The sequence below is a fragment of the Myotis daubentonii genome, chromosome 1 (genome assembly GCF_963259705.1).
Source record: "Myotis daubentonii chromosome 1, mMyoDau2.1, whole genome shotgun sequence".
Taxonomy (NCBI): Eukaryota; Metazoa; Chordata; class Mammalia; order Chiroptera; family Vespertilionidae; genus Myotis; species Myotis daubentonii.
Window position 1 is genome coordinate 47685056 of NC_081840.1, and position 576716 is coordinate 48261771.

Consider the following 576716-nt stretch of genomic DNA (forward strand, 5'->3'; position numbering starts at 1 on the left):
GTTCTAATTAAGTCAAAAGAGAACAACATTACCCATTGGCTTAGAGATGCCAGGTCACCATTTTATGAGGAAACACAATCTGATTAGACCAGTGGCACATTCTCTGTTGTTATGGTGATTCTCTGACATCGCCCTCTTGCACATTATAAATTCCTCTCAATTTTCCTGAGTCTGGTTTCTCCCAAAGAAAGACTCTGGGCAGGCCACCTGCAGGCCCCCTCTACAGGAGGGAGGCAGCCCGGGCCTCCTGCAGGCCCTCTCTACAGGAGGGAGGGCAGCCAGGGCCACCTGCAGGCCCTCTCTACAGGAGGGAGGGAGGGCAGCCCGGGCCACCTGCAGGCCCTCTCTACAGGAGGAGGGCAGCCCGGGCCACCTGCAGGCCCCCTCTACAGGAGGGAGGGAGGGCAGCCCGGGCCACCTGCAGGCCCTCTCTACAGGAGGGAGGGCAGCCCGGGCCACCTGCAGGCCCTCTCTACAGGAGGGAGGCAGCCCGGGCCACCTGCAGGCCCTCTCTACAGGAGGGAGGGAGGGCAGCCCGGGCCACCTGCAGGCCCTCTCTACAGGAGGAGGGCAGCCCGGGCCACCTGCAGGCCCTCTCTACAGGAGGAGGGCAGCCCGGGCCACCTGCAGGCCCTCTCTACAGGAGGGAGGCAGCCCGGGCCACCTGCAGGCCCTCTCTACAGGAGGGAGGGCAGCCCGGGCCACCTGCAGGCCCTCTCTACAGGAGGGAGGGCAGCCCGGGCCACCTGCAGGCCCTCTCTACAGGAGGAGGGCAGCCCGGGCCACCTGCAGGCCCTCTCTACAGGAGGAAGGGCAGCCCGGGCCACCTGCAGGCCCCCTCTACAGGAGGGAGGCAGCCCGGGCCTCCTGCAGGCCCTCTCTACAGGAGGGAGGGCAGCCCGGGCCACCTGCAGGCCCTCTCTACAGGAGGGAGGGAGGGCAGCCCGGGCCACCTGCAGGCCCTCTCTACAGGAGGAGGGCAGCCCGGGCCACCTGCAGGCCCTCTCTACAGGAGGAGGGCAGCCCGGGCCACCTGCAGGCCCCCTCTACAGGAGGGAGGGAGGGCAGCCCGGGCCACCTGCAGGCCCTCTCTACAGGAGGGAGGGCAGCCCGGGCCACCTGCAGGCCCCCTCTACAGGAGGGAGGCAGCCCGGGCCTCCTGCAGGCCTCTCTACAGGAGGGAGGGCAGCCCGGGCCACCTGCAGGCCCTCTCTACAGGAGGGAGGGCAGCCCGGGCCACCTGCAGGCCCTCTCTACAGGAGGAGGGCAGCCCGGGCCACCTGCAGGCCCTCTCTACAGGAGGGAGGGAGGGCAGCCCGGGCCACCTGCAGGCCCCCTCTACAGGAGGGAGGGAGGGCAGCCCGGGCCACCTGCAGGCCCTCTCTACAGGAGGGAGGGCAGCCCGGGCCACCTGCAGGCCCCCTCTACAGGAGGGAGGCAGCCCGGGCCTCCTGCAGGCCCTCTCTACAGGAGGGAGGGCAGCCCGGGCCACCTGTAGGCCCTCTCTACAGGAGGAGGGCAGCCCGGGCCACCTGCAGGCCCTCTCTACAGGAGGGAGGGAGGGCAGCCCGGGCCACCTGCAGGCCCTCTCTACAGGAGGAGGGCAGCCCGGGCCACCTGCAGGCCCTCTCTACAGGAGGAGGGCAGCCCGGGCCACCTGCAGGCCCCCTCTACAGGAGGGAGGGAGGGCAGCCCTGGCCACCTGCAGGCCCTCTCTACAGGAGGGAGGGCAGCCCGGGCCACCTGCAGGCCCCCTCTACAGGAGGGAGGCAGCCCGGGCCTCCTGCAGGCCCTCTCTACAGGAGGGAGGGCAGCCCGGGCGACCTGCAGGCCCTCTCTACAGGAGGAGGGCAGCCCGGGCCACCTGCAGGCCCTCTCTACAGGAGGGAGGGAGGGCAGCCCGGGCCACCTGCAGGCCCTCTCTACAGGAGGAGGGCAGCCCGGGCCACCTGCAGGCCCCCTCTACAGGAGGGAGGGAGGGCAGCCCGGGCCTCCTGCAGGCCCTCTCTACAGGAGGAGGGCAGCCCAGGCCACCCGCAGGCCCTCTCTACAGGAGGGAGGGCAGCCCGGGCCACCTGCAGGCCCTCTCTACAGGAGGGAGGGAGGGCAGCCCGGGCCACCTGCAGGCCCTCTCTACAGGAGGAGGGCAGCCCGGGCCACCTGCAGGCCCTCTCTACAGGAGGGAGGGAGGGCAGCCCGGGCCACCTGCAGGCCCTCTCTACAGGAGGAGGGCAGCCCGGGCCACCTGCAGGCCCTCTCTACAGGAGGGAGGGAGGGCAGCCCGGGCCACCTGCAGGCCCTCTCTACAGGAGGGAGGCAGCCCGGGCCACCTGCAGGCCCTCTCTACAGGAGGGAGGGCAGCCCGGGCCACCTGCAGGCCCTCTCTACAGGAGGAGGGCAGCCCGGGCCACCTGCAGGCCCTCTCTACAGGAGGGAGGGCAGCCCGGGCCACCTGCAGGCCCTCTCTACAGGAGGAGGGCAGCCCGGGCCACCTGCAGGCCCTCTCTACAGGAGGGAGGCAGCCCGGGCCACCTGCAGGCCCTCTCTACAGGAGGGAGGGCAGCCCGGGCCACCTGCAGGCCCTCTCTACAGGAGGAGGGCAGCCCGGGCCACCTGCAGGCCCTCTCTACAGGAGGAAGGGCAGCCCGGGCCACCTGCAGGCCCCCTCTACAGGAGGGAGGCAGCCCGGGCCTCCTGCAGGCCCTCTCTACAGGAGGGAGGGCAGCCCGGGCCACCTGCAGGCCCTCTCTACAGGAGGGAGGGAGGGCAGCCCGGGCCACCTGCAGGCCCTCTCTACAGGAGGAGGGCAGCCCGGGCCACCTGCAGGCCCTCTCTACAGGAGGAGGGCAGCCCGGGCCACCTGCAGGCCCCCTCTACAGGAGGGAGGGAGGGCAGCCCGGGCCACCTGCAGGCCCTCTCTACAGGAGGGAGGGCAGCCCGGGCCACCTGCAGGCCCCCTCTACAGGAGGGAGGCAGCCCGGGCCTCCTGCAGGCCCTCTCTACAGGAGGGAGGGCAGCCCGGGCCACCTGCAGGCCCTCTCTACAGGAGGGAGGGAGGGCAGCCCGGGCCACCTGCAGGCCCCCTCTACAGGAGGGAGGGAGGGCAGCCCGGGCCACCTGCAGGCCCTCTCTACAGGAGGGAGGGCAGCCCGGGCCACCTGCAGGCCCCCTCTACAGGAGGGAGGCAGCCCGGGCCTCCTGCAGGCCCTCTCTACAGGAGGGAGGGCAGCCCGGGCCACCTGTAGGCCCTCTCTACAGGAGGAGGGCAGCCCGGGCCACCTGCAGGCCCTCTCTACAGGAGGGAGGGAGGGCAGCCCGGGCCACCTGCAGGCCCTCTCTACAGGAGGAGGGCAGCCCGGGCCACCTGCAGGCCCCCTCTACAGGAGGGAGGGAGGGCAGCCCGGGCCACCTGCAGGCCCTCTCTACAGGAGGGAGGGCAGCCCGGGCCACCTGCAGGCCCCCTCTACAGGAGGGAGGCAGCCCGGGCCTCCTGCAGGCCCTCTCTACAGGAGGGAGGGCAGCCCGGGCCACCTGTAGGCCCTCTCTACAGGAGGAGGGCAGCCCGGGCCACCTGCAGGCCCTCTCTACAGGAGGGAGGGAGGGCAGCCCGGGCCACCTGCAGGCCCTCTCTACAGGAGGAGGGCAGCCCGGGCCACCTGCAGGCCCTCTCTACAGGAGGAGGGCAGCCCGGGCCACCTGCAGGCCCCCTCTACAGGAGGGAGGGAGGGCAGCCCGGGCCACCTGCAGGCCCTCTCTACAGGAGGGAGGGCAGCCCGGGCCACCTGCAGGCCCTCTCTACAGGAGGAGGGCAGCCCGGGCCACCTGCAGGCCCTCTCTACAGGAGGGAGGGAGGGCAGCCCGGGCCACCTGCAGGCCCTCTCTACAGGAGGAGGGCAGCCCGGGCCACCTGCAGGCCCCCTCTACAGGAGGGAGGGAGGGCAGCCCGGGCCTCCTGCAGGCCCTCTCTACAGGAGGAGGGCAGCCCAGGCCACCCGCAGGCCCTCTCTACAGGAGGGAGGGCAGCCCGGGCCACCTGCAGGCCCTCTCTACAGGAGGGAGGGCAGCCCGGGCCACCTGCAGGCCCTCTCTACAGGAGGGAGGGAGGGCAGCCCGGGCCACCTGCAGGCCCCCTCTACAGGAGGGAGGGAGGGCAGCCCGGGCCACCTGCAGGCCCTCTCTACAGGAGGGAGGGCAGCCCGGGCCACCTGCAGGCCCCCTCTACAGGAGGGAGGCAGCCCGGGCCTCCTGCAGGCCCTCTCTACAGGAGGGAGGGCAGCCCGGGCCACCTGCAGGCCCCCTCTACAGGAGGAGGGCAGCCCGGGCCACCTGCAGGCCCTCTCTACAGGAGGGAGGGCAGCCCGGGCCACCTGCAGGCCCTCTCTACAGGAGGGAGGGCAGCCCGGGCCACCTGCAGGCCCTCTCTACAGGAGGAGGGCAGCCCGGGCCACCTGCAGGCCCTCTCTACAGGAGGGAGGGCAGCCCGGGCCACCTGCAGGCCCCCTCTACAGGAGGAGGGCAGCCCGGGCCACCTGCAGGCCCCCTCTACAGGAGGGAGGGCAGCTGCGATCTCTGGAGGCTGCATTGCTGGTGTGGGTGTCGGAGGCGAAGCTCACCTTTCTGGGCCGGGCCCATTGTTTGGAGAGGCACAGGGGCACTGTCCTTAGCTGTGCAACCTTCCAGTTAGGTAACACAAGTCTCCATCCACTTGTCCAGGGAGATGGCTTCTTTCAGAGAAAAATCACTGCATCTTCCTCTTTATGGTCTATTTCTTCCTCCAGAGTCAGCAAAGCTCCATGGAATTCAGCAGCACTCTTGGCCCTGCCTCTGTCACACACACCCACACCCACACCCACACAGAATTTACACACCCACCCACACCCACACACTCACACACACCCACACACAGACACACACCTACACACTCACACACACACAGATTCCTACACACCCACAGACTTACACACACACTCACACACAGAGGCACACCCACACACTCACACACACCCCTCCACAATCCTCCTGGTAACTACGGTGCTGGTACTCAAGGTGGAATTTCTCTCATGATAATCATTCTCCTCCGTCTCTCTTCCCTCTTCCTCCCATTCCCTTGAGACTTTCACACAGGGTCATTCCTTGAAAAGTTTATTTCTGGTGAATGAACAAAAACATTTATGTGACCAGATCCAGAGTGAAGACACAGGACAGGCAGCAGTGTAACGCTCCTGTCTGCGCCTGGATCTGCAGCTCAGTGAGAGCTGCTGGGTGGAACCCCGCCTCCGGGAAGCAGGGCACAGGAGGGCCCAGATCCAAACCTCGCATGCAGAACAGAAGTGGACTGCTTGCTTTTCTCGGCAGTCAACACAAGCTCTGCCACATGCCTGCTCCTAATGAGCATAAACATACGCGCCCAGCAGACGCTGAGACCAGCAGTTGTCTCAGGTACTTTAAACACGACACTGGACACCACGTGGGGGGAGACCCCTCCCCCGAGGCCGGCACTTGGAGGAGACTGTGGGGAGGTGCGGCCTGACCCCCAGCACAGCTGTCAGGGTCTGAGGGTCCCCGCACTCCACTCCGCTTAGCCCGAAGCGAACACTTCCCGCCAACGCCTTGGGTTCTGGGAGCGGCCACTGCCGAGGTCAGCAGAGGGGATGCTCCCTCCAGGAATCTGACCCCTGAACGTGCTGACAGTCTGGCTGGTCCCGGGCAGAACCCCCAGCAGCTCCGCAGAGCCCAGACTCAGAGCTGGGGACACTGGGGGTTCACCGAGGAGGCAGGCTCATTAGCAGGAGGCCCCCGCGAGAGGAGCCACGGCGTGCTCACCACGTCGCCCTGCTGCCTGGTGCCAGGTGAGGCTGTGGCCTTGGGACTGCTCTGGTGGCAGGGTTCACGCTGGGTGGTTACAATGTATTGATAAATCGGGAATGGCTTTGGTTGCCCATATACTCGCTGACTGGTAAAACCCTCAGAAAGCAAGCAGGGAAGGCCTACTGAAGCCTGAAGGGTTTTCCGTGATCACGCACACACCTCCCTCCTGCGTAGCCGGCCGCGGGCCCACGACGCCCGCCTGGAGGGCTGCCCAGGACTCTGGGTACCTGTGGGCACAGGTCCCGGGGCTGCACCAGCCTGCATGCCAGCACTTTAAACAAGGGCTGCTTGTTGCACTGAATATGGCTTTAGCATTCTCTTGAAAGGCAGAACCAACAAAACCAAACTCCCAAACCCCTGGGCGGTTCTGAAGTCCAGTTCAGGTTCCTCCTTGGACCTTCAGAGACAGCAATTTGTGGGCACAAAGACCAGCCCAAGGCTTCCAAGCCCGGAGTGAGCACCCCTCCCGGCCGCCTGCCCACACCGCCTCCCTTCACTCCGAGCTGCGTTTCTATGCTCCAGACCCAGGACCATTTTATCCCAAGACCACTCCTTTGTTAGATGCTTTGAAATGAAAACTCACACCCCAAATGCAATCACATCTACATTATTTCCCTTTAAAGGAGAACCAGAAACCCCCTCAATGCCTGGGGCACCTTTCAACCATTTCATGGAATGAGGGGACTGAGCCAGCAGGAGGCCATTCACGCATATACAGGAGGGCCAGGTGAAAGCAGTGCCACACAGGGGTCCTGGCAGATACTCATGACAGGAGGACGCTTGCATTGTCCTACAATAGACTGTGCTCATGCGCTCTGTGCCGCTGTAAAGGACAGGCCTCTCCCCTGGGCTGGTCTCTGAAGGTTTTTAATGACTGAGGCAGCGACAGAGAACTCCCTGCCCGTCACTGCCTGGCTCCTGGGATGCAGGATGTGACAGGGGACAGGTGGAGGGAAGGAGCAACTGCACAGCCTGGAAGAAAAGGGGTGAGGGTGGGCCATGGAGGGCCCCCCAAGTCTGTAATGTGAGGGCGTTAACACCGCTGGTCTGCGAGCCTTTGGGTCTGACCCTCACGGTCCCAGAAAGAACCCTGTGCCTGTCTGCAGTGTCCCGGGGGAGAAGCCCTTGTCCACAGGCCGGTGCTCATCTTGAGGTACGAGGGGCACAGCCAGGGTGGAGCTGAGGAGCCGCACTCGCCATGCTCACAAAGGGCCAGCGAGGGGTGTGAGCTTCCGGAGATGCCAGGCTCCCAGGTTCCCGCTAACGCCCTCTTCAGGGGGCGCCTCCACTCCACCTCCCTGCACACTCGCCCCACCTGCTTTTTATCAACACGATTTCCTCAGCTTTCTACCTGTCTGGAAAAGATTCTGTCATGTGCAGCACTGACACTCTTGCATAAATATGGGGAACTGTTAAGAGTTTGATTATGTTGTAAAACCACAACGTGGGCTCGCATCTGCTAAAGCCAGAGCTGCAGGTGACACCTCATGGGGACCAGAGCATCAGTGCTTTTCTGGAGCTGCACTGTGGACGCGAAGTGAGACGTGATACCACATCACTGCAGGGAAGGTATCAGCTTTGAAAACCACGTACCCGTAAGTCTTCCCTCCATAAATTCTTTCAAAGACACTTGCTACCTGGCATTAGGATCTGTCCCACAAACCACTTGGTGCACTGTCTTGGGTCAAGGCTCAGGCTAAAGGTCAATTCAAGATCTTAAAGTGCCCTTCCAAGGAGAGGGCTCCGAAAAAAGAGAGGGGCAACGACACAGTTCTGCAAGAGTGACATCTGGAAGGCGGACTCCGAAAATACAGCTGCACTGAGAAGATGCAAGGAGAACACAAGCGATCCTGTAAAAGGCTCACATTGATTTTAGGATGTGTCCAGGTTTTACGAATCGTAAGACATAGGGAAAATGCCCATCTCAGGAGGAAGGAGACAGACTTTTAGTAAACAGATGCCTTTCCATTCTGAATTCTGACCACTTCAGAGCAGAGGAGCTGATGTGGGACTTGGAAGACGGAGCCTCCAAGGAGTTGCTTTGTTTCAGCTGCACCCCCACCCTGAAGGCTTGCCAGGGGTGAACTGCCCGTCACCTGGGGGCTGTGGGTTTGTGTGAATGGACTTGTAGGAACTGAAACAGCCTCTGAGGAGTAAGGACCCACACATTTTATTACAGCCCCTGCTCGCCGAGCCCTGACAGCTACCCCACACCTCTGCCCTTTGGATTATGGAGGGGAAAAAAATAATTGTTTGATTTCCTGGGCCACAGAATATAAGACGGGGTCACGATTGTCCAGGGAGCTTACACACTGAGGCAAGAAGGCGTGCAAACGGGAGCAGGAACTCGTCACCCTGTGGGGGAGCCAGAAGGATGACCCCCATTGCCCTCCTGGAGTCCACACGGGCTTACGTTTCTGTCTTTTATTAACATGTTCAACTCCAACTCCCACTCTCTCCTGGGGGGGGAGAAGAGCAGCTGTGAATATCTATGGCATCCGCATTTCCTCAAGCCATGATTTTTTCCTATTAAGATTTCAACAGGCCCAGGAGCAGGCCCGGAGAAGGGCCGACAGAGAGCACAGGTGTCTGAGAACGACATAATACTGACTTCTCTTTTTTGGTAACAGTCCACGCAATGCACGGCCCTCTCTCCTGAGATTCGGCGAGGCTGGCGGGGAGCTGGCGGAGGAGCTGTGGGTGGGACACTGTACCGTGTGATATCACGATCATGCAGCTGGTGCCCAACTGGACAGATGTGAGGATGAGCACTCGGCTCTGGGCTGGCCCCGGGGGAGGCAGGCAGCTTCCAGGTAAGTTCCCCGCCTCCCAGGAACACTGTCTGTCCAGTTCCCTCAGAGGCGTCCACTGGGGGCTCGCCACCTTGGCCACGGCCTTAGCCTTCGTCCTCCCTCAGTTCGGTGGGTAAGAATTTATACTGCTGTTGGCGGATCTGGGCCAGTTTTTTCCTTGCTTCTTCCAGTTCTCGCTCCTTCTTCAACATTTCCTCCTGGGCAGCGATAATCTGGAAAGAAAGCAACAAGCTGGATGGATGTAAAACTTCCCAGGAGACTGCCCTGCCCTCCAGGGCCTGCCTCGTGAGCTCCCACAGCGCCTGCTGCACGGGACACAGCAGGGCACCGGGATTAAGTGCTGGCTCTGGAGACCAGCCTTGGGGCCACGGTTTGGGTTCTGAGACTGATGAGCCAGTTGACCCAAGAAAATAAGCTGACTTCTGGCCAGTAACTTCATAGCCAATGTCTGTGTCATCCCTACTATGTGTCGGGTTCTGGTGTAAGCATGCTAGGTGGAGTGTCCCATCATCTTCTTGGGAGCACTGTGAAGTGTGCCCCATTGGCCACCCCATTGTTCCAATGAGGAACCTAAAGCTGAGAGAGAGAGAGAGAGAGAGTCCACTTCCCACAGTGCCCCAGCTAGGGGTGCAGGGCCTGGCCCAGGTATTCCCGAAGCCGAAGCCAGAGCCTTGGGCACTAGATGGCTCTCATACATTTATTTCATGCTTCTACGGCATGATCTGAGAAATATTCGTAAACAGGTATTTAGTGAAAAAGGTAAGTTTGTGTGCAAGAAAGCCAACTAGATTTCTTTCCTGCGGGCCTTTTCAGAGCCTTCACTAGCCAACAACGATCGCTGTGATACTCCGAGAAGTGGGTAGAGAGTACAGCATTCCACACACTTATTGGATCAGAGACCCTTCTTCATAGAACTCCTCATGGAACTAGTGAGTCAGGAAACAGAGTCTGGTAAGGGTGAGTCGTGTGTTTCCAAATAGAGGCAGCGGTTCGGGAAGAGCTAAGGCAGGCATGGGAGTAACTTCAGTAACAGGGTCTCGGTGTCCCTGGTGCCGAGAAAACCAACCTCGTAGAGTAGATTTATGTCACACCCACTCTGAACTGCAAGCCTGATTTCCCGGTTTCCCCCTCCCTCCCAAGCCCGTGAACGCAACCTTGCCCAAGTCAGGCTACTCTCTGCTATCCCGTCGACTCTCATCAACTTTCTGGGAACGGGTCCATTCATTCTCTTTTGAGCCAAGTATCTTGAGTGGGTAGCAGCCCAAAATGCAGCCATCATTTTACTTACAGGATAATATTGCTATCCTCCAATTCCTCTTCTCCTTTTTTATAACAAAATCCCTGACTTTTAGCTAGGCATGCGACACTAAGGAGACTGCATTTCCCAGCCTCCTTTATGGCAAGGTTGGCCAAGTAACACTGCTGACCAATGACATGTGAGAGGAAGCCATGCAGGCAACTTCAGGGCCATGCGGCCCCTCCTTTACCTCTTCTTGCTGGCTGGAAAGCCTTGGACCAAGTGGCCAAGGACAACTTCTTAGGAAAGGTTCAGCAATAGGGAGATAAAGTCTGGGCTTATCAGTGGGTAAGAATGCAGACTGCTTATACCCAGACTGTCACACGGGAGAGATAAACCTCTATCTCGTTTAGGTCACTGTTATTTTGTGTCTCTGGTATAACACAGTGCCCATCGTGGGAGTAAACATTGTCTGGACTTAATCACAAACCTGAGCAATGCCCCCCACAAATTTTGTTTTCACTACAACATCGTCATCATCAGCTTTGCCAAATGCTGCCTTCTGGGCTGCACGGACAAGATTGTCTGAGGCTCTTTTCACAGCATTTCCTGCCGCCTGGAGAGGAAACAAAACACACATTGTATTATTAGGAACAGCCATTTGGATCAGGCAAGAACAGACATGAAGGTGCAGTTCATGAGACTATGAATCTATTTATCATCTAAACATAACACAGAGGTTCTCTCTAGTTAGGATCCATCTGTCAGTGTCTATTGGTCCATCCGTCCGTCCGTCCATCCATCCATCCATCCATCCATCCATCCATCCATCCACTGATTCTACCAACATTGGCACCAACCTAATCTTAGCTCATTCACAGATGAATGAGATCCAGTTTCTGGCCTCCAAGGAACACAGTTTGGAAGGGAAGTACAATTATGTAAATAAATGACGTAGCATTGTGATGTGTGTTAACAGAAGCCCTCAGGGCTGCCTCCTTGGTTTAGAAGCCCTGCCCTGTTCCATTTAGACATACTTGAGGACTTGGCACGGACATCACTTTCTCGGTCCACCTGGGTCTTGCCCACCCCAGTGCTCCGGGAGTGCCCTGTGCTGCCTTCTCTGTAGCCTTTACCACCTTGTGATTGCCTTTCTCCCTCATGGACAGGGAGTAACTTGAGGGCAGGGGCTGTGACTTGAATCTTTGCATCCCCAGCACCTGGCACAGTGGCTGCCCAGGGTTGGTGTTCACTGAATGATTTTTTTTGTCAAATGAAGGGCTATGAATTCACACTCTATCCCTGCATGAAAGGGCTGGAAGCCCCACAGTGATAAGGCCTTTATGATGTACTTGCAGAGGCAGAGCTGGGCTTTACGCCACCTGCTCGAGGATAAGCAACTGCTAGAGACAGGCGAAGGGGAGCTCTTCAGTGTGAGTCTAGACCTTCAGTGAGGGCTCCGGCCCTCACTGGCCTCACCTCATGCTCAGGGTGGCTTGCTCTTAATGCTGGGGGCTTGTCTTCTGCCACCAGAGGTTTGGGATGATCTTCTAATGGTGGTCAAGGCTTTTTTAAAGCTTCTGAAGTCCCGGCCCAGCCCCCTCAGAGTCAAAGATTTGTGTTTGGAGGTTAAACCTCAGAAACTCAAAAATCAGTTCTCATTCAAAATCAATGGGCTCATCTGGTTGGTGAGCTAATGTGACAAATAGGGACTATGAGGGCTTGCATGAGAGGGGAGTGCTTCAATTCATCTCTGACAAGCAGTCATCCTGTGCTTATTTTCAAAATAGCTTTATGAGGTCAGAACTCATTAGTCCACTTTTCTGATGTTGAAACTGAAGTAACTTGTCTAAGACCCTGTAGCTAGTAAGTTATAGAGCTGGGATATGAATAGGTCTGTCTATTCAGAAAATAGGTCTGTCTATTCAGACAACTTCTGGGTCATTGTGAGGAACCCACCCATGGCGTTGCAGCATCCGGTTAAATCAGCAACAGTGATGCTGTGCTAGATCTGTGTAAAGCTCGAGGCCTCACAAAAGCATGTTCACAGGCCAATGCAGGTATCTCCATTCCCATTTTACAGAAGAGGCAAACTAAGGCCTGAAAAGTTTTGAGTGATTTGTGTAAGATCATACCCTTAATGCATGGCAGAGGCAGGACTTGAACCCTGGTTTCTCTTAACTCAGAATGTTGTCCTCAAAAGCGTTTCCAAAACCCACAAATCACAATTTACAAACGTGCAGCTCCCCCCCCCCCCCCCCCCCCGCTGGGTTTATCCCAGGAGTCAGATGAAAGTGAGGGAGGAGGGTCAGAGAGACACTCGGGAGGACCAAACAACAGAAATGCACGTCAGGACTTCCAAAATAAAACGAGAGTTCTGAGCTTTAGTAGAACTGTTCAAATATTTCTGCCATTTATGAAATTGCTATGACTCATGTAAACATATTTTTAGAACATAAACAATCTGCATCATAACACATAATAAAAATCTAGAAAATTGGAAACAAAATGTCCAAAGTGTAGGGAAATTCTGGCATGACTGGTTGATGCAATATCATGCAATCATTAAAAATGAGGCTCATGAAGAATGGATCAGTTAGCTTTGCACAGAGAAATTATGAAGCCTTTGCTTCAAGGAAAAAGATATGTATGATAAAATGTTCAGTGAAAAAAAGCAGAATGCCTCTTGCCGTGATTACAACTAGACAAAACTATTTGGTATACAGATAAACACAGGAAGAGAAAAATGATAATCTCTGACAATGTTGAGGCTATGTGACTTTTTCACTCAAACATTTCTTTCATTGCATTTCCAAATACTCGGTAATGAAAACGATCAGGAAAACCTATGCCTTGGGAAGGACTTGGTTGTCACCTTCACAAGCATGTTCTCTGGGCTCTGGGAAACCTTACAACAGCCTTGGACAAACTCCTCTGTCCTCTCACTCCCTGCTTAGCAAATAGAGAAGGAGGACTCCCACTGAAACAGGCACCGTCTTAGTGGGAAAGATGCTAAAATAAAGATCTGGTGCCTGTGCCTAAGAAGCTGCCCGCCTTGTCAAAGACAGATGTAAAGATAAACGTAGTGGCCCAGGAAATCGGAACCATGAGTGGTCTGGCTGGGGCTCTGGCAGGACAGAGGCGGGGCTGGCTGCCTGAGGCCAGGAGGGAGGAAGGACTTCCCAGGAGAGGTGACCCTGGAGCAGAGTCATGAAGGACAAGTAGGCGTGCCCCAGGCTGGGTGGGTGGGGAGGAGGGTCCCAAGGCGTGAGACCAGAAGGCCCCCGTGGAGAATGTCAGTCTGGTGGGGCAGCGGGTGTAGGATGCATGGTCGCACGGGGTAGAAAATGAGAAGAGTGGCACAGAGTTGGCTGATGGAAGGCCTGGTGGGTCATGCCAAGGAAGTGAGACTGTCCCCTTTGGCGACACTTACCCGCTCCAACAGGAGTACTTTCCCACCAGCATCAGTGACCATTACCTGTAGCCGCCTCATGGCCTCTGAGTCCTGATCGGCCTTCACCTTGCAGGCCACAAGCAGCTGAGCCGTGGAAGCGGCGACTTGCTTGGCAGACGAGATGAGCTTTTCCTCACTGGCGTGTCCCTGAACAGAGGCGTTGGCCGCCTCACAGAGGCTGCTGGTCGCAGCTGCCACCATGCGGGCCTGGGGACAGTCAACATAGAAGTGAGCCAAGGCCCAAACCTCCCGCAGGGGCTCCAAAACCCAAGTGGGGAGGAAGGAGAAGGCGACTCACAGCAGAAATCAGCCCCTGCGACCACTGTCCGTCATCCGCGGCATTGGCGGGGATGGAGCCCACCTAGAGAGTGGAGGTGAGAAGTCTGCAATGAGAGCTGGAAGGCACAGGGTGACCCAAAGCCCCTCAGACCCCACACTGCCTGAAACCAGAGAGAAAAACACCCCAGACACGCGGTACCCCCAGGGACGCCCCCCATCAGCACCAGCATGAGAATGGAGCACCCTTTCCCACGTGGGCCACTGGCCACTGCGAGACTGCACCAGCATGGCCGGCGGGATTCCCCCTGGGCCACAGGGAGCCACTCTGAAATGCTCCAAATGGCCTGTTTGGTTTCCAGGTATTGAGTTTCTGGGAAAATGGCTCAGGAATGATAGATTGGGGCTGTCTTCACAGGCGCTTCTCTGCCGACCTTTCTCCATTTCAAGCATGGGAGCCCCTGAGGCCTCTTCTTTCAAGGGCCAAGGGAAACTTCAACTGCTCCTGATCACAGAACCCGAAGCCGTGCTGTGATTTTTCTGGCAGATGATGCAAAAATGGGTGGTACATTTTCTTTAGTACAATTAAGCGCAGACCCTTAAGGAAATACAGACCGTTTTGTGGGAGTGGGGTGTGGGGAGAGCATTAAGAGGCTGGAAGTAAGATGATCTCTGTTTCTATTTAGAAATTATGGCAACAAGTGAAATATTTTCTACTCAGAGGGAATATCTATGGGAGGAAATACCTTTACACTTGTGGGAGGTGAGTGGAGAGGTAACAGATGACTGTATTTGAATATGAAATTGAGGATCTGTCAGCAATTACAGGAATCACATCATGGCTTGGTGAATGTCAGGGGAACCCCAAAGTCCTGCATATAAGTTTACCCAAGTCCAGCTGAACCTCCTTTTCCAACTTGTTAAACACTTGGCCATCTAAGTCCCGCAGGGGACAGGGGCTCTGCCCCACTTGAGTTCGATTCTCTCCAGTGGTCGGCAAACTCATTAGTCAACAGCGCCAAATATCAACAGTACAACGATTGAAATTTCTTTTGAGAGCCAAATTTTTTAAACCTAAACTATATAGGTAGATACACTGTTATTAACTTAATTAGGGTACTCCTAAGGCTTAGGAAGAGCCACACTCAAGGGGCCAAAGAGCCGCATGTGGCTCGTGAGCCGCAGTTTGCCGACCACGGCTCTAGACTCTAGCAATGTGCCTGGCACACAGTTGGCCCTTTATCAAAAAAATGAAATTTTTAGGTAGGATATTCTCCTCAGTGACCCATTTTTGGTCTTTAATATTGATTAGTCAACAAGTACTTGGTAAGTAAGGTTAGCATTGTGCTACATCCATAGGGGATAAGTGAGAACCATAAAGGAACAGACTGCATGCCACTTAGGGAGACGTGCATACGTTAAAACTGAACAAAATACCACACAATGGTTTAGAAGGAAAAGTATGTAGTTTGAGACGAAGCCATGTCTAAGTTCACAAGAAACGTCCTGGAGGAAGAGGGACAGCCCCTGGTTGGCGTAACTTCCTGTCTGTGCTACACGCTCTGGGGTCAGGACACAGCCATAGCCGTCTCTCTGTACACTGACAGCAAAGACCTTTTAATATCGAACAGAGTGACTGACAGTTACGACGATCCACTTTCCCAGCCCTCACCCTGACAGGATTTCTGTGCTGCCTTTATAGGTGAGAGGCTCTCTGGGGACACAGTTTGGAGGGGTGCTTTCATGTTGTATGGGAGAAACAGGACACAGGGAGTGTTTGAAATCGGAAGACCTTCCCATAGCCAGGATTAGTCTAGTGTACTTAGTAGTGTACTTAGTAGTAATTCTTTGGATTATTGGGGGAAAAACACACGATGCTTTCCTGCTAATGCAGATGGAACCGGTGATGGAGATGCAGCAGATTGAAGACATCTCAGATTGGAAACAAGCCTGGCCTTCTGGCCAATGGGCTCAGGAAAACCCTACTGCAGAGTTGGACAGCATTCAGCTACACAGTGCTCAAAATGAATGGGGCCATTGGAGTTGTAAGATGGTATTATAAAGCCCTGACTGTGGTGCTTATAGAGCCGCCACCAGGAAAACATGACAGCTTACACCTTTAACCAGCCTCATGTACGGAGGGAATATACGTGTCTTGTTCAGGCCCTGATCGCTGCCCAGGGTGGGATGCTTTCCTTAACCAGAAGCAGGTGAGGGCCCAGAGCCAAGCCCAGGAGTCTGTTGACCAGGTCTAAGCAGAGTTTTCAGTCAGTTGGGGCAGACTGGCCATTCAGCGAGGGAAGGAACGGCTCTGGTTTCCTTGATCAAGCCCGAAGCATTCACCTCCTTCCCTCATAGGCCCTCACTATCTGAACGCCCTACCAGTCGGCCAGCAGGGTTTACCCACCTTTCCTTGGGCCACCAGCTCCCTCTGGGCTGCCGAGGCCGACTTGACCAGGGCACTTGTGGCAGCAGCAATGGATTTAGCAGCTTCCAAGATCTGTTCTTCAAAATCCAGGGTCTCATCCGCTTGCTATAACCAAAAGAAAACAGCATCACAGGCAATTCATATCCACAGAGGGTGCTTTCTGCCAAGCACTTACTGCTGGGTCACCTGGTGCTCCGACCGCCTATTGCTTTTTGTCAACAAACCACACCTAGGGTAGGAGGGCCTGAGCTGGGCAGCCACCCCTCCATCTGCGGCCTCCCCGGGCCCCTCTCTAACAGGTGAGCCCTGTCAGCACTGACGTTCCGCACAAATGTTAGATCAGAACATTCTAAGGCTGACAATTTTTCCAGGCCAGACTCTCTAGAGACATAAATTCACTGTGAATAAAAATATCTCGAGTGGTTCTATCGGCATCAATAACCAAAATCAAACTAATAATCAAAATCCAAAGAGTGGGTGGTGGCACATTCTCCCAGGGCTTAAGGCTCAAAAAATGGGTTGAAAAAAAGAAAGAAAGAAAGAAAGAAAGAAAGAAAGAAAGGAAGGAAGGAAGGAAGGAAGGAAGGAAGGAAGGAAGGAAGGAAGGAAGGAAGGAAGGAAGGAAGGAAAGAAGGAAGGAAGGAAGGAAGGAAGGAAGGAAGGAAGGAAGGAAGGAAGGAAGGAAGGAAGGAAGGAAGAAAGAAGATGGCTATCCATCGTGAAACACCTGATCTTTCTGGGGTAAAAACAAAAGCAAACCCGCATTTGCATTTTTGTGGCTGAGCCCGAGGAGAGTTACGTACCAACCAAAGATCACCCCGTGATGGCAAAGAAGCCCATCAGGTGGAGCTGTTCCGTGACCCGCCGGAGGCCCGGCTGCACCTGGGAGGAACACTGGCCACCACGGCGTAGGGCTGTCAGGCCATTAGGACTCTGCTGTAAATTTGCCACCACCATGCCATGCCCTGTGCAGCCAAAACCACCTGGGAAGTTGAAGTCAAGCTTCCGGGAAGTGGGGCAAATGTGAAGACCGGGGTCCTAGGCTTGGTGGGATGGAGCACCACCATTTGGAACAGTCAGACTAGCTGATGTTTAAGGTCAACCTCCAGCACTAATATTCTGCCAATATGGTTAAGTTTCCCCTTAGGCCCCAGAATGATAAAGACGTGGCTGGTCCCTGTTAGGTATTAAGAGATGGTCAGGTGTAACAATCCTTCCGTGTGTGTGTGTGTGTGTGTGTGTGTGTGTGTGTGTGTGGTAAAATACACGTGCCACATCATGTACCCTTTGGACTAATGTTACGTGTATGAGCCAGTGGCATTTACTAGTAGTACATTTGCAATGTGTATAATCTCAATATGGTTTTAAAAGTACCTACTAAGTGCCAAGGATTTTGTTAGGCACTCTCATATACATTAACTTGTTTTTCACCAAAGAACAGAGTTATCTATACCAGTGGTCACCCACCAGTGGTCTATAGACCACTGGTGGTCCGTGAGGTCCGAAAGGTTGGCGACTGCTGCTCTATACCATAGTTATCTGCATCCTTATATTTACGGTGGGAAAACTGAGGCTCAGGGAGGTAGAGAATTGGGCCCAAGGTCATGTGGCAGCTTGAAAAATCTAAACCCATCCTAAACCAAATCTCTCCACCTCCATAATGATGTGTCTTACTCGCCAAAGGCCACCCCAGGGCATTAGTGGGGAATAATTTCAGTTCAGAGGCTCGAAGTCGGCTGGCTAATGGTCCCATATGCGACATCAGACAGGGTGGGCACGTGGGTACAATTCTTTTTGGGTTCCCTATTCTTAATGGTCACTCCTTGAACCATGAGAGATGCCAATCTCATTTTCATTTTTACATATTATCAAGATAACATTTCAGTACACAGGGCGTGAATCTGAAGGACGGCGGCAGCAGGCGACAGGTTCTGAGACAGAAGCTGCACAGTCTTTCTTTTTTCTGACAGTCTTGCCCTAGGAGCATTCAGCACAGAAATGGGTTCAGTTCTAGGGGAACCATTTTGGATTTCTCATTATGGGGTGGGGGCAGGGGAACAGTAGTGGTAGAATATAACATTTGTTTACTGAAATACAAAAATGACTCATTATAAGATACTCTGGCCCTGGCCAGTGTTGCTCAGCAGTTAGGGCATCAGCCCATGCACTAAAGGGTCTTGGGTTCAATTCTCTTGGTCAAGGGCACGTACCTGGGTTATAGTTTTGATCCCAGGCCCTGGTCGGGACATGTGCAGGAGGCAACCATTCGATGTTTCTTTCTCTCTCTCTCTCTCTCTCTCTCTCTCCTCTGTCTCTCTCCCTCTCCCTCCCTCCTTTCTACTCTCTCTGAAAAGCAATGGAAAAAATATTCTTGGGTGACGATTAACAACAACAAAACAAAAAAACAAAAAAAGAGATACTACATGAAAGGTATTGCTATCCACAGGTCTCAGAGAGAGGACACTAGGCTCTGATACATGTACTCAATGACCTTGAAATAAGAGCTTTTTTGAAAATTCATTCTGCAAAAGAAAGTCATGCATATAACAGATTAAGGCACTGAGGAAATCACAGAATTTCTGAGCCTAAATTTTACAGATCAGAAAATAGAGGCCCATAGTAGGTCCCCAAAATTTCCTAGACTCTTGTCTCAGGCAACCTTGGCTACATCATACATTACAAAATTTAGTCCACTTTACAGGGTGGAGTGCCAGTCAGCAGATTTCTGATTTTTCAAATTTTAGGATTCACAAATAAGGAATTTCCTTAAAATGAAGTGCTAATTCTAAGCATGGATAGATCTGATAGAATCACCTCATTACAATGGGTTGGAAAGGCCTCTCCCATGTCTTCTGCTGCCCTGCAGGCCTTTTTTTTTTTTAAACACATGCTTGAAACAGACATTCAACTTTGCAATATTTTTGACACCCGCTGATTTTTCTTAGAATGGCAACTGCTGTAATGGACTTTGATGGATCTTTCTTTTTCTTTCTATAACACCTCTATGCTTTCAAATGGACACAGCAGAAAGCCTCATTTCTACGTGACATTTGCTCTGATTACCCCTTTGGCGGTTGAATGACCCTTTCACAGGGGTCGCCTAAGACCATCCTGCATATCAGATATTTACATTACGATTCATAACAGTAGCAACATTACAGTTATGAAGTAGCAATGAAAATAATTTTATGGTTGGGTCACAACATGAGGAACTGTATTTAAAGGGCCAGAAGGTTGAGAACCACTGGATTAGGATGAACTAGAGAGTTTCCCAAGAAAGGCTTCGTAAAGCTGACTGGGATGGCAATGGGGACGGAGGGCGAACATTTAGCTGCTGCCATTTGGGTGGAGTCCCATGATGAGACTGCCGCCTGCCTGCTGGGCCCACGCCTTTCTGCAATCCAGGTTTATCATGAACACGAACCACCACCCCACCTTCCCTGCCGCAAACAGACATCAACTCCTGCCACTTCCTCAGACCACCCAACCTCCAGCCTCAGAGAGCCGGGCTCTTCCACACGCCCCAGCCAGCGCTCCCCTCAGCCTCAGCTCCCACCAGCACAGAGGAGGGAACCTGGGAGAGGGGCGGGGAGGGCGGCCAGAGATGAGAGAAGGACACACATTGCTAACCACTGCAGAAAAGGAGAGAATTGGAATTGGCTTGGTCTTCAAAGGGCTTTCCTAAATAAAAGGATCACAATTAAAGTGCAGGATTTGTTAACAGAACTGGGGGGTTGGGGAGAATAAGAATGTCAAGGAGGAGCTGCCATAAGGGGACCTGAGGAAAGAATCTGGAGACTGGGAGGGCGGGTTCCTCTCACTGAGCCTCATCCTCTTCTGCTCACCAGAGAGCTCAGCTGGTGGGTCTCTTAGGATCCTCTTTAGCAAGAGATATTTCATTGATCTGACCAATGCTTCCCAAATCTGTCCCTCGGTTTACAAGACTGAGTGAAATCTTCACCCCTGACTCCTTCCTCCCAACAACTGGAGCCAGTAAGATTGTTAAAATCATCTTCTGAAGATGATAACTAATCCTATACATGCAGTTATTCATATTTCTTTAAAGCATCAAGCGAAGACAATGAGTTAAAGAAACATCTTCATTAATGGGCTAAGCGGACAGCTCTTGCAGAATCACCAGAGGACCTGGTTAAGGAGGCAGACTATGTATCAGTAGGTCGGGGAAGGGCCCCGGAACCTGCGTGTCTACTGGCGGTGTCTGGGCAACGCTGTGGGAAATGCTGGCCTGGGTTAAGCGAAAATAGAGACCAGTTAACTGAATCCTACCAGCCTGTGATCTCCTCCAGGGCACGTATCCCAAGCACAAAATGAGACAGAGAAACCTGTGTGATAAATAAACGCTTGGTGGAAGAATGTATTCACTCAAAACGGGTCTCCCGAGTTCTGGAGTCCAGCCAGAGGACGGTTCGCATGGTTGGAGAAGGAGAATGCACCGAGTGAGCATCCACATCAGTAACTGCCCGCTCCTGACTCCTGGGGGTGAAGGCACACACTTCGATGCACAGGCGCCTGCCCTGCTTAAGGCTGTGGGGTGTTAACTGGGCGCTCTGCTGCATCCTTCACCTGCCTTTCATAGTTGGGGACACGCAGTCATGCAAATACAGCGGAAACACAGTGGCACTTTCCGCATTTTACTAAGAGGCTCTCTTCATAAAACAGTGCTGGGCAAAATAACACCTGCAAACTAAGACTCTATTCTGCTTAAGGCAGGTGTCAGCTGCAGCCCGAGTACTGAATCTATTCTCTCATCCTTTGTACCATGTTCTTTCCCCTGCTCCCCTCCACTCGAAAAGGTATTGGCCAGGTCACCACAAGCTTTTTTTTTTTTTTAATCTTTATTATTAAAAGTGTTAAATATGTCCTGTTTTCCCTCCCATTGACTCCTTCTACTCCCTCTATCCCCACCCCAGGCCTTCACCACCCTATTGTCTGTGCCCATGGGTTATGCATATATATGCATACAAGGTCTTTGGTTGATCTCCTTCCCCACCCCATTCCCTCTGAGATTCGACAATCTGATCTTAACAACTGTCTTTCCTAAACTGTCTAGCAGGCTAGCCAAGTACGGCTTCTCCTCACCTTGGTGTTTTGGTAGCTTCGAGAATGGTTTGAGCAGCCTTTTGCTGATATTTTGTCCTGTTTGGCGATCTCATGCAGAGCTCCCCCTTTAAAAGGTTAGAGGCCTGGTAGGTAAGCTCCTTCTTGGGAAAGACCACGCGTTGGGCTAGCTCCCTTGCTGCCTGCTCCCCGCACTTGGAGAACTCTGAGAGTTTTACTCTGATTGGTCTAAAGTTTAGGGAGCTGGAGGCTCCACTGGGGTAGGAGAGGGGAAAGAAGGGCGGAAAGAGGACAGAAAATGGGAGGCCTTTCTTCATTTTTATAGTGTTTTGTGTTTTTTTGCCTTTCAAGGATTCTGAGAACACAGTCTTTGCAGCAATTCATGCACTTCCTCAATCCCCTTCCCTCCTACCTATCTGATAAGGGTTGTTATAAGTAAATTATTAATATACACGGAGCATAACCTACTCATAGTAAATGATCATTAACCTCTAGCAATTAATTTCATTATTATTTCTACTATTACATATGTTTTTGTGGTCTTAGAATTGTTTTATTCTGGAAGGAGACAAAGGCGGGGGATGGGGGACATCTGTAATACTGTCAACAATAAATAAAAATAAAATAAAAATTAATTTTTTTCAGACTTTGACCTAAGCTAGTCTGTTTTCCCTTTCAGAATGCTGTTATCCACTCATAATAACAGTTCTACTGGCTTTTTCTGATGAAAATGAAAAATAACTATAAATAAAAAAACACACAAATCAAAGATAAATGAAGTGTCGAGTGACACACGATACACGATACTGACGGTACTGCTTTAGGTTTTAGTTTCTGATCTGCACTTTCTGACCGTGACTTTGGGGACGTCGCCACCCTCCTCTGGTACTGATCAGTTTTCTGTGTGTAACTTGACAAGCAAGCTACAACTTGGTAACTTTAGCTTACACTTGCTGTGGTTCCAAAGTAAATCCCCCTTAGGAGGCACTGATTAAAATAAGCAGGGAAAACTCTTTCTCTTCCTTCCTCTCCACTGGCCTCCTCCACGGAGGAGCCCTGCCTCCTTCCTGCAGTATCTTTCCTCGCCCGCCCCCCCCGCAACTGCCCGCCCCCCCCAACTGCCCCCCTCCCCCGTCCTTCCTGGCGGGGTCCCTGGCACGTGCAGGGCAGAGGAAGAACGTTTCCTTTCTTTCCCTTCTCTTTGCGAATCACATCTGTGCACCCCCGCCCTCAATGAACTTGAGGTGAAGGAGCTGAAGTTACCCATAGGATATGGCCAAAGGGTCCCTGCCCCGATTCCTGCCTCCCTCCCTTTTCTCACAACTGGCCACAATACCAGATTATACCTTGTGGCACCGTCTTCCCAGTCAGGAATCATGCTCTGTTCTGTGTTACTGAAAGCCTTGCAGAATGCTTGCTATTAAAAACAAGGTCATATCATGTCAGAAACTAAAAAAAATTATTTGGATATATATATTTATAAGTATGAACATTCTGAACATGATTCAAATGTCCTTGAGGGAAAAAAGGAAGCCAATGCTAAGTAACCAACGCCAAGTAGTCCCGCAACGGGAGTGAGGCATTTCCCGCCAGTTGGAAGCTGAGTGGAAGAGGCAGCCACGTTTCTCCTTTGTTTGTAGTGAGTCTGGCTGCTAACATATTGCTTCTGGTGTGGAATCGAGAGGTGCCTTGGGGGTGACCTTAGCCTGTATCAAAAGACTCAACTGCATCAGAGCCAGATTAGCTTCCCTTTGGGAGGACCTGTGGGTGGGTTGTCTTTAGGACCACCACTCTGATCTGTAATAAAAGCATAACATGCTAATTAGACCGGATGTCCTTCCAGACGACCTTCCAAATGGAGCCGGGGCTGCCCAGGTCCTGGTTGCCTGCTGGTGGCCGGAAGGAAGCCCAGGTCCCGGGTGCCAGAGGGAAGCTGGGGCTGGCAGCCGGGGGAAGGAAGGCCTACTCTTGCACAAATTTCGTGCATCAGGCCTCTAGTAGGTCTAATAAAGGGAAAACCTCTTAGAATAGCTGGAACTGAGAAGAGCTCATATCTGGATGCAGCGCCTTGATCCCCCAGCACCCAAGGCTGGCCTGGTCTCAGTGAAAGCTCCAGGGAACCTGTCAGCAGACAGAGTGGGCAATGGAGAGAGAGCACTGACAAATGGTGATGCCTGTGACCTTGGAGGGGTCACCTATGCATCCGGATGTAGAATAAAGGCACATTCATGCCATATCCATTGGAAAAGTTTGCACCACTAGCATCTTGGGAGTAGTTTTCCCATAGTATCCATTGGTTTAGTTTTTTGTTTTTTTTTTAAGTGAAAAGTAATGCCACTGAAATGACTCTAAAATTGCTATTTCTGTTTGATGGATAAACTCTTAAGGATTTTGCCATGTACTCTCAGAAAAAGGGCACTTGAATGTCTAAGTAGGAAGCATGGATAAAGAAAAGGTAACAGAATTCTTTCCAAGATTAATCAGATACCTTTGTTACATCGTGAGCCCCTTGATCTGAATCCTCTGTGTATCCGAGGAGGGTCTGACAAGGACTCATGGTTCTACTGGCGGGGAGTCACCTGAGAACCTGTGCTGGCCGAGTTCCCCACCCACCATTGCTTTTCACACCCCATCCATCTCCTGGCCTGACCCAATCAGTGGCAGAGAAGCGCAGAGCCCATCGTTCAGCCACATAGAAATGACCGTATCTGCTCCTGTTTTCCTCTCTCATCATCTGGTTGCCTTTCCTACTCACTCAATTAATCAGTATAGCTGCTGGTCAATAGCAAAATTACCAAAAGAAACAAGAAAATTATATCAATGGTAACAAATAGGCTTTATCTTCAGGTCCTATTAAAATGGTCTTTTTCTTTATTCATTATAACTTGCTATCTCTTTTCCCTGACTCTTTGCCATTTTGGTCAAACAGCTTAAACTGCACTCAAAACCCTAAACGATGCCCCCTGGCTGGGTGAAGTTGGCATTGACTTGGGCAGCACCTTGAAAACCGCCTGAAAGAGCTCCTGCTGACACCCACTCATGGGTCCCTTCTCAGTGGGGAAGGACTCCAGGAGTGGGCTCTACATTTTAACTCGCAAAGCCCGGACCCCAACACTGCATGTCCTTCCCTGTGTCATCACTTCTCTGCTGCTGTCGCTACACCTTCACCGCAAGCCACCTGGAGATGGCTCCTAGACATGAGCCAAGACGCCTTCCTGCCCCACTGCTCACCCCCTGGCTCTCCACCTGGGAGGGTGTTGCACACAGACATACACCCGAGTGCTCCTTAAAGGAACACGTCTTTTCTCCTCCCCAAAGCTAAGCTATTAGCACGATAGTTCTCTTTCCAGGAAGCGGTGCTCAGAGCCTTTTGTTGAGAGAGCAGCACGCACTCACACATACTTCACGGGCTCCTCTGCGAGGAGGAGGTCAAAGTCAACCACAGAAGGGGGTTATGTGCCAGAAAAAATATTTCATAATCCTGAACTTCCTGTTGCACCCAATTAGGCGATGGAATTACTTTCTGATTGCCAGCTTAGTCTAAATATTATCAATTTCTACTGACAAGTCAACCTATAACAGGAAATTCAACAGACAGAGTGTAGTCCACACCACTTTATCCTTATCAGATGCGTTTAGCCCTCACCAGGGTTTGCACAAAGCCCAGTGACTCACCATGCAGACAGCTGGCATGGCTGGTTTGCTTTATCTATTTTGTTACTGCGGGTGGAAAGGAAGGCGCTCCAGAGAGTTCATTTGTGCTTGAATTTTTGCTGAAACCTTGATAATGAAAATTACTAATTCCTAAAGTGAAGACTGGGTTAAAAATGAACTAAAATGAGATATAAGCCTAGATGTGCTTGGAGGTTACAATCCTGACCTTTATTTCACGTCACAAACGGGGTGGAACCTTCCATTTTTCCAATGAGCTGGTCCCTTGAGGACTCATCACTGCACAAAACTAAGCTGCCCATGACACCTCAAGCTCTTAGGAAACATCAATAGTTATGGTTTGTTTCTATAATAAAATATAATCTAGCAACGCTGACACAGGTTTCCAATGCTACAAGAAGTGAAATATAACACAACGGAATGTAATGAGCGGTCCGTCTTCTAAGTCTACATGTGATTTTCACACTTTCTTCCCTGTTGCCTCATACACTGTTTTAGGAACCCCCGGAGACAGAGCAAGACACTGTAGGAATATGTTTGATATATAGTTGGATTAAATAACAACCTAATATATCAAACATATCACACAGAGGCCTGCAGAGAAGGCATCCAGGTCTGACTGAGCTGAGACTAGTAGGCAGAGTGCTGTGGCTACGGCTGCAGGGCGGTCCCCCCCCCCCCCTCCCTGCAGCTCCTTCACCTTCCTCGGAGCACAGTCTGTCTGCAAGGGTGGAATCGGCGCCATTACCGTATCGAAGGCACATGCACCAGAGCTCCCGACATCCTCATATCGCCTTATACCGTCTTCCCAAGCAAACGGTGGATTCAATCGTGCAAATGTGTTCCTGATTCATGTCTGGGAAATTCCAGGCAAAAAGAGATGCTTACATTTTAAGGGCCTGGAATGGGAATAAACCAGGAATCATCTTCATAAAGCACAGAGGATTCTCGTTTTAACACAGGCAACCTGAGAATATGGTGGGCAAAACCATTTAAGCAAAAACATTGCCCATCCCCAAAACTATTCCTCATGGCAGTGTAAACGCTGCCCAGTTAGGGAAGGAAAGCGTGCTTACTCCCTGCCCAGGGCCTGGGTGCTGGGTGTGGAGGTAAAGGGTCAGGGATGTCCTAGCAACTGCTTACTCACAGTATCCTAAGTTTTGTTCTTGAGACTATGAGAGGGGATGGAGAAAAGCAATCAATCTCAAAAGACAGGTTGATTTGGCTGTCAAAGTGGGAATTTTTTTTTTTAACTGGAAAATAAATTCCTTTATAAATGCAAAAAAGATATTTTATTTCATGTGGATATTACCACAAAGCAGACGGCACTCCTACACAGACACTAAAGCTGTGTGTGTTTTTAAATGATCTAACTGGCTTTATTGAATGATTCTAGTAAGTAGGAAGGTATTCTCACAAAAGCCAGGGTTTTTTCCAAACAGTTTTACAGAGAACATGAGCCATGTGGTGGGAGCTCTGGTCATGGGCAGAGGACACTCAGGTCATTCTAAAGCACTCCAGACATCCCCACCTCCCTTCCTAATAGGACGCTGGGAGCGACCTAAAGTAGGCAGCCCCGTAATGAAATGCAGGGACTCAAATCAACAGTTGGGTTACCTCCGACCTTAACCAAAGGATATCTTGGTTTTACACACACACACACACACACACACACACGGTAAACACAAAGGCTGAATGATCCCAAGTAGTGTGGGAAGTGCCTGCTTACCCACTTCAGTAGCCGTCACTAATTTAAGTGCTCTTATTTTTAAAACATAGATGCTCCCATCACCCCAATTCCGCCGCTCTTGTACATTCCCCACCTGTCTCTTTCATATGCAAGTGATATTTACAGAGTTGTAACCATACTGAGCATATATTCTGTATTCTGTTTCTTTTCTTTTTTTACTTTACATAATGCCATTAGCATCTTCCTTATGCTGCAGTTTTATCAGCCATTATTTTTAATAGCCGCATACGTTTCCTTCAAGGAGACGTTCAGGGCACATCTAACCGCCCAATGCTACAAACCAGGACACAAAGAACAACCCTCTCTCACACACAGAACGTTCCTCCCCTCTGGATTTCCTCCTCAGGACAGATTCCCAGAGGTGGGATTAATGGCTCAGAGAGTATGGGCAAACCAAAACCTCCCCGTGGGCCTGCACCAGCCCCTCTGACACTGGGTCGGCCCAGAGGGCTGGTATGGACTAGAACTGCCCCCCAGAGCCCACACACCCTCTTCCAGCGCAGCCACGGCCCTCTGATGCTGGTCAGGTAACCTGCCTGAGTCTGTGTTCGGGGAGCAGGGATGGTGACAGTGCTGCCTTGTGGACTTGTTGCCAGGACCAGGTGAGTTAATCCATGTTCAGTACCTAGAAGATTGCCTGGCACATGCTTGGCACCCAATCGATGTGAGCATTTTGTTTGCTTTCCTTTTTCTTGTTCTTTTTGCTAAGGCCATCAGCTCAGGGTTCTATGGAATAATTTTGACTTCAAGCATTTTCCTAGGAAGTAGTAGATACAAGTCCCAGAAGCCCATTTTCAGGGATGGTGATAAGTTACTGTCTTATTGTATGTTGGGCACTGTGTTCCTAAATGATCTAATTTGTTATAAAAATCCTATATTGTAGGAACTCTTAATAACTTTGTTTTTCAGATCAAGGGTCGTCAGGTAAATAAAGGGCCGGCAGAGGGCAACCCACGTTCAGGGACAGGCGAGAACTCAGCAGGACCCGGCCAAGGACAGAGGGAGTGGGATGGAACAGGAGCTCTTGGAATATGGTGACCTTAGTGTTAAATCAGCACCAGGCTCATCCTCAGGGAGAATGAGTGTCAGCTGACAGGACTTGAGCACTAGCAGACTGAAGCATGATTAGCTTGATTGACAAAGCTGAAACAAAGATATAGCCAGAAAACGGAGTGGCTCGTATAGGAGCCCACGCTTAGCTCTCAAGTTTGTTACAAAAAAACTCAAACTCAGACAACCCAAGACCCTCAGGTCAGAGGCCAGTGAAGAGAACCCTTATTACACGCACCCCCCCCCCCCCCCCCGCACACCACTACCACCAGACGCCAAAACCCTTACATTACATCTTAACGAGAAATTTTCTTAAATGCCTTTATCAAGTCTAGGGTCGCTATTAGGAGATCAGGTCTAAGAATTCCATGGTTTTAAGGACATTCCCCAGCTTAGGGGATTCACTCTATGTTCATGTGTATTTTACACACAGCACTGATCCAGGCACCGCTTTTGAGCAATTTGGTGTAGTCTAAGTGCCCAGATTCCATCTTTTGCTCTTACGAAAAATGCAGAATTTTAGGCATAACTAAACTGAGGGATCCAACGTTTTTTTGAGGGGATTTTAGATTTTATTTCCTAATGTATTTGGGTCCTTGGAAGGGAAGTGAGGTTGCAGGTACCAGAAAGGACTTGGTTGAATAGACCAAAAACAAAAAAAAGAGGCCTCCTCTGGTTCTATTATCGTCTCAGTGAAGATAGCCATGGGGGCTGGGGGCTGGTGGGAGGTTACAGCTTCTTCACAGGGCTGGGCTCTGCCCCTGGACAGCACTAGCTCACCATCCTTTTTACTTAATAATTGTCCTCCCTACCGCCCAAACTTAAAGCCTGCCTTTCCTTTAATTGCTGTTTCTCTTAACATAAACTATTGATCTTAAGTTCTAAACATTTATCTAGACGACAAGTATGGCTAGAGAAAACACACCATCCAATCACAGTCTCCAGTATATACTGAAAAAGGCGATTATTGGGTGCACTCTTGAGATTCACGTGGCCCGCTTTTAATTTTAAGAAAAGGAGAGTGAAAGGCATGGCAACCGGAAATTCAGAGGGTGACAACCTCACATTCAGTCATAGGACCTTCTTTAGGAAGCATCCAACACCTGCTTTACGTATAACGGAACTAAATCAAGACTGTAAATGCCCGATTCCGCCTCTGGATACCTCAAGGTATTTTTCTGGCTGGTTAACCTGAAAGTCTCACCCATGGGTTTTTCCTGTGCCCTGTTGAAAGATGCTGGGCAGGCAGAGCAGGTTTGCAGCTCGCTAGGCTAACCACTCAGAATAACGTGCAGCACTCCCAGCTTCATGACCTACTGGCATCAGACAAGCAGCCACACATGGACACTCACTTTTGGCTTTGCTCTTGGCTTCAGTTGCTCTAACTTCTTGGCAGCAGCCTCAATGGATGCTGCAGCCCCCAGTAATTCTGTTTCTGCAATGACGGTTGGGTCTTCTGGATCCACCCACTCTGTTCCTAAAATCAGTCCAAAGAGGGTCAGTCATGGCAGCCGCAGACCTCAGGGCTTTGGCTAAATTACAAACAATAGCTGGATTTTCATGCAGAGAAGTTCCCTGAGCCTACCAGCTGCACTGTCCTAAGGAAGCACCCCCGAGTTCTCAGAGATCAGCTGGGTGCAGAGGGATGTTTGCCTGATCCTGCTTTTCTCACTCAGTTGTGGGCACAGCCCTACCACAGGAGCAGTCTCATTAGTAACAGTTTCAAAATCAAGATCTCACGGACATGGCCAGCACGAACATGACTCTTACTTCTAACTCAGGGCCATGACTGTAAGCAGGCATCCTCAGGAGACTCCAGACTGGGCTGAGCACAAAGAGATTTACTCCGCTCTTCTCCTGGGCACTCACCTCAAATCAAACAAAGGGAAACTGGAGAGAAAACCTCTCCCTGGTGAGTTGATTGCTTCTATGGAACCGTGAAGGGGTCTGCCAACAAAATACCCAAATTGTACTGTTTTCTAAACATGAGGGGTATTATTTAAATAAGAATAAATATTCTGATAAATGAAAATAAGTGGCCAGACCCCCCTCCCCCTTTTTTTTGTTGGAGTCTTTAGGGTGTGGCCAGACCCTTAAAAGAGAAGTGGGCAGTTCTAGATGGATATGCCATTGAAGTAGAAGTCCTTAATATAAAGACTGGAGAAAAGATTTGCTGCAGGAGATATTACTTTTTAGATCTAACTCTGTTCCCGTCTGATTTTTTAAGGAAAAGCACTTCCCTGTATTCCTTCTGACTGCATACGCCGAGAAACGGCCTGTGTGGCTGTGTGTTTTCTCTGCTCAGTTCGCTATACTAGCTCTGCCATGGAGTGGTGCCCCAGAAAGGACACGAGAGGATGCCACCTACCTTTCATGGCTTCTGCTGCCTGAATGAGCTCAGTCACGGCACCAGCGACTCGCTTGGAGAGAGCTGCCAGCTGATGCTTGAGTTCCGGGGTTGGTTTCTGAAGAACCTGTGGGGAAGAAGAAGCCACATGCATGAGGAGGATGGCAACCTCTGTGGCAGGAAGCACCCTCACTGGTGGACACAGCTGGACATCCCGCTTTTAGGTTGTAACTCTGCCACCAAGTGACTTCAGAATTTTGGGGAAAATGAAAAGTTGGGAGCCAGGGGTTTCTCTAAAGTCCCTTCTGATATACTCCCTTAAGATTATATGGGAGACAAAAATACTTATTCGCCTTTTATTTATACTGTCATTGTCTTATATCTGTACTTTTACTTGTACATAAAATAAATACATGCACCTGAAAATTACCCAGTGCTACCTAAGCACACTCTGAGTGAACACAAAAGCCGGAGGCTATGGGTCAGCTGGTACTTGTGACAAAACAGCCAATGTGGAACCAGAAAGAGAAACGTATGACTCAGGTGGGATCTTGGAGACAAAATCGCCAAGAGAGCCACAGCAACCAACTGATCAGGAGGGTTGTCCCAAAGGAACAGTCCATTTCCAGCGTTTTCACTGCAAGCCTTGCTGGGAAGCCACGAAGACTTTCCCTCTTCTGAACTAGTTCACAGGTTTTAAAAATGTTTTGCTTTTTTGTGTTGCACCCTCCCCCCCCCCCCCCCCCCGCCACTGGTGTTATAAAAAGATATTGGAACTCCAACCCCAATCCAACTTAAAAGGCGTCCCAGCTGAAATCTTCCCCAATTCCTTCAAGGCGAGAACTAAGAAATGGGAGGAGAGCTCCTCACCAACCTCCACCGGGATTTACATGCTGACTTACACCATCTTGTTCCTTCCTAATTTCAAAATTCCTCTTCCAACATTCTTTTCTGCATCTCTTCCCTGCGTGCAGGGGTAATCTTGAGATTCAAGATTCAGAAATGTTTAGACATGTTGATGAAAAGCACAACTGCTGTCTCTCTAGACAATTCGGAGCCTCTGAGCAGGGGACGAAGTGTGGGCGTGGGGACTGGATAGACCTGTGTTTGAACCCGGCTTTGCCTGCTACTGGTTTGCGACACTGGGTGGATTACTAAACCCCTCAGAACACATTTTCTTATCTGTAACACTGAGGTAATGCTGCCCCTCAGGGCTGCCATAAAGTTCAAATGCAGTAACACAGGGGAAGTACCTTGCACAATGAGACCCCGTAGGAGTTCACTGAATGTTAATTCCCTTCTTGGGCCCCATTCCCTCTTTCACCCAGCCAGGAATCATACTCATTGTCAGGAGTCTGGAAAAGGTGCCTTTGGACCCTGGCCAAACCCTTTCATACCATAAAAGAAACATGATAAAAATCTGGGGCTGGGCGAGTTAATGGGGTTGTGTTTTGACCAGCTCAAACATACCAGCACATAGAAGACACTGCTTACATACTCAACCTGATTTGTCAAAGGTTTTAGAACAACACCTCACATGCCTCTATTCCCACCCTTCTTCCACTTATAATCTTTTAAATTTTATATTTGCTGCTGCACTATGATTTTAGCTATTCTGTTATTCTCATTCTCTCACCCTGGGATCGACACATATCACCATGAAGAAATTACGAACTCAGTACAGACTTGTGAAGAAGTGAACAGATGAATGGAGAAGTGAAAAAGACATCAACACACTGTTGGAATAATTCCTAATATGGTGGCTTCCTAGACCAGTTCCAAAACAACACTAGAACCATGGAGAGGTGGAGAGAAGGTGTAAGTGCTTTTTGCTTTCTAACACAGCCATGGGAAATCAATTTAGTTATATGTAGGTTCTGGAGTCAACATGCCTGTGTAACCTTGGTCCAATTACTTATCCTCTCTAAACTTTATTTACCAATGAAGTGATCATAACAGTTCTTTTGTTATTGAGTTGTGATAAGACTGTATAGAGACATATAATTTAATATATAATTCAGAACAAAAGATTCACACAGGATGAGAGTGAAGGGATGGAAAAAAATTTTCATGAAATGGGGAATGAAAAAAAACTGGGGTAGCAATACTCATATCTGACAAAAAGACTTCAAAATGAAGGCCATCACAAGAATCAATAAAGGTCACTACATAATACTAAAGGGATTGATCCAACCAGAGGATATAACCTGGTAAACATATATGCACCCGATATAGGAGCACTTAAAATAAAAAAAAAAAAAAATAAAAAAAAACTTCTAGAGGACTTTAAGGGAGAGACTGACAGCAATACAATGATAGTAGGGGACTTTAATACCCCGCTGACTTTACTAGATAGATCCTTTAGACAAAAAATCATCAAGGAAATAGTGAATTTAACTGACACACTAGATCAGATGTATTTAATTGACTTTTATAGAACATTTAACCCCAAAGCTGCAGAATATACCTTTTTCACATGGGTCATTTTCAAAGACAGACCACAAGTTAGGACACAAAACAAGTCTTCACAAGTTCAAGAAGATTGAAATGATATCAAGTATCTTCTCTGATCACAGTGGCATGAAATTAGAAATCAACTACAATATAAACACTCAAAAACATTCAAACACATAGAGGCTAAATAGCATGTTATTAAACAACTAGGGGCCCGGTGCACGAAATTCGTGCACTGGGTGTGTGTGGGGGGGAGTGTCCCTCAGCCCAGCCTGCCCCCTCTCACATACTGGGAGCCCTCAGGCGTTGACCCCCATCACCCTCCAATCGCAGGATCGGCCCCTTGCCCAGGCCTGACGCCTCTGGCTGAGGCGTCCGGCCCGGGCAGCGGGGACCCGCAGCTGCAGCGGCCCCACGATCGTGGGCTTCACTTTAGGCCCAGGCAAGGGACCTCTAGGTCCTGGGACTGCCAGCTTCGACTGTGCCCAGCTCCCATCGCTGGCTCCACCCCTACTTCCTGCTATCACTGGCCAGGGCGGCAAAGGCACCTGATTCTCCGATCATAGCTGGGGGGCAGGGCAAAGGCGGCCCCTAGGGCCGCCTTTGCCCTGCCTCCCAGCTCTTAGCTCCCCCCTGGGTTTCCGATCACTGTCAGTGGCAGGGGGCTTCTTCCTGCTTTCCCTTTCGCCTCCCTGCATTGTGCCTACATATGCAAATTAACCACCATCTTGTTGGCAGTTAACTGCCAATCTTAGTTGGCAGTTAATTTGCATATAGCCCTGATTAGCCAATGAAAAGGGTAGCTCGTACGCCAATTACCATTTTTCTCTTTTATTAGTGTTGATAAGTGGGTTACCAACGAGATCAAGAAAGAAATCAAAAGCTTCCTGGAAGCAAATGAAAATGAACACACAACAACCAAAAATCTATGGGACACTGTGAAAGCAATCTTGAGAGGGAAGTTCATAGCACTACAGGTCTACCTCAAAAAGCAAGAAAAATTATTAATAAAATAAGCTAGCTAACCCAATAACTTAAAAAATTAGAAAGAGAACAACAAGAGAAGCCCAGAGTAAGTAGAAGGAAGGAAATAAAAAAGATAAGAACAGAAATAAATGACAGAGGTTAAAAAAACAATACAAAGGATCAATGAAACCAAGAGCTGATTCTTTGAAAAGATAAATAAGATTGATGAACCTTTAGCTGGACTCATCAAGAAACAAAGAGAGAGGACCCAAATAAATAGAATCAGAAACTTTCTTGTCCTGTTCAGTGTGTGCTTATAAAAAAAACCTTTCGTTCTGAATAACTGTTTGGAGCTCCCTTCAGTTTGCTAGGTGGGATGCTGCTCCATTCATGAATTGTTCAATAAAGCCAATTAGATCTTCAAATTTACTTGGTTGAATTTTTGTTCTTTAACAATATAGAATGTTCTTAGCAACTTTATTTGTAATAATCAAAACCTACATACAACCCAAATGTCAAACCACATGTTTATAAATAAATTATGGCACATCCATATGATGGAATACTATCCTATATAATAAAGAGGTAATATGCAAATTGACCATCACTCCAACACACAAGATGGCCACCACAAGATGGCCAGCAGGGGAGGTTGAGGGCGACCAGGCCGGCAGGGGAGGGCAGTTAGGGGAGACCAGGCCTGCAGGGGAGGGCTGTTGGGGGGACCAGGCCTACAGGGGAGGGTAGTTGGGGACTACCAGGCCTGCAGGGGAGGACCGTTGGGGGCAACCAGGCTGTCAACGGAGGGCAGTTAGGGGTGACTGGGCTGGCAAGGGAGAGAAGTTAGGGGTGACCAGGCCAGCAGGGGAGGGCAACTGGGGGAAATCGGGCCGACAGGGGAGCAGTTAGGCGTCGATCAGGCTGGCAAGGGAGTGGTTAGGGGGTGATCAGGCTGGCAGGCAGAAGTGGTTAGAGGCAATCAGGCAGGCAGACAGGTGAGCAGTAGGGAGCCAGCAGTCCTGGATTGTGAGAGGGATGTCCAACTGCCCGTTTAGGCCCAATCCCAACGGCATCAGGCCTAAACGGCAGTCGGGTATCCCGCGAGGGGTCCCAGATTGGAGAGGGTGCAGGCTGGGTTGAGGGTCACCCCCCACCCCATGCATGAATTTTGTGCACTGGGCCTCTAGTTTATTCATAAAAGGCAACAATTTATTGATACACACAATATGGATGGAAAGGAAAATACTGATGCTGAGTGAAAGAGGCCAAAGAGGAGCACATGCTATATGATTCCATTTATTAGAAAGTCTAGAAAATGCAAATTTATAATAACAAAAGCAGATCAGTAGCTGCCTGGAAATTTTGAGTGGTGATGGATCTATTAATTATTTTGATTGTGTGGTGCTTTCACAGATGTATTTATATGTTGATACTAAAATTGTACTCTTTAAACATGTTCATTGCATATTAGTTATGCCTCAATAATGCTGGAAAAAAGTTAAGGGTGTGGTGGGGAGGTTGACATCACCTAAGTGGAGTGGTGAATGACTTCTGTCTTTAAAAGAGCCTTGATGGAGAAACAGAACCACTTCTGTGTATACTATGGCTCTCTAAGAAACAATCATATGATAAAGTACCCTACTGAAATAAGGCAGGAGGAAAGGAGTTCTATTTTTATTCTGCTATTAAACCAATATGATTTCTAATAGCAGGCAGGCAATGGACAGAACCAAATTAAAGTTCTGCTACTGGAAGCAAGGGTAATTTTAACCCTGTCAAGGATCTCATATTGTGGGTCTGCAGCAATATTGAACCGTGATTGCTGCAGAGGCAAAGTGGCTGCCTATTGACCTGCAGTGCAAACTTTATATGTGACACTGCTCAAATGGGCATGTCTGCTGCTTCATAAAGCCGCTCCCAGAGCAGCGAGGAGATGGGGCTGCCCAGATCAGATCCTATTATTGTTGATTGCTAACGGGATTCTCCAAAGAAAAGGATTCCCCAGGTAGGGGTTTTCAATTTGGAGCCTCAATTACAAAAGGATCCAGCTGGGTGTTTGGGTCTGAGAACCCTTTCAATAGCTTAAGGGCCCTTTTGTATATGTGTGTGTGTGTGTGTGTGTGTGTGTGTGTGTGTGTGTGTGTGTGAATCTCTAGTTTTTAATTGCCTTTTTATTCACCACCCTTAAATAGCTAATATAATCTTAGCATTCTTTACTTCTACCTTAAAGATAATTTCAACCAAAATGTGATGTATTCTCTAAACTGGCAATTTGGCTTTCATATCCTGGTTCTGTCCCTCAAAGTTCCCTCAGAAATAGATACTGGTTCCCCTGCTTGTGCATCTCCACTTTCCTCATTTCCTGTCGGGTCTCCATCAGCACTGGCCCCAGCAGTGCTGTGGCTCGAGGGCCTGTCAGTGAGGAACAACCTCCCTTGCTCTCAGCCTCATCTTTGCCTGTATTTCTTTGAAGTCTGGTTGGAGAAGGGGTAGGGGCTAATAATGTGAAATGCAAACTCACTTTAGCAGCAGCTCCAAGAAAACTACCACTATCCCCCGTTTAGGTGACAGAACATTGTCACGGGGCCTCTACAATTTTTGTTAGCAACTTGTATTTTCCTATGTTTGTGGTAATTCCCTGGAAATGGAGGCTGTTTTCTTCCTATATTTTTATTAGAAAAATACCCTTCAAAGAGTACGTCTAGCTTTTTAAACAGACAAAAATGAATACATGAGCGAATACGTGCATGATGACACTTTAGTCATGTTTCCTTGGAAGTCAGAACCATCAGCACGTGTCATCATTAAGAGGCAACAACATCCTTGCAAAAGATGAGATGATTTTTTTTAATGTTTCATACAAGTTTTAATGTCATTTAGCTTTTCTTCCTAGTAATGATTTCATTTTAGCACCAATTACCTTCACACCCTAAACCTCAACACAGCCATGGAGAAACAGGACATTTAAATTTCTATCATAATTACAGGTTGCAATGGCAATAATTGCATAGAAAGATGAAAAGAAACTTATGTGGCAGGTTTTTAACAGACACATCCACCACCCAGGTCTGCAACAGAAGATTTTAAGAATCCTGCTTCTCTGGGAGGAAGAATCCATAACAGAATATGAACCTATTGAATAATAATAGATCTGGTGGCCCAGAGTCATAGACCCCCCAATAATAATTCCAAATTCTTAGAAAACTACCAGATCTTTATCTGTTACTGTACAGATTGGTAGGACCTGGTGAAGCCCAAAAAATGGGCGTAGGAAGCAAAGTGGCAACCCCTGAGGATGATATTCAAAATCTTTGACCAGAAAGAATTTGCAATATAGCAACAACTTCCACAAGCCATTCCTAAGTCTTCTCTGCCCATCCTGATGGGTCTGCTTTCAAACATGCAAACAAAAGAGAGCTGAGTCTGGGGCAGACTTTACAGCTGCTTGGAAGCCCTCTTCGGTGGCGTTCCAGGTTCCATATGATAAACAGGGTCATCCAACCTGCTCTCGCTGCCCTCCTTGTAAATGGCTTATCCACTGAGATTATGGGTCAATAAAAGGCAGAGAATGGGATGGCAGGACACAGGCCTAACTGAGCATTTTGAAAGGACCCTGGAGCAAGAAGGGAAATGAAAATAAGCAGAGCCATTAGCTTTATGGCTCCAACAGCTCTAAGGCCAGAGAACCAAAATGACACCTTGGCCTGTCCAATTGCACTCCTTTAGGGGTCCATGATCAGACACTGGCCAAGAAATCAATGTCTCAATTGTAATAACCTGGGCACTGGAAAAGAGATTGTCCTCAAAGGCCCTATGCAAACTTTTCAACATCAACTCAAATGCTCCCATATCAACCCCCAGGGATTCCCCCATATGGGCTCTCCCAGAGTTAACGGGGCTCTGGTAAGCTAGTAACAATACAGCAGGTCCTCAAATAATGTTGTTTTGTTATAACCTTGATAAAAACAAATCAATTCCCAGCCAAGGACACTATCTGTGTGGAGTTTGCATGTTCTTCCCACGTCTGTGGGTTTCTCCTCCCACACCCCAGAGATGTGCACGTTAGGTGAACTGTGGCATCTACACTGTCCCAGTCTGAGTGTGGGTGGGTGTGAGTGACCCTAGAGTGGAAGGGCGTCTTGTCTGGGGTTGGTTCCCGCCTTGCACCTTGAGCTGCTGGGACAGGCTCTAGGCATCTGTGACCCTGAACTGGAATAAACAAGTTGGTAAAGAATTACCTGTTTTTATTAACGTTTCTTAAATGTATGTATAGCTCACATTTCTTTCAATGTTTAATATTAGAAGTGTTTTGGATCTTCATTTAGAAATGTAATGATGTTTCTGCAACTAGAAATATACTGTAGGAACTCAACTCTTGTTTATGTCACTTATCCTATGGTATGACTGGTTTCATTTTAAATCCTTTTGCTCAAAGTTGCAGTATCCAAGAGCCTACTGACGTTAAGTGAGGACTTTCCTAGGACAGCCAAGGGGAAACTAAAATTACTTGAGCTGTGCTTTCTCCTTTCAACCCCACCCTCACTGGACAACAAAATCCTCAGAGTAAAAAGGAAGTGTCCATAGTGGGGGCACCTCAGAAAGTTTAGAGAGAATTTTACCTCAATGAGTACAAATGACTCTGGGACCTTCCACTGAAAAACATTCCTGTTTTTGCTCTGTAACCCAGCACCAGTCAGTCAGTAGGGGGAGACCTCCTTTCTAAATTAAAAGGGCTAACATGTGTTGTTTCCAATAGAAACCTCCCTTTAGAATTTCCTGACCAGCCTGAACCTAGTCTTTTATGTTCCTTGGTGTCTCTTCTTGACATAGAAGAAGAAGAATTCCAACAAAGGTCCCCTAAGTTAATCAAAGTGGCTGAAAATCTAAGGACTACCTTTTTAAAAAAAATAATGTTTTTATTGATTTTTTTAGAGAGAGAGGAAGAGAGAGGGATAGAGAGATAAAAACATCGATAAGAGAGAAGCATCATCAATTGGAAGAATAGAGTGCAGAACCTACAGAGACTCTGGTAGACATAATTAAACCTCTCCCTAAATTATCTCAATATCCATTGAAGCCTGAGGCCATACAAGGCCTCACACACATAGAAGACCTAATTGCCGGGGGCTAACTGTTCTCTGTGCTGAGGACAGGATGGCGACTTGTCCAGGATTTGAGGGACCTGAGAGCTTTTAATAACATACAGATTCCTCGGTTCCCAGTTCTAACCCAAACACTGTTGTTGTCAAGTTCCTCCAGACTCAGCGGCTCACTGCTGCAGACCCCTGTGCAGCCTGCTTCGGCATCCCTGCGGACCTCACAGCCAACGTCTACTTGCCTTTACACGGAGTAAGTGACCGTGTACCTGGCAGTCATGCCTCAAGGGTACAGAGGCCCCTCTTATTTCTCCTAAGGATTTCCCCGAGATTTAAACATCCTCCAGGTCCGCAGGGCAATCGGCCTTTTTACAACGTGTAGATAACCTCTTGTTGAGCTCAGTTACCAAAGAGGTGTCCGTGGAAGATTCCATTTGTTTGCTGCAACAGTTCACTGAAAAGGACACGAAGCCTCTAAGGAAGCATTTCAATGATCTTTAGATAGTGCTCATTACCCAGGCCGTGATCTCAGTGCCGAAGGAACGCAGCTGTCTCCAAAAGGAATGAAGCTAAGCCAGGGATTTCCTAGACCCACAACTAAGCAACAGCTTCGTGGATTTCTAGGCTTAACTGGTGACTGCCGATGCCCTCACAGTGGCAAAGAAGCTGTTAGAAAAACGTGTTTCCCACTTAGGGTGTCCCTGCCACAATTTCCAATGATCTAGGCACCCACTTCCTTGGGCAAATCAGGTGAGCCTTGATGGAAAGACTTGTTCTCAGAATTATCACTGTCTTTATCACCCTCGGTCACCAGGCAAGGTAGAAAGAATTAATGGGGCCCCCAAATTTAAAATCTCTAAACTTGCTAAAGCTACTGGACTCCCCTTGCCTACTGTATTACCTTGGGTCTTGCTGAGTGTTCACAGTACCTCCTTTGGGAAATATAATCTCACTCCACACAAGACAGTCACCAGCAGACCCATGCCTATTGGTTTTCAACCTTCTGTTGATCCCTTGCTGTCTCACGCTAGTAGGACCAGCTGCCGTTAAGTTTCTAATGCTCCAACTTATCATCAATAGGTTAAAGACACCACCCAGATCCCATTTTAAAGGATCCTGTGGGTCACAGCCTAGAGCAGTGATGGCGAACCTATGACACGTGTGTCAGATTTGACACGCAAACTCATTTTTTTGGTTGATTTTTCTTTGTTAAATGGCATTTAAATATATAAAATAAATATCAAAAATATGTCTTTGTTTTACTATGGTTGCAAATATCAAAAAATTTCTATATGTGACACGGCACCAGAATTAAGTTAGGGTTTTTCAAAATGCTGACACGCCGAGCTCAAAAGGTTCACCATCACTGGCCTAGAGCCTGGTGACTGGGGATTCTAGACACATCATCAGAGGAGCCCTCGAGCCCCACTGAAGGGACCTTACCAAGTACATGCTCCTGCCCACTGATGCTGCTGAGCTGTAGAAGGCCCCAAGCTATGGGTCACAGCTAAGGAAGGCTCCACCTGACATTGCACAGACACTGCACACCTACGACTCACTTTAATGAGGAAGAGAAACAGCTGACATCAGTGCAGACTGCTTCCACCCAAGGCACGAGATCAAGACTGCGCACTTTAACCAAACATGAAACCCTTTCTTCTTGTCTCTTTCCTTCACCCCAACCTTGGCCTGGAGAGATGATGCCATCCATCACCGCCATCTCCCAGACCATTGCCACGGTGGGGGGTTACCTGTCAGACGTGGGACTTGTTATCAGAACTCCAATCTGGCCATGAACAGTGCACAGTGGAGGTGGCCAATGCCTGGCAGGACTTTGTCCTCAGTGGTGATCATTCTCCTCAATGGCTGGTGTATAACAGGCCATGCCTCTTAGGTTATCCAACTGTTCACAAACCCACACAGACAGTGTCCTGGGTCAAATCCCCCAAGTTTACACTGTCAAGTTAGAAAGGACCTACCATGATTCAGAATTCACTTCCTTTGGCAGGTCCCTACTTCCCTAGTTTGCAATAAATAAAAGTAAGGCTATAATCAGGACCCTCTCCTTCGCTCTGAAAACATTGCAGAATCCACCGCTAAAGCAACATTTGCCCAACAAAAATTCTTCCAGTCTCTGTCCGAAGTTGCTTTTAACAACAGAAGAGCCCTAGATTATCCTTTAGCTGCGCAAGGAGGTGTCTGTGCTGTGGCCAGCATGCACCCGGATTAATGCTTCTAGCGAAACTGAAACGCAGTTATGTAAGATCACAGAGCAAGCCACATGGCTTAAAAAGGTGACTCCCTCAACAAGATTTTTTTTTCACTATTTGATTTTGACTGGTTTGGGTCTTGGGGACTATGGCTCTAAAGTACATTCCAAATACTAGAAATTACCCTTTTTATGTTTATCACCATAATTTCTCTGGCACATTGTGTTCTCTCAAAAGCTCTAAACACATGTTTGCAGCCACTAACCACCAAGCAAATGATCTACTTAAGATTGGATTGTCAGGGAAGGAACAAAGGGAAGGACAGTCAAGTGAACCTGTTTTTTTCCCAGCTGCCGGTAAGGTGCTCAGTTCTTCCGAGGAAGCTAAGGCCCCGGCGCTGGGGTGAGGCCCTCTTCATCCTGCGACTAGCAAGCACCACTCCCGGCGGCGCTCACCCTCACTATGGCCTCTGTCTCAGAGCTCGCCTGCATCTACTCAGCCCTTACCCTGCACGACGATGAAGTGACGGTGACGGAGGATAAGATCAATGCCCTCATTAAAGCAGCTGGTGTAGATGATGAACCTTTCTGGCCAGGCTTGTTTGCAAAGGCTCTGGCCAGTGTCAACATTGGGTGTCTCATCTGCAGTGCAGGAGCTGGTGGCCCTACCCCTGCAGCTGGTGCTGTACCAGCAGGAGGTCCTGCCCCCTCCACCACTGCTGCCCCAGCTCAGGAGAAGAAAATGGAGGCAAAGAAATAAGAATCTGAGGAGTCTGATGATGACATGGGCTTTGGTCTTTTGACTAAACCTCTTTTGTAACACTTTCAACAAAAGCTGACCTTAACGGGGAAAAAAGGAGACATATGTAATACTCTTTGTAATATTTTAAGCAATAAAACAATTAAAAAATAAAAAAGCTGACCTGGGGGGGCGGGGGAGGCGCAGAGAGTGAACCTGTGAATGTCACAGGGATTAAGCAAAATCATGATGACCTATGACTATCACACCTGTGACTATCACACCTGTGACTATCACACCTGTGACTATCATACCTGTGACTATCACACCTGTGACTATCACACCTGTGACTATCACACCTGTGACTATCACACAGGGAATCTGAAAGCTTCCAGGACTGCAGAGCTGGAGCTGAGTGTGGTGCTACTGCCTTCAATTTGATCACATCTCCAAGTCAAGCTGAGAGTCTGATCAAAAGGGAGGGACTGTTACAGAGAAAACCCCAACAGGCCCAAATGGAGTCCCTGTGCTACAGCCATGACACCAAAGCAAGACTTAATATGGGATCTAATTGCAGTTTCAACCTTCTCCAGGAATGTAATCGCAATCAGTCTGGGATCCTCTGGTCAGGACCAAGGCGGTAATCTGTCATGTAGGACTTCGCATCTCCCTGAGAAGGCTGAGCACTCTGCCTGGAAAGGCCTTGGCCTTCCCCACCTCCCCTGTTCTATACACGCTCCTGGGGGAGGCAGGCACAGACGTGCACCTGATACACTTTCTGGTCTGGCCTTTAGGGCCTGGGAGGGGGTGGGGGGCAAGCCACCCTAGGAACTGGGAGTTGGTGCAAGCCCGAGGCTGCCAGCCACAGCCACCGCACCCTTGCCAGTGGATTTGTTTCAGCCTCTTAACCCGGATCCACCAAGGCACCCCAGGCAGGCGGAAGGTCACCAGAGGAAAGGAAATGTCGTTCTCAGCGTGGCCTAAGCCATTTGTCAAGGACCAGAGGAAGTCGTGAGAGGCTAGTAGGTCACCCACAGCCCTGGTGATGTCTTTCCTAAGTTGTGGTGGAGGCTGGTGTGGCTCTTTCAGGAGCCTTCTGTCCCCTCGTGGGATGGCCTGGGTCTTCCAAAGAGGACCTCCTGACACTGGTCCCCACCTGCTCTGTCCCTCACTCCGCCCACCCCCCTTCCATGCTGGTTTGCCCCTGTGGGGCAACGGGAGAGCCAGGCCCTTCTGGACTCTCCCTGCCGCTTCCCCCGCCTGCACTTGAACCTCAGTGCAGCCGCGGCCTGGCACTCAGAGCCTGAACAGTGCCCTCGGAGGGGTTTGCCCGAGGAAAGGATGGTCTGTGCCAGTGAGCTCTTCTCCAGCCCCGGCCCACGCCCCGACTCACCACCAGGACGTGCTCCAGAAGGTCCAGGTAGCTGAGGGTGCACTCCGTCCCATACCGCAAGGCTCTGGCGCGCACGTCCTCGCTGACATCGGGGTGGAAAGATGCTTGCTGGAGAGAGAAAGGAGCGTTGACATCTTAAAACAGAAAGAACCAGCTGGTGAGTGAACCGGAGGACCAGGTGGGGTCCCTGGCCCGGCAGTGTCCTATAGCCTGGACCCTGGATTCTGGAACTCCTGCTGCCTCACCTTGGTGACCTCTGGGAAACCTGTCCTGACCCCCTGGATAGTGGGTGGTCCATCTCCACAGCAGGCTCCCTCCAAGTCTGTGTCTTGACATTTTTAGTGCCCTGGAGCCAGACAAAAGCAAGTGAATCTGGTCCCTCTTATCTTCCTTTTTCCTTTCTCCCCCTCCCCACCCCACCTTTTATGAAATGTAAGAAATTCCCCAGACACTGAGAAGTTCAGGAAGGATTCATGATTAGGGCTTACAGCAGGAGATGTGTGGCCCCAGGGTCAGCTGTGTCTCCTTAGAGCCGTGAGAAGTCCTGCGACCCCTCCCTGGTCACAAGCTAATCGCCGCCAGGCCCTCTTGCTGTGACCTGACTACGCCGGGGTCACAGTGAGTCGCCCAACCAGGCCCTCTGGCTCCTGGGAACCTGCAGACAGCGAGCTCCCCAGGAGCCTCGGGCGCCTCGCATTATACAGGCCCAGATAAGCCAAGCAGGACGTATGGTGAATGAACACTTGGCGCTTTTTCCCGTGCCCTCGTGACCTGCGAGGTGAGTCATTCACAATATATCATTTCAGATGGCACACCCCCTCCAGGGTTGCTGGATCAGCTACAGAATGCCCAGCTGAATTTGAATTTCAGGTTAATAATGACAAAAATGTAATGTAGGTAGGGGACACCTTATTTTTAATTTGCTAAATCCAGCAACCCTACCCATTTAACGACCTTTCTTCCTTGCATGGCCTCACTCGGGAAAGAGCTTGAGAGGGCATACAAGAACACATAAAAAACTGTAAATAAGTCACAAATCAGGACAAATGGGAATCACACAGTAGGGCAGTGATGGCAAACCTATGACACGTGTGTCAGAGGTGACATGCAAACTCATTTTTTTGGTTGATTTTTCTTTGTTAAATGGCATTTAAATATATAAAATAAATATCAAAAATATAAATCTTTGTTTTACTATGGTTGCAAATATCAAAAACTTTCTATATGTGACATGGCACCAGGGTTAAGTTAGGGTTTTTCAAAATGCTGACATGCTGAGCTCAAAAGGTTCGCCATCACTGCATTAGGGTAGCAGGTCAAGATGGACGGGGTATAGTAACCGGACTCCACATTTCTTCCAGTCAAGCCCCCCTTCCTAGGATGGGGGTGGGGTGCTTGTGGAACACCCGTGGGCTCTCCCCATACCTGACAACCTGCCCCCACCCCCTGAGAGAAGCAGGGACAATTCAATGGCCAGCATCTGTCATTCATGAGTCTGGTTTTACTCATCTGAGACAAACTGGCCTCGGAGGTAGGAGCCATCGCATGCCCGTAACCACAGCTTAACCATATTACGAGCCACGCTCTTCACTGCCACTACATTGTATCATCCTCGTTCCCGTGTCTCCAGGTGTGAGGACAGAGCCCCGTGTCCGCTCTGGTGAGACACACTTGGGGAAGATGCAGACAGCGATGCTGCCTCGTGTCACCTCCAGCGGCTGATGTGCAAGGCCCTCATCCAGAGCCATATGGGAGCTAAGGCCGAGGTGCTCTTGTCCACTGCTGCCGGCTCTGTAACTTGGCAGGGCACTTTGGGAGAGCAACCTAGCAGTAATTAACATGTCCTATCATTTTACCCACCAAATTCTAACTTCTGGGAGTCTTGCCTAAGGAAATAATCCAAAACAGAGAAAAAACAGATATGCCCAAAGATGTTCCTCACAGTAAAGTTTATGATTAAAAAAAGAAAATGCAGACAACCTAAATATCTGATGATAGGGTAAAGATGGTATTCATTAACAGAGTACTTCGTGGTCGTTATAATGGCTCATAGAAACACAGAAGCAGCCATCTAATGTTAATTGTTAACAGTAGATACAAAATTGTATATAATGTAAACCCATGCCCATGGAAGTAAGATCAGAAAGCAGCAGACACTAGAATTAATTTAGGGCGTAGGAAAGTCTCCACCTAAGGAATTAGTGTCATCCTTCCTCTCTGATAAAACGGGCCAGTATATAACCTACTGCACTTCCATATCTACCCTGGATTCCCTGCTCAGCCTGGCCCGCTGCTTGGCACAAAGGTTCCTTCTCCATCCACCATTCAGCATCCCTCGTATTCTATATATTTCCCCATTGCATGCACCTCACTTCCTTTCTGCAAAGGGGTGGAAATGATGTAAATGTCAGCCTGCTAAATAAATCCTATCTCAGCAGGAGCCTCAGGGCTCAGCAGTGACGCTTGTCATCAAGCCTGGCTGTTATTTTGTCCTGAAAAGTGAGGATGGCCCGATCCAGGGAGGAGATGAGGCTGGGCCAATGAGTCTTTAAAACTTAACCTCCCCCGTTACCCCCCTGCAAGCAGAGGAATGTGTATGAAGAAAGAGACTTGAAAATCTGAGCTGCTTGCAGTTTACAGCTTGACCATTTCCTTCCAAACTTCCCCTTTTCATTGTGTGTCCGTAATGGAGACAAAGGGCCTGTAGCTGCTCAACCACAGTGACCCTGACTGCGCGCAGTGGCTGGGAGGCCACGGCAGCAGAGACAGACGGGCTGCGAGCTCAGAGACCTGGTTCCAGTCCTGGCTCTGAGAGTAAATAGCTGTGTGACCTCGGTCATGCCCCTCAGTCCCTCCAAGCCTGTTTCATCATCCATCAGATTAGGAAAATTCCCCTGGCTCTTCCCATCTGGGACCAAATGAGAATATGCAGGACAACCCTTCCAAAGCTACGAGGCGCCCTGCATGCACACCCGCGTGGCACCGGGGCCACACCTTGCTAGGCAAGTACTGTTCTCCGGTTGAGACTGGAACCCCTCTTGGAGTCATCTTCTGGAAGGCCGATCCATTAAGCACATCAAAATGACCAATACTCGTGGCCTCAGAAGAGAGTCTAAACTCCCTGGCCCAGAACACGAGGTCCCTCATGAATGTGGCCCTACTGACGTTGCCACCCACGGCCCCCGCCCTCCATCCCGCCCAGGAGAACAGTAAATTGTCTCCCACACGAGGCCCTTGCACACTACCTCCAACTCATCCTACCCCTTCTGAGGAACCATCAGGTGGACCTTGCACCGCTGCCCTCATGCCCCACGCTGCAGTAGCTGCAATAGCAAGTTTTCAACTTCTGTGGTCCACCCCCCTGCTCACCATTGCAGGGAGTTACCAAGCAATCACTGAGCAGATGTCAGAGTCCCTGGGGCAAGGCTGGTGCTCAATGGATGTAGGGGATAGAGAGCTCTCTCTTACAGCTCACTTCCTTAATAGAAAAATAGTAAAGCTCAGGTCATAAAGCTCAGGTCTCCTCGGCTCCCTTACAAAACACTGGCTCAGGGCAGCTGCCCTAGTTCTCTATCTGAAAACCAGAAGAGTTTCTCCTAAATGCCTGGCACAGAGAGCAAAAAGGCAGTTCCCCAATGTTCTGTTCTGTTCCTCTAATTCACTTCCTCCCTGATTAGGGCAGCGCCCCTCCTAGCACAGACTGGATGGCCTACGGAGGCAGGAAAGGGTGCAGGCAGATGAGGGAGGCAGCTTCCATTTGCAGGGCCTGGAACAAAAGGCCACTGTCCCCATTTACTGCGGTCAGAATGGCCTGCACCATACTCTCGTCTGTTAAGGCAGAACTGAGAGGAGAAGTGAGCGGCTAAGTCAGCAGGGCGACTCCCTTTGCACGCAGAACTAACTTAGAATCTTTTTCCCTCAGGCTGAAGTGCACACGCCTTCAGCATGCATTTCACTCCATACTTCAAGGTGCTGAGCTGCTCCTGTGTACAAACCCCGCCCCTCGCCTTCTCCAGACTAAACCAACAACTCAACCGTGACAGAGAACTGTCCATCCATCCATCCAGAGCAACACCAAGGCTTTTACCTTGCAAGCCATCAGCATATCTGACACGGCTTTCCGGCTCAGATTAGCCGTGGCGATCACATCCTCCTGTCTACACGAGTTCCCAGCTGCCACGGCTTTGGCTGTTGCCATGGTGATGCCTTTCGTCATCCTTATAGACTCTTCAGGTGATGATGTCTTTTCAGGTACTTCTTTTGACTGGAACACCTGGAAGTTAGAAATGGAAGAGGTGAAAAAAAATAAAAAAGGGAAGGACAAAAATAATTTATTCTTTTCCGACCAGGCTGCAGCTCAGAGTCTGAAAACTGAGCAGGCAACAGGAAGGAAGCGTCAAAAGGCAGGAAATGAGAAATTTAATTTGAGCATAGTAATATCATTCTTGCTTTCATGATTCTAGCGTGGATAAGCCTTGCACACCTATACTCGGCATTTAGGAGGACAATGAGGGCAGAGAGATATACCTACAGCATTAAGCCACATGTCTGTCTGCAAAAATGGAGACTCAATGTTTGAAACCATCCACCCCAGGGAAGGTGGGTCTGTGGCTGCTGCAGTCCCGATGCTGGTCCCGGGGCAGGGCTGGCCTGGATGCACCAATCTGGGCTCACCTCTCTCTCTTTAAAGGGGTGTGGGGCTGGGGGAAATGAAACATTCTGTTTCTTCTATTCTTGGCCTGTCTTACAAATATAACTGCATAATTGTGCGGAGGTGTTCATGTGGAGTGTGCCACAGTGACACTGTGAATTATTTAAACACACACACACACACACACACACACACACACACACACACCCTTCCAGAGGAGCTGGAATAAATTAACCATGGCAAGTGAATATACCACTTCAAAGTCCCACCTGTCAGTCAAGCCACCCGTCCATGCTTCCAGCCCATGGGTCTTGTCTTCCCACCAAGAGTGCCTAGTGCCCAGGCTGTGTGCTGAGTGTGCACCTGTCCCTGCCCATGAGGGCTCCCACACCAGTTGGGGCTGCCGTGTTCAGTCCTGGGCAGCCACGGTTCAGCAGGGAAGTCTTCCCTGAGGCAGAAAGGAGGGCCCAGCCATCATCCTTGCCACGGGCCAATCAGTGCCAAACATCACTTCCCCTAAAAATGGGCGGCTGCAACTAAGGCAGGACCCCAACCCCCAGGCCCACCCCTGAAGGCTGCGCTGGAATGAAGGCCACACTTACAGAGCCCTCCACAGGAACGTGGCCCTCCTGGCTCATGCTCTTTGGAACCTCCTGGGTCCACTTCAAATCTGGGTCCATTTGAAATCACACTGGGATACTTAGATTGACCGTGTGTCTATGATTTCCCAGGAAAGCTCCACCTTCCAAATTTTCTCCCATTGCCACTATTAGGCCCACTCACATCTGTCAGAACATGTGTCCAGACGTTGGTCGGAAAGCCCCAGCCCATGTGGGCAGGTAAGTTCCAGGTAGCGGTACTTAAGGACACCACCTGTATTCCTTAGCACAGCATTAACCAAGGTGGGTTCATTAGAGACAGGAGAAAAGAACACAGGCTCCGTCACCAAAGCCCAAGAGAACCACTCATTTCCACTGCTGACCCTCAAGGGCTGGTGGCCTTCACAGGTGACCTTCTAACGATGCAGGACAGCTGGCAGCAAAGGCCAGTCCCTCATCTCCACCACCAAAGAGAAGCTGAATCTGTAACAGACCTCCTGTTAGAAAGAACTCTCAGTCTGAAACACTCTCTTCCAGCATACTTCTGTTTCCAGGGATGAGGGCGAGTCAGTGTAGTCATCACGGAACCAAACAACCATAGATAGATAAAGGCATTCAGGTTCTTCTAATGGCAAATCTCAGACTCCAAAATCCACACATGAGCAAGAGTGAAGTGCTGCTGGTTGCGACGGGAATCCAGAAGGGCTGTGAGTGTGGCTACACTATTGTATAGACGATTAAAACTCCAACAGCTATACTGACTTTTCCCTTTGCCAGGAATCTTCTGTGATGCTTTGGTTTCATGCTGCAATTTTAGTGTCATGAAACCTGAACTGTCCTACCTGATACATTTCAATTGATTCCGTAATTACAATTATAAATTGATCCTAACCAAATTCTGGGGTGGACAGTTCCAGGTGGGATTTCGGGCAGGCAGGGGAGTGAGCCTCCTAGTTCAGGTGCTCCGGGTAGAACCCCTTTATCCTCACAATCTCAGAAAAGCCTGGGCTGGGGGCAGCTGTTGGACATGGTGCCCCAGGGAGGAGATGTTGGCTCCTCACCGTGAGCTCCTGCTTCATGTACTCGATCGTGGCCTCAAGCGCCCGGGTGCCCCGCGTGGCCTCGTCCTCCACCGCCTTCACAGTCTTGAGAAGGGAGGTGACATTGGTCACCATCACCTGCATGGGAAGAAAGGCCGAGAGGAAACAGTGCACTGAGGGTTCATCCCTACCCCTTCCGTTCCAGATCCGATGCCATGAGCAAAACCACCTTTCCTTAACACATTGCGTACCGCATAGAAATCTCTAAGACATACGCCAGGGACCGCACGCTTTCAGGCAAACTGCACGTTATTTAAATCATCATAATGCACTTTAGGTGTTGTTTTTCAATAATTATAACATTTTTATTTACAAAAACAAACAATTAAAGTTCCTAGTACTTTTTTAACGTATAGTTCTGCGGAAAACATTTTCCTCTATGAAGAGGGACCAAACAAAATTTACATAAGTATCTAGATTCGCTCCTTTTTCCATGGGCGTGAAAAACGAGAACACTGGTGAGCGGTCCTTAACAGATGGCGCGCGAAACACGAGAAAACTCCTGAGCGGTACGAAATGTGTTAAGCAAGAAAGGGGCTCAGATGTGCACCCTATGCTTCTCTCCCAGCACTCCTCCTGCATGCTCGCCCCCAGTTGGGGCTCCACTCTACCTTGGCGGCCCCCTTGAGCTGGTACATGGAGGGGTCATCGGCGGGCTTGCTGGCAGCTCCCTTGGTAGCACCAATGAGGTCTGAAAGGGCCTTGGCCACGTCTTTGATGGCGTTGATCAACACTACCTGAAAGAGCAGGAAGCCCAGGTGAGCACCCCAAGTAGTCACCTACTGGCTTCACCTAGAGCATCGGTTCTCAACCTGTGGGTCGCGACCCCTTTGGGGGTCGAACGACCCTTTCACAGGGGTCGCCTAAGACCATTCTGCATATCAGATATTTACTTTACGATTCATAACAGTAGCAACATTACAGTTATGAAGTAGCAACAAAAATAATTTTGTGGTTGGGTCACAACATGAGGAACTGTATTTAAAGGGCCAGAAGGTTGAGAACCATTGACCTAGAGCACATGCCCAAGGGCAGGCTGGGGCATCTGGGTCTCTAAGTCAGTGGCTCTCAAACCTGCAACTCACAGAATCCTGGGAGCTACCCCTGGGCATTCTGATGCAGGAGTCTGGAGGAAGATCCATTATCCAGACTCTGAAAAGCTCTCCGAGTTACTTGACATGTTTACACACCTCCTAGAGGACAGCTCTGTGGACACGCTGTCTACGGAAAGAATGAAGGTGGCTAAGCAGACACCTGAGAGGCAGCACCATTCACCTGTGCTCTGATTGGTGACCAAAAATGTTGAGGACAAAATGTGAGCCTCATAGCCTGGCCTGCAAGGCCTCCCTGCATCTTCAGCTTTGGTTCCTAGAATCTCTGACTCACTCAACATGCTACAGGCACATGGGTCTTTCCTCCCCACTGGAAGGCCCAACCCATCCCCCATTCAGGGCCTCCGCTCCTGCTGTTCTCTGTCTGGAACTGGCTCTTTTCATCCTCCTAGTCTCAGCTCAAATATCATGTCCTTAGAGACCTTCCTGGACCACCCAAACTGTATCCCGGCCACATTCACCTACACCCGCATCTACACTGCAACTCCATCAGCTTGCCCTGTTTTATTTACAGCGTTTATCGGCATGTGGAATTATTTTAGTATTCATTCTCTTAAACACTTCTGCCTTCTCCCCTGACTTGGATGTAAACTTGGATGTAAGATCCAGAGGGCCGGCCTGGACTCCTGCCTGTGAGTTTACACTCAGAACAGGGCCTGACACATTGGTGTGCACTCAGCACGTGCTCGTGGAATGAATGGATACACAGGCGTGTGCCCATAGAACACAGTATCTTCCCTCTTCTAATGGAACACGGCCTGTCTTTCAGTGTGCTGGACTTGGAACCTGAAGTGCCAGCCATACTCAGGGACACGTGACATCGGGCATTACATTAAACTCTTCTAGGTCCAGGTGCTACAATTTCACCTCCTACTTCCATAACAACAACTTCACTTTATTGAGGGCAGTGTTCCAGGGCTGAGCCAGGTAACATACACGTATCATCTCATTTAGTCCTCACCACTGCCATTTCAATTGGGAACTAAAATGCTTATGCCCACACTCCCAGGGCTTGGGAGTGGAAAGTGGGATTTGAACTCTGGTCAATGTGACCTCAAGGGCATGGTCTGTACCTCCAGACTATATTACGCTCTACAGCTCTGGCTCCTACAAATGAGATCAGCAACACCAGCCCTGCCCATCTCCCCGCACTGCTGTGAGGATGAGCTGGACAACATATGTGGAAACACGCATTAGAAATTGAGAGTCCCAGTCAGCTGCAAGCACAGGGACACCGCGATTTCACAGCCCTGTTCTCCACCCCGTGCCTTCTCACCCACAGGACACACGGAACTGTGGCCAACCTCTGAAAACAGGGCAAGTTGGGCTGTGATGGGGCTCGTGGGGAAGGGCTGATATGTGGGGACCTCACACTGATTCCTGAGACGGTAGCAGAGAGAGGCAGAGAGAGGAGGCTGAGGGACAGAAGCATCAGAGCTGCCACTATCCCACCTGTCCTGTCCCATCCCTGGTTGCTGGGGTCCAACCCCAGCGGGTCCAGGGGTTCCCCATAGGTGTAGACGGAGTCGGTGAAGAGGGAATGACACGGAGTCAGCGTTCAGTTGATCAGCAGCTTAGCCAGGATCTCTAGCCAGGATCTCCAGCCAAGTTCTGGTCTGGATCTCCAGCCAGGTTCTGTCCAGGTTCTCCAGCCAGGTTCAGTAGCCATGTTCCCTTGCTAGGTTCTCCAGCCAGGTTCTGTCTGAGATCTCCAGCCAGGTTCAGTCACCAGGTTCTAGTCAGGTTCTCTTGCCAATTTCTGTAGTCAGGTTCAGTCCAGGATCTTTTGCCATGTTCTCTCCAGTGAAGTTCTTCTGTCTGTAGGTTCTGTGTAGGTTCTGTCTGTAGGTTCTCTCTTCTAAGTCCTGTCTCCTGAGTTCTGTGTTCTAAGTTCTGTGTTCTTCTGTCTTCTGAATTCTGTCTGTTGTTGTCTTGTTGCATCTGTATTTATACCAGTTGATTCTAATCCTGTCAATTTCTATTACAAAGGTTAGGGCGTTTCTTATCTCCATTCCAGGGAGTAAAGATTATGTAGCTTAAGCATGATTGTTTGTAGTTAAATTGATTAACTACCCGCCTGGCACTTAGTTAAGGAGTTTCATCCCCTCCCTAACTTCAGGGGAAAATCCCTACCTGGGGATTCAACCTTTCTCGGAGAGGTGACCTTGGTTAAAACACATAGCGCCAAGAAGGTGAGCAAACATATTAAGAACCGTATGCCATATATGCCAGGTCCCTTGAAACAGCAAGGATGGACCGGCTCCCGGCACCTGGTCACTGGGCAACTGGCTGGCAAGTGGGGACATTTTCCTCTAGAGGTCTCATTAGAAATTGAAGCTTTAGGATATCTAGACCACTTGGGAGTTAAGACTAAGCAATTCAATACATTTCTCTATTCAAAGATTTAAACAGTTTCTGGCCAAGTCACTTCTCCTAAAGTTGAGCCAGGCTTGGAAAGCGTGAGTTCCCACCCCAAGGATGCAATCTCAAGCTTTTTCTTCCTCTAGGAGGTAGGAACAATACTGCAGGCAGGGATTTCTGTGAAGACTTCAAATTGCAAAGGGCAGCTCTGATGCTGTCAGAAGGAAATCCAGCAAAATGAATAAAGCGGCCACATTTGCAAGGTTCCCTCAGGGCGCCAGGCTGCATGGGAGCAGAGCTGGTGGCCTTGTGCTCATCAGAACAGTAATGACCCAGGCACAGAATGGCGGGGAGCTCTCTACCCATGTTGTCCAAATGGGCCAAAGAGACTGGTTTACTAGTCTACTGGTTTCATCAGTGAAAAGGGAAGTGTCTACATATGATGGTGCTGGGATAGAGAGAATGGAGGGAACGTAAGTTTTGCACTTGGCTGTTAGTTTAAAAACAGGTGAGCATACTATCAACAATGAAAAGTATATTAAAATAAATAAATATATAAAATAAAAATAAATATAAAAAACAAAAAACACAGGTGAACATATATTTGATGGATATCCACCATGTACTGGGAGCTGTGTTGGGAGCTTAGGTTTTAAAGATTAATACGCTATGATTACTGTTTTTGATAGCTGACAGTCTAGGCTGGGGACATAGGCAGATAATGGCAATGAAACTGCTAAATCATAGCAGAGTATAAGAGCACAGAGCCCTTCCCTACCCCTCCAGTTCTCTCTCCCACTTCAGAGCCAAATTTCTCAAGTAGGGTGTCTACAGGTGCTGGCTTCGTTTCTTAGCCTTGCATGGCTTCCCTGCCCTCCAGGTCACATGGGCCAGTGGCTAGTCTCAGACCTTCCCTTTTCCTGACTTCCTCAGCCATCACTGGGTTGGAACTCTCCCCACCCTTCACATCAGGCTCCCTGGCTCTCCTCCTAGCAGCTGTACCTGCTTCTCGATCTCCTTACTCATCTCTTTCTTAAATTGTGCATTCCTCAGGGCTCCGCCTGAAGCCCCCTTCTCCTATGCACACGTTCCCCCCTCTGGGGTCACAGTCACAGTCTGTGTGGCAACCACACCTGAATCCACATCCCTGTACCTGAGCAGGCTCATGCCCACACACTAGCGGTGCCTGCATGTCCCAAACGGAACTCACCTTCATCTCTGGCCCAAGCCAGCTCCCTCCAGGGAGCTCCGTACATGGAGCCACGCCCCACTCATTGATCTAGCCTGAATGTGGAGTCAGCCCTGCCCCTCATTCTCCCTTATCTCCAAATGCTCACTGCATTCAATTTTGTACCAAGCCCGGCTGAGTCTTCTGTACAGATTCCTCTCAAATCTGTTGGCTCGACCCCTCCAGTTGGTCCATGCCACAGTCCTGCCTGGACAAGGTCATCCTACCATCCCCAAACCACGGGCACCCTCACACACACACTGTTTACTTCCAAGTTCCCATTTTGCCTTTGGCTTCTTCTGAGGCCTGGTGTCAGTGTGTGTGGGATTACCAGGACCCCCTTCTCCCAGGCCCAACCGTACCTGGGTCTCGGGGTCATCAGAGCCCAGGCTGGCGGCCCCCAGCTTGACCACCTCGGCGAGCTGGGTGATGGTGGCTGCTGAGGACTGGGCTGCCTGGGCCAGCTTGTCTGGGGTGGACGCGGCCCCGGACACCAGCAGTTTGGTGTCTTCCACCAAGGCCTTGGCTGTCTTCAGAATGTTCTCCCTGGAAGGGGAGAGCAGATGGGAGGGGAGAGACAAGGGCCAAGCGCGGTTACTGACAGTGGGAGGAAAGGAAACCCTTCAGAGGGGCTTTTCGTGGAAGGGCTTTGAGGAGGAGGGTGATGTTCCCCTCCCTTATCAGAGGCGCTCATCTTCCATGCAGGGAGTCAGCTCTGTAGGCACAGAGTCGATTATTAGCAAAACTTCAATGAAAAATTCAGGCCCAACAGCTCTGCAGCTAAGTGAGAGGTCAGCTTCCTTCCTGAGGCCCCCCCTCTCCCTACACATATGTCATAGCTATGGGAACACAGGGACCAGGGACCCTCCCAGCACCTCAGAGCCAACAGGCTGGGTCCTGGAAGGGGAACCACTGGGACTCTCTCCCAGCCCAGCCCTGGGGCTGAGGAGAGAGGGAAAGGGCACTGGACACGGGGTGAGGATATGGGTGGTCTCCAGCAGCAATGGAGACCCTGGCACCGGCCTTTCGAGTGGGGCCTGAAGAGCCAGCCCAGGAGAGACTGGAGGCTCAGAGTCCCACACCCCAAACCATGGACGAGCTCACTGTCCTTGCCCCCACCCCGTGCTCCCAATCCTGCTGGGGCTGGTGAGCAGAAACAGGCCCACACTCAAGCGTGCAAGTGGAAGACCCGAAAGCTGCCCTCTGCAGAGCAGGCTGGGCTTGTGCTGAGAGGCAGAGCTGGAACACAACTCTGTGGGAACAGCTGGCAAAAGGGACTTACTTAGATTACTAAAGGCCTGGTGCATGAAAAATCATGCACCTGCGGGGGGGGGGGGGTCCCTCAGCCTGGCCTGTGCCCTCTCGCAGTCCAGGAGCCCTTGGAGGAGGTCCCATGGGGAGTGGGCCTAAGCCATCAGTCAGACATCCCTAGCGCTGCTGTGGAAGTGGGAGAGGCTCCCACCACCACCACTGAACTTGCAGCCATGAGCCCAGCTTGTGGCTGAGCCGAGCTCCCCCCGTGGGAGTGCACTGACCACCAGGGGGCAGCTCCTGCATTGAGCGTCTGCCCCCTGGTGGTCAGTGCGCATCATAGCGACTGGTTGTTCTCTGTCATTTAGCCGTTAGGGTCAATTTGCATAGTACCCTTTTATTATATAGGATGTGGTTCACTTTCCCCACTTGAACATCTTGTTGAAATCAAATCAGATGGCCACATTTCTAGCTGCTGGAAGCATCTCCACAGTCCAGCCCCACCCAGGAGCCCGCACCTGTGGTCTGCGAAGGTCTCATTGTTCTCTGCGTTCAGGGTCCCCGCAGTCGCAAACATGATGGTGGTGTCCAGGTCGGCGATGATCCCGGACACGGCAGTGGCAGCCGTGATACATGCCTGGGTCCCCTTGTTCCCAGCCTGGAGAGCTGACAGCACCAAGGACACCTGTGGGCAGGCAGGGACTATCAGGGGAAGCAGAGGAAACATAACCCAAATGTGCACAGGCTGAAAACACTGAATTCTTTCTCTGGGAGTCGATGCAGCTCCTGGGTTAACAGCACAGTTTGGGCTCAACACTTCAGTCTGAACACCTGCTTTGTTGCTAGCTGGTTACCTAACCTGGGGTAGGAGGGTTTACGTCTCTAAGTCTCAGTTTCCTCATCTGTAAAATGGAGCCATTACTTCTTGTCCATCAGGGTTGTTGGCAGGATTGAGTGCAGGAGAATGTATGTACAAAGTCTAATGTGGAACTTGGCACATGGTAAGCGTTCGGGAGAGGGCTGATGCTATGATGTAGTTATGATTGTTTCTGAACCCACAAGGAGGGACACAGGATTAGGCTCCTGTGAAAGGTGTGGCCATTTCTATCCCCTCTGATGAGGACTTCTGTAGATCAGCCCCCTCTACTAACAGTCATTGCTCCCTCCCTTGGCCGCTTCTTTTTGTTTATATTTTTCACACACCTTTACATATTCTTCATTTTTGGGTAAGAAGGGCACCTCTTGACTGAAAATCCTCCGGAGTGGAGCTCAGCGGTCACTGTGTTACCTCTGCCCCAACACTCCCGAGTCACCTGCCACCGAATCATAATCATTCCAGTGACCTGAGGGTCCAGCAAGTTGGCTAAGGTGTGCATTCCAGCGCCTTCTGTGTCAGGAACCCTGCCTTGCCACCTGCCATGCCCACTCCAGTAACACTCACTGTTCCCAGAGACACTCCTGTGATACAAACCTGACCCCACCGCACGCTGCGAACAATCCTCCCTGGCTGTGGGGAGGAGCTGAACAGGTTCAACTTCTCCAGGACTCCTACCGCACTCTTGGCAGCTCCTTACTTCAGCATCACAGCTCCTACCACACCAGCCAGCTCCTACTTCCCAACACCCTCGGCTTCTCCCGGCTCCCAGTGGTTCTGCCCTCTGTCTGCATCCCCCCTCTCCTCCTCTTCTCCAGCCACTGGTCTGCTCATCCTGCCTTCCCCACTGTCCTCTCCTGGAGAGATGGCTGGACCTCCTGAGGAGTCTACACACTCTGTCCGTGCCCTCAGGGTGGCCTGCGGACCACCGGTCATAAACAGTAGGAATGGGCCCATGGCAGAAGGTCCTCTGAGGCCAGGAGCTGCCATATTAATCCCTGAGCACACACACTCACCACCCCTGACCACGGCTGACCCAAAGGGGAGTCTGACATGTGTTGTGAATGCATTTTTAAAGCACGCCGACCAGGACAGGCAGTGACAACATCCGTGCGAGGCCCAGAGTCTGAACACTTTCCCCCTCCCATGTGGCTGAGGTCTCAGCAGAGGCCGGGGACAGTCTGGCAAGAGGGGCAGAGAGATCGCTTCCTGAGGACCCACCATGTCCCAAGACCAGCCCACAGACAACTACTTCCCAAGTTAAACTCCGCTGTGTCCCACCAGGAAAAGGTTAGTCAGGCTGGCACAGAGCTGGCCTGGGAAGGAGGGGTCCAATTTCTGGAATGAACTCCCAGAGGACAAAGGCTGAGGAAAGTAATCAGAGTCCGGGAGGGGCCTTCTCAGCCAGTGTGAAAATAAGGGTGAAAAAGTGTGTCCCACCCACTGCGAAAGGTGTGCAAGCCAGCGGGGGTTTATCAAGCATCTACTAGTCACTGTACTAGTCACTCAGGGACCAGGACAAAAAAGTGAACAAGGCAAGGTGCATGGCTGGGGCGAGTGACACAAACACATCTGAGATGTGTGAGAAAGACACGGAGGGAGGGGATGGGGAGAGCAGGAGATCAGAAGAGACAAGTAGACGGGCTGCTCTGAGCAAGCCTCTCTCTGCCTTTGATCCTTCCCAGGCATCCTCAGTCAGGGCCAGCTCAGGAAGCCGGCGCTGCCTGGCCAGGCTCAGGAACATCATACTCCTTGATGAGAACCCTCCCCACTCCTCCCCTCCCGTCCCCTCCCTCTCCTCCCTTCCCCCTGCTCCTGCTCCAAGGTCTTCTACTGGGAAACTTGGCAAGAGTAACTTCAACAACAAGGAAGGGCTTTCAAAGGAGGGAGAGTGCCTTCCTGAGCTGGGAGACTTGCTTCCTCGTCCTGTGGAGTCCAGGAGGCCTGGATGGTCCTGTGGGCTACGGGAGGCGGCCACATACAGAACAGCCTCTGTAGGGCAGCTTCCAGGTGAGGGGTCCCCCGCCCACCCCTCAAGTCCTGTTGCCAAGCTTCTAAACAGGGCAGAGCTCTGTGTCCTAAGAAGCTGAGTGCAGGAGCAGGAAAGCCAGCCGAGCTGGGGTGTTCAGCCTGCGCTCCTCGCAGCCTATGAAAGCGCTGCCCTGGAAAGGGTGACTCAGAAATAAGCCACGCAGCAGGTTAAGGACTGCGGGAGAACAAAGGAGACGCTGGGAGCAAGGGGCATGCAGAACCGGGAAACTTCCCGGGAGGGCAGCGCTAGAGGACAGCTCACACAGACGGCAGCTCGCCTTTATTAAGTGAACTGTGTGCCTGGCACTGTGCCAAGCCTTATACGCATACCATGGCGATTAATCTGCATGACCCCATGGGCCAGGAATGAATGGTACTCCTTTACCCTCATTTTACAGTGAGGCATTCGAGGCCTGGCAAGGTGGAGTTACTTAGCTGAGATCCTAGAACCCCATCCACCACCCTATGCGACTCGCTCTACAAACAGCTGCTGTCAGTCAGAAATGGCACGCAGGCTCCTGCTCTCCCGCCAGGTGCCATGCGGCTTCGGGCAGGCTTCACCCGCCCCCACATCACGTCTGGTTTGGAAATAAAGAGGTTACAGGAAAGGCACTAGAGGTCCCTCTCACTCAGCCCCGCAACGACGAGGGGCCTCCCTGAGAAGGAAGCAGAGGGGACAAGTGTCCGAGGGGTTGCAGGGAGGGGCTCCCGGGGCTGATCCTGGACTTTGCAACCATCTGTCCAGTCCGTCCGCAGCAGAGCCCTGCACGGTGGACGGCCGGGGCCCTGACCTTGGCGGGACAGTCCCTCTCACACACTCAGTTTCTTAAGGCCTGTGGATCACCCCCAGCTCCCGGAGGTACCCCATCCCTGGGGGACCTTGGGCTCGAGGGAAGATGCCCAGAGCTGACGGGGCTGGGTTGTTTGTGGCTTAGTCTCTTGCTCATGACCTTGGTCACAGCAGGTCGCTGTGGCTCTGTCTGACCCAGGGCCACTCCTTACCTTCTCGGTGACGGCACGGGCACACTCGATGAGCTCCCTCTTGGTGTAGCTGTCGGTGGGGCACACCTGGAGGGCCCCCGCCTTCTGCACCAGGAAGATGCAGCCGTGGCCCAGGTCCTGCACCCGAGTGCGAATCTGGAAGCCGATCTGTGGAGGCAGCAGGGGTGGGGAAGGGGAAGCGTGATGGACCCGGCCATCGAGGGCCTCTCTGCGTGGAAAATTTCTCCTGCGTCCTATGGGAGCCCGGCAAGGAAAATTCCACTGCTGCCTGGAGTCGGTGCTGGGGGGAGTATGGAATTTGGTTGACTTGGCTTCCCATTTTTAGAGACGGTGACATGCCCACAGCCCTCAGGAAGCAAGCCTGCACCTCATCCTCCCAGCATAATGCCTTCCCGGTGCTTGCTGCCTTTTCTGGTGCACTGCTTGTCTGTGTCCTGTGCCACCTGATAAGCATGTCAGTTAGATGAGCTCTGGGGGACAATTCATTCTGTGATTCCTTCCACAGGCATTTATTGCGCCCCTACTGTGTGCCAGCGCCTCTTCTAAGCAGGTCATGCATTTTACTTTCATTTATTCCTCACAACAGCACTGGGGGGTAATTAGAAGTTCAAAATGTAATGCTTTAAGAGTATTTTAAAGTGTTCAGATTCCTGTGAAATTGGTATGTTTACCAAGCAGGACTGCCCCTCCTCAGCTGTAGCCATGCTGAGAGCGACCATGTGGGGCCCAGGCTTCCTTTCTATCAGGCCAGGTTGGAGGTGGCCTTAAAAAGGTACATTTCTAGAGCTAATGGCTCAGCAGGCACGCATTCTTTTCATGACCCCTGGCTTGTGCGATTATCAAAGGCACTTTGCTTAAAAGACGCCAGAGGGGCTCTGCTATGAGTGAGCGCGGCCAGCTGTCTCTTTAAGGAGCAATAAATCCGCGGCCACCCCCCCCCCCCCCCCCCGGAGTTTGCACTCCTCTGGCTCTGTTTCCTGTCAATTGTCATTTGGGTTTGATCAATACAGCTGTCATAATAATCTGACCTCCAGCCCAGGTAAGCAACTAAAAACAAAACAAACTAAAACCTTCAGGCTTTAGTCAATAAGTGTTATAATCACAATAGCAAGCAGCTGTGGCCTATCCGCCTAGCATCTGTGATGGGGAGTTACTGAATAACCTCAGGTACTGGGGATAAGACCTGGGAGGTGCGGGCCCCCTGGATGCTGTCTCCCACTTTCATCCCAGGAGGCAGTTTAGGGGACTCTGAGGAGTGAAGCAGCTGCAAATGTCAGTTCTCCTATTATTGAAACACTTCCTGTTTTTAGGGAAAAGGGGAATTCCCTTAACCCCTTAAGGCTCAAAGAATGTTTGAATCCATTTAATGGGAAATTCCCCTCATCCAGAAAGTTGGGGTGTCTTCTATGGTACAAAGGGGGCTGCAAAAGCTTCCCAACCAGGCAGGGCTTCTGGCAGACCACCTCCACGTGGAATACGACAGGCGCGGCACCCAGGGGCACACAACCCAGCCGCTCTGAAGCACGCCTGGGCCAGTGCTGCAGCAAGGCCGCCCCGGAGGAGGGAGAGGCACTCTAACTCGGCCCTTGCAGGGGGACGCCATTGAAATACAGCTGTTTGCTGGGCATGCTCATTGCTTTAAGCACGAGGTCAAACTGAAGCAGGCGGATGCCAATCACGTTTTAAGCTTAACCTGGCTCTCAATGCTTGTTGGATCCGTATGGTTAAACCCTAAGTACTCAGGGGTCAGAGCGAACCCAAAGGCAAGAGCTCTGCTAGGATGACCACAGATCTCTCCATGAATGACAGGTGGTGCCAGGAAGTCAGCTGAGGGGCAAATGGAGGAAGCAGCATGGATGGAATCTCACAATAAAAAATGACCTCACCAGTTCCACCTCCCTTCGTCGACAGATGAAGAGACGGCGGCCAGAGAAGGGATTGCCTGGTCCAAGATCACACAGCGGGTCCCTGGGGAAGCAACCCAGTGTCCAGGCCTCCACCCAGCAGAGCGCCCTCTCCTCAGAGCAGCGCTTTCCTAACTGTGGTTCCCCCGCCTGGCAGCAGACTCCTGACTCCCCCATACAAGCTCTCATGAAACCTCCACATGTAAAATTAATAGAAGTCATTTACCATTAGTATACTCTTCGTCCTGAGTTAACATGTATACCCTGACTCAATAAAAAGTCAACAATGAGACCGAGTGAACCTGAAGCGTGGGGGTTAGGAAAGCCAGCTGCAGCCTCAGCCACCAAGGCACTCCTGCGTTTGGCTTTGGCTGCACAGTGTTGGGAAAACCCTGTTGTGTGAGCGAATAAAGCAAACAGGAGCAGTTTCCCGCAGTGTCCTGACCAGAGAGGGCAGGACAGAGTGGAGTCAGTCCGGGGTCTGCACAGACCACCTGGGTCCGGGTGCGGGGCTGGGGCCCGGGGTTACCATCTGGCCTGGAACACATTCAACAGTACGTGCAGCTTTTCCTGACAGTTTTAAAGTTGTTCAATTATGTTTAAAAAGTGAGACTGGCCCTAGCCGGTTTGGCTCAGTGGATAGAGAGTCAGCCTGTGGATCAAAGGGTCCCAGGTTCAATTCTGGTATAGGGCATGTACCTAGGTTGCAGGCTCCTCCCCAGTCTGGGGTTCTATTCAGGGCTCCTGCAGGAGGCAACCAATCCATGTGTTTCTCTCACATCTATATTTCTCTCTGTCTTTCCCTCTCTCTTCCACTCTCCCTAAGAATCAATGGAAAAATATCCTCGGGTGAGGAGTAACAATAACAACAACAAAGTGAGCCTGGTGCCAAATGTGCAGAGCTTCCAAAGCCCCTCCCTGGGTCAGGCTTCTGACAAATAAGGTGTGAAACTGGAATCCTGCTCCAGAGCAGAGCTGTTTATAGAAAATGGGGTATGGGGACAAGCACAGGCCTCTTAAAGCACCCCAAAATCACCCCCAAACGGGAAACCTATGGGCAGACATGGTCTGTGGTGGGAATACGTCCTCATGACACTCTCAGGCTCCCTGGGCCCCCTCTCAAAAGGCCATGCTATAAACACACACCCAAGGCCTAGCGCTCAGCCCCTTTCTTCGAGGTGACATCCTGCATGTAGCAAAGATCTTAAAACGTGACAGGGGAGGTGGCACAGTGGTCATCAGGGATGATATTCCAGTTAGAAAGCATCAGGGAAGAGCAGCACCAGGAGGCAAAGGGATGAGACTGAAATAAGGGAACAGTTGCAAAAGCCGTTGGGGTTCCTGGTCACCCCAGGGTAGGCCTGGGCCGTGGGGTTGGTGCCAGGTCACAGTTAGCGTGGGTGCCTGGAGGGCCCCTTGAGGTTTGGCCATGCAAACCTCCTGTACACCTGGCTGCACGATCCCATTTGGACGGCATGCAGGAGGGAGGCAGGATTATAAAGGACGGGTTGAAATCGGCTTCTCTCACTCACCTTCACAGGCTGAGGGCTGAATGTAACGAAGGGCTCTCAGGATCCCCACCCCAGCCCCACTCCTGCTCTAGGTGGACCCCGTGGGTACCAGAAAGGACCAGGGGCCTCGCTTCCAGCCCTGCCCTTCCCTGGCCACCAGACTCTCTGGGTGAGCCTGCTAACCCCCTGGGGCCTTGGTTCCCTCACCTGCGACCCAGGACAGAATCCGCCCTGCCCACTTCTCAGGGCTGATGGATGACCCAATGCAAACATCTCACAAAGCAGGAAGTGCCATGCGAATGTTCACTGTTGTGAAGAGGCAGCCTGGTGCAGGGGAAAGAGCAGAGGTTGCCCAACAAAGCCGGGTTCGAATCCTGACTTTTCCACATAGTTACTTCTTAACTGACTTGAAACGTCACTTATTCCCAAAAGTTGTTTAAAGTGGCTTTGACACTATGGAAGCTGTGTGATCTTGGACACTAACTAAGCTCTAAGCCTCAGTTTGCTCATCTGTGAAATGGGGAAGAACAAACGATGGCCTGGCATGCTGCAGGCGAGGGTACCAGGACAGGACAGCACAGCACCGGACTCCTCCTGTGGACGCAATCAACAACTCTCTCTCATTCTTTTCCATCGGCCACTTAGTGAAAGAGGACAACAGGACTAGCATATCCACAAAGCAATCATCTACTCTACCTCACTTCCACAAAACACTTTGTACGGCCGGAGGGACTACATTTTTAAGGCTGAATTCCAACAGATAAGGGCTTTAAATACTGTTTCTCAAAGCAACACTAAACTTCTCAGCATACGGGGTGAGCCAACTCACAAACAAAGAAATGTTGCTCAGAGACATTAAACTTGGGTTTTAAATTGGCAACTTTAGTAAAGCATGGCTTGAACCTCAAGGAAACCCTCAATTGCCTCCTTGACCAAATGGAAGTAAATGGAGAAGGTGGTCTCCTGGGGGTGCGCCCTCAGGGAACCAGAAGCCCGGCCTTCAGGAGTTTGGGGTCACATTTCAACCTGGAGGGAGTCTAAGAAAATACTAATCATCTTCTTTACGGCTTAAACTCAGATTTTTCTCAGGCTTTAAAAACAATCCCATCTGAAACTGGGTCACGTATACTGTCCCTTGGAGAGCCTGTGAAAGCTGAGACGCAGCCATGGATGGTGTCTGACAAACCTGACCGTTTCTCCTTCGGCAGAAGAGGAAGGAACAGGGAAAGGGTGTGTGCCACAGGAGCAGGGCAGCGCCGGCTCAGCTCTGACAGTGTGTCTGGGAATGGAAAGCTGAGCAAGTCCGGGAGCGGACACCCATCCCCGGGGACGAGAGGGCTTCGGTTCTCACCACAAGGCTCCGCAAACGTTCCTGAGGCTCCCCAGAGCTGTGGTCACCCAATCTCTTCCCCAGGTTACATGTAGGAGCTGCAGCTCACAGCACCTGCATTTCTTCCTTTCTTCTTCTTTTTCAAAGCGGAAACCAATCTTAAATTGCAAAGTTGTCTGAGGGGTTTAACTTTTCTGAAGGAAGACGTTTTCACAGCAATGTGAACAAATGTTTCAATTTTCCATGGAACAATCAGCAAGATAAAGCTCCCGCGTGATGTTCCGGGCAGCGCCGTGACTTTTCCTGTCATTGTCACATTCTGGAAAAGACCAGAGCGCTGACTTGGCACAGCAGCGGGCAGGGCTGCAGCGAGGGCAGCGGCTTATGTGCCCTGGAAATAAATATTTTCACATGCTGTGATGTGGGGGCCCTCTCGCGTATACAAATAATTCCACGGTCTTGGAATAAAACACTACGCTGCTTCAGGGATCTCCTAACCTTCTCGGTTTCCCCCCAAATATCTGTCTGGCGAATGCACACAAAGAATTCTCCTTTGCAAGCCACTGGAAATTTTATATTCTGTCTGCCCCTCCTCGCTCCAGGTCACACTGCTCGTGTCTGGAATGTAAAATACATCTCAAGATGTGACAGACAAAAGGGAGACTCTTAATGGAAACATCAGCTGCTATGAACGCAGGGCCCAGAACTAAAGTAACCAGTTGTGCTTCCAACGACACATTGTCTGTCCTGGCTGCTGTGGCATCACTGTATATTCTGCTTCCGCGGTCTGGGTTACAGTACAGCAACGTGCCTGTTTCACACATGGGGTGGGACTCGGATGTGGAAGGGCTCTAACGGATGCCTGGGTCTCCACTCACTAACTCAGGCCGGCCAGCGTTTAAACCAAGCAAGGCAGATCGTTGTCGATTCCATTTTTAAAGCTTTTCTTTTTTTCAAGCCAACCCTCCCTCGCAATCACAGTCTCCTTCAGTTTTAATCTCCCTGCGAAGCCAAACTACTTTCCTTGGTCCAACCAAATTCTTCCTCCCTGTAACATCAGCTTCCTTATACTTGCTTAAGAAATTCACAGTTACAAGTCAAATAAATCATGAGTCCAGATGATTGGTCTACTTTTTTTTTTTTTTAAATGATGGGCCCTTTTGTGAAGGGTCAACAGAATCCCAATGTGGGTCTCTCATAATTTTTCTTTCTTGGTAGTGACTTGACAGGCTCATTATGAAAGGATTATTCATGCTGCAGCCTAAATACTCAATCATTCTAAAAATCTCAAAATGCAGGCACTGTTAGAGACTCAGGTCATCCCATGCCAGATATATATGTAAGCAAGTACATATATATGACACTCCTACTTACATGCATTGTTACAACACACGTTAGAAGGGGATTTTTGCGTCGGGCCTTCATTTCTGTACTGTCTCTGGGAGCCTTTGTTAAGACATGCTTACTAGACCTGACTCCCAGGAGAAACAGCAGCACCGAGTAACAGGGGACACTGGCTGTCCTCGCCAGGAGAAGGGAAGACCGGGCACAGCCTTCTGCGTGGCCACCCGGCTCACGTAGGAATGTGGTGAAAGGGGTGTGCGCTCGATGAAGAGCTTGCAGAATTTCACGAAAAGTGGTTACTCCATCTTCCCAGGTCCCTGCAGTCCACTCCTTTATTTTGTAGTTCAGCCTGAGCTCTCATTCTCTAAGGAGCCACGTAGGCGCTGGAACGGAGCCCTTTCTGTTGCTAACACTGACACCCATGCAGCCAGGCACCCCAGAGCTCCCCGTGGGCCCCTGTGTGCTTCCCATGGCCCACTCCATTTCTCCGAGGCGTCGAAATGCCCTCTGGGACCAAGCTTTTGCCATTTATCTCTTTAAGGATTCAGGCATTCTGAGGCAAAGTCTGTGCTGGCCACAAAGGAAAGTGAGCATAGGGAAGGCAGGTAGATAATGAAGAGAAGTGTGCAGGAGGTATGGGGACAGGGGTCAGTTCTTGAAAGTCACCAGAAATATTTGGGCAAGACGTTGCCTTATCAAAGCAGGCTACTCAGCCCAACACTTCAGTGAGCCTTTGGAAAACATAAAAATAATTAAGAGAAATGTGCTAGGCAGGAGTAGGCAATAATAGGAAGATGGCAGCGGGTGTCTGCCCTTGGCATTGGGTGATGGGCCAGGGGCCAGGTAACCTGATGGAACACTGCAAAGCGAGTCCTTCTGTCGAAAGCCCACCTCCCCAGATGGCCCCAGTTCCCAGCCAGCTGGTCTCAGAAAGCACAGGGAGCCCTGAGCACAGCCTGGACGACTGGGCCTGAACCTGGGGGCTGGCAGCATGCAGCGGGTACTAGGCCTGGCTCTGGCTCTCAGGCTGGGGTCTTCTGGAATGGAGCTAAGCTGTGGAGGATCCCCTCACCCCCCGGAGTGGGCACCAGGGTGGGTTGGCTTAAAACAGGGGCTTAAGGTGGCAGACCTCCTCTGGTTCCGCCGTGGCTGCTGCCATCTGGCCCTGGAGAGCCAGGTGCCCATAGTCACTGGTCATTTGTGAAGCCAGTCCTCCCAACTCCTCCGGGTTAGTAACCGACTTAGTCATCTGGAAAAAGAAAACAAGCAAGACACAAAACACACACACAGAGAAAAGCATGAGAATCACGTGTTAATACCTCTGGTAGCCACAAGGTTTCATTCACTTTTCAGCGCTTGGCTTGCATTTGGGGCTGGACACTGGAGAGGGCAGGACAAGCGAAGCCCATGCTGCATCGCACACACAGGCCAGGGCCCTCTCAGGCCAGCAGGTCCCGGCCGGTGGGCCACATGCTAGGCGCAGGCCGTGCAGCGTGGAGTCCAGGCCCTCGGGGTCCATGCTGGGAGGTGGGAGTGGCAACTCAGCCAGCCCTGCCCTGTGGGTTGGTCACCAGAGGAGTTCCCCAGGAAAACCACAGGGTGCACAGTTCCTGTGCAGCGCACACCCCTGGCCACACCCTCTGCAGGGAGTTCGTCTGGTCTCCAGGAACCCAGCCGTGGGCCCCCCTCGGCACGGGAGGGCATGAGGACAGAGCTGCTAAGGACTTCTCGTGACTGAGAAGTGACGGACAAGGCAGATGCTTTGGAGGAAGACATTTATAGAGAATAATGCTTTGTAGTGAATTTGTGCCAAAGAAAGACAAGGTTTTGGCCCTGACTTGAGTTAGGGGATACTGCAGCCTAAGTGGTCAAGATCTACATTTTTATTATCAAGAGGTTCTGTGTCTTCCTCCTGTTCCATAGAAAAACTTACCTTAGCTTATCCTACCTAGCTAGCATGCTGGCCTCACGTTTTTCCTTCCTTTGACCAAATGCCTTGGTTCCCACAACAGCGGTTTTGGCCTGCCTCCCAGAAAGCTTCCCGCCCCTGGGTCAGGGGCTTCCCAGCTGCCCCAGCTCTTCTCTCGCTCTGGAGGGCCATGCTTTCTCATTTGAAGACCCTGATTTTAAGGGGCTTTTAACGGACTCCACATCCCCTGAGGCGGGACAGAACCTGCAACCATGTGTACCAGGAAAGGCCACAGCGTTTCCGGCCCAGGTGTGGGGTCCCCAGGAATGCACCCTGAACCCCAAGAAAGCGAGGCTGTACCAAGAGTTGCTTCACTGGAGCCCTGCCACACAGAGCACCGCGATTCTGGGGCGCCCCATTGCAGTGAAGCAGGACTTGCGCCAACTCAAGGCCCAGGCTAGTGATCCCAGGAGCGGCGATGCAGCCGAGGCCAGGCTCCTTAAGAACATGGACACCAAGGTCAGGACCGGCCGGCCGGCCAAGAAGCTAGCCCGGGAGATATTCCAGAAACTCCACGAGGCCACTCAAAATGTCCGCACCCTCTGCTGCGCTGTGTTCCCTAGGCATCGGCACCGTAGGCCTGCCTGATGTGACCTGCGACCTGCCCCCGAGCAGGGCCAGCTGGGCCCCGCTCCAGCCTTCCACAGTCACAGAGATGGGCACTGTTCCTCCCTCCCTCCCCAGCCCCAAACCTTTTAAATAACAACCAGCCTGGCACAATCCCAGCGTTTCTAAGAAGGAGCAGCAGCAGCCAGGGAAGCCTTCGTGGTCCAAGCTCAACCTCTAGTGGACACACGACTGCATGACAAAACCTCCAGACAGGCAGTGGGCCTGATGGGCAGGGGCCTCGCACGGCGCAGCCTGGTCCCGCCAGCTGGGAAGGCTGCTCGCGCTCTCAGCTCCGGCTCCTGTGCTAGCATCGGAGGCGGCTTTCAATATCTTATCCTGGGCCACCTGACCCTTCAAAAGTTGAGCAGAACTTTCTGACTAGTATTCCTATGAAATCTTTGAAGACACCATTTGTCATCTTTTGCTCAGCTTTTTAACATATCAAGTAGTATCCAACTGTTTCTCATTGCCATTTATATGTAAAGATCCATATAATACAATTATGATTGCATTTTAGCAAGAAAAAAGGTACATGCCTTCTATTATCAGGAAAAAAATATTTTTACACATAACCATTGTGTCTTATTTTGCCTGAAAGACAGGCAATCTTTTTATTCAAATATTGTAACTTTATTCATCAATCTATGTTCGAAGCCCACATGTCCTCTCTTACTATAATTTTAATCTATAAAAACACCTCAAGTCTTTTGTGAGGTGAAGAGGATTTTTTTTTTCTCATTTCCTCCTTGATTCTCATTTTCTCTCCTTCCTTTGCTCTCCGGTCCTCATGCCCAAGTTCTCAGCCATCTTTAACTTCCTCTTGCAGTGGACTGGGGCTTCTAGACCACAGGCAGCCACAGAGACCATGGGTAAAGGACAGAAGCTGGGGCCCAGGAGGAACTAGATACACACACTAATCTCTCCAACACAGACCCCGGAATTAAAGATCAGTGGTGGATAAAAGGGCAGTTCTTTTTCTTCTTACCATTTCCTGAGCTGTTACCGCAATGGCTTTAGAATATTTGACCACAGTCGTCTGGTAGTCGACGAATGTTCCCTTTGGCTCTGGAGGAGTGCCATCGTCCAGCTGGAGGAGAGGAAAGGAACCCAAAGGTCATCAGAGGCCAGTTGACATGTGGGCTGTGCTTACTGGAATGAGGAACTTTAAAGAGGAGAGGCCCTCAGAGTTCCTTTGGCCCAGAGTGAGCAGAATCCCGGAACTTTTGCAATGGGGACTTCAGTAGAGGTGCACGTAAGGCATTCGAGGAACACGGGCAAGGCGAGGCCCCAGCCCTGCCTGAGAGGAGTGGGAGGGCTTTCCAGAAGGATGTTTCAGCCAAGTCTTGCCACTGGGAGGCGTCTGCCACATACATGAAGTGGGGATGTGTCCCAAGGAGCAGGAAGAGAATCTGAGTATAACGGTGGGAAGGAGCTGGCCAATTGCAGGGAAGCACAGACTGACGGAAATGGGCTGGGAGAGGAGGCAGCACCTACATCAGAAAGGGTGTCTATACCCTGGAACACTCACGTCTGATCTAACTCAGGAAAGAAGACACTGGAAGCACCAGATATAATTTGTTACTTGTCTGACTCTAAGTGCAACAGGAATTGAGAGAAGGGTGAGATCACTGTGGGGTGGAAGGGTTAGAGAAGTAGAACAATGGCTCTGTTCCTTGAGGGGTTAGGGACATATTGGTTCAGAAGACTTATATTCAAGACCTGGTTCCAGGGCTTGTGAATGGGCCTAAAGCTTGTTGCTTAAACTCTTCGAGTCTCAGATCCTTCACTGGAAACTTCTAAGCATCAGCAGGTTGTAGTAAAGATCAGCTGAGATTATACCCAGTCAAGAGCTACATGAAGGAAGAGGAGTTGATGACGATGATAATGAAGAAGATAATAATGTCAAAGATGATTATGATGAAGAAAAAGGAAACCAACTTCACCAAAATCATTATCGTTACTATCACCATTGTTTGCTGAATGATACTGAACAGGTGAGGAGACAAGGTGAATATACTAGTAAATAAAGGAAGAGTAAGAACAGTGAACAGAGAGGGCTGTTGAGAGTGGTGGGAATGAAGCTAGATCTGCTTAATGAAGAACCTTGAAGTCATGAGAAAAATGGTGGCACTGGGGGTAGGCAATGACACAGCTGAGAAGATCGCTTTGGCAGTTCTGCCAGGTAACTTGTAGTCCGGGAAGAGATGAGGGGCCAAGAGGGCAATTAGAAAACTGTTAGATGGAGTCTTCAATAAGAGCTACACATGACTACCAGGCATAGGCCACAGAGTGAATCAAAGGAACCTATGGCTGTAGCCTATGTGTGATGGGTCTGCTCAGCCCAGGATCAATTTCCCCCAAACCATCAACACAGACTCCAGGCTAGCTAGCATTTTTTTTAGGTTTCTTTATCAGGGAGGTCAATGCTGCCAAATATCTCCATCACACCATGGGAGCCTTGAAGGTCAGATGAGAATTGAGTTGTGGACTCATACACTCAGTATAAACTGACTGGGTATCTTCTTCATGTCAGGCTATGTGTGAGAGCCTTCATATGAGGTGTGGCATAGCTGCATACACTCCAGAGGGTTGGAGCTAGAGGGCAACTTAGATACGGGGCCACCAAGATGAACCTTCTGCCAGTTTGAAGACAATGATAAAAGAGCAAAAGGATGAATTTAGTTGAAAGAACTTCGCTTTATTCTGAGATCATAGCTTTCCTACTTTTTAAAAATGTTAACATGATCTTTCTTTTATGAGATGATAGTGATGTAAATAGCAATATTTTTGTTTATTTTGTTTCTTTAGTTTTTTTTTTTTTCTTGGCCACCCCTCCTCCCAAAATACAACTCACCAAGCAAACAAAGAAAGAGTATTGGGTCACAAAATCCCAAAGGTTGAGAACTAATGTCACTGAATGGGGAAACCAAGGTTCAGAGAGCCTGAGTGATCTGTCCAAGGTCACCCATAAAGCTGCTTCCTTCCTGTTAACCTCCCAAGGCTTGGCTACAGAGAGAAGCTCCATAGCAGAAGCCTCAAGAGTGTCAAGAATGGCATCCAAGTTAGAATCAACTTTGGGTACATTCACATTTTCCTGCCAGTAACTGTCTTTGAGAATTATAGACAAGGATTCTGACAGTATATCAACATTTTAACCAAATAACTGAAACTCAGGAAATGCCAGATTCCTAATGCCTCGCTTTAGGGAGGAGCTCAAAGGACCTGAAGCGCCCCTTACCCCCAAGCCCCCAGCACAGGCAGGCTGGGGTGGGCTGAGCAAGGGGAGAATGGGGAAGAGGCACTGTATAGTCCACCTTGGGTGTCAGGTCTGAGTAGATGAGAAATTAGGGGTATTAATGAAACCCCAATTGTATACTTTACAAAACTGAGGTGGGTGGGGGAGGTGAAAACCTATGTTGCTGGCCTCTGTGAGCCACAGCATTCCCTATCAGGTACAGCAGACTTCTTTCCCAGCCCTCACACAAGAAGCTACCCCACTGACATCAGGTTGCACAGCGCAGCTTTCCATATTGAATCCACCCCAGCCTGCAGGGCTCAAAGGCTATCAAGAAAGGACTTCAGGAACCTGACTTCTACCCTCCAGGGATTTATGAAACTTCCCCATCATTACAGTGGCTCTGAAAAACACCTTCTCCTGAGTAGAAAAAGATTATCACTTGGATTTCTAATTTGTACTGAGAAAGCTTGAACGCCATCATTTAATACCCTTGGTGGACACATGGCTATTTTCAAAGCTCGGGTATTCTGATGTCCTGAAAACCAAACAAACCCACTGAGATTCATCCGAGGGCCTTGAAAAGGAGGGGGATTTCACTCTTTTCTGCCAAACTTTCTGTATCTGAAGCATGAGAAGCTCACAGCAGAAATTACTGGAGTGCTTTAACAAGGCAAAGCCTGGAGTCTTGCAAGGGAGCCCCAGCATCCCTGCCTGGCTTGTGACTTCATCCGTCTGATAATGACTGCATAATGTTGACGGGAATTATCCTAATTAGAGTTTCAGGCTATCATCTATTTATGGAGATATGAACCAACCCATCTTCTCTAAATTAGCAATTAAAGACTGCTTATTATCCTTAAAATCCACAAGAATGTATTCACAATCTGACAATGGACATTTCAAAACACAGGCGATGTCTAAAAGTCTTGGCTATTCTATCATAGGGTAGCAATTAGATGTTTATGAACAATAGTCAATTAAATGAATATCAAGCTGACATGACTAATGAGGATTCCTTGGGGGAAAGAGCAGGAGATACAGAGTTGAAGCTCTCTCCAGTCATATTTCCTTACTGACCCAACTCAACTGATGGGTCACTAGAAGAGAAATGATACTCATGGGTCCTTCTCTATCTACTTCCTGCAAGACTTCACGAAAGGCTTTTAGGCATATTACTTTAGTGGTTTCTGCAGCTGGCTAGATTTTAAAAATCTGGAGAGATTTAAAAATTACAAATAGAGATCCATAGCCTCCACCTCATAGAGATTCCAGCTGAGCAGGGCTGGGGAAGAGCCCAGGAATGTTCTGTCTAAAATGATCCCAGTGGTTCCAAAGTGGCCATTCCAAAGACCTGCACTTGGCAATCACTGCATTATTTCACTGGGAGTTTGTTCTCTACAACAACTGTATGAGGTAGACAAGGGAGGTGGATAATTATTTCCATTTTATAAGTGAAGTAACCAAGGATGCCTTCTGCACCTCCATTCCCCCCCCCCCCCCCCTGCCATGTAGAACTGGAAGGAAGGGTACAACTGGCTTACCAAAGTCATCAGTGAACAGTGAAGAATGAATACTATGCTGAACATATGATAAGGCACCTGTACACTAATCAGAACCCTCACGGAAAGAGAGACGGTGCTCCTTAGAGAAAAGCACCTGGGGACCAGGTCTGAGGGACACCTTGGAGACACTGGGGTCAGGGAGTGAGGGCGAGGGATGGGAGCCCTGGCCCACCTTGCTCATGGCCTCTGCAATGGCGTCGACCATGCCGCCCACCAGCCCCACTTCGCTGGCAGCTTCGTTCAGCGTCACCATGATGTCGTCCACAGCCTCCTTCATGAGCTGGGCGGCCTCTGTGATGGCATCGTGGGTGTGCTGCGCCTGAGGAGGGAAGGGGGAAAGAAAGTTGTGAATTGTCTCCTTTAGCAGAAGAATGGTGCTCGGTCTCTTAGAACCACTTCGCATCTTTTAAGAGTAACCATAAAAAGCAGAATACAAAACTACATCCCCGTTGTGGTGCACAGCAATGTGTCCTATCTTTTTCCTTTATCACATTACACATTGGTTGTCAAAATAAATGAAAGTCAGAAAAACCAACAGAAAAATATCTCTCTATAATCCCAAAGAAACATAAAACTGCAATATTAAGCAGTGCCTGTGACAGGACTAATTTTACATTACTATGTTCAGGGTGGGAGAGAATGCCACAGATCCCCAAATACAACTTGGCAGAGTGAATTTAAAAAAGCTAATATAAGAGAAAAATGTGTTCAATTCAAATACACTTCTATTCTAAGCTCCCCAGCACAGTATAATTCTCTTTTCACGGATGAAATCGCTTTATGGAAACGCAGGTCCATACAGGAGGCATCAATCTGTAGAAGACCTGACAGGTTTTGGAACTCTGTCACAAACTGCATCGCCATGAGGTGGGAGGGATGAATGAGGGAAGTTTTCCAGGGACAGACACTCTGCAGGCAGCACCCAGCGTGTTCATGAGTTTCCCTACATAGAACCTTGGAGATGCTTTGTAACTGCAGGTGTTTAACCTGTGTGTCAAAAACATAGTAGGAGCGAGATACATGAATGGAAGAAAGGATGAAACAATGATGGCTGCTGTGCTCTCTGAAATGGCAGCAAGATGATAGGGGCAAGAGCCAAGGTCCTGGCTCCACTGTTAACTAGCTAAGTGGTCCTGAGCCTGGCTCCTGAGGCACAGTGGGAATGATAACAACGCTATGCAGTTGAATTCTGATGAGATCATATGTTGCAGGCACCTTATAATTTCTAGACAGAGTGGTCTAGTTGGGGCCTGTGGCCATCACTGGGAAATCTGACCTAATGCAGGTGGTTAGTGTCAGAACTGTATTGCCCCCAAGCACTGCATGTTGTGGTTGTCCTGGCCCACTCAGGGGGAGGTGGCCCTATCAAAAGGTCCAAGAAATCACATCTTTACTTTGGTAGATGAGAAGGTAAACCAGTAAGAGACGGTAAACGACAACTCTTTTGAGTAACTTACATAAGAGGGAATTCCGAGGAGAGGGTATGATTGAAAAGCCATGGGAACCAAGAACATATTTCACATCTGCCAAGATCAGATCTGATCACATTCGGTATCCTTGAGGCAACTGTGTCAGACGTAAATGGTAATTATTGACCATCACTACTCAAATTGCTTTAGAAGATAATAATGAAAAATAACCTTGAGGAACAAAGATTCCTTCACTCTTTACCAGACTGGTGCTCACCTTTTCTATTTTTCAGGCCCTCTGTGGGGACAGGGAGGCAGTCTCTCTCTCTCTCTCAACTTATGTCCCCGTCCCCCTAGCATGGAGCCCTGGCTGCTGCCTGGCTGTCCTTCTCACAGGTCCACTCTCTCACGCTCTGTCTGCAGTGACTCATTCTGTTCACCGTATTCCCCCTCCCATCCATCCACATCCAGGCACCAGACTGCAGAGTGACTGAACCTCAGGTCATTCGAGCCTCAGCCACCATCTGGCTGCACTGGCAGGAAGGGCTCTTGCTGAGCTCCATGAATGTGCAGGCCCACCGGAGACAGTACTAAAATGGTGCCTTAAGCCATTGAATTTTAGGATGGCTTGTTTACAGCACTAGCTAACTGGTATGGCCCCTAGGAAGGGCTCCAGTTCACAGTTTCCAAAATTGCTCCCTACAGCTCCCCAGGGCCCAGCCTGAACGTGTTCCAACCCCAACTCTGATGTTGAACAGTCAAATATTTGGCTGGTCTTTGTTCCAGGTTCCTTGGAGGGAGCCTCCAAGCCCTCAGCACTTCCTGAGTGGTAGGAGGGTCTCTGCCATCCGTGGGGGGCTCCTTGATGGTGAACCTGGAGGAAGAGTCCCGGCCTGAGCAGAATTGATGGGGTGAGAGAGAAAGGGAGCCTCCCAGGCAGAGGCCACAGCCGGTGAAGGGCCCAGAGGTGAGAAGGAATGTGGGCTGTGACGATGAGGTGCAGCACCGTATGTAAAGCGCCTGGCACATGGCTCCTGCGCCTTCTGTCATCGCTCACCCACTCCAGCTGATCTCTCCAACTAGACCCACGTGTGCTTCTTGCAGACAGTTTACTTTGCTTCTCTTTGGAAGCACAGTGTTCACAGGAGGTGAAGGGCCTGGGGGGGTCACCAGGTGAAGCTAAGTAACTGATAGTTTTATATTCAGAGAAGTTTTACAAGGATAACCTTCACAGGCTGCTGGTGCAAAGCTCTCTGGAGAGGCTCATTTAAAGAGAAATGAAACCATCTGTTTTTAGCTGTGAGGTAGGCATGGTGGCCAGCGGAGGGTAGAGGCGTGGCTTAGGGGAAGTCAGATCAGGACTGGCCCTCCCTTCCCAGCCATGAGCCACCGACTGCACTCAGGCCGCAATGACATCCTCTAGCTCCTGCCTGGACCAAGAACACTGACAACATGCACGCAGATGCTGGCAAGATGCCAAGGGCTCTCGTGTCCTTTATACACACAGAGCCAACCTGTGGCCCAATGCAACTTTCGTACCAGTTTAAAATCTATGTTCTTATATCTGGGGTCAGATGTTTTACTATTTTACCGTGGGGAGCCAGGAACAATAAATGTCAAACCACATAACAGCAGCAATGGCGGGGACAGCATAGCATTCGGGGGGCCTCCCGACTGCTGTGCTCATCTCCTCTAACCCTCACTACCCCCTGGAAGGCACGACTCCATGGAATCCCTGCCAGGGAACACTGACAGTCACAGTCTGACAATGCAAGCTTATACCCTAGAGCTTAGAGACCTGGTGCATGACACCTGGAACTGACCAGCTGGCTATTTGCTGAACTTATATGTCACAGGTCAAAAGGAAGATGAGCATATGGCTAGATCAGATCAAACTTCTCAGGGCTACTGGAAAAATGAACTTTAATGGAAGGAATATGCCATCTCCAAGAGGGAGGTGGCAGCCTGTTCCTCCAAACAGGGGGCTTTTAAACAAGGCAAAGTCACCCAGGTGCACATGACCGAGGCAAGGGGCCTCTGGACCTGCTACCACTCCTCGAAGCTGGCTGGGCCGCCCTCCCTCAATGCCCTCCTCTGCATTTCAGCATCAACCTGGTCCGGGCTCTCTCCGGTCTACCTGCCACTGTGGGCTCCACACATGCCATGAACTTGTTGCCAGTTCACAGTTTCCAAATTTGCTCCCTAGAGCTCCCCAGGGCCCAGCCTGAATATGTGTTCCAACCCCAACTCTGATGTTGAACAGTAAAATGTTTGCCTGGTCTTTGTTCTAGTTTCTCAGAAGGAACCTCCAAGCCCTCAGCATTTCCTGAGTGGTAGGAGGGTCTCTGTCATTCGTGGTGGGCTCCTCAGATCACTCATTGCTTTAGGCCAGTGGTCGGCAAACTCATTAGTCAACAGAGTCAAATATCAACAGTACAACGATTGAAATTTCTTTTGCGAGCCAAATTTTTTAAACTTAAACTATATAGGTAGGTACATTGTTATTAACTTAATTAGGGTACTCCTAAGGCTTAGGAAGAGCCACACTCAAGGGGCCAAAGAGCCGCATGTGGCTCGTGAGCCGCAGTTTGCCGACCACGGCTTTAGGCTAACAAGGTGGCTCATTAAATGAAAGAGAATAATCCTAAGAAGAGGCCCCTAAGTAGTTTTAAGGTAAGGGCTGGCCATGCTGGAAAGATCAACCATGTGATTAGAGGGTTGGGACTCTCTCTGGGCAACATAATATTAGCCTGACCTCTATCTGACCTCTAGGGAGATGAGAGGACTAGAGATGGAGTCACTGATCATATGACTGAACTCAATCCACCAAGCCTATGGCATGAAATCCCAGTAGCAGCTATGGACGGTGAAGGTAGACTGAACTTCCCCAGTTGGTGATGCACATCAGTATGCTGTCAAGGTAACATCTGAGGACACGGGAGCTTCATGTGTGGGACCCTTCTGGCCCTCCTTCTCTCCTTTTGGCTGGTTTTCATCCTTTTTTAAGTGGAGCCATTTCCTGAGTTCCTATAAATCATCTTAGCAAATTATAGAATCTCCTGAGAACTCCTGCGTTTGTAGCCAGTGGGTCAGCGTGAGTGGCCCAGGAACCTGGAGCTGTGGCTCTGTCTGCATTGAGGTGAGTCTAGCAGGATCCTGAGCCCATAACCTGGGAAATCTGACCTAATGCCAGGTAGTTCCATCAGAATCACAGAGCATCCAGGCACTGGGTCCCCCAGGCAGTGGCCATGCTGCCCTGACTCTCCTGAGGGAGAGATGACCCTTCCAAAAGGCCTAAGAAATTGCACTGTTACTTAGGGAGGAAGTAGGTAAGAAGCCGGGAAGAGATAGTAGATCTTTGGAGGGACTGAATAAATGAAAGGGAAGATTCCTAAGAAGAAGCTGTGTGAGCCATAGGAACTGGCCCTGCCTGCAGAATCAAAAAGCCATGGGAATGCAGAAGAGTTCTTACATATGACATCTGACAGATGTGAAATATTCAGGTCACGATGGTTATCCTTGAGGCAATGGTGTCAGGATGACCAGCTCTCTCTCAGGGATGCAAAGAGGAAACTGGTCAGTCAGGGTGACTGCTGATTTCATGGCACAGAGACCGTAAAGCACAAATGTGCAGATCTCAACTTTGGGAGGACAAAAACAACCAGCAACTAGAACTGCCCAACAATGGATAGGCTGTGTATTTGCTGAGTGCTGGAGGCAGAGCTGCAGGGGCCCTTCAAGGAGGCTGTGGGAGGGAACCTGGGGGGTAGGCGTGAGCGCAGCGGGCTCTGTGGGGTGAGGTTACACAGCAATGCCTATAATCACATCAGGCTCTGGGGCAGCCACCTTTTTTTTTTTAAACATATAATGTGTCAGGCGCATTATCTCATGTAATCTCTACAACTACCCTAGAGAGACACGCATTATTAAATCCATTATTTAGATGAGGAAACAAAGAAATGAAGTAATTTGCTAGCAAGAGGCAGAGCTGGGATTTGAATCCAATTATGTCACAACCCAGAGCCAGTGCTATTTTTCACCAAATCCAAGCTACTGATAACTATTTAACCACATTTCCTCTGCCAAACAGAGACATGCATACACACATACATATAACATGTAACACAGACCTATACATACACACACATCACCTAACACATAGTAAATATTTGTCCACAGACTGGCTCCTGAGGTAATTACATCTATGCATCGAGCCTCTTAGGAAAGGGCCTAAAAGCCAACTTGAAGTGTCCCAGGCATCCTCTGTGACAAACCTGCCAGGGTTTGCAGACAAAGCACAGGTTGAATGACATCACCAAGGGGACAGACATAAACACCTCTCTTGCCTTTACTCATCTTAGCTCATCCTCCAATGCTTCAGGTCATTCACCGGAAAGTATTCTACACTGGCCCCAGCCACCATTTCTAAGCAGATGTCATTGTAAAGCTTACAGTGCTGACTGGAAATGCTCTCAAACGCAAGGTTCCCTGGTATAAATGGAATTCCATGAGTTCTGGACTTGCAGTCCAAGCAGATGTGCTAATAATCTTAAAGATCCAGAACACTCCTGGTGTGAATTATTCTGCTGAGAAGGAACTCTCTAGGCAGGAGTGGAGAGGCATGGTAGCAAACAGTCCTGGATAAAAGACAACCCAGAGCTGGGTCTTGAAGGTGAGTCCTGGTTCCTGCAGTTTGGGGAGGGTGTAAAGGGGGTTGGCCCGGCTCTGGGGCACCTACCACTCACTAACCCCCCCACAATCAAAAGGGTGTTCTTGTTGCACTAGCCCACGGCTTCAGCAACTGGACTTATTTTTTCAGAAGGCTCAGAACAACATGAGGGCAGTGGCTGACTCTTAATATTTTATTTTTCTTAAAAATATTTTTATGGCCGAAACCGGTTTGGCTCAGTGGATAGAGCGTCGGCCTTTGGACTGAAAGGTCCCAGGTTCGATTCCGGTCAAGGGCATGTACCTGGGTTGCGGGCACATCCCCAGTAGGAGATGTGCAGGAGGCAGCTGATCGATGTTTCTCTCTCATCGATGTTTCTACCTCTCTATCTCTCTCCCTTCCTCTCTGTGGAAAATCAATAAAAAAAAAATAAAAAAAAATATTTTTATGGATTTCAGAAAGGACGGGAGAGGGACAGAGAGAGATAGAAACATCAATGATGAGAGAGAATCATTGACCAGCTGCTTCCTGCACTCCTGCAACCCAGGCATGCACCCTGACTGGGAATTAAGTCATGACCTCCTGGTTCATAGGTTGACACTCAACCACAGAGCCACGCTGGCCAGCAAGACTCTTAATAACTTTAGCATTCCCAGAATTAGGTTCTTAATAGGTGCCGGATACATGAATGAAAAATTGAATAAAGACTAAGACATTATTCATGCGTCTACCAGGATGGTGTTCCTAAGCTACGGAGGGGCTGTGCCATTCATTCCCTGCTGCGCACCACGAAGCCCCACTCCTCAGTAAGGAGGAAGGCAGTCACAACACAGCCCTGTCTACCCTCCACCCAGTTGCCCACACTCTGCACGCTCCACTGTGCCAGACTGCACGCTATTTCCTAAGTCAGTGATGGCGAACATTTTGAGCTCGGCGTGTCAGCATTTTGAAAAACCCTAACTTAACTCTGGTGCAGTGTCACATATAGAAATTTTTTGATATTTGCAACCATAGTAAAACAAAGACTTATATTTTTGATATTTTATATATTTAAATGCCATTTAACAAAGAAAAATCAACCAAAAAAATGAGTTCGCGTGTCACCTCTGACATGCGTGTCATAGGTTCGCCATCACTGTCCTAAGCCATCGGAATTCTTCTATAACCCCATCCATGCCTTTGCATATGCTCCTCCCTCCTTTGAACACCCCCTCCCTCATGTGTGCTGGGGAATTTCCTTTTTTGAGACCAACCAGCCTCATGTCCCCACTTTCCTATAATGGTCCCTGACCTCTCTCTAATCTTTGCTTTGGGCAGAGCCGGCCTGTTATTCTCAGGGCACAGGCTCCGTCCTGACGCTGCCTCCACCCCTTGTGACCTCGGACACCTTACCTCAGGGCTCTCTGTCTCCCTTTCCATATGAATGGGAACCTTTCTACTTCATAGAACATTTATGAATAAATAAGATGAGGACATAAAGTATAATAGGTGACAGTTGGCATTCAATCACTGTTAGCTCTGATTACTATTTTACAAGTCTCTCTCTTTTTCAAAAATTTTATTTTTCTATTGATTCCAAAGAGAGGAAGGAAGGGAAAGAAGGGAGGAGGGAGAGAAGGAAAGAGAGAGAGGTTCCACTTGCAAATGAGTAAGGGAGATTTTCATATTACACTACTGCCCCTGAGGCAAAAGCAACACATGCCATGGGTGACCGCAAACCAGGGTTCGCACTGAACTTGAGTGCCAGGAACGGAAACAACATCCACTGGAAAACAACGAGCCTTGCTCTGTGGGAGCTGGTGTCAGCACTGAGCAGGCGCTGGCGGTATTACAGCTATTCCTGTAGGAACCACATCATATGTCTTTCTTTCCCAGGGACGCTGCCTACACACTTATAAATATGCATTAAACATGTATATTTCTTGTCTTAAAGAACCCCTGGAAGGCCAATGGAAGATTACTTCCCACCTCCGAGTGGGAAATCAAATGCCACCAACTAGGAACTGGAGGTGTTTTCCCCGGAGAGATGCAACACAGAGGAACACAGTGGCTTCTCAGTGGCCCGGAGTCCCTAGAACCCTGATCTGTACCTTGGGGTTCCCTCCACCTTCTTTGGCTGCGTACAGCATCTGCAGGGCAGACTCTGCGAGCGTCTTGGTCTGGTCCAGCACCGTCATCTGCTGCTGATGGTCCAGAATCTTGGAGGCGACACCAACCGCTGCTAAGATCAAGGGCTCAAAGTAGCTTGCCAGCTGTGTCACCTTTCAAGACAAAAGGGCCACAGATGCATCATGTAAATACATGTATCTCCTTTCGGGGCCCACCTGGTGGGGCGGGGGCTGGGACAGGGTAGGATGACTCACAGGGAGAGGAGAGCTGCTGAGCTTTAGGTTTTTTCTTTCTAGTATGCAATCCAGTATCATGAATTACAGTCACCATGTTATACTCAGATCCTCAGATCCGATTCATTCATTGCTCAATTTTATTTTTGAAAGCACTTGCTGATCACAGACCCTTGCTTGGGCTTTCCTTCCTCTGAGAGCTCACCGTCTCATCGCTCATCATGGCAGGAACGCTAGGAAATCCTTTCTGAGATCCAGAGCTGGGGGTGAGGATTTTACCAATTTTAATTTAAATTTCACACTGAGCAGGTACTGGCAGGTATTATAGGTATTCCTGTATTCACAAGCAAAAAAGCTCTGGAAAGAACCGAAGACCAAGAAGGAAGGGGCAGGGGAGCAGGGCATGAGAAAAGACCGAGAGGAAAGGCACACAGATGTTTTATAGGACCCCAATCCAACTGCCCTCTGCCCTGAGCATTTAGAACAAATTGTGGATTTGGGATAAAAGCAAAAATGATTTCACATGACCCTAGATGTTCTGTTTGTGATCAGCGGGAGGTTTTTGAAGGGATGTGCTTTTCCTTGTAGTTAGGGAGCTAACACCTTCTGTTCCTGAGAGACATGATAGGACAGGAAACCTCTCACCTGGGCCAGCACAGAAGTCAAAATAACAGAGAATTTTGAGTGCTTAGTACATGATGTTGATCCCCTCCAGTGGTCAGCAAACTGCGGCTCGTGAGCCACATGCGGTTCTTTGGCCCCTTGAGTGTGGCTCGCTGTCCACAAAATACCGACTTCTGCGCATGGGCCACGAAGTTTCAATTGCACTGTAAGTGCGCGCCCCCATGTGGTATTTTGTGGAAGAGCCACACTGAAGGGGCCAAAGAGCCGCAAGTGGCTCGCGAGCCGCTGTTTGCCCTAGGCCTAAGATGGCAGAGAAGGTTGAATGGTGCCTCCCCTACCCCCCAACCCCCACCCCCAGAGCAAAGAACCCTTGGAAAAGGGGTCTTTGTAGATAAACTTAAGGATCTTAAGATGAGATTTTCCTGGGTTACTCAAGTGGGCCCCAAGTCTGGTTAAAACTATCCTCATAAGAGACAATAAGGAAAGACAAATGGAAGGGCAGGGGACAGTGTGACCACAGAAGCAGAAGTGGCATGATGCAGTCAAGGAATGCCAGGGAATGCCAAGGGCCACCAGGAGCAGGAAGAGGCGAAGGACTGGCCTCGTTTGGACTTCTGGCGTTCAGAACCAGGTGGGTACCACTCTCAGTCCACGGCTCCTCTGGATCGATGGTCCCTGGGCTGCCTTTGTCCAGACTCCCTCTTAGAAAGTCAGGTGAGCCACAGATGCATCATGCAAATACCAAAGGGCCAAGAATAAAATGTGTAACTTAAGGGAGGCAAATAGATGATGCTTTTGATGCCAGCCACCAGCAAGGGAATCAATCTTCCTTACTAACATATCGGCCGAGACAAGGCTGTTGCCCTAGAAGTCTAAAAATATTTTCTGATGAAATTCCTGCTGGGATAAAATGTAACTGCTGCGTTCGGCTTCTCTGCCACGTGGTTTCCCCTCAGCTGCACACGGGTGGTGGCTCCCGCCTCAGGGCGGTCCCCCCACCTCACACACCCCTGCCCACAGATGGATGAGGCCCTCCCTTACTATCAGGGACCTCCACTGAGAAATAAGACTTGCCACGCTGGAAAAGGTAGAGACACTGACCATTTTAAATCTCAAAACCCTCTCTTTACAACACCAGCACCAAGCTTACTCAGCTCTTAAACGGTTCTGTAATTTAAAAAAAGCAAGAATATTGATTTCCTAAAATCGATACCCAGGGAGACGGTTCTGGCTCCTGGATTTCTGATGTGCGCGTCGATACCGACGGCTGCACTGATAAATGCGAGGAAGCCCGGAGATTGTTAAAAATCCAATTTCTGCCCTCTGTCTGCCGAGGCACGGGCTGCTCGACGAGCCAACTGCCCTTGAAGGATTTGCAAAATGAACTCCAAACAGGCCACGCGTGAGTCACCACTTACAACAACGCGGGTGGGGGGCCCTCAGGGGTGGCCACGAAGGAGGCCCGAGTTGTCCGGATTGAAGTGTGCACGTTTGCTCTGCTTTCTCAGGTGTGGAAACAGACACGGTGTTTGCGGCCACGGAGGAACCATGTGCCCCTAACACTCATGAGAATGAGGCCCGCCGGCCAGGGGCCAGAGGTTGGTGGCAGACACCAGGCCAGGAATGTCAGCTTTAGTTCTGGTGAATCTCAGCCAAGGCCAAGAGCCACGGGTGACTCTAAACGCCTCATGGGCTGAAAAGTCTGACCACAACCAGAATCATTTCCCTGCAGTTTTTGTCTCAACACCAGGTTAAAATACAGACCCCGAAGATGGCAGTTTTGGAGAAGATGCTGCCGAGAGGGAGGATGAGGGCTATTTCCTGCTGTTCAAGCCAGCATGGGCCCAGGCACAGTAGCTGGCACCAGGATTTGGGGAACAGAAACAAATCAATACTCTCCCCACCCCCACCCCCCTATGAGCATTCCCAGCAGGCTCCCCTGGGCGCGCGTTACCTTATGTCCGAGCTGAGCTGCTTCTCCCCGAGCCGCCGTGGCGATGGGATCGATAAGGTGCCCGATTTCCTGGACCACTGAGGTCAGCTGCTCCTGCAGGGCCTGAGAGGAGGGAGAGCTGTCAAGGTCACCCCACAAGGGTTCCTCCCATAGGCACGAATTTAGAAAGGCCTGTGTGAATGACAAGGGAGGCCACAAGAATGGACCTCGAAATGCCTGGGCGTGCCATCCAGCTGCTGCTCCACCTCCCCTTCCCAGGCGCCCTCAGCTCCTCTGGGCTAGGAACCCCCTCTCCAAGCGGCACCATGAGTGACAAAGGCAGGCCTGCGCAACACCGTTCCTACAGGCTTCTCACTCCCACCAGCCGCAGTGACAGCTGATGCCACTGGTGCCTTTACATTGGGTTATTCAGCATCATTACTGGAAATGTGGATGTGCCATGGCTTTCTCAGAAGAGAAGACAACTTTGTCCAAATGGAGAAAGCTAACAGTGCGGTCTGAGGGCCCACCCAGGTCGTTGTGTCCTCAGGGGGTAGGAGAGAGGAGGGTGACGTAAACATGACGCCACCTCTCTGAAGCAGGACGATTTCTCAAACGGCGCACTGTGCCAACGCCAGGGGAGATGCGCACCGAGCACACAGCTCAGGCTTTCAGGTCACTGAGTTTGGTGATGTGGACCCAGTAGCTGAAAATGGCACCCCCGAGGCATTTCTTCCCCGGTTTGAGAGAGGGTTGAATCTCTCCATCCCAAAGAATTGAACTCATGCTAGAAAGAGACAGGGTAAGCTATTCTAGGTGACGCTGGAGTGCGAGGGGGCGGGGATTCAAAGGTGGAGATCGTTAGCTGGCAGCGGGAGAGATCAGGTCCTTTTGCAGGAATCCTCACAGGAACTTTGCTTGACAGAGTCAGGGTTTAATCCATCATAGCACTGGATGGTTTGGGTTTGCACACACCAGCACGGAATGGGTGCAAATGGTGGCCAGGGAACCGTGTCCTGCTCCTCAGAAATGAGACTCAGTGCTTTCCCACTGAACATGCTGCAGGCGGGCTGGGAGCGCTGGGCAGAGTGCAGTCCATGAGGAGAGCAGCCTACCATGCAAACTCGAAAACAAAATCGTGGGGGGTGGGCCGGGGGAAGGAAAAGTGATGGAGGAGGGAGGAGAGAAAGCTCCAAATTTTCCAAGGTTTATTTCGCTAATTATTTATCTTCTCACTTATGTGACTTATGGTCAAGAGTGCAAGAATATTCCAGCAACGCTGTCTTGCTAAAGAAAACATGGTGTAAGTAGGAGCGCATGCAGCTAAAGGGGAGGATGTTCTTCCCAGGGAGGAAGATGGAGGATGTGCATGGGCGGGAAGGGAAAAGGGTGGGGCCCGAGGGACTGGTCACCTTTGTTTCTTGGTCAGGATGCTGGTTAAAGGGTGTGCTGAGCTGGTGATGATTCATGTAGCTGCACACTTATGATACTTTTCTGTATGCATATTCTACTTGAATGAACACATTAACAATACTTCTAACATTTTGCGCAGAATGAGAATGCTCATTCCTCCTTTCTTCCCTTGGAAATGGGGGTGGTGACGCGAAGCTGAGGTGAAACAGCCCTAGTAATAAAAATGAGCCACATCAGCTCTGGGCCCACTCCTTGGAGACAGGGGCCATAGAGCCTTGTTGATGAATTCAGAGTGGCAGTAAGAGAAACATCACTAATGAGACCATCTATATTTATTAAGCACCTTCTGAGCGCAGGCACATTCAACAAAGAGGAAGAAGTACTACTCAGAGGTCTTTGGACAGGTAATGGAAAAAAAAACTCAAAGGATCAAAGCAGGAAAATTCAATTCTCGACTTTAGAAAATTGGCAAGAAAAAGTAAAGTGGCTCTGAAATAATAACAGAATGTAAGAGGTCCTCAGGTATTAGATATCGGGTAACACAGGGAAGACTCTGTTATCTCTGAATGCACCGAATGTACAGGATTTAAAGTGCACTGATGAAATATGACGAGAGAAAAGTTCACAGTGTACTGCTCAGGTCTGCTCTGCTGATGTGTTACACTGAATACGATAACTCCACCTTACTGACATATTCTTACCTGACTTTAATTTTTCTTCAAACTTCAGGCCACCTTTGAACCCCCATTCTCCACTCAGCATTTGCCCTGCCCCATTCAAATACTCCCAGGTTGGTTCCACAGGGGAAGCTGGTTCAATGATGAAACTCCACCATCACAAACATGTTGGCGCTATTCTCCCATCCCCCAAAGCCTGATACTGAGATTCTTCAGCACTTCCAGAGGCTTCTGAGCCAGCCCCAGAGCCCCCATGTACCTCCACAGAGATGTCGTCCCTCGTGGCCAAACTCTGGCTGACCGCTGCCAGGGAGGCCTGCTCGATGTCCCGGATGCACCGGTTGATGCCATCGATGGAGTAGTCACACTCCCTCTGTCCAGGGGCCTTGTCCCTGGAAGGGACAGAGGAAATTAAACACCGGCTCCTTGGGGGGCAAGTCCCACAACCCACTCCTGCATTGGTGAGCCAGAGCCCCTCTCCATTCCCTGCCCCACTCAATCGCTTAATTTAAGGAGCCAAGCCCAGACACTTGCTTGGCAATGCCTTCCTGCACAGCCTGTGCATTTCTTAGTGTACCACCGGTGCTAACTCTGCTTATTTCTGGTGAGAAGGCTATGGTGCTGCCCTCCACCTCAGGCAGATGCCAGGTAACTGCAAATGAAACGATGTGGACTTGGATTATCTTTTCCCTGGCTTAAGCATAGACCCTTACTTAAAGAGAAAAATAAATCAGTACTATTTCCAGTGCAACCATATTATGCTCTCTACATTGCATACTATTCACAAAGTCCTGGGTTAGGGTAGAAATGAGAATATTTAGTGGACTTTTCTTTGCAAGGCATTAAGAGAATTAACTGTGGTCCTGAGCTTCAAAAGTAATTGAAAAACAAAATATAACTAACACAAGGGATGCATTCCATGATGTGAGATATTAACTTTGGTCCATTTTAGAAATGGTATATCTACTCAGGGGATATTTTTTCAGGCTCCTACTATCACCAAAGAGATCAGAGATGCCCAGAGTTACTGTGAGACCTAGAATATTCTTTTTGTCTTATTAGCAAAACAGTGGTGCTCTCTGCCTAAACTCTCAGGAACAGACAAATGAGGTATGGTGGTTAGAGCCATCAGGCTGGGGATGACCGTGGGAATGTTACCTAAATCCTTTCTGCCTCAATGATCTCCTTGGTAAAATGGAGACAATGGCAGTATTTACCTGACAAGGTTGTTGTGATAATCAAATGAGATAACATAGGTTAAATGCTTGGAACAGTATCTGGCATAAATTAGCTATTATAACTGTGACCAGTGCTACTACTGATCTCAAAGAAAGAAAGAAAAAGATGATCACATTAACCACCTTGCTATTAAATGCAAGTCCTGATAGGCTATTTCCTCCTGCTCTGTTCAGATGCAGGTCCCTAGTGATTTCTGGAGGCGAAACTAACCTGATAGATGTGATGAGACTCTTGATGGAGTCAGACACAGTGTGGGAATGTCCGGCTAGCACAGACCAGGTGGGTGGGTCTTTGGGGTTGATGGCCAGTGAGCGTGCAGTGCGGATGAGGTATGATGAGCTCTCCAGCATGGTCTTGGCTGAGACCAGGATCGGCTCCTGTGCCTGAGAGCCCTGGGACCAAACAGCAGAAGGGTCAAGAACAGGGTGTACAGAGTGAACAGTCCTGTTCTTTACCAATTCATCGTCTCTGCCCTTTGGAAGGAGACACAGAGGGTAGGGAACCAGGGAGGCTGGCTCACACAGGGCCTCGATGGTGAGAACTTGGGTCCACGTTTGCTCCTTGCATTTAATTTCTGAGGGTGACACGTACCAAGAATCAGCCCAAACCTATGCACAGAGATTGTTCCCAACATGTAGAGCCAAGGCATTATCTCTTAAGAGATGTGCAGACACTGAGTTCCGTTAACTCTGTGCATCATCAACAATAACAATGCCCTATGTGTTGACAGAGAGACACTTTGGAGTTCTTAACTGTTCGTGCTCACTTAGTGCCACACAAAACCAGCCGAAGATGCCGGCATCACCTTCACTGCAAAGACTCCCTACCTCGGAGCTGATCTGGGCGGGAATGCTGACAAACTCAGGGTTGGATGCGAATGCGGTCAGGTTCTCCACGGCTTCGATCAAGGGGGCGGTGGCAATGCGACACTTATTGCGGTTGTCTTCAGAGAAATCCCCGTCCAGGGCCTGATGGGAGGCAACACGGAGACTTTACCCCACTGAGAGGCACAGATTATTCCTGGGCCCCGGTACTCACCTCCCAGCGAAAGAAGGTGGCTTACAAGATGTGGGAATACAAGATGTTTGGTGAGCTCATGAGTAACAAATAAGAACTAATTAGGGAGATCGCTGCCATCCAGCAGAGGGGCTCAGTTAGCGATGATAAGAAATGAAGCTGAATGTGTGGCTCACAGGACAGCTGACCTCACAGAACATCACTTCCCACTCACACTCGGCAGAAATGGATTCAAATAACACCCTGCCCGTCACCCCCAGACCCTGCAGCTCAACCCCTTTCCTCCCCATTTTGGACACTATAACCCTTGGGTTCTTCCCCTCCATTCTCTCACCAAATTGATCTGTTCCCTCCCAAACTATAAAAATACTTTACATTGTGCAGCACTTTCAACCCTTTCTAAGTTTTACCTCAGTGTCCCTGACTGGCTGATGGAGGTAGGGCTTGCATAGCAGCCATTCTGAAATGAGCAAAACAGAATCCATTGGGAAGGAATAGATGAGAACTACCCTCAGCAATATGGACTCACAGATAATCTCATAAACATATTTAGTTAAAGAGGCCAGACACAAAAGGTACCTACTGTATGATTCCATTTGTGCAAAGTACAGTAACAGGTGAAGCTGATTTAGGGTGTGGGACCAGGAATGATTGAAGGCGCACCACCGAGACCCTGGGGGCTGGCCATGTCCTGTGTTTTAATCTGGCTGTAGTTACCCAGGTGTGCTCAGCATGAGAAAACTCACTGGGCTCTACACACATGATTTGTGCTTTCTGTCTATGTATCGTATGCTTCAGTAGCGTTTTCTTTTTTTTAAATTAGCAGCAGGTAACACAATGGTATTAAGTGGTCAGTGACATTGCTGATTAATGACCCAGGTGGATGAGAATCAGGAATGCAGCCTGTGGTCCAGGCCACACAAAAGGTTAACACTGGATTCAAGGCCCCGCAACCCAACTCCACCTGTTTACGAAAAAGACTGTTGGAACCAAGAGCCTGCGACCCAGCGAGAGCACCCCTGCCTCCCAGCGAACGGCTGCATCTGAGAAGGCACTTATGTTTGTAGGAGAACGTAAATTTTCTCATTAAACAACCAATTAAATTTTTAATTTAACTGTTATGAGCAATATGTAAACGCCAATTCAGACAATTAGTGAACAAAAAACCAGAGGCACCGGCATCAAGAAACCACGGGATTTGAGATGAGTGCATCTCTATTTTTCACGAAGGCAGGAGTAGGCAGGCACGATCAGCTTAAAGGCTAGTTCTGAATAACAACTACATTCTAACCCAGCCTTGGCAGCTTGGGACAATAATTACACATCCACATTTACAAGGAACTCATGAAACTTAATAATAGGAAGATAAACAACCTAATCAAAAAATGGGCAATGGACCTAGACAGACACTTTTCAAAAGAGGACATACAGAGGGCCGAAAGACATATGAAAACATGCTCAAAGTCACTAATTATACGAGAGATGCAAATCAAAATGACAATGCGGTATCACCTCACACCTGTCAGAATGGCTATCATCAACAAATCAACAAACAACAAGTGATGGAGAGGATGTGGAGAAAAAGGAACCCTTCTGCACTGCTGGTGGCAACGCAGACTGGTACAGCCACTGTGGAGAACAGTATGGAGCTTCCTCAAAAAACTAAAAATGGAACTCCCATTTGACCCCGTGATCCCACTTCTAGAAATATATCCCAAGAAGCCAGAAACACCAATCAGAAAGGATATATGCACCCATATGTTCATAGCAGCACAATTCACCATAGCTAAGATCTGGAAACAGCCTGAGTGCCCATCAGCAGAAGAGTGGATTAGAAAACTGTGGTACATCTACACAACGGAATACTATGCTGCAGTAAAAAAGAAGGAACTCTTGCCTTTTGCAACAGCTTGGATAGAACTGGAGAGCATTATGCTAAGTGAAATAAGCCAGTCAGAGAAAGATAAATACCACATGATCTCACTCATTTGTGGAATATAGAAAACAACATAGACTGATGAATAGGGACAGATCCAAAGACAGAGAAACAGCAATCAGACTATTAATCACCAGAGGGAAAGTAGGGGAGGGTGGGGGTAAGGGGGAGAGATCAACCAAAGGACTTGTATGCATGCATATAAGCCAAACCAATGGACATGGACAACAGGGGGATGAGAGCATGAGTGGGGGGGGGCAGGGAGGGTTTGTGAGGGGGGGGGGGGAATGAGGACATATTTGTAATTCCTTAACTAATAAAGAATTTAAAATTTTTTAAAAAAATAATTACACATCCACCAAGCTAACAGTTTCAGAGGAATTCCCGAGAACCTGGCTCATTTACCATCGTTGCTAAAACTGTGCATGGCTTGCCTCAGTTCAAGCCCCTCCCCACCAGACAAGCACTGATCTCTACCTTAACCGCCGACTCTGCCATTCTTTGGGACCCAGTGGACACCCGACAGGCCTGCTGCTTCTTGCTCACATATGTGGCCTCAGTTCTAACTGCCACTCATGAGCTCAATGAACACCGACTTGGCGCCTGTTAGCGCCACTGTGCCAGGCACTGGCAACGCAGAAGTGACCCTGGGGCTCTAATCTTGTTGCACTGACTCCTTGAGGTGAGGCTCCAGCAGGCTTCAGAGCAATTGGGAATACAGTGGGAGGCAGGGCGGGTGCCACATTGCAGGAGCCTGGCAGGAGTGGCCCTGGCACAGGAAAACCAGGGAAGCAGGAGGGTGGCGGGAGTGGACTTTAGTGTCAAAGGAACTTGGGTCCCAGCACCGCCTTTGGCCAATCACAACCCCTCCGGGTGGGATGGCATGGCTTCTAGCTGAACAGAAGATGACAGGCCTCCCCTTGTGCTGCTCACTCCTGCTTCTTACTTTCCCACACTCTTCCCACCCGCTGTGCAACCTTCCACAACCCTCTGGGCCTATTTGGAAGGCAGACATCTGATTGAGTCAACCCGTAGTTAAACTTGCTAAAAATGAAAAGATGATTACCTGAGGGAAATGCTGAGAAATGTTTTTAATTGTGCAGTTTCATAAACTGCACCAATAAGATGAAGGAAGAATTTTTTTTTTTTGAGCACGGACCCTAATGTCACATACCTATAATGTAGCACATTAGGACAAGACCTTGAATAACATGGAGTAGAACACCCGCTACGTCACCTGCTTTTTTTCATTTTTAAAAAGGAAAAGCTGTCCTATATAATAAAAGGCTAATATGCAAATCAACTGAACGGCGGAACGACCGGTCACTATTACGCACACTGGGAGCAGACAGGGAGCAGACACTCAATGCAGGAGCTGCCCCCGGTGGTCAGTGCGCTCCCACAGGGGGCACGCTGCTCAGCTACAAGCCAGGCTGATGGCTGGTGAGCGCAGCAGAGGTGGTGGGAGCCTCTCCTGCCTCCACGGCAGCGCTAAGGATATCCAACTACCAGCTTAGGCCTGCTCCCCACGAGGAACGGGCCTAAGCCAGCAGCTAGACATCCCCTGAGGGCTCCCAGACTGCGAGAGGGTGCAGGTCGGGCTGAGGGACACGCCCGAGTGCACGAATTTTGTGCACCAGGCCTCTAGTTTCATATAAAGGAAGCACTTGTCATCAGAAAGGATAGCTCACAAAGATACTATTTCACTGTGAATGCTGCTCCCACCGTGGGGATGGCTCAGCCACCTAAGGGAGCTGCATACTCAGGCCTGCCCACTGGAGAAACTGCAAGCAGGCACAGCAGCTTTCATGGAGACATTCCCTGTCACAAAAAGTCAGTGGACCAGCCTTAACAATGAAAGGGTGACTTCACTTTAGGCCGCATAGGGACAGGGTGCTCTCTGCCCCTGAACCAGCTCCTCTGGACGTTCTCACTTGGCAGAACCACTCAGGGAATTCGGAGAAATGATGTCGGCAGGTGTGCCAGGTCACAGATTCAAGGCTGTGGGAGTCGGGAGAAACCTTACAGATCATTTAACCCCAGCTCTCCAAAGTTCCAGATGATAAAACCAACACCCAGAAAGTGACATGCTAAGCCAAGGTCCTGCCTCAAACCAGAACCCATGACCCCTGGCTGCCTTCTCTCCTACTGACCCTCGACAAAGGCGATGAGAATAAGGAGTCAGAGAAGCCCTTTTTTTCCTCTTTTTCTGTAGACACCTACTATACCAATCTAAACAGAAGGATGACCAAAACAGCCGAGTCAAACTGATTAACGACAACTGGATCTGGTTGGTGTCTGTGGTACCTAGAAACACTTCATCACAAAACCCTGAGCTTCAACTCCACTGTGAGGGGCAAGGCCACACTCCAACTTCTCAGGAAAACAAAAGCTGTTGTTGCACAGTTTCTACTTGGCACCCAAACCCTAGCGACTGCACATTTAAAATAACATTCCATTCCACACATCCAATCCGAGAGAAAGGCAGGCAACATTGTATGTGAGGACCAGTAGAAAGACAGCAACCATAGCTAGGGGTCTGTATGCTTCTAACTTGCCCTGGCTGGAAGTGGGGCAAAGATAGTTACACTTGCTAAGTCATGCTCTGGCATTTTAAGGAATGCCATCCGTGGAGGGTTCAGATTCCTGGAAGCACACATTCTGCATGGGTGCTGATAACCTACTGAGAGGTGATCTGCTCCCTGCTCCCCAATGCTCTTCCCTTAGCTTCCCCTCCTTTTTTGGGGGTGGGGGGGACTGTAAGAGTGTGGCAGCTGGGATTTAGGCCTTGGCATATCCTCATGATTAAAAGAAGAAAAAAAAAAGCACCAGGGAGTATAAAACTAGTATAAAAGACAACTATGAGGGCAGCTGCCTTAAGCATTTAGGGAATTAGCTAGTCATTTTACTGTTTGACAGGATTCTTAACCAACCCTTAAAACAGGACTCTATTCAGTATATGGTATTAGTGAGCTACAGTGAAATGACCCTCTACCATTTTCCTATTAGTAAGTTAAAATAAAGTGTATGGTGCCCAGCAAACCCTGCCAGTCAACGGGAATGGAAAGACAAGCACATTTCGGCGAGTTGAGAGGCGAAGGTTCATTTCTGTTCCCTTGGCATTGCTACCGATCCCGGGGTGCTCCGGGGAGGTAAGGCCTTCCTCTTCTCCACAGGACATCACCCTGAGTCCCGTCTCTGATGTTCTGCACAGGCCTATCTTTCAGGCCGACACACAAGCGCATCTGCTGCAGGGAACTGCAAAGAGGGTTTGACACTGTGAGGAGAATCTGGAAAGAAGATGAGATCTTAACAGGGATAGGTAGGATTTAAAGCCAAGGAGGAGGCAGAGAAGAAAGGTTTCCAGGAATTTCTACACAATTGTTTCTTTCCTTATATTTTTATTTTTTTTACTTCCTTGATCCATCTATATATAGCCTGTTTTTTAATGATCAGAAAATGGCCAAGTTTAACTGAAATAAAATTACAAGCACCCTAGCCTGTTTAGCTCAGTGGCTAGAGTGTCGGCCTGTGGACTGAAGGGTAGCAGGTTTGATTCCGGTCAAGGGCATGTACCTCGGTTGCAGGCTCGATGCCCGGCTCCAGTCGGGGAGCATGTGCAGGAGGCAACCAATTGATGTGTCTCTCTCGCATTGATGTTTCTCTCTGTCTCTCTCACTCTTTCACTCTCTCTAAAAATCAATGGGAAAAAATATCCTAGGGTGAGGATTAACAACAACAACAAAGAAATAAGAATACAAGCAACCAAACCCAACCATGATGTCACTACTTTCAATTTTCTTGCTGTCTTTCCACCCCCACCCTCCCCCAAACTTGCACAATGCGCACTGTAGACACATCAAAGTATTTCTTCCCCGGGTAGTGAGACAACCAGCTTCTCCACAAAGAAGATGAGCACAACATCCCCAGGGTGAGAGCAGAAGAGAGAGTGGGAAGAGCAGGGGGTCTGGTTTGCTTACTGGCGGGGTCACCTTGGGGAAGTTACTTAGCCTCCCTGCTGCCACAGCGTCCTGTCTGTGAAATGGGAATAAGCACAGGGGGGCTGTGAGGACCGAATGAGTAATATACACAGAACACTTGGGACGGGCTTCACACGAGCTAAATGTTTAAAAATGTTGCTGAAACCGGTTTGGCTCAGTGGATAGAGCATCGGCCTGCGGACTGAAAGGTCCCAGGTTCGATTCCGGTCAAGGGCATGTACCTGGGTTGTGGGCACATCCCCAGTAGGAGATGTGCAGGAGGCAGCTGATCGATGTTTCTCCCTCATCGATGTTTCTAACTCTCTATCTCTCTCCCTTCCTCTCCGTAAAAAAATCAATAAAATATATTTTTAAAAAAATGTAAGCTGCATTAGTTTCTAATACCATGAACTATGATGGTAATTAAGGTGGGCCGCCACCAGGATCCTAGGGGCACTGGCTTTAATGTTTTCATTTTCAACCTTCATAATTGTCTTCAGATAGGCAGGTTTCTTGTTTTTGCTTGAAAGACTCCGTTTAAACAGCTAAGAAACTGCCGACTAGGGCACCTGCCCCGGCGCTGGCCCACAGGCGGCCAGCTGCTGCTAGGCTGTGTTCTTTTGCTTCTGCTTGGCTCAGCCTGTTGACTAATGTCTCCATATGAACACACTGGCTTTGTGTAGTGAAAGGGAAAAGAGGGGTCCAGTGCCCTACCCTCTGGAGGGAGATGGGGGGAAGCCCCATTACTCCAGGACCTGCCCAGCAACAAAGCAGACTCCTATCTCCAGGAGCGTGAACATCCTTACATAAAGAGTTAACCCTCCAATGCCTCTCCCTCCTGCACAACTTGGTTTACACAGAACTGGTAGCTGGCTTCCCACACAATCTCCTCTTTGCCTGGGGTCTACTGTCCAGGCCATGGCTGTTTCCCCACAGGGCCGGCTGCCTCCTGTCTGCTTGTCCCTGCTTAGGGCAGACTGGGTTTGTGGTCTTATCACCTACCTACAAATGCTACATTCCAGCCACTGCAATTGTCTCCTCACCATGCCCCTGCCCAACCTATCCATGGCCTTTCGCACAAACATGAACTTGGTCTGTTTCAAAACTCTGATGTCCCTTTTAAACATTTAATCAACAATAAAGAGTACATATCATAGGATAGAGTAAATTGATTTTTTTTTTAGATTAAAGTGATTTTCTCACAATTTCCCATTCCCGTCTCCCGCCACTTGCTCCAGATCTGTCACAATGGTGGGACCCTCCACCAGCCCCCTCAGAATGAACCCACAGGAGCACACAGTTTAAGTACACGCAGGGTGCTTGCTACCCAAACACAGTGCCAAGGGATGTCCCATAGCCAACGCTTCCAGATTTCTGCCCCAAAGCTTCTCACATACAGAATCTGGGAAGCTCCCAACTATCTGAAAGGTTAGGAGAGACCAAGGCTGTTGATTTTCCATGATGAATATCTCCACTTGTAAGGGACTCATCCTCAGAGACTTAAATCATGTGACCAAATTAGAAATTAAACTCCACTAGACCTACGTCTCAGGAGAGCAGAGCGTAAACCCTGTCCTCTCCCCTCTGCAGCAGGTGTTGCAGGGATTATGAGGCCCCAGTCCAGCCACCTACCTTGATGGTCTTCACCAGGTTGGCGGTGCTGTTGGCGACTTCCTTGGCTGACTGGACAAAGTGCCTCTTGGCCACTGGGTTGGCTGTCTTGGACGAGGCGATGCGGCAGGCGTTGCATAAGGCCGAGGTGTGCTTGGCGACAATCGTGGCGGCTGACAGAACCTAGAAAGCATGGAGCTGGGTTGGGGGCACCCCATGCCTCAGTGCAGAGGCTCCAGTTCAGGAGTCCACCTGGTCCCAAGCCCTGGATTCCTCTTCAACCTGCATATCCAGGGCCTGTGTAGACAACCCACGTGTCTAGCTCTGCCACCCCCAGTCAACCCAAGAAAGGAGAGGGCAAGAATTATTCAGCAAGAGAGAATAAATGAAGAAAAGGAAAGTGGGTGCTGATGTAGGGGTAGGAGTGGGCGGGGCTCCAGACAGTCTTCAAGGAGACGCAGTCAGCTGTCCTGTGGAACCCCCGGGGAGGAAGTGTTTGGCCCAGGGTCTACGCCAGCCCTGCCTAACAGACATAGAGCATGAACCCCATATGTCATTTCCGAGCAACCACGTTAAAATAAGTAGAGAAACAAGAGAAATTAATTTAAATAATATGTTTTATTAAACTTGAAATATCCAAAATATTTCATTTCACCATGTAATCAACTTGATAATATTGAGTTTTTACAGTCTTTTCTTATCATATCACGTCTTCAAAGTCCAGTGTGTATTTTATACCCACAGCCCATAAAACTAGACAAGCTACATTTCAAGTGCACCTCGTGGCTAGCACATTGCAGGGTCCAGGCCTAGATAAGCAAAACAGACATCAAGGTGCGATAGCTCCTGCCTCATGCAGGCACCTTATTAAGTGGTCTGTCTCAGGGATCCCCTGCCCCCCAACACATACCCCACAAAACACAACTGCTCTCCTGGAGCCACCTGATCTACTTTGCTGAGGCTGGTAGCACCCCTTTGCCCTTAACTGGACAGGTAAGGAAACTCAGGTGCACTGATGCCTTGCAAGCCCACTCTGAGGCCTACTTCAGGCCCAGGTCTTCCCTGTACCGCCTCCTTCACTTGGGTCCTTCTCCTGCCTCAAGAATGCTCTTCCAGGGTTCCGGATGAACATGCCACTCACAGGCTGCCTCTGATACCCCAGATTGGCCAGTTCTTGTTCCTTTCAGCACCTACTGCTTTAATGAGTTAATGGGAGCCCATGCCACTTAAGCATGGAATGTCACATCCTGTCTAGTCCTCAAATGTCTGTGGCTCCTTTATGGGCTGTGGATTATGATTATGACCCAACTTGGAGACCTGGCTCAGCACCACCATCTCTGTGATGTGACCCTCAGAAAATTCATCACACCTTCCTTGTGCGTTGCTGGCACTGTTATCATAGCCCAGTCACTGCATTTTCCAAACTTTATCCAACAGACTAAGCGCCAAGGGTAATGGGGATTGGATCAGACTCATGCTAACCCATGTTGAGCACAGTACAAGCCCTCAGCGGATGTCTCTGAGCTGAGTGGAATCATGAGACTCCTGATGAATCTCATGCTGGTTGCTTTTCCTCGACAGCCTTCCAGCATCCCACTTCAAAGCACCTACACATTTCCACTTTCACCTCGTTTTGTGACATTCCCCCGAGTCACTATCTACACTGCTGCACTGAGCTGGCTTTGCAAGCTCTGTAAGAACAGTATTCTTCGCTAATTCCTCCCACTCCCCCACAGCCCACCTACGAGAGCTTAAGGACTCACAGATCTCATACCCTCGCCCCGTGGTTACCTGTGACGGGCTGCTGCCAGGGTCCACCAGGTTCTGGCATGCCATCTGGATAGCCTGGTTAGCCCTGGCGAACTGGATGGGGTCCACGAGGCCCTGGTGGCCTGCCTGGCTGTTTGGATCAGAGATGCCAACAAGGTATGCAGCCTGGAAAGGGAGAGGAAAACCACAGCTCAGGCTCCGGGCTCCCAGGTGAGCCCATGGGGGACAGCCATCCTGTAATGTACCCGCAGCAGCCATGCTTAGGGGGCTCCTTAGTGCAAGTTTGTCAAGGTAATCAGAGTGGTCAGGCCTTAGGGATGGACAGGTGAGTGCCACCTTGGGAGTTTGCTGCAGGCTTCTGGGAACAAAGCCTCCTTGCTCCGAAGAAAGCCTCAAGAAGCTCCTCTGTTGGCCACAAACAAGGATGGACCCGGACTGACGGTTTCTGGCAGCCACCTTGGGACCATGAGGGAGGACACCCAGCCTCGGCCTAAAGCTGACCCTCCTGCTGGCAGATGGGAGAGGCAGGGAAAAGTGGGCGCAGGCTGATGGCATGGAGCTGCTGGGTCAGCCAAGCCTGGAGCATGCCCTTCAGGAGGGTTTCTTATCTCATTGCCTAACGCACCCTTATTTTTTTAGGCCACTATTTCCAATAGCAAATGAGAAGAATGAGTAATATGGCTCAGGGGGAAAAGGTAATATTTGGTCTCTAAGAGGACAAGAGGCTGGAGGAGAAGGTCTTTTCTTTAAGCCCTCTGGATGCATTAGACTAATAACAGGGAGAAAATGAATCTGTGAGCAGCAATTTTAAACTTAATTAATTTCCCCTGAGATGGGTGGGGTAGGATAAAGGTAGGCAATTTCATCCCCCAAACTAGGGATGGTTTTCTTTGGTTTAGTAAAATCATCTAGGCTCAAAGCAACTGCCAAATGATAAATCCTTTAAGGTAAATGCTGACATTTTGAAGCTTCAGTCACGTGAGCCCAATAATATGGGAAATGCCCAGTACAGTCGAAGAGCAAGGAACATGCCCAATGGCATCTCTGCATGACGGCATTTTTTTCTGCCTCTGATGCTAAAAGGATCATGACTAGGGTTTTTGCAATTCTAAAACCTCAGAGAGAATTTGAATTATGTAATGCCTATTCCACCCCCCCCCCCCCCAAAAAAAAACACAAAAACACACACACACAAAAACACAAACAACTCATCTGGAGCTCCCCTATGCCTTCCATGGGGATCTGGTCCTCCCCTAGTCTGCACAGGAAACAGGCTGCACTGCAGGGGAGGGGACCAACCAGTCCCTTACCTGAGCTGCCGCCTCTGTCAGTCCACAGAGAGCCTTGGAAGCAATCCCTACACACTCCCCAAAAGCAGGAAGGTCCCCGGTCTTGGCATTCTGCGAAATCCCTGCCATCGACTCGCCCAGAACCTGCAAAATAAATAACCAGCAATATTCTCTGACCAGCATTCTTCAAACCATGGGGTAAAGGGAACTACACTTGCAACTTTAACATTCAAGGATGCCTAATTTACAATATTGGCCATTATTTCCCTTTATTTGCATTAATAAAGGATTTAAGACAATTATGTTGTTTCTGTTCCATAAAGAGAATTGAATAATAAAAATATAAACCTTTCACCCAAAAGTTATCTACATCTCAAGAAGAAACAGTAAATATACTCGGATCAATAAGGTAAAATCTATACAGGGCATCCCACAGGGGAATGGTCTGGACTGAGAACTCTTAATTCCCAGAATACAAAAATCAGACACATCCATTGAGCTGTAGATGAAGTCACATCCAGAAAGCAGAAGACACACTCCTCCTTGTATTATCTTACTTATTTACAGTAAAATTTAAATGTCTTTATGACGCTTATATAATCTGAATACGAATAAGGTTTCCTAAATATTATATTTTCCCATATTTTGAACATCATTGGTATATTTTCTTCAGAGGTCTTTAAAATAGCAGCTAAAGGGGATTTTAGTATTCAGAATCCGACCCAGAGAGGTCAGGCACAAGGTCACAGAGAAGGTCATGGGCAGAGGCAGGGCACCTGCCCCTTGTCTGGTGTTCTGTCTTCTGTGGGCCTCCCCAGGCCCTCGAGGGCTGGCTCTACCTTCCAGGATAACAGATGTTGGAACAGAAGGCTGTTCAACACCACCCCTTGGAGAGGCACTGGGACTGCGAAGTCTAGAACGCAAGGCAGAGCTCTTCATTTGTCAATGAGCCGCCTGGGCTGGGTGAAAGAAAAAGAAACTCCCTAAAATTGTTTGGAGATAGAAAATAATCCAGCTTCCTTAAGGACTTGCAAAGCACAGAAGTTAGAGGGTATTTTCAGATACAGTATTTTCCTCTCCCTAACTCTGCATCCCTCTTTGGCTCTAAGTCCGGGAAAAATATGTATCCTCCCTTAGACAACCCATCCTTCCATAGAGAACGCTGGACAGGACAAACCCTAGTCTTCGCCCAGGGCAAAGCAGGCTCTCCTGACACCACCGACAGAGATGTCTCCCTGAGGCTCATGTAAAGTGAGGTAAGCAAGCAAAGCCAGACTGCTACTGCTCAGTATCCATTCATCTCACTCGCATTTCATTTTAACCAGATGCTGGCATTCTCAAAAGCATGGATATTAACATCATCAGTTTCTCAACCTTTTAAAAATTATTATTACTTCTAACATTTTCCCCATAACTGTCACCCACCTCAAATTAATTACTAAGAAATAAGATTTTGTTGAATAAGGTTAAAGTTGGGGGCAGGGCACAAACCGTTGTATTACCTTAGATTTTTCTACCCACATCCAAAAACCTCCCCCACAGTTTCACTCTCTTTGAGAATGGCTGCCATGGATGGATGGCAAGGAGAACACAGAAGAGGGGTCATATAAGCCAAGGTCACTGAAGGGCTTTCCCCAAGAGTTTAATCCCAGGTAAAGAAAATATATGATTCGATTCACAGTGAGACCCATCTGTGATATGGTGTAAGCAGTGGCTCTCAAAGTGTGGCTCCTGGACCTCATGGGCAGGACCTGGAAACTTGTCCAAAATGTACAATCTCAGCCCTACCTCTGATCTACTGAATCAGAAACTCAGGGGTGGGCACGCCTTGCATTCTGTGTTTAACAGGAAAGATCCCGAGATGAATCTGGTGCACGGTCATGTTTAGAGAAGCCCATGAGCCCAGGGCTACAGGAGAAGACTATGAGACGTGCAGCAATACAGAGCAGCTACGGGCAGATGCACTGGAAGCACGTCTGAGCTCCTCCCACACCGAGGAGGAATGTTAAGAGCACAGGCCGGCTTACCTTGGAGTTTTCCATCACACTCTCAATGCAGTCAAAGTAAGAGAGGTCACTAACAGGTTCATTAGGATTGTCCAACATCCCCTTGACAGTCTACAGAAGGAGAACACAACTTGAAAAGCACGCACGTGTTATAGAACAAGAAAAATTCAACCTAACATACCAGCAATCAACTTCCCTCCCTGCACAGGATTCTGGTCACGATCACTCATTGGCCCGGGTAATTGAAAGGAATTTATACCAACGTATCCATGACATCAGATTTCCAACTAAAAACACAATATTGAATGGAGGGGTGGGTGTGTGCGTGTGCGTCTCAGGTTATTATTGATGGAGAGGAGGATCTTATTTTCAATTTCAACAGAGAAGTACGGTATCTACAGGGCAGGAAGAATTTTTTCTTAAATAAATCTGTAAGTTAATGCAAGGCAATGTATTTATGGTAAATCAGTACAATTTCTTTGCTGGCTAACTCCAAGGAGTTTAAATTTTAAGAACACACTCATTTCTTCATGATTAGTGGAGCCTGCAGTTTTCAGTTCTGGAACCTTTTCATGGTAGGCCTGAAAGAAGGTAACTCCCCCCAGAGGCTCAGTGGGATGGTTTGCTTCTTTTTATTTACATTTGAACACTATAGGAAATGTCCCCTCTTGCTTAGGTCCCCACCAAGGAACTGCATATACGGATTGCCTCTTCTGTCTTTGTTTCCACTTCACTGAAAGTGATCCCTAGCTTTCAGGTTATAATGACCTTCGAAGCTGGAAAGTCTGGAGGTACAGCCATTCAACCTCCTCCCCGCTGAGAGAAAATGTGCACGAGGACCCAGCATCCTTTGGGCACAGCCAACAGAAAGACAGGGTCATTTAAGTTGCAAAAGGTTGCATGGCAGTCATGGCAGAAACTGCTGAGTTACTCAGTTAGAGATATGAGGGAAAGAGGGCGCATAATGGAGTTCATTTCATTGAAGAATCTCCTCTCACCCTTGTATAATCAAAATTGTTTTAGTAACAGCGATTCTGAAATAGTCATAATTTTGGCAACCAAGGATACCATTAAGACATCCATTTGCACCTAGGCCAAAAGAATTTAGATCAACAGCCTACATATTTATATTTGCAAACGTGAACAGACCGGAATTGAGAAATAATTCACCCAATGCAGGAAACACTCTCCACTGTTTTCAGAATGCCTCAGTCCCGTAGGAAGCCACTTTTCACTTCCAGCACTTCCGGCTGCTCACAATGGCCTATTGCCATCGTCAGACTGAGCCTCAATCAAACCCCCTACTGGCATGGGAGGTATTCCCACCAGGCCAGATCCATGTTAATCATCCAGAAAACTCAAGGTACATTGGGTACAACCAACCCATAACGACTGAGACATCTATTTGGCTGTTTCAGTAGAACCTATATTGATTAAGACTGCTCTATATACAAGTAGGCATACTGCTGGGCATAAACTAATTTTAAATTAGAAATAAACCATAAGTATGAATATAAATGGAAAAGCACTCACACTGTGTTCTACCCCATGGGCACCTTGGTCATATGGTAATGAGTACCACTTTTGGGTTTTGTTTTATGTGGTCCTTACACGTTACAAAATAAAATATATGGGGAAATCATTTTTACTCAGAAAGCATATCTATCTCAGCTTCTCTCAAATGCCTCAGAATAACTTCCCCCAAACTTTTCAGGTAGAGCTTGCTCACCTTCAACCTACACCCAATACCACAGGCCTCTTTCAGTTTGAAATAAAGAATCCTTTAACAAAATAACTCTCATCCCAGTGGAAAAAGGGGAAGCAGGGTTGGTAATCCCACCAAATCTAATCTTTCTTCATTCCTCCCACGTGGATGGAACTTTGGCCTTGATAGTCTCCCAGGAAGATAAAAGACAACACAGAGGAGAAGGAACTGACCCCATGGGCAGAGGACAGACAGACACACTCTTGGATGCTCAGGGGCCTGCCCGGGACCCACCTCGAGCTCCCGCAGGGCATTGTCACACTCCTTCTGGCCGGGCGCTTGCTGGGTGCACAGTGTGATGAGTTGATTGATGCTCTCTGTCACAGCTCTGTGCCAGAACAGAAAACGTGGGGTGCTTTTGTTTAAAAAAAAAATCAACAGTAACTTCTCCAAGGATACTTTGCAGGTTCATTAGAAATACAATGAATTCACTGTATAGCCTTGGGGACCCCAGTAGAGCTCTACTACAAGGCTTTAAACAACCAGAAAAAAAAACCACTCCCAGGAAAGACAGAAGGAGACCCCTTACCTTGCTTCCAATTATCCATTTGATTTACCTGTAAATGGTACTGAAAGTTCTCCTAAGGCAGTATGACCACCTTATAATATATTCATAAGAAAGAATTCACAACAATGTTGCAAATAGCAAAGAGATCATATTAACACTGATCATGAGGAGCCCCAAAAGAATAAGATTATCAGAACAAGGCTATTTTGGGTAGCCTTGGAGTAGTTTGGAATATCTTGTATATTTTTAGACACAGTGACATACAGTAGTAAACTCTATAATTTTTAAATCCCCATTTTCCATTAAATTCTATATAATTGACTAGTTCCTAAAGGCTATCTCAAAATTATTCTTTAAAATAGCAACTTTCTTTGTTAATACTAATACTTGTAAAATTGATTTTGCATGTGTTTCTATTCTTCTTAGAACTTAAAAGGCAGCCCAGATATTTTTTTTTTTCAAGGACTGGAATTTAAATTATTCCAGCACCATTGGTTTAAAAGGCTATCCTTTCTCCATTGAATTGGTTTTGCAATTTTGTTGACAATCAATTGGCTATATTTGTGTAGATCTACTTCTGGATTTTATTCTCTCCCACTGATCTATGTGTCTAACCCTTCGCCAATACCACACCACTTTGATTACTATAGCTTTATACTAATTCTTAAAACTGAATACCTTTGTGTTTAATAAATTAAAAAAAAAAAACAGAGCTGAGATCATTCCCTAAGGGGCTACTACGAGTAAGGAGCAGACACAGACTGAAACCCATGCCTATCTAACTCAAACTCTTTTCAGCAGGGTCATAACCAGTCCACACTTCTGGCAGGGCCTGAAACCTATTCATGGTTACTAACCACTGCAGCTAGCAGACAACTACAACAAAAACAAAATAGGGCACATATTGCTGTTAATTCTTAACACTGCCTAATATAAAAGATAGATCATTTTATTAGTTAAATTCACTTTGCAGCTTCCCACAGAATATCAAATTAGATGTAAATGACGTTGGAATGTACAGTGGTAATCAGCTTAATTACTTGATGAGGAGATATGCTTTGATTTTTAAAATTTAGCCAGGGTGAGGGGAAGAAGAAAATCACTCCTGAACTCAAGAAAGAACCCCCAACGCAGATTTTTGCCACACTAACTCTAATGGTTTATTTATTTGGGGGAAAGTGCTTAATTACGGTGTCACTGGGAAGTACTGTGAGCTCCATGGTGCAAAGCAAACCAAGGACCCCTGGGATGGCAGGGCAGTCCCCAGTTCCGACCGCTTGGAGGTGCACCCGTGAGCACCCACTAGAAGCGTCCCTCAGAGGGTCCCACACCACGTTCAGTGTGGCCGCCTTCAGATGCACTCAGTGGACAGGCTGATGATGCCAACAGGACAAAGGGAAGAGAGTGTCCTGAACTGTGAGGACCTGATCATTTGGAGAATATCACACAGCTTTCCATTTAACTTATTTCTTTCAGTGTTTCCTATTTATCTGCATTTTTTAAAAACCTACCTTTTACGTGAAGATTTTCCAATTAAAAACTAAGGATTTATAATCGATGAATCCAGAGAATAGATCACTGTTCATTGTCTTATTTTTAACTATTGTCTAGATGTAAAATTTTTTTCAAATAAAAATTTCGGAGTTAAAAACAACAACAAAACCCCAACAGACTGAGTTTGTGGTTAGAAAATCTATAAAAGTGCCTGCACAACACTGCAGTCTGAACGAGCCACTTGGGTAACAGTGATCCACGACCGAAGAGCATGATTTAAGTATCATTTATCCACATCACTCATTTTAGCCTCTGGATTACACAGCCAAATCGTCAACTAGGTGGCCCAGAGGCAAATGGTTATATAGATGTGACAATGAAAAATAATATTGTTATGTTTCAAACTACAGCAGTTATTTACAAGAGCAAAAGATTAGAGGCAACACAAATACACCATGATAAAGGATTGACTAAATAAATGTACTGTTCACAACAGAATCCTGGGTGCTCATTAAAAGTCATAATGTATAGGGTGGGGCAAAAATAGGTTTGCAGTTGTAGGCAAAACAGAGTTTATTTTGTATTATTATTTAATTATGTATTATTTTTCATATGAACAACTATAAACCTACTTTTGCCCCACACTGTATAATAGCGTAATCCTAATGCCATAAAAGAATATTCATGACACATAATTAAGTAAAGTAAAATTTACAAAACAGTATAAACAGTATGAGCCTACAACTGTAAATACATAAATACTAGAGGCCCAGTGCACAACATTCGTGCACTCGGGGGGTGGGGGTCCCCCAGCCTGGCCTGTGCCCTTTCACAGTACGGGAACCCCACAATCGATTGCTCCAATGAGGTAGGCCCCACCCACCCATCCGGGGCTCCTCGATGGATTGCCCCAAAGAGGTAGGCCGGAGCCATGGGCCTCGCCTCTGCGCCACGCATGCAGTGTCAAGCCCCCACCCACCCACATGCATCCGCTGCACACGCAGCCTCCTGGTATCGCTCGGTGGGCGTGAGGGTGTCACAGCATGAGGGCATGATGACCACATAGGTTTTTATTAATAGGATGTTTACAGTGATTTTATATTTTTAAAAAATATTTTTTTATTGATTTCAGAGAGGAAGGGAGAGGAAGAGAGAGATAGAAACATCAATAATGAGAGAGAATCATTGATTGGCTTCCTCGTGCACGCCCCCTACTGGGGATCGAGCCCGCAACCCCGGGCATGTGCTCTTGACTGGAATCAAACCTGGGAACCTTTGGTCCACAGGCCGATGCTCTATCCACTTAGCCAAACCAGCTAGGGGTTTACATTTTTATTTTAAAATTTCAGTAAATCTACTAAAAAGTTATGAATCAACCAACTTATATTATCAATAAAAATTTGGCCCAAATTAGCAGCATCTGTTCTATATAAATCCCCAAATGGCCTGAACTGTAGTTATTCTTTCCTATAATATTTAAAACTAGAGGCCTGGTGCACAAAAATTTGTGCACTGGCGGGGGAGCCAGGGAGGTGTCCCTCAGCCCGACCTGTGCCCTCTCACAGTCTGGGACCCCTCGGAAGATAACCACCTGCTGGCTTAGGCCTGCTCCCTGGGTGGCAGATGGCAGGCCCAGATCCCGTGCTGGGTCGCAGATGGCAGGCCCTCTGCCGCGCCGCCCCGCCCCGCTGCCCGCCGCACACAGCAGGCCCAGCAGGTGGTGGGGCAGGGCGCGGGGCGGGTGCATCGCAATCCACTGCACCCCACCCCGCCGGCCACCAGGCCGCGCACACGGACAGCAGGCCTGGCGGGCTGCAGGGTGGGGCAGGCGGATGGCGGAGGGGCGGGCGGATCGCACTGTGCTGCCCCGCCTACAGTATGCAAATTTAATGGCTATCTTTATTGGGTTAATTTGCATACTCTTCTGATTGGCTGATGGGCGTAGCAAAGGTATGGTCAATTAACATCTTTGTCTTTTATTAGTGTAGATGATCAAATCTATGCAACTTTATTTTTAAGAATATAAAAAAGTTAAATGACCGTAATTCCATCATCTATAGATAGAATTCTCTTGCGTTTTATTCTTTATCTAGGCATATCTAGCCAGTCTCAGTTTTTAAAAAATTGGGATCTACAACCTCAGAGGTTAAAAAGGGGCTTTCTGACATACAAATCATTTAGTGTTTAGAGATACTGAGTTGATTTACCTAAAGTTTGGGAGCTCTGGTGGGAAATTTTAGCTAGATATTGGAACTGGATTAGGAATGAGAAGAAAATCACCAATTTGCGCTTTTGATTGTGTAGTTAAGGCACTAAATATCCAATAAGAAGCTTGGAGGGAAAAAAGCAACATCAGACATTTCCCTCCCTCAAGGGATGAGGTGCTTAGGGAGGGAGTAAATAGCAAACCAAAATCCATCTGCAGTATTTCCAGCATCTTGCTATGCACAAGGCTCAGGACTTAAAAATTGCACAGTTGAACTGCTGTTTAATCCAATGATCCCACCTCCAGGAATATATGCTAAGAAACCTGAAATACCAATCAGAAAGAATATATGCACCTATATGTTCATAGCAGTGTTATTTAAAATAGGTAAGATCTGGAAACATCCCAAATGCCCATCAGCAGATGAGTAGATACAAAGGCTGTGGTACATCTACACAATGGAATACTATCCTATTAATAAAAGCCCATTTGGTCGTCATGCCCTCATGCTGTGATGCCTGCACGCTGCAACGAGCGATCACCAGGAGGCTGCATGAGCAGCGGGCGTGCGTGGGTGGGCAGGGGCTTGACACTGCGTGCGCGGAGGCAGGGCCCATGGCTCCACAGCAAAGCCTGGGGTCCTGAGGCACAGAGGAGGGACCCCCGTCTCCGACCTACCTCTTTGGGGCAATCCATTGAGGGGCTCCCACACTGTGAGAGGGCACAGGCCAGGCTGGGGGGATGCCCCCCCACCCAGTGCACGAATTTCATGCACAGAGCCTCTAATGCAGCTATAAAAAGGATGGATCTCTTACCCTTTGAGGCAACATAGAGACACACCTATGCCAAGTGAAATAAACCAGTCAGAGAAAGACAAATAACACGTGATCTCATTTATATGTGGAATCTAATTAACAAAATAAACTGACCAACCAAATAGATCAAAAGGCATGGAAGCATGGAACAGACTGATGTATCTCAGAAGGAAGGAGGGAGAGAGGGGCAGAAAGAGCTTAACCAAAGAACTTATATGTATATATGCATTCCCTGTGGTCACAGACAATAGTGTGGTGAAGGCCTGGGGTGGGGCAGAACCTGGGAGGAGGGGGCCATAGGGGGGAAAGGGGAAACATCTGTAAAAATCTCAACAATAAAGATAAAAAATAAATAAGACCAGGCATTTTAGGTCCAGGGGAAAAAAATGCAATTGAAGTCTGGTTGAAGAGGCAAGACAATGACTAGACAAGGCACAGAAAAGGCGCTGGGGGTACGACACCAGGCAGGCCACAATGGATCCTGAACCTCCGGGGGGCAAGATGCATGCCAGGCTCACAGGAAGCACGAAAGAAAAGTAATGAAGGCCTTCACCATGGGCACGGATTCCACATGGCAGGGAAGGCTCCACGTGGACTGGGGTCAGCCTGAGTGTGACCCTGATTTGGATAAAGGGAAGAGAACATTCTAGAGGAGACCAATAACCAGAAGGTCCAGATGAAGGGACTGGCTGTCTCTGGGCTGGGAAGGCAGTGGGGCTGAAAATGAGGGCCACAGTGACCCGATCCGTGCTGCTTACCTGCAAGTGCACCTATGCTCAGCACAGTGGGAGGCCGAGATGGCTCAGGCCCCTGGTATATGCCACCTGCCCAAACTCTAGCGGGGCCATCCCTGTCTTATCCGCAATGTGCGCCCAGCGCCTGCTCTATCCCGCATCCGGCATGTGGTACAAATGTGGGTAATGAATACAGCCCAACCTGGGAGAGCTTTACCAAGAGGCGGCTGCCTGACTCACCTGACCTCCTGGGAGCTTGGCTGGGAAACCACCCCGGGAGTAGGGCTTGCCAGCACGTGCCAAGAAGCCAGCAGGAATGTGCCAGCATCTTCTTGCAACAGTTCCGTCCTGACATAATCATTTCACATAATGATTTTTAAGTGCTAATCTGGCTATAAAACCATCAGGCTGGGAACTCCTGGTAGACTGCTGAAAGCCAGGACAACATAGGCAAAGAAAGCTTTTTTTACCTAAAGTCTTTCGAACCTTTCCTCAGTGTCACCACCAGGGGGCCTTCAGGTCCCCACAGAGCCAGGTCACCGCAACATTCCTTGGTGGTGGTGGTGATGGTGTGGGGGGTCTGTGTTTCCTTCCTTACCTGGCTTTCGAAAGGCCAGTTCTTACTCTCCCCTTCTTCCCACAATTTAAGAGAGTGAACAATACATTCTAAGCTGAAAACTGTAATTCTGAAATGACGCAAAAAACTGAAGAGAATGAAAAACATCTACGATCGGATACCTGGAAATGTTAACTGCCTTATCCTAAGGTTCTTTGTAGGAAAAAAAGAACATTCACGGGAGGGTTTTATACCAGAAACAGCTGCTCAGCACAGTACACATATCCCCCTCCCGCGCCAGCCCTGTGAGAGACTCACTGGAACTATCACAACACACAGCATAAGATGGAAGTGGGGAGACGTCAGGATATTTTTCCAGTCTCTAATGGCTCTAGCTATTGCTTGAAGCTAAAGTATATATTTGGGAATGAAGAAACTTGAGGATTTTCGGAGGCACTGCCCTGATATGTCTAATCTGCCCCCCAAAAAATAGCACTACAAGCCATGCGGGGACCAGAGCCAGGTTTTCACCATTAGTACATGGCATCGCATGTCCTGAGAACTGAGAAGACCTTCAGGATGATGTGCACACCCCCACTTTGCAGACGGGAAAGTTTAGGCAGGTGAGGGACCCGACGGTGTAACCTAATTAGTAAGCAATAAAGCCTGGACTGTAATTCGGTCCTCCTGACTCTGACAACTTAACAAACAGCCTTTGAGCTCCCCGGAGAGAAAGCCATAGAAAAACAAACGAGTGAACTCATAAGACCAAGTTTAACAATGTAGAATTGAAGCTATGCTTTTTCAAAACCAGCCATCTGCCCATTTTGAAAAGTTCCCAATTAGGCTTTAGATCCTAATTGTTTTGCATTTAATCTCTTCCTCCTGCCAGCTTTCCTGTGCATGTGAGGATGCCAAGTAACGTCAAGAAAACCTGCCCACACCACCACAGCAGCAGAAACGCCCTCCCTATTCGGGACAGGAGAGTGAGGTGAGGCGTTTCCTGGTGGTCATGACAGTTTCTCTGCACACTAGCCTTCACTCACTGGATACCGAACTCAGAGCCACAGGGGCCCTGGGGCAGGCACTGTATTGTATCACCCACTTCCTGGGTGGGAACAACAGGAAAGAAGAACAAGGACATCATCCAAAACGCAGATTCCTGTTGTAATGTACTTCCAAGAACTATTCACTCCCACGGCCACCCCGTTCACCTGAAACAAGAATCGCTCTGCATGGGGCAGGCTGAACATGTTTCCATCCATCTAACTAACATTGCTGCCAGGCGGACAGGCAAGTGCTCAAGAAATGAGGAATGGCTAGTTGAGTATCATTTTCTTTTCTTTTAAAAAAATATATTTTTCAGTATTTTCTGAGTTGTTTTTCAACAAGCATAGATTGCTTTCATAATCTGAAAAACATAACACTCTTTTTTAAAAAATTGACTTATAAATCATTGAGTGTCTTAAGTCTAAGCAAGGCCACTGGAAAAGGCTGGAGGAGAAGACAGGTTCCTGCAAACGGGAAAGCACATGAAAATGAGCCAGTTTACTGAAACCCTAGAGTTTCCGCCACTCTGGGCACCCCCTCTGACAGCACCAGGATGACACCAATCCTTTGCTCAGCAAAAGCAGCAGGATGCCAGCATGTCCGCAAACACTGACCCTGCTTATCAACACTTGAGAAGCCCATTTCATTCAGCTCTCACCTTGCAGCTGCAGCGAGGAGGTTTTTCGCATTGGGGGCTCCTGGGTCCACAGAGAGAGACTTGGCAGCTAACAGCAGCTTGCTGGATGCCATAGAGATATTCTTGAGGTTCCCGATCACCTGGATCTGGTCTTCTTTGGTCTGGAAGGTCAAGAGGGGCCAGAGTCACTAGGGATGCTCCATCTCTCCTAGCAAGCCGTCAGAGAGCTGGGAGTGGCGTCTTGGGATAGAAGCAAGGTATCTACATAGATTGAATTAAGCCCAATTAGTTTGCAGATGCCGAACTTGTTGGGACACTGACTGGTGTCTACGTTTCCCCAGACAGATACCCAGACCAAGAGTCGCAAAACAGGACAGAAATTCCTCCCCAAGTGGGTCAGCCAAGAGCTGTGCTATCTCACAAGTGGAGGCATTAGAGGGAGGGGGAGGGAGGGGGGAGCGAGCACGCGCACAGTGCACAGGCCAGGCCACAGGCCAGCGTCTTGCTCAACAATGCTGGAGTTGTCAAGGGGCCCGTCTGTCTCAGCCTGGCACAGGCGGCCAGCCCTGTCTCAACAATCAGAGCTGACTGTATCCCAGAAGTTCCTGACCCAGGAGAGGGCACATTTCTCACCCTCTGTAGATAACAGAGCAAGAAGCACCCTGGGTAGCTCTGTTAGAGAGATCGCAGGAGCTCGGGGGAAACAGCTCTGCAGGCTGACACCAGACCAGTCATGCTCCCTTGTTCTAAACCAGGAGTTTATCTGTTCATCTGGAGGAGGTGATTTTTAATCCTCTGACTCAGTATTAGATACTGTCCCTTTAGATGGGCCCGCCGAACCTCAACAACACGGCTTTTTACTCTATTACCGCACTCAAAGCACAGGATGTGGAGCTATACTAATCTCGGCTAAACATTTCCCCCCCTCCTCTTACCACCCTCCTTCCAAAAGATGTAAATAAAATGACGCATTTTGCTGGAGGTCCGTGAGAATCGTTAACCATCTCCAAGAATCACCTCACACAGAAGCTGATAGCATCTTGGGGATGCCACTCCGGTGAGATCACGGAGCTTCCTAAGCGGCAAAAAGAACGCAACAGGGTAGCCTGCGGACAGGTGCCCCGTTCCTATTTGCCCAATCGGACTCAAGGGTGGCCTGTCCATTGGAGTAGAGAGGTGAGCGTCAGTTCCAGACTGCCCCCCACCACACCCACACCCACACACCTGAGCCTGGCCCGCCATCTCAATGCCAGCATCGAGGAATTCATCGAAATCGTCACTGAACTTCCCGGAGGCCGCAGCCAGCTCCCCGCTCTGCCCCCGGGTCGCATGGACCACTTCCCCAGCAGACTGGTTCAGGTCGGCCGCTGCTTGGTTCAGTTCGCTCTGGGCTTCCTGGAACGGCTTCGTGCTTGGAGGTAACTGTGGGGAACAAAAGGCACAGCCCGTGAGAAGTTCCCTTTGCATGAGAGGGACAGAGGAAGGGACTGTGGACGAAGACAGATACTCCAGGGATGCATTTAAGTCACTGAGGCTGAAGGCTCTCTGCGGCCTGAGCTCATGTTAAATTTGGCCTTCAACATATATGCATTCATTCACCCATTTACATTTATTGAGTACCTATTCAGTGCTAGACACTGTGGTTCTAAAAACAGTAAGACAGCTCTCCTCAGGGGCTATGGTCTCCGAAATGGCACAGTCAGGACTCACACCTGGGCAATCTGCCTCCAGGACTCACTCTCTGAAGCACAGCTCTCTGTTGTCTCTCTTAGGCGGAATCTCTCAAACTTTTAGCTCTCCAGAACTAAAACACTGATGCCAGTAACCTCCCACTCCTATTCCTCCAGACTAACAGCCATCCGTTTTTATGAGTGGCCTTTGCTCATAATATAGCTTGGCTACAGAACAGAACCGTCACCAGCAGAACTATGACTGTACATGAAAAGTTGCAGCGAGAGAGAGGCTAGACTCTCGCTGTCACACCGCATGCACTGCTTGCACACCTGGCAAGTGCCAGGCACCAGACAGAAAAGAAACAAAGATAAACAGGCACAAGCCTCCCAGAAGGAGGCTCACAGAACAGAGAAGGGAACAGGTCCCAGGTGAAATCCCTCACACTACCTCTCCTTTAGTGAATCTTGGGACACATGTCCCTCCATTGCCTGATTGTCATCGTCCCAGATGGCCTGATAAGAAGTCAGATGATCACCTACTCCCCCCTTTCCTGTCTCACTGGGAAAGAGCAAATGGCATATGGGTGAACTTTAAAAGCTCCACCTGGAAACTTCACTGAGCAGAAAGCCAAACAAGGAAAAGGCAGACGGGCAGGAATAGCAGCCTCCGAAAGGAGAGGTTGGCTCTCAGAGGCCCCCTGGGGGAGAGAAGACCCCACTCACAGTGAGCTCCACTCCCAAGGCCCCTTCCCAACCCCAAACCTCTCACCGAGTCCACAAGTAGCTTCTTGCTGGACTCCCCGATGCTCTTCAAGGCCACGTCCACATCCTTCTGCCCGGGGAGGCAATTCACGCAGTTATTCAGGGAGTGCGAGACGGCCTTGGCCACCTGCGTACACAGGAGAAAAGCTCTGTAAGAAAGCGGCTTTCCGTACATTTTTGCACGTGTTGGGAATGAGCAGTGACAGTATGCAGAGCTGAAAAAAGATGGGGAAATGGTCCACCAGCATCTTCCTGACACTGTTTACCCTTAAATCTCCTCCTCTGGCGGCTCGCTGCGGTAAATATCCTGTCTTGGCAAAGGGTCTGACACACTGAGACAGTACACCCTGCCTTTCCCCAAAACCAGGCTAAGTCTTAACTCCGCGATTCAAACTACGAGCTTGCCAATATCATGTCAGGTGCTAAACAAAGATGTCTGATACCAAGAGAAACAGAAAGATCTCCCCTGTTGAGAGCCCTGCAGGGATCACAGAGGTGGAAGCAGGCCTGGAGTTCTCTGGATCACAGTTCATGGGGCTGTGGCTGATTCCTGCTCAGTGACCCTCTGAGTCATCAGCCCCAAGCCTCACTGCCCGAGGGCAGGTAGTCTGCTCCGAGCACTTCCAGACCCACCTGATGGTGCCCACAGGATGCCTTTCAAGGACGTGTGAGGGCTCCCCGTTTGTACTCTTTGGTATCCTCAGTTAAAGGACAAGATCTTAAGATGTAGGTTATGCCTGTCCCTTTAATCTAAACCATCTTCTTCCTAGTGTCTGGTGTAGAACTTCGCCCAGATGGTCTCTAGCCAACTAGGTGCATCAGGTAGTTGAAGACTCCTCCTAAGAGGCAGGAGAGAGTCAGAGTTTAAAACTCCGAGTGGTCAGAGCAAGTATACCCACCTTATCTCTCAGGCTAGGAAGCGGAATACCCTTGAGCATATGTAGGCCCAAAGGAAACAGGTTGTGTCCTGACTCCTAAAGCTCAAAGGGCAGATTTCAACAAAGTAAAGTCCCCCATACTCTCTGTTGGTACATTATGTTGGCTACTACGCAAGATTTGCTAAAGTAGGTATTAAAGCCTGGCTGGTGTGGCTCAGTGGTTGAGCGTCGACCTATGAATCAGGAAGTCAGGGTTTGATTCCTGGTCAGGGCACATGTCCAGGTTTCAGGCTCAATCCCCAGTAGGGGGTGTGCAGGAGGCAGACAATCAATGATTCTCTCTCATCACTGATGTTTCTCTCTCTCTCTCTCTCTCTCTCTCCCTTTCTCTCTTTGAAATCAATAAAAAAATACTATTGTTTTTTCCAAAAGGAAGTATTATGTAGGTAAGGGCAGCACTGTTATGGAAGGTCCTGGAAACACCCACTGAGGAAGTGTTCGCACCAGAAGAAGAATGCCCAGGAGGGAGCCTGCTGACACATCCACTTTAGTGATGACCACCATTCCAGGCCTCACCTGGGCCAGCCTCTGCTGACTCTCCGCATCTCCAGGAGCAATCAGGGCCTGCTTGGCTTCTTGGATGAGCATGGCCGAGCCCTCCATCACATCGCGAGCAGAATCTAACATGGCGTGTGCAGCTGCGGGGTCACTCGTCGATGCAGCCACTCCACGGGCAGCCTGGGCCAGTGTCTTCAGAGCTTGGGCCGTCTCTCTAGCTGCCACTCCTGTGGATAAAAACCATCTAAAGTCATACTTGGGAGTAAACCTCTAGACTGGAGCCTCCTAGAAAGAAGGGTGGTATACCTGAGCTCCAGATTCCTTATTATAAAATTTGAATTGCTCTGCTTCTCAAAGAAGTCGCCCACACCACTGGCTCTGGACCAATCCAAGAGAGACATTCTAAAAAATGCCATGCTGAAAACTATCTCCCTCTGGTTCCCCTCACCCCCACTGCCCCACTGCTCCTAGACCCAGAACACCAAGTGCATGGGATCACACACAGGAGACCCATTCAAACCCACCTTTCTTTTCGATTGTTTTGATTGGGGCATAAGCTTACCTATATATATAAAACCTTAATGTGCAAATAGACCAAACGGTGGAACAACTGAACAACCAGTTGCTATGACGTGCACTGACAACCAGGGGGTGTGCATGGAACATGGCGGGCGTCGGCAGCAGGTGGCAGAGTGCGGAACATGGTGGGTGTTGGCCGTGGTGGGATAGTGGAGCAGGTGAGAGGGGGTGCCAGACCAAGGTGGGGTGCCAGTTGCTGTCATTGGGGCAAGCCTCTGGTGTTTACTGAAAATTTTTTGCTGCCACACACTGCGGTCCTGCCCGGCGCTCGTACCTGCTGCTGGTGCTGGCCCTGTATGCACCCGCGGCCAGTGCCAGAGCCGCCGCTCACACCCGTTGCCAATGCCTGGTGCTGGTCCCAGCACTCAGCCCCGTCAGCAGGTGCGAGTGGTGGCTGCCGGCCTGGATCACTCCAAGGGCTTCTCCACCTACCCCTGCTCCTGAGGGGTGATCAGACAGCAGCCACCACTCACACTCACTAATGGCGCTGGCCCTGCTCACACCCGCTGCTGGTGCTGGCCCCAATTGCTCCATGCCATCAGTGGGTGTGAGTGGGCCCTGTCAGCATGTAGAAGTGGTGGTGGCGGGAGCGAGGCTGCCAGCAGACCTGGGACTGGGGCGGTGGCAGGAGGGGCAGAGCAGGGGTGTGGAGGGTGGGCCAGGACCCGCCCCTGTACCCACTGCAGCCTCGCAGTCCACAGTTCCTTTCAAGGTGCACGAATTTGTGCATTGGGTCCCTAGTATACAGTAAGTGAACAAGTCTCCATGGGCAGCTCAGTGACTTTCTACTTGCATATCCATCTACATATATCTGTCCTCCAGATGGAGACATAGAACATTCGCATCACTCGTGCCCTTTCCCAGTCAATGTCCTCTCACACTAGAGGTCATCACTATTCTAGTTTCTATCACTTTTGCCTGGTTTTACCTGTTCTTAAACTCCACGTTGATGGAACCACACAGCATGTATTCTTTTATATCTGGTTTCTTTCTCGGACCATAATGCTGTGAGTCACCCATGTTGTTACCCATAGCCGTTTATTCCGTTTTCTTGATGTGTAGTATTCCATTTACATGAATACATCAACATCTGTTTATGCATTATTCTGCTGATGGACATTTGGATTGTTTCCTGTTTGGGATACTATAAATAAAGCTACGAAGAAAGTTCTTGTACATGCATTTAGGTTGACATATGGAATCATTTTTTTTTCAAAATATAAATGTAGGAACATAATTGCTGGGTCACAGAGTAAGTGTAAATTTAGCTTTAGAAGTACTACAAAGCTTTTTTTTAGAATGTTTTTACCATGATGCACTCCACCAGCAATGTATGAGAATTCCAGTTGCTCTGCATCCTAGGTGAAACTTGCTATTGTCAGATTTTTTACTTTAGCCATTCTGGTGGGTGTGCAGGTGCCTCTCACTGAGGGTTAATTTTTATATCTCTAGTGAGTAATGATATTGAGCACTTTCTCACTTAATGGCCATTGGGATCTCCTCTTTTGTGAGAGGCCTGTTCACCTTTCAATTCACTCCTAAAGATGCTGGGATTTGGTGATAAACTATGAGTATAAACTGCTCCTTAAAAACTCTGGCTCCACCTCCTGCAGGTTGAACATGAGCCTTCCTACACGGCACCTAGTCCTTTGCAACCCAAGAAGAGGACGCAGACTGGAAATGCCAGAGCATGTGACAAAGGCACCTGAGAATTCCGAGAGCTACAGAAGAGCCGACCTTAGAGCTCATCTCTGAACGGTTTCATAGACGAGGCCCAGCACTTGTCCATGAACACACTTTTAGAGGCAGCACCAGAGCCAGACCTGAGGTCTTCTAACTTCTGGGCCAGACTCTCTGCACAGTGCTCTCTGAGATAGCGAACAACGAGGGATCTTGTTAAAGCATATAACATCGGCATGAAAAATACGCAAATCAATTTTTTCTAAAGGCTTTGGCTGGACGGTCTCTGGGGGCCACTGCGTGTGGCCTTTACCAGCCATTGCTTCGGCTGAATCGACAGACACGGCAGGTGGTCCTCTTCTTGCTGAGGATGATGAAGGCCCGTAACACAATGAAGAGTGCAAAAGGCCCAGCTCCAGAAAACAAGACAACTGTACAGCACTGCAGACTTGCTGACCTGTAAATGTTTAGTAAGCCACACAGCTGGGACATAACTCTACAACCTAAGCAAGGCAGGTTACAAAACCGCAGTCCACCGCTTCTCACACGGCACTTCCGTGTGCAACACGCAGAATCAAAGATTTTGAACAAAGTGCTTTCTGAGGCAGAGGAGAAGGCCAGGAGAGAAAACACGAAGATAATAAAGCGAAGGTGGCGGAGAGAAGCAAGCTGCGTAAAACAGCCATTCTACTTTTCGGTTAAGCTCGGGCCCAGGCCGGAAGGATTCTCTGTGCAGAAGGGCTGCAGAGGAGGTGTGGTTAAGACCTCACCTAGCTCTGGCTCTGCTGCTCGTTAGCTAGGCGGCCTAGACTGTTGCCTCAGTTTCCCACAAGTGTTAGGGGAAGCTGAGATCACAGCTCTGACTGTTGAAAATCATAGCCTGTGGCTTTTAGATCCCTCCTCTTTGTCGTATGAACTGAATCCATTTCTATTAGAGGTGTGTATGACTTTGGAAGAATAAAAACATTTATCATACACAATAAGGAAAGTCATGTTTATGCAAAAGTCATTTACTGAAACAAGACCATTTTTTTAAAAGGCAGAAACCAGAGGAACGGAGTTCTGCAAGCTGATGCTTGTCCGTCCACATGTTTTCTACCGAGGACTCAGCATGAAATCTCAGGGCACATCCCGGGTTCTCTTTGGAGGGATCAGGTTTCCCAGGAAGAGGAGGCCACACCATCAAAAGGATGGAACAAGGCCACCAGAGGCTGGGAGCCCAGGGAACATCTCGGGCTGTCCATGGTAGAGTTCACAGCAGCATCCTCAATGTAAGGAAGAGAATCGTCAGAGCTGGTCCTCAAGCAAACACCACCCTCCAAATGAGACTGCTCCACAGTCAGGCGCGCATTACCGTGCCAGAGCTGCCGTGGGAAACAGGAAAGCCGGCCACTGTTTCAAACCCACAGTCCTTTGAAGACACACATCACTTCCCCAGAATTCTTGCCTCCTGGGTCTTAAATTATATTCGGTAACAGAGTCTTAAGAAGCCACGTCCGTGATATAAAAGATAGTGGGATTTTTTTGTAGTTATTCTTGATCAGAATTCATGTAGATTGTGTGTAGACAGCATTAGACCACATAGCAAACTCACAAGGTTAAAACCAAGCGTGACAGAGTTTTCATCTGTCCCAAGGGATGTGGAAAGGCATCTGCCTATGGAATTGTATCCGGCTGATCAGAAATACATTTGGAATACTGCACTGGCCAAACAAACGCACGTCTGCGTTAGAGTCCAGCCCTGTGGCAGCTTCTGTAACTTCTGAGTCCCACACACCTTGACCGTGGACCAGGGAACTGAGGCCCAGAGCGAGGCTGCCATTCGCGCTCTCTCCTTGCTTCCCACCCATTCTTTAACTTTCCTGCCTTCAACAGGGAGAGCAGGGCCCTGCTTTTCCTAAAGCCAGTGGGTGTTCCTTAAGTCTCTCGTAGGTAACTGTCTGGGCAGCAACTACCTCTCTAGCTCTAGAGACATCCCTCTCTCTGAGTTTCCTCTCTCCAAGGCTGCAAGTTCTCATTTCTTTTGAAGGTTTCTATTGCTCGGCCTTCTTCAATATATTTGAGCTCCTCACGGTTCCATCTGATAAACTTTTCTCACCCTACCACTCCCCCCCCCAGGCAAATATATCTCCACCGTTTCAATCATTATAATTTTATTAAACATTAACACATCTTCATCTCTAGCCCAGCCTTTTCTACTGAGGTCCAGGGGCAAATATTAGCTGCCTAATGGGTACTTCTACTTGGATATGCTGCAGGCACTTCAAACGGAGAGCATTTAAAGTGAACCTGGCATCCAGCATGCCCGCCAATGGTCCCGCATTTCCATCGCAGCGATTCCAACATCTCCCCATTCACCTATCAGGCCGTGGTACAAGCTGTCCTTCCTTACTCCCATCCTGCCACGCCCAGCCAGTCACCAATGGTCAGGTCTCTCTTTAACCCGCCTCTTCGCCTTCACTACCATCCCCCATGCGGATGCCTTCTCACTGGTCTCCCTGCCTCCAACTTTGTTTCCCTCCAACTTATTTGCCCACAAGAGGAAGAGCAACTTCTCTAAAAGGCAATGTAAACTGTATCCGTGGGGGAAAACTTCAATGTTTTCACATGCTCTTAGGTTAGATTTCAAATGACTCAAATTGGCGTAGGAGGCCGTTAGGATCGCCCCCCCCCCCGCCTCCCCCCGCCTACCTTTCCAGCCTTATCCTCTCACGCCTCCCCTCCTTGCCTTTTGCTGGACCCTTTCTCAGTTCATTTGGTCAGCCTTCCTTTCTCTCTCACCTTTGGGACTTCATAGGTGCTGTTCCCACTGCCAAAATGAATGGAGCTACTTTTAGGTGGTTTTTCAGACACCAGCGAGACAGTCTGTCATCCTGAACGTTATCAGTGTCAGATGATGTAAGGTGTAAAGCAGTCTTTGCTCCATTAACAATGCATTTCATCATCCAGACAAAATCTGGCAAGGTTTCAGGAAAGTTTAGAAATTCTTGAAACTTAAACCTCTCCTATGCCCTATGCTCTTAAGAATTTATATATACTTTTCTTTCTCCTTGAATGCTTAATGAGCCCTAAACAATCCTTAAAACCCCAGGTGTCAATTCCACTCTGAAAATGTCCCTTACCCTCCCATTAACAGAACTGTACATTCTTTTCTTTGCAGGTACTATATTATGCTATGCCATAACTCTTACTGTGCTTATTTTCCAAGCAATAAATGCACATAGCTATTTTAAAAATGAAAGAGGGTTTTGCTTATAGTAATGGCCGAATAACTTATTGCAGATGAACCGTCTCTCAGAAAAACCACTAGAAACACTGGAAAAACATACGTACAAAAACATCTGTTTGAAGGCACTGTAAAGTCACCAAGGCATGAGCTTTACCTTGATGAGTAAACAAAGAATGAAAGCACAGAGAAGTGAGTGCAATGTTGCATTTGTCCTCAAGGCATTTTTAAATTTGTAAACTATTGTCCAGAAGCTGAGAAGCTGAGCAGAGCTTCCTGAAATCTCATGGGTCTGGGAAGATAAAGAAAGCACAGTTCTGAGCCCAAGAAACAGCGATGTCCTGGTAGACACCACAGATGTTTGGATGGGAGGCACAAAGGACTCCCCGCTAAAAGGAAAGCTGGAAATAGACTGCACTGTCTCCAATCAGTTCAGTCCCTCCTCACATTACGGTGATCTGCCCCTATCTTAACCACCTGCCGGGAGCAAGGAATAATCCTCTGTATGGAAAGAAACACAAGCTGGAGCCTCAAATTATCTCTACAGTGTAAATGCCAACGATTAGCAAGATAGATAGATAGATAGATAGATAGATAGATAGATAGATAGATAGATAGATAGATATAGATATATATCTCTATAAGCATTTAGATATATAGGTAAATAGATATGTAGATATATAGATATATATCTCACACCAGGAGGTAAAGACCAATGGCTGAAAACAAAGAGGAGAAAAAACCCAGACAATACAAACAGGTCCATACATGATTCTGGTATTGGAATTATTGGGACTGGACATTTAATAACTGCGATAAAGATGTTGAAGAAATTCGATGATAAGATAGAGAGTTCCAGCAGGGAAATGGAAACAATAAGAAAACAATCAAATGGCTCTAATAATACTGAAATATATGCTATTTAAAATAAAAAACTCCACAGAAGGGGATGAAAGCAGAACAGACACAACTAAAGAGAAGAATCATGAGCTGCAGATAAATCAAAAGAAAAAATCAAGAATGAAGCATAAAGAAGAAAAGGTGTATCCTGGCTAGGTGACTCAGTTGGAGCATTGTCCTGTACACCAAAAGCTTATAGGTTCAATTTTCAGTCAGAGCACCTGCCTAGGTTGTGGGTTCGATACCGGTCAGGGCACATATGGGAGGCAACCAATCAATGTTTCTCTCTCACATCAGTGTGTGTGTGTGTGTGTGTGTGTGTGTCCCTTCCTCCCTCTCTAAAATAAATAAAAAACGTATCGTCACAGGAGGATTAAAAAATAATAAGAAAAATTATGGAAAATATAGAAAAGAGCATAGGAGACACACCAAACAGTGAAAATGACTAACTTAAGTGGTAACTGAACTCTACAAAGAAGACAAAAAAGGGGGGGGGGAGGGGGAGAAGCAATATTTGAAGATACAATGGTTGAAAGTTAAAAAAAAAAAAAGCTTTGGTAAGACAACAAATCCCACTTTTAAGGAGTACTACAACCCAAAGCAGGATAAATATGCAAGAAAATTCCTCTGGGGACATTGCTTGAAAATCAAAGGCTGAGAAAATTCAAAAAGCAAGTAGAGGGGAAAAATAAAATCACATTACCTTTAGAAGAGTAAACTAACAGCTGACTTCACAAGAGAAATAAAGGAAGCCAGAGGACAATGGAATAACATCTTCAAAGGCTGGAAGAAAATAACTGCCAACCTAAAATTTTATAATAATTGAAATTATCCACCAAAATTAAAGGCTAAACAAAGGCATTTTTAGAAAAACAAAAACTGAAGGAATTGGTCACAGTAGACTAAGACTAAAGGGACTAATGAAAGAAGGTCTTCAGGTAGAATGGAAATAAGCCCAGGTGGAAGAACAGAGAGATATAGGAAAGAATGAAGAGCAATGGAGATAAACATGGGAGTGAATCAATCTATACCTACTGTAGGAAGCAATATTGAGACTGAATTGAGGAATTAAAATGTATGTGGAATTAAAACACACGGCAATGAATGAGTTGGAAAAAATGTAAATATAATTAAGTGTCCCAAGATTCTTGCACTGTCTGGAAAGAGGTAAACATGGTAAATTTATTAGACTTTAAAAAACTGTAATACTCAATGAATGTACAACTAACAAGTTAATCAAAAGGAGAGAAATAGAATTGAACAAATACATATAAATCTGAAAGAAAGCAAGAAAGGGGAGAAAAAGGAACCTAGAACAGCTAGGACATAAAGAAAATAGTAGGATGATAGAATCAAACTCCAATATGATCAGTAATTACAGTATATGTAAATAGATCAAATATCCCAATTGAGAAAAAAAGACTGTCACACAAAATAAGAACTTCTCCCTCCACCAAAGAGCAGCTACATGATACTGACAGGGTATACATTAAATATAAGCACTCAGAAAAGTTCAAAGGAAAAGGATGGGAAAGGATGCATCATGCACACTATAATGAAAACAAAAGCTTCTATGCAGAAAACTATATAACAGTACTGAGAGAAAGGAATATCTAAATAAATGGAAGAACATAACCCATTCACAGATTAGAAGACTGTGATAAAAAGTCAATAATTTGTCATTTACCCCAAACTGACTCATGTAACTTCAATTAAAAAAAACAACACAGGGTATTTGTGGGTGGGTGGGTAGAAACTGACAGGCTGATTCTAGAACTGATGTGGAACTATGAAGGGGCAAGAATAGTCAATACTAACTGAGGAAGAACAGTGTTGGAGGACTTACATTATTAGATATTAATGCTCAGTATATATAAAACTGTAGTAATTAGAAAAGTGTGATACTAAGAACAGGCAATTAAAGCAATGGAAAAGAAACAAAAGATCAGAGGCCGACTTGCACATATATGTGCTCATTTAATTTATAATGAAGGGCACTAAAGACTACTGGGTTTCAAAAAGTAGCGCTGGGTCAAATGCATAAACATGTGGGGGGAAAAACTAAAACAGGACCCTATTTGCACGTCTACAAAACTCAATTCCAGATTGACTACACTTCTAAATGTAAGAAGTAAAACAATAAAACTTCTAGACTGTAACAGAGGAGAATATCTTCATGATTTTGGAAAGGCACAATTTTAAGTACTAACTTAAAGGAAAAAGTACTAACCATAAAGGAAAAGAAGTGTAAACTGGACTATTTTAAAATTTAAATTTTGTTTTTCAGCAAACACCTTTATGAGAGTGAAAAGGTAAGCCAAGATACAAGAATGTACCTAAGCCACATGGAATTCATACAAACAAATAAGAAAAGGATAGAAAATTCAAATTTTTAAAAATGTACAAAAGACAGGAACAGGCACTTCACAAAAGAAGTTACCCAAATGGCCAATGAAAAGGTCCTCAGCTACACCGTTCCTCAGGGAAACACAAATTCAAACCACAATGTGCCGCTGCTCCACACTCAACAGAATGGCCATGGCTGACAACACCAAGTGGTGACAAGGCTACAGGACACCTGGGTCCTTCGTTACTGCTGGAAGGAGCGTAGCTGAATAGCTGCACAGTCCATGACCCAACAATGCCTCTGAGCTGCTGAAAAGGTTCCATTACTCGATTTGATGGTGGTTTGGGGGTGCATTATATTTGTGATAACTCATGAAGGTATACATTTAGGATGTATGCTCTCTTCTGCATGTATATTTACTTCAAGAGTAATGTATATCTCAAACAAACAAAAAACGTCAAGCAGTAGCACAGAATAACAAAAGCAACAATCCATACCCACTCCCCCTGATTCCTACTCCTAGAGCCACTCAGTTCTTTATGCTTTCTTCTGATTAATGTCATATTTTCAAGCAATGGGCTTACACTGAAACTCCTGTTTCCATTTCAGATAGCTATAGATGTCCTCCTGGGTCTACTTCTGACTACACGAACATTTCCTTTCTTTTACAACCTGGAGTTTTTCCTAAAGTGGGTCACTACACAATCTGTTCCTTACAGTGTACTCCTGCCGTCTCCAGTACTCAACCACCCCTCTCCCTGCAGACCTTGAGGCTTTTATTTATTTGGCTCTTTCAGTTATTACTGATCTATCTCCTTCCATCGTTAAAAATTTCATTGATATCTTATTTGTTGTAATCTCCTCTTTTATTCTCCTTGACCTTTTTGCCCCCCTTTTCTTTAGTGGGATTTCAAGAGTCATGCGCAGGTAGTCCCAGAAGTTTATAATTACTGTTTGCTTATAGTCTAATAGGGGTGTGATCCATTAATAGTTTTTTTTGGGGGGTCATATTTTATTAGGTTTTTGTGTGCAGAGCATTAAGCCAAGTAACAAGCATGTGGAAAGTGCTTGAAAACGGTGTTGAGCTGCTAAAAAAAAAAAAAAGTCAAGTTCACCGTAAAGTCAATGAATTCCCACCCGGCGGTCTGCCCCTGGCCTCATGGCATCGGGACGGGCGTGAGTCTCACCTGTGTAGTGCTCATTGCCTTGAGCAGCACAGGTCAGGAGCTGCGCCATGGAGGAGCCCACTGCTTTAGATGTACTTCCCAGGTCCTGAGCACATTTTTCCAGCTGCAAGAATATTCAAGCGGGGAGGGAACTTAGAAGAAAAAACATACCCAATGAAATCTTACCATAAAAATAATGCAGACCAAACTCAGGGCCTTAGCTCTTTCCCAACAAATGCACTAGTGGTGCAAAGAAGTGGGGTGATGGCGAGGGGACGGGGAGAGGACCCTGCTCCCCTGCTCCAAGCGCGAACTATGAGGGATTAGGTAAGTTACGAACTTCTTCAAGCCTCAGCTTCTTAAGATGGTAATCTAGCTCAGAAGGTTTGCAGAGAATTAATGTACATACTCAACAAATGGTAGCTATTAGTATTATGCCTTTAGAGCTAATTTAGAAAGTCTGCAACAAATCCTTAGTGAGAATTAATTATCCCTTGGCAGGAAATGGGCAGACATCCAGTGGTACCACCTTCCTGGCCTGTGGGACCATTAACATTGCTCAATTTGATCATTATACTTTGAGGAGCTCTAACCAGAAGGAAATGCAATAGAAATGGAGGTTTGGAGTGGCAAATGAGATTATGAAAATGGGCAAAGTGCTTGCTTCCCATGAACAGCATGTCATCTTGCTTTGTAAACGGAATAAATAATTCAGGGAACAAAGTCAGTGAAGGCCTGGGTCTGGGTAATTACTTGATTACTAGATGAGGACAATGTTCTGGAAGAGAACTTCTGGGTGTACTGCGAGGGTGCAGAGAGGCATCAGAGAATCGGTGCATTTCTAATCCTGCAGGTTTTGCAAGAGAGGCAGGCCCTTCAGATGAAAAATAGAGCCTGGTCCATTACAGCCAACAGTATAACACAGTACACACACTTTTTAAGGGCAAACAATTTCCTTAAAATTTACATGCTGTTTCTTACATACTAACTGACCAGTTATTTTATGTGAAGGCAGAATTCACGTCACGCAAGCCTCTCCTGGTCTCCCTGCACCACAGAAGTTTGCAAAGGGAAAGACCAGGACCACACTGCAAAACTGCTGGCCCACAGCCAAGCCTGACTTCATCAGCAGCTGGGTGACTTTAGTTAAGTGACTTAACCCAAGTTTCCTAGTCTTTACAATTAGGGGTAGCCTGATGTGACAAATATTTTCTGAGTGCTTCTTATGTTTGAGACATTGCTCTATGGCAGTGATGGCGAACCTTTTGAGCTCGGCGTGTCAGCATTTTGAAAAACCCTAACTTAACTCTGGTGCCGTGTCACATACAGAAATTTTTTGATATTTGCAACCAGAGTAAAACAAAGACTTATATTTTTGATATTTATTTTATATATTAAATGCCATTTAACAAAGAAAAATCAACCCAAAAAAATGAGTTCGCGTGTCACCTCTGACACGAGTGTCATAGGCTCGCCATCACTGCTCTATGGTAAAGTAGGTGTTCCTGAAGTCCCATATATTCTAAAAGTGTTAGTTCGCCCAAAGAGCAGCAGTAGTTTTAAGAGATCACTCCCAACATGAGCGACTACAAGCTTTAATTCAAACCTTTATTCTGCCAATAACTGGACAAAACAGTGAACACATCTACACCTGTCTTCTCAGCTGTTAAGATGGGGTTAACAAAACTTGCTCATTAAGGTTACTGTCAGGACAAATTTTATTTATGTGTGTATACGATGCTTAATAAATGGTGGCATTTTATTAGTGATGTTCAGTAGTGTGTAAAGGAGGTACATATAAATGAGGAGGATTGGTAAACTTTAACCAAGAAAACCCTGACATAAGCATCAGGAGGTAGCCTAACATAAAAACTGCTAGGTAAATTTTTTTTGTTCTGTTTTTTAAACATGATTGTTGGAAGTATCACTTGTACTTTTTTTTATAACCTCATTGCCACTCATTTCCTAGTAAAATGCCTGAGAGGAGAGGAGAGACGAGACTTTATAGCGAGTTGATGATACAAGCTGCATCTATTTTTTTAAATTACGTTTTCTTTTTATTGTTGTCATTATTATAGATGTCCCCCAACTCCTAGTTCCAAACCCAGCTAGTCAGCTGCACTGGCCTTCTTAGAAAAAGGCCACAGATGAGAACGCTGGCCTCCACACTGGCATGTGTCTTGTGCACGAAGGAGAGGGGTGAATCTAACACGCCGGGTCATGCCCAGCCAGACCCGAGAAGGGCGCTCACAGCACCAGCAGCAGGGCCCTCGGGCGATCCCTACCATAGCGCAGCTCTAAAGCAATGTGGCTGTTCTGAGGCTTTGCATTCAAAAAGTTTGACATTCGGGCACACCAACCCCAAAATGAAAACCGCTTCACACGATTAGAACAGAAGGCAGGCCCCAGCCCACCTTACCGTCTCGCCGGGAAGCGGCTTCAGCTGGCTGTCCGCGGCTGCCATCTTCGCGTCCTGCAGCTCGTTCTTCAGGGTCTGCACGGTGCTCAGAGCGGAGTCGATCTCCATAGGGCCGCAGGCTTCGTGGGCCTGTGACAGAGTTGGGAACATGCGTACACAGTTGGCTTGGAAAAAGTGTCCCCAGTATTTTGCAACATGTGACATGCCTTCTGGACGTCCCCCAGTGAATGTCCCACTCCAGCAATAGGAGGCAGGCAGGCAGCATTTCCCGAGAGGGCAAAGATCATCCCCGGTCAGAACCTTAGTCCTAACTTCCTCAGATAGTAAGTTACGTCTGTCTCACAAATGGATAGACTTCTAGTCTCCTTGAAGCTGTTTTTTCTGAAATGCATTTGCTTCTCAGACTAAGAGGACCCTTATTCACTGTGTCTGGGTTCGGGAGATAGGGCAACCAGCACTGTAGGTGTGCACAGAGAGGCTGGGAAGCACGTGGTGAGCACTTAAATGAAGGAAGGGAAGAAGAAATGAATGAATAAACCCAGGACTTGGGGCCAAAGCTTTATCAACCTCATTGATTCTCTTTATAAATTTCTAAATTATAAACCATTATCCTTTCATACCGAAGACTACGGAAGATTTTTTTCCCTTAGTAATTTGTTTTAAGAAAATTTTATTCTCTTGATCATTTAAAATATTGGTCTCTAAAGGTGTTGATCACCCCCATATACATATCTTAATCAATTATATGCATGTATAATTATGGAACAGTGTATTAAATACTGGTAAATCGTAATTTCTTTTCTTTTTAAATAGTTAACAACAGCAGCAATAAACACTAATTAATTTCTATGTGCCAGTATTCCACAGTGAAGAAACTGGGATAGAGAGATTCATTAACTTGCATAGGTCACAAAATTAGTCAACGGCAAGGCCAGAATTTGAACACAGGTAGTCTGACTCCGGAGTTGATATTCTTCACCCTTACACTAAGTAAAAAAAAAACACTTGAGCCCTGGCTGGTGTTTCTAAATGGACAGAGCATTGGCTCTCGCACAGCAGGGTTGCAGGTTCGATTCCTGGTCAAGGGCATGTACCTGAGCTGCAGGTTCGTTCCCCGGCCCCAGTCGGGGCCCATGCAGGAGGCAACCAATTGATGTGTCTATTACATGTTCCTCTCTCTCTCTTTCTCATCTCCCTCCCTCCCTTCCACTCTACCTAAAAAGGCAGTGGAAAATACCCTCAGTGAGGATTAACAAGGACAGAAATACTTGAAAGCTCTCAGTGTCTTCCTGCACTCAGTGGGCCGTCCTGCTTGAGCCCACGGGGAGGCTGACTGCTCCAGAGCCGGAGTTTGAGGTGTGCGTGTGTCTACGACTCACTGAAAAGCCTTTAAAGCTCAGATGTTCAGGTTCTCAGCCCAGATATTCTGATTCGGCTACGGAGGCCAGGCCCAGGATCCTGCATTCTAAGTGCCCCAGCTGGCCCTAGGACAGATGGTCTCTGGACCTCTCCTTGAGAAACACAGCTCAAAGTACTTGACTTGGATATAGTCTGAATCTCTGGGTATTTTCTTTGGTGATGCCGTGCACTGTTCGTATTAATTCAGCTCCTATCCTTCTTCCCTTGCTCCTGGACGCGGCTATCTGTTTCTACACAGGGATTGCTACAGTGGGGAGAAATGAATTCATGCCAGAACGTCTTGGTAATGCCACATCAAACAGTGTAGTAATGAGGCCTCTGGTAATTAATACGTTCCAGAGACAGAAACTCATTCATCCCTAATCCTGTTCAATTGAGGACCTTATTAAGGTGAATGCTTCCATTTAAGATGTGAAAAACTTTCAGAGCAAAAAGATAATATAAATGTTCTCCCCCCCCCCCCCCAGCCAAAACAACTACATTTGCTGCCTAAATTTGTTATTAAGTTCATAAGATGATGAGGGAGAGATATGATCGCTTTGGCCCACAATTTACCTAGCACCAAGAAACTGATAACTACCAGGCTCCCCTAAGACTCTGAAAACAGACTACTGTTTGTCAGGGTATGGGAGGAGGGGGAAGTGTGCAACCTAAAATAGTTTAACAAAGGTCATCTGTAGCCAGAAGGTGAACAATAACTCTAGGAGACTGTGGCTAAAAGTGGTAAAAGCCAATGTACACGGAGGGCATCTTTAATGGTCATGCAGATGCATGGACAAGAAATATGCCCAGCAGTGCTCAGGCCCTGGTAGCACCCGGGTTACACAAGCAGGAAGGAATTCAAAGCGCCATTCCCAACGAGCTAACCGCTGTGACAAGGGGCCCACTTGCCTTCTGCGAGGCAGTCCGCAGCTCCGCCAAGCTGGTGGCGAGATTCTTGGCGCACTGGCTCAGCTGCATGGCGGCAGCCTGGTCGCTCACTGTGGGCACTGCGGCTTTGGCGGAGGACACCATCTTGCTTCCAGGCTGTAGAGAGAGGGGCAGAACATAAGGCAGCTCCTGGAAAGTAAGGGAGTTGACCCCAACAGCAAGGCCACATCTCAGCCAGCACTTACTTTCCCTGAAACAAGGAATATTAGAACCATATATATCCCGCCCCGAAAATTCCCACCCCAAATCAGATACTCTAGGCCAGTGGTTCTCAACCTTCCTAATGCCATGACCCTTTAATACAGTTCCTCATGTTGTGACCCCCAACCATAAAATTATTTTTGTTGCTACTTCATAACTGTAATTTTGCTACTGTTATGAATCGTAATGTAAATATCTGATATGCAGGATGTATTTTCATTGTTACAAATTGAACATAATGAAAGCATAGTGATTAATCACAAAAACAATATGTAATTATATATGTGTTTTCCGATGGTCTTAGGCAACCCCTGTGAAAGGGTCGTTCGACCCCCCAAAAGGGGTCGCGGCCCACAGGTTGACAACCGCTGCTCTAGGCAGTACATTCTAGGAATGTAAAATAAATAAATAAATGGATGTGTCATTGGGGAAGGGGTAAAATTTGGATAGTGACTTGAAATTCTCATTTAAAACAAATTTCAAAGAGAATTTCTTATTAAATATGATCCTTTGTGTTTTTCAGGATAGCTCTTTAACTGAAATATATACAAAGATTATTTTTTAAAAATATAGGCAGACAGCCTGGGCAGTGTGGCTCTGTGGTTAAGTGTCGGCCCATGCACCAGGAAGTCACTGGTTCGATTCCCTGTCAGGGCATATGCCCAGTTTCGGGCTTGATCCTCAGTGAGGGGCGTGCAGGAGGCAGCTAATCAGTTTCTCTTTCTCTCTCTCTCTCTCTCTCTCTCTCTCTCTCTGCCCCTCTCCCTTTCTCTCTCAAATCAATAAAAACATATTTTTTTAAAAAGCTTTAGTCACAAAAATTATAAAATGTCTAAAAATATAGGCAGACAAAAATGAAACAAATAAAATGACCTATTTTATTTCTCACTACTCAGGATAACTTCATCATGCATGAAATGTCTGTGCTCATGTATATATATTTTCAATAAGATCACACATTTATTCTATTTTCAAACTTCTTGTTTTATATATTCAATTTTTTATTAATCCTCACCTGAGGATATTTTTTCCATTGATTTTTAGAGAGGGTGGAAGAGGGAAGTAAGGGGAAGGAGGAGAGAGAGAAACATTGATGTGAGAGACATTGATTGGCTGCCTCCTGCATGAGCCCCAACCAGGGCCTGGGATTGAACCTGTAACCCAGGTACGTGCCCTGGACCGGGTATTGAACCCGTGACCCTCTGGTGTGTAGGCCAATGCTCTAATCACTAAATAAGGCTGGCCAGGGCCATATTCTATCTTTTAAATAGCTAATAGTATTACATTGTATATATCTGTTAATATTTCTCAATCCTGTATTGTTGGGCATGTTTTCATTTTCCAATATAATAAACAACGGTATGATAAACACCTTTGTAGCTAACATTTTGTACATGGTCATAAGTTTTTGAATAAACTTTTAAAAGTAGAATTTCTGGAACAAAAAGTATACACACTTTTAAGGGTTTTTAATATACAGGCTATACATATGTCCTTATAAAGTTGTAACAAAGCTAATTGCCAAATCATGAATATTAATATTTAAAGAATTCATGCCCTGGCTGGGTGGCTTAGTTAGTTAGAACATCGTCCCATACACCAAAGATTGCAGGTTTGATTCCCGGTCAGGGCACATACCTAGGTTTTGGGTTAGATACCCAGTTAGGACATGTATAGGAGGCAACCGATCTATGTTTCTCTCTCTCTCTCTCTCTCTCTCTCTCTCTCTCTCTCTCTCTCTCTCTCTCTCTCTCCCTTCCTCTCTCTAAAATCAATAAACATATCCTTGGGTGAGGATTTTTAAAAAGTTACAAAACAAAGAAAAGAATTCATGAGAATTTAAGAAAAACCAGCATGACTATTCAAAAAACATGAATAATGTCACATAATAAAACAAATAACTGAAACATGAAAAATGTATAACATTTTGAAAAACAAGGAAATGCAAAATCAATCAATAAGAGCTTTACCAAGCAAACTGGCAGAAACATTTTTTTAAAATGCTTGATTCCCCAACTTGAAAAAGATGTATCAAAAGGTGTGCTCCACACACTGCTAATTGTAGATTTGGATTCATTCAGCCTTCTGGAAGGGCATATCACAGCATGCATGAAGAAAGTTTAAAATCTAAAAACTCTGACCTGCCAACTCCATTTCTATTTACTTCTAACTCTGCCTTAGTCTTGTAAAGATCTGATGGGTCAATGATAACAAAATCAAAAAGCAACAGAAAAAGGGAAAGGAAAAAGAAGGGCAGGACAGAGTGGACCCTGGAACACGCATACACTGTTCTGTCATAGTCTCTACAGTCCTGCCAGCAGCGGAGATGACACACCTCTAACCACCTGAACGAAAAGAGAAACACCTTCCTGTCTGAGCTACAATTCTCAATGTCCCAATAATAAAAACAAGCCGATGGCAATCCTATTTCTAGAAATTTACCCCAAGGAAATAATTGAAGGGGGGCAAAGGCCTGGAACACACATGAAGACTTTCATTCTATCCCTATCACAGGTTATCTATGATGGCAAATAATGGAAAACAACCTATTTGTTCAATGACAGGAAAACAGCTAAACATTGAGTATTGACGGATGATAGAATGTTATTCAAAATCATAAATGCTCATAATATACTTGTTAACATGAAAAACAGTCTATATGTGATGAATTTCAATTAAAAATATATACATACATATGCATGTCTGTGTATGTAGTCAAAATGAGAAGAATACATCATGCTTTTTATCTTCTATCTGCATGTGGGATCTATGACACTTGAAAAAATTAACCAAATGTATGTAACCACGAGTTCTATAACTATAGGTTCAACTAGACAGGGCCAAGGTAGAGAACGGCCTAATCACATGAACTCTTTATGGGATACAGGTAGACAGAAAGAGCTGAGAGATCTGAATACAAGAAGTATGTAAAAAGGGAGTTTTCCCACAACTTCATATTCTGGTTTCATTTAACTTTCCTTAAACTAAATCCACTCCTCACCCACAAAGACTGGCAGTACTTATTCATTCTACAGCTGCCATAGGAGACTGGCATGCCTTTGAAGAAGATGCACTCGCCATTCCTGGTCTCCTCGGCCATGAATAATAGCATTAGACATTCTGGAAACTAGAAAACCTAAAGCAATGCCCAGGACTAGGCTGTTAATCAAACCTGCAACTTATTCCATGCTTTCTCTCACAGGAGAGAAAGAAAGTGATTCTCCTGAGAAAAATGGATTACGTGCCATCTCCTGGGGCAATTCCCCTGCATATAAGCATTTTGCTTTGCCAAGCTGGATCTACCTCTCCTGAGACTGCAAACGTGAGGAGGAAGCCTTCAAGGTCTGCTACCTGCAAAGACTTCGCTGTGGCTGTGGAATTCCTTATTCCTCTCCTTAGGATAAAGGACACCTCCTGCCCAGTGGGGGTGGGGGGCTCTGAGTACAACCCAGGTGAATGCTCCCGTGTTACCTGGAGGAAGTTCTGGCTGGAGATGATGAGAGCCAGCTGGGCACTGAGGTCTTCTGCTTGGGCCTGGCTCCCTCTCACCCCCTGGACCAGCTGAGGGATGTGATCAGCCACCGCCTAGAGGAAGCAGGAAAATGAAAACTGAGCTGCCTAGCATGGTGAATTACCAAAACAAGGTGGACAAGGACCCAAGTGATCAATGTTTTTTGGATGTGCTGTCACTCCTGGGAGATGACTGTCCCAGACCTTGGATTTACACAGCATCGTTAGCCAGCTGGGTCCTTACCAACACTGAATCCTAACCCAGAAGCTCTGGGTACCCTTCCCCCACACAGGTTCTGTCTACCCCGCGGTCCCAAAGGTCCCCATGTGTTCAGCAGAAGACGATTCTACATAACGAGGCCTTAAAAGAATGCCCCAGTTCCAATGCACACTACCCTGGCTCACTAGGGTTGAAAACTTCAGAGAAACTATACGATTCACTGGTGGATAAACTCAGGTCATAGGGTCCCAGGAGCAGAAGACAGTGAGAGAAGCGCTGAACTATCAGCAGATTTCAGTGCTTCTATTTTTTATTTTTGGTGTGTGTGTACACATTTAGTTTTATTGTAACAAAGCAACTTGTACACTTTTAATGTTTAAAACTGAGCGTCATCTTTCCTTTCTAGTGAAACAAAAAGAAAATTTAAAAATAAACAGGAACAAAATTACAATAGAGAAACGTCAATTCTGAATCAGATCCTACAGGTTCTGCTGATTCTCCCATCGAGTGTCAGGGCTCAAGTCATTAGTAGAGAATTTTATTTTAAAAGTGTCATCTTAGACTGCAAGGATGGCCAATAAACATCACAATTAACATGCCAAAGGAGAAGCCAACTTGTCAAAATGCCCACTTAACCCACCCAAACATCTCAAACCCACCCTTTGATGACCTTCTATAACACCCCCCCCCCTTTTTTAAGTTTTTTTTTTCTTTTTTTAAACAAGAGAAAGTAGACAGATACATGTTGGTAAATGCTAACTGTCCACATTCACATAGAGACACAGTGTAATCTCTGAGCCCAGTATACAGAGAAAGGAGGAAAGAGCTAGAATTCTATGCACTACTACCCAGGGGCCCAGCCACCTCCAGCTCCCAGCAGAGCGAAGGGAGCAGAAGGGTTTTCTTTTTTCCCACAGAGCACGGTGGTGTTGATTCCATAAAATTTTTCTTGAGACAGGAAGGGATAGACATGAATTTAGAACAGAAAGGGGCAAAGACTCTTTCCCCACTTTATTCTGCTCAAGGCACACCCCCCCCAAATAAGGTGAGAGCCATAGTGTAAAGGAGAGAAAAGAGACCTCAAAAACAGGGCGACTGAGCACAAGAGGGGGAAAAAAAGAAAGAGAAGAAAAAATAAGACTGCAACTTGCTCCCAGGGACTGGAGAAAACTTAAAAAGGTTGGAATCCATCAGTGATCATTCGTCGTCTTCTTCATCTTCTTCTCCTTCCCCCTCATCATCATCTTCATCTTCTTCACCTTCATCCTCACCCTCTTCTTCATCAATATCTTCCAACCCTTCCTCTTCTTCATCATCACCGTCATCTTCTTCTCCTTCCCCTTCTTCATCAACCATGTCAGGCAGGAACCAAGCAGTACTGTAAGGGATTTGGCCAAATGCCATCTTTGATGGCTTCTCCTAAGTCATCTGCACCTGCATCAGAATGGTCAGTGAACCAGGTAAAGCGCTGTCTGGTTCCTCATGCTGTCTCCTCCTGCTGGCTTTATTCTGTGTTTGACTTGAACGTTTGGTCAAATCCTTTCCAGATTTCCATTTGATTTCAGTGGCCTTTGAAGATGGATCACCACTCTCACTCAGAGGAAACTCTTTGGAGAGAACTTTATTTTTGAAGTAAGGATTTTCATCAAAATAAAAATATATTCTGTAACCTGATTTAATCTCTTCAAATACTGTCACTTCAACTCTTGTCAAATAATGCAGCGCCTCTTTCATCCTCTTCCCCAAGCAGAGCAGATGCTTGTGAATGGTTGACAAAAATTGTTACCCCAAAATTTGGGATTTGGGCGATCAATTCTGACCTCTTCTGAAAAAATGGTTGGCGGAGTTTGTTATATTTCTGTTCTACTTTCAAAATCTCCTCACTGCCTTATTCATTAAGTCTATTTCATTTTGTACTTCATCAATACTTTCTATCGCTTCTTGCTACTAGTATTCTTTTTCTCTCTGTGGCACGTCCTGAGGGGTCAGCTTCTTCTCCGGCTTGGGGGCTGGAGGCAGTTTCGGTTTCTTCGTTTGAGGTGGGAGCAAGGACTGGCATTTGGGGCTCAGCGCTTCTATTTCTTACTTTGCAGGTAAACATCTGTCCTTCCGCTTTCCTGTCGCCATGGCTCCTCTTCCCCTGATCTAAGTAGCGCTCTCATTTCTCAAACTGGAAAACCCAACGCCCAGAGCAGAGGAGGGAGGAGCAGCAGCCCTGGGGTGAGACCGTCTCACACAGTGATATGCCTTTTACCCTGTGTCCCCACCTTTCCCTTTGTCCACACCCGTGGGACAACAAACAGGCCCTGAGGTCATGCACAGTGGCTCACTCCTGGGGAAGGGCCCAAGCGCATCCCACCCAGGTGACTCGCCTTCCTTCAGGTGCCTGCTCCAGAAGGATTAAAAAATGTCCCCATGAGACTTTTCTCGGGGCCTCTCCAGGACCTCTGGCTCGCCATTTGGTCCACTGTCCCCTCCCCGCTGACAAACAGCAATGCTCTTATTTCCTGAGGTGATACCCACAGGCCGAGGACATTCAGTCTCTTCCCAAAAAGTGGAGGAGGGGCTCACCCTGGAGTATTTCCCTGGACACAAGTAGCACGCGCTCCCTGAGAAGGGGAAATGCCATTTTCCACCCCTGCAGGCTGCTGGATCGAGGCCATCACAGCAAACAAACTCCGCTCCTGCAGGAGCCGGGCTCTCAGAAAAGCACCCGCTTTGGGTACATGGTCCGGCAGATGGGGCTAGTGCACCCTGAGGTTTTCCTACTAGAGCACACGGATCCTCGACGGGCCTGACCTCGGAGGACTCAGACTCAGGCTGCGAGGGCTTGGGCCCTGGGTGGTTCCCTTCGGAAGTAAAGCCATTTCTGAGGTAGAAGTGGCAACATCCCTTACAGGTGATGGTTTCAGAGAGGAGATTTGGAGAAAGGAGAGAGGGCAGTGAGCTCTCAGTCCCCAAGCACCATCACTATGCCTCCGCCAGCCCCCGCCGCTAACAGGAAGTTTCACGCTTCAGTCAGACACATTGTTTGCATGTGGGCGAGGGCTCCGAAATCAGATTTTGTGTCTGGCACCATTCAGGGGTCTCCTCGGAGAGTCAATGGCCTGGGCCCTCAGAGAAGGCAGCAGAGGTGTCACTGTGGCCCCTCTAGTAAGCGGCTTCCATGCGCCACCAAGGCCCAGGGGTCAGGAGAACTGACAGACAACAGCAGAAAGCACCAGAGCACCCCATCCTGGAGGCCCGACGGGATGAAATAAACCCTGGAGGTGCCATCCGTGCAAAGCACAAAATCAATTTCTAGGATGAGTGAGGCTAATGCGAAGGCCCACCCCTCCAAGGCGGAAAGGCACTCTGGAAATTCAACGCTCCATTACTATTTCGGGGTCCAAAAATGGCCCCTCCTTAATTCGGGCTCTCAAAAAAGAAAGAAAAGAATCCAAACAAAGGAAAGACAATGCTGGAAAAAACATAGTCTCCCCTCACACAGGCCATCCACTTAGACAAAAACCAGACGTGCGTGTGCGTGCGCGCGCGTGTGTGTGTGTGTGTGTGTGTGTGTGAACACCTGGAACAGGGGAGCCAGAGCAAACTGGATTAGGGGCCGGATGATCAGACGTAACTGCATTGCCAGGGCACTCAGTGTTCGAATGCTATCAGCGTTTTCTACAGCAGACCTGGCTCTCCGGCAGCCGAGACCTCACCTTGCAGCTCTGCACCAGCTGTTGCTGGGCCGCAGGGTTCTTGTTGGACACAGCTGCGTTCTGGGAGGCGGCGATGGTCTGCGTGGCCGCGGCGGCAGCCTGCTTGGCTGCAACCTGGGGAGGAGCGGGAGAGGAGGTGAGCCAGGGTTTGAATGTGCCAGCCCACACACACGCACATTTGTGTATGTCCCGTCACCGGATAGCTGCACACGTACGAAAGGGAACTCCAGGCAGGGACTCTGCCTTTTTAATACATCGATGACGCTGACCTAACGGTGCTGCTCTCTGCTTTTGGTTTACGTTCCCTGGGACAAGTGATAAAGGCAAGCACGCTTGAAAGCTCAAGGTGCACTGTTCACTGTCTTTCTCACAAAAACACCAGGGACAATTCCAAGGCCATGATGACAGATAAACAGCACCAGGTCTACATGCTTTAGGCGGGGAAATTCCTCCTCTGACAGCACAAGCTGCTCCCTTGGTCAAGCACAAACCTGGTGCTCATGGCTGTCCTCTGGCGGCCATGGGAAGCCTGGGTCCAGCAGACCCAGACTTCCGGCGAGCACTTGCCTGTGTGTGTAATCCACACTCTCCCTTCCTTCCAGGGACAAGCAGGCCAGTTCCCTTCCGGAACCCAGCGGACTACACACAGGGGATCAACACTAGGAAGGCAGGGCCTTCGCCTCCAACCTCGCAAATCTTAGTGTAAGAATCTCCCTGATGCATTTGTGAGAGAGATTAATTTTCTAGCAAAGTTTTTGCCCATTACTATTTTATTTCTTTTAGAATAAATAAGTGTTCTGGAAAAAAAAATGACATAAATATTTCTTATCACTCCCTCCCATACTGTTCTAACCAAGCCTGATCCCCATCTCTGGTCTTCCAAACTCCACATTTCCTACTGGCGGCCCTGAAGGAATCATTGACTCTAACAAAATAGATACATTTAGAGTTAATGATTCTTCCTGAGAGTGGACGTCCCTTAATGGAGAAAAATAAATTCCCGGGCCCTCCTGAAAAAAATTTTGGTTTTCTGAAACCATGAAGCAACTTTTCAGATTGTGCCAATGTGCCTAAACCATTGAATGTCAATGTATAATGTACCTAAACTAGCATTTCAAATAGTTCCCAGTACCTAAACCACTAAACTATGTCACTAACCACTAATTTGGATTTAGCTTCCTGTCCATGGGCTTTGTCTCATTAATCTGATTATTCCTTCAAATACCTCTTTGCCATGTAAAACGAGCATCAGCCTCTATACAGACCTCCAATCGGTTGACAATTTTTTTCTTTATAGCATTCTGGGCGGCGGCGTTGGTTGCCACCCGGAGACCTTCTGCAGCCTCTCTCAGCCTTTGCTGCTGGTCCTCATTCTCAGGGTTGGCTGCAGCTCCCTGGGAAAATGAAAATAAAGATTTCATGCTGCAGACACTGAATTCATGCCTTCAATTTTGCTCTTTCCTAGTAATGAGAGCCAAATGCTTCAAGCAATGTCTTTGTGATAAAGATGTTTCCTCGCAACAACAACAAAAATACCTACCAGGGGGTGTTTCTAAACTGCATCGCTAAACAGAAGAAATGCAATGGTGATAATAAACACATGAGGTCATAGCCTTGGTTGTCCATGTACATTAACCTGTGACCTGAAATCCATGGGTTAAAAGATGTTAAGGTAAATCTCCCCCTGCCCATATCTCTGAGACAATTTTATTTTAATGGGCATGACAGGCACGTGTCACGGCTGGAAGAGTCTCCTGTTCTGAAGCTCTGGTGCATGTGAATGGGCTGAGATTACAGCATAACACAGGGAGACCGAGGGGCAGGATGGGGGGAAGGGAGGGCAGGAATGCCATCCAAAATGCTGTAAGGAAACATCATTCATGAAGGACCATGTCTAGAGATGGCATTCCTAGAGAACCTGAGTTGGAAAGTATAGCAAAGTAGGACAGGTACCCAATGGTACTGAGCGAACTGTAACTGAATTAAAGGAAGAAACTGATGCCCCTACCCTGACAGGGAGAGAGGAATGCCGTGCACAGCCCATGGCCACGCTTCCCTCCTGTACCTCCATGGCCCTTTTACGTGTTGCTGCAGGTTAAAGTGTCCACTAGGACCCCAATCGGATTTTAATTAGATCCCAATAAAGCCAATGGAAAAAGAACGCTCAATAAGCAGGGACTTTGCTGTCGATGGCTGTCGGCACCACGCCCTGAAGACCTTCGTTCATGTGCTCCATGACCTTCTCCTTTCCCACGTGAACAAGGTTAAACACTCCAAAGCCATTGTAGGTTTTAAACAAACAAAAATGAACACTCAGCTGACCATTCTCTATCCTGAAGATTCCTTCCAAACCCTGACTTTCCATAACGCTCACTTGTCGGTGGAGCACGTCCCCTGCAATAGTACCTTTGCCGCTTCCACCATGCGAGCTGTGGAGTCCGCCAGGAGTTTTGCTGCTGCCAGGAGCTTCTTTGAATTCTCCATGTCGATCTCGGCTTCTGCATCTGACCTCATGGCGTTGACGAGGTCTGAGGTGGCCTGGGCCAGGACCCGCGCCTGGCGCACCATTTCACCTAGAGGGTGGGATTGAGGATAAGGTCTGTTTGTTTGCTTTCTAAAGCTTGGGGTGAAACTTCCGGAGTCAGTCTTGTCTCTACTCCACGGGTGAGAGGAATGGAGAGAAATAAGCCCCTGCGATTCTTAAGGATTACAGCCAAATTATACCCAAAACCAAAAATAGTCCCTGTGGCTATAGAACGATATGCCCAAAACACAGCCAAGTTCCACCTTTAACTCTGAGAAATAAAAATGACATAAACACCCAAAAAAGGAGCTCTTCGTAAAGAGAAGGCAGGGAACACAATCATGTGGATTTATTGTGTGCACTCACATTTACTGAATACTTATAAAGAAAATGCTGTTTACCTCATGTCAAGAACTGCTTACACAAAAGCTCCTATAACAAATCCTGGGAGTAAGTGCATAAAAAACAGTTTCAGATTCTGACCTAATGTGCACGCCACCTGACCCGGATAAGTAACGTCACCTCGTCTATGTCATTTGGCTCTCGCTAAGAGGAAGCACTGGCCGTTTCACGCCCAAATGCTACGCTTTGCCTTGGCTCAGTTTTCCTTACCCATTGTCCCTTTGCCTACCCTCTTCTTCTCAATACTTGTTTTGATCTTGTTACTGATAATTGTTTGATTTTACTGTACCTGTGATTTTACTGAAATCCATTTTAACTCCCTTTTGGAAGTGGGAGGAGTATAGAGTCAACATTAACCAAAGAACTTACATATATCGATGCATGACCCATGGACAGACAATAGTGTGGTGGAGGCCTGCGGAGGGGGTGGGAGCGGGGTGGAGGGAATCAGTGAGGGGAATTAAAGGAGACATGTAATACTTTCAACAATAAATATAAATTTAAAAATATTTTTAAAATCCAGATTACACACACAAATAAAAATAAATAAAACTATTGAAATGTAAGGGATTTCTTCCTCTTCCAAAGGTCTTTGGAGAAGAATGCTGACGTACTGTACTGTTAACGGTAAAAGCGCTTTCAGGAAAATCAAAATGTGCTAAATTCAAGATGTCTTGGATTTGGATCCTGGGACAATAATAAAAGGACATCACCAGAGGAAAAACTGGTGAAATCCAAGAGTTTAGTTAACAGTAATGCACCAGTGCTGAGATCCGGACTGACATACGTGCCCTAGGTGAGGGACAGGCTGAAAATGCAAGGAACTAGGAGGGCAGATGAGAACTCTGCATTACCTCTGCAGCTTCTCTGTAAACCTAAAAGTCTTCCGAAATAAAAGGTTTGTTAAAACAGACAAACAAAAGTAACAAAAAAAGTCCAAACATGTGGAGCAATGCTGGGCCGGTGAACAGTTTCCGGCTGGCGGGGGTGCGTAATTTCAGCAGGCTCCACACTGCAGGGCTGGCCCTGGGTGCCTGGTACTTGGCCCTGGGATGACTAAGGCAGAGAATATTGCTTCCTGGCCATTTAGAGGAGGCGTGGCTCAGGACACAGAAAAGCGCAAGGTAATTTTCTTTAAAAAATACTCGCTATAAAGTATTGCTCTGCGTTGATGCAGAAGCAGGAAAACAGACCTTTTACAAACAACTAGTAGGGTTAAAATTGTGGGATCTTTCTGGAGAGAAATTTCATAGACACATTTAAAATAAAATAAAAACGTATAGAGCTATAGGCCCAGCATTCCACTGATAGGAATTTACCCTACATATACTGCCCCCCCCACTCCCCCTCAAGTAAATCAAAATACTAAAAAGAAAGAGGGAGTTATACATGCACATATACATGACTAGGAAGAATAAAAACAAACTGGTAAATGGTCAGTTTTGGAGATTTAGATGGGACAGTGATGGGCTGGGTCTGATGGGAGACATACTTTTGAACGAATAGATGGAAAAGGTACATTGTACTGCATATTTTTAAATTTTCTGTATATAATGATGTTTGCCATCTTAAGAAAATTCCTTTGTGGATGGAAAGAGACTGCCCCTCCTGGGCTGGAGCATGCCTTTGCTATGCAAGCTACCCAGTCCTGAGCCACACCTCCTCTAACTGGCCAGCAAGCAATATTCTCTGCCTTAGTCATCCCAGGGCCAAGTACCAGGCAACCAGGGCCAGCCCTGCAGTGTGGAGCCTGCTGAAATTACTCACACCAGCCTACCTGAAACTGTTCACCTGCCTCGCATTGCCTTCCCCAGGAAACCCCAATAAAGGCCTTCACTGGAACTCTCCCCTCAATCCTGTCTTTTGCCGCCTGATGAACCCCTGACCTTGTGTGCACATGGTGACTTCCTCTCAGAGACCGGAGTATAGCAAACTTCTAGCAAGATTCATTCTTTTCTTTTCTTTTTTTTTTTTATCCTCACCCGAGAATATTTTTTTCGATTGATGTTTTAGGGAGAGGGGAAGGAGAGAGACATTGATTGGTTGCCTCCCACACACGTCCCGATCGGGGCTGGGAATTGAACCCACGATCCTTTGGTCTGCGGGCCAATGCTCTAACCACTGAGACAAACCAGCCAGGGCATAGCAAGATTCATTCTTGCTTCCTCCATCTCCAACTCGGACATTTGTAGAAAGGGGATTTACTGTGAATGTCAATAACTTTTTTAAAGCCCAGTTAACTGTAAATCTTTAGGTGTTGCTCCGGATGGGCACATTAGGAGACTTCTGTCCCTTTCCCAGGCTCAGAGAGGAAGGCTCTGATTGAGGGTGATGAGAACTTGCCCTTGCCAGGCACCCAGGCGGCCGTCACCTACCTTACTCTCCATCATCACTATCAGGGAACCCAGCTGACCCCACCCCTCCACCCCCCAGCCCAACCCCTCACCAGCATCGCCCATGGAGCTGAAGATGCTCTCGGTGACACACATGATGGTGTCGGTGGCCTGGTCGTAGCGGCCAATGGGCTCGCCTCGGCTGGCAAACTGTCGCACGTGCTGCAGGAGGTCGTGCAGGGCCTGGCTGACCACGCTGGCCGCTGCGCTGACTTGCTTCAGGAGCTCGCTGTCATCTGTGGCTGCCTGGCAGGCGCGGACGCAGTTCTCCACTGAGCGGTCCACAAGCTTCCCCGCTTCGATCAGCTGCTCCTGGCACACGGGGGAGCTGATGGTGGGGCTCACCACCTGCAGGGGGGCGAGAGCGGGTCTGGGCACTGTGGGTCCTCTTGGTCCCCCGTGTGCACTAGCTTTGCACCAAGTCCCTTCCTGCTCTGGGCCTCAGTTCCTTAATTACAGGACCAAGAATTAAACTAAACCATCACTGCAGTTTCTCATTTTGACTACTTCACTTTGCCTTTGTGATTTCAGATGCTGCTAATTTTCATCTTTGTTAGGGATCTATAACAATCTATACTACTGACTACTTTCAAAGTCACTTCCAGTATTTACCAACTATGCCTCCTCCTTCAAGAAACCTCTAAAATTGAGTCTTCTGAGCTAGGATAACAAGACAACCAAAAGAATTCTATTTCTTTTTCCAGAGGCACATGGAACTCTGCTTCCATGGCACTTTATCGAACAGGGGATTCTGTCAGTACCTGTGGATATGAGGAGCGGGACCATCCAGGACACCTCTGACAGATGCTACACATCCTCCCACAGCCTAGGAAAGGCCAGGCTGGGCCAAAGCACGGACCTGTCCTCTACGCTATGTCATCAAGTTGAGACACGGACACCTCCCACCTTCTCAGGCACCATCTCATCAGATGGTGGGGTGGAAAGGGTATTTGAGGTCAGGCCCGAGTTAAAAAACTCAATTCTGCCACCTACTGTTTCTGTGTAATAACATCTAAAGGCCTCAATTTCCTCTTCAGTGAATGGGTGATGGTGATTAACGAGGCTAAGCACAGAGTGTGTGCATTCTGACAACGACGACCTAAGGCCTCACCACCCTCACTCCAACACTGTGCAGAGTAGAAAGGGCCCCACAACTCCGCAGTGACTTCTGGGCCCATTTATCGTGCCGAACTGCACAGCGCAAGGACCTGTGTGTGCAGGTGTAAACAAGACGTGCTGACACGTCCAAACGGGAGACAGCAGAGGTGGCAGTTAGACACAGGACGGTACCTCTGCCGGGGGCCTTGAACAAAGAGCAAGTGATAAAAGCAGAATTGAGCAGTTTATGTAAAAATCCTGTCACATCACCTAAAAAAGACACCTGAAGCACTTAGTCTCGAACAATTTTAACAAATTTTGCCCCTGCTTCCCCTCAATGACTGGAGGCAGATAAGAGCAGGTGACACTTTGTAGCGAGGGCCGGGGGTGTGAGCCGGCTGACCTTGGCACAGGCCACCAGCTGGGAGGTGGAGAGGGCACACTGGGTGGCAGCGGCGATCACCCTGTTCTGCAGGACCGTGTCTTCGGCCACTTGGGCAACATTCTTTGCCTTTAGTACCAGCATAGCAGCAGCGTTGGCAACAGCTTTGGCCAAACTCATTAAAACGTCCTAAGAAAAAGAAATGAAAAAAACAAAACAAAACACGAGTCATTCATTTTGTTTTTCTAAAGACCCTTCAGGAAAATAAAATGTGGTGTCCACTTAACCATTTTATTAGAATTCCATTTGACTTCAGTACTTCAGAATAATACTTTTCCACTTATTTTTCTGAAATGTCAACTTATCTTTGGAGCTAGTTAATGAAGAAGACTCACATCCTAATAACATATTCTCCTATACATTCATTAAGTAGCACAAGTTTACATCTAAAAGAGGTTAATTTGAGGAAACGGTTTTTATTATAACCACTGATTATCGTCCATGCACTTATCCAATACTGAGAGTCACATCTCTTGAATGTGGTTGTATTGGTGGATCAAACGACGCTGAAATGCATCCAGACGCAACAAATACTATGTGCTGTGGGAAAAATAGAATTCATGGCCTCCAAGTCACCATGCCCCACTGTAACTTGAAAATTCATATTTTGGATTTCTACTTTGCACAAAAATCCAAGTGATCACCATGAATTCAGCGACAACATTGCCTCCAGAGGGCAACACTGGACATGCACAGACAACCCCTACTTCCAGAGCTAAGGGATGCTCTGCACATAAGTTATTCTCAGTGATCCCGAGCCTTCTGCAGAGGGATTAAATTATTATGAAAAGTGGGCAGGGAGTCTACATAAATAAACTAGCTACAAGCCACATAGCCAAAGCTATGACCTCACTGCGGATGCAAGGAGCTCGGAGCCTTTAAAGATCAGCTTATGCTTCAGCTCACCAAGAAGGCATTCTGCCTGCAGGACGGGAAATCCTTTGATTTCGGCCACCAGCTTTGTGACCGATCTCTGTGACCTGAAGACTAACCACCGCTACATTTAATTTACATCTTTGCTTTTAATATTGAAGGTAGTTTATTTGGTTTGGAAATGCCTTCCCAAACATAGGAGCCATTTTTATTTTGAACAAACGTGTGAAGACTCCCCCAGCGGAGATGTGGTCAGAAGTCTTTACTAATTCATCAGATGATAATGAAAAGCACCTTTGATTCTGAATGCAAAGGGCACCCACAACCTTTACAACAATATTTCTTATGAGAAGATAAATTGGAAAGTCTGTCCAAACTGCACAGTTTTACGTAGAGCAAAGGCCAATTAGAAACCACCAGGTAAGTGCGCTTTAAAATTGACAAAGCCAAGCAGTCTTACAGGAACAGTCCAGCCCAGTCTGTTTTAGGTCTCTGAAGTTTACTGACTGTCCAGGGAAAAACCAAAGCCTGTGATGCCACAAGTTGAAGATGCCTCTGGGATCTAGCTGGCAATTGTCTGCTGCAATTTTTAGAAATTGCTCCCAACACAGCCCAAAAGGTTACAGTTCGTGGACACCTATAGCTCAATGATCAGTGAAAACACACCCTGAATGTCACAAATTATTAACAAGATTTAGGCTAACAACTTTCCAAAGGGTCACAGTATTCATTCCCTCGTTATGAATCCATCTTCGCACACAGAGACAAGGTTTGGTCATGTAGACTCAGGATTATTCTAAAGGGCTTTGTTCGACTCATTTACAGAAACCCTGTTCCTAGTAATTTTGTCCAAAAAAGAAAAAAAAATACAGTTAGAAAAAGAATGTGATCCTACAGCAGGGGTGGGCAAACTTTTTGACTCGAGGGCCACAATGGGTTCTTAAACTGGACCGGAGGGCCGGAACAAAAGCATGGATGGAGTGTTTGTGTGAACTAATATAAATTCAAAGTAAACATCATTACATAAAAGGGTACGGTCTTTTTTTTTTTTTTTTTAGTTTTATTCATTTCAAACGGGCCGGATCCGACCCGCGGGCCGTAGTTTGCCCACGGCTGTCCTACAGCGATAGTTGCAGACAAGGCCTTTGTCGAACTTTTCAACAAGACCACTATTATGTCGTCCGTGTAAAATAAATCTTTGTTAAGTCTGGGAACATGTTGAGGACCCAAAGAAAAGCTCTGAGATCGGATCTCAAGAATCTGAAAACCAGAGTAAGAAATCCAGTGTCAGGAAGCCCCAGGGCTGCTCCTAATGAGCGGCTGCAGATCACCTCCCGGGGGCGGTGCTTACCCGGACGCCTTACAGAAACAAAGCGCTCCAGCCAGGCTTTCCTGGGAAGAGAGCCTCCACAGGCCCGGGTCCTGAACCTGAGCCTGAACCTGCTGCCTAGCTCGTCTGAACAGAAACAAACATTAGGAAGCAGTTTGCATTTATAGGTGATGAAAATGTCGAAGGAAAAAAAAGGCAGTCTTCAACACACAAGGATGCCTGAGATGTCTCAAGGAAGGACTGTGACTTCCCTCTCAACCTTCCCAAACACTTTGGGGAAACAGTATTTTTGAGGAAAGTACATTGGTCACTTCAAGATAATGAAGCCTAGAAAACCAAGCGTGGAATCTCGTATCCACACAGTTCCTCAGTAAGGGTCTGCCTAAGAAGCATTATCTGCTCTAATACAAAAAGCAAAGGGCTCTTTGGGATCTGAGTCAGGAGGAGTCAGGATGGGGACACAGTTAGCTTGGAGTTAGTGGGACATATGCCAGGAATGCTGGATTGTGGGTCTCACCCCCATCACGAGGTGAATGTTCGAGCACTGAGGTGTTACTGCAGGATATGAATGAGTCCCATGGCTCCAGCACCACAGGTGTGGATGAGGAGGAGAAACAATACATGTGTGGATGGAATTGCATGTTTCGTGAAATCACAAGATACACGGTCATGTCTTAGTGTAACACGCATCTTGTGTTGATGAGATTTGGTAGTGCTAAATAAAATGGCATGCAAAACTGCCACAGAGGAAGCTAGAAACTTAAATGCTAGAGTAAAGCTGAATGATCTTTTTATTCTCAATTCTGCCGAATTCCTCAACACTGAACTGGACATGAGATTTGGAGAAGGGCATCTTTCTAGAGGACTGCAACCATTTCATTAAAATGTACTGATACACAATTTGCAAAATTAAGATTTAAGAAGAGGAGAAATAGGAGTGGAGAAGCTCCTTCGAGCCTGAGGCTCCCAGCAGCAGGCCTCGGCACCTCATCTGTGGTGGCTGGCAATGGAGGCAGACAAGTTGAGATCCCATCTGAGCTGGCAGTACATCAAAGCAGCTGCAAACAGTGGCTACAGCTGTTTCCCAGAGAACAGAGAGCACATGCCCATGGTATTGAAAACGAAGGGTGACAAAAACCACTTCACCGCGTTTGTGGTTTTGGATGACACAGACTGACAATAGACACACCTCTACATATGAAGTAGAGCCTGTGCTCTGTGTGTGTGAGTGCGCAGCACACTCTGTCACTCTCATATGTGGACTCCAGGGTAATTCAATTAAAAACTGCTCCAGGCCCAGCCGGCATGGCTCAGTGGTTGAGCGTCCACCTATGAACCAGGAGGTCATGGCTCGATTCCCGGTCAGGGCACATGCCCAGATTGTGGGCTTGATCCCCAGTGTGGGGTGTGTAGGAGGCAGCCAATCAATGATTCTTTCTCATCATTGATATTTCTTTTTCTCTCTCCCTCTTCCTTCCTCTCTGAAATCAATAAAAAGATATTTTAAGAAAACAAAAACTGCCCTCAAATAGATAAAACAAGATTGGCCACGAGTTGATACTTGGGAAGGCTGGGTGGTAGATACAAGGGAGTTCATGATATGTCAGTATATTGACCAATGAGAACAGTTAAATAAGGGCTGTATAATGACGACTGTAAGTGAAATGAGTTTTCCAATTAAAAAAAATTAACACACAAACCTCTCACCCCCAAGATAATCGACCCCAATCTTATTCTTGACAGTTCAAGGAAGATTTGGTTTTACATTACATTTTCCCTGTTTGGGTCTACTCTTGACCATCACTTAGGCTCCTTTCCAAGACTTATGGGCTGCAAATATCTTACTTGGAATCGCTCATCAGTCTCATTCTCTCCGATCTGTCTCAGAAGATCCCCACTGGCCTGTCCAATGCTTCCAGCAGCCGTCAAAACCGTCTGTCGGGGCTATGAACAAAGAACACACATTGGTTGGAAGGAACATGCACTTCCTGTGCAGTACGACTGACAGGCAGTGCCGGAGGGAACCTGCAGGATTGGCAGTCCTGCACCTAAAGGAGAATCTCCGACTATCTGCCAGCCAGGAGACATGACATCCTGGCCAAATCTGTGCGAGGAGGTGCCCGAGGTCTCACAAACCAGTGGATGGGTTCGAAATGTTGAATGAAGGAGTCTTGCTCAGCTGGTAGGAAGGTGACTCACGCTTTATGGAATTTAGGGCACAAAACGTGTATCCCTTTTAAACGTGTATTTGTCACATCTGTTCATTTCTGAGTACCTTGGGGGCAGGGAGGGAGAAGGGAGGCTTCCTACTAAGAGCTCAACTAGTCCTGAATGCTGAACCATCGGTTCTGAACCCAGTTTAACAACTTGCAAACCCTACCGCTTTTTCACCTGCCCCATCAGGACGGAAGGAACAGCTCTGGAAGCAAGAGCCCCATCCCTGGAACTCAAAGGCTGCACCTGTCACAGCAGAACCCAAGAGACGGCTTGCCCCAAGAAGAGCTCACCTCTCCAGAAGTAGGCTGCACCGCTTTCAGCAAGTCCGACACTGCCCCGGCGAGGGTCCTTGCAGCTCTGAGCAAGTCCTCCCCGCTGCCCACCTCATCGTCCATGAGGGCCGCCAAGAGCTTCACGCCCTTGGACATCTCCGTCAGGTTGGAAGAAATGGTGGTGATTGCACACCCCACAGCTGTGTAGTCCGTGTCTGCCGGGTCACCTGGGACAGAGAAGGACCATCTCGGTCAAAGGAGGGTGGTGAAGAGGGAGGAGAGCCCAGTGGGGCAGGAGGTACGTGGCCAGGGGGCAGCAGCACCCTGAGGCCGCCTACAGTGCAATGCTGAGCACAAGCACCTTTGAAATTCCAAAGGAAGGCTGAGCATCTCATGGCCTTTTGCATTAGGCCACTGTCAGCAGCTTAGGGAGTCAACTCTGCCGCTGAAACGGTCAGGCTGCTCAGGGAAGCGAAGACATGCCCTGGCCCTCACTGGACAGTGCTGGGCGGGGAGTGATGCTACGGCAGAAGAGACAAGACAGGAGGCGCGCACGACGGATCTCGTCAGACGGTAAGCTCCCAGAAGGGAGAAACAGGCCTCCACGTACTTTGAAGTATGTCCAACACACTGATGAACAAGGAGAAGGGCGACGTAAATGCTTTTTAATGACGCTACATGATACAGACACAAAGGGATGGATAGTCTCCACATTTCTCCTGGGTCAGTGGGAGAAAAATGCCTGAAGCACACAGGCTGCCTAAAAATAGGCTGTCGTCTCATAATATGAAAATCTGTTTCAATCAAAGAACCTTTTTTAAAAACACACACACAAAAAAACCCCCACAACATACCACAAACCCCTCAGGGTCTTACCGGCAGTGAGGTTAACAACTGAAGCTGTTCCAGCTGTGATGGCATCGACCTGAGAGTGGATTTCATGTTTGGATTCGTCGACTTTATTCTGAACCCATACCCTAGACGCCTGCAAAACCAGACAAGCACATGACACAATCACTGCATGGAATTACCCAGGAAACCAGAGAAGTCGTGCCATAAAATGAGACCAGTGTTCTGGCTACGCTCTTACTGGGCCAACACCAACGAGACCCTGAAGTCACCTTAAACAATGTCTGTAACAGGCCTTTTGCTCCTGCATTGAGGCTAAACAGCATGTATATTTTCCACGTTTTTTACACATTTTTTTTTTTTAACTTTTAAGATCTTACAAAAATTCTATGTAGCTTTATTTAGGTGAAGTCAATAAAAATGAGAATAGTTGATGTCTCATGATAATACTGCATGTGAGCACCAGCAATTGTGGCTAATTTTTTCTTGTTTTTTAGAGAAAGTGTATAGAATTAGGGTGTCTCAGCTCATGAGTGTTCTCTGTCAATGTGGGGATTGTCTTCTGTTTACAACATGAATGCCACATGCATGTGGTTCCTTTCCTGGTAGGATTTTGTGGGGTGGATGGATCAAGACCCCTGTTCTAGATCCAGCTCTTCCACTAACAAGTGGTACAACCTTGGGCAAATTTTATCCAGCCTCTGAACCTCACATTTCTTACACTGTAGGAATTCAATGGTCTCTAACAGCCTTCCCAGCTCTTACAGTTTATGTTCATGGGAACCTACAGATCGCAAATTCTCTTTTCTGGCATTTCTGGACTTAGTCAAATGACCATTTACACTATTACTGGCAACCATACGGAAATAGACTGACGCTGATCTGCTCCCTAAAACATTCCAAAAATACTAATCTAGGTTCAGGATGTGCCTAGCACTACTAATATGTTTTGTATACTAATTCTTAGAAAATTGATGCAGAATGTTAAATCTCAGTATATTAAAATTCTACCTTACAGTTGTGCGGAGTTTGGGAGTCTGCCATATGTTTCACTCTGACATTCCCCAGAGCGAAAGTTTAATGATTTCTGGGAGACACAGCACTGAGACAAGCAGTACCCTGCGTGTATACAAGTACACAAATGAACAACAGGGCTTTGGGGCGAACTTGGAGCAGTTTGTCCTGGCTGGACAAGATGAGCTACAGACTGTATCTTGGTTCTGGCCCCTATGATGGCCCTGTCAGTCCTGAAACAGTGGATTTCAACCCTGGCTGCCCCGTAGAGTCACCTGGGAAGGTGGAAAAGCACTGCTACCCAGGGCCCACCCCCAGGGACACAGATTTGTTCGGCTTGAGCCTTAGGCTTTGGCCTTACAGCTCCTCAGGTGATTCTAATGTGCAAAGGAGGGCTGAGAAGAACTAAAATGTAGATTCTGATTCCGGAGGGGAAGGCCCACGATTTTGCACTCTCAGGAAACCCCAGGTGTTCCCAGTGCTGCTGGCCCCTGGAGATGATCTGCAAAGCCAGCGGCCCGGTGACTCCATGCAGCAGTAGCTACAGGATCGCAGCTAATTACCCCGCCCTGCTGAACAGCTCAGGCGTGGTGGTTCTCAAAGCACGGTCCCCAGAAAAGTGGCAACAGCATCACCAGAGACCTTGCTGGACATGCACAATCTCAGGCCCCGCCCCACACCTACTGAGTCAGAAGCAACCTGTTTGAACCAGCTCTACTAGCGGTTCTGCTGCGTGCTAAGGTTTGAAACCCACTTGTAATAACAAAAGCAGCTGATACTCATGAGCTCTCACGTGTGTTAGGTGCTGTATTAAGAACTCTGCACGTGATTAGATTATTGGGTCCTCATAACCGACCTACTTATGGATGACATATGGAGGCTTAGAGGAAGTTGCCAGATTCACGCAGCCACCGGGCAGTGGAGCTGGGGATCGAGCCCACACAATGTGACTCTAGGGCCCAAGCTGTGAGCCCTCGCCAGGTACTGCCAACAGCCGATAGCACCCTATGATTCTCTCCTCCTAGGAGAGTCAACGCCTCGTTATCTTGGAAAAGGCATGGTTTTCACTTCACCTGGCTGAGTCCAGAGTGCACAGCCCTGTGTCCTGCCTGGGCAGAGACACTGAATGAAACCACTTGCAATATTTACCATATCCTGGCCGAGAGGCGGCAGTGAGTCAAGCTCGCTGAGGTCGTCCTGGGCCTGCTGGACAGCATGCATGCTCGTGTTGATGGTCCCCATGAGGGCCTGCTGGGCCGAGGTCTACAGAGACAGATAAACACAAGGGGGTCATACCGTGGCTCCAGCCCTGACACAGCCCTCTACACAAAACAAGTTGAAATTGAACCCCTGCTCAAGACAAAGTGACCCAGGATACAATTCCAAACTGCCCAAACCACCTCTCATTGGAGAACTCAGCTGACAAGAAGGCTCAGAAAGTGTCCTTGTGAGGGAGCGAAGGGGATCCAGTCCTTGAGAACTGAATATAGAAGACCTCAGGCATGGGAAGCGTGTTTTACACCAGAACTCTTCCTGGTAAACAAGCAAGGATTCCAGCTCCACCTACAGCCAACATGCCTCTTCAGAGCTGAATTACTTCTGAGCTTTCAGTCTCTTCAGCTTTCAAACAGTTCTTGCCCAAAAGGATCCCTGAGCAAACCCGAGAGAGACACTGCAGCAGGGGGACCATCACAGTGGAAGGAACCAATGATCCACTGTGGGGAGTGGGTGGGTTCACTACAGACCGGGTCTACTCCTAAGACTCTCTGAAGGATATCTGGGCTAATTACTAGTAGCAGCTTGACACTGCTAAGGCAAGGAAGCAGGTTTCTACCAGTCACATGGAGAGGACACTGTTTCTCTTCTAGCCTCAGAGGACAACTGTGATCCTAGACAGGAAGGTACCAGCGCCACACAATTAAAAGGAAACATGCTGAGAGTTAGGCGTCAGGACTGCCCGGCTGAAGAGCCAGGATCCAGACAGGAGCTAGCAAGAGTGTGGGTGGCACACAGCCTAGCCCCATGCTGACGCCGCTCCCTGCACACCAGAGGCAGCACCCTGACGTGCAGGGTGAGTGCCCAGGGAGCCTCACCAGTGGGGGCATGTGGCCTCGGTGCATCTGCCCAACCATGACCTGCTGCTGCGGCGAGGGCATGCTGCCAACGTTGAAGGTCTCCGGCCCGCTGGAGCCCGAGCGCATCACGGCCGGCAGCGCCACGGAGCCGTGCTCCACCTTGCCCGTCCGGTTGAACTGCTGCTGCAGGATGGTGGACCTGTGGGGACAGGCAGTCACTGTGAGATGGATACTCATGTGCACTGTCATAGACACAACAAATGGCACGAATATTTGCTGCTTTATGCCGTGGAGGCCAACTGAAAAGAGGCACGCATAGACAGGACTGTGAACGAAGAGGCAGGCTAAAATGCTCCATTGAAGAACCCTGAGGTGAATGCTTTTTAAAATAGTAATATAAATAACCACTCCCAATGGAGTTAATAGGTTCACGGTATATGCAATCAGTTGTTCTTAAACACACACAGAGATAGTCCTATAACAAAGATGTTCCAGGGATAAGTGAGTTTTGTATACACTGACTTATTCAGCAAATCCTACTGAAATAGCATTCATTCAACAAATACCTACTGTGTGCCAGGTTCTATTCCAGGCATGGGAACATTTAACCTTAGCTTAAAGGGAGAAGTATGGAAATAAACTTAAAGAAATCTCCACAGCTTTGACCCCCTCCTGTAGGTCCAATGCCATTGGCCATGGAGGATGTATAATCACTCTTGGAGCCTTGATGATGGGGCACACTGGCACCTCTTCCAGATGCTTTCAGCTGTAGTCTGGGAAGACTCTTCAGGCATCCAGTAAGGCACAATATATCAGTCTTTCACTGCTTAATGTTTTCTTCAAATGAATGATGAGTGCAAAGGACTTGGAACATGTGAAGCTAAGAAGTCTGAGGATGGCATATCTGCCTCAGTAGCCCAGTGGACAAACCCGCAGGGGGAGTCTGGAGGAGTCTGTGTGCACGTGTGGGAGGGAGCAGGGTTGGTGAGCTCTTGCATTTAGGGCAGGGGCCTCTGTTCCAGAGTATTCAGACCATCATGGATCACTCCCCATTGTCCAGGACAAAGCTATGAGCCATGCTAGGACACCAAGCAGCAGGCATGCATGGAGAAACATCACTGTCTATGGAGGGAGTGACACGAGGGAGAGGGGTCTGCGGCTCCTGTAGGAGGTCAGCTGAAAGCTGGGATCCCACCAACGTCTAATGCAGGGAGAAGTGGAAGATCTAGCGATGCGACCACCTGGACCATTTTTCCTGTCTGCCTTGACCATCCCCCATCCTGATGCCCAGGGGTGGGGAAGGGGGCAGCACTCTGGGCTCAGACACTTGCTGAGCTCTTGCTAGGTGATGTGCAAGTGCAGCAGAGCCCTCTGCGGTGAATGCCGCACCCTGTCAGGAAGCACTAATTTCCACCTAATGGTCATTAACAATTCTGAGGACTTAAGGAGTTTTGCCAGAGGTAGCAAGTACAGTATTTGAAATGAGTCACATCAAGTTTGGTTCCAACCTGTGTACTGATGGGGAAAATGGGAAAACACCTTCAAGGTGATTATGAAGCAAACTGTGAGAAAGAGGTGCAGGGTGGTGATGATAGAGAAACAAGTACTATGACTAAATAAGTTCAAATGCTGGGCTCGCTCCAATTTTCTGTCACCGTACTAGAGGAAATATCACAAGATCTGAATGTGAGTACTGGCACTGCCACATGAAGGCACCGCAACTAACTTCCATGAGCTTCTGTTTCTGTATCTCTGAATGGCAGAGGACAACATGTGGGTACCTCTGCCATAGGGGGTTGTTGTTGGGGCCAAGTAAGATAGAATGTGGGACACACACTGTAAAGACAAAAAGGTTATTCCAGCCCTGACCGGTTTGGCTCTGTGGATAGAGCGTTGGTCTGCAGACTGAAGGGTCCCAGGTTCAATTCCGGTCAAGGGCATGTACCTTGGTTGCGGGCACATCCCCAGTGGGGGGTGTACGGGAGGCAGCTGATGGATGTTTCTCTCTCATCGATGTTTCTAACTCTCTATCCCTTTCCCTTCCTCTCTGTAAAAAATCAATAAAAATATGTTTTTTAAAAAAGTTATCCCAACACTCTATTTAACAAAAGGCGAGGGCGGGGGCGGGGGGGGGGGGGCAGGATGCGCTGCACAGGTTTCCATTCAATGGGGCTAAATTGAGATAATTCTGAATTTAATATGATGATGATGATGATGATGATGATGGCAACAGCAAACATTCATTCTGTGCCAGGCATTGTTTTATGTGCTTCATCAGCAAGTCAATCAGCAAAATAAAACTTATAAGGAGATATTATCATTATTCCCATTTTATAAATGAGATGGGGGGGAGCACAGAGAAAATTCATAATGTCCACAAACCCGCAAATGAAAAATACAGCCCCCAGATTTGAACCCCAAGTTTGGCTGCAGCATCCATGTTCTTACCCACTTCCCTCTGCAACATTACAATATGTGTACCAAGTGTGGCCCACAAACAGTAAGTGCTCCACTGGCTGGGTCCCTCCCCCCAAAGGAACAGGATCAAACAAAAGCTCGCTCTCCAGCCCTTTGATGAAAAGGATGCGGTTTATGAGGTTTACATCAGAAATGCAGACCAGGACTCCTGAATGTTCCCTGCTGCTGAAGATGGATTAAACACCTGTTCAGTGTCTCCCTGAAATCGTTAACCCCCAGCTCCCCAGACACCCTGAGCACTGACACTGACGATCTGAGACCACACTTCAACAAGCCAGACTCATTGAAATCATACATTATCTTCTCCTCCATGTGAAGAACTTCCGGGCAACAGGCTCAGAGGGCAGGAGGACCCCCGCCATGCAGTGGGAAGGCAGCTCTTCAGCGCTCTTAACGACACTTACTTTTTGGGGGAGACGGACTCTTCTAACATAGTTGACTCCTCATCACCCTCTAGTCCAAATCTATCTTTACTTTGTTTCTAGAGGTAAAACAAAACACAGAAACAAAAATCAGCAGGTCTTTACACAAGGACGTTTTATTTTTATTTTTTATTTTTTTAAAATATATTTTATTGCTTTTTCACAGAGAGGAAGGGAGAGAGACAGAAAGTTAGAAACATCGATGAGAGAGAAACATCGATCAGCTGCCTCCTGCACATCTCCCACCGGGGATGTGCCCACAACCCAGGTACATGCCCTTGACCGGAATCGAACCTGGGACCTTTCAGTCCGCAGGCCGACGCTCTATCCACTGAGCCAAACCGGTTTCGGCACAAGGACGTTTTAAAAGGTGTCACACAAGCAAAAGCGTGGAGGTTTATAGCAAATTCCTTAGATTGAATATTTAATAAGTTATGGGTGAACAAAGGCAATAAAAATAAATTATTTACTATGCAGAGATATATAATGTCTTCTGCATTTATTATTGCACAGACCTAATTTCATATAATTAAAATCAAGATGCAGATATTAATACTCTAGTAGAACTTGGTTCTTTGAATGGACTGTATCTAAAAGCTTTAGCAAACTTGTCTGTATACCACAATGTCATATAACCCTATTATATTTAGGGAATAAAAACAACATGAAAAATGCAAAAACATCTTCAGACCCTCAACCTGGGCTCCTACAGAGGCTGGAAAGTGTAATGTAACTACCTAGAGAGGAAGATGCTGAGGGGTTAGTTAGGTTCATTCATTAGCTAAGTGATGCACTACCACTAATTACCTGGCAGTCAATGATACAGATGATCGGCAGCAAAATCAGAAATTCTCATAGGATCTTTAGGTCAAAGACCACACACTCAAGCAATCTCAACATCATAGATTAAATTAGTGAATCAAGTACTTCAAATAAGGTGTGTGTGTGTGTGTGTGTGTGTGTGTGTGTGTGTTTTCCAGGTAGCCATATCATCTAAACCAGCGGTCGCCAACCTTTCGGACCTCATGGACCACCAGTGGTCTGTGGACCACCAGTTGGCGACCACTGATCTAAACAGAGTCTTAATAAAGAAACCTTGCTTTTCCAATTGGCATCCGTAGGAAATACCTTTTTGAGGATGATATCAATGTAGCCTGCAATCAGCTGGGATATTTGCTCTCCCTCGGTGGTTTGCACTGAGTAGTAACTTTCCTGATATTCCCCAAAATCCTGGAGGGGGAAAGCAGCATTAGGAGAAATATAATAAATCAGATATATCAACAGTTTTAAAGGTGAGAAGGTCCAGGTTCAAGATAGCATAGACTTAACATGTCCTTTGCTCTTCCCCTCTAAATACAACCAAACATCCAAAATCTTATTTGACAAACTTGGTAAAAGGGCTCTCAAAGCTCAAAAGGTGAACTAGCTGGGGGCCTCAGGCCTTGAGAAGCCACATCCACTGACTTCTTGTGTTTTATTTCATACTAGAGGCCAGGTGCATGAAATTCGTGCATGGGTAGGGTGCCTAGGCCTAGTCAGTGATCAGGGCTGATTGGGGCCTTCCGGCCATCGGCCAGGGCCTTCCTTCATTCTGTGCCACCCCCTGTTGGTCAGTGCACATCATAGCAAGCAATCGACTCTGGGTCTCCCAGTCGAACTCCCGAGGGGACACTTTGTATAATAGCCTTATCCTATCTAATAAAAGAGAAACATGGTAATTGGCATACGACCGCTACCCTTCCCATTGACTAATCAGGCCAATATGCAAATTAACTGCCAGCCAAGATGGCGGCCGGCAGCCAGGCAGCTTGAAACTAACATGAGGCTTGCTTGCTTCAGTGACGGAGGAAACCAACGTTCCCCGCCTGCCGCTGCAGGCCTCTGACCTGCAACTCTAAGCAACTATGTAACAAATATAGAAGCTAAACAAAACCCCAGAAACCCGCTTTAGTCTGCCGGGCTTCAGCCAGCAGGATCGCAACATTGTAAACAAAGGCCAAAAAACCACTTTCAGCAGCAGAGGCCTAAGAGCTGGAGCCAAGCCTCAAAGCTAAAGCTGTCCCAGAATGAAAAAAAAGAAAGAAAAAAAGGAGCGGTTGGGAGCTTCTGTCACCTGCCAGCCTGAAAACAGCCCTCAGCCCCTCACCCAGACTGGCCAGGCACCCCAGTGGGGACCCCCACCCTGATCCAGGACACCCTTCAGGGCAAACCAGCCAGCCCCACCCATGCACCAGGCCTCTATCCTATATAGTAAAAGGGTAATATACCTCCCAGCACCGGGATCAGGGGAGCCGTGAGGCCTCCCGGTGTGACAGGGGGCAGCGCCCAAACCCCCTGATCGCCCTGCGGCTCTGTGTGTGACAGGGTGCGGCGCCCCAACCCCCTGATCAGCCCTGCTCTGTGGGTGATAGAGGGCGGCGCCCCAACCCCCTGATGGGCCCTGCTTTGTGCATGACAGGGGGCAGCGCCCCAACCCCCTGATGGGCCCTGCTCTGTGCGTGACAGGGTACAGAGCCCCAACCCCCCTGATAGGCCTTGCTGTGTGTGTGACGGGGGCAGCGCCCCAACCCCCTGATTGGCCCTGCTCTGTGCATGACAGAGGGTGGGGCCGCAACCTCCCCATCGACCCTGCCTTGAGTGTGATGGGGGACGGTGCCCCAACCCCCCAATCGGCCCTACCCTGAGCGTGACTGAGGGTGGCATCACAACCTCTCGATCTGCCCTGCTCTGTGCATGACAGGGGGCGGCGCCCCAACTCCCCAATCGGCCCTGCTCTGAGCCTGACCAGGGGCTGCACCTAGGGATTGGACCTGCTCTCTGTCACCCGGGAGCAGGCCTAACCCAGCAGGTCGTTATCTCCTGAGGGGTCCCAGACTGCGAGAGGGCACAGGCCGGGCTGAGGGACCGACCTCCCCCCCACTCCCGAGTGCACAAATTTTTGAGCACTGGGCCTCTAGTATATATATATATATATATATATATAGAGAGAGAGAGAGAGAGAGAGAGAGATCCCTTTACTCCACGCTTGCGTGCTAGAGAGGCCCAACACTTGGAAATTCCAACGAGCAGATTTGAAAAGCCTGTTCTCTGTGGCAAAAGGAGCAGAAGAGGAAAGCCCAATAGAGACCTGGTTGGAGCTCCAACCCAGCCTGGGCTGGGTTCACCGGCAGCCGCAGAGCAATGAAAGCCCAGGCTGTCCCAGTCCCTGCTCCACAATCCAGGCAGGCAGGTGGTTTGATGTCCTGCAGCCGTGGCCAGAGTGAAACCCTGTGTCTCCCTGTCCTCCACCAGTGGCATAACAAGACTCAGGTCCAGTGGCTTCTGCCTCCCCGCAGAGGTCACCCAGCAGTAGCAGGTGGCCCAGGGAAGTGCCCTCCTCCCTCACAGACAGCAGCGAGTTCTGAGCAACAATCCCAGCAGTGTCAAAGGAACAAAGGAGTCCAGAATAGCACTGCACAGGTTCAGAAAATGAACTGTCAGTGCAACTAAAGCGCACAAAGATAGGCTTAGAACTAAATCTATATAAGGTGACTGATAAAATAGAAAATTTAAATCAGATCATGAGTCTTCTAATATATAACCAAAATGTCTAGGATTCAACTGAAAATCACTATATATATCAAGAACCAGGACAACTACAATATGAATAAGAAAAGAAAATCAATTGATGCCAATACTGAAGATGAATCAGATGTTGGAATTCTCTGATAGGGGTTTTAAAGTAGCCATAATAAAAAATGTTTCAATCAATTAGAAATTCTCCTGAAACAAGTGAAAATATTGGAAAGTTCCAAAACATAAATGTAAGTAATTAAACAGATGAAATGAAAATTATAGAACTGAAAAATGCAATAACCAAAATAAAATAGTGTAGAGATGAGAGAGGTCAGAATCAGTAAACTTGAATTTAGTCTATCAGAGCATTAGAGAGTAAATAGACAGAACAAGCAGAGCTTCAAGGATCTATGAGACAACAAACAGCAAAAGATCTAATATACATGTCATCATCAGAATCCCAGAAGGAGAGAACAGTGTAACAGTGTGAGACAAAAAAAAAAAAAAAGAGAGAGAGAGAAAGTATTTGAAGAAATGCTGGCTGAAAACATGCCCAAAATAAAGAAGCTAAGCAAACCCCAAACAGAACAACCCCTAAGAAATCCACACCAATAACTTTTTAGAAAAATAATTGATTTCAGTGAAACAGGAAGAACCTAGAAGAACCAACAGGAGAGCCTGGGCTAGGTGGTGTGGCTCACTGGGAAGTCAGAGAAAAGGGGGCCTTGGAGACAGGGTTAGGGGGTGAGCCTGGGGTGAGCTGCTGCTGCCCATTGTTCCCCTGGTTGCAAGTCTCCTGGGGACTCCTAGAGTTTAGGACACATGCCTGTCGGGGAAGGTGAGAGGAAGGGAATGGCGCAGGTGTGCACTCCAGGGGGACAGTGTGCCCACACCAAGAACTTTTGAAAACTAGGGACAAAGAAAAATGTTTAAAACAGCCATAGAAAAGTGACATATTATCGAGAAACAAACATACTATCTGCAAATGAACTTGAATGACAGAAAATTCTAATCTGAAACCCTGGAGGCCAGAAAGGAGTGGCATGACATTTTTCAAGTGCTAAAAAAACAAAAACAAAAAAAACACAACTGTACATTTCAAATCCTGTATCTGTAAAAATTACCTTTCATGAATAAAGGGGAAATAAGAACATTCTGAGATTTAAAAAAACAAAAACAAAACAACCCTAAGAGAATTTGTTGTTGGCTGACCTATCTTTAAAGAATGACTAAAGGAGGCTCTCCAAACATAAAGAAAATGGTAACAGAAGAAGGCTGGAAAGTTTTAAAAGGGGAAGAACAACAGGATGGATAAAAATAGAAATAAATGTAATTAACTATCCTTTACCTCATAAGTTTTTAAAGTCATAGTTTATGGTTGAAGCAAAAGTTATAACACCATCTCATCTGGTGTTCAATGCATTTAGAATATTTAAACAATAACACTTAAAAAGTGGGAAGTGTAGAGACCTAAATGGAAGGTTGGTTTTTACACTTTACTTGAAGTGGTAAAACAATGAAAGCAGTAGGCTGCAATTGATTTCATATGTATATGTTCACAACTAGGAAAATTATTAAGAACACCACACAGAGAGACATACTAAAAACATAAATAAATAAAAATGAAACTCTAAAAAATGTAACCCCCCAGGAAGGCAAGAAAAACAGAGGAAAAAGAAATAGAGGGGACAAACAAAACTTATAAAATGGTAGACTTAAGCCCTGACATAAAAAATTAGCTAAAAACTCAAATGGTCTAAACATACCAATTAAAAGAAAGACATTGAAAGGGTGGATTTAAAAAAATAAAAGAAACCACAACCCAACTCTATGCTCTTTATATGAAACACATTTCAAATATAACTCGACTACTAATAAAAGGATAGAAAAAATATGGCATGCAAACATTCATTTAAAATATGAGTGGCTATATTAATATAAGATAAAGACTTCAGAGCAAAAAAAATTTACTAGGAAGAAAATATGTAACAATAAGACAATTTCTCCGTTAAGAAGATAAAGAAATCTTAGATGTATAGAAACCAAACAATAGGGCTTCAAAATATATAAAGCAAAAACTAATAGAGATGAAAGGAGATATGGAAAAAGCCAGAGTTGCTGTTGGGAACTGACTGAATAACTAGACAGAACATTAACAAGGATACAGAAGACTGGAACAACACCATTAACCAACAGGATCTACCTGGCATTTATAGAATACTTCACTCAACAGCAGAATACACATTCTTTTCAATCACTCAGAGAACATTCTCCAAGAATGATCATATCCTAGGATATAAAACAAATCTTAAAATGCTAAGAAATAAAATTATACTTAATATGTTCTTTGGCTGTAATAAAGTCAAAGTAAAAATCAATAACAGACAATAGGAAAATCTCTATAAATACTTGGAAATTAAATTAAGGCTAGGAATAGGAAGGAAACAAATATTACATGTTACAAACATAAAACCAACCGTATACTTTAATAAAAACAATGAAAATTCATTGTTTTCTGCTTGAGGTAGTTACTGAGATTCATAACTATGTAAAACTTTGTTTTTAACAAAGCAATACTTGGACCTAGTTTAAAAAGACCAGTCTTGCTAAGAGGTATATGATAACACATAGCTGTCCTCTGCCCTACACATTCCTGCCTTCGCTTTCCAATCCCGACCCCCACCTCAGACAACCATTTCCCACCCTTTAAAGCAGTTTCTTCCACTATAAGTCCTCACTTAACATCATTGCTATGGGAAACAATGTATAACGAAACAAAATTTACCAAAGGCTAATTGATATAAACCAGAGTTAAGTTCCTAGGGAATCTCATCAACGATATAATGAAATGATGTTATTTGAGGATCTGCTGTATTTCTAAATAACATGTTTATATTAATTTCTTGATTTATCTATTTTAGAAATGATCCACAACTTCCTGCAATGGCAAATGAGAATGCAGTTCTCTAAGTATGAACATTCATTTTTAAGGGCCATGCAGGTACAGATGTTACTGATTATAGGAGGAAAGAAGGTACATTTTCTGAAGATTTCTTCTAACTGGCATGCGTCTATCAACCGATGACCAACTTATATAACTGATTACTCCCTCCAAGGCCACTTCCTTACACCTTTTTTTCTGATGGCCTATTATGAGCTCTTGCCTCAATGCCAGCTGATATTTCAAGTGTTCAGCAGAGCTGGAGAATAGTTGTGAAGAAACCGACAAATTTTAATGTTTTTTTTTTTTAAATTTCTCTTCTTACTCAACTTGCCCTACTAATTCTCACATGTAAGTATGACTATTAGTTAAGGCTACCCAGTTAGACTCCGCTAAAAGCAAATATTGAGGTTGGGAGCAGGAGTTCAGAGGTACGAAAGCTTACGACAAGCACACTGTTCATATTTTCCATGTGTCTCACACTGGGCATTTCATCACGACCATGTCATTTGATCCCAGCAACTCTGTGAAAACAGGTGTTGCTATCCCCATTTTACAGCTGAGGAAGTTCAGGCTCAGTGAGGACAGGTGACTTGAGAAAGGTCACAGAACTCAGAAATGACCAGCTGAGGTGGAATACTGCCCCAAAGTCTACGCTGCTTCCACTATACAGCATGCTCTCTTTCCAGGCAGGCTGGGAAAACACACCTCAGCAAGATGTCACGGTTCTTAGGAACTTCTACAACAATCAGAGATAAAGGGCGCCTTCGGATGGGCCTCAGAGCATTAGAGTTTCCTTTTAGGGTACGCTAGGGATGGCATCAGGGACACAGAAGACTGAGAAGCATCCTGTGAGTGGCTCTTCATAGAGACATTCTTACTTAAAGCACCACAGAGGAGGGGGTGGCCAAGGATACCCAGCTTTTATACATTTCCCTCAGTTCTGGACCAGTACCCATGCCCACCCCATGGTCTCCCACCATCTGTCCCTCTCCACACTGCCCGCGAAGGCCAGGGAAACCCAGTGGGCTTGTACTGTTTCTCCTGCCTCACCATATTACCCAAAGCCATGTGGGCCCCCTCGTTGCCCTCTGCCAGTCCCTACCAACGTGAAGCTCTTGGGCGAGGCTGCCCAGCGCTTGACCGTGGTGAGCGGCCACTCCTGCAGCACTTCCTTGGTCTTCTCATCCACGCGCATCACTGAGTCCTTGGTGATGCCCAGCAGGCGGGGTACCAGCTTGTTCTTGCCTTTCATCTTTTCCTGAAACAGGAGATACCAGGTCAGCGCTCTTCCTCTGAATACATCTGATTTTGCCAAATAATCAATGACATTGCAATGTTTTCCCTGTGGTCAACTTACATACACTGTGTTTCAAAATAGGCAGAACTACCGAGTCTTAAAAATCTTTACTGATTATTAGTTTTAATAATTGTTTAAGAAACAGTAATCATGCCTATTAAATTAATGGATACCTACCTGTCACTCACACCTGAACAAATTCGAGATCAGTTAATAACTTAGGAGAAACATACAGGTGAATATTTTTGTGATCAATGAGTGCGAAAGGACTCTATATCCCAAAATAAAATATATATATATATAAAGGAAATGATTAATAGTTTTAACTACAAAATATAATGGACTTCAATATATCTAAAAAAGAGACACAGAGGTAGGAGAAAAAGAAAGAAACCTCATCATAAGCAAAATGAAAAAGCAAATGACCGGGGAATAAATATTTACAACAAATACAAAGATAAAAAATTTCATATACATTGTATGTGAAAGGTTATCATAAATCAACAATAACTAGCAAAGAATATACACAGAAACTGTTTAGAACAATAATTAGGCAATAAGTAATCAACAATTGGATAAATGTTCATGTATATAAGATGGCAGATTTAAAAAAAAACAGAATTAAAGAAAATATAAAGGGGAAACACTGTTGAGGGAATTGAAAATGGCATAGCCTTTATAGAATAAATGTGTCAATAATAAATGAAAGCTTTAGAAATATTTCTACTTTTGACACATCTTGCTTTTAGAAACTTGTTAAAAAACAAATTATAAATGGATGTGAAGATTATACAGCAAGAAGGTTCATCTCGAGTTTACCATAGAGGAAATGAGAAATAACCAAATTTTCAATAAATAGGGGATTTGAAAAATTATTGCACAAATAACAGACTACTCTACAACTCATAAAATGCATATTATAGGAAAACAATTGGACAATACAGTTTTCACAATATATTATAAAATAAAAATCAACAGTTTGCACTGCATAATCCTAAAGGAAGTAAAATTTTAAGCATAAATTTTAATTTAAAACATTAAAAGAAAATTTAAAAAAGAAGATTTTATTATGTGATAAAATGGTGGCAACAATCATCTCAAGTTATTTGTATTATTTTCTTGTGCTTTTCCTTATTCCCAAATTTCACCCAATACACATCTTTTTGTTGTCAAGGAAAAACAAACAAACTTTTCCAATAATACTTGCTGAAATCTCATGATGACTACACCACGATTCCCTAAGAACACATATACAAATTAGCACCCACAAAGTGTGTATATATAAGTAGGTGTGAGTACAAGGGGACAGGCACTCAACACTGGGCAGGAGTGTGCTACATGTTAGCCTTTCCATTAATTTTCAAAGCATCCCTTAAATGTTGGCATCATCATCATCATCCCTGTTTTGAAATGAAGGGACCAGCAACTCGCCCAAGGCAGATAGCAGTGAGTGGGAAAGCCATGATTAGGACACAAATTTGACTAGCTCAAAAATACTTCTGATTTCAAAAGCAGGCTGTCTACCACAGTGTACTTCTTCTGGGGGAAGCAATTAGAAAAAAGCAAAAAATGCCCCCTCCTGGCCCCCAAGGGCAGTTCATAAATCATCAGGTGGCGAAGGTCCAGCACACCTCCAGCTTCCTCCCTGGAGGAAGAGAGGACAGCATCGGGAATCTGCGTGGGGGGGCCAAGGAGTGGAGTCTGCAGTGCAAGAACCTCCCAATCCTGATGAAAGCAAAGAAGAGTCAGACCCTGTGGAGAGACGCCAGTTCCACAAGAGGTGAAATCAGTGCCCGTGGAGGGTGCCCATCAGTCCAATTTGGCTTCAGGAGCCACACGGAGAGTTAGGTGGAGAGGCTCTGGGCAGCTGGTTTAGTCACACATGGAGGAATGAGATGGTCAAAGGGTACAAACTTGTAATTGTAAGAGGAATGAGTTCTGGGGATTTAATGTACACTACTGTGACTATAGTCAACAATACTGTATTATATACTTGAAAGCTGTAAAGAGAATAGATCTTAAATGTTCTCTACATAACAAAAATAAGATAATTATGTGAGGAGGACATAATCTCATTGTGGTAATAATTTTAAAATATATACATGTAACAATTCATCACATTGTACACCTTAAACTTCCACAATGTTCTATGTCAATTATATCTCAGAAAAGTTGGGAGAAAAAGATAGCTTCATCTGATAATTTTATATGAAGCCACTAAGGTGTGTGATAACATTCAGCACCTATTCATTATAAATATTTCTTTAAAATGCTGGAATACATATACTTTCTCAAAGAGTATTTCAATCCTATTATCAGTATTCTACTTGATAGAAAAATGCTAGAGAGAAATATATAAATATTGGGATATGAACAAGTTACCCTTTAAAATCTTACCCTTCAACATTATTTTGGAAGTTTCAGAAAATGCAGAAAGATTTTTTTTTTTAAATATATTTTATTGATTTTTTACAGAGAGGAAGGGAGAGAGATAGAGAGTTAGAAACATCGATGAGAGAGAAACATCGATCAGCTGCCTCCTGCACATCCTCTACTGGGGATGTGCCCGCAACCCAGGTACATGCCCTTGACCGGAATCGAACCTGGGACCCTTGAGTCTGCAGGCCGACGCTCTATCCACTGAGCCAAACCGGTTTCGGCAAGATTTTTTTTTTTTTATTCTAAGCATTAATTCAGGGAATGAAGGAACAAAATTATTTATTGCTATGATTGTTTATCTTATAACAAGATACCAGAATCATTTCTTTCTTTTTTAAAAATATATTTTATTGATTTTTTACAGAGAGGAAGGGAGAGAGATAGAGAGTTAGAAACATCGATGAGAGAGAAACATCGATCAGCTGCCTCCTGCACATCTCCTACTGGGGATGTGCCTGCAACCCAGGGACATGCCCTTGACCGGAATCGAACCCGTGACCTTTCAGTCCACAGGCCAACGCTCTATCCACTAAGCCAAACCGGTTTCGGCCAGAATCATTTCTTAACTATTTACTTTGAAATAATCACAGATTAACAGGATGCTGTGAAAGTAATACAGACAATAAAAAAAAAAAATCAGATATAATAAAGTGTGTGTGAGGATGTAGAAAAATTGGAGCCCTAATACACTGCTGGTGGTCCTTTAGAAAATAGTTTGGAAGTTCCTCAAATAATTAAACATGGTGATAACATACAATCCAGCAATTCCACTCTTAGGCATACATATCCAAGAGACTTCAAGGCATATGTCCACAGAAAAGGTTGTGCATGAATGTATATAGCAGTATTTAATCCATAGGTGGAGACCCAAATGTTTATCAGCTGATGAATGGATGAACAGTGTTATATTCACCTTAGCTCCTGGCAACCACCCATCTTATTCTCTGTTTCTATGATATCCGCTTTTTAAAATTTCACATATAAGTGAAATCATATAGCATTTGTCTGACTTATTTCACTTAGCATAATACCCTCCAGATCCACCCATGTCGTGGCAAATGGCAGGATTTCCTTCTTTTCTAAGGCAGAATAATATTACACATAATAATATTACACACAGTGGTAATTTTTGTTAGTGGTGTAATGATCAATTTAATTCTTCTGCATGTGAATGTTGTTTTCCCAACACCATTTATTGAAGAGACTATCTTTTCCCAATGTGTATTCTTGGCTCCGTTTGTCAAATATTATTGCTGTATATGCATGGGTTTATTGCAGGCTCTTGATTCTGTTTCACTGACTTATGTCTTGTTTTTATACCAGTGCCATACTGTTTTTATTACTATAGCTTTATAATATAACTAGAAGCCCGGTGCACAAAATTCATGCATTTGTGGAGGTCCCTCAGCCAGGCCTGTGCCCTCTTGCAGTCCGGAAGCCCTCAGGGGCAGTCAGACATCCTTAGCGCTGCTGCAGAGGCAGGAGAGGCTCCCACCACTGCTGCTGTGCTTGCCAGCCATGAGCCCAACTCAGGGCTTCTGGATGAGCAGCACTCCCCCTGTCGGAGCACACTGACCACCAGGGGGCAGCTCCTGCATTGAGCATCTGTCCCTGGTAGTGGTAGTCAGTGTGCGTCATAGTGACTGGTTGTTACACCATTTGGTCAATTTGCATATTAGCCTTTGATTATATAGGATTTGAAATGAAGCTGTGTGATGCCTCCTGTTTTCTTCTTTCTCAAGATTGCTTTGGCTATTTGGGATCTTTTGTGGTTCCATACAAATTTTAAGATTTTGTTTTCTGTGAAAAATGTCAATGGAATTCTGATAGGAGTTGCATTGAATCTGTAGATGGCTTTAGGTAATATGAACGTTTTTAACAATATTAACTCTTTTGATCCATGAACATGGGGTATCTTTCCATTCATTTGTATTTTCTTTAATTTCTTATACTTTTAGGTGTATAGATCTTTCACTTCCTTGGTTAAATTTCTTTCTAAGTATTTTTTTTTATTGCTTTTTGATGCTATTGTAAATGGGGGTTGTTTTCTTTATTTCTTTCTCCATGCATTCTGTATGATGTCATCTTATTTGCCTTATTTATCTAATTTATTAGGTTCATTATTTCATAACATTTAATTATTCCTGAATTCTCAGATGTACTACTTTTAAAAGCATGCAAACTATATGGTCAAGTAAACAATATTTATGAAAATCACTTTAAAAAATAAAATGTAACTAAATAGGACCATTGAGTAAAAAATTAAAGTTAGTAGCATTTTCACTTTTATTATGTGATGGAAAACAAAATTATTGAAAACTAAAATTTGAGTATCTAATATGTATATGAAAGTTGTCAGTACTGCCTACCTCCGTTGACCCTGACCTCACTACAAAGAGATGTAATTTGAAAAAAAGTGAGAGAAGGAAGGAAGGAAGAAGAAAATTCTATTCCTTTCTCATTTTTCCTTAAATACTTTTGTTACAGAAGAGTCTTCACTTGACTAAATCTTAAAGACCCTGTGATAACCAGATCTATGCTCTATCTCCAATTATCCGACTAGTCATGGACAGATTATTCTCAGGTGCTAAACTGCTTTTGGAGGAAAAAACTTTGTTCCTGTAATTTTCTGTTCAATTTCTTCTTCTTTCTTTTTTTATTAAATTTATTGGGGTGACATCCTATATAATAAAACCATAATATGCAAATCGAACAGCGGAACCACCATCCGTATCATGTGCACTGACCACCAGGGGGCATATGCTCAATGCAGGAGCTGCCCCCTGGTGGTCAGTGTGCTCCCACAGGGGGAGTGCCACTTAGTCAGAAGCCGGGCTCATGGGAGGCCAGTGCAGTGGTGGTGGCAGGAGCCTCTGGCGGGCAGTAAGGAGCAAGGGGTCCCGGAGTGTGAGAGCCCCAGACTATAACAGGGATGTCTGACTGCCAGCTTAGGCCTGATCCTGGCAGGCAGAGACCCCCTGAGGGATCCCAGACTGCGAGAGGGTGCCCCCCAAGTGCATGGATTTTGTGCACTGGGCCTCTAGTTGTTTAATAAAATTATAGAGGTTTAAGTGTACAACTCTATAATGCACTGTGTGTTCACCATCCAAAGTCAAATCTCTTTCTGTCACCATATATTTGACCTTACTTTATAACTACATGTAGTTTACTGTATCCTATTTATTTCCCTAAATTGGCTGACCTATATGCACAGCACTGAAACTGACTATGTGAAATCTGATGGAAAACAATGTAAATGTAAGAAATTAATTTCATATGTGAAAGAGTTAAAAAACCCCTCAAAATAGATGGAAAGTGATGCCAATATCAGTGGACATGCTGAAAATTTAATCTCTGTTCCCGTGATAGGGATTACATTTTAGAACTGATCTGTCACCTGTTGCCCTACAAAATAATGAATAAAAATGAGCTTGGTCTTAGAAACAAAGTGATTCACCCATATGCTTTTCATTTGCAAGGGCTGGATATTTTCTGGTGTAAAACTGAAAAAGAAAAGGACTAAAATAGAGTATGTGAGCTCAGGATGCACAAAGGAGAAATGAAGCTAACGGGAGGGCTTATCAGTCAACTTAAGAACATACCTACCAAAGGCCTCCCTCTGAAATTCACGGGTTGAGTTTAAAAGAACCACCTCTTTCCTTCTGTTAGGAAGACAAATCTGACGAGAACACATCTAAAGGTCACAGGAATCCCAGACCCATTTGCAAATATACATCTTAAGTTCCTTACAGACCACAGGAATTTGATTGGGTTTGCAGTGGTCAACGACCTTCACTTAGTCCAGGGCACTCTTGACAGTCTTAAGTGAAACATTCTCAGGGGAAAGTCATAATGAGCACAAGGAAACACCCCCCTGCAAGGACAGTGAGCCAAGCCCAGACACAGCTGCCAAAGGACCGTGGGCAGCGAGGCTCACTCAGCAGCCTCATGGTTCATCCACTTTATGTCTCTCCAACAGCTAAAGCTGGGTCATTATTGGCCAGATGCTACCTCCACAAATGCAAACCAACCTTAACAGCAAACACTCTAACAAAAGAAAAAGGTGTGACAAGAGCAAACACTCTCTCCACCACCCTGTCCAACTCACCTTCACCAGGAAAAAGGACACACCATACGTCCGGAGGGACCGGGCGAGTTTGACGTACTTGACCTTGGCTTCTATTTCACTCATCTCTCCATAGTTCTTGTGCTCCTGCGGAAGTGATAGTAGCAGGGACTAGTTATTGCAGCTCCACCAAGAGGTGGACTTGGTGAGAGGTAGTTACTAAATGTGGTGCATAGAGTGTGGCTACGACTGACCAATAAGCAACATTTGTGTAGTAGACCACTTCACGACACATGTTCCAACTCACCAAGAGTCAGAGTACATGGGAAATTCTAATGCAGTGCTTCTGAACTAGAATTTGAGCCAAAACCCCTACAGATTTCATAACTATAGGCACCAATGCACACATGTGCAAGATGGCAGGAACAAGCTCCATAATTACAATCCAATTTTCAAACAACCCCATGTATCAAAACCAACACTTTAAATGAGAGCCAGAAAAATGTCTTTGTCCAGGGAAGGTAGCATGCTAACATCCATCTACAACATACAGTATTCCAGAGAGCAGGTTACACAAATGGGTATACATCATCACTCTGGGAAACAATACTTGGTAAAAAAATAAATAAATAAGATGTATACATATGAAATTTACATTTCAACTTATATTTACATTTCAACATCAAAGAAGATTTTGATGTTTTGAATTTACTAGTGATTGTTTCATGGCAAAGTTGACGGCAGAGCTTTTCTTACTGGTTGCCTAGAATAAACAACTCTCTTTTAGAATAAACCTGAGTTTTAAAAAGGTACCACTTCCCAAATTCTAGCTTCAAAAACCAACCTCTGGACAAAGAAGCAACTTGTAGCTTCTTCCTTGGTGCATTTTTAATGGCAAATCACCTTGTTTGAAAGCTACCAAGATAATACCTTGTAAATTAAATGCATGCACATATTTTTTCTCAGAAGGGCTACGTAACCTTTAGCAAGAAGGTGGGGATTAAGATAATAAATCTGCCAGACGTAGAACTGTCAGCTCCTTTACTCTTGAGACACTCATCATTTAGTATATAAGCTGAGTACATGTCTGGGGTACAAATCTATCATGTATGGAGGCGCTTCTCATACTAATACATGAGGGTAGGGAGTGAGAAGAATGATAAATTCACATTCCCAGTACCTGAAATATTCTCTTTTCAGCTCCTCTCTGCTTGATGTATTCTTTGGGCAGGAATTCCTTTAGACTGAGAGAGAGGAAGGGGAAAAAGTACAGCATTTATGTTCTGTGATGAGAAGGAAAGAAAAGTCTTTTCGTAAAACTCACAGTGAAGTCACTAACTTTCCCAGTATTTTCTAATTATAATTAATAACAAACTGCCACATCCCACAATGCACTTAATAGGACACAGATATAAAACCAGACTGATAAAAAGGGTGAAGCTAACAAAGGTAAATGGAAAAGAGTTTCTAGGATATAATATAACTAGAGGCCTGATGTATGAAATTCGTGCAAGAGTAGGCCTTCCTTCCCCTGGCGGCTGGCACCAGCTTCCTTCTGGCACCTGGGACCCGGGCTTCCCTCCGGCCACCAGCACCCGGAACCTGGGCTTCCCTCACAGCCCCGGCTTCGTCCAGAAGGATGTCTGGTCTAATTAGCATGTTGTGCTTTTATTATTATAGACTAGAGGCCCAGTGCACAAATTTATGCATGGGTGAGGTCCAGCCAGCCTGGGCCCAATCGGGGCGGATTGGGGCTGGGCCTGTCGGGAGGAGGAGATGGCAGGACGTTGGCCGGCCGGCCCACCCTGATCGTGGGCCCATCAGGGCCAGGCCAGCTGGAGGAAGGAGCCTTGGGCAATTGGCTAGCAGGCCCCGCCCCCAATTGGGGTTGGGGGGCCAATTGGAGGCGGAGCTGGCCATGGGGAGGGGCTGTGGGTAGTGGGCCTGCTGGCCCTGCTCCCAAATGGGGTGGGGGGGGCACCAATCAGGGACAGTGGCCTTGGGGGGGGGGGGGGCGGGTCATGGATGGTTGGCCAACCAGCCCTGCCCCTGATTGGGGTGGGGGGGGCGATCTGGGGTGGGGCTGGGCAGGGGAGGGGCTGCAGGAGGTTGGCCAGATGGCCCCGCCCCCTATTGGGGTCAAGGATGCAATCAGGGATGAAGTGGCCAGGGGGAGTGGCTGCAGGAGGTTGGCCACCCAGCCCCACCCCCTATTGGGAATGGGAGTACGATCAGGGGCAGCCCAGCCAGGGGGAGGGGCTGTGGGACTATTGTGGTGGGGTGGGTTGATTGGGGCAGGGCTGGCTGGAGGGGAAGGGAGGGGGCATTTAGCCGGCTGGCCCCACTCCTGACCGGAGTGGAAGAGTCCAATCAGGGGCAAGCCAGCAGAGGGAAGGGGCCACAAGGTTGGCCAGCCGGCCCCACTCCCTGATCGGGTGGTTCGCTTGCCACAGTGGGTGTCATAGCAACCAGTCGTTATGGTTGTTATGGCTATTACAGTCACTGGCTTTTTATATATATAGACTAGAGGCTGGGTGCATGAAAATTAATGCACTGGAGGGGGGGTCCCTCAGCCTGGTCTGCCCCCTCTCACAGTCCGGGAGCCCTCAGGGGTGGCAGGTGACCTGGTGACCAGAGGAAGGCGATGCCCCCACCACACCTCTGCTGCTGCCACTGCCGGTAGCGCAAGCCTCCATCGGCCCTGGTTACCTGAGCCTTGGACGGCCCTGGGCAGCTGGGGGGCTGATGGCGAGTCCAGCCACACCAAGCACCTGTCGTGCCCCTCCCCCCCGGCTGGGCTGAAAGGACTGGGGGACTCTGGCGAGGCTGAGGGGACTGGGCACCGCCATCTTGTGGCTATGGGCAACGCCATCTTTTGTGATGGTGTAATGGTCAATTTGCATATTCCCTCTTTATTAGATAGAATAGTAAAGGGTACAAGAGTGTACAGTATGCTATTCTGTAAGACAGGGAGGACAGGATGTATTTTTCATTTTATATTGTTAATATGTATTTTTAAAACAATAGAAAGATATTCCCAGTACTAATAAAAATGATTCTCTATAGAAAGAATGGAAAAACAGGGAGAGGGGGACAAGGATAAAAAATAAACCTCTGTAAATATTCCTTATAGCATAGTTGTTGTTTTTTCACTTTAGAATCACATTAAATTGCAAAGAGGGGCAAAAAGCAACCTAAAAATCTAGAGCAAACTGAAACAAATCAACTTAGCAGTATATCAAGTTGACAGCATTACTACAGAGAAAAATGATTTCAGGTAACATTGAAAACAGTCTTTTCACTATGCATCCCTAGTGAGATATACTTAAAGATGAAACGAACCACAGTGACTTGTCAAACACTGACACCATTATTTTACAACACCCTCCCTCTTCTCTATATATATGCACACTCTATAAAAATTAGGATATTATATAACATGTTGTATACAATTAAGATAAAATGAGTAATTACCTTAGTTGTTAGTAACCTAGATTTTTAGCATAAAAGAAATAAAAATATAAAGCCAAAAAGTGTCCATGAAAACCCTGCAATCCTTCATTTGAATTGGAAATAAAATCTGGCATATCAGATTCATTTTCTTTTTCTGAAAAACATTTATTTTCTAGTTGTGTCCTCTTAGGAGGCTAAGAGCAAGGACAACCTGCTGGCAATAAACACCCCTAGCACCTTGGCTAGGTGGCCTTCAAATACCACTCCCCACTCAAAGAAACCAGAGATCCTCTGAGAAATGGCTGCTTCTAGCCCTGAGCCAGCAAATGTATCAAATGTTTCTGGAGAGGGTCAGGGCAGGGCCTGGTTCTGGCTATATTAAGATTTGAATAGTGATGATGCCTGTTCAATTTTCAAACTACCTATAGACAAAAGCCGTAAGTACATTTCCTGGAATTTCAGGGATCTAGGCCTGAGTACCAGCAGAACACTCTGGCCTTGTCAAGAGACCCCAAGTCAGTCAGCTGGAAGGACCTGAGAAATATCCAAGCAGCACCTGGGATGTGATGACTATCATGAAGCAGCTTTGTGGACAGAAATGAATGGCTGAGAGAACTGGAAGTCATCCATGTCAGGAAAGAGGAAGCTGAGTTCACAGAGAGGTAAGGTGACTTAGCGGGGGTCCCGGGACTTGTTAGTAGCAGGGAGCCTTTGACCTCCCAGACCCAGAGCAGGTCCACCTGAACACAGAGCTGTTGCAGGCCTTCCCCAGGAGGACACTTGCAAGGACAATGATGCAGTATCATGAGTAGGCCCAGGGCTGTGGGGCTCTGGACAGTAGCTCCTATACCATCAAAAAGGGAGACGCGGCTGAGGTTAACAAAAAGAGCCCCACGGGAAACTGTCAGGATGATGACTGTTACTAGAAGAACAACAGACAGTAGTGTCCAGTGGCCAGGCAGGGAAAGAATGTGCTGGGCATTTATGGCAAGAAAATTCTGTGCAAGAACAAGCTGCCCTTAATTGAAACTCTGCAAACTAACCCTCCCATTCATCAGTAGGTACTGAATCTCTCACGCTTTGGTAGGTACCGAAAACAACTTCCAGTTGCTTACACTAAATGTTGCAAGAGTCTTTTGGGGGGAGTTTATTGCGAGGCATTTTAAAATGTGAAGTGAGTGTGTGTGAGCATGTGTGGTGTGTATTTTCCCCGAGGAATTCAGCAGGAAGGTGGAAGGAGCAGCAGCCCGTCATCACCGCCTGCCAGGCGGCGGTACAGCAGGTCCCGCTCAGCAGTTTTCATTACCAAACCTGAGTTTGAAAGGCTCCTAAGCATCTGGGACATTCACACAAGTGAAATCTGCCAGCCTTCGCTGAGAAAACGGGTTAGATTGTCAAACCTGATTGGAAATTTTTCTCCTAATTAAGCAAGCTCTGGACAAGCGAAGCCCCTCCCACTGCCTCCTTAGGCATTCCCACCTCATAAGGGCAGCTGTTGAGAGGCAGTTGCTTAGACCAGGGGTTCTCAACCTGTGGGTCGCAACCCCTTTGGGGGTCGAACGATCCTTTCACAGGGGTCGCCTAAGACCATCGGAAAACACATATATAATTACATATTGTTTTTGTGATTAATCACTATGCTTTAATTATGTTCAATTTGTAACAATGAAATTGGGGGTCACCACAACATGAGGAACTGTATTAAAGGGTCGCAGCATTAGGAAGGTTGAGAACCACTGGTTTAGACCTTACACCTCCTTTAAACCCTACTGCCAGCCTTTTAGTATTGCCTTTTCTGGGTGTAATAATAACAGAGCCTCCACTCCACTAAGGTGGCAGACTGGTCAATGCTCCTCTTGCTCTCTAAGATGCCTGAATGTTGAAGGTTTGCAGTAAATAGATTCTGCTTTCATGAGCCCCCACTTCTGCTCTGGTCAAGTCCGCTGTAGTTGTTCTCCAATCTTGCTGCTGCTATGTATTATATGACTATATAATAACACAACATAGCCCATAAGCTGCTAAAATAGTACAAGAAGAGAGCTAATGAATGCTTCTTATAGTAAATATTTTTAAAAGTTATTAAATTGAATATAGGTGAGATAACTATAAAATCATGAAAACATTGTCTTCATTTTGCTTCACAAATGTATTTTTTTACTTCTCTTAATCCTCACCCGAGGACATGCTTAGAGAGTGTGCGTGTGTGGGGAGGGGGGGGGGCGGGGAGGGGAGGAGGGGGAGAGAGGTGAGAGAAAACATCATCGATCAGTTGCCTTCTGCACCCACCCAAACCAGGGATTGAACTTGCAACCCCAGGCATGTGGCCTGACTGAGAATTGAACTGGCAACCCTTTGGTGCACAGGTTGGTGCTCAACCAATTAAGCCACACCAGCCAGGCCATGATTGTCTTTAAATTCTCTCCTAGATTATGCCATTCATACAAGAAAGACAATGTAGAACTCCAATCAGGAGAATCCTCACAAAAAAGAAACTTGGATTCCGTACTTTAACTTTTTGGATTATCCAACCAACAGTCTAAATAATTCTGATAAAGGGTTTTCACTATTAAAAGCTGCCATTTACTGACAGTCAAACACTGTTTCAGGTGATTTACATGTACAAATAGATTAACTGAATTCTGACAAAGCCCTTGGAAAAAATATCCCACTTTATACAAGGAACAAAAGGCTCAGTGAAACTAAGCAATTTTCCCACAATCATAGCCAACAACTTAAGCCTGGTCTGTGGGCTCCAAAGACCAGGCTCTTAGCCACTCAACAGCCCAGTCCCTCCTAGTTACCTCTGAGTCAAAAGACTTATCATGTGATCAATATTTCAGAACCTTTAGACAAAGAGAAATAAAATCAGAGAAACACACAATCAATGCCCAAAAGCCACTGCATAAGGGACAAGGAATTTAATAAACACATTTGGGGGAGTGAGGTCTGGATTCAAATCTAGATGTTCACTGACACCTCATTTTCTCACATGTATAAAATTTAAGCTGCTTCTACAAGTAATTCCAAAAGAGGTGTCCTACAGATGTCCTCTGGTCCGGCAGTTAGAACATAAGCACAACATTAACTGCTTCTCACCTATCCTGGAGGTGACACCATGTACTTAGCTGCATGACCACAGGCACGTGACCACCTCCCTAAGCTGGTTTTATCACCTGAAAAGAAGACAGGATCCCTTCCTGGGAGTGTTATTATTTACATGAACCGAAAACCATGGCTGCCCCTCCTCCCTGAGGAGTGAGGACATCAGCACTCACACACACAGCCATGCAGTGTCTGCCCAGCACAAGGTGCAGAAAAGAAGAGGACGGAAGGCAGAGGGTGCCGCAGGGACAGCGTCACCCAAAGGACACTGGGACACCCAGGAGTCCTCAGACCAACCTTTATGTTGAATCACCAGATTTGCTATCACATAAGGTTCTCAAAATGTGGTCTCAGAACCGGCAGCACGCTGAATCAGAGGCTCTGGTGGTGAGGCCCAGCAGTGTGTGTTTTAATAAGCCCCCTAGACCAGCGGTCGCCAAGCGGTGGTCCACTGACCACTGGTGGTCCGTGAGGTCCAAAAGGTTGGCGACCGCTGCTCTAAACGATTCCAATGTGCAGTAAAGGTGGAGAACCACTAGCATGGTGTGCTGAAGGCTCTGATGATGAAATCAGACACTCTTGGGTTTGAACCCAGACTCAAAGATGAAAATGTCTGTGTGATTTACTAAATCCTGGCGGTTAACCGACATGATGACATAGGTGGAAGGAAACCTTGGTTGAGCTGGGAAACACTTAGGGTGGGAAGAAGAAGGAGAGAGAGAGGATGGCATGGGAGAAGCACAGGAAAGGGTTTGAGGCCCTATCTCAGTCCCACAGAACCAGTCCCAATGCCCTTTAGTGTAAGGCAGGGAATGTGCCTGGAGGTGCAGAGATAGCTCCGGGCTGGGTACATTCAGAGGTTCCTGGTTTGAAAGTTCTGGAATCTGAAAGCATTTTGGGAGGAAGGCACCATGCGTAGCAGGCTGCTGCTAGGAGGACCACCGAATGGTCACACCTCCCCAAACTGACAGAAGCTCTAGCTCACAGGATGGAAGCAAACAATAAAGAAACTAGTGGGTGAGGGACAGGAGGTAAGACGGAGACAGTGAAGAACAAAAGCGGAAATGCCTGCTTCCTGGTTGAGTATGAAGACAGAATTGGTAGTCAAATTATTCTGACAAAAACACATAGAAGACCAACTCCAAAGGAGAAATATGTGTTTGAACATATGCCAGGAGGAAAGCTGACTGAAGACCTCCTAGTGCAGTGGTTCTCAACCTCCCTAATGCCACGACCCTTTAATACAGTTCCTCACGTTGTGGTGACCCCCAACCATAAAATTATTTTCGTTGCTACTTCATAACTGTAATTTTGCTACTGTTATGAATCGTAATGTAAATATCTGATATGCAGGATGGTCTTAGGCGACCCCTGTGAAAGGGTCGTTCGACCCCCAAAGGGGTCGCGACCCACAGGTTGAGAATCGCTGTCCTAGTGTGTCAAAAACTTTGCTTATTGACAGTAAAATTATCTTGAGCTTGAGGAGAAATTTTCACAAGTCCACTCTGAATTCTTCCTCAACAGAGATTCGAAACCCTTGGTCGCTTTGCTTTCTCAGTAAAATACTTCTGCAGAACATGCACACAGAATGAGAGGCTATGGTAATCGAGGACGGCAGGCCTCCGCAGCCTGTGACCCACCTGCCTGCACCCGACCACTGGACCATTGACTCCTGTCTCTCAGAGCCATGGGGCCTCTTTGTCCGACCTCCAATGCCCATTAACTTTTCCTCTGCCACATGTTTGATATCCAACCTCAGTTGAATATAAGCTTTCATCAACTCACAAAGACTATCACAATGATCTTTTTTAAAGAAATGCTCAATGTAGAAACATTTTGAACCATAGAGAACAATATACACCTCATAATGTATATACCTATCACCAAGGACAAAAACATGTTAACATGTTATGATATTTGCTTTGTGATTGCTAACTCTCTCTCTGTTTTTAAAGAATTAGAGATTAAAAATTTAGCTGAATTCCCATACCATCCTTCTTTCTCCCCCTAATGGGAGTCACTTTCCTGAAGTTAGTTTCCCTGCATATTTTATGTTCCGACATCTCCTTGTATCTATAAACAATATCCTCTGTTTCTCTTTGTATTTTTAAATTCAACAGAGTCATATTCTGAAATGTCTTGTTTCTTCTGTAAAGTACTTTGGTGTTTTCATACATTTAAGCATGTGCCCACCTGCTGGGTTATAAACTCTATCCTTATTGAGATTGCATTCTGGGTCACTTATGAGGCTATTTTCCCATAACTTTATAAGTCAGTTGAATTTCCTCTTCTCTAAGGAATCTAATGCTATCCCTGGGTGATATTTTGCTTAGGTGATTTTTTCCCTTTTAATATCATTTTCTGGATATTAACTTGTTCTTTGTAGAGTACATTGCAAATATGCAAATTTCTTCTTCCAGTCTGGAGCTTCACTCTTAACTTCCAATATTTTAAATTTAACAAAGGTAGGTTTATCAACCCTTAGTACTTTTATACCACCTTACATCAATAATAGTGTTTTCATCACTATAGCTTTGTAAGAAATTGGGATAGTCCTCCACGTATCTTCAATCAGTGTTGGTCATTCACGAGCCTTGACTAGTCCATGTTAAGTTTTTAATAGTTGTATTGAGATATCCATATTTTCTGAAATAACCTGGGCCTAGTTTTTGTTTTGTGGGTTTTTTTTTTAATGCTATATTTTAACTGATAAAGCTATTTCAAGATTATAGATCTATCTGGACTTTCTAATTATCGATTTTATCTAGATTTTAAATTTTTTTGCTTCAAGTTTTCATTTTATTCTTTATAACTTTTAAAGATCTGCCCTGTTTTCATTACTAATAATGTTTATTTTTCGCTTTTTTCTTATTTTGTTGCTCTTGATCAACCTTACCGGATTTTCACATATTTTGTTAATTTATTCTAAGCAGCAACTTTTTTTGTTGATTCTGTGATTTGTACTTCATTCCTTTCTCTTGACTAAAACCTTTTCTTTCTTTTGATCTTGTTCTACTTATCACTCCTGAGGGAGGTTGTGTTCAATTATTCCAATAAAATTGTGTGTCAAAAATTCTCCTTGTAACACTGTCTGTTTTTCTTTCATGTACTTTAAGGTAATGTTAGGTGCATACGGGCTTATTATTAATATACCACCCTGGTGAATTAGTCCTTCTATCTTTATTTACTTTATTTAAAAATATATACTTTTATTGATTTTTAGAGAGAGAGGAGGAGAGAAAGAGAAACATCAATGTGAGAGTGGAACCTTAATCTGCTACAAACTGTTTCATGTTGCTATTTCATATGTTTATTTCACATGTTTATTTGCCAGACTGCAGTATCAAAGGCAGCAAAGAATTCGTATGTATCTCCTTCTACCTTCCCTATGTATGTATTCATATGTATCTCCTTCTACCTTCCCTATTTATGTATTCGTATGTACCTCCTTCTACCTTCCCTATGCCTGGCACAACACAACAATGAAGTCCTCCATGAGTTGAAGAGCACCACGTGGCATGCTTGCTGAAAGCACAGAAGAGCATGGGGGTGTGTGTTGTTATACGTCATGCTCCCACAGACTGTCCCTTTCTGGAATCCTGCAGGTGACGGAAGAAAACTGTCACGGAGATACAGCACATCAGACTGGATCTGGGAGAGTGGCTGTTTCGTGGCTTCCAGCTCTCACTGGTTCTGTGCCTTGCTTCTATCTCTCTTATGCCTATTTTCTCCATCTCTAGAACTGACAGGGGACATTAAATAATCCTTAAATCCATGAAAACTGAAAATCTTTCCATCTCTGATTTTCATTATTCTTAATAAACACCTTCACCAAGGTGGTATTGAGTCCAGAAATCATTAAAGGGCCTGAAGAAAGGTATGAAAGGCTCTCATACAGCTCCTCTATATTCCCAGGTTTCAATCTTTCCAGGCTCTTCCTTTGTTCCTCCAGCCCCAGAGGCGCTAGCTGCTTCCTGTAGTTGCAGACTCCTCGATGCCTTAGAGCCCCCTTCTTTCCTGTTTATTTACTGGTTATCAGCTTTGTACCAGGTTAACAATTCTTTCCATTCCATTTTCTCGGTTTAAATAATTAGTATGGTTTCTGTTTCCTGCCTAGATGCTAATTGAAAAAGGAAAATAATACCTACCTCATGGAGTTGTGGAGAAAAAAGAAGTCCATATGCTGTTGACTTTGAGCAAAAATGCTAAAGAAATTTTCAAAAATTAAAAGAAATGTACTCGCTAAATGTACCTCATCCAGACATTCTGTGGGTGAAATCTCAGCCTGGCTGTGTCTTCAACCTGGCTCTGTGACAAGTCCAACCTTCTCACTATTTTTCTGTTTTAAACTTTGAATTGTTCAAGCAGATGGGACATAGGAAAGCAAATGGGGAAAAATCTAAAGCCTGGCCAACATGGTCCAGACAGTCACCAGGGACAGCTCAGGCACATGGCCCCAAGAGGCTCCGACTATCCAACACGCAATCAGGGAAATGTGGTCTCGCTGCTTTGTTTTAATTACAAGGAGACAAACATCCTCGGGAACTTGTACCTGCACAGTATGCACAATAACGTACACAACGAAACATCTACATTGGGTGAAAATGCTTCATTACCTAGACTAGATTTGGTCTAATTAAAAAGTAAATCAAATTCATTTGGGAAAATATTTGCCACCAGGCATAATAAGCTTGTTTTAATTTGGAATCTTAGTAAGAAGACACATTCCACTAGAGGCATGAGCTTCATACTATAAACTCAGAAGTATGAAAACTGACTAAATACAATTGCTTAACTTTGGCTACCTTCAGAGTATTACGAGAAGGGACGTCTTTAATGGAGTGTCAGTATACCACATTCAATGTGCCCATAGGTCGCAGGGAGACACTGTGAGAGCAAACCAATACTCCAATTGTGCTTGTCATCCCCACACTAATAGTCAGCGGTACAAAACCATTCACTGTGATATAGCTGGCACAACCAGTGACACTCAGGGAAAAACCAAAGGACCTTGGAATCACATTTTAGAGTACTTTCCTAATTTTGCTGCATATTGGGAGACCAGTGACAGGGACAACTTTGAAAGTGGGATTCCCTTTGTAAATGATAGGGCCCAATGTAAGTAGTCAGAAGCCACTTGTAGAAAAGAACTCTATACAGCTGAACAGGCTGCTTCCTCTCTGTGACTCTTCTGCCACATACATCATATAAAATACATTGCTTTCTAAATTCACAAGGGGGCCCTGGGAATTAGCCATCCCAAAACTCTAGAGAAAAGGCATTAATGAAATGACTGGGGTAGCATCACCATTGTAGGCACCCAGTGAATGGCTTCATTTAAGATCACCTTCTCATCAGGGCCACACAGGCTACCAAAAATGGGCACACATCTTATTTAAAAATTTTATCTCAGACATCTCACATAGCAGAATTTTCACCAATACATCTTCTAGGGTAAGAGAAACAAAGGAAAACAATAAACAAATGGGGGCTACATCAAACTGAAAAGCTTCTGCACAGCAAAAGAAACCATCATCAAAATTAAAAGGGAACATACTGTATGGGAGAACGTATGTGGCAATGATACACCTGATAAGGGGTTAATTTCCAAAATATATAAAGAACTCATACAATTCAACAAAAGGAAACAATCCAATTAAAAAATGGGAGAAGGATCTGAGTAGACACTTCTCCAAAGAGGACATACAGATGGCCAATAGACATCAGAAAAAAATGCTCAATGTCACTAATAAGAATGGCTATCATGAACAAATGACAAGTGTTGGCGAGGATGTGGGAAAAAAGGGAACCCTAGTACACTGTTGGTGGGAATGCAAACTGGTGCACCCAGTGTGGAAAACAGTATGGAGTTTCCTCAAAAAATTGAAAATGGAACTGCCATTAGATCCAGCGATCCCACTTCTGATTGGTAAATCCCAAAACACAATCAGAAAGAATATATGCACCCCTATGTTCACAGCAGGATTGTTTATAATAGCTAAGATCTGGAAACAGCCCGAGTACCTGCCCATCAGATGATGGAATATAAAAGCAATGGTACAGTTACACAATAGATTACTATGCAGCTGTGGAAAAGAAGGATCTCTTACCCTTTGCAACACCATGAATGGACCTGGACATTATTATGCTAAGTGCAAGAAGCCAGAGAAGGACAAATTTCACATGATTCGACTTCTATGTGGAATCTAATGAACAAAATAAACTGATGAACAAAATAGGTCCAGAGGCATGGATGCATGCAACACAGTCACAGATCTCAGAGGGGATGGGGGTTGAGGGGAAGACTGAAAGAGATTAACCAAAGAACTTATATGCATATATGCACAGCCCCATGGACACAGACAATAATGTGGTGAAAGCCTGGGATGGGGTGGGGGCTGGGTGAAGGGGACATCTGTAATACTGTCAACCAGAAAAAATAAATTAAAAAGTAAAGAGATGGATATACAGAAAAATAATTATTTTTTCTCCATTGTCTCCTGTTCTTCATCAGTCACTCAAAGAAACAGAAACAAAAGATGGATGCCGTTTCCTCCAGGGCCTGATGAGTTCTTGGTGTTTATCCATGTCTGGGGCCACAATCCACAGTGTCTGAGGAGACTTCACAATCCACATGTATCTGAGGAGCCAGATGTGAGGCGAGAATGTGGGAATAGGAAACTTCTAAAAGATGGTGTACACGTGGTCTTTCATAAGGCGTCTGGGTGTCAGAACAGAGAGAAAGGCAAGCTTCCCGCGGCTGCTGCAGGAAGGAAGCCAGACGGACTGGGTACAAATGGGCCCTGAGGAACACTTGGCCATATGACTCGTTTGGTGAATGTAGAATAGAAGAAGTGACAGGACCTGCTCAAAGCCATTCTCAAGGTCACCATACAGTATATTGCAGGACAACATCACTTTGGAAAAGCTCCCTGGGACCCATTAACCCAAGGGAAGAGTTGTTTAGACCAAACAGCATGTTGGCCAGGCACTGTCTGCCACCAGGAGAAAAGCCATGTTTTCTTCTTACTATGTAGATAGGGCATATGCTGAACCCCATTACTTCCCACCAAGGTGAAAGTGGGGACAAGGCCAAATAAGCCTTTATGTTATCCTCTCGGCTCCCTACACTTGGACACAGTACAATGGATGACCTGCTCAGCACATCTCATGTTGGCACATCCTGCAAGAAATCTGGCCGCACTCCCCCCGCCCTGCCCCTGTCAGCATAGCATCAGGTCCCCACTCCCACAGTCTACAAGTTGCATTTTAGGTAACCTCATGATATTGATCACTCTCGGAAGTGATTTCATTTTGGTTCAGCCAAATGTTTCATCTGTCCTAGGAGGAAGTAGAAGAGAAATGGAAAAGGCGCGAGGGTGATGAAGGAAAGGAACTTTACCAGAGGAAGACACATACAAAGCCCTTGGAGAAGCCCAAATCAAAACAGGAGAGAAGATCACATCAGACAAACGGCAGCCAATGTGAGACTGGGCCTGTCCTCCTGAGTATTTCTAGAAAACCAATGCCCATGATCTATGAGACCAGGATAGATCTGTGGGGTTAGCTTTTTCTTCAATCTCCAAGCCAGAAAAAAACACCCCATCCTATATAATAAAAGGGTAATATGCAAATAGACTGAACGGCTGAACAACCAGAATGCCTGTGGCCCCTTGCCTCGCCTGCCCTGACCCCCAGCGGGCCCCCCCCCCACCCCGATCGGAGGCAGGGCAGCTGGCAAACCGCCCACAGCCCCTCGCCCCGGCTGGCCCTGCTCCAGATTACCCCCCACCCCAGCTGGCCGGCAAATGGCCCACATCAAGGCAGGCCAGCTGGACCCCACCAGTGCACAAATTTGTGCACCAGGCCTCTAGTCATTTTATAAAAGAACACCAAAGACCTGATGGGGGAAAAGAGTGGAGAAGTGTTTCACATCATCCTTTCAGAGCAACAAAGAATTTGCAAGATCGTGATAAAGAATGTGAAATTCTGTCCTTTATGCTCTGCGTTCTCATATAGGAATCTTAATAAAAAAGTTAAAAATGACAAAATTTGGCCCTACATGAAGAAGAAATTCTCTAATGGGCAGAGGTTTCAGAAGATGGAGGAAGTGAGTGACTGAACTCAGAGGAATGCTAAGACAGGCCAGACCAGATAGCTCGGTGGGGGGTTCCATATTCTATGGTCTAGATCAGCGGTCGGCAAACTCATTAGTCAACAGAGCCAAATATCAACAGTACAACGATTAAATTTCTTTTGAGAGCCAAATTTTTTAAACTTAAACTATATAGGTAGGTACATTGTTATTAACTTAATAAGGGTGCTCCTAAGCTGGCCTTTGCTAAAAACGTCCTCAATCTGATTGAGGTATGTTCGCTGAGGTCGACCCCTTCCAACTCTCCCATCCTCAACTTACGCATGAATCACGCGCCTCTCCCACACTGCGTCTCCTGTCGCCCAACCAACCGACACCCCCCACTTCTTCTAATGCCACTTCTTCAAAGTAGACTTGCCCAGGCCGAAAACCGACTTCTGCACATGGGCCACGAAGTTTTAATCGCACTGTACGTGCGCACCCGCACATGGTATTTTGTGGAAGAGCCACACTCAAGGGGCCAAAGAGCCGCATGTGGCTCGCGAGCTGCGGTTTGCCAACCACTGGTCTAGAGGAACTCACGGGCTGCCTGAACTGGGAGCAGGTAACCTTCAGTCATCCCAACACTGAATTTCCAGGCCACCTGCTTTCCCCAAGGTTGAGTTTGATCATACACTCAACTGAGTAAAAGCCAACAATCTCACAAATGACTGAAACTACGGTATGTATTTTACGTAGCTACCTCAAAAATAAATAATGATAAGAAAAAAGAAAACCAAAAGATCATTTACTCTAGGAATCCCGGTTTGTGTTTATGCTCCACATGAGGTCCAAATTGTATCTGGGCTTGAAATCCACCAAACTCACAGGCTTTCTCGAAGGAGACAGGGTGGGAGCCATTCAGGATATCATCCCGAGCCTGCAACACAAGAGGAAGCAAAAAGCATCAGGAGCTTGGGGGGACAACACATTCTGCCTGCTGACAGGTTCCTGCACCTGGACGCACCCACTCTGTGCAGCAAGGCATCCAGGACACGGTGGTGACGGCAGCACAGCAGGAGTAAGGCAATAAGAAAACAAGTCTTTGCCCCAAATTGCCTACAGATGGGCAGCCTCAGCAGTGCCCTGTATATGAAAACTAAAGCTTGAGTATATTCTAGGAAGGCAGAAGTGGGTCATGAACAATGGAAGCAAAGAGTAATCCTTGTGAAATGACCACCTCCATGGGGGGACGGGGGTGGGGGGGGGGGGTACAATATACTTTCTATAACCCTAAATCATAAAAGGAACAGAAAAATTACCTAGAGGTAAAAATCAACCCAAACCCCATCCCAAGATATAAAAGGAGGAATGAGGAGAGAGACAGTCAGACACAGGAACTCACTGCTGCAGATATTTAGGGGAAATGGTAAGCAAACGCACAGTCTTAGAATGAGGAACTCACTGTGTCTGAAGTTCTTCTCTCACTTCTTGACCCATCCCTGCTGTTACTATTTATTTTCTTCCTTTCTTTCTTTCTTTCCCTCTCAGATGGACATGCTAACCTACGCTCTGAGCCGTCTTATTGCCCTACCTTTCTTCCTTCCCTCCTTCCAGCCTCTTTCCTCCTAACTCTCCTTCCATACCTTTCTTCCATCCATTAATTAAAGGATCGGCAAACTTTTCCTGTAAAAGGGCAGATAGTCAGGTCAGGTGGGCGTCCTGTCTCTGTCAGAACTACTGAATTCTTCCCTGGAGCACGAGAGCAGCCACGGACAACACACAAACAATAATGCATGAGGGATTTACCAATGTGTAATGTTAACAAATGAGCTGTGTTTTAATAAAAGTTTATTTACATACACAGGGGACGCTGTGGCTCGACTTTTTCTGTGGGCACATATGTGGGGAGAGGGGAGGAGGAAAGGAAAGAATAAAAGAAGTGAGACTGGGGGACAGGTGGATGTTTTCCTTGAGCCAGAAGAAACCTTGGGGACGGTCTAGTGGGAAGCCCACATCTTACGCATTGGGGAACCACAACTCTGATAAGTTCAAGGACTTGTTTGAGCTTAAATAATTAGTTAATAGCCGAAACCGGTTTGGCTCAGTGGATAGAGCGTCAGCCTGCGGACTGAAAGGTCCCAGGTTCGATTCCGGTCAAGGGCATGTACCTGGGTTGCGGGCACATCCCCAATAGGAGATGTGCAGGAGGCAGCTGATCGATGTTTCTCTCTCATCGGTGTTTCTAACTCTCTCTATCTCTCTCCCTTCCTCTCTGTAAAACCTCAATAAAATATATTTTAAAAAAAAATTAGTTAATAGTAAAGCAAAAAAAGGTTATTGAGAGAATTTTGCTCAGTTAATGAGAAGCACTGATTTTCTGACCAATTTTTGCTTGTATTCTAAGGTGTTAGCTAAGCCAGTTTTAGTGCATTTGAAGTGGTGAGCTAGCTAAGGGCCTTGAAGCCAGGCAGAGAGAGATAGTAGCAGCCCCCAGGTCCCAGTCTGGGAGGCCACAGAAAGGCCCTCTTCTGGATGGCCAGCAGCTCATGTCAAACACCAGCCTGCACCACAACCAAACACGTGTGAGGAACCCAGGAGCCATGCCCCTGGAACGGCATGCATGCACATGATAGAAGCCAGAGCCAGCTCCCACGCAGCCCCAATCCCAGCCCCTGCCAGCACCTTCCTGAACCCTCACCAGCCTCCAGGTCTGAGAATCAGAGGGAGAGGTACCTGAACATAGAGCAGGTTCAGCTGCACCGGGTCTCTCGAGTCCACGTTCTGATCCGAGTAAAAGAACTTCCGTCTAAGCAGCAACGTTTCGTTTTCATCAACTCCTTGTTCTCTGAATGTCCGGCTGTGATCCAGCCAATTCACTGCAACACAGCACCACAGATAAAAGAGCCGTGTTTATTCTTCCTCTGGGTTTAGGGGATTTATCAAGACAGCAGCATAATACAGACCAGATTTCTATAATGCTGACATTCAGGTACAGTTACTTCTTACATTAGAGCTGTGTGTTCTAACTTTGCAAATAATTTCACATATGCCCTCATGTACCATATGACACAGTGAAAGGAAATGAGAGAACATTCCAAGCCATTCTGAAACTTAGTTAAAGCCCCACAATGAATTTATAATATGCCCCTTCCTTCTGGGGGTTAAAAGGAATAACGAAATCAATGCTTTATGCCAAGACAACCCAGTTAGCATTTTCCTTTAAGTCAGAGTGGATACTTCTGTCTCATCAGGTGAAATAATTTATAAGCTTTGAGCATAAGAATTACCTCCAACCCTAAATAGAAAAAAAGGAGGAAAATGAAAGTAGTTGGGGGGAGGGGACACTAAGGTAGCAGTGGGTGGAAGAACCCTGCCCATGGCCCAGCTTGAATCTCACTCAGTCAGAAAACGCACAGCTGATGTCAAGGTGCGTAGGCCTCTACTCTCCCCACAGCTCTCATTCCCACAGCCCTCCCGGGGCTCCACACGTACATTGTGAGTAAATATGTATTACAAGCCTCACTAGATTATACGCAACCTTAGCACGGGGAATGTGTTGGGTTGACCTCATTTCCCATAGTACCTAGGAGAGTATCATGCACATTATAAAAATCCTTGGGATTTGTCTATGAAGGTCTCCCTGGGAAAGAAGTATGCAACTGGAAATCAAATAAGGTAGAAAAAAAGCGAAAGGAGAAAGGGTCAGAGGAAATGAAAGTCCCACTGAGGATCAATAAACATAAAGACAATGACGACATCTTCCCAATGCAGCAGCAAGAGCAAGAACAATGGAAGAGAGAGGTTGAGAAGGTCTAAGTGGCCTGCACATGAAGTAAGATCCCCTGGCGGGGGGAGGTGTCAGGGAGCCAGTGCACACAGCACAGACCTTTTGGGGACACATGGAGTATACAAATGGCTTTTCCAAATATTAACAGTGTGGCCATACAAAATTATTTTCCTGTGGCAAAATTACATTACCGTTTTGTAACCCCCAAGGAAATAATGTATCCAGGCAGTTGTCATGAGTGGCTGTTAACATCACAAAAAAAGGAGACAACCAGATACAAGTTCCTGATGGGAAGTACAGCAGGTCCTTGAATAACGTCATTTTGCTATAATGTTGATGAGATGCTGTAGGAGCTGAAACCTTGTTTATATCAACTGGTCTATGGTAAAATTGGTTTCATTACATGTCATTTTGCTGAATGTCGCAGAGCCTATCGATGATGTTAAATGAGGACTTAATGTACACAACATCACATAGGAAGGAGACTGTATTTTTAAAAAATACACATACACATGAATCTAATCCAGCCTGCAGATCTCAGGAATTAAAGGGGATGGAAGAACATATTAAATGACACCATGGGTATGCAACCAACAAAATCCAGATTACATGAAACTCTATACAAGTAACAAGATGGTGTCTTGCCCCTAAAAATTTGAAGACGAAAAATTTAAAAGATGTAGGGAAGTTCTCGACACTAAAAGAGGCAAGCAGTGTATCATTCAACATAATTTGGATCACAGTTCAAACACTGTTGGAAAAAGAGATTTTAAAGACAATGGAGAAATGTAGACATGATTTGTCTATTTGATATTGAGAGATTACCTTTTTAGATGTGAAATGGCATTTCAGCTACTTTTTCTTAAGAGTCTCAATACGTTAGTGACACAGACCAAAATATTTACAGATGAAATAAAAAACAGAAAGAAAAAAAAAAACAAAAGACACAAACACCTGCCCGGGTCATACCGATGATGGGAGGGGCGGCGTGGCAAACCCATGTGCCTGCCTCCCCTCCCGCCCAGACACTTACAGTCGTCATCCGTGTGGAGCTTAGCCTTCAGCTTCTCCATTTTCCTCTCGTCTCGTAACAGCGTCCTGTCTTTTTTTAGCGTCCCCGTCCCTTCCTCTTTCTTTTCTTCGATTGTTTCTTGGATTAAAGAGTATTCTTCATAGTTTGTTATTCCTAAAAATATAAGTTGGGTTATATGATCAGAGGCTACACACCACAATCGCCCTTATCAGTGTGGGTCCTGTCCTACCCAAGGAGTCCCTGGTGGCAAAGGACAGAAAGGAGCGTTAGGCCAGGTGAGGGTCGGGACCACCCATGGAGCACGTATCAAATAACTCTGGCTAAATGAAGTATGTCCAGGTAGTTAAGTTACACTCATAATGTCAGGTTCCATTCTCCTGTCCTGTTTTTAAGAAACAAGGAGAGCCCTAACCGGGTTGGCTCAGTGGATAGAGCGCCGGCCTGTGGACTGAATGGTCCCAGGTTCGATTCCGACTAAGGGCATGTACCTTGGTTGTGAGCACATCCCCAGTAGGGGGTGTGCAGGAGGCAGCTGATCAACGTTTCTCTCTCATCAATGTTTCCAACTCTCTATCCCTCTCCCTTCCTCTCTGTGAAAAATCAATAAAATATATTTAAAAAAACAAGAAACAAGTAGAAATCATGCAGAACAAGGCAAGACAATGTCGAACAAGAAGGGGCTGAAGGAACTGGGCTTCCTTTGAATCCAGAGGAAACAAAGACAGGCCAGGCTACTTTCTTCAAATATGTGAAGGGCTCCATGTAGAAAGGAAACAGAGTTGTTCTCTGAGGAGATAAACAGAAGCTACGAGAAGAAAAGCTCTGTAACAACCAATTATATATAGGCTGTCCCCAGGAGTCTTTATAGAGATAATAGAATGCCCAACAGTGGTGAGAGACTGAATCATATGACTTCAGAAACATTATTTTCTACTAGAGGCCCAGTGCATGAATTCGTGCACCGGTGGGGTCCCCTGGCCTGGCCTGCAGGATTGGGCTGAAACCGGCTCTCCAACATTCCCAAAGGGGTCCCGGATTGTGAGAGGGCACAGGTCAGGCTGAGAGACCCCACCGGTGCACAATCGGGGCCAGGGAAGGACGCAGGAGGTTGGTCAGCCAAGGAGGGACCACGGGAGGGCTCCAGGGCATGTCTGGCCTGTTTGGCTCAGTCCTGATAGACCAGACACCAGCAGCAAGCTAACCTACTGGTTGGAGCATCTGCCCCATGGTGGTCAGTGCACACCATAGCAACTGACTGACCAGTCAACTGTCTGCTCCCTGGTGGTCAGTGTACATCATAGGGAGCAGTTGAGAGGCCTTAGCATATCATTAGCATATTATGCTTTGATTGGTTGAATGGCTGACCAGACAACCGGACACTTAGCATATTAGGTTTTTATTATCCAGGATTTTAAAATTCCTTATCTTTTTTGAATGTTTTTATTAATTTCAGGGAGGAAGGGTGAGGGAGAGAGAGAGAGATAGAAACATCAATGATGACAAAGAATCACCAATTGGCTGCCTTCTGCATTTCCCCTACTGGGGATTGAGCCTGAAACCCATGTGCCCTGACCTGGAATCGAACCATGACCTCCTGGTTCTTAGGTCAATGCTCAACCACTGAACCACACCAGCTAGGCAAAAATTCCTTTTTTTTTTTGAAAGGGAAATAAAAGCTCTCAATTTTGACTTAGTAGGAGAGTTCAAATGTTTATAGACCAGTTAGTGAGTTTGCAAATTGAGAGAATAATCAGACTCTCTTGGGAATGGCAGACATCAGTGCGTTAGGACACACTCGAGATGGTCTCTGCAACGAATGGGGGGGGGGGGGGGGGAGTAGAGGTGTGTGATTCACACAAAACAAAAACGGGAATCGAGGCAGGTGCATACTCACCTATCCTGCTGCAAATAGTCACCAGGAGCTCCCCAACCGTCTTGGAGTCGTCCACCATCACCGTCTTCACAGCCCCATCCAGCATCCGGATTTTCTGAGGCCTCTGTTTCTTTTTGTATTCCAAGATATCCTAGGACAAACCACACAAACAGGTCATACTGCATGTGGGACAAGATAATGGACGTGGACACTTTCTTTAAAAAATGAACTTTCCCAAGCACGCTCTGATTTCTTCCTTCAAAGTGTTCATATTTTCGCCACTAAAACGGAAATGCCCAGGCTAAATAATTGCTTTCATCAAGATTTCTTAAAAACCTGATGGTGCAACTATACCCAAAGAATACACTGATTAGCTCATAATTAGTGAAAACTAACCTCTGTAAAGTGGAAGCAGCATATGCCCTCCTGACAGGCTGGGGATGCTCTGCTCTAATGAGAATTAGCAGAGGAAAATTCCTACCTGCCTTTATAAAGACAGCAGTGGGTGTCTCCAAGTATCTCTTATTCAGTTATGAGCAATGTTTAATTTCCGTGTCATGGAGCCCATAAATAATACCCCCATAATTCTCCACAGTCGTGGTGTATCACAGTAGAACTGGTTTTCATTGTAATGCCAAAGCCAAATATGGGTAATACCTTTGCAAGTTATTTTTAAATAGAGACTTCTTTTTTTACCACACGTCTTAAAAATATTGGAGGGAAGTGTTAATTGGCAAACATACTTCACTCTTGTTTTATGGAATACTGACCAGTCAGATATGTGCATTTCATATACCAAAACCCAGCATCTCGAAGATTCAGCTAAACAGAATATTGAATATTTTTTACTCATTAGTTCTTTCCCCTTCCATACCACAACTATTTTTTGTTGCTACTTTTATGAATAGTTATTAAACTTACATCCAATATGAACTTTCTTTTACAAGAGTAAAACACCAATTAATATTCAATCCCTGGCTACCGTCAGTATTATATTTTTATTTTTCCTCTAATCCATCATTACTTTCTATCACCACTCACCAGGGAATACTTCCTACATACTCACAGGAAAATGCTGTGTCTTCTTTCATAACTACCAAATCCAACAAGGGCACTTAGAAACAGTTTTAAATACTAACCCCAAGTTGCTTTAATTACTCTGTGGATTTTCAAGAACTTGGACTGCTGATATTTTCTATCACTACCTGGACAGCCCTTATGAAGTACATTGCATCAAGACTACTAATAAGATGCCCTTGAATCAAAATCAATTGTTGGGTCTCTCCTTTTCTTTCAAGCATAATTATATTGGCTTCCATGGAAGGCTGAGGAAAAAGCGATGAAAAAAAGAAAAAGAAGATCAGCAGCGTACCCCATTTCGCAGCATGTAGTAGTCCAGTGTTCTGCCCGCTTCCAGCCAGATTCCTTTCCTGGGGTCTTCATCAGAGAGAAACAGCCCATAGTCAGACGCTGGAAGGTTAACAGAAAGAAAAATAGGAGACAAAGCAACGATGAAGCCATCACTGACACAGCCCGTCTGCTGACTGGGCTAGAACGCGAGTCTTCTCCTTCGACAGGGAAATGCTTCGTTTTGACACCACAAGCAGCCACTGGGACTAAAGCAGATGAGGAGGAATAAGAACTGAGCTGCAAAACCAACCCCCTCCGACAAGGTTGATGTTGCTGACCACCAGTGGGCAGTACTTAGGTTAGAACTGAGAAACTATCAAGGACAAAGCAGTCCAAATTTCCTTCTAACCGAATTTGGCTTTGTTCCTTATACTTGTTCTAAAAACCAGGCCAAGGACGTGTGAAGGATGACAGGACAGACAGGGAGAAATGCAGAAGTGACCATCAAAGCCCAGCGCCACTCGGGCACAGAAGGGCCCGGGGAACCATTGCACTTGGAATAGTCCCTCCGTCCCGCCAACGCGTGTGACGAAAGGTAAGAAGGGGCTCCCTGTGAAATGGAGCCTCTGCGCTCATGTCACCAAATTATGAATAAGGTTGGAAAATTAAAGTCCATGTTCTCCATAGAAATCCCCTAAAGTGACCCGGGAGTACAAAGGGTGGCAGAGGGAAGCAGTCGCATTTCCTGTCTAAGGACGTGTTTTTTTCTTAATGTGATTCCAGGAAACCCCAGAGACCCAGGGGAGTCGGAGCTCCTGCTGTTTCTCAGCAAAACAGCTTCAAGGTCTTCAAAGGTGTCTTCTTCCCGAGCTGCAAAGCAGCCCAGCCCAAGGGTAGGGCACCTGGAGGAAAACAGCAACTGCGAAGTGAAGACACCAGAAATGATTGAACTAGATCTAGAAGGAAGGCTGGGGAAGTAAGCAACTGTTATTTCTGGGTAATCTAGGAAAAACAGAGGCTTTGAATAATTTAAATGATGCTTTCTACCTAAAGGTCAGCAGTTTTGTAAGAAACAGATCTCTTGAAGGAGACCCATTCTACCTGTAATTATCCTTGTTGTGTTTGAGTTTTATGCTTCCAATTTTTAAGGTAAGTCTTATACCACTTTCAGACTAAAGGTCTATCAAACTGGGAGTAGTCCCAGTTTCTCAAGTGTCAGGCCAATAATCACTAAGTAAAGGAAGGAAATGTAGAGAGAAGATAAAGGGAAATGGAAAAACTGTATGAGCGGCTTTTGTTTAAATTCAGATGAATGGGGGTCAGTGATTTAACGAAACACTAAACAAAACATATAAAACAAATGCCCTTTTAAAAAACTGTTTCAGATAAAATTCATAAAGCCCCCCCGCCCCCTTAATAAAGGTTCGAGATAAAATGTATAAGCTCCTTTGAAGTACTGCATACATAAGGCGGCCCTGGTTCCTGCTGGCGGTTCCGGGCTTGTCAAGCTGCTGTATGGGAGGTCCTCATGCACCCGAAACAGGGCTCAGGATCTACAAAACCAGCAGCTACACTGGTACGTTAGAGGCCAATGAGATGGTGTGTCAGAGGGGCTTGCACACTGCCTAGCACGATGCTGATCTATGGGCCAAGAGGATGGCATCGCTCAGCGGCAGGTGTGGTCATTGTCATCAGAAGCCTCGCACAGGAAGCAAGCAGTGTCCAGGCGAGGAAGACATTTCATTGGAAACGTAGACACTGGTGGGCATGTTTACCATCCCGAGCCTCCGTTTCTTTCACTATAAGTGAAGATGACACAAACACGCTTCAAGAAACCAGTGAGTCACCCGCGGCTACCTTGGCCAGTTTGCGCCTCGGGCACCCGCTCCCGGATGAACCGACACGCGTCGTACACGGCGGTGGACGGCTCGAACTGCATGGTCTTCACCACGTTGCAGTGGCGAACACAGATCTTTAAGGACAGGGCCACCATCTTCATAGGTGATCCGAAGACTCTCACTTAGAATGTCTGGAAAACACAAAGAGACAAACCCTGATGCTCATGACGATTGTTCGTTTTGAGGGGGGAAAAAAAACACACTACCAGGGGTGGGCAAACTTTTTGACTCGAGGGCCACAATGGGTTCTTAAACTGGACCAGAGGGCCGGAACAAAAGCATGGATGGAGTGTTTGTGTGAACTAATATAAATTCAAAGTAAACATCATTACATAAAAGGGTACGGTCTTTTTTTTTTTTTTAGTTTTATTCATTTCAAACAGCCGGATCCGGCCCGCAGGCCGTAGTTTGCCCACGGCTGCACTAGACTCTGAATCAGCTTTAAAAATAAAATCACTAGACTGAATCAGCTTCAGGAGAATAAAATAGCTAACGAGAATGTTGTGAGTAAAAACACAAATTAAAAACTAGATTTTTTGAAAAACTTTAAAATAAGAGCAGCATAGAGTTTTGGGGTTGACAGTGTGGCCACTGGAGTCCCTTGAGAGGAAAGAACTCAGGAGTCACCAAGCCTCCTTCTCTCAGGCTGCTCCCTACTTGGGGTTTCACTGGGAGTGGCATTTCCCAGGTGACTGCCCCTCAGGTGAGAGGCAGAGAGCCTTGGGCATGCACCGCTGTCTCCTGAACATGCCCCTGGCGGCAGCCTCAGTGCTGGCTCCCTGCCCACCAGCTCCTGGGGACACAGGACGAAGCACCAATGCTGTCCCGAATGTTCCCGATGGCAAAAGAGTTCCACCAAACCAGGTCAGAAGACCTGGCTTCCAGGCCCAACCACATCCCCAGAGACTATAAATCTGAGCAAGGCATTTTGGCCACTCTGCCTCCATTCCCCCCAGAGAAGGTAGCTACAGTGGTATCAGCCCTGCATAATTCATGGAAGAACTGAATCCTGAGGGGAACACCAATGCCAGACTAATAAACAGCCATCACTAATGAGGCCAGAACGGCCCGTTTTAAACACCCAGCATAGCTAACAGCTGCACTCTTTTCAGGGGTCTCAAAGTGAAGAAAATGCCAATTCAATTATTTCATTTAGACAAACTATTGGGATATTTTGCTTCTCATCCAGTTCAATGGCTTTAGAAAACAAACAGGTTTAGGCTAGGTTTGAAATAATGCATAAATGATTTCTTTTCAAAATTTAAATCCAACGCGTTAGTGCATTTACTTTGAGTCAGTGGCTTCTGGTTTATGCTGGCTACCTGCTCTCTTCTGTGGCCAGAAACTTACCCGCCTCCCAAGCCAGCCTCTTCCCTGCACCTGAGAACCCAGCTGCCATCCTGGCCAGCAACACAGGCGCTTTATAGTTAGCAGCTATTAGAACTAGAGCGGGGTGAATAACCTAAGTCCATGGGAATTTTAAGCTCACACTATTTTGTCTTTTATTAGACAATCCTTGGGTAGTAAGCTGTACCCCAGAGCACCCTGTATGTCTCCTTCCCACTTAAGAATGCAAGTGCGCCTTAGCTGGTTTGGCTCAGTGGATAAAGCATCGGCCTGTGGACTGAAGGGTCCCGGGTCTAATTCTGGTCAAGGGCACATGCCTCAGTTGCAGGCTTGATCCCCAGTAGGGGGCGTGCAGCAGCCAATCAATGATTCTCTCTCATCATTGATGTTTCTATCTCTCTTTCCCTCTCCCTTCCTCTCTGAAACAAAATAAATATATATATATTTTAAAGAATGCAAATGCTAAGAAGCAGTGAGGTGGCCAACACACAGAGAGGACAACCGGCGAGACTAGAAAATGGATGCCTCTGGGGTCACTGCTTAGTAGGCTAGATTGATTGCCAGCTTCCTGGCAGCAGGTGACTAAAATCATTTGGATACAGAGGACATATTTAGACAGATACACTCGCATGAAGCAACAATTGAGGCCATCCGACTCTAAAGTCATTCTGACCTCTATTTACACTCAGTAAGTTCTGTCTGTGAAAATGTGACAATATTTATTACTTGAGAAATGTTAAGATATACTTCTCAACCAACAACAGCAGTGTTCAGTGGGAATCTGCCCCAAACTGAATTAATTACCACAGCCTGGGCAGTGACTGGATTGTGGACACAGCAGAGAAGTTCAAAATACCTTATGATTTTCCATCTATAAAATCAAGCACTTTTAAAGCCAAATATAGAAGGCTCTATCCAACGCTCTCTGTGCAGGCACATTTAACCAACCAACTCCCCAAGTTGGGAAAACAAAATTTAAACTCTAGAAACAGACAAATTTCCTGTAATGTAGATCACTCCATGGGATAATCTGTTGCCTGGGGCTGGTGACAATGTGGGGTTTCATGAACCACTGAGCTCTGTGAGCACAGAGGGCGGTAAGATTCAGTGGGGAAGGCCACAGACTTGATGTTGTCATGGATGCAACTGATGGGATGCACCAGAGAGGATGGGATGATTAGTGTCTCCCATGCCCTGGGAATGGGAAATAGTGTAAGTGTGCCTGCATGAAGGCTGCTCCTCCCAGGCTAATAATTAGGCTTTCTGAAGAGTAAATGAATGGTCCCTGCAGCCACGCAGGGAGATGGATTCAATCAAAGGGACAGACAGAGCCCGTGACGTGAAGCCACAGCAGGACAGTAAACACCGGCGCTCCGAGGAAGCAAAGACACACAGGGGAGCAGGGAGACGGGGCGAATGCAGAAGCGGAGAGCAGACGGAAGCAGCAAGGAGACTGCAGCAGAGAGGCTGGGAAACATGGGAGAGAAGCCAGAGAGTTGGGAAGCAAAAGGGAAAAGGAGAAACATAAAAAATACAACAGTGAAGGAAAATCTCTATCCCACACAACTGGAAAAGTGAAGAAGCCATTGACTGAGATGGGGGAAGCTGCCGGATGCACAGGTTTGGGGTGACAAGTCTCTGATGAGTTTGCCTGGGATTATTCAGTGGAAAGGTGGAGGAGAGTCAGATACAAAGCAAGGGACATAATAGGGAGGGCTACTGTATTTAAATCTTTGGGACTAGAAAGATCATCTAGAGCAGTGGTTCTCAACCTTCCTAATGCCACGACCCTTTAATACAGTTCCTCATGTTGTGGTGACCCCCAACCATAAAATTATTTTCGTTGCTACTTCATAACTGTAATGTTGCTACTGTTATGAATCGTAATGTAAATATCTGATATGCAGGATGTATTTTCATTGTTACAAATTGAACATAATTAAAGCATAGTGATTAATCACAAAACCAATATGTAATTATATATGTGTTTTCCGATGGTCTTAGGCGACCCCTGTGAAAGGGTCGTTTGACCCCCAAAGGGGTCGCCTAAGACCATCGGAAAACACATATATAATTACATATTGTTTTTGTGATTAATCACTATGCTTTAATTATGTTCAATTTGTAACAATGAAATTGGGGGTCACCACAACATGAGGAACTGTATTAAAGGGTCGTGGCATTAGGAAGGTTGAGAACCACTGAGTAAGAAAGAGATCCGAGGACCGAGTCCTGGAAAGACGTTCTAAAATCAGGACAAGGAGAAGGAAATGATAAGAAGGTAGTGGGTGAGGGAGGAGAGCGGAGAGAGGGTGGGGCCAGAAAAAGGTGCATGAGCAGGAGGGAGAGATCCACTGGGCTAAAGGCTGACACAGTTCAGGGAGGATGAGGACTGGGAGGATGAGGATTGGCAGCTTGGAGACCTCTGGCAGCCGTGGAGGGGTGTCACCAGGGCAGCAGGTTCAGGAAAGAGGTGAGGAGAGGGGCTGGCAGCACAGGAAAAGACTCACCTCCTGAGGAGCTGCTGGAAGGGGTGGGGGAACAGGTGGCAGCTCTGATTTATGCTTTTAAGGCTTTTATCCAGAAGTACACATCGCAGGGCTGCTGCCAACTCCACAGCCACACATTATCTATATAGACATGGTTTCCCCCAACTGTGGTCCCGGGGGGAGTCCCAGGACAGCGGAGTGCCCTTCCTGGAGGCAGGAGCCTCACCACATGACCTCTCTCCTGGGCCCTGTCCATGCTGCTGCCTGGCTCTGCGTGAGAGCAGAGGAGCAGGCAAGTCTTGGCTCAAGGACGGGGTACAGGACCAGGAGGCTAAGGTTCAGGTACAATGCCAGGCCCATGAAGCCTTGGGCCTCGGGGCCCCATCGCCTCTCTTCTTTCTGCTCCTCAGGGAGCGGGAAGCCACCGGCTCCCATGGAAGGAGCTGGCTCCCAGAAGACGCTCGGTGTTTGGCCAACTGTTTCCACGGGATCCCTTTGTCTCCACATCTTAACATTTCACCAGGGAATAGAAGCCTCTATCCTTAGTTCAGGGTAGATGCTCAACAGAACAAGGGACACCAGAGATTCATTACAAGGTTCATGTTCTCAACTTTTGTATTATCTCAAAAACAACTATTGAAAAAGCCATCATTACTACGTGGGAACACACAAAAACACCAGAAAACAAAGTCAGTCCCTCTAAAAGAGCTCTGCAGGGGTCGAAGACTTAAAGACTCCAATTTCTTTTTCTTTCTCTTGGCTCTCTGTTTTATTATGACTAAATGTTCCCAAGCACGAAACGAAAAAGACCAGCATTCTCCTTCATGAAGATGTCTAAGAAATGCAGATTGTGTACATGAAAAATTATTTCTAAACTACACAAGTGTGTACGAAGACAAGGTATTTTTGTTATTATCATGCAAGAGGATCACCCACACAAGAAAACCTCAGTGAGATCTGAAACCAAATGCACGGGGATTTAATCACCAGCCCACAGGGACCGTGGTACTGAGCTATGCCTAGCACCACTCACACCAAAACGGACATTTGCTGGAATTAAGTGTCCTGACTTTTGACAAAAAGAAAGCAGGATCAAAGCATATGGCAACCTAGAAATGTCAACTAAAGATGAGCATGTGTTTTCACCACTTGAGAGAAGTCTCACTACATCTCCACTAAAGCCCTGGGAAATGACACAGCTCAGACAACATGTCATGATAAAGCCTGGCGCTCCCACTCCGCTGTTGTATTTTCAGGGCAGCACAGCACGGGTACAGCAACTGGCCCTCACTTCCACCCTCTGTGTCCTCACCCCCTGCTAATCCCGGCCCTGCAGGCTGGGAGCATGAGAGTGCTGACCAGGGCGCCTTTTCTGGTTGGGCTGCGAGGGCTCAGAGCCAATGTGTGTACTGTTTCTTATATGTAGTTCTAGTCCAACCTGCCTCTCTTTTATGATTCTATCCTTGTTTTTGTTTTTTCTTTTGCCCCAATTGGAATGTATGCTATCTTATTAGACCTTAAGTCCTTTTGTTTGTTTTGCTAAAAGGCAGGGCATAGATGCGTAAAAGATGCATTACTTTCCTTTTTATAATCTCTTCCCACTCTGACCATTTTTGCCCCAATTGTGTGTGTGAAGGTCGCCTGGACCAACAAAAACCTTCTGTGCCATCCATTGTGGAAGATGAGCCAATGGAACCAGTGGTGAAACCCAGACATTCTCCTTCTAAAGTAAATACTTATCAGTCCCCGGGAGCTGTAAACAACCCAGTATGATGGCAGTAGTGCCCGCTGCCCAGCCTCACCCAGTCCACCCTGGGCCAAATGAGCCCAGCTCAGCCAAGGCCTCCTGTCTGAAAGGAATGCCCACTATTGGTCAAGAAGAGCAGCCACCCCTTGGATCTCTGCCCTGTCAGTGAGGGCCAGGAGGTGCTCCCACCCCACCGCTGTCTTACCAGTTGCCACGCTGAGCTGGTTACTTAACTACAATCTGCCTCCTCTATAAGATGGGAGACAATGATGGATGTACCCATAGGGAACTAGAGAATGAAGTAAGTCAATACAGGCAAAGGCGCATAGAAAGCCCAGGTCAGGGTTTGCTATTACGACGGTGAGTCACGGGGACTGGAGAAACTCTGGAAGCAGCACACTGTGGTCAGCTACCGCCTGAGCTGCAAACTTTCTTTTATTGTTAATTTTGCATCTGTTACAAGTAGATATTATAGGCATCAGGGAGCAAAGACAGAGAAGATTCCTGCCTTGATGGAGCTCACCCTCTAGTAACCCTCTTCATTATTCAAGTCATATGACATGCTTTTTCTAGATGCAGAAGTGTCTGAGGAGGAGCTGCGAGGCTGAGTGTTTGTGGAGCAGGCAACTCCTAGCTCCTAGGCTGTTCTCTCAGTCGGATTCCCTCAACCCAGGAACACAAAAGAAAGAAATCACGCGCTACACGGTAGAGCAGAGGTGTGTCAGTGGGCCCCTGGATCTCCAAGAGAATAAGAGCTGTGCACCATCCCTGTCCTCTCCCTCCAGCCAGGGACTGGATGCTGACCCACTGGAAACCGCTGCATCAAATGACAATGGCTGCACCTCACCCTCCTTTCCGCCTGCCCCTCTCAGCAGGTGAAACACAAGCCTATTTGATAACAGCATGCATCACATAACCGATGTCAGCACAAAACATGGGCCTATATAAAAACTATCATTCATCTGTGTTTACATCTCAGTCTCCTGCAAACAATTCTACTCTCTCAAAAAACTGCCCCTTCTCTACAGCCCTTTTCTGCTCCTGGGCAAGGGAAGAAGAGGAAGAGCTCATCCAACAAGTAAGAACCTATCATGACTGGGTCACAAGCAAAGGCCAGCATCTCACGTGCTCCCTGCCTTGCCCTCCTGGGCTGTCTGTGCTTAAGTGCCTTTCAGATAACATTCAGACTCCATATCCCAAGCCCACAGGCACACACGGGTACCTGTCTGTCACCAACTAGGAATGTAGGTCAGGTCAACCACTCACAGGGGTCAGGTGTCTTTAAGTCAAGGAGGGGCCAGGAAAAGAGAAGGCCCAGTGTCCCTCTTGGTCTCATCTCCAGTCTAGCTTTATCATTATTAAGGGGGCCAAAGCCTTCCTCAATAATCTTGTCTCCTTACTGGGCCTCTCACACCTCTTCCCAAGTACTGAGAGCCCCAAGGGCAGAGTCTGAGTGGAGAGACTCCCCTAGTCCCCACATCCCCAACTTGTGAGAGCTCTAGCTAACAAGCAGCTCGGGAGAAATAGTCCGTGAACACAGCTGATGTGCTTTTTCCTTGCGGCTAATTAGCTCACTTACAAAAACGCCAGCATGATCATGCTCCCCTTTGCAGACAGAGCGGGGAGACCAGAAAACCAGACAGAACATTCATGTAAGAATCTCTCTTTAGTTCCTCAGGGAGGTACAGGAGGCCAAGACAATCGTTTGACTTTGAATACTTCAACTAGAAATAAGACATTAAAAGGTCAGGCAGGAGACGGGTATAGGAGAAAAGATGAACCATCCACACATATGTGAACTTAGTGGCAGGCCAGGCAAGTCAATAAAAATTCCAACCAAGTGGTTGGCTCACAGGGCTGCTTTGCAAACTCCATATAAGCCCCATAATCCACAGGGCTACTGCTGAGTACTCTTGCCTGTTCCCAATACACCAGTAATAAGATATATACACAACACAGTCCTGAGATACATTTGCCATGAGAAGTCCATCTCCCGCACTGTCCTCTGAGAGCAAGGACTGTACCATTATAGCCATCTTTGGGTCTCGAGGCCCTAGCACAGTGCCCAGCACACAGATGATGCTTAATAAATGTTTGTGGGATGAACATGTATTCCATGGAAAGATTTTAACAGATATTTAAAAATTAGTCATTAGGAATTATTCACACTAACATCATAACTGAAAGATGAACAGATGGCAAACATCCAGCAAACCCAACTATTTCTACTCATCAAAAACCTGTTCTGTGGACCACAGAAGCTTAACCTCATGGCTTACATGATGTTCTTCAGTTTGTCAAATGAGAAACTCAAAAAAGAACCAAAGTCACATCAGTCACAAAGATTTGGAAGCTCCTGTGGACAGGAACCATGTGTATTGCTTAGTACCTGCTGAAGAGAAGGACTTAAAATGTATTTATTTAGTGCCTGGATGGAGGGCAAGTCAGCATTTCTACCTCCACTATGAGAACCAAGAAGCATGCTTACAACATAGAATACAGAATGATGTGAAAGGACCTGTGATATTGCTTTCCATTTTCAGATGAAGAAACTATAATTTTAAGATCAAAAGACCTTCTGAAGGTCCCACTGCTAGAAAACCACAAGCGGACCGTCCACATGGAAGAATGAACAGAGTTGGCCGTGCATGTGGTAAGGTTGGAGCAGACCAAGGATTCACTCCTGGCACTATCACCTAAAATTCCACCACAAAGATCTGCCCCCAGTTAAACCTCACTGCAAAAGCAGTGATTTGCATTTATCAGCTATCACAGTCTTAGGATGTCACGTTTCAGATTCTTTCAGACAACTTACTTGAGAGCTGCCTTTATTAAAGACAGAGGTCCAATAAATTCATGCATGGGTGTGGTCCCTAGGCCTGGCCGGCAATCGAAGCGTGAGTGTCTGGCATGGAAGGGCAGGTCCCAGCTGACCTCGGCCCTGGGCAGCACCTGGGCCTCCAGACCCCCCCCCCCGCCCCCCACGCTCCCTCCACCTGAGTCACGGCGCCCAAGTCCCACGCGGAGATGTGGTAAGAGCAGCTGGACGCAGCAGACCGGGGCACAGCGTGGGCCTCTGGGCCGCCCAACGGCACCACATGGAAGCCGGGCGGGCAGCACGCTCTCTCCCAGCCAACCTCGGCAGACCGGCTCCTGCATGAACCCATGGTGAGCCCGACCAGCCCCTGTGGTCCCGGCAGCTGCAGCCCTGCTCACCCAGAAGCCCATTGGGGCTGGCAGTGCCTCCACTGCCGCCTACTGCCAGTGCCTTGTCTCGGACGCCTGCCATGTTCCACACCAGCCCCTGGTGGTCAGCACATGCCATAGCCAGCGGTCAAACTTCCAGTCAAACTCCTAGTCAAGGGGACATTTTGCATATTTATTATATAGGATGATACCTAATGACCAGGAAATTCTGAGGAGGGAGGGGTATTTTATTGCAGACAAATCCAGGCCCCCGGCACTGTTGAGAAAGGGCAGTGAACAGAGATGAGCCCGAAGCAGACACCTATGTGTTCACAGCATTATCATTTTGCGTGGAGGTGATTTTTAATGCATACAGCATTTTGAAATGTATGGGCAATCAGGTTCAAGGCATAGCTCAAGGGTCAGGGGCCCCATCCACCCACTTATGCTGTAAGAACTCTCCATTTTTACAAAATGGATGTATTTTTAATCCCTGCTACAACTGCCTCTATTTCTGCCTGTGTGGCCTACATCTGTCTGAGATGCACCACCCCATTTTCTTCTCTGGTTCTTCCTAGCCACTCACTCTTCAAGCTCATCAGCATCAAGCTTTGTTTCTATAGATTAGTCTTTCAAACCACCCCAGCCAGCAGGCTCCCTCTCCCCTCCCAGGCTCTCTGAACACTCACATCTGTAACCCTCACTCCAACAGCAGCCCTCCAAGCTAACGCCTCAGCAGAACAAACAGGAGCTGCTGCCCCCAGTGTCCTCTCGGGACTGAAGAGTCCCATGTAACATCCACAGGTGTCTTTTCCCTTGATGTGCTCAACAGGTTACAAAGTAAATGGGTTTTTTTGTATCCCCATTTCACAGATAAAAACAGAGGATCTGGGCAGATAGGTGACTTCCTGGCCTGTGTGTAGAATATACTGTCATTTGCTGTCAGACCAGTAAAAAGGCTAAGCTGGGTTTCCAGGAACCCTCTGTTCACCTGGGGTTGACACAATGCTGATTAATCACTCAGATGTTTTAGTTCCCTGGAGTCTACCTATTTTCTTCCCCATTCAAGTTGAAGTCCTGCTATTTTCTTCCTCGTTCAAGTTGAAGAAGGAAGAAGCTCTAAATGAACTTTTATTTTAAATTCTTTTATAACCTAACTCAGTCAAATGATTTGAGGCTGTTGCAAAAACAGATATGATAGAAAATTAAAAGGTCAGGTCTAAGGGAAAACACACACACACACACACACAGAAGAAAAATAAAAGTGAAGGTCAAGACCAGGAGAATTGTGAATTATTTACCACTCATTTGGATAACTGAGAATAAACTCATCTCACTATTTATGTGTGTTTTAGTTTTTTTTTCTGACCCTTGGTAACAAGCCCATAAAATCCCAGGAAAGCAGATTCTCTAGCTACTGCTGATACTAATAACACAGGCTTTGTCACTAGGACACGCCCCACCGGGATGAGTACAAATAGACTAGTTTTTACTTGGGAAACTTAGAAAGCTTTGTTCTGCAATGATCTGGAAATAAATATTCAGGGTGTTCCAGACTGAACTCGGAAGAATGTATGAAAAGGACTTCTCGGGTCACCTTCTTCATGCGTGTGCTTAATTCAGTGTTAATATAGCAGCGCGGACATGGGTTGTGAGGTGACAAGGCAGACCGACTGTGCTTGGTTTCACTTCAGAAACAGAAGAAATCTCCCACTTCCCAGCTCCATTCTCTTCCACTGCAAGGTCTCCATCGCTCACCGATGACCAGTGGGAAAAAAGGCTGCAAACCCACAGTATCACACATCCCTCAAAAAGGCAATGGTGCATGTTTAAGCAATGATGAATTCTGAAGAAACAGGAAATATTAAAAACATATGCCTGCCACTTGCCTATGCTAATCCTTTCACCATAAATCAGAAGGGCATTTTTATTAGAACCCAGATCTAAAAATCTGGCACTTAAGTAGAGAACTGGAACAAACTAAGGAACGTAACCAAAATTTACATTTCTGAAAATTCAGAGTCCATCGGCCTATTATCATAGTACCAATCAGGCATTCACTCACAAAATTACATTTTCCAAAGGATCCTCATTTTCTGTGACTACTCATTTTGAGATCACCCTCATTTTCTATCTAAAAATTGCAATGTTTCAGTTACACTAAACATAGCCTGCAGTGTCCTCAATCTCAGACACAGAAGTCATCAAGTCCAGCTCTCCGCAGGACATGTAAATCTTTGCAGTAACTTTCCCATTCTCCTGAATGTACTAAGTCATAATACATATATTTTCTAAAATGTCTAAAATAACAATAGTAGCAAACACGTATAAGCGATTATGTGCCCGACACTGACTCAAGCCCTTTCTCTAAGTCAACTCATGGAGTCATCAACACAACCCCAGGCTAAGGAGTTCAGACTGCATCCAGGTAAGACAACCAGGACACAATGGATAGGTGGCCTGACAAAGGTCACTGAGCTGGGGACTCTGCCTCCTACTGTGTGCTGTTTAAAACAGGAAGAAACATGGGAAAAATATAGTGCTTGTGTTACGTGAGCAGTAAAATGGGTGAAATATGTATTGCTAACGTGTTTTTTTTAATTAACAATTGAACTTTCCCGTGATGCATGATTACATGCCATACACTGAACTATGCACTTCACTTAATGATTCACTGAGAGATGAGCCATTTAGATAATCAGGCATAAGAGTCTACGTCTCCTAAGTAACAGGCCTCACAGGAGGAAAGGGAGGCTTAACCCCAGGTCTGTCAGAATCCAAATTTCCATGTCTGGCCACACACCACCCAGAGAGAAGTTCTGCTAACGTTTTGACACATCTCCTACCAGTGTTTATGCATAATTTTAGGTAGCTGTTCTTAATTTCAGATTTTCTTAAGCTAGATTTCACTTTTTTAAAGGAACCATCAATATTTTTAAAGAGCAATCCAGAAGATATTAAGAAAATAAGAAAAATTGAAATCTGAAAGGACAGATGTCAGCAGTTTGATTTATGGGTTAGCTAATTGAATATGCATTAACAACCGGGGATGCCAATAATCAATCTAGATTTTATAGTTCAATCTACCCACAGAACAATCCTGCTAGCAAGGGCTCCGGCGGCGAGGGACCATATCAAAAGACGGAACTGACAAAGACGGGAATTGGGGAGAAAGCATCTGGCATGGGCAATAAACCAGATTTACAGAAAAGAGACAGAGGAAAGGTAAATGTTTAACATAAACTTTTAAACTATATCGTGAGCAGTGGAAATGACAGACAGACAGAAGAAAGGCTTGGGCTACCCTTTACTAAAAGAAAATCATGTGATATGCATGGTAGATATCAGTGCTCTGCTCTCTGTAAGCCCAAGTTTCTAGAACTGCTTAGTGGATAGAACCAGAATTACAAAAAGTTACTAACTATACTAAAGTGCCATGGAATTGAACCTTCTAACCAACTGAGATACCCAGCCAGGACTGGTTAGATATTTTCTTGCCCCAGAACAAATAATTATAATAAAAAAAATCCTTTCCTTTTTAATTGTCTCCTTCCCTTTGAAATACATGAATAAAATTTACTGAGAAAGAAAAAAGTCTCTTCCTTCTCTTTCCCTCCCACTGGTGAATCTCTCCATGAGCCTAAATGTCAAAAGAAAAAGGCATCTTCTCATGAAAACATAAATATTTATAGTTAGCATTACTCCATCACCCCTGAAATGTTAAACAGCTGTTTCTCCAGTCTCTTCTTTATTGATTTAGTTATGTGGTACATAATAATCAGAAAGCAAAACAAAAAAAGAGGATAATGGTAAACTCAAGTCACCAGGTCATGCATCGGATACATGCAGATCAAAACAAAACAAAAAAATCATTACATTTCTTTGTGCTATAGTCCCAGAAAGCAGTAACAGAAACAAGAGATCAATGTCAAAACAAACACAGCCTTGGACCACTGGAGAGTGGCTGCTCAAGCACCCTCTTCTGTGATCAGAGCCTCCAAGTCTGTGGAATTCCTCCTCTGAGATACATGCTCTTAGGCTAAGCTCCACTAGCCTGGAGTCGGAGGGAGACCGCGTGGCAGACAGCCGCGTCCCTTGGGACAGGCACAGCCCCTGACGGGGGAAAGGAGAACCGCGGGATTCCTGGCGCAGCCAGGGAAATTGAGAGCTGGGTTCTGTGATCAGGAGGACTGAGCCTAAAGGGGGCAGCCTGAAGAGCTGACCTGACCATGCAGTCCCGGTAAGAGAAGAAGCTTACAGAAACCAAGCCTTCCCCGTTTCCGCGGCCGGCATTTGTTTGTTTGTTTTCACTGAATCCTGTTCATGGGACATTTCGGATACAGACACTCACCTGTGCTGAAGAGAGGGAGAGTGTGCTGAGGAGTGGAATCTGGGGAGAGACTGGGGAAAGAGGGGGAGCCGGGAGAGGTGGTAGTGAATTGAGTGCTGAGACACCCCAGAGCCCGGGACTGGGGCAGCCACCCGCTCCTGAGAGGGAGTCTCCTCCCCCCAGCCCCCAGGCAAGGAGCACAGCCACACCCAGACTCCACCCTGAACGAGATCAAGGATTAAGATAACCTGATCAGTCCCTGGGAGTTAACAGGGTCTGGCCTATAGGGGGATTTTCAATCCCAGCAACAACATAGCGCCGGTAACTAACTATTACGCAGTCAGCTCTGGGCAGTGAACTTCCACTGGACAGAGAGGCCCTATAGCCTCAGAGGCCAACCCCAGAACACTGCCACCCAGAGGCTGACCCACAAACTGACTCTTTGCTAAACACAAAATAAGGCAGTCTGGGAAATAAATGCGGCATGCTTTAAAATAAGGACTGTGGTTTACAACACTCAGGAACAGTATATCGCAGGGAAACTCAACACTCTCCTGAATACCTGGAAGGTCTAAGGCGAGCCACACTGAAGAATAGAAGAAACGAAGGACCTTCACTACTGCAATTTTTTTTCTTTTTTCACTTTTTAACTAAGAAACCAATTTTTTTTTCATTCTTTTTTTTTCTGTTCTTTTTTTTTTCTTTTCTTTTTTCTTTTTTCTTTCTTTTCTTCTTTTTCCATCACCTGATTTTACCCTTTTAATTACTACCTTCTTATTTTTAACCAGTATTATTACTGCTACCATTTTACCATTTTTTAAAGTGCCATTTTATTTTTTCTTTATTTTATTTTGGGATTAGTGTTCACCATTCTATTTTCATCGTTATATTATTGGTTGTTTCTAGTTTGCATTCATATCCAGGGAGCTGTTGCTGGAATTTGTTGGGATTAATGGCTGTTCTATAGGAGTATTCTCCTCATATAAAAAATCTCTTCCCTCTTCCACTTCATTCTCTCTTTTCGCTCTTTTTTTTTTTTCTTTCTTTTCTTTTCTCGCTTTTATTTTCCCCCTTCCTTTTTCCCAATTTCATTTTTGCACTCCCTTTTTTTGGTCCCTACTTTTCTTTTCCTTTTTCTCTTTTATCTTTTTCACTTCCTTCTTCCTTGTCCCCTAATTCTCTTAATTCAGGTGGTCACCTTTAATTGGGGTTATTAATATCGTGAATATATTTGTGTATAGTGCCTGGTACGTGGTGCCTTGTTGTGTTGTATTTTGTGCCTTTAAATCAACGCAGCAGATCCAAGCAACAGCAACCTCCTGAGCACCTCATCCTCTGCTGAGGAACAGCAGCTGTACGTGAAACCTCGCCCCACCAGCCGGAAGAGCCACCACAGCTGTGAACAGCACCCACCAGAGGAGCTGCTGCCAACTGAAGAGCAGCTGCTACCGCAACCGCCCGAAGAGCAACCACAGACCAAGGAGTCACTGCCACCAAGGGAGCAACCACTGAACAACTCAACGTCTAGATATGTCATTGAGATCAAACATGGGTAGACAAAGAAACCCCCAAAGGAAAGAGAAGGAGGACTCTCCAGAAAAGCAGCTAAGTAATACAGAGGCATGCAACATGACAGATAAAGAATTCAGAATAAGGATCCTAGAGTGCATAAACCGGATGGAGGAAAAAATCGACAACCTCTGCAAGAAGCAAGAAGAAACAGATGAAAAAATCGATAACATATGGAAGAAGCTAGAAGAAACAGATGAAAAAATCGATAACATATGGAAGAAGCTAGAAGAAACAGATGAAAAAATCAACAACCTAAGTAAGACCCAAGAAGAAATGAAGAGTGATATAGCTGCAATGAAAAACTCCATTGAAAGTATCAACAGTAGACTAGGAGAAGCGGAGGACCGAATAAGTGAATTAGAAGACAAGGAAGCAAAACACACCCAAAATGTACTGCAATTGGAGAAAAAAATTAAAAGACAGGAGGAGAGCCTAAGGGAGCTTTGGGACAACATGAAACGAAACAACATACGAATAATAGGAGTACCAGAACAACAGAAAGATGAACAAGGATTAGAAAACCTACTCGAAGAAATAATATCAGAAAACTTTCCTGAGGTGGGGAAGAAAAAAGTCACACAAGCCCAGAGAGTCCCAAACAAGGTGAACCCGAAAAGACCCACACCAAGACACATCATAATCACCATGGCAAATGTTCAGGACAAAGAGAGAATCTTACAGGCTGCAAGAGAGAGACGGAAAGTTACATACAAGGGATCTCCCATTAGATTGTCAAATGACTTCTCAACAGAAACACATCAGGCCAGAAAAGAATGGACTGAAATTTACAAAGTGATGCAAAGCAAAGGACTGAATCCAAGAATACTCTATCCAGCAAGGCTATCATTCAAACTTGAAGGGGAAATAAGAAGCTTCACAGACAAAAAAAGACTAAGGGAGTTTGTCACCACCAAGCCAGCAATGCAAGGAATGCTAAAGGGACTGGTATAAAAAGGAAGAAATAAAAAGCTCAGAAAGAAAACAGCCACACACACACACAAAAAGAAATGGCTACAAACAAGTACCTTTCAATAATAACTTTAAACGTAAACGGACTAAATGCTCCAACCAAAAGACATCAAGTGGCTGAATGGATAAAAAAACATGACCCATACATCTGCTGTCTACAAGAAACCCACCTCATTAGAAGGGACTCACACAGACTGAAAGTGAAAGGATGGAAAAATATCTTTCAGGCAAATGGAAAGGAAAAGAAAGCTGGGGTAGCAATACTTATATCGGACAAAATAGACCTCCACTAGCCTGACCGCGGAGCCGAGGGGAAACAGTACAAATATAGTGGAATAATCATGTAAACAAAGGCCCAGGGGGAAGGGTGTGTATGTGTGTCAAGTCCTCACTCAACTCTAAAAGTGCTTGGATGGCACTCCTCAACTTTCTTGCTTTCTATTAAACCCAGATCTAAAGATTCCATCTTAAACTCAGGTCTGTTTCCTGGATTCCTCTTCTGGCACCTAAAGTCTGGCTCTACCTGCATGGCCTATTCTCTTCCCAGGTGATCAAGCCAACCTGGGAATAAGCACAAGGATTTGTCGGTGCCATATTTGTGCAGCTCTTCCAAATAGTTTTGAAAGAGGTCCTATTGTATTATCAACTAGTTCTATGGTTTGATTAAATTTTTTCCAAAATCAATTATTGTAATCATTTCAACAGACACACACAAAAAAATCACACAATCATGTCCATTATGCCAAAAACGCATCATTGTTGACAAAATCTAATACCCATTCATGATAGAAATGGCCAGCAAACAAATAATAGAGGGGTACTTTCTCAATTTGATAAAGGTTATCCACAAAAAATTTCCAGCTAACATCAGACGTAATCATGAGAAACAGAGCTGTTCCAGGGAGATCAGGTAAAAGGCAAGGATCCCTCTACCAGCACTCCTTTTCAACATCGCACTGGATGTCCTTGATAATGCAGTAAGAGATGGAAATAAACGGCATACAGACTGGAAGAAAGAAATAAAATTTTGTTTGCAGATGAAATGATCCTCTATGTAGAAAATCCAAAAGACTTGACCAAAACAAACAAACAAAAAAACACACACAAAGAACTCTCCTTGAAGTAATAAGAGATTATATGGCATGGTCGCAGTATTCAAGTTAATATATAAAAGTCAATTGCTTTCCTACATAGCAACAATGAACACATGGAATGTAAAATAAAAACACACAATATCATTTACATTAGTACCCCCCACAATAAAATGCTTATATACTGTATAATCTAACAAAACATGTACAAGATCTATATGAGAAAAACTACAAAAATTGGATATAGGAAATCAAATGAGAACTAAATAAATACTCCATGTTCAAGGATAGGAAGACTCCAAATTGTCAAGATGTCAATCATTCCCAATCAAAATCCCAGCAAGTTATGTTATGGATATTGACAAAGTGGTTTTAAAGTTTTTATTGAATGGCAAAAGACCCAGAATAAGCAGCAGAATACTGAGGGAGAAGAACAAAGTTAAAGGACTGATGCTACTTGACTTCAAGACTTACTAGAGTACTCCCATGTTCACTGCACCATAATAGCCAAGATATGGAAACAACCAAAGTCTTCCTTGATGGCTAAATGAATAAAGATGAATAAACGAAATAAGCTAGACAAAGAAAGACAAATACTACATGATATCACTTATCTGTGGAATCTAAAAAACCCTAAAATCACAGAGTAGCAAAATGATTGTCAGAGGTTGGGGTGGAGGGAGGTAGAGGAGATTAGGAGAGCTTGGTAAAGGGTTAAAAATTTCAGTTATAAGATAATGCCTAAGGCCCTAATGTATAACATGGGAGTTAGAGTTGATTAACACTGTGCTGTATAATTAAAATTATAATTTAAACTAGAGGCCCAATGCACGAAATTTGTGCAAGATTAGGCCTTCCTTCCCTCGGCTGCCAGCACCAGCTTCCCTCTGGCACCCGGGACCTGGGCTTCCCTCATAGCCCCAGCTTTGTCCGGAACGACGTCCAGTATAATTAGCCTACTACGCTTTTATTATTATAGATGTTCTTACCAAAAAGAAAAGGAAATAAATGAGGTGATGGATGTGTTAATAACTTGATGAGGGGATCCTTTCACAGCATATACATATATCAAATAACTTGGATGTATGCCTTAACTATCATACAATTTTATTTGTCAATTACACATCAATAAAGATGGAAGAAAGACCATAACGCTTCAATAATCAAGACAGTGTGGTATTGGCAAAAGAACAGACAAATAGATCAATGAAACAGAAGAAGAGTCCAGAAATAGATCCCAATAGATATAATCAACTCATCTTGGACAAAGAAGCAAAGGCAACACAATGGAGCAACGATAATCTCAACAAATGGTGCTGGAACAACTAGACAACCACATGCAAAAAATGAATCTGGATACAGATCAAACACCCTTCACAAAAATTAACTCAAAATGGATCACAGATGTAAATGTAAAATAACTATAAAACTCCTAAAAGTAATGTAAGACAAAACCGAGATGACTTTGGGCAGCAGTTCTCAACCTGTGGGTCGCGACCCCTTTGGCGGTCGAACGACCCTTTCGCAGGGGTCGCCTAAGACCATCCTGCATATCAGATATTTACATTCCGATTCATAACAGTAGCAACATTATAGCTATGAAGTAGCAACGAAGATAATTTTATGGTTGGGTCACAACATGAGGAACTGTATTTAAAGGGCCAGAGGTTGAGAACCACTGACTTTGGGTATCGTGATGTCTTTTTTGATACACTACCAAGGACATAATACATGAAACACCTTATTGATAAGCTGGACTGCATTAAAATTAAAAACTTCTGTGAAAGACAGCATCAAAAGAACCAGAAGACATCCCTGGCCTTCTTGCGGCTCTGTGGTTAAAGCACTGGCCCGAGGAACCAAGGGTCTCAGGTTTGATTCCGTCAAGGGCATGCACCTGGCTTGCAGGTTCATCCCAGGCCCTAGTCAGGGCGCATGAGGGAGGCAACCAATCGATGTGTCTCTCTCACAACAATGTTTCTCTCTCATTCCGTCCCCTCTCCGACTCTCCCCACCTCTTCCACTCTCTAAAAATCTATGGAAAATATCCTTGGGTAAGGATTAACAAAACAAAACAAAAAGATTGAGCAGTCAAACAACAGAGAGAAGACAAACCACAGACTGGGAGAAAATATTTGTAACAGACACATTTGATAAAGGTCTGTTATCCAAAATACACAAATAACAATAGGAAAACAAACAACTCGATTTAAAAAATGAGCCAAAAGCCTTAAGCGACACCTCATCAAAGAAGATATACAAATGGCAAATAAGCACATGAAAAGATGTTCCACATCACTGCCATCAGGGAAGCATAAAACATACACACCTGTTACAACAGCCAAAAATCTGGAACACTGGAGAGCACGTGCAGTAAGAAACCCTTGCTGGTGGGAATGCAAAATGGCACAGCCACATTGGAAAAGAGTGGCAGTTTCTTACAACACTACATACCACAATATTCTTACCAGACAATCTAGCCATCACATCCCTTGGCGTTTGCCCAAAGGAGTTGAAAATTTGTGTCCATATAAAAACCTGCACAGGGATGTTTATAGATGCTTTATTCATACTTGGTAAAACTTGGAATCAACCAAGATATCCCTTCTGGCGAATAAACGAACTGTGGTGCACACAGACATTAAGTATTATTCAGCACTAAAAACAAATAAGTACCAAGCCATGAAAAGACACGGAGGAACCTTAAATGCATCTTACCAAGTGGGAGAAGCCAATTTGAAAAGGTTATGTGCTGTATGATTCCAACTATATGACATTCTGGAAAGGGCAAAACTATTGATACATTAAAAAGATCAGCAGTTGGTGAGGTGGGGGTGGACTTAAAGAGAACACAGAGGATTTTTAGGGCAGTGCAATTACCATGTATGATATTATAGTGATGGGCATATATAATAATACATTTGTCTAAATGCATGGAGTGTACAACACCAAGAGTGACTCCTTAGGTAAACTATGGTTGGTTATGATGGATCAATGTAGGTTCATCCTTGGCAAAAAAAAAAAAAAAAAAAAAAAAAAAAAAAGGGACCATTCTGTTGAGTGGTGTTGATAATTGGGAAGGTTATACATGTGTGGAAGCAGGGCATATATAGGAAATCTCTGTACCTTCCTCTCAATTTACCGTAAATCTAAAATTCTTCTTTATAAAAGCCTCTAATAAACAATTTTCATGCCATCAAGTTCACAAAATTCTAGTCTCTTGGGTGGAATTGCTAGGTCACAAGGTAATTCTATGTTTACTGTTTTGAGGAACTACCTGTTTTTTCAAAGGAGGTGCTCCACCAGATGTGTATGAGAATTCCAATTTCTCCATTCTCCCCAAATCTTATTATCTGTCTTTTTTAAATTATAGCCATTCTAGTAGGTAAAGTGGTATCTTTATGGTTTTGATTTGCATCTTCCTGATGACTAATGATATTGAGCTTCTTTTCATATGCTTATTGGTCATTTGCACATCTTCATTGGAGAAATCGTTATTTAATCCTTTATCCATTTTTGAAGTTGGATTATTTGCCTTTTTATATCTGGACTAGTGACCTGGTGCACAAAATTCACGCAGAGTGGTGTCCCTCAGCCCAGCCTGCACCCTCTCCAATCTAGGACCCCTCGGGGAATGTCCAACTGCCAATTTAGGCCCGATCCCTCTCGCAATCCAGGACTGCTGGCTCCCAACTGCTCCCCCTTCCGATCTGATCACCCCTAACTGACACCACGCCAGCCTGCTCGCCCCAAACTGCCCACCCCCCCGCCGGCCTGATCGCCCCCAACTGCCTCCGTCTGCTGGCCTGCTCTCCCTCAACTTCTCCCCCTGCTGGCCTGCTTGCCCCCAACTGCCCCCGCCCCCTTTGCCGGCCTACTGCCCCTAACCGCCTCTGCCTCGGCCCCGCCACCATGGCTTTGCCCGGAAGGTCTCTCGGAAGACTCCTGGTCTAATTAGCATATTACCCTTTTATTAGTATAGATCAGCGGTTCTCAACCTGTGGGTCGCGACCCCTTTGGGGGTCAAACGACCCTTTCACAGGGGTCGCCTAAGACCATTGGAAAACACATATATAATTACGTATTGTTTTTGTGATTAATCACTATGCTTTAATTATGTTCAATTTGTAACAATGAAATTGGGGGTCACCACAACATGAGGAACTGTATTAAAGGGTCGCGGCATTAGGAAGGTTGAGAACCACTGGTATAGATTATTGGAGTTCACATATATTCCTGATACTAGACCCATATCAGACACAAATTTGCCAATATATTCTCCCATTCTGTACTTTGCTTTTCACTTTCTGGATAGTATCCTTTGATGTCCAACAGGTTTTTTATTTTGATGAAGTCCAACCTGTCTATTTTTTTCTTTGGTTGCTTATGCTTTTGCTGTCATATTATAAGAAACTGTTCCTCAATTCAAGGTCATAAAGATTTGCATGTGTTTCTTTCTAAGAGCTTCATAGTTTTAGCTCTTACATTTAGATCTTTGATCCATTTTGAATTAATTTTTTTATATATGGACTGAGGTAGGAGTACAAATTTATTCTTTATCAGCTTTTAAAACTAAGAAATAGATGTCTCTTTAGTTTCACTGAATAGTGGAGGTGGGGAGAAAGGGTAGCAAATTCCAAATAAAAGATGAATTTATGAACGAGAAGAAACCACCTGGTTTCTCTGTTGAGTCTGAAATTACCTTCAATAATTGTAAAAATCCAGTGCTTTGAGCACTGAGGTGGAAGCTCAGGGCTCTGTACTTTTTAAAAGACTAGCCACGTCAAAGGAAGGTTTCATATAGTAAGAGATACCTCCTGAAACCCAACAAAATCTAATTTAAAAGTTACTATATACCGATAATATAATCTGTACTTTGCTAGCCCCTAAAGTATAGTAAAATATACATAAGACCTGTTCCCACACTGTAAGGACCAATCTACTAGCGAGGGAAATAAAGCTGGTTTCCCAGGAAGCGGTTCAATCTCAAAGAGTAAAATATTTCAATTACATAAGCCTTTAAAAAAAGGTCACATTTCTTTTGGGAAGCATATCTTACTTGCAGATGCCAATAGGGCTAATGAAATATTCAAACAGGGGCACAAGCTTCCTGTGACACTAGGTTTGATTTTACAGCGATGTTAATGACCATTCCGGCAACTCTCTTTATGTGTGTTATGCAATGGGCAACCACTCACCAAATTAACAAAAACTTCCTGGCTTCAAAGACACAGATAGAAGAGAGTCTCTGAATTAAGAATGATGAGAAGATGTCAAAACGGTCTATGCATCTTCAATTACCTTTAATATACTCACGCATTTTCTAAGGGAATTATTCAAAGCTTAAACGGATTAGAAGTCTCAGTTTTAACTGCTGCCTAGGTCTTTAATTTTTAATAGTTTAGTGATTGCCTTTTTTGGGGTTCTCCCAATACTACAAAAGTGGAGAAAAGCAAAATGTAGTCAAAACCATATTTAGAATGATGTGGGCAGGTAAGTAGAAAATATACAAAATCAGTATATCCATTATTCTCAGGGAACAAACATTTCACTAAGACCTGCTCTAAGCCAGGCTCCGCAATCAGAATTCAGCTGCTACCTTCAGAGAGTCCATGGCCTAGCTTCATAAGAATCTACCTTAGAATGTCAGAAAAAGTTTGGAAGTTGCCTTATTTAGGGTGGAAACACAAATCTAACAGACACTAATACAGAAAGGCAGGCCATGAAGCTTTAAAAACAAAAATCCCAGCTGGTAACACTAAGATAACTTCCTGAAACTCAGCTCAAGGTTCTTCTCTTAGAAGATTCGCCTTGGGATCCATCTAATCTCAGAAGGTATCACACGTGGCTGACTTGGAAGCACCGTCTCATGGAGAGATGGGAATACCATTTATTGATCATCTGTTATGGGCCAGGCATACAATGCTTACCCTGTTTACCCCAGACACATAAACTTGGTGAAGCCAAGGAAGGTGGAGCCCAGGTGAGGTCTATGTACATTTTGATCCACCACCAAAGTATCAGATAAAAATATGGAAAATTGAGAGTCAAGCCACCAAATAGGTAAGTCCTTAGGATTCTCTGGGGAAACCTTGCAGGTTAACAGGGCAGGGAATTCCTGGCGTGAAACAAGGTGCAGTGGAATACGATTAGTTTATGAATGATTCCCATAAGGTCACATGGACTCCCGATTCTATCTACACTAATAAAAGAGAAAGATGTAAATTGACCGTACCTTCATGACAACCAACAGCCAATCAGGAGTATGCAAATTAACCCAACAAGATGGCAGGTTAATTTGTGTATGCAGGCACTGAGCAGCCAGGGGAGGGGTGGGACGTTTGTGTCGTTGCCATGGCGATGACGCAGGCATTCGGCACCGCCCCAGCCACTCCAGGCTTCTGGGCAGCGTGGAAAGGCAGAAAGGCAGCTCTGGCAGGAGCGAAGGCAGTGCTGGCAGCCAGGGGAAGGAAGGCCCATTCTTGCACAAATCTTCGTGCATTGGGCTTCTAGTAAGTAATAAGCATCCCTGTTCTAGTGTTTGGTCTTATGAGTAGACTGGCCCTCCAAGAAGGGCTTTCACCTAAAAATCCCTCGTAAGAGCTCTCCCTGAAATAATAGACTGTGCAGTCAGTTAACATGTCTACCTAACTACTTAACTAAGTGTCTACTTAACCACACCGAACAAGGCTTTATGGAAGAGAGATCAATATGCCGTTTACACTAGCTATAGAACTTTCTCTCCCCATACTTGGTACACAGGAATATCCAATCCTTCTTCTAATCCTAGGTCTTATTTATGAGGTTCAATTATGAAGACTTTACTTACTATCCAGACCTTCTTTTGAAGAATGCTGTTCTCTACTATAATCCATACATATTCAGAACAATTCCACTTAATTCAACAAATACTTATTGAAGTTCTACTGTATACTATGCTTTAAGTATTACTACTATTTCAACTTGTGCTCTTTTTTCAAAAGCATTGTCTAATTGGGATTTTGTCTATTCCAGGCACTCCAGGATGCCTGGGAAGTAAGTCCTGAATATGTTGCTTTAAAAGACCAAGGAAGCCTCAGCAGGTATATGACTAGTGTCCAAACTATAATCATTTTAGTCTTATACCAGAATTATACAGTGAATTATTAATAAAAGAGAAAGAAAACCACAGTCCTCATCTTGTTACAAAGACTAAGTAACTAAACATGAGATTTAAATAGAGCAATGACTGTCAATGAGCATTACATTTCTCAGGGTAAAGAGCCTTAGTATGGTAATACAATTATGAAATTCTGATTTCTCTATCAGGGCTGCACAAAAGGAGACTGCTTGCCATGTCATCGTCTATGTGTGATTTCACCCTTTTTGTAATTTTCTCTATTAAAAATTAAAGTCATAGCATGATTAGAATCACAGTGGATTAAGTTCCAATGCTAAGTACTTTAAAACTCCACATGACACAAGGTATGGCAAACAACCCAACCCCTACCTGAAAATAATTCAGAGGGGAAAACTAACAAGCAGAAAATTGCCTACTAAAAATCATTCGTTCTGGAAGTTTTAACAAGATGCTTTCTTAAAGAACAAAAACTTTGGGAAGAAAATTAGTGTACAACAATGATAATGTATCAGCATTAAAACCAATTTTTAAAACTCAAATAAATAGAGGTAATCTGGAAAAGCTAAGCGAGAAAACTCTTGGCATGCATTCAGCTCTTCTGTTTTTAAAATAATGTCTGACACACAGCAGTTCAATTTCAATATTAGCCTCTAAAAATTCCAAATCAACGTTTTACAACAATACGATTCTGTATGCTAGTACAACAAACCTCTTTGCTTACCTCAGGAATAACTGCAAATATTAAATAAATAATACTTTCTATGAATACAAGGTAAAAGCAGAAATACAGACATTGTTTACCTAATCCCCTCCTTGGCTAGCTCTCAAAATTCACCAACTTCCTCCCCATCAGGAGGGACAGACAGAAATGGCATACCTATAAGTTTTCCTCATGATAAAAGCAACTGAGATATTAGGGGTACAACTCCATCCTACCTAAAGGCAGAATGATATAGAAAATTTAATATCTTCCTTCCTGAACAGCCAAGAGGATGGATCATCCCCTTAAGAATTCTCTTTCGCCAAGAAACAAAATGGTCTAACTACTAGAGCTACATTAGCCTTTGGTGATTATATTTTAAAAGGCATGTATAATAAAGGTGTGGCTAGCATGCACAAGCATAAAGCAAGATGTTTCTTGCTACTTTTACCACCAGCACTTACCTCAGTCCTTCCTTCCAACCCTCACAGTAAGCCCACAATCCTATTTTTATAGGGAAGAGTTTAAAATACTTATGTTTATACTAGAGGGCCAATGCATGAAATTTGTGCAAGGGGCTCGGCCTTCGCAGCCGGGGTGGCTTGCCTCAGCCCTCACAGCCCTGGCTTCATCTGGAAGGTTGTCCGGAAGGATATCTGGAAAGACGCCGGGAAGGTCATTCAGCTGTCTGCTCTAATTAGCATATTACACTTTCATTATTATAGACTAGAGGCCCGGTGCACAAAAATTCATGCACTGGGGGTGTGGGGTCCCTCAGCCTGGTTTGCCCCCTCTCAAGTCTGGAAGCCCTCAGGGAATGTCCTACTGATGGCTTAGCCTAGGCTACAGTCTGGCCTCCCTCTGCAGGAGGCGACAGGACCAATCAGGGGAAGGCACTGCCCCTATCACCCTGCTGCTGCTGCTGCTGCCACTGCCGGCCACTGCGACTGCGAGGTCTGAGCCCCGGGGTTTGCAGCCACTGGGGCTCACAGCTGCCTGAGCCCACGGCTACCAGAGCCTCATGGCTACCAGAGCTCACGGCTGCCAGGGTTCACGGCTGCCTGAGCCCACAGCTGCATGAGCCCTAGGTCTTGCAGCCAGCCCTGGGCCTCGCAGCCACTGAGGACATCTGGATGGATGTCTGGATGGACATCCGGAAGACGTCTGCTCTAATTAGCATATTACCCTTTTATTAGTATAGATAATTGAATATCTGCCATGAGGGGAAATGTTGACCTTGTGTGAAAATAGAAGCCATGCTCCTCGAGCTTTCTCTCCTCTATGTCCACCATCCAGTATCAAGCACATCTTTAGTTTCATCTATATGTCAACATCAAACCAGCAGCCATAGGTACCTGATCCAAATAAAACTTTCATTTGTAATTTCCCACGTAGGAATCCACGGGCCTCTAAGAGCTGTACTATCCTTGGACAAGGCTTTTGTCACCTGAGTCTAACTTTCCTCCTGTGTAAAATAAGTGGTGAGGCCCAGGTAATCCCAGCCAGCGTCCAATGCCATATGTCTGGGCACATTTCCTTGTTGTTGGCTTGCTCAGAGGAGGGAGAAAACTAACTTCAGTCTCAGCTTCTTGAGTTCAGTTGTCCCGAGGGAAGAAAGTAATAAAGAGTGGTAGTGAGCATGTTAATTTATTTCCCACACTCCAATCAATAGTCCTTCGGTCTGCCTGAGCCTTTGATTGCAAACTTCCAAGGGACAAGAGCCCCACCTTGACAGATGTCAGTAAGCTGTTTATGTTATTATTCCAGCAAAATGGTGTTTTGATGGTTGTTGGGTTTTTTTGTTTTGTTTTGTTTTGCTTGTTCAAATGAGCAAAAAACAACAAAACAAGCACTTGTATTTTCCTCAGCCACAAAGAACATGGTTCTGGCAGGTATTGGACACTACTGTTGCTCTGAAAAATTATTCACGTGTCAATCATTTTGAAAGCCTCAAATGTGTGACCAACTCCTATTAAAATGTCTTATATGTACTTACATGTGCTAGTTAGTGCCTTATATGTTCTCTTTATGTGCTATCACCCAAATGCTTGCAAACCATTAGGATGACTGGTTTGAAGTCAAAGGCTGTGGGAAGAAACATGCTCTCAAACTCGCCCTCTGGCAAGTGGGAGAATGTGGATCTGTCCCACCATTCAGGGCAGAATGCAGATGAGTTTCACAGGGAACTCGGATCTACCCTCTCCATAGCCTCGGTGTCCCGTGCCTCCCTCCACTGCACATGCACACAGGAGCAGCCTGCAATCCTTTCTCCGGCATCCCTTCCCGTCTGCCCACTCACATCTCTGCAGCCTCCAGCAAAATTACATCACGAGAGTGCAGTCTGAAAGCCTGGCTAGAAACACGGCCGTGCAGATTGGCTGGATTTGAAAGAGAATCTTATGCTTTAAAAAGACAGGTGGCACCCTTTATAATTCCTCCCTGCCCATTACTTCAGCCCATACTCCCTCCAACAACCCTGGCGCCTCCACCCTGGCCTCCTCCCCCCCTCCCCCCAAACACATGCAGTGGGAGTTCCCATCCTCTCCCAGCCCTTGTCAGGGCACAGGAGCCTACCTGTTCCCAGCAGCTGCTGGCTTCCTCCCGACTCTCCGGCACCACTGCACTCTTAACAGAATGGGTGCTGACACCTCTAAAACCAGCAAAAGGCATTTCTTCGTATTCCTTGCCCTAGCCACAGCCTCTGCCCTCTTACCTTTCATTCAATTATATGGATGAATAATTAAGACTCTGATAGTGAAAAATCCTTAGCTTACACGGCAGCCACAAAGCCTGCCCCTAGCCCGGAGCAGGGGGTGCTGACACAGGCTGGCGCTCTGAAAGGTTCCAGTTGTGATCAGGATGACTCCAACTTGGGAGAGCTCTCCTAGCGGGTTCATTTAGGCATGAATAACAGAAAAGTAGGTCAGGGGCCTGAGTCATAGCCTGAAGGCAGATCTGCACCCTTGCTCGTGAAAAGCTAAGCCCCACAGTTCTGTTCTGCATGGTTTGCAAGATGTGAGCAATGACATCTGTGGATGGGTCCTGTGCACGGCCCCACTGACATGTCCACATCAGACTTGATGACTAGCACAATGACAATACACACCCCTGCATCGTCCAGTTATCCCCAAAGCCCAACAATACTCCCCTCAAGCAGTCAAAAAAGTGATCTACGATGCTACCGGTACAAGCAGCTTTCGGGACAGCATGCTCCAGCTGTCCCAGGCAATCGCTTCTGATTAAGACGGGCTTGCTCTCCCTGCGTTGCATTGTTTGAGCTTATCTGGTCAGTAGCTGTCACAATGTGATGGTCTTAGTCTTTAAACTTACCTTAAAAAATAAACCCTCTTCTTGCTTTTACTCTTTTATCAAATGTACATGTACATAAGCGCACACACATACACCCCCCCCAACACACACACACACACACACACACACACACACACACACACTTTTGACATTACATGCAGGACAGCTGAGGAATTAAATCAAACACTCTAGTGCTTTAAGACAACCTGACAAAGCAGCAGAGAAAAACTGTCAAAGCTTATCCTTTACTTTCATCTCCTTTTCCTCTCTTAACTGTGATGTTTTCTCTCCTTTCTGGCCCCATAAGAGGAAATGGTATGTTTTTCAACAGCCCAATTTCTGAGGTGAAGCAACAAAATAGCCCACTCACAGGTGCTACCTCATTTGAGACCTTCCCACTTCAAGCCCTGTCTGGGCCCAAACAGCCCAGCCACCTGTGGGGTTTCAGACCGTCCACAGAAGGGCAGAGGTGGCCTCCTCTATTGGACAAGAAGCAAGGAACCTCCTGAAGGGTTACAACAACCTATAAATCCAACACAAAAGTAATATGGCAAGCCAGCTAAGACCAATTTAATTCTTTCAAAACTGGGAACAAATACGGAAATATGTGACAATATGCAAACAGCACACACAAAGTTGCAGGTCAAGCAGTGTGAGTATTTCTGGATCGAATGAAGATGAGAGTTCAATTGGCCATTGAAAACCAGTATCAATAAATTGCTTTCTGAGTGGAATACAAAATTCACATGCAGCTCTATTATGAAACCATTTGAAGCCAGGCCCTGAAGGTATACCCACCCCAACACACTGAGGTATCAGATCCCTCATTCTCCTGCAATGAGGTAAGAAGTGGAAATCCTGGATCTCTTCATCACACAGTTGACAGCAAGGGGGAAAGTTACAATAGTATCCCAAGCAAAGAACCAGCTAAGGGCAGATCTCCCATGAGTGGTGAACTTGATGGGCTACTCTTCAATGGAATGACAAATCAACAGATCTTCCAACAATGAGAGCGTGTGGGCCCTTCCCTCATATTTTACTCTCTTTCCAGCCTTATTCTCACCCCCAAATAAAACATATGAACTCAAAAGAAAGAGCAAAAACCAAAGGTTCCACATCTAATGAAAAACTGCCCAATGAAAGTCAATTTGCTAAAAAATAAAGGATGAGAAGAAAATGCATAGTCTAAATTTTTGTCCACGTGAGTATTAGCAGTAACCCCAAAGCTGATCATCTACAGCAAATGGTGAGCTCCGTTGGTACTGGCATGGGTTAGCAATGATTTAAACTTAAGGTAAGATACATTTACATTCCAGAGAGGTCTAACATTTCACATAATAACCACAGAGTGAACTTACAGCTATTCTCTTAGCAACACAGCCAGCTAAAGCTCATTCAGAAATTTACACTTGGTTTTGGCAAAAATGGAACCATCACTAGATCACTGGGTGAGCTTTATAAGATACTAACATTTTCTTTGATTTATGAGCTATGAGACTGTCAATAAAAACAAAACAAATTATTTTCTACACGTATTCAAACCACCAGCCTTCTTCATGCTTAGTCATAGAAAAACAACCCTGAAAATAATTCTTAAGTACTACTCTGTTTACCTCCACTCACCTGGTTTGGGATATCCTGTTCCAAAGAGTTTTGCTTCCCTTGCCATAGTCACGTTTAATTCTTTTCTGCTGCAGCACAGGTTTATCAGCTGAGGGCTTAGTTAAAATCTCCACTGCCCACTCAAACAGCCACTCCACATGGATATTAAGTAAAGCAAATCCACTTAGTGACTGCGCCATGAGGAGGGCAGGCCATATTGATCATCCTGATTAGCCCTGTCAGCTGGAGGAAGAAAGACTGGCTGGCGCTCAGAGCCCGCTGTGCAGGGCACACAGACAGAGACAATGGGCAGCATCGACGTCCTCCGAGCAATTGGTTTGGGCAGTGATGGATGCTACGTGGGCAGCTTATGGGGTTATTAAGGATGCAGAACTAGCCCAAGAGAAACCCAAACTCCATCTCCTTTTATGAAGATAAAGTTGGATTGTTCATGATCCAGTGCAGGACTAAGGAAGCTTTTGCCTCTCATCATCACTGACACAGGCCAAAACTAACTAATTCATAAATTAAATAAGAAAAGACTACTCAGTGAGTATGTGTGTAAGGTTGTGTACAAGATTACAAAGCACGACTTGTCTGCATTTTAAAATAAGAACAGGATAGATGACATTCTTCAGTAAACAAAATGTATTTCAGTCCATGTTATTTAAGCTATATCATTAACTACATTACTTAAGGGAAGAGAGAAGAGCCATGGCTTTTTCTACACCTGCTCTGTGCATATCAAGGGGCACCTGCTTCATAGATTAGGGAACATCACACTCCAGTCCTCACCCTGCAAATTGGACTGAATGGAGCATGGATGGCAGGTATCTCCAACCACTTCACCCCCCTCCAGACCGGAAAGATTCTTTCCAAAGTTGCAATTAAATGACTGAAATTAGAAATCGTCAGGAAAAGAATTCCCCTATATTTACAGACACATGCATGCACTCATTCACTCACACCCTCCCCCATTTCTTTCTTCCTGTGCCCTCAAAGAAGTCCCTCCTAATTACTTACTGGTATAACCTGGAGTGAATTGCTTTAATGTTCTCATACTCGCTTTCCAAATTAGGACTAATAATCATTTCCGCATTAAGAATACCAACGCCTACAATCATAGGAACACCCTGAAGATTACATTAAACCGATTAGGTCGTGCCTGGTAGAGTTCACATTCAAAAGATATCCTTGCCCTTCCCTCTGCTGCCCCCGCACCCCAGCACTTAGGCCCATCGAACCAAGAAAAGCCCAGCTTCTGTGCGATGCCTTCCGGGAAGGATGACAGAAGAAGCTTTCTTCTGGACACCAGCAAGGTTTTCGCCTGACATCTAACACTAGCAGCGCGGCTCTCCAGTCCCAGTTGGCTTTCTGTCCGAAGGCCATCTGTGATGGGAGGCCCCCTTGGTAGAATTTGCTAGAAACTCTGTGTGGAGAAATCTCCAGATTTTGCCCGTCCTTTTGAGCACCTGATCATGGAAACATGAGGTTCTGTTACATTGGGCCAATTCCTCTGAGGTCAGGGAGTTCTTCGCAGCAAATGAGAGGACTCCTGTTCCAAGAAGCCTAGCCCAGCACATCAGGCTGCAGGGTACCAGGTACCCGGCATGATTGCAGCGCCTCCACCACCACCACCACAGGTGAGCATGTTGCTGCTCATAACTGAGTTTCACAGCATGAGGACCTAAGTCCTTCCATTTAAGTTCCCCAGAGGATGCCTGAAACCACAGAGAATACTACACCCCATATATACTATGTTTTTCCTATACATACCTATGATAGAGTTTAATTTATAAATGAAGCACAGTAAGGTAAGCAATAATAAAATAGAAAAATTATAACTATTCTGTAATAAAAGTTACGTGAATGTGGTCTCTCTCTCTCTCTCTCTCTCTCTCTCTCTCTCTCTCTCTCTCTCTCTTTCTCAACTAATTTCATAACCAAGACAGCTGGAATAAAGGATCTAACAGGCAGGTAGCATATTACAGTGTGGCTACACAGGCAGGTAGCATATATAGTGTGGCTACACTGGACAAAGGGATAATTCACGCCCTGGGTGGGAGGGAGCAGGAGAGTGTGAAATTTCATCATGCTACTCAGAACAGTATGCAATTTAAAATGTACAAATTGCTTATTTCTGGAACTTTCCATTTAATATTTTCAGTCTGTGGTTGACCGGTGTAACTGAAACCACATAAAAGCAATGCCATGGATAAGGGGGAATAACTGTATAGGGTTGGGGCTACACAGGGAAGTTGAATCAATGTTACCAAGACACTGCATTTTTATCATTATTGACCTTTAAAAAGAGTTTAAAAAGAGTCATTAGGGGCGCTGTTTCCCTTGCTTCCTGTAACTGTGTATCAAATGTCCTTTCTCCTCATCCTAACAATAATAATGGGCAGCACACTGTGCCCCAGATGCCGCCATGCCCACTGAACACTCAAAAGGACACTGTCACCCAGCACGACCCTGTATCCCTTCGCTGGGGTTTCAGCTTGTTTGCTGACACGCTGACCTGAGTCCGTGAGCACTGGCAATATGAGCAAATAAATACTTAAGAGACACAATCGATTCCTTAAGTCCCAAGGTGCTACACAAAGCAGGTTTAAGGAATCTGAAAATTCACTTTGATGAAACAACAAAGGCAACAAGCAGCTAGCCCTACAGACCACTCCCAGGAGGTTAAGATTAAAAAGACCATAAAAGCGCCTTCAAGTGGTACAGGATTCTGGTAAATTGTCTCTTATAATATATTGACCAAATTAAAACGGAAGGTGCACCAGACACAGGAGTCTCCTGCCTGAGGAACATTTTACTGCATTGATTATAAACGCTGCAGTTTAAAACTTGGCTAAACTCAGAGCCCCTTCAAGCTGAAGGTCAGTAAGAGGCTGGCCTTCAACCTCTGCCCTTTTGTATTGGTTGTTATATTAGCTCCCTAGAGCTGCCATAAAGAACTGCCATATAGTGGGTGCCTTAGAACAATAGAAAACTATTCTCCCACAGCTACAGAGGCCAGAAGTCTGGAATCAAGAGCTACCGGTGGGTCACGCTCCCCACAAAGATTCTAGGGAGAATCTCCCCTGCCTCTCTGAGCTTTCTGGGGGCTCCGACGTCACACGGCTTTCTTGTCTGTGTCCCTCTGTGTCCTCTCCTCTTCTTACAAGGACACCAGGCATCGGGTTAATCTAGTATGATCTCATCTCCATCCTTAAGTAATTGCATCTGCAAAGACTATTTCCAAATAAAGTCATATTCTGTGGTTTCAGGTGGACATGAATTTGGAGGGGACATGAGTCAACCCACTACAGTTATTAATGAAGAGTCCGGTTTAAGTCTTTGGCAAGAATTACTTTGAATTAAAAAAAAAAAAAAACTTGCTGTAGAAACAGGAAACTATGGAATGTTATCTTCACAGCCATCATAACAGGATCATGGGACATGGGAGTGACCTCATGTAAAGAGACAGACTGAAGATGAGCTAAGAAGGCTGTAATTCTGAGCAAGCCCACACCAATAGCTTCCCCACGTCTCTTGCTCTTCTATAAAGCAATAGAGCTATTTTATCAGAGTCAAACATAAAAATTAAGTGACATTTTTTCAGGAAAGAGATGCAGGACTATCCCCCCCTCACACCTCCAACCCAAGAAAGACTTATACACAAGACATATGAGAGCATCTAAACAAAAGGTGGATAAAGGCATAGGAGGAAACTTTCAAGTTAAATGTAAAATTAAATGTAAGTCTGTAAGAACGTTCCCAGGGTCCTGGCCGATTCTTGTTGAAGAAGTGAAATTGTGTATGTGAAGCATCACCTGAGAGATGAATCAGCTTGGGTAACTTGGCCTCCTTCACTTTTTCCTTTCTGAAAAGAAAGGACTTACCATCTGGAAAAATGCCATCTCCATTCCTCGTCTCATCTTTAATGCTACAGCGTACGTTTCCTCTAATTAGCAGAAGGTATAAACTCCTTCTTCTACATCTTCAGCACTAAAATCTTGTCCCTGCTCCATACATTTGATTTAGAAGTTCCAGAAAACCCAAATGGACAGAAACCCCAAAGGGGAGCTATTCAGTGTGACAGACACGTCAAAAGGGCAGGCAGCTCAGCAGTCAGAGGCGCAAAGTAGCAGCCAGGGCTGTGGCCATGTCAGGCGGCCTCTCGGGTCCAGGTGTGACAGCCCACAGGGCTGCTCACAGAGGCATGACTGAGGGATGAGAGTCAGCCGTGCATCCCGCTTCTGTTACAGTCGCATTTCTTCTTGCCTCAAGTGTGCTAACGGTTCTTTATAGATGCGAAGTCGTTGATTAAGTGGGTACCCTCTGCATATCAGATCAGGGCGGTAAAATGTCAATGTCACTTAGCTGGGGGACAGGGCAGACTGAGAAGCCAAAACCAGGAAGTGATCACCAGAGGCGTGCGAAGGGTGGTTCCAGAGGGAGAACATGTCTAGGATGGGCTGCCTGTCACTGTGGTTAGACTCTCTGGGCTAACCCGTAACACAGAGGTGACAGAGGGCCTTGGCCTGGCTGGCTTCTGCCTTCTGCTCAGACTCATTCCAGCTGCTGTACAGTTTTCTCCCGGTGCAGCAAGCTGACAGGCTGAAAATGAAGCAGCTGACCCCTCCCCTGATAATACCTGTGCCCTGTGGGTTATAAACTGGCAGTCCAGACTATCTGAGCCTGCAGATAGAAGGGTCCCGGGTTCGATTTCGGCAAGGACACCTACCTCGGTTGCACGTCTCTCCCCGGCCCGGGCCTGGTAGGGGTGTGTGCAGGAGGCAACCAGTCGATGTGTTTCTCTCACATTGATATTTTTCTCTCTTTTCCTCTCTCTAAATATCAATGGGGAAATATCCCCAGGTGGGGATTATTTTTAAAAAAGTGGCACTGGACAAATTGCTTATCTGAAAAAATAGTACGTTAGATCATACTTAATACTAGTACCACAATAACATTTATTTAAATTAAAAATTCTATGTTTAAAATAAAAGCATTGCACAGTAAGATTTATGCAATTTACTTGAGTCAGGGAATAAAAGGTCTTTCTAAGTAAAAACAATGGAAGAGCAGACGTCACAGAGACATTTCATGATATAAAAAGTAAAAATATTATTAAGTCAAAAGATAAGCAATGAGCTTTGAAAATATATCTGTAGCATATGAGAAAAGTTACTATTTACCAGAGATAAACTAGATAAAACAAGAAAAAATATAATAAAATATGCTACTACAAAATGGTTAAAGAATAGTAACACATTTATCACAAAAGAATACTAATAGCATGACAATAAAAGGTAAAAATAAAGTTTATCCTTAATAACACCTTTAAAATACAAATCCAAACCAGACATTCTCTATCATGTTAGCAGGGATCTAAACACTCATCATGTTGGCGAGAAACACAGTGAAACATACACTCTCCTCCATAGGAGGTACAATTTGGGGGCAGTCAATATGGCAATATTCTTGAAGAATCTTAAATAGGGACACTCTCTTTAGATGTATCATTTCATTTCCAGGAGTCTATTGAAAGGAAATAATTAGAAGCAAGTATTTATGTTTTAGGATAAGCATCACTGCTTTTTTCATGAGCAGAACATGAAATAATAAACTACACCTAAAAGAAAAAAAAAATCCACCTAAACATTAGTGAAATTTTTTGAAAATTCTACATTTATTAAAGAAATTTGGATGATGGTGAAAAATTCCTCACCATAAAAGCAGTACTAGGAAATTTTATCGGAAATTTCTACAAAACTATCAGGAAACTGACTCTCCTAATTGTACACAAACTCATTCTAACAGAAAAAGGATAATAAAGAGAAGAATTCTTTACATTATTCTATGATGACAATATAATCTCATTCCAAAATGCAATTAACACATTCTGTGAAAGAAATATTACTAGTCTATTTCACTCATGAATTCAGGTGCAAAAATCCTAAGCTAGATATTTGCAAACCAAATTCAACAGTATGTATAAAAGATTATACAGCATAAACAAATAGGGGCCATCCCACCCAAGAAGAATGGGTTTAATAATAGAAAAATTCCTCAATGTAATTCACCACATTAACAAATTAAAGAAGGATAACAATATCATTTTATTAAATGAAAAACATTTTTCAGTTAATAAAAAAATACACACTTTTTTACATTTAGTATTATTTTGTATTAGTTCCAGGTGTATAGCACAGTGGCTAGACAATCACATAGTTAGAAAGTATTCCCTGATATTACTAGTACCCACCTGGTACCATGCATAGTTATTACAATACTAGAGGCCTGGTGCACAAAATTTGTGCACGGGTGCGGTCCCTATGCCTGGCTGGCAATCAAAGTGAGCATCTGGTGTGGAAGGGCAGGTCCCAGCTGACCTCTGAGCCTTGGGCAGCACCTGGGCCTCCAGGACCCTGCATGCTCCCCACTGCCTGAGTCACGGCGCCCAATCCCCAAGCGGAGATGAATTGAGCACGGCCAAACGCCGCAGGCCAGGGTGCAGCGTGGGCCTCTGGGCTGCCCAGCAGCACCACACAGAAGCCGGATGGGCAGTGTGCAGAACCCTGGCTGGCCTCGCAGATCGGCTCCTGCGCAAAACCATGGGGAGCCAGACCAGCCCCTGCAGCTGCAGCCCAGCTCACCTGGAAGACCTGGTGTCCAAGAGGGTAGCAGGGAGAGTGAGAGCGAACTCTGCGGACACCCCGCATTCTCAGCGCACCTCTGTCCCGTCAGTCCCGCCCCCAGGTAGCTGGCAAGAGGTCACAGTGCGTAGCCAATGCCTGCCATGTTCTGCACTGCCCCCTGGTGGTCAGTGCACATCATTGCAAGCGGTCGAACTGGTTGAATGACCGCCCGAGGGGACAATTTGCATATTAGGCTTTTATTATATAGGATTATTGACTATCTATTCCCTATGCTGTACTTTACATCCCTGTGACTATTCTGTAACTATCAATCTGTACTTCTCAATGCCTTCACCTAAATTTTATTGTCTTTAAATTCTGGCTTTCTCACTTTATAAATGATTTATCATTTGCTGTGTTTTGATTTCCTAAAATTTGTGCATATACAGTAGACAGTCTCATAGTCAACTTCTTCTTAACCAACTTAACAAATTAAAAGCAACTCTTCAATGGGTGGGCTACAGCCACATTGCACGGTATGCCTACCAGGGTGTTTGCTCTTAAACCTCTTTAAGCCAGTTATATTGATTATGTATTTATATAACTAAATGTGACATGGAGCAACAAAATATGAGCACAAAAAGAACTGCTGTTTGAATAAAAACTCTGGCCCTAACCGGTTTGGCTCAGTGGATGGAGCATCGGCCTGCGGACTCAAGGGTCCCAGGTTTGATTCTGGTCAAGGGCATGTACCTTGGTTGCAGGCACATCCCCAGTAGGGAGTGTGCAGGAGGCAGTTGATCAATGTTTCTCTCTCATCTATGTTTCTAACTCTCTATCCCTCTCCCTTCCTCTCTGTAAAAAAATCAATAAAATATATTTTTTAAAAAACACAAAACTCTGTAGAATGTTTTGGTGAATTGCTAAAAAAACAAAACAAAAACTGCTGTCAAGTGATGTGAGGTCCAGACAATTGTCAATGAATTGGGAGATTTTTTTTTAATATAAAAAGGGTTTATACTCACTACTTCTCAAATATCTTTTAAAGTCACACTCTATTTTAATGAACCCCAAATAGGAAATTATAGAATCCAAAGCATGGAAGTGACTCATGATGGAAAGATGTTGCAGAACTCCAATTTCACCAATCATCAGAGAAGTTTGTTGAAGACACGTATATATTTTAAATAAATTTAAACATACGTGTTTCAGGTTAAGACATTTTATGATCCTCAGCTTTAACTGACTTTTGTTGACAAACTAGTTACAAGACTAATTAAACTAATTTGACAAACTAATTTTAAGTCTGGTCATGTCAAATCAGGGGCTTCCCCTGCATTATAATGGAGGAGGAAATGTTTTTTTGAGCAGAATGGTGGTACGGTGGTCGGGTGCAGAGGAGAAAAGGGAAAAATGTGAGAAAACTAGAAAAAAAGGCTATTGAGATTTCTAAGCAGCAAAATTAAAAGTCTGTGCAAAACATTTTAGACTATTTAGGTGCTGTGATAGCTAATTATAAGGTCAGTACAATAATGTAAATGTCTCAATTCCAAAAAACAACACAAAAGAGCTAACAAAAAATTTAGCAAGTGGTCATTTAATCTAGTTGATAAATATCATGCTATATAGCAGTGATGCCGAACCTATGACACACGTGTCAGAGGTGACACGCGAACTCTTTTTTTTGGTTGATTTTTCTTGGTTAAATGGCATTTAAATATATAAAATAAATATCAAAAATATAAGTCTTTGTTTTACTATGGTTGCAAATATCAAAAAATTTCTATATGTGACATGGCACCAGAATTAAGTTAGGGTTTTTCAAAATGCTGACACGCCGAGTTCAAAAGGTTTGCCATCACTGCTATATAGCAAAGCTTATATATATTATATATATAGTAGGTCAGTTTTATAAAACATTTTTATTAAGGCTTAAGTGACAGGCGATTTCACAATATACAAATAAATTTCTATGTATGTATATACCTTTGAAACAGCCATGGCAATCAAGATAATAAACATACCCATTACTCTCAAAAGTTTTCCTATGCCCCTTGGTAAACCTTTCCTCTCAACTCTCACTTTCCATTGTCCTCATACAACCAATGGTCTATTTTCTGTCACTATACTTTAGTTCGCATGTTCTAAAATTTTCATGTGGAAGAATCATGTAACACGCACTTCTTTTGGCTTTGTTCACTTAGCATAATTATTTTGAGAGTCACCCATTTTGCTGCATATATCAATAGTTCATTTCTTTTAATTACTGAGTTATATTCCCTTGAATGGATATAGCACAATTTATTGATCCTTCTATGTGTACATGGACATTTAAGTCATTTCCAATTTGGGGCTATTATAAAAAGAGCACATAGTAACAGGTGTATATGTCCACTGTCCTGCCTTTGACATTCATATACAAGTCTTTATAAGGACAAAACTTACATTTCTTGGGTAAATACTGAGGAGTAGAATGTCTGGGACATATGATAGGAGTTATGTTTACTCAAAGAGTGATGCTGGGCAACTGTTTATCTGCAAAAATTAAGTTATATCATATCTCATATTATATACAATAAAATGTATATGAATTATACGTTAGATTTTAAAAATAAAAGCATAGGACATGAAAAGCTGAAGAAACCACCAAAGAGGTTATACCATTTCACATCCTACCAATGTGTGTGAGCCTAATTTGTCTCCTGTCAGCTGTTTGTAAGTTTTACAGGACACAGGACCCACTGGCTATGCAACATATACTATACACGGCTTTTGTAGTTTTGTAAGACACAGGACCCACTGGCTATGCAACATATACTATACACGGCTTTTGTAGTTTTGTAAGACACAGGACCCACTGGCTATGCAACATATACTATACACGGCTTTTGTAGTTTTGTAAGACACAGGACCCATTGGCTATGACAACATAGCTTTGCCTAATTTAAAGGAACCAGAGCATAAGTTGCACATGCTCAGTAATTATGAAGGTGGATTTTTAATTTCTGCCCTTTCCCTGTTGCCCAGATAATAATAAGCAGCAAAATACATTGATAAGAATAACAGCATACATTTATTCAGTGTTTTCCATGGGCTTGGTTCTATGTAAACCATGTTGTAAATACCCTATAAAAACCCTATGAAGGTAAACACTAAAATAAAATCACCAAACCCATTTGATAGGTGAATAAACTGAGGGAAAGAGAGAAAAAAATTGCTAATCGTCACAGAGCTAATGAGAGGCAGAACCAGGATTTGAACAAGGAAGTCTGAGCCCCAAGCTTTAGCTTTTAACTATTACCTGTATCCCGTTACCACCTACACATTCCTGAGTTCTGGCTACTTCTCTTACAGAGCTATGAATGATCCCTAACATTTATTTCCAGTTCTACCTTAGACAACTGCCTTCATATCTTTAGGAAAGAGATGATGTAATAGCCCTGGAGTATCATTTTGCACTAATGTGTTAGAGCAAATGCTGAATCCGTACAAATACAGGCAATCCCTCTTGTCTGCAGTGTTGCTTTCCATGGTTTCAGTTACCTGAAGTCAACTGAGACCTGAAAAAATTATATGGAAAGAGTCAGAAATAAATAATTTGTAAGTTTTAAATTTCACTGTTCTGAGTAGTGTGATGAAATCTCACACCTTCCGGCTCCATCCTGTCCTAGACATCCCTTTGTCCAGTGTATCCACATTGTATATGCTATCTGCCCATTAGTCGCTTAGTAGTCATCATGGTATCAGACAGGTTATGAGAAAGATAGCCACCACATTCATGTATCTTTTAGTACAGAATTTTATGGTTACTAGAGGCCCGGTGCACAGCGTTCGTGCACTGGGGGCAGGGTGGGGGGGAGGGAAGGGGGTCCCTCTGCCCGGCCTGCGCCCTTTCACAGTGATGTCTGCCTGACAATCCCCAAGGGGTCCTTAGCGCTGCTGCGGAAGCAGGAGAGGCTCCTGCCACAACCGCTGCACTCGCCAGCCATGAGCCCGGCTTCTGGCTGAGCAGCACTCCCCCTGTGGGGGAAGGCTGTTTCAAAAGCAGGCAGAATTATTATCCACTGTATCCCATGCTGCTGTGATTTTACAAAACCCAATCCAGTTACTAAAAGGCCATAAAAAGCCCAGGCTGGTAGTTAACCAGGTCAGCAATGGGTTGTGTTTTAAGAACTTTTTGGTATTCACTGTCATCCTCCTCAAAGGTAAAACAAAGGGTAATAGTACAGCCACATCTTTGTCTAAAAAGAGCCTAAGAATCCAATAGGGACAGAGGGCAGCGCTTGTATTGAGAAAGCATGGGAAACAACACCTCCTAGCAGCAGCAGACTGTGACATCGACCGTGTTATACAGAATATTGACTCATAATCAAAAAAAGAAGGAAGGTTGAAGAAAATAATCAGCATCTCCCAGCACTCTGACAAGAGAAAGGAAACTGCTCTACTGGCAAAATTATGTCCCAGTAGAGAGGTCTTAGATTGTTCAATGACAAACCAACAGGTTATAATACCTACTAGGTGCACAGCACTGGGCTTACACAGGAGGGGGACAGGTGGACAAGTCGGGGGTGGGGGTTACATACCAACCAGAAAGAGGAAACAAGATCTCTGCCAAAATTTGGAGTTTATCACCAAGTTGGGGAAAGGGCCGGAACTGATCATGACACACTCAGTGCCAGATCAACAGTCATTCACCACCGACACCTTTGCTAACACTAAGTACAGCCACTGTGCCAAGTCCTTTCCAAACACCGTCTCCTGTAACCCTCCCCGAATCATGTGAGGCAGGCACTGCTCATCCCCTTTTCACAGATTATTATACTGATTGGGGAAAGCTCAGGGACTTTCTCTTGGCCATGTATCTAGTAGGTGCTAGAGTTGGGGATCCAAAGCTTCTGTTTAGCTACTAGATAGTGAAACTCCCCAGAGCCTTCAGAAACGCCATGATCCCTCTGGTTAGGGAGGGCCTGGAAAGCTTCTGCCTCTCCTCAGCACTCAGTTCCTGCCACTCGAGTTCTTCTCTTCTTTTTATCAACCATTGTTTTTCTTTCTAATGTAGTCTTTTTTCAGAAAGATTAACCAAGTAGACCATTGGTTCTGAAGTCAAGAGTGTGTTTGTCATTCAAATCATGATGGAAGTGAACGGGTTTCTTTTGATCTCTAACCCAGGATTTGACTTAACACAAATGTCATATTTGGGTTTTAGTTTTTCACCTCCTCCTCTCACAGCCCCTTTTCCTAGTTTATCTATAACGGGCCCAGTCATTTCCTCATCTTTAAGCTGGAGCTCTTCGAGTATTATTTCTACGTCTGGGATAGGACCTGCACTTCCTTCAACATGGGTGATATCAGCATCTTCGAAAGCTCGTGTTAGATGAAAGACTCCATCACAGGCACTAATATGAGATAAGAAGGCATTTCCCAGGCCTTGTCCATTGAGACCAGCACTACCCTTTCTAAATGCAGGGATTTTGCTTGCTGGGCTGTGGTCCTGGCAAAGGAAATCAAGTGTCCAGAGAAACCGAAGGGAAAGAGACCGAGAGCACTAGGAGATAAGGAAAGCCTTCGGACAAAGGCTGGACAGCTACCTAGTGGAACGTGGTCAAATAAAGTCACAAGTGTTCACCAGTCCCTTCACATGCCAGGCCCTGGTGACACAGGTGTGGTCCCTTGCCCTCCAGGGGCTCGCCATGTACTGATGGAGGCAAACACCCCCAGGTGTCTGGGGAGACTGGTTCTCCAGACACAACGACTCCTGAGGCTCTGGCACGACCGGTGACCCCATCTTTCACACCTGAGCCTAGAACAGGTGTTTCTCTTTCCCAGATGGCGTGGCTGCCATAAGTCAATAGTATAAAGTCTGTTCTCAAGTCCTGCACCTCGTCAGCTTTAAGCTTTTAGTGTTTTTCTCAAATAAGATTGCATTATCTCAAATCAGGAGAGGAAGAAAAGGCTTTAAAATATTTGAATATCATCCTATTTTAAATTGGATTATAGAATATAAATGTGATCATAATATGTAATTGCACGCCTCCCTCTTCCCTTCCATTCATTATGTGGGAAAAGGATAAGGCAGGTGCCAGCAAAGGCACTGGGGGTGGAGGAGTGGTGGCATGGTGGCCCCAAACAGCGAAAAACTAGGTAAGGAACCCAACGGTGTTAAATTGTAATTTCAAGTATTGGTGTGAATTCATGGTTTTCAAAATAGATAGATGAATGAATAGACAGACACACCCACAGACACATAAATGTATGTGTTTAATAGTAGTACTACTGTGTGTGTAGATAGACAGACTAGACAGACAGTCATTCCTCATTATTTGTAGATTCTATAGTTGCAGATTCACTGACACACTCAAATGTAATCACAACATTAAAACTCAGAGAATGGCCACTGCATCGCACATGCCGCTGGGTGGAGGGGCCCAGCCTGCACTCTCTCCTCCTTCCTCCCAGCCACCCGCTGTTGGTAGGACCTGCCTGCCACTGCCTTTGGGATCAGTCATTGCTCACTACAGCAGGATGCCCCCAAAACAGGAGTTGATGTTATTAAGCCACCCCCAATCATTGGAAGATTTGGAAACTCCTTGAAAAGTAGTATTGTTGGATTGCCAAATGTTGGGAAATCTACCTCCTTCAATGTATGCACTAACCAATATTCAGGCTTCAGCAGAAAACGCCCCCTTCGGCACTGCTTGACCCTAATGAGAGCAGAGCCTGTGCCAGATGAAAGGCTTGATTTCCTTTGCCAGGACCACAGACCAGCAAGCAAAATCCCTGCATTTAGAAAGGGTAGTGCTGGTCTCAATGGACAAGGCCTGGGAAATGCCTTCTTATCTCATACTAGGGGCCCGGTGCACGAAATTCGTGCACTGGGTGTGGGGCGGGGGGGGAGTGTCCCTCAGCCCAGCCTGCCCCCTCTCACATACTGGGAGCCCTCAGGCGTTGACCCCCATCACCCTCCAATCGCAGGATCGGCCCCTTGCCCAGGCCTGACGCCTCTGACAGAGGCGTCAGGCCTGGGCAGGGGACCCTCATTTCCCCCCATCACTGGTTCTGCCCCCAGCCCAGGCCTGATGCCTCTGGCCTAGGCGTCCGGCCCGGGCAGCGGGGACCTGCAGTGGCAGCGGGGGTTGCTGCGATCACGCAGGCTCCGCCCCTGCCCCTGCAGGATGCCTCTGGCTGAGGCATCTGGCCCGGGCAGCGGGGACCCACAGCTGCAGCGGCCCCGCGATCGTGGGCTTCGCTTTAGGCCCAGGCAAGGGACCCCTAGCTCCTGGGACTGCCAGCTTCGACCGTGCCCAGCTCCCATCGCTGGCTCCACCCCTACTTCCTGCTATCACTGGCCAGGGCGCCTGATTCTCCGATCATGGCTGGGGGGCAGGGCAAAGGCGGCCCCAGGGCCGCCTTTGCCCTGCCCCCCAGCTCTTAGCTCCCCCCTGGGTTTCCGATCACTGTCAGTGGCAGGGGGCTTCTTCCTGCTTTCCCTTTCGCCTCCCTGCATTGTGCCTACATATGCAAATTAACCACCATCTTGTTGGCAGTTAACTGCCAATCTTAGTTGGCAGTTAATTTGCATATAGCCCTGATTAGCCAATGAAAAGGGTATCGTCGTACGCCAATTACCATTTTTCTCTTTTATTAGTGTAGATTAGTGCCTATGATGGAGTCTTTCATCTAACACGAGCTTTCGAAGATGCTGATATCACCCATGTTGGAGGAAGTGCAGGTCCTATCCCAGACGTAGAAATAATACTCGAAGAGCTCCAGCTTACAGATGAGGAAATGACTGGGCCCGTTATAGATAAACTAGGAAAAGGGGCTGTGAGAGGAGGAGGTAAAAAACTAAAACCCAAATATGACATTTGTGTTAAGTCAAATCCTGGGTTAGAGATCAAAAGAAACCTGTTCACTTCCATCATGATTTGAATGACAAAGAGATTGAGCGTTGAAAACACACTTACTCTTGACTTCAGAACCAATGGTCTACTTGGTTAATCTTTCTGAAAAAAGACTACATTAGAAAGAAAAACAATGGTTGATAAAAATTGAAGAGTGGGTGGGCAGGTCTGGCCCAGGTGCCTTGGTCATTCTGTTCAGTGGGGCGTGGGAACTCAAGTGGCAAGAACTGAGTGCTAAGGAGAGGCAGAAGCATCTGGAAGCCCACAGACCATTAAGGCTGAGGGTGCAGCACCCAGCCAGCTAGAATACTTTCTCACTGCAGCCCCTCTCCTGCTGCCCCAGGAGAGGGACAAAGGCTCCTCAAGCTGCAGGAGAGAGTCACACAGATTTTCAGAAAGGATTCACTATGGCTGAAGTCATGAAATATGAAGATTTTAAAGAGGAAGATTCTGGAAATGCAGTCAAGGCCGCTGGGAAGTACAGACAACAAGGCAGAAATTATATTGTTGGAGATGGAGATACTACGTTCTTCAAATTTAATACACCTCATCAATAGAAGAAGAAATACTTTTTAAGTATTACTCAGATAAATGTAAAATTTCCAAAAAGCATATGATTTTTTTTTTACATTTAAATTTCTAAAATCTGAAGGGTCACACAAAGTTGGGGGTGGGATCTTCTACAAACAGAATTATTTTTGTTTTAAAATTAAAATATGGTGGCCCTGCCAGTGAGGCTCAGCAATTGAGTGTCGACCTATGAACCAGGAGGTCATGGTTTGATTCCTGGTCAGGGTACATGCCTAGGTTGCAGGCTCCATCCCCAGTAGGGGGCGTGCAGGAGGCAGCCCATCAATGATTCTCTCTCACTGATATTTCTATCTCTCTCTCCCTCTCCCTTCTTCTCTGATATCAATAAAAATATATTTAAAAAATAAAAGAGGGACTTCAGAAGTGAAATGACTTAAAAAAAATTAAAATACTGTGTACCTCCAATGAAATGCCAGTTCTCTAAAGGCAAAGTGAACAGCTTTGCCCTTCATGTGATTGAGACCCTACTCCAAACTGTAGAAGTTTTTCAGGAACCATATTACTCTCAGGATACTTCATTGATCTCCATCATGTACGCCACCAACCCTGACACTTTTATTTTTATTTTTTGTTAATCCTCACCAGAGGATGTTTTTTCCATTGCTTTTTCAGAGAAAGTAGAAGGGAGGGAAGGGGGGAGGGATAGTGGAAGAAAAAGAGAGAGGAAGAAAGAGACAGAGAAGCATCGATCAAACCGTCAAACCTCAGAGGGAAGGTAGGGGAGGGTGGGGATAAGGGGGAGAGATCAACCAAAGGACTTATATGCAAGCATATAGGCCTAACCAATGGACACAGACAACAGGGGGGTGAGGGCATGAGTGGGAGGGATAGGGGGTAATGTGGGGATAAGGACACATATGTAATAACTTAATCAATAAAAAAAGAGAGAGAGAGACATCGATATGAGAGAGACACATCAATTGGGCAGGGAGTGAACCTGCAACCCAGGTCCATCTAGAGTCAAACTAGAATCAAACCTGAGACCCTTGGGTGCCCAGGCCAGCGCTCTAACCACTGAGCTTGCTCCTTTTTGAAGCTAGAGATAATGCATGTTTTACGGTATTCCAGATGTCGACACTCAATAAAACATTTGTAAAAACAAACTCATCGCCCTTTCCTGATTATTTTTCCTGGTTATTTGTGGACACAGGCAAAATGGTAAAAACCTTGATTTGCCCAATATACACATTCCCAAGACAACAATGTTCTGCCTTTTTGTCTCAGCTCTCAGACTGTAAACAACTGTCCTTTTTGCAGTTTATTCAATGTCACGACTTTCGAATTTTTGTGTTTTTGTTGGTGATTCAGCTGTTTAAAATGTCCCCAAGCATCGCGCTATCTAGTTCCTAAGTGCAAGAAGGCTGTGATGCGCCTTATGGAAAAAATATGTTAGCTGAGCTTCATTCAGGCTGCAGTTAGAGTTCTGTTGGCCATTGAGTTTAATGTTAGTGAATCAACCGTATATATTAAATGTAGTGTCTCTAAGCAGAAATGCACATACAATGAAAACGTTTTGAAGAGGATGCATAACAGAGCAGTAAGTGTGAGGAGGAAGGACGCACAGGAGCAGCATTCCTCTCCACTAACTCTTCACCCAGCTCTACAGCAAAGCCCGCCCAGCGGAGCCACACACCGCCAGGCCCTGCGCTCCCCGCACAGCCACAGTTCCTGCAAGAGTTCTCCACACTGATGGGCCCCCGATTACTTACCTTGTTCCTCTTCTGGCCTCTGCCCAGCATGGACAAGGGCACTCCTGCCTTCCCTGCTGATAAAACAGGCATCCCCTTTCCAGTCCTTGCTTGTCTGCACAGCACCGGACAATACTGGCCACTCCAGGGGACTCCCTCAATCTGTCTGACCCACTCCTTCTTAGTTTCTTCTGCCGGCTCTCTTCCTTGCTTAAGCCTCATGGTTCTTGAGTTCTCTCCTAGTCCCTCTCCTCCTTCTCTGCACCCTTGGCTGGTGGATTTCACCTGCTCTCATCAGATCTGCACACAGAAGCTAGGCCTGTCCCCTGGGCTCCTTATCCAACTCTACACTGCCTCTCCCCAAGATCTTACACAAGCATATCAATCTCATCTCATTCAAAATGAGCTCATCCCTTCACCCCTGCCACCACCCCTCCCAAACCTGCTTCCCTTCCTGAGTTGCTCATTTCAGTGGTACCAACATCCACCCAATTGCTAACCAGAAATGGGAGAATTATCCATAACATTAGTCTCTCTTGCATACCCACATCCAACCCCTCAAGTCTGACAACTTTAACTCCTAAGTGTCTCTCAAATCTGTCCTCTTCTCCTACTCAAGGAGACCATCATCTTGTGCCCAAATTATTGCAACAGCTTCCCTACTTCCCCCCCCAAAACACACATTTTCTTGAACACACACCACATCTCAGCCAGCCGTCTTCCTCAAGTTCATGTCTGACTAGATCCCACTTAGCTTAAACCAGCGGTTCTCAACCTGTGGGTCGCGACCCCTTGGCGGTCGAACGACCCTTTCACAGAGGTCGCCTAAGACCATCCTGAATATCAGATATTTACATGACGATTCATAACAGTAGCAACATTACAGTTATGAAGTAGCAACGAAAATAATTTTATGGTTGGGTCACAACATGAGGAACTGTATTTAAAGGGCCAGAAGGTTGAGAACCACTGGCTTAAACCGTTTAATGGACTCCTACTGTTCTTGGTGGGGGGAAAGCCTAAACCCTTTACTAGATATCATAAAATCTACTTATCGGCTCTAACTCTATCTTAAACCCTTTGCACCAACATTGTTACAATATTTCCCATTTCTTTCTTGCTATGAGAGAATGCTCCCAATATCCAGCAGAATGCCTGGCACTTTATAGATGTTCAATAAACGACTGCTGAGTAAATAAATGAGTCAATTAGATCTAAGGAAGGGTAGGCCAACTTAATATTTAACGCAAACTCAAATCTTCAAATATACAAAAGTATTAGTCACGTGACTCAAATCGTTGGCAAAGGATTAAGACTCAAATCATTGGCAAAGGGTTAAACATATCAGATAGAGTTTGCACAAATTATAAGCAGCTCAAGGTCAAGGTCCTTGAGGTTAGACATGAGAGAGAAAGAAGGCAACATACTTGCTTGCAGTCAGCAGGGAGTGGTTCTCCCTGTCACCCGCCACGTAGCTCGATTCCACTGTAGTTAATGTGTGTGCGGCCCGTTGCCCAGGCTGTGTAGACAGTAAACTCAAAGGGATAGTGGGCCTACCCAGGGACCCACACAAAAGAACGGAGGAGTCAGGTCTGCTACACATAGGGATCAAAAAATCCTAACAAATAAAAAACTAAACAGGGAACATACCCAGAAACTCAGTTGGTACATGATGCTCTGAAAGGATCTTTTAGAACCTCTTGTTCATTATTTGTTACATTTTCCCCAAAACTCCACTAAGTTACAGCCATTCTGGAGTTTACTAAAAAATATAGACCAAGTCCTGGCCTGTTTTGCTCAGTGATTAGAGCATCAGCCCTCGGACCAAAGGGCACAGGGCACCTACCTCCTTTGCAGGGTCCATTCCTGGCCCGGGTCAGGGCAGCGTGCAGGAGGCAACCAATCGATGTGTCTCTTTCATATCAATGTTTCTCTCTCTGTCCCTCTCTCTGTCCTCCTCTTCCTTCCTCCCTCTCTCTCTAAAAATCAACGGAAAAATATTCTCAGATAAGGACTAATATATATATATATATATATATATATATATATATGAATGAATGAAAAAGGGCACAGCACCCTCCAATGTGCTCCCAATTCTGTCACCCACTTTACTTTAGGTACCACTGGGAAATCAAAGGAGAGATGGAGTCAAGAAAAAAAAAACATGCAAAGGCAATGGAATGAAGGCCATGTTAGCTTAAAACCATCACTGAAATGGAGTCAGTAATCTAATTAGGAAGGAGGGGGCCACCCGCCTTTCAAGCCTCAGAAGGAGGTCCCGATGTCTGCATGACAAATAAAAAGCCACCACGACGTCTGTGACCCCATGATGGCTCCGTCGCCATTAAGCACTGAGAGAGGTCTTTTCCCTGGAGGAAAGAGAAAGTCTGGGAGGGATCCAGGGGTGCTCGAAGGGTCGGAGAAAGCCCACGGCACAAAAGAAAGCAGCCTCCAAGGGCCCCAGGCGGCAGGAGAGAAGATTAGTGCTGTGAAGAGACACAGCAGCCTCCCCGCATGGAACACTCAGCAGGACAGGAGAAAAGGACACAGCGCCCTCCAAGCTCTGATGGTGGCGCCACCACAGCCAGCCAGCCTCAGCCCACCATGGGCACTGGCTGTGTGCCAGGCCTGTGCTGGGCATCGCTTTACAGCACTATGAGGAGGGTACTTCCAACTCCCTTCAACACGGAAGACACAAGTATGGAAAGAAAAAATTTGCAAACCTGTATAAATCTAGAAAATGAGGGAATTAGGACTTGAACCCAGGTCTGCCTGTTTCAAAGTCAATGACCTTCTGTTTGAAGTACCACTTCCAGTTACTCACTTGTGAGTGATTGTTCCTTCCCAGACTGAAGAAAGGGTGCCTACTTTCCTCTCATAAAAGAATCTGACAGTGAGAAAGTTAGCGGTAATAAACGGCAAGCGAATGCTTTATCACTGACGTTACACCTGGATTAACACAATACATGCTTAAGCAGTGGATGGTCGGGACAATATTTGGACTCACCATTCTTCACGGAGAAAATGAAATGTGTTCTCCAGGCCTGGATTCCACAATCACTAAAGCTTTTACTATTAAACCACAGGTGCACCTTTCCTTCACGTTACCATCACTAACACTATCAACTAATACTCGTTAACTAGTAACACTGGTATTACACCAGTTATTATTACCACTATACAAGTCTAAAAAAATGTGTCACGTGTATCCAGGAAGGCAGATTCTGATGATCTCTCCCTCAGCGGTGGGGTTATAGCAGCATGCACATGTGAAGTGGCGTTTACTGAAATTGGAAACGGAGGCAAACACAGCGTGTTGGCTCCCCTGTAGCATGAAGAGGCTAGAGAGCTAAGCCTTACATACTGTCCAGACGTATTTGCCACTATCGTGCCCAACGTGACTTAGAACCTCCCAGTGAGACAGGCTCCCAGGCGACTTTGATTTAGAACTGAGCCATGGGGGAGAGGGGCAGAGTGCCCGGGCATCCCAGAGAAGCGATTTTGCTTTGCAGGAGGTGAATTGCAGGAGCTGGCACCTCAAGCCCGGGGTTCCTACTTCAATAGCTTCCCACAGCAGCAGCCACAGCCCCTCTCCCCATTCCATAGGAGAAAATGATTCTGGGGGTGGGGGTGTCCTGGAGGCTCAGCCTGGAGCCAATTCCTCGAAACCTTCTAAGGGTTCTGGAAGCACTCGCCCCCTGGATTAAGTCTACTTTAGCTCTAACTCCCTAGAGTGGATTTTGTGTCTCATACAGGAAATGTGAGCAATAACAAGAAGCTCATCACTTTTCCTAGTTTATTAAATTCATAAAATATTCGGTATAAAATACTTAAGCCGCAAAGGACAAAGAAACAAACTCAATTTATTTTAATTATATTTTGGTCTAATATCATTTGGGCAAGGGTAATTCATATGAACTGTAGTATACACAATTTTATAAACCTAAACCTACACTGTAATTTACCTCATTCATAAACATGAGAGAACTTGACCTACTTTCTAATGTATTCCACTCCTTGTTGTCTGCATGAATCTGCAGTGACATTTTAAAAGTTGCCCTAATAATTTCCATTATATGAAAATGCATTTTTCATCGATACCATCTTTGATTTTTCTCCCACAAACAAAATACCGTTTTCTCAACCGTTAGCCTGCAAATGTCGTAGGAAACAAGGTGTACAAGGCAGTGCATACAAAAGGCTCACCGTTCAAATGGGGTCAATATTGGGTTTCTTGATGGGGGATGAGGGTGGGAGGAGAAGGAGGCAGCAAAGAATGAGGCGATTTTTCCCAAGTCCACACCATGTGCGATGGGGGGTCTGGCTCTCTCTTTGTGTCTAACTTGTAGGAAATTATAGAGCACAGCTTTTAAAAGTAAGAATGACCAACAACGTAATGCTTCTATGCTGTCCAATAATTCTCCAATCGCAGGCCGTACAGAAAAAAAGAAAAGAAATCCACTCCTATTCAGCCACCTTCCAACTACATCCCCATTGTGACCATCAGCAGCCTCTTGAACCTGGGCCCGTTCCCGCTGACAACGGCCTGTTTAACCCACTGTGACGGTCCTTCTGGGCGAGGCTTTCCTGTGTTGAACTTCCTATGTCTCCCAAAAGCCCAGAGCAGAGTTTGGCAAGTGATGGTCCACAGACTAAGAATGGTTTTTACATGTTTAAATGGTTGAAGAGAAAATAATTGAAAAAATAATTATATTTCATGATAAATGAAAATCTTGAAATTCATATTTGTGTCCATAAATCTGGTTTATTGGAACACGGGCCCCCTCGCTTAATTATAAATTGTCTATGGCTGCCTTTTGCACTCCAACAGCAGAGCTGAGTAGTTGCAACACAGACAGTAACCTAAAAATATTTACGACTGGGTCCTTTACCGGAAAAGATTGCTAACTCCTGGACTGGAATGCGAAAGCCACAGCCCTGGGCCTGGCAATGCAGGTCACGGAAACCTGGATCTAACCAACCTTCCTAAGCCCTATTTTCTTCCACTGAAATGCTCATCTCCATCTCTCCCAGACATGCTCCCTCTGTTTCCTGCTCCAAAGCTCTGTTCAGTCTCAGCGGCATGCAGACTTCCTTCTCGCCCTTCATGAAAGGAATCACATCATACATACACTTAACTTCTATGAGGTTAAAAAGAAAAATGATTTTAAGAGTGCCCAATCCTATTCTCCACAGCACTATTTCTAACGGTAAAAGATAACAAACGCCCAAATGACCGGCAGCATACATTTGCTTATGCATTATAAAAGGATATAAGCATAGGACACAAGGATATATTTTTTTTTCAATTGCTACCTAATGGTGAGGGAGAAAACAGAATGGAGAGAGAACTGGGGTCAAAGCAAATAGATCTGATTATGCCTTATGTTATAGATGAGGCTTTGAAACCTTGACAATATTGTGTAAAATTATTTAAATATAAATTTAAAGTGAGAATCTCTAAAAACAGAAAATAAAATGAAATCAATGAGCTTAACTGTGTATCCAGTTGGAGACACAATCACATAGAAAAACTATTCCAAATGTCTTTAAAACAGAGTTTGTTGTGTCTATATATACGATAAAGCAGATACAAAACTATGATAGTATTACTGAACTGGGATTCTGGGTGGAAGCTAGTAAAAGTCCTGTATTACTGTGCTATATACCTGAATTTCACCTGGAAGTATTAGTATGAACTAATAATCGGTTTTATCTCTGCTCTGTACATACAAACATACATGTATATTCCTTAGTTTGATCCACTAAGATCTAGAAACAATGATAAATCCAGTAGTTATAAACATTCCTAATTTCTATATTGTGCCTCTAAACACTCAAAGAAACCAGGGCTTCTTAAAGAAATGATGACTCTAAGTCTGAAATAAGAAATGGATAAGACAATCCTGTAACATTTTGTTGGCCACAAAGTACAGAAAAATGCAAAAACACAAGTCATGTCAAAAGGACTAGGAATTTGTTTCCACAAGTCACTTGAATTAGCTTCTACTGGTCAAATATGTGACAATTCCAGTATCAATAAGAATATTTAATTGAAATGCATCAATTATATTTACATTGAAAAGAAGAAGAAAACACAAGCCAAATAAATAATAAATAAATAAATAAAACCTCAGTGATCACTTTTAGAGGATGCTGCTAGGGAACTCGTTGTTTTGAAAATAAAGGGAAAGTATCAAGCATTTGTCCCGACTTTCCTACATGAACCTCAGGGTAAACAAATAGTTGAGGTTAAATTTATTTTTACGTAAGTATTCTTGTATATAAACAAGGAAGGAATGATAGAATTGTAATATCATGTTTTTACAATCACTAATAAATTAAAGGGTTGAGGCAATAATCATCAGTGACCAGTATGTATTTTTTAATGAAAATACGCTGTCTGCCTGTGATGTATGTAGCCTTGGAGGAAAAACAAACAAACCCAGATCTGAATCTGACTACTGGAGATATAAGTAATAAATCACAGAAAACACAAAGAACAGAGAAACATGTAAAATGGTATCATCAAAGAAGCCATCGTGAAAACCCAGACTGGAAAACTCTACAGCATAGTTTTGTTAACCTCAGCGCTATGGACATTTTGGGCCAGAGAATCCTTTGTTGTGAGGAGATGTCCTGTGTTCTGTAGGATTTTTAGCAGCATCCTTGTCCTCTACTCACTAGATGCCAGTAGCAATCCCCAGTGGTGACAACAAAAAATGTCTCCAGACATGCCAAGTGTCCCTAGATGGGGGAAGGTGCTCCTCCCTATTTGAGAATCTCTGCTCTAAAAGGACAAACAACTCACGTTCTTCAACAAACAAATCACAAGAGTAGGGGTGGGGTGGCCGGGGGATACAGAAGGGGAACCTGTAGATTAAAAAGGGGTTAGAGACATCAATCCATTGCAATGTGTAAACTTTGTTTGGATCCTGACTCAAAGAAACTTAAAAAGAAGCACAATAGCCCAGCCGGCATAGCTCAGTGGTTGAGCGTCAACCTATGAACCAGAAGGTCACGGTTCGATTCCTGGTCAGGGCGCATGCCCAGGTTGCAGGTTTGATCCCCAGTGTGGGGTGTGCAGGAGGCAGCCGATCAATGATTCTCTTTCATCATTGATGTTTCTATCTCTCTCTCCCCTTTCCCTTCCTCTCTAAAATCAATAAAAATATTTTTTAAAAAAGAAGTACTATAAGGCAATTGATGAAATTTTAACATGAATTTGATACTTAATGACATTAAGGAAGTACTGGTAATTTTTATGTTTTTGGTGTGATAAGGTAGTTAGATACGTTTTTAGTCCTTTGAGAGCCATATACTGAAATAATAACCGAGGAAAAATAAAATAGCAAAGATGCACTTAAAAACAATTGGTAGGAAAAGAACAGGATGTATCGATGAAATAAGACTGGCTAAGAATTATTTAGCATTGAATCTGAGTAATGGGTATGTAGTCACCATGTAATTCTCTTCACCTTTAAACGTGTTTGAAAGTTTCCGTAATAACAATCTGGCAGGCAGCCCCTCTCCCATTCCTCTCAATGAGCATGTAAGTCCCACAATGACCATGGCAAGGATGTAAGAATTTACAGATCCCTGGGCTTGCTCAGTTTCTAAGTGCCTCCTGGGGTCCTATCTGGATGCCAAGAGTTCTCCTATTATTTACAATGTGTCCCTTAAATACAGGAGCCGACTACTTAGCAGCAAGCTATTCCTAAGTTTTGAGAAAAGCCCACTGTGTTGAACCGACTGGGAGATAGGATAATTGCGTCTAGCTAGTGTGACATCTTCTTAAAGGATAGTCACGAGCAACTGTGTTTATATGAAATTTTTGCCTTAAGTGCTTAATTGAGAAGTTCACTCCCAAGTAAAGAATGAAATTTTGCTCATCTTGGAAGGAGCCAAGTCCCCACTAGCCCTAAACAGCGCACCTCAGACCCCTAAAACGTACATCAACTAACCCAGAAATAAATATTACTTTCTTTCAAAGGCCTGCTCTACTCATTAGAAATACCCACTTCTTTCTCTAAATTTAATCTCTTCTGCTCATTCACCATAGATACTGCGGTCTCTCTGGAAATGTGTAGACAAAAACAGAACAAGGCCATGTCATTATAGCCTCCGGTGTCCATGTTTATGTCAGTGCTTCCTAGTGCAGGGTATTGAATGTGCTTCCTCTGAGTCCCAGCTTCTGAGAAGAGTGGACAGAGGGGGCAAGAGCCTCACTCCCACCGCTGTCCCCCGCGCCTGCATCAACCTTCCCAAAGGGACAGCAGAATTAATCGAGCATCCTGGAGCTGCACCGTCTCCTGCAGGGGAGACTGCGTCCTGATTCACTGCTTAGAGGCAAAGAAATGAAAGAATATATAATGTCTGGTGGGAACACTTAGGGTCCAGAGACAAGACTGACTTTTTAAACTTCATTTATTTCCTTCTCTCGCTGAGGGACTGGGTTTTATAAAAGTCTTCCTTTTATAGAACCTTTTATATGAAGCTACTTTTCAGGTGTAGAATAAAATGTTGACCAAGATTTAAATTGTCCTAATACATTTGTCCCTCGAAATCACTTGTGCCCAAGTGTCACTGGGCTTCTATGAGGATCAGCGATCTTTGTATAATGGAACCAAAAATGTCTCACACGGATTACTTCTCTGCTCAGCACTCTTTCCTAACCTTACAAGCAATCAACAAATATGAAAATAAAAAATCGCCACATCAGAATTAATCGTGGCAAGATGACGGTAGGTTACTTTGGACGGCTTATCATGATCAACTTTAAATGTGGATCAGCACCCTAGTCACCACTGTAAATACTGACCCCTATCTATTCATTAAGCCGTGACCTCACTAAGGCCAGATACCTCCTCCAGAAGGAAGTGAGGCCCATCTCTGAAGAGTGCCCTTTCATTCAATACTTATTTGAGGAAAGAGGTCAGATGTTTGGAGACTAAGCACTACTTGCACCGAGGCAGCACATGTTAACACTGCCGCCCTGTCCTAACGGACATAACAAAGAGGGACCCCAACCGCTGCCACCCACTGGGAGATAAGTTCATGGAGAGACTGCTGCTTCCACTGCCAAAGCTTCCATGGGGTCTGCATAGTGAGGAGGGAGCAGCCCGGAGAGGGGAAAACGCCAACGCTGCATGAGGGATCCACCTGCCCAGGGCACCTGCCGTCCATCTGGTCACTGCCATAATAGTCACTTACACCAGAAGACGTATGCAGACCACTGCATTCGTGAGAGAAAAGGAAGTGTGAAAAGTAAAACTTGATTGTTTTTCCAACCTTCCCTCTAAAATAACTACCAAAACACACCGCATATTAAGATAATCCGATGTACCTGACTCACACACATACTGGAGGCTCTAAGAAAACATCTGGATCAGCAACCACCACTGACAAAGCACCTTTCCAACCTACCAGCAGGGCTGAGTAGGGAGCCCCATTCCTCACGTCAGACTCGCAAAGGGAACACGACGCAGGTGAGGGTATTCCCATTGCCAGTCACAGAATTCGGTACCATGAGCTGCTGGCCACACAGCAGCCACAGAGGAGGTGATGGGGAATGAAGCGGAGCCGAATTTCCTAGATCAGCAGCACTTTTCTGGGGAAAGATGAAGGTCTACCGAGGAAAGTAACAGGTTCTGAAGACAGAAGTCTTTTCTAACCTGTGAAACCACAGCTGGCACCGCGCCCCAAGCAGCCCCAAGGCCTAAGAGGCACTTCCCAGTGGAGGCCTCGGATCCGGATCTCAACATCTTGGTGTCCAGCGTGTGAATGACAACATCTGTTCCATTCTGGTATGAGGCTGGTATGAGGCCTGCAGCAGGCACCAGGCTTCAGAGCCTAGGTGCTAACACATCAGGGCCTCAGTGAATGATGGCGAATTTCAAAGACCAGGCTGCTGCCCCTTCAGAGACACCAGGGCCTGAGGTCGCTCTTCTAACAGTAGTCACAGCTTCTCCTGGCCATCAGCACTTACTTAGAGGCAGGCAGCACTCGGAAATCAAAATGTTCTGGCTGAAGGTGGAGGAGGAGGGGCTGTGGGAAAATAAAGTGGGTTCTAGGTGAGATGGGAAGACAGAGTCTAGGAAATGTTGAGGCTTCGTTCACGGCAGCTGGTGACCCGTGAAAGGGAGAATCCATTCAAACACAGTCCGCAGAGGGGCCCAGGTGTGAGGGCAAGAGACTCAGAGAGAGGAAGGAAGGTAATCCCACCACACCATTTGGCTGCCATAGGAACAGCAGTTACCTACCCATAACAGAGTACATACATGCTGCTTCTTGGTTTTAACATTCAGAATCAAGTTACAGGTAAATCCTAGAAGACGTTACCAGATTAAAGAACATATAAAATTAAACATACAGCTGCCCAAGATTTGAGCCTTTTCTGTCTATTAATGGGAGGGGGGAGGGGAGTGTCTCTAGGAGAAAACAAAAAGAGGCTGCATGTGTCATCTGAGGGCACAAGGAAAGACGGACAGTGAATCAGTGCAGAGAGGAAGGGAGACAGGGATGCTAATCAGTGATCACAACAAGATACCACAGAAGTGCCTTTAAATCCGATAAAGTGAGAAATGTTGCCCTAAGCATTACATTTATACATGTGGAAATCCCCACTAAAGCAGCAAAGGATGATCTATAAGCTGGGGGGGGGGGGGGTTTGAAGTGACCTTGCATACTTGACTTTGACTGATATTCTTTTAAATAAAAGATCCTTGATAACACGATTGTTTAGATCAGTAGGATTTTACTCAAGTTTTATCAGGCCTTACAGTGCTGTGGGGAGACCACTGCAGCTGGACTTCCAGTGTATTTACTTTATTTTAATCTTAGTCAAGTCATGTTTAAACTCTACAAGTGCACTAGCCATTTTATGGCTCTGAAAAGCTGTCCAATTCTGACTTGTTGTAAACAGAATAAAATGGCTCTGATGATCATCCTAGGTCCTCAGAATATGGGACTTCACAGGAAAAAAAAGAGAAAAAAAAGTGGTTCCGAAAGTTTCACATTCCATAGTGGAAGAGTTAAATGCAGGGATGAGCATTCTAGAACATTTGAGTCTATGAAATCCAATCAATTATTAGACAGAAAAGGCTCAAATCTTGAGTTCTTCAGGAGGGCTTTTTAACATTGGGGAAAAAAAAAAAAACTATAAGCATAAATACCCTAAAAGCTCAAGGAAACAGCACATTCTATTATGCCCATGGTTAAGTTTAATTATGAGAAACAATCTGGAACGTGTTATTGTTGTTGTTCTGAAACATTTACCAAGCACAGACAGCAGAGTGAGGGCCTGGCACATGTCTGGGAACCCTGATCAAGGAGATGATGCTAATTAGCACGATGCTAATTAGGACTCCCAGCCACTCATAGAGCCAGCAGTGGGGGAGCAAGTGGCAGTGCTTACAGTTAGCAAGCAGAGCAAGCCAAAGAATTCAGCTAATGGAACATGGCAGGAAGGCACCAGTGCATTGCGGATTGTATTTTTTTATGGAGAAAAGTAACCAAGGAACAACTTATCTTTACTGACGCCATTGCCTTTAAGTGACCGATATAGAATGACAAACAGCTATGTAGATTGTGCTTTAAGTTTTTATGGGGTCAATAGCTTCCCTAAACAACAGTGGGAACTAAAAATTCCCAGAGAGCCTAAAACAATGCTTTTCATTTAAAATCGAGTTTTAAATATTTTTCTTACAAGCCTGCAAGGAAAATGGAGATAAGTTCAGAATATTGCATTTATTTTCAAATCTGGACTATGCCACAAGTCATTAAGCAAAATGCAAAACAAGTCATTTATCATATACCCCCACCTCCCTCTACTTATTCATGCGCACACTCTCTCATATGCCGACAGGCAACCCTTTAAAGCATCATGTTTATTCCCCCGAAGCATGGTTGTCTCAAATTCGTAATTGCTCATCCCTACACGATCTTACCAAGCATGGCCTGGCCTTCTGAAAGGCTCAGAACATGATTGATTGATTACATTGTTCATTCATTAAATTTTATTCAGACTTGGACTGGCTCAAATCCCTTAAAGCAATTCCCTTCCTCTGGTTTATGTCAAAATAAAAGCTCCTGCTAGCATTTATTCATGTCTTTAGACACTTTCAGAAAAGTCAAGATTTCAGGTAATCTCTCATATTCCTATAATTTTAAGACAAACGTTTCTGTTGTTGACATCATTTCTTCCAAAAAATGGGTAGTGAGATAAATAACACCCACCCCCCCCGGTGAAGCAACCCAACTGAAGCATATAAACCAGAGGGTGAACCCGGAGTTGGTTGATAGAGGGAAAGCAACCAGGTAAGTCTGCCAAATTTCCTGTGAGTTCCCCAGAAAGTAGGCATGTAAAACAAACAAAAGCCAGAAATGGTTCAGGGAGGAATTCTAAAGGACTGGACCACTATATTCCAATCGATGTAGACCCTGGTAGAACGTCACAGAACTTTCAGAAGCAGCCAGGATTAGGCAGGCATTTTGGAATAGGAGGTATGGTTGCTCCTCCCTCACATCATTTTACTGTCCTAATAATTTAGCCCATTATCGCCTCTGTCCTCCACCCACCCTACAGCTCACACACATCCCCAGGGAGAAATACAAGGGAAGGCTAGTTTTCAGTTCTGTACAGACCCACAGCATAGAAATCCACCCGACATGCTCCTCACAGATCGGAAAACTTGGGAAAGGCTTATGTTTCTGTTTCCTATACACTGTGCCCAAGCCCTTCAGCCAGACCAGACCACCTACCATCTTCCGCAGGTTCTCAAAGGACATCCACAGAGGATCCCGAGGCAGGACAGCTCCTTTCCTCTGCCCTTCCCCATGTCTCCGATCTCTTGCCTATGACCTCCACCCCTCCATCCCAGCTTTGTGCTCCTTGCACTCGGTTTTGGATGGGTCTCCCTAGAGATGGACATTCAGCCCACCTCACCCCTAGCCCTCCACATCCCCACACCACAGGCAGACACTAATATGTGAAATACCACCTCACCAGAGGTGGCCTACAATGGTGTAAAGGGAAGATTCTCTATTCTTTGCTGTCAGTTTTCATTTTTGCATCGACTGCAAGGTGGCTCACAGCTAAATTTAATGTTCACATGAATGAGCCACTTTTATTTGGGTTTCCCAACAGAACAATCCCTCATCTTCTGCTTGACCTCTGACCTCTCTTAGTTCCAGCATGCTAGCTGTCAACGGCATTTTCTGGAAATAGCTGATATATATATAACTAGAGTACATCCCTTTCCAGTTACAGAAGAATGACACCGTTTTAGAGGCAGACGACTCCTTAGCAGTCATATACCCCAATATTTCCCAAATGCCAGCCCTCACGCCAGTTCTGGCTAGTTCACAGCTAACTGGTCAGCAGAGACAGGACAAAGAAGCAGGAAAAGAAGGGTGTTTTCATCATGCTAAATACATACAGCCTAAAGACAATTTATGACAGCCTACTTTTTTAGTATTAACACATTGTTTGCGGGTAGTTTTTATCATGGGCTAACAGGTGGTGCGGGCCATTTTTGCTAATTTTTTTCGCAAATGGCAACGTTCAGTAAAATTACGATAACTTTAGTTTACGTATTTATACGTTACCCGCATTCTACCACTAGTCTATAAAAAACGTATTAATACATGTCCCACGCTCTACTACCAGTCAACGCTACCAGTCAACGTAAAACGTATAAATACGTTTCCCGCATACGTGTTAAAATATTTCTTCTCTCATGAAATGATGTTAGTAGATGGTACTTATTTTTTAAAATAAACCTTTAATTATGAAAAATTTTAAACACAAAATAGAACAGTATGCAAATAGGTAATAAACCCTCATGTACTCATTCAGCTTTAATAATCATCAACTATGTTTATAAATAGCCACCCCAAATATAGGAAACATTGGTCCTGAATTTTTTCCCCTCTTCTACAAAATCTATAAGCATGGAAACAACTAGGCTGGGCCAGCCTATACATTTTATGGAGACCAGCAGATTAAGTAATCTGTCCTCAGCTGTGCAGCTGGTCAAATACAGAATTGGCACAGCTGGTGTGCCAGGACACCGGCTTTGAGAGTAGAAGCCGATCCTTTTTCACCTGGCAGACTTCAGTCGAGGCCTGCCTTCCCTGCCCTTGTTATCTCCTACACACTGCTTGAGATCATGCAGCCACAACCAGGACAAGCAGAGGGAAAAGCCAATACTCTATCACCAAAGTCCACTTTACCTCACGCTAGGGCAGTGGTTCTCAACCTTCCTAATGCCTCGACCCTTTAATACAGTTCCTCATGTTGTGGTGACCCCCAATTTCATTGTTAAAAATTGAACATAATTAAAGCATAGTGATTAATCACAAAAACAGTATGTAATTATATATGTGTTTTCCGATGGTCTTAGGCGACCCCTGTGAAAGGGTCGTTCGACCCCCAAAGGGGTCGTGGCCCACAGGTTGAGAACCGCTGTGCTAGCGCAATCGCACGCCATCCCTGGAGAGCTCCGGGAACTACCATGCAGTTTCAGTGCAAATACTACTGGAAGTTTCTACATTACTTCCTTACCCAGCACTTTCAAAAAGGGGGGTTTATGAAGCAAACATATGTGAATAAATGAGAATTCATACAATGAAGTAAAAAACCAGCTACTCACCCCCTCTTATAACCGCCCACCATTACCCCACCAACCAACTACCAGGTCGAGTATTAAATTGAAATGGAAGTAATAAGACCGGGCAAGTACACTCCGGCCTTACAGAACCCTGGTAAAAATCAAACAAGAGAGTATAAGTGATGATATTTTAACACTTTATCAAACTTTACCAATGCCAGGGGTGGCCAATGGATAAGAATGAAAGGCTATATCTTTTTTAAAGGACTCACCTGAATTCTCAGTTTATGGAGAGTCGATTTCCCTGAATATATCCTGAAGCATCAGAAAGCCTTCAGCAGCAATAACTAAAATAATAATAAAAGCCATCAGAATCAAGTAATGTTACAGACATCAGTGTTTGGGGAAAAAAATCTCAATCTATACATTTGGTCATTCCCCCACTTCTCCTCGCCTCACTAATCATGAAGGGAAATAACTCAGGAAACAATGAATTTCCGCTGCAACACATGGGCTGGGGATATTCTTTACCAACAGGGAATTAAGGTCCCAGGACACTTATTTCGAAGACCAAAATTATGTTACTGTTGGCAAAGAGGCAAAACACATTATTTCATTATTTTCTTCCCTGTAGTAGAAATGCTTAATGGCTTTGAATTTAAACAAAGACCAGATATATACATTGCCCTCCCTGCCCCCACCAAGGTTTAAAACAAAAATCCCAGGCATTGCAAATTAACCTACATGAGCTCTTCTGGTCTTGTTCGCTTTTTCCCTACTTAGTTCCTTTAGCACGTCTGTGAAGGGGTCCTTTCTTGCTTCAACTGTTCCCACTTCATCCCCAGTTCTCTGAGGAACTGAAAACTGACTATTTAACACCTTATTCCACAGAAACCCAATCTGAAGCAGAGAATCACCATAATCAATTGTAGGAATCAACAAAAAGCCAGCCACAGCTAATAAGCACAGTCTGAGTGAGAGCACAGATGAATCAATGAAACAGAGTAAACATCCAGATATAGAGCTATCCCTATATAATCAGATCTGTGTAGGTAGGCATGTGAGACTAGTTAATAAATGGTGTTGGTTTGCTCTTTAGGAGGAAGGAAAAATATAGATCTCTCTTCATACTTATGATAAAAATAAGCTCAAAATAGAATGAGATGAATACTAGAAGAATACATAGATGAATGGTTTTATAATATAGGGCTAGAAAGGGCCTTTCTTTTTAAACATGACATCATGACATTAAAATCTGAAACTATTAGAGGATTGAGATATTTGGCTGAGTACATTTTTTAATATCTCAAATATATGAATGGTAAAAACAAATCAAAAGTAAAAATGAGAACACTTATATTTTGGTCAAAAGGTAAAATAAGACAGTAGGTAAAATAGTTATATAAGAAATTTATAAAACGTTGCTATTCTTATGCAAAAAATGTTTTAAAAACCAGTAAGTAAATTAATACTCCCCTCAAAACGGACAAAGCAAATTAAAAAACTTTCTATAAGAAAGTTTACTCAACTATATTAATAATGAAAAAATTCAACTCTAGAACACTGAGACTTATTTAGCACCTGTCAAACTGACACTTACCAAAGATTGACAATAGCCAATGTTATAGACATATCTCATAATGTAGCCACTTAAGCAATTATGTCAGCATGTAAAATAGCATACTCTTTGACCCGGCAATTCTATTTCTAAATAAGTTACTCAAAGTAGAAAAACTGATATACATAGAATTGTTTATAATTATGAGAAAATAAGTAAATAAATGTCCTAAAGGTCCACAAATAGACATGTTAAATAAACTACATAGACACTGAAAATCATGGAGGTTGCCAGAGGCTAAGACCAACAACTAGTTAGCATAATGATGCAAGAAGTCTGCTGGAAGGCTCATGAACTTTGATGTTCAGCAAAGGCTGAAAATCAGCATAATATGCTTTTGGGTGAATGGCTGAAGGCAATCCCCTAACACAGTGGTCGGCAAACTCATTAGTCAACAGAGCCAAATATCAACAGTACAACGATTGAAATTTCTTTTGAGAGCCAAATTTTTTAAACTTAAACTATGTAAGTAGGTACATTGTTATTAACTTAATTAGGGTACTCCTAAGGCTTAGGAAGAGCCACACTCAAGGGGCCAAAGAGCCACATGTGGCTCGGGAGCCGCTGACCAAGGCCCTAATCTGATCATCATTTTACTGTTTACCAAACTTTACCTTTGATATGCCTGTTTGCTTTGCTAAAGGGCAAATGTGTATTCTAGTAAATAAAAGCTAATGGGTCCGAGAATTCAGAGAGCCTCTCTGCTAGAGAGTAAGGTCTCCACCTGGCTCCCCCATGCCTTCTAAGTTTATATGCCTTGTCTAGTGTATCCATTTGTGTGCAGCCCCTTCTCCAGACCTTGAACCGTAGCTGCAAAAGGATGCAGCGTTCACAGGTCTATATGTATTGTTATGAAAAGGCATCTATGATATACTTCTGAGTGAATAAAACAGGCAAATGACTGTAAACAGTTGATTCCATTTGTGCGTGTGTGTGTGCAGGTGTGTGTGTGTGTGTGTGTGTGTGTGTGTGTTTTCCTGGATGTCTAGAAGAATGTTTATCAAAATAGTTATGATTAGCCCTGATTATCAGAATTTTAGAGAATTTTTAGTTTGTTTATACTGTAGAATTTCATGTAATGAACCTGAATTTTTTTCCAAAGAATACAATTGAGCTATTTTTAAATCTCATGCTCAAATGTAAAGTGATAAACTGCATAGATTTCTATTTTCCTTCTCTTACTTTAGTAAGGTTTGTGTCACACATGTGCTTGGAAAGAACGCTGATTACAGAGTTCCCTTCCTGATCTGTGGGTCCTATTCACTCCCCAGGGCCACTTCATCATTGCCTTAGAGTTCCTAAGACATACTTGTATCCTTATTATAATTCTCTTTTTACTTAAGCTAGCTCAAGTTAATCTGTTACTTGTGACCAAAGGAGAACCAGTAATACAGTGCTACTTTTTATTTTCCACCTTCTCAAGCATTCCATCCCATCCGAAAACAGATGAACTGATCCTATCATCACATTAATGAAGATTTACAATGTCATGTACTGTTTACAACTACAGATGAAGTAATTGAAGCAAGAAGCACAAAGCTAGTATAACAAAGGCAAAAAACTATTTCAAGAGACAGCCAAACTCCTTCTTGACTAATAAGAGAATTGGTGAAAAGAGTATTTGAATAATAAGAACAAAAGGGACATACTTGTCCAGATGAACCATTTCTATGGTTAAAATATTCTCCATTATAATATTCTTAACCACTCCACAGATTTATTTTTATTGGGTTATATTTATATGTGAAGAGCTTTTTTATTTCTATTTGGACTATAAAATACAGAAATGTATTCCCATAATGGGGCCCTTTATACTCAATTTATCTCTAGCAAACAAATATATTTTTCACATTGTCCTATTTTTATAGGTTCTGAAGTTCCATGTCATACATGAATCCTCATAACACCATAATTACAAACCTTGTTAAAGAACCATAATCCTTGTGGATGTACAAATCCCTCTCTAGGTGTGTTGATGTAAAGTACAAATCTAGTTAATCCCCTGTCACCTCCTGGGGGCTCTCCCTGCCCCTCAAAATCTCCCTCGATGGTGATGGAAAATGGACAAGAACCACTACCAATTTCAGAGAGGAGCAATCATGAGGCTTAAAGTATCTCTGTCTCCAGAGCATAACTCAGACAAGGCTACTAGGGCCAACCCTCTGTTCTGACCCCTCCTCAGTTCAAGGGGATCTTTCTCAATAGATGGATGGGGAGCCAGTCAAGTCCATATTTGAGGCTGAGATGTATTAGGATTTATGAGACCAAACACTGCATTTAGGGGAGGCAATAACACAATGGTTAAAAGTAAAATGATTGATCCTGGTTCTGTCATTTACCAGTCATTTGGGCTCGGGGTGCATTAGCCTCTCTGTACCTCAGTCTCCTCCTCTGTAGGAATGCCCAGCAAAAGGGCTGGAGTGAGGATAAAAGGAGATAATGTACCTAAAACAATGAAGAGTGCTCAACAGTCAAACACGGTCTTGTTTAGCTCCAGCTCAGTGGGAGCAGGGATGAAGCAGCCCATTGTTTGCTGCCTACAGAACCCGGGGACAGAATATGTCCCTGTGTAGAATAGTTAATACTTACAATGCTTATTTTAAACATGACCCTTCCAATTAAATAGAAGGTTCCAGGAGTTTGTTAAAAGAACCTTGCCTTAAATTAGAGTAGCCTTCTCCAGACCATCAAAGAATAAATCATTTGGCAGCTCCCACACTGTACCTTTTCTGGAGTATTTCAAGAAGCATAGATGTGACCAAAAAAACACCAAAAGCTATTGGCTAAAACACCTATCATCAACACCAGGACATTAGGGCGGGACTTTACTTCTGCATCCCAGGTCACCTCCTACTTGCTTGGGAAGCTTAAACACACTTCTCAGAGTCCCAGATCACTCGCCACCAGAACAAAGATGGTAACACTCAACTATTTCAGATGTGGAAATGAGAGAGTATAGGCTAAGTTCTTAACACAGTGCCTGGAGCCCAGTAAGTATCCAGTAAATGGTACATCTACTATCAACTATCATCTTAACCATATTGAAGAGAGAAAAAAATAATGTGATTAAGAACACACAAGACACTTCCTCGCAGTAAGGGTGTTATGGACTCTTGATTTCCACACTTCACTTAGCATGATCCCCACAGTAATGAGGGGCCAAGCTGAAGGGAGCCCGAGGCAGCAAGGGGTCTGGCGCTATACAGGGCCTGCATGAGGCATGTGGCTGAAATCTCACATTGTGGTACAGGTCCCAAGCAACCAAAAACACATTTGCCCCAAGATTTCTTCAAAAGGCAGGGAAGGGTGCAACACCACATTTGAGCTTTGCCCTAACACCATCTGCACAAGCATAAAAATCAGAAGATCGGCCCATGTGGGCATCATCTCAAGGGATTTTGCTGCCCAAAGTTAACAACAGTGCTTTTGTAACATAAGGCCAATTGAAGCAGAAAAAATAATCCACTAAATTTAGCTAAATCAATAAGCCAAGAATACCATTCTTAGCTTGAAGTTATCATTAACGTTTGACATATTACTAATCCCTCGAAACCATAAAATCTAATAAGGAAAGAAATAAACCAGCTAGTGCTTCAGTGGATAAAGATAGAAAGAACCAAAGAGAGAAAACAGGAAGAATTTTTAAAACAAAATTCTCCCAATTTTCTCCAACTTCTACCATTTGCCAATGGTAAATGGTATTTTTTCAGAAACCTTGAGAAATTTCCCACTGAAAGTGCTAGTACAGCTGAACGATTGCTATCCAGCTCTGCTAGGTCTGAAGCTCTCTGATTCCAAGGGGAAACGTCCAATTCTCATTTCCTGGCTTCTGTTTCCTGATTTCCCAGCTAGAAGCTGGGTGCTAGGAACTGGGCCCAAAGGAAGCTCAACAAAGCACAAGCTTGAAGCACCAAAGCCCAAGGCCTTCGGAGGTGAGAAGTAATATGCCACCTTAGCCTTTGCAGGGCCAGGAGAAGAGCGCCAGAGACCCCTCTGGAGTCCTCTCAAGGCAGCATTCCAGCTAAGGAGGAATTAGGAGGTGTTACAGGCAAAAATAATAATAAAAAAATAAATTCTCTTATAAATGTGGGAAATGCTGGTTCAAACAAAATTAAGGAGTTTCTTTAAGGCAGAACATTTTAGACACTTCAGTATGATAATGTTGATGATGAATAATGGCTCCTGCCTTATGTGTACAGATTTCTTTACTTTCAGGGTCTATGTCTTGGGACAAGTGCCACACACATCACTTTGGGGGGAAAAAAATAATGTTTATAATTAGTTCTTTTGTGCAAAAGAGTATTGAAGGCTCACTGTGTCCCACTACATTCACAATTACATAACTTAGCCCAAAGCCCCTAAGACAGTGGTTCTCAACCTTCCTAATGCCGCGACCCTTTAATACAGTTTCCTCGTGTTGTGGTGACCCTCAACCATAACATTATTTTCGTTGCTACTTCATAACTGTAATTTTGCTACTGTTATGAATCGTAATGTAAATATCTGGTATGCAGGATGTATTTTCATTGTTACAAATTGAACATAATTAAAGCATAGTGATTAATCACAAAAACAATATGTAATTATATATATGTGTTTTCCAATGGTCTTAGGCGACCCCTGTGAAAGGGTCGTTCGACCCCCAAAGGGGTCGCGACCCACAGGTTGAGAACCGCTGCCCTAAGAGCTCAGTCAGTGGTGCCATGTTAGCACAAAGTAGTGCGAACTGGTTTATGAGGAGGACAAGAGAAATGATAGAACTACACCGCCTTACTTCGCTCCGTCTTTATATGTTTTTCACACCTGGGAAAACAGAGATGCTGTAATTCCTCCTTGTTCTATACCTCAGTTTCCCTTCCCTCAAAATTTTAAACACACTTATAATAAAACGCAATGTGGGTGACTAGAATGTAAGCTTCATGAGAACAGGAACTGTACTTAGTACAGGACAGCCCCAGCCCTAAAACAGTGTGGGTACAAGAATGCCCCATAAATATTTGAAGATGTGAATAAAGGAATCAATAAATAAGTTTATGTAGGTGTATCATTAACTCATTTTATAAACTGGCCAAAATATATATTCTACAGTCTTTTAAGTTGATTTTGAAATGCTCATTCTAAAGCAATTCATCTTTCTTTTTCTCAAAAAGTGTTATTTTTTCTATTTCACTCCCATCATAATCTCCCATCCTTTGCAACTCCACCACCACTACCCCCTCCCCCCCCCCCCCCCCCCCACACACACGCACACAAAGGTATTTCTTCTTATGACTTCTGGGTTAGAAGGAAATTTCTGTCTCTAGACCTAGTACCATATTCAGTACATTATTACAGCCAATTATTTTCAATAAAAGCCAAATTAACTAACATTCAAAAGACTAGGAATTTCAATTAATCAGAACTACACAGCAGTTCTCCTTTGGGAGAAGGAAGAAGAAACACATTTATCTTCTAGAAAGCAACTATACACAAATAAGCTTTTATCACCAGTTTGCTGCAAAAGGCAACTAAGCATGGAATACAGATATCAAGAAATAATCTATACCATTAATTTGAATATTCTGAACATAATGTTTAAAATAACCCTGAGAGCCCTGGCCAATGTTGATCAGTGGTTAGAGCGTTGACCCTTGCACCAAAGGGTCGCAGGTTCGATCCCCAGCCAAGGTCGGGGCGCATGCCGGAGGCAACCCAATCTATATTTCTCCTTCTCCTCTCTCTCCCCCTCCCTTCCTCCTTTCCATTCTCTCTGAAAAGCAATGGAAAAAATATCCTCGGGTGAGGGTTAACAAAAAACAAACCAAAAAACCCTGAGATGTTGCAACATCGTCAAATGAACTAATAAAAATGTTTTTTGCTAAACTCAATTCACTATGAAAATCTGACAACACATTTTAGAAAAATTTGCAACAGTTGTTTGTTTAAGGGAAGGGGGTGAGAAGAACAAGGAAATACTGCTCGAATTTGGTCATTCGGAAAAGTCAATGAAATAGATTTTCCCCACCGCCATGCCTCCTACAAAGCAGGTAGTGGCCAGGGTGTTCCTATTTGCAGTCCTCAAGTTTTGCTTGGGCTATATTTCCATCTATTGCAGCTTTCCGGCCCAGTCCCAGCGGTGTGCCAGCTCCCTCCACCACTGGAGCACACAGGCTAGGGAGTCGGCTGAGTTGTATCCTTGGCTCCCAAGGATAACCAGGACTGCTGCCTTACCTCCCACCTGCCCTGCCCCAGCATCCTGTGCCCCAGCAGCACCGAGTCAGCACTCCTTGAACCATGCACCCTCTGAGTTCTTCCCCTGCAGTGGCCTTTGACCTCTAGTCTCCTATGCCTAAAATGGCCTTTCTGCACAATTGTCATGATGTATTTGTCCAAACCCATACACAGTAATGTACAACACCAGGAGTGAGCCGCGCTGCAAACTACAGACGGCGTGATGATGCTGTGTCAATGTAAGTACATCAATTGTAACAAATGCACCACTTAGATGTGGAATGTCGACAGTGGGGAGGCTTTGCATGTTTGGAAAATGGGCGTATGGGAACTGTCCATACTTTCTGCTCAATTTTGTTTTGAATCTAAAACTGCTTTAAAAACAAAATCTTAAAAATTATAAACAAACAAAATGTTAAAAATTCCATTCAAAAAACATGAGCAAGAAGTGAAGGGTGAACCCGGGCCAGTGTGGCTCAGTTGGTTGGGCGTCGTCCTGTGCACCAAAAGGTTACTGGTTTGATTCCCAGTCAGGGCACAGTCAGGGTTGTGAGCTTAATCCCCCAGTAGGGGGCGTGCAGGAGGCAGGTGTTCTGCTCTCACATGGAAGTTTCTGTCTCTCTCCTTTTCTCTCTAAAAACAAAAACAAAAAATGAAAGAGAGAGAGAGAAGGAAAGAAAGAGAAAGAAGTGAAGGGTGAGATACAGCAATGCAGGAGCCCCCCAGACACCGAAGCCAGAGAACCTCCTCATGGGGCCCTGTCTTTGCAGGGCAGAGCCTGAGGAGAAGCTTCGAGTGAGACAAGGTGGGCTTGGCTCTAGGAAGCAGCGATGGAGGGCCTGAGGTCCTCGTGGCCAGCTAGAACCATCACTTGCATATACCAGAGTCATCAGGTCGAACAGCGGCTGCCCATGCAGACCTCCAACCTGCTAGAACAACCCTGAGAAGTTACATCCTCCACTTCTATTCTCACTACCACCTCCACCTTGAATGTGAAGGCTACTCCCCCATGCCAGTACCTGGAGAACTGCTCCTACGGTGAAAGAAACTATCCAGCCAAAGATCATGCGGAGAGAATATGACTTCCTCAAGGGGTGAACCACCTGGTTTCCCTGACCAGTGGGAAATGCATCACCTGTAATGGAATGCCCCGGGACTGCAGCCAGGAGAGGGAGCAGGCATCCTGTTGAGGAGACATGTTAACCCCCTGTGAGTGTGCATCAGGGCTCCCTCCTCCAGCCCCTAGAGCAGCAGTTCTCAACCTGTGGGTCGCGACCCCTTTGGCGGTTGGAAGACCCTTTCACAGGGGTCGCCTAAGACCATCCTGCATATCAGATATTTACATTACGATTCATAACAGTACCAACATTACAGTTATGAAGTAGCAACGAAAATAATTTTATGGTTGGGTCACAACATGAGGAACTGTATTTAAAGGGCCAGAGGTTGAGAACCACTGCCCAGAGCCTGGCTGCCTGAGTGCTGTGAACTAACACATGACCACATAAAAGCAATGGCAAGAAAGAATCCAGGAGCACCATGAAATTCTATCAGACTCTGAAACAGATATCACAAACAAGAACACAGGGTCCTGTGGGAAGATGGTTTGGCTAATCAAGGACAAATGAGCTACTCAGGTATACATCATGTGCAAATCAGGGACTTATTTTTTATAAATGAGGACCTGTCATCACTTGATTCTGATTAGCAGCTAGTGTATCCTTCAAAGCTCCTCTTTCAAGAGCAATTTTGCTGCCATAGTATCTCTTACTATGTGCAATCTTATCTTCATAAATTGCCACCTGGTATGTTTTCCAAAAGGCTAAATCCTTCTTCTCTTTCCTCATCCAGTCAATGGTTTTGATACATTTCATTCAAAATTGAATCCCCTACACACCCAACAAACAGTTCTTTTGTCACTGAAACTTCCTCCTCCTCTCAGGACATTTTGAAATATTCATTCTCCTTAGCCATGTCTCCTTCTTTCTGTCCCCAATCTGTCATTACAAGATTCCCCTTTTCCAAGCAGCCTCCCTTCCCATGGTTGCCCCTTCTCTTGCCATTCCCTGAATTTTCTTGGGTCATGTAGATTTCTGCAGAACATGGCAATTCATTATATCATGCTGTAGACCTTCTAATGCTGGTTCCACATGACAACAACAGGTAAGGCATACTCAAGTGCCCAGCACAGAGCCTACTGCTGGGTCACCCGAAGCCAGTAGCATGCTGGTCCCCTTACACTCTAGCTGGGTGAACATGAGCAATGCGGGTCCTCTGAGCCTCACTTCACCCCATAAAAGGCTGGAACACCTCCCTAACTTCAGTAAAGACCTGGGGTAAAATATGCTTGCAACAGATACCGACCTTTTTCTCCTCCCCATGTGTGATCGTTCGGCTCTCTAACTGGCACAAAATCTCAGTGAGAGCAAGGTAAGACACTCCTTCCCTTATTCCTTCTAGGCATGTTCACAGTATGAAATAGCCAAGAGATGGTTTTAAAATAATGCTTTCTAGTTAATGGCCAAGTTACCTTCAGGTGATAGGGTTTCACAACTTTTCTTCACAACTTCATTCACCATATAAATACTTAAAACGTTCTTTTAAAACATCCTGATATGTACAAAATATAGGGAACATTATAATGAACCTTAAAGTACTCATCCAGCTTCAATGATCAACTGATAACCAGTCTTGCTTCATCCAGGCCTCCCTCTTACTTCTTCCCTAGTCTTCACTGGAGATTATTTTGAAGCAAATATCAGACAGTATACCATCTATAATAATAATCTATAATAATAAGTGTAATATGGTAATTAGACCGGACATCCTTCCAGACGTCCTTCTGTGATGAAACCGGGGCTGCAGCGGCGGGATTGAGGCAGCCCTTGCGGCTGCAAGGCAGGGATCCAGGCAGCCCCCCGCTACCCTCCCTACCCTCTATCTGCCAGGGAGGGATCCAGGCAGCTGCCCCCAGCTGTAAGGGAGGGATCCAGGCAGCTGTCCCCAGCTGTGAGGGAGGGATCAAGGCAGCCGCTGCAGCTGTGAAGACCTACTCTTACACGAATTTTGTGCACTGGACCTTAGTTTCAATATAAATATGTTATGAAGCTAGTATTTTTAATCAGAAAATGTATAATAAAGCTGCTTTCACTTGGAAAAAGGTAAAATTCTATGTCTATAAAATACAGTTACGACCACCTCCATCTCCGTTTCCCATTGCACACAGGATGCAGGTGACCCAGGACCGACTCAGCAGGGAAGAGTTAGGGTTCCTGGAGCACAGGAGCTGGCTGGCTGCAGGCAGGACATTGCCCACCCATCCCCGAGACCTCTGCTTCAAGGAGGAACCCAGGGGCCTGAGGGCTCTGAGGCTCCCCAGCTGGTTTGCTTGGGCATGACTAGGACTTTCTACTTCCCTGTTCGATTTCCGTGTCATTCCCAGCACCAGCTTCACTACCCAGAGTAACTTTGACTCCACTTGCTCTTTATCAAAAACAGAATGAATAAATACATATTCAAATAGCAAAGTCTTCTTCAGGAACAGGTCTCCTCCCTATTACCCTTGTATTAAAAAGAAAAAAAAATGCAGGTGGCGAGAGGCCTGAGTGGAGGGGGTGTCTTCCCAGAGGGCCCACTGCTGTCCTCGCTAAGGTAACCATGAAATCATTTAAAATTATTTTGGACCAAATCATAATTTAAATATAAAGCTACTTGGGAATTGTTCAAATTACCTACCTCACTGTGGACTTGGGTCCTCTATGTCCATCCTACCCAATGTTAAAGCCACTAGCCATGTGTGACTGGAGAGCACTTGAAATGCGGCTAATCCGAATGGAGATATGCACAGAGTGCCAAGTCCACAGATTTCAAAGACTTAATACCAAAAAAAAAAAAAAAAAAGTAAAATACCTCAATAATATCTTTTAAATTTTGAAATGTTCAAACTTTGAAAAAATATATTTAAATGAATTTCACCTTTTTAAAATGCAGCTACTAGAGAATTTAAAATATGTGTCTCGTATTATAGTTCCAGTACGATGCTTCTCCAGATTCTAATTCCTTTCCACAACAGCCTAAATGTGTTTGATGTCAACCCACCATAACTGGAGCTATTTGATGTCAACCCTAGAGCTACAATCCTCTTGGACTTCTTTTTTGAATTATTTTGTATGCCTCCTCTAACGGTTCCTGCCAATTCCATTAAGATTTAAATATTTAATTTTAGTGTTCCAGGAAGACACTCATGGCTACCTTGAGCATAAAAGATCACATAACCACCAGATAGACCCCTTCAGACTGAGAGTCAAAATGTTTAACTGCTAGGCTATTAAAAAAGCGACTCACAATCTATATTTTTATTTACTATTTTTTTTTTTATTAATCCTCACCTGAAGTTATTTCTTCCATTGCTTTTCACGTGCCCCAACCAGGGGCAGGGAGTGAATTGCAACCCAGATACATGCCCCCTGGACCAGGGATCAAACCTGCAATCCCTCAGTGCACAGGCTGATGCTCTAACCACTGACCCACACTGGCCCAGGCCCCAATAAATATTTTTAATCTCACAATCAGAATGTGATAAAATTTATTCTGGCTGTTACAACCTTAGGTGTTAGAATTTCAATATGCAGCTGAGAAAATATTCAAACCCACATTTCTGCTACAAGAGGAAGGAGGGTGGGGGCTGCTCCATAAACTGGGAGGAGAGCCATTCACCTGCCTATCCATTTCCAGTGGATGAAATAATGAGCATCTGATGAATTGAGGATTCAACACTGACTTTTGAAAAAGGGAAAGTCAAACATTACACCTGACCTCTGAGGGATGGTGGACCTTCAGGGTGCTTCCAGCTGCCTTTTCATAATAGCCAGCAGGGATCAGAATAAGGGAGAAGAACCTGGTTTAAAAAAAAAAAAATGACTCCATGAAAACTGATGAAGTAAAACCTCCATTATCTGGCCCAGTGCTACCCAAAGGGTGTGTGCGCTGCCCACAGCCAGTTCCTGATTGGTCTGCAATAATACAAGTACAGAAACTGCAAGCAAACATTTGGAAAATTTTATAGCAATTTGACAAAGTTATTTATGATGATCAAATTAAATTTTTTTAAAGTCTATTTTGTATGTCTTTTTTCCAAAAAAAATATTTTATTTTTATTGAATTTCACAAAAGTGTGTTAGCCCCCAAAATTAGAAACCAAATAACTGGCCATTCCTTTCAGAAACACTAGAACAAGACACCAGAATCCTCAATTTTCTCGTGGGCTCACTCCCTATTTATAGGAACTGGGGCCAAGGGTAACAAAAGACTAAAGGAAACTGCATCTGTACATTTTTAGAAAGAAGAAAAGGACCACTGCGGGGGGGGGGGGGGGGGGGTGAAACAGAACTATTTCCACGGCGCAGTCAGAATTAGGATCTACCATAGTGTAATAATTTTACATCTACAACCACATATTTCTTCTATTATAAAACACCATGGGTTATAAACCACATTGTAATATAATATAGTGTTGATGGGTCCCGATTTAAGAAATATTCAAATATATACAAATTAAAGTTCTTATGAACAATGATTATACCTCAATTAAGCAAAAATGTCAAGTGTTAATTACACACACACACACACACACACACACACACACACACACTAAATAATTGTGCTTTTTAAAAGCCTTTCACCAAGTTTAGGTGAAAATGTCTAGGTGGGTAAGGAATTGTAAGCACCAACCATGAATGGTTCTGTGGGACCGGAAATTGAAGAGGCCAAAGAATCCACAGTTGAGATGGGAAGAGAGATGGCTTCCAAAGTATCCAGGAGTGGAGAGTTGAGCAGTTTAAGGGTCAAATGACTCACATGACAGTCATTTCAGTTACATTCAGTCTCAAAACTCCTCTCTTCACTTTGGCCAGGCAGAGGAGGGGCTCCGAAAAAGGCTCTGTCCTCCCTGTGCCCTTGACCAAAGGTTAAGGGTCTGGGAGCAGAGCCAGGCTGCGGCACTCCCACCCTGCTTTCCCAACCATCTGGCTCAAGCCGGGAGGCTGCTTCCCTTCTTAGCCTTGTATCCTCATTTGTAAAAAGGGTTAACAATGCCTCCCTCCCGGGTTATGCAGAGCGTTGGTTTTGTTTTAACAAGATCCAGAGATTTGAGCAAGCTGTAGCTGAAGGGAAGGAGAAACAGTGACCCAGGAAGGAGATGGGTTTCTGGAGAATGGCGGCTTGGAGGAGATTCTTCCACCTAACTCTTCCCGCTAACACTGCAGGGAGAGAGGGGGAAGCTGGGCAGGTGGCAGCTCTGTTTTCCGTGTGACCTGGGAGGAGAGTTCTCTATGAAAGTGGGTGTGGAGGAAAGGTGGAGTGAGGGCACTTAAAGCAGGGGTCCTCACACTACGGCCCGCGGGCCACATGCAAATACAAATATTGTATGTGTTCCCGTTTTGTTTTTTTACTTCAAAATAAGATATGTGCAGTGTGCATAGGAATTTGTTCATAGTTGGTATTTTTTTAAACTATAGTCCGGCCCTCCAACGTCTGAGGGACAGTGAACTGGCCCCCTGTTTAAAAAGTTTGAGGGTCCCTGACTTAAACTGAGATGAGAGTCTATATGCTGCCCAGAGGAACCTGAGCATGTGTGGACCAGGGCCCCTAAAAGGATGTCACATGGGAAGAGGACCGAACCAAGGTGGGGGGGGGGGGGGGAGGGAGAATGTGTGTGGGCATCGGTCCCTAAATGGTGTCCTCAAAGGAGGCCATGTGGCTTTCATTCTCGAGGGCTGGGACGAAGGGCACTGGGGAGCTGGGGTCCCTTCAGAGGACGAGGAGTAGAGAAGTGAAAGCAGGGGAGCCTAACAGAGTAAGAGGACAAGGAAGAGTTTCGACAGGGCGGTTTCAGGGAGGTCAAAGAACAGGAAAGGGGTGCAAACAGGGGGGTGTAATCAGGGTGAACAAAAAACGTCAAGAGGGGCACAGTATCTGGGGAAACCACACCTCACTCGGGGTGTGGTTATGAAAACTGAAAGGCAAGGCCTTAACAGAGTCAAAGGTCAACTTAGGGGCTGGGTGGTAATGGGTTTGTTTACCAGCAGGGGCGCTGCAGCTGCCAGCGAGGAGCAGAGAGCCTGGGAGTGCAAAGGCCCCGCTCAGTGCATCCGCTCCAAGGTGAAGCCAGGGACTGGCCAGGAGAGATAGGGAAGGGCGCCGCAGGAGCTGATGGACACGCAGGGAGGACAACTGAGGGGTCACGATGGCGACTCACGTGCCCACATGTCCCTCCTCCAGACCTGAGGGCCCCTGGGCGTGTGGGCGAGAGAACAGCTCCACAGGGAGTCGGCCAGGGCAAGGGCTCAGAAAGTCAGGGGCTAGGAACAGAGTCTGGAATGAACGTGTTGGGAAGCAGTATTCTGGGCTCAAGTTTTGTCACTGGCAGAACTTTTAGCTACTAGGACTAGGTACTACCTTTTCATGTATTACCAGGACTCTGGCTGGTACCACACATACTGGGATAGAAAAGCTAGGCAGAGAGCAGATGTAAAAGGCTCCATTTAAGGGGGGGAATTCAAGGCACCTGCCAGCTGAGTACTTCCCTTGAGAATAACGGCTGTGTTCTCAAGCCAGAGAGCCTGGAAGGAAGAGCGTAACTTATAGAACTAGGAGAAAAGCAGGCACCTATTAGGTTCCTACCAGGTGCCAGGCACTCCATGGAGCAGCTCACATATCAGCATGTTAGACACAAGGAGAATGAAAGATGGTCTCCCATATCTGCCCTGCCCTTGAGAATAAAAAAAGAAGAGTTTACAGTATACTCAGAGACCTGAGACACATCAACCAAAAGCAATGGCTACTTAGTATTAAAGCATTATTAGGTGTCATAGTGGTTCGCTTGTTTGTAGGGATGATAATTATGGTTTTTGAAGAGCCCGAGTCTTTGAGAGTTGCATGCTGAAAAACATACAGCTAAAATGTGATGTTGAAGATTTATTTCAAAGTAATCAAGTGAAGAAAGGGGTTCTAGATAAAACAAAATCAAGTATTAATTACCATGTATTAATAATTATTGAGGCGGTGTGATGGGTACATGGTGCTCATGTTAGTCTTTCATGTTAGTCTTTCTACTTCTGCAGATGTTTGCAATTTCCGATCAAGAGACAATAGGAAGGTAACATACAATGGTTTTAACATAATTGTATTAGTATGATGACATTACTGCAACAAACTCAAAACTGTGTGTTTAAATGATGAAGAGGCTTAAGGCTTTAAAAGGTAGACTGGCAGGTCCATAGGGATAAAGTCTTGGAAGTTTTCTAAAGAAGCAAGACTAGCTGGCTGTGGGCACATGCAGTCACACTTGAGAGGGTCCAGGAACTACATCTACCCAAACAGTGTGTCACCTTGACATCGAAGGTCGGCACCTTCCTCTGATGACACAAAGTAAGTTTGACTGACTTCACAGGTGTGATAGGCAACAGACTACTGTCATGCTCTGTTGCCCAGGTGAAGGATTAACTAACAGAAAGGTGCCAGATGTCAGGCTCATCTCCCGAGCACCCTCAGTGTGACTGGCACCCCCCCTTTTAAAACCAGCAGGGGAATGGCAATAAGCCAGGAAAAGAAAACAGCTAATACCTGCTCTGAAAGTTAACAGCCGATAATGTTGATTTGATAATCACCAACCTCCCTCACTTCCATGAGACCCACACTGTGAACATGTTGAGTACAGCTCAGTCAGAAGGTGAATCTCAAGGAGTAAGAGTCAAGGGTAAAAGACACAACTACCACTCCTACACCCACACACACAAATCAAACTCTGAAGGGCTTACACACTGCCACTGTGGGGAGGATTTGCTTAAGCCCGTGGTTCTCAGCCAGGGTGATTTTGTCCTTCAGGGGACATTTGGTTTTATTTGAAGACATTTCTGATGGTCACAACTGGCATCTGATTATTAGAGGTCAAGGGTGGCTGCTTAACATACTCCAGTGTATAGGATAGACCCACAAAGAATTATCTGGCCTAAATGTCAATAAGCTAAAGTCCAGATGCTCTTGCTCAAGCAAGTCAAATTCAGTGCTAAGGGAATATTCAGACTTGTTCAGAGAAAGAGGGAGTGAGGGGGACAGGAAACGAGGGATAGAAATGACACTGTCTTTTAAAAGTATTATTCATATATTTCTACCGATGTTCTTTAACCAGATGTGGTGTTTGATACCATGCCCTCTGGTGTAGTTCCTATTTTGCCCACTCAACTAAAGGGACCAGACACATGAAAGACTAATTGCCAAGACCAATATTTGCCTCTTTTCCAACGGCCATATTTACCCAAGATTATTCTGCTCTTGGTGAACTGGGAACCAACTGGCTGTTGACACACTTGGAAAAGAGCCAAGGCATAGTCTGGCACCTTTTTCCATGGGCAGCAGTTGGGAAATGTGGTCCAAGAAGACCAATCTCTAAAAACCACGTAAGCTTTTGGACAGAACCACTTTGAAAACAAGTTCTTATCAACAGGGCAATTCTGTTAACATTTTCGGCTAAAGAGTCTGGAGAAGAGGAAAGAGAAGAGCGGCGGCATAAGGAAAGCACCCAGAGCGGGTAGGAAGGAAGGAGGAAGAAGAGAGAACAATGATCATAAAAAATTCAGCAGTGCTTTGACCTGAAGAAGGCAGAAAGGAAAACAAACTCACAAGTAATTATTCCTCCACTGACTGTCATTTTTAAAGCCAGATGATTGACCCTGAAATATAACCCACAACTGACCTCCACGATGACCAATAGTAGCTTCTTATTAGAACTCTACTGTTTATATTCACATGTGTGGGGTGTTTACATAATACTGGTAACTGAAATTCAGATGCACTATCACATTTCTCTCCTGTGCCACAGAGCTTCTGTTTTCCACAAACCACAAACATTCAACTGTAGCTATAATTACCACCACCAAGTTCACCTGCTTACGTAAGATGCGAAGATTTCTGACTACAGGCTCCACCAACCTCCCATGTGAACTCCAAATGCTATCCTTTCAAGAATGTCTGGGCACCAAGGCATGTCTGAAAGGGCACCCTAATGTCCTGGCAATGCTGGGCACCAAGTGCTTGGGCTAATGGCCTGCGTCTGGTGGGAACTTTCTCAACCTCTCATCTCCTAGAAAGGAGCTGAGGCATTAGACCCAGAAGGTCAGGCCAGAGAGGCTTGCTCCAAGTGTCAATGGCACTGGGGTACAAAGGGTGGTGTCAGAGCAGACCGTTCGGTCCTCCCATGAGAACACACACCTACTCTCTGGCCTGCAGTGGCTGAACAGTGACCCCTCCCCTCCACAAAAGATATGTCCCTGTCTTTATCCATGGAACCTGTCAATGTGAACAGATTTGGGAAAAGTGTCATTGCATATTTACATCTGGATGTTGAGGATATTGAGATGCGATCATCCTGGATTGTAAGGTTGGCCCTAAATTCAATGAGAAGTGTCCTTATAGGAGCCTGAAGAGAAGGTCATATGAATAGAGAGGTATTTGTTTGAAGTAGCCACAAGGCAAGGAGTGCCTGGAGCCACTGGAAGTTAGAAGAGGTCAGGAATGAGTCCCCCTAGAGCAGTGGTTCTCAACCTGTGGGTCGCGACCCTTTGGGGGTCAAATGACCCTTTCACAGGGGTCGCCTAAGACCATCAGAAAATACATATATAATTACATATTGTTTTTGTGATTAATCACTATGCTTTAATTATGTTCAATTTGTAACAATGAAAATACATCCTGCATATCAGATATTTACATTACGATTCATAACAGTAGCAAAATTACAGTTATGAAGTAGCAACGAAAATAATTTTATGGTTGGGGGTCACCACAACATGAGGAGCTGTATTAAGGGGTCGCGGCATTAGGAAGGTTGAGAACCACGGCCCTAGAGCCTTCGGAGAGAGCATGGCTCTTGCCAACACCCTGATTCTGCCTGACAGAATAAATTTCTGTTATGAATGAAGGGTAGCAAGATTTGCTACTCTGATATAATGATTATTTTGAGCTGTAAGCAAGTAAAAACAGCAAATTCAGGAAAAGGCTTTCTCAGAACTTCCCTTATCTGCCTAGAGATAAATCTTCCAAAGGAACTCAATTGTATAAATCACCTCCCAAGAGTTTTATCAACCAAGGAAGACTGAGTCATCTCGGAGGAGACCAGAGATCAACACCACGCCCAGATGAACTTTTTCATAAACTATCATATCTCCCATCTCTTCTTCCAACGGCCCATTCATCTTTCCTAAAAATTACTCTCCCCCGTCCCTTTTCCTTGTGAAGATGGTATTTAAGCTTGAATTTTAAAACTACCTCTTAGAGTGCTTGTTTTGCTGGGCTATCTCCCATGTACACATGAAGTAAACATGTTAATAAACTTCTGTTTTTCTCCTTAATATTGTTTTACAGAATGTCTCAGGTAAGAACACAGAAGGGTGGAGGGAAAATTGTTTTCCTCCCCTACATAAGCCACCCCGTTTGTGATAAATGGTGAAGGCAGCCCTAGGAAACTGCTACATGGTCTAACACTGGGCTGTCCAGCCTCAGCCTCTCAGAACAGCCAGGTCTGGGGTCACCTGGGCCTCCAGGTGCTCCTTCCTGCAGCCCCTGAGAGGTCAGGAGCATGAGGCTGGGAGACATGTCTCCAGCCCTGAGAGAACAGGCCAAGGATGTTTTCCCACGGCCGGGCTCTGGGGCATGGCCAAGAAAGTATTTGTCTGCCATTCGGCAGAGCCCCACCCAAAAAAACAAGTGGTCTTTGAGGAAAAACAACCCAGCACCTGGTGGACCCTCTGATGAGTGGCTGTCATCGTCAACCACTCCTGCTGACATTGATTCAGCACTTCCTGGGAGCCACACTGTGCTTTCAACAACATGAAGAACTTTGATTTCATCATTCTCTTATCTTTTCTTTAAATCACCGTCTCGTACATGGACATGCCTAAAAATAGCCTGCAGTGTTACACCTGAAATGAGATTACACTGTTGGCATGCATCCATGAGAAGTTTGCTCCAGGTCACTCGGCCAGTTGATGGACAAGCCAGAACCATGACTGAGAGCCGAGTCCAGAGCCCATGTCTTCAACCTCGTGCCCATACTCTACTCTAACTCCCCTGGGGCCATCAGGTCTGTCCGATTCTCTCCAGCATGCTCCCTGCCAGGCGGTCCTGCCTCAGCCCCACTGTGGCAAGGACCACACCTCAGTCACTGCCCAGCCCCTTTTCTCCTGATCACCCACCGCCCCCCCCCCCACACACACAAACACAAACACAAACACACTTTATACAGTTGAATAATTAGGTACATAAAAATGCGAATACCTTGGATCAGGGGCTCTGAGAACTCAGTTCAATAGGGGATAGTGACATTTAAGCAAACAGTTACATCCTAAAAACTGTAAGGGAAAAGAAAAGAGGGAATTCTGGAGGTCCTAAGCCAAATGCCCCATCCATAGCTAACAGTCCCCCATAAAGGCAAGCAGCTCACATTTAAGCTAGGTCCTGACGTTCTTTTTCAGATGCCACTGCCCTGGGAGAGGCTAACCACTGACTCCAACCTCCTTCTGCTCAAACCCACCCTCCCCTGCGGTTCCAGGAGTCTGTAGGTCAAAGGCTTAGAACCTTTTCAGTGCTATCTTTTAGGGAAGTACTTTGACAATGTGTTTTAAACATCTTTAAATGTTCCTTCCCTTGAACCACCACTAGTCACAATGACGGATCTCTCATCAGGAAATAATCTTAGATGCAGAAGGCTTCATAGGAAGGATGCTAAGTGTTCATTCTTTACTCAACACGAACACAACTCACGATCCAAAACAAGGGGCTGATTAAGTTTGCTGTTTCATTCTCTTGGTTATTACAAGACCAGAAAAATGCTGTTTATGAAAACTCGAAAAAGTATTTACTCTATAATAAATGGGGGAAAGATTGTACTTCTAGCATGATTATAACTATGGCCACTCAAGAACTAACCTAACCAACCAATGCTTTGGGGGGAGATTTTGTTAGGAAGTAGTCAAAATACTCATTCTTCCTCAGTGGTGGGACTATGGGTGTATTTCTCTTTTACTTTTAAGTTTTTACACGTTTTCTATAATGAATATGTATTACAATTAGAATGGAGGAAAAATAACCTTCATATTAAAAACGAAAACCAAGGCTCCCATGGCTACCCCTGCTTTTTAGAAAAACACAGGCCCCTTCACCAACATGCACTTGCTTCCCTCCAGCCCATGCACCCTCCTTCTGGCCACATGGAGTTCCTTCATATTCCCAGCATCTGCCTTCCACCCTCTACCTCAGTGCTTTCACACACACCACTGTGTGCTTGCCTTCTGTCTCCTGCTGGGAGGTGGGCTCCGAGAGGGCATGGCCTTTATCTACTGAGTCACTCCTGTGACCCCAGTGCCCAGCACAGTCTCTGGCGATGGCATCCTAAGGGCTCAATAGGTATCTGAAGACCTGCTCACAGGTAGCCTCCTCCCCAACAGTCTCTTAGCCCTCTATGCCCCACCAGGAATTACCCATTCACACTTGTTTTCTCAGAACACGAAACATACCTGGTCTAATAGAACACCTGCCATGCTACATTTTATTTATTTCTTTACCACATTGGCAACAGCCACACCAGACAAACCATGAACATGTATGCCTGAGACCCTACATGGGCTACCTCACTTTTCCTCACGCTAACTTTAGAAGGTAACTACTGTCTTTATCCTCATTTCACAGATGCAGACATTGAGGCTTAAAGAGGTAAAGTAACACATTGAGTTCTCACAGCCAATGAAAAGCAGGGACGTCTGCCTCCTAAACCCAGGCCTTGACACAGCCGAAAGCCAGTTTCTGTCCATCCCCCGCAGCAGACTGTGCTGCTCTTTGGAAGCTGGCCAGCGCTGCCGCACACGCAGACCTCCCAGTACTTGCAGGCCTGAAGCACAGGAGAATGGCACTCATGTGGACAGCACGGATTCACGGTGTGAAGTAACCCTACACCCACACAGCTGGAAGTGTAAAGGGTCTGCCTAGCAAAGCCAGGGCAATCAAAATAGGTCCAAGTTCGCTCCGTTGGACGCATGGCTATGTGAGGAATTTAAGGGTGCAACAGTTGCCAGAGTGCCCCTCAAGCTTTCGAGCAGCACTTAATTATGAAGTGGTATGTTAACTGTTGCTCTTAAATACCCATTAGCATAGATCCCCTAAGACCCTCTACTGGGCAATAATGTCTTAAATGTGTGTCACAGATCACTTCAAACAGCTCTTTCAAGCATATCATCTGTCACTCTAGTGCAATTTAGTAGGTATATGCTTTAATATTTTCAAATTTTCCCTCAATTGCTCTAAGTTAGGTGACTTTCCATTATTCCAAACTAATGAAATGTTGTACTGTCCTAAAAGAACACCGTAAAGTGACATTTAGGAACTTTACTCACCCCTGGCAATCAAGAGCAGCCCCGTGGAGAGAAAGTTTGTGCCCTGAGTGTTAGCTGGGGACGTCAGGCAGCGGGGTAGACTGTCGTGTTTTCACACTTATTAACAGCTTGTCTGGGATTGCTGCCGGTGGGTCTCTAGCAAGTAGACACACACATTAGCAGCTCCTACACGCACCTCTCCTCCTTGGAGCTAATTGCACAGGCGACAAGGGGATATTTATAAGCATTTCTGAGAACACGTGCGTCAGTGGGGGGAATGCAGCATCTAACATAGCATAGATAATTAATGTGCTCAGGAAAAACACAAAAGTGTGACTCGTAGGAAAATCTACAAGGTATAGAATGTGGGAGGAGACTGAGGTTAGCCCCGGGCCCCAAACCTTCAGCTGCAGATTGAAAGCAGCACGGCCGCCACCACGGGAAAGGCCGACTCTGACCCGCCCTCGGCGATTCTGAGGGCCCTTCCTGCTACCTATGGGAACAGCCGCCAACCCCACAAGGAAACCAGAAACCAGGGCAGCCTGACTCCTGACAGCACATGACTTTTATCAAATCCACAGGAGACTGTCTCATCCGGGAAAAAGCCCACCAGACAAGGTCTCGGTCTGGGTCACCATCTCACCTCATCCAATGCACGTGGCTAGCGCCTGAGCTTCTGAGGCTCCAGTCCTCATCTGTAAAATAGGACATGTGCCCCTACTGAGGACATTCACACTTATTTCAAAAAGGCGAAATTAAAACGCTCCTTATGGACTAATTTATTGGCTCAGCGAGCTGGAACTGCACACCTGGCCCTGGGGAATACAGACAGGAGGAAGGCCAGGCCTCTGCCCGAGGAGGAGACCCACAAACAAATGGCTGCAATAAAATGTGATGCACACGAAGGGTGAAGGGGGGAGGGGAATGCCATCCCAAATGCCCTGGATGGCACTGGTGGGGAACCCAGAAGGCTTCCAAAGGAACCAGGTGGAGCTGAGCCAGGGCCTGCCCACCCATGGGGAGGGTGTGGAGCACCCACCCACGGTGCCTCACATGGGAGAAGGGCATCTTATACAAGTAGTATGGATGGCGTTCTAACAGAATGGGAGCATTTCAGGAAGGCTAGAAGGGACAGGTGCAGGGGAACAGAGCGGGTGCAGTCAGGGAGGCACTGTCACCTGTGTTATCTCATCCTCACTATTCTGCTGGAACATAAGTCCCCAGTGAACAGTGAGGGCCACAGCCCACAGGCACCAGGAGTCATCTCCTCGCCACACACGTATTGCTCTCCTGGCATCCTGAAGTTAAACAACAGATATGGCAGCAAGAGACATGGGGAAAACAAACAAACAAAAAAAAACTCAAAATGATTGTAAAATGTTTAATAGACAAAGCTGTAATAAACATTTATCTGGAATGGGGCATAAAGAGAAAAATAAAATCAGAACATAGAGTTTAAGAGAATTTCTCTGCCCTAGCTGGTTTGGCTCAGTGGATAGAGCGCCGGCCTGCAGACTAAAGGGTCCCAGGGTCGATTCTGGTCAAGAGCACATGCCTGGGGTTGCGGGCTCCATCCCCAGTAGGGGGCATGCAGGAGGCAGCCAATCAATGATTCTCTCATCATTGATGTTTCTATTTCTCTCTCCCTTCCCTTTCTCTCTGAAATATATTTCATATATATTATATATATGTATATTATATAGAGAGAGGGGGGAGGGAGGGAGAGAGGGGGGAGTGGAAGTTGCTCTTCATTAAAAAAAAAGAAAGGAGATAATTTCTTCAGATCATTCAGGTGTACCTAGTATGTGCCAGATACTGGGAATTTGAAGATCAATGAGACAGCCTTTAGCCTCTAGGTCCTGGAGCCTAGGAGCTTGTAAATGAAAACAACACAAACAAACAAACAAAAAATAGCATAGCCATCATTTAACAGTGGATGGTAAGAGCTAACAGAGGTGATGATACAGTGGATGAGGTGAACACAGGGTCCCTGTGGCATCTAACAGACACTGGGGACAAGGCAGGAGAGAGGAATTGGGGGAGCTGTCTCAAGGGAAAAGATGCTTAAAGACTGAAAGGAAAGGAGAGAAAAGGGGAAAGATGTGAGGAGGGATGCAGCAGGAGGGAGCAATAGCACAGAATTCCTGAGAGGGGCAGGAACCTGGCACAGGGGAGAAAGCCCTAAGAGTTCGGAAAGGCCCAAACAGGGGGGCAGGAATATTGGTGGTCAGAAGACTGAGGACAGCAACAGGCCACCAGGCATGGTCACTCAGAATGAAGCCCCTCTTGTCTGAGGAGAGACTTTTTATCTAAGCATCTTCCTCTCCTCCATACAAAGTGCCTCGCTCATTAGTGCTTGGAAATGTTGGCCATTGTTACTGGAACGCCAGAACCCGGCAGGCACTTTCCGCTGACTAATGCAGGCGAGGGTAGAGAATTTAGCCACAGGACTCCCTAGCGAACTTTAATGTAAGGTAAACTCACCTGTAAAATGGTCCCCTGGCAGAGACCCTAATTATTCGGAACAAGGCTCTCAGCTCCTCTGGTGCAAGCATTTAAGCGTTGAGGAGAGAGCTGCAGGAAATGCAGACACACCCCTGAGGAGGGGCCTCCGTGGGGTGTGTTACATTCCTTGGAGAACAGGGCCCCTGCTATAATTTGTGTAATCAGCCCAGAGACTGGACTGCAGAACTCTGCTTCCCATTTATTACAATATCACACTCCTGCCCAGGAAACCCCACCCAGGCTTTTGTTTGGAATTCTCTTCCTTGATTAGGTGTAAGCTCTATTATTCCCACCGCTCAGGAATAACACTCGGGTCTGATGAAGCTGAAAAGCCCAGTGCAGTCAGAACCGACTTCCGAGAATGAGGCTACCCAGTTCTTTTCTCCTCTCTCGTTTTAGAATGCTTTCTTTGTCATTTCCTACTCTGCAGACGAAGAGCGAGAAGCCGGGACATCTTGTACGAATGGAAAGGCAAATCATTTCTGCTCTCTGGTAGGGCCACGCAAGCTGGGGAAACACTGCCCAGGCTGTGCCCACAGCCCCTCCCACCTCCTGGTCCTGATGCATGGCTGAGGCTGGGCACTGGGTTGGCGGGAAGGGGTGAGGGAGGCCTCAGAGCCCCATCTCCCCCCTAAATCTTTATAACTGCTACTCTTGGCTGAGCTGCTCCTCACTCTCTGCCTCCTGGCAGGAAAGGCGGTGCAGGGCTCAGATGCTATCTGGCTGCTCTCATTAATGCAATTCAGCTTGAATCCAAACCCAAACAAGAGCTGAGGAGCAGGGCAGAGTTCATCACCCAGAGGGATGGAGGACTCGCACTCCAGAATGACAACCGGAGACAGACTACAGGGAAATTTCAAAACAGTGAGATTAGCATTAGGAGAAAGGATGAGCCATTTCATTTTGTAGCTAATACTCGAGGCAATTGAAGAGACGTGTTTCATGGTCAGTCCAGCTTGAAGGGCAGCCTCGGGTATTGTGGGACCTGCCTCACTCCTCACCTCCACCCCAGTTATCTGAGCAGAAGTGGCGCTTGTACCTTGAGGCTGAGTAGCCAACCCACTGTCAGGCCAGGGCTCTAGTGCCTCTATGGCCTGTTTTGGGCAATGGGATCCTCCCCGGTAACTGAGCCATTCCATTTGATGAAACTCTAGCTGGGAGGTTGAAAATTAGAAGGTCAGAAAGACTAAGGCTAGGGCAGCCACAGAGGCTATAGCAAACTGGTAAGTAATCATGACTGTACATCCATCTGCATAACAGGAACCAGGGACCCAGGGACCCAGGAGAGCTCCTTGAGTATCTCAGTCCAGTTGCCATGAGCCCTGGGGCCCCTCATTTCCCATCCTGTGATATCCCAAAGACACACAGAAACCTTCCCCATTTCCCACACTGGTGTGAATGGGTTTCCATCACAATCAAAGGCCCTTGCTGAAAATAAGCACCCACTATATGTCAGGGCTGTGACAACAGTACTATGTCAGAGCGGGTGTGGCAGAAGAAATGGGACACTGGATAATTACAGAATAGGGCAGCACGGCTGCAAGAAAGTGCTGGTGCTGTAATATATAGGATCTGGCAAATAATTGAGATCACAGCACACTACAGGTCAGATTTGCCTCAGTGAGCTTCTCAGAGAAAGGGCCCCAATTCGTCCATGAAGCTTATGAAGGGTGTAGCTGAACATTGAGGACAACGTTGATAATCCTTCTGTGAAATTAGGTTTCATTACCACAACTCCTCTGGGCTCAGGCCATATCCGCTGGCCTTAGATCAGTGATGGTGAACCTTTTGAGCTCGGCGTGTCAGCATTTTGAAAAACCCTAACTTAACTCTGGTGCCGTGTCACATATAGAAATGTTTTGATATTTGCAACCATAGTAAAACAAAGACTTATATTTTTGATATTTTATATATTTAAATGCCATTTAACAAAGAAAAATCAACCAAAAAAATGTGTTCGCGTTTCACCTCTGACACATGTGTCATAGGTTCACCATCGCTGCCTTAGCTACTTAGACTGTAGCCCACGCAGAAATGGGAGAGGTCTGCTGGCCAGCCCTCCCACTTCAACTTTTGGTGATCCTAGTAAAACACAGCAATCCCCGGAGGCGGCTACTCGGAGCTTTCTTAATAACCTGCCTGCCTGCTCCACAGCCAGAGGGAAGCCAGGCTGCTGGGAATTCACCCTCTGGACCTCTGGCCTGCCTTCTTGTTCACATCACCAGTGGACGGGGCAAGGCGTGCTCATTCATGAAGGCCCGAGTGCAATGAGGAGCTCTGGCCGTTCTGAACTTGTGGAATACGTGTTCAGGAATGAGGGTAGGAGAGATGGAAAACAGAATGAAGAAGACACAAGCAGGTCCTTCAGAAGCTTAGCGTCTTTCAGAGGAAATAGGACACATACACAAGTGACCCAATCGCACTCACGCACACCCTAACCCAGCGGTCGGCAAACTCATTAGTCAACAGAGCCAAATATCAACAGTACAACGATTGAAATTTCTTTTGAGAGCCAAATTTTTTAAGCTTAAACTATATAGGTAGGTACACTGTTATTAACTTAATTAGGGTACTCCTAAGCTGGCCTTTGCTAGAAACGTCCTCAATCTGATTGAGGTACGTTCGCTGAGGTCGACCCCTTCCAACTCTCCCATCCACACTCGTCTTGTATACTTGTTTCAGATAGACGAGTGTGGATGGGAGAGTTGGAAGGGGTCGACCTCAGCGAATGTACCTCAAAACAATGTACCTTCCCCGCGCTGTGTATCCCGCAGCCCACCTGCACAGCGTCTCCGGTCGCCCGACCAACCAACACCCCCTACTTCTTCTAACGCCACTTCTTCAAAATAGACTCGCCCAGGCCAAAAACCGACTTCTGCGCATGGGCCACGAAGTTTCAATCGCACTGTACCTGCGCGCCCGCATGTGGTATTTTGTGGAAGAGCCACACTCAAGGGGCCAAAGAGCTGCATGTGGCTCGCGAGCCGCGGTTTGCTGACCACTGCCCTAACCCGCTATAAGGTCTACGTAAAATGGGTGAAGAAATCATTTCTCAATCCTATATGCAAGGAGATTTTCCTTGAGAAATGCAATAAAGTTAGAATGTGAAAGGGTCATAGTTATACAGGCAAGATGAATGCTACTGTACAAACCTGATTTAAATTAGTAAAACGAATTACCATGATGGCCTTTCAAACTTTTTAGCAGCAAAGTGTTGTCTTCAAATGTAAGTTTACTCAGAAGCCCAATAAGCAACGTAGATCCCTAACAGCAGAGTTGGTCTGGTTGAAATGCGGGAGCGAGACGTGGAGACCCTAAGGGGCTTCCACAAAACACACAGGACTCCAGGAATCAGTGCAGGGAAAACCTTTCCTTTAAAGGTATTAGGGCGTATTTCAGGCTCACTTGATCATTTGAAATTTACCTGATGAAAGTGTTCCCAGGTAGAATGTGCTAAAAGGAAAGGATGGTAGTTTACAAGGTAAGTGCTGAAGGTCTACACTACCAATTATTCTCCAGGCACACTTAGCTGTGCTTCCGTCTGCCTCCAGAAAACATGACTTCTAGGCCCCCAAGACTCTACCCCAGCCTGGGTCACTGCCACTGGCCAGACCCCTCTATTCCGCCAATGCCCTCCTTCAAAAAATCAGACTCAAGTTCATGTCCATGAGCCTCACCCAGTGTGAGCAGAGGCCCTGTGGTCTAGAAAGTCCTGGGATGTTTCAACAGGCTCCTACACACGGTGACCTCTTTAGAGGGGAACTAAGTAGAAGATTCATGAGTCAGGAACACTTTTCTGTGTGTGTGTGTGTGTGTGTGTGTGTGTGTGTGTGTGTGTGTTCCTGTCCCACATCATTGGCAAGTCCTCTGGGAAATAACTAGTGACTTAGCCTTCTTCCCTGATTGTAGTGGATGTGATACTTTCTTATAAATAACAAATACTTTCTAATAAAGAAAAGTAAATCAGAAATACATAGAAATGAGCGAACAAATGGTGAATTCCAGGCAATGTCCCAAGAAGATGACAAGGATGCCTGCTAAACTACTCAACGTTTTACTTTACCCTCTATTTAAAAAAAGAAAAAGAAAAAGAAGAAAGATAATCATATAAACAGAACCACTTTCAAATGGAGTTCTACCATCCCAGAGGAAGTGCCTTGCACCTTGCAAGTCTTACGCCCGAAACCTCTGGAATGTTACAACAGAGCAACTTAACCTTCAGACTGGGCCTAAAGCAACAATATGTCCCAATGAACTGTTTGCAAAGATAAGAAAGTAGACACTGTGACAGAAAAAACTGAACATTGAAACATTCTTTAGAATTAACATCACTTCGTTGGCTAATCTGACCTATAGAAATGCTTCTCTTCATCTCCCTGAGTTGTTCCCCTTCCCTTTCTCATGAATGCCCCTTGCCTTCCTCTCCTAAATGGGACAGTATTTGGGTTTCTGCCTGAATTGGTGCTTCCCAAATAAAGAGCTATTCTTCTTTATCTCAAATAAATGCTTGTTTCCTCTCATTGTGGCCTTTTTAGGTTAACGCTTCTAACCAATGCGGAGAAATGCCATAGCATAAAATATCAGGAAGGTAGTAAAACCTTCATATTTGCAAATGATATGCCTGTATGCCTTGAATCTAGTGGCTTATAGATGGTCAGAAACAATAACCATTTAGAAAATGTCATTGTAGCCAGTGTAGCTCAGTGGTTGAAAGTCAATCCATGAAACAAGTGGTCCCCGGTTCAACTCCCAGTCAGGGCACATGCCTGGGTTGCGGGCCCAGTGGGGGGGCATGTAGGAGGCAGCAGATCGATGTCTGTCATTGATGGAGTTTTTTGCGGGGGGAACACAACTTGATCTACTACATTTTTTAAAGTAATTCTTTATTGTTGAAAGTATTGCATGTGTTGCCTTTTTTTCTATTGACCCCCTCTAGCCAACCCCCGCCCCCGCCCCAGGCCTTCACCACCCTATTGTCTGGGTCCATGGGTGATGCATACATGCAAACAAGTTCTTTGGTTGATTACCTTCCACCCGCCCACCTTCTCCTGCCTTCCCTCCGGGATTCTGAGTTCTGTCCCATGCTTCCATGTCTCTGGATCTACTTCATTCATCAGTTTGTTACTTAGATTCCACCTATGAGTGATGATCTACTACTTTTTACTCTAAAGCTTTCAATAATGATTAAGTCTTTCATAACAAGTCAGTGTGCAAATACTGTTAATGATATATTAGTAAAAAAAAGTTAATATATATACTTTTTGTTTAGTAAAAAAGGTTAATATAAAGGTCTAAGTTCTCTCATAAATATTCACAAATTAAAAATTTGTAGAGCAAAAAAAGAGTTTGCTTGCTATTTTTTAGGAATAAAAGAGGAATGTGAACAACTATCTAAAATATTTTCCTTTAAACATTCTCCTTACGGCCTCTCCCACAGATGTTCTGAAAGAGAAACTATGCAGTGCTGAGGGTGTGCCTCCAGGTTTTTGATGATTATCTGAATGCCTAGACTGATAAACAAACTTAATCCCAAGAGTAAACTAAGAATCTCAGAAGAGACCTCATCATTCCTAACCTATGGAAAGGGTGCTGTTCTTGTTTTCTTTTTAAATTAGATAGAATTTATAAAATTTAAAAAGTTTGTGATTTTTTTTCATAGCAAATACACCGTAATCCACATCTCTGCCAGATCATTAAATTTTCTCCACGTCTACAAGGAGACCTACTGGAGTCTTGCTAGTGTGCTGAATTTGGGATGGAGGTGCAAATGTATCATGGAAATGCCACTCCTTACCGGAAAATGGAGTCCTGTGTCCTCAGCAACCTCCCGGGCCTGTCTCACTGTTAGGTGAAGAAACTCGCACTGCCTCAGAGGCATCATTGGTGTCTCCATGACCTTTCCAGAAAACAGTCCTTTCTGGCTTTAGTAAAGTCAGACTTTGTATTTTATCTTTTTCTCACTAGTAAGTAGGTAATGCTAAACCTGTACAATTTCTCTATTCCACCATTCTAGAAATAGCATCTTGTTTGTTACTTATTTCAAAGGTCTGCAATTCTCCTGATCTTTTCAAATCAGTTAAAGCTCTTAATGTTTTAGTCTTCTTTCCCAGAAGCATTTTTATTGTGTGTCTCTACATCATCCTAAGTGAAAACTGTAGCTTTCTGACATAAATAGGGCTTAACATGCAATCAAAATTCCCAATCTAGTATCAACAGCTGGTACAGGGAGGGCTCATTTCCTCAACCCAGATGAAGGGAATTTTCATCTACAGGATTTCTAGTTACTCTGAGTAGTCCCTGTGTGCATAAAACACAAGTGAGCATCAGCTGTCCTCACAAGTCCTCTTCTCTCCAGCCCTGGGGAGGGGAGGGGTTAGAGAATCACTGTGACATGGAAGTGTCCTTCACATTGTAATCATTCCACCAACATCTGTTGCACTAGTTTATATTAAGCATCTTGACTGATTCTGGATAATGTTTACCCATTTGCATCCAATGTTTAATTCCTTTTTTATCAGGAAATTGAAGTACTTGAAATCCTCTGTCAAGCCTACTGAGAGAAAAGAATAAAATTGCAAGACTGAATTTGTGCTGTGCTCTGTAGCTTAGGCTACTGGCAAAAATAAATAAATAAAAATAAAATTAGATTAAAAGATACTTATCAAAAGCTAATCACTTAGCACAAAAATTAAACAATAGCTATTAAACAGAAGCATCAATAATGCAATTTTTCCTGACAACTCGGGTATTTTATAAATGATGATGAAGCAGTCTCCACCTAAGTTATATGAGGTAACATCAAGCATAATGCAAAGGGCATATAGTAGGCAAATGTTCAGTCCCCTCCATATTAATCATGGATATAAAATGCATTAATTTTATGTGCATTTTCTTAAAAGGCTTAAAATGAGACATACCAAATTCTTAACACAGGAAGAAGTGAGAAAGGTGAGAGACTTTTACATTATACTTTTTAAATACCTGTATAATTTGAATTTCTGTAATGCATATAATTTTGTCATTTTAAAACTATGAAAAATGCAAAAAAATGTTGGCAAATGTGCACTGAAAATGGTATTCTTGCAAGTTTCTTGTGATACTATAAATTGATACAACCTTTTTTCACAAGATAGGTAATAGCTTGAAAAATATTTATATCAATTGACTTGCAATTCATTTTATACATTCTCCAGAATGTAGCTATGTTTGTTTATTTTTTATAAAGAAGCAATCTAGCTTAATACATATATCACATTGGATCTTTCAAATGTAATCTTCTGAAATGTAGGCTAGAAAAATAGAGTTGATTCTTGTTATTTGCAGTAGTTATATTCTATAAAGTCACCACAGACACTGAATTAGTGAATACCGAATATTGCTCTAAGGCAATGGTTCTCAATCTTGGCTGCACATTAGCATCACCTGGGAATCTTTTTAAAATCCTGATTTCTGGGCCTCATCCTCTGGAAATTCTGTTTCTTTGTTACTAATGTTGTGGCCCCACCCCATAACAAAGAAACAGAATTTCCAGAGGATGAGGCCCAGAAATCAAGATTTTAAAAATATTACCAGGTGATTCTAATGTGCAGCCAAGGTTGAGAACTACTGCTCTAAGGGGAAATACAGGGTTAGGTTCCTGTGAGCCTCTGTTCACAACTCTCATTAACTGATCTATACAAAAGTTTATTTTATGTATGCTTCTGCTTAAAGACACATAGAGAGGCAAATAGGCATTGAAGTCATGGCCAATAGCACCATAACTCATGCCTGAAGGAAGCTTATCTAACGCACAATTTTTTCCATAAGGCATAGTACAGCTTTCTTTGGTCTTAGGAATACTAGACAGCACTTCGGCACTACACTTTGGGGCCATTTTAAACAGTGAAATCACCAATAAAAACCACAAAGATGGGAAAATACGGCACTAAACAGACCTTGAAAAGGAAGCTTGTTTACAATGTAAGAGCTGACCCGAGAAGGCAGAGCATCACCTTGTTTGACCTCAGCTGGGATCAGATGTATCAGGCGACTCAAATTTTTGGCCTCTTTGCACATATGTGTGTCCAGGAATGGCTGCAAAATCGCCAAGAATATTGATTTGGGGGTTATAATTTTAGCAAGTAGACAAATTTGCAAATACGCAGTCTGAATAATGAGAATCAACTGTCTTTACTTTGAATAATTAGAACAAAATTCTCAAAAGATAGATTAACAGCAGAGTAAAAAGATACCCATAAAAAGCTTTGTTGACTCAAACAGGTGATTTTAATCCCAGGGACATTTGGCAATGTCTTAAGACAAATGGTTATTGTCATGACTGGGTCTAGTGGGGGGAGGCCAGGGATGCTAAAAAAAATACAATGCATAAGACAGCCTCCAACAACAAAGAATTATTTGACCCAAAATGTCAATAGTGCCAAGATTGAGAAATCCTGTGCTGTCAATATTTTTAAGTGTCTTTTTCTGCACCTTCTACTAACGTACACTTTAATGCCTAAAACAAATTATGGATTGTCAAAAATGAAACAGCTCTCATACTTTATTTCTCGGTGGTCCCTTATTTTCAAACAACTAAAAACACAAAGCAGTGATAAGCTATATTAAAAGTATGACTTTTCATTTCCACTAAGCTTGTACTGGTGACGGGGTAACTTCAACTATAAGGCAAACCATAGAGCCAGTCTGAGGTCAGGTTTCTATTTTAACCCCAGGTAAATAAAAGTCATCACTGCATGGGAAGTAAGAAGTGTAGTCTGTAGTTCACTGTCCATGAGATGGAGAACCCAGCTCACTCACAGCAGCTTTTGGAGTAAGTCAAGAACTTCTGAGAAGGTTCTCATGGTTACCCTCTCTGAGGATGAAAATGTCTTACCAAGTCTTAATGATTCTATGAGAAGAAGTCCAATTTAAATGCCCTCCCCCCAACCCCCCAATATCCTTAACTGAATAAATGCGGCACACTTCCTTCACTGCTCTCCATGTGGACTCATTATTACACATTTGTTCAGTCTTTAGTCAATCACATTTTTAAATAATGAATCAAGCAATTTGTAGAGCAGTGGTTCTCAACCTTGGCTGCACATTAGAATCATTTGGGAATCTTTTTAAAATCCTGATTTCTGGGCCTCATCCTCTGGAAATTCTGTTTCTTTGTTACTAATGTTGTGGCCCCACCCCATAACAAAGAAACAGAATTTCCGGAGGATGAGGCCCAGAAATCAGGATTTTAAAAAGATCCCCAGGTGATTCTAATGGGCAGCCAAGGTTGAGAACCACTTTTGTAGAGTAACTCCAAGGTTACTCTAGAACATGCCAAAATCACTGTGCTAACATAACAAGGATAAATAATTCCCAGCTGTAGTCAGATGAGGAAATTAAGAACTGCACTTGGAGTTTGGGACCTGATTATTCCAAGAGTCTTTTATTCTGGAAGGATTATTTTAGATCCACTGTTTAAAAATAAGGCTAAGATATTCTTTCCTGTTCTAAATATGCTCTGCTGGAGATCATATGCTCTGCTGCAGATGCCTTCAGCTTTCCACAGGGTCCTCCTGTTAATCACTCAGACCTAGAAACTCTCCATTCTTCTGCAACCTCGCTGACCATTCTCTCAGCTCCTGCTCCTCCCCTGCCCCAGACTCCACATACAGCTCTGCACCCACATGCTCACTCTAGGCCAGAACTCATTAGACCACCATGAGCAGAACCACCCAAGGAGCTGAAGATTAAAATGTGATTCACAGATCCCCTTTTCTGACCTACTGATGGGAATCTCAGACAGAAGGCTTGGGAATCTGCATTTCCATTCCACCTCCTAGTTATTTAAAAACTGGAGCCCCAGTCACAGAATAACAGCTGTATTCTGCTCACATGTAATAGGAAATGTAATTTGTTCACACCTTCAGTTGAGAGAAATGCCTCTTTTCTAAACTTCCATAATATGCTACATGTGATATCCATCACATAAAACCAGAACTGCAGATTTATTTGCTTCCCAACAAATAGTTTTCAAGGGTAGGGGCCATGTACATACTGAGGTTCACCCCCAGAGGCCAACACAGTTTCTGGCACAGAGTAGGTACTAATCTGTTGAATAAGTGGAAGGACAGATGGATGGATGAATGGCCTCTGAATGACACTATTGAAGTTCAGTAATTATATCTAATTTTTAAATACATGTTAATGTAAACAAATAGAAGACCCAGTTGAATAACCTCCAACACAGAAATCTTAATTGAGTGGAGTATAGCTTTCAGGGAGCTCCACAGGAAAAGAGGCGAGGCAGTCCTCCAGAGCTATTCAAGTTTGGCACTCGGGTCTCAAAAAAGATCAGCCAATTGACTGAGCATGTGCAGTCTTAGGAAGGAGCAAAAACAGAGGATGAGAAGGAAAACTGGTGAACAATTTTCTGGGAAGAGCAGATAATGGTTAGGGCCAAGGTTAAACGTTCTTAATTTCAATGGCCAAAACAAATACTGTAATCACCCCCAAGTGCATTGCCTATAGGGTAAAGTCTAGAATCCCCCCCCAGATCATTTACCCTAGGATTCAAAGCTGCACATAATTCAAAGCTAGAGTGGACATTTTTCCCCTCGTTTACCCATCTTCTAGCCTCCTATTATTCCTTTCCACCTTTTTGATTTTCCTTTGGAAAACCAATATATAGCAGCCACAGAATTTGGGTAGTGTTAACCCCTAACTAAGCTCCAGAGGTTGACTCTTACTGGCATAAACCAGTCAGCACAATCTCTCCGTTTTGACTAACTGGGGATGAGCAGAAACCCAGGCCTAAGCACGTGGCATTGCCCTGTGTGCGTGAGGGTTAACACTGGCTCAGCTCAGGTCTTTTGTTTGATGGTTATAAATGTGAACAGAGAAGCAGGTAGCTTTGCTTGCTGATGGCAGTCATCTTGTGAATATGAGAAAATCTAGAGAGAAAAACACCCCCTAGACAACCATGTCTGCAACTGGAAAAGTGGGTCATTTTTCTGTTATTGAGCCAATATGTTATTCTTATCATTTAAGCTACTTTGGGTTTTCAACTACCCAAATCATTAGGATACCTGCCCATTCATTCCTTTCAAGTTGATCCTTCCCCTTTCTCTTCGGACAAACATAGATCCACTGTTCAAATAGAACGTACACTGTCCCCAGACATACCTCATCCATTCCCACCTCCACACTATGTGTGTCTTTCCCCTGCCTTCATGCTCTCCCCTTGTTCCCTCTGTTATTCATATCCTGTCTGGTCCGCTAGACTCAGACTGGAGTCCTAATCCCTCTAAGGGCAGACTTCCAGGACCATAGTTTTCTTGCCTCCTCTGAGCTCCAATCATAGATACTAGTTGCCATCTATGTTACAGCTCATACTATTAATTATCCTTTCACAAACATATTCTCAAACTGGAATGCAAGCTCTCTATACTTTTGTGACCCCTTGTAAACAACCCCTTGCACAATGTCTTTGTGATGAGCAGAAATCCAATAAATCCTCTTCAGGCAAATTCAAAATGTGATTTAAACCTCCTGATCACTGCCAGTCATACCCTCTTAATTCACATAGCAGTGTAGAGAATAGAAAAGAATTTGAGATACAACATATTCCAACATTACACCATTGGCCATGGTTCTGTCACATTTCACAACCAGATGGGCAGTAACAGCTGGATGAAGATCAGAAATTTATCAGGCTGCCTTCCCGTCTGCAGGTCACTGAAGTCCTTCCAGTGAGTATGCAGGCTAACTCCAGAGTTCTGAAGAGTAAAGCCCCACACCTTTCAAACATCTGTATGAAATCATCCTGGGGCTAACACCAGAATAGAAAACATGAAAGCACAGCCAGAACAATAGGCTCCAATCACCTCCAAGCCTTTTATATCCCTTTTCATGCCTGTAGCTCCACATCCCATTAAAGCATGCTGGGAGAACATCTGTAGGATTTAAATGAGGACGTGAAATAAACAGGTCAGATTTATTTCCATCACAGAGATGGTCAGGAGATAGTAAGTTGAGGAATGATGTCAGGAGTCAGTACCATTTCCATTGAAGATGACAATTAGAATACAGGAAAAGGGGAAGTGTGTGTGGGGGGGGGGGGGGGGAGCGGAGGGAGTGAATACACAAGCAGAAGAATGTCAGTATACCATAGGATAGATTTATCCTGGCCATTCAAGGTCTAACCCTTTTGTATGTGGCATGACAGCTCTGCTGTCTGCACAAGGATTTTGATGTCCCAGGAGGGATCTATATTAGTAGCATTTGCCATGCTTTTCAAGAGGTCATAGAAATGAAAGGGCTATCTGACAAAATCAGCAACACTGTGATAAATGATATATAAAGCAGTACCTTACAAATATGCATATACCTATAATGATTGAGAGCTTATCAATAGTTCATCAACCCCTCTTAGGGATTCGTTTTTTTGGACCAATGGCCATCTTCATCCTTTAAATACTGCTTCTTCCTCTTCCTTCTCCTCTGATTAACACTGTCTTCCTCCTGGGTCCTAAATAGGTTCTGAAGAGGCTCAGACTGTTTGCGGGGCTGGCAAGCAAACTGTAATATTGCAGTAAGGGCTTGTCCACTGGAATGTCGCATGCAGTCTTCTCATGGTCCCTGCAGGTCACATCACCATGAGGAATTTCATTCTCCTCCTTGCTCTAATCTGTAGATGCTCTCAAAGCTCAGCTTTATTGTTAGCTGTGTGAGAGAGTTCTCAAAGAACCCCCTGCTCTAATGGACTCTGCCTCGGCCCTGTGTGGCCAGTGACCAAATGGGTTTTGCCGTTTTCATGCACACTGGCCACGGTGCCACGACGGCCTCACCGGGTACGCCATCTTGTCCTTGACTACACAGAAAGAGCAAACCATAGGAAAAGTGATGCTGGGAAGACTGTCTCCGGAGAAGCCAGTCCAAACCATTACCTCCTTTTCTGCTTCTTTCAAAAACATCTCAGTAGCTCACAACTGCAGGGCAAGAAATTCAATAACCAAAATTGATATGGCAAAAGCAGAGGGTTGAACCCAAACAGCTGCTATTCCATCAGGGGAAAAACAATCAATCATCCCCCACAGAAACCTCTGTCTATCTTTTGAAATCCATTCCATGAATCCAACACAGAGGCAGATCAGTGCCTCACCTCACCTGTCTGGTCCATCCTAAAGAGGAAGTTCCTAGCAAGGATCTATTCCAATAAAGCAGCAGTTCTCAACCTGTGGGTCGCGACCCCTTTGGCGGTTGAACGACCCTTTCACAGGGGTCGCCTAAGACCATCCTGCATATCAGATATTTACATTATGATTCATAACAGTAGCAACATTACAGTTATGCAGTAGCAACAAAAATAATTTTATGGTTGGGTCACAACATGAGGAACTGTATTTAAAGAGCCAGAAGGTTGAGAACCACTGCAATAAAGCCATGTGGCTTGCAGCTAAGCCTCTTTGTCACCAACAGGTCAGAAAAGAATCCGCCTTTAGAAGTGGCAAGGACTAAAGTACTTATCCACTTCCTCCCCATGCTCTCTGCCAGGCAGACCAGCCACACCATAACAGAAATGGCTATGTCCTCTCATCAAATTTCCAGTCTTCCAGAATGTTCGGCTCCACCTAGTTTCCTGCATATCTGGCCTGCCTCTACTGTTGCATAGAACCAGAAGTGGGTAGAATCCAAAGGCCGGGATTCAGAGCTTCTCCCCCGATGCTCTTTCCAAAGCACGCCGAAAGAACTGCCAGATTGGTCTAGAACGCAAACACCCTCAGCTTCGAGTTGACATCCTGGGTATCCAAAAAATATCTATTGAATGCCCAATCAGAATAAGGCACTGCCAATACAGCCCAGCCAGGTCAGGCTTGCATAGGGCTCCGGGATGATTAAGTTTCGCCAGTGCACACAGAGCAATATGGATTTCAGGCCTCTGTCCAGGAACAGGGAAAATTGTTCCTTATTGATTTACTTGAGCATAAAAGGGATGTGCAAATTTCCAAAGATCTGCAACTCTGCTATGCCTGGAACTCTGCCAGAAAACTCAGGAAAGCGCGCGCGCACACACACGTGCGCGCGCGCACACACACACACACACACACAACTAAGACACACAATGCAGATGCAGGATTGCCTCACTGGGAATGTTTCCTACCCTGTTAACCTACCCTTTCCCACCCTTTCGCTCTATCCTTCTGTTGTCTTCCATAGAAGAATATGGACTCTCTCCTCTCCCCGTACCTTATTATTGCAACAAGCAATTTATAGAACGAGCAAAGAAATGTACTATTCTCCACCTCCCCCCTCAACTTTCCTATACACAGCAGTCAGTTTAAAAACAACCTTTAACACGCAAGTGAACTGCTCCCCGAATCTCCACTGACTTAGCACTAGTCCAGAGCTATTAATGCAATGACTGGGTAGCCACTCCCAATAAGCAACAAGAAAGAAACAGAATAGAGCTTACTTATCGCGACATGGTTTCTTTACTTCCATTATGCCTTGCTCTGGAAACATCAGACAGAGATTATTTTGGTAACTCGACTCAAATTTGCTTTTAAAAGGTTTTTCTCCCAAAAAGAACAGATGCTCAGAGGATGGAAGGACAGAAGATAAAGTGTGAGATGGCCTGGTTATGGATAAGTTAGGAAGGGTACTCCAGGGAATGAAAAGTGTGCTAAAAGCAGATCAGAGTCCAGAATCTTTGCAAGGCTATGGAATTCACATCTGTCATTTTCAGGAAAACAGGACCCTTCCTGTCCACACTGCAGGTTTTCCTCCCAGGCACCAGTGGTGACAAGCTGTTTTAGGAACACATAATAAACCCCATGCCCTTTCAGGTTATCATTGCTTATAATCTTCTGGAAAGACCCCAGGAAAGATGGCTGCAGATACAGATGCCCCACTGGTGATAGAGACCACAGTGCTGGGGGCCCAAAGGGAGGGGTGAGTGAGCTTCAGGAGGGAGGAGCTGCTAGGGAAGAGGCTCCAAGCTGGGCTTGGACCACCCAGTGAACACCTTTAAGGGGAAGAACTATGGACAAACAAGGGCCCATATACTAAACCTGACAAGTTCAGGGGAGGCCTACAGGGCGGCTTTACAAACTCAGAGACCTAAAGGAACCACATAGGAGGTCTGAAATTAAAGCTTTCTAACCAAAACAACAAAAACAATTTTCTAATCAAAAGCAGTTCATTACAGGTCCTCATGTCCTAAGGCAGTATTTTCCCTAACAAAGGTCAATCTTCACCTTAAATGGGCATGTCATTGTCTTTTTTCTTTCTTTCTTTCTTTTTTTTTCACCAAAGATAACATACCTGATAACATACTTTGGAATATAAAAGTAACTTCCTTTTCTCAGGATCCCTGAAAGCACAACCACTGCACCAGAGCAGAGATCACAAATCCCCTCTTTGTTATTATTATCATGTTAACTGTTGACTGTTAACTATCCTATATCCACAAATGTAAAATAAATCTGTCAATTCCTGTTACTTTTAACCAATTCCAAAAATTCTGTACCCTGCTTTGCTTTCTCCAGCCTCCCTAATCTATCACAATTTATTTCATGTGACCCCCTTATGTCTCCTCCCTTTTATTGTAACGTATAAAATAAGCTGCATAACTGCCATTATCTGGAGCATTTCCTCAGTTCTTTGAAGTTTTGCTTCCCAGCAATTGTCTTTAGTTTGGCTCAAATAAACTCATAAAATTCTTATCGGTATGGATGTTTCACAGAACACACCACGATATTTATTAAAAGCTCTAGAGCAGCGGTTCTCAAGCTGTGGGTCGCGACCCCTTTGGCGGTCAAAGGACCCTTTCACAGGGGTCACCTAAGACCATCCTGCATATCAGATATTTACATTATGATTCATAACAGTAGCAATATTACAGTTATGAAGTAGCAATGAAAATAATTTTATGGTTGGGTCACAACATGAGGAATTGTATTTACAGGGCCAGAAGGTTGAGAACCACTGGTCTAGAGAAACAAGGATTTTTTTCAACTTTCAAATCTAATACAGTATAACTATAGTTGCCGTAGTGTACATGAGATCCCCAAAATGTATATCTTCCTACTGAAAGTCTGTACCCTTAGACCAGTGGTCGGCAAACTCATTTAGTCAACAGAGCCGAATATCAACAGTACAACGATTGAAATTTCTTTTGAGAGCCAAATTTTTTAAACTTAAACTATATAGGTAGGTACACTGTTATTAACTTAATTAGGGTACTCCTAAGGCTTAGGAAGAGCCACACTCAAGGGACCAAAGAGCCGCATGTGGCTTGCGAGCCGCAGTTTGCCAACCACGGCCTTAGACCAACATCTTCCCATTTCCCCCACCTCTAGGACCAAACAACCAGCATTCTACTCTCTAGCTCTATGACTTAGGCTTTCTTAGAGTCCACATGTGGAATCATACAGTTTTTGTCTTTCTCTGACTTATTTTACTTAGCATGATACCCTCAAGGTCCACCCATCCATGTTGTTGCAAATGGTCAGATTTCCTTTGTCATGGCTGAATAATATATATACAGCACACCTTCTTTATCCATTCATCAAAGAACATTTTAAAGGAATCTAAAATCTATATTATTTGACATAGAGAAGAGAAGGTTCAATTGGAGATTAACCAATTCTAAGAACACACATAATTACTATATAGAGGTCTATAGGCAAATTCTCTAATGCCTTTCAGAGAGAGAAAGATAGAGACTTGACATGACCCCTCATTGTCTCTGAGAACATTGGGACTGGAAGGACTTTAGAGACATGGAACTAGACCCCTAATACCAACATGAATCTGGAACAAGCCATACCTGAAGCACATCCATGGCTGGATTTCTCGATCACAAGGACCACTCAGTTCCCTGTATTATTTAAGCCAATCCGGGGTAGGTTTTCTTCAGCTCACAGCCAGAAGAACCCTAGTGTATACCAGGTGTATGGCATTGGAAAACTAAAGATGGAGGTATCTGCCGGGGTTCTCTTCCCAGCATCAAGAAGGGTTCAGGAAATCTGGAGAAGGCTGTGTGTATATTAAATAGGAGTCCAGAGATGAAGCATAATTTTGAAAGGCATTTGGTGGTCAGAGGAGCTTTGCTTAAAGGAGCTATGATCTAAGTTCTAAGTTCAGGACCCCATGCTTTTTATTAACACAACTTGTCCTTCAAAGGCTATACACAAGCATTATCAGAATGGGGGAATTAGCCTAGGGCTGTTCAGGTGTTTGGCCAGTAGCAGGCAATAATATGTAGATTAAGATGCCCTTTAGCTGTCTGGCAGCCAACAATCATCCCTTTTCAGGTATGGGGAAATGCCCTCAGCAATTCCCAACAGGTGACTACAAGTGTAACTCAACCCTGTTGAGTCCCCAAGTTCCATCAACCTTTTGATGAAACTCTTGGAATTATGAGATGCTAGAATTGGCTTCTGGCAGGTATCAATTATTTCAAAAGAGTATCTTACAGATAAATGCGGGACAAGAAAGGCCCTAGCACATTGTTTGGCACTAAACAAGTCTTATACATTCTTTGCTTCTTATAAAAAGATTCACCGGAGTTTCTTTCAATAGTCTTTTCACCTAGCATAGTAAACAAATTATTTACAAATCATCCACAACTTAGGAAAGCATCTGGAGCAGCCAGAAGTAAAGACATAAAACAGTTGAAAGTCCCCGATAATTGAGGCTTCATACAAAATGAAAACAAACATCTTTGACGTTATAATAAATAAATGATAATGTCAACAGGCACACTGAGTCAGACGTTACTATTGCACATACCCACATAAATAAACAAAAATATGATGCAATGAAAAGCTAGGTCTTCCCAAACATTTCAAGAAGGACCCATGGGAGATAAAAAGGGATATTATCAATTGTGCTTGTTAGGTTAGGTGGCTCAGGAGGCGGCGCAAGAAATAGAGTCCAGTGAATCAGAAAAGAAAGGAAAGGAAAAGGTTTATTCTGCGTCCCCGGGAGACCCAAGTACCCCCAGGACAGGGCACGTGGATTCACGCCAACAGGGAGGGGGGCGCTTTTTTTATACTGCAGTTGGGTGAGGGGCGGGGACATGAGCTGAGGAATTCTCTGCTGCAGGGGATGGGCGGGGGTATTCAGAAGAAGTCCCTATCTGTGTGGGGGTATGTGGATTCAGGGAGAAGAAGCTGGTATCTGTGTCTGGCACGTTGATCTGTGAGAAATCCCAGGGGAAGTCCATTGTCTCATCACATGTATCTGATCCTGGGCTCTCTCCGACCTAACAGTGCTGACTTTGGCTCATTCTCTTCCCATCTCAGCCCCCTCCTCACCCTCCAACACACACAACACACAATGGGTACCTGGGCAAACAAGATTCCAATCAAGTGCACTGACCTGGGGCAAGGCCCTAGGATGGGGGTGGTCAGTAGAGGTGGTTCCCTGGGCAAGATGAGCCAGAGAAAATAAAAGATACTGTCATATCCTTGCAAGTACTATCCAGGGTCAAAGCCAAGAAATCCAGATTGTCCAAAATCACCAGGGCAAATTCCAAACTGGTAACAGGAGAAAGATCCAAGGAAGTCAAGAGCCAGGAAGAACAGATTGGGGAAGCAACAGTGACATTCGGTCAGGAGAGTAGCCAATGATTGCAAGTCTATACCTACTGATCACAGCACTGTGTGAGATCCTCACTGTGCCCAATCTTACCGAATTCTCACAAATACTGTGAAGCGATTATTCTTGCCATTTTAAGTTATTTTTTTTTAAAGTTTAAGCATACACAAAGGTAGAGAGGATAGTGCAAGGAAACCGCATTACCCATAACACTGCTACAAAAGTGTACTCAGGGACACCCCTGATATTTCTGTCCTCCCGCCACCCACTGCTCATCACTGTCCCTCACAGGCAGCCCAGGAAAGCAGCAGCAAGGCAGGTCAGCAAGCCCAGGCAGACACTCGAGTCAGCCTCTTACTGTTTGTTGACTTGATAACCTCCTGGCCTGGTTCCTACAACAGGTAAACCTCCCTTCAACTGCGTGGGAACAGTGTCCATCTCTGTTCTGTCGTCCACAGTGACTGCAGCAAACACCGATGGGGCAGCAGAGTTCAGGTGCCATGTTAAAAAAAATAGGGAAAGATCTCTGAAGCCCTATTTCCCCCCATAAATTCCCTTAGGGACAATAAATGTACTGGTATCTTGCACTGTTGCTGCCTGCTTTCCTTGATTTTCCCCACGAGTACATTAATTTTGTTTTCCCAACTCGGTTATGCATTGTGAACTCACTGCCTAAACCCTTCAGGATCACATCCACACTGCTGCCCTCTGGAACTGCCTTATCTCTCAAGTCTGTCACCACTACTAATACCCCAACAACATGGAACTTCTTGAGTTCCAAAAGCACAGCTTCCTGTCTTCTGCAAGGATTTTCTCACCTCCTACCCTTTGTCTGAAATGTCTTTCTCCCTCAACAGCCTGGCCAGGGGCCCTAAGCAGCCTGATTATGGCTAACATTCCTTTCCTCACCTCTTTTTAGAAGGCCTTTTGTGAAAATGTATTGACTCCAAAACTGTGCTGGGTACCACATTGCTGTATCCCCATAATGCCTGCACATCTCTCTCTGCACACCCACCACATCATTTTATAATGATTGCTTGTTAGGTTTCTTTACTCCCAATTTGATCGAGTGCTCCTTAAAAGGCTAGGACATTTACTCATTTTTTAAATTTTATTTTTTTTATGTTTAATGGACACAATGGTGAATTTATGTAGACTGAGTTTGAGGAAGAATGCTTAAATATATCTACATAATGAGCAGTTGGAGGTCTAATAGTTAAGTCAAAATATACCTTTATTATTTTTTAGTCTCCTGTGCCTCACAGAGGGCCTGGCACATAGTAGAGCTTCAGGTAATGTTTATTCAACAAACTGAGTCCATGAAAGGGTAAGATGATAGCCAGCTGGATGGTGGGGAGCGCACACACTAAACTTTCAATCTCTCTGGAATGCTTGATGGTCAGTAGATGCTTAGACGTCCGGCTGATCCAACAAGGTAATGAGCCCCTCGGGTTAAGCACCCAACATGCACTGAAACTCCCTCCTTCCAGCTCATCCTGGTGCTCAGGTATTTGATACACAAGCTTGTGCTCACGCTGCTCATGCCCTTCCTGGTGAGAAGCTGACTTTAATCACATCCCCTATCAGGCCCTTCTCTGAAACTGACAAAGACTCGCAGACTCCTTTAGTCTCAAACATCCTCTTCCCACTGATGACGCAGCATCACCCTGATCACGTGAGCCGTCCTTTTCAGGACGTGGGCCCACTCAGTGATGTATTTGCTAGAAATGCCATCATCACCAACCATCAAGAGTTCTATTCAAAACTCAATGGGTCAAGGTACCTGCCAATCCCACCCACCATGCAATCTTGGCACACACATCATATAACAGGGTAACCTTCTCCAAGCCCGACATCCTACACAAAAACAAAAATGCTTTTGAGAAAGTGTGTCTCCCAATCAGCACTGCCTTGGAATTTGTCTGCTTCTAATTTGACTAAGGTGTGGGGAGGTGGGGGGCACCTGGGAGAGGAAGTCATCAAATCATTCCCTGCAGGTAAGCTATGGTTTCTGCTTTAAGGTTAGTCTTAAAATTCAGATTCCACTGGTATGCTTTCTTTACAAATCACAACTGAATCACCCTAAATCACCAGGGCTAAGTTGCAGGACACTGTTCTTTAAGGTCTATTGTCACTTGATGTTCTTCTGAGGAATACAGATGTTTTTATTATGGTAATCAGTAGGCTAGCCTTCTCTCCAGAGTAAATCAAACCAAATATATCTTCCCCCAGATTTTTTTTTAAAGCATTCTATTTGTTCTTAGAACTTTTAACAATTTTTCAGAGTGACAGTCCTAAGTTTACTGAATCACAAATGGCCTAAGTCTGTCAAGTAGGGATATTTTTCTTCACATAAAAAGAGATTAGAAGGGAGGATTTAACCTTCTAATTTACTGGTAGAACTAATCTCTTTTCACCTTGTAGAAAGTGCACAAGGAACCCTATGAATGTAAAAATCAAACTAAGATCCCAAATCTAAGGCTCCCTCAAGGCCACTGGGGACAGAATTTGCTCCAATAAGTACATGTCCCTAAAAAGGCCTTTCCATTCCAAACCTTGGAAATAATTTATTCATTGGACACAGCTGAGTTTCCATCTAGCACTTCTGAGGGCTTAGACAAATTATGTTACAACTAATACAGAATGTTGATGATAATATTTTGCAGCAGCCCTATAAGAATAAGAGCCAGTGGGGCAGAAGTACTCAATACCACATAGCCATTAATTGCTGTTACCCTTAAACTCTTGATAAATGGACGTGATAAATGGTAAAAACAAAGAAAAGGCTGGTTGGTGTTCTTCAAGGCCTGGAAGAAAAGCTGTTGTCACTGGAGAAAGCGGTTAAGAAATGTGGAATTTCCCCAATGCCATAAAAAGGAAAGTGCAACTTGATTCAATGTCTAAACTGGGCTCTTAAGACTGAAAACTCCCTACAGTAGAGAAGCCAGGCAATCAACCAGGTTTGAATTTAATAGAACTATCCCTTTAAAACCATCCTCTGTAAATATTTCATCATCATCCCAATTCTTGGATGAACCTAACCACTGGGTGCACCATCTAAGGCTATGGGCTAAATTTAAGAACCAGCTGAGGGATTAAACAAGTAAATCACTTCTCTTGAGGCTCAGTTTCGTCATCCATAAAATGGGTTTGCTCGATGCATCTAATGAGATGGTCTTCTATAAAACATTTTTAGAAACTTTATATAAAGCATGGCATTGCTCCCCTTCCAGGGGCCGAGCACCTTCAGGCTAGCGGGTTCAGCTTCTGGATTAAATGAATTGCAGGAAAATTAGCCCCTAACCCCTGAATATCAAGAAGCTGTTAGTCCCAGAGGTGAAGGTGTACCTTTGATCACTACTTATTTAGAAAACACTTTTTAAAAACTATAGTTATACCATCTACTGTTGGAAACAGGTAAGTCAAGAAAGCATCTCACTGACTTTACAAAGCCCTAGCAGAGAGCACCCACCCATGGCTTCCCTCACTCCCACAATAAACGCCCAGGTAAGCCTGGGACAGCACCGAGACAACCTCCCCACCGCTGCTGCACAGACTGCACCATCACTATCTGCACGATGGCCACGCTGCTCAGAGGGCCACGGAGGAAAGTTGAACAAAAGTGTTGTGTAGATCAACAGTATTTCTCCGCAAGTAGGCAAAAATACACAATGTATGAACAATATTTAACCACCCTCGATAACTGATGTCATTTTCCTTGAATTCTTCTTTTCAAAATTGAACTCAAATTGGTGCCACAGAATAAAAAATGAAATATCAGAAGCACCGACAGCCGAGAAAAGGGATATGGGCCTTGATATGAATTGTGACCTTTGACCCAGGTGCTTCCTGGGAAAACCAGAGAAGTGGTGCTCAGGCCTGGCTGCCCAGTGGTAACATCTGAGCAGCTTTGAAAAGGCCAATGCCTGGACCCCACCCTGGAGAGTCTGGTTTAATTGGTCTGGGGTATGGCCTTGGCATTTGTAGTTATAAATGCTCTCCAAAACTAAACCACTGTATCGCAAATAAGGGTAGGGCACAGTTTTAAAATTTACACTTATTTTAAGATATGGGATTTCAGAGAGTGACAGCCATAAAAGTAATAATAATAAATATCAAATAAAGGCCATGTCTTTCAGTTTTATATTTTAAGGAAGAAAACTCTAAAAGAGCATTTATGAAAACCAAATGCTAGAAATCATTCATATGGTGGCAATTTTGTAACTTTATGCATTTGTCAAAACCTATACATACACATACAAAAGAGTTATTCAATGGAAATTAAAAATAAACTTAAAACATACAGAGGAAAATAACCAAGTGATATATTCATTTAATCCAATTTTAGGTAAATGCTAGGATCACCCAGGGAGCTTCTAAAAGTCCTGCCCAAGCTGCACCCCGGGTCAATTATATCAGAAGCTTCAGGGAGGTGGTTCCAGTGTGTAGCTGAGTCTCTGATTTCCCCACAGAATAGTAAGAAGGATACAGACAAAAGTGACCTTAATACCTATCCATAGAAATGTGGCTCTGAACCAGTGAAATCACATTTCTATCTACTTTCCACTCACCCAGGGAAGTTCACTAAAGTCTACCCAAGTTTCCAAATACATATTTTTCCTATCAACTTTCATTTGGTTTCAAGATACTGATATGCCCCGTAAGTCAAATAAGAGAGGTGCCTTAGTGCCCACTAGCCCCTCACTACATGGCTCTCCAACATCGGAATCCCCTGAGGACCTGGAGGGCACAGAGAGTGGGGACCCTCCCTGGAGTGTCTGCTCCAGTGGGTCTGTGATGAATTTCTAACAGATTGCCGGGTGATGCTGTTGCTGCCGCCTGGAGAACCGACGCTATAAAGAAATGTGAACTAAATAAATGGTCAGAAACATGAAAACCACGAGCCAGACAGTGCTTAGGCGAAGACAGCAAGGGCCCTGAGCCTACTTGTTCAGTTTCAATGAACAAGTTGACATTTAGAAACCGACCTGGAGAAACACATTACAGATTTCTATGAATCACAGAACAGATGATCTCATCTAGAGACTTGCTATTCAACGTGTAATGCACAAACCAACATTGGCATCACCCAGAACTGGTTGGAAATGCAGCATCTCAGGCCTCACCTCAAACCTATTAGTCAGAAACTGTCTCAGAAGGATCCCTGGGTGATTCAAATGCACATGAAATTGGCCTTGACCAATTCCCTGATTCATGGAACAGATCATTGCTGAGTGCCTACTCTGAGCTACAGCTAGTAGTGAACAGGGCAGGCAAGCTTCTGCTCTCTTGGAGCTTATGTAGAGCAAAGGATCAAACTGAATCTCAGAGACTTGCTACTTCCTCAAGGACGCAGAGCCAGTGAGTGGCAACGACAGGTTTAGGACCCATATCTCCTAATTCCCTGCAGACTAGCAGAAATAACACAGGTAACTGCCTCTATCAAAATCACAAACATAACTCCCAAAAAAAGAGGCTACAAAAAAATAAATTAGAAGTCAGTTTCTACATTTCACATTAGGAAAGCTTGGCACCAAAAAATCTAATTCTCATAAATCTTAATTCTCTGACCACACCAGCATTACTACATGATACTGGCCAACACAGGGTGTTCATATGGGTACACTTTTCATGGAGGTTTCAAAACGGATGAACAGTAGACAAGTGTTTTTAAAGGAAAAACATCTTGACCCCAGGCATTACCTAATCCTCCAAATCTCTCTTTTGGTACTTGAAAAAAATCTGAGGAAACAGGAAGCCTTCTGATTTGTCCAAAATGTATTGCTCTGACACATTTAGATGTTGAACCAATTATTGGTGTTTACTTCCTAATTTATAAAGTATTGTCTAGTCAAAGGAGTGCTCACATTTGTCCAGCTAGGCTTTATATAGATTATCCCAATCAATCATATTGTCCCATCATTTAAAAAAAAAAAAAAAAGGGTAAGCCTGGACAAAGTATCACATAAACAAAGGCACACAGGTAGCACACCTGGAGTGGCAGAGCCAGGCTTTACCTCTAGGTCTGTCTGACTCCTAATCCCTTGCTACTCAAAGCGAGATCCCTGGACCTCCCACCTGGGAGCTGGTTGGAAATGCAGACCCTCGGGCCCCCGCCTAGACCTGCTATATCACAATTTGCATTTTAATCCCTGGTGATGGATGTCCACACTAATGGCTGGGAAGCGCTGTACACACTATTCCAGAGCCAAGCCACCCAGCTCCCACTGGTAAAGGCAATTATCAGCAAATGCCTTTGGTTTGTGCCATGAGCAAACAGCAGCTAATCACCTGAGCCTTGAAGCCAGAATGGGGTACTTGGCACATCATGAACTCACAGTAATTTACAGGGCTTGCTCCAGGGGGCCTTTCTAAACAGCTGCCCACAGGTTGCTGGACAGAAAAACCAACTTCTCGCGCTGGGCAGAGTGCCAGGAAAGCCTGTGGGCCTGGTGTTAACATCTGCAAACTCCCATAAAGTCACATAAATATTGTCATGATTCAAATCCTCTTGGCATTACCCACAGGGCATGGACTTTTTTTGCTAAATAATCAATAAGATGAGAAAGAAAAATACTATTATTCTCAGAAAAAAAAAGCAGATCATCTTGGTCTCTATAAATGTGTGTGTGTGTGTAATGGTCCTGAGAGTCTAAAAACCTGAATTAGGGATCTCACAACTAAATATAAGTGGGATCCAAATGGATCACTGTTAGGTGAAGAGGAGGGAGGGCTGGGGAATGGAGTCAAAGGGATACATCCCCACCAGCTTTCCTGACTGTCCTAACTCCAGTTAGTTTTGAGTTCCTCTAAGTGTGGATCATAGGCCACCTGCTTCAGAATAACTTAAGATGCTTATGACAATATATGTGTTTGGAACCAGGAATACACATATTTAACAGATTCCCGCACACAAAAGTTTGAGGCCAACTGCCCACCCGGATGTAAGTAGTTACATGAGAATTATTAGACTCAACATTTAATTTTACCTTCACAACTCAGGCATTGCAATTCTCAGTTTGCTAAGGAAGAGCTGAGCAGGGAAGCTGGATGCCTTGCCCAAAGTTATACAGCAGGTGAGTAACCGTGGTTTAAACACGACATTCAGAGCCCTTTCAGCTCAATCAAGGCAGCAAATTCACAAACGCCAAGTACAGAACAGCATGGTCCTATTGCCAAATCATATTTTTTGCCAAGTGATGCACAAGCAATGTTTTCCACACACAAAAAAAGAAAGAAAAGATTTGGTCTCTTTTGTAGAAATATTTCAGGGACTGCTCTCAGCCCCAGTTCCTAGGACAGGGCCACAACTGCCAAGAGGGCTGAAATCGTGCGGCCTGGTGCATGGGGCTGGTGGCTGGGAATGGGCAACAAATACAATCCAATGGCCCAACGAAAGTTCATTCAGCTTCCAGTAAGTTCAAGTTATTCCGAGTGAGTGAAATTTGAAGTAGCATAGACTATAGACTATTCTTTCCATTATGTAAGCCTAGGTCACGCATCACCTGGGGACACCCACACTTACTCTGAGACAAGGATTCCCAAATGGGGAGCTAAGGCTCCATCTAACACAAACTCCTGAGCAACTTCTGGCTTGGAGATCATAATTCAGGGCATGAAGCACAAATCCATAACAGTACTGGGGGTGGAGGAAATCTCTCATGCTTTCAAGCTGAGTGAGGAAGGCCCAAGTGTGACACATACAAGGGGAAAAATGGGTAAATTCAACTAAGTCTAATTATTTTAAAATATACATGGCAATATATGCTATAAAACAGGCCCAACAACCAGTGATAAACTAGAAAAAAATTCCAACTCAAACAACAAAGACTAACTTTTTAGTATATAAGCACTCTAACAAATAGATGAGAATAGACCAACAACCTAATAGGAAAAAAGGCACAAAAGTTTAAACAATTGTCAGAAAAAAAAGACAGTTCTTCAACAAGTAAAACAATGCTCAACTCCACTAAAAAGAGAAATGCAAATTCAAACTATAAAAAAAAAACCACACGATTTTTCATCTGCAAAAATGAAAAAGGTCAACAAAGAAAGAAATCTGGTAGTGTCTATCAAATTTTCAAACTTATATTCCTTTGATCCAATGACTCTACTTTTAGGAATTTATCCTATACATAAATTTACATATATACAAAATGCTGTTTATTCATAAATATTAATTAACAGTAGCAAAATATTATAGACCAAAAATATCTATCAATAGGGGACTGGGCAAATAAGTTATAGCGCATCCATATGACACAATACTAAGCAACCATTTAAAAAATAATCCATAAAACCTCCGATTCTAATACCAACATCTGACAGCTTCCCCAGTTCCATCAGCTGCTGTATGCACTCCTCACCTACAAGTCCAAAATCCAATCTACCTTCCAGGGCCCATGTCCCTAAAATTTTCCCTTGAGGCTTTCCCAAGCATCAGAAAGAAGCTCATGGTTCAGCTCTCTCTAGTACTAAATGTGCACGTGTGAACGTAACTGTATGCAAGTGTGTACATTGTAGAACCACATATCCTATATAATAAAAGCCTAATATTCAAATCAACTGAACAGTGGAATGACCAGTAGGTGGGGGGCGGGGCCAGCAAGCGGGAGGTGCCAGGCCAGCCAAGGTGGGTGCCAGCAGGCAGCGGGAGGGGACAGCAATGGGGGGGGGGGGGAGTCGGCAGCAACTGGTGGTGGCAGAGGGGCGATTGGGGGGCGGTGCTGGCTGCTCACCGGCCTGCGCCTCCCACAGGTGGTCCTCCCCTGGGGAGCCATCCTAAGCTGTCAGTTGGACATCCCCGGAGGGCTCCTGGTCTGCAAGAGGGCGCAGGCCAGGCTGAGGGATCCCCAGAATGCACGAATTTTCGTACACTGGCCTCTAGTACATACATAAACTCTAACAGACTCTAAGCATAGACTGTTTATTGGTGGATATGCACATGGGCTGCAAAGCTCACACATATATTTAAGTCTTGTGAACTTCCCCCAGCCTAACTTTTCAGTTGTTCATGGCTTGTCTGTGCACATGGCTTCTGTCACCTCTCTGTTGCCTCTCACACAGAAACGAGAGTTTTTCTAAACTTCCACACAGAAACAGATCACTTGGGACAGGGTCTGAGAAAAATCTACTTGAAAGATAGAGATAGCCAGCAGCCTAAGCTAACAGAGACATGATATTTTATGGTTTTGCTTTTATTTGGAGACAGAACACCTTTACAATCTTGGAGGGATCCTGCCCAGCAGAGGAGAATGCCTCTTGACCCTTCATGGGAAGGGGCCCTGGGACCACTGTAACGGGCCAGGTCACCCCAGAGCAGAATCCTGGTTTTGGTGTCAGAGGGGACTCAGAGGAGACTCTACGGAGAGGCAGAAGTGGGCCCCAGGGGTGCACGTGTGCATACCCATGAGCCACAGTGCCCGGGAATAATGGTTATCCACTGGCATGAGTGCATATCCAAAGGAAATGCACAGTGTTTTCCGGTCTTTGGAAAAATACATACTGATTAGTTTTCTTAAATATTTTGCTTGTTTAGTTTGCTGAGTATGTTGCTTAAAGAAAAAAAAATAGATGCACAAACCATCTACATGACCAACCACATCGTGGCCACTCCCACCCACCCCCTCATGCCGCACTCCCATCATTAATGCAAGAGGGCAGCAGAGCTATAGATCAACACCACAATGCAGAGTGTTCTGACAAGCAGACTATCAGAGCACCTCAGCAGGATGCTGACAGACAGGGCCTGAACTAGAGGCGGGTGGTGTGGATCCGGCGATGAGGGCAGCAACCGAGGCCTCAGCTCTGCTGTTCACCAACGGCATCTGAGGGGAGACCACCTGTGTGGGACTTAGTCTCCTCAACCCTTAAACCACAGAGGGGCTCCTTCCAGACAAAATGTCTATGGCAATCTCCCATTTTCTGCAAGGAATCTGGCACTGTTACTGAAGGTGTGATATAAGGGAACAAAGCAGAGGGAGTCAAAATTGTCAAGAAAAGGGAGACTGCAGTACATTTTCACCAGTTTCTGATACCCGAGGAAAAGACCAAACTGAACTCTAAAATTACCACCGAAAAGAAATTGTACCAACCTCAAGTATGGTTCTGCCAATGGCCCAAGAAAATATGACAGGGGAGAGAGGGTGAGGACCTAGTGAATAGGGACCCAGGGACCTAGTGAAGAACCGCCTTTCAGGAGTGAACATGGGAAGCATTCAGTACATGGCAGTAGAACCAAGTCACATAAATTTGTATGCACAAGTAAATCCCGTGCTGGTTTTAAGTCCTCTCTAAGAGACTGGTACACATTCCAGGGAGTTCTGGGAACATTTTACATGTGATCCTCATTTTGTGCAAGAAGATCCCTTGCCTGGGGCACATAGCTACCTTTAGTAACTTAATTTTACTAAGTAGATTAAACATACCAAAGAGGCAGTGTAGGGCCCTGGTTAGGAGGGCGAGACCAGACAGAACACGGCAGGAGCCACGTGACCTTGAGTGAATGCTGTTCATTGCCTAAGCCTCAGATTTCTCACAGGAAAACTGGAATAGCAGCAGCATTCTCATAAAGATGCTGTGACATGAATTAGTGCAATACTATGGTGATGAGCAAGGCGATGTCTACGACAGCATTACTCTTGTCCTAGCTGGCTAACTTTATGACTTGCATTCTGTGGGTCTTCCCCCCTCCCCTTGAGTATGAAATGAAGGAAGGTCCTTTCTAACTTAAATCCTTTGATTCTAAGCTCCTCTCTATTCACCTGCTTAAGAGACTCATCATGGACAATAGAAACCAACTTGAACTTCCAGATCCTACCATAGTGTCTCTCTTGTTTTAAAAAATATATTTTTATTGACTTCAGAGAGGAAAAGAGAGGGAGAGATAGAAACATCAGTGATGAGAGAGAATCATTGATTGACTGCCTCCTGCACGCCCCCTACTGGGGATCGGCCCCATAACCCAGGCATGTGCCCCTGACTGGAATTGAAACCAGCACCCTTTAGTCCACAGGCCGACGCTCTACCCACTGAGCAATCAGCTAGGGCTACCCTACTTTCTTAAACATCCAAAAGAATGAATGAATAAAAAGCAAACATATAATGTGTGCATGAATGCAGCAACTGATTGCAAATTCTAAGCTGTGAGTCTGAATTAATGAAGAATGAAGTTGTAGGTGACTCTAGTCTCAATAGATATCATTTACTGACACTGACTTTATGCCAGACACAGAGCTGTCCAAAATACATAATTTCATCTACTCTTTAGGAATCTACTCCAAGGTTGGTGTCTGAGGTTGTGAGAGGAGAAATCACTGGCTTTCATCCCAGGCGACACAGCTCTCCCTGGCTCTCAGGCCTGGGGTCTCTCTACCCACACTTCCTCAGCACCACTGAGCTCCAACAAGGAAATGAAAGCTGCTTCCTACACACACACAAACACACACGTCCTACTGAGGATGGGAACTGTTACATTAAGAGACAAATTTGGAGTAGAAAATTCTCCTTTTACAAAGCTCCTATTCACAGCTTTTTGAAAGTCGATGGTTTTAATTTATATGGCAATGAGACATTTTAATTCCCAGCATTGAAAAGGCTATGCCATCAGGGCACAGGAATGCTGGAAAATCCCCAAATTCCCATTACCAAGGAGTCTCAGGTGGTTTTCAGGGCTGTCGCCCCTGAGACACTGGAAGGGTAAGGATTTATGTTTACGAAAGACCTGACTGAGAAGCAGAGAGTAGTTCCCAGATCAAACAGCCCTCCACTCGGGCCCCTGGAAAGGAAACAGGAGCAGCATCTAATCCCCGGTGAACCTGGGGTGGTCCACAGCAGACTTGCTTCTCTACTGCCCAGCATGCAGGTCAGCCCCGCCAGCCTGCGAGCTCCCAGCTGGGGTCTGTAGGCTCAAGAGGCATGGAAGAGCATCTTGCAGTCGCAGAGCCCTGGGACATTTACTGTCTTCCTGGCTTTCATTTCTAACTTTAAGCTGGCCATATGACACTGAGTTTTAAAAATTTATTGAAGGGTGGACATGGTCATTTTTTTTTTTCATGAATGTCCCACATTTGCTTAAGAATAAGCATGCTCCAGGAATAGGAACTGTGTTCTAGCCATGTCCACTAGATTAAGCTTCTGAATCTTTACTGCTTTATTGTTTGCCCATTTGATATATCAACTACTAGCAAAGGTGGGCTAATTTTTCCCTCGATGTCAATGGATCATCAACTTCTCCCATTGAGAGCCAGTCAATTATCATTCTCTCTACATATATGTGTACATGTATAAAAAGCTATGCATTGAGGACAAGCAAGTTTAGAATTATTATATGTGCCAGATGTACTGTGTTTCAGATTTACAGTTTACAGGTAGAGTCAGAGTCTGTATAAATTTGGGTGTTAGTCCCAATTCCATAAGGTGTTCTAAGCCTGTTTTCTCATCCATAAAAACAAGACATACTTCAAAACTCAGGGGCTTCATGAGCGGATTAAATAAGAAAGTGTGTGGCACTTCGCACAGTGCCTGCTCTCAAGGCGCTAGCTGCTAATAAAATGCTCCATGACTTGCCCAAGATCATGCAGCTACTGATTAGTATGGAAGTAGAGCCTCTGACCTCTTGCCAATCAGGAGGCAGGAGGGGCTCGGGAGGAGGCAGATGCAGCAAAAGTGCTTGTTCTTGGGCTTCACAGCTGGAAGAGTGCAGAGTAACACTACCCGATCCTTACTGCTGGGAATGTTAAGTCTTTAACCAGCTGAACACTCCACCTGCCCCACCTTAACCGCAAGTGCCCAGGTTAGCTTGCTCTCTCTGGGATTTATCTTCCCTAGTTGCTGGCTTGAAGGCTCTGTTGAAACAACTGCACAAGGATGCAATCTTCTGGTTCTGAAAAACACTTGGCATATTTAAAGCGGGCAAGAGTTAGTATCTAAACTGTAGGTGACTTTTGAAGGATTATCCCAACCTTGGGATCCATAGAGGTGTGTATATGTGTGTGCGCGTGTGTGTGTATGTGTGTGTCTGTGTGTGTTTGGGGAAGTGGAGTGTGTGTGTGTGTGTGTGTGTGTGTTTGAAAGCAGTTTCGGGGCAGACCATTCATGTCATTATGCAGCTTCCAAATCCTCGACAACAGTCTCCCACATCCCAGCAGGGTGAGTGAAGCTTTGTCAGAGTCAAAGTTAATTGCACGTCAGAGGGAGAAGATGCAATTTTCTTCTCCAGCATTTGAACTCTGAAATTCACGCTTGGGAGTCATTCTGTCCTGAAAATGTCAGCTGCAGGAAAATACAACAAAAGAAGCCGAATAAACTAACAAGGAAACTTGCCAAACAGAAGAACATTCTTAGAAAGCCTCAGGGGTTAGCAAGTCAGATTTGCTTTAAAATAAAATAATAATTTTAAAAAGCAAAAAACACACCCTCCTGTTGAAAAGGAACTCCTGCAGAAAGGTTTTTCACCTCCAAGCTCATTAGGAACAGGTAACAGCAGAAAGCCCATGGGGTGTACAGGAGGGTGCCGGGTTCGGCTGCCAGGATCCAGCACGGACCCGCCCACACAATGCTGGGCAGCAATCCTTGGGAAGCTGACCCATATCCTTCTTCAGGAGAACTTGATAAGTGGACCACCACAGCCTAAAACCTCATTCAGAAACCAACCAATTGCATAATTTGTCAAACCCAGGAAGAAACTATTTCTCCCCAGGATTTACTGACATAGATTCTCTCTCTCTCTCTTATTTCTTGATATCTTTCCTCTAAAATAAAAGGAAAACCACTCAGATATCCTGCTTTCTTTAGAGACTGTCCTCATCATTTGTCAGAGCCCAATGTCAACAATTCGAGTCACGTATCCATAAAAGGCTGCACTAACTCGACTTGAGTGCCCCCATACCTCACAATGGCCATTCTTTGCTTTCCTCAAAACCACTGCACAGACATAAGAAAGTCAGCCACAGGGAAGACATTCAGGGCTGGGGTGTGATCAACAGTGTCCCCCCAAACTATCTGTGATCACCTTTCCCTTCCTGCTTCAGGTGTGTAGTTGAAGTACCTTTGGACCAGAATTCAAAGGACCATTCATGCTTCATTGTCAATCTTTGTGAGAGACAAAGGAATGACAGTAGGAAGAGAAAGTGAAGATTTAAAGTGAAATGCTCTCTCCCTTTCATTCCATGTGAGCCAACGAGGCAAAAGCCTCTACTTTAACCCTTCCCTCTGGAGAGGACAAAGGAATTAAACATACACTCCCCTCTCAAAGATCAGACAATCACATACAAAACTAAAAGGTCCCTAGTAAAATGCCCTAGTAAGAATAAAAGGAAAACGATCAAAGAGATTACTGTATACACAATTTTTTTAATTTTTCTGATTTTATTTTTCAGCTAACAAAGATGGATCAAATGCAAACCTAATTCCATCTCTGTTCCCCACATGCACCAAAATAACCCCCAGTGGCTAGTCGGACAAACATTACTTCAAGCATTTTCCATGCAAATGACAACTACCATTAATTGAACACCTGCTGCATGCCAGGTACAAGTCTAACTCTTCGCCTGTATCACCAGCTTGTTCTTCACAACTTGTCTATGAGATGGCTATTTCAAACCCACTTTATGGACAAGGAGACAGGCTGTGAATGGCAGCTTATTTGTCCAAGTCTGTACCATCCAACCCTACTGGTAAGTACAATGTCTAAAATAGCTAGATTCATATACTTTTATTATTGTTGTTGTTGTTAATGCTCATCCAAGGATATTTTTTCCGTTGATTGTTTAGAGTGTGGAAGGGAGGGGAAGAGACAGAGACAGAGAGAAACAGCAATGTGAGAGAGTCACATCAATTGGTTGCCTCCCACACAAGCCCAGAATTTCCAGGGTTTATTTAATATGTTGTCATCATCTCCTGCTAATGATTTATATTGAAAAGGCACAGGAAGCAAAGTCCCTCAGTGTCTCATTTATGAACCACTAGGGATGCAGCTTAAAATAAGGGTGTAAGCAGCCACACCCAAATTGCTTAACCATTTAGTGCCTCAGTTTCTTTATCAATAAAATGGGAATAGTAGTAAACTACACTTACATTTGTTCTGAAGCTTAAATAAGTTAATACTTCTGGCCACACTTAGAACTCTGTGTGGTACATATAAGTGCTCAATAAATTTTAAATATTATCTATTCCTTTAGCATTATACTTCTTTCCCACACTAAAAAGGCAAACACTAACAGTTAGTACACCATAATTTTTCATGCTTTATCCCATTTAGTCCTCCAAACACTCTGAAGAGGCAGATAGGAATCTGATTTTCAGTTGAAGAACCTAAGGTCCAGACAAGTGTAAAATCTTACCTAACATCATATGTTGTCTGTGTGGGTTATATGCCATTGAGTTGGCTCCAACTAAGGCGACCCTATGGATGAGTGATGTCCACCATGTCCTGCCCTCAACAGAACTACTCCGCTCCTATATATTCACGCCTGTGGCTTCTTTTATGGAGTCAATCCATCTCACCCTTGACCTTCCTCTTTCCCTGCTGCCTTCTGTTTTTCCCAGCATATGCTAGGGACCTGAAATCTGAACCTAAGTCTGTTTGTCTTCAAAGGCTATGCTCTTCCCACCTCACCAAGCCCTGCACTCCTTTCCTGCCTTAGGCACAAGTAACTAAAAAGGAGTCCTGCTAGCCAACATTTATTGAGTATTCATTATGTGTTAGGCCTGAAGTAGGTGCCTTATATACCTTCTGACTTTACACATCAAACCTGATGGACAGGTAAAATCACTATTCCCATTTTTCAGATGACAAAACTAAGGTTTCAATAGTTGGAGTAATATAGAATTACTTCAGGGATATGAAATAAGTAGGAGAGCTAGGAGAAGTCTTTTGAGTCTCTCAATTGTTTTATTAACAAAAAGAAAGAAAGGGGAAGGGAGGAAGAAAAATTTATTCAAAGGGGCCAGCAAACCTTTGTACCATCAAGTCGGTATGTTCTGCAGAAGAGTTAGTATGTTCGTTTTTCAGAGTGAATAATGTGGGTAGGATATGAAGTTCCTACTTCTCTTATAACAACATTAACAGTATGTTTGACTTAGAATATAAGTAGAGTACTCAACAATCTCTAGGGCAAAGTTATGTTTGCTAAACAAAACAATAAATAGGCACAAAATAAAAATATATGTTATTCAAATTCATTACCAAACAACAATCACCACCTCATTTATCTCCAGTGTCCTACAAAAGGAAGTGGAGATGAACAACCACAGCCCCTAACAAATCGAAAGGAAAATCAGGAATGATTTTGCTTGGCGTTTCTTTGTTTCTTTCTATATGGATTTAACTCAGCCATTTTTTGAACAAAAACATGAAATGTCACTTCCCACCCTCCCCCAAATAAAACAAATATTTCAGACTTTCCTGTGATTTTCTGTTAACAGCGGTTTGGGGTATAAAGGAAATGGCAGGACAAATGGAGCAGGGTGAGTCTGAAGAGCAGTAAAGAGGGACAGACAAACGGATGGACTATGAGAGAAAAGGCACAGGCACAGAAAGGGGGTGAGCTGGAGGTGCAGAACAGGAGGAGGGGCGTGGTCAGCCTGCTCTGACTTAGTAACATAACTCGCTCTGTCCTTGGCTGCAATAATGTCCACCCTCCACTGAAATCTACTTAGCGCATTCATCTGCATCCATGATCTTCAGTGAGACAGCGCCAGTGAGGAGCTGCCCCCATGATGAACGGGAAGGAGTGGTTCTGCACTGTCTCCCAACCTCCAGCAGCAGTTAGAGTAATACCACGACTTGATGGCCCAACAGAAATCGGTTTCCCTCCTCTCCCCTCGCCTACGCCTTTGCAAGAAAACTCAGGATCAAGTTTACCGAAATAAAATTCTGCCTCTTTACCATGCAATTGCTTACCTCATCTCCTACCTGAAATCATGTCACACACGCAGCTCAAAAACACCTCTCTGCTATCCAAGTGATGCTAGGCACACTACTAAGAATGACTGCACAGCACAAGCAACTGAGTAGTGAGTGCTATGATTGATCACCTGCCTCTCAGAGCTTCCGTCCAGTGAAGCAAGGCAGGCATAGGCTGTGCCAAAGGCAGAAGGACCCAGGCCTTCAGCCCTGGAAAGAAACAAAAGGGGCAGAAAGGGAAACCGAGGCTGTAGCAGCTGCCTAGAAGCGAGCATGCACCCAAAGTTGAAATCCAAGTACTTGAGGTAATTATAGGTCACTGACAGTTCCATACAGTGTATGCGCTCCCTCGTCTGACATCAATTTTCTCTTATTTGTAGTCAAAACAAGTCTCAAGTGAAATTTAGAATTCTTCAGGCAAAGCAGCACAGCTCCTAACTAGATGCCAGGGTGATGTGCTTAGGACAAAAATAAACCTCCAGCCCACATGACAACACCAAGAACATAAACCAACGAGGGGAGGATGCTGTGTGTCACTCGCCAAGAAGAGAGAACAGAAAATCACATATTCTGGAACTAATTTAAAAGCTCTCACTGCTCAGAACCGATAATAAATTGTGAGCACGTCAAGCCCTCTTTCAATACTGCCGTACCCTCAGTCCATCAATAATTTAGGACGAGCTGCAACATGAACAGACATGGATTCTACTTGGACAGGTCACTATACCTCTCTACACCCACATCTCCATCCCTAAGAAGAGACGGTTGGATTGGACAATCCTCCAGGAGTCTCGTTCTCAATGTCTTCAGTTTAGGGATTCGCCTGCACAGCTGTCTGTTGGCAGCCTCTGGGTCACAGCCGTGTTATATCGGGGCTGCCCCTCCCCACTCGGGGTCCTGTGGAATAGGCCATTCTCCAGCATGGGTTTCAGTCAGGCACTGCATGAGAGGGACATGTCACCAGGGCCGTTGGTGTGTGCACAAAGGAAAGGCAGAGGCCTGTGAGAGGAATGTCCAGCATGCTCTGCTGGATGTATTTATACTTTAGGATCTCTCCACTGCCAAGGGAATTCATAGGGGTCTGATATAAAACACAAACAAACGTGTGTACACGTAGTGAAAACCAAGATAAAATAAAAACCCTGAAACCATATGGCGTTCTCTCCATAACATGGGCCACTTAGTCCCTGGTAGCATGTCTACACAGATAGCCTAAGGATGTCCACGCAAGCAGCAACCCTGCAAACCTTCTAGCACTCCTTCCGTAAGTGAGGATACGCATCCGAAAGTTTACTAACCTCAACAAAGAGGACCCTGCAGTAGTTAAAGCTCAAAAGGGGAAGAGAACGCTTAAAATTCCTGTGTGCAGGTGCACCTGAAAACAACAGTATAGTTGCTGGCTGTTTGGCGAAAGTCTGGAAGCTGCCAATTTTCATTGACAGTAAAATGGGTAAATTATAGTGTGTTCACACAACCGGTTACTACACAGCAATGAAAACGAACAAACGTGGCCATCAATGGCATGGATGCATCTCACACAGGGCGCTGAGCTAACAGCACTAACTACATACAATAAATGTTTTCACAGTAGACAGCCATCTACCACATAGATTTACACAGAAAATGACAAAAATCAGAGGACTAGAAGTGATAAAAATCTTAGCATTAGCATGGGCCTGAGATCTCTAGCTGGGCAGCATCAGGGCACAGATAAGGAATCAGAGGTGGGCAGGGAGTTCCAAGTCACAGGTGCTCCAACGTCCCAAGTCTGTAACCTTGCACCACGCCAGCTCCTTCTGCCAAAACGTTAAACACTTACATTTCTGTTCTCCTTCGTGTCCATGAGGCATGTAAGAGAAACCCAGCTCGCTCATTCACTTTCCTCCAGGAGAGTTTTCCCTTCCCCATCTTGTTAATCCCGCACCCCCACAAGATAAAGATAGAAGCTGATTTAACTCTTCTCATGAGCTATGCCAATTATTTAGGGACGATATCTCTTGAATACTCACGGGCTTCTGAGAGATTAGATGCAACTTATAACTCTCTGAGTCTTTAACACTTCAGTTATAATCACAACCTGACACAGACTTACTTTCCGTATTTTGAAATAATCCATCAAATTGACTGGTACAACTTCCTTGTTCTTCTCTCTGTCACATGTCAATGTCCATACACTGCTAACATTTCTTCAAAGGTACTTGAAAGTCAGATTGTGTTTCCATGCTAATGACTGCTCTGAATTAATTACCACTCTTAGACTACCTTCTCTGTCCAATACAAGTTATGAAAGGCCTTTGAGGGGGGCAAAAATAAAACACATTAACACTTTGCTCAAAACATATCATGCCTAGTTTTAAAGGGAGACCACTGGGAGTCTTCTTGAAGGCATCACATACATTTGACCTTTTGAACGGAATTATATTTCACTGACACAATGGGAGAAGTTTTAGGGTTATTTTTTTCATACTTCTACTGACATAATGAAATCAGGCAAAACCTCGTTCACAGCCTACTCAAAAGTTTTGCTCTCAGGTAACAAAAGAGCCTCTGGGAAATTAATTACTGAAAATAACGAAGAAAAGTTGGGGCTGTGTGCATATTGAGCTAGTAGCCTTCAAGAGATTTGTGACAAGAGGGAATGGGGCAAGTCACTGTGTGTGCTGTGCACTTAATCTAAGCGAGAAAGTAGAAAGGTATGTCTTCCAAATTATAGGAAAAGTAATACTGGGGTTTCTGCCCGCTTCCTAACAAGGAATTGTTTTTCTCTTTTGTTTCAATGGGAGGAGGGGGGAGAAGGGATTAACGTGTAAGAGGTCTGGAACATTCTCTGCCCCCACTAAAGATAGAAATCAATGAAACAGGGCCAGAGTTATATAGCTCCCACAGACCGGGCTATAGGGTTTTATGCCGATTTATTCTATAGGTGCAACATACTATATAGGCTCTGGGGGGATTTACAATCACTGTTTACTGAGCACCGGTTTCACACAGACCTTCAAGACCCCACGAGGACTGGGGACTAGGGAGGAACTGGCATTTACTATGTTCTTCCCATGTATGGGACACTCTGCTAGGCCCCTTGCATGTCTGACCCACGCCATTTGTCATTTTCACAATCACCCTACAGAGTAAGAGTGATGAGCCATTTCACAGATGAGGTACGAAGAGGTTAAATGACTCGTCGGCGGACATACAACTCAGGAACAGGAGCAGAAGTAAACCCAGGTTCTAAAGGCTGCAAGTCCAAAGTCAAGGCACCAGCAGATTTGGTGTCTAGTGAAGTTCTGCTTCCTAGTTCATAATGGCCATGTTCTTGCTCGTGTCTTCACATGGTGGAAGCAGGGAGAGAGCCCACTAAGGTCTCTTCTCTCGTTCTTGAAGGCTCCACACTCATGATCGCATCACCTCCCAAAGGCCTACCTCCTGATACCATCACTTAGGTTTGCAACATAACGATTTTGGGGGGATAAACATGTAGCCCATAATGAAGGGTCTTGAAATGAGGGCTGGAAGCGGAGGATTTGAGAAAGACAGTGTTCAGTTTTACGAGGGAGGTGAATGGGAACCAGATGTTACCAATCCCAGCAGCAGAGAACAGCAATGTAGGTCTGCAAAGGTCCGTGCAGTGCTCTTTCCCGAACACTGTGACCCAAACGCAGTGCCACATGGGGGAGTTTTGGAGGACGGTTTCTCCTTCCAAGAAACAGAGATACTGTGGTCAAATCACAGAGAAACAGATATCCCCTAATTTTGTTTATTTACCTTAACGCAAGGGGAACTCAAGAAAGATCAATAGTTGGCTCTGTCTCCCAAGTTAATCCAATTACAAACTTCAGAAGCCATCCCCTGGAAGAAAGAAAATCTGAAAGAAACACTCCTGCCTGTGAGCAGTTATCTTTACTTGTTAAGTGAACCAGTAAACATCCTGACGGGAAGCAGAGGGGCTGATTCGGTTAGGGAAGCCTCTACAGCCTCCTGCTCCTGTGACACTTACAGGGTCTTTTTAGAAAGAGTTACCAGGCTACTTATATCAGTATGTTATCAAGGATAAAGGAAAGTTTAAACACAGAAAACAAAATGAGATTTTTATTCAGCCAGGAAACATTTCTGAACCAAGAGAGGCCCAGAAATGTGACACTCAAGGAGAAGAGACGGAACAAAGTCAGCCAGAGGGCCCCGGAAATGGCGTTTTCAGTGAAATGTAGGCATTTCTCCATTAAAAGACTAACATTCCCCACTGTCATGACAGACCCGCACCATGCAGCGACATCAAGGGGCTGTATGAATGTGCACCATGGTAAGCGTGTAAAGTATTCGAGCACGCTGTACTCATCTCAGGCTTCTCCGCCCCTCGTTCTGACCCAGGACAAGAGCCTAGTGGTCAGTGAGGGTGTACCTGTGGGCATGGGCCAGAGCTGGACGCTGAATCCCAGGCCACCACACAAAGGAGTTTAAGTCACAGCCCTGTAGGGAGAGGCAAAGAACCAGCGGGTCACTGCTGGTTTATAATGGTGGCTCCTCAGAAAAACACTCGAAAAAGGCCATATGAAGGCACATAAAAGGCCTATTTTTTGTTTTAACTAAAGACAAGAAATCTAGGAAGATGGGGTTGCTCATTCCACCCTGGCTCAAGAGATCGGTTTGAACACTAATAGCTTCATCCTGAGTGAGATCCATCAATTCCTAGAAATTCCATAGAGGTTAATCAATGAAATTAGAATTAATCCTTAACATTTAGGGGTGAACTCCACAAAGCATGGCTACAGCTCCCACAAAACATCCTTCTGTCAAAGCAGAGAGGACTCTCCTTCTCCCAGGAGGCACCCCCCCCCCCCAGGGGTACACGGCGGTTAGGGAAGCTGAGAGATGCATCTCTTTCAGGCAAGTCAATCCTTCTCTAACATTCGGGAAGAAAAATATTCTTACATTTAAACAGATAAAATGCACTATGGGATGGGATGTAAAACCCAAATAGTTGTAAGAAGAAAAAAAAAGGAGAATTCAAAGAAGTTTTCACAAGCCTTCAGTGGGCAGTCTGGAACTAGGCCCAACCCTTTTGAGAACGAATGTTGAGTTTTTCGTAGTAAAGCATAGGCAATGCCTATCGTCTCTTCTTCTTTAACTTAGAAGCATTCCAAAACACAAAAAGCAGGCTAACGACCCAATGCCTGTACTCCCACCACGTGCATATGCACTGACACCAGGTGCTGCTAGCAGCCTCCTCATGCCCTAATCACCCTCCTGGAACGCACAGCCACAGGAGGGGTCAGCGGCTGGCGGTCGCTCCAAACTGAGGGTGGAAGGAGGACTGATTGCAGAGCCTGGCACTCAGCAGGCTATGGACGCACACAATATAGAGAAATCCCTCTAGTGCCGCCAGAAGCTGTAGTCAACGTGCTTTAGAATTGCAAGCTCACATTCTTGGGGCCAAGCAGCCAAGGCAAAATCTGTGCATTTTACCTTTTACACTTCGTTCTCAATGCGCTTCCTCTTCGGGACATAGGAAGAGCACTTCACACCAGGTATCACTTTATACCAGGAATTTGGATTCGCTGGAGGTTGTCTTCTTTCACATCCATAAAACACATTTTATTAATTCTCGGCCTGTAGGGATCCAGGGGGCAGAGACGAGGCACTGCATGGTTACCAGACACAGTCCACCCTACAGCTGCAAACGACAGGACATGCAACCACAGCACATCCCTGAGGCAGGCAAAACACCACGAGGCATGGATTAGTGGGGAAAAAGGAACAGAGGTTCCAGGTAGGACCCCAAACGACAACCACCATAATTTACAAATTAAATGGCATGCGAAGTGATGTGTCTTACTATGTGTCAGGCAAGATCCATGTATTACTGTCATGATATACCCATTCCTATAGCATATCATTACCTACATTACCTTACCTCTTGCACAAGGTAAGCCTCAGTATGTCCCCATTTCACAGTTTAAGAAACTACCTGCACCCAAGTCTGACCGACCCCAAAGCCCAGGGCTCCCACCCTCTGGGTCACTACATCACAGGACCCACTGCCCTGAGCCCTTGAGGAGAAAGTGCGCTCTGGGGGACTCCCAGTGCTGACCCCCAGGGGCTGGCAGTACCTGACATGAGCAGTGACACTGAAACAGTCCATTTGGGGCCCTTGGACCACATCTTAACAGCTCATTTTGGAAAAAGTGCTTAACTAAAGCTGCCAGTGACAACATAAAAAAGAATGAGAAAATAAGACTATTAGGAGGGGTCTCAACCTTAAAACTTTTCCCATGTATTAAGAATATTTTGTTTCACATGGCTTACAAAAATAAGATTTTTAAATACAGAATTTGAAACTAGTGTCCCTATCCAAACCTCAACCTTAATGTTTCCTTTTCTGATTGAGAAACAACAGAATGTGGACACTGGATCAAAAGCCACTGGTGTCTTTCTCTCTTCTTCTCTCTTCTCTCTTCTCTCTCTCTCTCCTCCACCCCTCGAAACCCCAGCAGTAAGAGCAGAGTGGGAGGAGAGACACTTCCAGAAAGGCACGTGGCCCAGCAAGCCAGCCCCCACCCCCACCCCAAAAATCAGTGGTCCTGCTGGTAAATGAGGCTGTGGAAGGCCAAGACCTACCAAGCCCGCACCCCCTTTCAACTCTGGATCAGTGAGATGCTAACCGGGTAGAGCCCAGAGGACCAGACTTAGCAGAGCATGTGCAGTTCAGGTAAAAAGAAGCCAAGGATACAAGTGTGGGTGTACGTTCAACCCCTGGTTGCTGTGTCTGAAATGGAATCCAAGAAGAATCAGTCTTTGGAATGTAGACTCTATTGGAAGAACCCTGAATGTTTGCTAAGCCACACAGACTGAAGGTGCCTACTAAATATGTAAGCAATTGAGTTGTATTTGTTATTATCACAAGATAGAAATGTATAAAATAAATAACAAATGGAGCGTGATCAATGGAATCACATGCAACAATTGCTGTTATTCACAATTGACTAAACAAATAGGCTCTCTATCTGAACTGAGGTAATAACATACATCATTTTTTTTCAAAACAAAGGTAATCCATAATAATAATAAAAGCATAACATGCTAATTAGACTGGACGTCCTTCCAGACGAAGCCCAGGTCACAGGTGCCAAAGGGAAGCTGATGCCAGCACCGGAGGGAAAGAAGGCCTACTCTTGCACAAATTTCGTGCATTGAGCCTCTAGTTCTCACAGAAAAGCCAATCTATTTTCGTTCATCAGCCATTCCAAGATACTGACCCACTCCAAGGCCACCACTGTCAGCATGACCAGCATATGCAGACAGGCAATGTAGGGTAATGGTTAAGCTCTGAAATCCTAAAGCCAGACTCCCTTGGTTCAAATTCTGGTTCCACTATTTGGTAGTTTAGTTTCTTTATCTATAAAATGGAGATAAGAACAGTATCTAGCCCACAGAGTTGTTAGGAAGGCCAAATGAGTAAGAAAGTGAGATTAGATAGAGCCTAATTTATGGTAAATCCATCCACAAAAGTGTTCACTTACCATCACATATATGTATAAGAACGCTAAATAAAGAATACTGATTAGAAGTAGTAGATTGTTATTCTATTCACAGAAGGAAGAGGTAAGTAATGGCTATATACAGACCATAACTGGTCTAAAAGTAACGTTACAGAAAAAAGTCTAAATAGGAAAATATGAGTCTAAAATAATTTCACACTAACTAAAGTTTGGACCCATATTTTCAAGGAGATTTTAAGATAATAACCTAAGTTATGAAAATTTTACTTATTCACTCAAAGTTAAGTTACTTTTCTAATAAATAAACTTCATTTCCATATATTTCTTTTCAACTTGATTCACATTTTCATCACTTTTATTTCATATTGCCTATTAAAAATATATATTTGCTTCATTGATCACCTATAGGGCTTTAATATTCACTCATCTAGAAGAAAACATCATATACTTAAATTTATCATCACGATTAATGGTATACTTATTTATCTCTACCTAACATGCCAATTAAGGCTTATTCAGAGAGCCACTGTGGAGAACTTATAGGAAATCCTACTCTTAGAGATTGCCTCATTAAATAAAAAGTATTAAAAAATAGAGAAGTCAAAATATCTACAGAAAAAAACCACCTAAAAATTTTTACCAAGGATAACAAGTAAATATTCTGTCAAAAATAAAATACTATAAAATAAAGACTATTTTATACAAAACTATGAATCTGGTTTTCACGTGTGGTAGATACAGGATTTGGACTTTTATCTTTAAAAGAAATACCTTATGTATCTTCTTTTGAAGTCAACAGCACAAAACTGTGCCAAAAAAACAACAACAGCTTGCTAAAGACATCTGTGCTTCTCCTGCCCACTGCTGCCTATATCCTTGGGAAGACAACTCAATTGCTTACCAAGCATGTCACATTTTATTATGCTTCAATTACACACTTCCTCTGATCAACCACATTAGCATTTAATTACCACACAATTAACTCGTAGCAATAACACATGCTCATGGGCACTTCTGCTTTGGCCACGGAAATCATAGTTGACCCAAAGCCCTACCTGCATGGCCCCACCCACCTGTGCTCTGTCTCCCAGGTATTTGCTGGGTCATGACTATGAAAGTTTGGCAGGACACCAAGTCTTCCACAGCCTTAGCCATGGCAGCCTAACAGAGCAGCAGCGGGGGTGGAGGGCTCACAATACGCGCACCCCTACGCGATGGGGACTTGGTAACAGGAGGAAGACAACTCAAGCATCAAATGGGGTTTTCCATCAGGTGAGTGGTTACCAGACTTTGGTATTCTACAGCAGAAAAGCCCACCCTCCCTAACTGGATGGCTGAGAACTTAGTCTTCAATGTCCTCCTCACCTTGAAAAAAAAAAACACCACAAACCATCTTTTTATTAAAAACAGCCACTTTGAAACTGAAAAAGTAGGGAGGATAATATCTTTCAATAAAAGGCAATTCTTAAAATAAATTTATTGTAATAAAAAATATTTTATTTTTCTCCTGTTGACTTTTAGACCAATTCAGGGATTAGTTCTTTGGGAAACACTGGATTAAATGGTTTTTAAGGTTCCTGTTAACTCTTAAATCACTTAAAATAGCCCAGCAAGTGTTTTTAAGCTAAAAAGAAGTAAAGCTATTTAACTGTCACAGGTAAATACAAACAATAATGTGTAATTCATTCATTCCACATATGCTAAAGTGACAAACACAAACCATAAAAGGGGGGAGGAGGGGGAGAGGAAGCATTCTGCTTTCCTGGTATAATTTCTAGGAAGATTAATTTCCTGTCTGAAAGCCATTCTGCTCACACATGATTTCAAAAAAAAATGTTTTTCTGCTCTATGGTAGGAGTGGAATCAGCTGTTTTAACTGGGGGCCCTAGAGTGCAACTCTCAAGTTGCATAGTTATTTATAACTTCAGAGCAATGCCTGTTTCTGTCATATCAAAGTATGCAAGACCCCAGGGAAAGGTCATGAGACAATGTCGCCTGTTTGAGACACACTGCCAGTTTCAGACTCCCCCCACCTCTGGGAGAGCTTGCATAGTCAGAATGCTCCAGAAATGAACTGAAGGCCCCCCTGGCAGGAGGGCTCTCATCTTACCTCGTTCCCAGGAATTCACAATGTTAGTCTGAAGAGATGGATTCCAGTGGGTGTTCGCAGTACGATTCATGTGATTATCCCAGGCAGATGTGAATTTGCTCCATAAATATTTGCTGAACATCTCCTATTTAGAAGGCACCCCTGGAGTCTCCTCACTTTCCCCCCCTCACCACACCCAGAAAAGGTGTGACACATCCAGTGTTCTGGAGGGGAGCCTAAGCCCTTTCACAAACGGCCACGCGATTATGTGCTGTGACAACTGCCACACTCAGAACCTGTAACACACACAAATGCTCTCAGAGGACAGAGAGGTCCCTTCCTCCTGGAGAGGCCACGGTTGGCTAGATGTGAGCAGAGCCTTTGAGGAAAGAGACAGGCAAGAAAAGTGCCAGGAAGCCTCTTCCCCTGGAGTGTAGACTCCATGAGGGCTGGATCTCCACAGGTCTCGTTCATAATGGTTTTCCCCGCGTCTAGGACAGTGCCTGCCAAAAAGTACATGCTTATGAAATACCTGCTTGATAAAAGATAAGAAAAAAGGAAAGAATGTCCTTAGATCCATCATTAACTTAGTCAACATGTAAGTGGCTTCAAGTCATTCAATGACCTTTGTTTAACCTAACAACCAAGGCCAGGTTACCCAACGCAGCTCATTTCCCTTCCTCCACAGATGCAGACACGGTCAAACTGTATGTCACATATGGGGTTTAGGGAAAACTTCCTTCACCCTGTCTCACCCATCTGTTGTAAATTTCTTAATGTGCTCCCGACCTACATTACAAAGCAGTCCTTAACCAGCATGTGGAAGAGGGAGACAGACTCGAAGTTTCTCCTAACATCTAATGTTTGTGCCTAAAATGAAACAGAGCCAATACTGTAGTTTTGAGAAGTCCAGGAAGTGCTCCAGCCTGGGGCCACCAGATAAATTACAGAGCTGAGGACTCGCCCATCAGCTGCGCTCCCCATCCTGGACCCCAGTTAGAGGGCAGATGGGCTCCAGAGGGCGGAACCTCAGGACAGAGCTGCCGGAAGAACACTGGCAAACAGAAGGGTTCCTTGCTTACTGACATGATGCCACAGGATTGTTTAAATGGCAGGATTTCCTAGTACATTTTAAAATAAGTTTAAGTGAATGTAAACCAGATTTAAGACAATGTTTTATGAGCATTGTAAAATCAAGTAAGATTTGCTTGCAAATAAGAGAGGAAGACAAGTGGAGAACCCAAATCTATCCTCTGAGGGTATCACCAAGAAATATGGCTTTGTTTGTTTATTACCCAACAAAAAGTGGGCAGTGTCAAGAATGGTCCAAAGTCAAAAAAGAAAACACCAGCACACTGCTTCTCCCTCATGTTAGTTGTAATAAATAAATAGCCTAAAGGAACGATCGGGCTTTTATTTTGAGTCTGCAATCTATCTCAAGTTATTTTATATGGCGCTAACCTAAAGATCAAGGTTCCTTTTTTTTTTCCCCATGTAGATTCCCAACTGTTCTAGCATCTCTTTTTGAAAAGTCCACCTATCCTCCATTGAATTACTTTGGCCACTTTGATGAAAATCCATTGACTATATGTGTGAGTCTATTTCTAGACTCTCTAGTCTGTTCCATAGATCGGATGTCTATCCTTACACCAATGCCACACTGCCTTGATTTTTGTCACTTCAGAGTAAATCTTGAAATCAGGTCATGTAAGCCCTCCAACCAAGTCTGTATTTGTGTGTGCGTTTTTTCCCAACATTGTTTTGGCTTGGCTTACTCTGAAACCTCTGCATTTCCATGAAAATTTTAAAATCAGCCTGCTGATGTCTTAGTAAAACATTTTTAATACCCTTCTGGGATTTTTATTAAGACTACATTGAAACTTTTAGATAAATTTAGGGAGAAGACATTTTAACAATGTTGTCTTCCAATCCAAAAATATGGTATCTGTCTCCATTTACTTGAGGGACCTATTAGAGTTCAACAAAAACAACATAAAATCTAGAGCTACTACCTTGTGTGCCAAGAAAGGAAGAACAGTTGAAAACCAGAAAATCTCTGCAGAATAATTTACAACTTTACACAGTTCTTTCATGAGCTTTATATGGAGTACATTCTACTGATGGATAAATAAAGGTTCAAAAATGCACAGATCAAGAAAGAGGCAGGCGTGGAACCCAAACCCAATTGATTCCTCAATTTGATATGCTACAGCTTGCTGAAAAGTAGGAATATAGGGGAGGGTGTCAAGAGAGAGCACCTGGGGGCCCGGTCGGTGTGGCTCAGTAGTTGAGCGTCGACCTATGAACGGAGAGGTCATGGTACAATTCCCAGTCAGGGCACATGCCCAAGTTGCAGGCTCGATCCCCAGTGTAGGGGATCAATAATTCTCTCGCATCACTGATGTTTCTACCTTTCTCTCCCTCTCCGAAATCAATAGAAAATATATTTTAAAGAGAGAGAGAGAGAGAGAGAGAGAGAGAGAGAGAGAGAGAGAGAGAGAAAGAGAAAGAAACTGGGGGGGAGTGGTATGAGCCCAGCCACAAGAAGACATCTGCTCCTGGGAGTTGGGTAAGACTTCCTGACTCAGTCCTTGTTCTCGGACACGCTCACAGGACAGAGGAGAAGGAACCAATAAAAGAAGATGAAAATAAATTCCGAGCAGGAAAAACCCTTCCAGGAAGGCCCCAACTGGAGAAGAGCCAAGAGAGGAAACAGGGCAAGGCACACGATGGAGCTCCACAGAGCATAGCCAAGGGTGCACGCACATGGCCACTGGGCTGCCTGGGAATTTCCACGGAGGGAAGGCTGAGGAGAAGGGCAGGCAGTGTACTTTCCCTTTCACTCCACAGAAAGAAAATCACTTGCCCAAGAAGCTTTAAAGGGCAGTGGTAGTGAGTGAATCCACTGATCACACTTAAAAAAGCCTCTTAATGTATAAACACACATTTGGGTTAAACAGAGAAGTCAATAGTGAAAGTTTCAGTGACAGAAGGATTCAAGCTCAATGTAGATTAAACACAAACCATATCGAGATATGAGCCTAAGCCCCTGTTGATCCCTGTGTCTGTGGGGGACTAGTCCGAATCTCAGTGCTGCTAACAGAATGCAGGCCAGCTCCTAGGAGGGTCAGCCCCTCTGCTTTACTATCAGTGGGTGATTTTTATTCTTTTCTCTATATTTTTCTACATCTTGCAGATTATCTACAATAAACAGATGTTACTTCTGAAATTTAAAAAATAACACATTTTAAATGGGTATCAAGGGAGTCTGTTATCTCTGTTGCAGCAGAGCTCAAACACTGGCCACGTGGATGGAAGACAATATGGATAGAAGTGGCCAGACCGTGAGGTAAGACACACTGGGCCTTGGAAGAGTGAGCAGCTACTTAAGTGGTGTCTGAAAACACAGCAAACAGAGCTGTAAAGTGAAAACCTCCCGGGCTTCACCAAATTGTTTTTCTTCAATCCATCTCTGGGTTCTATGACAGGGAAAATGAAAGGATTAGCCTCAATGTTGTTACCAAACGTACAAGAGTAAGGAAGGGAGGCAGAGGTGACAAAAACAGGAGTCCAAAAGGCACCCTCAGACACTGCTGGTAGGAATGTGAGCTGGCACAACCATTATGGAAAACAGTATGGAGGCTCCTGAAAAAAATTAAGACTAGAGCTACCCTCCTTCTGAGTCTCTATCTGAAAAATCTGAAACCATTCATTTGTAAAAATATATGTACTCCTATGTTCATGACAACATTATTCACAGTAGCTAAGACATGGAAACAACCTCAGTGTCCTTGGATGGATGATTGGATAAAGAAGCTGTGGTACATATATGCAATGGAACACTACTCAGCCATAAGAAAGGATGAAATATTGACATTTGCAACAACATGGGTGGACCTTTAGAGTCCAAATGAAGTAAGTCAGATGGAAAAGGACAAGGACCACATGATTTCACTCATTATGTGAGCTATAAAACAGAAAGCAACAAGTGAATAAATAAAACAAACTCAGACACAGATAACAGAGGGGACAGGGCAAGCAGGGAAGTCCAAGACCATTTACCACCCAGCCTGTATATTTCACACTGACTAACATTTTTGCAAGTGGCAATTCTCACAGCCTGCCTGTGCATTCAAATTTCCAAGTTCCAACTCCAAACCTGGATCTAGAGCTACAGATAACATCCTCTGCTTTCTCCTCCAGCTGGGCCAGAAGCCAAGCAACAGAAGATACAACGTGAGTTTTTATGGATCAACAGAGTGGTGATTACCAACTTCAGATGGAAAGTGCAGTATCTGATTCCTTTCTGAAATTCATGGTTTAGCAGGAGTGGGGGACTTTTTCTCTGCTAAGGGCCATTTATAACATCATACAACAGGCCATACAAAATTATCAGCTTTAAAATAAGCCAGCTTTATTTGGTCAGACACGTAATTAATCCACCCCTAATGCCTTGGCAAGGCCAGACCAAATGATTTTTTAGGCTGGACATCCCCCACCTCTGGTTTAATTAAGGGGAGCCCACAGATCACCAGGCCGGGTGCTTCTGTCAATGAACCTGACACTTAGAGCCTAGAGCGAGCTGTCCAACCTCAGGCACCAGTGGGTAGCACGGGCTTGCTATCCTGGCTGACTCCCTACCCACTGCTTTTCCCGTTATGTCACAAAGGCAGGCTTCCTCCCTAGAAACTTCAAAGCCCCAAAACTAATTTCATATCCTTTCAAGAGGAAGCCAGCAATTCAAGTATTTGTTTTTGGCAACTCCTTGTTTTGAAGGCATTTAAGAAAAGCTGTCAAACTTAGTAAATTCAAGCTACCATGCCTTTTCCTAGAAAAACAGTGCTTATTTTGTCTTTAAAAAAAATAAGGAAGTAGCAGCCTTACCAAGGGGACTAGGCCCCCAAAGTCTGCGCAGCTTTATTCAGCTGCAGAAAGTAGTAGCCGTGCCTTCCAATTCATGGATTAGACCAGCAGTCACTGGGCCTCCCACCAGGCCCATCAAAAGCACAGACGAACAGAGCAATACAAATCACACAGCCATGCCACATGCCATGCCCTACTGACCCTACTTTGCCCAAGCTATGCTTGATTGTTTTTCAGCTAGTGTTTTAGTACTTGCCCTCCATGGAAATAATGCCCATTCATGTCAAAAGTTAGGCATAAGGCTTATGAGATTCTTCAAAATAGATTTTTTAAAAATTAAGGCTATGAAAAAAATCACTAGGCACAGCATTACAATCATCTACCATTTCTAAATCCTGCTGGCATATAACCACGTCCAGTTAAAGAACCTCCAGGGGCTCACTCACATCAGTATGGATGGATCCCACAATGGTGCCCCTTCCTTCCTGAGTATAACTGCGGTCACTTCTGCCATTCAGATGTCCTGCCCCTAGCAGGTGGCCTAGCTCTTCAGAGGATGACGGAATCGTGAAAAGTTCTAACCAAGAATCAGCTTTTCCCAAGGCAGTGTGAGTGCAAGATTCATTGCTGCTAGAGCCACTCAAACAGCAAAGGGTGCTTTCCAGCAGCCTCGTGGGAGGCCCCTTCAGCACAAGCCTAGGGAGGATGGAACTGCTGGGCGTTCTCAGTGGCCAGTCATGGATTTCTACCCAAGCCTTCCCCGTGGCCTCAGCTGAAGGCTTGCTTGACAAATCCAGGCAAAGAGAGACACATGCGACCCACTCAGGAGCTAGGGGAGCAAAAGGGACTTGTATAGCCCTGAGACTTGTACAGCTCTGAGTGTGCCCATAGATGGCTCAACCCACTACTTTCAGCCAAGCTCCTCCTTTTCTTAAAAAATGCACAGAGGGAGGCTTACCTGTCCTAGACTCCTTCACCCTTTTGAAAACCATCATTGTCCTGTGCTCACGTGGGTGGTCTATAACATGCCCCCTAGCACACTGCCCCGTTAAGCAGAATATTTCTAAACCCAAATTTGCACAAAAAGCCTTTTTCAGTGGCACTGTTAGGAAGAGAAGTGCTCTGGCAAGACGGCAAGCCCCCTCAGTTACCAAATTCTGAACATCAAATTCATGTTGATATATGGACTGTGGCAGGGCCTGCACGTTCAGAAAAGATGGCCAAGAGCGGCCTGGGAGAACTGTCTTAACAATGCTGCCTTTCTTCTACATCTTTAACTGCTCCAGAAGAGTATGCATATTAAATAGCAGGGAAAAGTTACTCAATTGAGGCAAAAATTCCTTTCCCAACAGCACTCCCTCAAGAAGGAATTTCACATTGTGCCCAAGTCCAAGTGAGTACTGATGGCGCTGCAGATTGCCACCACAGATATACCGGGTCTTTCTTGGCCATTTCTAAGGGCATTTTGTTTTAATGAAATCTCTCTTCCCTTGCCTTCTTTATGAGTGAGGCTACTTACTATGAGCTGGCTCTGTTTGGGCACCAGGAGTCCAGAGGCAAGTACTGCCCTTGCCCAACGGGGACCCTGCTTAAGCATTTTAAATCCGTGACAAAGGTATCCTCTTGTTCCGTGGTATGGAGCCCCCCCCCCCCCCCCACACACACACACACATACACAATGCCTCCCTATACACTGAGCACATTGAAGACAATGGATATGTGTGCCCCACAGTGGCCTGTGGAGCCCTTTTGGCCAGGAAAGTCCTGTTGCATCACTTTAGACCTGAAAAAAAACCACCAATGGCCACCATCCATTTTAGACATTCACTCCTCTTCTTCTCGCCCGCATTGAAATTTTGAAAGAATTTTCAAGAAAAGAATGTTTAAGGAATGGCAAATTATGGCAAATTACACCTAATCAGCTGGCACATTTGCACCACCTTTTTCTCAATTTCAAAATATATTTGCTTAAAGGAAGCCTGGTTTCAAATTATAGCCAGGCCATTTCTCTGTTCAATTCTTTGTAATAAATAATGTCCCAGGGAACAGAAAGATCAGATTGCAACTAGAAATGTAGCTCTAGGGGAAAAAAAAGAAAGTGTTGAGTTATTCCTAGTATCTTCCATGAAGTCAACATGGCATGTCTGCAGTTCTGTCTTAATAAATACTATAGCCAAGATCAAATCCTCTTGGTCTTTCACTGGTCATTTAATCACCAATGACTTTAGACTCCACTGCATTCCATCATCAGAGCTCTCCTCTGTTTAACTATAATCCTCACCCAGCTCTCTCCAGAGTAAACCAATTCCTTTAGTAGTTTTGCCAAATTTCTTTTAACAATTTTTCATGCCTTTCACATACTCCCTGCCCCCCTTCCTAAAATGTAATGGATTGCTGACTAATACTGATCCACAAAAAGATGTAAACTAAGAAAAGTAAGCAAGTTTCGTGGAAAACATTTCACCAGGTGCTGGGGTCATTTGACACCTGGAGCTACCTCACACTCCTGTGAGAGAGACTTGGAATCAGGTCAGACATGTGGCAATCTCAGCTCTGCAGGGCACACCACCAACCAATCCAGAAACATATTTTTTAAATTTTCTTCTGGCAGATGAAGGCATTGCCCAACAGCCCCCATTCTTTGCTATGAACGCCGGTCCCTCTTGCCTAAACCCAAATCTTCTGATCATTGCATTTGCCTAATTCCAAAAAACCTTGCCAAGTGGCCCATCTGCCAAATAATATGCCACTAAGGAGGCAAGAAAGGACAGGCAGGTTGGCACAAGGGAGCTTTAAAGAACTCAAACATTCAGCACTAAAACTGCCCAAGAGGTCTGGGGCCATGCTTTGTAGGATCAAACAGTTCTACTCAAATCACTCAGTGTGCCACAGTAGCGTGGAATGCTGATGTTCCTAAACTATGTGGGAAAACATGGCTCTAGTGCACTCTTTGAAACAAAGAAACAAGAAATATTTAGACAGATTTCTAAAATGGTTTAAATGAAATTAGTTGAAAGACTTTTAAGAGTAAAAATCTGTCATCTGGTACGTTTATTCAATTTGAAATACTTCATGCCACAATGAGACTGGATAAAGGAAGTATTTTTGAGACAGTTTTGAGGTTTCACCTTGTAGTATTTATTCTTCATAGTAATTTTACTCAGTATCACCACTTCACATTATCCCTTGGAAAGCCAAAGATGCCTATTGGTCATTTCCACCATGCCAGATTTATCCATGGTAGTGTAATTTATACCATTTATACAGGTGGCATAAAGATAAAGAGCCTGCGAGACTTTACATCACCTCACAGACACAAAGTCTTAACATAATCTCTCAGACTGGGCCAGTGGGTGATGCTAGCGGCTGCTCCACTGTGCCAAAGAAATTCAAACAAAAATCATAAGCCTACACTAGAGATATTTAGGAAAGCAAGTCCAGGTTAGATGGAAGAACTAGAGCATTTACTTTAAAAACAAAAATAAATTCTTATTTATATTTTTAACAGGTATAAAATTCTAGGCTTTAAATTTCCCAATTAAGACAGGTCGCTTGGGGTTTTACTTAGTTTTCAAACAGCAAAGTGAAAAGGCATCCAGGCTTGGGTATCAGGCCAGACAGGCCAAAATGTGGTGGATAGCAGGGCAAGTACCCACAACCCCACCACCAAGAATAGAACTTAGATGGCACTGGAACGCATACCCTTTTTTACAAGTAAACAGTAAATGTGTCATCTCAATTATGAACTGCTTAAAGGTATATTAACTTGACTGTGGAGTCCCTCAGCATAAAACTATCCACAGGGAAACAAGGATCTTGCTGTCCCTGAGTGACCCACGGCTAGGTCAATCCTGGGGGCTGTGACATGAGGACGGAACTCTGAGGAACCATTTTCAGATGTCATCAACCAAAGATACTTCTGGACCTGAACAGGCATACAAGCCACCCAGAGATGTTCCAAATGGCCATCCCAACACTCTAGTTAAAGGTCCATCCATTCAGTCTCATTTTGTTTCACCTCTAGAGTCCAATTTTCAATAGAAAATGAAGTGACCCTTGCTCTCCACCCCCAGATACGTTGGGGAGGGAGTAATGGAGAAAATTAAATGCACTGATGTTATCCACCCTCAGAGGAGGAAGCTGGGAGCCCTGGATCACTGATGCCACTCACTCATTCATTCCCCCAGTGAACGTTTATCAAATCTCTACTACGCATCAAGTGTGGCCTAGACACAGGAAATGCAGCTACAGAATAAAATAAGGGTCTCATTCCCACAGAAATGTAAACAAGAATTCCAGCATGCTGGGGCAAGTACTATAACAGCCATGCACTAAGGGGAGATCATAACCGGAAGTAGGAGCAAATCACCTTCCTCTGGGAGAGGAAGACACAGCCAGAGGCTGCTCACAGCACAAGGAACAGGGGAACAGAGGCAGGGAGAATAAAGGCAGAACACAAAAACCCTCCTTGTTTGGCTACAGAGCACAGTCCATCTCACAGATAAAGTGTATGTGTGCACTGAACAACAGAAGGTAAAGCAACTGAAAGTAAAAGGCAATCAGTCCTAAAAGGTGATTCACATATAATTCCTAAAAAATTGGACATATGCCAATTACAGCTCATTCCATAAGAGCGAAGGCATTGGTCAGCTAACTATGTGCATGTGTAGAGTCAATATTCCATTTCCAGGAACAAGCGAGCACTAATCATACTGTATATTCTATGGGAGTGGGGCTTCTCAAACTTTGATAACAGCAGGTTCCGGTGCAGGGACCTGCGGGCGAAGACGGAAAGGCTGCACTTTGAACGTGCTGCCAGCGAATGCCCATGTTGCTGGGCCTGTGGCCTTCTCTGAGCCGTGAAAGTGAGGAGGGCCAATGGTGCTCAGTCCCGACTGACCATCCTAGTCACACATGGGGCTCTTTAACAATAAAAACTCCTCTCCTTATCTCAAACCTAGTAAGCCAGGTCTTAGGAGTGGGGTCGCCTATAATTTCTTTTTAAGCTATACAGGTGGTTCTGGGGTGCAGCCAGATTATGAACCACAGTCAAGCAGGCATTCAGAGATGCAGGCCTCCAGCACACCTCACCCCAGGATACACACTGAGTGGCCAGATTATTTTGACCACCTGACGTTTGTAGGCAAATTAGCTATAATTTCATACTGAAGTTGCTAGAGGACCAGACTATTACAAATAGGGAAGCAGGCTGTTTACCACGACAGTAGAAGTGATTTTTTTCTGAAGATATGGGTAAACAACGTGATTTAACAGTCTTTGAATGTGGGATACACACACACACACACACACACACACACACTGAGTGGCCAGATTACTATGACCACCTGGTATTTGTAGGCAAATTAGCCATACACTGACTGCATCGTATGGGATATGGAAATGAAGGCCTGTTCGAACACCTTTGCTGTCTGCAGTTACCAAGATAAAACGTCTCAAATTCGCACAGGAACACAAGGATTGGACAGTCGAGCATTGGAAAAAAGTCATGTGGTCCGATGAATCACGTTTCCAGTTGCATCATGCAGATGGCAGAGTGAGAATTTGGCGGAAACAGCATGAAAGCATGCACCCCACATGCATGAGTACAACCCTTCAAGCTGGTGGGGGCAGTGTTATGGTTTGGGGCATGTTTTCCTGGCATGATTTGGGCCCTTTAATTATGTACAAGAACGTCTGAATAGCACAACATACCAAAGTATCATTGCTGATCAGGTTCATCCTATCATGTTGATGGTGTATCCCAATGGAGATGGCTTCTTCCAACAAGACAATGCGCCATGCCACAGTGCTCGTATTGTGCAGGAGTGGTTTCAAGAATATGAGGGAGACTTTACCTTGCTTAGGTGGCCCCCACAATCACCAGATCTCAATCCAATCGAGAATTTGTGAGACGAAGTTAAAAGAGCCATCAGGCAGCTGGTTCCACATCAAATCTCACAGAACTGGACAGTGCTATTCATCAGGCATGGTGTCAGATTCCCCACATCACCTTTCAACATCTCATGGAGTCAATGCCAAGAAGAATTGCTGCAGTATTGAAGGCAAAAGGTGGCCCAACGAAGTACTGATGGGGTGGTCATGATAATCTGGCACTCACATTCAAATATATCTCAAGTTCAAAGGCTGTTAAATAGCATTGTTTACCCATATTTTCAGAAAAAAATCACTTCTACTGTCACGGTAAACAACCTGCTTCCCTATTTATAATGGCCTGGCCCTCTAGCAACTTCAGCGTGAAATTATAGCTAATTTGCCTACAAACGTCAGGTGGTCATAATAATCTGGCCACTCAGTGTATATATCTCCATTCTCTGTGAAGACAGATAAAGCCAGCTGCTGTGGAAGATATCCATGGAGATAGAGAGTCAAGAAGACAATGCCCAGTCAAAGCCTGCAGGCTAACAGCTTTCGTAGAATCCATCCTGACCCTCCTCATGCACTATAATTGTTTTCCAAAGCCAGTGCATACGTCATGATCATAGTCTACTTTGCTCATAAAACACACAAAGAGGCAAAGCAGATTTTTTTTCGGGAGATGGTGGTGGGGGGGGTCTAAAAATTATAGATAAGGGGTCATCCATGATGAAAGACTGGAAAGAAGCCAAAAGGCAAGCATGCAATTAACTGGCCTGATGCCTCAGGCCCCAATCTTGAAAGGGCTCTCTGGCCACACCCACCTGGCTGCAAAGTAACAATTTTGTTAATAAAAGGGATCAAGTGGAATGTGGTCCTTCGGGGAAAAGACAGTAAGTGACTCTCTCCAGGCAGGAGAGGTGATAGAGCTGGGCCCATTGGAAATACCAGCATTTCAAATTTCACTATATCCGCTATCATTTAACAAGGCACTTCGAATGCTGTCCCATGTATTCAGCCTTTTGCTCCCAATTTCTACCCATCTCATTGCAAGTTGTCTGCCCTAACCCCTTCTCTCCCTGGCTCATTCCCCTGGTCTTAGCTGGCAGAGGGCAGCAATTCTCATGCGAGTTCTTGCCTTTCCCTAAACTTGGAAATGCCCTTCCCAGGAGAGCTTTCCTAACACTGGCTTCCCAAGTGTCGCAGTCAGCAGCCGGGTCCATGTGCTGCTCCTCTCCAGTGAATGCTCTGGGAAGAAAGACCCAAAGCTTTCTCACCTATGTATGTGGAGAGAGAGAGAGAGAGAGAGAGAGAGAGAGAGAGAGAGAGAGAGGCAGCTTGTTATTCCTGCCACGTGCCACAATGTATCATGCTCATCTCTCTATTCTTGGGTCCTACGAGAGTAATTGTATAAAAGAAAGGAATGATTGGAAATGACAGATGAACAACATCCTGTCCTCCAGAAGTTCAGTGTTCTATCTGGGAGACTGAGAAGACACCGCACAGTGTCACTGCCAGTGCAGTGAAGACATTCAGACTCCCGAGCCCAGAGCCGCACAGCTAGGAGGCGGCGAAGCCTGTGCCAGGCCTTCCAAGGCCACACCAGTGCACTTGCCTGTAACAGTCTCTTCCCGGTCATACCCAGGCACAGCCTTCAGGGAGCACAGAGCGAGGAGGGCTGAGCTGGGAGGGTGACTGGGGAAGGGGAGCATGCATCTGAGTCAGGCTTGGAGGAGGAGCTGACTGGCTGGAAGGGCTGACATCGCCGGTTCCACTGTCTTTGAGTGAATCTGCTAGACCCTACTCAGCACTTACTAGTATTGAACAAGCGTGGGGTGGGGGGTTGGGGGGAGGGGACAGGTGCAGGGCAATGTCTTTTCAGCGGAGTGTCCTTTGTCATCTTCCTTTTTTAAAGAATGCATTTATCCTTGTCTGCTAAGGCTGGGAAGGAGGGGACAAAAGCTTGGGCTAGGCAAGAAATATGGATTGAGATTTTATTTTTCAGCTGGGAGAGGATGAGTTGGGAGCAATAAGAAGTTACTGATAATTTTATCTCATCTGTGGAAACATGCCTTTTAAGGAGGAGAACCATCCAGAAAGGACCCCGTGGGGCCTGAACCTCTGCCAGATAATGATCGCTCCTTCCTAAGGGAATAGCGGTTAACAGAGCAGAGCCTGTTCTCTAACTAAGCTCCCACGGTCCTTCTCAGTCAGACATCAGCTCTCAGAATTAATGTGCACAAAGCCCCTGCTGGAATACACATCTCCCTAATCTACTGCTGGAGAGGCACGTGCTTCTGTTTAACCCGCCCAGGACCCTGCCAGCTGAGGTCCAGCCATAAGTGGAGGTTGTAATTATATTTCACCACGAACCCAGGACCCCAGCCCTGGGGCGGGTCAGCCCCAAGCGGAAGGCTGCAGGACCAGGGTGGGACTGCACTGCGACCATCCGAACTCCGAGGGAACACATCGGCTCAGGGGTCTAGGACCCTGTGGATAACTGAAGACGCTAAATGCATTGAAGATAACAGTGCATGGAAACCTACTGGCTAGTTTCCTGTCTTTTGGCCTCTTGCCACATGTCCCCTTAGGAATAAAGGAACCCTAGCATCACCTGGGCAGAGGAGAGCTGCATCCCCAATTTAGACAGATCTAAATACAACCTCTTCCCCAGTACCCTCCCTTCTCTTAGACAAGCAGGCTCAGTGCTATTTACTTACATTAGACGTAGCCTGCCCTGTGTTGCACCAGCATACTATGTGGGACAGTATGGATTTGGGGGACATTTTCATAAGGCAAGCTTAGAACAGATTCACTCCTGATAGTAACTTGCTCAAACCCTCCCATACTCAAAAATAGTAATAGTGAGGAGACAATAAATAAGTTGAATGATTATTATGAGCTGGGCATGGTGCTGGGTGCTTTGTCTGCATTATCTATTTAATGCCCTCCTCGCAATTCTACCAGGTGGGTACATTACCAGCTTTTTAGAGGTGAGGAAACTAAAGCTCAGAAGCCTTACAACTGGTCTGTACGCACAAAGCCATTAGATAGACCAAGCAGGATCTGAACGTAGGTCCATGTGACAACTGTCTGAAAGTATGGCTCTGCTGTTTCTGAGACAATGTAAGACTCTCAGAAAGTTCACTTTCATCTGAGAATCTGTTCACTGAGTTACCAGCTCAGCAGCTGGCCAACAGCTGCTCAGGGACCAGACTTCCCAGATCATGATTGATGCCCATTATTGGCTCTCCGGCTAGGAACTACAAACATCCCGCTTGGCATCTCGAAAAAGCAGGCAGCAGGGCACACGAATCAAATTCAAGTCGTTGTTTCCAGATTCCCAGTCCTTCCAATCCTCAACCCCTACCAGGAAGGCCACGCCAACGCTCTGAGTCTCCAGTGCGACACAGAGGGAAGGCGGTGGGACCTGGGCCTGGGCTCTCACACGCCTCCCAAAGCACCACCTTGAATCCTCTCCCAAAGGTCATGAGAGACCTAAGACTTTACAAAGTTCTCTGGGATTCCAGGAATTCCACCAGAACAGAAGGCAGCTATTTGGAATACATCAATGTAAAATAAAGCTTCATTTGCACATTTTCATTCATGAATTTTTTAATTTGGGAAAATTTTGAAGCTATGGGAGAAAGTGTTTTAAAAAATAAAGAGGGAGCTTACATATAGAAGAGTTCATTTGTTTTAAAAAGAGAATATTGCCAGATGGCAGGATTATAAGAGCAATTTTTATGGACTGGAATTTTCTATAGTATCTGTAATAGCATGTATTACTTATGTACTAAATGAAAGTTTTAAGTTGCACCTGAATAACCTAGCTTGCTTGTAAAATGACTGTGTGTTAGGCATTTAGTAAATTGAACTATATACGTAACACACCAGAAACGGGGAGGGGAAACCCATTCCGCACCAGCACTGCCTCCCCTTCTGCGACGCTGAGAGGCAGGGTATTTGCTACCTTTCCCTCCGTGAGTCAAAGCTTTCTCTATCTTAAAGCACACTCGCAAACAAGAACAAGAACAGGAGGCTCCCTCCCCTGACGGCGGAGACACCTCTTCCACAGAAGCAGCTGTGATGCAAGACCCCACAGACCCCCGAGTCAGAGGCTCCCACTGTCACAGAGCCTCCAGGCACCACAGACTTCGAGCTGAGGGTGGGAATGACCCCAAAGCACTCAGACAGTCACAAGGCCACCGCTCTCACTGTGTTGTCTTCGATCCTGGAATTGTCTATGTAGCATCCATTCATCACGGAGCCAATTACATTAACTCTATTTTCTTTTCTCATCCTTTTTTTTTTTTTTTTAATATTTAAGACCTTTATTAACAGGTGCTTGCAATTTGTTGACTTTTTTTAAAAAAAAATCAAGTGGTAAACCTTTATTACAAATTAAAAATGAGGTTCTTCAAAATCTCAACTTGACCAGATATGAAACAATTTAAAAACCTTTAAAGGTGTATTAAGGAAAATCAGGCTTTTTTTTTTCCTTAAAAAACACGTTTGTCATTACCAAAAAGAGACGTCTTTAGATAAAAATAATAAAAACCTCATCTTGACACTCTGGTATTTGGGGGCCTTTCAGTCCCTGCCCAGGGAGAGACTGCCCCTCCCAGGACGAGCCAGTTCTTAGAGAGCACCAAGGGCTCTGCCAGGACCCCGACTCTCATATACAAGCCAACCAATCTGGAGTCTACATCCCCCAAGTACCTCCTTACCTAACTCTCACACACCAGGCCCTCACATCCCCTGCCCTAAACCACCCCAGGGCCAGGCACCTGGAGACCACACCTCCAGTCCAAAGCCCCCTGGAATTGTATTTCCTCTGCCCTGCCTTCCCTCCCTGGAGACCCAGTAAAGGCTCTGGCCAAGGCTTTCTCCTGCCTCCTGACCACCTAATGCTTCCTATGTGTGGCTCCTTGTCTCAAAAAAAAGAAATAAAAATCACTTTCAATGGCACTGGCCTCTCTGTACCATCATCCGGTCCTACCTCTATACATTAAGACCTGGGCTCAGAGCAGCCACCAAAAGAGGCTGCCAAGTAGAAACCAAGTAGCCATGATTAAGCCCAGATGCCTGAAGTCATCGAGGGAGCAATCCCTGCGAGAGCAGCATCTATCAACTGGTTCGTGGGTATACTCTGGGGACCTTCGTCCTGCTGAAGCCATGGTACCATCTGCACAGCACAGGTGCAGGAGATCCCGGGGCACAGGAGAGGGGCTCAAGGGAGGGAGAACGTGCCAGACAGAGGCCCAGCCCAGGCCCCCTCACAGTCCGGAGAGCAGTGACTGTTTCACCCCAGAATTCTAAGTCACAGGAAGAGGTAAAATTATGATATTCATCGGCTACTTCTTAAAGTGGGAAAGTACATAACGTACTTCAGACCTTTTCAAAAAAAACCTGAAAATAGTTTTGCCTGTAATTGGGGAAAACTGCAATAACTTAGGAAACTCACTCATTCTGAATCCCTCCTGCCCAGAAGACAACGAAGTAAACGAGGCATCACTGTATGTTTGTCATTTTACTTGTAGTTTATTTTAGCTCTTCTCTAAATCTTATTCTCTGCATTTCCAGGACATCTTAGCCCTATTCTATCAACTTCAGCCTCGTTCCCCACTCCCTCCCCAACATCTGCTCTCCACCATGACCCCACCAGGACACATTTCCCTAGCATTTTTGTACAAGGCAGCAAGGACTCAATGCAAAAAAGGTGATGCATGAGCCAAAGCCCCTTCCTTGAGCAAAAATTCCAGAGGAGAAGAGCTAGTGACACATATCAGTGCCTTTGAGAATCAAAGACCATACACAACCCTGAAAAGCTTCTGCTAACACCACAGCGCAGGATAAGGAATTAAATTATTAACATCCTTTTGGGGGAGATGGAGTGTCTCCAAATCTTCTGTTCCTCAGGCTGCCTGTAACTTTTACTCCAATTCAGGCACAAGCACAAGCTCTGGGAACATTTGCCCAGGCATATTTATTTTCCCAACCGGCTGTCGTTGGGCTGTGCTCAAGGCCGGCTGTCACTGCCGATCCTTCTGAGGATACAGCCAAACATGCCCCCAGTCATGCAGGGGTAACCCCCACAAGTAACCCCCACAGGCATTTCAACTTCCCAGAACAAAGCAAAAAAAAAATTTTTTTTGAGAAACAAACCCATAAATCAATTTAATAGTAACGGCCCCTTTAAAAGAAAGGCCATATCCTTGAGGTCAGGGGCTATGTCAGACTCCTTTATGTTTCCCACCTTTTTAAAGCATACCAGGTAGGTCTGTCAAGATTTACTATTGCTCATGAGTACTATTTCATTTTTGTAATCATGTGTATTATTCATCTTCAGAGAGTGTCATTTCCCCTACTCACCCTAAAGTGGATTGCACGTGGTCATTTTGTTGGCTTCTGTAATGACAAGTGGGAACAGCAGCTCTAGGGGTAAGGTCAAATGTCCAGCAAAACAGTTCCTGAACTGGAAGAGGTCTGAGAAGCCTTAATCCAGGATAATACTGACCACAACTAAACGGAAAATCTCTAGAGATCTAAGCAGCACGTCCTTCCCACACGACAGCCTCCTAAATTCTGAGAGAGAAATCTACAAGAAGTCCCAGAGCTGGCGCAGGAGCAGCGTCCTGGGTCTTACTAGCATGGTACACAAACATTACCAGAGCTGACCAAATGGGCCCAACAAGTCAATGTCAGAGGAGGAGATCCTCAAAAGAGAAATGCAGTGGCAGCAGCTGGACCAGCGTCTTCAGCAACTGCCAGATGTGTGCAAGGAAGAGATGTCTCCAGGTCCTAGTCTATCTCTTCCACCCCTACGTAATTCAGGGGCCCCCAGGACAGTCCGAGGCAGTCAGAGGACACCCACTGTTCACACGACAGTTTTGCTTCTGTCTCCAGGATGGAGCTTGCTACTCCAGCCGCAAGAGCAGAAATGATGTTCTGTTCCAACCTCAGAACATGAGCTCTCTGTGGGCTCTGAGGATGGTAGCCCTGCTGCCTATATCCAAGAGCCCACCTTGCCCGGGACAAGGGTACCCACTTCAGCAAAATCCCTGCGTATACAAAAGGCACTTGCAAACTAGACATAAAATGTAAAGGCGGAGAAAGTCGTCTTCTTTAAATGCCCAACTGTAAACACTCAACTCCTCTACAACAGAGAGGTTAAATTATACACGTTCAACACCACACCATCCAAAGGATCGAAGCTGGGATCACCAATACTGGCACAAAATGACGCCACGTGTCTCCTGATGTGATGTGCAGAGAAAGACGCAAATCATCATTTATATAACATCCCAGACAAAAAGTACATCTAATTGTGAGGCATTACCATACAAACCCAAATTGCTATGAAATGACTGGCTTATACTTTTCAAAAATGTCAACGTCATGAAAGATGAAGAAAAGCCGAGGAACTGTTCCCAAGTAAAAGAGACTCAGGAGACATGACACCTGGATCCAGTTTGCAAACCTGAGACTGAACCCTAGGTTAGGGGGAAGAGCTGCTCGAAAGGACAGCATTGTGCTAAGTAGCAAAATTTGGATATGAAGTGCATATTCAATAACAGCACATCAATGCTATATGTCCCGTTTTTGCTAAATGACCGGTAGTGATGAAAGGACGGCTCTCGTTCCCAGGAAAGACAGGCTGAGGTAGTTAGAGGGAAAGGGGCATGGTGTGGGTAACTTTCACATGGTTCAGGAAAGAGCATCTATACTATGGAGAATGATAAAGCAAAGGTGGCAAAACAAACAATCGATAAATTTAGGTCAGGCTATAGAGGAGTTTTTCATATTCTTGCAACTTTTCTGTAAGATGAAAACTATTTCAAAATATTTTAAAACAACACAAATTCAGATTCAATTTGCAAAGCATTTTCCATGGTAGCATCTGTGGAATGAGGCGGGGCCCCGCTCCCCATCTAGAACTCATTGGTCAGGGTCTACCCACTCACAGACCCAGCGGACTGTGCTTCTTTTTCACCTTCAAGCCAACAGGACGCCTGCCCCGAGCTCAGCCGAGACTCCATTGGAAGTTTAGGCAACGGAGCTGATCTAGTTTTGATGAGCAGGGGCGTGGTGGCCTGTACAAAAATAGTCCAGAGCCCCCAGAAGGAACCCAGCCCTGCCCACACCTTGATTCTAACCCAGTGAGACTCCTATCCGGTTTCTAATCTACAAAATTATACGACAATAGATTGGTAGTATTTTAAGTCATTAGGTTTGTGGTCATTTGTGACAATACCAATAGAAACGAATACAGACCTTAATTCCCTCACTTGAAAATGAGTGGGGTTTTCATCCCCTTTGAGAAGTGGGGTTAGTGGAGCCTAGAGTCTGCCCCTTGACCTCCCAGAATCCCTCAGGACACCCTTGGAAAAACCTTGTCTGTTGACCAAGGGACCCCTAAAGGTAAATCACAAAACAAATGCCCACTGTATCAGACTGAACTTACTTGGATCAGAACGCTAATCTTTTCTTAGTAATAAAAATAAACTCTGTCCCAAGTTACGAAGTAATTAGCAGATCCCAGTGTCCCAGAGCACTAGCATCCAAATCCGTATGCACTTCATCAGTAAACTCTCCCCGGCAACCACGCCCACCCCCGAGGGCTTTTGTGCTGCCTCTGATCTAGTAGTGAAATCACCAGGGCCACCTTCCAGATTTCTGAGTCATCCGCCCCACAGCAGGTCCAAGCAGCAGCAGCAGCTGGATCGTGAACTCAAGGCAGCAGAGCCCAAACCCTGCCCTGGAAATTCAGCTGCCGCACAAGGGTCTCGCCCTCCCTCCTCCCACCTCATTACTTTCCCTAACATCTTCATGCAATTGCCCTTTCGTCTCCTGGGAGCCGCGCAGCTGGCTGAAAGACACGCTGCCAAATGCAGTCCATGGGTGCAGGGATGTGCTCCAGCTACATAGCAGCAGCCACTTAACTGATTGCCTCTGCTCTCAGAAGGGCGTTTGGGAATATTTTTTTTTCATCGTTCAAATATTTCCATTGAACAAAACATCTGGGGGAGACAGCTACTGTCCTAACTACTATGTGGTCTCGCTCAGAGGCCCATGCCAAGCCCTGTGGCTGTTGTCAAGATGGTTTATTTTAGAGGAGGGCCTCTTTGGAGCTTCCACGTTTTCATTCTTATCAGCATTTGCTGGAAATGAGTGGGGTTTCCACTCAGGGTGTACCCCTACCCGCACTCTCAGCAGTTCCAGGGTAAGGAGGGCAAGGCAGCCCCAAGCTGACCCAGGAGGAAAGGGCTGCGATTGCTTTTGACAAATTTTGTTGCATCTACTCAACACTGAAGCCCACCAGGTAGGCTGCCCGGGAGCTCTATCCAGAGATAGAAAACATGACTTTTAAAGGAAAGAGCACAGATCAACTGAGGACTTGCACTAGAAATGGTCTGGCCCCCCACAGAGGTCTGTTCTGCGCACTCGGATGCAGAAACCTGCCAGACAGGGCACCGGCCGCCACACGGAGGAAGCCTGTTCCAAGGTGGGCAGGTCGGCAAAGCTCACCCCACAGGGAATTTTATCAGCCTGTTATCATCCTGTCATCATCCTCTCTTGTTAAATGCGAGACCTGCCACCGATGCCTGCCAAATGACAGAGAGGGACCATGACTCTGACTCGGAGAAATGTGCTTCTGACAAATGTCACAGAGTAAATTCAGGGTGCCTGGGAGACCCCGGCCACAGACTGCCCAGCGTGGCCACAGCAAGTGTGCCAGAGAGCTTCCCTCTGAGCAAGAATGGAGGGAGGGGAACCGGCAGGAGAGGCTAAGGTTGCCATGGGCAGCAAGGAGCAGCCTCCGGCCTGACCCACATCTCCTCTCTCACATGCGCTCGAACAGAAGCGGCCGCCTCTGAGCATCTATCAACAACTCAGCACCACTGGGCACAAACAAGACCAGGAGGGAAGCAGAGACAAGGAGCCCTCAGAGAGAACCGTCCAAGTCCAGGGAATCTTTGTGATGAGGTCTTGGAGGCTGAACCAAAGGACCAGAAAGGTTGTCCTGGCAACCTCTGCTGGTCAGAGACTTTGTCTGAAGCTCTCTGAACTCCAGGCCTGGCACGGTCATATTTTTTAGAAGCCTGTATATATTCATTTAGTTTTCAAAGAAACAAAAATTGTATAGATTAACAACAGTCTGTGCTAGTGAGGGTCCCCACACAGTTGTTGGGAATATAATTTATATCCGCTCCTAAAAGGTAGATTTTTAAAGGTAATATCTTTGGACCTTGAAATTCTACAGAAATTCCCACATGGCCTACAAATAAGTATTATAAAAATGCTCACTGCATTATTACCAAAAACAAAAGAAAAAGCAAGGGGAGGGAGGAAAAGAAGCCCAGCTAGCAACAAGAAAATGAAAACGTGTGTAATGTAACTTTTCATGTAAAACATATGTAACAATTAATGCAAACAAATAATATGCAGTCTTTCGACATGGAATAGGTTTTTATATTAGCATGGAATCAATGTCTATGATATTAGTTTCTTAAATATGTTTCACAGAACACTGTTATACTATATTATTTTATTTTATAAAAAAATAAGCATGCTTTCTCACACACAAAGGGTCAGGAAGGCTTTATTTTTGGAGTTCTGATACCATCTTGGAAATATTTTTCCTTCTCTGCAAAAACAAATGGGATTAATATAGTTTATTGTTCTTGAGCCAGGTAAGAGCTCTGTCTGTGAGGAGGAGAAATAGAAACTGGCTAATTCCTAGCTGACTAGAAATTCCTTCAATTAGAAATCATGTTTTTTGAGCTTTTCTTTTTTAACAAAGAGAAACCTCCCTCTGCAGGTCCCAAGTGAGAAAAGAGCTGTGAATGGATGTCACCACGGACGCACAATTTCAGACAAGGAATTCAATGGATCAGAATCCCAGTTTACTGGCACTGAGCGCAGCTGCCCGGTGAGCAGTGCTGGTTCTGGGGTTGAGACATTTTGAATGACGGAGATGGACAGAGTTCTGCAAGCAAGGCTGGCAGGACCGTATCTGAACACTGTTTAGCCACGCATTGGAAGGGGGAAGCGGCCTGTGTCTCTGTCCCCGGGCACCCTAAAATGTGTCACGTTGTGGTTGTTTTTAAAAAGATACAATCTGGTACAATGAGAGGAGCCAGTCCCAAGCCTGGCCTGTAGCATAGGCCGAGAGGCTGAACCTTTGGCAGAAGTTGCAGCATGAAGAATATTATGAGGAAAACTGCTTTCTTCCCTTTTTATAAATCCGTTCCCTTCGTTTCCTTCTGTAACTTTGTAAAGTAAAAAGACATCTTAAAGAAATCCAAAGAAAACTTGTTATAGGACGGAATGTACTTTTTCTCCCCTGACTGCAGATAACTGAAGGCCCCGGAGAGGAAGGGTTCTGACGTCCACAAGAGGCTAGGAAGCACCTGCCGTGGGCTTCCTTGTGAAGACTTGTCACTTGACCACTGTGATCACCCTGTGTTTGTGCAGCGACCCACCAGCAGTGCCTATAATCCACGGCTCTTCAAACAGGCTGGATTTACTTTAATTTTTTATTGATTTCAGAGAGGAAGAGAGAGAGAGAGAGGGAGGGAGAGGAAGAGGGAGGGAGAGAGACAGACAGACAGACAGAGAGAGAGAGACAGAGAGATCAATGATGAGAGAGAATCATTGACCGGCTGCCTCCTGCATACCCCCTACTGGAGATTGAGCCCACAACCTGAATATGTGTCCTTACTGGGAACCAAATTGGGACTTCCTGGTTCATAGGTCGATGGTCAACCATTGAGCCACACCGGCCAGGCTAAGCTAGCTTTAGGTCAGCAAATGGAAGAAGGGAAATGACATAGTTGGGAAATTACATTGTTGCATTCATTTAACAAAGATTTGAGCTCAAGGCTGAGGGCTAGGCCCTGGGATATAGGATGGATGAAACATAAACCTTGCCCTCAATGAGTTCATTTCTACAGACGGAGAAATTGGCTTCAGACACGGGAAAAGAGCTCAAATGGAGGGAATTCAGCCGGACACAGGTGGAACGAAGAATCAGTGGCCAAACTGAGTACACGGTGCCCTAAAAGCATCGCATCTAAAACAACTCTCGCTGCCCAGTACTAGCATTCTCCCTCCTTTCACTGTTGACAAAATGGGCCCAGAAAAGAGAAGCTACTAGTCGTTGTGCCTGTATGAGAAACTGAGGCACAAGTGCTACACCATGGAGCTGGGAGGTGTTTCCCATTCCCACTAGCTTTGGAGCCTGGACTCTGGGTGGAAAAGCAAGCATAGCCTCTGAAGCCTGAAGAAGCAAAAAGGAGCTGCTTTTAAGATCTAATTCCATCCCACTGTGGAGGTGCAGGCATGGATTTAGTAACACAGAGTTTGCATTCAGTGGAATAGCATGGCTCCTGTCGTCGCCCAAAACGTAAGAATCAGAGTGCACGCCGTGCCACGGAAGCCTAGCTAGGTGGGTTCACCTTGATTCTGCATTGGGTGCAGAGTGGCTCAGGATATACATGAAGCCAAAATCGAGGAGCCTAACTGAAAACCCTGAGAAGAGCATATCTGATGCAGAATAGACCAAATAACCCTGAGCACAGCGAGGTTATTGGAGATTGTCTTTGATAAAGAAATCCCACAGAGTGGCCAGAAAATAGCTTTCAGGGGAGGGGGAAGAGATCAACCAAAGGACTTGCATGCATGCATATAAGCGTAACCAATGGACACAGACACTGGGGGGGTGGGGGCTTGTTCTAGGGGTGGGGATGGCTGTTGAGAGGTCAATGCGGGGGGAGAAGGAGACATATGTAAATACTATATGTAACACTTTAAACAATAAATAACTTAAATAAATAAATATATATAAAAATCACAGCATAAAATAAAAAAAGAAATAAAACGGTTTTCAGAACACACTGAATGAACCGGACCCCTCGGCTTCTGCCTCCCAGCGATGAGGACCAAGCTGGCTCGCAGGCCCCACCGGCAGTAATCACAGTCCCCGTGCAGAACTGTCCCTGGGAGGCTGGCTGGGGCAGCAGAGCTGGGGTAAGAAGTTGGCCTCCAAAATGAACACACACTTTTCTCTTCCCTGGTCATCTTTGCCCACATTGACCAAGCTCGTCCCTTAATTCAAGGGGCTAAAGCGCTACAGAAACAATACTTTAGAGTTGACACAACAGGGAAGGCTCATACCCCAGGGTATAAACGGGGGTGGAGGGTGGAGACAGACGGAAATAACAGAAATAATCAGCCACCCAGGGCCCGACAGACAGGCTGAACCCCCGACGCTGACTGTACCTGCTGTGTGACCCCGGGTGAATTACCTCACCCCTGACCTCAGTCTCGTCCTCTGTAAAACAGTGACAACCTGCCTAATGGGCTATGGGGAGGTTTAAAGCACAAGACCCTGTGTCAGGCACTTTGCCCAGTGCCTCGTATGTTTTAAGTACTCCGTAAATGGCTGTTAAAACTATTAACTACTCAAGGGGAGACTCCAGTTGGCTTCTTGTGAAAACCGAAACCGATGTTTGAAAGGTCTAACGGCAGCAATGCCACGGGGCGAGCCTGCAGCCACACACAGGTGTCTCAGGAGAACCCCCCAGGCCCGTTCCCTGCCTGGACTCAACACACCTCTTTGGCAGGGGTGCCTGGGCTCCTCACTCTGCCTGCTCTGAGGTTTCTGTGGTCAGTTCGCAGCTGCCAGCATGGTCTCTCTTCTCCACACCCCACTGAAGTGCCGCATTAGCCCGACTGACACAGCCTACTCTTAGGAACAAAGAAAACACCTTCAGTCTTTTCAGAAATACTGACGTGTGGAGTAGCCACACTGTAGAGACCCCCACAGGATTTCATCTCATAAATCTAAAAAGCACATTATTTAAGGTAGAATTTCATTGACAAAACCACAACCTACAATAACATGAGGCACAAGCCCACAGGCACAGGTGTGAGTAACAGGCTCCCATACTTTCCAGCCAGGCTCATGTTCCAGACCACTCAGCCTCATGCCGCTGAAGCCAGACACAACCCCGCTGGGCCTCTTGGCGGCTTTACCGATACACAGCTCAGGCAGTTCACCAAGAGCCACACTCAAGGCCACGTCTCATATGCATCAGGAGGCTTAGACCTTCCTTCTCCAAGTGTGATCTACAAACTGGCAGCATGGGCATCACCCAGGGCTGGTTAGAAATGCAGACTCTCAGGCCCCGCCCAGACCTACCCAATCAGGACCTGCATTTTAAAATACCTCCAGATGACACTGCTTTAGAGCATTTACAACATTCTACCCAGACCCACTTGCGATAATTTGTTTAGGTTTCTACTCGACCTTTTTCTTTCCTCATGGAAATTCCATGACAGCACAGACTGTGCCTACCATAGCCACTGGCATATAATGCTCAAATAGTCGTTGGCTGGCTGGTTGAATGGTTGGATGGTTGGATGGATGGATGGTTGGTATACCAAGTGACTGAAGAGACCTATCCTGTTATAAATGCAAAGAAAAAAATGCAAGCAAGGGTCTAGGGAAAGACTACCTGGGATTGGGGGGAAGGTGTCTTTAAACAAGGCCATTAGATAAGGCCTCTCTAAAAAGGGTTGGCATTAGGGGTTGCATTAGGACATGTCTTGGTGAATGAGGAGGAACATGCTGGAGAAGATGATAGCAGGCAGAGGGAACAGCACCTGCACTGGCCCCCTAAAGAGACTTTTCCTGTAGGCCAGTAAAGAGAGAGAATCATGTCTGGCTCTGGCGGTGGAACAAAGAAGCTCCAAGGAGGCAGATTCAGAAGGCCCCATGACGATCATGACTGCTGGGGGCAGAAAGGCTGTGTCTGCAGTCACAGCTGCCTCGCCAAGGCTCTGGGAGCTCAGTGTGAGGGAGGCTGGCTGTAGAGGGAGGCATCCATCAGCCGCCCTGGTTGGACTTTGCGGCTGCTGGCCACAACCCCTCCAGCCTCAGATTTCACTGGTCTACAGTTGCTTGCAAACTAGAAACATGGAGATTACTTACTGCTTTCAACAAGTCAATCCAGGAACTTGTGGGTAGGGTAGCCCAGCATCCAAGGGTCCAGGAGCCCAATCCAGATGTTACCCTGCAGCAGCACACTGGCAAGGAAGAGAAATGACAGGTGTCAGTGCAGGGGAACACATTAGCAGGTGACCAAGATTCTCCCAGCACTGAATGACACTGAGGAGGTTCGGATAATAAAAAGGGTGAACAAGGGAAATGTTAAGGTGGGGTAAACGATCTTGGGGCACCGTGCAGTGACGCAGCTGGCAACCCTCGGCCTCCAATCTCAGGAGAGGTACCATCCTGCTACCAGTGGCTCCAGAGCAGCCTCTCTGCCAACTCCACAACGTGGAGTCCAGACATAGGGCTGCAAAGCGCCCTTGGAGATCATTAGGCCCAACCCCTCTCTTTACAGATGTCAAGAAACAAGACTCAGAGAAAACAGGCCTTGTCCAAAATCAGCAGCGAGTAATGGCAAGTTCAGGAATGGAATCCAGAACCAAGTCCGTAAAGCTTAAATTTACCTGTAAATTACCTTCCTTAATAAAACTCAGTTTCTAAATAAATGTTATTCTTACTCTGTCTGGCTCTTAACCGAGGAGAAGAGACAAGGCAGCCTGCCGTTCCAAATCTTAGCCATTCCCCTAGTTCCCTCTTCTTAATCCCCAAAGACCTTCAACAGCCAAACTGAAACTCCTGGTTTTCTTCACAAACAAAATTTTTAAAAAGCAAAAAGAACAAAAACCACAGAATTGTTCGCATTTGACTACAAGAAGAAACTAAAAACTTTTGAGAGGAAAAAAAAACAAAGACCTAAAAATTCTTAATTTATGAGATATAAAGAACACAGACCGAAATGAAAGCTCCTTTTGCATACATTAGGGTTCCAGACCCTGAAAACCAGATCACTCCCCTCACCCCAGGAAAATAGTACATTTCAAAGAGGGGTGGGTTAAGACAGTGGTCAAGGGTCATTTTGTTAAAATGAAATGTATGATCCAAATGAGAATTCTCTAGGAAATGTCTTCTGATTATGATTTCTTAAAATTAATCTTCATCTAATTATATATTTAAACCATAATCATTAAATAGCTGCCTCGTCCGCGGGGGTTCTAGGTCCAGCTGAGCCTGACAAGTTGAAGCAACTGTGGGCAGATGGCATCTAGCCTTACAGCCCCTCGGTCAACTCCCCTGTAACAGGAAGATGGACAGGATAAAACTCAGGTATCTCTCAGCTAGAGAATCCTACAATTCCCTTACATGGCTGAGCAAAGCTGAAAGTCCCTCACATTAAGTCAGCTTATAGAAAGCATAATGACTCGCCCACTTTGAAGAAGTGAATGCCCCTTGTTATAAATTTAAATTGCCATATCTCTTAGGAAATAACTACGAGGTTGGTGTAACAATAGTTGTATTTTGTTTCCAGGGAGTTAGCTGCAGCATTGACAAATCTGTCCCCACCCTCACTAAACGGGCATTTGGATCTGTTTCCGCAAAGATCCATTATATTTCTAAAGCAAAAGGGTTTCTTTTGCATAAAGTGGAATTTCATAAAGTGGAATTTAGGCAGTGAGGTCATCTGTTTTGAAACTACAACAACCATTCCAATTTTTTCCTCCACTTGAGCATTCTAGTTACTCTGGGTCAAGAGAAGGAGACGTAGGTTTCAGAGAAAATGCAAAGCCTGCTAGGCCACCCACAGCATAATCAGGGATTCCACCCTGGTAACTTCCGGCTCATTTCCCTTTCAGTGAGGCACGCTCAGAGGTAAAAAGTCAATGCAGACTCACACATAAGCAGATAAAACACGTTTCAAGAAATCTGCAACAGCCTCAAGATTCACTTAAAAACAAACACACACACACAACCTACCACAACGGCCACATTATTCCTTATCCTTATGGGGGAAGAGGGTCCACAAATTTCCCTGGAAATGTGATGGACCCTCTCACCCCAAAGAACGAAACGCCTTCAGTTTCAAAGGGTTTGTGAGCCACCTGAAATTTCTCTCTGTGCCTCTGGTTAAGGACCCCTGCTTAATTAAAATGTTGTAAGGAGTCCCCTTTTATAATTCTCTGAACTTCCTACAACCCCTTTGTAAATGGGACCGTGCATGGAAGCCCCATGAACAAAGTGATCCACAAGTGCAGGGACCAGTGAGGACATGGGCTTCCTGCAGCATTTGTGGCGGAGAAGTACGACTAGCGAGGCTGACAACTGCTGGGGAGCCTGTGCTTCTCTTGGGATCCTTTGCATAACAATTTCAACAGGGAGCTTCCCAAAGCTATGTTTGTACTTGGTACTCAATTTCCAAAACTTAAATATATATATACTAGAGGCCTGGTGCACAAATTCGTGCATGGGTGGGGTCCCTCGGCCTGGCCAGCGATGGGGGCCGGCTGGCCAGGGAGGGACTGAAGGAGGGCTCCAGGGCGTGTCCAGCCTTCTCGCCTAGTCCCAATCAGCTGGACCCCAGCAGCAAGCTAACCTATCAGTGGAAGCATCTGCCCCCTGGTGGTCAGTGCACATCATAGCAACTGGTCGAGTGGTCAACTGAACCACTGAACACTTAACATATTACGCTTTTATTATATAGGATTATTTAGGAATGCATATATAGGTAATAAAAATAAGAACAGCAAGGACTGGTTAAAACACAAAGTTGGAAACACTCTTTACTTCAGAGGGAATGGGGGAGAATCTAAGGTATTCATAGTGTTGATTTCTTAATTGGGTGTTGGCTTTACAAATGTTCTTTTTAACTCTTCAAATTATACCTATATATGCATATATATAACCTGCCAGAGTAAAGCAATTAAAACAAATGACAGATGCCTGTCAGTGACAGGGGCCTCTACGAGTTCTCAGCCCCAATTTAAGACACACCAGTAACTCTGTGCAGTCCTGTGCTGATCAAGGGGTAGGGCCTGACAGGGAACAGTTACAAGCTCTGGCCCCAGGGGCACCGTCTATAAATAAACTTCGTTTTTAAAAGTCCACGCCCTGGGACAGTCCTGTGCTCTGGGCTGAGGCCACAGTGACCTCTGATGCCTCCCGTCACTGTGGGAATAGCCGGTGTTGGGTTTCGAGAACCCATTGGTCTTTCCTCATACACGCCCTGCAGGGCTATTTCCTGTGGCACATTCTGTTACGGTGAACAATAATCACTGAGTCTTCTTAAACAGCTAAGAAAGGAGCAATGGCCCAGACACTTCTGCAGAGTTCAGATGAACGTCTGGGCATCTCCCTCCTCAGGTGGATACACGCTGGGGTTTCTTACATCTTCTCTGTCAGGTGCCTCATCAGTATCTTCCTTGGGAGAGTTCTGCTCATTCAGTGATTGGTCAAGTCAACCACTGGCCAGAAAATCAGGTGAGGTGTATGGAGACATGACCAGTATGTCTCAATTCCTAGTCCTTGCCACCTACTTACCAATAGTATGTTGACCAAATAAGTATTTCTTCTTTCCTAATAATTTGAGCAAGAGTATGCCCAATTATTAAGGAAAAGACTTTTTTTGTGTAATCTCAGTAGCAGACAAAGCTGTCATTTTTATTTTTAGTTGCAACAGCCAAACATTGACACCATGACATCAAACGTTTTTCATCTGATTTTGGATAGCCTGCACCCTGTGCTGGACTCATGCATAATGTGAAACATAAAGGAAATACTGTAGCCTGGTCGGTGTGGCTTAGTGGTTGAGCGTCGACCCATGAACCAGGAGGTCATGGTTCGATTCCAGATCAGGGCACATGTCCGGGTTGTGGGCTCCATCCCCAGTAGGGGGTGTACAGGAGGCAATCGATGATTCTCCAATCATTGATGTTTCTATCTCTCCCTCCATCTCCCTTCCTCTCTCTGAAATCAATAAAAGCATACTTTTTAAAGGAAATATTGTAGTCCCTTATCTCTTGCTAATGGTCTTTTCTATTCTAACACAAGTCTGTAGTTAAAAAAAAAAAAAAAAAGTCAAAAGCCAAATTAAAAATGCAGACCCACTCTCCAATATCACCTTCAAAGTAAAACATCCCGACAGAACTTAGAACACAGAACTTAGAAGACAGGACTTAGAAGAGAGAACCTACAGACAGAACCTACACAGAACCTACAGACAGAAGAACTTCGCTGGAGAGAACATGGCAAAAGATCCTGGACTGAACCTGACTACAGAAATTGGCAAGAGAACCTGACTGTCATTCCTTCTTCGCCGACTCCGTCCACACCTTTGGGGACCCCTGGACCTGCTGGGGTTGGACCCCGGCAATAAATCATGCTCCCTTTGATGGATCTGGGGAAAGTACATTGAAAACCTCTGGAAAGGAGTCACCATTCCGGATGCCATTAAGAACATTCATGTGAGAGAGAACCAAGATGGCGGCATAGGTTAACGCCGGAGTTTGCTACTTTGAACAACTACTTCAAAAGTGAAACCAAAAAACGGAAGGGACATCACTCAGAACCACAGGAACGCTGGCTGAGTGGAAGTCCTACAACTAGGAGGAAAGAGAAACACACACGGACACTCAGAGGAGGCGCAGTGCTGAAGTCAAATTCTGAGGTGCGGAGTGCGCGGAGCGGGCTGGCGACGGAGGGCGCGGTTGTTGTTTTCAATCGGGAGGGAGTCACAGACTCTGAGCACCAGATCCGGGCGAGTCTTTAGGGACCCAGACTCAAACGGGAGAAGCGGGACTGTCTGGCTTCGGTCAGAGCGAGTGCAGCTTTCTCTCCCAGCTTTGCAGCGGTCGCTGGGACTCAGAGAGGCAGAGCCCCTGGGGACAGGACTGAGAGCCGCCATAACTGCTCTCTCCGGCCCACCCTGTTGATCCTGTGCGACCCGCCCCGCCCAAGCCCTGCACAGAGGCCTTTGCCGGATAGCCTCAGGCAAAGGCTAGATTAGCACCTCCCTAGAGGACAGAAGTTCTCTCACTGCTGACACAGCTGATTCTCACAGCCACTTGGCCTGGAGGTCAAACCCTCCCTGGAATTAGCTACAACAATCAAGATTTAACTATAAGACTGCGAACAAAGACCACTAGGGGGTGCACCAAGGAAGCATAACAAAATGCGGAGACAAAGAAACAGGACAAAATTGTCAAAGGAAGATATAGAGTTCAGAACTACACTTTTAAGGTCTCTCAAGAACTGTTTAGAAGCTGCCGATAAACTTAATGAGATCTACACGAAAACTAATAAGACCCTCGATCTTATATTGGGGAACCAACTAGAAATTAAGCATACACGGACTGAAATAACGAATATTATACAGACGCCCGACAGCAGACCAGAGGAGCGCAAGAATCAAGTCAATGATTTGAAATGCGAGGAAGCAAAAAACATCCAACCGGAAAAGCAAAATGAAAAAAGAATCCAAAAATGCGAGGATAGTGTAAGGAGCCTCTGGGACAGCTTCAAGCGTACCAACATCAGAATTATAGGGGTGCCAGAAGATGAGAGAGAGCAAGATATTGAAAACCTATTTGAAGAAATAATGACAGAAAACTTCCCCCACCTGGTGAAAGAAATGGACTTACAGGTCCAAGCGCGGAGAACCCCAAACAAAAGGAATCCAAAGAGGACCACACCAAGACACATCATAATTAAAATGCCAAGAGCAAAAGATAAAGAGAGAATCTTAAAAACAGCAAGAGAAAGAAACTCAGTTACCTACAAGGGAATACCCATACGACTGTCAGCTGATTTCTCAACAGAAACTTTGCAGGCCAGAAGGGAGTGGCAAGAAATATTCAAAGTGATGAATACCAAGAACCTACAACCAAGATTACTTTATCCAGCAAAGCTATCATTCAGAATTGAAGGTCAGATAAAGAGCTTCACAGATAAGGAAAAGCTAAAGGAGTTCATCACCACCAAACCAGGATTATATGAAATGCTGAAAGGTATCCTTTAAGAAGAAGAAGAAAAAGGTAAAGATACAAATTATGAACAACAAATACGCATCTATCAACAAGTGAATCTAAGAATCAAGTGAATAAATAATCTGATGAACAGAATGAACTGTTGATTATAATAGAATCAGGGACATAGAAAGGGAATGGACTGACTATTCTTGGGGGGGAAAGGGGGGTGGGAGATGTGGGAAGAGACTGGACAAAAATCGTGCACCTATGGATGAGGACAGTGGGTGGGGAGTGAGGGCGGAGGGTGGGGCGGGAACTGGGAGGAGGGGAGTTATGGGGAAAAAAAAAAGAGGAACAAATGTAATAATCTGAACAATAAAGATTTAATTAAAAAACAAACAAACAAACAAACAAAAAAAAAACAAAGTAAAACATCCCACTGGACACTGCCATCTCTGCTGAGTTCAAGACGGGCATGGCTTTCCTGTGTGCGCGTGAATGAGTCTGTGTGAGTGTCTGTGTGATTGTGTGTCAGTGTGATTGGGTGAGTGTGTGAACATGAGTGTGTCCATGAACTTTCACGGGAGTGCACACACGCACATGCAAGCCCAATGTTCTTCTTGATCGACTCTAAACAATAGCTTACAGGGAAACCATCAGTAAGGACTCAGGAAAAGTGCAAGCCTGCCAATTCCAGGACAAAGGGCTTCAGAAACTAACATGGGAACAAAATGATCTCATGCCCCTTTCCCAGTGAGACTGCGCCTAAGTGGGATCCTTCTCACATTCGAGTGCTCACTTCCAGGCAGTCACTGCTCCCACCCTAGGGGACCGTTTGGGAGGATGGCCAAGCCAGGAAACAGATTCCAGAGGTAGGTTTTGATGTTTAACCCAGGCAATCCACAGACAGGGCTCCTCAGCCCGGGAGGGGGCTGAAACTCCCTGCGAGAAGTGAGACCGTGGCTTATGCTAAGGGCATTAGTCACCCTGGCCAAGAGCTAGTTCTTTCATGAGGGTAGGGAACATCTGGCCCGCGAGCCGTATGGCCCGCGAAATCATTTGGAAGGGCCGTGCCACAGCATTAGGGGTGGGTTAATGAAACCTTTGACCAAGCAGGATAATTTTTAAGTTGATAACTTTGTATGGCCCACGAATTATGTTATAAATGTCCAAATGGCCCTTGGCAGAAAAAAAGGTTCCTCTCCCCTGCTTTAAATCAAGGGCCTGGGTCAGGGCTGAAAGTGATCCCTCCAATAACAGGCTTGCATTTGGGGCACTAGCCTGTGCTAAATGTTAATTCCTACTGGCTCTCAGAGCCTGGGAGAACACAGGCAGGAAAGGCCCCAAGCCCCAGGCCTTATGGTGCCTCCTCCCCATTATCACAGCAGTGCAATGGGAGTGTGACACTCAACCTAAGGGGGTGGTGGGTCACATGAATGGGCTCTGTAGGTAGCTCTGCTCCTATACCCGATCATTTGCCCCCGTTCATTTATTTGATATACACTGAAGTGCCAGGCTCTGTGCTAAGTGCTGGGAGAGGAAAAAGGTGGTACCTTTTAAGGTCAAAAAGTTTTGCAGACACCCCACCCCCACCCCCACCCCCACTGCCACCAGCCCCAACACATACACACAATGGTTGTACTTCTGGTATCCTTAGAGAGGGGAGATGTCAAGACGAAAAAGCTCTTAAATGAATTAGTTTTTAGTTCATCTCAATAGCTGCTATATTTATTTTTTAAATAGTGAAAAATATTTCCAGGACATTATTAATTTATTCTATAGGAAAATACTAGATATACACAGATTAATAACTTCAACACAATAGGATAGTCTGTATTCTGCACCAAACTGGTTGTAAAAACTGGGGGTGCAAATAAACCTATATAATAAAGAGCTAATCTGCAAATGGTCGTCATGCCCGCACGCCCTCGCGCCCTTGTGCTGGAGCCAGGGGACCTGAGGCCAGGCCAGGGGACCTGAGGCTGCACCCCACTACTCTGGTGCCAGGGCCAGGGAACCTGAGGCCGGGCTGGGAGACCTGAGGTTGCACCCCCTGCCCCGAGCCGCGCCCCCTGCTCTGCGGGGCTTGACGGGGGTGGGGCTGGCCGGGTCTGGGTCTCACGTGATTTTTTTTTTTTTTTACATCTCATGTGATTTTGAGGCACACACAAATGGGCAGGGACTTGACTCTGGGTCCCGCGGCACGCCCCAGACTCTGACAGGAGGGAGATTTTCATATACATTTTACTAATTTTCTTTCATCTCTGATACTTCTATTACAGAGAAAGGGCAAATAGCAATATTAAAATATTTCCTAATTAATTCGATTTTAATGTACATGAATTTCGTGCACCAGGTCACTAGCCTATATAATAAAAGCCTAAGCAACCTTTACGGTGGGACAACCGGAACAACTGGTCGCTATGATGTGTACTGACCACCAGGGGGCAGACACTCAACACAGGAGCTGCCCCCTGGTGGTCAGTGTGCTCCCACAGGGGGAGTGCCACTCAGCCAGAAGCCAGGCTCACAGCTGGCAAGCGCAGCGGGGGTAGCAGGAGCCTCTCCCACCTCCGCAGCAGCGCTAAGGAGCAGCAAGCCAAGCGGTAAGGAGCAAGCAGGCAGGTGGTAAGGAGCGAGGGTCCCAGACTGCGAGAAGGCGCAGGCCGGGCTGAGGGGACGCCCCCCCCCCCCCGCACAAATTTCATGCACCAGGCCTCTAGTACAGTGATGGCAAACCTATGACAGGCGTGTCAGTGGTGACACGCAAACTCATTTTTTTGGTTGATTTTTCTTTGTTAAATAGCATTTAAATATATAAAATAAATATCAAAAATATCAGTGTTGGTTTTACTATGGTTGCAAATATCAAAAAATTTCTATATGTGACATGGCACCAGAGTTAAGTTAGGGTTTTTCAAAATGCTGACACACCGAGCTCAAAAGGTTCACCATCACTGCTCTAGTATAAGTATATATTTGTCATACCTAGAGGCTATAGTGTTTCAAAGAAATTTTAAGTCACCTGTGAGGATAGGAAATATTTAAGTAATCCCTAACCTTCATCACCTCCCACAGCCGTGTGTTGACATAGCTACTACCCCAGCCAGAACCCCGTATTCATTCCCTCTGCAGGGAAACCCCACCACCTCCCCTCCATCCTGTCCCGGAGCCCTCTCTTCTCTCATCTGCCTCAGCCTGGAGCTCCTTGAAAGCAAGGTCTTCCCTTTCCTGCTGGCACCCCTAGACCTTTCACAGAGCACCCAGTGAATTTCCAGTAAGGAAAGAGAGAGAAGGTGAAAGATGATTCTTCTATATGGAGGACTTTGCAGGTAATGAAAACAAATAAGAGAGATTGGGGAAAAGGAAGGGTGTGATTGGACCTTCTCCCAAATCCAGTATAACTCCATGATTTCACATTCAGGAATAAAGATATTTCACATTCTATAATAAAGATATGAGAAAAAATTCAACAGTCTTCCCAAAGTTCCAGCCCACATGAGCAGCCCGGCTTCCCCCATCAATCAGTCTGACAGCAGCAGAAAGACGGGAATCAGACTCAAAGGTGTTCACACTCTTTTTTTTTTTTCTTTCAATCCTTACTCCAGGGTATTTTTACCATTGATTTCTAGAGAGTGGAAGGGAGGGAAGGAATGAGGGGGGAGGGAACAAGAGAGGAGTTGGGGGAGAAGGAGGGAGAGAGAGACACATCAGTTGGTTGCCTCCCGCGTGTGCCCCACGAGGGCTGGGGATCAAACGTGCAACCCTGGTACAAGCCTTTGACCAGGAATTGAACCCAAGACCCTTCGTCACATGAGCCGACTCCCTAACCACTGAGCCCACATGCCGGGGTTCTTAGGGCTTTCCTTTCTGTGCTCCTTACAGTACTGCCTTTCCTCCTTCTCCCCTGCACTCAGGATACGGCTCTAATTTCTTACTTCGGGATAGGAGGCCCTGTACCCTTAGACCTGCACCTGATCTCCCCTGACTCAGCCTCTTCCCATAGACACACACACCCCCAGGAACCACAAACCAGTCCCAAGAGTGTGTCTGAGATCCTCCCCACCCCACGCACCACATCCTGTCTTCTACTTACCCACTTGGAAATCTGTGCCCAAGTCATTCCTCCCAGCAAAGTCCAACCTCCTCATCTGATGTAAATCTACCTTCCCCCCCGAACCCAGATCACACCTCTGGCCTCCAAGCCGACCCCTCTGATCATCCCACCAAATAGTCTTCCCTTCCCCTACATGCCCTGAGCCTTTGCCTCACCGCGAGAGACCTCGTACCAGAGAATGGGGCTTCTGCGTGCCCTCACCATCCCCAGACTGAGCTCCTGGGAGGCACGGATGCCACCACCTTTATTTTTGTACCCGAGGTGGCATCCTACATAAACCTTGGCAACAACAAACCTTGGCTTAGTGTTTCAAAGGTTCTCGTGGGTGGCTCTCTGGAATCAAATCAAGCGCACAAACTGCCTGAACAAGAGGATAGATTTTTGTTTGGGGGTGTTTTTGTTTTGTTGGGTTTTTTTGGAGCTTTTTGCACACCGCACCAATACAAGTATTCCATCACATTAGTCCATCTGTCAAGACTCCATGTCCCAAGGGACGAACAACCAGGCTTCCTCAGCAAACCCCGCGCTCCGCCGGGAGCCACTGAAGCAGCCGTGACCTCGGGCCGCACAGGCACGCTTCTCCATAGGAAGGACACTGCTTCTGGATAAGTAGCCTGGTTAAAGGGATGCAATTTATAAATTCCCGCTAAAGCCATCTATTTCTTTTGAGACAGATCGACCCACACGCTTTCTCTTCTGATTCATTGCCTGGGTTATGTGGGTCTAGAATTTAGACAATTCCCTATGGTCAGAAAATGCATGTGCTTATGACCAGATAGACACGGCAATGTTGCTAATGCTCGTCCCAGATCAGTCTGCTTAAATGCTCCAAATAAAATGAGAAATATTTGACCCCAGTAAAGAAGCCTCTGGAATCTCCCTCCTCCCTCCCGCCCCCCACCCCCGCCCCCAAACACAAATGTTTCTCATTTGGCCCAAGCTGTTTCAATTACATGCCAAGAAAAGACAAAGAAAAACCCCACTACTACCCATTCCTGCTTCATGAAACGTTATAAATTATCTTTATTACATCATATAGTAAAGTTGCCTCACAAAAGGTGATGCTGACAAATGGCTACAGGGGCCTTTCCTCAGCGACAACTTTATTCGTAGGTGTTCCTTCGCTTTTTTTTTTTTCCTTCAGAGACCAGAAGGCAGGAGGATGTGTCCCATCTGAAGCCCTGATGTTCATTTCTAAAGAGCTGTCAGGAACATCAACATCTAAAAAAACAACTCCTTTGTGACATGAAATAATTTCAGAAACAAAAAAAATGACTGGAGGAAGAACCTTCATCTCCCCAGCGAAGTAAGTCCCGGCTATGAAGGGGCAGCAGGAGTTTAAATTATAATACTGACCCCATAGGCCAACTGCCTTGGCACCTTCCTGTGGTGAGGCAGTTCAAGGAAATTTATTCAGCATGCTACCTCCTCCGGCACATTTCTTAGATTAGGCAAATTCTTAGGTAACAGGCATAAGCCCTGAGGGTCCCACAGCTGCAGGAGACTCATCCTCTTTTCTGTTTTGGTTACAGACTCACACTCCAGAACGAAGACAAAAGCTTTCCCATAAAAACCAAAGGAAGGGAGGAAAACTTGAAGAGCTTGAATTCTTAAAGGCTAGCCAACCTTTACTATTTATTATTGGCCATTCTTCCTGAGGTCTGCTCTGGTGGTGAGGGTGTGAAGTTATCCAAGATTCTACACCAAAGATGTCTGTTTTCTGCTCCAAGCAGAAGTTTTAGAAGTAAAGGAACTCTGGAACTCTCCAGGCTCATCATGTATCAAGTCCTCCCAGCAGAATCCCACCAGACAGAGGGGTGGACCACCTGGCACTGGGAAGCCCTTCACAGCAAGCATGAGCTTTCCCTCTGTTATTGATGAAGTTCTCCCTTCTAGCTTAAATTCATGTCGTGCAAGTTTTGCACTTATTCAATATGTGCATCCTTTCTTTCACACTAAAATAACCTTTGTCTTCCAAATTCCCCGTGTCAAACGAAGGCTCCAAAGAGAGTCTCGGGTTTATCGGGTTCCCCACCCAGCACTTCACCTCTGTCCAGGAAGCAGGAATCTTGGCTCTGCCCTTCCTCCTACAGATGAGGAACCTGCCGCCCGAGTGTTTGGAGACTTGACCAAGAGAGATGCGGGCAGGCCCAGGTGTAGAACCCAGGCCTCCAGCAGCTCAGTCTGGGGCTTTTTATCCCTTTGCACCCGTCGGTTCACAGCCCCTCCTTAACTCATAAGGTCATGATCCCCATTAACATCTGCCCCCACATCTGCTCTAGGTTTAAGTTGATGAGTGTCCTCTTCTGAGCTTAGCACAAAGTTCACAAAACAGAGGCCTCATTCTTACGTGGTTTCAGATTCCTAAGATCTCCTTGGCCTTTGGAGTATTTTCACTCCTCACCCATTAGCTAAAATTAAAAGTACAAGCTGCTGCCCTGGCCCAGTGGCTCCGTTAGTTGGAGCATTGCCCCGTACACCAAAAGGTTGAGGGTTTGATTCCCCATCAGGGCACATATCTAGGTTGTGAGTTCGACCTCTGATTGGGGTGCATATGGGAGGTAACCAATCCATGTTTCTCTCCCTCTTCCTCTTCCTCTTCCTCTCCCCCTCCCCCTTCCCCTCCCCCTCTCCCTCTCCCTCTCTAAAGAAACATCCTTAGGTGAGGATTTAAAAAAAAAAAAAAAAAGAAGTACAAGCTGTTTAATGGAGACAAGTCATCAGCAACCAAAATCTAAAAGGAAAACTGAAGTCAATCTATTCGAGGGAAAGCTGTCATCCCAAACACAGTGCAATTCAATTTAGAATGGTGTTGGCCATTTTCCTAGACATGACCTTTGAGCCAGTGTTATCTACTATAAGAGCTGCAGTGACCACTGTTCTGGCTGTATATCTCATATTTCAAATCAAAAGGGGAAAGGGGCCAGGCTCACATAAAAGTTTATGAATTCCAGGGGACATTGTACTCCTCTAAAGCAGTGATCCTCAATAGGGAGCCATCTGCCCCCTCAGAGGGCCCTGGGCAACATCTGGGGACATTTTTGCTGTCACGGCCGAAGGAAGGGGTGATGATAGCGGCATCTAGAGGACAGAGAGGCCAAGGAGGGCACTAAATATCCTGATGCACAGGGCGGGCAGTCCCACCACAGAGAATCGCCCAGCCCAAATTGTCCATGGTGCCACGGCTGAGAGCCCTTCCTTAAAGCAGGAAGCAGGAAGAACTCTGGGGCAAAGGCCTGAGTCCTCATTCTTCCCCTTGTGGGCTGCTTGGTCTGGACAGAGCACCTGAATTCCTGGGTCTCTGCTTCACTGCCACTAATGGGGGGGGGGGGGGGGTGCTGCTTCAGAGATTCTGCAACCTCTGAACTGGATTCAACCATGACTTCTCAAAGCCGCCCAGCAGGCAGGCCTCCAAGCCTGGAGCCACTGTCTCTCACCCTCGCAGCCTGGAGCAGGGCATCCCCGCAGCCTCCTCTCAACCCGGTCCCCCCATTTCCCCTGGAAGGAGGAGCAATGCTGAAAGCAACTTGTTTCTCCACATCACCACCCACCAAACAAATCTCTGGTGACCTCCGAGGCCACAGAAAGGAGAAGCTGAGTGAGTTCCTGGGCTCGATGACCTCCTCTCAACTCTAAATTGATCCGATGCAGTCAAGACACTAAGGGCAGAAATGGCAACTTCATTTTGAATTCTGTATTCTGCTATGTAAAAATGGGTAAGCAAAAGGGAAAAAGGTAGCTTTACAATAAAACTTTAGAAAAATAGCATGACTGCCAACTGCATTCAATAATGAGCAGTACTCCCCACCCCTCTCCTCAGTTTCAGTTACCCGCAATCAACCACTGTTCAAAAACATCAAATGGGAAATCTGAGAGAGAGAGAGAGTGTGAGTCCACATTTCATATACCTTTTATCATAGTATGTTATTATAATTGTTCTATTTTATTATCAGTTATTGTTGTTAATCTCTTACTAGGACTAATTTGTAAGTTAAACCTTATCCCAGTTATGTATGCATAGGAAAAAAATAGTATATATAGGGTTCGGTACCATCCCATTTCAGGCATCCAATGGGGGTCTTGGAACACATCCCCCAAGGATAAGGGGGGACTACTGCATATGGTTTTTGCATTTTTATAATACCGAGCAACCATAAATCAGCTCACCACCCCAGCTTAGGGGAGATCAGTACTGAAGCCATTGTCCCATGGATAAAGAAAACATGCTACCACGTTGCCACTCCCAAAACCGTCTCTACTGGCTCCAGCTGTGTGCACAACTGCCAGGAAAGGGCCCAGCTTAGCTGGGAGGCTGACCCCTCTATGTACAACCCATGGTCTCAGAGCCACAGAACCCAGGAGCCGTTTTACAAGTAAAATTCTCATTTTCAGGTAAAGGAAAGTAACTTGTCTGCCTGGGGGGGAAAGGTTAACATCATAGACTCCATAAACTCATCATGGTTTACTGATGTGCACACGTTCACTCTTCCTCTGAATCCCAAGAGCGTAAACCACCTGCCCAGCCATGCGGCATAGGAATCCCATCGTCTCCGTTACACATGAGGCCATGGGTTCTCCAGATGCTGAGCAGCTAGGACAGAGCAGCTGGCTAATGGGAAAAGTGGGAGAAGACGCCTAAAAGAGAAATGAGAGGGAAGTGGAACTTCTAAGGCTAAAAGGCAACAGCACACACCCCTGCTAACAACTAAAGTTTAACACATTTCATTTGCCTAAAAAAAAAACACACACACAAAAATACCACCCCAAAACACACACACAGCACAGCACAATACCACCCACTGACAAGTTTCCCAGTACATCTATCAAGCAAATGAGACAGGAAATCCAAATCATTTAAGGGGGAGAAACAGACTAGTGAAACTCTGCAGATGGCAAGAGAGGGTTAATGTCCTGGAGCAAGGCTTCCTCTCAGCAAGTACAAATCCGAAATCATAATAAAGATGCTGAAGGATTTAGTCATGAGCCCTCCCCTCGGCCATCAGAAGGAATGGCAAAAATGCAGAGTGAGTGCTGGGAGCCAGAACAATTCCATTTTCCTTCTAACTGTGCACAGAATTTGCATTTAAAATGAGCAGTTCATCAGGCCTTCTAAGAATGCTCGATATTTGGCTGCTAAGAATAAAAGTGATCCTCCATAACATCAAATGTCTAATTACTTAATTGCAAGAGGAGTATCTGGGTTCCAGAGTAGACTGAAGAACACTTCTAGCTAATTATATCTTTCCATGTCAGGTGTAACTTAAAATATAGCCAAGTAGAGGCAACTCTTAAAACATAGTTAAATCACATTGACAAAAAGAAACAAGGACAAAAAGGTGCCTCCCTGGAGGTGACTAAACTCAAACTCTGCTTTCTATATAATTTCACATTTGCAAGGAAAGTAGTACAGGAAATAAAGATTCGCATGAGAACTAACGAGAAAACTATTAGGAAAGGCTTTTTTTTTTGGTTCAGCAACTCAGCGTTGAGTGCCAACCAACCGTGAGAAGCCTGGCAGGGGAGCGTGATGGAGGCGGGAGCCCACCGGCAGGAAAATGCCTGAGAGGCTGCCCAGCCAGGGCGTGACTGCTGACGCCACAGGGCCTGTAAATCATTACCCCTGATCCTTAGCACTGTGTCCCCAAAAACAACTGGATGTGATTTCTGAAGGAAGGGAGAAAAGAAGGGAGGGGGTTCCTGAGGGGAATACCAGCGAGCGCCTCCGGACTCCTCAGCACCAGAGGCAGGGGGGGCAGAGAGAGGGGAAGTTGGTGGGTGGCTTTCGCCTGGCTCCCACAGAGGCACTGTTTTAAGTGGTTTATTAAATACACAAGAGCTTTTTATCTTCTTTACTCACTAATAACATGAGAGTAGAAGGAAATGCTACAAAACGTCCACAGAAGTTCAGAAGAGGGTTCCCAGGGCCATGGGGCTGGGGGGGGGGGGAGCAAGAGGCACCCCTGTTCTGAAGGGGAATCAATACTCCAGCCAGCCACAGGGCTCTTGCGGCCATCGGCCAAACTGTACAACCCAAAGAGAATTCCTGGGAGTCTGAAGTTGTTCGAGTGTCTCCTTCCACATCCTCCCTCCTTATGGGGGTGGCTGCTCTGCGGTCAGGATAGCGTTTCACCAGAGCTCAAAGATTTCCTAACAAGGGCATTTTAATTAAAGATGAGACACAAGGCAGTGCAAGAAAGAAAGAGAAGTCACCAGAGGATGCTGTCCAGCCTGCAGCCTCCATGTGGTTCCCATTCCCACCAGAGTCTGCTCCAAGCTGGCTTTGTATTTGATAGTCCTGGAAGGGAGGCCTGGACCAGCTGGCAAGAGCCACATCCACAGCTCAGGGCCACTGCTTCCGGCTGGGTCTCTCATTACTCAGCCTGAGAAACCACCCCACCCTTCTCCTAAAGACAGTGTCCCCTGGGCCTAGGCAGACTCCCCTGCACCCCTAAGACATCACACCTCTCTATCATCCAGGCCTGGTAAATTCCCAGGCTGGGAAGCTGGATCCTGAGGGTCTGGGAAGATGAGTCACTGGCTAAACACCAGGAACCCAATCCTGCTGTGCTGGTTTCCAAAACAAAAGGCCCTGACAACACAGGAACTGACCAGCCAACTCCATGGCTTCCCTCAACTGGACCTCATGGGCCTTTCAGGAGACCAAGGGCCAGCTGGGGACAGCACAGCGTAGTCACTGAACATGCCACCTGGCCCTCCTGGTGACTTCTGTGAAACAGTCCATGTAGTGCTCCTTCTTCCATCATTAATTCTGTTAAAAAACAAACAAACAAACAAACAAACAAACAAACAAACAAACAAACCCTCTCTCCTGACTCCTACAAAGGAAGGTGTCCCGGGCCATTACTTCATTAGCTTGGGTAGGGTCTAGCCAACACTTGGACTTGACCATACTGACCAAGCCAGTCTTAAGGCAGCAGCAACCACCATCAGAGCTTCTACCCGTGTTCCTCCCTCTGCACAGAGTATTCCTTCCCCAGGCCGCTCACCTGGCTGGCTGGCTTTCATCCTTAAAGTCTGTTTGAATTTTACCTCTTCAGAGACCCATCCAAAATAGCTTGGCTCTCTGGCACTCTTCCTCCACCAGGCCTTGCTCCTCTTGCTCCCTGCTGTCACCAAGCTTATCCCACAGTGGATCCCAGTGTTTACTCAATGAACGAGTGCACGAGCAAAAGTAAATCAAAACGTATCTGAAACGCTGCTCCTAGGTATAAACCCACCCACGGCAAAGGGCATGTACAAGAATAACCATATTGGGTTTCTTTATAAGAGCCCAAATCTGGAAACTACCCAAATGCCCATGGACAAAAGGATAGATAACATGAATTTATAGGTTTGAGAGATGCTCTAGGAATGGAACAGAAAAACCAGAACCAACTAGACCCATCTCTTTATTAACAATTAATAAGTGCGCAGTTTCTTATTAGGCTCAACTCAGAAGGTAGAATCACAGATGGACCTGGTTCCCAACATATAAGAGACTACAGATTTGCCATTTATAATACCCATCCCAAGGAACGGGCCGGGGGGGGGGGGGGGGGATCCTGCCTGACCCTCAGAATAGAGAGAAGCTGGAAAAAGATCCAGGCACAAGAGCAAGCTTTGTCCCCAGTCCCCGTCCCTACGCAAGCCCTTGCTCCAGTGGTGATGCCAGCACAGCCCCACGGCAGAGCAGAGCAGCTCCGGAGCTGCCAGCCAAGAAAGGCTCCATTGTGGCCTCATATGAATATTTCCAAGTCCGAGAAAGGAAGCCAACGACGACAACTGTTGGTGAGGAACAGTGGGTCAGACATGACTGTCACTCCATTTGCGAAAACATTTATTTTTCCAGCTTTCTGGTAGACCTGCTTCTAAACTATAGCTATTTATATCAAACAGGTAGCACGAGTAATTACCAGCCACATGAAAAAAAAAAAAGGAACAGGGAATCTATCCTGGGCACTTCAAGCAGGAAGTGGCAAATGAGAGAGAACTGCCTGAAGGCAAGCAGTGAAGTGGGTAAAATGTGACTTGGCCACCTCCCTTGAACCAACCAACCCAGGGCTCCTTCACCTGGCAACTGGCCCCACAAAGGCACAGGCAAGAGTTTGCCTATGCACACTCCCACACATCTCCCCCCTGCCAGGTCCCTCGCTTGTCAAGGCTATATCATTTAAAGACAATAGAAAGTGCCAACGCCAGCTAGCCAGCTTCCTGCCCCGCCACATTCCATATACCTTGTTGCAGCAGGAACTCTCCCTGGGCAAGCCACGATCCCAGGGAAGCAGGTCATTTAAAAGGCTCTTCTTCCAGCAAGGTTTAACACCCCCCCCGCCCCACCACCACCACCCCAAGGAAGACAAGTCCCGGCTCCTCTGCAAACACCTGTGCCTTAAAGAATTGGCAGCTCAAAAATCTCCAGCAAACTCTAAGGAGATCCTTCAAGGGTACCACAGGTAGGCAAGCTAAACAGCATGTCAAATATACACAGTTTAAAAGACTTAGTTTGTAAAGCATGATGTTCTACTGTCAAGTTGTCTCCCACCTTGAGCCCCTATCTCACAGCTCCGTGACCTAATGCTAGGATGCCAAGGAGCCCTGTGCTCCCTCTTTCCTGCCAGAGGAAAGCAGGAGGGGCACAGTGAGGGAGAACCTGGGCAGTGAGACAATGTCCCCAACAATACCCTGGGGCTATGCCAAGCCCCAGCAACAGAAATGGCCATAAATGTCTGTCCTTTCAGTCTCCCAGGGAGATCAGAGCCTCTGAAAGCATACTGACTATGTGATAAGCCCTCATTCCCAGCCCCAGCACTGGGGACCTAAAATTAGCCAGGAGAAGGGTGTGCTCAGCCCTGTGGCTCCTACACAGCACCTGATAAGTGTCCCTACCTCCGTTGGCAATAACTTGTCTTGGGGAGCGCTATAAATACCCTTCCAGCCTACCCGATGTGAATTATGAATACCAGGAATAGTTTCAGGGTTTCCAGGCACTGGCGGTGTGACAGGGGTGTCAAATTCAAAGTCGCCTGTGCAAGACAGACCCAGAGAACACACAAATCCCTCGGGCTCAGCCCTGCATTCTGAACCGACGGGCGGCCCCCACTCAAGCGCACCTCCACCTCCAGCGCGGCTGAAGCTGCTGCAGCTCTAGAAACCGAGGAGACGCTCTGCATCTCCTATCACGTTACTAGGAAGTGTGAGCCTAAGGGACGTGGTTGGAAGTTATAGAAAAGGACTAGTAGGATTTTAGCCTTCTGAGAGATGTATATGTCATTCAGAGCTTTCAAGGGATGGGGACATTAGACACAGAAGACCAGAGGGAAGCAGGTATTGGCCAACGATCCCAGGCTGCTGGGATTTGTCTCCCCAGAAGCTTGCACCCAGAGGGTGCTTTAATAGATGTCTGTGGAATGATCTTCAGTTCTCTGGCTGTTAGGGGCCCACAACTGCAGAATCCCAATCCCCCGGAGCTGGGCTGGCCACTCTGGTGTGGACAAGGGAATTGCCAACACAGAGAGCGCCAGCCACAACAGCCCTGGACCTGGGTGAATGTAGGTCCACACAGGAGACAGGGGGACAGCGGAAAAGGAGACGTCCCAGGAGAAGGTGGTCAGTACAGGAAGGCATCCCAGAGGCAAAAGGGAGAGAGGATGTTGGGAGAAGAGGATGCTAAACAGCAAAATGTGCACGCAGCCCAGGATCAGGGCACCTGGGAACAAGCTGGGAGACTGGCCCCCAGGGGGCTGTTGGAGGCCTTCCAGAATGACGTCCCCATACAGTGCTAACTCTGAAGTTGAAGTATAGGGGCAAGAGGCATAGGTTACTATTTTTTAAAGTTTGCTAACAGACATCTAACTTGACACTAGACTAGTGGCAAAAAATAAAAATTAAAAAAAAAAAATCACACCCCACTGGCTCACAGCCCCTGTCTTTATACAATCTTTTTACAACCAATTTTCTCCCTCTGGGCCGTTCATGCACCTCTCCCACCCAGAGCACCTCGATCTGCTTTCTGATACCTTACAGAACCCTCGAGAATCAGCTGACACTGCACTGCCATGAACCCGTCTGAGCTCCAGCCCTCTCACTTTCCCTGCCCTGTTGGGTCCCCTCTCCTGACCCACAAACTGAAAACTGCAGAGATTTTGTGCTCCCTTCTCATCACCAGCTCCTACGGGGGAGCCAGGGCCTCTCGGTTTCTGTGTTTCTCTCACCAGGTGTCATCACCTTTTGCCCATGATAGATCCTCAAAAAAGGGCAGTAAATAAGGCTGTTTTGTTTAAAAACAGTTATTTTCCTCAAAATCTTTGTGCTTAGTAAGAGACACAACTGCCCACACGCCACTCCTATGTCAAATTATTTCCCCTGCATGTAAGATTCTGTCAGCCCCTCGGGAAAACAGCAGAAAATGAATCTGTCCAGAAGGACTGGGGGGTGGGGGTGAGGGGGCGGGGGCGGGGAGAAAACAAGATGCTAGGCGGGGTCTCTGTTCTCCCCAACCCCGCCCCTATCCCACATGGTCCAAGGAAGGCAGGGAGGGCCTTGGGAAGACTCCTCTGGAAGCCATCTCCTCAGACCTTTATCCCACAGAGCTCAGTCCTTACCAGCTACCCTGGGTCACTTTCTCCGAAGGGCTGAGTAAAGGAAACCCGTCTTCTAGGGTCTAAGCCAAACTAAGGAGCTGGACTTCAGTGCTCAGAAGTAAACCCTCCTGCCCAAGCCCCGCCCGCCCCGTGTGAGGCTGAACTCCTACAGAGGCGGGGCAGATGCAGCACCCCACTTTTGAAACATTCGCTCTGAGGCTCCTACCAAACGCCCCACCCCTAACAACCAGACCTAAAAATGATCCCACACCCCATGAAGGCGTCTCCACCTGGGATCCCCACTGAGCTCCCGACCAGCAGCCCTGCAGGAGACAGACCCCCGGTGCCATTCATCACAGCCAACCCGGCTCCTCCAGCAAGCTTGGAAGCAGGAAGCATTGTGCATTAACACGTCAGGGCTAGGCCTCCCCAGTGCGTGGGGGGAGCAGTCGAAGCCCACTCTTGGGGTCCCAGAGGCCTCTCTTCTTCCATTTCTGCCCCTCCCCTCCCTCACACAAACACTGGCTTTGGGGAGTGCTCTGTAAACTGACATCAGTGGAAAAGAAACATCCGGAGTATAATCAAGAGTTGAGTCATTAAATATTGCATAGTCCCTTGAGGAAGGAAAAAGCCAAAATGGGCCACAAAATTACTAGGGCTTCAAAACCCCCAAATAAAGTACATATGCTTTGCTGTATAATGTATACCCACGTCCTTGAAGCCCCGGGAGGCCCCTTCCGCAGGCAGTCCCCTCGGCGCTCCCACGGGCTGCTGGGGGGCAGCCATCACATCTGTGGGTGGGTCTGGCCCCGTGGAGAATAGCACCAAACACTGATTTTGTTCCACCTACCCACCAGCAGCTCAGGAAGGGCTCACACTGTGTACAAACCCTAAAAAAACGATCATTGTCTGTCCTCCACAAGGCTGGGGAGAAAGCAAAACCAGCCCCAGGGACCTAAATCCAAGGGGGGAGGGGTCAGTGAAGACAGCCCCGCGGAAGACAGGGAGAAGGCCTGACTCAGTGCCAGCCTGACTTACGGGGGCAGGCACTCCACATCTGTCGCGTTTTTATCGCGTTCTCACGTGGAAGGCTGATTCAGAGCACCACCAAAGGGGGCACAGCCGAGGACAGTGGACTGCTCAACAGGGAGGGACCAGAGGGAAACTTGGAGTCAAGTTTCAGTTTTCACACAGCACAAAACCACCTCTCCGCAGCTGGCTCCATCCGTCAACAAGACAGACCACAGCCAGGCACACGCGCAGCTCTCGCCTCAAACACGGTCTCTCTGGATCCCTGCTAGCAGTCGCGTATCCAACCTGCACAGGAATCAGCCACCTTGGATCAGGGCTCCTACTGACTGTGGGTACCTGTCGTGTGCAGGTCATCATTTGATTAGCAGGTACTTTCTGCCTCTTTATCTGTGGACACAATAGACAGAAGTCTGTGCTGTTATTTTAAAATCCTACTTTTAGGATCCCAGTTTTTAATATTGTACCAAAAGTAGGTTGACAATGCCAAATCAACTTCCCACCCTCCCTAAGTCCCAACCCCCTCTTCCCCCCCCACCCCCATCATACGGCCACTTTATTTTGTGTTGACTGTTGGGTTGCCCAGGTTTAGCAATCGATAACCTATTTAAATTTGACTTGCAGAGAAACCACAAATAATTCCTTAGGATAAGTATATCCCGTGCAATATTTGGGATATACGTATAATTGGGATATACTTATACTAAAATTAGTCACAGTTTATCTGAGATTTAAATTCAACTGGGCAGCCTGTATTCTATCTAAAATCGTAATTCAACATTCAAAAGAACACGCTGAGGCCTGAGAACAGCTGGAAGCAAATTTCATAGGCCCCAGTTGTCAGCTCATTCCACCCAGAGGATTAGCTAAAGCAGCGGCCTGGCCTTGCTACTCTGGACAACAAGGACAGGCATCGGGCGGGGAGGACTGCTTCCAGAGAGAAAAGCCGAGTCCGTTCCTCGCTCCCTTACTCCGAGAGCTTACTTAAAACCTGCACATAGAAAAATGTGAACTGAAAAGCAAGCCAGATACAAAAGGGCAAATATTTTATAATTCCACTTATATAAGGTACATAGAGGACACAAAAACTCATAAAGACAAAGTAGGATGGTGGTTGCTGGGAGCAGGGGTGGAATGAGGAGTTAGTGTTTAATGGGTACGGAGTTCCAGTTTAATGAAAAAGTTCTGGAGATGGAGGTTGCAAAACAATGTACTGTGCTTAATGCCCCTGAACTGAACACTTAAAATCGGCTAACGTGCTGCCCTAGCTAGTTTGGCTCAGTGGCTAGAGTGTCGGCCCTCGGAACTGAAGGGTCTCAGGCTTGATTCTGGTCAAGGGCACGTACCTGGGTTGCAGGCGCAATCCCTGGCCCCTGGTCAGGACCCAACTCTGGCACAGACCATCCTTCAGAAGCAAAAGATTCCGTTATGCATAAGACTTCCACAGACCCCTTCAGGAGAAACTACAGCACCAGGCACCCCTCCACTTAGCACCCACCATCCATCTGAACCCCCTCCGCACAAGGTGGTGTATCTCTAAGGCTCCTCCTGAGAAGTTAAGTGGTTCATTTCAGGCCTTGACAACTAATGCTCTGTGACACTATTTTTCCTACTGCCAAAGAGTTTAATAACCAGCATTCAGTATTTTACATTAAACATGGTTATCATTTTTGCTACACATCAAAAGCCAATTTCCCCCTAAACCATAAAGCTTAGACACCATCAAGGGATGCAAAAAGAAAAAGAAGCCGGTTGCCCTGCAAAGTTATGCAAATATTGCCCTCTCTCCCTGAAGAAAAAAGAAACCCCCTAGACAAATAAAGGAGAAGAAATTGAAAAAGAATGCTCCATCTTAGTCATCTGCTAATAAGATAAGTTGCATTTTAACATTTTAAACTAGGTCAGTACTTGGGCTCTGGTGTTGGGGCTTTTGAAGTATTTTTTTGTTTCAGATTTGAAATAACAGACTGGTGACTCTAGAGACTCCTCCCTGAATTATTACTCCTAACAACCAAAACTTATTTCTAATATTTTGTAGCTGTTAAACAGCTTGCTGCCCTTTAAAACAACAATTAAAAAATGATTAAAAATGAGCTGTACCATGTGATAGAAACGTGTCTTTTCCTCCCATTGATTTCAAGTGCTCTAGCCCTTCATCAGAAGTAATCAACCTGTCATCTCTCTGTAATGAGTATTCCACGTGGGCTTTAGAAAATAAGCATATGACAGAGGACACTAGAGAGAAATGCAAGCACACACACCATAAAGAGACAAGGCCCCTTCCAGTCTGCTCAGTGCAAGCCCAATTCTCCCCTCCCTGGATTGCTCTAACTTGATCATGCATTTCTATAACTACATTTGCAAATGAGTGACTCAATTCAATAACTGCTACCTAATTCTATAAAGACTTGGGATGTACTTATTTGAGGGGAGCTGTATGGAATTAGGGCCTTGTAACAACTGGGAACTCTGTTATTCTTCACTGCTGTGGGCCTGGAGGCTATAGCACTCACATCTCCCAGGTCTTTCCCAGGACAACTCTGGACCCAAGGGGTTCAATAGAATCTAATGTCAGGTGAGTCTGCAGACTTCCTGGACCCAACCAGAGCCAGGCAGGTTCAGCTCCATCCAGGTGCATTACCTATACCTTGGCCTTAAGCCTTGTAGAAAATACTGATTCCTGGGTCCCTGTCACCAGGCCCCCGTTTCAGTAGCCCAGGGAAGGGTAACCCCAGGTAATTCAGTACAGCCAATCCTCCGGGCAGCCTTCCCAGCTCAGTCCTGGCCCACTGTGGGGAGAAGTAGCCAAGTTCTATTTCGGTGCCACAAGCCCCTCACAGGAGCACATTCGGAAAGAAATCAGCCTATTGTTAGGAGCAAAACCAGAAAGGCACCCAAGTGAGAAGTGGTCGGAAGTGAGTTCCCCTAATGCCCTGGGGGTATTTGGAACTTGATGTGAAAGGAGCACTTCTGAGAAGGAAGGGTGAGCCTGAGCGGCTGGGGAGAAAGTACTAGGGGTCCTTTGTACCATTCCATTCACTTGTCTTGGCAACTTAGCCACAGGCCAGTTTCCACATGTGCCCTCATGCTCTGCAGCTATGCAAACCCACCCCAGCATTCCAGACTCAGTCCAAACCCCACCACCTCCTTAAAATTTTCCCTGGCCACCCAACCTTGAAGCCAAAACTCCCCACTTTCAACTCCTAACATACTTATCATTAATACCAACTTTTCCAAATTGTATTACTTACTGCATCTAAAAAACAAACAAACAAACTCTATGGTTTCCTGGACAGTAAAGTCTGGAGACCAAAGATTATGCAGATGTGCATTCATTCAGGAGATTAAGATTCTGAGGTCTTTAATAGGTAAACTGATTAATTTTGTTGGACCAAGCTTTTTTTAAGCTCAACTGACCTAGGAACCTATTCGTCAAGGAAAACCTATTACCATCTTGCAGAACTGATGATCCACAGAAGGGTTTGGGGAATGCTGACCTATCCCATTCATCTAACAACTAATTATGTCAAGTCTTTAGTTTGCTTTTTAATTGACTTGAACAGTTACTTAATCTTCTGTCATTTAGCTCTGTGTGCATCTGCATATTATCTTAAATACAATATTTGTTTGAAGTTGGAACATGTCTTACATGTCTTTAAATTTCAAGCAGCCCCAGTCCAGCCCCAAAATAGGAGAAATACTCAAGAAATTATTATTTTTAATTTGAAAGTGTTGGATCTGATGTTATAAAGTACATATGTATCTTAGAATGCTCAATTTTAAAAACCTCAGAGATCAACTAAGCTTTCATTCATTTTTTTTTTACATAAGGAAAGTGAAACCCACAGATGTAAAATGGATTGTCCAAAGTCACAAAAAGTTAATAAAAGAACCATTTAAATAAGCCTTATCCTCTTTCAGCCTCCAGCAATTTTCCAGCAGGTAAAAGAATAGAGGTAAAGGAAAACTTTAGTGAGTTGAATGCCACAGGCAGTATGACACAATCATATCATGTACAAGGAACTGACTGAACACAAGAAGATCCAAGAAGCCCCAGAACTCACTAGACAGGAGTTAGGCACTCTTTGAAAATTCTAGAATGTCTAATAGGAGTTTAAGGCTTCAGAGACTGGGATGAAGAATATCAAGAAAAGATGGACATTTGCAGTTTGTAGAATTAAATAAGATGTGACTATTGTCTTTTGGAACATCACATTTAAATTTCAGCATTTACTTCTTAGAGAGCTACATTTACACATGTAAAGCATGATTTCATTCAAACAAATGCGGCCTTAAGTGTGTAAGCATCCGTGTCATATGCCTGGGTCTGTGTGCATGCATATGCACATACATGTGTGAATCCCTACTTACTCCCAAAGACGTCCAATAATGAAACCATGATATCTCAATCTCATTACAGGAATCACCTCATCATCCACAGAGCTTAGTGCCTTAACCAGTAATCATTAGTGAATCAGTAATGAACATGGCTCAGAATTGGTCTGACACATTAGTGAGTCAGGCCTCTGTGGTTAAGGACTATTGACTTAGCTAGTTACTAAAAGCCTTATGCTGGTCTTGGAAACAGACAAAGTAAAGAAGAATAAGAAATGATGGTCCTTACAAAGTACAAATAAATTGATTCAAAGTCTATATTATTGCATTTAATGGGATAAATTATATACTATGGAACTATTCACAAACTTGTTAATTCACAAAACCTCCAAGACAAAGGCCTTATAAAAATCAAGATTACTTAGTACAATGCTTCTTTTATGAAACTGATCTCTTACATTATGGTCAAGAACCACACCATCATTGGGGTCAAAGCCACCTGAAGATATAGGTCTACATGGGATTTGTCACCTCCATGGACACAGATAAGGTAACCAATGACCTCAGGTCAATAAAGACAAAAGCCATTTCTCAAACGTCCTTGTCTGTTCTCTCAACACCTACAATTTCTAACCTCCTCAACACTCCCCCCAGACCCCACCATTCCTCCTCCCTCTCTGGCCACACCTTTTTAGTCTCTTTTACAGGTTCACCTGCTCCACCCATTAACTGTGAAGATCCTTCCAAGGCTCACATCAGTAGGCGCTTAAGAAAGGTTTCTTGACTAGATGGTGAATTAACACTGATGGATGAACTGCTAGAAACGAGGGAATCCCACTTTACAGCCACCTACAGACTATTCCGACTCTCCAATCACAAGTGAAAATGAGCGCAGCATCTTCATACTCAATTCTCTTCTCTTCCCAATACTACTTTTTGTTTTAGGAACTTCAGTGGACTTAGATTACTTCTCTGTTGAGGTAGCTCATAATGAAAACTGCTGAATAAGAAAATAAATCCCCCTTTACAACTTTAATAAAGAGTTCATTCATAGGCCAGCATACTTTCTTTTTTGCCCAAGCTTTAACATTTCAACAAAGGATACAGAGCTTTTACCAACAAAGGTCACAGTCCGACAGAAATTGTTAATGGTGATGAAACAAACTGCAGTTTTATATTAGAAACAGTTAAGGAAGTAGGAAGGGCATGGACAGAAACCAAACACTGAAATCAAAAGAAATACCAGAGGTCATTTACTAAACTCACCTTTTAAAGAATAACTGTAACAAAGTATTAACTGTGGTAGGCTGAACAGGGGCCTCCCGAAGACATCTACCTCCTAATCCCCGAATCCTGTGACTATGTTACCTTACGTCCCTATGGCCAAAGGGACTCTGCAGACGTGATTGAAGACCACTGGGGCGGGCCCACTGTAATCACAAGGTCCTTAAAAGAAGGGTCAAGGGCAGAAAGATGTGATATCAGAAGCAGAGGATAGAGAGCAAGCTTGGTGCTATGCTGTTGGCTCTGAAGATCGAAGAATGAGCCACAACCCAAGGAATGCCGGGGGCTAGAAAAGCAAAGAAATACAATCTCTAGAGCTGCTTGAAGGAACCAGCCCTGCTGACACCTTGATTTTAGAACTTCTGACCTCCACAACTATAAAAGGATAAATCTGTGTGGCTTTAAACTACGAAGTTTGTGGTAATTTGTTATAGTAGCAAAATGTCTTATTTTGACTTCAAAGGTTGAGTACATATCTGAAATACTTATGGTCATTTTCAATAAGAAAAACGTAACTTTTCCTCTGGGAAGCAGGAAGTATCACATCCATTTTTTCAGAAGAAAAGAAGTACTTTAATAAAAATAACAATGCCACCTTGTCAGCCTGCATGTGAACGTTGTTTAAAGTCGTTTATGCCCTTCGTGTGAACAGGCATCACCTCCTGATAATGTCACCTGCTCCTTGAGTCAATTAAACGGGAAGCCAGGTCCTGCCTGTGGGCACGTTTGCAGATTCCACAGTGTGGATATTCTCACCATGGCCAATTCAAGCTACCAACATGTCACTGAACACCAAACTGAAAAGAGATGCAGTCAGATGTGCTGGTGTCAGCCAGCAGGGCAGTTAAACCCGTAATTTTCCTATTCGCAGAATAATTAATACATGCCTCATTCTGAGAAATGATAGGGTACGATGAGATTCTTTTGCAAAGAAAGTATTCTATAAAAAAAAAAATGGGGGAAAAGAGTATTATATCCCTCTACTCAGATAGTCATACATTCAAGGCTCTGACAAGTTCTGCCGTTTTTGAAAAAGCCCAATTATCATAGTTAAGCTCAGTGTTTTGTACTTGTACTCAGGGGTGGGTTCCCCTGAAGTTCATGCAAGTTAGAAAGCCTGTTTTAGGAGAAAATACAAAATTAGGAGCGGAGCGTGAAAGGTTCTAGAACATTAACTTCATAGCTTCATGGCAATCCATCCCTGCATGTAGTGTAACCCCCTTGTACTTACCAACATCTGACATGTCACTAATTCAATGAAACACACATCAGGAAATGCTGTCCTGGAGCATGAACGTGAAAAGGGCAGGAAGCTGAGAAAGTCCTGTTGAACAAGCTATCTATTATACACCAATGTGTCTCTACCCAGAACCTAGGTTTGTTTCCATGGGCCATTTTCCAAAAGATAGAAATAGCCTTGTTTTATAGACTGCTTCCTTCAGGGAAGTATTCACTATAATAGTCATTCATTCATGGCTTCAACATTAGCTGAGCAGCACCTGGGGAGGATACAAAAATGGCTGAGATTGCCTCAAGGAGCTAAACTGCCGAAGGCTAAGAGGTGTGCCCCTGTGTCACAGGCTGCCGTGCATGACAGCTCCATGCTAGAAGAGAAGTATCACTCCCAGGCAGAAGGAGGGTGGTCAATAATTCCTGCCATGGTGATCCATAGCCCAGGGCAAGATAGGGATCTGAGGGAGTGGGAAATGAGAAAATAAAGAGGCAGCTGGGCAGTTAAAACCATATTTAAGGTCACTTAAGATCTAACGCTCTCTAGAGCAGAGGACATTGTCCTCGGGCACGACACAAGCATCACTCTACTGTCCTGTAGGCTAGGGGTCTATTTCCAGAAGAAGAAGAAAAAATGCAATGCTTTGCCATTCAGGTATATTATGGATCTGCAACCAAAACCATGCTTGCCAAGTTCAAGACATATCACACCCAAGAAATGGAACCCACCCATATATGCTTAGGCTTGTGACATAGAGAGGTAAAGATATGCAAAAACTGGGGACAACTTGGTCTCTAGTTCATGTTTAAATGTAAGGTGTCCCATAAACTTAATGGTTTAGTTCAACATTAGATGCCAAAATCTAAGTTACATACTACCTCTGAAAGGTGGACAGAATCAAGTTCATGAGAGAACCAAACAGATTTAAAGGACTGGAAGGCATATGAGATAGAGGAGACAGGTATGCAGAGGCATAAAGGTGAGAATGAACCTGAGACAGACAGCACAGTGTCTGCACGTGGCGGGTTCTTTATGAACATCTTATTCAACCTCATGTTGTGTGAGTAAACACGTACATGTCCAGACTGAGGGAATGAAGAACCATCCAGGTTGCCCTGCCCATGTCACAGATCTAGGCAGTACCTGGAGTGCTGCCTTGCATGGATCAGAGCTCCTGTCCCAGCACAGGGAGTTCCTGTCCCTAGAAGAACCTTGACCCTGGTTAACCCTGAGACAGCTGCAAGAGAGAGGCACCAAACACCTTCTGGCCCCTCACTAATGGCTTCTGACTTCATCCCAAAGCAACTTTTGAAATTTCATATTCACCTAATCCAGGCCAAAATCTGTGTTCCCACAGGACAACTCGTTCCCTAAGGGAAAGAGGCCAGCACTAACTGGCCAGAGGCTTTTATAATCAGAGTCATTGACTGGCCATTTACCAGAGAGAAACACTCCCATGTGGGGTTTCCAGAGGCTGGTGGCATGCTGACCCAACCTGTATAAACTGGATAATATAGGTCAAGAGTCCTGTACCTCAGGATCAGTCTGGGTCCAGAATGAAACACAGGTTTTATCACCCATGGCAATTCCCCCGATTGGCAGAGGCTGCCTCTCATAGGATCAGTGGGAAAGTGTCATGATTCCCTAGCAATGTCTGCTGTGGGTGCAAGACAAGGTGATGTTACATGAGCCATGCATTCACTATATCTGACCTTAATTAAATTAGGTTACATATTTACATTTTGTATACAGGCACACCTCGGTGATATTACAGGTTCGGTTCCAAACCAGCACAATAAAGCAAGTATCATAATAAAGCAAATCACATGGATATTTTGATTTACCAGTGCATATTAAAGTTATGTTTATACCATACTATAGTCAATTAAGTGTGTAAAAATGTACATAATTTTAAAATACTTTAGTATTGCTAAAAAATGCTAAGCATCGTTGAGCATGTTGACCAATAGACTTATTCAAAGCATGGTTGCTACAAATCTTTAACTTAAAGATTTAAAACAAAGCACAATAAAGCTAAGTACAATAAAAGAAGGTATTCCTATATAAATGCATGTATATGCATACACATAATATGCACCACATACAATTTTTTCTGATTAACTTTAAAAAATAAAAGCTACATTACAAACAACTATGTAGATCTAAATCACAACCATACTGTTAAATCCTCCTAAACAAAAGAAAAGAAAATTGAGAGTAGGAAGCATAACTTCAATCTGCACCTAACATGTTCTATCAGAGCTGCTGGTGGGAGAATCCGACTGTTCAGCCTGGCCAGCCCGGGGCCCTCCCTCCCTAGAGGGGCAGGTCCCAGGATGAAGAGGAGTTTCGAGGGAGGCACTTTCCTCCCCCAACACTCAGAATCCCCTAAGCACCTTTCCTGGCTTAAGTGTTTTACTGGGAAACTCAGCAGGACAAAGAGGACAGATCCTGCAGACTTACCATTTACTGCTTAAGGCACTGTTTGGGGGCCTCATGGGGTCTCAATAGCCCTATGATCATCCTTATTCCAAGGCTCGGACCTAAAGAGAAAGAATAATGGCTCCAAGTAACTCCCAGCTTCCCTTCTGCCCCCCCTACACTGTAAACAACACGGGGGTGATCAACGACGTGCCAAACTGTATGGGATAAACAATAAGCACTGCAAGAGCCCCAAGGTCAGGTGACAACCAACTCCTTGATGTTTAAAAGGATGGAACATTACCCTGGCCAGTTTTGCTCAGTGGATAGAGCATCGGCCTGGGGACTGAAGGGTCCTGTGTTCGATTCCAGTCAAGGGCACATGCCTGGGTTGTAGCTTGATCCTCAGTAGGAGGTGTGCAGGAGGCAGCCAATCAATGATTATCTCTTATCATTGATGTTTCTATCCCTCTCTCCCTCTCTCTTCCTCTCTGAAATCAATAAAAATATTTTTTTTAAAAAAAGAATGGAACATGTGCCCAGCCAGAGTGCTCAGTGGTTGAGTGTCTACCTATGAACCAGGAGGTCATGATTTGATTCTCAGTCAAGGCACATGCCCAGGTTGTGAGTTCTGTACCCAGCGGGGTGTGGGGGGGGGGGGGGGAGGGGGGTTGTGTGCAGCAGCCAGATCTCTCTCTCCCTCTCCCTTCCTCTCTGAAATATATTTAAAATAAAATAAAAGGATGAAACATGTGTAGAGCAAAAGTCTAGCACATAAAGATGTGCTTCCTTCCATCTACAGAGGGAAATAAAGCTGAAGATGACCTGTGTGTAAGTGTAAAGCAAAGTCTGTCTTTAACTCATAACGAGACACATTTCCACACAGTAAAGTAGAATAACCTTTGTTTAAATATCATTCTAAATGCACAAAAGGCTAGGTGATGGTTTGGCTGCTCCCCAGGCCCTCTGTTTTCCATGAAATGACCAATACTCGATTATGTCATTTTGTTGACTATTTCTAGAGCAGCAAACAATGGCTTCCCGCCAGATAGCCTGGAAGTTTGATTTTCTGATGAAAGCTGCCTTGTAATGGCTCCCAATGCTTTTTGGCTCTGAGCTCATCCCACTACACATCCTCTCTAATGCCTGCCTTCCCCATGAGCTGTGGGAGGCCCAGGCAGCTCCCACCAGCGGGTGGGTGGGAAAGGGGATGGACTACAGGTGCCCAGTGCTCCGCCTACACCCTGAAACCAGTACATCAATTAGTTGCACTGCCAGTTATAGCATAAATGATTCATAGCTGTGTTAATCAATAATTTTTGCAGACGCTGCTATTAACTCTGATCATTTCCAGGGGAAAATATAGCTCCGGATAGAGAGGTCACTGCGCCAAGTTGGTGGACACAAACACATAAATCCTGGCACTTTCTGAAAATATGTAGTTATACCAAGTAAAAAAGATGAACCTGACCTAAAACACAGGCATTAGTATCCTTAGGCAGGGACTAGGGTTAAAAGTTCACGTCAGTAAGGAGATGGCTCTATGTGCCCCCAAGGCAACAGAGACCCTTGCCCAAATATACCTGTGCCAGACACCTAGGCGCAGGGTGAAAGAGCACCTTTCTTTATAACTAATGTTCCAGGCCACAAATGGCAAATAGGCAGCACCATGGCAGTCATCCCATTTTCTGTGCTGTGGCAGATATGATTAACCCATCACCACACTCTTAACCAGAGAGGCTGATCTGGCCTCATGAGTTGTCTCAACGCTATCCTCTCAGAAGCAACTCTAACCACCAGGAGGTAAACTGAAGAGGAAACCCATTGCGTGTCTGCTTAACTCCTCATGCTGCTGTTGAGAAATGTACTCATCAGAAAGAATTCCTAGATCTCACAGGCTGTACACAGCATGGAAGATGTTCTCCCTCTTTTTTTTTAAATATATGTTTATTGATTCAGAGAGGTAGGAACATCAATGATGAGAAAGAATCATAGATCAGCTGCCTCCTGCACGCCCCCCAATGGAGACCAAGCCCGCAACCCGGGTATGTGCCCTTGACCAAAATGGAACCTGGGACCCTTCAGTCCCGAGGCCGATGCTCTATCCACTGAGCCAAACCAGCTAGGGCTAGATGTTCTCTTAAGAAGTCTCAGTATTTTTCCTAAAGTAGTTTATAATCAATAAGAGATTAAACAGAACCATGCAAACAACAAAAAGCCAAAGTGATAAAATTCCACTGAGCCAACGTGTTGGGAATTCTATTGAGATGTTAGAGGATGTACATAAAAGAAGTCCTAGAATCAAAGAATCACGGAACAAATGACCAAACCTGGCACATAGCCCAGGAGACCCTGCCCAAACACCTACTCCTCTGAGCCCCTTGATCCTCCTGTCAGGCTTGTTCCAGCTACAGTGGCCTTTTGCTGGTTTCTCAGACACAACACACCACTTCCTACCCCAAAGCCCTTTCCCAGGCAGCTTCCTTGACATGGAAGATCTCTGGTCCCTCTCCACTGACACCCTGCCATCTACTCCCTAAAGTCTTGATAACTCCCACTCAGGCTGTAGGTTTCCATTCAGATGCATTCTCTCAAGAAAGCCTTCCCTGATCACCCTCATGACCTCCCCCACCCCAAATTAGGGTAGGACTCCCGGTTCTCTGTCATAGCCTTCACCCCATTTTCAATGACTTTTGGAGTGAATCCCATAGACTGCTATGCTTTCAATGAGCTCTGTGAGGACAGGGCAGATGCCCCTGTGTTCACCACTGCACCCCCAATCCATGGCACAGTGCCTAGAAACTGTAGAGAACACTGAATCAACAAGTTGATAATTCAGTGGGTGAATAAACAAATGACAAGGCAGACAACTTAATTAGAACAGAAGGTCAAACAGGAGTTTAGTATATTTGTGATATACAGAGTGATGGGAAGTCAGGAAACAGATGTGTCTGTGACATAAGTTTGAAACAATTAGGCACAAACAACATCCTAATGGGCCCTGGCCGGGTAGCTCAGTTGGATAGAGCATCAACCCAATGCACCAGGGTTGTGGGTTCAATCCCTGGTCAAGGCACATACAAAAATCAACTGATGAATGCGTAAATAAATGGAACAACAAACTGATATTCCACCCCTCCCCCCTCTCTCACAAAAAAATCAACTAATAAGTAAAATAAAAACAGTATCGTAGAACATGACACAAAATCCAAGTCATACAAGAAAAGTAAAAGTAATAAATTTGACTACATATAAAAATTAAGTTTGGGGCAAGGAAAAAGCTAACAAGCAAAGTCAAATGGGGGAAAGCATTTGCAGTATGTAACAATGCTAACTTTCATAATATATAAAAGTAAATACAAATCAATATAAAAAGTCCAACAAAATGGGTAGAGGACACAAAGACAATTAACAAAAATGCAAATGACTTAGTATACGAAAATATGCTCAAACTCATACACAATAAAATAAGTGACATGAGATATCATTTTTATCTAGAGGATCAGCAGATTATCAAAACATTAAATAGAGAGAAACAGATACTCTCATACAATGTTGTTTAGACAATTAAAATGCATACAACGGGGGGATGGGGGGATAAGGACACATATTTAATACCTTAATCAATAAATAAAATTAATTAATTAAAAATAAATAAATAATTCATAAAAAATAAAATAAAATGTATATAACTTCTTTGAAGAACAGTTTGGCAAATATCAAAATAAAAATGAACATACTCTCCAACTCAGCCATTTCAATTCTAGAAATTTATCCCAAGATGTACTCATGCTTGTTTACAAATGTATGTGTTTGCATCAAAAGCATTGTGTAAAATAGCAAAAGACTAGAAATGCCATGTATTCAATCAATAGAAAGCCAGTCAAGAGAGCCAATGAACTATCATACTGCCACTTAAAAAGAATGAGGCTAAAAAAAAGCAATAGAATATACATCCTTCTCAAGTGCACATGGAACATTCTCAAATACAGACCACATGTTAGGACACAAAATAAGTCAACAAATTCAATAAGACCGAAATCACACCAAGCGTCTTCTCAAAACACAATGGCATAAAACTAGAAATCAACTACAATTTTTAAAAAAACCTCAAAAACACTCAAACACATGGAGGCTAAATAGCATGTTATTAAACAAAGAAAGGATTACCAAGGAAATCAAAAATTACTTGGAATTAAATAAAAATGAACACACAGTGACCCAAAATCTCTGGGACACCATGAAAACAGAGAGGGAAGTTCATAGCATTAACAGACCTTCTTTTTCTCAAGAAGCAAGAAAAATCTCAAATAAACAATTTAACACCTAAAAGAACTAGAAAGAAAACAAGAAAAGTCCCAAGTAAGCAGAAGGAGGGAAATAATAAAGATCAGAGTGGAAATAAATGACAAAGTCTAAAAATAAAATATGAAAGATCAATGAAACCAAAAGCTAGTTCTTTGAAAAGGTAAGCAAGAATGATGAGCCTTCAGCCAGACTCACCAAGAAACAAAATGAAATCAGAAATGAAAGAGGTGAAGTAACAACTGACATCACAGAAATACAAAGGATTGTAAGAAAATACTATGAACAACTATATGCCAACAAATTAGACAACCTGTGCAAAATAGACAAATTCCTACATACAACCTTCCAAAATTGAATCAGGAAGAATCAGAAAACCTGAATAGACTGATAACAACTAATGAAATTGAAGCAGTAATCAAAAAAAACCCCAGCAAACAAAAGTCCTGGACCAGATGGCTTCATAGGCGAATTTTACCAAACATTCAAGAAGAATTAACACCTGTCATTCTCTAACTATTCCAAAAAATTTAAGAGGAGGGATGACTTCCGAACTCTTTTTAGGAGGCCAACATTATCCTAATCCCCAAACCAGATAAAGACAGTACAAAGAAATAAAAGTATGGCTCAATATTCCTGATGAAAATAGATGCTAAAATCCTCAACAAAATACTAGCAAGCTGGATCCAGTAATACATTTAAAATATTATAGTGGGATTTATTCCAGGAATGCAAGGCTGGTACAATATCTGCAAATCAATAAATGTGATACATCACTGGAATAAAATGAAAGGTTAAAATCATATGATCATATCAATAGATGCAGAAAAAGCATTCGATAAAATCCAGCACCCATTTATAATTAAAAAAAACAAAACACTCACAGCAAAGTGGGATAGAGGAATCATACCTCAATATAATAAAGTCCATATATGAAAAACCTACAGCCAATATCATACTCAATGGGCAAACACTAAAAGCATTTCTCTTAAGATCAGGAACAAGACAGGAATTTCCCCTTTCACCATTCTTACTTAAAATAATACTAGAAATCCTAGCCATAGTGATCAGATAAGAAGAAATAAAAGGCATCTAAATTGGAAAGAAGGAAGTAAAACCCATTATTTGCAAATGACATGATATTGTACATAGAAAAACCCTAAACACTCCACGAAAAAAACTACCAAATCTAATAAATGAAATCATCAAAGTAGCAGGATACAAAATTAATATCCAGGAATCAGTGGCATTTTTATACACCAATAACAAACTCTCAGAAAGAGAAACCAATCCCATTTACTACTGCAACAAAAACAAAATAAGGTACTAGGAATAAACTGAGCCAAGGATGTAAAAGGCCTGTACTCGGAAAACTATAGGACACTGAAGGAAGGTAGAGAAGAAGCTGCAACAAGTGGAAGCATATACCGTGTTCATGGATTGGAAGAATTAACATCATTAAAATGTCCATACTACCCAAAGCAATCTACAGATTCAATGCAATCCCCATTAAATACCATTGGCATATTTCACAGATCTAGAACAAATATTCCAAAACTTTATATGGAGCCAAAAAAGACACCAAATAGCCTCAGCAATCTTGAGAAAGGAGAACAAAGTTGGAGGGATCACAATATCGCATATCAAATTATACTAAAAAGTCACTGTAATCAAAACAGCCTTGTACTGGCATAAGAACCAACAAATAGATCAGTGGAACAGAACAAAGAGCCCAGAAATCAACCCATGTCTTTATAGTCAATTAATATATGAAAAAGGAGGCAAGAGCAGAAATACAAAGGATTCTAAGAAAATACTAGGCACTACTATCTAGTGATCCCACTTCTGGATATATACCCTAAGAACCCTGAAATACCAATCAGGAGGAATACATGCACCCCTATGTTCATAGCAGCATCATTTACAATAGCCAAGATCTGGAAACACCCAAAGTGCCCATCAGTAGATGAATGGATAAAAAAGCTATGGCGCACTTACACAATGAAATACTATGCGGCTTTAAAAATGAAGTAACTCTTACTTTTGCAATAGCATGAATGGGCCTTTAGATTATAATGCAGGTGAAATAAGCAAGTCAGAGAAAGACAAATACCATATGATCTCACTAATATGTGGAATCTAATGAACAAAATAAGCTGACAAACAAAATAGAACTAGAGGTATGGATACATGGAATAGCCTGATAAATATCCGAGAGGAGGAAGGTAGGGAGGACTGGAGTAAGGAAGGTGAAGAGATTAGCTAAAGAACATATATGCATCGCCCATGGACACAGACAACAGTGTGGTGAGCACCAAGGTGGAGGGAAGGGGCTGGTGGAGGTTGGCAAAGGGGGGTGGGGGGTGGGAATGGGGAATTATCTGCAACAGTGTCAACAATATAAAAATTAAATTTTAAAAAGGATAAGAACCACTTCAAATATATATGTATATATACATACATATATATGAATGTATATTGATAAGTAAATATAGATGCTTTTTAGTAAGTACTTTTACTTAAAATATATGGTTATTCTTTTTTCTTTTAAAAATACTTTTTTATTTATTTCAGAGAGGAAGGGAGAGGAAGAGAGAGAGAATCATTGATCAGCTGCCTTCTGCACGCCCCACGCTGGAGATCAGGCCTACAACCCAGGCATGTGACCTGACCAGGAATCGAACCTTGACCTCCTGGTTCACAGGCTGACAACCACTGAGCCATACCAGTTGGACTGTAGTTATTCTTTAATTAAATAACTTTAAGAGCTCAAATTTGAATATTAATATTTTTTTAAATATTGTTTTTTATTTTTAAAAAATTAAAAATCAGAATAAACAACCTATTCTATGAGTAGACCCAGAGTAAGCAGGTTATTTCAGCCTATAGTCAAGAGGACTTAAATATAACTTTCAAATACCTGAAATTTGCTAACAGTAAGACTAGAAATAGAGGCCACACCCCAGAGATCTGCATGGGTGACAGTGTTGGGAATTTGTCCTCTGGTTCTCAGCAGGCCCTATAAAGTTTAAAAACTTTGAGGGAATTGGTCCTCCTGGAGCAGAGGAGACCATCAGTCTAGAGCAGCTGTGGGCAAACTACGGCCAGTGGGCCGTTTGAAATGAATAAAACTAAAAAAAAAAAAAAAAAAAAGACCGTACCCTTTTATGTAATGATGTTTACTTTGAATTTATATTAGTTCACACAAACACTCCATCCATGCTTTTGTTCCGGCCCTCCGGTCCAGTTTAAGAACCCATTGTGGCCCTCGAGTCAAAAAGTTTTCCCACCCCTGGGAGAGTTCCCACAACCTTGGAGTTGATGTACTAAAGACGTAAGGAGGAGTTACAAAGCCAAAAGCCTCTGGCTTCTGTAATAGGTTATCCCCTGAATTGCTGGGCCAAGAGCTACAGGTGACAGGCTTCGAATGAACTGCCCAGGCCAGAGCCTTGTCAGGGCTGCAGGCTCTCTCACGGGCCACTGCTTAACCTTGAAGTTGACCACAGTAGAACCAGGTGCAGACACAGTTCTTTGCCCCAGGAGTACACCTCTCCCCACGTCTGCCCCTCCTCGACTTGGGGCCGGTTCCCAATGCCTCTTTCAACATACCTATCTGAAAATAGAAACCAAGTGACATAAGCTGTGGGCTATTTCAGAAATTATGTCAAACACATTTGGACACGAACTCCCAAATGCCTGCCTGGCAAGGGCTTCTCCTTGGCACTAGAAAATAGACACAGACACTTCCCTCTCCCCTGCCAGTTGTATGAGGGATTTCTGGAGTCAGCACGTTTCCCAAGCAGCACAAGAATTCCGTAAATACACGTTCTAGCGAACAAACCAAATGAACTTCGATTAGTCGTGGCCAAGAAAGAGTTTCAAATACAGGTATTTAAATGAGCTAAACAATTTCTAGTTAGGTGCCAGCAACATAGAAGCTCAAAATTTCTTGGCCACTAAGAATCGAAACCTCAAAACATTTAAAAGTAAAGCACAGAACACACATTAGCATGACTCTGCATGTTTCCAAAGTGCTCACACATGTTCTCTCATATGTATATGGTCCCTTATGTACTTCCAGCCCAACATGGGGGTGGCTGAAGCATGGTACATGGTACACAGGTGCCCGATAAGTGGTGGATAAGTAAGTAAACAACCTGTCTTTCCAAAGTGCAAGTTTTACAGAAATGAGACAAAAAAGCATAAACATCTCCCAGCCTGTGTTCACACAGGTTGGTTAAATTATGAAATTCACTCACGGATTCACAGAGCAGACCCTAGCTTTCCACAGCTCAGAAACATTGCTTTGGAGACTCTTAGAAGCTTCTAACTCGGTGTGACAGTGGAGAAAATAAATAGCACTGTTGTTTTCTCTTCCATTTGAGAATCATTTTTGCATAGTGTTGATTGTACTTCTTTTCCACAGAGTCTCTTATAAAAAATCTAATAAAGACACTCTTAACATTTTTGTAAGTTTTATTAGCCACACACAGACACTGAACATAGCCTGGCTGCCACAACAGCGGGATAAGGCCTGCTAAGATTCTGACTCACAAGTGAATTTGTTACTTACATATCTGAAGCTAAAAAAGCAGTGTACCCCTTCCTGAGGTTGCTCCCCGGGTGTCCTGCTGACCCACAGCAAGGGGCAGGCCTAAGGCCTGGCTACGTTCACCTTCTGTGCACTCCTATCCTTGACATTTTGTTCAGTAGAGATCAAATCCCGAACACATTAACACCAAAGCTGGCAAGAGGCATAAAACTGGATATGCTCAAGTTTCAGCTCTTCCATTTCTAGAAATTTCTCACTTACTGCCATTTACTTAAGGACCAACTACTGCAATTTCCCCTTTCTCCCCTCAGAACATTTTTCCAAACAGAGAAAGCTACAGGAATCCGTATTTGCTGAGCTCTTATGATCGCTTCAGCATCCAAACTTAAACCAAACTCAAACAAGACACTTGTCAATGTTTGGTTTCAAAATTCCTGAATCTGAGGCTCCATGTGGGTCTGTGGGCACAAACCTGGAGGAACCAAACAAACAGTGCAGCCTCAGTTGTAGTTACTGAACCTCGGAGGGTATCCTGGAGACATGGACTATTTCAATTGCCTAATTATGTAATTATCTAGCTTCATGTTTAATATGTCGTCAGTGTGTAGTCAAATTATAGCCACAATTACTCACATGAGAGTGTTGGTATTACCCCTAGGGCTGGGCTGCTCTGATTTCAGACTCAAAAACATCATGCTATTGAACTAGGTCTTTTTTAAATGTTCACTTTTAATGTATATACACACACACACACACACACACACACACACACACCCTTCCTCCAAGGGAGAACGCTGCACGCATACTGCCTCATGTACCCCCAAGCTGTGACCAAGGTTGGGGAGACTCTGGGTAGGCACAGTCCTCTGCTCACACACACAGGGCCCTGCAGAGAGCGGTCTACCTGCTGAAGGAGTTGTTTCCCCTCAAGCTTCGTCTGTAGGCCTGGAGCTCCATAGGCAGCTCAAGGTCATTATTTCTCAAGAATCCAGATTGAGGTATCCAAATCTCCTCCCTTGTCTTGGTAACCCAAATTACCACCATCATCTTGAGAACAGTTTAAAAAACAAAAAAACTTTTCTCCTTCTTTACCACTTTTCCCATCTCCTCCAGAAAGCCTTTGAGGCTTCCAGGCCAAAGTGATCTATCTCCCCAATGGCTAAAACCAATAACTTAGTACCTGTCCCAAGCCATTTACTCTGAATTATTCATGTTCCTACATTACCTTGAAACTGTTCGCTCTATCTAACGATCTCTTTGCTTTATTCTGAGTACTGAACCATGTTTTAGTCTTTGTTCATTCATGGTCCACATGGGTTTAAATACAATGTGAGGAACGAGTAGATGATCAATAAATACTTATTAGTCCAGCTGATGGAGTCTCAAATAGTGGGGATGGGTTCTCTCCACTACACACATGAACTCTTGCAGAAGCACAGCCATGGTGTCAAAGCTGTGAATGCAAATCATTAACTCAAACAAGTTCTAAACTTCCCAAAAGATTGCTACCACCAAGTAATAAAGATTAAGTGCCATTTCGAAGACCAAGGCCTGGGGAAGAAGATAAAAGCTCAAGTCCTTACATGGGCTCACAGTCTCCAGGCAGGTGGAGCTCCAACAGGAAATAGCCATTGTAGAGTCTGTTTTGCTAGCTATTTTTTCTGTTTTAAGTTGAACCATGGATAATACAATAAAACAGATACAGTATTTTCAAACTCACACCAATTGGCTTTCCACTTAAAGAAACAAAGTAGTTGTTTAACTTTCCAGACAATGGAAAGTTTTCCTAAGTAAATAAAACTAATGGAATTCTCCCCTTTTGAAACACCACCAATATACATTATTGGTTATGCTTAGAAGTCTAATAAAAGTGTTCAGAATGGGTGGACAGTCACAAAGACCTAATTTTTAAGAACTTGTACACTTCTACGTATTCCAAAAAGCTCATACACAACTAGAATAAATTAGTTTTTTAGAATATCACTAGAGTAACCATAAAATTAAAACCTATTTTCTTATCAGTTGGTACCAGATTTCAGGAAATCTCTGCATTTCTACTAATTATGTAAAAACCCTAACCAGTGATCTTAAGTAATTTAACTTCTAGGATGAAATAAGATACTTCTGGGGAAAACATCAGACTTATTGGCCTGGATCATCCTTGCCAAGAAAGTTGAACAGATGCAAATACTCCCACATTTAGTTATGTTTGCTTCTAGGGTGTTTCTGGTATTGCTGTTGTTGGTGTGCCAGTGTTTTAGGAATTCACAATTTCCACGCTGCTTTCTTTCTCCAGTTTTTCTGAAAATCGCTAGTAATTAAATACACTGATCAGACTGAAGTTCCCCCACTGAACTATGAACCTGGCATAGCCAAAAAATTAAAAGGTAACTAAACCCTGGACAGTCCAGATAGGTCTAGAGCAGGATGGGGGTGGGGCACATCTGTAACGAAGCCAGGCTTGCCAGAAACCACAATGCAAGTCTGGAGCATTACACATGTGCTGCTTGTCAATTTAAGACGTCAGCTATACAGCACCTAAAGGGAGGGGGTCCAGACATTTTCACAAGCATTTAGTGAGTTCATCCTCCTGGCTTCCCAGCAGAGTCAGGTCAGATATCCCAGGGGAGACAGACCATCACGCCCACAGACCCCTCCCCTCCCCTCCGTTTGCTGCTACCAGGCATCTTCAACCTCCTAAAACAGTGCCATCACAGACAGCCATGCGTAGGGTAGCCTGGCCACCTGTCAACACGGCAAGCTGCTCCAGGCCAGTGTTCAGACAGACTCTCCCCTGGCAAGCTTTTAAGAAAAGGATTGAGTGAATGTGTTGATAAAGAAAATGTGGTATATATATACCAAATGGAATATTATTCAGCCATGAAAGAAGGAACTCTTGCTATCTGTGACAACATGAATGGACCTTGAGGGCATTAGGCTAAGTGAAATAAGTCAGAAAGACAAAAACAGTAAATCCTCGATTTTGCAGACCTCGACTTAACAGACAAAATTTCCAGTCCATATGTCATATGTGGAAATTTACACCCTGTTCATTTTAAAATGCTTTTAACCAAGATTTACTTATAATTAAATTTACAGGGTTTTTTGTTATGATTCACTGTTATTTTTAACAAATCTTAGCCAATAGGCCCTATGTTGGAAAAAACACTGTAGTAATTTTGCCAACATAAATATTACATATCTACCACTATAGCCTACATATTTCAATGAGTCACCGCTCATAAACAATGTTCAGCACATGATTAGCACGTGATCACACCACATTGCTCATGGTAATTGGTTATGTTGATGTGTGGCGTAACTTTCTGCAGCAGTTTTAACTCATGCCAGCAGATGTTCCCACGTGCACTAAATCACGCCCCAGCTGTGTGCATTTGTTTACTCTCAGTGACTGATGAATGCATGCAGTTACCAGACCTATTCAGTATAAATTAAAAATTGCAGTAATACATATAGAAAACTTTTCTGTGAAATTAAACTTTTCATACATACTTAATTTTAATTACACAAACATGTCTACATCAGTAAAGACAGGTAAACTAATTTGTCAATTTTTAACATATGCATTCGGAAACCTACTTTATTATATAACAGACTTTTGGCTTTAATGGAAATCCCTTGTCCGAATTACTCTGTTAGTCGAACTTTTATTGTACCATGTGATCTCACTTATATGTGGAATCTAACACAGAGAGAAAACACATAGATACAGAGAACAGACTGGAGGTTGCCAGAGGTAGGGGTTTGGAGTGAGCAAAAGGGGTGAAGGTAGTCAAAAGGTACAAACTTCCGGTTATAAAATAAGTCTGGGGATGTAGTACACAGCGTGGTGATTATAGTAAATCCTGAATTATATAGCTGAAAGTTGCTAAGACAGATCTTAAAAGCTCTCACAAGAAAAAAATTGTAACTATGTGTGGTGATAGAGGTTAACTAGACTTGTGGTGGTGATCATTTGACAATATATACAAATAGCAAATCATTATGTTGTGCACCTGAAACTAATGTTATATATAATTATCTCAAAAAAGGAATGAGTATACGTTATTTAGAAATAAATTCAAAAATCATGTTGGGGAGAGTCGTAATAAAGAGGTTAAAAAAGGTAACATTTTTAAAAATAAAAATAGAGTCCCAGTTCACACACACTCCAAGAAGCTCTGACTCAGTGAGTCCAGGTAGGTTTCAGAAGTCTGTATATTTTTTAAGATGTTTTTTATTGATTTTTTAGAGAGAGAAGAAGAGAGAGAGGGAAATGAAACATCGATGAGAGAGAAACAGCATCGATCAGCTGCTTCCTGCACGTTCCCTACAGGAGATCAAGCCCAAAACTGGGGCATGTGCCCCGACCAGGAATCGAACCGGTGACCTCCTGGTTCATAGGTCCACGCTCAACCACTGAGCTAAACAGGTCAGACCAGAAGCCTGTATTTTTTTAATTAATTTGTTTTGAATTATAATTGACAGAGTATTATATTAGTTTCAGATATATAACATAATGATTCAACATTTATATTTCTATACCTTACCAAGTGATCACCACTGTAAGTCTAGTAACCATCTGTCACCGTACATACTAATTACAATGTTATTGACTATTCCTTGTGCTGTACATTACATCTCATGATTTATTTTATAACTGGTAGTTTCTATTATGAAATCCCCTTACTCTTCCCCACCTCTACCCCCCAGCCCCTCACCTCTGGCAACCATCAATTCAGAAGCCTGTATTTTCAAAGTTCCCCCAGGTGATTCTGAGAGACCAGCCAGGATCAGGAATCAGTGCATACTAAATTCATATTAGTGATAACTCCAAGGACAGGTCATAACCTTATCTGCAGGAACAGGAAGTAGTGGCATTCTCAGAATTCCCATTCACAGGATACATGATACTCGGCACATACATCAATCTACACCCACCTTTCCCAGAGGCATCTGCTGGGTGCCTTTTAGAAAAAAAAAAAGCACAAATACTTTTTAAAGAGAGCTTTTCCCTCTTCTCAGAAGCATTTCCCATGTTCGGCAATGGGAAAGAATCTAAAGAGATTCTCCTGTGAATGTGGAAAGCCAGGCCTACTCAGCCCATTCTGGGCATAGTGGGGCAAGGGTTGGAATTGCCCTTGAAATGGCCAGGGGACAAGGCAGGTGGGCTTCCCATGCTTTCTTCCTTGAACCAAGTTTACAATCCTGCTCCTACTATTGTTCTTAATATAAGTTCTAAAGACTCACAAACATTGCATCTACAGTCAACACACAGAGACCAAAGAAAGAAGGAAGTGAAGAGAAATAAACGTTTCTGGTTGTAAACCTTTCTGCTTCCATTAACCCAACTCTAGTTGCAAGTCAGTTGTGAGTAGAGTTAAAGCCACCACGGCCAGATGTGACTCCCTCTCCCCCACCTTCCGTTACTCTTCCGAGTAACTCCCAAAATTCTCTAAGAATGTCAGTCTACCTAAGAAAGGTAACACTGTGAATTATTAAACATTATTTGTTGTGGGGAGCCAGCACGGCCATGGCATACTCATGCCAGCTCAGCCTGGTTCAGTGACCCTGAGTGTGGGCAATGAAATGCTTAGAAAAGACAGACAAGAGAATGAAAGCTGGGTCTCGGTGGGACGCTGCTCCCTGATGAGGAGACAGCGCCGACACCCTATAGCAGATGCCACGAGGCAAAGTAAGGGCATGATCAAGATGTTTACAGCATTCTCATGGGGTTCAATCCTACTCAACTACATGCACCTGAACTCTATCACTCAAGCACATGGGGCCACGTGTTCGGATCATAGGTTCGCGCTTACAACTACAGCTGTTGGCTATAATTGTGCTGGGAGGGCTCTGCCCTCCAGCTGGGACTTGCACGTGGCAATGAGAGGACCGTGCCCTCTCCTCAGTCCAAGGCTTGAAACTGTCCAAAACACTGTAGCCGTGCCCCACAATTTGTTTAACAAATAAGAGATTCTCCCATCCTTTCTTGGGAACAGGCTGTGAAATGAGTCTAGGGAAACCAGAATCATTCAGAATGGGCCTGGGAGAATGGGGAGGGGAGATGGTGGTGAATGTTCAAGAAAAGGGGTCTGAGGATTCTGTCTCCCCCACTTATGAGCCCCAGGGATTCTTCCTTCCGAGAAGTAAGCTCATGGTGCAGTGAGGGGATAACACATGTCAGTCATTCCACAAGAACTTATTGACATCTTCCAAGCATTCGCCACCAAGCCTCGCCCTGGTAACAATCCTCGGGAGCTTCAGGGTAAGGAACTGGCCATTATAACAGCATTTGAAGGGCAAAGTGAGTGTGGTTAACAAGGCAGGGAGCCAGGGAGACTGCCCAAGGAAGATACCTGAAAGCCCTGAGATCTGATTGACCAGGCAGAGTGACAGGGAAAGGAAAGAGCCAGGGTGTGGGCACAGAGGCAGGGCTTGGCTCAGCAGGGACCTTGATCCCAAGGTCATTGTCCAGAGAGGAAGGATGATCTGACCCAATCTGCAGGTCAAAGAGTCCTCTCTGACAGTGGCCTGGGGAATGAAATAGGATAGCTGGGGGAGGCAGCAGGGTCTTGAAGGTACAAAAAGGCTGTGCCCAAGGTGGGACTGAGGGCTGGTTTCTGCTGGAAAGAGCCCCCCAAATTTGGTGCAAAACTGTAATTTGGCCACATTGCAAACAAGACTTGTTTTGTGAGTGTAGCATAAAGCTTCTCCTTTGAAAAGTTAGCATAAGCAGCGGCAAAGAAAAGCCAAGCTCCACAGCTCCAACACCATGCATGCCATGACCTGATTCCAGGATGAGGAAGACGGGGGAACACCTGGACAGACAGACACCACATCTCATTCCAAGACTCCCCAGCCATGACGTCACTCCTGGAAATCTAAGCCTCGCCTCCTTTGACAGTCTCTGCAGAACAGGCTCTGGTCTCCGCTTAGAAAGTGAGCAGGGCTGGGTTTGTTTACTGCTCTACCCCCAACGCCAGAACAGAAAAAGGGCTAGTCAATGTTCGTCAAATCGATGGTTTTCCACTGGGGTGACTCTGCCCACCATGGGACATTTGGCAATATCTGGAGACACTTCTGATTGTCCCAAATGGGGAAGAGGGTGCTACTAGCATCTAGTGAGTGGAGGCCGCGGATGATGCTAAATATCCTACAATGTACAGGACAGCCTTTCTTTCCCCGAACAAGAATTAACAGGCCCCACATGTTGTGCTAAGGTTGAGAAACCCTAGGTTAATTCAGTAAATCTATGTAAGAACACTGGCGGCAGCTGGCTCAGCATGAGCAGTGGGACAGGCACCTCGGGGACACCAGGCAGGCTGGGCCTGGGAAGGGAGGGAGGAGCGTGAGGGTGCCAGCTGAGCTCACCTACCTCCAACCTGGCAGTGCCAAACATGACCAAGTTCTGCCCATCTCTTATCCTGCTTATTGCCCCCCCTCAGCTGCCTCTTCCTCCGCCTTTAAGTCCCACCTGGGGGGCTTACCTCAAGTCACTCAGGATGTAGATGGTATCTCAGAATGGGGGCTACAGCAAGGCCAACATATAGCAGCTTAGCCAAGGAACATGGAAGCAAGGGACCCCATGTAAACAGAACTTTTTTATGCCCCAAGCTATAAAGCTGTCCAGGTCCCACAAATTAACCCCCACGCCCAGGAGACACACTATCCCAGCCCAACTCTTCAGATCCATAATTCCTTACACCTGTGCACAAGAACAGCAGGCTATCAGGCAAAGACCTCAAGATCAACGTGCACAGAACTGCCACCATCACTGATAATACCCATGGAAACACCCAAGCCAGCAGCCTCAGGTCCTCCTGGACACCATGCTGCCTCAAACAGCCCCTCTCCCCTCTCTCCAGCCCTTTTGCCACCATGAACCCAGGTCCCCATCACTTTTTCGCCCAAGTGACAGCAACCAACACCTCTGAACACAGCTCTTCGAGCTTTTATGGTAAGCTGGGAACTCAGAGGAGATGTCTGGGAGGCTTGTGAAAAATGCACTTAGTAGCTGGGGATGGGGACGAATCCGCCATTTTACCAGGCACATGGGCCAGCCAGACATGCCCAGACCACACTGGGCCCTGCAGGCTTCAGATTCTCAGCCTCTGGAGAGCTGGCTCTGTGGTCAGTCTGTGTCCCAGCACTCACCACAAGTCAGGGCGTCCAGGAAAAATGTTTGCTGAGGGGGAAAAACAAACAAACCATGAAGCTACAGACCAACTGGAAACCACAGAAGAAAGACAGGGCTGAATGACCCTTTTCCCAGCATTCCCCTTCCAGTGAGGCCAGTGATGCGACCAGGAGCATGTTTAGGCAAATGTCCACATGAGAGGCTTAGTCCTCATTATCACAGAAAGAACTCACCAGCCAGTCCAGGCCGAGGGGTATCCAGGTCTGAAAGGCTCTTGTCCACACTCCTCTCCTCCTCCCATCCCAACCCCTGCCCATGGCCGGCAAAGCTCCCTCTCCCAGACCCTGCCCACCTCCCGCACTGTCAGAGCCACGGCACTGAGGTCCAAGGCCCCAGGAGGGCAGCGACAGCTGGTTCCTCTGTCTCCCCAGGTGTCTGGTACAGGACCTAGTAGAGTTTGTTAAGATGATAAATGAAATGGGGAAGGGGGCCCAGGGGAACGTTCAGGTTGTACCTTTCCCCTACTTGAGCTATGACACAGGCAGCGCCACATAAATCATGCTTCTAGGACACCGGCCCATAGGCTCCTCCAGGGCCTTCACTAGGCAGGGCCCCGGGGCACATGCTTCCAGGGAAATGTAGCTGACTGGGTCATGTTTCAGTAGATGCCTCCGTTCACTATAGAAAGGCAAGTCCCCATAACCAACGCCCCCCATTCTCACCCAATAAAGACGAAGTTAACTGGTCAAGAGGCCTCAGAGAGACACTGAAGACCACCAGCAGAAAGCTGGTGGGTTTTTGCCTCCCAACAGTTCTAGCACAAGTCTGGGCTAAAGGCTCTCTACGAAGGACTCATTATACGTGGGGCAATGAGTAAGTTCTCCCCCAAAACAATGATGTCCAGTTAACTGCAGCTACTATTACTAAAAGCAACCAGAGAAAAGTTACACACTGAGGGGGTCCTGAAAAAGAAAGGCAGGCAGACTGAGATGCCAGCTCTGGTGAGCCAGCACTTCCATGAGGTTTAATTAAACCCAAGAAGGACATATCCTATGCAAAAGCTTTCACACAACTTACACACCAAAGCATGAGTACGTTCTTCTATCTACGGGAGGAGACAAACACCAAAGCAGGAAGATTTACTCCCTGACCCACAGTATTAACAGATTGAGACAACTGTGCGCTAGTCTCTCCTAGTCCTCTTGGGAACGTCCCCTGGGAAACCCAACACTCTCTTATAAAAATCCACCAGCCTCTGGGATGCTAAGAAGGGTTTGTCTTGTGACTGCATCCCACTAAAGTCAATGCCATCCACCTCCACTGTGAAGGGAGGCCAAGGGTCCCCAAGAGGGAAGGGCCCTTACCAGACCGCTCAGGAAACGCACATCTCAGGCAGAGAGCTCAGAGCACTCCGAAACTGTACGGGAGGTCAGCAGCACGCAGTCAGCCCCACAAGTACCTGGCTGCACATTAAAATCACCTGGGGATCTTTTAAGACAAATAGCGATGCCTGGGCTACAGCCCTGGCGGTTCAGATTAAACCGATCTCAGGTGTGACTGGGCACCACGTGGTTTAACAGCTCCCAGGTGGCCTAATGAGCAGTCAAAAATGAGACTGTCTAGTCATCGTCCCCAGGAGAAAGCCAGCTATGCAGCTAGAGGAGCTCAGGGATAGACCGAGACGGCGATGTGGCTGGTCTTCTGCCAGCACCAGCATCCATTCCTCCTACTCCCTGCAGACTTCACTCAGGGAAGACAAAATGAAGTCTGTCTGAGGCCTTCACCACTCAGCCTCCCATCCATCTTTCCTTCCGACAGCCACTCACAATTCCAGGCTCCCCCAGAGAAGCCCAGCCCATGGCCACGAGTAGAGGAGTGGGGACACAGCAAATCACGACATATGCGAGCTCCCGCAACCACCCCATCACTACCATCTTTAGGCCGAAGAGAAAGAGTCGGTGAGCACTCACTCTGCGCCAAGCCTAGTGCTGGGTGCCCTTTATACATCATTTCATGTAACCCCGCCACAACCACTGGCACTCAGCAGCAACGCAGACATGCCATCCACAGGAATGAGGCCATTGCTGTGCTTATGCCCATTTATAGGTGAGGAAAGTGAGGCTTGGACAGTTAAGAATGTATCCAATGCCTCACAGCAAGTAGTGTCAGAACCAGGATTCAAATCCAGGTAGTGGGGCTCTAAGTCTGTGCTTCTAACCATTGTGCTACTCAAATAACATCTAGGTACAATGAACTTAAAGGTCGCTGTGGCCCAGAGAGAATGTTACCAAGTAAGAGTCCTTTAAAGCCCTATATTGGATGCCTTAAAAATCAGTTTCATCCACATAGATGAGGAGACCCTGATGTTACTGACACCTCATGTGGAAAATATTTGTGGGTTCAGGGACCATGCATTCATTCATAACGTATTTGCAGAGCACCTGTAGGTCAGGCACAGGGCTAGGGGCAGGAGACATGGCGGGCATAGGCCATACTCGTCGATGACTTTCTAAGAGCCAATGTGATCCTCGGCTTCATCAGGACAACCCCGCCCTGTGGGAGAAGCCCGCCCCACGCTGCTGCACTGGGCAGACCACATCGGAAGCCTCTGAGGGCAGCTGTTTGCGGGCTTATCGGACTGATGGGGCAGTCATCTGATACTGGTCCCCACACTCCACTGGAGACCCTCTCAATCGATCTCTGGAGATGGTCCAAGCCCTGCCAGATAACAAGGTTGGGAACCAAAAAATGAAAGAGCAGATTAAAAAAAAAAATCCAGAAGCCACATACTTGAAGCATAGCTGAAGATGGGTTGAATAAAAGTGACTTTATTTAGCCTGGAGAAAAGATGGCGTGAAGGATGGGAATGGGGCCGGGGGGCTTTCCTGTGGAAGGCACGGCTGCGTGGCTGCTGAGTGCCAGGGGACAGGACTAGGACCGCTGGTACACACAGCGGGAGGGAGACAACAGCTCTTTAAGAGGATGGATCCCATTGGATCCAGGGCTCCTCCCACTCTGGTTATGATGCTCTGAAAAGCTGCGGAGGAAACTACCTACTGCTCAGATAATTCGAGCGCAGACAACTACTGTAATACATTAAGAACAAATTTTACATTAACAACTAACTGCTTTCAATCTTCTGGACAAGGAACAATCTGAAGTCAGGCACCTAGTGAGTCCATTTGAGCAGTGGGGCGGTTTGTAAAATCACTTCCCAGGCCTCACCTCCACCCCAGGCACCTGCACTTTAAACAATCATCTCAGTTTTATTTATTTCAAATGGGCCGGATCCGGCCTAGGGCCGTAGTTTGCCCACGGCTGCTTTAGAGAAAAGGATGCTCTCTCTCTCTCCCACTTGCCCCCAGGAGGACACTGTATTAAGATCAGGAAGATGTGCCAAAGGTTTGCCGGCCACTGAGAAACACTCCAGAAGCACCACTCTCTCCAGGAACTCCTGGCATTAGCAGCTTCCTTGTGACCTTCAAGCCAGTTTCAGATACACCAAGGTCTAAGGCAGTAGAAATATAATATGAATCAAATATTATTTTAAACTTTCTAGTAGCTATATTTTAAAAAGTAAAAAAAAGTGAACTTGCTTTTACTAAATTTTAATTTAATCGAATGTAGCCAAAATATTATCATTTCAACATCTAATCAATATAAAAATCATTAATGACATAGTTTACATTCTTTTGTATGCCAAGTCTTTGAAATCTGGAGTGCATTTTACATTTACAGCACAAATCTCAATTTGGATGCTAATTCTTCATCGGAAATGTTTGATCTACATTTCAATTTCATAATATTTATAGCTGAAAAAGCTGATTCATATATCCAAATTATTCCAAATGCACTTAAGAGTTTTCCAATAACCAAATTGAGAACTGGGTTTTAAATTTAAATGAATTAAATAAAATCAGAAATTCCTTCAGTCCCACTAGCCACATTTCAAGTGGTCAAAGGCCATTGGTGACCAGAGGCTACTGTGATCACACTGGGCAGGCGTAAGGTGTCTTCTTTCCAAATCTCCCTCCCAAATACCTTCTGCTCTTAGTCATCTGGAGTTCTGAGGGCCCCCGAATGACAATAGCATGAGGATCTTTGTTGTGAACAGCTGAAGGGCCTTTGGTAATAGAACAGTGTACACTGTAACGTCCTCTCCGAAGGATGAGGAACCACGGAGTCTCCAGGTACAACCAGGAGTGAGGAGTGGAAGCAGATTCCCAGAGCACCTCCTGTGGGCCAGGCACTGCTCTGAGTGTAGAATAGCCAGTGTAGGGTTGATTCAGGCAGAAAAGACCATTTTCAGATCCAGTAATTGGAGGGTGACCAATTAACTGAAGCAACATCTGAGGAAATTTCTGCATATGGACACTGTCATTTACTCAGGTTCTTTGAAGAGTCCTTTATAAGGCCACAGAAAAGTCATGTGCTAAGCTTCAGGCACTAGAAACAAAGATTTTTCCTGATTCTGACTGGAAGAGAAAGCAGAGACAAAGGTGTTGAAGGCGGTAAGTTGGGAGGAAAAGAGATAAATTAGGTGATCTTAATTAGGGCGAGCCAGGTTCAAAGAGCAAGATCAGAGAGTAACTGTCAGATGCAGACTTGTCCCCTGAGATCTTCCTGGCTTGGGGGAGAAGGAGGTGGCCCTGCCAGCTGGTGCCCCTAGACCTGATGCCATCTCCAAGGCACTTCCCAGCTTGAATCCAAAAGCTGGTTTGTAATTCGATGATCTGCATATGTATGGCTTGGTTAGATTTCTGAGCCAGGCTGCAACCAGTGCCTGGCCAAGGTGTTCTGGGTGAGAAAAGAAAAGGAGAGGAGAGGGGAGGGGAGAAGAAAGAAAAGAAAAGAAAAGAAAAGAGAAGAGAAGAGAAGAGAAGAGAAGAGAAGAGAAGAGAAAAGAAAAGAAAAGAAAAGAAAAGAAAAGAAAAGAAAAGAAAAGAAAAGAAAAGAAAAGAAAAGAAAAGGGCAGGGCTGTTCCTATAAGGTCAAATGCTAAAGTAGTCGCCTCTTTGAAATGCAATTATCAAGGAAGATAACGCTCTATCTCCCCATTTCCTGGCAGGATGTGAGCCAAACTGCAGCCTTCAATTGGACTCCAAATTATAAGCCCTACCTCCAGTAGTAAAGGCATGATAAAGTTAACAATTTTTATCTTGAAGCCATGACTATGACACATTGTACCCATTAAAAGAGTAAGATTCTACCTTTGCAATCTCCAGCATGGTGAGCCTTGCAGCGGCCATGCTACACATCCCATTCTGGTTTAATACTGATTCAAAATAAAATTGTTTTTCTTTCTCTTCTACCTTTGTGGAGAGGTGTGCTGAATTGGGGGGAGATTTTGCTTTTAATTATATTTCCCCAACACTCCTCACAGAATCACTTCCATCTCCATCTAGCCGTGACCTCCTTGAAGTTATTTTTAAGCCATCTTCAACTAAAATGGGTTACAACTATGGTTTTATTATGTAATTTACCCTATGGACGGAGAGAGGCACCCCATGACTAGCTCAGAGATCCTAAAAATATAATGGGACTTGGTCTTCTGAACACCACTTAGGGACAGTCTCTTAGATCAGCTCGTACACACACCGAGGACCACAGATTCCAGCAAGGCAATCACTCCTGGCACATCCAGCCCTTAGGACACACCGTGCCCTCTCCCAGGACAGCCTTTCTCTGGGTGACCCCTATCAGTGCCAGAATCCGGTCTCATTCTGTTCAGTATGTTCCCCAGCACAGGGCAAGGCCTGAATGAATGGAAACCTTTAACTCTTTTCCCTCAAAGTCAAAATCAATACTATCTCAACACTCAAGTTTGTTTCCATTGGAAACATTTGTTCCACAAGGAAATGTTTCTCAAACAGAGAGCTCTATTTCAAAGGTTAAAATGAAAAAGGCCTTTCAAGAGAAGAATGCTCATCAAACATTATTGCAGAAACATAGGTGGAAAACACCTGAGATATTTCCTCAGCGGAAACCGGTCTCCCTGCAAGGCCCTCAGCCGGTTCTGAAGCTCTCACCCTCTCCTCCCTCGGATCTGTCCATGTGTGCCTAGCCCTGGCTGGAACGTGACTGTCAAAGGCATCCTCGAGAGGAAATGTGCTTGAACTGACTCCTTCTCGAGTCACAAACCAGGACATGTTTTTTGCAGAGCCCAGTCAGGGGCGAGCTGGACTGACTGTCACTGTGAGGCTGTGATTAAATAGTACTGAGCACTAATGGAAATCTAACTTTATTTACCCCAGTGACTTGGCCTGGGGTGCCAGAACAAGGCACCAGCTGAACATGAAATGCTCTAGAAAAGGACCCACCGGACAACAGCACATCCAAACAGCTTAAGGGCCACATAGCAGTGGTTCTCAGACCTTGGGGTGCATCCGAATACCCCGGAGAACTTGTTCAAACTCAGGTTCCTAAGCCCGACCCCACGAGTTATGATTCAGTAGGCGGGGGCTGGGCTGGGTACTCTGCCTTTCTAAGAAGTTCCCAGGTGTCGCTGAGGCTGCTGGTCCCAGGATCACACTGGGAGTAGACCTGCTTAACACAGCACCTCAGCCAGTGGTGGAACGACAGAGCCAGACCCTGGCTTCTTATCGAACTGACCTAGTAGTAAAACTAAAGCCCCATGGTTCTCAGATGTGAGGGCGATCTGGCTGCGACATCTGTCACCCCATTGATCGCCAGGGTTGATTCAGCTGATCTGGCTGGCTAGGCGGGTGTCCCCCTCCTCACTCACCGATCCATGTGCGTCCCTCCGGAAGCTGCGCACTCGGTCGAAGAAGACGACCTTCCCCCCAGAGGAGAGGACCGGTCTTTGGTCAAGGGTATACGAGTAGCTGCGCTCCCCTGCTAGAACCTCCAAACAAGCTCTCAAGGTCCATTTGTAGGAGAACGTAGGGTAGTCAAGCTTCCAAGACCCAGACACATCCAAATGAGGCGCTGCACATGGCAGTCTGCCTTTAAAAAAAAAAAAAAAAGCCCCTTGGTTCTCAAACCCAGTTCCCCTACAATGCTAGTCTTCTACCACAGGACTCAAAGCATGGAATCTCCCTCCAGCTTCCAAAGCAAATTAAATCTCTGGCACCACTGACTACTTGCTGCTGTTATAATCCAAAAGAATTTAATTTCTCAACAAATTATATATGTTTGGTTAAGGCTTCACTGAGTTCACCCAATATGACATATGATTGAGACATTGCAATGGCCTGGATGATGCAGCCAACAACACATGGAAGGGCACCAAAATTCAGGGCACTTGACCTCCAGCTCAAGCCCAACTTCTCCAAGGCAGCTGCTGTGACCCCCGCAGCCGGATGTGCTAATCACTTAACCACATGCCCCTTGACCCCTGGACGAAAGGAGGAATTGGCTCCCCTTAAAACTCAACCTAGTGGACAACATAAAATGGGCATACACATTCAACCATTTTTAACCAGAGCAACGCATATCTAAGGCCAAACTCTGTGGCATCAACATTACAGGCTTTAGATTTTCCACACAAGCAATTTGGCATCATAAACGGCTACATCCTCCACGGGTCTCTGCACTGGAGCCCTTTAGGATCCCCTACTTCGGCTAAAAGAATCGTTGTAAAGTTTTGGCCTTCCCACAATTTAATTTTAAAAAGTGAATATGCATTTCCCTGCAGACCTTGGCAGGAGCATATGAACCCACACCCTGACTCTGAAGACAAATGTTCTGCCCACGTGCAGTGCAGAGCTCTCCCCGGTCCTGTGTGCTGTACGGCACTCGATCTGGTGCCCCAAGCAGAGAGAAACAGCCTAGAGAAGCATCCCTTTCAACAGAGATATTTACTGGCTTGTGATTTTTCTTCCCCGACCTTTATCCCTTGTATGCAAGGGCTAAAAAGACTAGCAAATGCAACTAGCACATTAAAATATTCTATTTCATAAAGAAAGAAAAAAAACACCCCACCGTGTTAGATTTAAAGCCAGCACATCTGGATCCAATCATTGTAAAGTTTCACATCTCAGCATCTTCCTCCGCAGAGGGAAGGCAGCAGAGCACAGGGACAGAGCACGAGGTGAACCAAGATCCCCGGACCCCGACCCAGGCTTTGCCACTAGCCCAGTGTATGACCTTGGCAGAGTCCTTGAACTCTCTAGAGCTCAGTTTCCTAAAGAGTCTTCCCAGCCACAACACCAGTGCTAACTAGTAATATGATTCAAGCATTGATGAATTTATAATGACCTTTGCTTTTCCACCTGATTTTATCTGCAAAGATTCCAGTTCTCCTGGGAAGAGACATAGCCGTTGTTGCTTTTTCTCTGGGGCACATTGCTCCCTTTTCCTCCTCCCACCCTCTACTCTCCCAAGCCTGGCTGTCTCTCCACTTGCCCAGTATAGCTCCTCTGAGCAGGGGCTGTGATGAAAAAGTGCCCCCGGGAGTTTCACAAATTGGCACTGAACTCTCCCCGACTCATGTCTAGCACAGCAGGCCTTTAGTTCCTCAAATAAGCTTCTAATTGTCTTTTCAGAAATGTGCCTGGGCACTTATTTCAAGCCATTTGGCAAGTACCTCCCAGGGTATTTTCTCTGACATTGTGGTTGGAGAAGGAGGATTTAAACGTCTGGAGGAGCATCAGAAAAATTGCACTCCGTGTGATGCTGTCCTTGGATGGAAATAAAACCGCCTTTCCAGGGACCCATCAGTGGTATGATGCAAATTGCCACAGGTCTCCAAGAACTCAACATGGCCGACTCTTACATTTGGACCTACGTCTTCTCCCAGGGACAGTGAGAAGGTCTCGTAACAGGGTAAATAGAGGCCAAGATTTATGGACCACCACTCGGGTGATCCCAGCAGTGCCCTCCTGTCCGCAGGCATCATTCTTCCCGGGTGCGGCATTAACAGAATGGTGATGACCCTGACATCGGACGGGAGACAGACCCCAAGTCAGTAAGAACCACAGTCAAGAGGATGTGGGACAAGCACTCAATTTGGAGTCAGAAACTCAGGAACCTGAGGTCAAATCCCTGGCCTACCATCTCTTTCTGTCCCTCCCCTCTGAAGAGGTCATCAGACCTGTCACCTGTCACCTCGCTGGTTTAATCCTTTGTACGCCATAAGCGTCTATAGATGCAAGCGGCGGATTTTTTAAATTAAATTCAAAATATCATGGCATGAGGAGTTGGTTTCCGTCTTGGACGCGTGGCAGCTAACTGGTTAAAATGTTGCCAGGTGTCCCTGCACACACACTCGCCTCAGGATCCTATTAAACATGCTGATTCTGAGTCCATCGTTCTGGGTGGAGCCAGAGGTGCCCAACAAGCTCCCCAGGCGGTGCTGATGCTGATGTTGCTGCTGGTCCATGGACCAACTGTAAACGGCAACTGACTCCAAGGCCCCAACCCAGGCCAGGGCAGGCTGCTGAGCTGGTAATTGAGCAAGTACTCAGGGAGGCATTATTATCAGGGAATTTTGGGAACCCTGGTCTTGTCATCTGCATCTCTCATTTAAAACTCCCACATAGCCCGTGGGTGCCCTTACTTCCTTTCCATTGTTCTCTTCAGTGAACTTAAAATCTAGTAACCTAACACCTGCTTCTGGAAGCCCTGTAGAGCACATCTAGAGAGCTGAAGTTTCTCCAAAACTTTCCCAAGTCCCGGCATGCCTGGAAAAGGATCATCTCCGTAGGGCTTAAGCTCTGGCAGCCCTGAGGACTGAGCTGGACTGGGGGCATCGCTGTCTCCACACACCTGTAACCATAGCCCAGCTCCCCGACTAGCACTAGAAAGACTGAAACTTAGTATATACCTATATTGCCCAAAAGCAGTCAAAATGACTGCATTGTGAAAGAATAATATTGGAGCACTCTTCACTTATGTTCCTTAGCTTTTCCAATAACTCACTTCTATTCGACATTTCTTTCATGAATTTAGGGGGCAAAAGAAATAAAATAAACAACTTATTAGAACAAGTATCACTGCATAAAGATTTGAATAACAAGTACTAGTTTAGCTTATTGAGCAACTGCAACTTATCAAGTATCGACAATTTATCATGTACTTGTATGTTATGTGACGGTAATCAAAAAAATGAAAACTTATTTCAATACAGAGCCAAACTGGTCATATAAGAAATTTACTCAATTCAATAATAAGAGTCATTTGATTATTTAAAATTTCCCCCAAGCAGTCAAAATGACTGCTTTTGGGCAATATAGGTATAACACATATATATATACCGGAAATGAAGGAGGGGGAGGTAACTACAATTATTAATAAACGCATTTATATGTTGTACAAAAAGTCACAAAATTCTAAGACATTGTGTCCTTATATACATAATTGTTTTTCTAATTGAAATTAAAAAGCAGTCAAAATGACTTCCTTGGGCAATCTAGTGTTAAAAAGCTCTGCTCCTGCCTCAACCTAATTAGTCAATGAGCAAAACCAACCAGCACAGCCCTTCAATAGAGCTCCCCACTGTTCTGAAGACGATCCAACACACAGAAGGAAAAATAAGCATATCAAACTCCCATCCTGAGGTTGTCTACAAGAGCCAAAGCAGCACAAAATGAGAAACATACACATCCATGGACTCACCCTCTCCAACAAATTACAGCTAATTGCCATGTGCCCAGAAGTAGGCACTGCCTTCTTCATAGGCATCATTTCACTGAGTCCTTGTAACAACTTCACGACGTAAAGACTATGTGTCATTTTACTGATGAGGACACTGAGGCTTATAGAGGTTACAAAACTCACCCAAGGTCACATGTAAATGGTGGCCGCTGTGGGACAGTCTCCCCTATGTGACCCTTTGCAACACTCATTCTCCTTCTGGTTTGTTTTACTGCTTCCTGCCCATGGGTGTCCTCCCAGACTGTGCTTCCCATGAGGGCAGGGCTCGGGTCTGCTTTGTTCCAAGCTGCATCCACCATGCACCTCGCAGACACTCAGAAAACGATTTGCCAAGCTGATGCATGACTCCAAAGCGAGGTCTCCTCCATGATAACAGGCTGCCTCCAAAATCACAAGCATACAGATGAACCCTGGTGTACGACCCCCAACTGATAAAGTATGAATTTACAAGGCATAAGTTGGAGAAGGAAGGTGACAGGGCGCTGGCCTGGGAGCCAGAGGCCTGAGGATTCTTTGCCCACTCCTGGCCATGCTGCCCTCACATCTGGACAAGCCACTTGGTCTCTCTGCATCTTAGTTTCTCCACGACATGATGGTTTAATTCATCCCCAAACCTTTGTGGACTACTACCATACACCAGATGTGGTGCTAAGAAGTAAGCGAGCCAGAGGAATGAATAAGAGGCCAATTCCATCCCTCAGTAGCCCTGTGCCAATTCCACTCCTCCCACCCAACTAAGCATAAATGGAAATAAAGCACACAGAACAGTGTTCAAACAAGTATGGAACATTTGCATCACAAAAGGAATATTCACGTGGCAAATGAATTCACAAAAAGAATGGCTAAAGTGACATATTCCCCTGATATTTTTTGTCAGTTATTGAAGTATTATTATGTATAGTAAATTTCATTCTTTTAAGTGTATAGTTCTACCAATTTAGACAAACACATACAGTTCCTGCTACAGTGTTAAAAATTATTTATTTATCTATAACTTTTCAAGAATCTATTTATGTATATAAAAGGCTAAGCGACCAGCTGACCGGCTGACAGGGACGCGCACTGACCACCAGGGGGCAGATGCTCAATGCAGGAGCTGCTGAGCGACAGCAACTTTGCAGAGTGCCCTCTCACACTCCGGGACCCCTCAGGGGATGTCGGACTGCTGATTTCGGCCCAATCCTCCCAGGCCAGGCATGGAGCACAGAGTATACGATCTATTTGTTGGTCAATGCAACTGACTCTCCTTTACTAATAGAAGAGTCCCTCAGCCCAGACCACCCCCTCTTATATGAAAGCATTTACCAATTTTATTAAATATGCACACAGAGCCCAAAAACAAACATATTTCTACCAAAGGCCATCCTAAAGCACGGGTGCAGTTTAAAACCACAAAGCCTCCTTGAAGTAAGTCCAAAAATCTCTACTAAATGTCACATACCAACGGAATTTACCTGGACAAGGAACATAACTTTTGTTTTGGCTTGTTTTAGGATGTATCTTTAAATGAACTGCATAAGCTTATGTAAAAAAGGGAGGAGGTAATTATTCCAATAGAACTCTCCCAATCCATTAAAATTACATCTCCACTGCAGAATGAGGTCCTGGTAACTTCAGACCAGAAAGCTGCATTACAAACCAAAGGGAACAAATGCTGCTGTAAACAATCTAACAGTGTTTTTAACCTTGGCTATGTGACTGATAAAAGGCAGAACTGATTTCTAAGCCCTAGCTCAGTGTCACTCAAACTTCAGTGTATCTAAGAATCTTCTGATTATGAAAACTACATAATCTTGGGCCCCACACAGACCTGCCAAATTAGAATCTCTAGGGATTAGGCAGCTATAGTGTTTAACCTTAATCCCAGGTAATTCTGATGTGGTGATCTAAGAAATGCAGCCTTAGCTAAGAGATCATGTGCTTTTGTTATCTATATCTATCTATCTATCTATCTATCTATCTATCTATCTATCTATCTATCTATCTGCCTAAGTAACCATCACAACCAAACAGATGACCGAACAGGCTGCATGGGCGACCAGGCCAGCAGGGGGGTTAGTGAAGGACAAGCAAATGACTGAGCAGCAGACTGCAAAGATGGGGGGGCTGACAGCCAATAAGGAGGGAATATGCTAATTGACCGTCATGCCCTCAAAGATGGTGCCGCCCATAGCCATAAGATGGCCGGCAGGGGAGGGCAGTTGTGGGCAATCAGGCCAGCAAGGGAGGGCAGTTAGGGGTGACTGGGCCTACAGGAGAGGGCAGTGGAGGGGAGGGGGGGCAGGGGAGGGAACTAAACAGGAAGACGGACATCCCCTGAGGGATCCCAGATTGGACAGGGTGCAGGCTGGGCTGAGGGACAACCCTCCCCACCACCCCACCCCAGTGCACGAATTTCATGCACCAGGTCTCTAGTATAATCATGAAAACAAAGTTGAGATGGTGGTAATGTGGACATTGATCCTGAGTGTGGGCTATAATCTACAGGCTAATGGTCCAGGCTTAAAATGTTTTCATTATTCAGAGAGCTTGCCATTGCAATATGAACAAATGAACTACACAGCGTTAATCTTTCATTAATGTTTGGTTGCCTGCTCTCAAGTGTGATCACCAGACTGGCAGCTCAGAATTTTTGAGTCCCACCTTAGAAAGAAAATCTCTGAGGGTGGGGCCCTGGAATCCCTGTTTTAAACATTTCTCCAGGTGATTCTTCTACACTATGCATGCGCCAGCGTGTTTTAATGTGAATACATTTTAAACTGACAAATACTTACTAACCACAATTTTTTCTTGTCTTGTCTTCTTGCTGCTTTCATTTTTGCATTGATAATGCATGCAATGTTCATTACCACACCATCTCAACTTACCTCCCACCACCTCCCCACTGTGGTGCAAGGAGCACAGAAAGTTCAAGCCAGATTTCTTTTCCATTAGTCAAGGGACAGATAGCACGGCCTGGGCAGGCAAAGAGCTCAGACCCTGCCCATCAGTATAGCAGCAGGGATACTGCATCAGAAGGGCCCCCTGATGGATTCTAGCCAGCACCTTCCCCTGATGCCTCCAGGGACCTTGCATGAAAGCCAGCAGACAAAAAATTCAAATGGGAACTTGGTGGTGGTGGTGGGTTTCTCTGCCCCCCTCCCTCCCACCCCCCCACCTCCTGCTTAACTATTGGGTCCATGCTAGGGCACATTAGTTCTCACATTTGGGAGAACATCAAAATCTCCAGGGGAAACAATAAAAATACAGATTCCTTGGTTGCAACCTCATCTTCTAATTCAGTAGGACTCGGGAGAGCCTCCCAAATCTGCATTTATAAGTTTCCCAGGAGATTCTTATGCATATCAAGGTTTGAGGATCACTGGTATTTGGGGAGAAACCTATGACATGGAACAGAAAATCTGAGCTTGAGCCCAACGTACCCAGTATTTAGTGTGTAAACCTTGGTATGTGTCAACTTCCTCAAAGTAGAAATAATAATAACTGCCTCACGGGGTTGTTATAATAGCAATATATATGCAATGCCTTAGTACAATGCAAAATGCCAAGTATAGCTCAGTAAAACTGTCAGGTGCAGAATTCCTCAGCTATTGCTGACTATGCTCGCCTAAAAAGGTAACTTTCCACCCGGCCAGCATGGCTCAGTGGTAGAGAGTCAAACTAGGAATCAGGCATTCACGGTCCTATTCCTAGTCAGGGCACAGGCCCAGGTTTTGGGCTCAATCCCAAGTGGGGGGGGGCGTGCAGGAGGTAACTAATCAATGGTTCTTTCTCATCATTGATATTTCTCTCTCTCACTCTCCCTTCCTCTCTGAAATCAATAAAAATGTATTTTTTAAAGGTAACTTTGTTAACAAGAATTCCATATCAGATTCAGACTCTGAGGCACAAATCAGTTCAACAATCTGTGTTATTCATTGAATTGTGTACCCTCAGAAATGATATGCTGCAGTTCCAAAACCCCAGAACCCCAGAATGTGACCGTATTTGGAAATAGGGTCCTTACAGAGGTAATCAAATTAAAAGGAAAACGTTAAGGTGGGCCCTTGTGGGGCGCGGCCAGAGTATTTGGACAGGTTCAAGCCTTGGACTGAGGAGAGGGCACAGTCCTCTCATTGCCACGTGCAAGTCCCAGCTTGGAGGGCAGGGCCCCCCCAGCACAATTATAGCCAACAGTTATAGTTGTGAGCTTGAACCTGTGGTCTGAACACGTGGCCCCACGTGCCTGAGTGACAGAGTTCAGGTGCATGTAGTGGAGTGGGATTGAAACCCATGAGAATGTTGTAAACATCTTGATCACGCCCTTACTTTGCCTCGTGGCATCTGCTATAAAATAAAGACACGGCTTGTGGGCGTCGCCGCTGTCTCTCCATCAGAGAGGGCAGCGTCCCACCGAGACCCAGCTTTCGTTCTCATGTCTGTCTTTTCTAAGCCTTTCATCACCCCCACTCGGGATCACCCTTGGCCGTGCCAGCGCGGCACAGGCCCTAATTCATTACATCTGCCGTCCTTATAAAAAGAGGAAATTTGGACATAGGAACAGACACAGGGACGAGACAGCCAGCTACACACCAAGGAGAGAGGTCTAACACAGACGTTTCCCTCGCAGCCTCAGAAGGAACCAGCTCTGCTGAAACCTTGACCTCAGACTTCTAGCCTCCAGAACTGAGACAGTACATTCCTGTTGTTTAAGCCATCCGTTTGTGATACTGTTACAGCAGTCCCAGCAAACTCAAACAATCTGTCAGTTTGCAATTAAAGAGGAAAGTGTTCTTCTCTGGTTTCTTTTGTGAGGGATACTGGGCCACCTGATGCTTCTCGGATTCCACCGGGCTTCTTCTAACATCTTGACCACGCACGTCCTCAAGGCTCCGGATAAACTCCTGTCAGGCCCATCAGAGAGGCAGCCCTCGGAAGCAGGGCATCACCGCAGGGTTTGCTGTGCAGTCTTGAGACTGGAGCAACTGTCACAACATCTGCAGCTCACCGGCGAGTGATTTACCATCCCGATTAAACTGTCCGAACCTACCCCTGCACAGCCAGCTCACACCCTCTTCCTTCCGTCAGAACAGCACTCACGGTTCCCTCCTGGCTTCCAGCCGGCCTGAGAGCTGGGGAGCCACAGTCAGCATCCAGACGAGGGACCCTCAGCCAGCGGACCCACCAAAACCCTCAAGGAGATGGTTTTCTTAAACGGAATGCAGCTTTTATTCTCGCTGAAGTGGGACAAAACACACTGGGAAAATGCCCCAAAGAAAATAAAAAGCCCTTTCAATATGCATTAAAGCTGGACCGTACTTGGTCTCATTCAGGAACCAGAGGGGGTGTGAGGGAGAGGCAGGCTGACCCTGTTGAGATGGCTGTCCTGCGTGAGAAAGGAGCCATGTCTGTGCACTGTGCAAAGCCAGCAGGCGTGTCCCCTGCAGGGTGACCGTCTGCCATGCCCTGGCTACCTTTACCCACCACAGACTCCGCCTGGGCCACCTGTCCTAGGAGCCTCCCTAGGGAGCTTAAAAAAAACAGCAGGTGTCCGGGTCCCCCTTTCAGAGATTCCATGTCAGCAGGTTAGGTGGGGTTCAGGTAGCAGCACTTTGTTTTTAAATTGTTTATTGCTGTCAATCCTCACCCCAGAGCATTTTTCTATTAATTTTTAGAGAGAGTGGAGAGAGGGAGAGACAGAGAAACATCCATGTGAGAAATACATATCAATTGGTTGCCTCCCGCTCGCGCCCCGACCAGGACCTGGGATCTAGCCTGCAATCGAGGCATGTGCCCTTGACCAGAATTGAACCCAGGACTTCTCAGTCTGTGAGCCGACGCTCTATCCACTGAGCCAAACCGGCCAGGGCTAGGAAGCAGCATTTTTTAAGGAGCTTCCCTGGTCATTCTGGTGCACATGCAGGTCCAGGTACCATGCAGGCCTGGCCAGGAATTAAAGTCAGGGTCCAGGTGGACATCCCAAGAAAAGGAGAGAGTGCCCAGTGGGGGTCAGGAATGTGAGATTCCAGTGCCAGGTTTGCCAAGTAGCCCCAGAAAGTCTCATCCTTCTGGGCCACAGTTCTTTCCCTGCCAAAGGGAAAGGCTGACCTAGAACAATTCAGGCATCCCATTTTTAAAAATAAATTTCCTCAAACCATTCTAAGATGTCCCACAACGACATCCACCCTTTCTTCTTCTTGGACGTGCCGAACCCAGCTGCTTTGAGCCTGCACCTCCTGATGACCTCGCTGATCTCTCTCCCACAGGGAGGGCTCCTTAACCCCGTGGGGCAGGGCCCAGGACTGACAGGTGCTACGCCCAATAGAGAGCCCTTCAAGGAGAACATTAAGCCTCTTACAGTGCCCTTGATGTAATCTCTCAAACCCAGGAATAATCCACACTCCCCTTGAAGATTTACCAAGCGTGACCTGGGGCCACACTCAGGAAATATCTTCATATACATCAAACTGGGTCCCAGACTGACGTAATTAAGTGGGGCTGTCTTGAAGCAATATAAACGAAGAAGAGAGGAGTTTGAATTTGAGCACCAAAGCTTTGGGGCTGTCTAACCTGGCTGCTTGAGAGCAGTGCTGAGGGAACCCTGGGACAGCCGCACGGATCTGCGGGAACGCACTCTGCCGTGGGGGGAAAAGGAGACATCGCTCTGTGCCGTCAAGTGGATTCTGGGGACAAGTGATGCACCAAAACAATTCACCAGAACATCAAGGTCAATGCGAAACCCTTCAGACAAGCCAATTTACCATCTTCAACCCAGTGACAAAAGTTACCATGCAGACTGCTTAAGTGCCCTCTTCAGAGATAAAAGCAGAGAGGCAACCATTTGTCTCCATCTAGCTGTTCTCTGCAGGTGCCTTCCGTCACTCAACAAGTAGTTAGCAGGATGTGCTTCACGCATTCAACACTTGAACCCCTAACTCCGACACGTGACCTTGAGACACTGCTTTTCCACCTCCACATAATTCTCTCTTCCTTAGCTTGCATCTGGGGTTTACTTTTCCTCATCCAATGCTAGCTTCTGTAACCAGCAAGTTTTCTTCATCAATTACTCATTTTAAATTTTTTTGTTGAGCACCTACTATGTGCTGGGCTAGACACTTGGGGACACAGTTCCAAAGATGGTTTCTCTCATGGAGCTTATATCTAGTGCATAAGACACACAATAAGGGAGTCATGGATATAATATCAGGGAACAATAAATGATATGAAAACAAAATAGAAAGAGGCTGAGAGCGGGGGCTGGAGGATGCCAGGGACACCTCTGAGGAGGTGGCACTGAGGCTGACTCCTAAACAAAGTGGCGTGTGAGAGAGCGCCTCCAACCTTCACATGCTAGGCAGAGGAGACCCGGCAGGAGAGCTGGAGCTGGAGCGGCCAGGACACAGGACGAGAGCCCACTGAGGACGGTGGCGTGGGACCCAGGTGGAGAAAGTGTCCCCCAGAGAGCGCGACCAGCTGGCTAACTGATCCTGAGAGGCGGCAGAAGATGGCAGCTAGGTGGGCCGCCTGGCTATCACTGGGGGCTTTGGTGAAGGGACGGGGCGAAAGCTGAACTGGAGTGGGTTCCTGACAGAATGAGAGGGGAGGCAACGGAGCAGAGAGTAGGACAATCCTTTCAGAAGTACTCGTAGGTACTGGAAGGGAGAGCCCAAGAATGGGAGGACAGCCGACTGGGACATCAGGTCAAGAGGTGCTGCTGTTGCTGCTGCTGCTTTTTCCTTGATGAGCAACCACAGGCATGCTCCTCACAGGGATTATCCGGCAGAGGGGGAAACGGGGGATGCGTGATGAGCGAAAGGCCTGCGTGCCCACAGAGAACGGGGCCACCGCACATGTGGTTACAGTGCACGTGTGCACATGGTACAGGGAGGCTTCCAGATTCCGCGTGGGCAGATGATGAGACTAGTTTCTAACTGCGTCCTTTTCTCAGTGAAATAAACCAGGTCATCAGCCGAGAGTGGGGTGGGGACAGAAACATAGTGGACCCAGCTGTGCCAAGAGTCCCCTGGAGGTGTGTGGTCATAAATCAAGTGCAAGACGATACAGACGGCCACATGTTTTCTCCACCCAGGGTCCTCAGCCTGGGGCGGGAGCAGGGTGGGCAGGGGGTGGGGTTTTCTCAAGGAAGATGAAGGGAGGAAGGGTCAAGGGAGTTGGCAGGGTATGTAAGTCCCTCAGCTGGGGGCAGAGGGCGGTGATGAGGACAGGAGAAGGATGATGGACAACAAAAGTGGAAGGGTCACGAGGTTGAGGGTGAAGACGAGGTGGAATTGGGTGCTACAGGAAAGTAGATGAAAGGGTGAGGGTCAGCCTGGAATGCTTGTCAAATGTTGGTGGAGGTACAGTTATTGGTTTACAACCATCATGTTTCTCAAATGAGCTGCAAGTTTAGTGGGCAGTAAAATCAACTTTGTGAATCATGATCCCCGTTTTTTTTTATGAAACAATGAAAAGTGTAAGTACATTATACCTAGTAAGGGTAAATACTGCTCTGGGAAACCTGTTTTAGTTGTATATGTGTGTTTGCATGAGGGCATCACATAAGATGTTATTTCTCCTGTAAGTTGGGGTTACATAAAAATTCAAGGACACTGAGGCAAGGTTTCTCAGCGTGGCACTGCTGGCGTTTTAGGCCACACAGTTCTTGTTGTGGGAGCCGACCTGCGCATGGCAGGGTGTGTACCAGAATCGCTGGCCTCCACTCACTCAATGCCGGCAGCACCCCTTCCCCTCCTCAAGTTGTAACAGAAATATTTCTAGACGTTGCCAAATATACTCCGGGGGGCAAAAATGCTGAGAACCAGTTGTCTAGAGAGAACGAGGAGAGGAGCAGCTGAAGTAGGGTAGAGAAAAAGATAACTGGAAGAGAGTTGGTCAAGGGACTGAGTTGGGTGGACAAGCTATATAGATGTTCAAGTTACCAAAAATGTTGATGGGGGGAGGGACTGTGGGCCAGATGAATAAAATCTTCAAGGAATGAAGCAAGGTGACCCAGATGACTGTACATGACTCTTCTCTACCCTGGCTACACATCAGAGTTACCTGGACAACTTACCCACCAAGGCCGAGGGCCCATCCAAACCAACTAAATCAGAATCCCCAGGTGATCGCACTGTGCAGCCAGGATGCAGAAGAGACCTATCCTATGAGGCTCAGCTTAAGTGTGACCTCCTTCAGGAAAATTTCCCTCCCATTGTGCTTTCATGCACCCCACTACTGTGGCCAATTCTGCTTTGTTTATAACTTACATGTGAAAAGCATTAGAAAAGAATAAAACGCACTAAAATTAAGTAGCTAAAAACAGAACAAGTGTTTATTTACTAAAGAATTTTGGAATTAGGGAATCCGCTAGTACTACGGAGGGGAGCCTTTTAGGGAATATAGTGTCCTTGAGCTTTGTGTCATCCAAGCTTCTCAAAGGCGTCCATACAAGTGAGGGGCCCGAGGGAAGCAAGCGCTCATGTGTCACTGATAAGCATTATTAGAAATGTGTCCCCTCTGGCAACACCGTAATAAACACTTGTTGAAATTAATGGCTATTCACTTATCTCCTCCAAAAACAAAACAAAAACGTGCCAAATGATCAGATTACAATGCAATTTAAACAACATTTATCATATGCTCACCATTTTCTTCACAATATTCTTCACAAGTAGCCAACTTTTTATTAAATCAATGACATCAAGTCTTAAATATATATGTATGTATGATGAAAAAGCAAAAAACTGGAATCAGAGAATCTCTAACAGTCCTCTCCACTTTCCCATGGGAATCCATTACAGAATAGTTAAAACAATATCCATGGACTTTGATTTACACTGCTGATTAAACACATATATCTATCTATAAAATACCACTAAGCCCTGGCTGGTTTGGCTCAGTGGATGGAGCATCGGCCTGCGGACTGAAGGGTCCCAGGTTCGATTCTGATCAGGGGCACATGCCTGGGTTGTGGGCTCGATCCCCAGTGGGGGGCATGCAGGAGGCAGCCGATCAATGATTCTCTCTCATCATTGATGTTCCTCTCTTTCCCTCTCCCTTCCTCTATGAAACCAATAAAAATATATTTAAAATAATAATAATAATAAAATAAAATACCACTAAAGTCCACAAACACCTACAACAGATAAAGACAACAGTTAAGTATTATAACTTAAACATTTATTTTCCCCCAGCTTGGTGAAATTGATAAAATTGACCAATCTTGCTGTGATTGGCATTCTAACTTTCGGCCGTGATAGGGCAGAGCACTGGATGAGAACACAGATTCTGCAAAACAGAGGAAGCGGTTTCTCTAAACCAGTGGTTCTCAAAGTGTGGTTCCCGGACCAGCAAGATCAGCATGACCTGAGAACTTATTAAAAATGCAAATTATCAGACCCCACCCAGAGGCTCTGAAACTCTGGCTGGACAATCTGGGCTTTTACCAAGCCCTCCAGTGACTCTGACGCCGTCTAGCTTGTGAATCTCAGCCACAGTTTTCAAACTGTGCAGCAGAGTCCTGGCTCCCCATGGGTCCCCCGCCAGCATGCATAGGGTCACGTGGTATGTACTTTTTTTAATATAGAGGGAGGTTCCCCTGCTTTTGAAAGTTTGGTTTTAACAGTAACTGCCAAGAACGCATACATTTTATCAAGTTCCAAAAATCACATTAGAAGCAGGATTGAGAATGGTCCAGGCGGAGCAATCAGCTAAGCTCGGGACAGTGTGGAAGGAGACTTGGGTTCCAGTGCCAGCACAGCCATTACAGTGAAACTGGCCTCTCTGGGGCTCAGAGGGGAATGCCCAGGTGCTGCTACGTGTCAGACCTCTGCTCCAAGGACCACCATGGTCTTCCCTCCGAGGAGGGTGAAGAGAGTGCTGGCTAGAGCTTCTGTGATCTCTTATGCTCACTACTCTCCTGGGGGGCTTGAGGTCAACAGCTTTTCCTGAAGCCACGCTTTACACTGAAGAAATTTACTAAAAGTTGGGAGACTCAGGATTTTAGAATATAATTAACTGAGAGATTAAATAAAAAAAAAATGGTTGCAGGCATCAGAGATACTGACCAGTTTCTGTTTCCAAAAATGGTTCCGGATGAGTTACCTATTCATTACCCAAATAATATTTTAAAGTGTTTTTTTTATATATAGAAAAGCCTGTATGTTTGAACAAATAAACCATTCAAGGTGTAAATGGAGCAAATTAATCACCCCCACTCTCCACTGCTCATTTTAAACAATATTAAGTTTTGCATGTCCTTCCACATCTTTCTCCAAGGTCATACAAATAGGGCTGCTTCTCTTTAAATCAGAAATAGGAACATATTATATATGATGCTCTGCAACTTCATTTTATTTACATTTGTATATCGTGAACACCCTTCACAAAGCAATCCACGGTATGGATGTAAAGGTATACTCTATTTTATTCATTCTACTGATGGATATTCATGTTGCTTCTAGTTTATTTACTTGAATAATCTTGCAATAAGCATTCTCACACAGAGATCCTTATGTGCTGAGTTTTTGTTTTCTGTAAGACAGGACTCCAAATATGACATGCATGTTCCAAACTTTCACAGAAACTGTCTGCTTTCCCTAAAGTCTGCAACAATTCATACTCCCACCGAGAGTCCGAGAGTTGCCCCCCAACATCCAACAGAGAATGCTACCAACCTTTAAAATGTGGATCAATGGGATGGACAGAAAACTAATATCTCTTTGTTTTTTCACTTGCATTTCCCTGACCATTATGGAAATTGAGAATCACACTTATGGACCATTAGCATTTCTTCTTTTGGAAACTGCTCATACCCATCCTCTGCTCATCCTATTATTGTGCTATCCTTGAAGTGCTGTTTAATCACACCCTCATCCCACCCAATCTATTAGATACATAAAGCACAAAGAATGTTGCTGCCTAACATTGTGTGTAGGGTGAGGGCAGGGGATGTCTTCTTAGCATGAAGTCTACGACAAGCCCTCAAAAACAACTGCTGAATAAGTGAATGGCAGACATGGAGAATTTTGTTAAGACTGCAGTTAGATGAGTAAAAAGGAAATACAAATATTCATTACTTGTTCTACATATTCAGAAGAGCATCACTTTGGCTGAAATTACATTATTGGTTAAGAGAAAAGCAAAGCCATAGTGCTGGCACTGACTCTGAAATCCACTGTGTAATGGGTGGCAAATGAGCCCAGCCTTAACACTCAGAGTGACACATAAATAAAGGCTCTTAGAACCAAAACATTTTGTACTCAGCCTTGTCCACCAGTTGTCATTCAAATGGCATCTGCCATTACGCCCAGGTCGTCAGGATGGTCAATGGACTGGAGAAGCCAACTTTAAACATTCTGTTTCTTTTTTGTTTTTTTATCTCAAGTCCACCCCCTCAACAGATTTTTTTTTCCCCTTTCAAAATCTCTTGCTTATTGGGGAAGGAGATGTGGGGAGGGCCTGCAGGGCAAGTTTGACAGAGTTCAGATCCTTAATTCTTTTAACTTTAGGCAAAACATCTGGTTATACCCACCATTTATCCCCATTATTTGTAATAGTTCTGTTTGGTTTATGTTTTAACTAGTCTCCTCATTAAGTATAAAAGTAATAAGATTAAAAAGTTCTGGGGGAAAGAACTGTAATTAAAAAGGCACCAGTAGGATATGTTAAGCTGTAATTCTGGCCCTGCTTATTAAGTTTTCCTTCTTGTCTTTAACATTTTTTGTACCCAATAAAAATAACTTTGAATTATTTAACACTTTTTTAGTACTTCCTGCATTGGCCAAACACCACCCAAAATCTCCAAGCAAACATTATGACTCAAAAGTTCTGGAGCAATAATGTCACAGATCACAAGTTTTAGACACTGTCCCAAGAGTCTGGGCATGCCACACGCACCACAACACACACACCACACAGCCTGGTAAATCGGCAGGCAACTCTCCAAAATGCATAGGGGTTTTCTAACCTTTTGAAGTTACAAAATCTTCTTAATAGGAAAACTAATGCAGGAACTTTGATCAAGCCATGAAGTTATAATAAGATTCAGGCAAGAGGCAACAAAGCACAATTTATAACACTTGGTAAGAGAAGAAAAAAAAAAAGAAGAAGAAGATATCAGTTGTGACATCTCTGTTACAAAGGATCAGAAGAGACCACTATGAACAATTATCTACCAATAAAGCATCCCTTTGGCTGAAATTAAATTATTAGTTAAGAGAAAAGCAAAGAAATAGATCAATTCCTAGAAACATACACCCTACCAAGACTGAATCATGATGAAATAGAAAATCTGAACAGATTGATTACAAACAAACAAATTGGATCAGTAATGAAAAACCTCCCCAAACCAAAAGTCCAGTACCAAACAGCTTCACTGATAAATTCTACCAAGCATTTAAAGGAGAATTAATACCAATACTTCCGAACTCTTCTAAACACATTTTATGAGGCCAGCATCACCCTGATACCAGAACCAGATAAGGATGTTACACACTCACACACACACATGCACACACACACACACACAATTATAGGCCAATCCCTGATGAACACAGATGCAAAAACCCTCAACAAAATATTAGTAAACCGAATTCAATATGTTAAAAGGATCATACACCATGATCAAATGGGATTTATTCTAGGGATACAGGATGGTTCAACACCCATAAATAAGTCTTGTGATACACCACATTAACAAAATGAAGGATAAAGATCATATGATCATCTTGATAGATGCAAAAAGAAAGCAGTTGGCAAAATTCAACATCCATTTATGATTTTTAAAAAACTCTCAACAGCCCAGCCATTGTGTCTCAGGGTTTGAGTGTCGACCCATGAACCAGGAGGTCATGATTTGATTCCTGGTCAGGGCCCATGCCTGGGTTTCAGGCTCAATCCCCAGTAAGGGGCGTGCGGAAGGCAGCCAATCAACAGTTTTCACTCATCATTGATGTTTCTATCACTCTCTCTCCCTCTCCTTTCCTCTCTCTGAAATCAATAAAAATATATTTTTTTAAAACTCTCAGCAATATAGGTATAGAGGGAATATACCTCAACATAATAAAGGCCATATATGATAAGCCCACAGCTAAGGTCATACTCAATACTTTCAGCTTTTCCCATTGAGTAACAGGAACAAGACAGGGATATCTACTTTCACCACTTTTATTCAACATAGTTTTGGAAGTCCTAGCCACACCAATCATCAAGAAAACAAAATAAAAGGCATCCAAATTGGAATGAAAAAAGTGGAACTGACATTGTTTGCAGATGATGATACTATTGCAAGTATCCTAAAGATTCCACGAAAAAACTATTAGATCTTTAAATTAATTCAATAAAGTAGCAAGATACAAAATTAATATTCAGAAATTAGTTGCATTTTATACATGAATAAAGAACTATCAGAGAGAGAAATTAAGGAAACAATACCATATACAATGCATAAAAAAACATAAAATACTTAGAAAGAAATTTAACCAAGGAGGTAAAAAGCCTATCGCTTGGAAAACCTTAGGCCACTGAGGACAGAAACTGAAGAGGATACAGATACGGAGGGAGGCACTGTGCTCCTGGGTAGGGATAATCAGCATTGCTGAAGAGTCCATGCTGCCCAGGGCAATCTACAGGGTCAGTGCAATCCCTATCAGGGTACTAATAACATTTTTCATGGAACTAGAACAAATAACCCTAGGTTTATCTGGAGCCACAGAAGACACTGAATAGCAATCTTGGGAGGGAAGAACAGAGTTGGAGGTGTCACACTGCCTGATGTCAAACTATATACTACAGGGCTATAGTGGTTAAGGCAGCATGGCACTGGCATGTAGACAGACACATGGATCCAGGGAACAGAATAGAGAATCCAGAAATGAATGCACACCTATATGGTCAATGACGCTATGACAAGGAGGCAGGAATATACAGTGAGGTAGAGATAGTCTCTTCAATAAATGTATTGGGAAAACTGGGTGGACACATGCAGAGGAGTAAAGCTAGATCACTTTCTTGCACCAGATGCATGGGTAAATTCAAGATGGATGAAAGACTTGGATATAGAACCCGAGGCCATAAACTCCTGGAAGGAAACGTGGGGAGCGAATCTTTGACCTCGCTCTCAGTAATATTTTTTTGGATGTATCTCCTCAGGTAAAAGAAACAAAAGAAACAATAAGCCAATGGGGCTAAACAGTATTTACACAGCAAAGGAAACCTTTAACAAAACAAAAAGACAACCTACTGAATGGGAGAAGGTCAATATCCAAAATTTACAAGGAACTCATACAACTTACACCAAAAAAAACTAACAGTCCTATTTAAAAACGGGCCGAGAACCTGAATGGGCATTCCCCCATAGAACTCATGCAGACTGCCAATTGACAAATGAAAAGATGCTCAATGTAGCTGGTCATTGGGGAGGTGCAAATGAAAAGCCATGGTGGGATGTCATCTCAAACCTGTCAGAGCGGCTATCATCAATAAATCAACAGTGTTAACAACAAGTGTTGGTGAGGATGGAGAGATGGTAGGATTGTAAATTTATGTGGCCACTGTGAAGAACAGTATGGAGGTTTCTCAGAGAGTTGAAAATAGAATTACCATATGATCCAGCAATTCCACTTCTGGGTATTTATCCAAAGAAACCCAAAACATTAACGAAGACTTATGCACCCCTATGTTCATTTCAGCATTATTTGCAATGGCCAAGATATAGAAGTGACTTGGGTGTCCAATGATGGACAAATGGGAAAAAAGATGTGGTGCATATATCCAGTGAAATATTGCTCAGCCATAAAAAAGAATGATAAAATCTTGCCATTTGCAACAACATGGGTGAACCTAAGGTATTATGCTAAGTGAAATGGGTCACACAGAGAAAGACAAACGCTAGGATTTCACTTACATGTGGAATCTAAAGAAAAAAATACACAAACAAACCCATAGATACAGGGAACATTTTGATGGTTGCCAGAGGGAAGAGGTGTCGCAGGAATAGGTCAGGAAAGGGATTGAGATGTCAAACTGCCCATTACAAGAGCAGTCATGGGGATATGGAGTGCAGCATGGAGGGTATAGTCAATAGTATCATGATAGCTATGTATACTGTCGGATGCTAGACTTGCCAAGGTGATCACTTCATTATAGATGTCTGGTCACTATGTTGTACACCTAAAACTGACGTGGTATTGTGTCAGCTGTAGTTGAAAATTATATATATGCAAATGTGGTGTATATATACCGGGGTGGGCAAAAGTAGGTTAATAATAACAATAAACAATACAATAATTAATAAACAATAACACAAGAATAAACTTGTGTGTACTCACAACTGTAAACCTACTCTTCCCACCTCTGTATACAATGGGATTATTATACAGCCATAAAAATAAAATACTGCCCTGGCCAGTGTGCTACGTGGTTAGAGCTTTGGCCCGCAGGGGCGTGTCCCTGAGTTGCAGGTTTGCCCCTTGGTCTGGGCGCATTTGGGAGGCAACCAGTCCATGTGTCTCTTTCACATCGATGTTTCTCTTTCTCCCTCTCCCTCTCCTCCCCTTCCACTCTCTCTGAAAAGCAATAGGGAAAATATCCTCTGGTAAGGATTAGCCCCACCAAAGGAAAAAAACAAAGAAATCTTGCCATTTCTGACAACATGGATGGACCTCATAGGCATTATGCTTAATGAAATAAAACAGAGAAAGACAAATACTATATGATCTTTCTTATATGTGAATTAAAAAAATTTCATAGATACAGAGAACAAATTGGTGGTTGCAGGGGGTGAGGGTGGATAGGATAAATTAGTGAACTTTTCTTAGTTTAAATAAATTGAATAAAGAATGTTAGTAGTGAAATATTACAGTAGAAAATTTGGGAATACAGATTAAAAGGTTTATAGTAGAACTATTTCAGCTTTACTGCAAAAATTTCCCCCTTTAAAGTTAATTTTTATTATATAACTAGAGGCCCGGTGAACAGGATTCGTGCACTGGTTGGGTGGACATGGCCTGCGGGGATCGGCCTGCTGTGGAAGTACCACTCATCCCTGTCAGCCAAGCAGCACTCCCACTGTGAAAGCACTCCTACTCTGAGAGCGTACTGACCACCAGAGGGCAGCTACTGCATTGAGCATCTGCCCCCTGGTGGTCGGCGCGCGTCATAGCAACTGGTCGACCGGTCATTCTGGTCATTCTGCTGTTTGATTGCTGGGCTTTTGTTTTATAGGATGTTTAACACATGCACATGTGACATGTATGTAGTTATAAAACATAATGCTAAATGAATAAACATCTGTAGATGTATAGATTTTTTTTCTGTGCACAGTTGTTAAAATTTTATATTGTTTACCACCTGTAACCATCTTTGTTGTTGTTATTGTTGTTAATCCTCACCCGAGGATAGTTTTTCCATTGATTTTTAGAGGGTGGGGGTTTGAGCCTGCAACCAAGGTACATGCCCTTGACCGGAATCAAACCCAGGACCCTTCAGTCCAAGGGCTGACACTCTATACACTGAGCTAAACGGGCAAGGGCCTATAACCACCTTTAACTGCTTTTAGGAACTAATGATATGCTGAGAAGGAGTGGGGAAATCACTATAATTTAGAAATATAAGCGAAACTGGACTCAAAAATAACACACACACACACACACACACACACACGCACACACACCTCTTTATAAAACTTGATTTCGCTTAAAAATAACCTAGGGAAGTGTTTGAAAAACCCTGAACAAATAGTTTTAGCAGCAGGTGAATTAAAGACACACACATATGATCCTCTGCCTGTAAGGAATATGCCCAGTACTCATACAACAAGGTCAACTAAAAAGGCTCACTTTCCCTGCAGAGGAAGAAGTGCAACACCAATACCAAAAAGGGGGGGCACAAAGGCAGAGGGAAACCAGTGACTCCCCCCATCTGAGGAGCCCTGTGTTTCTGTGATTCAAGTGGGAACTTTACAACATGGATGGAGGCTTTTTGCAACTGATTTCTCTCCTAAATTAGTGCATTAATGCTAATTTTAGAGACATGTACCTTGGGCTCTGGGTGCTTTCCACAGTCCTAGGGCTCAATGAAAACTCCAGCATCCACGCAGGTGTGCCTTCTCTCCTCATGGCCGCTTGTCACAGCCAGGACCTCTCCTCGGTTTTTGTATGGACATCACGAATCAGAAGACCGGCTGACATTCACAGTGGAGGCACTTAATGAAGTGGACAAGGAAGGAGCAGCCTAGCCCCTGACATCACAGGGCACATCTCCCAGATAGAAGCTTTCCCACCCTCCTCCCACCGTATTCCCTTTTTGTGATCCCTGGAAGCCTCTCCAATGAGGAAGCCCCAAAGTGCTGACATGATCTCAAATACTGTGGCAACATTTCAGTAAGAAGCCAAGGCTGGTGCGTTCCTCCATTCAGTTGATTGCTGGTCAGCAAACACACACTTCCCCTGCCCCTTAGCAAAGCAAAAGTCACAATCTATTTTAAAAGTAAAAATTCTCGCGTGGCTTAGCGGTTGAACATGAACCTATGAACCAGGGGGTCAGGTTAGATTACAGGTCAGGGCACATGTCCAGGTTGTGGGTTCGTGGGACGTGCAGGAGGCAGCCAATCACTGAGTCTCCTGATCATAGATGTTTCTATCTCCCTCTCTCTCTCCCCCCTTCCTCCCTGAAATCAATAAAAACATTTTTTAAAAAAGCAAAGATTCCCCCCACCACTCTTTCCTAAGAAGTCGCTAAGTCCAAACTCCAGAGGAGGGGCGATAGCGCACAACCTGGCGAGTGCCACAGCTCAGCACACCCAGGTACTATTAGACGCCAAAGTGAGTGGGACTTAAGAGTGCCAGGGTGCTTGTCATTTGGGGCTCCATTTCGCAAGGACCACCTCCCTCCCTCCGGTCTTCAGCTGAGTCTTGGACAACGCCAACACTTCAGCTCATTCCTCCCTCATCTTCTGGAAATAACCGGAGGTGAGTTTTCACAAGACACAGGGATTCTGAATCAACTCCCCTTTCCCAAGTCACCTCGGCAAAAATCCAAGTTTCCCCACGCGTCACCTGAAAACCCAACTTCTGGAAACGCCCCCTTACCTCGCCAGCGCAAGCTGGCAGCGCGGCGACAGCGGAGCACGCAGCCGCGGGCGCTCCTGCTGTCCCCGCCGCAGCCTGGGAGGCGGTAGGAGGCTCAGGCTGCTCTGCGGCCGGGATGACTGCCAGCCAGGCCCTGGGCCCTGCGCCGCAAACCGGGGCGCCTCTTCTCCCGCAGGGAGGGAGCTCCCCGCGCCCTGCGGTGCGCCCGGGCGAACCCAGGCGCTGGGGAAAAGCCCTGCACCCCGCGCCCGACCGGGGGACGCCGCCAGGCGCACGGCTCCGGCAGAGCGCCCGGGCGGCGGGAGAGGGGCGTGTTCCTGAGCCTCGGAGCCCAAACGCCCGGTCCCGGCGGGACAGGGGAAGGAGGCGAGCCGCGCGCGTGTCCCTGACGGCGGCTCCGGCCCTCACCCCCAGCCGGCCTGGCGAGCGCTGCAGCCGCGCGCCCCTGCGGGGACAGCCGCCGGGCTCGCCCTGCGCGGCCGCCTCCGCGCGGGCCTCGGAGCCAAACTTTCCCGGCGAAAACCGCTCGTGCGGGGGCGCCGCACTATCTCCCGGGCCCCAAAACTGTGCGCCCCCTCCCCTCCGCAGCCAAGACCCACTGAAAATATGGCGCCCTCGAACGTCGTTCCTCGGTCTCCTTTGGGAATCCCGAAATGCCCGTCTCCGGGACCCCGGGTCCCAGCGGGCGCGAAATCTCAGCTCGTGGGGCCACGGAAGGAGAGGCGCCGCTAGTCCAGTGCAACACTGAATCCAAATCCTGCTCTCGCTCTAGGCGGGCGCTGCCCCCGTCCCTCAGCGACCAGCAGTTTGCTGGTGACGAAATTGCCAAGTAAGGGGGAGTCGTGGAATAGGCAGGTACGAGAGTCCGGACTGGGGAAGGGGCTGGGCACCCGCGGGCTGTCTGTGCCCGAAGCCTGGCCGGAGACTTGTTTGCAAAGTGGCGCTGGAGTCGGGGCGGCCAGTGCTGGAATGAAGCCGTTCCGCCCGCGCCAACTCTCCTGGCACGGGGGCCCGGTCGGGGCCGAGGGGACACTCCAGGCGGGCGAGGCCGCTTTTCAAAGCCCAGTTACCGGAAACCCAGCGGGAGCTCCGGAGGGGACCGGCTGCCCGCGGCCAGGAATCCGCTCTGGGGCGCCGGCTGCGAGGCTGTTTGCAAACCGCTGCGCCCGGGTCGAGTGCAGTAAAACATACATGTGCAGTAGGCAGGTGCATTGATTTCATTTTATTTTTATTTTCCTGCAGAAAGCCCTCCTAGGACATCACATCTGGGAGGTTTGCGGGTTTTTTTCTGCATTGGCATCACTCGCGAGAGGCAAAAGGAAGGGAAAAACCACCCACATTTTCCTTCTGTCGGGAGGGAAAAGACACGAGAAATTCATGCAACGTGCATGCAGCTGGAGGAGGAGGAAAACCCGAGTGAGCCGTGCGCCTTACCGGGGGATGCATTTACTGTCTCATTGCAGAGCGCCTGCCCGGGAGTGCAGCCGGCGTCCCCCCGCGCGCCCGGCGTCCGCTCCGCTCCCGCAGCTGCCTCAGCCCCAGCCGCCGCCGCTGGCTCCGGGCGCGGAACAAGAGCCGAGGGCGAGCGCGAGCGCACCGCCCGCGAGCGCGGGGAGGGCAGGAAGCGCGTCATCACTCAGGGACGGCGCGGCCCCGCGAGTCTCCGCACGGCTCCGCTTTGGACGCGGCACCCGGCTGGGCCAGCGCTGGCGCTCCCGCGCCCCTCCCGGGTCGCTGCCCGCGGCCGGTGCTGGAGGGTCCGCGGGGGAAGGCGACGCGCCGGCCGAGCTGTCGCGGGAAGGGGCTGGGCACCCGCGGGCTGTCTTTGCCCGCAGGGTGACCCCGGCTCCCCAGAATTGGACCTCTGCTGTGTAAGGGGGATTGGGGTGGGGTGGGGTGGGGAAGACTGGCATCTTTGGGAATGGTGCCCCTGGGTCCGCAGAGCGCTTCTCCCCACCGCTGCCCAGGCCCCGGAGAAAGCGTGGTGCGGTTCCCGCGAACAGCCCGTTCAGATGCGGGAACTGGCGGCGGGACTCCGCACGTGTTGGACACGCAGACTCTGAAAGTCTGCTGGTCAGTGGTCACTTAGGTCTTTTTGAGAACAGTCATCAGGAAATGATGCAAGATGACCTGGAGCGATGTGAAGGTTAAGTGGGCGAGGAAACGAGTCACAATACACTATAGGATTCCAATTTAAAAACATACATGGAGGCAGAAAAGTGGGGGACAGATAAACACCAAGACGTTAACTAGGTCTCTCTGTTTGGTGGGATTGTGTGTGATTTTTCTTTTTCTGCTAAGTTACTGATTTTTCGGTAAGAAGCACATTATTTTAGTAATTTCAAAAAAGTTTTAAATAAGAAAAGGCCTGGCTTTTTGTCCCCTTAATGCCGGTACCAAAGAACCAAAATAGACCCCTCTTCCTAAGAAATAGATAGCAAGTCTCTCCAGTTACTCATAAATTAAACTACTTCAACTTTTTGATGTTTAACAGAGCACGAAACTACTGTTGCTCTCTGAACTAGAGAGTGAGTTGATTTTGTAAATTGAAACTATCTTAAGTCCATTGGGACATTGGATAAGACTGGACATTCCGTAAGAACAATAGCAAGTCTTTTTCCAAGCTGATGAACTTGATTTTGTGATGACCACAGAGGTCTGTATAACCTTAGAGTACAACTTTGTTACTTAGAGTAGAGAATAAACTTTATAAATCAAAAAGCACAGTCAGAAAACCAGTTAATTGGCAACTTGAGAAAGTCCTCAAGATTGCAGGGGATAGATTGTTTCTAATTGTACAGGTAAAATGTTTCTGCTCACCTCCGCTTTTTCAACATTCACCAGTCTAACAATAACTGGTGGTGGCAGCAAGCCACCCCGGAGGATGGTTAAGAAGTGAATGTTTATTGATTACTTAAGAGATCGGTACTAAGCTCATTAAATTATGCCACCTAACTTGTCCCTGGGTTTACTGACCAAGAGCAACCATATTGTTGTGTTTCACATGCCAGGTTTACATCAAAAGAAGCTCATCAAAATAGAAAAGTTTTTGCAAAATAATTTTTCTCTTCCTTTATTCCTGGCTGGATAGGGCCCAGGGGCTTCCCATCAAGCATCTCAAAAATCTGTTCTTTTCCCCCAAAACTGGATTTCAAGATTTTCCATCACTTAATTCAAGTATCCCCATGATCTTCCACAGCCTGCCAGTGAGGTGCTGTTTAATGATAGAAGGTAAGCCCCATGACAGCAAGGACCTTAACTGCATCTTCCTGCCTACAGAGGGCCTGGCACATAGCAGGTGCTCAATAAATATTCATTTCATGAAAAAAAGCATATTTGTTTCCTATTTACTTGGCTAGTTCCTAAGATACTTGAAAAGGTCTTTCTCCCAGTAGACTGTCAGCATAATTCTGGGATGCTAAGAGCTTGTAGGGTTAGAGCATTGCTTTAATCTAGTAATTTATTCTTTTCAAAATAGCAGCCAAACCCTAAAACATGCAGAGGCGCAAAGTGCAGGTGCCTGTGTGTCTGGGAATTACTAATCTAATTAGCACTATTTTTGGTTCTCTTGACATCAGTCAAACATTTCCCCCAGTGAGAGAGAATATTAATCCTAGAACTCTTTGCTTTAGTCCTGACCTCTAACCAACTGACTTTGGACATTTCACTTATTTTTTATAATACCTCAGTTTCTCTAACCTCTTAGGACCTCAAAGCCATTTACTATTTCTTTAGAAACCCCAATTCTAACTATTCTATTGCCTAGCAGTATATTTTTCAACAATTTCCCAATAGATGCAAAATTGCTTTTACCAGTAACCAGTAAGTGCTCTGAAAATGAGACTCCTCCCTGAGGTCTGAAAAGATATCATTTCTAAATTTAGAGTTGGCTATTAGTCCTCTCTCTGTAGTAGTCACAGTGACCATAGTTCACTGTAGACCAGCAAAAATCTGACTTAAGTTCACATTCTTCAGCTTTGTCTCCACCCAGCAGAGGAAAACATGGTGACAGTTTATTTTAGATTACCTAGGACCGGGGGTAAAACTCATTCCATCTAATCAATTTACCAAGCCTTCAGACTGTCCGTTTTCCTGCCAAGCAGAGCATCAGGAACTGGAAAACAAAACACCACATTCTGTGTGAATAAAGAGTGCAGCATTTGGGGGAGAAAACCATTATAAATACATCTAGAACTAAAATCCATTTTTTTTCCACAAGCTAGAGCTCTAAATACCAGACCAGGTGTTAATTGGTGCTAAAGAGCCAAATGATATGCAATTGCTCCCCTCCCCCCATTGCACTATTAGTCTTAACCTCCTGACTTCCTGTGTGCGTATGTGTATACCTGAGCAAACCCATTGTGTCCATGTTGAATAGAAAAAAGAAATTCTACCAAATATTTGTTCCACATTTGTTATAAGATCATATTTTGTGTGGTGTTGTGATATCTTCTACTGGTTCTCTTACTACAATACACCAACAGTTTATGACATTATCCCCCTTTCAGAATTGTGTCCACTCCCTGGAGAAAGGTGGATGTGGGAGCCACATTTTCTACAAATTGCCTATACTCAGAACCAAGATGAAAGCAAGATACTCAGGCTTCTATTACCATTTGACATCTTTAGCTTTACAGAAACCTCTCCAACTCTTTTTTTAATTGTAAGTTCTAGGAGAGAATATTACGTAATAATTATAGAGGGAATATTATCTGAGTTTTGGTGCAGCATGTAATTAAGTTACTTTCATTTTATTTGAAAAGCAGATATTTGACATTTTGCAAGGATTAATATATTTTGGGGTTTTTTAAAGTATTTTTTAATTGATTTTTAGAGAGAGGAAGGGAGAGGAATAGAGAGAAGGAAACATGGATGAGGGAGAAACATCTATACCCTGCCTCCTACACGCGCCCCTCCCACCCCACCTCCACCCCCTTACTGGTGATTGGGCCCCAAACTGGTCTTGTGCCCTGACCTGGAATCCAACCATGACCTGTTTCATGAGTGGATGCTCAACCATTGACCCACAATGGCTGGGCTATATTTTAGATTTTTAGCTATCTCTAAGCATGGGGTCTCACTTCATTCCTGACTATTCAGGATGGAATGATAGATGCAAACTTAAATGTCTTTTTAAGAGAAAATTGCTTACATGGATTCAGGAAACAATTGTTATTATTGTACCCAGTGCAGGACATGCTAGAGATTAATTTTTCTTTTTCTGTCGTATATAAAACACACTATGGAAGGTTCTTGAAATGTCTGAAGAAACATGGGATCTAGAAGAGTACCAATAATAATGCTAAATTGGATTCATCTTAAATCCAAGTCAAATGGTTACTATAAACAGTATGTGAAGTAGGATGTTTCTCTTTTGGTCACTTACTCATTGATTTGAGAAGGGTTGTTAACTGATTAAAAATGTTTTTGATGCCCTAACCGGTTTGGCTCAGTGGATAGAGCGTTGGCCTGCGGACTGAAAGGTTCCAGGTTCGATTCCGGTCAAGGGCATGTACCTTGGTTGCGGGCACATCCCCAGTTGGGGGTGTGCAGAAGGCAGCTGATCGATGTTTCTCTCTCATTGATGTTTCTAACTCTGTATCCCTCTCCCTTCCTCTCTGTAAAAAATCAATAAAATATATTTTTTTTAAAAAACATGTTTTTGAAATTTTGTGGATCATCAAAACTCTTACTAAACATGAAACTTTTAAGTCTCTTTAGTCATTTGCCATTTTAAAAATTGTTATATAGATAATCATGCTTTTCTTAAATGGTCTTGTTGTGCCCAGATTTCAAGATTCCCAAGAACCCACAGGGAGCCAGCGAGTCCGATGCAAAAGCAAAGAGCCCTTCATTTCGAACTAGTTCAGCTCCCCGACCACACCCACCGATGCAACGGTAGCCCAGTGGCCGAGAGAGGGAAAACTCTATGTGGAGAGAGGTTTTATAGGGGGTTGGGGTAAGGGGAGGAGAAAGGGCTGTGGGCCCTGCCGATTGGCCAGGTGCAAGTCGGTGTCTTGTTACACAGGATGTGGTCATATCTATGGCGACTTCCCTTGATTGTCATTGGTTAGTTTAAAGAAGTCCTGGGTGTGGCTAGCAGAGGCTTGCTGAGCACATGGCCAAGGTAAGATGGAGGGCATAGCCCTTACCCCGGGGCAAGGTGGAGGGCGTAGTCCTCACCCTTTCAGTCTGTAATTGCAAGGTATTATAGAAAGACACTAAAAAAAATTTTGTTAAATCTGGGGTCATAGTAAATTGCCCCTCTATCACTAAACTATGTTGAATAGATTGACTTCTTTGATTCTGGAGATGTATTTATTTATAGGTGCCACAAAACTCTTAAAACAGTTTGTCTAGGCTAAGACCTACTTTAAAACAAATATATTATTGTCATGTATGAAATATCATTCTAAATCTATCTGAAACAGAATAGATATATACTAGACAAATAAGACGATAGGCTCATATTTGTCACTACGTGTTTTTACATAATTAAAAGTGATGAACTGAAATATAGTTAGTGTTGATAGAAATTACATGAATATATTTGTTTTAACTTCAGAGAGATAAGTGATGGCTTTGGTTCTACATCAAAGACATATAAGTCCCCCACAACTGTTACTTGCCTATTTCTTTAAATCAATTTTAAAAATATTTATTGGGTTGGTGCCAGCACTCATTATGAACAAAACACCCTTCCTCCCAGCTGTGCAGAATCCTACTGAATAAATTACAGCCCTTGCCTTTCAGGAGGGTTGGAAAGATTAGAGAGGCCACACCTGATATTCAAATTGATTCTGTTGATAAGAGGTCTTTAAAGGTCTCCTTTCATCTAGTCACTCCCTCAGAATTATAAGCTTCAGAGGTTTAGAAGACACCAAAGAAAAGGGTCTTCCCTACCAAGACCAGGCACAGTGGAACAGCTGGGGTCCTGGTAGCCCTATGTTCTGTTGCTCAAACCAGCCCAAAGCAGGTGTCTTAGGGTGGCCTGGAACCTTTAAGGTCAACTACAGTGCAGGATTTCTGATGAACTGCCTCATACAGTATTTCTCTCACCATTTTGAATATATTTTAGTTCCCTGCCAGACCCATCTCCTGGAGCTCCATCAGTTTAGGAAGTTTTGATTGTCCTCAGTTTGTGATTCCATTGAGATTTGTCCAACTTTGGGCATTTTCACGGGATTCTATCTTTATTTTGACAAACTCAGAATTCTCATCATTAGTCAGAGCCACTTTGCAAAGACTGTAAACTTGGCATGATACAGTGCCTTGTCAAAGGTAAGTTAGAGGGGAGCTAGAAAGGGAAGGAAAAAGAAGAAAACAGCCATTCAAATGATTTGTAGTACATCAGCTCTTACCATTATTCTTTAAATATTTCCCCAATGTAATCTGAATAAGATTTAAAACAAAAACCTTCAGCACCAATTCAATTAGCTTAACTTTTTTTCACCCAAAGATAAAATAGAAATAAGGGCATAAATATTTCATCTTCTATACCATCAGAAAAATTACTTGCAAAAACATCATTTTGGTCTCCTTTGAATTTAAAGGATTCTATCTTTTTTAATGTATATATATGTAGCTCAGAATCAAGCGGCTACTATGGAAAAATAGGGCTCTTTACATAATCAATGGAATGATGTGGTATTTTATTATCACTTAGCTCTCTAATTCCACTTCATGCTATTCTCTTATTTAAGAATTTTGCTACAGTAACTAAGAACAATATCCAACACATAAAGCCTCTATATTCACTGAGATTCCATCATACCTCTGACTGACAAATCTTTATTATTCATACTACTTGGCACAGATAAATACATTTCTTAATGAATCAGAAAGAAAGCATTAGTAAGTTGATGTTAAGCCCTATCATTTTAATAACAAGTGTCTGACTCATCTTTTTTGTCCCCCAAAGCCTAGCACCCATAGCAGCATACAATGAATACATGTTTATTAAATAAATTTCTCTACTGTCATTTAAATAAGTTAACTCAGTCGAATGTGCCCCACAAATGCCCAGTTTACAACTAATATATGACAAGGGTATTGGGAGAAATTAATCAAACTCATAAGAGCCAAGTGTATGAAAACTAATTTCACTCCTTTTGTAATGTCTTCATTACTTCTTCAAGAAGTTATTTGAATGGTTTCCATTCCACCCCTGTCCTCCAATCACTCAGTTCCTCTCCAGAGGTGATCACTTTTACCAGTTTCTTGCATATCCTTCCAGGATATCCTATGTCTATAAAAAATAAACAGGTTCACTTTTTTTCACAAATGGTAACATACTATTCTGCTGCTTGCTTCCTTTGTTGTCCTTTGTAGGTAGAGGGTTTTTTAAAAAATCATAATATGCTTTTTTGAAAAATTTTAAACATATAACAAAGGTAGAGAGATTCTATAGTGAACCTGGTGTACTATCATCCAATTTCAACAATTAAAGACATTGTATCATTTCACCCCCTACTTCTACAGGCACAATGCCACTGTCACAACGAATAAAATTAATAATTCCTCAGTATCATCTAGTCCCCAATCGATACTCAGCTACCTCTAATTGTCTAACACAGTGGTTCTCAACCTTCCTAATGCTGCGATCCTTTAATACAGTTCCTCATGTTGTGGTGACCCCCAATTTCATTGTTACAAATTGAACATAAAGCATAGTGATTAATCACAAAAACAATATGTAATTAATATATGTGTGTTTTCCGATGGTCTTAGGCGACCCCTGTGAAAGGGTCGTTCGACCCCCAAAGGGGTCACGACCCACGGGTTGAGAACCGCTGGTCTAACACATGCCAAACATCAGGTTTGTTTTCTGTGTTTCTCCAGTCTCTTCATCTAGCCATCTAGAGTATCCCATCCTTATTGTTTTCTATGGCACTGACTTGAAGAAAACTGATCAGTTGTCTTGTAGAATATTTCACACTCTGGATCTCCCTTGTGGCATTATTTAACTTCACCCTTTAGTTCCTTATTTCTTGTAAAATGGAAGTTGGTCTGTCAACTTAATTAGGCTCGTCTTTGGGGCTCAGGTTTAACTTTGGGGCAAATATACTTCTGAGCTAGTTCTGCATGTCTCATATTGCCTCCCATCAGGGGGCACATAATGTCAGGTGGCCCACATTTCAGGGAAGCTGAGATTGACCAGTGAGTTCAGGGGGTGACATCATGATCTGAATATTGTAAAGTTCCCATCAGCCTTTTATCAAGTGGTTTCATTCATTGGTGACTGACTGCCACCTGAATCAGTGATTTATTGAGGGCTGCAAAGTGGGGGTATTCTAGTTCTAGCATTAGTGTGTGAAAGAATAGCTTTCCCTGAAAAAATCCACGTAGTCTTAGAATCCGTTGAATTGGAATATTTACAGCAAAGCTCATGGAAATATAATCATCACAAGAATTACCATTAAGAAGGCTCCAGTCTGGCCAGCATGGCTTAATGGTTGAGCATCAACCTATGAACCAAGAAGTAGCTGTTTGATTCCCAGTCAGACCATATGCCCCAGTTTTGGGCTCAATCCCCATAGGAGACAACTAATCAATGATTCTTTCTCATCATTAATGTTTCTATCTCTCTCCCTCTCCCTTTCTGAAATCAATAAAAATATATATATTTTAAAAGGCTCCAAATCCCTCTAAATTGCATCAAATAAAAACTGAGCCCTAACTGGTTTGGCTCAGCGGAAAGAGCGTCGGCCTGCAGACTGAAGGGTCCCAGGTTCGATTCCAGTCAAGGGCATGTACCTTGGTTGCGGGCACATCCCCAGTGGGGAGTGTGCAGGAGGCAGCTGATCGATGTTTCTCATCGATGTTTCTAACTATCCCTCTCCCTTCCTCTCTGTAAAAAAAAAACAATAAAATATATTTTTTAAAAAACTGAAAACCTGTAGTTTGAAAAGCTTTGTTTTTTAAGGTTTAAAAAGTCTAGGTCTATTCAGAAGCAGCTGATACTGTCATGGGGGGCTGGGGCTTCTACAGTTACATAACATTCTAAATATAACCTATTGGGAATTTTCTCCATTTGCATAATAAAGCCCATTCATATCTACAAAAGAAATTATTCTTACCTAATCTGAAATGTATTATAGAATCATTCCCTTTATAAAATATTAGAAAGATGGAAACAGTCCTCTCTGGGGAGGAAATCTCCAGGGAGACAGAATATTCCCTGAATTGCAGATAAATCCAAGCAGAGAGCCATTGTGTGGCTGAAAGGCTTTCTAAGCATTGGGCATTTCCCTACAAGGAGGTGTGCCTCCCATTGAGGCTTTCAAACTGAGACTCACTGGGCTGCTCATTCAAACGCTTACGCTTTACACCAAGAGATCCAGATTGACTGAGTCTCTTCCTTTGAAATCATCCCAGAGACCATTTGGGGACAACCCTATTATAAGTGCTGAGGGTTCTGAGCCTCACATCCATGCCCATTGCACATTGCCTCGGGAAGATGGTTATTATAGCACTACTAGGGGCCCAGTGCACGAATTTGTGCACCTTGAAAGGAACTGTGGGCCACAAGGCTGCGGTAGGCACAGGGGCAGGTTTCGGCCCATCCTCCGTGACCCCACCCGACCCCTCCCACCTTGGCCCCCGGTCCTCTGTCTGCCAGCAGCCCCGTTCCTGCTGCTGCAGCTCCCGTGCACTGATGGTGCCGGCCCTGCTCTCACCCACTGATGGCGTGGAGCGATTGGGGCTGGCGCTGTCAGCGGGTGCGAGCGGCGGCTGCTGCCCCGATTGCCCCTCAGGAGCATGAGGAGATGGAGAAGCCCCCAGGGGCGAACAGGACCTGCAGCTGCCGCTCGCCACCCACTGATGGCGCCAAGTGATCAGGACCGGCTCTGGTGCCAGCTGCTGGTGCAAGCAGAGCTGGTGCCAGCAGCAGGTGTGAGTGCAGGGCGGGACCACAGCGTGCAGAAGCAAAGAATTTTCAGTAACCATCAGAGGCTCGCTCTGATGACAGCAACCAGCGCCCCACCTTGGTCTGGCACCCCTGCTCACCTGCTCCACCATCCCACCAAGGCCAATGCCCGCCACGTACCACACACACACCCTGGTGGTCAGCACATGTCATAGCAACTGACTGTTCTGTTGTTTCATTTGTTCTGCTGTTTGGTCTATTTGCGTATTAGCCTTTTGTTATATAGGATGTGTCTCTGAAGTGTTTCCTTATGAATTCCACTCCATTAGCCGACACGATAAAGATGTATGCATTCCTCCATACTCTTAATACAAGTCAATGAGAGCACCCTCATGACAATGAGCATCAGTACAGCCCGTGGCAGGGACTGGTCATGCTGGTACTTCACCTTGCCTCCTTTCTGCCCTACTTTTTGTGTTCTGGAGAAGTTTTAACTCATGATGGGCTGACAAAATGTGCCAGTGATAGTGAAAGACCCATCATGGATTTGCAAAGGCAGCACACATGTGGAGGTGAGAATGAGCACTGTACAGGAGCTCAAGGGCTTCCCAGGGAGTGACTGAGAAAATGTAGGGTAAAGAGCTGTGGACAGTTACAGACTGGTGGAGGGAGACTTTCTGGAAGATGCAGGATATTGCGAGCAGCAGGGGTGGGTGGCCCAACAGGAAACTAGAAGGGGAGGCCTGAGATTTCAGAGATTGGAGGGAAGTGAGGCAGGACCACCAGTACATGAGGTTGAAAATATTGATCTCCTCAGGGACTCTATGATAGCAACCTCATTCAGCACTGAGTTAGGGAGGCAACCCCACCCTGGTTCACCCCTATTTTCCCACAAAACGGTTATTGGTCTTTGGGCTGGAGAAAGAACCATTTATGAAGGGAAAAGCTCCAAAGTGTCAAAAGCGTGTGTGTACATGAGCCTTTTCATTCTACCTTCATGCTCTCTGCAGAGACAGGACACAGGCAGAGACACGGCAGGGGCTTGGCCTAGCTTCCCCTAGGATGGGTGTGGGGGACTGAACTGTGGCTAAGTCACGGATGAGAGCTGGGGGGAAACTGTCCATGAAGGAATATTATTGTTTATTTCCAGGCTGCATTGAGGAACTCAGATTCCAGGTCCGTGAGGGAAGACGAAAAGAACCACTAGAATGACCCAGCAGCTAAGAACTGGGAGAGTGTCCCCAGTCAGAGAGGCAAGGGCAGAGGAGATGCTGAATGAGAGATGCAGGCACCTGGGTCAGGAAGAAGCCAGCCAAGCTCTAAATCACTGGAGTGACATGGAATGGATGGAACATTTGGGTTCCCTCACCATGTGTATGCTTCAGAAAACAAAGCAAGACAAACAAATAGATGTTTTAAGGAAAATTGTTCACTATTAAGGACTTTCTAGAGAACAGTGCCAGGTCGTTCAATCAGATGTGTTTCTAGCATCTAGCACTATGCTAGGCACATGGAAAGCTCCCAATAAATTTCCGGAATGCATAAACACACCATGAGTGAGGTCCGAGCCAAGTGATGTGCTATGCCAAACAAAATAAACAACTGGGACTCTTTTTGCCACAGGCAGCTCTTGGCTATCCCACCACTGATGTCTCCATTGTGTTTTAATCATAGCACTTCCACATGGCTCATGTTCACACATCTGTCTTGTCCACCAGATCGAGCTGCCTGAGGGCTCGCTTCCTGAGGGGCCATGTCTTATGAATCTTCAAGCCATCATACCGTAGCACTTAGTACACAGTAGGTGTTGAGCAAATACCCATTAAAGGAATGACTGAAGGAATGAACAACTTACCGGGGAACTCAGATCTCTAATATTGACTATGTTCAGTGTTATCTAAGTTGCTCTTTCTGTCCCCTGCCAACAGAGCACCCTGCCTGTTTGAGGAAGTCACTTGCATGGATGGGGAGAAATGAGCTGGAAGTTCCTAGCGGAAAAGGGGACCCTTAGCAAGTCATGCTGTCATTTGGAAGGCAGCACAACGAGAGACTGGAGTTATGGCTTACCAAAAAACCCGACAGAGGCTGGACATCACCAGTGTGGTCTGGTGGTTTCTCGTTTCCACAAAATGAACATGGCTGGGCTGGCCGTTTTTCAGAAGAGAGTAGCCTCCCACATTGCCACAGCAAACAAGGGATGAAACGTGAAATTACTCATAAGCTAAGGGAAGCTTTCTAGTCCCCAGTCTTGACTGATAGGTTTCAAGATTAAGACTAAATATATATGTTTGAATTTAATTCTTCTGCAACTGAGGACCTATCGGGGGAGTTCTGTCTTCTATCTTACCTGGTTCTATTCAAGATTACACAGATCAGCCCTGTCAAAAGTAAAATCACTTCCAATGGGAACATTTTATTTTATTTATTTTTAATTTTTTTTTTGTCAATCCTCACCCAAGGATATTTTTCCATTGATTTTTAGAGAGACTGGAAGGGAGGGGGAGAGACAGAGAGAGAGAAACAATGAGGTGAGAGAAACACATGGATTGGTTGCCTCCCGCACAGGAGCCTGCAACCGAGGTATGTGCCCTTGACCGGAATCAAACCCAGGACCCTTCAGTCCACAGGCTGACACTCTATCTACTGAGCCAAATTGGCTAGAGCAGTCAACAGGAGCATTTTAAAGAGGAGGAGGATAAGGACTGAAATGGGAATCAGGAAACCTAGGTGACTCCACAGTAGATGCGTGACCTTGGAAATGCTCCTTCACTTTTAACATTTGTAAATTGAGCAGGTTGACTCTAGTCAACTATAATTCCACTTCTAGATTTCTATCATTTCTCTACACACCGATAAAGCATATAATCAGTGCCATTCATCTGACACTTGTAATCTCCTAGAGGCCAGAAGCATGAAATTCATGCAAGGGGCTCATCCCTCGCAGCCCCGGCTTCATCCAGAAGGTCATCCGGATGGTCGTTCTGCTGTTTGCTCTAATTAGCATATTAGCTCTTTATTATACAGGATTGCCTGGTGCTATAGTTAACGCACATGTCTTATTCCCCCGACTAGAGCGTAAGCTCCTTAATGTCTGAAACACATACTCTGCAGTGGCCGCTGCGGTACATCCACTGAGGCACTCCTTCCCCCGCCTGCTGGGAGTGTTGAGGCTGGTGACTCTTATCTGAGTCCCTTTCCACCCCTACTGGGAAGTGCGTGTGTCAAGGGGATGGAAAAGCCAGTGTCCAATGACGAGATGGTTGAGATGTGTGTGTGTGTGTGTGTGTGGCGGGGGGGGGGGGGGGGGGAAGGGGGTGTCAATAAAGGCCAAAGGGAGACAACTCTGAAGAGCTGCCCTGCAGCAGAGCTTCCCTCAGGATCTCAGGCCTTCGTGTGACTGCCTCGCCATCCAGCCTCTTCCTGTTTACCCTGCTTTCCTCACTCCCTGGCAGGTGTGGTTCTCGAGAGCATTCCCCAGTCAACCTCCTGCATGCAAATCTCAGAGTCTGAGTCTGTTTCCTAGAGTTTTTAACTATGTTCCCTGCTACCTTCCCATCTTTTCCCATGTATTCCCCCCGTGCAAGGTGGGCCCAGATGAGCTGAAGTCCACCGGGACCGCAGCAAGGTGGGCGAGAAGCCCACGCCGGGAGAAGCCTGTTCTTTGTCTCCACAAATACTGAAACTGACAGTGTTTCTCCCAGGTTGCAAGTCCCCACTAGCAGAGCCAAGAACCGGGGAAATGTTCTCCATCAGGAAGGCACCGGGAGTGTTTTGTTGCTGCTCATCTCTTTTCATGTGTGTGTCTAATTCCTGGCAGCAGTGAGAGTGGAGGGACCAGGCCCTACATACGTTGACTGAGATTAACAGAATATTTAAAAGTTGGCCAGTCTCCTTGTGCCTCTAAAGCCAGACAAAAACCTTGGTTTGCAAACTGCTTCCTCTTTTAAATGAAAACCAGAAGTAAACTGATCACCCCGTGATGGTCTGGGATCCTTCAGCATAGGTGGTGTCAAGGTGCTCAGTCAAGCTTGCTGTTCCTTTCCACATAAAGGGGGAGATTGCTTTAGGCAACCCTTGCTCCCCACATGTTCTAAGACATTTACTTTGTTGTTGCTGTTATGAGCAATTGTGTCATTTTAACTAGATTAATTCACAGTCTACACACACAACCACACATATGTCTGTACCTTTGGAGCCAACTCACTGTGTTACAGCATGTTCACATAAACCTTTCAAATGAATATTTGCTTTTATTATGCAACTAGAGGCCCAGTGCACAAATTCGTGCATGGGTGGGGTCCCTTGAGGTGGCCTGTGGGGATCGGGCCCCAGCTCACACCCCCAGCCTCGCAGCCCTGCAGCCCCATAGCCCTGTAACCCCGCAGCCCCACCTGGCACCCCACCTTGGCCTGGTACTGCCCCCTCACCTGTTCCACCATCCCACCTGTGGGGTGATAGCTTGGGGCTGGGTCTCCCACCTGGCTCCCTCAGCACCTGGGAGCCAGGCGGTGGCCCTGTCCCCCATCGCCACTGCTGGTCACCGTCTGCAGGGCGATAGGTGGGGCAATCAGGCCTCTGCTCACACCTGCCTTGGCCTGCCACTGCCCTGGTGCCGCCCGCTCACCTGCTCCACCATTCCACCACAGTCCTGCTCTCCTCAGGGCCCATTGGGGCTGGCAGCACTTCCACTGCCGCCTGCTGCCAGGCTGTGTAACCCACGCCCGCCCCCGGTGGTCAGCGCACGTCATAGGGAGCAGTGGAACTCCCAGTCGAACTCCTGAGGGGACATTTTGCATACTAGGCTTTTATTATATAGGATTCCATTGCCGTTGTGCCGTGCACTTTCCTGGGATAGCCAGAAGTATCTGTCCCTGATTTTTTTTCCTTTCTCTCTCTTTTTGGTTAGAATCTCAGACATTCAATATGATTTATAGAAGCACAGTCCTTTGAAATGATAAGAGGATGGACTGCAGACTTGGGGCATATTTAAATAATTAAAACATTGTCTGATACTGTGCGGTTCCAAGGGAAAAGAAGAATAGTCGACACCAGAAAATTTCCTGCTGGAATTCTGCCAGGGAATAGCTGGCCGTCCTGGGGAGGTCTGTCGTTATGGGACGTGGCTGTTTGTAAATTTAATAAACGGCTCACATCTGCTTATAATATTATGGAAGTCTCGGCTAGGAGGACTTCTTACATAAAGCACATGGTTTATTTTAGAAATCAATCCATGCTTTCTGTTTGTAGGACTTGTCAGGGTGTATAGGAAAAGCACTACACCTGTATTTACACGTCAGAGTCTAGGCCACAGCATTCATATCCTGCTTGTGCTTTGAACCACAGCGTGATACGCCTGGAACTGGGAAATCTAGTCCTTCCCCAGCAGGGTACAGCTGAGGCCCCAAAGAGGTGAGGGGCCCTGGGCCAGGTCCCCAGCGTCAGTGACAGAGTCAGGACTCAGAGGATGTCACAGCACACCCTCTGCCCCCCGCCCCCCTCCACTCCCGCCTTCTTTCTCGTTTCTCTTTTGGACTCAGCTTACATATACTCCGCAGTTTGTGGCCCATTAGCAGCATCTTTGGTCTGAGAGTGGTCCCTCTCACATTTGCTCCCCGTGGACTACTTCCTTGTTCCCATAAAGGCGACCATTCTGAAGTTTTTCATGTGGATCCTTTATATTTTTATGAATCTTGAAAAATGAGCATTCCCCTTCCCCACCTCGACACAATGCGGTGAGACCCTCCTGCTCTGTTATGGGTGTACCTCAGCCCATTGCCTCTGGCAGCTGCCCGGCTCTCCCAGGCCACAGCTGTTCCCCCCACGTCACCCCGCCTCTGCGTCACTTCATCCACAGCGGCTCCACGACAGCCACTCTTGGCTCACTTGCTCTCTCTCAAGCAAAAACCACATTTTTCCTCCTTATTAAACTTATAAGGCAGAATATGTCCAAGGAATATAAGCGATTTAGCAGTGGCTTCAGTAACCTTTCACCTCTAGATAAATCACTGGTATGATTTAATACAATACAGGTGGAAAGTGTTCAGAAGCTGTTTTTATTCCATCCAAGTGGGCAGAGTGCTTTTAAAAATGTTTTGCCAGCACTAACTTCAGTTCTCAAGAGAAAAATATCTTCATTGTGTGTGTGTGTGTGTGTGTGTGTGTGTGTGTGTGTGTGAGAGAGAGAGAGAGAGAGAGAGAGAGAGAGAGAGAGAGAGAGAGAGAGAGAGAGAAAGTGGGCAGGAAAATGGGGGAATGAACCATTTTTTCTGAAGGGCAATTTGGCAATATGTATCCAAAGCCTTTGATCTAGTAATTCCACCTCTAGGAATTTATCATGAGGCAATAATAAGGAGTAGGTACAAAGATTCACTAAAGAAAGCTCATTGCAGCATTATTTATAATTGGGAGAACACTGGAATCAATCTCACTGTGCCACAAAAATGGATAAGTTATTCTAATAATGGATTAGTATCCTACTAATTAATTTATTCAACCCGGTACTTACTGAGTTCCTGCTGTGTGCCAGGCACAGTGCTGAAGACTGGGGACATAGGAGGACTAAATAGGCAATGTGGCATCCTGGAAAACAGTGAGCCATGAGACCCAATGCACTGGGAGCACGTCTGCAGTAACGGTGAAAGCAGGTGACGAGAAAAGCATTATTATTTCAGTGTACAATATTTTATTTTTAGATTTATAATCATAGAAAGTTATTTTTTTTAAGAGAACAAAGGTTTTTCTGTAAGTTTGGTATAAAATAACATATGATTTTTTAAAAATGATTACTCAAGGCAGCACCCTGTCAGTGGAGAAGCCAGGCCCACCCTCAGAGGCGGTAAGGGCCCCGGGGGTTGCTGTTCTCCGGGCAGGTTAGCGCCAGCTCCATTGTTATGAGGCAAGTAATCCTCGGCGGCTGCTGAACTGGGAGCGGGGAGGTCAAAGGGCCAGCTAGGGTTAGTCAAGCTTCTGCCTGTTCAGGACTCCGTTTCCCACATATAAACTGAAGGTGCCCGACTTGGGTCACCCTATGCCCCCCTTCAGTCTTTAAGTTCTTCCTTCTCTCCTGATTGCATTCTCTCTCTCTCTCTCTCTCTCTCTCTCTCTTTGCCTGTGTTGTGACATGTGTGTTTTTTCGCTCACTGAGTGACTGAATCGGGTCGCTGCTCCACAATCCGATTGTCAGTGTGTCACCTGTGAGAGTGATGGAAGCTGCTGGTGCTGAGAACAGGGAGGTTGTGCAGGGCCCGCATGTCCTTAGGGTTCTCTTCGCCCAGCTGCGTGTGCTGCTAATACACGTAATCCTGAGGCTGCCGATTACACACAGCACAGCTGAGATTTTCTAGTTACATCCCACAAGCTCTTGCTATAAAAATGTTTACTTACAAAGTTAATTTTTTTCTTTTAAAGTAATTTTACTTTCATTTTTTTTACATTTAATATTACTTCGTATTAGCTTCAGGTGTGCAGCATAGTGGTCCAGCGGTTCTCAACCTGTGGGTCGCGACCCCTTTGGGGGTCGAACGACCCTTTCACAGGGGTCGCCTAAGACCATCGGAAAACACATATATAATTATATATTGTTTTTGTGACTAATCACTATGCTTTAATTATGTTCAATTTGTAACAATGAAAATACATCCTGCATATCAGATATTTACATTACGATTCATAACAGTAGCAAAATTACAGTTATGAAGTAGCAACGAAAATAATGTTATGGTTGGGGGCCACCACAACATGAGGAACTGTATTAAAAGGTTGCGGCATTAGGAAGGTTGAGAACCACTGGGTTAGACGCTCATCTACTTTACAAAATGGTCCCCGATAGTTCAAGTACCCACCTGGCACTGTGCGTAGTTATTAGGATATGACTGACTCTGTTCCCCATGCTGTACTTTACAGCCCTGTGACCATTTTGTAACTACCAGTTTGTATTTCTTAATCCATTCACTTTTTCACGCAGCCTCCCAACCCCCTTTCCCTCTGGCAACCATCCGTCTGTTCTCGGTATCTATGAGTCTGTTTCTATTTTGTTTGTTCCTTTATTTTGCTCTTTAGCTTCCACATGGAAGTGAGATCATATGGTATTTGTCTTTCTCAGTCTGACATTTCACTTAGCATAATGCCCTCTAGGTCCACCCATGCTGTAGCAAATGGTAAGATTTTATTCTTTTTATGGCCAAGTAATATTCCATTGTGTATATGTACCACCCTTTTTCCCCTATCCACTCATCTATTGATGGGCACTTGGGTCGCTTCCATGGCTTGACTATTGTAAATAACACTGCAATGAACATAAAGGTGCACATATTCTTTTGAATTAGTGTTTTGAGTTTCTTCAAATATATACCCAGAAGCAAAGTTGCTGGGTCATAGGCAGTTTCATTTTAATTTTTGAGGACCCTCCATACTGTTTTCCATAATGGCTGCACCAATATGCATTCCCACAATGCCCGAGGGATCCCTTTTCTCCACATCCTCCCCAGCGCTTGTTGTTTGTTGATTTATTAATGATAGCCATTCTGACAAGAGTGAGGTGGTTTCATTTGCATTTCTCTGACGATTAGTTTATTTTTTCTAAAATGGATTTAAAAATTTTTTCCTTTTTATTTTACAATTAGCAAGTCAAATACTATTTCAAAGTCAGAGCATATTATTCCATAAAAACCCATGAAAACATTATGATTATCTCCCTTGATAATAAAATTATTCTTTAAAACTCTTGCTGATCACTACCATACAAAGTTAAAATCAAACACAGTTTCATTTTAGGAGATAGGCAGTACATGGGAGCATTCAGAGCAATGGAAACAGCTGGTGCAAATGTCCAGTGGGCACTTATCAGTCAGACATTTCACTTGCTTCTTTGCTGTCCAACCTTTGCCTACTATTTCTGGACTTCCTTGACTATTCACAATTTTGACCAATGCAGTATTAAAAGTGTAGTGTGCAGACCTTCACAGTAGAAACAACTCATTGTGCTAATTAAAAATAGAGATTCCTGCCCTGACCGGTTTGGCTCAGTGGACAGAGCCTCTGGCTGTGGACTGAAAGGTCCCAGGTTCAATTCCGGTTGAGGTCATGGACCTTGGTTATGGGCTTGATTCCTGCCCCCCCACCCCCCACCCCAGTAGGGGTCCTGCAGGAGGCAGCTGATCAATGTTTCTCTCTCATTGATGTTTCTAATTCTCTATCCCTCTCCCTTCCTCTCTGTAAAAAAGTAATAAATATTGGACATAAGCCTAGACCTATAACATCAGAATCACTGAGGCTGAGGTCTTGGGATCTGAATTTTGGACCAGCCTCCCCTCACCATGTGATTCTTATGGGCACTAAAAATAGCTACTCTCAAATATTATATTTTCTCACTTGTAGTCCTATTTTCCTTTTGCTCAATGCATCATAATTCCCAGGAGTGATCCTTGAAATAGTCTCCACAATGAACCTTTGAAAATTGGCTATGAACTTCCACTATGAGTGTGCTGTGTGTGTGTATCTACTTTTGTCCAGAAGATCCCATGACAAAATCTCATTTTTTTTTGTGGTTGTTGTTAATCCTCACTGGAGGATACTTTTTCCATTGATTTTTTAGAGAGAATAGAAGGGGGTGAGGGAGAGAGAGGGAGAGAGAGAGAGAAACATTGATGTGAGAGAGTCACTTCAACTGGTTGCCTCCTGCACACACCCCGATCAGAGCCGGGGATCAAGCCTACAGCCAAGGTACATGCCCTTGACCAGAATGAGCCTGTGACCCTTCAGTCTTCGTCGGACCACTGAGCCAAACTGGCTAGGGCCAGATCTCGTTTATTACCAGTTGCTCTTTGGCCTTTTTTTTTTTTTTTAAGACATTAAGGTCCTTATGAAGACAAAGCTGACTTTTTTCTATGGTGGATTCTGGAATTTTAATGTCAAAAGAAAGAAAACAATTCTGCCCTTCATTCACAATCAAGTACTTCTCCCGTGACAGCTCAGCAGCTCTAAATCCAAGTGAGGTGTGCCCCCAACCAACCTCAGCCCGCTTAGGTCCTATTTATGGAAAGAGAGAAGAGACGATAACAACATTTATTTTTTTAAAAAAATATATTTTATTGATTTTTTACAGAGAGGAAGGGAGAGAGATAGAGAGTTAGAAACATCGATGAGAGAGAAACATCGATCAGCCGCCTCCTGCACATCTCCCACTGGGGATATGCCCGCAACCCAGGTACATGCCCCTGACCGGAATCGAACCCGGGACCCTTCAGTCCGCAGGCCGACGCTCTATCCACTGAGCCAAACCGGTTTCGGCGACAATAACAACATTTAAAGCCAAAGAACAGATTTACATTATTTTAGAAAACAAATAGTTCATGTGAAATATAGTGGTCTTCCCTTTCTCACTATAATCTCCCTCTTCTGGGAGTGAGTTTAGCAACTAGAATCTAGTGGTTCAGTTTCTAACCAAATCTAATTTATTATTAGTTACATATTCAGGTGACTTTTTATATTAGTTGCCGATTGTTATTATTTTTAAAGATATTTTTACTGATTTCTAAAGAGAGAGGAAAGGAGAGGGTGAGAGAGAAACACCAATTGGCTGCCTTCTGCATGCCCCCTACCGGGGATTGAGCCCACAACCTGGGCATGTGCTCTGACCAGGAATAGAACCAACAACCTTTCAGTGCATGGGATGGTGCCCAACCCACTGAGCAACACCAGCCACAGCTAGTTAACAATTATTATATAACAAGTTATCCCAAATTTAGCAGATGAAATAGTAAATATTTATTATCTCACTGTTTCTGTGAGTCAGGAAATTGTCTGGCCCAAGGTCTCTCGTGAGGTTGTAGTCAAGCTGTCAGCCAGAGCTGCAGTCTTCTGAGGCCTTGACTGTGACTGAAGGGTCTGCTTCCCAAGAGGTACCTTCCCATGCTCGGCAGGTCAGTGCCGGTTGTTGGGAGGAAGCCTCGGTTCCTTCCCACACGGACCTCTCCATAGGTCGGCTTGAGAGTCCTCGCCACGTCTCCTTCCAAAAGCAGAGTCAAGTGACAGACGCAGGGCAGAAGCCACAAAGCCTTTTATAACCTCGCCTCCTGGAAAGTCACCCCCCAACATTTCTGCAATCCACCATTCAGTGTGGAAAGGAAATGAACACCAGAAATAAAAGAACCAGAAGGGAAAGGACCCTTGGTTGTGTGGGGTTAGTGCTGGGACAGGCAACAAGTCGGAGGGGCTATTCAGAGGGGAGTGAAGGAAGAAGCATCAGGGACATGGAGTATCTGTGGAGGTTTTCTCAGACTCTTCTTCATTTCTAGGTCTGAGGTTATGGATGATGGTTTTCCAAACTGTTTACCAACAGCCGCACTAGAAAGCTGTTGGGGATTTTGTTTTTTAAAGATGAAAGTCAAGTCAGGAAAAGCATCCCCCTTTTTTTGGTCCCTGATGGCAAAGTGGGGGAAGTAGAATTTTTTAGTTCTGCAGAGAAGCATGGATCACATCTAAAAATGCAATGTGACCTATCTGGTTTGGGATAAATGATCTCCTAGGCTTGCCTAAGTGTTGTGAGGTCCAAGATCGAATTGTGAGGCCAATTCTTCTGGCATCTTTCAGAATCAGAGGCATGGGTGGGAGGGATCATCATAATAGAAATATTTTTTGAAATGGATTAGAACTATATTTGTAGGTTTTCCTCAATTCTGGGCATTTTGGTTTTTAATAAACTATTTACTTTTACTAAGAAAAAACCTGGGAGGAAACAAAACCCTGGACTAGCCCTCTGGAGACGGGAGGTCTAGTCTGATGGGGCCATGCACCGCATGTGACACCCTGGGCCTCTCTCTGCTCACAGTGGTGCATACTTTATTATGCTTCTCTTCTTCTGTATCGAGTAAGAGTTATAATGTCAAAGGGTCCCATTATCCCTGGGTAGTTTACCCAAAGATTAAAGAATGGGCCTGTTTAAGGCTCTGGAAGGAATCAATAGATACAGAGAAAAGGGTTGGGGAAGGAAGGGAGAATTACAGAAACGTGCAGGCCACTGGCTGTGAGTAAGCAGCTGACTCAGGAGGTGCAAATATGGAAAGAGCTGAAAAGAATGCTTTCCTCCTCTCAGCATGGTGGTGACCACACACCAAGAGAGGACAACCAAAAGGAACAATGTCCAAAGCACTCACAATGCCTTCAGAAGACTGCATTTCTTCACAGGCCTCTGTGGCCAATGTAAGCTTTATCACTGACTTTTACTAAAAAGTTTGTCAGTAAAGTAACCGGTGTAGTTCATTCGCTTTGCATAGGAGAATTTAGTAAAACATTAGGAGTATTGCCTGGCCCATGTGGTTCAGTGGCTGAACTTCAACCTATGAACCAGAAGGTCATGGTTCCATTCCGGGTCAGGACACATGCCCAAGAATATGGGCTCAATTACCAGTAGGAGGCCTGCAGGAGGCAGCCAATCAGTGATTCTCATCAGTGATGTTTCTATTTTTATGTCTCTCTCCCTCTCCCTTCCTCTCTGAAATCAATATATATATATTTTAGAGGCCCAGTGCACAAAAATTTGTGCACTTGGGGGGGGGGGGGCGGGGGGCTCCTTCAGCCCGGCCTGTGCCCTCTCACAGTCTGGGACCCCTCGGGGGATGACCACCTGCTGGCTTAGGCCCGCTCCCCGGGGAATTGGGCCTAAGCTGACAATCAGACATCCCTCTGGCATCCCGGGAGCCCTCGGGGGATGTCCACTTGCCAGCAGGGAGCAGGCCTAAGCTGCAGTTGGACATCCTAAGGCTCCCACCACCACCGCTGTACTGGCAGCCATCAGCCTGGCTTGTGGCTAAGCAGTGCTCCCCCTGTGGGAGCGCACTGACCACCAGGGGGCAGCTCCTGCATTGAGTGTCTGCCCCCTGGTGGTCAGTGTGTGTCATAGTGACCAGTCATTCCCAGTCTTTATGCTGTTAGGGTCAGTTTGCATATTACCCTTTTATTATATAGAATAGAGGCCTGGTGCATGGGTGGGGGCCGGCTGGTTTGCCCTCAAGGGTGTCCCGGATCAGGTTGGGGGTCCTGCTGGGGTGCCTGGCCAGCCTGAGTAAGGGGCTGATGGGTGTTTTCAGGCTGGTCACACCCTCTTCAGGGTGGGGGTCCCCACTGGGGTGCCTGGCCAGCCTGGGTGAGGGGCTGATGACTGTATGCAGCTGGTCACACCCCCTTAAGGGTGGGGGTCCCCACTGGGGTGCCTGGCCAGCCTGGGTGAGGGACTGATGGCTGTTTGCAGGCTGGTCAAGCCACCCCCGCAGTGGGGACCCTCGCTCCATGGAGGTTTGGCCAGCCTGGGTGAGGGGCTGATGGCTGTTTTCAGGCTGGCCACACCCCCTTTAGGGTGGGGGTCCACACTGGGGTGCCTGGCCAGTCTGGGTGAGGGGCTGAGGGCCGCTTTCAGACTGGCCAAGCCCCCCAGTGATGTAAGCTCCCAGCCTCTCCTTTTTTTCTTTTCTTTTTTTAATTCTGGGGTTTATTTACCTTCTATAATTGAAACTTTGTTGCCTTCAGTGGAGCTCAGAGCCAGCCGCGGGAAGCTTGGGCAACCAAGCCGCCTGCTCACTCCAGCTCCGTGACCACGGCCAGCTGAAAGGAGGTATCTGGGGTTTATTTGTCTTCTATAATTGAAACTTTGTTGCCTTCAGTGGAGCTCAGAGCCGGCCGAGGGAAGCTTGGCTTCCTCCATCACTGGGGCAACCAAGCCTCCTGCTCACTCCAGCTCCGTGGCTGCTGGCCGCCATCTTTGTTGGGCTAATTTGCATATACTCGCTCTGATTGGCTGGTGGGCATGGCTTAAGGTGTAGCGAAGGTATGGTCAATTTGCATATTTTTCTTTTATTAGATTAGATAGATATATTTAAGTGTTAGGAGTATTAAGCAAAACTCAGGCTTTTATATGCAGTCTTTCTTAGTTCAGTCTACTCCTGGAGCATATTTCTGACATATACAAATGGTCTTTCACTTGATAGTTACTATGGAACACTCCACCTTTTGATGTGTCTATGTATTTTCTGTTTATTTGTATATTTTTAATCACTAAGCAATTATGGCTATGTCTTGATTGAAAGTATTGGACTTTTAACACATAGTCCTTTTGTGTGTGTCTGAGACAAGTCCTGAAAGAAACCTAAAGTAATAAAGAAAAACAGGGGCCCAGCTCTGCTCTTGTGAAGCTCTGGTCATGAAACCGCCCTGAACTCAGAAGCAGGAAACCTCTGTTTCTAAACCCTCTCTGCCACCTTGAACACATCACATAACCTTTCTGAGCTTCAGCTTCTCCACAGAAAAATGGAATTACAGCATCTACCAAACAGGGATGTTGTGAGGATCAAATACAATGAATAGACCTGGCATGTTCCCAATACATGGCTGTTGGATTAATTCATGGCCATTAAATCTGAGTCTCTATTTTATTTAGAGGGCTCCCAATAATTTTTAATTTTTTTCTACAAGTTGTTATTTAGAATGGACCTTGAACCAGGCCTGTGCTGTGTGGTGGGAGAAAGCAGTGAACAAGATGGTCACTGCCCTTGTTCTCGAGGAGTTTACAGACTAGGGAGGAATACAGACTAGTAAGAGGTAGTTATAACCGAGTGCTGTGGCAGGAGAAGACTTTGTTAAGGCTCATATTGTGTTCACTGCAAATCTGCAGCTATGAGGCTTTCATAATCTGTAAACCCAGGAAATGGAAGTGTTGGGCAATCTTGGGGCAGGATATACTGCCCGACAGACCCGTTCCCGGGCTTGAGGTAATGGTGGGTGCCCTCTATGACCCAACCCAGGAATGGTAGAATGGCCATGCCTCACCCATCTGAGTAGCTGCTGTAAGATTTTTTTCCCTCATGAGATTTTTTTTGGAGATATTTTGTGCCCTCAAGACCATAGGCTAGCGTCAGCACTCGATTTATCTTTCAAAAAAAAAAAAAAATCAGTTCACTGAAGTAAAATGAACACACTATAAAATTCACTCATGACCCTTAACTGGTGTGGGTCAGTGGATAGAGCGTAGGCCTGCGGACTGAAGGGTCTCAGGTTCGATTCTGGTCAAGGGCATGTACCGTGGTTGTGGGCACATCCCCAGTAGCGGGTGTGCAGGAGGCAGCTGATCGATGTTTTTCTCTCATTGATGTTTCTAACTCTTTATCCCTCTCCCTCCTCTCGGTGAAAAATCCATAAAATATATTTTTTTAAAATTCACTCATGATTTTTAGTAAATGTACACAGTTATGCAACCATCGCGAAAATCCCAGTTTGAGAGTCTTTTCCATCACCCTAAAAGAAACCTCATGCCCATTTGCAGTCATTCCCTATTAATGTTAATGAGAATAAGCTCCATTAAGATTTCTGTCTTGAGTTTCTTAAATTAGAGTTGAGAAAGAGTTGCTGGTCCAACTTAGAAAAATGTGTTCCCTGGTTGCTGTGTTTGACAGATTTGTCTCTGATGACACATGCCTGGCTGGCCCGATGGAATGATGCAATATCCCTCTTCTTGCCTGTTCTTCATTTTGGCTGCTAACTCAGCAATAGGTTTGAATTTCTGTGTAGGTGTTCAGCTTTCAGATTTTCCCAAGTGTCTCCAAAAATGTGATAAAAACCCCTAATCAAGTTTTTAAAAATATGTTTTTACTGATTTCAGAGAGGAAAGGAGAGGAAGAGAGGAATAGAAATATTGATGAAACAGCAACATCAACATTGATTTGCTGCCTTCTGCACACCCACTCCCTACTGGGAATCAAGCCTGCAACCCGAAAATGTGCCCTGACCAGGAATTAAACCACAACCTCCTGGTTCATGGATTGATGCTCAACCATTGAGCCATACTGGTTGGGTCTCAAATCAGTGTTTTAAAATAATTTAAAATGCAGTGTTTTCTACTGAGACAAGCATTGAGGAATGTTGCTAGATTCCTGCCACCCTGTCTGTGGGGGTGGTGATGGGGAGGGACAAGCAGGGTCTGTTGTTTTTCACAGGAGGCTGAAATCTTACAATACATGCCATGTACCCAGGCTAAGGACAAATAATCCCTATGAATAAATGTATTGTGGATTGACCTACATTTCACATTAGATAAAGCACACTTAAGTCATTAAATGAATTTCTCCCTCTGGTTCATTAGTTCTCAGCATGCTCTGATCCTTTCCCCATTTGTCATATAGCTCCTGAAAGCTGAATATGGAAAAAAGAAAGTAAATCATTTTATCCATCCCTTTACCAGGTCAGGACATGCTCCCCACCGAGGAATTATTACCATGTTGGAGATGGACTGATTCTCCTCTTGATCTTGGCTAAGAGACTGAGATGCTGCACTTGACGTATTGGCCTTATGGCATTCTGCCAAATACTGTGCACATTAGCAATAATGTGCCTATGCTCACATTTACCCAGGAGTCTTCAGTGCTCAGAGCTTAGATTCGGCATTATGAGAGCCCTGGAGAATAGATCTAGTGATAATTCTGAGCATCAGAGTTGATTAAAGAGGTTGACTTTTTAAAATTTTTCACTTGGTAGCTCAAACACCCTTCCTTTCCTCTCTGACTATACTCCTTGAGTAAAGGCATAAAGAAAGGAACACTGCAGGTCTCCTCGGGTAGTATTTGCCACACCAAGTGGACCTATTTTTAAACCGCATTATCCTTCTTGTTTTGGAACCCATGGAGTTTCCTGAGGCTGCTGATCAGGCTTTGGAAAGTGTGAGAAACAAATTGATATAACATTATCAGTTGAGTGCAATATCTTAATAAATAAGGCCAAACATACAGTAATGCTCTACAGTACAGACACAAACTCTGCAAAGAAGAAGAGAAGGAAACCAATAGAAACCATACTCATTAGGTGTCATCAAGGGCTGTTCCCAAAGTTCATGGGATCTTAGTTGATATTACTAGAGGTATAAACAATGGAAGGAAAGAGGTGCACTGCACAGGCCAAAGCTTCAATAATTGTCCAGAATTTTGGCCAGTACTATAAGAGGTACACAGGCAAAGTGGAACACATTCAAACGTAAGTAACACAAGATGCCATATAAAAAAGTAATTCTTTTAAAATAACATGTGATAAGACAAGCCCTGATGGAGGCTAGAGATGCAGGATAAATATGATAGCTCTCCCTGTCCTCAAGGAGGTCACAGCCAGTAATGGCTGAAAAAACAAACAAACAAAAACAAAAAACAGAAGACTTGTAGCTAAGTAAAAAGAGGACTATGGGTCTGCAAATACTTGAAAAATCATCCTATATAATAAAAGGCTTATATGCAAATTGACTGAATGGCTGAACAACTGGTTGCTATGATGCGCACTGACCACCAGGGGACAGATGCTCAACGCAGGAGCTGCCCCCTGGTGGTCAGTGTGCTCCCACAGGGGGAGCGCTGCTCAGCCAGAAGCCAGGCTCACATCTGGTGAGCGCAGCAGCGGTGGCGGGAGCCTCTCCTGCCTCCACTGCATGTGGTCACTAAGAAGCAAGGAGTCCCAGACTGTGAGAGCCCCAACTGTGAGAGGGATGTCTGACTGCTGGCTTAGGGGGATCAGGCCTAAGATGGCAGGCAGACATCCCCCGAGGGGTCCCGGACTGCGAGAGGTTGCAGGCCTGGCTGAGGGACCCTTCCCCCCTCAGTGCATGAATCTTGTGCACTAGGCCTCTAGTAATATAGAAAAGGAATTAGTCTTGTTCTGTATGTTACTGAGGGTAGAATTAAATTCAATGGGTAGAAGCCACAAATTTAATATGATAATATTAATATGACAATATGAGGTTGAAATTTCCAGCAGTGAAAGGTATCTAAAATATACAATGGACAGCTTGAAGAAATTGTGAGTTCCAGTGTCTTAGGTGTTTAAGAATAGGCTGATGACCCACTGACAGGAGTGCAGCGGTAGTGGAGGTGATGATGGGACCATGGGCTCACCTACTCATTCACTATTTACTATGTACCTAGCAGTATCCCAGGTGCCCTACTACACCCACATTTATAAGGATATACTAGTGAGCAAAACCAAAGACCCTTCTCTCAAGGAGCTTGTGCCTAGTGGGAAGAGACAAATGCGAATCAAATAATCACAGAAATATATATATTAATAACTACTACAGACAAAAGTGTTTGGATGGAAAGCCACATGGAATTTAAAGAGCTGGTATTAAAAGAGTAGTTTGACCTTGTTGGAACGGTCAGTCAGAAAAGACTTTGATGAGGAGCTCTCAACTGAGCTGAGATCCAAAACAGGAGTGGGAGTAGAGAAGCTTGTTCCAGGCAGGAGAGCAGACAGTCAGTGCAAGGTCCTATCACGGGAAGGACTGAATACTTTAAGGCCCCTTTCTTTTTAAGGTTTTCATTGATTTATTGAACAGGTAATACACAAATGGAACAAAAGTTAAAGGTAGGAAAAGGCATGGAATGAAAGTAAATCTATCTTTCTGCTCTGACTCTGCAGAGACAGAAACGGTCTCCAGGCTTTGCTGATCCTTCTGGAGTTATTATTAGACACATCAACCAATGTTCCCTTTTCTTGCCTCTACAAAAATGTAGCACCCTGTACACCATGCTCCATCTTGCTTTATTCCCCACAGGGTAGATCTTGAGGCTCTTTCAGTACTTTTAGAGCTACATTGTCATTTTTTTAGTAGCCACCCTGCAATCCATTGAAGGAGGCACCATGGTTTATTTAACTTCACCTTTGCTGAAGCCAGTTGGGAGGACTGCAAGCTATGCAACAATGAGTATATCTATAATGCAAATTTTGGGGTTTTTCTTTAAATAATCCTTCATACCACTTCTGATCCCAAAAGTCATACATGCTTATAGGGAAATATTTAAACATTGCAGAAATACATTATGCAGAATGTGAAAGTACCCAAGAATCCCACCTTCCATAAATAACCACGATGAATATCAGTTAGCTTAGATGATTTCTAATCTAGAGTAACTGTGAAAGAAGGGATGGATGGCACAAAAAGCAGATTATAGATCCAGAATGTATGGTTGGGAATCCTATAGGGAGAAGTTACCAGAGATACTGATGCATTCCTCTGCTGTATTTAGGGTTTTTAACATGGTCTCTGCACATTGCTTCCGGATATAGATTAATTTATCAACGTATGTGAATTTTCCAAAGAAGGAATCTATAGCTTTCATCAGATTCTCAAAGGGGTGTCTGACCTCTAAAAGCTAAGAGCACTTGCAAACAGAGAGAGGCCAGCAGGTAATATTTATTTTTGTTTAAAAGTGATATTAATCTTGGCAGAGGTTTCTTCCAAGAGTTCTGAAATTTCTTGTAGGATTTGGACACATTTGTTAGCCTCATCTATACAGTAGGAATAATAATAGTAAATCATTATTATAGGGTGGTTATGAGGATTAAATAAGTTAATACTTATAAGCGCTTAGAAAACTTTCTGTCAAATAACAAGCCTTACATACGCATCTATACAGTAAGTATGCCTGACCCCAAGGAGAAACCCAGGTCCCTCTGTGAAGACGGGCGGCCTCTTGGCCAGGAGCTCAGACCTCCTGAATGATTTCTAACACAGAACCTTCCCCAGGGCCGCCTGCGACCCATAGCCGGGATCAGTGTATCTAGGTCACTGAGGAAGTAGCTGGGAAAGAGGATGTTGAAGCACTGCAGCAAAACTCCGTGGTAATTTTACAGCTGGCAAGGACAGCCTTCCATGGTTAAAAAAATTCACATTAGCCCTGGCTGGTTTTGCTCAATAGTTAGAGTGTCATCAGCGTGAGCACCAAAGGGTCACAGGTTTGATTCCCAGTCAAGGGCACATACCTTGGTTGTGGGCTCGATCCTCAGTGTGGGGTGTGCAGGAGGCAGCCGATCAATGATTATCTCTCATCGTTGATGTTTTTTTTAAAATATTTTTTATTGATATTTTACAGAGAGGAAGGGAGAGAGATAGAGAGTTAGAAACATTGATGAGAGAAAAACATTGATCAGCTGCCTCCTGCACATCTCCTACTGGGGATGTGCCTGCAACCCAGGTACATGCCCTTGACCGGAATCGAACCTGGGACCTTTCAGTCCACAAGCCGACGCTCTATCCACTGAGCCAAACCGGATTCGGCACCATCATTGATGTTTTTATCTCTCGCTTCCTCTCCCTTCCTCTCTGAAATCAATAAAAATACATTTAAAAATAAAAAAATAAAAACAATGGAAAAATATCCTCAGGTGAGGATTTTTAAAAATGCAAATTATATGGCATAGATATATGCATACATATGCCATATTTCAGTAAGAAATGATTTAATTTTCAATTGAGAGATTTTTTTTTTTTCCTAACAGCAAAAGAAGGAACTACCTCTAAACCAAAATATCTGAAAATTCAGTTAGGATATGTTACCAGCAAGAATTCTGACTGCCTTACTCTTCCCTCACCACTAGTCCCTCACCAAATATATATATATATATATATATATATATATATATATATATATCCTATCTAATAAAAGAGTAATATTCAACTTGACCATCACTCCAACACACAAGATGGCCATCACAAGATGGCCTGCAGGGGAGGACAGTTGGGGGCAACCAGGCCTGCAGGGGAGGGCAGTTGGGGGTGACAAGGCCAGCAGGGGAGGACAGTTAAGGGCAATCGGGTTGGTAGGGGAGCAGTGAGGTGTCGATCAGGCTGGCAGGGGAGTGGTTAGGGGCAATCAGGCAGGCAGGCGAGTGGTTGGGAGCCAGAAGTCCTGGATTTTGAGAGGGTTGTCTGACTGCCCGTTTAGGCCCGATCCCACCTAAACGGGCAGTCGGACATCCCTCAGGGGGTCCCAGATTGGAGAGGGTGCAGGCTGGGCTGAGGGACACACATACACACACACACACACACACACACACGTGCACGAACTTCATGTACTGGGCCTCTAGTATATATATATGTGTGTGTGTGTGTATACACACATACATATACACACATTCATATATATGTATATATATATAATATTATTTATAGAATAATTCAATTTAATTATGTTATCTAAAGGCACTTGAATATTTCAGAGACTTGAGGACTGCTGGAAAAGCACCTGCACACTGGACTCCCCGGCCCTTTATTTCTCCCTCTGTCTCCCATGAGGTGCAGGGGGCCCCAGCCCTGCACTGGCTGAAGTCTCAGCAGGGGCAAGATCCAGTTCTGCCTCTGCTCATCACCTGGTCTGTGCCAGGATCCTCGCATGAAGCAAAGAGAAATCCCATGGAGTCCCTGCCTGTTACTGCTTTTCTGTAAAATAAGATGCTTGCCTTAGATGACCATTCCCAGCTCTGAGTTCCGTGATGTTGAAGTAAAACCAGGCCATCGTTTGTAACACAAAATTCTTCAGAAATACTTATCAATCGCCTTCCTGATGATCACATTGCTGCATAAACCCCACCCCCTCCTTGTACAGTGCTCCATGATACCAAGAACTCATCACACCAATTATAACCCCATCCTCATCTTTACAGATAAGGAAACTGAGGCTTAGGAAGATTAAAGGTGGCAGAGCAAGGACTTGAACCAGTCTGACTTCCGGCGAGGACTCTTTCTGCCCACACTGCCATTCCAGTTATGAAATGCTACTGGGCATGGACCCTGCTGTGTGTCCAAGACTTTCCTCGCTCCCTCATGGACAGGCTCAGTCCTTCATGCTTCCTTTATTGTAACCACAGCATCCAGCACACATCTGCTTCTTGCTGGCGCAGGCCGCATCCCGTATCTGGCTGGCTGCCCTGGGAGCCCGCTCGCTCCTGGCCAGGCCGTGTGGACAAGCTAAAAAGACTCCTGCCTGCCTGCTTCCTAGGCCCCGGCCACCTGCCATGGCAGCTGTGCCCCGGCAGGACGCAGGAGTCCAGAGTTCTTTGTCCATGTTATCCCAGCATCAGCATCAGGCCCTGAATTGTTCATTTGAAACTCCCTGAAGGAAGCCTCTTATCATTTGAACTTGTTCTCTTTCAGGTTTTGATCTCAGCAGAGATGAATGGGTCACTTAGAGTGCCTCTGTGTGTGTGGCTCAGAGAGACCTGCCGCCAGGGCTGCTGGGCCGGCCGCTCCGCCTGCCCTGCAGGAGGAGCTCCCGTCCTGACCCACCTGCGCCAGTCCCCGTGGGATATTCCCAATAATCACAATAACAAAAGGTATTTGTTTTGTTTCTTTTACTTTATTTATGGCAGTGGGAATATTTTTCAAAGCATAGCCATACTCAAACAGGTTGGGGCAGGTGTGACTGACCCTCCTTCATGGCTGAAAGAAGGAGGATTAGGCATGGGAACTCAGGGCTCATAGAGCTATTAAGTTGCAACATTGAGACAGGAATGCAGATCTCCCCATACCAGACCCCGTGATGTCTGCGTTCTATCAGCCTTAGACCACCCTGCAGGGCCGGCCAGGTTTATCTTGGAGACGCTTCTGGCCTTTGGTGATCCAATGCCCTTGAATAACCAGCCAGGAAACCCCTGCCTCATCATCAAGCCCAGACCTGTCTTCCCCGGGTGAAAGGCGCAAGTTCTGAAATTTCCCTCTTCTCCATCTACCTCCTCAAATCTCTCACTGTCTTTCTATAAACAGATCACAGCTCCAAGGGGAAAGGGATGGGATTAGATGCATTTGCATGTAGATGTGAATTAATGAATAATTATTTAATGTGCTTGTCAGGGATACTTGCAGACTCCCCAGACATTGGCCCCTGGAAAGATGGAATTTCAGGAACTATTTCTAGACACACAAGATACGTTGCAAAGTTTCTGCTGGCCTCTTAAACACCACTCTCAATGCCCCACAATAGGGATGCCTGGGGGGCCTGGGAAGAGGTTCTCAGGCCCAGCACATCCTTTCTGTTCTGAGCCCATGAGCAATGATAGCATGAGAAGTAGGCAGGATGCAAAAGAGCTGTGACCCATTCTAGTACCAACAATGAATTAGCCTGTGAGACATGGCTGCTGAACACAAGACACTGAAGATCGGTCCCCACCGATGAGCCTGAGTCTCTGCCCTTGGCTGAGTTGTCCTAGAATTACTCTGTGTACCCACCACTCTGCCGTCCAACGGGGTAAGGTTCTTCTCCTGTCCCGTCTCCCTCACTCCCGACCCTGCTTATCCTGGAAGCCCAGCCACACTTCTGCAAGGGAGCGCAAGATAATCTACTTGGAGACTCTGGGGCTCAGGCCAGGCTGCTAACTTGTCAGCAGGAATTTTGGGGCTCCACAGCTGACATAGTCCCCCAATCAGAAAGCTAAGAGTCCCCGTATTCCTTCTCCCCGCCCACCACTATTATATGACTTTCCACACCATCTCTGAGCTTCCTGCTCTCCTCCCTGCTGTGTTTGAAGTGCTCACCTCAGAAGTAGACTCGTCTTCTTTCAGCTTCACCCCACATTGATCTCCCTTCCACGCTAGGAGGCCTGCCACTAATGTACCATCAGAACCCCACTATCCATGGGAACATGCCTAGCTGGGCACTGGTCACAGCTCAGGCACGGTGTCAAGTGCGTGGCTTGGGTTATCTCACATAATCCTCCTCACAAACTAATGGTGTAGGTGTTACTGTATTATTACCATTTTTACATGTGAGGAAACTGATGCACAAGCAGGTTGAGTAGTTTTCCCAAATCACTCAGCTGGAAAGTAGAAGAGCCGGTGTGTTCTTGCTAATACAGTGCTTCAGTTCATAGCCCGGTGCTTTTATTTTTGCAAGCTGTCAAATAAATTTATTGAAGTGGAATGATGGGGGTCAAGCAGAAAATGCATTAACTATTTCAGGAAATCTTTCCAAATTGCCCACCAAAATGATGTACAAATTATAATGCCTTGAATGTCCTTGCCAATACTCTATATCTTCAATCTTCTGTGTCGATGTGATAAGTAAATGATCTTGTTATAACTTCTATTCTTTAGTCAGTGGTGAGGTTGAGCATATTGTCATGTTTATTGGCCAGTTATAGTTGTCTGCACAGCTGTGTGTTAGTAGTTTTATTAATCAGAACTGATTTCCTCCACAACATCTGCATTTCCTTTATTCCCTGTTAGTTGACGGCAGGATCATCCTCCAGTTACTGAAAACAGAAAACAGGAATAGACCTTGGTACTTCTCTTCCCCTTTTCCTCCACAGCTGGCCAGTCAAGTAGCAAGGACTCTGCCTCATGAATGCCCCTCAGATGGACTCCTGGTTGCCCCCATGGCCTCCCTATGGCCTCCCCATGGCCTCCCTATGGCCTCCCCATGGCCTCCCCATGGCAGTCCCTATGGCTTCCCCATGGCCTCCCTATGGCCTCCCTATGGCCTCCCCATGGCCTCCCCATGGCAGTCCCTATGGCCTCCCTATGGCCTCCACATGGCCTCCCTATGGCCTCCCCATGGCCTCCCTATGGCCTCCCCATGGCCTCCCCATGGCCTCCCCATGGCCTCCCCATGGCAGTCCCTATGGCTTCCCCATGGCCTCCCTATGGCTTCCCCATGGCCTCCCTATGGCCTACCTATGGCCTCCCCATGGCCTCCCCATGGCAGTCCCTATGGCCTCCCTATGGCCTCCCCATGGCCTCCCTATGGCCTCCCCATGGCCTCCCTATGGCCTCCCTATGGCCTCCCCATGGCCTCCCCATGGCAGTCCCTATGGCCTCCCCATGGCAGTCCCTATGGCCTCCCCATGGCCTCCCTATGGCCTCCCTATGGCCTCCCCATGGCCTCCCCATGGCAGTCCCTATGGCCTCCCTATGGCCTCCCCATGGCCTCCCTGTGGCCTCCCTCCCTATGGCATCCCCATGGCCTCCCCATGTCCTCCCCATGGCAGTCCCTCAGCACGACTCTTGCAGAGTCCTTGGGGGCTGTTGCTGAGCCAGCTACCATACAGGTCTTGTCCTACGTCATCCCTAGTATCCTCAGAGGTGGGTGCTGGTATCCCTATTGTACACGTGTCCCTTCCCCCACTCTACCTTCCCCATCATGTGAGGATGCATTTCCTCAGCCCCTTCTCCGTTGTCCTGGGCAGCTCCCTCTCCTGGCCTTCTGTTTTCTGCCTTCTAGAGGCCTTCCCGCATGGCTCCATTTCTGCGGTAGACTGCCTCACTGCCAGCCCACTTCAACCTCCCAGGACCCAGGGAAGCCCCTGCGAGGCCAGAGCGCCATGGCAAAGCCACCTCAACCTACAGCTCAGATTGTGATCCCAGCCCCTCCTGGGCTCTGACCAGCTTTCTTTCTCTTTCTAACTCTGGCTGGCTCCTTCTTTCCCTTCTGTACCTAATCACTTCTCCCTTTTGTTTGTGCTCCCCACTCTTCTGCTCTTACTTTCCTGCTATCTCTGCCTTACAGCCTTTCTTCATGTTTCTCCACTTGTTTCTCAGTCATTCTTCTCTGGTCCCAGTCACTTCATCGCCTTCTTGCTTCTCCCCAGAGAGAACAGGATCTTGAGGCCCAAGAAGGAGGTGGGAGGGAAAGGCACCATCGATCTCCGCTGAGGGCAGAAAACAATGGCTACTTTCCCTTGTGCCACCTCTAGGGATAAGCAAGTAAACCCAGTTGCCCCTCCACCTTCCCTAGACCCCTGCCTGCTGGCCCTGAGGCTCGCCAGTTACCATAAGTCGGACCCTCTGTTCTCACCATTACCCTGAGGTGGCTCTTGGCCCCATTCCTGAAACCAGCCAAAATGACCTTTGTCCCTGAGCACCCCTGCTGTGGGGAACCCTCAGCCACCACACCGGCTTCTCCACCCCAACCCTAGTCCCAAGAAAGTCCAGGACTTCCCCGGCAATCTGCACCCACTCCTGCCTGGAAGCCACACAGAGTCCAGGCTTTCTCAGAAAACCTTTCAAACTGCACCCCGGAAACTGGCCTCGCCAGATAAGAACCTCAGAGATTTGTCAGATAAACCTTTAGACCTTTATACCATAGGATCTCTAACCTTCCTCAGAGAGAAGCGGACTTTCATTATGGTGCCAACTTTTAAAAACTTTCTTAAATACATATAAGGTAAAGAACAGGGGAGTCTGGGTGATGCTAAGAAATGAGGCAGGTGGGTTGGAGTAAAACGGGGTTCGTCCTGCCTGGGCCTGGAGCAGATTCTGTGGGCGTGAGGGGCTGTTTCTGGGGAAAGCAAGGCATCAAATGGAATCCAGCGACCTGAGATCCGATCCCTGGCTCAGAATCTTTGGCGATCCTCCACCCTTCTAAGCTCAGTCCTGCTTTAGTGAGCGCGTTTGCAGCCAAGTGAGCTGGTTTAGAGAAAACCCATCAGGTCCTCCTGCGGGGCATTTCGGGGGGGTGGAGTGGGGAAGGGTGAGGACCCTGCCTGCGCTCAGACTCCCTTCCGACCTGCAGAGGCAGGGGCTGCCAGGGCCCTCCCCAGTCCAGGGCTCCTACCCCCCCTCTCTCCTGCAGCTGAGCACAGTGGGCATCTTCAAGCTTTGGAGCGCCCACAGCGAGGATGCACAGCACCCACCTCTTCCTGCCAAACAGCTGTCCTGTGGCCTCCTTGTTCCTGCCTTGGCTCAAGAGCCTGTTTAGATCAGGTTTCCTTTCTGTTATGGATGCGTTTACTCTCAGTTTGGTTGACTTCAACTGAGGTTTGGATGTTTAAAAACAAAGCCAACATCTGTTTCGTGCTTCTCCGTTTTAAGCCTCTGCAGCTGGCTCCTGTTTGCACCAAAGTTACAGGGTCTCCTCCACACAGTGTTCCTAGAGGGGCCCTTCTCAAACGTCGGGGTGCCCCAGAACCATCTGGGGTGCTCCCCACACCTGCTGAATCAGAATCCCTGGTGGGGAGACCAGGTATGTATATTTTTAACAAGTTGCCCAGGGGAGCAAGACCAAACCAGTGACTCCTGGGGCGGGGGCGAAAATGTGGGCTCTGGATAGAAGGTGTGGGCTGTAATCCTGGTTCTGCTGCATGACTGCGAGTTACTTAACTGCTTTGAGCCCAGTTTTCTCACCTGTAGGTTGGGGCTGGTAGTACCTCCCTGGGGATTGTTAAAAGGAATGGACAAGAGAATGTGTGCAAATCACTTCTGGGACAGTGCTTCATGCAACACGTGCTTAATACAATTATTCTCAAGCCCTGATGTGGTGGGGCATGAGCTCCCAGGGACTTGTCTGCTGTGATTAGGGGGTTTCGTTATCTGAGCAGGGTCTTTGTGAATGTGACTGAGCAGGGCTGGAGGCAGGAGTGACGAGTCCTGCTGTATTTTATCCTCCATTGATGGGCAGCTCCTCTGGGCAGGGTCTTGCTCTGGCCTCTGCAACCCTCCCGACCCCTAGCAGAGGGCACGGGTGGGAGCTCAGGAAAGTGAGTTCAGTTGCCCTGGCCCTTTCCTCCCAGCAGCCCAGGCCAAAGCATTTCTCTCTCAGTATTTGGATACTGAACAAAGTCCCCATAGACCCTTTATTTCTGCCTCCTCATGGTCCAGTCACTCTTTGCCCCTCATCCCATAGTAAACTCCTGGACCTGTATTTGACAATCATGCCTGGCACAGGCTAAGCACCTCATATATATCTTGCCAGCAACTCCCCCAAACAGGTAATGTCATTATCCCCATTTTCAGCCAAGAAATAAGGTTCAGAAAAGTCCTGCCATTTGCTCAAGTCCTGGGTGAGGATTTGAACCCAGTGTCTACCCTTCACCACTACGGTCCTCTGAGCAGGCAACTGCCTCTGTATCCCCTTGCAGCATGTGGCCAGTGAGCTACACTACAGGGTGTCACTACAGGAAACTGTCTGGGCCTCAGTTTCCTCATCTGTAAAAGCAGACTCGTAATCTGACCTACTCATGGGCTTGTGTGAGGATTCTATGTAGGGCTTACCTCAGTGCCATACCTAGTCATTTATGATGTCATTTCTATATGGCAGGATAATCTATAGGGTCACAATGATTATCCTACAACTTCCTCTCTTAAGGCGTAGTCTGTGGGCCAAATCTGCCCTATTACATGTTTTTGCTTGGCCCGGGAGATGGGAGTTGTTTTTTACATTTTGAAATGGTTGAAAAAATATAAAAAGAATAATGTTGTTTCGTGACATCTACAAATTATATGTAATTTAAATGTTAGTGCCCCCCGAATAAAGTCTTATTGAAATATGTCATCATCACACATATTGTCTGTGGTTACTTTCACTCTACAATGGCAGAGTTGAGTAGTTGCAACAGATTATACGGTTGGCAAAGCCAAAAATATTTATGATCTGATCGTTTACAGAAAATGTTTGCCAAATGTGTGCATAAAGGGCTTATTCTGTAGGCTTCTGCACAGTCCTAGCCTCTGCTGTACGTAAGAAGGAGCTCTTTGAACCTGAGCCCCTGGCAGTAAACAGAGCAGCAAGGCTCCCATGTAACTGCAGACCTTCTGGAAGAAGCGGGTGATGGCGTGTTGCCATATTTAGGTTTGGGACACCATGAGGCAGAGGATGAGGTGAAAAGAAGACAAGGTGCTTAACTGGGACTGAGACCCACCATCCTTGCCCAACAGACACACTCCATCACCTGGCTTCCAGAACTTCCCAGCCTGCCTTGCGTCCAGCGGGGCCATGCGATTTTCCTGGACAAGGACCTGTTCGAAGAGTGGCACAGCTTCCAGATCACTTCCGTAAAAGGAGCTAGCATGTGCTCCTCACCTCTTGGCGCTTTTCTTTACCCGGATGCCTGGGAGATGGCTGGAGTCCTAGCATCCATTTGGACCCTGGAGATAAGAACCACTTCCTAGAGATGGCAGAATAGTGATCTGGAAGTAGTCTGGACCACAGGGACTCTGAGGACCAGAGCCACCGCTCCAGCCTGAATTGCTTACCTTTACACTTTCACATGAGGAAGGAAAAGACAACAATTTTTGTCTTGAAGTCGCCATTATTTTGGAATTTGTATTCTGAGTCAAAGTTAATCCTGATAGTTCTCACTGTGTCTTTTGGTGAAAACTTCCTCTTTTCTCCCCTTTCCAATGATCCTTGACCTTCATTTTAACAGGGTTTCCCTCTATCAAAGTGTGGGGCGCTACGGGATGGGGGGGCAGCCATCCTTGGTGAATGAGGGGTAGTGCAGGAGGGTGGCGATGGGCACAGGCTTGCTAAGGGCCCATGGGCCGGCTTCTGTACTAAAGTCACTCAACCTGGCCAAGGAGAATGATGGTAGTACCTTCTCTCAGCTTAGCCCTGAGCCGGGCACAAACAAAGAAGTTTTGAGTTATTTATTTTAATTTATTTTTTAATGTGTTTTATTGATTTCCAAGAGGAAGGGAGAGGGAGAGAGAGAGGTAGAAACATCATTGATGAGAATCATTGATTGACTGCTTCCTGCACGCCCCCTACTGGGGATGGAGCCCACAACCTGGGCACGTGCCCTGACCAGGAATCAAACTGTGACCTCCTGGTTCATAGGTCGACACTCAACCACTGAGTCACACCAGCAGGCAGTTTTTATTTATTTTTATTTTCTAAGCTAACTATTTTCATTACCATCATCAGTTATCCTCTGATAGCTACACAAGTACTGAAGGCAAGCATTGCCTTTATTAAATGGAGAACTGGTCATTCCCCACTACTTTAAATCTTTCGTTGCCCAACATATTACATTGTCAGCAAAGCAAAGACCTTAGTCCAGCCCCAACCCCCTCACAATCTGGCTGAAGCCAACCTCTTCATCTCCCACCTCCCTCTCCCCACTGGAGGTAGCTACAAACATTAGCTTTCCAGTGCACTGTTTCCACAGGGTATTGTATAGGTTGACCACTAGAGGGACCCCTCTCAAAGTGAACAACCAGAATGAATGCTTGTGGGGGAGGGGGGAGCTCAGGGGTGGGACGTGGGTGGGTGCGTGGGGGAGTTCAAGGTTTGATTCCCAGCTTCCTCACCTAAGAGCAGGTGTGGAAGATGCTGAGCTGGGGCCCCGGGTGTTTACTCAGACAGGCTGAATCAGGCCCTCAGAGGGGGAGGAAATGAGGGGTGGAAATGTGGAAGGGAGCACAGGAAAATCTGGTCCAGATCTCCCTGGCTCTCCTCACACCATACAAATTCAGGGAGTGAATAGATTGCAATATATTTTTGAGTTGGCCTCAAATCCTTTGCTTTCCAAACTCAGAAAATCAGGAATCAAATAGATTCAGATATCATAATATCCTTCCCTATCTAAATTCATTTTCCAAATGCAAAAAAATTAAATGGATTAGGATTCTGAGGGATATTTCATTTATTGATGAGAGAGAGAGAGAGAGAGAGAGAGAGAGAGAGAGATTTGTTGTTCCACTTAGTTATGCATTCATTGGTTGATTCTTGTATGTGCCCTGACCGGGATCGTACCTGCAACCTTGGTGTTATCAGGATGATGTTCTAACCAACTGAGCTATCTGGCCAGGGCAATGAGGGCAATGAGGGATATTTATACTCTATATTTTAGGAGGAAAAAATACATTGAGATGTAAGATACTAAAATTTTCTATTTGATAATGTGTCGGTATTTTATAAAAATATAATTATTAAGCTTATAGAATTAATACATTTATTACTTAAGAGTCACGTTTATTGAAATATCGCATCTTTTAGGTTGCTTATATGTTTTGTTCCATAAAACCAGAATGATGACAACGTGATTCATACCTGTCATTGTTTTCATGGCCACGTTTAACACTATAGGACCAAGGTGAATGTCCTCAAGCTGGTGTTCAAAACCCTCAACAATATTACCCACACTTTCCTTTCCAGCTAACCAGTCTTACTATCTGCCCACATATGCCCGTTCCTTTCTTGCCTTTGCCATTACAGTTCTCCATACTAGAAACTCATCTTTCCTCTCCTTTGCCTTCCAAATATAATCCCTTCTTCATAGAGAAAAAATTGCTTTTTTTCTACTGTAATTCTCAGAATGTATGCCACAGGCTTTAACACTGTAGAATATACTCTGTTTGTTTTCTGAAGCTGCATGTGCACAAGCCTCATTCATTATCAAAAATCCTAAGCTACTTACAGACGAGGACTGGGCCATTTTTCTTTTCTTTTTAAATTCTTTATTCAGGGTCAGGCCAGTAGCAGACTTTCAATAATATCTCAGAATCACAGCTAAATTTTCCACTTGTTCAAAGGCTACATTTGACTTAGAAGTGCACCAGGAGCAAATGTGAACCAGAGATAGTAAAACCCTGCGAAATGCAATTTCCTGTTTTCTGTGATGCTGGAGCTGAATATTCCTACCATATCTCCTAGGAAATAGAGAATGAATCAAAGGTGAAAGCTGTAAAAAAGCCAAACTGAATGGCTGCTAATGCCACAAAAATAAAGGGCAGGTTTTTCTAACTGTAGACCCTCTCCTCCCACCCCCTCTGCCGCACACACTGACAAGTCGTAGAGTCAGACCAACCTTTCCATGCAGAGCACCAGGTGAGTCCACAGCCTGCCTGCACCTGCACAGGTGTAGCCTCTCGTTTCACCCTTTGCTTCTCTTTACCTTTCCACCCTCTGCAGGTGGGAGGCTGACTGAAGGGGCTCTCAGAGCAGGCAAGGCACAGGGCAGAAGTGGAGCAGTTTGCCACCCCAAACGATGCCTTTCAGGGGATTATTTTAGGCTGGTTATTTTAAGCAACAAGGCTCAGAAGGAACCTTTGACCTTCCTGCCCACCTGCCGAAAATAATTTAGATGGAGGACCCGCTCCAGGAAGGCAGCTACTTTGTAGATAATGAGTGTAATGTGAACGAGGTGTGACAGGCAAGGTCCTCTCTGGGTCCCATTGTTAAGGATGGCCCAGCAAACATTTGTTTACCAAACATTTGCTTTTCCAGCTCTACTCGAATTGCCTTTCTTCCCTTTGATGTCCCAAACCACAACCCCCCTCCTACCCTCTCTCCTTACTTAGCTCCTGTGGCATATAAGCCTCAGTCTCCCAGTTTGTCCCATATTCTCAGAACCCCACCAAAGGAAGGGAGAGACTGAAAGGAGAGCGATAAGCTAGCTATGTGGTGCAATGGAATTCCACCAGGTATGTATTTAACTCAACAAATTCCATTTCTGTGCTAGAAGCTGCAGGAGCGGGCGGAGCAAGAGCCAGTGTGAGAGGAAAAGCCCCGGGTGCCCCTCCCCTTGTTGTTGTCCCCTGACCGCAGCGACGCCCTTGAAGACAGTCCTTCCATTAAGCGCTGGTTAACACTCTTCATGCCTTGCCTTTTGTTCCTTGCTGGGACCCTGACCCAGCCAAAGGTGGGGGTAATTGGGACCATATGTGACAATGGCATCCAATGCATTTAGAGGAAAATATTACCCCCAAACTTGAAGGTAGTATTTTTAGTTAGAGCAGTGGTTCTCAACCTTCCTAAGGCCGCGGCCCTTTAATACAGCTCCTCATGTTGTGGTGACCCCCAATTTCATCGTTACAAATTGAACATAATTAAAGCTTAGTGATTAATCACAAAAACAATATGTAATTATATATGTTTTCTGATGGTCTTAGGCGACTCCTGTGAAAGGGTCGTTCAACCCCCAAAGGGGTCGCGACCCACAGGTTGAGAACCCCTGAGTTAGAGACTGCATTTGCACCGTAGACTTGGTGAGCATCGGCTTTTATCAGTAGGACAGGAAAGCCAATCCTGCCCCACACTGGTGACTGGCTACTTTACTGCCAGTGTCCAGAAAGCTGCTGTGCCACGTGTGTTTGTGTGTGTTGCGGAGGGAGGGAGGGTGGTGTGATGCACGTTCTTCCAGGTTTGTGGGTTCCCTGCTCAGACCCAGGACTCTTCATACAGAGTTCTGGATGCTGCATGTGTGTTTACTGCCTAGGATTCCAGACTAAACAACCCCCCCCCCCCACAGAGCACGAGGTTACTATCAGTGGGGAGAGGTCCACGTTCACACCCCTCACTCATGGGCGTGGGCTTCTGTGATACCCTGACTCGCACAGGAGGATGAGGTGTTGGAGAAAGCTTTATTTCTGTGGAATCAGAACCTTGGAGTTTCCAAGGTCCCATTTCCCTTTGTTGCCTTCAATGGGGCTAGATCAGCCATCAGCCGTGGGCAAACTATGGCCCGCGCAGTTGTAAAGGAATAAAACTAAAAAAAAAAAAAAAAAAAAGATCGTACCCTTTTATGTAATGATGTTTACTTTGAATTTATATTAGTTCACACAAACACTCCATCCATGCTTTTGTTCCGGCCCTCCGGTCCAGTTTAAGAACCCATTGTGGCCCTCAAGTGCCGGGAGCCGGTCCATCCTTGCTGTTTCAAGGGACCTGGCATATTTGGCATACGGTTCTTAATATGTTTGCTCACCTTCTTGGCGCTGTGTTTTAACCAAAGTCACCTCTCCGAGAAAGGTTGAATCCCCAGGTAGGGATTTTCCCCTGAAGTTAGGGAGGGAATAAAACCCCTCAACTAAGTGCCAGGCGGGTAATTAATCCCTTTAACTACGAACAATCATGCTTAAACTACATAATCTTTTCTCCCTGGAATGGAGATAAGAAACGCCCTAACCTTTGTAATAGAGATTGATAGGATTGAATCAACTGGTATAAATACAGTTGTAACAAGACAGAAACACTCAGAACTCAGAACAAGACAGCAAGAGACAGAACTCAGACAGGGTTTGGAAGACAGGACCAAGAGAGACAGAGCCTAGGCACAGAACCTACACAGAACGTTCTCTAGAGACAGAAGAACTTCGCTGGAGAGAGCATGCCGGAGGATCCTGGACAGGGACTGGCCTCGGAGCCTAGAGACAGAGCCTAGCGGGAGAACATGGCAAGGGATCCTGGACTGAACCTGACTACAGAAATTGGCAGGAGAACCTGACTGGAACCTGGACACTGAACCTGACTGGAGAGCCTGGACAGAACCTGGCTGGAGAACCTAGCAAGGGAACATGGCTACAGAACCTCGCTGGAAATCCGAAGCAGAACCTCTCTGGAGATCCGGGCTAGAGATCCTGGCTAGGTTGCTGATCAACTGAACGCTGTCTCCGTGTCATTCCTTCTTCGCCGACTCCGTCTACGCCTTTGGGGACCCCTGGACCAGCTGGGGTCGGACCCCAGCACTCGAGTCAAAAAGTTTGCCCACCCCTGGGCTAGATCAAAGCCAGTGTCAAGAATTTTCTCTCCACATTAAAGCAGTGTCCAGTCCAGTGTCACACTAGCTTTGTTTGTGTTCCCTGCTGCAGTCCATGAACCCATTGTATGTGGGGTCTGCAGGGTCATATGACTTGAAGGGAACACAGATAAATGCAAGGAATCCAAGAGAGAGCTCCTTTGTTTGGGGGATTATGTATCCCCAAATTTTCATGGGCTTGCAGTAGCCCTGCTTATTCTGGCCAATGACCTCTGTCCCCAGGTTTGACTGACAGGCACCTTCCCTAGTCACCCCAAATTCACTGCACATGTGTCTATCTTCCCTTTGTTGGAACCCTTTCCCCAGTGATCTGCAGGGAATGGGCTGGTGAAGTTGCCCAAATGGCCATGCTTATCATGTCTGGCCTCCACTTTGCTCCTTTCCTGTTATTAATAACTAGCTAATTACAATGGTACCAAGGTTACAGTGCACCTGTACATACATCAAAAGGGTGTATGCCAATTTTTAACAGTGGAGACCCCTGGCAGATGAAACTTTTTCTTTCTACTTTGTACATTTCCATCTTTGAAAGGAGTATTTAGGGGTGAAATAGGCAGGTTTAGGAAATTTTAGGAATTAAGGGGTCCCATGGAAAAAGCACAGGCTACAGAGCTGCAAAGGGTACATTTCCATAAGATAAGGGAGCCAGAGCTGCAGAAAAGCACATATTTAAATAAAGGGAAGGAAGCCCCTCATTCAGAGAGGGAAGAAGAAAGCCCAGAGGGAACAGAGAAACAATAAGGGAGAAGATGGAGGGACCCTTACCTACTGCACGTGAGGTTTGAGCTCTAGAGTTGCTTTGGTAACCAATCTAAGGGTGATGGTGACTAACCAGAGCGGGATATCAAGGCACAAAGATCTTCAGCCTTTATTAGCTAAAGGAAAAGGGACTCCATGGGACTCTTTCCCCCTCCCCACGTGGGAGTCTGTGCTTGTTTCTCAATAAATTTCCGCCTTTGCTATACCATCTTTCGTCTGTGGTTTTATTCTTCAACTCCACTGGACAAAGAGCCCGGTAACCATCCTGCCCCGAGGAACACCACCCGTTCCAGTCCATTTTCCTGGATCATCTTGGTTGATTATTTAAAAATTCTTATAATATTTTTTTAATATATTTTATTGATTTTTTTTACAGAGAGGAAGGGAGAGGGATAAAGAGCCAGAAACATCGATGAGAGAGAAACATCGATCAGCTGCCTCTTGCACACTCCCCACTGGGGATGTGCCCGCAACCAAGGTACATGTCCTTGACCGGAATCAAACCCGGGACCCTTCAGTCCACTGGCCAACGCTCTATCCACTGAGCCAAACCAGTTAGGCTCTTATACTATTTTTATAATAAAAATGATATTGAATACTATAGAAAACTAAAAAATTTAATTTGACTGGCATTCAATCTCTTCATTAATTTGAATTCTCATCTCTAGAATAATTTATCTCCTCAGCCTGGACATGGTATTCAATGTTCCTTTTATGCTTTCTAATAACATTTGGCTATCCTGGTGTCATGTGCCTTCTCTGTTAGCCAATGTTAACTCAGGCTTCACAATCAGTGGGTTCCCAGTCCAGATCCAGATGATAAAAAGCTTGAGCTCTTCTCCGGGACACCACGCTGCACATAAAGCTATTTCCCCTGTAGGCACTAACTACAACATGGAACACACTACACATACATACATACATCAGTATGAAGTCCTTTAAAATAATTTAACTTCATTCTAATGACTAGACTAGCTCATATGAAATATTCTTATTTCAAGGATCCAGGACTTTAATTAGCATTAAAAGTACTCACTCTCAAGCACTTTTGGAATACCGTATTTTTTCATATATAAGATGCTATTTTTTTCTAAAATCATTAGACTGAAAATCGAGGGGCATCTTCTACACAGAAGTCCGCTAAGGAGGGAGCCACGTGAGTGCTTAGCTGCCCATGCCTTGTCAAACAGGCTTCCTCCAATCATGAGTCTTATTGTTACTAACGTCAGCTGATGCTGTAATTGGAGGCGGAGGTGGAGAGTGCGTAGATGCAACAGGGACCAGAGCGTTCTGAGCCCATAAAGATGTCAAAAAATAAAAAGATAAATACCGGTAAGCAATTATCTTACTCTGCAAAATTCAAACTGAATGTAATCAGCTCTGCAAAAGAGCATGGGAATAGAGCTGCAGAGAGACAATTTGGACCTCCTCCCACTGAGTGTCTGATCAGACAGCGGAGAAAACAGGAAGAACAACTCCTTAAGATGCCAAAAAAGAAGAAGGCCTGAAGAGGAAAACCAGCAAGATGGGCAAACTTGGAGCAGAGGCTTAAGGCTTGGATTACGGAGCAGCGCCAGAGTGGCTTCTGTGTGTCACCCACACTTACTCAGTGTCAGGCAAGAATGTCTGCAAGTGAAATGAACACTGTTGATTTTACGGGAAAGGCAAAATGGTGCTTCAATTTCATGAAGAGAGAAGGGTTGGCCATGAGAACACGAACAACGTTAGCTCAGAAAATGCCATCAGTTTATGAGGATGATCTCACATATAGACAGTGACTCAGAAGACAGCAGTGATACAATAGAAGTTGAAGAAATTGGTATGTCTGGAACTCATAGTGAGGAAGAAGAGAACAGTGATGCATCAGAGGCTGAATAAAGTGATATGCTGCATAATATCATAGCACTGGTATGTAAACATTACCTACGATAATCTATACTAATAAAAGAGAAAAATGGTAATTGGTGTACGACAATACCCTTTTCATTGGCTAATCAGGGCTATATGCAAATTAACTGCCAACTAAGATTGAAGGTTAACTGCCAACAAGATGGCGGTTAATTTGCATATGTAGGCACAATGCAGGGAGGCGAAAGGGAAAGCAGGAAGAAGCCCCCTGCCACTGACAGTGATCGGAAACCCAGGGGGGAGCTAAGAGCTGGGGGGCAGGGCAAAGGCGGCCCTGGGGCCGCCTTTGCCCTGCCCCCCAGCCATGATTGGAGAATCAGGCGCCTTTTCCGCCCTGGCCAGTGATAGCAGGAAGTAGGGGTGGAGCCAGCGATGGGAGCTGGACACGGTGGAAGCTGGAAGTCCCAGGAGCTAGGGGTCCCTTGCCTGGGTCTAAAGCGGAGCCCACAATCGCGGGGCCGCGGCAGCTGTGGGTCCCTGCTGCCCGGGCCGGACGCCTCAGCCAGAGGCTTCCTGCAGGGGCAGGGGCGGAGCCCGCGCGATCGCGGCACCCCCCCCCCCCCCTCCGCTGCCACTGCAGGTCCCCGCTGCCCAGGCCGGACGCCTAGGCCAGAGGCGTCAGGCCTGGGCAAGGGGCCGATCCTGCGATTGGAGGGTGATGGGGGTCAACGCCTGAGGGCTTCCCAGTATGTGAGAGGGGGCAGGCTAGGCTGAGGGACACTCCCCCCCGCCCCACACACCCAGTGCACGAATTTCGTGCACCGGGCCCCTAGTTAATAAATAAAAATGTATTCTGTTTTATGTTTTAAATATTGATTTCTTAATTTGGGGTTGGAAAAGTGGGGGGTGTCTTATATATGGGAGCATCTTACACACAGAAAAATATAGTATATCATAAAAATTTCCATTTCACAAGCCAGTAGTAATTTTTTTCGTTCAAGTTATTTTTCATGGTTATAAATATATGTTTTTATTTTTTGGAAGAAGTGTTCTTGAAGAAAGCTAGACAAGTCTGTTTTCTCGCAGAGGCTCCAAGCCAGCTACAGAACAGCTCTTACTGGGGTGGGTGAGAGCAAGCAGTCTGGGGTCAGATGGAGCTAGCTTTGAATCCCAGTTCTGCCATTTGGGGCTGTGTGACCTTGAGTAATTTATTTAACTTCCTTATCAGTGAAGAAAATAGAAACCCACTGGCTATTTTACCAGAGAGAATCTAATATAGGGAATTGGTTAAATTGGTGCTGGAGGACAACAAAAGCAAACAGGCAACACGGTATAAAACTGCAGGGAGCAGCTATTGCCCCCGGGGGAGAGGAGGAGACGAGCAGAAGAAGCTGGAATCTAGAAGCTGCCAGCAGAGACCTTGTGGAGCAAGAGCCCAGATCTTTGAAGTGAAAGGCTGTTCCTGGTGGGATGTCAATAGGAACAGGAAGCAAAAGGAAAGGGGCAAGTCCCTTCTCCCTCCTCCTGGCACCCCCTGTTGGCAGAGCCTGGCCAGGCAAAGTGAGGTGTGCAGAGTCCCAGGCAGGGCAGAATAGAGGGTGGCTGTGTAGCCTGACGCCCCCCTAAGCTTCAGCTTCTTCAACAAGGAATTAGAAACGATCAGAGTGCTTACCCCAAAGCTTGTTATGAGAATACAAATGAGATAATGAATCTATGAGTTCAGCCCAGTGTCTGGCAATTAGCAGTGGTCCATTTTGGGTGGCTTACTGTTAATAAATCACATTAAGGTCAGGACATATGCCTACGAAATCAGCGTCAGGGAATGACTGAGACATTTATTTTGCATGCAAATTGTTTACTCACATGTGAGGGGGTCAGCTGTTGGGGAGAGGGGAGGAGGGGATGGGATGGGATGGGAGGGAGGAAGGGAAAAAACTGCCTAAGTCTGAGAACAGTGCTTCTTACTTGTTTGCACCTTTTGGGTGCACTGCTTACCTGGCAGCTAGCAGAGGCAATGCTGGGCATTCTTCTTTGAGGAGGCTGACTAGGGGTATCAGTTTATGGATTTTTCAGAATACCCCAGCAGCTTGGCTGTGAGCACTGGCAGATGGGTGTGCCAGCCTCCTTCTGTGGGCACCACCACCCTTGCTAGGCAAGGACCGCACTATTTCCCGCGTTGGGAGGTCTCACAGGGTCAGTGCTTTAGCCTGGGTCTCCCCCAGTCATTCTCAGCCTGAGCTGACATTGACATTGCCTGGGGAGTTTTGAGAAACTAATGCCAAGCTCCATCCCCAGAGATGCTGGAGTAATTGATGATGGGGTGGTGGCTGGGCATCAGGGTTTCTGAAAGCTGCCCAGGTGACTCTGAGGTGCAACTGGGAACAAGAACCACTGGTCTAAGCAAACAAATCAATTTGTTCACATCAATTTAGTTTTTCAAATGTGGCCAGTTTAATAAAGAAATGATTGGTAACAGGTCAAATTTTTAACTTGATAAAAAACAAAAATTTTTTTAAAAAGAACAACACACTTTACTAAAACAGGTCAAAGTAAGAAACAAGTAAACACTGAGGGGTTCAGCTCAGGCCTCCCCGAGACGAGCCACTTTAGCCTGTGAGTTACTTTGAGCTGAAGGCAGTGGGGACCTTGCGGCCTTGCCCATAAGAGTGATTGCCAGATACCTGTCTATATGGCAGGGCAAACTTCTAATTACTGAACATCTGCTCTTACTGTCCTGCAAACGACTTTTCTCCCCTCTGAAGCTTCAGGTAGCTTATCTCATTCCATAACTCAGGATGCCATACACACTCCATTTGCTCTTTCTGTCTCTGAACCTCTCACATATGTGGGTCTCTGATTCTCTCATGTATGTGAGTTTCCTGTACGTACATACGTAATTAAATTTGGTTCTTTCTCTTATTAATCTGCCTTATGTTAATTTAATGATTAAATTCACTAAAAGAACCTAGAAGGGTAGAGAGAAAAAATTTGCTCCCATAACATTAAGTGCCCTTTCCTAGATCTATTGAATTAGAATTGTGGTGATTTGGTTGGGAATCTGGAGTTTTAAAAAGCACCCCAGGTGATTCTGATGATCTGCCAGGGTGGGAAACCCTGCAGGTAAAGTACAATTCATTAACTTTTCAAAAATTCCTCTGGATATTAATATCAATCTCGGCTTAACTTGCCCTGGTGTTGGATCTGGGCTTAATTAAAGTACCTCTTCCCCCAATGCACTCTGCTTCTTTGCCCAAGATCCCTTTGACTTCAAAATCCTACAACTTTTTATAATCGCTGGCTGTGCATGCTTCACTAAAGGAAATATTTCCATGGTGGCCTTTACTCACACATGAGGTTGAAGGAATTAGAGCAGGTTTCAGCTCCTCAGGGACCCAATTTCTCCCCAACTGCAAGTGCTGAGGGTTAGGTACAGGATCTGGTGACTTGAACAATGAACAGTGAAATCCTGGAAAATGACCCTGTTTGGGGGAGTCAGGGAGATCAGGCTGAGGAGGGGAAGGTTGACATAGCCCCGCCCCTTTGATTCTGAGCTGAAGAAGCCAACATCCCAGCTGTGCCTTTATTCATTAGTGAGGGAAGGGATAAAAAGCATTGTTTCCCGCCCGGCAGGCATAGCTCAGTGACTGAGCGTCCACCTGTGAACCAGGAGGTCACAATTCTCGCCTGGGCACATGCCCGGGTTTCGGGTTCAATCCCTGTGTGGGGCATGCAGGAGGCAGCCGATCAATGACTCTTTTATCATTGATGTTTCTATCTTTCTCTCCCTCTCCCCTCCTCCCTGAAATCAATAAAAAAATACATTTTTGAAAAGCATTGGTTCTCAAATTGATGAAGTAAACTATACCAGGGCCATTTCCAGGGCCAGGGGTTGCTGCATATACATTAGATGGCCTCCAGGGCTCAGATGGAGGCCCATCTACAGTACCCTGATCACCTCTATGCATGTGTTTATGTTGGGTGTAGAACAGAGCAGCCCGCAGTGGGGTTCCTCACCAGGGGTCCTAGTAACTTACAGCATGGGCTCAGTTGGTCAGTCAGAAGGCCAACATATACGAAAACACTTAGCTAAGTATAGAGCAATTCAATTTTGGGATGTGTTAACAATTTCAAAACGAACCTCAGTCAGAATAGAGTTCTTTTCTATCTTATGGACCAGTGTTGTGGGGGAAAAAAGTGGGGGGAAAACACATTAAAAATAGTGTGTACTATAAGATTCGATTTGTGCAGAAAAGTATTTTTATGACAAGAAAAAGGCTGGAAGGATAGATTAAATAATGAAATGCTAATAGCAGTTATTTTTGGGTGGGAGACTTAAAAATAATTTAAAATTTCCTTTTTGTTAACCTACATTTTCTAAATTTCCTACCAAATATATTTACAGTAGTTCCCCCTTATCCATGGCGGGTACCCTATATATACTATGTTTTTTCTATACATGCATGCATACCTATGATAAAGTTTAATTTATAAATTAGGCACAGTAAGAGGTTAACAACAACTAATAATAAAATAGAATTATTATAATAACTAGAGGCCCGGTGCACAAAAATTTGTGCACTCGGGGGGAGAGAGGGTCCCTCAGCCCGGCCTGTGCCCTCTCGCAGTCTGGGACCCCTCGGGAGATAATGACCTGCTGGCTTAGGCCTGCTCCCAGGTGGCAGAGGGCAGGCCTAATCCCTAGGTGCAGCCCCTGGTTGGGCTCAGAGCAGGGCCGATTGGGGAATTGGGGCGCCGCCCCTTGTCATGCACAGAGCAGGGCGGATTGGGAGGTTGCGATGCCACCCTCAGTCACGCTCAGGGTAGGGCCGATTGGGGGGTTGGGGCACCACCCCCTGTCGCACTCAAGGCAGGATCCATGCAGCGCCACCCCCTGTCACGCACAGAGCAGGGCCAATCAGGGGGTTGGGGAGCTTCCCCCTGTCATGCACAGAGCAGGGCGGATCAAGGGGTTGGGGCGCCGCCTTCTATCACCCACAGAGCAGGGCCGATCAGGGGGTTGGGGCGCCGCCACTGTCACACTCAGGGCAGGGCCGATGGGGAGGTTATGGCTCTACCCTGTCACACACAGAGCGGGGGTCGGGGGGGGGGGCGTTGGGGCACCGCACCCTGTCACACACAGAGCCTCAGGGCGATCAGGAGGTTGGGGAGCTCCCCCCTATCAGGCACAGAGCAGGGCCGATCAGGGGGTTGGGGCGCCTTCCCCTGTCAGGAACAGAGCAGAGCTGATAGGGAGGTTGTAGCCCCGCCCCCTGTCACACACAGAGCCACAGGGCGATCAGGGGGTTTGGGCGCTGCCCCCTGTCATGCTGATCCCGGTGCCGGGAGACCTCGCGGCTCTGCTGATCCCAGTGCTGGGAGGCATATTACCCTTTTACTATATAGAATAGAGGCCTGGTGCATGGGTGGGGGCTGGCTGGTTTGCCCTGAAGGGTGTCCTGGATCAGGGTGGGGGTCCCCACTGGGGTGTCTGGCCAGCCTGGATGAGGGAATGATGGCTGTTTGCAGCTGGTCACACACCCTTCAGGGTAGGGGTCCCCACTGGGGTGCCTGGCCAGTCTGGATGAGGGGCTGAGGGCTGTTTTCAGGCTGGGACTGAAGCTCCCAACTGCTCCTCTTTTTTTCTTTTCTTTTTTTTTTTTTATTCTGAGCCAGCTTTAGCTCTGAGGCTCCAGCTCTTAGGCCTCCGCTTCTGAAAGCAGGTATCTATCTGGTTTGTTTAGGTTCTACAATCGAAACCCTGTATCAACTCCAGGTCTGAGATCCCGGCTAGCTGAAAGCTGGTTTCTGGGGTTTTGTTTAGCTTCTATTTTTGTAACTATGTTTCAAACTGCCAGCTCAGAGGCCTGCAGTGGCAGGCGGGGAACTTTGGAGTCCTCCGTCACTGAAGCAAGCAAGCCTCATGTTAGTTTCAAGCTGCCTGGCTGCCGGCCGCCATCTTGGCTGGCAGTTAATTTGCATATCGCCCTGATTAGCCAATGGGAAGGGTAGTGGTCATACGCCAATTACCATGTTTCTCTTTTATTAGATAGGATATCTTGTAATAAAAGTTATGTGAATGTGGTCTCTCGCCCTTTCTCAAAATACTTATTGTCCTGTACTGTTCTTGTGATGAAGTGAGGTGATAAAATGCCTACATGATGAGATGAAGTGAGGTGAGTGATATAGGCATTGCGACATAATGTTAGGCTACTGTTGACCTTCTGATGACATGTCAGAAGGAGGATCATCTGCTTTGGATGACCCTAGAGATCATGGTTGGGAAGATTTAATATTTTCAAACTGCTGTTGGTCTCAGATAACTGTGAAAAGCAAAACCTTAGGGGGGGACTACTATAGTTATCAAAATAAAATGTAAAAGGTATGATGATAGTCTTATTTGTTTGTGAGCTATAGATGAGGTTGCTACTGAACATTAAACATTTCTTTCTCACAGTTCTAGAGGTTCAGAAGACCAAAATCAACATACAGATTCAGTGTCTGGTGAAGTCATCTTTCCAGTTCATTGAGAGCTGTCCTCTCGCTGTGCCCTCACCTGGCAGAAGGGGCAAGGGAGTTCTCTGGAGTCTGTTTTTTTAAGGGCACTAATCCCATTTATGAGAACTCTGCCTTTATGACATAATCACCTCCCAAGGGACCCACCGCCTAATACCATTACCTTTGGGGACTAGGTTCCTACATGTGAATTTTGGGGACTTAAACATTCCATTTATAGCAATGACTTTTTAAGGAAAAGTTGTGGAGAAGCAGGGTCTCATGTGGGTGGGGATAAGTACATTAGCAAACCAAGTCCCCAAACCAATGTGTCTTTGCACAGATATAAGATAAACTTGCACAATATATCAATATCTACTTGTTGGTTGAGTTATTTAAATCTATAAGAAAAAAAAATCAAATGAGGAAATGTATGAGGTACACATAATGAAATCATCCTTGAGTCTTTACTTTCATTTTTCACTTCGAAGTATCTCATAGGTCTCTGCATATAGTCTTAGATAAAACATCTTCACTGTGTTATCCAATGAGGAAGAGACAGAAAATTTTTTTAAGCGGTAGTCCTTCAAAGAGAAGGCTAATAAAATACAGCATAAGTTAAATATTTGTATCTTGGCAGGAGCTTTTATTTTTTGAAAGAAAAGAAAAACAGAACAAACCTTGTTCATTGTGACACTCCCCAAGTGAATTTTGATCTTCATTCCTCCAAAGAGAAAATTTCCACAGTTTAGTTCTCTCTCTATTACATGTGGAGGGCCTTTGATCTCCTCAAATCCATCCTTTAGGAATAGCCAACTAATTAATCTTCTCCCAGAAGCAGATGCTTTGGAGAAATGATGATTAGGAGGTGAGCAAAAAAGCTTTCATGTCAAATATTTACTAATGAGTAGGAATGTTCATCTAACCTCAAAGACCTGAGACCCCAGAAAAGCAGAGCTCTTCCCATCCTAAGTAAGATTTCACAAAGCTCGTCCTTTTCCTTTTCCATCTAAATTTCTCATATAATGTTACATTTTGCTAAACACTGGGTTTTTGAAGTGCTCTTTGTTTTGATTCATGGTTTGCAATCCTAATTGTAATAATTAAGACAGGCAACACCATGCTGCCAGATGAGAACGATCACATCTTTTACTCGATTTAATTGGGTGCATCTGCTAACCAGTTGGGTGGCCATGAGCTGAAGGGGTTTCTCCTCCCCTGCAAGGCCACAGGGTCCCCTCAAGGCCCAAAAATGGGGTAGGGGTGAGAGGGGGTTTCCAAGGGGAGGTAAAAAATTATGTCAACCTTACTGCATAGGAACTCCCTTCTAGCCTTCTGAACATTTTCAAATTAATTATTTTTTCATAGATAATATGTACATGAGGCACAAAGTTCAAAAGGCACAATAGGATATACGGTGGTCCTAAATATATTTCATGCACGCACATCACATATGGCTGTGCGAGTATGCACTGCACTACTCCCATTGTTTACATTTTTATGTATTTATTTTTAAAAGATAAATTAGTTTGTCTTATATAAACAATATATCTCTTTGAGGAAAATACTGAAAAATTCAAAGCACATAAAAGTAATCTGAAATCCCAGCCAACTAGCAATAACATCTGCCTGCATTTGGATGTGGTTCCTTTCAGTTTTTTAAAAAACACATACATTTGCTAAGTGCATCATATCACACAATTGCATTAACTAATTGCATTTCTACTACCATCTGCTAGCCACTTTGGCCTCCTCCAAAGCCCAGCCATAGCCAGGGCCCAGAGAAGGTTTCGTTTCATGCAAATGGAACAATTTTTGGATTGGGGATGCCTGGGACAGTGAGAGTCCAACCTTTCCATGGTCATATCCTGTTATATGCTTCTCAGCTACAACCCTGTGGATTGGCCAGGGGTGGAGGTAGGGCTTCAGGTATGGTCAGGACTTTCTGGCAATGTTAAGCAACTTCTGGACGAAACCTATCCCCTGAGCTTCCTGGGGTTTTAAAAGGGAATGGTTGCCAAGTACCATACGCCCAGGAAGCGGTTTTCATCTACTCACACTGAGGTGAAAACAAATGGACAATGCAATATTTTCCAAAGAGTGAAATTTATTCCAGATAAAAGAATGATCTTTCCTAATGTCCTGTTGTTGTTTTTTAATGTTAATGTAGGTTTTTCTTTTAGAAACAATGAAAGCTTAACGCCTATTTTCTTAAGATAGCAAAAAATAAGTTGCCAACTCTATATCAGTGCCCTAAATTATTTTTCTAATTTTAAAGTCCTGAGAAGTCCGAAAACCTCAGAGTCTCTGAATTCCATAGAAACTTCTGTTTGAATGAAGGTGCCCCAGGAAAGGCTCTGTTGTGTATCCATTTGCCTGGCTCACCCAAGCTGCTCACTGTACCTTTGCCAAGCTAGTGCTCACAAAGCTGGTGGGTCCAGGGTTGCGGTGGGAGGCTGACCCAATAGTATGTTGGCTCCCTGAAACACTATGGCTGAGAAAGGCGTGCACATTTGCTACAGTGACGTTATTGCTTACCCCAAAGGAGGTGCTTTAAAGTCTCCGAATGGCTGATGAGAACATTATAAGCACTAGTATTCTCATTTTATGGAAGAGGAAATGAGGACTTTCAGAGATTAAACTGCCTGAAACCATACAGCTGCAGAGTTTAGATTAGAAGCCAGGCTAGCTAGATGCCAGAGACCTGACCTCACCCCTACACCACACCCCCATCACAGACCAGCACTTGAGGACCCCTGACCTGGGCACTTAGGAAATTTCTTTACCGACCTCTCTGGTCCCCCAAATCAAGAAAAAATGTTAATAGATACCACTTTGGTTGAGTCTAAGCCCCTTAGACCCAAGTCATAATGGTTCCATTTAAAAATCAAATTGAACAGAAATCACAAACAGCTAACCCAATTTCACACAGGCAGAGCAGATAAATGATCCCTGCTGACTCTCAGGGTCCCTTTCTGCCATTCCCGCCCCCTCTAAATTTATTGGCTTACACCCTAACCAGCCTCAGTTTCATTTAACAGAGTCCCCAAGGCTGAGTAGTGAATGTTAATTCACAATCATATGTACATGCAAAACACACAGTTAAGTTCAGGCTTCTTGACCTGTAAGGTGCAAACAGATCACCCATAAATCTAGTAAACAAGCAGATCTGATTCAGTGGGGCTGGGGTGGGGCCCAAGAGTCCAAATTTCTGTTGCAGCTGGCCCTTGGAAGACTTATTGAGTGGGGAGACTTTAGAGAATACTAATTTTTTTAACTAGGTACTTTCTGACTGAGCACCACCCTAAAACCCAGGAAGATTGTCTCCCAGGCGCTTCACCGTAGCCTGCGGTCCCTCCTGAGCTTTGTGGAATGAGAGCCAGTGTGCACTGCACTCTGAAGGAGCGTGGACCCTCAGCCAACAATTGTGCAATATTTTTTTATTTTACACTAGAGGCCCAGCGTGTGAAATCTAGAGTAGCCCACCCACCCGCCCACCACCCCCCTTGCTGTGATCTGAGCCTGTGGGCCATGGGGGAGGGACTGAGAGGTGCTCAATGCACCTCATGGTGACCGGTCATTTGGTCGTCCTGGTCATCATGGACACTGGCTTTTTATATATATATAGATAAGGAGACCTTCCTGGCTTTTGAAGCCACATCAACAGTTAGTTGTCAACTTGAATTCTATATAAAATGGCTGTTTGAGGAACCTCCACTTTCTTATTTGCCTCAAATACATATTTTAATTGTGAATTATGCACTTAATAAGAATGTGCAAGCTAGGCCTATCAATCTATGTAGTGGATTATAGTTTAGATTATATAAATTTCATATTTGCCCTAGGCCTGTGGTCGGCAAACTGCGGCTCGCGAGCCACATGCGGCTCTTTGGCCCCTTGAGTGTGGCTCTTCCTAAGCCTTAGGAGTACCCTAATTAAGTTAATAACAATGTACCTACCTATATAGTTTAAGTTTAAAAAATTTGGCTCTCAAAAGAAATTTCAATCCTTGTACTATTGATATTTGGCTTTGTTGACTAATGAGTTTGCTGACCACTGCCCTAAGCCTTACTTCTTTACTTAGGATCACAGAATTATATTCCACAAAGAACTGTAGAGAGTGTTGCGTATTACTTTACAGAAGAATTGTGGGCCAGAGAGAAGAGAGTTCCTGACTTGGCCAAGGATACAGCATTCAAGCTGTGCCAGAACCCAGATCTCAGCCCGAGGACTCTGGGAACATGGGCTGGGGCCCAACTAGTGTAGGGAATCCAGGATGCTTGAGCTCTCCGCTTTCTGCACCCTTAATTACTTCCTATGAGGAACCTTCGACTTTCCCACCTCCACCTTCTCTGTGTACCTTTAAGAACCCACAGACTACAAGGAGGGGCAGGAATGGCACCTGCTCAGTGGTGAAGGTCAGGACAGTCAGGACACTTTACCAAATAATCTCAAGCTTGGCTGCTCAGGCTGATGTCAGCAGCTGGCATCTCTGAGGTCTCAGTGGTGGAAAGGTAGGGGAAGAGGTAATATCCAGGGAGCCCACACTGACATCTAGGCAAGTAGAAAGCATAGCTGAGGCTGGCTCACTAACTGCCCCCACGTTTTCACCTTGTGAACGTGATCATGTGAGCAATCAGTCTGAGGTGCTTCCACTTGTTTATGAATGAGTGATGGTGTTCCGGTGGGTTCTGTGCTTAGCACCACATGTTTGGATATCTGGCAATTACTTTTAAGAATTTAGAAAAGAAATTGCTTGGGAAAGAAAATTCCCTTATGATAGAAGCAACTTTCAAATACTTTTTTGCTTTCAGACTATTTTTCTCTTTATCAATTACATAATTAAGTGCCTGCTGTATGCAAAATAAACACAAGGCCTTCCTTCCTTCCTTCCTTCCTTCCTTCCTTCCTTCCTTCCTTCCTTCCTTCCTTCCTTCCTTCCATTTTTTCTTCCCATCTCCCCATCCATCCATCCATTCATCCATCCATCCCTAGGTAATTTGAAATTGATGAGCTGGGGAGCAACAGTTAACCTATATGACATGCATGAAGCTACAATTTTTAAAGACTTAAAATTTAAGCTTGGCCGTTGCAGCTCAGGTGGTTGAGCATCATCCAATGCACCATGAGGTTGCAGGATCAATTCCCTGGGTCAGGGCACATGCCTGGGATTTGGGCTCAAGCCCCAGTAGGGGTGTGCAGGAAACAGCTGATGGATGTTTCTCTCTCCCTCCCCCTTCCTCTCTTTCTAAAATCAATGAAAACATATTTTTTAAAAAGACCTAAAATTTAACAAAACACACTTAAAAGCTTTTCTCAAGGATATCCCTTGGAACACAGACTCCATAGGATGTACTGGTAAAACCAACCAAAGGAATAGGACCTGAGCTCTTAGTTAATTGAGGAAGTGTCCTAAATGTTGCATGAGGAACCTCTCTCTCATAGATTTACTGTGCCCATTAGTGTATTACCATCTCTGAGAAGTACCTCAGTAATGAAACATTTATATGTTGTTTCAATTTAAAAAATGGTCTGCAGAGTTGGTCAGCTGAAGGTTTGAGTTATTTTCTTGTTGGTCTATGACAAGCACTGAAGCACACTGAGTAAGTGTTTAGAAATGTAGAGAAATTTGACAGAATAATGTAATGTTTGTGGACCCTAATAATAAAAAATTGAGTAAAAAAAATTTTGTGTGCTTTTAAATTTTTATTTATTTGATAAATTTTTAATTTATATTTTACCAAAAAAAAAATGGTCTGAGACAAATTAGAAGTAAAAGAAAAACTGGTCCTGTATCACAGAGAGTTTGAGAAGCCTTGCCTTAAACCAATTTTTCAGATCTGTTTGACCACAGGAACCCTAATACAGCCAAAGAAACTGGAGCTTCTTGCACACTGTATTTTGGAAGATGCTATAGAAAAAATTAACCTTACATAACCCAATATTTCTTTAATAATTTCAGAAGCACTTCAGGATTTTGAGCCTTAAGTTCATAATTCAGAGCAACAACTTTTACTATGCTGTATACAGCTGGGCTGTAGTTCTAATTACCACACATGTACACTACACAGATACTAGGCTGCAGTATTTGCCATGTGATCTGATGCCTATTAAGGGTTAGAGACAGCCCCTGATAGCCTGAGCCAGGGGTAAAATTTGCAAAAAGTAAAAACACTTAAAAAGTACAGACATGAGATGAAGTACTTAGTGCCAATTAAAATTTCATGATTAGTCAAATCAAGTGCCCAGATTTTAAAGAGATTTCAGGTAATGTAGTTATGAGATGTTTAATTGTATCATTCTTTGAAATCTGAGTTGAATTTTTAAAATATCCTTATTCCCCCAAATTACCCTAGCTCGCTGTTAATTCAATCTCTTCATTATTAATTAAAATTTGCAAAGTTAAAAGAAACCAGTTCCTCTGTTGATTGTGAGAGGAAAAAGAAATGGCTTTATTTTAAAATTTACTTAAAAGATTGCTTTGTAGAGAGAAACCAAGATGGCGGCATAGGTAAACACCAGAAATTGCTGCCTAGCACAACCACTTCAAAAATACAACTAAAAGACAAAACGGACATCATCCAGAACCACAGGAAGGCTGGCTGAGTGGAAATTCTACAACTAGAAGGAAAGAGAAAAGCACTGAGACTCAGGAGGTGTGGAAGTAAAGTGCAGAGGTACGGAGGCCCACATGGAAAGGGCTGGCAACTGAGGACACAGTTGTCTTTTTCAATCGGGAGGGAGTCTCAAGCTCCAGACTGCTTTGAACTCAAGTTCCAGGCCAGTCTCTGGGAACCCAGACTCATACAGGAGAAACTGGACTGTCTGGCATCGGTCGGAACTCGAGGGTGGCTTTCTCTCAGAGGTACTTGCAGCAATTAACGGGACACTGAGACCCGGGGCCTCTTAGGGTAGGACTGAGGAGCAGCCATACCTGCTTGTTCCAACCTGTTCATCTCCAGAGACCCCGCCCCACCCAAGCTGTGCACAGAGGCTTTTGCATATGAAAGGCCTGGCCCTTTGCAATCTGAAAATTACCTAACAAACTGCAGCTGGGCCAGACAGACCCAGAACTTCCAAAAGAAGGCCCAAGGCCACACAGCAGCTTGCATTGCTTCACAGCTGGGCTCCTGCTGGGTAGCCTCAGGCAGAGGCTAAATTAGCACCTCCTTAGAGATTCAAGTGCCAGTGTACCAGTGGTCAGAGTGGGACCATCCAGATTACAACTCCTCAGATCCTTAAGGGACACACTCAGGGGCAGACTCAGTGAGCAACAAAGCCCCACTGAAGCAAGTCTTGCCCCAGAAGGGTGTCTCCAGCACAGAAGTTCTCCCACTGCAGACACAGCTGATTCTCACAGCCAATTGGCCTGGAGGTCAATTCCTCCCAGTGATACCTACAACAATCAAGGCTTAACTACAACAAGACTGTGCACAAAGCCCACAAAGGGGTGCACCAAGAGTGTCCACCTCAGGTAATTGGGGAGGCTGAGCCACTGGCCCTATAGGACCCCTAGCACAGAAAGCCACTCTATCAACACAGGGAAGCAGCCAAAATGTGGAGACAAAGAAACAGGTCACAAATGACAGAAATGGAGGAAAGCAAACTACTGGATATAGAGTTCAAAACCACACTTTTAAGGTTTTTCAAGAATTCTCTAGAAACTGCCAATAAACTTAGTGAGACCCTCAAGAAATCTAGTGAGACCCTTGAGGTTATGAAAAAGGACCAACTAGAAATTAAGAATACACTGACTGAAATAAAAAATATTATACAGAGTTCCAACAGCAGACTAGAGGATTGCAAGAATCAAGTCAAAGATTTTAAATACAAAGAAGCAAAAAAGACCCAACTGAAAAAACAAAAAGAAAAAAGAATCCAAAAATATGAAGATAGTGTAAGGAGCCTCTGGGACAACTTCAAACGTACCAACATCTGAATTATGGGGATGCCAGAAGAAGAGAGCGAGCAAGATATTGAAAACCCATTTGAAGAAATAATGACAGAAAACTTCCCCTACCTGGTGAAAGAAATAGACTTACAAGTCCAAGAAGTGCAGAGAACCCCAAACAAAAGAATTCCAAAGAGGACTACACCAAGACACATCATAATTAAAATGCCAAGAGCAAAAGACAAAGAGAGAAACTTAAGAAGCAGCAAGAGAAAAAAGTCAGTTACCTACAAGGGAGTACCCATACAACTGTCAGCTGATTTCTCAACAGAAACTTTGCAGGCCAGAAGGGAGTGGCAAGAAATATTCAAAGTGATGAATACCAAGAACCTACAACCAAGATTACTTTACCCAGCAAAGCTATCATTCAGAATTGAAGGTCAGATAAAGAGCTTCACAGATAAGAAAAAGCTAAAGGAGTTCATCACCACCAAACAAGTATTATATGAAATGCTGAAAGGTATCCTTTAAGAAGAGGAAGAAGAAGAAAAAGGTAAAGATACAAATTATGAACAACAAATACACATCTATCAACAAGTGAATCTAAAAATCAAGTGAATAAATAATCTGATGAACAGAATGAACTGGTGATTATAGTAGAATCAGGGGCATAGAAAGGGAGTGGACTGAGTATTCTTGGGGGGGAAAAGGGGTGTGGGGGTTGCGGGAAGAGACTGGACAAAAATCATACACCTATGGATGAGGACAGTGGTGGGGGGGTGGGTAAGGGCAGAGGGTGGGGTGGGAGCCGGGTGGAGGTGAGCTATGGGGGGAAAAAAGAGGAACAACTGTAATAATCTGAACAATAAAGATTTAATTTTAAAAAAAGGTTGCGTTTTAAATTTCTCTCTGCTGATGTGCTGGTCATTTATGGATCCTCATCAACTTTTCTTCCCTTCTCTTTACTGCTGTGTATTTTAGGAGCGTCATTTCCCAGGCTTTCTGTTGGGAGAGACTGGGAGGCAGGTGCGGAAAGAGGAGCCATTCCCTCCCTGTTCTGACTTCTGCTGCATGGTCCCCGCATTGCCCTGGGCTCTGGCTTGGCAGTTCTGGCATTGGAGGTGGCCCCAATGCTCCACTGGACACCCCAGCAGCAGAGTAGAGAGGGTGCATCTGGTAACCCTTCCTCGCCTTCTATCCCCCAGCCCTAGGGGTGTTAGACAGCATTTCCTCAAAGTACTAATACTTGCCTTAGCTCATCATCCCCTTTTTGTTCTTTCAGCCCTTTCAACACTTTAGCAACTAGTGGCCTTTATTCAATTCTCTCCGTTTGAAATATCTAAGCAAGGTACTCATCAGAAAACCACTCTGAAGAAAAACTATATTGGCATTCTATTTAAATATAGATATCTATATATGTGTGTATGTTGTGTGTATATATGTATATATAGTACACTAGAGGCCCAGTGCACGAATTTGTGCATGGGTAGGGTTCCTCAGCCTGGCCAGTGATCGGGGTCCATCAGGTCCATCTCACCCAGTCCTGTTTGGGGCCGATGGGGGCTGACCAGCTGGGGGAGAGAGACCATGGGAGGTTGGCTGTGGGAGTGCACTGACCACCAGGAGGCAGCTCCTGCATTGAGTGTCTGTCCTCTGGTGGTGAGTGCATGTCATAGCTACTGGCCGGTCATCCAGTCGTAATGGTCACTTAGGCTTTTATATATATAGATTATTTTGTATACATACATGTAATTTTAAATCCAATGAAGACTGCCCTTGAAAATCTATTTTAAAGTCTACTGACAAGATCTCGTTCAAAATGTGTGCAAACATGCACTTGATCATAAACTAATGAATAAACAACATAAAGGTAATTAATAGTGAGTAAATGGGAGTGAAATCTGTTTTTTATAAAATGTACAGTAACAGGTGCTGGCTTTTCAAATGTATTACTAGTATTTAATGTATTTTCCTATGGTTTCACTTCTGAATGGGTTGAATAAGAGTTTTCCAAAGTGTGTTCCATAAAACAGTTGGCCTTTACATAGACAAAAAGGAGTTGATGTAAGTCTGACATTTAGAGCATATCCTACTACTCCTCTCCAAGATTTACAATGTCTGCTAGTGTCTTAAATTGTTTCGGCTTCTAGAACAAATCCCATAGGCCCAGGTAGCTTATAAACAACAGAACTTTCTCACAGTTTTGGAGGCTGAAGTCCAAGATCAAGTTACCAGCATGGTCAGGTTCTGACTAAAGCCCCCCCAGATGTGTCCTCACTGGATGGAAGGGGCCAGGGAGATGTTTTATAAGAACACTGATCTCAATCACAAAGACTGCACCCTTATGTCCCAGTCACCTCCCAAAAGCTCCACCTCTTAATGCTATCACATTGTTCATTAACATTCTACCTAAGCGAATTTGGGGAGGACACAGACATCCAGACCAGTAATCAGCATATAATTGGCTCCAAGACATCTTCCAGTAAAGATACCTGCTTAATTTTGTTTAAATTCTTTTAATCCACTGTTTCACACACACACACACACACACACACACACATACACACACACACACACACTTTCTTTTTTAAAAAAATTAAGATATAATTGACCATATAACATTGTAGAAGTTTAAGGTACAACCATGGTGAGTTTAGTTAACACCTTGAATAATTATCTTTTTTTTCTTTTTCTGGTGAGAACATTTAAGCTTTACTGTCTTAGCACCTTTCAAGTATATAATATAGTAGTATTAACTATGGAGACCATGCTATATATTACATAGAGAAGTTATTCATCTTATAACTGGAAGTTTGTACCCTGTCACCAACATCTCCCCACATAAAAGTGAGACCATACAGTATTTGTCTTTCTCTGAGTTATTTCACTTAGCACTTCCTCGGGCCTCCTGTCCATATTGTCACAACTGGCAGGATTTCCTTCTGTCTCATGGTTAAATAATATTCCTGTGTGTGTGTGTGTGTGTGTGTGTGTACATATATAATGGAATATGATCTACACTAATAAAAGAGAAAAATGGTAATTGGCGTACAGCGATACCCTTTTCATTGGCTAAACAGGGCTATATGCAAATTAACTGCCAACTAAGATTGAAGGTTAACTGCCAACTAAGATTGGCAGTTAACTGCCAACAAGATGGCAGTTAATTTGCATATGTAGGCACAATGCAGGGAGGCGAAAGGGAAAGCAGGAAGAAGCCCCCTGCCACTGACAGTGATCGGAAACCCAGGGGGGAGCTAAGAGCTGGGGGGCAGGGCAAAGGCGGCCCTGGGGCCGCCTTTGCCCTGTCCCCCAGCCATGATCGGAGAATCAGGCGCCTTTTCCGCCCTGGCCAGTGATAGCAGGAAGTAGGAGTGGAGCCAGTGATGGGAGCTGGGCATGGTCGAAGCTGGCAGTCCCGGGAGCTAGGGGTCCCTTGCCTGGGCCTAAAGCGAAGCCCGCGATCGCGGGGCCACTGCAGCTGTGGGTCCCCGCTGCCTGGGCCAGACGCCTAGGCCAGAGGCGTCCTGCAGGGGCAGGGGCGGAGCCCGCACAATCGCGGAGCCCCGGCTGCAGCTGCGGGTCCCCGCTGCCCTGGCCGGACGCCTAGGCCAGAGGTGTTAGGCCTGGGCAGGGGCGGAGCCTGCAACCGCGGGGAGCTGGGGGTCCCCCTCCCAGGCCTGACGCCTCTGCCAGAGGCCTCAGGCCTGGTCAAGGGGCCGATCCGGTGATTGGTGATCGGAGGGTAATGAGGGTCAACTCCTCTGGCCGAGGCATCAGGCCTGGGCGGGGGGCTGGGGGTCCCCTGCCCAGGCCTGATGCCTGGGCCAGAGGCATCAGGCCTGGGTGGGGGGCGGAGCCGGGGATTGGGGGGATATGATGGTCCCCTTGCCCAGGCCTGAAGCCTGGGTCAGAGGCGTCAGGCTTGGGCGGGGGGTGGAGCAAGCGATCAGAGGGAGATGGGGGTCCCCTACCTAGGCATGATTCCTGGGCCAGAGGCCTCAGGCCTGGGCGGGGGTCAGAGCCAGTGATCGGGGGGAGATGGGGGTCCCCTGTCCAAGCCTGACACCTCTGGCAGAGGCATCAGGCCTGGGCAAGGGGCTGATCAGGCGATCGGAGGGTGATGGGGGTCTACGCCTCTGGCCGAGGCATCAGGCCTGGGCAAGGGGCAGAGCCAGCAATCGGAGAGGTCTGGGGGTCCCCTGCCCAGGCCTGACGCCTGGGCCAGAGGCATCAGGCCTGGGCTGGGGGCAGAACCAGTGATGGGGGGAAATGAGGGTCCCCTGCCCAGGCCTGACACCTCTGTCAGAGGCGTCAGGCCTGGGCAAGGGGCCGATCCTGCGATTGGAGGGTGATGGGGGTCAACGCCTGAGGGCTCCCAGTATGTGAGAGGGGGCAGGCTGGGCTGAGGGACACCCCCCCACACACACACCCAGTGCACGAATTTCGTGCACCGGGCCCCTAGTATATATATATAATATATATCTCACATTTTCTTTATCTATTCATCCAGTTGATGACCACTTAGATTGCTTCTATGTCTTGCCTACTATGAATAATGTTGCAATTAACATGACAGTACAGATATCTCTTCAGAATAGCGATTTCATATCCTTTGGATATACACCCAGAAGTGGAATTGCTGGATCATATGGTAGCTCTATTTTTAATTTTTTATGGAACTTCCAATACCATTTTTCATAGTGGCTGTACCAATTTACATTCCCACCAATGGTGTACAAGTTCCCTTTTCTCCACAGCCTCATCAAAGCTTGTTATTTCTTGTCTTTTAAATCATAGCTATCCTAACAAGTATAAGGTCTATTTTATTAGTTGTCTGTGGTTTTGATTTGCATTTTCCTAATGATTACTGGTGTTGAGCATCTTTTTTATGCAGCTGTTGCTTTTGAATGTCTTCTTTGAAAAAATGTCTACTCGGGTCTTCTGCCCATTTTAAAATCAGATTGTTTGGTTTTTGCTATTGCATTTTATGAGTTCCTTGTACATCAGATATCTCATTTCATAGGTTGCCTTTTCATTTTGTTGATTGCTTCTTTCGTTGTGCAGAAGCATTTTAGTTGGATGTAGTCCCACTTATTTTCCTTGTTGCTTGTGCTTTTGTTTTCATAGTAAATAAATGTTGCCAAAACCCACATTAAGGATATTTTCCACTATGTTTTCTTCTAGGATTTTTAGTTTCAGGTCTTACAGTTAAGTCTTTAATCCATTTTGAGTTCATTTTTGGGAGTGGTGGAAGATAAGGATCCAATTTCATTCTTTTGCAGGTGATTATCCAGTTTTCCCAGCACCATTTTTTGAAAAGATTGTCCTTTTCCCACTGAGTAGTCTTGGCTCCCTGGTCAAATATTAGTTGTCTATATGTGTGCACACACACCCAATTTCACCGCTATCCCTAAATAGCCATTGCTGGTTCTTTGGAGGAAAGGAAATGTTAGGTAAAAAGATAAATACTTCATCAGATGTTATGCTCATCTCCTTATATATTTCACTCTGTATCATGTTTGACTTCTTGCTATTTTAATTATCAACATTTCCTTGTGCAGCCTAAACTGCATTAACAGGGAGTTTATGATTTCCTTTAGCCAATGCTGGCAACACAATACTATTGACAGCATCCACCCCAGAAACTGCTTTTCTTTACAAAATGTCCTGGGATTAAATCACAAAAAGATGCAGGGGTAGAGAATCTTTGGGTGCTTTCTACATTTGTATTTAAATGCACCATCCTCATCTTAACGCGATGAATAGCAGTAACCACGGTCCTCCCAGGAATAAAAGCACAGCCCGGCGCATCTGTGCGGTGAGCTGCAGGGCAGCAGTTGGAGCAGCACAGTGTACTGTGTGCCCATGGCCTCCCGAGTGGGAAGCAAACCTGAGCCAGACCCTACTCAGACCTCAGGAAGCCTGACAGGTTTTTACTGCAAGGTCTCAATAGAATCACAGCACTGACACTTGAAAGACTGCTTTCTTCTTTTTTAAAATGTTACGTTAAATCGGCTGTTGGAAAGGGGATGGTTTAAAAACATGTGTTCACGTGAGAGCAAGTTTTAGCACACCCTGCAGCTCCGGAGACTTGAAATGCAAATCTGGATAATTCCTAATAGGATCCATGATTTAGATTTGGCTGAAAAGTCTCCATTTGATTTTCCAGGACAGGCTGATGACGGCCGCTGGCCCGCGCTCAGGCTGGCCTGGCAGAGCCAGCTCCCATTTCCTCCATCCCCTCTCTCTGCTTGGGCCTTTGAAATGCCCAGGAGCTAACAGCTGCTGGGGGTGGGGCAGAAAGGCCTGGCAGGAGCTGGGGCTGCACCTGTGTCTCAGCCGTGCCAGATCCCACAACTGGTCACCCGGCCGGGAGGCGGGGAGAGGGGCAGTGGGGCAGAAAGACAGAAATGGGGCTGGGAGAAAGGGGAGCCACAGTGTCAGGGGCGGGAGTTAGAGGCAGGGGAGAGGAGTGAGGGTGGGGCAAAGCCTGTTCAGCTGCCTTGGGGTGAGGGGTTTGCCAATCACTTAGCACCAGCGTGTCAGGAGGGCTCCCAAAGAAGTTAAAGTGAACAATCATTCTTTTTAAAATATGGCCGCCTGGTGGTTTTCTTTCAAGTGTTTTTATTGATTTCAGAGAGAGGAAGGGAGAGATAGAAACATTGATTGGCTGCCTCCTACATGCCTCCTACTGGGGACCACGCCCCAGGCATGTGCCCTGACCAGGAATCGAACCGGCGTCCTCCTGGTACATGGGATGACACTCAACCAACTGAGCCACACGGGCCTGGCTGGGTAGTTTCCATAAATCCTCTGATCCTGCAATCCCAAGCAGGGTCTGAAACCTGATACCTGATAGTAATGCCACCAGAGGTAAATAGGCCACACAAGCTCCCCAGGCTTAGAGCTCCCACAGTGCCCCTCTCAGGCAGCTGAGGGTGAACAACCCAGAGAGCTCTGCTTTCAGACAGCCATGCCAAAGCCTCGAGAGGAAGCCAGAGAGCAGGGCAGCATCACAACTGAGGGACGGGCTGAGCAGACATGGGCCCTCCAGGGTCCTGGCTGGTTGAGTTGCCCCAGCATCAGCACCTGCCCAGTCACCTAGAATTCCCGCCCACTTCTTTCCGGTAAGGCCCTGACGGGCAGGGTGGGACACCTCGAGTGCTCCACGTGGTCACTTTTACAGGCCCCTTGATGTGGCTGTGGGCTGAGGAGACGCAGGGAAGCCGCTGCCTGGACCCTCTGTCTGGCCGCCCCGCCCAGCCTCGTGGGCCATGCGGTCGGAGAAGACCTTCAAGCAGCGCTGCACCTCGAACAGAGTGGAATTCATCCAACTTATCTGAGCACAACGTCCGATCAAAATCCCGGGCGCCTAGACTCTGACTGTCCAAACTTGGTTCTGGATTCTGGGTGAACACAATGCGGTTATGTTATTCCTGTTCCAACGTGAGCAGAAGCTAGGAGCGGTGAAAAGGTCAGAGCAGATGCTGTTGTCCACCTCCGATGCCAAGCACCACCGAGTTTCGTCCTTCCAATCAGGGAGGTCGGGAGCCTCTGATGCCATGAGTCATTCCAACCCGACAACCAGCCTGAAAGATTCTAACACGTGCAATTGCTCTGTGTGCACGTCCCCTGGAGCTCAGGGTCAATGAGCTCTCCTGCCACGGACCCGACCACCTCTGACCAGCCTCCAAAACGACCCTCAAGTGTCAGCGTCACTCTTCACCCCTCCCAGGGGGCTGCAGTGTTCTCTCCATTTTGAACTTAAAATAGGTTGGTCTCTCTCCTTTCCCATTCCCATTTCAAAGCATAGTCTGGTGGGGGAGAGAGGTGACCAGGACATTTAGGGAAAGCAGAAATGCTCAGACCTTACAACAATGAGATAAGTGTCTAAACAAGATACCAGGTACATTGACTTGTCAGATTCAAAAGTTACTTTAAAACACTCAATTTGGCAAAGCTCAATGGTTACAGACACAATGTTCAGGATTCCTTACCTGGGGACAACCTTCCTCTATCTTCAGGAATCTTTTAGTCCAAAAGACACTGTGAAAACCTAAAATCCTAGAAAACGGTACATATGCTCACACACTTCACATGGTGTCTACAATTTCAGGGAGTCTATGGATTGCCTCTCAATTACACTTCAAAAACCCTAGTCTACATATCAAAATTTTTAGTCTGTGTATGACTGTTGACCCAGAAATTTTATTATCACTTGTGTATCCTATAAATAAAATGTCACAAGCACAAAACAGAAAAAAATGTAGGCCTTATTTTGTTTTCCACAAGACAACTGATAAATTTCTCATGAAACTTCAGAGAGAGGTTCATCTGATAGAACCATCCAACCAAACAGTGTTAGCATATGGGTCAATCTAATTTTGGAGGAAGGCTTCTAGTGACAACAATAGGGCCCTTTCACATTATGAAAACAACTAGAGGCCCAGTGCACGGATTTGTGCACATTGAAAGTAAATTAATTAGAAGGCGGCCAGGAGAACGGGACTGGGAGAGATGGGTCGGACACGCCCTGGAGCCAACCTCCCTCGGTCCCTCCCCAGCCGGTCACACCTTGGGAGGCGCTGGGGCTCAAAGGGTGTCTGTAGAGTGAGCGGGGTCCTCTAGCAGGTAGGGTCCCTCAGCCTGGTTTGGGGGAATGGGGCAGAAACCAGAATTCCAACATCCCCCAAGGGGTGCAAGAGGGCACTCTGCAAAGTTGCTGTTGCTTGGCAGCTCCTGCATTGAGCATCTGCCTGGTGGTCAGTGAGCATCATAGCTACTGGTCAGAGTGTCTGCCCCCTGATGGTCATTGTGTGTCATAACTACCAGTTGGACAATTGAATGGTCAGACAGTTGCTTAGGCATATATATATATATAGTTTGTCAATGCCCTCCCATTAGATACTCCACTCCTTTGGAATAGGGACAATGTCTTTGAAGCACCAGAAACTAACAAATGATCAACACAAAAAGGTGGTCTTTAAAATAAAGTTTTATTAAACAAATGAGAGAATGAACAAATAGGTGTGCGGGGGGTGGGGGGAGGGGAAAATATATCAGCAAACTAAAATGGGCTAACAACATCAAAATTAAACTTAGGAGAACCAAATGAAGTGTAATATTTATGTTATTAAAAGAAACAACAACACATGCATGGCCTGCTTGGCTCAGTGGTTGCATGTCAACCTATGAACCAGGAGATCACAGATAAATTCCGGTCACAGGACATGCCTAGGTTGTAGGCTCAATCTCCAGTAGGGGACGTGCAGGAGGCAGCCAATCAATGATTCTCTCTCATCATTGATGTTTCTCTCTCTCTCTCCCCCTCCCCCTTCCTCTCTGAAATCAATAAAAATATATTCAAAACAACAATAACAACACATGTACAAATGTATAGGATATGGGGTTCCTGGCTTAGCAACAATGTAAACATAGGGAGAAACCAAGATGGCGGCATAGGTAAATACTGGATATAGCTGCCTCGTACAACTACTTCAGAAATACAACTAAAAGACAAAACGGACATCATCCAGAACCACAGGGAAGGCTGGTTGAGTGGAAATACTGCAACTAGAAGGAAAGAGAAAAGCACACTGAGACTCAGAGGAGGTGCAGAAGTAAAACGCAGAGGTACGGAGGCGCACGCGGAAAGGGCTGGCAACTGAGGACTCAGTTGTCTTTTTCAATCGGGAGGGAGACACACACTCCCGACTACTCTGAACTCCAGTTCCAGGCGAGTCTCTGGGGACTCAGACTCATATGAGGAGAAACTGAACTGTCTGACACCAGGTGGAACACAAAGGGGGCTTTCTCTCAGAGGTACTTACAGGGATTACTGCAGGACACTGAGACCCGGGGCCTCTTAGGGCAGGGCTGAGGATCAGCCATAGCTGTTTGCTCTGCCTGGTTGATTTCCTGAGACCCCACCCCACCCAAGCTGTGGCAGAGGCTTTTGCATATGAATGGCCTGGCCCTTTGCAATTTAAAATTACCTAACAAACTGCAGCTGGATCAGAGAGACCCAGAACTTCCAAAAGAAGGCTAAAGGCCCCACAGCAGCTTGCATTGCTTCACAGCTGGGCCTCATTTGGGCACCTCCAAACTCCAAACAAAGAAAAGGAATCTGCAGATCTCTCTGTAGCTCCTGCTGGGTAGCCTCAGGAAGAGGCTAAATTAGCACCTCTTTAGAGATCCAAGCGCCAGTGTACCAGTGGTCAGAGTGGGACCATCCAGATTACAACTCCTCAGATCCTTAAGGGACACACTCAGGGGCAGACTCAGTGAGCAACAAAGCCCCACTGAAGCAAGTCTTGCCCCAGAAGGGTGTCTCCAGCACAGAAGTTCTCCCACTGCAGACACAGCTGATTCTCATAGCCAATTGGCCTGGAGGTCAATTCCTCCCAGTGATACGTACAACAATCAAGGCTTAACTACAACAAGACTGTGCACAAAGCCCACAAAGGGGTGCAATCAAGAGTGTCCACCTCAGGTAATTGGGGAGGCTGAGCCACTGGGCCCTATAGGACCCCTAGCACAGAAAGCCACTCTATCAACACAGGGAAGCAGCCAAAATGTGGAGACCAAGAAACAGGTCACAAATGACAGAAATGGAGGAAAGCAAATTACTGGATATAGAGTTCAAAACCACACTTTAAAGGTTTTTCAAGAATTCTCTAGAAACCGCCAATAAACTTAGTGAGACCCTCAAGAAATCTAGTGAGACCCTCGAGGTTATGAAAAAGGACCACTAGAAATTAAGCATACACTGACTGAAATAAAGGATATTATGCAGAGTTCCAACAACAGACTAGAGGATCACAAGAATCAAGTCAAAGATTTGAAATACGAAGAAGCAAAAAACACCCAACCGGAAAAACAAAAAGAAAAAAGAATCCAAAAATATGAAGATAGTGTAAGGAGCCTCTGGGACAACTTCAAATGTACCAACATCCGAATTATGGGGGTGCCAGAAGAAGAGAGAGAGCAAGATATTGAAAACCCATTTGAAGAAATAATGACAGAAAACTTCCCCTACCTGGTGAAAGAAATAGACTTACAAGTCCAGGAAGTGCAGAGAACCCCAAACAAAAGGAATCCAAAGAGGACTACACCAAGACACATCATAATTAAAATGCCAAGAGCAAAAGACAAAGAGAGAAACTTAAGAAGCAGCAAGAGAAAAAAGTCAGTTACCTACAAGGGAGTACCCATACGACTGTCAGCTGATTTCTCAACAGAAACTATGCAGGCCAGAAGGGAGTGGCAAGAAATATTCAAAGTGATGAATAGTAAGAACCTACAACCAAGATTACTTTACCCAGCAAAGCTATCATTCAGAATTGAAGGTCAGATAAAGAGCTTCACAGATAAGAAAAAGCTAAAGGAGTTCATCACCACCAAACCAGTATTATATGAAATGCTGAAAGGTATTCTTTAAGAAGAGGAGGAAGAAGAAAAGGGTAAAGATAAAAATTATGAACAACAAATACATATCTATCAACAAGTGAATCTAAAAATCAAATGAATAAATAATCTGATGAACAGAATAAACTGGTGAATATAATAGAATCAGGGGCATAGAAAAGAAGTGGACTGACTATTCTCGGGGGTGGGGGGGGGAAAGGAGTGTGGGGGGTGCAGGAAGAGACTGGACAAAAATCATACACCTATGGATGAGGACGGGGTGGGGGTGGTGGTAAGGGCAGAGGGTGGGGTGGGAGCCGGGTGGAGGTGAGCTATGGGGGGAAAAAAGAGGAACAACTGTAATAATCTGAACAATAAAGATTTAATTAAAAAAAACAATGTAAACATAGCTGAGAGATTTCATTGCCTCAGGATATTACTGCCCCCAAACCCAAAACCCTGGTAAATTGTTAAACTTCTTTAAAATAAATATTTTTATTTGTACAATATCCAGATAGTTGCCCTGCCCATTGCTCTGATCAGCTGACACTTTTGTGTATTCAGTTCCAAGTCACACAGTGAAAGCAGAGCATGGAGACAAAGGAAGGGCGTAGGAGGGTGACCATGAGCCTGAGCGGTCAGACAACCACATCGAGGTACCAGGGGGTGGAAGGCACCAGGGAAGCCTCTCTTGGAAAAGCTTTACTTTTTTACAGAGTTGGACAGAAAGGGAATGAATTCCTTCGATTTGGGGAGCTCCAAACATAGTGAGGTCCATGGCACTTGTCAAATACTGGCTGTGACCATCTTTCAGGAATGTTCGAAAGGAATGCCCTGCTTTGAGTTATTCCCAAGGTATTCGAAGGAGCTATCCAACTGAAAGATTCCACATGCTATCCTTTGGGTTAGTGTTGCCATTGAAGAACATTGTTGTTCTTTAATAATTAAATTTCTCTAATATTGAAGGAATATTTCTACATATTGATAGGACTGATTTCTTTGTAAGGCACCATAGGACTCTAAGTGATTTATCAAATTTTGATCACAAAATACTAAGCCTTGAGATGCTTCATATAAAAATGGCTTCCTGGCTCTGGCTGGTGAGGGTCAGTTGGTTGGAGTGTCCTCCCAGGCACGAAGCGTTGCAGGTTCAATTCCCAGTCAGGGCACATACAACCAGGTTGCAGTTTCTATCCCCTGGTCCAGGTGGGAGGCAGTCGATTGATATTTCTCCCTCTCCCTCTCCCTTCCTCCGTCTCTCTCTCTCTTAAAAAAAAAATCAATAAAAACATATTCTCAGGTGAGGATTTAAAAAATAAAAATGGCTCCCTAATAAGTCAATTTTTAAAATACTGCCTAATATACCATCCTGAGAGATTCACAATCTGGATGTATCAGAGGGTCTGAGAAAAAAGTTGTTTTAACTCAGCATTTCCTATACTTAGTTTCCCGATGAATACTTACCTTTCTTATGTTTCTTAACACAATAAATCTCTCTTCTTCCAACGTTCCTTGGTAATACTGCCTGCCTTCATAGTTATTCTGTCTCCTTCCTCTGAGTTCATCATTTAATGTTGTTTCTGTGACTGCAGCTTCCAACACAATTTCCCAAATTGACCACAAGGGGGCTCTGCTTGTCTTACAAAAAAGGCGGTTGCTCGCGCTTCCAGACCGCTGCCACCTGGAGTGCACACAATTTAGAAATACTGTCACCTGACTCGGGTGAACTTTTCAGAAGAATGTTGTATGAACTGGGTTTTTCTTGTTGTCTCACGTTTCCATTTTAAGGATAAATTTCAATGGAGTTCAGGACAGGGAAGAGGGAAGCATCTGAAATCTGGGAGGAGACTTTTTCTGCAGAGCCACTGATTCCAACTAAACATTATTTATTTTCTTTTAGATCTTTGAAAACAAAAAGAGCTTACCTGGCCAGGGTGGCTCAGTGGCTGAACATCGACCTATGAACCAGGTGGTCACAATTCGATTCCTGGTCAGGGCTTCTTCCCCATTGTGAGGTGTACAGGAGGCAGCCGATCAATGATTCCCCTCATCATTGATGTTTCTAACTCTCCCTCTCCCTTCCTCTCTGAAATCAATTTTATATATATATACATATATATATACACAAAAAGAAGCCAGAGCTGTTGGCACTGAGCACTTTTGCATATTAACCTCTGGCTAAACCTTCAGTGCTGATGAAGTCACTTTATTAGCAGCAGCAGGAGAAACTCAGTGGTACTCTGAACCCGATTGCACCATTTTGGAAGAATGGATTCTTACAGGTCCACGCATTTTTAGTAAATGGGAAAAATTATTGTCCTCAAAGCCTTAGGGATGTTTCTCACTAAGTTGGAAGAGCTCATAGGTCCTATGACATAGGTCATAGGAGGTGTGCTGTGGGTGGGCAGAAAGGGTTAATGATTTACAAGGGCTCTCAATACCCTTGTGCTTGCTGATTCTGAGAAGGTCTGAGTTCATAGATGATACCTTCAGATATCTTCAAGAAAATCTCCTTTTTAAAAAAAAAATATATATATTTTATTGTTTTTTTTACAGAGAGGAAGGGAGAGGGATAGAGAGTTTGAAACATGAGGGAGAAACATCGATCAGCTGCCTCCTGCACACTCCCCACTGGGTATGTGCCCGCAACCAAGGTACATGCCCTTGACCAGAATCGAACCTGGGACCCTTCAGTCCACAGGCCGACGCTCTATCCACTGAGACAAACTGGTTAGGTCAGGAAAATCTCTTTACTAATATATCAGACTTTTCTGTGCTACCCATTCTATCCTTTTTTTAAGTCCTCTCTCAACTTCATTCATTCATTCAAAATACTTAACACCTATTCTTTGTAAAGCACATATGCTAGGTGCTATAGGGGATTTGAAGATGAATTCCCTTGACATGGACATTGAGGAGGAGTGAGAGAGACAAAATATATTTTTAAAAAAGTAACAAGTTATGTTTAACAGAACAGGAAATGTATGCTGAATATGGAACTCTGAGCCTGTAGATTCTAAAGTAGAATTCTGATGTGAGAGAGCGCTTTAAAATACGTTCCCAGAGGATTTTCCAGAGGGTTATCTGTGCTCAGTCACCATCTGTCCTTTTCAATTGTCTACAAGCTCTGAACCAAGTAGAGGGAGAGAAGGTCAGTGGCTGTTTCACCGTTTATCCCCAGGGTTCCAAGAAGGATGTGACTGGCCTGAAGAGGATTTAGGAAATGTGACTGAGTGTGGGCTGCTATGTTGGTTGGCCAAAGATATTTTCCTGCTATTTCTGCCAAGCAGGATATATTTGATATAAAAATATTTTGTCTTTTTCCAAATGACATTTTTTTATTCCAGTCTTTGTTAGTAACAATTTGTATTCATGTAAGAATAGTACAAGGAATTCATTTTGTCAACACTAGTTGTTTTACAGATTTGGAATGTCCTGCATGTTGGATTCATCCAGGGGACTTGCTCCACTATCCTCCTGTATTTACTAAAAACTGCAAAGTTAGATCTAGAACTGTACCTGCACACAGTCTCTCTGGCTTCAATGTTTCAGAGAGTACATCTCTAGTCCTTTAGTCTTCTGCCTGGTTAGTGGAAGGAATCTGGCATTTTGTCTATACCTTAAGTTAAAGATTTTTTTAAAAAAATTATTGATTTCAGAGAAGAAGAGGGAAGAGATAGAAACAGCAATGATGAGAATCATTGATTGTCTACCTCAGGGGTCCTCAAACTACGGCCCGCGGGCCACATGCAAATACAAATATTGTATTTGTTCCCGTTTTGTTTTTTTACTTCAAAATAAGATATGTGCAGTGTGCATAGGAATTTGTTCATAGTTTTTTTTAAAAACTATAGTCCGGCCCTCCAACGGTCTGAGGGACAGTGAACTGGCCCCCTGTTTAAAAAGTTTGAGGACCCCTGGTCTACCTCCTACACACCCCACACTCGAATGTGGATCGAGCCCACATTCCCAGCATGTGCCCCAACTGGGCATCAAATCCTGACCTCTTGGTTCATAGGTTAACACTCAACCACTGAGCCATGTCAACCGGGCTGTACCTTAAAGACTTTTAACCAGTAATGGAAAAACAGACGTGTTGGCAAGGATGTGGAGAAATGGGGACCCTTATACACAGCTGGTGGGGGTGCAAAAAAAAGTGCAGCCACTTTGGCAAACAGTTTGACTGTTTCTTAAATAGTTGAACAAATTTACCATATAACCCAGAAATTCCGGTCCTAAATATCTACCCAAGAGTAATAAAAACATGCTCACACAAAGACTTGCAACATGAGTGTTCATAGCTGCATTACTCATAATGGCCAAAAAGTAGAAGTAACCCAAATGTTAACTGATGAATGGATAACAAAATTTGGTATATTCAGACAATGATCTACCAAATTTTTTATTCAGCAATAAAAAATTGATTAATAAGTGCAGTTCCTCAAAAAAATTAAAAATAGAGCTACCATATATGATCTAGTGATCCTACCTCTAGGTATACACTCAAAAGAATTGAAATAAAGTCTCAAAGAGATATTTGTATACATATGTTCATAGCAACATTATTCACAACTAGAGGCCCGGTGCATGAAATTCATGAATCGGGGGGTGGTCCCTCAGCCTGGCCTGCACCCTCTCCAATCCAGGACCCCCGACAGGGATCAGGCTTAAACCAGCAGTCCAACATCCCTCTCACAATCTGGGACCACTAACTCCTAACTGCTCACCTGCCTTCTTGCCTGATTGCCCCTAACCGCCTCTGCCTCGACCCTTGCCACCATGGCTTTGTCCGGAAGAACGACTGGATGGGTGTCTAGAAGATGTCCGGTCTAATTAGCATATTACCCTTTTATTAGTATAGACTAGTGGTTGGCAAACTCATTAGTCAACAGAGCCAAATATCAACAGTACAACAATTGAAATTTCTTTTGAGAGGCAAATTTTTTAAACAAACTATATAGGTAGGTACATTGTTATTAACTTAATTAGGGTGCTCCTAAGCTGGCCTTTGCTAAAAACATCCTCAATCTGACTGAGGTACATTCGCTGAGGTCAACCCCTTCCAACTCTCCCATCCACACTCGTCTTGTATACTTGTTTCAGATAGACGAGTGTGGATGGGAGAGTTGGAAGGGGTCAATCTCAGCGAACATACCTCAAAACAATGTACCTCCCCTGTGCTGCGTTTCACGTTGCCCGACCGACAACCCCCACTTCTTCTAAAGACACTTCTTCAAAATAGACTCGCCCAGGCCGAAAACCAACTTCTGCGCATGGGCCACGAAATTTCAATAGTACTGTACACATGTGCCCGCAAGTGGTATTTTGTGGAAGAGCCACACTCAAGGGGCCAAAGAGCCGCATGTGGCTCACGAGCCACAGTTTGCCTACCACTGGTATAGACTATACAACATAAGCTTTAAGACAGCGGTTCTCAACCTGTGGGTCACAACCCCTTTGGTGGTCGAAGGACCCTTTCACAGGGGTCGCCTAAGACCATCCTGCATATCAGATATTTACATTACGATTCATAACAGCAGCAACATTACAGTTATGAAGTAGCAATGAAAATAGTTTTATGGTTGGGTCACAACATGAGGAATTGTATTTAAAGGGCCAGAAGGTTGAGAACCACTGCTTTAAGGTAAAATTGCATTAGTAGAAATGAAGAGACATTTCATTAAAAAATTAATGCTTCTGGGGCAGGAGACAGTGAAGGTCAGGGGCTGGGAGGCAGGGAAGACGCAGAATGCCCAGTGCCTGGAAGCACCGGAGGATCTGGGATATGCAAATCGGCTGGGGGTGGTCAGGCCCTGTGCTCTGAGAGGTCAGGTCCAGACAGAGGGCAGGGGTGCGGTTTCCGGGGATCCCCTTCTTGCAAGGCTTCTCCTCGTCCCCTTAACCCCCTAACTTGTCCATTTAGATGAAGGGGGTGGGAAGTAGGTACACAATGCCTGGGCAGGACGCCCCTGGTCCCGATCCCTACAGGGCAGAGGAGGGGTGTTTGTATTGGTCTATTTGATTTTTCTTACATGTTGAAGGGGGTGGCAGGAGTCATCTGCCAGACAAGCGGTTTCCTTCCCCTTGCTCGCCAGAGCTGCCCTGCATGATGCCTTTTCCCTTCCTTCCCTGCTGCCCCGAGCTAACCGCGCCATGAGATCGCCCAGGATGACACTGGGCCCCATTGTACTGTGTGGAGATTGTACTCCACAGGAACCTGCCTGATCCAGGGAGGGTTGGGGTCATTCCCTGCAGGAAAGGCTCAATTTAAACAAAGCTGCCACTTAGATAGGTGCTGGCTGAGCCGTTTGCAGAGGGTTTATCATCCTTCTGGCTGTTTCCTTGGAAACCACAAACTGAAGATAGCAGTGGAATGCTGCGTCCCCTTACCTGAAACCCTGATTGTCTAGGCCAGTGACTTAGATGCCCCAGGCAAGTGTGGGATGTCCCTTTCTTACTGATATGATGGCACACAGCCACATTTTAGGTAGGCTAGGATTTGGGCTCCTACCCTGGGTGGCCCAGGGGGCAGGGACGCAGCCTGCTGATCCGGTCCTTATGTGACGGCGTTCCCGACCAATTTGCATATTATTCTTTTATTAGATAGGATAGCTAAAAGGTGGAAGCAACCCAAGTGTTCCATAGAGGAATAAAATGTGATGTACACATACACAACTGGTTCAAAAATGATTTCACCACTTGGTAAAAATTGAATTTTACAATTAAATTAAATGGGTGAATTTTATGTGAAATGTACTTAAGGAAAAAAAAAGATTTTTAATCAATCTGTCTTCTTCCACCTCAAAAAAACACCAATCTGTATCCCTGTGCTCAGAGACCCAGTGCCTCCAAATTTGAGGGGTCTGTGACCAAAATTGTCTTGTCTGTTAAAGGTCTTCTTCACCTTAATTTTCAGCTTTCTCAGGTCTGCTAAATCAGCACTTATCCATTTTCTAATGCTAAAACATTGCTGACATTTCTTCAGCTATCATTTCCATGGCAGCTTTGGATTGATGCCCTTTTTACTGAGTTCTGGCCATGATGCTGCTGGTCACATCTGGGCATTTCCAGCGCCCCTCCCCTGCCACATCCACATTGTTGATTGTGGCCTCTGAAATTGTTGGGGTCCCACAATACATTCTGAGATCAGTTCAGCTCACAACAGCGTAGGAAGCTTTATTGGCTGCATGGTTCGCTATATTGTTAGCAAGACCTGCTCTTTGTTGTGTTCTTTCAGACCCAGGAGTGGTACCTTCCCAGGGGTACTGCGCCATACCTTGCCAATTTCTTAAATTCTACAATCACCTTTGAAAATAGCTTTTTTTTTATTATTATTCAACTCTACTCAAATTACCTGGTGTGAGTGTGCAATCTGTTTTCCTGCCTGGGTCCTGAGTGCTTCATTGGTTTACTCCCATATATTGGTGGAACTTCACATGAGTAGCTTCTTGAGAAAAAAAGGTATGTACGAAATAAACTTTTTAAGACTTTCTGGATATTGTGGTTGACTATACAACGTTCACTCTACTCCAGAGAATTAGTCAAAACCAATCTGTCTCTCTCCGCACAACTCACTAATTCCACTCTTGTGCCAGTAACTGGTTCAAAAATGAACATGGAATACAACCCAGGTAAATAAGATTTAAGAAGTCTTCAGGGAGAATTCTGGTGAAAGTTTTCTTGTTCCTAACAGAGAATCATACAGAGAGGCATGAAGCCAACTTCCTCTGGATACCATTGTGTGTGGATATGGCATCTGGAACATTTGTGTTTATCTTGCTATTGGCCAGGAGATAGAATCAATAACAAAAATATGAGTGAAGAGATGGGGAGAACATACATCCTTGATGTCATTGTTGAGCCAATGAATTAATGAATCTTGGAGTCAACCTTACTTCTCAACTCTCTTTATGCAGAATAATATTTTTGTTTAGTCTTTTTTGAAGCAGTGTTTCCATAAGTTTCAGCCAAAAGATTCATTGCATTTTAAACTTGTCTTTATCCTCAGGCTTTAATAATAGTTTAGTTAGAAACTGAATCCTAGACTGAAAATTCTGTCAATATTGTAGTTTTTTAGACAGACTCTGAAGCAAGATTTTCAAGGTTCAAATCCTGGTGCAGTCACTATCTGGGTCTCTGGACAAGTAACCTGTGTGTCAAGGGTTGCCAGACTTCATTAAAAATACAAAATGCCTAGTTACATGTAAATTATTTCTAATTGCCTATACAATGTACACTGAGATACAAGAAAAATATTTCATGGAACATATTTAAACTAAAAATTATTATTTATCCAAAATATCAGAAGTATCTAAATTACATGCTTTTTTGATATTTCTATAATTATTTGTCTCTCCTTAATGGAGTATTTGCTTATAAAATTCCTTATAGTAACAGTCTAGGTTCCACTGCATTGTAACAGAGCTTCTACAAGGGTCACATCCAATTCACTTCACTCGTTTGCCTATTGTTCATTAGTGAACAAGAACACTCAAAATTAGTGTTATGAGCCAAATTACTGAGCATGTGCTGACATATAAAGTTAACAGCTCTGAAGACTGCTCTCCAAATTGTTAAAACATAATATCTTCTGTGGTATAAGTTGCTTTCCACTCTTCAGGATTACATTGAATCTCCTGATCAATGACTTTGTAAAATATCCACTGATTTAAAAAAAAAAAAAAAGCATTGTCATCAACTTTTATTTTCTTCTTCAACACTACACCTGAAAATTCCAATTGCTCTGTGTTGGAGGAGTATTTATTAACTCCATGCAGAAGAACAGAATTCTTCAAAGGATGAAAGCATTTCAATAGATGGTCAGGGCAAGTGGCATAATAATTGTCTATTTGAAGTAGGAATTTCTTTACCTGTTTATAAGGAATGTTTTTCATTTTAAGAATACGTTTACACTTAAAGGGATAAGTGTGGAGAGCAGCTACAGCATTTGGACAGGTTCAAGCCTTGGACTGACAAGAGGGCATGGTCCTCTTGTGGCAAAGCCATATAAGCTTGAAGGGCAAAGCCCTCCCAGCACAATTATAGCCAAAGGCTATGGTTGTAAGCTTGACCTTATAGTCCGACCCTGTAGACCTAGGTAGCTGAGGGATGTGGGCTGCAGGAGGTGCAGCAAGTGCTGCCAAAACACAGCTTGATAGAGTTCAAAGAATTGCAATAACAGGCAAGAAGTAGATTTGAAACTTGCAAGAACATTGTAAACATCTTGACCACTCCCTTGTTTTGCTTTGTGTGATCTGACTATAAAAGACTTGGCTTACAGGCTGTGTCACTCTTTCCTCATCCAGGTGCAGTGATCTACCTGGCCCCAACAATATTCTCTTGTCTGTTTACTTTAATCCTTCACCGCCCCTCCTCAAGTTCACCACTGGCAGTGCTGGACCTGGTTCAGATAAGTATTTTGCCAATATTTTTGTTAATGCATGCCACAAATTCTTTTATTCAATGGAGTTCTTTAATAAAGCTGTTTGTCCTTTCAACATGCATAATCCTATTGCTAAAAGATATTGAAAATTATGAACTAGTGGTGGCATCAAGCCAGGGAACTTCCTGGTTCCAGACTGGCTTAGCAGGGGATCCTCTTGGAAGGAAAACAATGGGGCGGAGGGCACTGCAGTAGCTGCCACAGCAAGCAGGTGGGGAGTTAGAAGTGGCGAGGCAGTTAGGGAGGGCACTACAGAAGATAAATGTAAAGGAGAGATGCAGCTTGTGGACAAAAGGGGCCACAAGCTAACCTGACGAGCTCAGGGAAGGCCTGCATGGCAGTCTTGCAAACTCAAAGACCTAAAGAAACCACAAAGGATGGTCTGAAATTAAACTTTAACTGAAAGCAGTTACAGTGGGTAGTCACCTCCTAGGTTGGTATCTTCCCTGACAAGGTCAATCTTTACCTTAACTGAACTTACCGTCTTTTTGCATCTACAATAACACATCATTGAAATGTCAGGGTAAATTGTAACTTCCCTTTTCTCTGGACCCCTCAGGGCACAACCAAATGACCTGGGTGCCAGGAGAGTTGTCACAAATTCCTTCATTGTTATTGTTATCATGTTAATTGTTGACTGTTAATTATCCTATACCCACCTAAGTAAAAGAAGTATGTGTCTATCATTTTACTTTTTATCCAATCCCAGAGATTCCTCCTGCCCTTTGCTTTCTCCCACCTCTCTATCACCAATGGATTTCATGTAACCCACCTACGTCTCCTCCTTTGATTGTGATGTATAAATATAGGTTAGAAAAACCCACTGTTCTCTGGAGCATTATCTCAATCCATTGAGATTCTGCTTCCTGGCAATTGTCAACAGTTTGCCTCAAATAAATTCACTAAAATTCTTTACAGGTTTGAATGTTTTTACGTTAACAATCTGAAACCTGAAGGAATGAACAGGAACAAATTCATCAGCCACATCCTGCCCCATGTGAAATTGCAAGAACAAAGGGCCCTGATCCTGGGCTGAACACACAGGGCAGGGAAAATGAGCGGAAACCCGCAAGTTTAAAATGTATGGATGTTGCTAGGGCCAAAGTTTTACAACCAACCAATGGGAAGTTAGCAGGGCACATGTTAACCCCTAGACAAATAACTGCCCCGGCAACCCAGTTGGGTCCCCTCCCTGAAGCAGGGAGTTTTCTGTAATAAAACTCTGCTTTTGCTCATCTCTGTCTGTGAATTCATTCTTTGATTTCTCCAGAAAATGAACTCAGACCCAAACAGAAATTTTGGTATCGCTGGTGTGATGAATTGAATGTCAGTAAAAAATTTTTAACAAGGATGGGGTCAAGGATAGGTAACCAGGCATCGGCGTGTCAAGTTCCTGATTAGACCCTTGTAACTGTAAATCAAGGATGTTTGTGGTTTCTGGGAATAAAAGCTCGCCGAACACAAAGCTCGGGGCTGTTACAGGAGAAAGCCTGTGGCAGTCACTGGCCAGTTCAATAAATCCTCGCTTGCTGTTTGAGACCTAATTGGAGTTGGTGGTCTTATTCTCGCAAATGTTGGTCCACAACATTTAAAAGCCCCAGCGAGATACCCGGCGGGGGTGAGAGGGACCCCCTATCTAGAGCAAGAGGCTCTCCCCCATCCATCACCAGGCAAGTGGCGAGGACTTATTGAAAAATTCTGCAGGAAGTTAAGGACAGAAGGCGCCTGGGGTGAGATCTCGCAGGGGAGTCAAGGGGAGGGCTGGACGCAGTACTACCTCCCGACTTTAGCCAGTGGCCACAACGGTGGCCACGGCATCTGGCAAGTGTGACTTTTGGTTGCACAGGACTTGTCTGTCTGGTGTTTGTTGTCTGGTGTTTGTTGTCAAAATGGGACAGTCGTCTGCTTCTGTGTGCTCCCCGCTGCAATGTTTTCTTAAGAATTTTCAGGACTTCAAGAAGAGAGCCGGAGACTACGGATATGATGTTAATGCTTTTGATTTACAGCGATTCTGTGAACAGGAGTGGCCCACTTTCCAGGTGGGGTGGCCGGATGCAGGGTCTTTTGATCTGACCACTGCCTACTGGGTCCATCATGTCATATACAGCCGCCCAGGGCATCCTGATCAAATTCCTTATATTCAGGTTTGGGTTGATGTATTGTCTGAGAAACCCCAGTGGATGAGGGCATGCCTCCCAAGGGGAAAATTGGGACAGAGACAGACAATTCTTTTGGCAGGGCCCCAGAAGGGAAAGGCTCCCCCGGTCCTTCAGGGAGAGCAAGAAGAACCCATTAGCCGGCCGCCCCCCTATGCTCCCCCGGTGCCGGATCCAGGTGAGCCTGGCCTCAGGCCCAGGCCACACCAGCAACTCTTGACCCAGAGCCCCTGCCTCCCCCAACACCAATTGTCTTTCCTCCGGACCCACTGATGGGAGGGGCTTTGTCGTCCTCCAACCCCTTCAGTCCGTCCCATACTAGACAGGGAACGGAATATGGAGCTTCTGGGGGTGTTGAGCTGGTGGCCCCAGCGCCTCTCCTGCCCTTGAGGCAGGCTGGGCCACTGGACCTGGGCCCGGACCGCAAGCCTTTCATGATTTATGTCCCTTTCTCAACTAGTGATTTGTATAATTGAAAATCAAAATCCCTTTTTTTCTCGGAACCCTCAGGGTCTGATCTCTCCGCTGGAGTCAGTCTTTTTTTTACCCATGTGGGATGACTGCCAGCAGTTACTGCAGACCCTCTTCACCTCAGAGGAGAGAGAGAGAGGGTGAAGGCAGAGGGAAGGAAATTGGTCCTCGGGCCAGAAGGGCAGCCCTCTGGGGATGCAAGGCAGATCGAGGTGCTATTCCCCAGCTCCAGACCAGATTGGGGAGTGAATGATAAGAGAGGGTGAAAGCGGAGGGAGGGAGGATTAATATAGCAGTGGTCTGCTTTTCTCCGAAACTCTCACTTGTTTAAAGGGAGACAAACAATTGGACTGGGAGACAGGGGGATTGGTCAGAAAGATCAAAAGTAAGAGGAAAAATCTGTGGGGGAAAGCAACGGGCCTTGGGCTGAAATATAGGGGCAGGGTGTCGGCAGTTATTTCACTGGCTACAGACCACTATGCACGCATAACGGTTTTGTCTGTAGCTTACCAGCAGATGCCTTATCAACTGACTTCAAGGTCGCAAGTTTTCTATAAACACAATCTTTCTCTGCCCTAGTTTATTACATTAAAAACAACTAAACTCCCAGGAGCAAAGCAGAGGAGAAACGGAGCTGAAGTCTGCAGCTGCCCTGGTGATTTAGAACTGGTTGCTAGGCAGACTCAGCCCCCAAGAGCCAGGACAAAGAAGGGGGGCTGGATGCCAAAGCTGCCTGCAGTGGCCCTGAAAAAAGAAGCAGCAGCAGCAGTGAGAAAGTGGGGGACAGCAGAAATTTACCTGACACTAGAGCTGCCCTGCTGCTGCCCAGTGAGTAATGAGTGTTTTACAACAAGCAATACAAGACTTGGGCCTTTGGCTTGCAGGCTACAGTAGTTAAGCCAGAAGCCAGTGACTGGTACTAGCCTTCCTACAGCCCCAGGAATAGAGCAGCAAGCCTGGGATCTATGAAAGCTGCAGATAGAGCTAGTGGAAGCTCCCTGTTTGCAAATGTACTGAAAGGGTTCAGTACCTGTTGCTGCTGGAAGAGAAGGGGCTGATTCCAGTGCACTCCCTTGGAAGAGGCCTGGTCGCTGCTCTGCCATAAAGGGGACTGGTGAGAAGACAAGGAAAGCAGGGCTCTGTAACTAATAAACAGGGTTAACAAAGGGGCAAAGAAAAGGGCACTCTCCCTGGACCTGGGAGCCATCAGGACTTTGAAATTCTCCAAGAGAGAAGGAGTCTGACTCAGAGACTGGCCGAAACCTCGTTGGGTTAAGAGGACTAGAGGTTGCATATTGAACTTGTAAACTGCAGTTTGCTAGGCAGAGGTCCAAGCCCAGTTGTATAGGGGTTAAGCTATCTGTGCACAACAAAACAACTTTCTCCTGTGCCAGAATAAATTTTAAGGAAATTGGACAGACTGTGTTTGTGGCTAGAAAGAAGAACTGGCCGCAATGCACAGACCTGACAGTAGCCCGCAAAAAACTGTATAATAGACTTAGATAATGCCTGCATCTTCATGGACATGGCTCTAGAGAGACAAGGACAATTTTGCCTTATATAGGAAGGTCAAGAGTAGACTTCAGTCACCTCCCTAAGATGTTTGTATAGCCCTACCATATGTCATGTTTAGTAGCAGAAGATTTAGCTGCCTGAGGCAGTCATGGTGCCAATATTATGTTTCATTGTATTAATATGTTGTATTAACCTTTGATTCTCTTACAGGTTTGAATATAGCTGTAGCTGCCAGCACTTGCTGTAGACCGGTGATGGTCTACAGTCCTGGTAGTCTTTGGGAGTAACTGGCAAGTGTCCAGTCTCCCACACTGAGGGCCATTGTTATGGCTATGTGTTTGCTGTCCTAAAAAGAGGCTATGTGGGGTGAACCCTAAAAGTAGAGGGTGCCTAAGCTGCCGAGAGGGCAGTCGCCCAACTGGGCAAAGAAGAATACCCATTAGGCTTGGGTCTCTATTCAGAGACAGTTAGCAACCTGTATACTGTCTTGCAGGCCTGTGTGACCATGCCCTTGTCAGAGGTGGCACAAAACCTCAACTGTAGGAAACTGGGGAAGGCCTGTTTGGAACAGAAGGAAGTAGTGAGGTGGTGAGTACTAGCCCTCTGTTACAGGAATTACAGACCCTATGAGGTCCTGTGACATGTAAGACCCTGCAAAAAAACAAAACTCCTTTAGTCCATTCTGAGAGAACAAGTCAAGTAAGGGGAACCCTACTACAGGGACAGCTGTGACTGTCTATTTGAATATAGACATATTGTAAATTTCTTCTTGCCATTTAAAGACAGTTATATTACTCTGAAAAGTCCATAAAAAGGGACTGGCAAGGAAAATCAGAAAATCTTGGAGCAGGTCAATATGCTTTTCTCGTTATATAATTCCTCTGAAATTTGGCAATGCTTAATAAATGATGGCATACATTTCTTTGCATAGATTCAATAAGACTGGCTCCTAATAGTGGTTTTATTAACCAAAAACTTTGACTGGAGTTATCATATTTTAAAGAGACCTGTCTAGACTCTAAAGACTTGAAGCCAATAAGAGTGCCACGGGAAAAGCCTGGTATCCTGCTTGGGAGTCCTGAAGATGGCTGGCGCTGGAGCGTCAGGCCCATGACCTACCATCACTGGCGGTTGGTCAGAGTAGAAGGGGAGCGATAAGGATGCCTCTGCGTCCCTGCGGAACCCCCAGGCACTCTGGGCTGCAATGAGTAGGATGGCTACTAAGATGGGCCTTAAAGCCTAGGGCATGGGCCCAGGTGGAGTTGCTACAGGTGAGGGATTCACCTAACTCAGCAGATACTGCAGGCAGGTCTGATGGCAGCTGGATGGCTTGGCTTCCTGGCCCTACGGGGCACATTAAGATTCAATCATGAAATTCCGGCAAAGGTAATCAGTTACCATTCTTGTGTTTATGCAAACATCAGGCCAAATTGAATACAATAGATAAATTGGTCTTAATTTGGTTTTTGATAAAAACAAAGGTAATTTTAAGAAAAAAATTCTATTTCAATAGAGGTTGTTAAAACTGAAATGTTTTCTTTCCCTTTTACTGGACCATTTGTTATAGTTTGTCTCCATCAGGTCACAAGCCCACCTCCTTCTGTGCCCAGGCCTCATCGTCCCTCTGACAGACAGCAAGGATCTCTTGGCTCTGAGAGAAAACTTCATCCCTCCTTAGCACGAAGCAGCTACAGAAGAAATTCAACGCCCATTTTCCCTGAAAGAATTCAGAGCCAGGATCCTTGAGATAATATATTAGCATTAGACAGACATGAGCAGAGCAAGGACAATGGGCCAACGAGTGTTACCAGGTGTAACTAAGTATTTCCACCTCTAGGTATGTGAGATAAGGGGCATAGCCAAAGAGGTACTCACCTAAAGTTTCAGCCCTTAACCCTGCGCTACACTGCTCCCGGTCGAAGGGGGTGAGCCTCCACTTCATGATTGTGAAGAGGTCTTGACCACTTTGACCTCTCTTCGAGCGTACCTGAGGGGCACCCCCTTGCCCAACCCAGAGGTGACCCTCTACACAGATGGCAGCAGTTACATAGAAGATGAACTTCGGTATGATGGGGCGGCAGTGGTGCCCGAGAAGGAGGTAGTCTGGGCGCAGGCCCTGGGCCGTGGAACTTCGGCTCAGAAGGCTGAGCTCATTGCCCTAACCCAGGCTCTCCGGTGGGGGAAGGGCAAGAGACTGAACGTCGATACTGACAGCCAGTATGCTTTCGCTACTGTCCATGTACATGGGGCACCATACCAAGAGAGAGGCCTTTTGACCTCAGTGGGAAAGGACATTAAGAACACCCCCGAGATCCTTACACTGCTGGCGGCCATCTGGGGCTTGAAGGAGGTAGCCATTATACACTGCCGGGGGCACCAGAAGGATGACACCCCCATAGCCCGAGGCAATAGACTAGCTGATCAAGCAGCAAAGGAAGCCGCCAAAAGACCAGTAGGGCCCCTACAGGTCTTAGTGGCTCTCCCAGACCGCCAGCTGACCGACACCCCAACCTACACCAAGAAGGAAGAAGAACAAGCAAAAGGACTAGAGGCCCAGGTAACCAGGGGAGGATGGCTGAAACTCCCGGACCACCATCTGTTTCTCCCAGAAAGCCTGGGCAGAATCATCATAGAGCAGACCCATAGGGGCACCCATCTCGGAGACACCAAGCTGGCTGGGCTTCTTTGCAAGGATTACTACGTTCCGGAACTACAAAGGATGGCCAAGGATGTGGCTCGAAGATGCCAGGCATGTGCCCAAGTGAACCCTGAGCCCCCCTATTACATAGGGATCGGAGCTTCGGCTCCATTTGGGGCAAGTGCGGTCCACGTCCGCAATGTGTCCACGGATGCAGAAAGCCCGGGACAATGTGCATGGGGAAATGGGAGGAGGGGATTAACTTTAGGAGATATTACTGGAGCTGGGCTGTATATCGCATCTGCCAATTACTCCCTCCCTGATTCCCCCTATGCAGAAAATTGTAACCAGACACTCTGACTTCCGGAGAGACCAGGGTCCAGGACCCCCTGGTACCTGGTGGCCCCAAATGGTACCTCGTAGGCATGCACCACCAGAATCACCCCCTGCATACTCTCCCTAAACCTCCAGACTGGGTCTGAGCCAGGGCTCTGCGTCCTAACTCATGGTCCTGCACACCCAGTACTCTCAGCTAGTGGATACTAGCGATGAATCCAGGGTCTGAATTCGTCTCTTAAGACCAGTAGGGAGTGTGATGAATTGAATGTCAGTAAAAAATTTTAACAAAGATGGGGTCAAGGATAGGTAACCAGGCATAACTCCAAGTCTCCCACTCCCAGACATCGGCGTGTCAAGGTCCTGATTAGACCCTTGTAACTGTAAATCAAGGACGTTTGTGGTTTCTGGGAATAAAAGCTCGCCAAACAGAAAGCTCGGGGCTGTTACAGGAGAAAGCCTGTGGCAGTCACTGGCCAGTTCAATAAATCCTCGCTTGCTATTTAAGACCTAATTGGAGTTGGTGGTCTTATTCTTGCGAATGTTGGTCCACAACAACTGGGACCTGCTCAGCCACCAGGACCCCCTGCTCTGCCCCCTTTGCTGCCTCCACTGGGACCATCTGGAGGCAGTTGTCAGACAACTTCAACAAGAACTGACTGATACCCCCAATAAACTAAGATAGAGGCTTCACTGGAGGTTGAATCTCATTATCCTATGAATTTACAAGAAACAAGAGGTAAAGAAGGAATTAGATCAAAGCAGAAGTCAATCTCAACATGAATAGCAACAAAGAAATATATTGAGTTACACCTACCTCTGCAATATAGCTTGCATCAAGAAATGAAGAAAAATGGTGTATTAGAAAAAAAGATGACCAGATTTAAGGACCTCTTAAAAATTACAAAAAGAAAGTTAAATGAATGTGCAAATGAACAGCTTAGTTTCCCTGTAGATTTAAAACCAAGTCTACTTAAAATGGAAATTCAGACTAATATGTTTAAACAGAAGACACAAGCATTTTCTCAAGAAAATCTAGAGCAGAGTATCGCAATGCTTCAACAAAAAGGCAGTGTGAACTCAGAAATGAAGAGCTGGAATCTAAACTCTCCAACGTGGAAACTTCTCAAGACTGCATATCGAAAATATATAAGCACCCCACCTAGAAACCGATTGTAGAATATCATTGGCAAATAAACTACATGAGACTAACAAGAGGCTAGCAGAGGTCAGAACCAATCTTCTCCTGCAGAGGCACCAGAACAGATCTTTTTGCTCCTAATACGAGGCCAGTCCTGGAGACACCTTTTGTTGGAAATGTTAATAATAGTTTTGTACCCAGTAGAAATTCTACTCCAAGAGAAACTTAGTGATTCCTGACTCAAGAAGCTATTGTATGAATTAAATAAACTTGTAGAAAAGGGGAAATTATGAACAAGAAATAAGCAGGCTTCACTCAGTGGGTTATTGGAGCTTTTTCTTCAGCGTCCAGTGCTTCAAATAAACCTACATTTTCACAGTTGCATTTGTGAAGAGAGCCAATGGGATTTTGAATATTGGAGGACTAAAGAGCACTAAGTGGCAACTGTGTCATGGGTATGCAAGACCACCCCCACACTCAGAAATGGGTCAGCTTGACTGGAGTGGTGAAGTTGGTTAAGCATCATCCTGTGCACTGGTTCCATTCCTGCTCAGGATACATACCAGGCTCCAAGGTGAAATTATTAAATATGTTCTGCATATACAGGATATCTGGCAAGAGCCCAGGGCCTTCCTCTGGCTCAGGCGAGGCTTGCTCTAATCCCAAAGATGGAGACAGCCTGGGACGCAGGGCCTGGGCACTTGGCTGATCCCACCAACCCCTGGGCCTCCACTTAGGGAAGCCTTCCTCTTCTTTTCTGAACTTTCTGGCCCTGGCTCAAACCTTGCTGGTGCCCATGGGGTTTTGATATTTTCTCTTCTTGGCTATATCACAACATTTCACCTCAAATATGCATCCTCCCCCTCACCATAGAGCAAACCTTTCCAGTGAGAGGAACCAGGACCTGGGTGAGTGGAGGTGACCCATCGCATTTTGGGTTTAGAAGAGCCCAGCCCAATGCTTCAGGGAAAGAAAGAGGTGACAAAAATATCTTCACAGCTGAAGGAGACTGGCTCCCTGGCAGGCCTAAGGTCTGCCAGACAACTTCAACAAGAACTGACTGATACCCCAAATAAACTATGACAGAGGCTTGTGAAGCCTGGATCCATGGCAAGCAGGGGCCACCTGCTCTTTCCATCTGGGTCTTATAAAAAAAATCCTTGAAGAGCAATATCAGGAAGAGACTTATAAAACAACCTATGAAGCTGCAACCAGCACGGCTAGGGTTCAGAATCTGGAGATGGGGCCACACAAAAATGAGACACTAGACAAGAAATAATTTAGAAATCATGGTTCAGGGGGCAGGCTTTACTGGGGCCCAGGCCCTGTTAGCTTTTATTCAATTTTAGAATACACATCTTGCCCTTAGTCAGGCAGGCAATCTGGTAGCAGACAGACAATCTTAAAGGTCAGTAAATATTAGTAAAGATTTACTTTGAGACTATTAAGTCAGGAAATTGCTTGAGCCACCATTGTCTCCACAGAGCAATCAGTGCATAGCTTTTAGCCCTCACTAAAGTCAAGGTCCATCAGTCTTCCGAGTTCCCTGTTGCACTTTCATGATAGTGTAGACCAGCCGTGGGCAAACTATGGCCCATGGGCTGGATCCAACCCATTTGAAATGAATAAAACTAAAAAAAAAAATACCACACCCTTTTATGTAATGATGTTTACTTTGAATTTATATTAGTTCACACAAACACTCCATCCATGCTTTTGTTCTGGCCCTCCGGTCCAGTTTAAGAACCCATTGTGGCCCTCGAGTCAAAAAGTTTGCCCACCCCTGGTATAGACAATGGATAACTTCTAGCAAACAACCCAAAGGAATATTAAGCTGTATCTACCCCCTTGGACTGTCTTTAAGACCCTGGGGCAGTTACCAGAACAGACTGGTTATGAGTTCTCCTAATCACAAGGGAAGATTCTACAAAGGCAAGTGACGTTGCGCCCTCCTCCCAATTGCACTTTCCCAACAGTTATCCCAAGCAGTGGTTCCTGACATGCAATCATTAAGATGATTACTTAGGTTCTAAGAATTGTCACTGTCTCAAAAGGGAAAAAAAAAAAAGATCTTTTCTGTTCTGTTTTGAGTGATCTGATCTTTTCCCCAAAAGACAAATGAATGATGATGGGCTTAATAGTGAGGAGGAGTCAGAACACCTGCCAAAATCTTAAGAGGGAGGGTAGGAGAACAAGAAGACACATTTTAATTATTTTATAAGGGAAAAGGATTCTAAAGCAGGGCAGTGGGACAACAGGAAGTTAGTCCATATATAAATCAAAGATTTCAAAGGTGGTACCAGTGGCCCCAAGCAAGGACAAAGTTTCCCAAGTCCCTTAAAAACTTCAGGTCCCACCAATTATAATCACTGGATTCATCATTTGTACAACAGCTCGAGTAAACAAAATGGGGCGCTGCATGCCCTTTCCACCTTAAGACAACTGAGAGCTAGTTTTAGCAGAAAGAAGCGTGCAGACCCGGATACTGTAGAGCACTTGTTAGGAGAATGAAAAACATGGCAGGAAGTACTTTATGGGGAAAGAGATCAAAAAATGAACTCCCTTATTTCATAAAGAGATCAGGTGCAGTCCCTGAAAGGTTCTATGCAAACCTAGAGATTCCCCTTCCTGGGGCAGAGAAGAGGAGCTCCCAGAGAGTCTGCCCATAGTCAGGGATTTCAGAAGTGGCACCAGGTATCCCTATCCTGAGGGCAGGAAGCGCCAGACTCCTGTGTACTTCAGGCCACATTCCTGGTGATCACACTCCCACTTCGGCATCAGCTTGAAAGGGTTTTTCTCACTCGCTTTAGTGATCTCTGAGAATGGATGACAGTGGGAGACACCTGAAAGAGGGTAGTAGAGAATGAGGCAACATCAGAATGGGCGGTGGAGAAGCTGAGAACAGTCAAACCTCTCACGAGGCAGGCTGCAGGAAAGCGCCAGGCAGATCCTAGAGGGGCCCTGACGTACAGAGAGAACGTGGCATAGCTGTAAGCTAGCAGGACAAGAGTCTGTAATCCATCTATAAATCAGATTATTTCAGAAATGACACCCCTAAACCCTCCCCCACCCCACCACCACCACAAATGGGAGAAAAGTACAGATCTCCAAGAGCCTCAGGCTCCATTCCTGATAATCCATTAATCTCTCCCTTGGGAAACAGGTCAATAAATTACAGGTGGCCCAGGAGGAAGCTGTGCTCTTCACCTTAGTGAATTTTCTGACTCTTAGACAAATGACAACTTGGAGTTGGTGTTGCCCAGGTGAGGGATACATAATGGCATGAGAATGGAAACCTAGGAGGGACAGCTAAGAAAGTAGAATTCTAATAGTGCACCGGCAGTCGAGGGAAAGCAAGAAAAGAATTTTCTGTATTTCATAACAAAGTCTATAGCCAGTCATGGGACAAAAAGATTCCAGACACCCCAGAAATACCTCCCCTAGGAGAGGAAAGCATGGCCCACAATACATCACCATGAGGATACGAACCATTTGTTCTGAAGTCAGGGGCTTCTAAAGAGACATGGCCTCCCTTTCCTCCAGCAAAGAGAACAGCAGAGGTGTGCTAGCTATTGTGAATCTGAACCTCTGCTTCTTACCCAGTGCCTGGACAGGCAGGGAGGGCTGTGTGACATTGAGCTGGTTTCTGACCATCTAGTGCTGTAGAAGACCAAAGAAACCCAAGCAACACTTAGAGAAATGGAGTTATGCAGCTTTATTATGTTGTGGACCAACGTTCACGAGAGTAAGACCCACCGACCCCAATTGGGTCAAGCAGCAAGCTAGAATTTATTGAAAACTGGCCAGTGACTTCCGTAGGCATTTTCTCCTACATCAGTGCCGACCCTGGTTTTTGCCAGCCTTTTCTGCACAGAAACCACACAACGGTTGGCTAAACACACACAAAGTTACCTGGGATACAGACACAAAGTTACCAGAGCTACATTAATCAATACTGCCCCGTTGCCAAGGTATTATTAATCAGCGTTACCAAGGTATTATTAATCAACTTTGCCCCGTTGCTCCAGCTACTAATAAACTTGCCCCGCACCCTAGACTTCCCTCGACCACAGTTGGTTCCATTTCCCCAGTAACTGCCAACATACCTGAGAGGGACATCAGAGGTTAAGAGGAAGCACTGTGCTAGCCTTGGGGACTGGGGCGTGACCTTCTTCTCCATTCCATGTTAGCCAGCTGCCTTTATTTTATTTTACAAGGGGGGCTTAAGTGTAACAATTACGCCAGCGGTCTCAGAGGAGTTGCCTTCAAAGTCTGAGCCAACCGATATGATGGAAGCTTTTCTTTTATCCCCTTTGGTTTCTTTGCCCCCCAAATATGTATGGGACTTCCGGACCTTTCGTAGGCTTTGCAAAAAACCCCATGTGGGGGCCTTGAGACCATACCTAAGGGCCTGGCCTGGCATCAGCGCTGATAACCCCCTCCAGGGGTTGTGTATTGTGCATGGTTTTTGGCCTCTGTGAAATGTGAGCATTTAGGTAACAGGTCTTGCAAGACCAGATTGGCAAGAAAGGGGCAGTGACTGCTAGGTTGTCAAGAATGTATATTAGGTTACCGGCACAGAGTCAGATCTCTAGACACCCCCCCCCCCCCCAAACATCAGGGTTACATTGGAATCAGCCCTTTAGCCTTCTCACTAGAGCTGGACTAGTGGAACAGATGCCAAAACGTGTTCCCTGGTATAAGCTGCATCGAGGAGGGTGGTCAAACAGGTAGCAAAGGTTAAAGTTGAGTGATTCCCTTTGGAGGCTTTTTCTGTATTCTGACAGTTCATCCTTTTTTTTTTTTTTTTTTTTTTTGGCGGCAAAATGTGTTTTATAAAATGACCTGAAATATAAAGCTGCTTTGTTTTGTGGATTTTTGTGAAAATATTCTTATTAGGCTAAATAAAAGGTTGTCACGCCTCTATTAGTCATTTTTTTTTTAATTTAGTTTTCTCTTGTCTATGATCTCTAAATCTGAGACCAACTGGACCAGATCACAGTATCCTCAGCTGACTTTGAATGCCACATCAAAAAAAAAAGGGCTGGGATAGGAGCAGGGAGCATGTGACAACGCCCGTGGCAGCACACACCTTCCCTGTGTTTCTTGCCCTTTTGTGGCAAATGGGTTTTCTGGGCACAGGATTGGTGTGGAAGCATCTGCTGCTGCTTCAGAGCGATAGGGTGCCAGTCAAGTGTAGGCTCTCATGCCTTCCCCTCCCCTTGCGGCAATGAACTGTACCTCATTTCTAAATGAGTCCCCCAAACCTTCTTTATATCACTCAGTTAATATGTTGAAATGGACAGGTGCTACTTAACTTTTTTTTCTCTTTTCACAGGGACAGTGGGATGATCTGGAGAGTGAGATAAGAAGAAACAAGAACCAAGGGAACAAGGAGCACTGACTGTCCACGAGGACTGGTTCCCTCATTTACAAGGAAGCCCATCCTGTTCTCCCTGAGCTTGCTTCAAAGGTTTGAAGGCCCATCCAGAGAGGGATCCCCTCCCAGCTGTGCGGGGCTCGGCCAGGCTAATGGCACTAAGGCTAAGGACACTAAAGCGCCCTCAAGCACTGTCAACAAGAACTGGTAACACCAAGAGATTGCTATGGAAAAAGTTACATCTGACTGCCCAACTATGCAACTTTGTTCCCCAAAGTGCCTCCTTTAGGCACCCCGGGTCCGCTACCATGGCCTGTATCTATACTCCAAACCCAGATATAACACAAAATTATAACACTCTCTTGGAAGACTGACTCATCTGAACATCCTCTTCTCTCAGTCCCAACCCACTTCATGAAATCGCACGGATTCTCCAAGGAAAACACACAATAGTACCAAGATTCTTTCCATGAGGGATAAAATGAGGATAACTGGCCACCCACCACACCTTGCAGCCTAATAGAGTATTCCTAACACAAAGCAAGAACCTTGAGAGCAAGGGTCCATAGATATCCTTAGGAGTTTTGAGGACCTGGAGATATTTCTCTTTTCACAGATGATATTGAGAGTGAGATAAGAAGATACACACACACACATTTTCTTTTTCTCTTTAAGATACTTTCTATTACTTTGCCTTAAAACTGATTTTTTATTTTCTTCTTTTCTGTATTCACCAGGTTCCAAAAAATTTCCCTTCCCACTTCTCCTTCATTCAGGAAAGACCAAACTGTAAAATGGCCCCGAAAGAGAAGGTGCCAGGGGAGGGGGTGGGCTCTGTGGACCACCCAGCAGAGGGGGACAGAGTCAGGAAAGGGAAGGTGGTAGCTTCATGCCCTCTCCTGGTCTGTCTTTAAATATGCAAAGGAGATCAGGAGACATTCATCCCCCCCCCTCCCGCTCCCCAAGGCTTACACAACAGCCCTCAAGGTCACCCTGCTCCCTGCCCCCAAGGGCAAGTCAGCACCTTTAGAGGTCTGTCCAGCCCAGACACTTATATCCCCGAGAAAGCGGGCCCCTGAGGGTCCATCTTCCACCTCTGACACACACAGGAAGGCCATCTTGGGAAAGCTCCACCCTTCACAATATACTTGTTCTTAATGTAGCTCAAAGCCATCGATACAAAGCAGAGATTTCAGAAATGATACATTGTCCCTTCTCCTGAGACCGGGTGAGAAAATTCAGCCACAATCTTGGTTTTAAAAAAATAAGCTCTATTTTTCACCTTTGTGAGAGGTATAGGACTATATCCCAAAGGATAACAGGGTTGGTTTGAACAAGGAAGAAGAAGAAAGATCCGAAGGCTCTGGGCATCTAAGAGGAGGTCTCAGAGAGGCCAACTGCAGGGGAGGTGGTGAAGCCAGAAGACAAACACTCAAACTTCATAGTAGTCCAGGGCAGCCGGCGGGGAATGCTGCAAACAGGCTGTCAGAGCTGCCACCTGCCACAGAGGGCAAACGCCAGAGCAGAGCATTTGGAAAACACAGTCCACTCATAAGCGAGTGGCTCCAGGTCCTCCTCTCTAGCAACAGGGAAAACATGCAGATGTCTGTTACGGTTGCCTGTGACTCCGGCTGTGAAAGAATTCACAAAGAAGAAGAAATGCGGGAGGACATTTATTTTACATTCCAAGGGAGGAAAGGGCCAAGCCCTGATAGGACAATACAGACCCCTGAGAAAGAGGGGTGTGTGCTTTTAAAGAGCACGCAGTTGCTGTTGCTAAGTGATAAGGAAGGGATGGGGTTGTGCTAAGTTGGTGGTCCAGTTGTAACCAGATGCCTGGGAGTTATCTTGAAAAGTTACAGCCTATTTGCTTTCCGGGAAGTGGACATGCCATCGCAGCACTTTTCCATGCCTGTAAAACAAGCTTAGGACAAAAGTTATGAAGAGTTCAAAGAGGCCTGTTTGAAGGAGAGAGGGAAGGGAGGGAGGGGGCAGCCTTATCTCCTCCAGTTGTTGGAACAGAGAAACCAACAATCTCATAATTTAACCACCAGGTGCTTCTCATAAATTGTGGAAACGCTACAACAAAGAAAAGGAGAGCCTGTTTTCTGTTCTTCGATTCCCATAAACCTCGGGCAACATTCCTAATCCCCAGGGAACCCTCCCCTGGAAAACAGGTTACAAGCAAAAATAGAAATCTGTGAATCTCATTGACTGTGGTGCTACTTGTCTGACCTCTTATCCCAAGAGTTTAAAGTAGATTTTGACAGGTTCGAGCTGAGTGTCTTAAAACCAAGTCACTGGGCATGAGGTGGAAGAGAGAGATCAGAGGGGAGGGGAGAGAGCAAGAAAACAACCTTGCATGTCTCTTAACTTGCGGGAAAGTCCTGGAGACAAATTCCAGCCCTACTCTAGGGATACAGTATGGCATATACCAAGTCAGACAGGGTAGCAGTCCACACTCCGTTTGTATTTCAGACTTTTTGAAATGCATCTGTCCTCTCCATGGCCAAGGGGGATGGGCAGATTTCTGTAAACCCAGGCAATGTTCCTGCTGGCCATTGCACTCTCCCTTGGGCAGTAGGCTGGAGGGCAGAATGAGGAACTGTGGGTCTTTCTCACTTTGTGTGATATACCTGGCCCCTTGCCAAAGGATACCTGCCTTTTGGGTTTAATAAGGGAGGAGAAGACAAAACATGAAGGCCTGTGAGGACTAAAGAGAAGCCTTTAAAATGCCTCAGCATTGAAAAGGGACATGGGGAACAACCATTCAGCACCCACAACAACCTGGAGAAATCAACACAATGTCTCATCCCACAACAAGACCCAAGTCTTCCAAAAGAACGAGAAAGATAAAAACATCACCAGGAACTGGGCAACCAACTCGGAGAAGCGCAGGCCGTATATCAACAGCAGCACAACTACACCAAGATGTTTTGTCTGAAACTGAAACTGTGGAGGTAGCTGATATGGTAGCCCTTGAGGAACCTGGCCCTGCAAACCAAGCAGCAATGGGTAGAACCATGGGCAGGATCCAAGGGATGACACTCTCGCCACAGGAGCAACCAGAAATCCCTAATCCTACTTCAGAAGACAAACTATAAGAGTTGATTGAGGCGTTGAAGACACCTCCCGAAGCACTAATAGCACTAACGCAGAGGGCAATTGAGTTGATTCAAAACAATGAAAAAGAGCTTAAAGAGTTGCGGAAAGATGCGGACAACATCAAGAGGGGAGTCAGTCGGCTCAGTCTCTCATCGTATGTATCAACGCATCCACCCAAAGGACACCTTACTCTGTTTTGGAACCGCAGGCAATTGCCCCTGCTCCACCACCTCTGCAACCACAACCTGCTGAACAGCCTCAATCTAAGAACACAGAATCACAAATAGAGGCATTTCTTAAATCTTACTAGTAATAGTTATTTAGAAAAAGGGAAAAGAAAAAAGAAAAGAAAAGGGACATGGGAGAACCAGGAAATAAACAACCAGCTCACGAGAAAAAGACCCCTCTCTATAAAAGCCCATGATGCCAAGAGCAGGAGAGAGCAGCCTGTACCACAAGCCAGAGATTCAGAAGTGCCATCAGCTACCCCCTCCCAAGACAGGGGAAGGCACGTCCGTGTAGACCTAGGCCTCCGTCCCTATCCTGGAGTCCTCCTTGGGGCAGCAGCTTGGTGAGGCAGCACTTACAGTGAGTGATGTGGCTGCTTGCCAAGAATGGCTGAGAGCTTACACGGGCGAGGGGCTTATGTGAACATCAAGGAACTGGGCAGCACAGAGGAGTCTGCTATGGAGAATGCCGACAGTGTCAAAAGGGGCAAAGGAGAAGATGACATACAACATCCAAACTTCATAGACTCCAGGGCACATCTCAGGAAAAGCTCCAATGTAGGCCCTACTGGTGCCATTCACAGCAGAGAGAACCACTTCTAAAGGAAATGGGATGTGGACCTATAATTTGGTGTTGAAATGTTTTCTATCACATTACATTGATAGTACACAGTTGTGTGTGTGTGTGTGTGTGTGTGTGTGTGTGTGTGTGTGTGTGTTTCAATCCTCTTAATAGATACTGATTCAGGAACAGTGGATGAAATCTCAATTTCTCCCACAATATATGTGAGGCTACAGCAACCACCAGCCCAATAGTCCTAAAATACCAACTGAGCGCTTTCAGGGGAGCCAGAAACTTTAAGGATCTGAATCTTTAGCCACTACTCACATCACTGACTCCCTGATCCAGCAGTTCCAATCATGAAGACAGCTGTGGACCCAAATTTTGGATGACTGAAATCAATATCTCCCCAGTATACACACAGGACACCCTGCTCCCAACCCAGCTTTGCACCCAACCACATGCCAACCACAAGTACATCAGCGTTACCCCTGCCCTTTTGCAGGGTATCTCAAAATTCACTAGCAAGGAATTTAAGGGTAAGGAGTTGAATTCATTCATCTTATTTCCCTGTTTCTAGCCTAGTACATGGCTTAGTCGGGCTCTCAATTTTTATTTTTTAAAATAAGGAGAAAGGGAGAGGGGGCAATTGGAGAATAGGCAGAGAAAACATGCTCATGTCTAAACAATGAGAGAGAGGGGGGATACTGCTAAGTACTCTTTCTCCTCTTGAAAGATTCTATCTTTTTTAAAAAAAAAATATTTTTTTATTGATTTCAGAGAGGAAGGGAGACGGAGAGAGAAATATCAATGATGAGAGAGACTCATTGATTGGCTGCCTCTTGCATGCCCCCTGCTGGAAATCGAGCCTGCAATCTGGCACGTGCCCTTGACTGGAATCGAACCCGGGACCTTCAGTCTGCAGGCTGATGCTCTATCCACTGAGCCAAACCGGTTGGGGCTTGAAGGATTCTTTCTGAACCCAAGCCTTGTTTTCTTTCCCTCATTCTTGTCCTTTTCCTTTTTCCAGTGACCAATTCTCTCTTTACTTTTAGTATTGTAACTGATCAATTGATGGGTCTAGGCTGTCATTACTTGAGCCAATTCAGCAGAGATAGGGTTGAATCATATATGAGCATTTATTCCAATAAGGCTGGTAGTATGGGAGAGCAGCAGGTCATCCACAAAAATCTGCTCTGCCCCCCTACCATAAACTAGCTGCTTATATGGGGTACAAGATTGGGATGAAGATTACATGGAGAAGTAGGCAAAAGGGTATGCCCAATGGGCAGTTATAGGTAATGCAGGTTGGGGATTTGCAAAAGCCTGCAGTTATGCAAAGGCTAGGGGGGTCTCCAAAGGGCTGAAAGCTCTGGTTTCTGCAACAAGATTGTTAATCTTTCCATGATAATGGGCAGCTCTGGGATGGGGAGGATGGGCCACATTTCCAGGTGAGCTCCCAAGTCCCATGTGCAACTCCCAGCCAGGTTAGAATGTGCCTTCTTTAACCAGAACAAAACAACCACAGTTAACAGAGCATGATTAATATTTCTTACAATTATAGCTGGTCCCCAATATTCTATTTCTGTCCCTATCAGTATCACTAAATCTCTTCCTGTTTTTGCCTTATTTCTACCCCTTTGTTTTCTAGACATTTCTACCTGTCTCTTTTTCATTCTCTGCATATCTCACCTGTTTCTCTACTTGTTTTCTACTTTATTTCTTATTCTATCATCTGATAATCTCTTTCCTTTAAAATAGGGATGACAGGACCTCAGGAGAGTGAGGGGGCAAAAGAGTAGCTAAGAAAAAGGGCATCACCTAATAATTTCTCATTGGAGCAGGGCCCATTCATCCTTCATCTCTTGCCTTGTCCAAATGAATCGCAAATGACCATCCAAGGGCTGTCCTACCCCCATCTCCCTCTGGGCTCTTTTTGTTGCCCTTCAGATCTACCAGTTATCATCAGCTGGGGAGCCAACTCCTTTCAGGCACCACCCAGATTTCTGTCCTCTGCTGTAAAATCTCAGAGGCAGCCCCAGACCCTATTTCTGAGCAGCAATGGAGATGCATATTCTACCAAAGCCAAGAGAACTCCCTGTTTTTCCCACAGTCTGCTTCCCCAGAAGCTGACATCTGAGAGCTCCATATGCCCAAGACTACTAGCCTTGGTTTGGAAGTTTCTAGGCAACTCTGTTACACATGCACAGAGGCTAGGCCTATATAAGGGGTGAATCCTAGGTTCAGCTTCCAAGTCCAGTTCACCCTAAGATCTGCACACTAACTCCAAAGAACCTTTATCTTTGAATCCAAGCATCATCAGGAGGGCCTCGCCATAGCAGCTTCTTTCTGTTTCCCTAAAGTAATTAACACTTTAAGTTAATTTTCTAAGGCCTAATTATGCACATGAAAGTTTAAGGAAAGGGCAGTTGCTATACAGAGTGAGGTGAGAAGGCCAAGATTGTGGCTACCAGATGGTTGCTCTGACCATCTTTCTTGGTGCCATCACTTTCTTTGCCCTCTCTTACGCTTCTCATCATGGCTTACATTCCCTTCCTTCTCTGTTTCCTTTGCTCATTTCTCAGTCTTTCTCTTGGTCTCTCACCTAGAACAACAAAGATCACTAAAAGGAAAAACAATTTTTTCTGACTTAGGGACAGCCTCTTTGAGCCAGATTGATTCTGTAGTGGATGCTTCATTTCCTTTTGATCTTCCAGCAAGTTGTTCAAGGCCCTTCCTCCCCGCCTCAGGCCCCCAAATCCCATCACCATGGAAGCTCTACTGTCTTCAGAAATTGTAATATTCATCTCTTCCCTTTAAAGAGGAATGTTCAGTTTCATCCTAGAAGGCTATCACAAGACCTAGCCACTTACAGCGTTGTTCCTCACACATCCCTTCTCCTTCTCAGATTGATGTCATCTGCCCCAATTTGTAGAGGGCTGCCTGGGAGGCACCTAGGCATTTTCTTATAATTATTGTCAATTGAACTCAGAGCACAGGCAGAGCCACGCCCTGGGAACATGCTTCCCCAATAAGGGTGGACATGTTAATCAGGCAGGGGCGGAACTAGATATGTAAATCTAGGCCTTTAAAATAAACCTGCTGTGTGGCTCAGGCCGCTTTTTGCCTCCTCTCCATCAGAGAGGATGGCGCCCACCTGGCCCCAGCTTAAAATCTATTTCTGCGTCTTGGTCTTTCTTTAATTTCTTAATCCCCAGCTCCTCCACTCAGCAAATGGACTGTTTCCTTTTCCATGCGGGACATGGAGAAGAGAGAAACAGGCCCCCACATTTGGCGCCCCGAACAGGGACTGAGTACGGAGGCAAGAGAAGAAAGCGAGGGGGTCACTCCCAGAAGCGTGTGCACACAGATTCAAAGGAATAAGGTAAGGGGAGTGTATTGTTGTGAATTGATATGAAATAGCCAGGTGTAAAACGTGGGTAATCCTCAAAAAATGCTTTAAACTATGCTCTGTTAATTATAGTCAAATTCTCGATTTCTTTCTTAAGCTTTGTTGATGAAACCTGGGAAAAGGTTAGAAAGCAGTTGTGTGACCAATACTCAGCAAAAAGTCCAGAGAAAATTCCTATTTTAATCGGTGATGGCCTTGATTCAGCACAGGAGAGTTTAAGAATGTCTAAGTGGGGTGCAGCCATGGCCTTACAGTCTGGAGTGGAATGGCGCGAGTCTCTAAGAATACCATCTGCACCTCCTCTGCCTCCACGTGTAAACTACTTGTAACCAAGTAGAAAAGGATTAAAGGAATTTCTCAGCAACTGCCGATGATTCTTTATCTTAAAACATCTTTTCTTTCCTTAAAAAAAAAAAAAAAAAAAAAAAATTGAAAAATAAAGTAAAAAGAGTAAATGCCAGACCATTTCTGAATCTTCCCCTAAGAAACAACGAGGTGGGGAAGCTCACGTGGTCATCCAATATGGACGTCACTCCCCAAGAAAGCCACTTCTTTACCTCATCTTCGCCATCTTTATCCTTTTTTTCCAGCTAATGACTTAAAGCTTTTACAAATTCATAAATGCATCTGGGATTTCTGTGCACATGTAAAGGGAAAAGGCCAGTTTAAAAACGAGTGCGCATAGTTTTGAGCTGATCTTGACCTTTTGCTGTGTACAGAATAAAAACCCGAGACTGTTTTGGCCTTAAAAATGGCGGAGATGAACCTGAGAAAGAAATACAGGCTGGTTTCCCAAGGCGATCTAAAGTAGCTCTTTTGAAATTTCTTGACTTCCCCAGCAGGAAAATTGTGACCATTTTGAAATTTAGCAGTTATGCCAGGCTTATTGGCTGGAAACTTAAAACTTTTAAGTTCAAATCATATAAAAGTATTGAGATTTATAATACTGAAATGTTGATCTGTGTATGCCTAGTATGAAGTCTAGATGATAGAAGTTAATCTATTAATTGAAAATGCTTTATATTTTATTTGAAATGTATCCTTAAATGTAAAAGTCTCTTTTCTTGCCATTGAAAAAGTTTAAAGCTACATATTTTTTTTAATGGAAGGAGGGGTAGACACGCCCTTCTCCTAGCATGTAGGTAATCCAATTCCCACTAGCAGCCATCTTTAGGAATGTTAATTTGCATTTCAATGGCTATACCTTTTGCTAGAGACCTTCCAAGAAAAGGTCAAGCAGCCAAAAGGTGGCTCCTTTGAAATCAGCTTTCCGCCAGTAGTCATTTTTTAATACAAGTTTTCTTCTCAGTTTCTCTGTGCAGAAAAAACATGGTTTAAAGTTAATTATTAGATTTTAAAATTTATTCTTAAAAATATAAAAGTGTAGTTAATCAAAGAACTGCTAATATTTGACTTGTAAGCTCTGAAAGTTTAAAGTGCAAATGTGAATCAGGAGAAATTAAATATCTAATGTATAACTTGTTTTTGAAAAAATAAAATGTGTTTTCTCTTAAATGATTAGGAATTCAAAATATGTTACTCATTGGTCTGATTTAAAAAAAGAGGATTAATTTTATGATCTTAACTGAAAATTTTTTAAATACAAAAGCCAGTTTGGATTTGATTGATATTCTTTAAGATAATTGTAAAGGATATAAACAGCTAATGAGATTTCTGTTTGTCTACAATATAATGTTGGCCATGTATCTTTTAGGGGTTTTTGGTTTGCTCTGTCAAAGAACAGTGTAGACAGCCGCCACTTTGAGCTGCCTGACTTGGCAGCCGCCATGTTGGCCGCATGGCCTGCCGCTCCCCTGGGGGTCGCCATCTTGAAACAGGAAAGGCCCCGCCCACCCTCTGACTTAGCCAATCACTAAAGGAATGTCTGCTCACTGAGGCAGGGCGGAAGTTCAGGGGTGGAGCTTTAAGGCTGAGTTTTACTACGGAAATGCGGATGGGGCAGAAAGTGTGCTTGCCTCGTGAATTTATTTAATACTATTTTTAAGAAAATATTTTTAATACTTAATAAATTAGCAATCACGGTCTTAATATAATTTCAGTGGTATGATAGACCAATGTTTTAAGCAGTTGGCTTTATAAGGGCCGACAATAGAGCTCCTATTTCTTAAAAGGCTTGTAGATAAGAGACATTTTTAAGTCATCTTAAATTCTCAGTAGAACCATAGTTATACATATATCATAAACAAATAAAGAGTAATTGATTCCATGGTCAAGACTAGATCCTATTATGTTGAGAACTGCTTTTAAATGTTGAAAGTTTTTTAATTAGATATGTATTTGACAGTTTTTCCCAAATACAATATTTTAAAATATAATATGCTTGGTTACATAAGGAATTTCTGCCAAATAAAAGAAAAAATTGATTTATTAGTAGCAATGTCTTTATTTAAACTAACGAAAGCACCATGCTGCTGCATTTTAAATTAGGATGGAGGTGGGGCAGCATTTGCACCTCGTGTATCAGACATAAAATTACTAAATTTACTAATCTTTGTAAGCAATTGAATCCTAGTAAAGTAAAATTCTTCTAAAAAGTTACTGAAGGCTTCCCATGATCCCTCTGTATATGCAAATAAGCCGAAAGGGAATGCTGTTTAAAAATATTATTTTAAATTTAATAAAAAGGAGAAATTTTAATATTTTGAAATATCTTCCACTAATATTTATAGGATAATCTAATGCTTTGCTGTTAAAATACCAAATCTGAAAATAAGTACAGTCACCATAAATGTTTAATGACTTTGACTTGAAATACATGGCCTTGTGGCACTATCAGTCAACATCCAAGAAGTAATCCTATAGGTTACTTGGTGTAAAAGAGAAAGATTTTTCTTTTTTAAGTTAAAGTTCTCCAAGTGTAATCCAGCAGGAAGAAGACAAACCAGACAATCAACAGCCCAGAGACCACCTGGGGCACAGTAAAGTGAAGTATGGTAACAATTAACTCTGGTAAAAATTGTAAGTTTCATATTGGTCTTAGAAGGCACATTTTTCCTTTACCTGGGAAGGACAGCACAACTATCCCAAGGTCAGAGGGCTCCAGTTAGTGTGTCAACTCAGTGTTCTGGAGACCCAAAATTGTAATTTAGATAACATGCCTAAGTTTAACCTAGGTTACCCAAGGACTCTAGATAATGTATTTACCCAAAACTGTAGTTTGGATGGCATGCTGTCTCTGTTTCTGTAAATTGCCTTTTTTTGCAAACGAGGTTCCTCATTCCAAACTTGAGACAGCCAATTTAAAATTGAATTGTCATGACCTAGCGCAAAGAATATTCTTACATGGTATTATTCTACAAGTTTCATTAATAATTTTGATGCTTTAAAACAGTATATTGTGCATTTATCCCAAACTTACAAATAATTCAATTAATATTTAAGGACATGAAGGGATTTATTCCCCCTGGGAAGGCACTTAAGCATTCTGTATTGACCTCTCTTGACCTTTTTGCCAAGAGGATTTCCTCTTCTCACAATCCAATTGTCTATAGCTGTTATCTGAGCTCTCCGTTCAAGCTGAGATCATGAAAAGCTGGTACCATGGATCTGTCTCTGGCCCAATGGCGTAAGTTGGGCCCTCTCTGGAGAAGAAACCCGGGTTCTCTATGATCAATGCCGGGGTCCTGCCAGCAGGCGAGGGGATCCAAAGGTAGTTTCTGGGCATGGAGGCCAGAGGGACATAGGCTACCAAGGAGACAAAACTGAACCTCACATCACCCTACTTGGCCCAGAGATGGCTGGTAGTCAAAGACGGGTAAGACCTCACAGGGTGGGGCGACCTAAGACAGGCACAGTCGGGGGCCAATAGGAGAAAACTTGGGGTTCAACAGAGGTGGGGCACAGATCCTCACCCCCACAATGGTGCAGGGGCTTGAACACTCGCCCCTTCTGAGGAAGGTCTCCTGTCCCCATGGCTGCTTCTTGCTTCCCATGCCCAGCCCAGATCAGGAACCAAATAACAAAAGACTTGGTCCAGCTGAAAATGGTACCCAGAAAAATGAAGACTTAGTTAACAGACCCTAAATTTAAATCTAGCCTAACAACAGAAATGCTTAAGCCTCCTCAAGGATGTAAAGTGATCCTTTCAATTAATATTTACAGTGTAAATTTAAGATTATTGTTAAAATATTAAATTTGACAGTAAAATAGTTAAGTTTTCAAATTAATTAAATTTGGCTAACTTGAAATAAATATTCAAAAAGTATTAACCAAAATTTTCATTTCATGGTAAAATTGCTTAACATGCTATAAACCTAAAGCAGACATATTTTATGCAAAAAGTTGGAATTTAAAGTTATCTAGACTGCATTGTAAGTTTTCTGAAAAGCCTCCTAATAATTAAATAAAAAAAGGGGGGGGGATAGTGGAAAAATATAGTGGAAAAATGCCATGTAAGAAAATAAATCCTGTAACTAAATTAAAATTTTTTCGTTAGCGAGACACCCAGAAAAAAACACACATTATGTCAGGGAAAGCCAGGAGAAGATCATTTCAAAGAAAAAACCCCAAGTAAGGTTTTGTTTATTAACCTTTGGTCGAGAATACATTTGTATATTTTCAGAAGAACAGCTCCGAGACCATGTGGATTCCTGCAACAACAGATCCCAACTGACCAGATTGCTCCAGCCACAAAGACAGGAAAGACAATTCAAAGATAGAGATGGTGAAGACGCCTTGTCATGATAGCAGTCAGCACCTGTGCATTGCTGCAGGTTGCCCAGGACCAAGAGCAAGGAAGAAGGAGCAATGCAGCCAATTCGGGTGCCAGAGCATTACATCCGTCACCACAATGGACTCAGACATTCACTCAAAAGGACTAAGTACTGCCCCAATGACAGCAAAGGGGAAGAAGAAAACTGAAAGATGCAAGGGACTGTTGTGCCAATATGGAGTCATCTGAAGAAGTTAACTACTGAAGTGCAACAGATTGTGGAAAAGTAAGAAGTTGAAGCTACTTCTTCAACCATGTTCCTGCTCGTGCTAGCATCTGTTAGCTGTCAGTCTTCTGCAAAGTCTTGCACAGCCAAGTCCAAGGACTCTGAGTAAATATACACCAGCAGCAAAAGAGACTTTTTTTTCATTTAGTAGCAAAAATGTTAATATGTCTATAGTTCTGATTTCTCATATTGTTGTTTTGCATTGGCATTGTTTTGTTATTATTTAATAGCCAGTTTTGTTCTTAACGTTCAAATTTTGAAAATGATAACATGTATGTAGTATAGTTTTTGCATTTGCATTGTTTGCAATTGTTTTAATTCTAGAGCCCTACTATTGTTTAAAATTTTACTTTTATTATAGTAGCTTAAAAACAAAAACGGGGGAGATGTAGAGGGCTGCCTGGGAGGCACCTAGGCATTTTCTTATAATTATTGTCAATTGAACTCAGAGCACAGGCAGAGCCACGCCCTGGGAACATGCTTCCCCAATAAGGGTGGACATGTTAATCAGGCAGGGGCGGAACTAGATATGTAAATCTAGGCCTTTAAAATAAACCTGCTGTGTGGCTCAGGCCGCTTTTTGCCTCCTCTCCATCAGAGAGGATGGCGCCCACCTGGCCCCAGCTTAAAATCTATTTCTGCGTCTTGGTCTTTCTTTAATTTCTTAATCCCCAGCTCCTCCACTCAGCAAATGGACTGTTTCCTTTTCCATGCGGGACATGGAGAAGAGAGAAACAGCCCCCCACACCAATTCTTATTTCAGGAGCCTCCTCCCAGCCCCTGCTCAGCAGATGAGTATCTCTGTTGATTCCCACACCCTGCCCAAGGCAAAAGGATTGTATTGGATGGTATGAAATATTTCAAGATCAACCTGAAAGCCACATCAGTTTTTAGACCTAAAATAGTTGATCCTTGGAGTTTTATGAAGTTCTCATACCAAGTGAACCCTAATGTCAAAATCCCTTACCCTATTTGAAAGCAAAGTTACTTGCTCCTCTGGACAGGAAATTCTTTAAGGCCAAAAGCCACCCATTGTTTCATTCCTATTGGAGCCCAGCACATGGTATGTTCTTCATAATTGAAATTATTTCTCCACATACCGAAGAAAAAGTCAGAGCTCACCTTCTATATTTGGTAAGAACAGAGGAAAAGGCCTATGGTGGTGTTGCATGATCCAAAGCATGAAATGAGTCATATTTGGTTAGATGGTGAGAGGCGAGAAAGGAAAAGGGTGAATCCCAGACAGAACATACCATGTTTGCAGCAGACTGTGAGTGTGCGCAATGCGCATTAACTGCATCTGAGGATGGAGAAATCTGTGACCTGGAGCTCCCTAAAGGACTAAGAAGTATATTTTCTCCAACAACTATAGTCAAGAGAGGTGCTTATTAGAGGAGGAAAATTACCTCCATATTGAATTAAATAAACCATCTGCCCTCCCTGTGGTCTATATTCAGCATCTACTAAATTCAATCATATATTTTCTCCAAATTGAATTTCTTTCACATAATTCTTTGTTCTGTAATCAAGTTTGAGTTCAGGGGTTTAAGTTAAGGCCACCACACACCTTTCAATCCTATTAATAGGCTTCATAGACTCATGCAGCTCATGTTCATTGTCACTCTGAGGTCAGAATCTCTGCCAGGCCACATCCTACACAGGAAAGTATGGGCCCAGTTATAGCTCAAGTTTTCAGCTTCCACAGGGTTTTTGATTTCCAACTTGATGTTTTCTAGGGGGATTCCCCTTCACAGTAGTGCTCCTTTAAAAAGTCAATTATCTTTTTTTTCTAATAGTCTATTGATTTTTTAGAAAGGGAGAGAGAAACATTGATACGAGAACAGTTGACTCCTGCACACTCCCTACCAGGGATCAAACCCGAAACCGAGGCATGTGCCATGACAGGGAATCGAACCAGCAACCCTTCAGTGCACAGGATGATTCCCAACCAACTGAGCCACACTGGCCGTGTCAGAAAGTCAATTCTCTTTACCATCCCCTTGAAACCAAATGTAACTGAAGTAAAAGAAAGACATTTTTAAAAGATGTCGCTTTTACATGGCTTCCAGACAAGTTTCCTGGCAGGGACTATAAAATATTCTAGTGATATTGCCAAGTTTTCCTATTAGGGTCTCAGGGCTTCTTGGTAGGAGTTCTGTGTGTGATGGTTCATTCAGCAATGACAAACCCAGCCCCTCTAACATTTTACTCTTTCATTCATAAAACTTGTTATGTATGGGAATATCTATAGCATGCCCCTCACTGAGCTTGCCAGGTGGGCATATAAGAGGTCAAAGTGAAGCAGCTAATAGGCGTTACTGGTAAGCAGCCACAGGGCTCTCTTCTGTCCTGTTCCTTCTTCAGTTCACAATGTCAGTAATGTTTCTTGACTCTTCAAATAACCCTAAGTTCCTACCTCAACTAACTTCGTTGTCCTGCCCTGTGTTCCTATATCTTTTTTTTTTTTTTAATTGTGGTAAAATATACAAAGAAGTTACTATCTGTGACATTAACTACACTCACAGTTTTGTGCAAGTATTACCACCACCTGGTCCCAGACTATTTTCATCACCCCAAAAAGAAAGTCTCATTAAACATTTATTCCCCATCTTCCCTCACTTTCCCCCATTTCCAGCCTCACCCCCACCCCTGCAACCACTAATCTAATTTTTATCTCTATGGATTTGCTTATTCTAGATATATTTATTAAAAATTGAATCATACAGTATGACTTTTTGTCATATTTTCACTTACTTAGTATAACATTTTATTTTTTTAATAAATCTTTATTGTTCAGATTATTACAGTTGTTCCCCTTTATCCCCCCATAGCTCCCCTCCACCCAGTTCCCACCCCACCCTCTGCCCTTACCCCTGCACTGTCTTCATCCATAGGTGTACGATTTTTGTTGCTGGGTCAAAGGTCATACACATGGAAAATGTAGCAATTTCCATCTGAGACGTGTCCCTGTGCTCGGAAAGGTCTCTCACGACTTGTTCACCCTCTACTCGGAAAGGGTACGGAGACATGTAACAGCTTTTTAAAATAATGTGTCCTCTTATGTTTAAAATGAGGATTTCATTACCAAGAGTGAGGAGAAAGCAACACTACAGCTGCTCTCGCCCTTCTCACCCTTCAGGTGATAGTTGTGCTTGAGGCTGTGTGCTGGTTCGCGGGGCCGTTGACGAAGCCGTGTGGGCGGCTTGCGCGGTTCCACCCGCTTCTCAGGGGCCGTCGCAGCCTTGCAGGGACCGTCTCAGCCTCATAGGGGCCGTCTCAGCCTCACTGGGACTGTCTCAGCCTCACAGGGGAAGTTTCAGCCTCACAGGGACCGTCTCAGCCTCACAGGGGCAGTTTCAGCCTCACAGGGACCGTCTCAGCCTCACAGGGGCAGTTTCAGCCTCACTGGGACCCTTTCAGCCTCACAGGGGCCGTTTCAGCCTCACAGGGACCCCTCTCAGCCTCACAGGGGCCCTCTCAGCCTCACAGGGGCTTAGTATAACATTTTCAAAGTTCATCTACGTTGTAGCATTTGTCAGTACTTCATTTTTATGGCTGAATAGTATTCTATTATGTGTATACACAACATTTGGTATAATCTTTCATCAAGTGATGGACCTTCAGGTTGTTTCTATAAACATTTGTGTACAAAGCTTAGTTTGAACACCCATTTTTAATTCTTCTAGGTAAATGTCTAGGAGTCTAGGAGCAGGATTGCTGAGCTATATGCTAGTTCTACCTTTAATATATTGAGAGACTTCTAAGCTGTTTTCCACCACTGCTGCACCATTTACAATTCCACCAGCAATATATGAGGGTCCCAACTTATCAAAACTTGTAATAGCTTTCATTTCTTTAATTATAGCCATCCTGATGAGTAAGAACTTGCACCCTTATTGCTGTTTCTATTTGCCTTTTCCTAATTCCTAATGATGTGGAGCATCTTTGCCATAGTTTTTTGCCATTTGTGTATTTCCTTTGGAGCAATGTCTAGCCAAGCAAATCCTTTGGCCGTGTAAATGTTTGGGGGTTTTTGGTAAGAGCTCTTTACATATTTTGGGTAATAGACCCTTTACCAGACATGTAAACGGAAAATCTCTTATCTAATGTTACATGCTGTATTTTAACTTTTATTGACAGTGGCCATTAATGAACAAAGTCTTACTTTTTTTAAAAAAATATATTTTATTGATTTTTTACAGAGAGGAAGGGAGAGAGAGAGAGCTAGAAACATCGATGAGAGAGAAATATCGATCAGCTGCCTCCTGCACATCTCCTACTGGGGATGTGCCCGCAACCCAGGTACATGCCCTTGACCGGAATCGAACCTGGGACTTTTCAGTCCGCAGGCCGATGCTCTATCCACTGAGCCAAACCGGTTTTGGCCAAAGTCTTACTTTTGATTAAGTCCAATTTATCTTCTTATTTTACCGTTTGTGCTTCTGGTGCCATGCTTATGGAGCCATTGCTAAATCTGAGGTTGTGAGTGAAGACTCACTCCTGTGTTTTCTTCTAAAATGGTTTTATTCTAATATTTATTATTTTTAAATCATCACCCAAAGATATATTTTACGGATTTTAGAGACAGGGGAAGAGGGAGAGGGAGAGGGAGAGGAGACAGAGTGACAGGGAGAGAAACATCAATGTATGAGACAAACATCTATCAGTTGCCTCCTGTAAAGGCCCCACGGAGATGGAACCCATAACCTGGGTATGTACCCCGATCAGGAATCGGACCCTCAACCTTTCAGCGCATGGGACCACACCCCAAATGAGCCACACCATCCGAGGCACTCATGTGTATTTGGATCATTGACCCATTTTGAGTCAGTTTTTGTTTCTAGTGTGAGTTAAGAGTCAAACACCACACTTTCATGTTGCTATCCAGTTGTCCCAGCACCATTTGTGGAAAAGAATATTCTTTCCCTATTGAATCGTCTTAGCTAAGAAAGAATTTAGAGCCAAGACTCAAATCCAAGCAAAAGTTTAGTCACAGAGATTAGAAGAAGTGAACTGTGGAAGAAGTGAGACAGCTGGGCTGCATGGGTTCAGGAAACAAGTTGCATAGACAAAAAAAAAGGGCCCTTGGAAATATAGCAAGGATATATGTGCTTGGGGGAAGGACAGGGGGAAAGGCTCTGGTGCCCTCCAGAGAAAGAACATGCTGGAGAAAGAAGAGGGTGGGGGAAAGGGGGCGGGCAGCAAGACATGCTGGAGAAAGAGAGAGAGAGAGAGAGAGAGAGAGAGAGAGAGAGAGAGAGAGAGAGAGCTCAAGTGAGCTAGTGAGCTGCGCTGGGCCCTGTGTCCTGAGGGTTTTTATCCCCTCTCTAAAGGTGATCTTAGAGAAGGTTCAGGGGAGGGTCTCAATGGAATATTCATCAGCTTTCCAGGTGTGTCCTTTCAGGGTAGTGGTCTCTACTGATTGGTGGGCCCCAGGGCAGGAGGTCATTAGTCATCCTGGTAGAGCAGTGGTTCTCAACCTTCCTAATGCCAAGACCCTTTAATACAGTTCCTCATGTTGTGGTGACCCCCAACCATGAAATTATTTTCGTTGCTACTTCATAACTGTAATTTTCCTACTGTTATGAATCGTAATGTAAATATCTGATATGCAGGATGTATTTTCATTGTTACAAATTGAACATAATTAAAGCATAGTGATTAATCACAAAAACAATATGTAATTATATATGTGTTTTCCGATGATCTTAGGCAACCCACAGGTTGAGAACCGTTGTGGTAGAGGAAGGGCAGAATATAAGAATAGAACCTCAGTTGTTTAAAGATTATTAACTATAGATAATAGGTTTTCTTACAGACCCTGGGAAACTGGAGGATATGTTGCAAAATTAAACACATTTTAAAAGCAGACCATGGGGGGAGGGAGCAGGCTGGGAGAAGTCAATGGGGGGAAAAGGAGACATATGTAATACTTCAACAATAAAGAATTAAAAAGATAAAAAAAAAAAAAAGCAGGACATGCTTTGACTTGGTTGCTTGCCAGGGTTCTTTTCCCAGCATCAAGAAGGGTTCAGGACTCTGGAGAAGGAGCTGTACATAGATTTAATAGGAATCCAGAGACTAATAAAGAGTCTGGAGACGAGATATAATTTTGAAAGGCACTGGGGGTCAGAGGAGCTTAGCTAAAGGAGCTAAGATCCAAGATCTTAAGTCTAAGGCCTTAGGTTCTCCCCGTTCCCCAGGACCCCATGCTTTTTATTAAACACAATTTGTCCTCAGGCAAGGCAGAGATATACACCTCAAAGGGTCAGGGTTTGGTACAGAGTCCATCATCAGAATGGGGGCATTAGCCTACGGCTGTTCAGGTGTTTGGCCAGTAGGAGGCAATAACATGTAGATTAAGATGCCTTTTAGCTGTCTGGCAGCCACAATCAGTTTCCTATTCAGGTTTGGGGAAATGGCTTTGGCCATTCCCAACAGGTGATTACACGTATGACTCAACCCTGTTGAGTCCCCAAGTCTCATCAACCTTTTGATGAAACTTTTGAAATTATAACATGCTGGAACTGGTCTCTGGCAGTTGCTGTGCCTGGACCTTGACCCCCTCCTGGACTTTGCCTCAGAATGCTGACCATTCTCTGATCCCAGGAATGAACTAAATTGTTTATAACATCACAGAAGATTAGCCACCTTGTTATCAGACTTTGAGCTCCTGAAGGCTGAAAGGGCGAGGGCTACGCCCTCCATCTTACCCCGGATCCTCCATTTTTGGGCAGCAGCCATGAGCCATGTGCTCAGCAAGGAGCTTCTTCCCGGAAGCCCAAGCCTCTGCTCTTTAAACTAACCAATGACGATCAAGGGAAGTGCGCGCCATAGGCACAACCACATCCTGTGTAACAAGACCCCGACTTGCACCTGGCCAATCGGCAGGGCCCACAGTCCTCTCTTCTCCCTTTACTCCAACCCCCTTATAAAACCCCTCTTCCCACAGAACTAGCTCTCTCTGCCCCCTGCCGCTGCGTTGGTGAGTGTGGTCAGGGAGCTGAGCTAGCTCAAATAAAGACTTTCTGCTTTTGCATCAGACTCGGCTGGCTCCCTGGTGGTCTATTGGGAATCCTGAAATCTGGGCTTAACAAAGGCCAGACTGAAGACCCTACTTTACCCTTTTCCTTATTACACTTGCAGCTCACAGCTGCATGTAACTTTCTTCCTCTGCCAGCTGGCTGGTGTGTGTGGGGGGGGATGGGGGGTGGGCGGGTGCAGAGAAGAACTTTCAGGATGGCCTACTGCTCTCCCCATACTGCTGTCATTATTGGAATAAATGCTCATATATGATTCAATCCTATCTTTGATTAATTTGGCTCAAGTAGTGACAGAAGGCCTTGGACCCATTTAGTGTCTGGTATTAATCACAGCTGATCCTGATGTCAGCCATGGCATCGCCTCATCTGACCTTGCTGCTTTTCTGGACTTGGAGCTGAAACACAACGGAGGCCTAGATGTTATCACTAATTTGACCAAAGCTCTTCTCCATGGTCAACAGACCAGAGGCTTTGCTCATAAGATTATTTGATGCAAGTCAGAACTTCATTGTCTTGATGACTTAATGCTTAAGGGAGTAGTCATGCAAGGGCTTGTATGGAAGTCACGTGAGGCTATTCTCTGGCCCCCTTGTTCTTCCTCTAAGGGGGTGTCCCACATGGCTAGCAACATGGTACGGGGGAAAAAGGTCACCCTGGGGGTGAGGTCCTTGTTTTCCCAGTTTTGCCTGTTGCTAGGTACACAGGGCTTTCCACCCTGGTGACATTCCATACCCAGCCTATGGTTCCTACTCTGCTCATGCCTGTCTAACTGCTTTCTACAATACCACTGGAGCTTTATTCCCTTAGGGAAGGGGACTGGACCTTCTTTGAAATTAAACAGTGTGAGGTGAAATACCAGATTTTTTATGAGGTTACATGAGCAGGTTCTGAAGAAGGGGAGAGAGAACAGGAAGGTAAGGGGTATATGGGAAGAGATTCTAAGGAAAGGGAGGGTAGTGCACCCAACAGTAGGCTGGGAAATCTGTTTCTTCCTCTAAGAAACTCCTCCATTGCACAAATGGGCTCAGAAGGAATTCTGAGAAAAGGATCCAGAAGATAGAAGTTGCCGTCTATGATCAGCAGGTGAGTCCCCTCAGGTGAATCCCTAGACTCACCCAGCACAAGTCATGAGTGTCTCAGAAGCGACACTAGAAAGCTCTCTCTTCAGAATGAGTAATAATTCAGTTTCCAGATCCAGGAAAAATGACACTAAGGCAGTGGTCGGCAAACTCATTAGTCAACAGAGCCAAATATCAACAGTACAACGATTGTAATTTCTTTTGAGAGCCAAATTTTTTAAACTTAAACTATATAGGTAGGTACATTGTTATTAACTTAATTAGGGTACTCCCAAGGCTTAGGAAGAGCCACATTCAAGGGGTCAAAGAGCCGCATGTGGCTCGCAAGCCGCAGTTTGCCGACCATGGCACTAAGGCTTTCCCAGTTTTCATCAGCAGGGGAGGGAGGATAAAGTACTATCAAGAGTCTAAATTCTCCCCTAATATGGAACCACCAGTTCTAAGCCTTTCAACATAAACCCATCAGGAAGTCAATTTATGGCTCTAATCCTAGATCCCACTTCACATCTATTCGGATGTTACTACTATAAGGAATCCCTGTCCCTTCCTCCCACCCTAAAACCTAATCTTGATCTCATAAAAAAATCTCAAATTCTCATATTATTGTTTTGTGGAAATATTAACCCCTAAACCAAATACATTAACTGTAAAAAATATTAGAAAGATCATTTCAATCAAATTTTCTTATTTGAAATTGCCTTTAGCTCCTAATTTGCAGCCATTCTTTGCCTGATTTTACGTGACTGACATTTTTTCTTCTGACAAGTGAATGACTTCAATGATAAAAGCCATGAAGGCTCCATTTTTGCCCAGCCCCTTTCAGCCAGGGGAATTAACATTCATCCCTGAAGGGAGAAAGACTGGGAAACCAAAAGCGATCCCACTGCCATGTTTGGTCTTCAGGTAGGAATCTGGAGTGGTTGAACCCCTATGTTCAGGAGATGAGCCATTTCCAGAGCTCATCATTTGGGAATTTCTCTCTAAAGTAGCGTGTTGTGGCAGAATGCATGGGAGAACAATCAGCCAGCACTCTGAGGGAGGAAAGCTTAACCTTTATTTTGCAGATCTGCTAGTCCAGGGGATTCTGGATCCAAAGCCTGAACTGAACTTGTGGGGTGGCTCTGGCCTCTATATCTCCTCCTGTGGCGGGCCCCTGAGGGTCTCCAAAACTCCACCCAAGTCAGCTGTGGTGGGGCCCTGGGATTAGGCTCTGCAGCTCTGCCCAAGTCAGTCAGAGTGGGGAAGTAAGACTACAGTTTTAACCAGATACTGAACTAGGTTGCAAGCCCCCCCCCCGCCCCATTTTCCTTTTTAGCACATGTGTAAATTTAAATTCAGTGTTCAAAAAAACCCAACTGTCACGTAGCCTTCAAGCTTGTCTACCTCAGTGTGATTTCTAATCCCTTTAGAGGACTGAGAATGAGATATAGAGGAAAGGGATAGCCACGGGTTCCTAAGTGGGAAGAGAGTGCCAAAGGAGCCAGAGCAGGAGGGCCCTGAAGGAATAAGTCCCTTATTTCTCTGGTCCACATGCTGACACCAAGAGGAGGCCCCCAGGCATGCGTGGCAGGCACTGCTAAGACCAGAGGAAGCCCTTCCTCAGGCAGCCAAGTCCAAGGCCTGTTTCAATCAGGTCATGGATGTAGGGTGGGGGTGTCAGGTTTCAAACATGACAGCAGGACTTTGATCCATGTTAAGTCCAATTAAGAACATTCATGACAATCACCAAGCCTCATTTTCCCCCCATAGCAGAGCCTCTTAGCAGCACCTATCCTGTTGCAGGTCATTCAAAATGGCACCCAAGGTGAGGGCTAGATTTCAACTTTTTAGTTTGACTAGAGAGGAAGGCATGTGGGGAGTACATCTGCTAGCATTCACCCAAAAAAACTGGTGCAGGAAAAGTGTTAGCACAGCAGGCCTGAGACTGCTATCCTACAAAGGCCTGCATGCCCTTGGTGGGCAAGGCCTAGTTGGATTCAGGGCTCCCTCCACCCTAACTGATAAGTGCCTAGACTGCACATATCCTGTGATTTGTGCTGAACGTCGGCTTTCCTTCTCTGAGCCTGGGATTCTGGCCCACAACCGGCAGAAGATGACCAGCTCCCAGTAAAATCCCTGGGCACCGAGTCCCTGACGAGCTTCTCCGGCAGACAGTATTTCACATGCAGTGTCATAACTCCTTGTGGGAGGACTTAAACATGTCCTGTGTGACTCCACCGGGAGAGGACTCTGGACTTTGTGCTCCATGCATCTTCTCCTTTGCCTATTTTCTTTTGTATTCTTTTGCTGTAATAAAGTACAGCCATGAGCCTGGGTTTAAATTCTAACACGGTCACTGTGTGCTTTGAGTCTGTTGTTTAACATCTCTGTTCTGTTTCTACTATAAAATGGAGATAATAGAATATATCTCATAAGAAAAAAAAATATAAAGTACAGCCATGAGTATGATTATATGCTGAGTCCTGGGAGTCCCAGTAATTCATCAAACCTGGGATTGGTCTTGGGGACCCCAATATACAACCCAGTTCTTTTCATTCTACTAGATCTTATACTTTGGAGGGGTGGTACTAGAGGAAAAAGAAAAATTTCTATCCTTCTATCTTAATATGGACCCTTCCTTGTCCTGTCTCCATTTCTGCTCCATTCAGACACACGTCTTCAACTAGTTAACTTTTCTCATATCTTCTTCTCTCAGAAATACAGAAATTCTTTCTAAAGGAGCCCACCAACTATGACAGAGATGCCTGGGGTATGTTGTTTGCCTAGACACTAGCTTCCAGTCAACAGCAGCACCCTTCCTGCTTGTTGGTTTCTGATACTGTGAGCCTTGATTTCTCAGTCTCAACTGCCTCCTTTTACTTTAATATCCCTCCTTTAAATTTGTTTTTCCCTTTCCCTCTGCTATAGTAACTATCTACATTGTTTGCTTTGTTTTGTTCTGGAGCTGTTCCCACAATCTCAATTTCTGACACAATCTCAGTACTTTGTGTGTCTTCCTCTCTCACAGCTAATTACATTTTTAAAAAATATATATTTTATTGATTTTTTTACAGCAAGGAAGGGAGAGGGATAGAGAGTTAGAAACATCAATGAGAGAGAAACATAGATCAGCTGCCTTCTGCACACCCCCTACTGGGGATGTGCCCGCAACCAAGGTACATGCCCTTGACCGGAATCAAAGCTGGGACCTTTGAGTCCGCAGGCCGATGCTCTATCCACTGAGACAAACCGGTTAGGGCGCTAATTACATTTTTTTAAAAAATGTTTTTCCAGGGAAGCCTAGAGAAAGAAGCCATTTGAGCACAAGTAGAGAACTCATCTCTTTGTGAACAAAGACTGCCTTGTTTTTTTCTCTTTTGGGTCCCAGGGGTCAGAAATGAGTATCTAGATAATCTCTAAAGAAACACACCTTGAGAAGGATTAAGCCCCACCCATCTTCAAGAGCCTTCCTCACCCAGGACCCTCTTCCATACAGCCAAGACTCCCAGCTGTATGGAAGCACCCACTCCTATCAAAATCTGTGCTCCAGCCTGGCTGCCTGCAAGCTTTCCCACTTTCAACAATGAAGCAAACATCAATAGGGGATCTATATCTTGACCCAACACACTCATGTACACAGGTCAAGATCTCCATCCTTGAACCAAAAGCATCAAGAAGTGGTTTCAAGCCCTATACCCGACCATTGATAAAGGTCAACTGTCCCAAAGGCCCACTATCTTGATCAAACACATGGAAACTCTATGCCCTGTCCTTTTTTGCTGGCCCCTCTGGGTCTAGGTGACTGAGATACAACCACTGATAGCCAATAGAAATTGTTGCTACAAAAGCAAAGACAATACAATACTACACAGGCTGCTGCCTCAACCCCAAAAGGCTGTCACTCCTGGCAGTGCTTCCAGAGCTTTCAGACAGGGCTCCATGGCTTCCTGGTTGGCTTTCCAAGGATTTCAGACAGGGCTTCCAGGCTTCCTTTTAGAGGTTTTTGGGTGTAATGTTAAAGTTTTAATGTTAAAATGTTAATGCTTCCACTCAAGGGCTACAGGGCTCCTTGGCAGAGGCCACAGCTTTATTCTGTGGGCTATTCAGAAGTTGCAGGCAGCAGCTCATAGTGTCATCAAGGACTCAGAAAGTAATTAGTAGTAGTCAGGGAGGCTTCTAGAGGGTCCTATCAGCATATGTTTTCCTCAGCCACCTCCTTTCATTCATTCATTCAGCAAACATTTAGAGAGCATTTCCCATGTGCAAGGCACTGAGCTGGGTCAAACTTAGGACACAGTATCGACCTCAAAGAGCTCACAGACATAGCTGCTGCTCACACTCTCCTGCTAGTGGAGGCCACATCTGTTCCTTCATTCAGTCCCGCAAGGCCCCTAGTTTATAAAGCCATGTTTCCCTTCCCAGCTGAAGAGCTCAGGGTTAATCTTTTGGTTCCAAAGCTGGGGAGCAGCTAACGTATGCTGTCCCTGGCAGCAGTTTTGTTCTAAGCTCTTTAAAAAATGTTACATCTCCTGTGGAGGGGGACTGAAAGAGCAGCTATCTCCCCACCAAAACAATCCTCAAGCCCTCGGGCACTTCTTGGGCTGTACTCTGAGGGCTCTTCAAAGAGCAAGAATCCAAAAGGGCCACTGAGTTCAAACACCAGACCTACCCAGCCACTTTTCATTGGCCTAGTAGTCATCACATTTTAAAATCTATTCCCGTGAATAGATTCCACAAGCCACAACTAAAGAGGAATATATTCTCTAAAGAAACACACCTGGAGAATGATTAAGCCCCACCCATCTTCACGACCCTTCCTCGGCCAGGACCTTCTTCCACACAGCCCAGATTCCCAGCTTCATGGCTCTCTTCAGGGCACTGACCCCTACCCTAAAGAGAAAATCCCCAGGATATTTCTAGCTCCCAGCAGACTTTTTCAACCTGTGAGCTATAAGCTCGCTTCAGCAAAGGTGGGTGAGAGCAGGTTTTAATGTTGGGAAGGAGGAAAATACACTGGGCACCTGAAAGAGGGAGCTTGAAAGGATGTGAAAAGACCCCAAATTGACTTCCCTATGGCATAGCTGACTCTCAGGCCAACTCTGCAAAGAAAGTCCAAGCAAGTACTAGAGGTGATACCTACAACCGGGGGGCACGCTGAGAGAGGGAAGGCCAGAGCCCAACTGGCACCCAGGCTTCCAAAATGGTAGAAGGTAGCCTCTGCCTTGTAAATGTCCAGTACAAGTACCCCCTAGACCCATAGAGAAACCCTTCTTTTCTTCTTGTTTATCTCTACACCTCTTTCAGTTGGACAGAAAAGCCCGGATGGGGTCTTTGAAAGTATATGACATTACAAAGGGTACCAGCATATTGCAGGGAGAGACCATGCCCAGATAGAGGAATAATGATAATAACAGCTAGCACAAATAGATATGTAACAGCTAACTGCACTAAGCATTATATATATATATATATATATATATATATATATATATATATATATATATATATATATATATATATATTCAATTCATTTTACGTGCCCCACATAGGTAGGTACCATTATTTCTTTCCCATTTTACAGTCGAGGATACTGAGAAACAGAATTTAAGTAACTTGCCCAATGTCACACAGCTGGTGCGATAGCAAGGCTTGAACTCTGGCAGCTTGGTCCTCTCAATCCTGGGACAAAATTTCCTCTCACTTTTCCATCCCTGGTTTATTCAGTCAACCCCTTTTTACTTGGCCTGTACTCTGCTTTCTCCCCAAATGTGAAGCCTTGCAAACATCTTTCTCCCCCCGCCCCACCCCTTCCCTTGGAGAGTTGAGAAAATATCTGGTGTGACAAGACAGCCCACCCACAAGGTCAGAGAGCCCCTGTGTGGTCAGCAGGGTCTGAGCTTTACTGCCTGAATTTGCGCGTGCCGCTGGCTTCTTGGAGGGTCGGGAGGGCTCTCTGATACTCTCCCCCCTCACCCCTCACTCTTAGATCACACTGCCTCTCATTGCTCTTTGTATTTCTCCTGTTCAAGCAATGAGCACGTGTACTGCATGTGCCTGTTTATACGTCTCCCTGATTAGACTTAGCTCCCTGAAGGCGAAGATTTGCTTTCAGACGTCCTTCCTTTTCAACAGGACACAGTAAAAAAGTCTGCTTTTGGCATCCTTCCCTACCAGCTATTCTCTGCCCACATCATGCTGTGAAATGTTGCCTACTTTCTGCTCAACTTGGGGATGCCACCGTCACAAGCCCTGTCTGCTTCCTCTTTCAAATTTCAAGAAACTTTGGTCCCTTGGAGATGTTTCTTCTGGGGCTTCTCATGACAAATTCTGTTTGTAGTAATCCTGGAGGAAAGTGAGGTGGGAGAAGTTTTGTGGAGTCTTTCTGATAACCATCTTGGTAGGAAACTTAGATGAAACCAATCACGTCAGTAAGTGACCCTTACCCACTGTCAAAACAGCGTGCCTTCCTCCAAGGGAGGCACTGTTTCTCATTCTTTTCCTTCCTCTCCCAGTGCCCTGAAAACACACTTGTTGAAATGTTTCATTCATATGTATGTGTATATGTTTGTATGTGTGTGTATATGCATATATGCACATTATCTCACTGTATCTACAGATACTTCTTATACATACACGCGTTTCATTTGTATGTATATATGTATAGGAATTACAGGGTAGGGCTGGGGCTACGAGTCCTGCACTACAGACAGTCCTCTGGCTTTTCTGGCTACAGCTGAGAAATGGTGAGTTTGGGCCATGGGCTCGGTTCTGAGAGGACCCAAATAAGTTGTAAACTTTGTTACATCTGAGCTGTGAAGTTTGGATACCCTCTTAAAGGAACCTGTCTGGTCTAGCAGCTGTAGCCAAAGAAACACTGCATTTCCTGGCAGAAGTGTTACCCCAATACCCTGTCTGTAGTTTGTTTTTTAAAATTAATATTTGAGTACCGTTGGTCAGTTCATATTTATTTCTTTGCCACCAGGTACTCCGACGTTTCTGCTGCCGGCTTCACCACTAACCAGAGCCTCGACAGGGCCCACTCTGCCCGGTCTCCCAACTGGCAGAGGCGGCGTCCTGCAGCTGACCTTGCAACACCTGTCCAGCCGCTGAGAGCTCAGGTGCCCCCTCTCCATCCTGGCATGGCCGCACCCTGGCTGAGTTGTCTCAGGGACCTCCCTGGGCTGCAGGCCTTTGTTTTCAGAAGCGCTCTTGAAGCTACATGCCACATCTCACGAAGTCAGGCCTCTCATTATAAGTCTTCCTTTATATGATTCTCTTAGCTATTCTGCACCTTTACTCTCCCACATGAACACTAAGGCCATCTTATCTAATTTTGAAACAAACAAAAGGATTCATGAGGAGTAGGCATTTTCAACTCTCCCACCATATTTGTATTTTTAGATCAAGTTCTCCTTGCGTGGCGAATAGTTTTTTGGCTAAATACATTTAGCTGCTATATTGCTAGCTGTACATACAGTTTTTTATTTTTTATAATGTATTCAATCTAGCTCATAGTAACACTGCTATTTCTGCTTCCTGGCATTATATGTGCAGTTTTTTATTTTCAAGCTTTTGGGAAGCATTTTAAGAGTATTTCTGGTTCAACACCATATAATAGATTTAAAAGCACATACGCCAATCAGTCTTCCTTCAATAGGAAAATTCAGCCCATTCACACTTTCTAGTAACTGGGAGGAGGTGGGTGAGCACAGTGGGCTCAGGTCTGAGTGGGACTCCAGGGGCCCCATTAGGTCCATGGACAGACTGGATCTGACAGCTCCCGGTTACCAATATCCGAAACCCCACTTATAAAGATGAAGATGCCTCTTTTAAATGAGTTTCATAAACTAGCACAAAAGACAAAACAGATCGTGGTGAGCACTGCTTCCCATGAGCACTGCGGACCTGAAGGAGCCGCATCGTAAAGGATGTGTGGTGATTGAGACCCGGGAGAGGCAGATGCAAGGATGGCCTAGAAAATGCCAGAGAGACCTCGGAGAGGCCGGGCACCTGGAATTGAAATCAGAATAAATGCCTCAGGATGCTTCAAACACGGGGCCACACGGGGAGGGGGGCAGGATGCCCTCCTTTGCTCTGCCAGAGCCTCCTAGTGCCCAGGTGAGGGCGAGTGGGATGGCTGGGGGCAGGGGCAGGAACACGCATGGAGGGCTTCTGAATGGAAGACGGAAAGGGGGAGACTCTTTCATTTCCTGGGAGGACTCAGAAGTGCGAAATGGGCGCATGCCCCGACCCCCTTGATCCGGCAAGTCTGAGGCTGTCTAACCAATTTTAGATTAAGAAAGCGAGGCTGGAGGGCTGATGGGGGTAGGAGAAGGATGTGCAAGTCTGCCTCCCCGTGTTCAAGTTGGAGCTAATCTGGCACCCAGTGGGCCCACGCAGGACCGTGGGGCTGCCTAGGGAGATGCGGAGGAAGCAGCGTGGGAAGACAGCAGCGGGACAGGGTCCTTGGCTGCCACCAGTCAGCGTCACGGACACACCAACGTCTGCACCGCGAGGTACCCGAATCCAACTGCAAAGGCGCGCGGGCGGTGGGGGGGAGGGGGGGGGCTGCAAGCCATTGGCCCGGCCCCGCCCCAAAGCCCCGCCCCCTCGCCATCCCGGGTTCCCCTGCCCAGTTGCCTGGGAAACCGGGCGCAGAAGGTCTGGGTGCGGTTGGAAAGCGTTGGCCACTCCCGCCCTGGCTCCTCCGATTGGGCAGCTTGTCGCCCAGGGGTGGGCCAGAGTCAAGGTCCAGGTGCCCTCACACTGCACCAGGCCTGCTGGGAGGCTCTGGAGGGGTGCAGACCCCAAAACCTAAACTGTTGCCGGGGGCTTGAACTGTAGCAGAGCCATATATTCTTGTGGTGACAGTGGCCTTAGGAGAAAAACTTCTGTCTCTGGGAGGATTAGATCAGAGCTACACAAACCCCAAGTAATGTGACTGGCCTATGTGGTGGCCTTTGAGGGGCCCCTAGAAAATGTCAAACTTTAACCTGGGAAGGGGGCGAGGTTATACAGTGGAAATTAAACTGGATGAGGCTTGTAGTTACGCCCATAGATGCTGAGCTTGGGCTGCCAACGGAACAGATCACTTTACCTCAAGGCTGAGGAGTTTTAGCCAGACTTTCTGACAGGAGGAAAGGAGCAGGCGTGCTCTCTGCCCTCGGAGGGTCTCCTTGGGAGCCAGCATCAATTCACTGAAGCCTAATACGGCTCACAGATTCCTGTGAGCCCCCGACAAGCCCAAAGGTTTCTACCATCCTGGACATAACTGTTTTCCTTCTGTTCCTTTTCCCTATCAAAACCCTCTCACCTCATCTCTTAGGACACAACATTGTTCCTCCCACCCTTCTTACTAGATAGGAGGAGAATGAATTCCCAAAATGACTTTGAAGTTACTTTGACATCATTGGAGAAGTCACTTAACAGTGTGGAGTGCTGTTAGGATCAAGGGTTTAAACAAAACCAAAAAAACTTGCCTTCAGTAAGTTCTCTTTCTAGTGGAAGAGTTCACTTTGCACTCTAATTAGGGCAGGCGTCTGGCCCGGTGTGAGGCGCATAAGGCTCTAAGGTTTGTGAATGAGACAAATGTCTGTGGTGATCCTAAGCTGAAGCCCTGAAATATTAGACTGAATCGGGGGGTGTGTGAAAGGGCGAGTCGTCTCGGGGCCTGACCATGCTGCTGGCGGCCTCGGGCACCGACTCCCCAGCCCACGGCGGGAGCCCCCCGCAGGCTGCCACCCGCCCGCCGCCCCCAGACCGGACCCACGCGGCAGCAGCGGCGGCGGGGCGGGGCACGTGCCCTCGCCCGAGGAGATGGAGGAGGAGGCGATCACCGACGCCCCCGGGAACAGGGAACGAGACGGAGGACGTGGACTTCCTGCCTGGGCTGGAACTGGTCGATCTACTGGACCCCCAGCAACCGGACTGGCCCCTGGAGCCCGGGCTCAGCTCGCCCTGGGGGGGGGCTAGGACTGCGCCCTCCATCTTGCCCTGGGTTCTCCATTTTTGGGGCGGCCGCCATGTGCTCAGGAGAGTGCCTTCTTCCCAGAAGCCCAGGCCCCTGCTGGCCACGCCCAGGATTTCTTTAAACTAACCAATGACAATCAAGGGACGTGCGCGCCATAGAGATGACCCGACTCGCGCCTGGCCGGTCGGTGGGGCCCACAGTCCCCTCTCCTGCCCTCACTCCACCCCCCTTTAAAACCCCCTGTCCCATCAGGCCTCTCTCTCTCTCTCTCTCTCTCTCTCTCTCTCTCTCTCGGCCACTGGAGCTTACCGTTGCATCGGTGAGTGTGGCAGGGGAGCCAAACCCGGGTTTGAAATAGATGACTCTTTGCTTTTGCATTGGACTGACTGGCTCCCTGGGGGTCTTGGGAACTTTGAAATCTGGGCACAACAGTGTGCTCACCAGCGTTGCTGGGCGTCACGGGGGTGGGGGCCTGTTTCTGCAGATGTCGCGATTTCCAGAAGACCAACTGGGGTGGGGCACTCTTAAAACCTCTTTTAAAATAGGTTAAGTTTATATGTGAACGTTGCATCCATGGTAGTAGTAGTAATTAGAGAAGACTTACCACAGTCATTAGGGACCCAAAGGAAAAGAAGGTGGGACATCACTGGATGGCGTTTCTGACCTAAGGGACTTGAATGAAATTGGGAAGTCCCTTCGCCCTTTCTCCCGAATTTGTGCCCTGCCTCTGGAAGTGGGCCTGGAAGAGAAACCATGCTGCAGAGATAACTAAGCAGCTGGCGTGTAATGTTAAGGGCTGTTAAGAATTTGGGATCCAACCCTGGGATTAATTTCCCTCCTTCTCTACTCAGTCTGGAGAGAGATGTCCACGCAGAGGAGTCTTAGGCAGGTAGTCGCTGTAAACGGCATCTCCAAGTTCGGTTTAAATCCTCTTCCCAACAGGAAAGATTCTGGATGGATAATGTCAGTTACTCATCTGTGTTCTTAAATGCAAACACCATTTTTGGTGATTTGCTTCTTTTTATATCTTAGCTCTCCCTCCCTTTTAGCATCACCAAAGTGCATGAAGTGAGCATGAGCGTTTTGTTCCTAAACTGAAAACCTGCCCCCTGGTTACAAAACTAGGTGTAAAGAGCGCTGGATTCCAGTGGGAACCTGGGGTTGAGTGTGTAAGGATGCCAGTTTTGTCCTTTAGAAACACCAATAGTGAGATAATCTGAGGAGGCCCCAAACCTTTGGAATCCAGATTAGAGCTGGGAAGAGAGAGTTTGCAGAGGTGCCAGGAGATTTTGATTAGATAAGGGGGGGCGGGGGGACGGGACGTGAGGAATGTGTGGTTAGATAAGGGGGGAGGGACATGAAGAGTATGTGGTAATGCTGTGCAGCAAGGACACTTTCCTCAGCCTTGGGGTTCTCTGTGGGGCCTTTGCTGTCACTCAAAACAGGACCCGGAGCTGCCTTTGTGGAGCAGTGTGCTGAAAGACAAAGCGCCCATTGTCCCCAGGGTTGGGTAAGGACACATACACGCCCTTGAAAGCGTCAATTCCTATGTTGATGGTAATTGGAAGGACTTTTGGAGTGACCTTGGAGAAGCCAGAGCATGGGTTAGAAAACACATGAATGGGATAAGACAAGGGGAACGGGAGTTAATTCTGTTTACTGGGCCCATGTGCCCTGCCTCTATGGGTGGTCAGACGATGCTCTTCTTAGCTATTGCTTCACCTTTAACTTAACCTTAGGTCTATTGAGCCTCGCACTAAAGGAATATTAGATAGATCTCTGAAATTCAGGAAGCCCCAGAACCTGAAAACAAATGCCCTTCTTGTAGGAGAAGAGACTGTCAGCGTTTAATGGTGCGTTAAGGGTCTTTGTCGAGGCTGAGCCTGGGACAGAACAAAAAGCTTCCAGTTTTTCAGCCTTTGATGAGAGAGCCTCTTTGGGGGAGGCGCTTTTGTGCAAGCCCCGTGTGAGCTGCATAAGGCTCTAAGGCAGTGGTTCTCAACCTTCTGGACCTTTAAATCCAGTTCCTCATGTTGTGACCCAACCATAAAATTATTTTCGTTGCTACTTCATTACTGTAATGTTGCTACTGTTATGAATCGTCATGTAAATATCTGATATGCAGGATATTCTTAGGCGACTCCTATGAAAGGGGTCGTTCTACTGCCAAAGGGGTCGCGACCCACAGGTTGAGAACCACTGCTCTAAGGTTTGTGAACGAGACAAATTGTGATGATTCTAAGTTGGAATCCATAATATTAGACTGAATCTGGGTGTGTGTAAAAACATCCCTAGGTACTGAGTACAGAAAGTTCCCAGATGTGGGCCATCTAAGGGACTTAAGTCTTGTTATATATCTAGGTTTGGGCATTGTAAAGCAGAAATGGAAGAAATAGCTGTTTTCTCTAGAGTTTGTGGGGAACAAGGTTGATAGTTTAGGACTGGGTCTGGGAACCTTCTCTTTCATAGTTGCTTTCAAAGTCAACTGTTGAAGCTAATTAATGGGAAGGGGGGGGTGTTGGAGAGCTGCGGGGGGCGGGGGGGGGGGGAGGGAGGGTGTTAAAGTTGCCTGGTCAGAGCCCAAAATAATCTGGAACTCAGTCACTGACTAGATAGACACTCTAACCCACAGAGACAAAGACAGGTGAAGGACATCTGCTCTATTTCTGTTATTTTACCAAACATTTTGAAGACTTTGGTTTGCCAAAGTCCTGTAATGTTGAACAGTGCTTTAAGTTGGATAGATATCTTTACTAAAACAATAGTACCACCACCCTGGCCGGTTTTTCTCAGTGGGTAGAGCATCAACCTATGGACTGAAGGGTCCCAGGTTCGATTTCAGTCTAGGGCACATGCCTGGGTTGCAGGCTCGATCCCCAGTAAGGGGCGTGCAGGAGGCAGCCAACCCATGATTCTCTCTCATCATTGACGTTTCTATCTCTCTCTCTTTCTTCCTCTCTGAAATAAGCAAAATGTGTATATATATATATATATATATATATATATATATATATATATATATATTTAAAAAAAAAAACACCCACAATAGTACCACCACTGAAACTGACAAAATTGCCACAGTCCTTGGGTAGCATTTAATTTCTACTGATCTAGCCCAGCTCTACCACCTCTGCAACAATGGCATGAGGTCACAGCGCTTGCCCATCTTTGTCCTTTGTCCTTTAATCAGATGGCCAAGGGGGAGTTCGGAGACATCAAGGATATGGTCAGAAACTTTGTGGAGGTTCTGAAATCGCCGGCTGATCAATTGATTAGGGGTCCTCACCCTGCTTTCCCCTACTGGAGGTGTTTCTCTATGACCATTTAACAAACTTCCCAGCATCTTAATCTTTTATCAAGTTTGGAAGTTTTGCTTTTCTCCCTCACATTTCCCTATAGGTGTATGCTCTGCTTTTTCGTATTTTTGGCTCTGCTCCCAACTAACGTGCAGCTTTTTTTTTTTTTTTTTTTTTTTTTTTGACAAGGCCAGATAATTCACAAGTGTGCTGAAAATAAAAAACATCAACATTTTAAAAACTTTAGAAGCCTGCAATTCTAATGACATGCTTTCTGGTGTCCTTGCCTAGAAGTAATGCTTGGAGAACAGAACTGTAAATAGCATGATGGACTCTAATCTCTCATCTCTCCAAGTCCCCTCACTTGGTTGTCCAACTTTAAAAAGAACCACTTGTTGAAAGGGCTTGCCATTGAATTTCCCTCAGGTAGCTAGCAAAGACCCTGCTTCCAAAACTGGAGCGATCCCATGTGAAGATGTTTTGAAAAAGGGACAAAGAAGCTGTGTTCTAATTCTGGTACTGCCATTATTAGCCATGTAAACTTCGGCAAGTCTCCAGATTTCTTTGGGTTGTGGGTAGAATTGTGATATATACCTACCTCCCAGGGTTGTTGTGAGGATTAAATATGCTCTGTAATCTGTTATGCTATATAAATATTTGCACGTTTTTATGATTTAAGAGCTATTTTTAAATATTCCCTGTCCACATAGCAGATAATGCTGACATTTCTACCATCTGATCAAGGGGTTTTCATTGTCATATACTACATAGTTAAATTGCTGGAGCAAAATTTTCTGTTTTTATGTATATACTTTTGTGGGGAGAGAGTCCCCATAGCTTTCATCAATTTCCTAAAAAGAGGTTCATTATCCTAAAAAGTTAAAAGTGCTTCAGAATTCAAAAGTTGGGTTCAGTAACAGGAATAAATGTATTGCTTCCAGAAGGTCCTTCTTAACATGTCTGTAGTAGTACTTTCAATGTTTTTAGACATGAAATTGTTAATGTGGCCTGATGACTGTGGAGAACATTTGAGATTGGGACTGAGAAATTTGGACATATGGTCACAGTAGCCATTAGATTATCCAATTGCCTGCAGTGTGAATTTAGGTGCAAAATGATTAACTATATGGCCCTGTGAAAGTCACCTTACCTCATGGAGTCTCTTTCCTCATTTGTAAAGTGAAGGATTTGACCTTGAAGATTTCCAAAGCTACTAGTTGGAATTCTCTAGGAAAGTGAGATTAAAGCTGGATGGAAATTTATTGTGACAAAAATGAATCGGGCTTTTCTGTGTAGGAGGAAAAAGAGGGAATGTCAAGAGTGAGGAGGAGGGACAGAGATCCAAGGAACTCCGGCCTTGGTAAAGATGGGAAACTCCGGAAAGACTGCTGAGATGAAGAGCCAGGTCAATCAGGGCAGAAAGAGAGCTGGTGGGCTCCTTACGGCCCAGAGACACAACCTCCTCCGTTCACCATGGGACTGACTCACCAGAACACAAGCGGACTCACTCAGTGAGCAAACACCTCTTCTCCCCGCACTCACAGGACTTCCAGTTCAACTTGCAGTTGTCACGGGCAATTCCCACAGCCTCCCCACTTCCCAGAGCCGGTGGTTGGCTCCTTCAGGAAAATGGCAGCCCTACAAATGCCTCGAGACACCAGTAAGTTGTAGGGATGGTGAGGCTTTTTGGAGAGGTTAAGAGAACCCCCTAACTCTATTTTAGGGTGAATTGGAATCCCCACCCTCACATGAGGAATTTTTTATTTTTTAAATAGAAAACTACTATTGATAAATTATTATTAACTGAAGTCCATAGTTTACATTAATGGTGTGTGTGTGTGTGTGTGTGTGTGTGTGTGTGTGTGTGTGTGTGTGTGTCTAAACTGGGTTGAGGTTATTTGTCAAATGTTAAATGCTTTTCTGCATTGTCTAAGATGGTTATATGTGTAATCATTGTCGTTTTGAAAAAAAAAACAAAAAACCAACAACACTAGCTCTGTGGACTAGAAAATGGGAACAGAGGGTTACATTTTAAAAATATATTTTTTATTGATTTCAGAGAGAGGGACGGAAAAGTAGAGAGAGAAACATCAATGAGGAGAATCATTGTTTGACTGCCTCCTGCACATCCCTATTAGGGATTGAGTCCAAAACCTGGGCATGTGCCCTGACCGGGAGTCAAACCCAGACCTCCTGGTTCATGGGTCGACACACTCAACTACTGGGCAACACCGGATGGGCCAGAGGGTTACGTTTTTCACAATAATAATAGCTTTATTTTGTGATTCTCTAGAATAGGGTCAGTAAATATTTTTGTGGTAAATATTTTAGTCTTTGCAGGACACAGAGTGTCACTCCTTTTTTTTTTTACATTTAATGTATAAACTATCCTTGGCTTACATTACAAAATTTTGGTCTAGCCACCTGAGCTGAAATGATTAATTACTTTATTACGAAGTTGGCTATACAGCTTTAAAAAGAAGTAGCAGCAACAGTGACAAACACATAAGTGTCCAGAAAGCTCAAATTATGTACTACTGGCGCTTTACATAAAACAAAACAAAGCAAAAAACAAACAAACAAAAAAAAAAAAACAAAGAAAAAAACTTTGCTAACCCCTATTCTAGAATATTGTTATGAAAATACTTTAAAAGGAACATTATATTTTCATATACTGTATATAGCCCAGATTAAATTAAGCCAAAAATGGCAGCTTCTCCTCATCTCTAGTACCACTCCCTCAACAGGGAATTTTCTTTTTTAAAGAGTACAATTATTAAAACAGGTAGCATGAAGAAGTAGCTGAGGATTTCAATTTTGTTATTAGTCTGGAAATTAATTGATGGCAACTATTCTTGATTTCTCAGAGATTGGAAGACTTGGCTCCTGGTTTGGAAGCAGCACTGGCTGAGACTTGGTTCTTCTGGAATAAACAAGGTATAGCCTTGCTTGGCCAGGTGTTGTCGTTAAGTCCCCTTTTTAAGTGCATTTAACTGTCACTTAGATAGCAGTAGTTACAGTCCGAGCATTCTAAAGGTTTTATCCTCTGGGGATGATATTGACACTAATAGTACCTTCTTCATAAGATCGATGAAGGGATTACGTGTGGTTAATTAACCCACTGAAGATGTTCGTGGAGTGGTAGAGCCAGAATCTGGCTCTTAACTCTGTACCATGCTATTTCTCTCATACATTGAGTTCTTTCTCAGTTTTCTCTCTTTCCCATCTGGTGGTCTTCTCTAGGTCTTCTAGATTGCCACAATGACTGATGGCAATGAGATGTGAATGGAAAGTCCCATTTCACGTCCCCTTCAGTGAACGAGGAGATTTAAAGCTGTGTTCCATTTTTTTTTTTTTTAATCCTTACCTGAGGATACTCTTCTCCATTGTTTTCCAGAAGAGTGGAAGGGGAGAGGGAGGGAAGGAAGGAGGAAGGGAGGGAAGGAAGGAGGAAGGGAGGAAAGGAAGGAGAAAGGGAGGGAAGGAAGGAGGAAGGGAGGGAGGAAGGGGGAAGGGAGGGGGAAGGGAGGGAGGGAGGGAGGGAAGGAGGGAGGGAGGGAGGGAGGGAGGGAGGGAGGGAGAGAGAAGAGAGACACACAGACTGGCTGCCTCCCCCTGCTGCTTGTGCCATCACTGATGGCTGGGAGTGAATCTGCAACCCAGGTACCTGCCCTTGACCAGGAATCAAACCCAAGACCCTTCGGTGCTTGGGCCGACACTCTAACCACTGAAAAACACTGGCCAGGGCAGCTGTGTTCCATTTTCTATTTGTGGTTCAAAACAATGTTTTATTAATCTTCATTTAAATCTTCATTTAATATCTCTTCAAGAGGAGGGCCAGAATGTTTTGGAGAGGCAGAGAAAGACAAGAAGCATAAAACTACAGAAACTAAGAATTAGGAAAGCTTCCACCCTTTTCTTTTCATCTGACCTGAAAACATTTGAAATTTAGAGGTAGTCAAAGAACTTTCCCTAGTTTAGCTTCATTTGAATCAATGTTAACCAATTTTATTTGTTTTGTTTTTTGTTTTCAAATGAACCTCTCTGAGGTAATCATTTACAACATATTATGACACTGATGATTTTTAAAGGTCAAGAAACAACCAAAATCAAAATGGCATGTCACTCATTGTAAAATACCTCCCAAATGTATTTCTCCTAATGTGCACATCACCAGGGGCCTGGGGAATGGGCACGGATGCGTCTGTCCAAGGCTCAGTTCCACACAGTCCACACTACTGAGTCCCTCCTGTGGCTGGTTCTTGTGCAGTGACCTGGGCCAGGCCTGCCTAGGCTCTCCCATCGGTTCGTGATTCTTGGTTTTCCCCTTTCTACTTAAATGCATGACTTTATCAACCACCTAGTTGTATGGCTTTACATAGACACCAGGGAGTGTTGGCTTCTTTTTGCCCGGCAAGGGCCCCAGTGTTTGACATACAAGGTCACCAGGAAAACTAACTGTTACCAGGTTAAAGGCTTTTCACTTTTTCTTGAGTTTTTTGGGAATTCGTGTGCCCTGTGGGGTATCTGAAGCCTTTTTCTTTTACCCCGATATATCCTTTCCCAAGTACCCCGGCTCTGAAATGGCAACTTTTAATACATTAACTTCATTTAAAACCGCCATCCTTGTGTCTTCAGCTACTGATGACTCAAATTCATTGTCCATTTAAAGTAGCTTTACTTCTAACGCTCACCAGAAGTATCTATTTCTTGAGGGGGAGGTATTCTATTATAGAAATAACACATCTTCATTTTGGTAAATCTGGAAAATACAAATAAGGATTAGAACCATCTATAATCCAACCATCTAGACTCAGGGGTGGGCAAACTTTTTGACTCGAGGGCCACAATGGGTTCTTAAACTGGACTGGAGGGCCGGAACAAAAGCATGGATGGAGTGTTTGTGTGAACTAATATAAATTCAAAGTAAACATCATTACATAAAAGGGTACGGTCTTTTTTTGTTTTAGTTTTATTCATTTCAAACGGGCCGGATCCGGCCCGCGGGCCGTAGTTTGACCACGGCTGAATTCTAGAGTCAACTTGCTGCTAACATTTTAGTCGATAGCCTCACAGTGTTTGCCATAAATGCATTTTTCTCCCCAGAAATGGGATCACTTAATACAATCCTGTCTTTATAGCCTTTAAATTTTTTCTAAGTTTATAGTCTTTTATAACATCAATCTTAATGATCTATCACATAGGTATGCTTTAATTTATTTAATCTGCTTTTGTCCACAGATCCCATTCCAGGAGGATTTTAATGTAGAAGATGCATGGACACCAACTAGACACACTGGGATCAAGGGCCCCGTGATACGATGTTTGGCTGACTCTTGATGTGGAGGACAAACATGCTTTTGTGGTCAAGTATGGAGTAGATGGGTTCTGTCATATGGAGATTTCTTTGAAATTGTTCATTTCCAATCATGGAACAAATGGTGCCATTATTTGCCCAGCACCAAGGTATACAAAGGTTGCATTAAAAGCTTCTTGAGGTATCTGCTGTCTCAAAATGTATATACTTCAAAGTGATATTAGGGCATTATAATAAAATGTGCTTTTGATATCCTATGAACTGAGAAGGCATTTATTTGCCTGAAACATCTTTCAAAGACAATACAAATTAAATAATATTGAGTTCTATTTGTAACAGATAATGATTTACTCATGCTACCTGGCCGGGGGGTGGGGGAAATGCAAAAATGTCATATTAATTGGAGACCTCACTTATAAAGAGCAGCAAGAAGTGTACTATATTAATCACTAGAGGGTCTCCCACTGACTGTACCAGGGCTCTGAGTAAGGGATCAGAGTAACTTTGTTATTTACTCCACTGGTTTGCTTTGAAGATGGACCTGAGCCCCTGTTCAGGGCCTAAAATTTTAAATTTGGGCAAATCTTCTGTGGCTCCACTTACCCTGCTGCTCCCAATAATGTGCACAGTGGTGCCTGGTACACAGACTCCCATGGGGACCATGTGCTTTCTCTTTTCCAAGATAATCCTGAGTAGAGTGATATTAGCCACTCTCTGAAATGGCTACCCCAGGAAATCCAGAATCCATCTTTTATTCAACTTGGACAGCTCAGCCGTACATCCTTGTTGGGTCTCTGTCATCCAATCAAACACACTGACAAAGAAGGGGCTTCTTCAAGCCGGTTTGTCCCCACCTGGCTTGAAACATACAAATGGTATCAACTTTCAACTGAGCAGGAAAATATGACTCATATGTCCAACTACACTCTGTCAAGGAAGGGGACGTTTAAGGTGAAGTATCCAGCTCAGCTCAGGGGGATTAGACTTTGGGGACATGTCCATGAATTTGTTTGAGCTTCAAGTAATTTCTGAAAAGCAATGTTAACATCACCAGCTTTAGGCTTTTGCATCAGGATTTAGGTCCTAACTCTGTAGCTACAGACCGGCCATGTAACATTAGGAGGAGTTAAACTCTCTGAGCCAAAAATTATCTTTAAAAATTAGGTAGGTGAAACTATGCAGGATTGGTAAAGTATTAGATACGGGCTCTTTTGTAAAGGGCGTGGTTTAGAATAGGTGTCCACTAAAGTTGTCTTTCTCCCATTTTTTTCTTTTTTACGTTCTCACCTATGTCTAAACATTGTAACTTGAGCTATTAACAATGGATGTGGTTACAAAATACTACTGTTATTTTACTACTACTAGCAAAATATAAATAAGATTTACTAAGTAAATGCCAGACACTGTCTCGTAATGACTTTACATGGATTACTAATCAGCATACCTTAGGACGATGATGGCGAACCTTTTGAGCTCGGCGTGTCAGCATTTTGAGAAACCCTAACTTAACTCTGGTGCCGTGTCACATATAGAAATTTTTTGATATTTGCAACCATAGTAAAACAAAGATTTATATTTTTGATATTTATTTTATATATTTAAATGCCATTTAACAAAGAAAAATCAACCAAAAAAATGAGTTCGCGTGTCACCTCTGACACATGTGTCATAGGTTCGCCATCACTGCCCTAGGATGTAGTTCTATTATCTTCACAGAATAGATGAAAAAAACTGAGGCTTACATAAGTTAAGAAATTGTCCCAGGCTCATGCAGCTGGCTAGTGATGGAGCTGGAATGAGAGAGAGAACCCGGGCAGTCCGTGTTTTCTGTGACTAATAATGAAGAATCAAAATGAGTAACATTTAGTCCCCAGTGTCAACTATGAAATTAGAGCACAGTTATGTTACAAGGCAGATAACTATAGGTTGTTTACATCTAATTCTTCAGTTACCAACAGGTGACAAAGTTTGTCAATGTACAGCATTTGCTGACTTGCCCATAACCTTAAATAGAGTTGACTGTGGCTTTCAAATAAGGATCAGTAAGTCAAGTGTAGCCAAGAGAGGGCAACCTCTGAAATATTTAAAATGTTGGGTTATTTTCTAGCGACACTGCATTGTACTTAGGTGGCCAAACAGATAATAGGGCTTAAATGTCCATATGATCCTCGAATCCTCTTTATAGCACCCCTGCCTAGTGATTGTCCAGACTTCTTGAATGCCTCCAAAGTCGGGGAGCACACTTCTCAAGGAAGCCCTTTTCGCCTTTGGAGAATACTGACGGAAAATGCTGCTCACTGGTGTATTAATGCCCTAAATGTGAATAAGCAAAACTTTTAGTTTAAAACATCAGAAGAAAATAGAGAAAAGTATCTTTATGGCCTCGAGGCAGGGAATCATCTCTTAAGCAAAATCACAAAGGAAAAACTGATACATCTGTTTACATTTAAATTTTAAAACTATTTTTTAAAGACTTCATAAAATATGAAAAGCAAGTCACAGGGAGATGATATTTATAGCTCTTAAAAATTACCAAGAAGTAGTGTCTAAGGAGTGTGTATATGTATAAGAGTATAAACAACACACAAAAAGAAACAATTAGAAGAACCTAGACACTCCCCAGGAAGAAAAATGAGTGTTTTGATTAAGTTTGATTTTCATTTGTTAGCTTGATAAACATTTAATTGTAATAATATTCATCTGAAACTCTTTGAATCTCTTTCAGTGTGAACAAGGAACAAGTTTGGTGGTGTGTTTTTTAAGTTGTTTCATGTTTTTCATAAACTGTTGTCAAAAGCTATCCCTTCAAATGTAAGTATAGATTTAATGTGATTTAGCAAACTAAGCAATTTTGGAAGTATAACATGGGAAACTGAAGTCAAGGAAATTATTTTAGTAATAATAAAATTTACTGAGTCCTATTATGTATCTTGTGCTTTCTATGTCCAATCTGTAATAATCACAAAATGGAAGTAATAGATACTGTTACTCTCACTTAATAGGTAATATTGGAGTTCAAAGGGTTTTACTAACTGGGCAAGGTCACACACATAGAAAGTGGCAGAGCAGGATTGTGAACCCAAATTTGAGACTCCAAAATCCACCGTCTTACCTTCACTCTGAAGCAAGATACAGAAAAAGGGCACATAGCCAAGCCTGGGCACCCAAAGAGGACTTTCAGGAGGAAGTGATGTTTGAATGTAGTCCAAGAAGGATGAATAGGAGTCATGAAGGCAGGGGTGTGTGTGTATGTGTGTGTATGTATGTGTTTGTGTGTGTGTGTGTGTATGACAGGGAAGTGGGGGACTGGGAGGATCATATGAAAGGGATGGAAGTGAGGGAATATATTGCTTTCCAAGAACAGCAAGTAAAGGATCAATGGCACTTTATTAGTATGACTTACAAAGTACTTGCATGAGAAAGTTCCCATTCCCTCTTCAGAAAGGAATTATCACCTTTCCCAATTTATAGATGAACTAGAGGCCCAGTGCACGAAATTCATGCACTCAGGTGGGAGGGTCTCTTAGCCTGGCCTGCACCCTCCCACAGTCTGGGAGCCCTTGGGGAATGTCCAACTGATGGCGTAGGCCCATTCCCTGCAGACATCCTTAGCGCTGCTGCGGAGGTGGGAAAGGCTCCCACCACCACCACTCCACTCACCAGCTGTGAGCCTGGCTTCTGGCCGAGCAGTGCTCCCCCTGTGGGAGTGCACTGGCAGCTCCTGCATTGAGCTTCTGCCCCCTGGTGGTCAGTGCACATCATAGCAACCAGTCATTCTGCCATTTGGTCAATTTGCATATTAGCCTTTTATTATATAGGATACAAGGCATATTGGAGATGCAATAACTGGTGAAAGGATGCAGAAAAAATAAATCACTGATTGTCAGCTTTTCTGATGCCAGGACTTGGGCTTCTTCCATAGTGCTGTGGCAGTTACAAATCTTCACTGTATGTTTTAAATTCTAACCTCATTTCTATTTTTATCACATCTACTGTTGTTTTCCTTCTGTTGCAATTATTTCACCTACTTTTTTATTTTATCTGATCATTCTGCATATATTTTTGTAAGCTTGCTCAAACTAACTTTCAATGACCCAGGACATAAGATGATAAAAACTTCAATACCCACAAAATAGAAATTATTGCAACATTTTATATTCTTTTCCATTCTTTCTTTTTTTAATCCTCACCAGAGGTTATTTTTCCCATTGATTTCAAGAGAGAGTGGAAAGGAGGAAGGAGGAGGAGAGAGAGAGAAAAAATCAATGTTAGAGACACATCAATTGGTTGCCTCCCACATGTGCTGCTACCAGGGCTGGGGAACCTGCAATTGAGGTGTGTGCCCTTGACCAGGAATTGAACCTGAGACCCTATGGTCTGTGGGCCAATGCTCTAACCACTGATGGAAACTGGTCGGGGCTTCTCTTCCATTCGTGACCTTAGGAAACCACATCATTACCAATTGTGATGTTAAGGAATATATCATTTTGTACATTGCTAGTTTCATTGAATGTTCCATCAGACACATGTTTCTGTGTTGTATGGTCGTCTTAATCATGATTTCCCATGACTTTTTCTGTAAAGGGGATGTGGCCATTCCCACACCACTGGACACTTAAACTGGTTCTTCACTGGTTTTCCACAGTTAATGGAACCTGAGGCTCCTGTAGGACTTTTCACTATTCCAAGTCTTCCCACTAGAGCCTCTTGAATGACCTTCATACTGTGTTCCTTCACATTCTAGGGGCATAGGCATTGATATGTATCAATATTTTTATTGAGGTAACATTGGTTTATAACATATGTTTCAGGTATACAACATTATAACTTGATATCTATATACACTGTATTATGCTCACCACCAAGTTTACTTCATTCAGGGTTCTTCACTCACCTAATTACAAGTCTCTTCCATTTTCACCATGTCAGGATCTAGCCTTTGGTACATCCCCTGAGTCTTTGTTATGTACTTCCGTACCTCCTCTGAGTCTCAGTGTGCTTTTCTCTTTCCTTCTAGTTGTAGAATTTCTACTCAGCCAGCCTTCCTGTGGTTCTGGGTGATGTCCGTGTTGTATTTTTGAAGTGGTTGGCAAGGCAGCAATTTCCAGTGTTTACCTGTGCTCCCATCTTGGTTTCTCCCTGAGTCTTTGTTATGTAAATCACTTTTGGAACAATCCAATTTGGAACATGGGATAAGAGAATGGAGTGTACTTCCGGGGAGGACAAGGATTCTGTTTACAAAGAATACTGAGATAGGCCTCTCTTAGATGTATAGGAATGTCCTTTAGTTACTTCTTGAGCCTCTTCAAGATTAGGTTTCCTTTCCAGTACTCCTGGAATCAATGCCTCTGCACCTATGCCAGTCAATGCCAGCCCAGAGCAGGAACCTGGAGAACAAAGAGATCCACTGTGCTCTTGCTCCAGGAACAATCCTTCCCCACCCCTCACTTCTGGCAGATGCCAGAAGCAGTCTGGGGAGCCATACTCTATAATTGTGTGCTCCCTTGATGCATCAGTCTCCCTCCCTCTCTCTTTTCTTCTCACCCTGTATTTAGTACCCTCTCCTCTTCTGAATCTGCTTTGCCTCTTCTCTTGATTTCTATCCTGGGGGTGGGGGGTGGTGGGGGGAGGGACAAGGACCCCTCCTAAGGTGACAGCACTGCACTAACATCAATAACTAGTGACTTCCTGCTTATGATACTCACATGCTTTAATCAGTTAGGTGCGTGTGTAAACAACAAGGTGTATAGTTTCAACTCAAGGCCTTGGGGAAAGGTTCCCTTTCTTATCTAGCTGCCTGGAGAGGAAATGGTTCAGGATAAACAAATTTGAAGGAGGCTCTATCGGAAAGTGGTTATAAGCACAGACGATGAGGAGACACACGACTCTGGGTTTGAGCCCCAGTTTTGTTCTTACTGGACGTGAGACTTTGGACTAGTTGTTTATCTTCTATGAGCCATAGTTTTTACATCCTGACCTTCTTTAGAGGGTTGTTTAGCAATTAATTTAGACCCAGTATATAATGAGTGTCCAGGAAAAATTATTATTGGGTTAGGTTTTTGAAATAATAATTTCAAAGTTTTGAATACAAGACGATGGTGGACCTCATGTGGTCATAAGACACAAAACAAGGAAACAACTCAAGTGATCAGAGTTTTTCCAGGACCGGGTTGTTTTCACTTCTCCCAATGTGATTTCAGAATCAGGAAGGAAACCAGGCCTCTAACTATGGATACGGCCTGCAGCTATGAGTTTGAATGAATGAATGACTGCAGCGTAGCCCTGGGTAAGTAATTTTTCTGTATTTTACTTTCTCTTCTGTGGAATATTGATTCACGGAAAACTAATGGTTTTGGAAAACCCTCTTGATCAGGGGTGGGCAAACTTTTTGACTCGAGGGCCACAATGGGTTCTTAAACTGGACCGGAGAGCCGGAACAAAAGCATGGATGGAGTGTTTGTGTGAACTAATATAAATTCAAACTAAACATCATTAAATAAAAGGGTACGGTCTTTTTTTGTTTTAGTTTTATTCATTTCAAATGGGCCGGATCCGGCCCGCGGGCCGTAGTTTGCCCACAGCTGCTCTAGATCGAGACTGTTTGTAGCCATGCTTATGTTGTCCTAGGAACATGGAAGTGCTCGTAGCACAATAATTCATATCCCATGTGCTGCATTCAGTGGTATTTACCCACTGAGAAAATGTTTATCTGTTCACGACACAAACAGCTTTAGGAGCGTGAAAGCCATTTTCATTGAGATCTAATTTGAAGTGAGCTGGCACATTCAGGACAATGCAGGTGGGCTCTGCTTTAGAGAAGACCATTCTGCCCACTAATTTGCAGATTGGTCTGAAGAATCAAAGAGAAATGATTCGGGCAGAGCCCCAGGGACTTCTCTGCTTCCAAGTGAGGCTTCAGCAGGAATGGTTGCTGCTCCTTGGCTGCATATTGATTCAGGCTTGTCCCATGACAAAAGCATATACTAAAGTAAAAGCATTGGTTACTAACCCAGGGAAAACATTCATTCTCCTTAAGAATTTGGAAATAATAATACTTATTCCAAAGCAAGGACAATGGGAAATATTTAATAGCAGACTAAGTTGCTTTAAGAATTAAAATTCTGGTGTAAAGTGCAACACTAGTCACACACACAATGCTTGGCACAACAGACAGAAAGAAAAGGGCTAGCCTTGCAAAAGACAGTGAATTACAATGAACTGAGTGAATGGATGAAGGAAGGAAGGAAGGAAGGAAGGAAGGAAGGAAGGAAGGAAGGAAGGAAGGAAGGGAGGGAGGGAAGGGAGGGAGGGAGGGAGGGAGAAAGGAAGGGAGGAAGAGAGGGAGGGAGGGAGGAAGAGAGAGAGGGAGGGAGGGAGGGAGGGAGGGAGGAAGAGAGGGAGAGAGGGAGGGAGGGAGGAAGGGAGGGAGGGAGGGAGGGAGGAAGGAAGGAAGGAAAGAGGGAGGGAGGGAGGAAGGAAGGAAGGAAGGAAGGGAGGGAGGAAGGAAGGGAGGAAGGAAGGAAGGAAAGAGAGGGAGGGAGGGAGGGAGGGAGGAAGGAAGAAAAGAGAGGGAGGGAGGGAGGGAGGGAGGAAGGGAGGAAGGAGGGAGGGAGGAAGGAAGGGAGGAAGGAGGGAGGGAGGGATGAGGGAGGGAGGGAGGGAGGGAGGAATAAGCAGAAAACTAGGACTTAATATAGTGGGCTATGATTCATAGTTTGAATGACCCTAAACAAGTCTCTTAACCGAGCCTGTTTCTCATCAACAGAAGCAATGTCCACCTTACTGGCTTGTAAGAAAAAAATGGAATAACACAAAGAAATATTTAGTTACAAGCACCTGACAGTCATAAGACCTGGATTGTAGATCAGGCTCAATACAATATAATCCATCAAATGTTTACTGAGCACTTATTCTTTGCCTGGCATTGTATCCCCAGGTGCTGAAATTGGATAAGAGATAAATAAGACAACCTCTCTTGTCCTTAGGTGAGGAAACTGGGTTGGAGGCAAATCCAGGTTCTGGGCCATAACATTTATATATATTACATATATTCATAATAGGTCTCCCAAACTCTACTCTGGTTGAATTGCCCCAGTCCTTGCCCTCAAGAAACTTGTTGTCTATTAGGACAGACAAGCTTGTAAATCAAAAAATTCTAAAAGCAACATGCTAAATGCAGCAGGTGAAACACAGACTGTGTGTGGATAGAGGGGATAAGGAGGGGCTGATGAACTGTGGTGGGCCAGTTGAGTAAAGGGTCCCAAAGGGATGATGTCCGGCTGAATTATGGAAAATAAACGAATTCCTACAGAAAGAAAAAGCAGAGAAAGGGCATTTCAGGTAACAGGAAGCATCACACACAAAGCCAAACAGGAAATTGCTAGTTCCAGGTTCTGCCATTAACTAGCTTTATTTAACTTTTATGGAATTTCCTCAAGTCCCTCTGGACTTCCAGTTTTCTCAGCTTAGAAGATATAAGTTGCGGGTGGAAAGAGGCAATCTAGGTTTTCTGTAAGATGCTTTCTAACTGGATACCTCCAAGCTGGAGCAGAGAGAAAACGGCTAGCTTTGCGCGCGCGCGCACACACACACACACACACACACACACACACACACATCAAGTGTTATGTTTAGGGCATGAGCCAGAAGCCCCCCCTTTTGTGACAGTCAAGATGACAGGCAGAGCCTGTAGTCATTGAGAAAATTTTGCCTACACTAATTCACCCACTTCACCAGTATTTATGCATTGTCTGAGCCAGGCTCTTAAGGAAGCGATCGTCCAGCAGAGGGAGACACATAAATAACTAATACAGGAATCCCATGGAAACCATATTGGTCTATACATGGCAGGTGCAGGGGGGGGGGGGGGGGCGGGTGAGCACTAAAATAGAAATCCCTGGGGCATGTAAGTCACGTTCACGGTGACAGAGTTGAGCTCTTAGCAAAAGGAATTTCCTGTTTCCTCATCCTGTTTCACCTTCTCCATGAGGCCACCTTCGTTTCCAGCTGCCAATTGTCCCTTGGCAGGACTGTGCGGCGCCCTCTTTTCACCTACGGGCCTGAGTGAGGGGCTCGGGGAACGCAGAGCGGATGCAGTTCCCAGGGCTGACCAGAGGGCGCCAGTTCCCGCCACAGCTTCGCTCACATCCCGGCACCCGCTGCAGGGCCGCTCTGCGTCTCCGGGAAGGGGTGGCCTAGAAGGCGGGCTGTCCAGGGCCGCCAGGAGTTGGGCTCCCAGCCAGGGGGCGGGACTCAGGCTACCGGTATAAGAGAGGAGCGCCACTGCCCTGGCCACAGTGCTGAAGCTGGCGGCTCAGCCAGGACGTGGAGGCAGCGGACACTGAACTTGCAGCTCTCGCCCCAGAGTGACTGAGGAATAAGAAAAGGTCTGATTTCTATGTGGTCGTTTATTTAGTTAGTACCAGTGAATGGAGGGCGGGGCTAGTTTGTGGTGCGCGAGAGCTCCGCTCAGACTGGCCATGGTGGTAGGCGCGTTGGTTGGTACCCTCCGAGGGTCCGGGGGAGGGGGTCCAGCCATGTCTCCAGGGACCCCAGGTGCCCAAACTCAGCGTCTTCTCTCTCCTGCAGGAGCGCTTCTTCCCGCCACTCGCAGCCACAGACTCGGAGAATGCGGCTCCTCGGGAAACTCCGCGCCTCGGCCGCGGGCAGCGCAGCTTCAGAGCCAGCCTTCTCCAACGTGCTCACCCCGGGCCGGATCCCCGAGTTCTGCATCCCGCCGCGGCTGTCCGCGCCCTGCGCGCCCGACTCCCCGCCGCCGGCCGCCGCTGTGCCCCGACGGTGCGCGGCCGAGCCCGACCTGTGGCCCCGAGGAGCCGACGACGGCGCGGGGCGCACGGACTGGGACCCGCGCTCGCAGGCCGCGCTCTCGCTGCCTCACCTGCCCCGCGCGCGCACCGCCTACGGCTTCTGCGCGCTGCTCGAGAGCCCGCACACCCGCCGCAAGGAGTCGCTCTTCCTCGGGGGCCCCGGGCCCGCCGCGCTCCTGCAGCCGCCGGTGCTCCGCCCGCGGGCCCACACCTACGGCGGCGGCGGAGACGTGCCCCTCGGATTCCCTAGCGGAGCCCCCGGCCCCGCGGCCCCCGGAGACACCCTCCCGCCCCGGAACACGTTCGCCCTGCGGCCCCGCGGCCACCGCCTCCTGCGCGCCCCCGAAGGGCTGCTGAGCCGCGCGCTGCAGGCCCGGAGGAGTCGCGGCCTGGCCCGCGCCCGCTCGGTGTCCAGCGAGGACGAGGAACGCTGCGCCAGCTCGGGGTCCCCGGCCCGGACCTGCTCCGCGTCCCCTCCGTCGGACGCCGGCCCGCGGCCCGAGCTCCTGGAGGCCGAGGGCACCGTGGCTCTGGGTCGCGCCGGCGGCGCCCTGCGCCTGGCCGCCGAGTACAGTCCGGCCAGCGGGCGCCTCCGCCTCCGGCTGCTCCGCCCCGAGGGCCCGGCCGGAGCAGCCTCCGATCCCGGCGCCGTGGGCTGCCGCGTCAGCCTGGTCCTGCCGCCGCCCGGCAAGACGCGCCAGCAGCGCAGCGCCGTGGTCCGGCGGAGCCGCAAGGCCGTCTTCGACCAGGACTTCTGCTTCGACGGGCTGTCGGAGGACGAGGTGCGCCGCCTGGCCGTGCGCGTCAAGGCCGAGGACAAGGGCCGCGGCCTGAAGCGGGGCCGCCTGCTGGGCCAGGGCGAGCTGCTGCTGGGCTCCCTGCTGCTGCTCTGAGGGCGCCCTGGCCTCAGGCCCTGCCCGCGGGCGCTTGCTGCCCGCTGGGGACTCTAGGACACTTGACAGCCGTTTTGTACAAAATAAATATTATTTATTGGTTTTTCTATTTATGATCTTGCCTTTTTGTTTCTTAGATGTTTGCTTTTGTCATTGTTTATTGGTAGGGAAGTAAAAAATGACACCCTCCTCTGTTCACAACATCCAACCCCCTTTTCCAGGCTGGAAGAGAGAGAAACGAATGACACCACACCTGCATTGCTTTTTTTCTCCCTGCTTTATATCAATGCCAAATGGTCTGTGTGTTTAAAAATAAAAGGTACTCCTTCAGAATCATGCCCAACGCTAAGATTCATTTGTAGTTTTGCATATTTGTTGTGACATAGGTTCATATCTTCACTCATGGACACACACACACTAGAGCGACAGACCTGTGATAATTTTACCTTATTGGGAAAAGAATTCCTTTCCAATTAAAATCAAGATTCTTTTAAAAATAGATATTTTACAGAGAGGAAGGGAGAGGGATAGAGAGTTAGAAACACCGATGAGAGAGAAACATCGATCAGCTGCCTCCTGCACACTCCCCACTGGGCATGTGCCCGCAACCAAGGTACATGCCCCGACCAGACCAGAATGGAACCTGGGACCCTTGAGTCCCCAGGCCGACACTCCCACTGAGCCAAAACAGTTAGGACAAAATCAAGATTCTTTTGAAAGTGAATCTTCAAAAGTTGCCGAGGAAAAGGGAAACGAAGTGAAGGATCTTCGGATGGATGGCCATGTAGGGAATACATATTCCTGGCATCCCCTCTTCCTTCTCCGGAAGGAGCCCTGGGAAATCCTGCTATTTCAGAACAGAAATCTTTCTTGCTCCATAAGCAATTTGATATTTTTGTGGCATTATTTCCACCTACCTATGTATCTCAATTACATAGTCATTAATGGCTTTGCTATAGCATTTCCCAGATTAGTTGAAATGTAAACTCTGGGTTCTAAGAGAGTGTTTTTTCATCCAACTTATTTTCATTTGTTGATTCAACAGAGAGACCCAAGTCCACTAGAAAGCAATTACACTCCAGAGGGTTTGCCCTTGACTATAGGCATCTATGAATGGCGTGGTGGAAGCCCTATGGGCGTATGGGTGTAGGTGGGGAAATATGGACTCCAATCTTTTTTCTGCCACTTGCCATTGTTTGAACTAGGGAAAATCAGTCAGTCTCCCTAAGCCTCATTTCCTACATGAGTGAAATGGGAGTATTAATGCCTACCTCCCAGGGTTTTGTGAAAATATGCCTTAATAGTCAAATAACCAAATAGTCAAATGTGAAATATAACAGTATACCTCAAAAGGCTTGAAATACTGGTGAATAGGTGCTCAATCATGTTCCAGAAAAATGAACTCCTTCACTTCTTCATTTCCAATTGTTTCTTCCTGTTCCTACAGTGGATCCTGGCATAATGGACGGTTTTAGAGACTGAGGATTTAGGGGGACAGGAGTGGGAATATAGAACTCTGTAGGATATCTGTGGTAAATATCCTCCTAAAAGATAATTTGCATTCATTCTGCAGCAGAAAGGCCTTCAACAGTGTTATTACTGGAATGAGATTCTGGGTACAAATTTGTTCAGGACAAATTAAAATCCTGAATTTTAAACATACAAAATGGACAAATTAACTCTTAGAAATCATCTAATCAAACGGCTTCTGAAATTGAGAAAATACCACTAAGGTGACTTGCCCGAAGCCATATAGCTGGTGGCTGGCTGAGCTCAGGCAAGAGCCAGCTGTCCTGACTTCTCCAGAGGACTATCCTACCCTTTGTTCTCTCAGTCAGCAATTATTTGTTGAGCCCTTACCCTGTGCCAGGCACAATACTAAGCCCAGGGGATGCAGCTATGAATAAGACAGACAGTCCCTGCTTTCCCAGGATATCTTTTTAGTGGGAATAGCTAAACAATAGCCAAGCTTTGTGATTACAGAATGTGGTGACCAGCATGAAGACAATAAACTAAGGAAGGTGACAGCGACTCTCTGGGCAGAGGAAGTAGCAGGTGGGATGCTCTCAGAGATCAGAAAAGGTCTGCCTAAGACCTGAGGAAGGAATATTCACAAAAGAAACTTAATCTATCCAAGCAACCACTTTAATGTGCCCAGGTGACCCCTTAATCCAAACCAGGCTTCTTGATTTTCCCCTCCCAAATCTCCTCTTCCTTTAGTCTTTCTTATTTCCATAAATGGCACCATCATTCTTCCTTTCATGCAAACCAAAAATCTGGAATTATCCTTAACTTTTCTTCACACGTTCCTCTTTTCTCAGATGTAAATGTCTCCTCCTTAGAGAATCTTTCCCTGGCCATCCTATCCAAAAATAGTATCATTCTCACTGTCACTGCTTTATTCTTCTTCATTGCACTTATCACTACCTGACATGATATTATTCATTTATTTTGTTGTTTTTTCTTTATTTTCTCTTCCACTAGAATGTATGCTTCATAAAAATAGGAACTTTATTTCTAGTACCTAGAACAGAGTCTGACATATAGTAGACGCTCAAATATTGATTGAGTGTTGAATGAACATAAGAAGAGATGAAATAAATAGAGAAGAATAGATGACCTAGGACCAAGCCTTGAGACAAACCAACATTTAGAAATTCAAGACCAGAGGGAAAGTCAGTGTAGGAGACAGGGAAGCAGCGGAAAGGCCAGGGGAGTGTGGAGTCATGGCAGCCGAGATAGAAAAGTATCCAAGAAAGAGGGGATGTTCTACCCATTTAAATCCCGCAAGGAAATCAAGAAAATGAGAACAAAGAAATACCCATTGGCACTCGTAAGATGAACACTGGCAGTGGACTTGTGTAAAGCAGTTCTATGAGAGTAGTAATAACAGGAGCCAGACTAGAATAAGTTAAAATGTGAATGGAAGGTGAGCAGGTATAGACAGAAAGTTTTGAAAAGGGGAACAGGGGAAGGGGTGTAGCTGGAAGAGAAGACTAAGTCAAAGGGATTTATTTTGTTTTAATGTAAAAGAATCCAACCCATGTT

At 45.5% G+C, this 576716-nt stretch overlaps 3 protein-coding genes and 3 pseudogenes across 16 annotated transcripts; 3 read left to right on the forward strand and 3 right to left on the reverse strand.

Moving 5' to 3' along the window:
* Positions 1–8015: 8015 nt before the first annotated feature.
* Positions 8016–429179, reverse strand: TLN2 (talin 2). 14 transcript variants are annotated; one of them, XM_059699507.1, is made up of 61 exons: positions 428205–428333; positions 350070–350164; positions 276778–276912; positions 267152–267233; positions 254781–254855; positions 193582–193753; positions 191747–191844; positions 190396–190525; positions 188502–188654; positions 186415–186557; positions 184491–184618; positions 170230–170293; positions 169092–169196; positions 162350–162505; positions 155877–155978; positions 154731–154807; positions 151867–152047; positions 150923–151036; positions 148787–148895; positions 147929–148137; positions 147267–147365; positions 143180–143347; positions 141732–142026; positions 138766–138932; positions 137625–137753; positions 136360–136473; positions 132397–132510; positions 128686–128820; positions 126376–126504; positions 123978–124080; positions 114077–114285; positions 112630–112749; positions 111412–111609; positions 110209–110348; positions 102422–102515; positions 100444–100533; positions 98438–98560; positions 97149–97292; positions 95379–95540; positions 87641–87781; positions 87024–87205; positions 85834–85966; positions 83506–83607; positions 80676–80846; positions 72680–72826; positions 68693–68794; positions 66259–66378; positions 59041–59187; positions 55652–55818; positions 54245–54428; positions 49793–49918; positions 49143–49259; positions 46919–47104; positions 42832–42939; positions 29996–30101; positions 28980–29104; positions 16056–16181; positions 13671–13733; positions 13397–13579; positions 10409–10534; positions 8016–8893 (listed from the first exon to the last, which is right to left on the reverse strand). In XM_059699507.1, the coding sequence occupies exons 6-61, from the start codon at positions 193721–193723 to the stop codon at positions 8765–8767; spliced, it is 7635 nt and encodes a 2544-aa protein (XP_059555490.1). In that variant the 5' UTR covers positions 193724–193753; positions 254781–254855; positions 267152–267233; positions 276778–276912; positions 350070–350164; positions 428205–428333; the 3' UTR covers positions 8016–8764. The 14 variants fall into 14 exon arrangements, with proteins under 14 accessions (XP_059555490.1, XP_059555503.1, XP_059555498.1 ...); XM_059699520.1 differs by lacking the exons at positions 276778–276912; positions 428205–428333 and adding an exon at positions 429040–429179; XM_059699515.1 differs by lacking the exons at positions 267152–267233; positions 428205–428333 and adding an exon at positions 429040–429179.
* On the forward strand, positions 41129–41509 carry LOC132218545 (large ribosomal subunit protein P1-like). Its single transcript, XM_059669909.1, has one exon. The coding sequence runs from the start codon at positions 41163–41165 to the stop codon at positions 41457–41459; it is 297 nt and encodes a 98-aa protein (XP_059525892.1). The 5' UTR covers positions 41129–41162; the 3' UTR covers positions 41460–41509.
* On the reverse strand, positions 133344–135284 carry LOC132227808 (protein SET-like; annotated as a pseudogene).
* Positions 234748–235501, reverse strand: LOC132241730 (obg-like ATPase 1; annotated as a pseudogene).
* On the forward strand, positions 235771–237758 carry LOC132242639 (obg-like ATPase 1; annotated as a pseudogene).
* Positions 429180–572180: 143001 nt separating the features above from the next.
* LOC132236173 (C2 calcium-dependent domain-containing protein 4A-like) lies at positions 572181–573779 on the forward strand. The gene is made up of 2 exons (XM_059699551.1): positions 572181–572334; positions 572537–573779. Exon 2 carries the CDS (start codon positions 572577–572579, stop codon positions 573666–573668), a length of 1092 nt encoding a protein of 363 aa, XP_059555534.1. The 5' UTR covers positions 572181–572334; positions 572537–572576; the 3' UTR covers positions 573669–573779.
* Positions 573780–576716: the final 2937 nt, after the last annotated feature.

Bases quoted from the DNA above. Each gene is read 5' to 3' on its own strand.
- LOC132218545 (XM_059669909.1), top strand. From the start codon at position 41,163: ATGGCCTCTGTCTCAGAGCTCGCCTGCATCTACTCAGCCCTTACCCTG.
- TLN2 (XM_059699497.1), bottom strand. From the start codon at position 193,723: ATGAAGATGGTGGCCCTGTCCTTAAAGATCTGTGTTCGCCACTGCAAC. The intron at 55,819-59,040 runs GTAAGGAGTGGC...GCCTGCCCACAG, and splicing joins CCCGTGCCGTCACCGAGAAG to GTGTCCTTGGTGCTGTCAGC. The intron at 30,102-42,831 runs GTGAGTCGGGGC...TCTTCCCCACAG, and splicing joins TTCTGGAGCACGTCCTGGTG to GTTCTTCAGAAACCAACCCC.
- LOC132236173 (XM_059699551.1), top strand. From the start codon at position 572,577: ATGCGGCTCCTCGGGAAACTCCGCGCCTCGGCCGCGGGCAGCGCAGCT.